Source organism: Macrosteles quadrilineatus, unplaced genomic scaffold, assembly GCF_028750875.1.
Source record: "Macrosteles quadrilineatus isolate MER2022 unplaced genomic scaffold, UCM_ALF_1.0 Scaffold_9__3_contigs__length_116548681, whole genome shotgun sequence".
Lineage (NCBI taxonomy): Eukaryota > Metazoa > Arthropoda > Insecta > Hemiptera > Cicadellidae > Macrosteles > Macrosteles quadrilineatus.
Genome location: NW_026542602.1, coordinates 42,468,349 through 43,000,869, shown reverse-complemented (window position 1 = coordinate 43,000,869; position 532,521 = coordinate 42,468,349). Strand labels below are relative to the sequence as shown.

The window sequence follows — 532,521 nt, the reverse complement described above, 5'->3', positions numbered from 1 at the left end:
GGAATATTAGCTACTTTCCTCGCTACTTATATATTTCTTGAGCTATAGTGATTTTTATCACAACCTTACTCTTAACAACGTCTTTTGAACTAAAGTTTAAAAATAAATTAGACTTAACTAGGCCTACTTGTATGAAGCCAAAATCTAGACGCAGCTGTTTTATAATTTTTCTTTGCAGTTTTGCATAGATACTGAGGCCAAAGAGTATTGATTATGTTGATGTTAAAGACATTTTTCACTCTCATTCCTTTAATTCGCTACTCTATGGTCACTCTATCAGACCTAACCGCTCGACGCAGACGACGTTTAAAAACTATTAGAACAGAACAACAGAACTCTAGTTACAGGCTATTAAACGTTTGTGAGTTTGACAAGTCTAGTTACATAGGCTAGGTCTAAACTTAATTCTACAATTGGCTGTGACTGTGAGTTAAGTTAAGTAGCCTATGATCCTATAATTTTGTTTTGCAACACTAAACTTAGCCACTTACAACCCTACTGTCACATCTTCAACGGTCTTCTGTAAGTTAACTTAGTTTGCTCTTACATAAAGAACAATTTTAACTAATTCAATTACCTCCTTCGTGACCGAGACCAGCGATGTGTTAGTTAGGTTAACCTAACCTAACTGGCCAAATGAAATAATCGGTACGGTATATCAAATAGGCTAATCTAGGCCTTAAGGCTTAAGTTATATAGATATTTATCATTTGAATGAGTGTAGGACAGAGACTAAAGTGCAGCTATAAGTTAATATTTAAGTTAAAATAAAGGGTTTAGGCTTACACACTTAAAGTTGACAGGACATTATCCAGTAGATGACACGTCAACTAAGCTAACCCTGTTGAATAACCAAAATATCGCATAATATTCCTAAAGTTAATAGCCTAGGCCTAAGATAGTGTTAGGCCTATCACAAACAACTTTAAACCCATCAACTATACCAATATCAAAGCTTGTGTTAGCTTAGCTGTACCAGTAGATGCCAATGACAGGCCTGTGGGCCTAAACTATTTGGCCTACCTAAGTTAGGCATATTACTCTAAAGTTTCAAAAGTGATTTATAATTACCATATCCCCTAACATAGGCTAGCTCTAACTTAAATCAGCTTGGGAGACTGAGATGAAATTTTTATTTGATCATCCTTGTAACTTACCTAGTCCAACCAAAGCCAAAGCCATAAGAAAAAGAAATAGGCCTAATGAGTTTTTAGATTAGAGGTTTTTCTTTCAACGGTTAGGGTGAAACTGTAGCTTCACAAGATTTTTTAAACACATTGCTCTACTGCCACTGTTACTGGTAGACTGGTATAACCTTATCAGAATTTTTGTTTACTAGGCTACTAAGTTAGTGAGCTTTCTGGACGGCCCTGCTTTCTGTCAAGTAAATCTTGCATTTTCCTTTAACTACTAAGTAGCCTACTAACCAACAGAACAGTCAGAGTTGCGAGAAGATAAATTATTTTGAACTACAAGGCTAAAACCGGGCTAACTTACCTAGTTTTGAAATGCGAATTTTTTTAGAATAGGATAGGCTAGGAGTAAAACATTGGACGGATTGGTCACGGGGCTAGTAGGTTAGGGCTATAAAAAACGACTCCGGTTTGATTGTAGGAATAGATTTTCAATTAAAATCGTTTTGGTTTAGAACACTATATGTTTTATATTAAATATTTTAATGGATTTATAATCATACATTTAAATTTAAATAAATAATCCGTAAATTACTGAGCTGGTGTCACTTGCTTTCCATGTTATCTTATGGGACTTCCGGGGTTGGACAGCACCACTTGCAACCAGTGTTCCCAGATTGGCCGTAGTCAAATATCGTACACGCGGTCCTAAATTATCGTATTTCACGAAAAATTATCGTACAATTTTAAATAACAATCGTAACTGGCTTGAGTATTGAAATACCTAATAGACTTATATATTTTTTTATTATAAATCTCAAAATCGCCATAAAACCATATTATTTTTAGTTTTGCACGTTGTAATCATAGTAGGTAACTGATATTATGTGAATATTTCTCAACCTCAACACAAACACTACACCAGTATTTTCCTTCCACCATGCACTCACGGCCACCTTTAACTACAGGCCGCGGCCTGGTAGAATTGGCATCTCCACAAGTGGTATGTTGTTCAGTGACAGACGTCCCATAAGATAACATGGCAGACAGGTGATATCAGCTCATTAATTCACACTTTATTGATTTCAATTTAAATTTATAAACATAAATTTATTAAAATATTGAAAAAAGACATACAGAATTGAAAACCGAAACAATATGAATTAAAAATCTATTATGTACATTTTAAGCGGAGTCAATATTGTCATAGTCCAGTAACCAATATTTCGTTAATACACAAATACCATTAGCTGCTTCACTTCCAAACAAAACAGCTGTTACAACACCTCTTGTGATGTTGCCACTTTGAAGGCCGAGGCCTGGAGTTAAAGGCGGCCGTGCGTGCACCCGTGCACCATCGATCTCTAAAATAGAGATCGATGGCGTGCACTACTACACCAATAATTCGCCAAATGGGCGAGATTATGTACGGATGGTCTGTTCTTATGGTAACAGACTTTCTCGTGGTGTAGGAGAAGCAGAAGAAGCGAAGCAGAAGCATTCAAGCAGTTTAGAAGCACATTTCATGGAAATGGTTTCGTTTTAATTTTATTCATACTAACAGTTAACTTATAGTTTTCATAAGATTGATTTTTTATGTATTGATTTTTATATCCCATCTCTAATAAATACTGAGTTTTGATTTAAAACAGCAAAAATGTTTCCAAATTTTTGGGTATAACCTCCCAAACCAATTTTGTAAAAGAGTACTATTCAATTGCCCAAATTATCGTACAAATAGCATTATCGTACGGTGACGTATCGTACATCGTACGGGAGGCTAAATTATCGTACAAAACGATAATTATCGTACGTCTGAGAACACTGCTTGCAACGTTGCCAATTCTACAAGGCCGCGGCCTGTAGTTAAAGGCGGCCGTGTACGTACCTGTAAAGGTCGATTCACACACATCAGTTACCGGTACAACACGTTGCAGTCCAGTCACTTCAGGCACGTCACAGTTAACAAAAATATTCTTTTATGGATTTTCTATTGCGCTATCTACACTCATCCGTTGCAGTTCCGTCCGTCACTCTGCCAGCGTCCGTCAGTCAATTTCAGATTTCTTTTCGCCGATATTTTTGGATTATTCGGACACCTGACGGACGTGTTTTAGGTTAGAAAATAGTGTTTAGTTATTTAAATGATTGTGTTGATATTTTGAGTACTGTTTGTAACAATCAATAAGATGGACGATGAAAATGTAATGGAATATAGGTCTACAATTTAAATTTTTTTTCTGTAAATTACTGTAAATATTAGAGACGGAAGACTGACTGTAAACTGTAACCAACTGACGGACAGTTCACTGAGAAATTGCGGATGCAACTGAGACTGAACTGTAACTGGACTGTAACGGAACTGTTACTGAACTGATATGTGTGAATCGACCTTAAACAGAATGCAAAATACAGTAGGCCTCCTAGGCGGCGGCACGGTAGTGAGGCAGGGCGGCATGGCGCCTTGACTGGGTGGGATGGCGATCAGCTGAAATTGTAAACAAACTTTGCTGTGCTGCTAACTATGCTATTAGGGCTCTCAGTGTTTTATACTCCGTTGCAATTTATATTGATTGCTATTGTAAAATTATTGTTTGTTTATTACGTTATGCAGTTTTAAAATTACTTAATTGACGTTCCTTATGACGTTTGGCTCATTAAAAACTTTTACAAACTGTATTAAACAAATTTTCTGCAACCAGAAACTTGCCGCCCCTCAACCCTGCCGCCCGGGGCAACCGCCCCCTCTGCCCCCCCCTTGTTCCGGCCCTGTCAAACCGTATCGTTGCGGCTTGGGTGATCCCTCAGTCAATCAGAAGCCTCCAAATAACACTGTTGGCAAAACTAATCCTGAAATAAAAATTCAGCCCCCCACCTAATGTTAGATATTTTTCTCATCTCTTGGCACAAAATCATTGCGGGTGAAGACTGTAATGCAAAACACACCCACTGGGGATCAGAACTAATAACGGGGACAGCTCACTTACTCTACAGATCATAGACTATACGAGCTTTGTAAATAATATTGAAGGTTCACTTGCACTACAGGCTCGTATACTATACGAGCCTATCGAAAATAAAAAATAAATGAAGAGGGTTCACTTACTCTACAAATCATTGTGCCTATGAGCCTCGTGTATTATATTTAAAAATACAGTAGGAAGGTTCGCTTACTCTACAGATCATAGTGACTATGAGCCAAGCGTACGAATTATTTGATAATTCAGGAATCGGCTCGTATAGTATACGAGCCAAAATCATGAATCAATATAAATTATAGGAATAGGCTCGTATACTATACGAGCCTGCAGAAAAATATTAGATGGCTCACTTACACTACAGATCATTGGCACAATGAGCTGTAGAGTAAGTGAACCCTCTTCAAAATATTAGATGGTTCACTTACTCTACGGCTCATTTAGCTACTCGTTGCGCGGTTTGCGTTCGTGAAACTCTAGGCGCTATGCCCGGCTTTGACTGCTGCGACTGCCTACATAAGTGTATTGCATTACCTCAATTATTTATTAACACGAAATAAATAAGTATGCGCAAGTAAATTTATTACATTTTTGGACTGAATACTTCAAAAATGGAGGGAGCGTGACTTAAATGTTTAATTTAATTAAACGTTATAGAATAAAACATATTTTGAGTAATATCAGGTAATATAATACACACTTGTATGATCCAGATACAGATCTACAGACAAAACCTGTGGTCCGATTTAGATTAAATTTGGTATCTGGCTTTATCCACGAGTCACTAATTTTTCAAACACGGGTTGAGAAATAATGGCAAAAATTTATAAAAATAGTTCACCGGTTTAACATATTTCTCAGTTATTGTGAGTTGCAAAATAAATGGTATACAAAAGCATTTGTGTACACAGAAAATATAGAGGACTAGATGTATACAGAAGATATATAAAAAATACAATACGCATACAACTATCAACGTTTACTTATGTAAAATTAATGAATTTGTTGTATTGAGTATTTTTTACATTATGACGAAGCCTTAACAAAAAATATTTTTTTAATGTTACTCTAAGGAGTTATAGGGTGTTAAACTATATTGTAATTATCTTTTGTGGAAGATTCTGTCCACGATTAATGATTGCTAACAATTTAATACAAACATTTAAGTCTCTGTACGTGAAGACTAAATACCCCCGCCGCAGCAAACCAGCAACTATGCGAATTTCCATTTGCCTGATTAGATTTACACTAAAATGTCTACTTAAAAATATAACATTTATTTCCTATTTAAATAGAATTAGTTTAACAAGTACTTAGGATTGCTGCATCATGGAGGGTTAAACATGGTTAAACTGTTTTTTATGTTAATAGTTGGTAAGAAATAAAAACATATTCCAAATTTTATCAAAATACTAGCTGTTTGCCCGTTCTACGTACGGGAATCTTGTAGTAGGTTGAAACCTTATATTCAGAACAGGAGTTGGTTTGCATATTTAGTGTGCATTTTCCAGATATGCTGGTTAAACTATTACTGTAGAGGAATACATAGTAAACCTTCGCAAACCCAATATCTGACAGTTTCAAAGCCAAAACGAATGCTTCGCAATTAAGTGTCAACCGATCGTGTTAGTCCACATTTTATATCTAATGATAAAAGGAACTGCTTTATAGATCTATGAGGCATAGCCCTTACGGAGGCCTGTAATTGGAAGTTACTTTTCACACTGGTTAAAAGTAGTAAAAATACTACCTCAACCTCACTACTGCACACTTTATTCGGGTTGAAATTTGCATTAACAAAGGTGCTCTTTTTTCACGAAACACTGAGAAATAAGGACATTAATGCGTTACCAACAGGCTTACACACACAAATACAGAAATGAATTAGGGGATTTACTACGCTTTAACCAAAGCAAATTACAATTATTTGAAAGTTTTGATAGTGTCATCAAATTTTATAATAACCGTTTTTAGGCCTAATCAAACTGTAAAATTGGTGTAAATCCGTTGGCAAATATATAAATAATTAAATAAATACACAGCCCACAAAACATTTATACGTTAACAACGCCAAGCTTTAAAAATTCATGATGGTTTGCTAAATAAATCGTTCACTAATGTATTATCATTTTCATAGCATAAAGTAACATTTTGGAGTCCAGACAGAAAACGCAATAAAATTATATACAGTAAGACATCAATTAAATTTAATAAGAAATAAGGTACAGCACTAACGATAACTATAGTTGTAAATAGTGATGTGTTTGTACGTAAATATTATTCTTGCTGCTACCACCAGTTCTAAGGAAAAGTAGCAGTACCAAAAACCAACGTTTACATTTAAGAAAAGAACTATAGTACTTACGATTACGACCAATTCAAACTGTCCTTCTAATCAAACTGTATTATAGGTGGTAATTCGTTGGAAAATATATAAATAAATAAATACACAGGCCACAAAACATGTAACGTTAACAACGTAAAGCTTTAAAAACTCACTATATTATATTATTATATATAGTTTGCTAAAATAAACATTCACTTGATGTGGTGCAGTACCGAAGCTATTAATCTCCCTTGGTTTTAAATTTTTTAAGTTTTCGAAAATTATAGTTATTTCCCATTTATTTGTAAGCAACTTTTAATGTTAACATATTAATGACAGTTTGAAGAAACCACCTTTATCCAAACAAAGGTTTCTTTTTTAAAAGATTACGTAATCTCTAAACTATTATCGGTACACATATCTAGCAAACATTCGGAGGAAATGTGACAAAAAACGCACAAATCTGGGGTTTTGGACGTTTGTAGTTTTACTTCCTAAGTAGAAAAAGTACCGATGTCGTTGTCGAAATGTAAGTAAGTAGAAACCGAAAGTGACACATCGGAAAAAGCGAGTTGCGATTTTAGCTACATCTGTAAGTTAAACATATGTTACGATCACAGTGAAATTAGAAAGATCTTCCAAGATCACAGCAACATCCACGATCACCCACTGCAGTTGATTTTTTACTTTGCACTTTACACAACTGTCTTTGTTACGCCGTCATTGAATGGAAACCTTTTTTTAAACTATTGGTGACGATGATTAAAAAAATGTAAGTTTCCCAGCACTGATTCACAACACTGATTCTCAGTATTTTCCCCGGTTATAAAAACTTAAGAACAATCGTTGCATTTGCGATTAATTAAACCGGTTAAGTAAGGCACAACGGTTTTAATCTAACTTGGTTTGGATGTGCTAACAAAACTTTATCGGAAATGGTTGCGGTATTTGTAAACAGTATTTAATGTAAACATATCAGTGACAGCTAGAAATGAGAACTAATCCAAACAGCTGATCGTTATTTCATAAAATGTAATAGTAAACATTGGGGGAAAATTTTACAAAAATCGAACAACATTGGGTTTTTGATTGTTTGTTATATTTTTTCAAAAGCAGTTAGGCCATATCTTAATAGCCAAAGACACTCTCGCCAATCCAGTGAATACAGAAAAATAATTGGAATCTTGATCTGTACTCTAGTTTTCAAGGAGTAGGCCGCGTAAAATGACATTTTGGCGTTACAGACGAAGTCACAGAATTGACAAACAGACAGACAGACATACAGACAGAAATTGAGATAAGACTCGTTTTGGCTTTCTTAGGCTATGAAACGTAAAAATGACCAAAAACTGCATGATTCTAAGCAATGTATAGACAAAACTGTAATTTTATTTATATAGATGTTCATAAACAAGCAAACTACAACAGTTTACTTGTTCTCCATAAGAATAACATGGGAATTTTAAATTTACATTTTTTTCTCCGTAACCATTAGGCGCTTAATAACGCTTCAATATACTAAATTATTTGTTTTTTAAGCTCTACAAAATGGTTTGAAAAGAAATTGCTTAATTTTATGTTTTTTTTTGTCAAAAATGGGAAAACCCTATTTTTACCCCATTAAACCCCCCGTAAACCCCTGTTCCCATAGTCCGATTATGCGGGTTCGCGAACTCGTTCAAGTGTATCCCGCCTTACACCTTCATACCAAATTTGATCAAAATCTGACAAAAATTACTCAATTTATCGTGCGGATGGACACACACACACACATATATATATATATGGCCCCAGCCTACGCTAATCTTTTCATGGGTCTATTAGAGCAAAATTTTCTTTCAAACAATCCTTGAACTCCTCTTCTTTGGTTAAGATATATAGATGATATCTTTATTGTTTGGCAACACGGAATAAATTCACTAAAAGAATTTCTACAAGATTTAAACCAATTTTCTTGCTTGAAATTCACTTGGAATTATTCAGACAAAATTATTTCTTTCTTAGATAATTGACAATCAAAAACCTATTCATTTAAAAGAAACTAACAAAATGCAGTACTTACATTATCAAAGTTGTCACTCTATGTATATGAAAAAATCAATTCCAAAAAGCTTATCAATTCGAGCTAAAACACTCTGCAGTGAAAAATCTGATTTTGAAAAATATATCACTAAATTGAATTCTGCTTTCATTGAAAGAGGCTATCCTCAAAAACTAATATCCAATCAGATCAAAAACCCCAAAAAACTCAACCAAGTGATCCTAAATTTATAACTCAATACTAACTATCCTGGGCTACAAAAGATAAACAGTGTAATGAAATTACCATTCAATATTTTGAAATCTTCTCCCAGTACTCAAAAATTATTTTCCAGACCACCACGTGTTGTTTTTAAAAGGCCATACAATTTAAAAAATATGTTGGTAAGAGCCAAAATTCAAAATTCTCGGCCTTCAAACAATTTTACAGTTCCGAGGATACATATAGAACTATTCCCGCTTCGATATTGTCCTAGGGCTCTGCCCAGTGGGCTTTCAAAGATTTGAGGTGAGAGATTTTAAACAGTTTGTTGTTTGCCTTTGTTTGCTTTGTTGATGATATTTTTAATAAATAATTTGAATCACTCCATAGGTATAGGGTATCTGCTAAATGTTTTCTGTGGCTAAGGGCAGCAAGCATAATTGTTTTGAATAAATACTGGTTTACTAAAGTAGCTTTGGTCTTGTGGTTAATTGTGGTGAGAAATGGCTTCCCTGATTGGAATTTTGGAAATTGCCTCCGTGAAATGTGAAAATTAAAATAAATGTGTGTTGAGGTAAGCTTAGTTCTTGGTCAAAACCGCTAAATTAGCAAACATGCCTACCCATTTATTATTTCTAAGTTTATGCTTTGTTTATATTTTGTAAAGGTTTGTCAAAATTAGTGTTAAGTAAAGGTATCTCATTGACAGAACTTAGCATACCTACCCAAGGAATTGTTTCCAAGCTACTTTTGTAAAAGGTTGAACAAAATTTAGTGTAAAGAAAAGGTATCCCTTATGACCAAACTTAACCAACCCTAGATTTTTCTCTGATCAACATAAAAACTACAATCAATGTTAAGTTTATGTGGTCGCATTCCTCTTAAAGGCGCGATTGACATTACATGTATATTCTATAAAAATAGGCCTAATCATCGGCTGATTCCTAACTTTGCTGACTGAACTGATTAAGGTTCCACTACCCAGTTATCGAAACTAATCACGAAATTTCTTTTCATCAGCATTGACATGCATATTTTTGGTTTGTTTAAGAAACATAAAGAAACGGAAACTACCTCTAGGATTTACTGTTATATACGGATGCTCCATTTACTATTATATACCATACATGCTAGTAACCTATTTTGCTCAAAGCGTAAACAGCGCCTATTTAAAATCTCCTTTGAACAATATTGTTTTCCGCCCATTGGAACATTTCATAGTACTTACTTAATGAACAAATACTAGTTAACCGCCCGTGCTCCGCCACGGGAATATCGTCAGCAATAAAAGAAATAATAATTAACAAATACTGTTTATCTTTGTATTTTATTTAGGGGTTGTTTAATTTTTTACATGAAATAGAGCTGATAGTTTGCCTGCATAAACTATTTTATGTTAATCAAACCGATATATTATATTAACCAAATGAATGTTTTATATTAATTCGAGTTTCATTTGAAAAATAAATAGTATACGAACTGGGCAATGCTGATAACCTAATAAGCAGCTATTTATGCTATTTAGATAATTTGCTCAAGTATATTCCTATATTCGTCGTTTTTTCCATTACATTTGTTGTATGGAATAAAGATAGTCACTTAGCCTACATGTAAATCACGCATCAGCAGTTGGTCGCATTTCACGAATCTTTGACCCATACTGTAAGTAAAAGCTGTGTTTACGTCGTATATACAGGGTGAATCTCGTAAGGTGTCCAGTATTGATTTCAGACAAACCGTTGGTCCTACGACGATGAAGTAAAATTATTTTCCACTAAACCAACCCCAAGGAATAACGTAAAAATATTTTTATTGATTTTTAAATACAGGGTGTACCAGAAACTGAGGGTCACTAGTCCGAATCTACGAAATATCAAATACAAACGTATATCATGTTATACATCAAATTAAAGCTCTTTTCAATCCAAACCATTTGGCGGAATCGGATTTTGATTATATTGATTCATTTCAAAATGGCAGCTGTTTTTGTGAAAAAATTAGTATTTTTTTGAATACCCTGTATTTTTCTTGAAAATGCAGATATCTTGATTCTGGTTCAAATATCGCATTCCTTATGAGCTAAGCTTTATTTTGATATGCAACACTTCAATATTATCTCCAAAACAAAAAGTTTCAAAAATATCAGTTTTTGAAAATATGTACATAGCCAAAACTCAAAATTTTCAAATAGCACCATATGTCAAATAGCATATCATTTTAAAGGTATTGCAATTCTAAGAAACTTTCAAATTTAAACCTTATTCGTATCTATTTTGGTTTTTGAGTTATCAACAAAAAACATGTTTTCCCACATTAACACAATATGTTATTTGTTAAACATGGAAGTAAGGGCTGGACCACAGTTCTAGGCGTCTGGCTGACGCATGCGCATTAATTTGCTGTCTTAATTCCCCATTTTGTCAAAACTTGGGCTAACATATGATTAAATGCAAATTCGTTACTACGCATGCGTCATCTAGACACCTAGAACTATGGTCCAGCCTTTACCACCATGTTTAACAAATAACATGCGTTTTAATGTGGGAAAAGAAGTTTTTGTTGATAACTCAAAAACCAAAATAGATACGCATAAGGTTTAAATTTGAAAGTTTCTTAGAATTGCAATACCTTTAAAATGATATGCTATTTGACATATGGTGCTATTTGAAAATTTTGAGTTTTGGCTATGTACATATTTTCAAAAACTGATATTTTTGAAACTTTTTGTTTTGGAGATAATATTGAAGTGTTGCATATCAAAATAAAGCTTAGCTCATAAGGAATGCGATATTTGAACCAGAATCAAGATATCTGCATTTTCAAGAAAAATACAGGGTATTCAAAAAAATACTAATTTTTTCACAAAAACAGCCGCCATTTTGAAATGAATCAATATAATCAAAATCCGATTCCGCCAAATGGTTTGGATTGAAAAGAGCTTTAATTTGATGTATAAGATGATATACCTTTGTATTTGATATTTCGTAGATTCGGACTAGTGACCCTCAGTTTCTGGTACACCCTGTATTTAAAAATCAATAAAAATATTTTTACGTTATTCCTTGGGGTTGGTTTAGTGGAAAATAATTTTACTTCATTGTCGTAGGACCAACGGTTTGTCTGAAATCAATACTGGACACCTTACGAGATTCACCCTGTATAAAGTTGGGCATACTTTGTTCAATGTTAGAGGGTATTAACGGTCCAATTTGATGGAAAGGGAGTCGTGGATTTTAAAACTATGTAGACTTCCACTACCAGAAAGATGTTGGTTCAAGTGAGAATTGGAACTGGCCATTTCAAATGCAGATTTGTATTATATTTTACTAAAATAGTTTTTTGTCTCTTTTGATCCTTAATATTTTTTTATATCCGCTGTTGATAAGATTTTCCATAAACTCAAAATGTTGACATGGAGTTCATTTTACCTTCCCCTTGTGACAACACGAGGACAAAATATTTGTGTCCCAGTTAGTCTGTTCTGACTCAAAATTCATAGATTTGCAGTACTGACAAATCCAATCTAACGACCCCAATTCAAAAAAATTGGTATTTTTTAGAAGGAACTTCCAGAGCACATTTAACACCATCACTGCTCTTTACCTTTTTAGTTCGATGGTTCTCTACATGTTTTTTTCGTTCTGTATGTCTCTTTACGCCCGGTTAATTTTCTTTTTCTTATTGTACTTTTCACATCCTGGGGTTAATGATAAAGTTTTATAACGCTATAATGACCCGAGTCAACATTGCCATTAAACATCGAGTCAGATACTTCTTCGCCAGAACCGAAATCGTAAGTCACAGTTTCTCAAGCAACTTCCCTGTGTAGGCTTACTCGAAAAAAATATAGTTAGGGTATAGTTCACTGATAAATTGTAGTTCCAAATATCCCAGCGTACTCGCCATCTCGAGAAGGTAAAATTTGGACGTCGAACACTGATCTTGAGTAAGATTAATCACTTACGATAAAATGTTTGTATGTTTACCAATCATTAGCAAGTATGATTTATCATCTGTACAACTTGCAAGCGGATTTCCCTATGATTGTTCTGGTGGCTATAAAGAATAAATTATATTGATCAAAACAATAAGTTTCCGTCCCCTACTATGGGTATTATTTCACATTCCATACTCAAACCACTTTCCTTCAGACCACTTTGCAGGAAAACTAAAATATTTTTGTGTCCCAGTTAGTCTGTTCTGACTCGAAATTCATAGATTTGAAGTAGTGACGAATCCAATATAACGACCCCAATTCAAACGAGTTGGTATATTTTGTAGGGACTTCCAGAGCACATTTAACACCAACACTGCTCTTTACCTTTTTAGTTCGATGGTTCTCTACATTTTTTTCGTTCGGTATGTCTCTTTACGCCCGGTTAATGATTACCTTTCCTTTTTCTTTTTGTACTTTTCACACCCTGGGGTTAATGATAAAGTTTTATATCGCTATAATGACCCGAGTCAACATTGCCATTAAACATCAAGTCACATACTTCTTCGCCAGAACCAAATGGTAATCACATTTTCTTAAGCAACTTCCCTTTGTACTTGAAAAAAAAATTCACTGATATATTGTAGTTCCACGTATCCCAGCGTACTCGCCATCTCGAGAAGGTAAAGTTTGGTACCACTGAACGTCTAACACTGATCTTGAGTAAGATTCGTCACCTGCTATAAAATGTTTGTATGTTTCCCACTCATTAGCAATTATATGTACAACTTGCAAGCGGATTTCCCCATGATTATTCTGGTGGCCGTAGAGAATAAATTATATTGTTCAAAACAATAAGTTTCCGTTCCCTACTATGGGTATTATTTCACATTCCATACTCAAACTTAAACTCAATTACCACTTTCCTTCAGATCACTCTGCAGGAAAACTAAAACATTTCAAAAATAAGTTAACAAATACACTTTCCTCGATCAAAATTGTGTGTTTATAAATAGAAACTTAAAGTTTAATAATTGCATACTGAAAGTGAGGTTATAAAAATAATAACAAATGTCTGAAAAACATTAAACAGCTGACAAATAATTTATAAACTGTGTATTATATTCTTCAATAAGAATTGTATTGACTCGACCTTTAAAGGGCTGTAGGTCGTAGCCCTTAGAAAAAACGTAAATTCTAAGGAAGTTCGGCAAATCTACACACTATCCCCTTTAATTTGAGACATAAATCTTGTAGATCGGTCCAGTAATTACTGAGAAAACAGTGTTACAACTGTGTATTAAATATATAGATATTTCCGTACGAATCTATTTAATCTTTATTCCCAGGTTGTTTTGTAAGAGTCGAGGTTATTTAAACAGCTAGTGTAGGTTATTCCACTTCAAAAAAAAAACTATTGATTAAACACTACAATAAATCTCAAAATTAAAACTGATAGTAAACTTACAAAGAAAGTATGTATAACTAGCTGTTTGCCCGTTCTACGTACGGGAATTTTGTAGTAAGTTGAAACCAGAACAGGAGTTGGTTTGCATATTTAGTGTGCATTTTCCCAGATATGCTGGCAAAACTATAACTGTATAGGAATACATATAAACCTCCGCAAATACAATATCTGACAGTTTCAAAGCCAAAACGAATGCTTTGCAATTAAATGTCACCCGATCGTGTTAGTCCATATGAAATGAAAATGAAATGAAATAATATTTTATTTCCCAACTGCATAATACAATTCATGGTATTTACATTAGTTGTACAATCCTTAACTTAAAAAAATTACAAAAGTATATTATATATAAATGGCACAAAGAGGAAAAAAAGAATACCTTATTAAATTATGAGGAAAAAGGTCTACATAGCCAGGGGCCTGTGCGTAGACATGTCTAAATGATAAAAGGAATTGCTTTATAGATCTATGAGGCATAGCCCTATAAGGTAGGCCTGTAATAGACCTGTAATTGTTTGCGTATTACTAAATGCATAAAAGTTGACGTATGAGCTTCGCTCAGTGATATAAATAGTGAGTAGACACAGCAAAAAACCGCCAACCGGGCGCTCGAATGCTTGTACAATAGGAAACAATGCTATTGTTTGCGCTTCCGTTGGTAACGCAGAGCTCCTTATACTAGGAGCAGCACACTACTACTAGGCTAAAATATGCCCACGCTAAACTCCATATGGTTGCCTATCTCATTACATAACTTCATCTATGATTAGATTATACAGTACTATGCGAATGTGCGAAACCCGACAAAATCGACTGTTACTTTCAAGGCTCAGGCTCAAGCTAATTAATCTAATTGCGATAAATTGAGTGAAATTAATTATACATATTTTGACCATTTAGCATTGTTTAAAGAGTGTAAAACAATAATTATATTAATTGCGTTAGTTACCAAATATGGTTGATCATTCAATCAATAAAATATTTCCCGTGCTACGGCACGGAGTTATTAGACTATTACATAGTTTGTAACTGGTATCTCTTCTTTTGGATGAACCTTTAAAAAGTATTGAAATCGTATTGGTGGATCTATTGTAGTTAAACACTTTACCTGCTCTTGTAAAAAAAAAGTTTAAACGAGTTTGATAAAAATTTAGTATGTTATAGCATTGATAAAAGCAGTCTTTTATCTATGGTTATAGTCCTTTAAATTCTGAACAGAATTGTACAAATCCCATTTCCGTATATTTACTCTCACCACTTGCACATGATAAAGGTTGTTGTCAAACTTATGGGAGAAAGTATGTGTCAGAATGCTGATACCGTTTATTTTAGTAGTGATTTCTATATGTCCGATATTTTACCAATGTAAAGCAGATTAATCTATGATTTTATTTGAGAAAAAATATCTGTTTGAGAAGGCACGTTCTAACTTCAAAGGGATGTATATCCGTTACAGTGTAAGTTTGATTTTTCCTTCGTCTTGTCCCGTCAGTTTTTTTTCAAAGCCATTTGCTGTATGGAATATTGCTGTGGGGAAATTCAACCCATATTAATAGTGTATTAAAGATTCAGAAGAAGGCAATTAGGCTTTTAACTAACTCTAGGCGGCACGCACATTGTAAACCTCTTTTTAGGTCAAAACAAATCCTTACAGTTGTAAATCTGTACATACTTGAATGTGTAATGTTTGTAACGAGCAACCCAAATCTGTTTGCACAAAGAGGTGTTTTTCATACTCATCAGACAAGAGGCAGGATGGCACTTGATAGGCCCTATACTAGATTAGCAACTGTTCAGAGGAGTTTCTGCAGTGTATCTATTAAAATTGTAAACGCCCTTCCTAACACCTGGCTAGGCCTATCAAGCAAACAAATCAAACACAAGTTGTTAGAATGGCTCATGGACCATCCCTGTTATGACTTGAATGAGTTTTTTGTAGAAAGTGCCAACATGATATTCTAGTCATTATATTTATTCTGTCTGTCATTATATTTATTTAGTATTAATCTTATAACTCTATGCATGTTTTTTTCTATCTATTTAACTGTACAGCCATTATTTATTTATTGTAGCGTCTGTGATATGAGCCTTTCTATTTTGTATGCTAAAATGTGACTGTGATAATGTATCGCTATTGTTTTATATGTGTGTCTCTGACGAGGTCTATTGTAATCAATGATTATTTAATGACCAATAAATTACTTGATTACTTGATTACTTGATTACTCAGTTCATATCGTACTTCTGTGCCAATGAATAACCCTATATCATAGTTTTGAGAAATTGGTTGTGGTGTTACTGTTAAAGCTAAAATTCATCAATAAATTGGTTTACCTTGACATGGGGGATGTCAGTTAGTTGTCTCAGGCTTATACATACATAAAGTTGTCAATTAATCTCTCCACGTAATGTTAGGGGCTTACTCGCTTTCGTTTATATGGTCACTAGCTGTACCCGCGGGCTTCGCCCCGTTTAACTTCATAAGCATTCGTATGGCTCATTCACGTCCTGGTTGAAGTTCGTTCGCTACGCTCACTCACCTTTAGGTTGGAGCTCGTTCGCTGCGCTCACTTGCCTTCAGGTTATTATTAGACACGATAACTTCTTCACAGATGAATAATCTGTTGGAGAAATATAAGCCGAATTATATATGTCACAATGCCAGTTCGAGCATTTTATGATTTTGAGTATTTTCTTCATTCACAATCTCAGGCAAGGCGAAATTAATAGTTGAAGACGTCAGGGCAGGGTTTAACAGCTTTTCAAAATGTCTTACCCATTCATTTGTCAGTTTATCTCCTATAGTCTGCCTTTTATTTCATTTAAATGGATTGATTGCTTTCCACATTGTCTTACTATCTGAGGTTTGTTCTAAGTCGTTTATTATTTTCTGGGAATACAACATTTTTTTCTTACTGCATAGCTTTTTGTAGCTCTTATTCAATTATAGATATCTATTCTTAATTTCCTTGGAACTAGTTGTCCTAAATAAATTTAATACCCTGAATAACCGTTTTCGCGACGTAAGACATTCATAATCAAACCAAGGTTGTTTTATTATTAATTTTGGTGCTACCATCGCTATTTATTATAGCCGGCTTTTGAAGTGGCCAACTTCAATAAATGATAATTAGTGAGGCAATAGAGTATATCAATTGTTACAGAATTTGTTATATAATCATGTAAGCTATCAATAAAAATTTGCAAAGACGAAGCAGGGCTGCGATATATGGCAGTTAAGTTACAATTCACGCCTGCCCACGTAAAAGTCAAGGAAAGACTCGTAGCGACACCGCCAATTAATAGCTGGTTACAGGAAGTTGATCATGAGTAATCTATGTATATTACTATTCCATATTATATACCTAAATTCGCATTAAATAATTTGTGATTCGGATTAACAATTTCTTTACAAATAACAAAGGGAGATTCATCGTAATCTATGTTCATTATTGGACAGAACTATCGCTCTGCCAGCCAGTGGCGCAGCGTGCCGTCAACGGTATTCGTCAAGTTCAATGGGGAATGTATAGAATGTTTGCGTCCCGAACAAAGATGGAAGTCAACAAGGACGAAATTAATTGTTGCTATCCAACTATTACATCGCTACACTATGGAATAAATTCCAAACTATTTAGCTATTTTGAATATAAAATCGTAGACTAGATTTCAGAAAATTGTTTAGCTAGGCCTATTCGAGATAAAATCATGAACTGAATTCCAGAGAATAATGAAATAATTTGAAATGTAAAATGAAAAATATTTGATTAAATATACTGATTACATACGTTAAGGAAAGTATTTTCAAGAAATAATGCAAATACTCTGATAAATAGTGGAATGGGAATTTGATAGTATTCGAATGTAATTATTTCGATAGTTGAATAATTATCTGAGTCGGCTAAGTCTAACTATCTGAGAAAAAAGAAATTTTTAGGTAAGGAAATGCCGATATATATTAATTAATCATGGAAAACAATTCTCAACAACAATACTTCGTAACAATGAGCTCAGTTACTCTAAAAAATAGGAAAGTCAATAATACATTTTAACTAATGCACGTGATAAAGTAATATAACGATTTGTTTAAATACATGATATACAAAAAAGTGAAATAATGTAATAATGTAAATGAAGTACACTTTTTCACGTAGGTTAGGCCAATAATACAGTAAAATAACAATTAAAGTGATAACATAAATTAATACAAATCAAGATGAAAATGATTACGGGATGGAAATGCAATTTGCAAATGATTGCTGTACTGCAGATTAGAAGATATCCGATTTAAATATCAAGGCAATAAGGATTGATAGTATTAATGAAGTAAAAAAGTTAGTTTACACTAGATTGGTCGAAAACTTAGATATGTGAGACATGTCAAATACCTGAAACTTCAAAGGGAGTTTTCCTTCGTCACAACGCGTCAGTTCTTATCGTACTTCTGTTCAACAAATAACCCTCCAGCATAGTTTTGAAAAATTGGTTGTGGGGTTACTGTTAAAGCTGGAATTGCGTGACATGGGGGATGGCAGTTAGATGTCTCAGCCTTATCATTTTCATAAAGTTGTCAATATAATCTCTCTACGGAATGTTAGGTGTAGTGGAATGTACTTGAAGTGGAGTTGGCTTTTATTCTTGAACTTTTAGGGACCTCCTTGTTTAAATGGTCGCGCAGCTTCATTGGCAACAAATAATGCAAATAACATAGCAATTTAACATTTCCAAAAATAAAAATAAGTACTGTAAATTGGCTGTTACGTTAATATCGACGTTTACATGCATTGTTAATCAACGTATCTTATATTAGATGATGTAATCTAAATTAAAAGGAATATGACCTTTACGTCACGACAGTAGCTGCTTAAATAGTACTTACTCTTTATGCTATTGTTTACAGCCAAAATGTCGTGTTATTTTCAATTTTGTTACCAACCCAGTGGGCCACGGTCCGTAATATAGGCCACTGCAAATAATTCAAGATAGGTATACCATTTTAGGCAAGGTTTCTGTGTTGAATGAATACATCAAAGTAACCTCTCTGAAAAGTCTGCAGTAAATTGAAGTTTTCCAGCTTAATGACTTTCTAAATCATACACATATTTCTACATAAATATTGTAAAATGTTTTATCCAGTTGCTCTAAACTATTATTCATTTAACAAAATATGGACACGGCTCATATGGGCAACGTGTCCTTTTGCACTTGTATTATTGTGTATTGTATTACACAATCGAAGATTTTTCCAACGTTTGAAAACATGTATGACAATAATTTCATGAACCTATGATGATCTGTCTAGAATAATATCATTGATAGTCAAAGATAATATGATAAAATATAGACAAAAGTGGTGAAAAAGGCAGACAGAAACCCGTAGGCTACAATAGATATAAGATAGTTCAATAAGAAATAATTGAAAGAGTTACTGTGATAAAAGGATTTTTAACTGATTTCGTAATGAAACGTTATATTGAAAAACATGACATGATACATAAGAAAATTTATTTTACCTAACCCGCCATGTTAAACTTCCCTATCCCAAGCGTGATGTATACAACTTCCTTACTTCTCGAGTGATGTAAAGTATCAAAAACTCACACAGTTATGTAATGAAACCCATTTAAATAACATTGAGTGATTAACTTAAAAAATATACCTCTATGGAGCCAACGACGTTCAACGCTAGAAATCAGCTGTGCTCTTGAATTTTATTGTTATGTTTTGAAGAATTTTCCTAACCTAGCTTTTGTTTGTAAATGAACGTTACTGTTAGAAGATGAGTGAAATGGATAATGATTAATATTGTTCGTAACCTCCTGTATATTGTCGGGTCAGGTAAAATCTTGCACGTTAGCGTGTTTATACATCACTTAGGTAAATTATGCAACTCGCTTCCGCTCGTTGCACAACCTTCACCTGCGTGATGTAAAAACGCTCTTACTACACTTGTAAAGTAAATAGCTATTACAAACAGAAAATAACATTGCAAATACTTCTTTTGGACAGTTCAGTAACTCCTAATAAATGTGTGTTGTTTAAAATACAGTTTAAAAATTAACAGCTGTTTCATTAAAAAGTATTATCCACATATGACCAAAATGTAAACAAATCTGTGGAGAGATCTTTAAAGGCTTCTGGGAGAGAGCCCTAAGGGAATTTACTTAGTTTTTCTTCTGATAACTCATCTACAGACCAAGACCTTTATTTGGACACCTCTACCAAGTTTCTACGCCCAGCCGTTCTCTCGAATTAGTGGACACAAAGTTTCCAATTAAATATTTAGATTCCTCCATGTTAATCTTATGTTAAACTTTGATGAATAATCCTGCCCAAACTAATAAAGATTTCAAAAATTTAAAAACACTTTGCAAAACTACAGATCAGGCCAATTTTTTTTTACACTTTAATCATTAAAATCGAAATTCAATCTATGCCTGGCTTGTTCTCAGCCAGGTCTTTGCCCATGAGAACGTGACTTGAACTTGATTTCTTGCGATCATCTTTACTTTTCATTCCTATGAGGGGTCAGCAAGCGTTTTGTATTGTTCATGAGTTTGTAAAGAAAATGATCTAATAATTTAAATTTTTAATTTCCATATGTTTATAAGGGCATTTAACAACTGCGCAATTAATAAGTACTGTAAACCATATTACTGTAAAAGGCCGGTCTTTATAAATTATATAGTTCTAAAAGAAATTTCTATTTGACCTCTTTGTCACAAAAACATACTTCTTTGTATAGTGATTGTTATGTAAATGCAGTTGTCATCGTAATCTACAATTATTGATCTGTCTAAGTGTTATTTTTTCAATAAATGTAAATATCTTGTTTGGTAAACAAAGGATGTAATTGAATCTGTAAGTTAAGACAAGTATGCGAAAACTACAGTTTTTCATTAGCTCAAGCCTAAATTATATTGTATGTAATGTAGCTTGTTATATTTCTTTATTTTGTCACGTAAAAACATTTAAATTATGTATGATGTATAAATATAAAAAAATTTAACAACAAATCCATTTGAAAGTAAAGTTTATACATTGTTACGGTCGACATTGGTACTTGGCGAAAATGCACATGCACATTAACATTAATGCGGCTATGTGTTTAAGTTGAGACACGTTTGTAGAAAACACTAAAAAGGCAATCTTCTAAACAATTTTAAAATATTTACAACTTTAATTATATAGAAATGTTCATAACACAGTAAGTAATTCCATTAGTTGCATAAGCTTTTACGTGAGTCTTTTTAATTAATTGAAAATTAAGTCTGTAATAACTCTTAAAATAGCTCCTGTAATACCGGTACTTGATAATTGCTTGATTTCTAGCAACAAATACACAAGTTAAAAATTCAACAATGCATTAACATAACAAGCTCTCTTTCACGCTGCAAGACTAGTAAACGGCAGAAGTAAGGCAGAACGGCAGAACTGCGGTATTGGTTTACCATACACGCCTGCAATGATGTGCTGCAAACCGCGCGACGAGTAGCTAAATGAACCGTAGAGTAAGTGAGCCTTCTAATATTTGTAGAGGGTTCACTTACTCTACAGATCATTGTGCCAATGAACTGTAGAGTAAGTGAGCCGTCTTCTATTTGTGTAATAGTTATCATGAAATAGGCTCGTATAGTATACGAGCCTACTCCTGTAATTTATTTAAATTCAGTATTTTGGCTCGTATACTATACGAGCTTATTCCTGAATTATTCAAGAATTCATACGCTTGGCTCATAGGCACAATGATCTGTAGAGTAAGTGAACCCTCTTCATTTATTTGATATTTTTGATCGGCTCGTATAGTATACGAGCCTGTAGTGCAAGTGAACCTTCAATATTATTTACGAAGCTCGTATAGACTATGATTTGTAGAGTAAGTGAGCCATGTGTTTTAAGAATTACATATTTGGAGGCTCATTGTGTCAATGATTCGTAGAGTAAGTGAACCCTAACAGGGGGACAGCTCACTTACTCTACAGATCATAGACTATACGAGCTTTGTAAATAATATTGAAGGTTCACTTGCACTACAGGCTCGTATACTATACGAGCCTATCGAAAATAAAAAATAAATGAAGAGGGTTCACTTACTCTACAAATCATTGTGCCTATGAGCCTCGTGTATTATATTTAAAAATACAGTAGGAAGGTTCGCTTACTCTACAGATCATAGTGACTATGAGCCAAGCGTACGAATTATTTGATAATTCAGGAATCGGCTCGTATAGTATACGAGCCAAAATCATGAATCAATATAAATTATAGGAATAGGCTCGTATACTATACGAGCCTGCAGAAAAATATTAGATGGCTCACTTACACTACAGATCATTGGCACAATGAGCTGTAGAGTAAGTGAACCCTCTTCAAAATATTAGATGGTTCACTTACTCTACGGCTCATTTAGCTACTCGTTGCGCGGTTTGCGTTCGTGAAACTCTAGGCGCTATGCCCGGCTTTGACTGCTGCGACTGCCTACATAAGTGTATTGCATTACCTCAATTATTTATTAACACGAAATAAATAAGTATGCGCAAGTAAATTTATTACATTTTTGGACTGAATACTTCAAAAATGGAGGGAGCGTGACTTAAATGTTTAATTTAATTAAACGTTATAGAATAAAACATATTTTGAGTAATATCAGGTAATATAATACACACTTGTATGATCCAGATACAGATCTACAGACAAAACCTGTGGTCCGATTTAGATTAAATTTGGTATCTGGCTTTATCCACGAGTCACTAATTTTTCAAACACGGGTTGAGAAATAATGGCAAAAATTTATAAAAATAGTTCACCGGTTTAACATATTTCTCAGTTATTGTGAGTTGCAAAATAAATGGTATACAAAAGCATTTGTGTACACAGAAAATATAGAGGACTAGATGTATACAGAAGATATATAAAAAATACAATACGCATACAACTATCAACGTTTACTTATGTAAAATTAATGAATTTGTTGTATTGAGTATTTTTTACATTATGACGAAGCCTTAACAAAAAATATTTTTTTAATGTTACTCTAAGGAGTTATAGGGTGTTAAACTATATTGTAATTATCTTTTGTGGAAGATTCTGTCCACGATTAATGATTGCTAACAATTTAATACAAACATTTAAGTCTCTGTACGTGAAGACTAAATACCCCCGCCGCAGCAAACCAGCAACTATGCGAATTTCCATTTGCCTGATTAGATTTACACTAAAATGTCTACTTAAAAATATAACATTTATTTCCTATTTAAATAGAATTAGTTTAACAAGTACTTAGGATTGCTGCATCATGGAGGGTTAAACATGGTTAAACTGTTTTTTATGTTAATAGTTGGTAAGAAATAAAAACATATTCCAAATTTTATCAAAATACTAGCTGTTTGCCCGTTCTACGTACGGGAATCTTGTAGTAGGTTGAAACCTTATATTCAGAACAGGAGTTGGTTTGCATATTTAGTGTGCATTTTCCAGATATGCTGGTTAAACTATTACTGTAGAGGAATACATAGTAAACCTTCGCAAACCCAATATCTGACAGTTTCAAAGCCAAAACGAATGCTTCGCAATTAAGTGTCAACCGATCGTGTTAGTCCACATTTTATATCTAATGATAAAAGGAACTGCTTTATAGATCTATGAGGCATAGCCCTTACGGAGGCCTGTAATTGGAAGTTACTTTTCACACTGGTTAAAAGTAGTAAAAATACTACCTCAACCTCACTACTGCACACTTTATTCGGGTTGAAATTTGCATTAACAAAGGTGCTCTTTTTTCACGAAACACTGAGAAATAAGGACATTAATGCGTTACCAACAGGCTTACACACACAAATACAGAAATGAATTAGGGGATTTACTACGCTTTAACCAAAGCAAATTACAATTATTTGAAAGTTTTGATAGTGTCATCAAATTTTATAATAACCGTTTTTAGGCCTAATCAAACTGTAAAATTGGTGTAAATCCGTTGGCAAATATATAAATAATTAAATAAATACACAGCCCACAAAACATTTATACGTTAACAACGCCAAGCTTTAAAAATTCATGATGGTTTGCTAAATAAATCGTTCACTAATGTATTATCATTTTCATAGCATAAAGTAACATTTTGGAGTCCAGACAGAAAACGCAATAAAATTATATACAGTAAGACATCAATTAAATTTAATAAGAAATAAGGTACAGCACTAACGATAACTATAGTTGTAAATAGTGATGTGTTTGTACGTAAATATTATTCTTGCTGCTACCACCAGTTCTAAGGAAAAGTAGCAGTACCAAAAACCAACGTTTACATTTAAGAAAAGAACTATAGTACTTACGATTACGACCAATTCAAACTGTCCTTCTAATCAAACTGTATTATAGGTGGTAATTCGTTGGAAAATATATAAATAAATAAATACACAGGCCACAAAACATGTAACGTTAACAACGTAAAGCTTTAAAAACTCACTATATTATATTATTATATATAGTTTGCTAAAATAAACATTCACTTGATGTGGTGCAGTACCGAAGCTATTAATCTCCCTTGGTTTTAAATTTTTTAAGTTTTCGAAAATTATAGTTATTTCCCATTTATTTGTAAGCAACTTTTAATGTTAACATATTAATGACAGTTTGAAGAAACCACCTTTATCCAAACAAAGGTTTCTTTTTTAAAAGATTACGTAATCTCTAAACTATTATCGGTACACATATCTAGCAAACATTCGGAGGAAATGTGACAAAAAACGCACAAATCTGGGGTTTTGGACGTTTGTAGTTTTACTTCCTAAGTAGAAAAAGTACCGATGTCGTTGTCGAAATGTAAGTAAGTAGAAACCGAAAGTGACACATCGGAAAAAGCGAGTTGCGATTTTAGCTACATCTGTAAGTTAAACATATGTTACGATCACAGTGAAATTAGAAAGATCTTCCAAGATCACAGCAACATCCACGATCACCCACTGCAGTTGATTTTTTACTTTGCACTTTACACAACTGTCTTTGTTACGCCGTCATTGAATGGAAACCTTTTTTTAAACTATTGGTGACGATGATTAAAAAAATGTAAGTTTCCCAGCACTGATTCACAACACTGATTCTCAGTATTTTCCCCGGTTATAAAAACTTAAGAACAATCGTTGCATTTGCGATTAATTAAACCGGTTAAGTAAGGCACAACGGTTTTAATCTAACTTGGTTTGGATGTGCTAACAAAACTTTATCGGAAATGGTTGCGGTATTTGTAAACAGTATTTAATGTAAACATATCAGTGACAGCTAGAAATGAGAACTAATCCAAACAGCTGATCGTTATTTCATAAAATGTAATAGTAAACATTGGGGGAAAATTTTACAAAAATCGAACAACATTGGGTTTTTGATTGTTTGTTATATTTTTTCAAAAGCAGTTAGGCCATATCTTAATAGCCAAAGACACTCTCGCCAATCCAGTGAATACAGAAAAATAATTGGAATCTTGATCTGTACTCTAGTTTTCAAGGAGTAGGCCGCGTAAAATGACATTTTGGCGTTACAGACGAAGTCACAGAATTGACAAACAGACAGACAGACATACAGACAGAAATTGAGATAAGACTCGTTTTGGCTTTCTTAGGCTATGAAACGTAAAAATGACCAAAAACTGCATGATTCTAAGCAATGTATAGACAAAACTGTAATTTTATTTATATAGATGTTCATAAACAAGCAAACTACAACAGTTTACTTGTTCTCCATAAGAATAACATGGGAATTTTAAATTTACATTTTTTTCTCCGTAACCATTAGGCGCTTAATAACGCTTCAATATACTAAATTATTTGTTTTTTAAGCTCTACAAAATGGTTTGAAAAGAAATTGCTTCATTTTATGTTTTTTTTGTCAAAAATGGGAAAACCCTATTTTTACCCCATTAAACCCCCCGTAAACCCCTGTTCCCATAGTCCGATTATGCGGGTTCGCGAACTCGTTCAAGTGTATCCCGCCTTACACCTTCATACCAAATTTTATCAAAATCTGACAAAAATTACTCAATTTATCGTGCGGATGGACACACACACACACATATATATATATATGGCCCCAGCCTACGCTAATCTTTTCATGGGTCTATTAGAGCAAAATTTTCTTTCAAACAATCCTTGAACTCCTCTTCTTTGGTTAAGATATATAGATGATATCTTTATTGTTTGGCAACACGGAATAAATTCACTAAAAGAATTTCTACAAGATTTAAACCAATTTTCTTGCTTGAAATTCACTTGGAATTATTCAGACAAAATTATTTCTTTCTTAGATAATTGACAATCAAAAACCTATTCATTTAAAAGAAACTAACAAAATGCAGTACTTACATTATCAAAGTTGTCACTCTATGTATATGAAAAAATCAATTCCAAAAAGCTTATCAATTCGAGCTAAAACACTCTGCAGTGAAAAATCTGATTTTGAAAAATATATCACTAAATTGAATTCTGCTTTCATTGAAAGAGGCTATCCTCAAAAACTAATATCCAATCAGATCAAAAACCCCAAAAAACTCAACCAAGTGATCCTAAATTTATAACTCAATACTAACTATCCTGGGCTACAAAAGATAAACAGTGTAATGAAATTACCATTCAATATTTTGAAATCTTCTCCCAGTACTCAAAAATTATTTTCCAGACCACCACGTGTTGTTTTTAAAAGGCCATACAATTTAAAAAATATGTTGGTAAGAGCCAAAATTCAAAATTCTCGGCCTTCAAACAATTTTACAGTTCCGAGGATAATTTGTATATAATATCCTCCTGCTTATTTGTATATAATAATAATAATAATAAATACAAGAGTACGTTGGAGTACATTGGACTATTTGACTGAGGTATGTAAAAAACCTATCATTGTCTTAATAATAAATAGTCTTTAATCAGAAAGCGTTTTTCAGATTTGTACAACTCTGCCATTGACTATTGGATGCTTTACAAACAAACTCTTGTCATTAACCTACTTTAACTATAAATAATACCCTTGCTGCAGCAACCCTGCCGACGAAGCGAATTTCTATTTTCCTGGATTGATTTTCAATTAATCTATTAAACAAATAACATTTATTTTTAATTAGTACCTAGGTTAGCTGCTACAGGGAAACTAATTAAATGTGTTTTTTATTCAAATATCAATAGCTTAGTATGAAATAAATAAATCCGCCAAGTTTGATCAAAATATATCCATAAACAAGCAAACTACAGTACAACATTTTACAATATTCTCCATAAAAATAAGGGTGGGTTCCATAATATCGACAACCGTAGAAATTGATCGAAACTGAATTATTCCCAGTTTGTCGACACTGGAATATTCCCACTTAACCGACATCCCAAATAACCGACGTCGCAAATGATCGACACCACAAATTGTCGACATCCCATATTGTCGACAATGAAATAGTTTCATTTTGTCGACACTGAAATAGTCCCAGTATATCGACAAGCACCCGTTCTTCGGAGCTACTCTTGAAAAGGAGTTGTTCTAATTCATCGTTCAGTTCAGTTCCTCAACTCACGAGTCGCAATATTTGATTCCGAATTCCGACGGACATCTTCAAGCTGGCCATTTATTGACTAAAAACTTTTTTATTGTAAATATTTATCTTTTTTATTTCTTTCCTTGTTTATAAGAAAATAGATGACTCGAGTGTTACAAACAATAGTTTTTAAGGAATAATGTGAAATAAGTTAATTTGTATAGGATAAAAAACGTAACCAACATGATTACTTAATAACATTAAGTAGTCCTACCAGACACTAACTTAGGTAAGTCACCAACAAGAACCTAAGATACAGCTTATTCGTAGGCTAATTCTGGACCATCAAGCAATATTGTAGCAAATGTTTGAATAGGCATTATCCCTAGGCTATTAGGATTGTCTCTTTTTCACACTGACCCAGTGTCATCTTTAAGAATTTGTTTAGGCTATGTAAAAATATTTGGCTGCACTTAAGTTTATGTCCTACATTCATTCAAATGAAAGATATTAATACAAGACTATTTAATATTTTGAATATTTCATTCCATTAGTTAGGTTAAGTTTTACCCTAACATTACCCAAAATTGATATAGGCCTAAGTTTATTGAATGAAATAATCAATATGACTGGGACGGGTGGCGTCGTCCTGTAATCCAGCTAGTAGGAGGTCACGAATTGTGGATATTTATAGGCATGCACTGTGGATGCGATACTCCCTGGTGTGGATTAACGTCCGCACGAGTGAGTACTACGACTATCCGCAGTACTATCCTGATAATTAGACCAATTCGTATATACCAAGGCAATAATGTGGTTCGGATTCCACAATAAACCGTAGGTCCCTTAGTTGCCATTAGCTGTATGGGCTATTAATTAACAGCTGTGTCTAAGGAATGTCGGCCTTATTCACTAACAAGACTACAAGATCGCGCCACTCATCCTGATCCTACACTCATTTCCATTCATACTTGGCTTAAAATACGGTACCTACTTTGTATGGTCGCCAAGTAATAAGTAAGAAAGTATTAAAGAAATATATTCATTGGAATGAGTGTAGGACGTAAAATTATGTGCTGTCAAATATTCTAGAGCTGTTTGTATTTGGTGTAAGACTAGACTTGGATTATATAATTCATTGCTGATGACATCAATGTTAATTTTATAGATGGTCCTGGAGCAAAGGCTGTAATTTGACCTGAACCCAAATTGGTCTCTATTTTAAATATTGTCTTGAACCAATAAGTTAAGAGGACTAACCTTTCTGGACGACATTGCCATCGACATCACTGCAGATGAGAGAGAAAGAGAGACCAGAGTTGTGGACCCTGGAGGCAATTACCATTTTGCCGTGATAATGTTACTTGGTCTAACCATAACTTAAGTGAGGTGAGTCAACATTCTTTCCCCTTTGTGATACATTCTAAGCTATGTTTGTTAACTAAGTTATTCAATGTTCAAATCGGTACTTTGGTAAGTATTATCCGGAGGCTACAGATAGGCTATACAGCGCTTTGCGGCGGTTATGTTAGGTTGGGTTATCATAAATGGAAAGAAAATTTTTATGTCCTAGGCCTACTGTCCATATTTGGGTGGGTTCCATATTATCGACAACCATAGAAACTGATCCAAACTGAATCATTTGCATTTAGTGTTGAACAGAGTTTGAACAACTAATTATTTATATGTTTTATGGTAACTTTAGGGAAAATATAATGTATAACACAAGTGCAAACTGCCTTTGCTGCACTCGAGAAACTTTCCACACTCGCCTACGGCTCGTGCGTAAACATTTCTCTTATGTGTAGCAAAGTGCCACTTCGCCCACTAGTTACCTACACAAATAAACTATTATTAATAGTTTTTGGTGGAACATAAGGATAATTAATTATAATCTTTATGCAAATTTATAGTTTTTTTATAAAAATTTAAAACTAGGCCCCTACTTAAAATGTATTTGGATACATCTCGAAACATGTTGTTTGGAAATGTCTTAATTAGGCTAGAGCTTGCATTTTTGCAAATTGGGAAATAACAAATAATTAATGTTTATTTATTTATTTATTTATTATTTAACACGTTCGCTACCGAGCGACGCACATATGCGTTGGTCCGGTCACTCCTACAGACCAAAAGGAATGATCATGACGTTGCTTACAGACCAAGTGATATAGGAATAACATTGCCAACAGACCAAAAGAGAAATATCGTTTAAATGGACGAATTGACTTCATATTAACCTTAAGTGAATTAGTAAGCAATAAATATTGTTTTTAATTATCGTTTGGAGCAACTTTTAAAACGCTGCATATATGCGTCGGTCAGTTTATTTAATGAAATCTAGATAAAAAGATTACCTACATTTTTGTTTCAATAGACCAGGCGACACACGTTTAAGCGTCGTTGTAAATTTGGTTGTTTCAAGCTTTTACACAAACAAATAAAGAAACTCCACCACTCGCCAAAACTGCAAAGGTTATAACGTTTACATCTGTTCTGAGATGTCGCGGAATGCACGATGTAAACAACAATGTTGCCAACTGTTGTGTGACGTAACCAATCGTCATATCCACAGACCAAGCGACGCACATTTGCGGCAGATATCCCTCTAGACCGATACGATAAAATCAGGGCTTTAAATTAGACCGTTGCTAAGAAATACGCTGATTAATAACATCGAACACAGACGCAAGTGTGCGTCGTTAGTCTATTTCAATGTGATCAGCTGACGCAAATATGCGTCGGTGGTCTATGCGAACGTAAATTCCATATAATTGTGGTAGCGAACAAGTTAAACCAATTTATTTTGTCTAAACCAAATTATTGTTACAAATTCTAATATTTGTACTAACTTGACCCAGATTTGCTCAAACATTTTCCTATTAGCTGTACCTATTTGAATATCGCAAATATAGAAAGGAGTGTACACACTTGTATTATTTGTTGGACTAAAATTATTTGTATAACACTATTTTTTGCAATATTTCTGTACAGAACTGAAGCCTACCAGTAAGTAAAATGGGGGCGTTGTAATTAATATCCTCCGACATTGGAGAATACAGGGGAGAGGTGTCAGAGGAAGAGGAGATCGAGGATGGGGCGAAGTAAAGACTAAGATTGAAGAGAACTAACTAATGGTAAGTTTTGCCATTTACTTAAATTTAATACTTATAAATCCAGGGCCGTGTCCATTGCCCCCAAGCCTATGTCGCATAACCCTCCTGAATTACTAGTATTTAACCAGCATTTTAACTCGAGAGGTGCCCAAAAATTTGCTTTTGTTTTTTAGGAAATGTAGGCTATATTTTTTGACACCATAATTATAATTTTTCTGAATATGTCATAGTTTTTACATTTGGTAAGTACTGAAACAACAATCATTTTAAGACAAATGGAAAAGCCCCTGTCAACAGAAGCAGTTGAAACAAAAAATTCTCATACATCAATAAGGTATTTAGTACAAGCGTGGTTCAATAAGACCTTAGAAAAATATATAATAACACAATTTTTTGTGATAAATTCGATTTATTTTGTTATAATCTCCTTTTATTTAGCTCTATACACTTATCTTAAAGTTTCGCAAAACCTCCTTCAAATGCTGTCCAAATAAATAGCACCCTACAAACATGAAAAGCCTTCAAAAATACTCTTCTGTTTCAGTGATGACCTCATCATTTGACATAAAACGTTGCCCACCAGGCCAATTTGTTATCTTAAGAAATAAAAAAGGTCATTCAGGGCGTTTGACAAACAAAATTATTTGACGGGTTTCTTTGCCACCCTGTCAAGCGAGTGAGTGTTGGAGGGTGGTGGGAATGGTGTCGTCCCATTTGCGAACAGTCCCGTTTGCAAACAAATTTTTGGCTGTGGGGTGAGGTACCTGGGAAGGAGTCCCGTTTGCGAACAAGTTTCGTTCTACCCTCAGTCAGGTAGTCTCCCGCACGTTAATTGTTGTCTTTCTGCTTGTAGAATACAAAGCTAATATTCAAAGACATTATCAGAATATCTGCTTTTTAGGCCTACTTTTGAATATTGATTGTATAAATATTGGTTATTTCATCGGCAGTTAACAAGTACAATGAATCAATACGACTATTCTTTTGATTAGATTCATTAACTGTCTGTAAGGAATATAAATAAAATGTGACATGTTTATTTATTCTTATATTTGATGGTTCATTGATTATTGATTTTATGAAATAAGTGAGATTGTATATCTGTTGTTGTATCTAACCCTAATTAATTATTAAAAATTTCGCTAATGTGAATAATTGTATTGAAAGATTTTGGTGTAAAAAATAGTGAAATTGTAAAGTTCACATTTACTTGAATCATTTTAAAATTTTTGAACAATTAACATGTGTTTAGAGTAGGGTACACACCTTAAAAATTGAAACTTTTTCTCAAGGAGATAATTAATTGTATATTTTTGCAATTTTGAGAGAAATATTGTTTACACCATTTGCCTTTTCACAAATTTTTAAATCCTAATTTCATATTACTACCCATAGATTAGTTATGATGTTTTCTAATCCAGAGGTAGCTACTACCTATCTATATTATAACTTTTGACACTTTCTGTAGATTTCACATTCTATTCAATGAATAACTTTTTATGAGCGTTTCATGGTCATGATATGTATATTTTCAACCAAGTTCCTCTTAACTTAACCTACCCTCAACATAAACATTGTTTGATGACGTTAAATTTCCTAATTCTAAGCTGATATACAAATATTTCAATTTAAAAACAACAATAAAATACCCCCACCGCAGCAAACCTGCAGACTAAGCGAATTTCCATTTGACTGATTTGATTTACACTGAAATGTCTACTTACAAATATAACATTTATTCCCGATTTAAATAGAATTAGTTTAACAAGTACTTAGGTTTGCTGCATCAGGGAGGGTAAAACTGTTTTTTTGTAAAACGTTAATAGTTAGTAAAAAATAAAAACATTTTCCAAATTTGATAAAAATATGTTCATAAACAAGCAAACTACAACAGTTTACTTATTCTCCATAAGAATAACATGGGAATTTTAAATTTACAATTTTTTGGAATTTTCTCCGTAACCATTAGGCGCATAATAACGCTTCAATATACTAACATTGTAAGCATTGTAATTATTTGTTTTTTTTAAGCTCTACAAAATGGTTTGGAAAGAAATTGCTAAATTTTATGTTTTTTGGGTAAAAAATGGGAAAAACCTATTTTTACCCCATAAAAACCCCCGTTCCCATGGTCCGATCATGCTGGATCGCGAACTCGTTCAAATAAACGTAGGTTTACACGTTTGTACCAAATTTCATCAAAATCGTTGTCGTTGTTATGGTTTGTTCGTTATGTAGAGGTAAAATATACATTGTGTCTTATGGAGAGTTCTATAGGGGATTTAAAAAAAATCGTTATATCAAGGAATTCGTTATATCGAGGTTCGTTATATCAAGGTTAGATTGTATTAATTTTTGTTCTGTTATATTCCAGGCCTGATGACAGGGTGGATGGCGATGGAGGCATGGAGGTTGGGGGAGAGAAGGCTGAAGAAGTGAAGACAAATCAGTTTAGATTCATTATAATGATTAGTTTAATATTTATTTTGAATACCAGTATACTTTTATTTACATTTTTTTTCTCATTTAGATTATTTAATTAAGAAAATGTTATAAAGGTGTTTTCTTAAATTTTTAATATCTGTTTGTACTTCTGTCTGGTAAAAAACAAAACTGTTTATTATGTTTGTTAAAATGATTACTTCCACTAATGGACCTTGTCTTGGGTGAAAAGAGATATCTTGATATTTAACTAGCAGGGTGCCTGTTCTATCTATGGGCGGGGATCGTATAAGTCAGTTGAAACCTTCTTATATTTCGATATTTGGTAAATTAATCATTTCCAACTTTATATAGTATAGATCGCTATTTCTGTATTGATGTACTGAAATGAATAAAATTATATGAAATTAAATGTTGTTTTTTTATATATTCTGATGAAACACTATTGATAAAGCATAACAATATTCTAAAGTTTATAACAGCTGATGTTTGTGTTTTTATTAATGATTTATTGTATTGTGACTTTTGAGTGGTTGAAGGATTTGTGGTGATTTGGTTTTAAGGAGATTGATGTTCCTAATTTTTTAAAGTCTATCTATATCTATCTATATATATCTATCTATCTATATATTAATAGGCAAGCATGTTTCTTTAAAACCTTTTTTCTCAGCTCGTGTGCATCGCAGGAAAAATCTATGCATACTGTTGGAAAGATATTTACCTGTGGATGTGCAGAATCCCTTTATAAATTAAAATAGGCTCAAAAATAAGCACAAAAAATGAATTTAAATTTTGAAAAAATTAACATGGATCAAATGGGTTGCCATGCTGGTTACGAAATAACAACGAAATATAAACAGAAAATCAAAACAAATGGAAGAAACTCCAATCACATGTTTTATTCACAGTGTGGGATGAAAATAAAGAAGACTGTACATTAAATATTTTTGGTCGAGTTTCGACCACTGGACGACCTCTAGTACTTATTTAATACGCAAGCAGGTCTTTTGTGACAATTACTCCTCCGAAACTACTGAACCGATTGTCATGATTTTGGTGTCATTGGAAAGAGCGTAGCGTGAAGTTGTGCAGGAAACTTTCTTTTTAGGGAAATAATGAGAGAGTGAGGCCCTGGAGCCCTTTAAAGTTTCTTATTTCTCCATAAGATTAACATGGGAAACAAAAATTGTTATGAAACTCCAGCTGTTGTCAGAAATCAAAAGTGAGAAGAAGAGCATAGGTTAATTGTAAACAGTCAATAAGTTTGCTAATAAAACAGTTTGCTACAAATATTTGCTGACTTGGTTGAAATGAAATATTTACAATTTGAATTTAATAATACAACATACTCTTATTTTATCTTAGCATAGCTTTCAGCTCATATTTACTTTATTTGATACATTTATTATTAGTGTTTTGCAACAACACTGATTAAATTAAACCAAGGAAAATATCGGTATCATAAAACTGCAGTACACAGTATTCTTTTTTTTCTAAAAATCTATGAAATATCTGTTACTATGTTTACTTAATGGTAAGTGTGAAAATGTAAAGGCAATGGATGATAGAACTGGTTTGTATATTAAGTTGGTTTTTGATATTTTTAGAGTAGAATCAGAGATGCAATGAAACATATACTGTATTTGCTATTACATTTTTTAGTCCTTGATGCTTTGATAATCATATTAATTTGTCTGCTGTCTTTAACACTAAATTATTTGTTTAACATTTTTTATAGTACCTATATATATAGTTTCTTTAATATTTCAAAAGACTGTATTGATAAGGCACAGCAATATTTCTAAAGTTTATAACAGCTTACTTAGTTTTGCTAATGATTTATTGTGAGAGAAGAAACTGAAGATGGAAGGATTTGTAATTTAATATAAAGAAGAGTTAAATTTAAAAAAATTGTCATTTAAATCTAATAATTAGTTTTTTTGCAACTTCAAAGTTGAAATTGAAAATGTCAATAATAAATTAAAAGATATATGTAACTATAGGGAGATGAAGGTAAATAATGTATGTCAAAGTTTTATTTGAGGATTTGGTCAGTTTTCCGCATATCAGCCAACACAAGATTTAAAATTAATCAAAACCAAAATGGTGGTATCCACTACTTACCAGATTTAAAAGTCATAACTTAAATGTTTCTAAACGTTGAATTTTGTTTCTCCTCTTCCCGTTGCAAAGCACGGGTACAACGTACAACAGCTAGTAGTCTATAGAATAATATGGAATAGTAATATATAAATTTTATAAATATTACTCATGAGCTACTTTACAAAAGAAGATTCTCCACACTTCCAGTTTGTTTAGAAGAATCCTTATAAATAAATCAGCTGATTGAATTACTTAAAATGTGAAGAATATTTGTTGGAGACCGCTCGGGGAAAATTATTAGTTTACTCTAAAAGCAGTCTTAGTATTGCAGATATGAATCCATTCCCAGACACTCTGCACTGCTAGCCTTTACTAATTCTTTCACCATTTCCTGTGTCGTGGACATGTTTCCATCCCTTCTCATAGCATTTCAGTATTGCAAATACATTATTCTAACTGCTACAAACTGTTTCCAGTTCCCACACTCCACGCTGCTCACCTTTTCTACATAGCATTTTAGGATTGCAGATACCTTAATATAATCGTCATAAACGGTTCCCACACTCCGGACTGCTCACCTAGACTACTTCCTTCACCACTTCCTACGTCGCGGACCTGTTTCCCTCCCTTACCATAGCATTTGAGGATTGAAGATACCTTAATCTAATCGTCATAAACAGTTCCCACACTCCGGACTGCTCGCCTTTACTATTTCCTTCACCACTTCCTAGTCGCTGACCTGTTTCCCTCCCTTTCCATAGCATTTAATGATTGCAGATACCGCAATCTAATCGTCATAAACAGATCTCACACTCCACACTGCTACCCTTGACTACAATGTATCGTATAATCTTTGCTTAATAGTAACAACTGATGTTTTTCCTTTTTTACTGTATTTTGTAATTGCTAGTACTGTGGATAGACTACTTACAAGTCTTTTGTTTACTTTTTCCTTGTTATTTAATTCAGCCAAGATGGTTACTAAGCAACCCATAAGACTAATGTTAAAAAAATGTGACTTTCAGTTTCATTTTTCTACGTAGTTAGATTTTTGTTGGCAGTTCTAACTGCAGTAAACTCGTTTTTAGGCCAGTAATAAACTATTTACAACATTTGAAGAAAATCGTCGGAGCCGTTTTTGAGATCTTGGTGCAAGCATACATGCATACATACATACAAGCAAACATTGTTCATTAGGATAGGATATTGGTAAGAAACCTTTTACCATTCTCTTATTTTAGTTTTATTTTAGCTGTAGTTGTACTGACGTTTTCCAGTAATATAACTGCATTTTCAAAATGCCATTTTGTGGAAATAAAAGTTCTTGATTCTTGATTGCGGTTATAGACGAATCTAAACAGTCAATCAGTTTTGCTGGAAGAACAGAAAATTTTTGGAGTTTAAAGGAGAAATATTGAAAACAGGAGGAGGAGACAATTAATAGGAAATATTATACGTATTAGATGAGTAGAGGAGATGCCTGGTCTCACAGTAAATCCAGGTACACAATCTACTTCGGGAGATGAATCATTTTTGCCAGATATATTAAGCAACTTAAAAAAAACCATGAAGAATATACACATCATGTTGTCACAGTGGTAACAATCTGTCACCAAGGTAATCTTTAGTAAACCTACCTAAAGTCAGATCAAATAAATACGCGCAAGAAATGTTTACTGGTAACAGCTTTAATAATTCGGGAAACATTTGTGGAAAACACAAAAAAATAAGGCCGGGTCCAAAAAATGCTAAAATATTTTTACAAGAAGCGCTTATTCAGGAAACTTATAGATCTGTGAATTTACGAAATCGTTATGACATAGCAATCCCCAGACCAAATTTAACTCATTTTAAAAAGTTTTACTTGTACCGTACTTAGCCCCGAAATTTTTTAATAGTTTGCCTACAAGACTTAAAAAATGTGAAAACAAAAACAAGCTTATTGGTGATTTATGGAATTATCTTTTAGAAATAGAAAATATTGATTATTTCTTTTACTCTGTTGTGTAGGACCTAATAGAATAAATAGTTTTAGTAATATGTAGATAGAAATATTTATAAATCTTGGAAATGTTTACAATAGTGTTTATGTTTAAAAAATCAGATAATGTGCAGAAGTTTTCATGTTTTTTTTGTGTGTTTATAAATAAATAGAATAATATTTGACCGTGTGCCGCCCACCATTACTCTTTGAGTTTATTGTATCAAAGTAGATTGTGCAAATCCACCAAATCAGGTTGATTAACCTTGGTGGTTATTGTTTCGTGTACTGTAATATTTCTGAATTGTACAGTTCTATGTAATATTGAAACAATAAAGATTTTTCTAATAATTATTATTTCAAAGCACTGTTAAATATCGTGAGTCAAAGGTAATAGAGTAGGCCTAAACAAACAAACAATAAATCTTCATAAATAAAATTAGAGTTTAGTCTGTACATTGCTCAGAATTATATATTTTTGATTATTTTTACATTTTATACATTAGAGAAGCCGAAACAACTCAAACAAGTCTTATCTCAATTGCTGTCTATCTCTCCAGCACTATACAATGCCCGAACGGAAATACCTTTGATATCATAAAAGCTCACCCAAAGATTTGAGCGTGAGCCTCCCAACGGCGTACTGTACTTTTCTGTACTATTCAGTATATTATGTATATTCAGTACTGTACTATTCAAATTGTCTAGGTCTAGTAAGGACCGTTTCCCGACTGTACGCAGGATATGAGCATGTATTGTCATTGACTAGTCAATTAATTGTATTGTATATATATAGTTGTTCCCTTATCTTTTCCTTAAAATACTCACATATGGTGGCGTCGAAATAATAACTCTACTTCAGTAAAGAACAAATTTAATATTACACCCTACAATATGAAATATTTTGTCCAACGAAAAGAAGAGTGATATAATTTCGAAACCCCTTAATAATTGTACATTTAAAATACAGCAATACAATTATTATTATCAATTATCAATTACAACATATAATTAAAGCTCCATATAAAGAATTGTGTCAGTAAAAATGTCAGGATGGGTTTATTCGCCAAATCAATAAAACACGCAGTTAACGTAATCTGTATTGCTTTCATTTAACAATATAGTAAGTGTACTATTCCTCCTGTAGTTGTCCGATTGCACCTATGGTCAGGGATTAGTACCTACGATTGCACCGACAGCCCTTTTTTGGGGTACCCGTTAATACTAATGTTTGCATACTTTTAATCTTTAAGTACGGTATTTAAATTATCCAACGCGGTAAAACTTTGTTTATTTGTTAAATAACAAACATTGTCAAGGTTGATTATACATTGCATGAAAAATACATAGAACCTAAATTGCTTCTCGCCAAATACACACCAAGCTTATACACATGTCTGGAAATTCTGCGTCAGCGAACTATAGCCATAGATGAACTAATATTAAAATTAGTACCTATCCTTATTAAAATTGAAGGCCTTTTGGTTGAATAAGGCCTTCATCAGGGAATTTTGGGTAAGTCACAGACTCCACATACAGGCGTACGTAAACAGAGAGCTTCTTTCTAATTTTTCTTCTGGTCCAAGAACTATAAGTTGAATGGCCTTTGTGAAAAATGCGTAATATATGAATATAATTTGAGTAAAACTTAAGTGTTAAATAGTCGATGGTGTTACGTTAATTCAACTTTACAACTATCCTACCATATAATGTATACCATATACGAGAGAGGTCGTTCAGTGGCCAAAAACTCGACCAAAATAATCTATAAGGTACAGAGTTCTATATTTCCACCCGCACTGTAAATAAAACATTCGATTGGAATTTCTTCCATTTGTTTTGATTTTCTGTTTATATTTCGTTGTTATTTCGTCACCAGCACGGCAAACCATATTATGGCCCATATGCAGTTTTTTACTTTATTTAATTTACAATCTGTTCAAGTTGAACAATAAGCAAATGATATAAATAATCTTACTAAATATTATAAACTAGCTGTTTGCCCGTTCTACGTACGGGAATCTTTGAAACCTTATATTCAGAACAGGAGTTGGTTTGCATATTTAGTGTGCATTTTTTCAGATATGCTGGCAAAACTATTACTGTATAGGAATACCTTTAAACCTTATTCGCAAATACAATATCTGACAGTTTCAAAGCCAAAACGAATGCTTCGCAATTAAATGTCACCCGATCGTGTTAGTCCATATATCTAATGACAAAAGGAATTGCTTTATAGATCTATGAGGCATAGCCCTAAGGTAGGCCTGTAATTGAAAGTTACTTTTGACACTGGTTAAAAGTAGTTAAAATACTACCTCAACCTCACTACTGCACACTTTACTTTACTTTTTAAAAAGAGGTTGGCGGCCTCTTTTAACCTTGCATTTGCTCGTCCACATAGACTAACCGCCCGTGCTTGGAGTTTACAGCAAAGCAAGGTAGTACAGTACAAAGGTGGACTGTACTGATAAATTTTAGTGGCAGTGACCAGGATCTGAACCCGAACCTACGACATCGCTGCCTTGGGCCCGAAGTCAGCGACGCTATAGTCCTCGCCACCCTAAGTTGAGGCAGCCCAAGGCCGCACTAGATACACGCCGTGCGGCCTTGGGCTGCCTCAACTTAGGGTGGCGAGGACTATACCGACTGAGCCACCGACTCACTTTATTCGGGTTGAAATTTTCTTGTCTTTTCCACGAAACACTGAGAAATAAGGACATTAATGCGTTACCAATAGACACACACAAATACAAAATTGAATTAGGGGATTTGCTACGCTTTAACCAAAGCAAATTACAAACAAAATAATTATTTGAAATGTTTGATAGTGTCATCAAATTTTATGATAATCGTCTTTAGGCCTAATCAAACTGTAAAATTGGTGTGTAAATCCGTTGGCAAATATATAAATAAGTAAATAAATACACAGTCCACAAAACATTGATACGTTAAATTCATGATGGTTTGCTAAAACAAATCTTTCACTAATGTTTTATCATTTTCATAGCATAAACTAACATTTTGGGGTCCAGACAGAAAATGCAAAAATTATACAGTAAGACATCAATTAAATTTAATAAGAAATAAGGTGCAGCACAAACGATAACTATAGTTGAAAATAGTGATGTGTTTGTACGTAAAAATGATTCTTAATGCTACCACCGGTTCTAAGGAAAAGTAGCAGTACAAAAACCAACGTTTACATTTAAGAAAAGAACTATAGGCTAGTACTTACAACCAATTCAAACTGTCCTTCTAATCAAACTGTATTATAGGTGGTAATCCGTTGGCAAATAAATAAATACACAGGCCACAAAACATGTAACATGTAACGTTAACAATGTAAAGCTTTAACTCACTATGGTTTGCTCACTCTGTTCACTTAATATGGTGCAGTACCAAAGTTATTAATATGAATTTTTTTTTAGTTTTCGAAAATCAAAGTTATTTTCCATTAATAGCATTATTTGTAAGCAACTTTTAATGTTAACATATTAATGACAGTTTGAAGAAACCACCTTTATCCAAACAAAGGTTTCTTATTTAAAAGATTATGTAATCTCCAAACGATAATCGGTACATATATCTAGCAAATATTCGAAGGAAATGTGACAAAAAACGCACAAATCTGGGGGTTTGGACGTTTGTAGTTTTACTTCTTCAGTAGGAAAAGTACCGATATCGTTGTCGAAATGTAAGTACCGTAAGTAGAAACCAAAGTGACACATTGGAAAAGCGAGTTTAGCTACGACCACAGCGAAATCAGAAAGATCTTCCAAGATCGCAGCAACATCTACGATCACCCACTGCAGTTGTGATTTTTTTACTTTGCACTTTACACAACTGTCCTTGAAGCACCGTCAATGAGTGGAAACCTTTTTTGTAAGCTTTGGTACGATGATTATAATGACGGTAGGACGATGACGGTAATGGATTGGCTAAGGCTAAATAATGATTTTAAATTCAATTCAGCGAGACTACGCCCCTGATTTCAACTTTCCTCCCGCAGCATTGCTTCACTGCTAGGTAAATGCAGTGATGTAGTCAGTATGTTGGAACGAAATTTCCCGTTCGAGCCCGGCTTCCAATGCGATGACAAAACGCTGACTGTTTTGATTATAATTGGAAGTCCGGCTCAAATTATGGAGAAGATTAACTAACTATACTTGTAAAGATAGAAGTTTAAAAAAACTATACACATTTAGTGGTCAGTGAAGCTGAAGCACATTCTAACTTTAATTATCAATTATCGATGATCAATTATTTAAGACGAGGAAGTCGCTGTGCGTATTTTAATTTAACCGAAATATGAGTGTAGGAAGTGGCGCGATCTCGTAGTCTTGTCAATGACTAAAATGCCGACTTGTTCATGTACCTCCATATTTTACTAAGAATTAAGTGGATGCACCGTTTTATGTCATAACTTAAACTCTTTTTTTTAACTTTATTTTATTTTACAATCTGTTCAGTACAACTGTGAACAATTAGTAAAAGGCATAATATAAGTAAATTACTTGACCAAGAATCTCCCCAGTGAAAGATCTTGGGAAAATAAATAGTCATATCATGTAACTAACTTTATTTACCTTTTTTCAAAACATAGAATAACGAAAAAACATATGATTATAATTAACAGAATTTAACAGGTGTTATGGAATAAACTGTTCTCACAACAGTTCCTAAAGAGACAGCTGTTGATTAATAGCCCATACAGCCAATGGCAACTATGGGACCCACCGTTTATAGTGGAATCCACATTTTTCAGTAACTATCCGTCGTTTTAACAACTATATAATTATCAAATGTGGTGACCCCATGTTGCACGAAATAAAATATGCATGTATTTTATTATTTTGTTGTTTATTTGGGCAATATAAAAGGTAATTATACCACAATATTATAGTCAATATAGGCTTAACATACGTATTTATAAATTTAAATAATTTTATCGTTGACATGTATATAAATGACTGGCGGGTCATTTTCTGTCAAACATGGTAAAACTATGCAGTAGTCTAGGTGGTAGAAAGAAAAAAAATTGTTGTTACACAAAATGTAATACTGTACTATGCAGCAAAATGCGCTTAACCGGTATTACAACTTTTGCAACACTTGCTGCAATGAACATATATGGATCCATATCAAATGGGGCCTAACATCAGGGATGGATTTGTACAACTACTGTATGTACTTTCATGTCCAAGAATTGGTAAACGTTTCTGGTTAACGTTCTAATCTAACGTAATCTCTTATATTTCTAAAACACTTTTGAATTAAACTTAATGTTTCATGCATATTTGTTAGGCTTATTATGGGTTAAACCAATCAAATCTATAATTTATTCGAGTATTTATAATAGAGCGTTAATGGAGTTGTGAAACTTGTAGCATTAATAAAATCGTACTATTTTAGCTTGTAGCATATGTTCCCTATTTCCGATTTTGCCAGCTCTATACTTCCTTGCACTTTCTTAATTTTATTTTTATTTTTATTTAAATTTGCTAGTTATTTTTCATAGTGTTAACGTTATCCGCTGTAGCTTCCTGGTAAAATTATTTTTCTCCTCCTTTTGTAAATGCAACTTGTCTATGTAACAATGTTTCGACTATAGAATATGGATGGACTGATGTACTCGTTCCTAACGCACAGGCTTTGCCTATGTGGGGATCTTCCATTATTTTTAAGAATTATTGTAATTTCTGTAACCATTTAATTTTTATGGATTAAATTATATTTGATTTGATTTTATTTTGATTTGTAATACAAGGAGGTAAGCTTTGATAAATTGAAGACTGTTCTGAGCAAACGGATTCACTAATTATTATTAAATAAACTACTTAGCCATGAGAAATACCACTAAATATCAATGGATATATTTTGATAAACACATTAGCTATGTAAATGAATTTAATAGAGTTTTCCATTTTACCATACCATACCCTTTGCCAAAAATGGCTGCTCTGAGTTCTCAATGTGGTTTCTTTAAAAGATATTGTAAAAAACATTTTGGTGACTGTTCCATATAGGTAATACGCTATTACCATATGCGAAAAATCTCTCATGGTCTCATGGCAAAAATAATCCGATCTTGATGAAATTTGTACAAACGTGTCGTGAAAACCTACAACGAATGAGTCCGCGAACCAACACATTTGGAATACGTGAATGTGAACGGGAGTTTATGGAGGTAATAAGAATAAGAGATAAAGATTTTTACATGAGCATAATGAGTGAATTTCCAAACAAAATGTAAAATTTTAACCAAATGTAAATAGCTTATGGCATGCAGGATAAGGAATTTTGTATATATTAGCGAATTTCCCTATAGGGAAGTAGCTATTACCTTAGGTCTCATGGTAAGACCTAGGCCCGGGACCGATCTACTTTTTCATTTTGATTACCCCAGAGGCCAAAAACACCATTATTATACTGTATTATAGTGTACTTATTACTGTATTACTATATACCTATAGACTGGGACGGGTGGCAACTACGCACTATCCGCAGTACTATCCTGATAATTAGACCAATTCGTATATACCAAGGAAAAAAGTGGTTCGGATTCCACTATAAATCTGTAGGTCCCTTAGTCGCCATTAGCTGTTTAGGCTATTAATTAACAGCTGTGTCTAAGGAATATGTCGACCTTAGTCACTAACAAGACTACAAGATCGCGCCACTCATCATACACTCATCTCCGATCTCCATTCATACTTGGCTTAAAATACCTTCGTTGTATGGTCGCCATTTCAAAGAAAAGTATAAAGAAAGTATATGTAAAAGTGGTTTATTCAAAGTTTCAATATTATATTTAATAAGCTTCGATGGAATGTCATCCCATCCGGCAGCTTAATTGCCTCTTTATAGTTCTCACAACATCGCAGAGTTCTCGCTGACATGTCTCAGGGAGAAAACCTTATCTGTGGCGTAAATGGCGTCACGACCTCGGCTGGCCCGTCCGTCTTAATTGTACTCGCAAGTTGCGCGCCAACTGAGGCAAAGTAGTTATTGAAATTTTTGCTGACAATTTTTATTGTGTCAGGTCACAGAAAACAGCTGTAGCAGAGTCACCGTGCGCGCAGAAACCCTCAACTGGGACATTTTCCTTTCTACTTGGGCGGCCCGCGACCTCATTCACAATGTTCCAGAACTTTCTTGAGTCACCGTTAGCTTAATCAATTTTAGTGTTATATAACCTGTATTTAGCTTTCTTTATATTATATTAATATGTTCCGGTATCTAGTAAACCTTGTCCGCAATGCGTGCTGAAAGGATGATGTCGGAGCTGCTTACTTAACTTATCTCGATAGCGTACCGGTATTGACTTTAGGAGCCCATTTTTAGTTATCCATGGTTTTAGTTTAGAGGCTTTGGCTGATTTATTTTCAATAATTGTATATTTATCTAAAATTTGCCCTAAAATCTTATTAAACATTTCTGAAACTTCGTCCACGTCTACCGAATTTAATTCCTATTGTTCCAATTGGATGAATTTAGTTCCACGCCAATGCTTTGCCAATTGATTGTCTTTGAAGTACAATTTTTTATTTCTATATTTTTCGACCTGGTGCTTTGCAATTCCAGATAGGTTTTAAAATGAATCTGTTATTTCTGTCTCCAACACAGCCGAGGAAGCTGTGAAAGATGGTGGCAAAGTTATGAAAAAATGGTCAATGCATGTTTTACTAGCAGGACGTGTTACTTTATCAATGCAAGCAATGAATCCTAAGTCGGACAGGATATCGAGGTACCGCTCTTCTTGTGAGTTAAAATTAGTTTGAATGATATCGCAATTCAAATCCCCTGCGTAGACATTTATCTGAGAACTTATTGTGTTAAGTTCTAAAAATTATTTCAAGTTGTCGTTAAAAAATCTGTAAAGATGTATTCGGACTACGGTATACACAAAGCAGGTTACATGTAGCTCCGGCCCAGTCGAAGGTCAAGGACAAGCTCGTAGCCACGCCAGCGAGCAGCAGCTGATTGCAGGACACTGATAACGAACGAGTCATCGATGTAGACAACGATACCGTCACTTTGATTCAGATTGTTATAGCTTCTGAAAGTATTATAACCATGCATAAGATAACCCTGATGATTCAACCATGCTTCCGTTAGAATAATACAATTAAATCTACATTTAATACCTTGTAATAAAACTAGAAATTCGTCAATGTTTTTACCATAACTTCTTATGTTTTGGTGTAATATTTTAAAATCATATATAGCATTACAGTTGTTTGGTTTAAATTATAAGAGTTGAAACAATCAACGTTAGTAATTACATTGCAATGTATGAAGGGGTTGGTTGCTTCGTCCATCAAAGCTAATTTATTTACTAAATTTAATGGGTTATTGCCGTCCGACTAGCTTAAATTGTGTATTTAGTGTCAAAACATCAGCGTTAAGAGGAATTTAAACAATCTGTGTTTAGAGCGACATATAAGAGAGTGTGCCATGAGACATTAATCATCAGTTATAACATAGTAAAAAATGAGAATCGAAAAAGTATTCTATGAGCTAGATTATTAGCTAAAATTTAAAAATTCATTGTTGTTTATTGTCTAACTTAGCTTAGGCACTAAACAAACTTTGGTAAACGCAATCACGTGATTATTACAATAAGTGTAAAAGTTAATAGGTAAACGGTTCAAATAAGACATTACGGCAATAACAGCCTGTTTATGAATATGTACAAATGTTTCATACAACAGTTGATCTTTAGATTTTTAAATAAAATAATCGAAATAGATTAACACTTTTAATTAATTTACATTTCCTAACAGGAACTCATATAGCCTATTCTAAGTCATTTGACAACCACTTTTTATTTTTCTTTAAACCGTATATCATTCAATTAGTCACTTAAACGAGATTATTGAAGTCATAATAGCTGTAAATGATTAAATTAGGAAGTTTTCCAGTTACTCTCAGTTACCAATGACAAAGGGACAGGATGAATGGTCTAAGATGAACTGACACAAAATTAAAAATAGTAGATCAATTTGTAATTAATCCTACTACATCGTTGAGCAAATGCAATATGTTTTATTAGACAACTAGTTATAATTTTACCATAGAAGATTATGTTTTTCTACTGCAATTTTTACGGTAAGAGATAGAAACGGTAAGAGATAGAAAGAAAACTTAAATACGTAAAATGTTTGTTTAAAAAGGACATTTCACATTATATTTAACTACCTGGCCCGACAGACGTCGTCCTGTCCTAATGTGGTTTTATGTCAAATGCTCGTTCATTTTCAAGATGAGCTCGTTCGCTGCGCTCACTTGCCTTCAGTTACATTTTTTATCAGAATTTAAATGCCACTTTCGGTCCTAGTAATGAAATATACTATTACAATCTGGTCAAACAAATATGAGAACAATAAGTAAAACATTTATCAAAACAATGTCAGGAAGCAAGCACCTGTTCATCAACAAGTCTTGCCAAAAATTGGATCAATCATAAATATTTACAGAAATCTGTAGCTTAGGTCCAGCACATGCATAACACTTTTTAATCTGGTAATGCACTGACTATTGTCCAGCAGATTAACAGCAAGACTGTTCGGATGATATTCTAATTTTTCTTGATACTTTTTGCTAAGGTCTGTAATTTCTTCTTTCACTGATTTAATTTTGAATTCATTCCTAATTGTAGTGTTGGATACGAACCAAGGTGCGCCAATTCTTCTCAGCGTCTTAGCCTGAAATCGTTCAAGAATTTCGATGTTGGATTTGCTCGAGGTCCCCCAAAGTTGAATTCCGTATGTCCAAATTGGTTTGATCATAATTTTATACAGTAAAATTTTCTTAGCCAATGATAATTTTGAATTCGTACCTAGTTAGTAGCCAATTGAGTTTACAAATTTTTAATTCCATTTGCTGTCTCTTGCACCAGATATGAGATTTCCAATTTAATTTTTTGTCAAGAGTTAGACCTAAATATTTTACACTGTCTGCCTCCGTTAAGGCTACATATTATTAATGGTTACTGGAGGATTGTACTCTGTTCTCAGAGTAAAAACAATATGTTTGGACTTGTTTTCGTTGACTTTTATCCTCCACTTTTTAAGCGAATATTGGAGCTCAGTCAAGGCTTATAAGAGTTATAACAATCAACGTTAGTAATTACATTGCAATGTATGAAGGGGGTGGTTGCTTCCAGAATTGCCTCCAAGGTACAACATGTAATATTGAACAACATAATGTAATATTTTATGTTACATTTGACAACAAATATTCGTAAAAAACAAATGGAATAGAAACCTATTTGATAGCTCTCATTTTTTATGCATAGATTTGTTTTTAAAAGTTAGGTTATCATTACAACAGCTGTTTCCTTAATTTAATTTAATCAAGAAATGACAAACATGGCATAGTAAACAAAATAAAACATTCTTCCATAAGATTAACATGTAAACTGCAAAGGGCCTTAGGACGCTACCCTTAAGGGTTTTTGAAACGGAAACAGGCTATTATGTTATTCTAGTACCTAAGGAATATCCCTGTAAATTTTCATGCCAATTGGTCCAGTAGTTTTCTAGTTATAAACGCTGTAACTAACACAACTTTCTTTTATATATTTCTAGTTGGCCCGACAGACGTCGTCCTGTCCTAATGTGGTTTTATGTCAAATGTTCGTTCATTTTCAAGATGAGCATGTTCGCATGGCTCAATCACGTCTTGGTTGAAGTTCGTTCGCTACGCTCACTCACCTTTTGGTTGCAAATTAGCTGTTGTCATAAATTGAAAAAAAATAATAGTGCTGCACCCTGTTGGTAAACCTATTAATTTCTTAATGCTATTGAACATCATAGAACTAAATTCTTTAGTTGAACCAGCTGTTAAGAATCTTTAATTCCATTTAAATATGAGTACTCATAAGGTTAACGTGGGAAACTCCAGAGCCACTGGGGCGGAGCCCTTTTGACGGATCTACACCAAACTTCACACAAACCATCCTTGAATAATGCTTAATAATAACTGAAAGTTTCATTACAATCTGTCGATCGGTTTCGGAGTCCACAAAGGACAAACAAACATACATACATACAAACAAACATACATTGGATATTACAGTATATATAAAGAAGATTTGTTATAGGCCTAGCTTGCTATTTAACAGTTTTGAGTTTTCAGCTTTCTTTTATTCTTCAAATTCGAGATTTTTTTTATAATTAGAAAATAACATGGAAAATGCCCTTACTACAAGTTATCTTAAAGAGTAGCTCATGAATAAGATTGGAAAGAAATTTGGCGCTGTTCCGTTCAGTAGTTAGGGTATTACGGTAGTTAACTTCATAGTCCTTTTGTAAAACGTTTTGATCCACCCTGTAAATACGGTTAAAGATAATTAAATTTGTTTGCACAAAAATGATCGGGGTGATTAGACCTTTAAATTGATGTATCACACAACCCATGTTTATATTTGAAAATTTCTCAAAAAGCACCCCTACCCCCCAAATTGGGCCCTTTTGGGGCATTTTTCAAAATTAAAAATTATTTTATTGGATTTTGCATGTCCAAATTAGGGGGAAATGAGAACAAACAAGTGTTAAACGCCTTACCTTTGCACACAAGAGATATGGAAAGTTTTCAAATGAACACCTGTATATTTCAAATAAATTTATGATTGAAAACACTTTAGATGGATACCATATTCATCCTCAAGCTAAGTTTGGCCTAGGTAGAAAGTTTTAACTAGGTACCTTCTTACACGAAAAAAAAAACAGTATAACGAATCATAATACAAGTGTAACAAATGTCAAATTATTGTAAAGCCTTCAAACGGCAGAACACATATTATATACACAAGATAGTTGATATAGCATTGACAAATTTGAAGGAGACTGCAAGCGTCGTGAATATAAGTCGTTCGGAGTTAAAAAAAAGAACGACTCTCATTATACTCAACTGATCTGTTCAGCAAGAGCTGTTCACCTTCAATTTGAATCTCCCGCTCTTTTTCGATCTGTTTTGCTTGTCGACATTTTGCGTGTCGATAAAGTGGGAAAATTTACACAACCGTCCCACATAACAGACATCCCACATAACCGACATCCCACTTTACAGACATCCCATATTACCGACACTGTCGACATTTTGAGTTGTCGACAAAGTGGGACTATTTCAGTGTCGATCTTTTGGGATGTCGATAAACTGGGACCCCACGAAAAATAACATGGGCATTTCAAATAATTAACAATTTTAGCGAATTTCCCTATAGGGAAATTACCGTAGGTGGCATGATAAGACCTAGGCCCGGGACCGATTTACTTTTTTCATTTTGATGTCCCCAGAGGCCAAAAACACCATTCGTTCAAATTTTTATATATTAATATATACGTCTGTGAACGCGATAACGTGAGTAATTTTTGTCCGATTTTGATGAAATTTGGTTGAAAGGTGTAAGGCGGGATAAACTTGAATGAGTTTGCGAACCAGCATGATCGGATCATGGGAACGGGGTTTTACGGGGGGTTTTATGGGGTAAAAAATGGGGTTTCTCATTTTTGACCCTCAAAACACAAAATATCCCAATTTATCTCTAGACCTTTTTAAAGAGCTTAAAAAAATAATTCAGTATGTCAAAGTGTTTTTGTACAATTATTGGTTACGGAGAAAATTCAAAAAATTGTTATTTTAAAATTCCCATGTTATTCTTATGGAGAATATTGTAAAACGTTGTAGTTTGCTTGTTTATGGATATATTTTGATAAAACTTGGCAAATTTATTCATTCTGTACTAAGCTATTAATATTTTACTAAAAACCCCACTTTTTAACAGTTTCCTTGTAGCAGCAAACCTAGGGACTTGTTAAACCTAATGTTATTTAAATAGATTTAATTGAAAATCAATTCCGACAAATGGAAATTCGCTTAGTCAGCAGGTTTGCTGCGGCGGGGCTATTTTAAATTTTCTCCGTAACCAATCACAATACAAAACACTTTGATATACTACAATAATTTTTAAGCTCTTTAAAAAGGTCTGGAGAAAAATTGATAAATTTTGTGCTTTAGGGGTAAAAAATGAGAAAATCTCATTTTTTCTCCTAAATTTGTTTGAATTTCCATTTAAAGTATTGTTGTCAATCAAGAAAAAGCACATTTTAAAATGCAGACTTTACAGTTTATTTGAACATAGTCCAAGCAGATTAAAGCATTGACTATTAACAGCAATATTTCTCTTTTGTTTAATAATCAACGCATATAGCCTTTAATCAATGAAACCTTTTATGTTGGTAGCAGTGGAGTTGAAAGAAATATCTACCGTGGAGTAGTGTTCTCTTCGGTGAGCACTTATTCACCTCAAATTAGTTGACGAATATCGAAACTGGAAAATCGATACTTTTACAGCTCGACTGTTTTTAGAATTTAGTACATCGCGATATCGATAGTCCACTCCCACTCCATCCATTGTACATTCCCGTTCTCCTTTGCCTTTGACTTGTGTTGTGACTTAACTTAACAGTTTGAATTTAATAATGGTAGATCATTAAAGAAAGGAGAGAACATAATTGTAGCGCCTAGGGACGTAATGTCAATTTTTTAAGAGAATACATAAATTTGTTAATAACTTACGAACAAATTCTTCTTCTGTTTCTATTCATAAGTAGATAGTTATGGGAATAAAATTCAATGTCAACAGTTGAAAAGATTATTGCTAAGGTTATGTTCATCACGGGACCAGAATTAGTTTTAATCAAAACTGAATATCATCAGAGGCCATTTCTATTACATAATTTGTATTATTATTGTTAGTATCAACCCAGCTCTTGTAAAAAATGCAAAATGCCTCCTTCCTGAGAGGGAGTGTAATTTACTCTTTTCCTTGCTTAAGACTAATAATTTTAAAGCTTATTGATGAATTAAATATTTGCCAAAATTATGACCTTGCTTACAGTTATTAGAAATTTTATTCCTGATTCCTTCATTAATCTTATTTTTTGTCTGGAGGTCGATATGATTATAGTACTCAAGAGAGTATTGAATTGAATGTAACAGTAACTTATTTAGTTATTTAGTATCATTTTATTCAGCTCAAGGGGTCTCTTTTAGTTCCATCTAAGCAATGATAAATCATGTTTATTTTCGGGCCAAAAACGTCATTTTTTGATGTTTATGATCCATACTGGTATTTTTCTAGTAATCGTGCTTTAAGTCAGTCTCAGTCAAACCAATAAAATTTACTCAGATTCCTATTCGATTACTCTACAACAATCGAGCCAATCGAGCGGTAAAAGTATCGACTTTCCAGTTTCGATATTCGTCAACTAATTTGAGGTGAAAAAGTGCTCACCGTTCTCTTCTGCTTCTGCTTCTCTCTCCTCAGGCTCTCAGTTTCAGTTAGTTGTCTGCTGTGTCTGTGTGTGATCGTGTTGCCTGTCATTATTAAGTTCAATTTTGAATATTTTTATTATTTGAAGATCAAAGCAATCAAAGTGACTGCGAAGACAGTGACAGTGTCATGGAACAATCTGTACCTGAAGCAAACGCAGACGATCGAATTGTACTCTACAAAAGTGTAGAGAACAAATAATTTAATTTTAAATTTTTACTTTAAATTCTGTTGATTTTAGTTTGCCTTCTGGAATAAGTCTTTCGACTGCATGAAGAGGTTATGTTTACGTAGCAGTCAGATAACACAATAAAATAGACTGATTAATTTTATTACTTTATTATCAAATGTAATAAATATTGTAACGATTAACAATGAGACAGATAGTGACTGCTCTGGAAAAATCATTAGAAGCTCAATCCAGACCAAACAATATCTTAAGCTTGCCTCCTTATTTAAGCTGGCTTCACAGTGTTGCTGTGGGATTCTCCCTGAAAGGGGATCAGGTGAGATATATAATTTTGGATTCAGTAACCTCTAAACTTAGTTGGGGTGGCCGACTGTCGATAGTCCCTTACAATCGATTGTCCCGATAGTATTGAGCATAACAATCGATAGTATCGATAGATAATCGCCATTTTAAGTACTGTACTACCATTGAGTATAGTATACTCACGTGTACCTATATGTCTAACTTAAACTCAATGGTACTACTTTAAAATCAAACTTAAATTAAGGAAATTGCATGAATGAAACAAATGCTTAGTAATAACATTGTTTATAAATATGTATTAACACGTTCGCTGCTGACCGCTAGATGCCGGGACCGCCCTAGGAGCTGAACTTACGCTCGGCCGCTGCGTGACATTGTCGCCAATACACTGAATTACAGTAAAAACAACAGTGGTTATACTGGATGGCAATGTTCTGCAATAAAACTGGCTTTGGACATAGTACCAAGTGATTCTGATAGATGGCAGCACTACCCAGGTTACAGTCGGTAAAGCAGTGTCGCTATCTAGCAGGAAAGAGGTGAAACAAAGCCCTGTTCCAAACGACCCTGGTGGTGATTTTGGGAAACTATATTTTTTATTGTCAGAAAAGTACGTCCCCACCAGCTGCAAAGAAATATAGGATGCTTGTGGCGAGCTGGCTTATCCATAGCAACGTTAAACAACAATGAATGGTGACATTCCTAGCTTCTGGCGCCGTGGCCCGGCTAACGTTCTGGAACGTCTGTAGCAGCGAACGTGTTAAGTTAGCCCTATGGTAAAAACATTTTCGTGTAGGTTATTAATGTTTTAAAAATCAGCATTATAGAAATAAAAATGACAAATGCTTTGTCGCTTTGTGTAAGAAAAGAACCACTTTTTTAGTCTTCTTACTCATTTTGTCTAGCTAATAAATTAGCTAACACTAATAATTCTCTCACTATTCCTAAAAATAATACTTTACATATTACCTAATTAATATCTAGCACTAAGGCACAAAGGTACTTTCCTGTTAAAGGGAACATTCATTAATATCGATGATTTATTTTCGATATATCGATAGTTTTGTTTTCCATCCGATATATTGATAGTAACAAATTGAAAGATATCAGCTGACAAGTACGATATAGGATACAGTAAATAAATATTGTTCAGTATCAACAAACAATAAAAAAAAATATTAGCCTATATTGAAATGAAACTGTTCTAAACTAACCTAACCAACCAAACTTGCTGTAACATTTCAAAAATCTGTGTGATAGCCTATTCCCCGTATGCCTTTTCTCTTCTGTTATAAAATGGAATTTTGAAACGGTAACTTAGCCTATACAGCAAGTTTGGTTAGTTATATTAGGTTAGTTTAGAATAGTTTCATGTCCTAATCCATAGGTGCCTAGACAAGGTTAGTTCTTAATTTGTAATTTAAATGCGTTTGAAGATATTAAAACAGAAGGAATACCAATCGTGAAGTAAAACAAAAATATCGATATATCGAAAATAAATCATCGATAATAATTAATGTTCCCTTTAACAGGAAAGTACCGGCACAAATAATATCACAGTGTAGGTTAGGTACTGGGGTACTGGGTGGATAGTTAACGACTACAGAAAGAACAACGCAACTATGTTAGGTTAGGGAATGAGACCTTCCCAACAGGAACACCAACACCCTCGCCCAAGAATACTAGAAAAATACCGGTATGGATCATAAACATAAACATATGACGTTTTTGGCCCGAAGGTTACAAACAAAACCCATAGCATTAATTAACATATGGTTTTGTTTACTTTCGGGCCATAAACGTAATTTGCTTATTTTTTTTAATCCATACCGAGTCTTTTCTAGTATTCGTCCCCCTGCCCAACCACGGCGTCGTGCCGCCGGCATACAATCAATTAAACAATCGATACTATCAATTGTACAATCGACAATCGGCCATCCCTAACCTCTAGTCATTTTCCTTTGATCTTTTATGAAGAAACACAAGCCATCTTAGGCCCAGCACCCCAGCCAGATAAACCATGTTGCTGATTATGTCCATGACCTAATGAATCAACTATCACTTGATTGATCTTTCATCCTTTTATACTTAAGAAGTTTATGCCCAATGTTCAAAGCTACCTATTCATATTTTTAACAGTTACCACCTGTTTATGTTCGTCACATGCCTATTTAACTTAACTTAGCCAACATATTGTATCAGTTAAGTCATTCGTTACATTAGGCCTACTGGTATATTGTACCCTAATTAATATTTAGTCCCAAAACAATTTATTATTAACCAGGCAAACTTTTATTGGTAGCTGAGTTAAACAAGGTTACACTTAAGTCAAATTTAACATTGATTTGATAAGATGACATGTGCCATTAGATCCGTATTTTTAGTAAAGACGAAGACTAAGGAGCTCCCTGTTTGTCCTGTTTGTTGATTTTTTTCACCAGAGATACCCATAATTCAAATCATTAAGTAATTTTGTCACTTATAAAATAATTTCTAACTTAGATGTGTTTGTATTATTTAAGGTTTCAGTATTATTCAAGCCGGAAGATTTCTATACAACACTGTTGGACCGATGCCGCAATGCCAAGACAAGGGTGGCCCTTACGTCCCTTTACCTTGGCACAGGACCTATGGAAGAGCAGTTGGTAAGACTGTGTTGTTTAAAATAGTATAGGCCTATATGTTTGCTAAGGAATTGTGTTGGACATGTTAATTTAACCGCTAAGATGGCAATTATAAGTTAAAAAAGGAAATTTATCCTATTCTAATTTTTAATTAGCCTATCAATAATTACATTTTGACTATTTGATGCTCTTGGTTGAAATATACGTACATATTTGAGTTAGAATCAAGAATTTTTATTTCCATGAAATGCAGGGTTACATTACTGGAAAACGTCAGTACGATATATTATGTTACACTTAAACAACATATATTGTCTAACTTATATCGATATACTAAGTTACGATATATGTTAGACTATATATTCATATAAGTTAAGCCTAACAGACAAGTCAGTTAACAAATTATGCCACAGAGCCAAAAAATTTCCAAAATATTACAGTACTTTTTGTGCCACTAAACTCTGCTCAATATTTTAAAATTATTTTTTAATCCATAAAAAATAAAATGAAATTTATAAATGATTTATTTGTTACCTGAGGATTGTGAGAAAGAAGCATTTGATCTCAAATAAGAAAAAACATCTAGTTGCTTAAACTTAAACTCATAAGTCTCTAAATCTTTAAAAACAGACAGTAGCATTGAAGCTTTAGCCTGCGTAGGTGAATACTCTTGACGTCAGACTAAAGGAGAGGGGTAAGGAACTCAACGTCAACATTCTACTGGACGCGATGAGAAGTTCCAGAGGAGCGACAAACTCTCGGACGATGTTGTTGCCGTTGCTACGCTCACACCCACACTGCCAGGTTTGTTGAGTTTAATTATTTAAAAGGAAGAGGGCCATTTTAATACCATTACATCACTTAGCTTTTGTTTGATCCAGCTGTAAATAACACAATATACCTTATACAAAGTGATCATAGACCAGAAATTTTGGGAGTTTTGGGAAAACCAGATTTTAGTCTGCTGTCGTAACAAAATCTTGAACGACCTCCGCAGGTACCAAAATGAAAACATCTACATTCACGGTAAAATATTTAACTTTTTCTGCGGTCATGGGGAGACCGTGTGCATCATCTGCAATCACAAATCAAAACATCTACAGTGGGCAAACTGTTGTCTTGACTCGACCCAAAAATATCCGAGACTTGCAGATCCATGGTAAAAAGTAGCGTACACTTGGATACTGGAAAAAACAGGGTTTGCTTTCAAATAAAGTATGTGAATTTTTTCCCAGAATGTGGCTAGCTCAATTCTGAATCTCAGTAGCTATTTGATGTTTCAAAACTGGGACCCGGCTCTCCCTGATCAGTTGGCTTTTAACAAATGGTAGCTATAGAAGCAGCTGATATTCAGTATCAAAGCAACACAGATCATCTAACTCCACTCTAGACTCATCTCACATTCACATTAATCTTAAAATACATACCCGATGTACATCCTGTGTCAAATAACTGACAAATAGAATAGTTGGGAGTAACAGCCTCAGTTAATGAATTTTAAACCAAGGTAAGGAACAACGTTGTTAGTAAAACGCTGCTATGGGCTAGGGGTTTTTGTTTTGTTTATTTACGTACTCAAAATAACCCAGAGTTTGGAAGGCATCGGATAATGACAGGTGTTCTCCACTATTGGTAAAAAAGTGGAAAATTGCCTAGTAGCTTTTCTTTTGATTTCATAGATATTTTCACCACGCTCTATTTTCAACAACGGCTGTTTTAAAACAGCACTAATAATCCAACATTTTCAGTAGGTAATCTAGAACTACAGAAATCTTGAGCATACTCATTAGCAAGTATCTATTTTTTTTTCAAACATGCATAAAAATCATCACTATAAAAATGTTTTTGTAAGTTAATTCACTTAAACCTGTATTCAACATGTTCAAAATAGGTTTCGCTGTTCCACACACCTAAGTTGCGCGGCTTATTGCGCTACATCCTCCCCCCACGATACAACGAGCTTGTTGGACTACAACACATGAAACTTTATTTGTTCGACAACGACATCATCATCAGTGGGTGAGTGTCTTTTAAACGTAGAGTAAAACCTCTTAACCACGGAGACGGTTAACTGAATAGAAGACACTAGCAGACTAGCAGAAACTACTTTTAGACTACAGTTTGAAAAGTTGCAATGCTTTTGAAAGGAATAGTACATGTGAATTACAAAATAATAATTATCATTTACTGTAAATGCTAAAATATACATTGTATATTATTGGAAAAATTGGAGGTTAAGCTCCGCAATACAAATAGTAAAATGCTCATTCTTGAGGTAACGGATCACAGAGATTTGATGGTTAAGAGTGGCAGGTAATTGAGGTTAAATCGTATTTAATTTTTATGTACCTAAACTCTAATATCTCGGATTGGTTAGTATTGGTTACTTGGTTTAAAATGATTGTTTGACATTTGAATTGTCTTGTGTGTTAGTTTTTGAGATGTTGGTGGTTTGATATTTTTGTGATTTGTGAATAGTTTACACAATGAAATTCATCATAATATAGGCTACCAATGTGAACATGTAGTGATGATTACAGTTTTCCAAAGCTCTAGGTACCAATAAAAAGTATACATTGTTCGGGCAAGAACAATTTTCCTTGTACTGGAGAAATGCCTCCACTTAAATACTTAAGACTAACTAGCTGTTACCCACGGGCTTCGCCCCGTTTGACATCATAAGTATTAACCCTCCGAGTGTCCCTTGTTTTGGCCTTAATGTCTGCCTATTTTTTGCTCATTTGCAAGGTTTTATTAAAACGGATCTGAGAAGCTTGAAAACAATGTTAATTATACTGTTCTATATACCATTTTGTTTGGAAAATCATGGGCTTCAATATTATACATAGAACATAAGGAACATTTGTTTCAACAAAAATTTTTAGGTAAAAAAGAAATATTTTGGAAAATTTTCAAAAAAAAAATAAGTTTGCGCTTAATGAAATTGTATAAATTATAGGCCTATGAATATTTGAAAATAGCCACTTTGTTCTAAATTTTATGAGGATTACAAATATATAATAATATAAGGAAGTAGATTTGCAAATAAATAAGTTATGGGCAAAAAACGGATTTCAGTACATAGCGTTTAGATAAGAATGCATAGCCTAACCATAGCTAGGAATCTGGCTGATAATTTACATCAATATCACTACCTACTTCTTCAGGATCATCAACCAGCCCTTCAAAATCACTTAAATCTTCTTATAATGCACCACGTATATCACTACTTTTGATTTTTAACACTAAAACAATGATAAACGTAATAAAACACATCAGTCATCGGTCCGAGGATAACCAAGCTGTTTACAAATACGCACGGCAGCTGTCTGCTACAATATTTTTGGAACTAAAATGAATAGCGCTTAGAGACAGACCTCCGGAGAAAGCTCTGAATCTGTAAAATAAAACGATACCTAACTCGATCCAGTTCAATCCGATTTTGTCAGTCATAGAGTCTTCGCCGTAAACAGTGTTTGTGAGTCGCTGCAGCGACAAATAACACTCGGAGGGTTAATAAAACTATTGATTGGTTAAGTTAACCTGAAACAAACAAAATACAGTAAAAGAAACAAATAATCACACGTGATTTTAATAAGGTAATAAATTGAAAGAATAACAAACAAATAAGTACAGCTGAGGTATTTTTAACATTAGGTATATGAAAAGTTCCCTTTAGAAAGGAATTACGACCTTAAAGGGCAATTTATGACATAATGGATAATTTTGCGCAAGGTTTCTCGTCATGACGAACATTTTAAGTATGGTTTATGGGGGTGTGACTTGTAGTTTTCTCAAAAGCTCATGGGTACTTTTGGCTTTATATATAGACTAGCTGTACCCGCGGGCTTTGCCCCGTTTAACTTCACAAGTGAGCCTGTTCACATGGCTCAATCACATCCTGGTTGAAGTTCGTTCGCTACGCTCACTCACCTTTATGTTGGAGCTCGTTCGCTACGCTAACTCGCTTCCAGGTTTAAGTTCGTTCGCTACGCTCACTCACCTTATGGTTGCAAATTGGCTGTAGTCATAAATTTAAAAAAATAATAGTGCTGCACCCTGTTGGTAATCCTTGTAACTTTAATGCTATTGAACATCATAGAACAGAACCAACTTGTTTAATTGAAACAGCTGATAAGATTCATTAATTCCATTTAAATATGAGTACTCATAAGGTTAACATGGGAAACTCCAGAGCCACTGGGGTGGAGCCCGAAAGCCCGATCAGAATAAAAACTACTTAGTATTCCTATTTAATGCCCAAAGAATCGGTGTACCGAATTTCAGCCTCCTAGGTAAATGGGAAGTGGGAGAATTAGTGATGAGTGAGTGAGTGAGTGAGTCAGTGAGGGCTTTGCCTTTTATATATTTAGATTTCATTTAATTGAACAAACATAATACTGTACCATTGCATCCATCCTAGAAGAAAAACTCTTCAAGAATCCAAAACTTTGTTTTTTATTTCTTTGTTTTTTGTCAATCTCTAAGGCCCAAATATTTTCAGGGGATACTAACTGTTTGGTTAGAAAAATTACAAAATAAATTTTAAAATGTCAATTGTCATTTAAAAATCAGCTTATGATCTTGCCTAAAAAACTAATAACAGCCTATGTATACATTTAAAAAATACCTATTTTCTCGAATTAACAGATTATTGCGTTAGGAAGGAACAAAAGTTTTCCAGGCAAAATGACTGAATGTAAATGTTTTTTATTGTTTCCAAATAATTTCATTTTGTACAGAATATTTTAAATGAGATTGGGAGTTGTTATCAAATTTACATTAAGCTATCTTAATTGCCTGTGATGAATTAATCATTGAAAACGTCAGTAACATGTGGTAAACTGTAAAATGTATCACCATTAGATATTAAATTTTAGCTTAGCACTGACAATTTGTTTGGTATACTTGATGTCAAATAACACATTTTTGTGACGTATGTTATCTCTTAATTTGTTTGTCATTTACTATTGAAAAAGGTGCAATAGGCTTATTAAATTAATTGAATTCAGTAAGAAATAATTTTTTTTATCTTAATATTTTTGCTTACAACTAACAAACATAAAAGAAAACTTTAAAATATATGTTTCTGTTAATTTATGCATTGTAACTGTACTAAAAAAAAATATAATTTTATTGGCTCAAGTCATACGAATTAATTTTACTATACACATTCTGGTGCAGTCAGTCAGTTACTTTTTGATGGTTTGAAACTTGACCCAGCTGTCCCTGATCATTGGGCTTTAAATATGATCCTGGCTAATGAACCAGCTGATTTTAGTCAGTAAAAAGCTACACAGATCATCTCACTCCATTGTACACCCATACTACCTCATATTTGGATTAAAATTTGCACCTAACTAGGCCTTCAATACATTTTATTGATATTTTCTAATTCAATTCAATTTACTTTTTCCCCCAAAGACACAATCATACGTATTCAGGGAAACTTGGATCATTTTAACACCAAGGAATGACCAATCAAAAAATGTACATTAGCCTAGATAAAGCTGGTAGTTTAAGGTTCGAAAATTGAAAAGTCCCACTTTGGATTGCACAAATGAACTGGGAACGTTGGGTATCTTAATTTAGTAAGTTCCTACTGGGTTCAGAAATACTTCTACTTTATTACTTGTTTTGTTTTCAACTTTGTTTTCAATAACTATTGCCAACTTACAAGTGCAATTTCCCTTGCACAGTTTGGCTTGTGTTTTGGCCAGTGTTCAAAGTAATAAGAGCCAAGTATTTGCAAGTTTGTTTGAAAGAATTTGGTTATGTTACTGCTTGACAGAACAAAAGTTTAAGTAATTACCTTTGTTTTCTACATCTCTGGAATAATTTTGATGAACCACATTTAAGATATTCCATCTGCTACAAGCCATTTGTACACAAAAATTTTGTTTCCTGGGTTAATTTTAGTTGTATTTAAACTATGTTTGTGTTTATGGATCCCTTATCTTATAAATATTCTTCTCACTAATTATATTCCATAAATTACAAATTATGCTGTTAAAATAACGTGCAATATTTATTCAGTACTGGTACTAGCCCAGCTTCTTCCGACATACTTTTGAGTTTTTTTATAAACCGGCTGAAGTTGTGACTTATCTTCGGGCTAACATGACCTTTTACGTTATTTTTGTATAGTAACTGTTATTGAAGTGAAAGGTAAAACTCACACCACAGTTAAACATAGATACTTTATCAGCCAAGATCCCAAAAGTCTTCAAGCTCAAAACAACAATACAATCAAAACAAACATCAAATATGCAACACATGATAACAATTATAAAAATACCAAACAGCACATCTTCTCTTTTCTCTTTTTTTAAAATTTATTTATAAAAATCTGAATCACTGTATCTAAGAGGTGGTTTTACACTTCTTTTAGGTCTGTCATTTTCATTGGCAGGACAACCATTGCTATTGTGATGCCCAACAAATCCACATTTGTTACATTTACCTTTCTTTGAAAAGCTTTGATCTTGACTTTTATTGCAAGAACTGTCCCTCAACCGATGTTTAGTGGATTGATTAATCCTCTTATTGACAAACTCAATTTCTGGTGATTCCCTCACTACTTTTTGTTGTTGTTTTAAACTCTCTGCTTGTCTTGCTTTCAAAATTGCTGTACTTAAGGTTAATTTTTCATCCAACTGTAAATTTTGAGAAAGTTTATCATCATTTACCCCAGTTACTATCAAATCTCTAATTAGTTCATCTTTTAATTCCCCAAGTTTACATCGCTCTGCCAGTTTGTGTAAACTATTTATAAAAGAATCAACAGGTTCCCCCTCAGACTGACGTCTTTTTAGAAATTTAGCTCTCTCATATACAATATTGATTTTGAAACCTAAGTAAGACTCAAATCTACCCTTGACAGTGTCATAACTCTGTAATTCTTCATCTTTTAATCCGAAAGATGTTAGAAGGTCTTCTCCTTCATCTCCTAGACAGTATAAAAGCATATTAACTTGATTTTCCCCACTCTTACTGTCTAATCCTGAAGCTAATCTAAACCTTTCAAATTTTATTATCCATCTAGGCCATTCAGAAGGTTCCCTGAAATTGAAAGGTTCAGGTGTGACAAGTTGGTATTGAACTGTACTAACTGTACTACTCGAACTGCTTCAGCCATTCTTAGTTCTTTCTTCTCCACAAAAGTTTATTTAACCTGACACCATGAAGTGAAAGGTAAAACTCACACCACAGTTAAACATAGATACTTTATTAGCCAAGATCCCAAAAGTAAGTCTTCAAGCTCAAAACAACAATAGAATCAAAACAAACATCAAATATGCAACATATGATAACAATTACAAAAATACCAAACAGCACAGTTAGTTATTAAGGATGAAATCATCCACTCGTATATCCTAATCACATGGGACTACTAAAGTCAAACTAAGGGAGAACTCCTTCATTTGAAAAACATAATATAACATTGAGAACATTTAGAATTATTGGACTTTTAATAGTATATTTTGTCACTAGGGCCTAAAGTGACTTTTTTCTGACTCGAGGTCAAGTTTTACGATCGAGGCAAAGCCGAGGTCGGAAAATGAGCGAGGGTTAAAAAGTCACTTTTTGCCCGTGTAGTGAACTAAATTTTTTGTCATATTGCATAATTAATTAACAAACAAAGCTACAAAACAAAATAATTTATATGTAAAGATAACTAGTCAAAACGACTTCCTATTGTTTCCAATTCTGCTAATGCAAATAAGCAGCTGTTTAGTAAGTGAACCAATAATTTCGTCTATTACGATTCTGTTACAGTACAGTCTACCATCGATATGTTGAGCAATTGACAACAATAGCCTAAGACCTTACCTGATAAATCAATCGATAAATAATTTTGATCAATACGATTGCCACAATCAAAAATTACAACTGTTTACAACAGCTGATTTTTACTCCCTAGAGACTAAAATGATTTTTACTCCATAGAGAGTAAAAATGCTACTTAAGACCCGCAACACATGCATAAAAACGGCTGTTTTTGCTGCAGTATGTCAAAAAATATATTTTGTTAAAACATAATTTTTTTTATAAATTGTGACTTACCGTTTACAGTCTTTCTGTAATGCTGTGTGTCAATAATGACTAAAAAATGATGATGAGTGAAGGGTTGATCCTCATAATATATATTCAACTGCCAACTGAACTGAACTGAACTGATTAGGTTAACACCTAATATTGTTCAAGATAGTTGTAAAAATATAATATAATTTTTTTAAACATATTTTCAGTTATTGGTAGCCTTGTGAAACCAGAAGAACCTTTTGAGTAAAAGTGTCATGGCAACGCCATTAAGCATGATAGCAATTTCAGTAGCATTGTATTAAGCGCAGTAGTAGTTTCATTGGTAGCCATTGTCAATTTTAAATTATGTTAAAGAATAATTGGCATCATCTTTACAAAAAATTTTAGAAAATGGTTTGACTATGTATTTTAATTCAACATTTGACGCGTGTTTCAACGTCAGCTACAACACTTAATCACTCAACTTAACACTTGTGTCAAGTCTAGGAAACACGTGTACACTCAAACAAATTTATAATTTGACTTATTATGTATCTCCGCAAACACTTTATGGGTCTTTAAACATGATGTTCCTACCCGTGCATGTATCCTAGGTGATACACAATGGTTTTATGTGAATTTGAAAAAAAATAATTACAAGAATACCTGGGAAAATATTATTTTTCACAAGGATAGTTTTTTCCCCTAGGATTTCAACTCAATAGACACTTTAACACATGCGGTGAAAATATCAGTGGGTGCTTCTAAAGCCTGAAATTTTTTTATATAAAATCTTACCTTTTGTTCCCAGAAGTTAGGATCCAGGTGTTTTAAGCTTTTTTCCCCCCAAAAATAGTGTCTATAATTGCCGGTCACCGTTCACTAGTTCAATGACGTCTATAGTAAAAATGTAAAAAAAACACACAATTCAATTCAAGGATACTTTACTTACAGATTAAGCTGATACACACACTAAACTGATGAAACAGATACACTAAAAATGTTAAATGGCACTATATTTAATATTTACAATTTTTTACAGCCTCTTCCTCCCTCTTATCCATTGTTTTTTTACACTTTAACTATGTCGTGGAACTGGTTATAACAATTCCCTTTGCCCAATCCTGATTTGTCCGGACATGTCTATGTTTTTGGTGTAGAAGAGTCAATTTTGATTTAAAGTCACAAAAACTAATCTATATAAAAAAATTTAGAGTTTTGTCTGTACATTGCTCAGAATTATATATTTTTAGGTTATTTTTACGTTGTATACATTAAAGAAGCAGAAACGAGTCTTATCTCTATTTATGTCTGTCTGTCTGTAACACTCAAGATGGCATTTTATGCAATCTTCTCCGTGAAAACGAGAGTACCTATCAAGATCCAAGTCATTTTAATGTATTCACTGGATTGGCGAGAGTGTCTTTAGTGATTAAAATATGGCCTCACTACTCTGTAAATAAAATACGGACGTTCAAAAATGCAGTTTTGTGCAATTTTTGTCAAATTTTCATTCAATTTTTATCACATAATCGTCTATGAAATAACGAACAGCTGTTCGGATCAAGATTATTTTTTCTAGCTGCCATTAAAATGTTTACAAATGTTGTTTACAAATACCTTAACCATTTCGAATCACGTTTTGAAAGCAAATCCCAACCAAGTGAGATTAAAAACGTTTTTCTTACCTAACGGATTTAATTAATCGCAAGTGCAATATTATAGTGTAACCGTAAATGAAATTAAATAACCAGGCATCATCCAGGTCAGGAACCAGAAATTCTTTGTGTATAAAATTGTTCTTGAGTTTTGATAACCAGAAAAAATACCTTGAATCAGTGTTGTATATGGCTGGGACACTTAATGATCGTCGCCAATAGCTTACAAACAAGGTTTCCACTCATTGACGGCGCTTCAATGGCAATTGTGTAAAGTGTAAAGTAAAAAGTAAACAAATAGTACCTGGGGACCAAGCCATGGCTCGGTGTAGTTAATTTCGATTGGAAAAGCAATATAAAAGAAACTCACGTTTTATTTACAACTAATTTTGCCTTTTATTATGTAAGTTTCAGTGTAATTTCAATGTATTATGATGGAAATTTTAACCTGGCAATCCTCAAGACATTAATTTATTTTACAGTCGATGAAGGGCCGCTCGTTTACAATAACCTATAATTGCATAAACATTGTTTTGAAATTTTGTTTAAATTAAAACAGCTGATTACTTTAGGAATTAAGTTTTGGTAGGAGAGAGTTAGATTATCAGTATTTTATCGGAACTTGGAACTATTTTCACCTATATTATCGTGTTATCTTCAGTGTAATCTTTACTCAATAGTAACAACTGATGTTTTTCCTTTTGTACTGTATTTTGTAATTTGCTAGTATACTGTGGGTGGATGGCTTATTATGAACACATGTTACAACTTTCAAGTGGTTACTTAGTAACCCATAAGGCCAATCTTAAAAAGTTTTGACTTTCAATTTCTTTTTTTACGTAATTAGATTCTTTTTGCAGTTTTAACTGCATCACGCACGTTTTTAGGCCAGAAATTAACTATTTACAACATTTGAAGGAAATCGTCGAAGCAGTTTTTGAGATCTTTGTGCAAGCAAGCATACAAGCAAACATTGCTCATATAAGAGTACACAGGATAATCTTGAAAAGATAAATGGGTATTGCACTTGATTCATTTTGCTTCGGAAACGTGTTTTAGACCCTATTAAACGGCGGAATTCGGTCATAGACCCCCCTCATTTTGAATCTTAATCTCGAGTCAGCTTTGGGTTTTCAAATTAAAAGTGTTTTTTGATTAAACATCGTCTCCAATATCTTTACTGGAGAGGCCAACCATCGACCGAACGTTCTAACTCACTAACAACTCTTGTCAACAAAAATCCCAAGCTCAGTAGTTCTAAGCATTACTCCTAGGTCGCAGCACAAGTCTATATACAGCTATATACAGCTATTTTTAAGCAAATGGAAATTTCGTTATGTTAATCTTGCATCGGATTTATCAGCCTTTGGGTTGAGATTCGCTCAACTGTTTAGACATTGCAAACTAACCAAACTGTTGTTTCCAGAGCCAATCTCAGTCATGATTACTTCACCAACCGTCAAGACAGATACATTGTTATTTCCGAGTGTCGGCCACTCGCAGACTTCTACTTCGGCTTGGTTGAGCGGCTTAGTGCAGTTTCTTTGACGTTAGACGAACAAAACACGCTGACGCCACGAAACCCTCAACTACATCCATACCAGGCAAGTAGCGGTTTGTGTTTAAATAACTTGGTGTGATCCATAGTCCCGGTTGGATGGATGCGGTATTGAACCTGATGTGTCTAGTTATCAGTGCAAGATGCTTTCACTGAGCTACTTTGTTAATCATACTTTCTATTAGCTAGTTTTATTATATTGTACTATTTTATTGATATTTGCTGTTTCAGTCGCCTCTGGAGGTTTATGAGTCGGAGGCAAGGGACACTGTGTGGGGTTATTACCTGCAAACTATAGACAAAGCAGCAGCTGGAAAACTTACAAATCAACATGGTAGGTAGCTGAGTAGTTAGTGCTTGCTTGGTAATCAGAAGAAAGTCATGTTTTGTTGCTTTGTCATGAAAGTTGCTTTGTCATGTCCAAATCATGAACACATTCCGAGGTTACAAATAACTCGTGATCATCTTCTGCAGTCACGGTGACAACATTGTCTCCCACAGAAGATTTCCCGTTAAATTTTAAATTTTCAATGGAGCCACTTGGCAAATGCTTTTTGTTGACAAAAATATAGGGTCCACTCATCTTCCTCCACCCGAGCGTGGTCCAATAATTATTTTCCCGAAAGGATTCCTTGAACCAACTGTTTGCTTGGCCCAACCTGAAAACATCCAGGATTTGCAGACCCCTAGGAAAAAGGTACACTTGGCAACCAGGAAACAACATTTTGCTGACCGAGAAAACCCGGTATGAATTATTTTCCAGTAGTTTTGTGGCCACCCTGTCAATGATAAATTCTGTTAGATTGACAAACTGTTCTTAAAAGTAGTGTATGAATGAGGTCAACATTACAGATGAGGCAGCGGACACGTGGGTGTTTCCACTGCTAGGACTGCCACCCCTGTCTGTGACTCAGGATAGCACTGTGACTAGACAGCTTCTACAGGCTGTGGAGGAAGGTGCCAAAGTCAACCTGGCTACAGGATATTTCAACCTGACTGATGACTACATCAATACAATCCTGAATAAGAGCAAAGCCTGTTACCATCTCCTGATGGCTCATCCGACAGTAAGTGATATTCTTTGTTGAACTGTTATTTACTACTATTAATCACACTATAGAATGAACTGCTCCAACATGTTCTTGATTTTGCCGGGACTGCGGAAAATGTCCACAATACCACCATGACCTTGAAGATGTTCTCAATTTCAGTCTGACCACAGCATAGGTTTGATTTTGCCGTGATTGGGGAAGATTTTCACAATTTCACCGTGACCGTGTAAGATTTCCATGGTATTGCCATGAACAGGAAAGATGATCTCGATTTCATCGTGCTCACAATGGATGTCTACAATTCTGCCATGATCGCAGAAGATGTCTTGGATATCGTTGTGACCGAAGAAGATTTTCTTGATTTGGCCATGATCGGGAGAGATGATCCTCCAGCTGTTCCCGATCATTGGGCTTTAATAAATTATCCTGCCTAAATATACGCCTGGTACATAACGTAGTAACATAGATACATGTCATCTCACACCATTCTACATTGACCTTGCATTCTTAGCCAGCTCAAAATACTTTGTGTGTTGATGTTCTAAATTAATGACAAGAACTGTCAAAAAACATGCAAATCATTCAAAATTATATTTCAACAGCTAACATTATTTTGGCATTGATTGTATAAACAAAAACTGTTTTGCCACAGAAGTTAGAGTTAAGCTAATTTCACTGTTTTATTCTATTCTAATCCAACTCATTGGGTAAACAAACATTCTTCTAGTTCCGCAAGCTTTGGACTATCAATAGTCAAATATACAATCAATTACTAACAGTCTTATGTTGTCTGTGTAGGAGTGCGAGCCTGGTATCTTAAAGTCCCAGGTTCAAATCCCGCACATCACCAATGAATTTCATCTAAGTGATATTACCGCCACCCTCTGAGCCTAGCCTGAAGTGATATGTAAAGAGATTTCGAGCTAGAATCTAGCCTGCAGAATGTGGTAAGAAAAAAATGTGTTGTTTGTCTCATAGGCAAATGGGTTCCTCTCAGCGGCTGGGCTAGCGGGAGGCATCCCCGGGGCGTACACTCAGTTTGCCAAGCTGTTCCTGCGCGGCGCACACTCCTCGGGACAGACTCATCGTGTGTCTCTGTCCGAGTACCAGCGACCGGGCTGGACCTACCACGCCAAGGGGTTGTGGATCACGCCACCCGGGGAAGACACTCCTCACTGCACCCTCATTGGGTCTTCCAACTTTGGTAAGTCCAGCTGTTTAGTTTATCTGTAAATGTTTTCTTGTTTAAATATTTTGTCCCACCTTCATTGCCCAGGACGCTACGCTCTACCCCAGAACTGTTTTACACTTTAGTTCTAACTGGACCCAACAGGTTGCTGCTATCAGTTAGATAAAATCCTGTGGTGATTGGCAGGATTTGAACTTGGGACCTCGAGCACTGAAGTCCTGTGATCCCTAAAGCTATCTCTAATAAAGGCTCGAGAGACGACAGCTAACAACTTTTTCAGAATCTTTACAGGGTTGGTACGGTCAGGGAAAACCTGGAAAACCTGGAAAAGTCAGGGAATTTTGGAAAAAATCTGGAATTTCTCTTGAAAGACTACATTTTTTACAGATATGCTACATTTTGCATCTATGTCTCAATACTTGGTCAAAAACATCAAAGTTTGACAAAAACATCGATATAAAAAACATCGAACATCGACATACATTCTATCATCACCCTCTGATTACTGGCTTTAATTGAACGCACCGAGCTAGTTAGTACCGTAATGCGCGGAAGGATAGGCCTACATTCATCGTTTCAATTTCAATACGATACTGAATACAATTCCTCATTGAATTTATACCAATACTGATTCAACCTTTAATAAACTAAAAAAAAACTGCACTTGTAGGAGTTTATAAAAAAATATTTATCCTGTTAGTTGAAACATTTAATAGTTTAGTTTGGTACTACTTTTTGTCTCCGGTACAAGCATGGTAGTTATTTTTCCAATATCACATGTTTCTTCCAATATAAACCGATGATATCGCAAGCAAAATATCGATATATGTCAGTATCAGAAACACCGTATCGTCTATCTGCCAGTGTCAAGTCAAGGCCAAGTAGAACATAAAGTGTGAGGTTAAGTTAGTTGGTACTCTTACTTTTCCAGATTCCTGATGTTTAATTCTTTTCTTATTGGTTTTATGAGTAAACTATTTAGGCCTACATTTTTTCTAATAATTCTTGATTCTGACTATTCGATATCGTCTTACGGTATACCTGGAAAAAGTATAATATCAGTCTGGAAAACCTGGAAAAGTCAGGGAATTTCATTTTCCAAAATCAGTACCAACCCTGTAAGCTGTAACCCGCGGGCTTTGCCCCGTTTAACTTCTTAATTTTCAAGATAATCTCGTTCGCATGGCTCAATCACGTCCTGGTTGAAGTTTGTTCGCTACGCTCACTCACCTTTAGGTTGTAGCTCGTTCGCTACGCTCACTCACCTTTAGGTTGGAGCTCATTCGCTGCGCTCACTTGCCTTCAGGTTAGCTCGTTCGCTATGCTCACTTGCCTTCAGGTCAGCTCGTTCACTACGCTAACTTGCCTCCAGGTTGAAGTTCGTTCGCTATGCTCACTCACCTTTTGGTTGCAAATTAGCTGTTGTCATAAATGGAAAAGAAATAATAGTGCTGCACCCTGTTGGTAATCCTTGTAACTTAAATGCTATTGAACATCATAGAACAGAACCAACTTGTTTAATTGAAACAGCTGTTAAGATTCATTAATTCCATTTCTCATAGTGTGCATGGGAAACTCCAGAGCCACTGGGGCGGAACCGATTGGACGGATCACGAAATTGATGGTGTATAAACCTATTCCATGAAATTCTACACGTATGTACCAAGTTTCGTGGCAATTGGTTCAGCGGTGTCTGAGTTTATCACTGCCAAATATATATATATATATATACAAACATCCTCTTTTATACTTATAGATTATAGTATCTTATAGTAAAAGCAAATTATTCTTTTCTGCATTCTCACCTCGTAGCGTAGCACGGGCAGAGCAACTAGTTAAGATTATTTAGTGTGATATTTAAACATAAATATTGTATGTCTCCTTTGTTTAGTTGTCTATTAATTATTTTATTCATTAACTATAATAGCCCAATAAGCTATAATTATAGTTTTACCTGTTTCATAACATTGTCGATCATTTGTAAAAATAAAAAGAATATTTAATTTCACCTACTACTAGACCACCTTACGTCCCCAATATTATGAGGGAAGTATCTCACTCTTATTTTTACCCTCTGATCAACTTATATTAAATACAAATACAAATATTAAAAGTTACAAGATTTGAATACATCTAGGCAGTTCCCAATGTGCTCGTGCTTGAGAGTACACGTGCATTAGGAAGGTTCACCAAACTACTTAAAGTTTATTTCAGTTGCAAAAAGGAAAAGTTAAGTACCTAAACATCCACTGTTCACAGAGTAATAAATAAATAGTCAATGTATCAATAACTAAATATTTATTAATCATTGCAAGCACAAAGTATAACATAATACTATGTCTTACACTACCTATAAAAAGAAATATGCCTCGTTTAAGACTAATAATTTCTAAAAGGTAACCTTAAAAATAATTTTAGTTTACCAATTATCAATTATCAATTATGTAAGATGGGGACGCCACTATGTGCGTATTTTAACCCAAATATGAGTGAAGGTTGAGTGTAGGATGAGTGGCCGATCTTGTAGTCTTGTTAGTGACTAAGGCCGACATATTCCTTAGACACAGCTGTTAATTAATAGCCCAAACAGCTAATGGCAACTAAGGGACCTACAGTTTAGAGTGGAATCCGAACCACATTCTTGCCTTGGTATTAACAAATTGGTCTAATTATCAGCATAAAATTGCAGATAGTCGTAGTACTCACTAGTGCGGACGTTAATCCACACCAGGGAGTATGGCATCCACAGTGCATGCTTATAAATATTCATAATTTATGTCAAGAAAGGTTCGCAATTAAGTTTTCAGTACCTAAAAAATCAACTAGGGGCTATAAAAAGTGTAAAGATGAATAATGGAGTTCTTTTTATTTCATTAATGTGCATTAAATGCATGGGCTGTGTTTGAAAGAAACCCATGTTGAGTCTTGTGAATGAATTTACAGCAACGCTAAACCATACAGACAACAATGTAACAACGCAAATCAGCTGATTGGTAATGAAGCAAATGATGCAGGATTGCCAGCTTATGAGCTGTTTTTGTCTCTATACAGAAACACTCTTTACTTTAAATAATTAGGGTTGTGTTTTATAAAAACACTGTGTATATTTCACCTCTTTACTATCTAAAATTTTTTAGGAGCAAGATCTGTGAAGAGAGATCTGGAAAACCAAATGGCAATATTTACCACAAACGAGACGCTACGAGAAACATTACGCAGTGAGCAAGATCAGCTGTACCAGCTTGGGACTCCCTTCTCACTGGACATCGCCATGCTTCCAGAGAGAAGGCCAGCCCTCTGGGTTCTCGCGTTCATATGGTTCTTCAAGTCTTACTTCTGAGTATTATACTTGTTACGACTGTGTAAGTGTTTGTTCCTTATATTAAATGTTATTTTAAAAAGTGTTCTTATGCCCTGGTCTTAATGTTTGCAAGTATCGCTAAGTCCAAATGGAAAAGGCAATGTCTGACTCAGTGGCGGCTTTAGGGAAAGCGGTCCATTTGTTTAGTGGATATGCCGGAAATCACACCAAAGTCTGAGACGCTAACCACTAGGCTAGCATCTCACCCTATCAGTTTTTACTTTAATGTATCAAACACTAGTTTTGCAGTCGGCCTGGATATCAAACTGAAGCTTTTACTCTAATATAGATGTTGGTTTGACAATTTTTCTCTCGAACGATTTATAGTATATAGTAAAATTTAATAAATATTACACATAACTTAAATATAGAATAGTTTTTCTTTGAAAAGGGGATATAGTTCAGCTTACCTGAGATAGGTAAGGGTTTTGGGGCTAATGAGTTGACTCAAATTTTTAAGTTTAACTAAATCTCTTCAAGCTACTCTACAAAGAAGTCCTATATTTTAGTCCGTTCACACAAAATTTAGACGGTTTCAGGGGAAGTTCCCCAACACTTATTTTGCTTAAGTTATATGTTGCAGTTGATTGAAGTTTTGACAAACCTCAGCTGTTGAGCTATTGTTTAAAGGTAAAATCAAGTGGAGGCCATCGATATATACTACTGGATCGGCAGCTCCGCTCCGCTGCCCGAGCCGCCCGCAGTGGTTGCGTTCAAGGAAATGAAGGGTGAGAGTGGGCAAAAGCGCAACGCAGCGTATTGCTTCTGCATTGTCGCGGCATATGTTAAGCTGTAATAAACCTAAAAAATAGGTTTTCAGAGACTTCTTTTTTCAAATAATTTATCTTCTTGACATGCTCAATCATAATCAATGTAATGAGTAAACATAACAGTACTACTAACAATTATTCTCAAGGGTTTCTTCCGTAATTAACAAGATGATATTGTTTATCGACTAGATTCTGCTTGTTTAAATCTGTAAATACATGGGTTGCAATCACTTATATAATTTTGTATAGTAGTAGGATGAAATAAAAAAAAATTGAATAAAAAACCAGTGTTTATTTAACATAACTGTATTTATAACGATTACTAAACGCTCACACACATCACATGTTACAAAACAAAATGGTCTTTGTCAATTTTTGCCTTTATCCTAAGTTTGACTTTTTTGTTCTTTCTACCGTTTCCCTTTCGCAAGGTGATCTTGAAAAAAAAATAATAATATGTAGGCCTAATTACATACATACTTGTACCGTACACACATACCGACATACTTGTAGTTATTCCATATGCAACAATTAATTATTTGTTGTCTCCTTTTAGGAATATCAAATCAAATTATCCTTTATTCATTTTGCACATAAGTCATAAATACACGAATAGTGTCAATACAATAATAGGGACAAAACGTATCTTAAAAATACTGTACAAGAGTCAGTGGAAATAATCATTTACCTTAAAACAGCATTTATTGCATTAAAACTTAAATAACTGCTTTTTAAACGATTTAAGGGAAGCTGCAGATTTATTCGAATCAGCAGGTTATTATAAAACTCAACACCAGAATAGCGGGGAGAAGATTTTAAAGTTGAAGATTTGTGTTTAGGGTATAATTAAAAGGCAGCTATTGTGTCGGGTATTATAATTATGACTGTCCGAATTAACAGAAAATTTTGAAATATTTTGTTTCATAAATATTAACAAACTACAGATGTACAGACTAGGAAAGGTAAGAATATTGTTTCTTTTAAATGTATTTTCACAAGAACCCCTAGCTTTGATAGAGTAGGCCTAAATTGTTCTAATGATTCTTTTTTGCAATTTAAATTTTTTTTCCTTTTTTCGGAATTCTCTCAAAATATTATTCCATAATTAAGATAAGGATACACATATCCATAATCATAAGAGTGGAAATATCACCTGTTCTAGAATGAATGAGAGTTACAAAATATGCTATATATTTTTAGCTGTTTGATGACGTCTTTTAAGTGAGTTTTCCAGGTTAATTTATGATCCACTGTTATTTCAAAAAAATTGGTGCATCTAGCAAGGTTGCAAGATAGAGTAGTGTTTTTGTGCGAAGAATTGTTGTTAACGTATTTTTTTAAGTTAATTAAAAGAGGCTTGGATTGATTTAGTAAAGGTTATCTCTATTCGTTTGACAAATTCGTAACAATAACATCAATAAATAAAAATTCATATGCTATAAGGGAAAATTTCCAAGTATTCAATTCCAAATTAATATTTAATACTTACTTGTAAAAAGAAAGGTTGCAACCTCTACTCCATCTTTGCGTTCAATTGTATGCAGCGCAACTCTTAACCATTGTATTTTATTAACATTTTGAAACTTAAAAACAAACTATGCACTAGTTATCACATGTATTTAAAAAAACTTAGTCTTTCTCGTAGCAGACGTCAATACAAACAGCCAGGGTGCCAAATCACACATTCGCGCGTCTGACTATTATTTATATTATCATGTGGCATTAAAAGGCGGGAAATTAAATGTGGGAAATAAAGGAGGATAATTATGTAAACTTGTAAAGGGATTTCAATAAAAGTAATAATTTACAACAAAGGAAACTTAAAAACAATCTAATTACACTACGCATCATAATTATTAATCAAATCATATTAAAAAAACTGCCAGTGTTTGTATGTAGTCGCATGGTTGTCGCTCAGTTCTTGCCCACCCAGCACCTGCGCGTCTATGGATACTCTCCCGCATCACACTCGTGTGTGCGACCGGATTTCAAACCACAGTGCTTATGGACAGCGCGCAATCCAGTAGTTATATATCGATGGTGGAGGCAAGTAAAGGTAAAATATAATCGAGACAAAATAGCAATGTTATGTTTTGTGTTCTTTATTGTGTATCCATTAGCCTCTGGACCCTTAAATTTCTCAGGTAAGCTAGCTGAACTCTATTCCCTTTTCAACAAAAACTAATCAGACACTTAGCTTTCCTTTAAACTACCTATTACTTAAAAATAAATTATAGGTAGTATTTTACAAAGCCTCGTGAATATGTTCAGTTTTGTCTCGATTACTCAATTGAAATTCTTGGTTACACTGATCAGAGTGTTTTTCATGAGTAAGTCTAAAAACATACGGAGAGAAAAGATCAGGGTTGAGCGAGGTTATGTCAGGACTTGAAGTCAATAAAGAAACAATAAATCCCACAACAATACCAGTAAGTGAACCTAGCACAATGTAGTACCAATACGACAGTTTATAAATAACAGGTGTAGACATATCAGCAATAACTGGACTACCATATCCTGTATAGTTGAATAATAGAGACACATTTGAACTGGAACAATACAAATTGAACAGTGTTTGTATTAAAAAATACATAAATATACAAACTAGTGATGGTTAATGAAACGAATTACAAACATAAAATTGAATCTCAAAACTCAAATTTGTAAATCCTATTCACTTGCCAGGTTATGATAATGGAAAATTAATAGTGTCAAGATTACTCACACGATTTCTGTGTCATAACTTTAGACAGAATTTTGACAAAATTAACAAGCGTCCAATAATGCAATTATCAATTATAATCAGGTAATGGGAAAGGAAATTAAAAATTGTTATCTTCAAAACGTCACTAGCAAAGATAGGAATGTGCCAGAAGACTTTTGACTATCACTGATCAAAAAGATAGACCTAAATGACTTAAATTTTGTTAACAAAAATGCTAATGATAGAAAGATATTCCCCAGATATTGGCACTTTAGAATTAAATCTTTTTTACGTAATACTCCAGTTTTTGGAGTGATTTTAATACATAAGCTTAAAAATATGACACATACTGTAATACAAACTAAAATACCTACAACATTAGGAACTTTGTAATTTACAATTCAAAACATACTCATTCTTACTTGACTGAGACATTCGTAAGTGACTAGGCAAAAACCTCTGTACGTAAGGTGAAACAACATCAGGACTGATAGATGTGGCACTACAAGGTGACAGCAGTGATACCAACACACCCACTGTGATACCTGTCATGGCTCCCAACACGATGTAGTAGTTGTATGACAGTTGGTAGATGAGTGACAGGGAGGAATCAGCCATCACAGGAGTACCAACTGTTGTGTGGTTGAAAAGGAGAGATGAGTCTACACTGCAACAATAATCATGATACATGCAGTGATACCAACACGATTTAGTTGTTGTATGACAGTTGGTAGATGAGTGACAAAGAGGAATCAGCCATCACAGGAGTACCAACTGCTGTGTAGTTGAAAAGGAGAGATAAGTCTACACTGCAACAATAACAATCATGATACATGCAGTGATACCAACACGATGTAGTAGTTGTATAACAGTTGGTAGATGAGTGACAGGGAGGAATTAGCCATCACAGGAGTACCAACTGCTGTGTAATTGAAAAGGAGAGATGAGTCTACACTGCAACAATAATCATGATACATGCAGTGATACCAACAGGATGTAGTAGTTGTATAACAGTTGGTAGATGAGTGACAGGGAGGAATCAGCCATCACAGGAGTACCAACTGCTGTGTAATTGAAAAGGAGAGATGAGTCTACACTGCAACAATAATCATGATACATGCAGTGATACCAACACAATGTAGTAGTTGTATAACAGTTGGTAGATGAGTGACAGGGAGGAATCAGCCATCACAGGAGTACCAACTGCTGTGTAGTTGAAAAGGAGAGGTGAGTCTACACTGCAACAATAATCATGATACATGCAGTGATACCAACAGGATGTAGTAGTTGTATAACAGTTGGTAGATGAGTGACAGTGAGGAATCAGCCATCACAGGAGTACCAACTGCTGTGTAGTTGAAAAGGAGAGATGAGTCTACACTTCAACAATAATCATGATACATGCAGTGATACCAACACGATGCAGTTGTTGTATGACAGTTGGTAGATGAGTGACAAAAAGGAATCAGCCATCACAGGAGTACCAACTGTTGTGTAGTTGAAAAGGAGAGATGAGTCTACACTGCAACAATAATCATGATACATGCAGTGATACCAACAGGATGTAGTAGTTGTATAACAGTTGGTAGATAAGTGACAGAGAGGAATCAGCCATCACAGGAGTACCAACTGCTGTGTAGTTGAAAAGGAGAGATGAGTCTACACTTCAACAATAATCATGATACATGCAGTGATACCAACACGATGCAGTTGTTGTATGACAGTTGGTAGATGAGTGACAAAAAGGAATCAGCCATCACAGGAGTACCAACTGTTGTGTAGTTGAAAAGGAGAGATGAGTCTACACTGCAACAATAATCATGATACATGCAGTGATACCAACAGGATGTAGTAGTTGTATGACAGTTAGTAGATGAGTGACAGAGAGGAATCAGCCATCACAGGAGTACCGACTGCTTTGTAGTTGAAACAGGAGAGATGAGTCTACACTGCAACAATAATCATGATACATGCAGTGATACCAACAGGATGTAGTAGTTGTATGACAGTTAGTAGATGAGTGACAGAGAGGAATCAGCCATCACAGGAGTACCGACTGTTGTGTAGTTGAAAAGGAGAGATGAGTCTACACTGCAACAATAATCATGATACATGCAGTGATACCAACAGGATGTAGTAGTTGTATGACAGTTAGTAGATGAGTGACAGAGAGGAATCAGCCATCACAGGAGTACCGACTGCTGTGTAGTTGAAACAGGAGAGATGAGTCTACACTGCAACAATAATCATGATACATGCAGTGATACCAACAGGATGTAGTAGTTGTATGACAGTTAGTAGATGAGTGACAGAGAGGAATCAGCCATCACAGGAGTGGCAACTGTTGTATGGTTGAACAGGAGAGATGAGTCTACACTTCAAGAATAATCATGATACATGCAGTGATACCAACAGGATGTAGTAGTTGTATGACAGTTAGTAGATGAGTGACAGAGAGGAATCAGCCATCACAGGAGTGGCAACTGTTGTATGGTTGAACAGGAGAGATGAGTCTACACTTCAAGAATAATCATGATACATGCAGTGATACCAACAGGATGTAGTAGTTGTATGACAGTTAGTAGATGAGTGACAGAGAGGAATCAGCCATCACAGGAGTACCGACTGCTGTGTAGTTGAAACAGGAGAGATGAGTCTACACTGCAACAATAATCATGATACATGCAGTGATACCAACACGATGCAGTTGTTGTATGACAGTTGGTAGATGAGTGACAGAGAGGAATCAGCCATCACAGGAGTACCGACTGCTGTGTAGTTGAAACAGGAGAGATGAGTCTACACTGCAACAATAATCATGATACATGCAGTGATACCAACACAATGTAGTAGTTGTATGACAGTTAGTAGATGAGTGACAGAGAGGAATCAGCCATCACAGGAGTGGCAACTGTTGTATGGTTGAACAGGAGAGATGAGTCTACACTGCAACAATAATCATGATACATGCAGTGATACCAACAGGATGTAGTAGTTGTATGACAGTTAGTAGATGAGTGACAGAGAGGAATCAGCCATCACAGGAGTACCAACTGTTGTGTGGTTGAACAGGAGAGATAAGTCTACACTGCAACAACAACCATGATACATGCAGTGATACCAACACGATGCAGTTGTTGTATGACAGTTGGTAGATGAGTGACAGAGAGGAATCAGCCATCACAGGAGTACCGACTGTTGTGTAGTTGAAAAGGAGAGGTGAGTCTACACTGCAACAATAACCATGATACATGCAGTGATACCAACAGGATGTAGTAGTTGTATAACAGTTGGTAGATGAGTGACAGAGAGGAATCAGCCATCACAGGAGTACCAACTGTAGTATGGTTGAACAGGAGAGATGAGTCTACACTTCAACAATAATCATTATACATGCAGTGATACCAACAGGATGTAGTTGTTGTATGACAGTTGGTAGATGAGTGACAGAGAGGAATCAGCCATCACAGGAGTACCAACTGTTGTGTGGTTGAACAGGAGAGATGAGTCTACCCTGCAAAAACAACAACCAAGATACATGCAGTTGTTTGTATGACAGTTGGTAGACGAGTGAATTATATATTTGCAATACTTACTAGTAGTGGTCAATGACACTTCGTGGGCATTCATCAATACTTGTAATTTTGCCAGGGAACCTAAGTTTTCCCTGTAAAACTGCGTATTGAGCGTTGAAAACAATCCACCCAGTTAGTACAAGACTGGCTATTGTCCCACAAATTGCTCCCTGAAAAATAATTTCAAAATTGTCAGACATATGAAAGTATTCAACAGTTATGTTTAGAGGAGTAAATTAGGGTAGATTTCTGTGCCTGAGGCACTTTCAAATAATAGTTCTTTTTATATTTTTTCTCACTAAACTTGCGCTTGGAATTTTTTTTACATTACTTCAGGTAATGTAAAAACAGCCTACATAATAATATGTTAATGTAATAAGCCTAGATATTGCGGTACTATCACATCGATAAAATCAATTGGCAATTGCTGTGATTTGAACCCGGAAACTTGGTGATCAAAGTGTCACACTCTACCACTAGACCAGCTTGCTCCAGCTTTCAATACAAAAATTATGTTATAAATGGTTGTTCCAACTTTAATAGATTATTATTTTACAATAGTTTTTTATTGTCTTACCTTAATCATCAACTTACCTTATTGTTAACTCGTGGGATGAATATTCCAACTGTAAACAATGCCAAGAAAGATCCATACATGATACCCAGCAAGCTGTTTGCTACCTAGTTACAAAGAAAACATAAAATCAGATTAGCTTTGTTCTTATAAAGCCACTAAATATACTTAATTAGCATCATTAAATCATCCAACTGGATAACTGTAAACGGAGGAAGCTCTACAGTTAAGATAAAGTTCTTGCCTCAAGGACCTATCACTTATTTTGGATGGAAAAACCTACAGCTTAAAGTTGGCTTGAATCACTAAGTCCCATGCATTATCACTTGGCTTTAAGTCGTTGTTGATTGGCGGAAACAGAAACATGGCATCCCATACAAAAGTCCCACATTTTAACAAATACCTAGATGCTGTAATTTTGACTAATACAGGTCTGATGACAACAGTTTGAGTAATAGAATTTCAGAGTTGGTCTCTCTTCAACTTGTAAAATTTAATTGTGAAATTATTTCAATAATTTATATACGGTATTAGTTTCAACTTAACAAATTTTTCCAAAAGTATTGAAAATAACTCAAGTATCCATAATTTGAATTAACGTTGGTCAAGTTAGCAATGTTTGACTAAATAAAATATTCAAAATTAGATTAGAATATATATATATATATATATATATATATATATATATATAAACTCACCTGTAGCACTGTTCCAAGGCTCTCCACAACAGCCACTAGAGCCACCACCAAGGCCCCCAGTACCAATATGATGATCTTGATGATGGTAGATTGTTTTGACTCTGAATGTTCAACATTGGGAAAGAATACTTCCTTGATGTCTTTATACAGTGTTCCTCCCACGGTGTTCAGCCATGAGGACATTGTGCTGCAAACAAAATAAGGATGAACAAAAACTTACGATTTATAGATTACTATTTCCCATGTTTGCGCAATAAACATGTAAACATATAGGCCTAAAGAAACAGGCCTTCCAACACTTGTTGATACTTCCACACTTACTCTATGAAATTTAAAAGATAGTAAATATGTTAAAACAACATACCCTTACCCCCTGCAAGATATTTAAACATCCCCCCTTGTAGGTTTATCATCCTTATAAGCTGAAAATAATTATAAAGTTCAATGTTTCAGGCTATGTAGAGGGTGCTTAAAAATATATTAGACGATATTAAGTTAATATGACGCTGAGACACCAGTGTGTATTTATGGCAAAGATGAGTGAAGAATGAGCGTGAAATTAGTTAAAGGATAGCTTTGTTACTAAGATCAGCTGTTTCCTTTGTCAGGACCATTTAAGTAAAGCCCAACCATCAAGGTCATCTGGGTCCAGTTTCAAACTGTTGAAATCTCAGAATCAAACGAGCAACCTTATGATTACTAGGTGAGCAATAAAACCTCACAGCTATCGTGTTTTAGTTTGTTTCATATTACTTAAACTACTCAAACTAAACATAAAAATCTTATTAAAAACAAAAACTATGCCTTTACCGGCATTATATTCAAATAGTAAAAAAAATTGTAAACCATTATCAAAAATGAAAGAAACATTTTTGTGGATTTTTAGTACACTAAAGCGTAACCAAAATAGAGAGTGCAAACAGGCTTCGGATTTTATTATAAGATGAGAACATGTTGGAATACCTGAGAGCAGCGCTGAGCACGCCAGACATAAACAGTCCTGCCAACCCTGGGTAGTCTTTTCCCACTTCCATCACATACAACGGCATCATCTGCGTGTGGCTCTTGATCATCTGTTGATCAAATAGTAACTTTATATCCTGTTGTTTTTACATCGGCACTGAGCTGTTTTGAGCCGTAGCACAATCCTCACTTTGATGGGTGAAAACTTCAGATTGACTGGAAGCATCTGTATACATGTCACTGTATATCTGAATGGTTAATGACAAATACGGAATTCTTATTCTTTAAATAAATCATAAGAAATGTAATACATAAAGTAGTCCACATACCCCCGCTGCTACAGGATCACAGCCGTGATATCTGGCGTACAGGACCAGTCCCAGGCACATGGCGAGATTGTTGATAGCGTAGAACCCAATGCAGCTCACAAGCAGCACCCTGTGAGAAAAGTAATACGGATTTAATTGTACTTTATTGTACTAGCAGTACGTTTTATAAAAATTTCTTGTTAAACTGGTGTGGGAGATTTAGCTTTTGGGAAGTTAAATGTAGGAACAGAATACTTGGAATTGAGTTTTTGTAAGTCAAGAAGAGTTTTTGTGCTGATCAATAAGCTATATTTTTATAAACAAAGTAAAGCAAATGCCAACATTTGGTTATTTTTGTTGCCCCAGAGAAATTAACAATGTGTTTAGAACTACCTACAATTCCATCTCAAATCTTTAAACGTCCACAGTCAGCAGCTAGCTGGAGGGAATTTTAAGGAGGTGAATATGTTTATGTGTCAGTCCATGACCTTTGTGTTTTTTTAGTCCAGTCGGTGAAGCAGTTTTTATATTTTTCTATTTTACCAGGAACAAATAAACAAAATTTTAACAAGTTCTAATACACGCTGTATAGTATTTTGAATTGTGCTTATTCAAGTTGCTGATCTTGTTGCAAATTCCTCCAATTTTGAAACATTGAAAACTGTCAAAACGTGGATTGTTTTTTTTACTCACAGTCTAGCTTTCTTCAGTGATGGAACAGACAAGAATCTCTGCACTGAACCAGGGTTGGCTGCAATATTTGTTAGGAAAATAAACATGTTTCCCAGAATAACATTCCAGAAAGTATTGCGAGTAAATGGACTTGGATCCAAACTGCAACAAAAACATATAAATGAGAATTTATCATGACTATATTTTGTATATATACGACTCTCGCTAACTTAAAATCTATTGGACTACAAGTTTTCTTTCAGTGACAGTACTTGTTATTCAGTCTTAAGCTTGGATCGAGTTATAGAGAAAGTCCACTTTCTAAAATTCAACTATGATGGCTAACTTAATAACGGTTTAAATGCGAATTGTAATTTTGTAACAGCTGTAATTTCAAGTGAATCGTAACAGCTGTTCACTCAGTAATCAATCTTTATGGTGTAGAGTTAACAAAATTTATTTGATTGTAAATTAGTAGTTGTATTCGCCTAGTAATTGTCTTAAGCAAACATCGTACTCTTTGAAAATTAAAAGGGTATTGCTGTGACGACCCACTCCCAAAACAATTATTTTATGTGTATCTCCTTTGATATAGACACCCAGGATATGTTACAATGGAACTAGTTTATTAATAAATAGAATGATCCAGATGCCAGTCAATTGAATGCTCATAATCCTGAGCCCAGAAAACCGATGGTGATTTCCTTGAATAGCTGAACGTAAAATTATTTAGCTAGAATAAGGCAGTGGCTTCACACTTGTTTGTAGACTGCTGATCATCAGCAGTCTCGCTCAGGTCGGGTTGGTGCCTCAGCGCTACATAGAAGCAACTTGCGGTCAGTCAGTCAGCCCCAGTCGTACAATGTAGAAGTACGTGTGTTTGATTGCGGGGCAGCGCCCAGGTTGCCATGTTTCCTGTCCCCTAGTATCTAATTAATTAAATATTTGACAAGTTAAATTATGATCTAAAAATTAACAGATAATAACAGATAGTGGGTAGTTCATTTGTTATTTGTGTTAGCTGTATTTTGAAGTATGTATTAATATTAGATGTTCTGGACCGTGTTGTATTATTTTTAGCTCCCATTCGGCCAATAATTAGAGTATTAAGCCCGCAGTGGTCACATTGCAAGTTTTGAACCCTATAAAAATGTGCAACATCCACACATGTCCTCTTGTTCTTGGTTAAATTTGACTTTAGAGACATCACTAGATTTAGGCGTAAATCAATTTAAAGTTTGAGCTTCAGAGAAATAGAATAATATAATTTATCTTGTGCAGTTTCTACATTACTAAGCTTTTAACTATACCGTACATGCAAAGCCCATCTTTTAACTTTGACTCGTGGAAAAATTTGTATTTGGCTTGTTTTTGCTACAATAAACAATTTTTTTTTTAAAGATATTGATAATAATCTGAGGTTCCTATTGGTGACTGATTTAGCAAGAGTTTTTAATGCTCAGACTAACTCAAAATATTCAACAATCTATAATATCTATATTATATCTATCACTGTAAACAATCCAAACCATCACTAAACACTATGATATCACTATCCCATACTTACTTAAAAAACTCCAATCTACTGCCTTCTCTGGTAATTCTTAAGATTTCTTGTATACCTCCTACTCTGTTGCACCCCAGGACTAGAATGAATATCACAGCAAGAAACATGAATGTGTTTTGTAAAGCGTCTGTCCATAATACTGCTTTCAAACCACCCTGAAAAAAGGCAAAAATAGTAATTCATTCTTATGTGATCCATGAAAGCCATCAATATCCATCTTCAAATACTGATATAAATACTGCTCAAATAATGGCTCTTAAATGGCTCTTCCATCAAAACATCCAATAGTGATTCCATCCAATTGATGAATTCCATCCTATTGATGAATTCCATCCAATTGATGGATTTCCCAATTTACTAGAGTAAATGAAGATTGACTCAAAATTGGATTTAGCTTTGTGAAAAAGAGATCTTATATTTCACTACAGTAGGTTCAAATCTGTCACTACTGATATAACTAGACATTTCATCCCCATGTTAGAGTTTTTACCTAACCCGCCATTTAAACTTCCCTATCCAAAGCGTGATGTATACGACTTATTTACTTCTCGAGTGATGTAAAGTAAAAAAAAACTCACTCGGTGAGGTAATGAAACCCATTTAAATAACATTGAGTGCTTAACTTAAAAAATATACCTCTATGGAGCCAACAACGTTCAGCGCTAGAAATCAGCTGTGCGCTTGAATGTTATTGTTATGCTTTAAAGTATTTTCCTAACCTAGCTTTTGTTTGTAAAAGAACGTTACTGTTAGAAGATAAGTGAAATGGATAATGAAATATATTGTACGTAACCCCATGTATATTGTCGGGTCAGGTAAAATCTTTTACGTCACACGTTACGCAAGAGCGTGTTTACATCACTTAGGTGAATTATGCAACTCGCTTCCGCTCGTTGCACAACATTCACTTGCGTGATGTAAAAACGCTCTTACTACACTTGTAATGTAAATAGCTATTACTAGTTTTTGACTAAAAATAAACATGGTTGAACCGATCCAAAAATAAGTGTTTTTGTCAATTACTGATTTCTGCCAAATACATTTTACTTTAAACCAATTCAATCTTTTAGGACGACTTATTGTATGCTATAGCATCTTTATATCCATCCAACAATCTCAGTAGGCGTAATAGGATTTAGGTGAGAAAATAAAATTTTAGACTTAATTGCACTCTGTGTGTGGCTTATTCAATTATCTTTTTGAATTAAAAGTTGACAACAGCTGGTCCATATAAAAGGGATGTCTACTCAAGTAGTATCTAAAATGTAATGGCTAAATTAATGCCAGAACATATTGTACTGAATTTTTTTTACAACTTTATGACTCATCTTTGGCGAATTACAGAAAGAAACTGCAATATACAGTATAATATACATCTTAGCTAGGAAAGACAAATTGAAGAATTCCATGGTAAAAAAGTAAAAAAAGTATTAAAGTTTCTTTGTCAGTATTTATTTATCCATATGGATGAACAATGTATATGAGATTAGAGATTACCCTATGTTTAATCTACAATGGTACTCACAAAAGCAGTGTAAAATAGACAGGATATGCATATGATCGGTGTTATGACATGAACAGGTACATCTGTAACTGAAAATAAAACTGTGTATTACAGAAATGTTGATTTTACCCAACCCGCCATGTTAAACATCCCTAACCCAAGCGTGATGTATACAACTTCTTTACTTCAAGAGTGAAGTAAAGTTTAAAAAAACTCACTCGGTGAAGTAATGAAACCCATTAAAGTAACATCGAGTGCTCAACTTAAAAAAATATATCTCTATGGAGCCAACGACGTTCAACGCTAGAAATCAGCTGTGCGCTTGAATTTTATTTTTATGCTTATAGAATTTTCCTAACCTAGCTTGTAAAAGAACGTTACTGTTAGAAGATGAGTGAAATGGATAATGAAAAATAGTGTACGTGACCCTCTGTATATTGTCGGGTCAGGTAAAATCTTGTACGTTACACGTTACGCAAGAGCGTGTTTACATCACTTAGCTCACATTCATCACTCGATTCCGCTCGTTGCACAACATTCACCTACTACTCTTGTAATGTAAATAGCTATTATATTATTGTTGATGTAAAGATCACTAGATGTTTAGATAATACAAGTTTTGTTATTTTGTACAACAACAAAATTACATAAAATGTAAGTAAGTGTACCGGTAGTGTTGAAACTATAAATAAAAAAAATTAAAGGTAAATACAATTTTTAAATTACAGGCGATTTTTTAGCCGTCCTAGGTTGACTAAAAGACAGCATTCCAATTTTCTAATGGAACTACTGCTACAGTGTTTCTATAAGCTGTTTTAAATATAGGCCTACCAGTGGTGTAAACATTGTGTATTTGTATGTTTATTGACTTTAGTGTACTGTTTCTTGGTTAGAAAGGTAATGCAGTGTTGAAATGTACCGTGTTAGGGGAAGACTAAATGTGTGTATTTAATTTCAATTAAATACAGGGTGTCACAAAAAAGTGTGATGGGCTATACAGGACCTAATTCTACATGCAAAAATAAGTCAAAAATGAAGAATAACATTTTTTGGATTTCGGCTTAGTTTAGCCGTAATCCGCCATTTTGTTTTTTGGGGGAAATATTTATTATTTCAAAATCCCTTTGAGATATTTTTACGAAACTTGGCAAAATTGTTTACACTATAGTAAGTAACATTTATAAAAAAAATTATTATTTTAACTTTCCAAATTTAAAAATGGCGGCCGTTTGAATTTTTTAATGCCAAATTTCATGAAAACCGGTACCTAAATCAAAATTTTGTAAGACACAAAAGTTTTAGTATTTATTATGACAAATCCAACAAAACAAAAATGAATAAAATCGGTTCATAAATAAAGAAGCTGTGTTTATTTTAGTAATTTAGACTGAAAGTATTAATATTAAGATGTATTAAATGTAATGTAATAATTTATGTAACGTATTAGGTTATTTCAGTCTAAATTACTAAAATAAACATAACTTCTTTATTTATGAACCGATTTTATTCATTTTTGTTTTGTTGGATTTGTCATAATAAATACTAAAACTTTTGTGTCTTACAAAATTTTGATTTAGGTACCGGTTTTCATGAAATTTGGCATTAAAAAATTCAAACGGCCGCCATTTTTAAATTTGGAAAGTTAAAATAATAATTTTTTTTATAAATGTTACTTACTATAGTGTAAACAATTTTGCCAAGTTTCGTAAAAATATCTCAAAGGGATTTTGAAATAATAAATATTTCCCCCAAAAAACAAAATGGCGGATTACGGCTAAACTAAGCCGAAATCCAAAAAATGTTATTCTTCATTTTTGACTTATTTTTGCATGTAGAATTAGGTCCTGTATAGCCCATCACACTTTTTTGTGACACCCTGTATATAGATTTGAATACATAACTAAAAAGCAACAATTGCTGCTATGGTCTCCTAGTATGATTTATTTCAATATGCAAATATAATATATTTGTAAGAATTATGAACAATTAATTAATATAACAAGACATGTTAGTTTCATTTCAAACCAGTTGGTAAAAACCAAGTTTACTGTTTAATCTATGGCAATACTGTAGTGTTCTCACAACTACTGTATTGATAAATGCTTCTATGCGTTTTGTTAGATATTCAGTTTCCAAGTTCCTTCCGTATAAGCTAATATAGAGGTATCTGAATAGATAAAAAATGACACAAAACACACCATCCATCTTTCATTCATTTTGAGTAAAAAGTAAAATACAGTACACCTAATTGCGTTCTCACCTTAAAAATAATAATTTAAATTTCAGTTAATTACCTTGATTAAATGCAAGAGCAGGAACATACATTACAACTGGCAAATATAAAATCTGGAAACAAAAAATTATTAATTAAATTATACTTTGAACTACATTCAACATATCTAAAACAATAAATAAATAAAACTAGTATTAATGCAGGTTACTTTTTGTACTTAATATTTCTTTTTGATAAGTATTAGTGTATCATTAACTCGATATATCCATTCAGGTTGATCAAAGATGAAAAAAATCAAGCATTAAACAATATATACTGTCAGGTAACAGAGTCAACATTTGTAACAATGCAAACATAACTAATCCTTAATTACCCTACTTTGTTAATGACTGTTTGCTGTACCTAATTTTCCAACCCTAACCTATCTTGAGCACATCATAATATGTTGAATTTGTTTCCTTTCAAAATTATAATACTGTATAAACTTATTCAATACAAGTAGGCTAAATTTACTCTTACCAATGTAGTCGAATACATCAGTGAACCCATTATTCGAACAGTCCGACTAAATCTTAGCTCCAAATACTGTATCAAAATAACAAAGATATGAGTATTATAGCATTCGTTTAGGAAATTAATGACAATAGAAGACTGTTGATTACAAAAAACATTGAATTTTACATAGAAAATCATTCATAAGTACTGTATGTTTTCTTTATCAAAACGCTTATTAACTGTTCAAATCTTATTTTGGCACAATTTATAGGAAATATATTTTTATTACCAAGTATGTATAAATTTTACATGAGTAATTCTTACCTCAAAAACTGAGTTGAGTTGGAGCTTGTAATACACTGGCAAATAAAAGATTCCAGTCACAGAAAATACAATGATATTGGCGATGTTGCTTATCATGTATTGTGTTCCATATACGTATATTTCCACAGGAACTCCCATAAGAGTAATGCCTGAAATAAAGCTGAAAAATGAGAATAACTAAATATTTAGGATAGATACTTTGTGAGGTTAAATATTTTTTCTGAGTAAATTTTTGACATGAGGATAGTTTCTAAATGTCTCTATATAATCCAAGATATGTGTCAAAGACCGACACAGACAGATAAAATTAAAGTTAAGCTAAGCAAGTAATTGAATGCAAGGGAGGTAATGGTATGCCCCTGCAGGAAATTTTCTTAGAGGATAGACTCTTTAACTAAATACAGAACAAAACAAAAATCCCACCATCGGCCCAATATAAGTTTTTTTTGTTTATAGTTTATTATTACCATTGTTACTATATATTGTGCCATTTCTATCATTTCTACATCAATATACCATTAGTCATTGGGCAATCAATTAATAAAGCTATTGAACAAAATAGACAGTAGATAGTAAAAAGACCAGGTTTGAAACATTTCCTAAAAAAAAAAAAAAAAAAAACTATAAAATGCCAAGGCGTAGATACAGAAAATTGGAATTAAATAAATATGTCTTTTTGGTTTTCTAGTCCATACCTATTTGTTGAAATTCATGTTGTTATTGCAAAAAAGCACTGTTTGAATAATAGTGAAGTAGAGAGCTGCTGACTGAAGGACTTTTTACACTTACAGTATATATTTGAATGTAAAACCTTATGAGTTGCTGAAAACCCTTGCTAAGGTTATATAGACTTATGTATCAAAATGAAAATTTGCTCCCAGAGTGTAAAAAATAAACTAAAACTAGTGTACCTGTTGATCTAATTTGAGCAATTGCGAAGTATTACAGGCGTTATTTTAAAACTAATAACAGTCATCATTTTCGATGACTTTAAAATAGTCGACTCAAAGATTATGGTAATACTCACGATGTACATAACAGTTTGATATATTCAACATTTCTTGTAATATCTAAATAGCAATCATTTTTATCATTTTTCAAAAGCTGATCTTTTTTAGTGTTTCCTACAAATGTTTCCCACTTAGCCGCATTAGCTTGTCCATAATAATGATTATAAATTCTAAAAAAAAAACATTATTTCTATTTCTTCTACTTGGTGGTGTTCTATGACTTTCCTACGTTTCCATAGTTTGCAAATCGGCTCTTTCAATGATTGCTCAAGAAATGCAGTTACAGTACAAAATTCAGTTTTATTTTTAATATATCAAAATGTCCAGGCTCTCGCTTTTTTCCATTGTAATATTTACGCCAGCCCGAATTCAAATAGGTAGTAAATATTTCATGTCCACCAAGTCAGTAAATGCTTGTAGCACACGTTTCCTAAAATTGCAACTAAAATATTAACAGCAATTAGATTATCCAGCTGATCATAATGTAAACAAATATGTTCTTAAAACAAAAAAGCTTTATTGTTCAGAAAGTTTGATGTAGCATATTATTAATATAGATAGATAGATGGATCTGATAGATAAAAAACCACTAATTATAAAGTTTAATCATACAAACCTTGCGACAAGAGACATAGAAACGGGAAACACTCCCATTTTCTTTCCTCCCAGCATATACTCTGTGTATGTGTCTTGTTTTTTGAAGAATGTATAATAAATTCCGATCATAACTGAGAAAAGCAGCATCATAGCAACAGTGGAGTACTCGACCCAGTCAAACTTAAAATCCTTCCTTGTGGAATCCATTTTGGTGGTCAGTTTTTGTCTAACTTAGTCTCCAGATGCAGAATTCATCACCTAACATAAAAATACATTTTAAATACTTCCTTAAAGATTGCTATCCTTATGGATTATCTGAAAGCAAGGTATGGTTCTGTATCATAAAGTAGAGTTTGATGTTAAATATTTCTTATTTTCTTGCTATTTAAGGCAATCACTTTAGAATTTCGAGGCGCATATTTAATCAAACTTATTCATTAGTTGATTTGTTGTTGTAGATAATTACGTTTCATTTAATAAAGCCAATTTCCTTGACACTAGTGTCCAGTGTGGTCTCCGTACATGAACTAGAGACGAAAAACGAGCTTCAAAATTTACAATGGGATGAGAAGTCTACTTGTGCTGGTTAGTCTATGCCATAACTCAACTGCTTCTAGTTTAAATCCAACTGTAGCCTGATATTATTAAGCTATAATGTTGCCATAGTCTTAAATAAACTACATGACTGTTGGGTTACCATTGCATTAATCTCATCATTTGTAAAAGTTAATATCAGTCAGACAGAAGGCAGTTTTCAAGATTTATAGCTGTGATAGTGTACAGTTAAACACTTATTATTTGGGTCAAAGTTTGTAATTGAATTGTTTGATTTGTTTTGGACATAAGGAAACTAAAATGACAACACACATTAGTTTATTGATTATTTTAACAGTTTGGATTGTTTTGATTTGTCTGCAACGATAAATCCTTACAAGCAAATGGGAATGTGTAAACCAAAAGACACTGTCATGTCGGAATTGGTGTTGGATTAACATTGGTGTGAATCGCCATCAATTTCTTGAGGTTGCACTGACAGGTCGGTGCTTGTATACAGTGGCTCAGAAAAATCGTTGCATCCTATAGGCCTCAGTTTTGTTGTATTCGCTTCGTACAGTGTAGTTTGAATGTTATTTTAATTTTGTGTAGTGCGCTGTTTTTAGTGTTGTTTATCAGTGAGCAATTGGTTTTCACACTAAATTAAAATATTAGAACTCCTTCAAGCCTCTTGCGAGTTTCCGACTCTCCTGCAGACAGGTCTATACTCTTGTACAGAAATTAAACTCATTAAGAACATTGTACAAGAAGGATCTTGGCAATGTTCCCCAAATCCGGTGCTGGTGCTGATTAAGTTTAAATGCCTGTATTGTGGTGGAACTTCAAACTTCTCCACTTTGAATGATGTTGATCCAGCAATGAATTCTAGAAGCCCAACTGATGTATCTGACAGTAATACACTAAATTACATAAATTACTAAATTACATGTAAGAGGTTGTTGTAAAAAGAAGAACAAGTAAACAGCACAGTGCGATATCTGGAAAAACTAAGCGTTTTGTCCTTGAGAATAGTTGTATGTTTCATCATAGTGTGTAAACACGCATTTAATATTGTTTGTGTTCAATACAATCAATTTTACAAAACAATCATAAGCGTAAAGAAATATGTATTTGCTGAGGTTACAAAGTAGTGATTTAAAAAATGATACATGACAAACATTAATAAGTAATTAAAATTTTGAAAATAAATCCAACAAACAACACACTTTAATGGTAACAAGCAAATAAATCTCTTGATAGTAAAAACTAATAACAATAATAACTAACAGATACAAGTTGTAAGATCTGGTGACTAGTGAGGGAATTTAATAAACTTGTCTTTAGCCCTTTTGTTATGTAATCAACCAAAAGAGTAAAAAGATTTTTAACTAAATTAATATTAAATACACATAATTAATAAAGGATTGTATTGCATAGATTTAGCAATGTATGTAAATAAAATCATCTAAATAAGAAACATAATGTACTTGTTAGTGTTTTTGTTTCTATTACTCTATTCATATATGTATCTACAGCTTGAATAAAGATTATTTTATTTGAATTGATTATTTGATACAACCCCACCAGTTTAAAATCTTTTTAAATTTCAATTTCTAGACTTTAAACAAAACCTGTTATACAACAATATAATATGTTGGCAAAATCTCATGGGGTGAACAAGCACATATTAAAACATTATCAAATAATCAAAATAAGAAGGTTACAATACCTGCAGACTACCTATAGTGGTACTTGATCACCCAACAGGATAACACGTTTCGGTATTATACCATCTTCATATTCTTATATACAAAACTTGAATTTTTTGATATATTATGTCACGACACGGTTTTTAAACACAGTCACAAAACATTAAACCACGAATGAGAATGAACTTTACATCAGACCTACGAATTGAAAGCTAGAGACAAAAAAGGAGCAATCACGACTGGAGGTTATCTTGTCCTATTAGCTGCACTTTGATCCCTCGGCTTCCTTTATCATTCCTTTCTGTCTCTGTCTAATCCTATTAATGTTTCAAATAATATGTTGGACCGTAACAAGCTTTTATCATTTATCGTTTACATTATCACTTAAAATAGTGTGGTTTAATGGTCAGTGACTTTGTTTAAAAATCGTGAAGTGACATTGTGTCAAAAAATTCAAGTTTTGGATATAAGGATCTGAAGATGGTAATGTAGAGTACCGAAACGTGTAATCCTGTTGGATAATCGAGGACCACTATAGACAGTCTGCGGGTATTGCCACCTTTTCATTTTGATTTGCATAAAGTGGCATAGAAAACAACTACAACATGAAATTATCAAATAGTTTTAAAACTAAAATTAATATTATAAGTATAAACAATAACTAACTGTTCAGTTCCTTTATATACAAAAATAAAGCAGATCAAATAAATATTTTAATTTGACATATTTATACACGATTATGTTTTTGGAATAAAGGTTTCAAACCATTAACAGAGACAAAAACTTAACATTTTTCTCTTTCAATTGTTGAAAGCAATTAAACAATCTAAAAATTGTTTTCAAGATCCAACAACTTGTTTACAGTTTTAATGGTTGCCAAACACCTAAAATGTGACCCAACTCAAATAATAACTTTTTGTGATTCCCTCACTATTCTGCACAGAACTCACTTAAAACCATTAGCTAAAAAGTACAAGAAAGCTAACTAAAATACAAACATGTCAACATTGATTAATGGATCAAACACCATCCTACGCAAAAAAAGAAGACTAAAACAGTTCTACAATTTTTAATTTTGATCAACGACATTTTTCTTTGAGGGAGAGGAAGTAAAAATGCTTTACTGAACACAGGTGGTCAGCCTGTAGTGTGAGACTCCTGAATTTATCAGACTACTCAAAAAAAAAACCCCTCTATTCTGTGTACACAGACCTGGGATGTTTGTCACATTACTTTAGTGATCTACGACACTGAAACTAACAAAACTGGGAACACAGCAACAAACTGGCAATACTACAGAGATCCAGCATCTCCAACCCAACAACAAAAACAACAACACAACTCAATGAACATGGGAAGGTCCTATCCACAACCATCCAATATCCGAAATGCCAACCACCCCCAGTAAATGAAACTAAACGACCCTCCTATTTTTTTGGGAGCGCATCAATGCCGAGACCAACTTTATTGCCCTAGAGGACAAATTTGCTCAGTAAACTAGACTACTTACCCGCCAAATATTTCCGCTATATTATAGAATGGTCAAGAAGGAAGCACAATGTTGCATTTTAATTTAACTCTGTGACAGCAAAAAGTAGATACTGCATACCGTGTGATTCTATTCTAGGCTTTGCTTCCCCAAGCATTGCCAATGCCAATCACCTGTCCTGTACATCGCTAGCCACACTTCATTTTGTTTTCTTTGATTTAGTTGTGAATATTGTTTTAGCAAATTGTATCAAATGTTTATTTTAATTGTCATTTTCAATTACTTTACTGTGAGATGTCTTCAACTAAATAAACATATAAACAAACAGTGGGTTATTTTGTTTGTTTGATAATAATTAACCGTATTTAAATAGATGTAATATTTTAAAGTTTGATAATAAGTTAAGAGTCCTTGGAACTTAGACGTTTTAACTCATAAAACAATTTAAAAACTACAAAGAACAATTTGTAATCCCACAGTGCATTATACAGGGTGTCACAAAAAAGTGTGATGGGCTATACAGGACCTAATTCTACATGCAAAAATAAGTAAAAAATGAAGAATAAATTTTTTTGGATTTCGGCTTAGTTTAGCCGTAATCCGCCATTTTGTTTTTTGGGGAAAATATTTATTATTTCAAAATCCCTTTGAGATATCCTTGTAGTAAGTAACATTTATAAAAAAAAATTATTATTTTAACTTTCCAAATTTCAAAATGGCGGCCGTTTGAATTTTTTAATGCCAAATTTCATGAAAACCGGTACCTAAATCAAAACTTTGTAAGACACAAAAGTTTTAGTATTTATTATGACAAATCCAACAAAACAAAAATGAATAAAATCGGTTCATAAATAAAGAAGCTGTGTTTATTTTAGTAATTTAGACTGAAATTACTTAATACGTTACATAAACTATTACATTACATTTAATACATTTTAATATTAATAATCTCACAGGGTCGTAGATATTTAAATTGTTATTACTTTGGTGTTTGAAAAAATATTTTTAGATGATAAATATCCAAGATGGCCACAAAGCCTAACATACTACCCTTTCAATTTTTTTCCTCAAGATCAGCTGAAGTTATTTAAGAAATGTTTCCACCCAGGATATGTAAAGTATCAATTTATGTTTACCATTTTATTTATTGTTTCACAAACTTCAAACATGTTTTAACAAAATAAAATGCAATTTAGAAACTATTGCTTGTGATCAGGCTGTACTACAAAATAAAAATCGCACATAGTAAAATTTATCTTAAAATAAGAGTTTGTTATTAATTAATTTACATAAACCCACTCAAGTAGTCCGCCATGAAATGCCAAACACATCAAAACGAAACTTACATTTGGATAGGTCTTCACTCTGTACATCAGCAAGTACATGGTTAGAATGTGGTGTTAAGATCTATTTATACCGAATAGCAAACTATGATTTCAGTAGTTTATTCTAGGGAAAGGTTTATGAACCGTACTTGAGTGTTTAACGTCATATACTGAAACATGATTTCTTTGTAAATATGTAGATTACAGCAACACCATCGTAAGGCATGTACCAGTAGTAAAAACTGTCGTTTTGGTTTTACAAACAGGTAAATAACGATGGCAGTAACAATAACAATCAGCATTCCTATATTCTTTTCCCTTTTTGTTTTGAATTTTACAGGGTGAGATTTTATCATCAGTTAAACACAAATACAATATGGAGGACAATGCAATAACACATTTGATGAGGAGCTGGGATTCCAAGTGGTTTTTAAGTGTAAAAATTATTGTCAAATTCTAACTTTACTTTATGTACTTTTTCGCTAAATATAATCTAAACATCTCGAGATGTCAATCAATCAAAACGTTTTTATTGTAACATCTCGCAATGGCACATCACTATCAGATATGTAATTAATTGGAACGTAGTGTATTTACTGTTTATAGTGAGGGTAACTAACAGTCTGTGCCATTTATTTGTAAAGAAAAAATTAAAAAACTCTACTCTCATATATTTAAATATTGTATTTAAATATATTTACTCCTTGCAATGCTCTCAAAGTGAATTCTTTACAAATCTTGGTTGCCCCTAGGTTGGAAGAACTTGGAAAATAAAAATACAAAACAGAGCTTGGCAGTGGAAGCTTGATGTTAAATAAATAATTGTGTGGTCCCTGTAAAATAAGAACACTTCCCAAAGGTCCTTAGGGGACGTTCTTGGTACTGTTTGAAGTTCTTCCAGACTGCGTTACCTTTTGTAATAATATTTACCAATCTTAATTCTACACTGAATTTACTTGCTCACTACCACACTGATATTTAGTGTTGCACTTAAAAGGTGAATCTTTTGTAGTGGCCTATTGTTTTACTGGATTACCTTTATTTCAATGTTTGAATAATATTAATAACGATGAATTACCAAGGCTATAGAGAACTAGAAAATGAGTAACAATTTGATTTATTGGACAGAATTAATGACAATGAATATAAATGATTTCAATTTACAGAGTTGCTGGTTGTGGTTTATTTACTTAAAATGACCTTGAGTGACACAATCAGTTGTGAATCGTTTGATTGAAAATGTTGAACAGATTTATCAAAAGGGAAGATACGGTGCGGTTTCACACTGATATCGAAACCGTCAACGGAAGAGTGATATTTAATTTATTGTTTGAGATGACCAGTACCAAGCAAATCCTTTTCGTTGGCCAACGATCAAAACGAAGGTCGTCTCGCAGTACCACTGATTAAACAGTACTGTGTTCAATCGTAGCAGTTTTATCAGAATGTTGCATAATTATTTTATAGCTAATTTGGTACTTTGGCGGTTCATCTATGTTCAAACTGACACAACTTCCGACAACACTTCCGCATCTAGCCGAACCAGCTACCTGCTCCCTCCTTTGATATTAATTTATCTCCCCCAAATTAAATACTGACCGTGACACTCTTTAAATGAATTGTACCTCAATATTCAACAATGAAATTTGATAATGACTGTGTAAAAATTCCAACAATATAAAAATCTTTCAAAGTAACTCTGAATTACCCTACAAAAACATTTTCATTTATTTATTCTTAATACTATTGGATCATCACAGCTTATAATATACTACAGATTATTACACTATAAATGGATATAAAAATCAGTGAATTGGATTCGAACCTGGAAACATGTGATTATTTGACATGAACTAACAGAATATAACAGGAAAATTTACAATGTGCGACTCACTGAATTCTAAGATATAATAATAAATAACACAATTACTTACAAATTCGGACGTCCACAACAATCACAAACACAATTTGAAGGATAGGGATGAGGAATTGTAACTAGCCGGTAGATATTTTCAATCAATATTTCAATATTTTATTATTTGCAAATTTTACAGTTTTACAGAGTGTCAATTCACGTCACAATCTTTCATCAGAGTGATAGCACTAATATTTGAGAGGTCTGGTAACAAGGAAGCAGATTGGCATTACTACCATGGCAGGTTGGCATTGATAAGGGTATCAGTTGTTATCTCTAAGGCAATTATCCTATTGATTTGCATTGATATTTCTGTGTTTGTTTACTTGTTTATTTATTTGTGTTATATTGATGATTCAGAAACAATGAATCATCATGAGTCATATTATGTAACCACTGTGAGCGACATGAAGGATGACGAACAGAGCTCACGTTCCAGCTGTGGTGGGGCGAGAGTAGAACCTACCCGTACAGACAGGCAGACAGCGGGCCGTTCACAACAATGTCCCCCGCCCCCGCCCACTCCATCGGCAACAGCTGACACTCGACTGCACCACGGTCAATGAACTGACTGTTGACATCTACTCGACGCTGAATGCTGGGATTCCCAAAGTGTGAATTACGTGCGCGTATTCACCATTCAAATTGTTGATGGGTTGATGCAGTCTGGTTTATGATGCAAGGTGTCAGTTGACAACAATTTTTATTTCTCAAATACCGACCTCAAAGCAAAATGTTTATTATTGTTAAAGTTTCAGATTTTCTATTTTTTGTTATTCAAATTTCAAATGTTTATGTGTAAAATTGTTTCGTGTTAAATGTATTAAATGTAAATCAATGGAAAAATGAACAAAAAAATGTGTCGTATGAATGAAGCGTCTGTTGCCACGTCAAGCGTCGTCGCGCCGGGTCGAAATTGTCCCGGAATGGAAAAGGCATTCGTGCGGACCTGAAGGTCGCTCGGGCCAATTTTTTGGCAGGGGAGATTTCTGTGCCGATTTTGAAATCAAAAGATTTAAAATCCGCGACAGGCAATGGACAAGTCAGTCCAACATGACGTAACGCGGAAGGATACGAACTGGAAGACCGTTGGGAGCCGTGCCGTGTGCAAACGTCTCGTCGTCACTCGTGGCTCAGTAATCGCGTAGTCAACATGTGAAGTCGCGTTTTGTCGCTGGTGTAGGACGAATTTATTAATATCTTCATTCGTAGCTCGGAAATTCGCGTTCGGGCGAAAATTGTACGTGCATCAAATGATCGCAATTGTCAAAATTTCGCCGAATTGCATTTGGGGGTGTGTTTTATTAGTATTAAGTCGAGACAGTTGAGATGCCGGATTGATTGTTCGCGTTCGTGATGAAAATTCGTACATGCATCATATCGATAGCAAATGTCAGTTTCTAGCGAATCGCGGGTCGTCGTGACGGTATTTTCAATTGAATCATTAAACGCCAGCTCGAAAAAACAAGAATTAATAAGTCCTACACCAGAAAAAACCGTGTCGTGAAATTTCGCTCGGTCAGACAAAATCACAAATCACCACGAGTCAGTTTTTAAATGTTCCGTCCGTGTGAGAATGTATGTGAATGTGTCGACATGTGTACGTAAGTAAATGTTTTGTGTTATTTGTGTTTTAGTATTAAAATAGTCTTGCCAATCTGCCATTTTTCCACATGTACAAGTCATTTTTACCATTCAGAAATCATCTCATAGTTGGTCTGAAAATATCATGTTTCACTTGGTCTGCTTAGAGCACATGGTCGGAAAATTCAGAAAAGTGTTTTTATTAAATTTGTCATGTTACACAAAGAGCTAAGGTTGCATTAGATATTCTATTCAATGAAAATTATTTATTAAATCAAATCAAATTGAAATAGCCTATTAATTTTAAGAGCAATAATGATTATCTGTGATATATTATTATTTTGGTGTTTTTATGTAAAGGGTCAAATTCTATCGTCAGTATTACTATTCTTAACATTTTGTATTTTCTTGTATTGTAATATTTTTGATCAGAGTATCGCATTTTTATTAGTGGGAGTTTGATTGTGTAAAGTAAATGGGGGAAACAAAGTGCTCGGTCGAAGGCTAGGGTTGATAAAGGGTCATGAGGATAGACTCCCATTAAATTCATAAAGTGTAAATATTAAATAAAAGTCGTCAATTAATCGACTCAGTAGTCGATTGGCCCCGTTGCATTAATCAACAATGGAGTGATGTAGATCACAAGACTACGTAATGTTCCCTGTTGCATTGAATTGTAAACTGGCCAGTTGATATACATATGAACATCTTTGGGGAGTCTGGTGGCCTAAAATAAATAAATAAAGTTGTCAAGGCTAGGTCATCCCGAGACTTTGTAGTTTTAAAATGTGGCAAACCACCAAACTTAACAAACAATCAACTCTCTCACTCTCTCTTTCTCAAAATATAAACGTTGTGTACAATAGGCAATAATAGTATTAGTTATGTTCAATTCATGTCACAGCTCAATTTCAACTCATTATACAGCATTTTTACAAAAATCCATCTTTTCATTCACCTGTGTTTCAGCTAGTACTTTTAGTATCAATCTGGTATAAATTAAAGAGGTAAATGGCTTAACTGAAAGAAGTATACAAAGTATACACAATGAGTGTTGATGATCACATTTTGTAAATATATTTTGACAGTGCAATTTTTATAAATTCAGTCCATAATACTTGATATCAAGTTGTGAATTCATGAGTAATCGGCTTAACCGAATCCATATATATATAAACATCTTGAAGTCATGCCTTTGGTAAATATTTCCTGAACAAACAGTTTCATAGATATTTTCAATCAATATTTCAATATTTTATTATTTGCAATTTTACAGTTTTACAGAGAATACCCGAATTGAATTGATTCAATTTGATCAATTCATATCAAATCTTTCATCAACAGATATTTCAATTCGTAGAGTGTTTAAACAAACACATCTATTAGTTGTAAGAAGTGTTTAGAATTAAGCTGAAGAAGGTGTGAAGGAGGACATATCAGACCTCTCACGGTCCATAAATCGGACTTCTGGGGTATTTAATTGCAGGGCCCACTTAACATCTTTAATTCCACTGCGCACTGCTCTGTAATTGTATGTCCTCAGTAGTTCAATTAGAAATTAAATTAAATTCATTAAAACCCCACCAGGGGGCAACTTTTTGTTATACTCACACCTGTATGGAATACCTAAATTGTATTACATAAAGGTGTGAGGTGATTTTATTTGATGGAATGATCAGTTAAGAGAGGAAATAAAGTAGTTGTATTTCCTTACAAAAGAAATAAGTAAATAACTTTTTTTTTTTCTTTACAAGTCACAATGTCATTAGTAAAACTATGTTTGAATGAAAACTATTGTATTTCAAATATATTACCTATCAGTGTCAAGTGATAAGACATAAAGACATGCAACACTAGCTAAGATGGATAAAAAATTATCCTAACAAATATAGACTCTTTTTTTAAGTAGAAAAAATGTAGGCATTTATACTTACCACACAAGTCTAAAAAAGGTTGCTTTCCCTTGTGTTAATCTCAGTGCAATGTGAAAGCCACTATGACCTCATTGTTAGCATAACAATCATTATCACTTTACTTGTATTATCAGTAAAGGTGTAGAAAGTAATGCAAAAAGTGTATTGACTAGTTGAGTAAACCAATAAATTAAACTCAGGTACAGAGAGTTAGTTTATGTGATGTGGTAACATTATGAAAGGTGGTTTCTAAAACTATTGATACTTTTAAATACCTGCCATATTCATTAAGTATAATAGAAATTAAGTAATAACATACTCCATTAATGTTAAACAATGAACCTGAATTTGATACAGATAAAACATTGATAGCTAAAAGAAATTCATACAAGTTTTAAATCTCAAAGTTGCTTTGATTTGAAATATATAAAGTGATATATGACACGATTGTATTTTACAATGGTATTTTAAATTTATAAGTTTTGGGTACCTATGTTATTATTTTTTTTCTTTGTGACAACATTGTTTTTTACTGTGCATTGAAATATAGCTTAAGGTTCATGAGGTATGTGATTTTAATTAGTGTAAAAATAACTAAATTTATAATTAATAATTCAAAATTTTCCACAAAAAAGAGCTTATTTTGAAATGAATAATCAAATTATGATTACATTAAAATGTTTGTATTAAATAAATCTTTAAAATTAGGTATAATATGATATATTTGACATTTTTGAGAATTATGAAATTTTTGAGAATTCTGAAATTCAAACTAGTGACACAATTTTTGGAACATCTTGCCCATACTCAAAAAATTTAAAATATGTTAACGTTGTTGCTTGGGAACTTGTTGTTGGGGGGGGGGGGGAACTTTACTTATAAAAAAGTTGTATTTCATCATTGCAGAACCGAGGGTTTGCCGGAAATCAATACTGGATCCCTTACAAAATTCACCCTGTATTTTTACGGGCCTGCAAAAATATTTGAATAGGTTTTAAAGTATTACTAGTGTTCCTGTTATTCGAATTCGAGCAATTGCTAAGTATTACAGGCGTTATTTTAAAACGAATAGCAGTCATAATTTCTGATGACTTTCAAAGATTCAACTCAAAGATTATGGAAATACTCAAGATGTACATAACAGATCGATATAATCACCATTTCGCTTAAATAACTTATCATTTTTCAAAAGCTGATCTTGTTTTTTAGTGTTTTCTACAAATAGCCTTAATCATAGCCACATTAGGTTGCTCATACTAACGATTATAAATATAAAAAAAACATTATTTCTATTTCTTCTCCTTGGTGGTGTTCTATGACTTTTCTACATAGTTGTTTACATAGTCTGCAAATCGCCTCTTTCAATGATTACTAAGACATGCGGCACAGTGTAAATTCAGTTTTCTTTTTAGTATATCAAATTTTCCAGGCTCCTCGCTTTTTTCCATTGTAATATTTACGCCAACCCAAATTCAATATTTCAATATTTCATTTCAACCAAGTCAGTAAATGTTTGTAGCAAACTGTTAAATTAGCAAACATATTGACTGTTTACAATTAACATATGTTCTTCTCACTTTTAATTTCTGACAACAGCTGGAGTTTCATAACAATTTTTGTTTCCCATGTTAATCTTATGGAGAAATACGAAACTTTAAAGGGCCACAGGGCCTCACTCTCTAATTATTTCCCTAAAATGAAAGTTTCCTGCACAACTTCACGTTACGCTCTTTCCAATGACACCATAAACATGTCAATTGGTTCAGTAGTTTCGGAGGAGTAATTGTCACAAAAAACCTGCTTGCGTATTAAATAAGTACTAGAGTACCCGTGCGGCTCAATGAGCCGCATAGTATGAAACATAACTCCGAGGAAAACGTTATGCTTAAATTAGAGTAATTCTACTTACATCTTAGAGTAGTTTAAACACTTGTTAGAAACTAATTTTAAAAACCTCTATTTGCGTTGTAAAAGGTTCACCTACCTACATTATTTCTGTGCTCAGTTTTAACTGATAACTCCTAATGAATGCTAAACGATCTGCTTCAATTCGAGTTAACATGTTACAACAAAGTGTTTCCAGAATTGAGAATTAAAGAAAACTGTTGCCTTGCTGATAGCCTGTGTTAAGTAATTTAAGTTTGGGTCATTTTATTTCTTTGATTTGAGACTTCACTCTAAACAAACAAATTTTCTCCGTAGAGAATCCTGAAAAGGTGGGTGATATCAACCATTTTATGTGGTCCATTTTTTACCCACAAACTCTGGGTTACCAACTGGACAGCCTTAATCTGCGTTGAATAATAGGCTAAAGCAGCAACACCATTGAAAGATGGTTAACGTATTTTAACGTGTTGTCTGTCAGTCACAGTATATACCCCGCATCATAACGTTCTCACGTTGTTCAATGGAGTACCAAATTTTTGAAAGTATGGATTCTTTTGTCGAAATAGGTTGGATAACTCTTGTAGCTATAAAATTTGGATATCAATTTTCATTTTCTCTTTTTGAAAAGCGTATATTATTTGCCTCTCCTGAATCATAAAAATAAACTTGACCGTAACTATTCGATCGTTAAATACATAAACACTAATTCCTTCACTTATGTTTGATCTAATATTGCCACTAACTTTTTGAAACTTCTGATTTTTGATCTGAAATGTCTGGATTGTGTTGGTGAATTCAGTCCAAAAATTTGGTATATAAGTTTGTCAGAGATACGGGCAACACAACCTAGAAGTAAACAATCCATTTGCGTTTTTCTCAATTGAAGTAGACTGAGTAATACAGAAAGTTTACAATAAAAACATAAGGTCCGCAAAGATGTGGTATAATCTTACTACTTGAACTTATCATAGTCAATGCATTATTATAGTTTCTACTAAATGTTTTGAAATTTCTCGATCTGTAAGTGTCAGAAGTAAACAATTCTTGCATGCATTCATTTGATCTGTGATTAGCCAAGTTTACTTTACCAACGTGAAAACACTATGTGCTTCGTATATTTTCCACGACCAAAGTAAGTTGCATAGCATAACTGTCAAATATTATTCATCTCACCAAGTGAATTTGTATCTGGATGGGTATCTGTTAGACGGGGATCTGTTTTTCTACTCTCCTCATACACATAAGATATCTTATTATTAATTGTCTCCTCCTCCCGTTTTCAATGTTTCTTCTTTGAACTTGAGGCATTTTCTGTTCTTCCAACAAAACTGATAAACTGTTTAACTTGGCCTTATTACAAACAATAATATTTACTCCCAAAAAGCTAATGAGTTCCTTTTCATTAACAGCTGTTTTTTGTTTTTAAATTTGTTCTGTGTATTTCTTATGGGGGAAACCCGACCTTTGAGAGGGTCTCACGCTCTTAAGAGTAGGAATTTTAAAATTGTAAAACCTTATTGCAAAACTACATATTGAGACGAATCTTTCGACACCTTAAACGTTGAAATTGGTCCACAAATAAGGGAGGAGTTGCCTTAACAAAAAACGGCTTCACGTATTATATATATAGATAGATAGATAGATAGATATTAGATTTACAATTAATTAATACATTGCTTTTATATAAGACTTATTTTGTGTTGAGCATATATAAATGGAAATCAGTACAAACTAAAAAAAAATAATGGGTAGTTTTTAGGGTTCACAATGACTATACAATCAATGGATGGGGACGAGTACAGAAAGTTTGAGAAGCCATGTCTTAGACAGTATTTATTATGTATTGATAGTTTTCCCTGTAGAGTTTCTGCAGGTAAATTTCCATTTCGAATCTGATCTGATCGTGGTACATGCTGCCGCTTATTTCAAACACTGTTGGATTCCGCATCCTCCTATAAGCCTCCACAAGTCTATAACAGAATTGTTAAACTCGTGTAGAAATCTTTTAAAAGTTTATCCCTTCTTCAATGTGTTTGGTGATTATGTGTTATCTTAGTATAGTTTGTAATACTGGCTGGGTAGCTAAATGGTGATGGCGTTTGCCTAGCAATCAAGTTTTGAAGTTTAGAAGTTTGCCAGTTCAATCCTGAAAAGTCAGTTGCTTTTTGTTCAAAATCATATGAGTTTGGACCGCTTTCCCCACAAATGTTTTACTAATACTCTCTCTCACATTTCCTGTGAACAATGCAAGGACAAATAAAGGGTATCACCAATCTGACACATACTATCTCCAATTAGTGTGTCAACAACCTTTATCGTGGGTAAGAGGTGGGAGTAACTTGATAACTAGTGTCCCTGTTGCTCGAATTCGAGCAATTGCTAAGTATTACAGGCGTTATTTTAAAACGAATAACAGTCATAATTTCTGATCTTTTAAACCGTAATATTTACAGAAATGGGAGGTTACGGTTTTGTTTAGAATCATAAGGACCACAACTTACCATAGAACCAATGAAGAAAATATAACTCACAGTAGCTCCCCCTGTGAATGGATCATTAAACTATTTTCTTTTGTAATAAAAAAGGCTATTGCTATAGGCTGTTTGATGAAGCCTGTCTCCTGAATCTTTATCTACCAGAGACTGGCTCCAGCCCTAAACCATAGGCAAGTCACCAAGTGGACAGAGGAACCGGAGTCAGGTTCCAGCATACAGACAGACAACGTAGATGTTATGTCTTTGGTACCCAAAAGTAAAAGTTCTACCTTGGATGGAACATGCTGATAGGAGCGTCAGGATCATTCTTGGTCTGCGGAGTGTTGATGAAGAACTCAACATCCGGAGGTATCAAGTCCTCTGGCCACTCGTAGATGGGCGAGTTTTGTGGTGGCATGTTCCGCAAGGAATATTTCTTGGCTATGGAGAACGTCGCTTGATCGTGCCAGTATCTGAGAACAAAGCGAATGAATTTGAATCTCGTAAAATCACAAACCTTGGTCAGTATAATCTCTTGAATTAATTTCTTTCAAAGGTTGGTGGCTTTCTCTATCCAAATGGACTTGTGTGGATAACATCAAGCAAAACAAGGGGTGATGTAAACAGTACAAGAATGAACAGTCATCATTAAATGTTTCGTTGGCACAGGATTGTTAGCGCTGCAGGATTGATAGGTTCCTGGGGTTGAGTCTGCTACGAACCCCACGCCGCACCGGACTAAATCAGTATTATTATGATAGCGCTAACTAAATGTTTGTGTATTAGTACAGTTTTAATGTTTTTATCTTCGTGTCATCCTTGTTTCAATTGTGTTTAGACAAGCTGCAAGCTTTAAAAATGTTATCTTCGCAACAAAACATGTAAGCTGATGAGCAGTATTAGTCGTTGGACTATTTTACATAGGTATGTAAAACCTATTATTGTATTTCAGAATAAGATTGTGGATTTTTCCTGTGGCTCTCTTTGTAAGGCATCAAAGGCAATAAACATTCTTAAAAGGGAAATTTTTAAAAGGTAGCTAATTAAAGTCTTTTTGTTTTCAGTTTAAATTTTAAAATCAATACAAAACATTATTTTTACATAATTTATAACTATGTACGTGACTAATCTAGTAACCTATTAATGTATTGTATTGATTTGATCTTATGTTAGAGAATAAATGAATGAATACAATTTTGAAGAACTTGATTGCTTATTTGAATTTAAAGATAAAACAGCTGGAGTTTTCATATTGCTAAGTGTTTTCAACTACACAACGTATAAAGAAGGTAAGGGAAACTCCTAAATTTGTAAGTGGATATAAATCCTAACCCCACATTTAGCTAACTAACTAACCTACATAACCTTACTTATTTCCTACACTTTAATCTCACAAAAAAATGCAATACAATACAACAATGGTCCCAGAAAACAATTTTGACTTAAACTAAACTTATGACTATACTAATCAGCTGATTGCTTCTACTATACTTACGCAGACAATATGATGGTGTGGTTGTACCAGTGCCGGGTGACGTTGATGGCGCCAGCGTACATGCACAGAGAGAAGTATGCCCGGCGCAACACCAGGTTGTCATGAAAGTAGTCTCTCATCGGGTTCAGACAGGTTGGCGGGTTTCTCATCAACAGAGCTTTCATGTTGTAAGATAGCTTCTTGGCAACAATCCGTCTGGCTAGCAAATAAATATGTCTCATGAAAAATACTATTTTGAGTGCTCAGTTAAAATTGTAGATAAAATATACATGATGTTTAAAAAGAATGACACAATTTTATAAAGATGTATGTAATCAAAGAGTCATAACTGAAACTTTTGTATTACATGATAACAAATTTAAAGATTAAAGTCATACTTTAAAAGTTGTTAAGCTGCAGTGTCTGGCATTAATTAAAACTTGTTTGTCAATTATTTTAATTTATCATAATGTTAAACCTTTGACAAGGAATAAAGCTAGACAATCAAATACTGGTCCATATAAATCGGATGTCTACTTTAATATTCAAAGTCGACACTGAACATAATTAACAAATACTGTAAATTAAGTAAGAAAGATATACTGACTGTCTCTATCTGAACCCTCCACCACTATAAGAGGTTTCCGACGAATACTACTTTGATTGTCGAGGGCTTCCAGCCTTTGTTCTTCTTCTTCTGACAGTTGGCAGTGGTTGTGAAAAGCATACAACACTTCTTGCACCTTAGAGTCATTGGCAAACTGAAATCATTGATTCCAGGAATGAAGTCTTTAGATGTAAAGTTGTAATGTACTCGCTAATGTAGTCTTCACAAAAAATAAAGAATTTTTATTGGTTGTTTGGAAATAAGAAGCACAAATATTAACTGATTAATAATTGTGTACCATTCTATTTAGGTGTTGTAAAATATTTATTTTAATTTTTAGAAAGCTAGTGCGGCTTGTGGTTTTTCAATGAATGGACGGATATGTTTCTGCAAAGTACTATTTTTTGGTAATATACTTTGATGGGTTTTTTCCATATGGAAATTTTAGTCTGTTCTGATAAAAATAGTTCAGACCTGATTTACGACACGGAATTCCTATTTTAGTTCCTGATCAGGTCTGAACTAGGGAGTTCAGGATTTGTTCTCATTCCTGATTCAGGCCTGAGTTCAGATCCTGAATAAAGGTCGTTCATATTCTGAATCAGCTCTAAGCAGATTATGAATTGGAATACAGATCATTTTGATATAGATATTTAAATTTAAATATGGTTGGGCAACTGAACCGTAGGATAAATTTATATATTGTTTTAATTTAAATAAAATTACTATTACATACCTTGACTTGACGAAACTGTGGTGAATTTTTGTAACAAACTGCGTCTCACACCTGTAATATTTTGTTTGATTGAAGTGAAAATGTCAAACATAAACAAACTTCCTACACTGTTAATATTTTAAAAGATAAGTTTTGAAATATTAGTTGGATTTCTCTTATAAGACATCCTTTTTTTTCATGTTTGAGTTTCAAGTTTTTCATGATTGAGTACATACTTCTGACATCTCTGAAGGGGGAAAAAACACAAGTTTATTTCAAGAATTCACCACTCCTTGCTTAGGTTTTATTACAATTATGAAATTTAGTTAAATGAAAGGGTTGAAATTTATATATCTTAGAAGTAATTTACAGTGGTAGCAAAACGGGAGTGCCGATGGAGACCTGTGGGGGTGCGTGCGTTTGAAGGGACTTGACCTGGTCTCCATCGGCACTCCCGTTTTGCTACCACTGTAAGCTACATCAGAATATTGCTGATATTACATTTTTGTATACAAGTATACTAATTTAATAATTGGTACCAACAAACACATTTTGAATTGTTTAGCATTCACATTTTAAGGCAAGCAAATTGAACATTTACTATGTAGATTTTGTTTTAGATAAATTACTGTAATTTAAGATGGTTATAAAGATTGAACGATAACTTCCTTATTTCATCTGTAATTTCTTTACAACAATTTAATGCTATAACTAAATCACCTTTGGCATCTCGAATGTCTTGAGAGTTTCTCTTAAGCTGTAGAAAACTATAAGGGTTCTTTGTTGATTCCATGGGTTCGACGGGAAAGCAACTAGAAAAAAAACCAATATTTCAGTAGATATAACCATTTTTTTATTAGACATTTTATTGAAATGCTTTGGTAATAAAAACAAAAAAAAACCCTTTAAGATTGTTGTATTTGCTGTTATCTCATACGAGTATATTTAAAAAATTTGGTTTTTCTTTTCCGAGTTCATTTGGCTCTTCTACCCAACCGATTTTCATGATTGAGGTCTCAAAATGAAGGTATGCACGCACAGATTTCACATCAAGCATCAGCATATATTTATCTAATGTTTTACTCGACCGAAAAACATAAATTTGATTTATTTTCTAATTCTTACTTCAATTTAAGATGTATTTCACCAGTTATAATTATATAATCCTATATATTTTGGAATATATATCTAGAACCTTCAGTGAAATATCGGCTTTCGTTTAAGCTATTAGTTATTCAAATTGGACAAGTTTCAAGCAAACGCAAGGTGAACAACCAACATAAAAATTATTTTTGATGAGGTTTTTCTATGATTAAAATTCAATAGCTCCAGTATTGTTTATGTTTTTTGTATGTTTTAAACTCAAAATAATCAGTAAATTATAGGCTTTAATTTTAGCTATTGAACGTTTGAATCAGTTAAGTTCAAGATATTGTATTACTCAATAAAATATCATAAATTTAATTATTTCTTCGATAACAATCTTAAAATGCTATGGGAAGGGAGGGAAATAGGTCCGCGGCGTAGGAAGTGGCGAAGGAAGTAGTAAAGGCGAGTAGTCCGGAGTGTGGGAACTGTTAACGACGATTAGATTAAGGTATCTACAATCTTAAAATGCTATGGGAAGGTAGGAAAAAAGGTCCGAAACGTAGGAAGTGGTAAAGGAAGTAGTCAAGGTGAGCAGTCCTGAGTGTGGGAACTGTTTATAAGGATTAGATTAAGGTATCTGCAATCTTAAAATGCAATGGGCAGGGAGGGAAACAGGTCTGCGACGTAGGAAGAGGTGAATGAAGTAGTAAAGGCAAGCACTGTGGAGTCTGTGAACTGGAAACCAATTGTAACAGTTCGATTTCTGTATCTGAAAGTGAAATACTGAAATGCTATGAGATGGGATGGAAAGATGTCCAAGACATAGGAATTAGTAAATGCTAGCAGTGCGGAGTGTGGGAAATGCTGTTGGCAATTAGATTAATGTATTTAAAATACTAAAATGCAGTGGAAAGAGATGACAACATGTCCACGACGTAGGAAGTAGTAAAGTGTAGCATCGCAGAGTGTAGGAACCGTTTGTGTCAGTTAGATTAATGCATCTCTAATACTTAAATGCTATGAGAAGGGAGGGAAACAATGACGTAGGAAATGGTGAAGGAAGTAGTAAAGGCTGGCATCGCAGAGTGGGGGAATGATTTTCCCCGAGCAAAGCTCGGTCTCCAGGTACTGTTAAACTTAATCTAACAACAATTTACTTCCACAAAGGAGAAATTTGCGTCTAGGGGAGTCATAAAAATGTGAGTTTTTATTTACTTTTGAACTTTAGAAGAGACACAGGAAAACCAAATTTTACTATTCATTACTATTACAAACACTTCGTTTTCTCAAAGTTGACCTTTTCTAAATAAAATACATAATAGAACTAAAAACACATTTAGCAATAAGCATATCCAATTCTTGCAAAACCATCCAACAATCTATACAAAAACATATACTTTCTATTGTAAACTAATTCCTTTCACTCACCTTTAGCTGAATAACCAGTATCAAAAATAAATAAAAATAGGCAATAAACAAAGTTCATTACAATGTTGAAAAGTTCAACCATCCTGTAATATTTAATTAATTGGTCTTGAATGAAAAATTCTAAAAGTTAAACTATTTAACTAAGTAGGCTTGTAATGTAAGACTTTTAAAACGCATAACATGCGTTCCAACAATCTAATAATCTCTTAATTGCTAATAATTTGATACCCCTGGTTCTTCAACAGTGTGTTGGAATGCAGTAGTTCATCTATGACAGTACTCCCCAACAAGCTTCGATAAGGTGTCTTTTTCATTAAAAATTGAAAAGTGTGATGGGTTTTAGTTCTTCATAATTTACTACAAGATATTTAAAGTCAGTACTAAAAGTTTGGTAAATAAATATACAGTCTTAGCTTTGAAAATGATATTTCTTTAAATAACATTTAAACAATTTTTCCAGATTATACCTTTCACAATTTCTACTTTGAATGCTTTTACTATGCTACATAAATCTCCATTTCCAATCTTGAAGAATGTAAGAATTATTTCAGTCATCCAGTTTTTTACTAAAGTGGATGACTGGGATCCATCCTAGTAAACTTCAATGTCAAAGATTGATCTATTGGACATATCACACAATTGAACTGGTTTAAAATCCAATGTTTTCTAAGTGTTTTGGTAATCCATCCTCAAGACAAGGTACAATCTTTGACTAATGATACAACTAGACATTCCATCCCTATGTCAAATTTGCTGCCGGCTTTTTAATCTAAATCGTCGTAGTTGATGTGAGCCACGGCAGATTTTGCTGACCTAAATCACTGATTTCTGTCAAAAACTTGAGCTTTTTTACCAATTCAAACTGATGGAAGGACTTATCATGAGTTATAGCAAAGTTGTTTATCACCCATAAACTAAGGCCTGCAACAAAAAATAAGGTGGAAAATCATATTTTAGACACTAGCGCATTCTGTGACTGGCTCACACAACTACATTCTTTTTTGATGAAAAATTAGCGACAACTGATCCATATAGATGGGATATCTACTTCAGTATCCAATAGTCAATGGTACAATTCAACTAAATATGTTGAATACAATTCAGTTGAATTGTAGCTTTTCTCAAATATTGAGTATCCTAACTCATCCAAAATATTGACAAGTGAATTTAAAACGGTTTAACGATGTGGTCACCTTCCAAAATATAAGATTTAACCATAAATAAAACATACTCCCTTTAGTAGATTTCTCATCCTTACGGAACAGCTGAAGACAATGTTAATGTTATTTCTGTACGGTGAACTTACAGAGGTAGATTTTTGTTTACAATTTGTTTCTTGTTATTTCAGTAATTTAAAACATCGTTTAACCAAATCTTACTAATATTATAAATCTGAAAGTTTGTGAGTTTGTGTGTATGTTTGTGTGTATGTTTGTGTGTATGTTTGTGTGTGTGTTTGTTGCTCAATCACGCATAAACTACTGGACGGATTGGGCTGAAATTTGGCATGATGATAGCTCTCATTCCCGATTAACATTAAAGCATATTCTTATCTCAAAAACCCTTTCGGGCTCCGCCCCAGTGGCTCTGTAATTCCCCATGTTAATCTTATGATTTTTCATATTTAAAAGGAATTAATGAATCTTAACAGCTGTTTCAATTAAACAAGTTGGTTCTGTTCTATGATGTTCAATAGCATAAAAGTTACAAGGATTACCAACAGGGTGCAGCACTATAATTTTTTTTCTAATTTATGACAACAGCTAATTTCCAATCAAAAGGTGAGTGAGCGTAGCGAACGAACTTCAACCTGGAGGCGAGTTAGCGTAGCGAACGAGCTAATCTGAAGGCAAGTGAGCGCAGCGAACGAGCTCCAACCTAAAGGAGAGTGAGCTTAGCGAACGAACTTCAACCAGGACGTGAATGAGCCATGCGAATACTTATGAAGTTAAACGGGGCGAAGCCCGCGGGTACAGCTAGTAATACAATATAATCAAAAATATTAACTTGTCCCCTAGTTATATAACCAAACAGTAAAGCTCAAACCAATAAATTAACCCTGAAATAATAGAAACAAAATTTTGTCAACACTAGTGCCCAGTGTCACCATACATTAACTAGACACGAAAAACGAGCTTCAAAATATACAATGTGATGAGAAGTCTACTTGTTTTTGTTAGTCTATGATAATGTCCATTCAGCTACCCAGCTGTTTTAAATTACAGTAGAACCCTCGATAACAAGACCCTCAATAACAAGTCACCCTTGATAACAAGGGTAATTTTCAAATCCCCTTGAAATTATTTTACCCCTAAACACAGGTTAGGGTATTGTAAACCTCGATAAGAAGTCAACCTTGATGACAAGTCTTATTTTATTATCCCTATGAGAGTCTTCAAGGTTCTACTGTACTAATTACTATAAGATACTTGAATCGTTTTACAAAGCCAAAAACACAACATTTGTAGACTAGCATCTTTTGATAAAATATCATAGAAGGTAAATAAAAAAATCAATAACATTCAAAAGTGCTACGCCTTTAAAACTCATGAATGGATTTATGGGTAATGGGAGAATAAAATTCACAGGAGAATGAAAATGTCTACTTCTATTGGTAATGAAAGCTACCACAGAGTCAACAATACAATGTTACAGATGGGATTTTACAATGCTTGATGCTGAAAGACACGATGATGGTCAGACTTGTGATGGTTACAGAAGAGGTTCGCGTGGTCGGTCTGACAGTAACGGATATTCCTTCTCCAGCTTGGTGTTGATGTGGTGGATAATGTTGTTGGCCATTATGTGTACAGAGTGTCCGGCATCCACTTCTATCACCGCAGGGTCGTGCATGGTGCGAAACAACTGCACCATCCTGTACAAAATAACATAGCTGTAGACAGTGCAATGAGCTGGATGAGTTTGGAGATTAAAAATAATCGGTTGAAACCAGCTGTTTCTTGGTAAGGACCAATAAAAAGCACAATCATCACGGACAATAAGGTCCAGATTGCAGATTCAAACCATAAAAAAAAACAATTTCTTTAGGATGGAACTGGTGACCTTTTGATGAAATGCAGATTTTGAATTTTTATGTTTCGTAGATTACTCGATCTCTGTACATGGATGACGATGCACCAGTTTAATGTTACCTGCTGTAACTCATAAATGTTATGTGCAAATAAATACTTTGACTTTGACTTTGACTATGGACAAAAAGAGTGTAATTTAGTTCTGAGGCGATCTCTTGTACCAATAGGACATGATTGTTTGTGAATCTTTGTAGGTGACAATGAAGGAATAAAAAAGTAAAACATAATTTTTGGGTTGAGCTTTTCCAATGAACACAAATAAGGTTTGTATTCATTGGCTTTACTAAGTGAGTTGGTATCCAGCATAAAGAAAAGAAAATTCACATTGATAAAAACAAAGACTAAATTGGTTAAATGAAAGAGCGTTTTATATCAAAATTCTTTTGTGATGGAAGGTCTTTTCCCTCGCTCTTGAAACAAGATACCGGTTTGGCCAACCAAATAAAACTTCCTACGAGCAACAACTTCCATCTTTTTACTCAGGCTAAGTACAAACCAGCAGCTAAGCTATTAACTAAAGATTGATAGGTGGTGTATGTCTAGGTAAGATTTTACGATTACTTACTTAAAGGTTCTAGTTTCTAATCAAAACTTACTTCTGAGTGAAAAGATTGGTCGTAGGATCGTCAGGAAAGTTGAGGAAGAAGATGAGGTCTGGCTTGGTGAGGTCGCTTGGCCATTTGTATACCTCATCCCCGGCTTCAGGCAAGGGTGTGTCTACGTACGTCTTGGCAATAACAAAAATGGCCTGGTCATAGTAGTACCTGCACAAGTTTTTTCCATCAAGTACATGCCTTTTTGTATTGTAATGTAGTGTAAAGTTTCAAAATTATAATATAACCTAGAAATTTTGTGGCCGCGGTCTTCTCATAGTGCTCATTGTCATTGTGCTCATTGGTCTGTTTGAAGTCTTGGCTGAAATTGTCAAGCTTTAAGCTGTACAAATTTCATGCTTAGTGTATAATGTGCTGTAAACTACACACTTTTCTTACGTAGCATGTTGTTTAGCAAGTGATATCTTCATTTGTTTATTTATTTCAGAAAACACTTTTCACTGCTTTTTCTGTAAACGTTGTTTCTGTGTTCAGGCACCACCAAATGGTTCTGCTGGACAGTGCTGCCTTGATATAAAATAAAAATTATGTTTTATGGAGTACGGATTTCTATCATGGTCATTAATTAGGGATGTAAGATTAACCTTGCACTCAGATTCCCTTTCAGATGTTTTAATGTGCAAAAAAACTCTACTCTATGTCATTTTTTTCAAACATGCGTTCTAATTATCACAATAACACGGATCCCTAGTAAAAGAGGGTTACAATTGGTTTTATTACCGAATAGTATTACAATATGCCAAAAAATTTTATAGCAAAATGGGTTGTTTTACATCACTGTACTGTATCGTACATTGCGACAATCACCACAAACATCCTTTGGTATTACAGTATTATGAAAGAGCACACGCTATAAATTTCTCTTAAAAAAGCAGAATACATAGAATAGTCGAGTGCACTTAAGTGTAACCAGCAATAAAATTCATCAATGCCGGTTTCAGATTTTACAATAAGGTCTACTAGTAGTTTCTAAGTCCAATGATTAGCCTAAAAATATTAACTCCTTACAATCTTTGAGTTGTATACCTACTTCTCCATGACGACAGGTTGAAATTTACGAGCGTGTTTCACCAAGTTACTCGAAGCGTATTTAGCCAAAGCGTAATATTTGCGACGGAGGAACATTCCATCAAACGCTGTCGAGAATCCTTGCATTATCTTGGGAGGGTTGGTGGAATAAACGGCTCCGAGTGCATGAGCTACCAGCTCCGTAACTGTTCTTCTTCCTGGAAAAAAACCGATTGACGATAACTTTTTTTTATAATTAGTGGCCTATATCGTGCATTGCATGACTATAACTATAGTAAATAAAGAGTTAGTAATTTGAAGAATCTTGGGGAAAGAGCAAAAGACACACAAGTATTTTAAGGCAAAGATGATTGAAGGAAGAGTTTTGAACAAATTATATGAAAGCTTTGTTACTTACCAAAATCAGCTGTTTTTTTTTTTTATCTATGTCTTTAGCTTTAAAGCCCAATGATCAAGAACGGATGGGTACAGAGTTTTAAATTGAGCTACTGACTTCTCTTAGGAATGAACCGGCAACCTTATGATTTGTAGGCAAGCATTATATCTACTCTCCTAACCAACAACGTAGACCAATTACCAAAGAATTTCTGGAAGACGTTACAGGTATGTATACATCAAAATCGAATCCAGATTTTACGATAGAAAGGCAGGTAGTATTCTAAATGAACAGTTGTTGTGTAACGTTGGAACACGTAGTACCGGAGTTCCCATTCTGTTTTTCCCAAAAATCTTATATTTTGATAGGTGATCTTTTTCCCCCAAGACCATGGAGAATGTTCCCGCACAGGAAAATTTTTGTCTACTGAAAATACATGTTTAAACTTAGCAAACTATTAAATCAGTCAACTTCAAGTGAGAACATACCGTTAGTTACCTGCATTATAGACTGACTCGATGACGATGAACGGGTGATCCGGCAGACTGTCAGACATGTTGAAGGCTTTACTGACTGTTTCGTTGTATCTGGCAATCATCTCTGCAACTCCAGGAACCCTGCTTATCTAAAACCAACAGAACAGCTTCAAATTGGCAACCAGAGGAGGAACATTAGTTGAGTATGTGAAACTCCATGAACAATGTTTTGTACAAGTTTTGATGGGAAAGGTTCGCAATGATCCCAAAAATAACAAAATTTACATTAATCTTACCATTATAGTTCTTTGTTTAACGTTTATCATTGGTGATAGAGGTTCATTTATTGAAACATGTGAGAACACCCCAATTTTATTTTGCTATCACATATAACTAATGCAACAATGAATTTACTAAAACATCACATGAGTGTTTTTTACCCTTTATTTTGTTGTTGATAACTTTGAAAACACCTTTGTTTGTTACTTTTCAAAGACATTTGTAATTGAATAATTCCATTTGACTTCAAATATGAATTTAATACTTACCCTTGGACTGTTAAATTCATTTAAAAGATTTTTTAAGCTGAACAAGTCTTTAACATTCCTCAGATTAAGAAACGGTGGTCTCGTGTAAGGGCTATCCTTGTACCCTGAAATAAAGTTTTTTGAATTAAATGTTGTCCATAAAATATCAAGCAATATCTAAAAGTTGATTGGAAGTAAGTGTAAAATATTTTACTATATAATAATGTGTTAGTTTGTTCTTAGAAAATAGCTATTGGTAATTTTAAGATCATAACTGTAGTCAGCATTGTGATCCATCTATTGTTAATCTAAGTCTGAAGGAATTTTGTAGTTTCTATCGGTAAATTTTGATTTGTATTAGTCCCAGACATATCTTTTACTAAATCTTATAGCCAACCAAACATAATAGCTATTAACCTTACAAGTGTAGCAAGAGCGTTTTTACATCACGCAGGTGAAGGTTGTGCAACGAGCGGAAGCGAGTTGCATAATTTACCTAAGTGATGTAAACACGCTCTTGCGTAACGTGTAACGTACAAGATTTTACCTGACCCGACACTATACAGGAGGTTACGAACAATATTAATCAATATCCATTTCACTCATCTTCTAACAGTAACGTTCATTTACAAACAAAAGCTAGGTTAGGAAAATTCTTCAAAACATAACAATAAAATTCAAGAGCACAGCTGATTTCTAGCGTTAAACGTTGTTGGCTCCATAGAGGTATATTTTTTAAGTTAATCACTCAATGTTATTTAAATGGGTTTCATTACCTCACCGAGTGAGTTTTCTTCAACTTTACATCACTCGAGAAGTAAGGAAGTTGTATACATCACGCTTGGGATAGGGAAGTTTAACATGGCGGGCTAGGTAAAAATAAAATACTAGACCGTTTCCTTTTAAACTAAACATTACCTTACGGCTTAGAAAATTAATTTCCAGGCAAAGATTTAGAATTATATTTATATTTGGTGTATTTTTTTACAACAAATAATACTGAGTAATTTAGTGTATAGCTCACCTACTATTCCTCCAGAAACGAATAACAACCACAATAAAAACACAGTCTTTTCAAATGTGTGATAAACTGCAGATTGTAGAAACATGTTGCTCTTCTGTTACAATCCTCCAAACTAATATAAAAATAACACAAGAATAAATCACATTTTAAACTCATCAAATGCAAAAGAAAATATGAATTGCATTATTTTCATGGTCAAAGATACTTTTTCCAGACATTGAAACTATTAACCAAAATAATACATTTTAATTTTATTCTAGTTCCTAATGTGTTATTAGCAATTGTAATAAAAGTTACATTATTCATTTACCGACGTACGTTTTACAACAATGAGATTTTAATCAGTATTAAATGACATGAAACAAATTACTTACGTAAGAACCCCAACTCTATAATCATTGGATGATAGTGGTCAGTAAATGTGAACAAACTATTAACATAGACTAACCAATACAAGTAGACTAGCTCGTTTTTCGGGTCTAGTTCATGTACACTAATCGCTAGTGTCAACAAAATTTTGTTTTATTATTTCATAGTTAATTTAATGATTTGTTCTTCATTGTATGGGTTGTTAACCAGAGGACGAGTTATTGTTTATGGTTAGATCGTTTTATTTGGTTAAAAGAGGCTTAAATTACAGAAATAACAAGAAACAAATTATAAACAAAACACAACCTCCACAGTACACCGGACATAACTAAATAACAATAAAATTTTCTTCAGCTGATCAATATGGATGAGAACTATACTAAGGGTGTATGTTTTATTATACTTCGTTCACAATATTTAGGCAGTTTGAGGGGAAGTTCCCCCCTCCCCACTTCTTTGTATTTGATGTACCTTGTAAGATCAGCTGTTGAGCTATTATTTAAAAGGTAAGGGTCAAGTGGAGGGGATAGATTTTTTCTCCTAAAACCACCTTAATATTGTGAACAAAGTATAATTAGTCTTAGATAAAATCTCTTCTGCTTTGTTTTTGGGGGAAACAATGAAACAACATAAATTTTACTCATGAATTAATTGTGGCATTGACCCCAAGGCATTGACTCTAACGTATCTGAAAGACAACATAGTTGAAAAGCCTCTCACATTGTGTCACTTTTAAAAGTTTTGTTTTCTCTTTAAGTTTTTCATACAACATACACCAGATGATAAAAGATAATAACTACGGTTTACTGTAAGTTGCCCTGTTATTAGTTTGGCAATATTCAACAATTAATTATTGGTGTGTAAGAAAGAAAACATATTTTATCAGCACACTATATTGGTGCTAAGTTCCTGCTTATTCTAAAACTGTAAATCTTATTCAAACAAATCTATAAAATAAATAAATATAGATTTGGGGCTTGTATAGAATGGTAGCACTCCCTACCTGTGTTTCATCCATTTCCAACTCTGTAACCGTTTGCTTTAGCAAGACACATTCTTGTTTAAAATTTATTGTAGAATATTTTCATAGGTATAGCTGCAAAATGCCTACAATCTACAATAAATTTCAAACAAGAATTGGTATTGTTAAAGTAAACGGTTACCGAGTTAAACTAATTTCAGCTTATATATTTCATACAAAATGTCTTTTTTTAAATATAACATCATTACCATATAAACAATTTTTTTTAAAAAAAGATAATATTTTTATTTTGTAAATTATGATTTTAGTAGCCCCTGAAGACTAGGGAAAACCTCACACACTCTTCGGGCACTACTTCTTAATGGAAGAATCTTGCAAAGACCTACACTGAGTATTTTCTCATGAGTACCGAAGGATTAAGAAAATGTGCAAGTGCCTAGGACTGACTCTGACCTCAAGCTAGGGCACTGACTCTTGGTATTGGAGATCAGACTGATTGGTTTATCAAACTAGCTATAGGTGCCGGTAAATCCAAATTCCTGGCAAAGTAGTTCTAACCTCAACTTCAAGGCTAAAGTACAATTCAATTTAGATGGTTGTGAGTGACATTTCAGCCCTACTAGAGCTTAAAAAACTACATAAAAACTGCTGTTTTATTAATTTTGAATATCCAATATAAATCAAAAGGCTGCCGGTTCGATCCAGAGAAAAGTCAGTAGCTTTTTGGTGGTTCGAAACTTAACCCGGCTGTCCCTGATCATTGGGCTTTCAATAAATGATCCTGACTGATGAAACAGCTGATCTTAGTAACAAAGCTACAAAGATCATCTCACAATAATACTGTACATTCATCCTTCACTCATATTTGGGTTAAAATACACACCTAGGTGTCGTCGTCTCCATCTATATATAATAATATTTTTATTGTTGGATTATATTCAAGCTAAGTGGTGAATGTTGTTTTGGAAAAGTTTGGGTAGAAGCTTTATAGAAGCATGTAAATTAAATAAAAACACAACACATTTGTTACTCCACAAAAAACATCGGTAGGTTAGGTACATTAAACAAACAAGAATTATTTCAGTCAACGACTCAACCACACTGAAAATTTGTGTCGAAGCGTTTGTTGATGTGGCTAACAATTGATCTGATTGCTTCATTGTTGTCCACAGAGGTGTTGATTTCAATCAACGAGGGATTCCTGAATCGTAACATACAGTCGAGGAGCCTGAAAAAACAACACAGGTTTAAACAAACTCATACTCAACTTTTCACAGTAAAAAGTGAAAAATATTCATACAAACCTTTATAAAACACTAACATAATGGCACTATTAACTACAACATTAAACTAACTGTGTTCTTTTTAAATGAGGATTTGGCTATAGCTGGTTCATAAAATAATATGATCGGATTGTTTAAACAAATGTAAACAAAGTGTAGTTTGTCGTTTTGTTTTGTATTGAACACAAGCTCATTTTTCTTCTGTTATAACATTTTGTCATTTCTGAATTTAATTGACTACCGAAATTGTCCGTGATATCACAATTAATTGTGAATCGCGTACAGTGACAACTACAAGTATCCAACAGTCAATTCTAAAAGCCAATGACATGAAACATGGATCTAAAAACTTATTTTGTCAACTATACCTTCCTGCATGGATGATGAAAATCATTGAAACATGTTCATAAGTTGGGAAAACTAACGATTCATATAAGTCAAACTATTGCAAATTACCAACTTACTTGTCCTTAAACGAGTACGTCTTCAGCGGTTTGTAAGGATGGAGAGGGATTGGAGGAAAGCTGCTCGAAGGGTTTATGACAAACACCATGTCCGGTTTAACCAAGTCGTCTGGCCACTCGTATATCGCAGAGCCTGCCGAGGGTAGCGTGTTGTACATCTTGGATATCCCAAAGGATGTCTGATCCACCCAGTATCTGCAACACGGGAACTGTTAAACACAGATAATAGTTTTAATGCAAGTACCAGTTCACAAATAATTGAAATTAAAATATTTTAAGAACCGAGCACGACAGTAATTGTAATTGTAATTGTAATGGCAGTTATTGTAATTGTATAGGTGTGACGGGTTAGAAATATATTTGTTTGGTAATTTTATAAGATCTTTAATTTTATAGTGTTTAATTATTTCACCTTTCAAAGTGAACTGTTTAATTTATTTTTTTAGAGGTTAAGGACTTGCCATTCCTAACTTTGCTTCTTTAAAAAATCTTTATAAATTTAATTAGAGTTTGACTTTTTTATACTGTTCATAAATCAGTAATAAATCATTTGTTATGTTGACAAGGATGTAAATATGGCTTCTTAACTTCTTAAATTTCACTCTGCAACTTTATTTTGGTGCTGAATCGGTATCATCTTCAGACTAGACATTAACTGGACGTCTTATTATTTTATTGACCTTCTGCTGAAGATTATCGCTTTTATAAAATATAATGTAACAATATTGCACACACAATTTGCGACCAAATCAAATGGAATTTAAGGGGTTGCCAAGCAGATATTTACACCATTGACAGTATTTGTTGGTAATCTGTAAACTGAGCTATCGTTGTTCAGTTTTTAACATCCAAAACACAACTCTATCAACGATTTTCAAACTAAAGCATTCTTTTTACCCAGCCACGATGACAGCCGAGCTGTACAGATACTCTCTCGTCTTGCAGGCTGCTCCGTAGACTCCAAGCGAGTAGAACGCTCGTCTCAACTCCTCCGTGTCGTTGAAGAAGTAGTTGGACATTGTCATGAACTGCGGAGGATTACCTACAAGCCGGGCCTTGATAACATTGGCGACTCTCTGAGCAACAACATTCCTCGCTAAAAAAAGAAAAAAAGGTGATTGGTTAAGTTTAATTGTAAGAAATTCCATCAGGGCTCTGCCCCAGTGGCTTTTAATGTTCCCATGTCATTCTTTAGATGGAGAAAATATTTGTTTACATTTGAACACATGAATACTTTTGAATCTGCACTATTAATTAAGGGAACAGCTGGCTATATTTTATTACGTGAAATGAAAATATTTGCATTATTTTTGTGGCAAGTGTTTTACTGCATAACACATTTTTAATATTTAAATTAATTAAAAAAAAGAAGTATAGGCCTACTCAGGTTGAACATTTAACTTTTTAGATTAATTTAAATTTTTGTGAGCGAAGCCACGACGCAGTTTTGGTCCAAACTGTCCAAAACCATTCTGGAATATTATAAAACTACGCTAGCAATTTATACACATTATAATCATATGGTATTAGTTACTAAACAGAAGTAGTTTTTGATATCTGTGATTTGACTAAATTCTTTTAAAATTTAATAAAAACTAATATATAATCCAAATTACTTGCAGAAACATTAGTCTTATTGTTAGCAAGCCAGATATAGCTATCTAAATCAAGTTAACACATTTTTGTAGCGCTTGTCAATTCCAGTGTAGTAAGAAGATCAAAGACAACACTGATATACTTGTGAGTTGGGTTCTCAAAAAAACCAACATGCACTATATTGGCATTTATAGAAAATATTTGGACACTAAATGGATCATGGAGTTTGCTCCCAGTTTGTTTTCTTTCGGTACCGTAGCTCAAAAGTGATGATGTGCTTAGTGTACTTAAGCTATCTTAACTTGTAAATAGTTTTAACAATAATATGAGAAAAATATTCAAAAAACAGTACCAACTCACTTCGTCTGTATGCTGCCTCCACGGTGATGAAAGGGTAGTGTTTTTTGAAAAAGGTTTTAACACTTCCACATCTGAAGTCGTACTCGTCAACGAGCATTTTGATTTCTTCACTTCTATTGTACTGAAAACAATTGTTAATTTATAAAATGGTCTAAAAATGAAAAATAATCAGATTAATTTTTTACTTAAAATTAGAGAGGAGTTTATACCATTGCTGGTGAAAATAAATATAAATTGGCTAATTTACGATTGTAATGGACATTTATTAATCAATTCATTAATAAATAATAAATAATCTTACTAATATTATAAATGTGAAAGTTTGTGTGTTTGTTTGTTTGTTTGTTTGAATTTCAATCACGCATTAACTACTGGACGGATTTGGCTGAAATTTGGTATAATGATAGCTCACATTCCCGAGTAACATATACCGTAGGCATATTCTTATCTCAAAAATCCGTCCAGGCTCCGCCCCAGTGGCTCTTTAGTTCCCTATGTTAACCTTATGAGTATTCATATTTAAAGGGAATTAAAGAATTTAGTCAGCTGTTTCAACTAAAAAGTTGGTTCTATGATATGAAAAAGCATTAAAAGTTATAAGATTTACCAACAGGGTGCAGCACTATTATTTTTTCATTTATGAAAACAGCTAATTTGGACTAATACCAAAAATCTGTGATACACAATGAGAACTGTCAAAGTAGGATTGTTTACAGTTATGTTTATGGTTTTAATTTCGTGAATAATTTGTGATATTTTGCAAAACTTTAATAATTAATTTATTTTTCTGTATTGTTTACGTGAAGTGGTAGAACATTATGGCTATGGTAGATGTATAGTACTATAGTATATCGTAAATTTAAAGAAGCAACTTTTTTTTTCAAACTATGTCCTCCCCCATTGCAAACGCAAATCTTGAGTATAATGCTAATCCCGTACGAAGGACGGGTTCTCTGCTAGTTTATTAATAAATTAAAGTTATCTCTTGAGAGACAACATTGCCAAAACCCAACATCTTAAGGTTCATCATAGCCAAAACCGCTGAGCTTTCAAATTATCCGGTTGAGTTTGTTGAATAGAGCTTGGCTTGGTTGTGGTTCCTTATACCCAAAGTCTAAATGGGAACAGTATATTATATTTTTCACTAATGCAGGCAAATAAGGTAGAATTAACTCATAGTTGCTGTGCCTAAAATATACTTCTTGAGGCAAACATAGTTTTTTTAATTTAACATTTGATCCACAAGGAATATAAGGATTATTTCCATAAGGAAATGTGTATTATCATTGATGTAGTAAATCAAATTAATGGTGTCCATTAAGAGAACACAATGCTGCAACCTGATACAAAAAGGTTTATCCTGGATAAAAAGGTGGCAGTTTATAATCATGCTAGGAATAGCGTCTTAGAACCGTCTCCTCTATAAATAGATTATTTATAGAAACACCATTTTTAACTTTGATACTCACATATTTCATTAATATTTCTTTGGTTTGTTTGTATGAGTAATAAACTGCATAGTCCTTCAGTTCTTCAATCTCTAAAACCAAACATAATATTGTTTATTTATACTTGTAGTTTACACAATAAGCGTGTAGTTTACACAATAATACGCTAGAATAAAAAAATGTATTGATTGCTCACAATTATCTAGGTAATTAATATATTTTATTTTGATAAAAAAAATATTGAGTTCAGATTCTGGAATCTATTAATTATTATTCAGAATATAAAATGGTAAAACATAAAGTTTAAAGGTATCTGTCCAAGTGTATTCTTGAATTTAAATTTCAGATTCTAAGATATTTCAATAATTTGTTGAATTATACTTAAACATAGGAGATCAAAAAAATTTAGGATCTATTATTAGGATCTATTAGGCTAAACCAAAACCACATATAAATAGCCTCAAATATAATCCTCCAATATTCTGCTTGGACATTTTACTGTGTGCTGTGTGTATGTCCCAAAAATATTGTGTCTTAAGTAAGTATTCCATAGTTAAATTTAACATTGATCAAATCTAAACATTAGTTATTGCTAATTTAAAGCATTTTTAGTTGTAGTTACTGTATAATGATACTTATCTTTGAATACCTTACTAAAAGTCTGTAAATAGGGTATTTATCAACATTTTTAATACTTACCATTCTGAGATAATTTACTATAAATTGCTACATTGTGCTTACAGTAAAAAATCACCATGCACAAAGTAAAAAGTGTATTTTTCATCTGCAGATATGACTCCATAGTTCAATAGGCCTTAAGGTGTTCATGTCTTTAATTAACCCCGAATTCGTTAATCTACAATTAAATATAAACTATTTCACTTCACATGGAACAAAAAAACAATAGTGTAACATTTTTCAACAGCTCTGGCACATAATACAATGTAAATCTAATTAGTATGATAAGAAGTACTATCTTTAAAATCTAAAATGATTATTTCCGTTGATACACAAAAACTTTAGTTATTTGTTTGGTTTTTACCGATACTGCTGGCTGAAGAATCAACCATTGTTCTTTAAAACTATACTAGGGGCTCATAGCAGCAATTGCTACCCTTCACCTCCATTGTAAGCTGTGCACCTTTCCTAAATACTCTCCTTCGTATTTGCCGTCTTCCCCTAACACTATAAATTTTAACTCTGCATTACCATTCTAACCTAAAAACAGAAGACTAAATTCAATAAAGAAACAAATATGCAATGTTTACATCAGCTGGTATATTTAAAACAGCTTATAGCACAAATACTAGAAAAATACCGGTATGGATCATAAACATAAACAAATGACGTTGTTGGCCCGAATCCTATACTAATAGCATTGAACATATGTTTTGGCAGTTCCATTTAAACAATGTTAAATAATGTTTATTTTCGGGCCAAAAACGTCATTTTGTTTATGTTTATGATCCATACCGGTATTTTTATAGTATTCATGGCTTATAGAAACACTGTAGCAGTACTTCCATTAGAAAATTACTGGATCTTTAACGGCCTGTGGGGCAGAGCAGGGGTAATTTTTGACACTTCTGATATTTTTCACACCGTCCTTCCTTGGAGCTTAAGCTTTAAAATGAATCATCAACAGCCTTGCTACATTTTTCCTAGCTCGAGATATTTCGTGGGGACCGATTCGCTTACGGAATTAAAAATATAAGTTTTGTAACTTTTACAATACCTTCCTGCAGATTAACCAATTGAGTTTTAAGAACAACAATAATAAAAACAGTTGTTTTTTAAAATTCAAATTAAATTAAACATACCCTTCTCATAGATTTGCCATTCTCATTAACAGATGAAAAACAATTTTAAGGCATTTTTCTGTCCAGTAAAGGCAGAAGGAGTTGATCTTAATTAACCACGTTTAGGACAAAACGATTGTGAATTTTGATAATATCAGCTGTTTTTAATAAAATGTATAAACTTTAAACTCCTGTGTAAAGGGTGGTCAGTCATGCTTTTAGACTCTTACAACAGTTTATAGCCTTACAAGGTTTATAACTTATAACCTTGATGCCTTGGACCTTATAACTATAGAGCAAGGTATTAAAAATACAAAGGTTGAAATTAACATTTTATTATAATTCGTACCGTTAATTCTTGGATGAAAGTTAAATATTGTAATTTTAGTAGTTCCCTTGAAACTGTTGGTTGATTATCTCAATCATCTTGTTAGCCATTGCTTCATATTGGTAGGTATTGCTTATTTCAAAGACTGGGGGTTTTCTCCAGTTACGATATACTTGTACAAATCTGAAAATATGTATTTACATGATCAATTTTGATTTGCTTGCATCATACACTCATGCAGTTTAAAATTTCTTTGAATATAAAATGTCACTATTTTTTTAACAGATCTCCACAGTCCACCTACTTACTATTGAACCAATTTTAACAAATTTTCACATGCAAAAAATTTCCAAGTCAAATTTTCTACCAATTTCATTTTTCTATGTGCAAAAGATCCTTAGAGGTAGACACATATTTCCATCAAAGTCCATTAAATATAACTTGGTTTGGCTGTGTTTCAAGCACAAAAGTTCCGTCCCGGACTCAGAAAGTTTATGAACGTAACAACAAAAGTTTTGATTTTGTGACTCAGAACGATCTTCCATTTGACAACTTGTCTACAAATTTCTCTTGAGGTAAACCTTAAAGGATTAAGACTGAGTTTTCCTGAAAGAATATCTGACATTAACATAATTTTGGCCCTTATGAATAATAATATGAGTAATTTTACAATATAATTGACTTTCCTTTAATCCATATTTATAATAGTATTTTTAAAATATTTTTATGGGTTTATTTAACAGTTTTTAAAGTAATAATTAACTGTATATGTATAACCAGTGAGACAAAGTAATAAAAGCTTGGAGTGAAGAATATAAAATATTGGGTGCTGCAAAGATACTTTGCACACAAATAACATTATAATTAGTACTAATAAATTATATTTAGTAAATTTTCTGGAAGGTACTGTACTTTAATTTTCTTTCTGATGGACCAAGAAGAAACCAATTTATACTTGCGTTAAAAATTCTGTATTGGATTTTCCTAGTAAAAAACATTCTTTGCTATTTCGGTCAAAATCTTCTTTTCTATTTGTACTACTTTGTCGGGTTGAAAATATAGAGTAGAGTATAACAAAATATTTCTGTAAAGTAAACACTAGATCAGCTTAAAATAAAAGGATAAATACAATGTAACCTCTATTACAAGTCACCCTTGATAACAAGTGTCATCTTCAAATACCCTTGATTTAATATCACTCCTAATCACATGTTGTTGCAAACCTCTATAATACGCCAACCTTGATCTTATTTGATATTCCCCATGGGAGACTTAATATTAAGATTATACCAAAGTTTCTTAAGGTAACTGGAAAATATAGTTGTTGCTTACTTTTCTAGAAATTCAGGATTAGCTACGTCTCTTCTCCTCTCCTTCTTCCTCTTAGAGTTCATGAAGAAGACTATGTCCGGAGGGTAGAGATCCTGCGGCCAGGAGTAGACTAATGACTCAGATGGAGGCACTTGGTCGTACACCTTCGCAATGGCAAAAGCAGCCTGAGACATCCAGTGTCTGCAAAAAGCTACAAATAATTCAGGTGAAGTTCAGTGAAGAGGGTTTGTGCCCTACTAAAGTCCCATTGACTCTCTACCTGGGTTATCTTCAATAAGTACAGTTTGCCTTGATTAAAAAATGTGTGCTTTGACAGAAAAATACATCAACACACTCTGTCGCTAGTTAAACTCAGCTGCGTTCATTTTTATTTAACAACTGGCTAAATAGTCAAAAGTACTATTTAGTTAAGTTAGTGTAATTAAGGGAGGAATATTGTGTATATGTATTTTGCAAACCCAACTAACTTAGTTTCGAATCATAAATACCTTTCCCTAAAAATAACTCAAGTCATGTTACTTGAGTTATTTTTATTGTGATAATATTATAATCTGTATTTCACAATTGATGAATAGTACTTTAGTGAATCACTTGGAGTATTGAGCGCAGCAGTTAGGTACTAAATAATTTCACCGTCTTACCTTTTCATGACTGTACAGAATGAGCAAACACACCAAAATAAACAATCCTGTATTTATAATAAATAAATAAATACTTTTAATTAAAATTCCACCATGTACCACCATGGTGGCCTCTAAGTGGTACACATACCACAGTTTGGGAAACACCGTTTTAGACCAATACTTTACGGAAAGTAAATTTAATAACACGTACAATGCTGATCAAGAAGTTATTTACTTTGACTATGGAATTCTACCTTCCAGTTTATACCTATCCTGCGTCTACACAAGGCAACACTAAATAAACAGGCCGTAATGCTCCTCTAGCATGACGTCATAGGCGACGGTAATGACGTAATGTTTTTTTTTTAGTTTTATTTTTATTTTCCAAGAAAATATTAAAACAAGCAGCTGATCACAAACGACAAACACTTCATTGCCGTCGCCTATGATGACGTCATACCAAATGAGCATACGGCCTGTTTATTTAGTGTTGCCTTGATCTACAGTACCTAGTTTGGGAAGCGAGCTGGTCTAGTGATAGAGTGCGGGACTTTGATGCATGAGGTCCTGGGTTCAAATCCCGGCAATCATTAATTGATTCTTTTGTGTAATAGGTGTAATGCCGTGACCCTCTAGACCTAGCATGAAGTAAATGTGTAAATGGTTCACATTTGATCAAGCTCAGTGTCCTCAAATATGAATGTGGGAAATAAGAAAAAATTGTCCTTAGTTTTTTACCCACCCAGTGACAACAGCTGGTAATGTCCTGGTAAGATGGCGGGCTGTGCATGCTGCGACGTATCCTGTCAGTCCGAAGAAAGCTTTCCGCAAGTTGGCGTCAGTTATGTTTGCCCCCAGCTGGACCATAAACTCTGGAGGATTATAAACCACATCTGCTCCCAGTCTCCGCGCAAGCAGCACTCCCACTATGTTCCTGGCTGTAGATGATAAGTTAGGTTTATCGAAATGAATGGACTTTTAACTATACATTTATCTATTTTTTAAGTATGTTTCATTTATAATGTATCAAAAGTAAAACTCAGGTATCTAAATCAATACAAACTTAAAAAAGATTTGATTTCAATATTTGATTGATGACTTTTTAAAATTAAACTTGAAAGAAGCAATATTTGTTCTTTCATTGTGGTTGTTTTTAACATAAATCAAGCCTTTACATCTATTTTAAATGCAAAGGTAACAACTCTTTATTTTTTCTTAAAGAAGTATGTAGTTTCCGTGAATCAAGACTTTATAAAGAAAAAAATTTATCAAGCTTGCATCATATTTTATAGTTTAAAAACCATACAGATATAATCTGACATTTTTATATTGAATCCTGAGTTAAATTTCAAGCAGTGTAAAATGTTGTTAACATTCAGTGAAAAGTTAAAACGAAGAAACCATGTAAGCTATCTTGAAACTCTATTTTGAATTTTAACAACAGGCATGCAAATGGTTTTTACAATTCGAGTTTCAAGATTAAAAATTGTTCAAACTTGTTGGTGTAGCATTGAGATCCAAAATGTCTGGGTTTTACCATAACTAATTCTTTATCATATTTTATGCAAAAGAGGGAGAATATTTCTCTTGGATATTTATGATTATTCTGGGATTATTACATTTGCTTTTGAAAGTATATTTTTTAGAGATTAGCATAACCCACGTCCTCACAAATGCAGCATATTTTTATAGCTTAACTGAGTGGATACAGTGCTTGCCTGGGGATTGGAAGGTCACCAGTTCGATCCTGAGATAGGTCAGGAACTTTTTTCAAAACTGGACATAGCACTCAGCTATTGTACTTGATCAATGGGTTTTATTATTAACACATGGCCATGACTGAACGACCAGCTGATCTTAGTTAGAGACTAAATTGCAAAGCCTCCACTAATGCAAGACCGCGGCGTTGGTGTGTAGCAATGTCACACCGGATAGCCTGTTGCCATGGTAATCAAATATAAACATTGCCCAGATGGTCCATTATAAAGTAATGCATCAGCTGTTACAGTAGACTGGGATTGCAGCATTGCCACTTTTGTCTCGCCACAGCCTTGTATAAGGAGGTTATGCAAACTGTCACATTTTTAACTTTAATTTTCCCAAAATCTTTTGGTTTTAAAATACATCCTTGTGAAGCAATGAGTAGAAATGAGATCTGCTCATATATTTAGCTATGCCTTATATAGGTACATGTGCCTTTAATGAAGTGATTGGGAGATTTTTCAAAAGTAATATTTTAATGAATTACGTAGTATTCTTACTTTTCCTGTGCACCCCCTCGACGGCAATAAAAGGGTGATTTTTCCCAGTGCTGTCAACTTGGCCAATGTCTCGATATCTTTCCTCGACTTCTCGTAGCAGTTCTTTGACAAACGGAAGATGGTACTGGAGCAAAACACTTGAATGATTTGATGGAATTTATACTCGCACAATTTCCTATACATACTAGACGCTTACCTTTTGCTTTGAGTTTGAAATTATAATAAAAAATCGTTACGAAAAAATGTCAAATTCTGGTACAGTATTGCCAATGATTATAACTTCATATATTTTCTATCAATGGAACTGTGTTACTAAAAAAATTTATACCACCCCATGGCTTAACAGATGTTTACCAACCACCTGAGCGACATATATATGTAGCGATATAGCTGTTAAAAAGCATTATGAAACAAACGTAAATATTGTAACCTTTTTTTCTGTTTCAATGGAAATCAATCAATAAAATCGATTTTAAACCCCTAACGCTTCACACTATACAGTATTTGCCCGGTTAAAAAACAATACTGTTTTATGCCATTTATTTATTTTTTTTTATCAGAATTTATTTTACAATCTGTTCAAACTTCAAATATGAGAACAATAAGTAAAACATATATCAAAACAATGTCAGGAAGCAAGCACCTGTTCATCAACAAGTCTTGCCAAAAATTGGATCAGTCATTTAAACATTTACAGAAATCTGTAGCTTAGGTCCAGCACATGCACAACACTTTTTAACCTCGTAATGCACTGACTATTGTCCAGCAGATTAACAGCAAGACTGTTCGGATGATATTCTAATTTTTCTTGATAATTTTTGCTAAGGTCTGTAATTTCTTCTTTCACTGATTTAATTTTGAAGTCATTCCTAATTGTAGTGTTGGATACGAACCAGGGTGTGTCAATAATTCTTCTCAGTGCCTTAGCCTGAAATCGTTCAAGAATTTCGATGTTGGATTTGCTCGAGGTCCCCCAAAGTTGAATTCCGTATGTCCAAATTGGTTTGATCATAACTTTATACAATAAAATTTTGTTAGCCAATGATAATTTTGAATTCGTACCTAGTAGCCAATTGAGTTTACGAAGTTTTAATTCCATTTGCTGTCTCTTGCACCAGATATGAGATTTCCAATTTAATTTTTTGTCAAGAGTTAGACCTAAATATTTTACACTGTCTGCCTCCGTTAAGGCTACATTATTAATGGTTACTGGAGGATTGTACCCTGTTCTCAGAGTAAAAACAATATGTTTGGACTTGTTTTCGTTGACTTTTATCCTCCACTTTTTAAGCCAATACTGGAGTTCAGTCAAGGCAGCTTGTAGATTTATGTAAGCGACTTGAGGGTCCACATGACTCGACAACAGTGCGGTGTCATCAGCAAACGTAGCAACTGTGACGTTGGGGACTCATGCCATTTATGAGATGAATGTGATTATAAACACAAACAATGTCCACTTGACAAGTTTGTAAACAATAAACCGTGTAACAGCTGATCTATTTGCACTGACTGGTGAGCTCCGTTTGATTGCAGTGTGAAAGTTTGCATTTAACTGCATATGCCACTGACGCTTGATCACGGCGACATCCGTCCGGTTCAGTGGCAGAGGACGGTTGCAAAACAAAAAATAACCTGTACTATATCCCCCTTTACAGTATCACAAAATTAAAATCATTTAAAGCTTAAGTATATTTACGATTTACTTACATAATCTTTGAAGCCAAGTAATGTTGAATTCAAGGTATAATAAACTCCATAGTTTTGTATTGCCTTTAAACGATCTGAAAGTATAAAGGCTTTAGACTAAATCACACAAAGCATCTTATTTTTTAAATAAAATATTCCATTGAGTCATTGCATTCAAATTTGTGGTGGCATGGTTATACAATTTTCCTACAGTTACCGGTACCTAACAATGTACATGTTCTCTCACTGATTTGAGAAAGCAAAGTGGCCAATTCGCTGATCAGTGAGACAATTTTAACATCGTCTCACTCTAATTACTTTGTCTCACTCCAGATTTGCAACGTGAAGGATCGTTTCTTTACCAATTATTTATTTGTTTTGTGGTGCTGTATGAAAAATATATTTTGCAACTCGAGTGCAAAGTGCAATCGCCTCACACGAGAGAAATCCTTACTCATGGGCCGTAGGCGAGTGAGGAATGGTTTCTTGAGTGAGGCAATTGCTCACTTTGCTCACTAGTTGTACAAATAACTATTGTTTGAATGTCAGCTGTTTTGACAATATTACTAGTAATAAAAGAATACATACATTAGTGCTCCAGTTGGTTATTGATAAATTGGAACTTTGTTTGGTTGGTACAAGCAATATTGTTTGGGACAGAAAAGGAACATTTTATGGACAGGTCTTTTGGTAGATCATTGGGTAAAATCATTGATCATCAGCTGTACAACAGCTATTTTCCTATAAAACATATTTCATCATACTGCTTTAAAAACAACTGTTTTTGACACATGCATTGAGATGTGTTGAGATTCAAAAGTTCTTCTTTTTAGTCTTTGGATAACAACATATTTTTTGATGATCATTATCGTACTAGTATGATGATACTTTTGATTTGAGGTCGTCATAAATCGATTAAAATGAATTTGAATATATAAATAATCGAAACATTAATTGTTGTATTGTTAATATTTTTACAATTATTGTTTCGATTCAACAACCGATAGTTATAAATGAACCCAAGTCATGCATGTGCAACAGCTGATTGTTTCAAGAGACAAGCTGAAAGAAAGATATGAGGTTATGAAGACACGGTACGTAGATTTCACCATTGTTTTCATTTTCTTCACTTGGATCAAAAGTGTTTTTTTTCTCACTCATTTCTCAGCCTCCGCTTCGCCTTGGCAGTTAAACTAGAGCTTGTATTAAAAAGATCCACTTTTGATCCTAGTAACAAAATATAGTTATATTTGATCCTACTAAATATAACTATCTTCAAACAGAAACATTTAGCGGATTGATAAATGTAAAAATAAAACAATTATATTACACCCTCACCTTCAAGATCTGTATCATTGAATGCACTTGTGAACAATACACTTTCAAAAAAACATGTTATCAATAAAATAAAGTGCATTCTACACAATCATAAACAAACATGATTCAGACTAACACAACATTACTATGTATAGTTGAGAATATTAATTTTTGACACAAACTAACTTGACTTGTTTCACTCACAGTACTGTATCAGATTGAACTATCAAGATGCTAGAATTAAGGTCAACATTGTATGAATCCATTAAAACTTACACACATTTTTATAAATTTACATACCGTAAAAAAAGTTAAAATCTTGTACACTTTAGATGATACAGTGCACAGCAGATTGCATGAATAAAATTCATTAAACTAAAAGTTTTTGTGTGTTGTTCCATAATAGGAAAGCAAAATGAAATGAAAATGTAAAATAAGAGTTTTTTTTTTATATGAGATTAAATTTACGAATAGAAGACAAACCTTTTTTCTTAGAGGAAACCACAGAAGAATTATGGGAATAACCAAACGATATACTCTCTTGTGTCAAATTAAGAATATTTTGGGAGTTAAACTGTGGTGTTGCTTAAATTACGTTTTGTCAACATAGGTAAGTTTTGAATTTTTATTCAAAGTGTAATGTTTTACATGGAAAACAATTGAATTAAACTTTATCCATAAGGCAGTCTATCATTTATAAAATCTGCTATCAACTCAGTAACTTTTAATGATGAAAAACTGTTGTAGCTTAAGTTTTGTTTGTTAATTGGATTTAAGTGCACCATGACAGTAAAAATAAAGTGTTAGTTGTTAGTTAAAAATGAACTGTGTCTTCGTAAATGTCTTTTTGTTGATGATTTTTTCTAAGTGCTTACATAAAGCATTGCACATCCATGCGGAACTTTCAAATGAAGAAGATGAACGTAAATATTATATTTAAGTATTTATGTTTCTAAATAAAATGAATTGGTTATACCAATAATAATACAAGGCATGTCAAAACTAAATTAAATCTTAAACTAAAAAAATTACACATATTTATTTTAATCACGGATAAATGTAGTAAATAAACCATATAAAGTAATTTTATGTACAGTGTACATTATTGATTTTTAATAGTTTTCTAGGATATTTTTTATGTTCTCTCCATCACCTCTTCCAGTATTTCAATTATCAAAATAATTTATTTTACATGTCGGCCTTAGTCACTAACAAGACTACAAGATCATACTCGTCCTACACTTATATCCATTCATACTTTGGCTTAAAATACCTACATTCTTATGGTTTCCATTTCATAAGAAAGAATTAAAGTATTTAATAATGTGTCAGTTTAAACATTAAAAAAAACATATTATGTTTACTTTGAATAAACAATATATAAGTTACAATAATTATCTTTTCCTACAATAACTTAACAATGTACATGTTCTCTCACTGATTTGAGAAAGCAAAGTGGCCAATTCGCTCATCAGTGAGACAATGTTAACATTGTCTCACTCACTCCAGATTTGCAACGTGAAGGCACGAAATAGTGAGCGCGTAACATGCAGACAAGGTCGTATGCGCGCGAAATACGTTAGCAGCACTGGCTGTAAATCAGCTGGTCAGCTGTTGTACTGTTGTAACATTAAATGTCATATGAAAAGTTCACTTCTGTGTTAAAATATGTTACGTTTCTTTCCCAATTTATTTGTTTTATGGTAACTGTAGGAAAAATATAATGTGCAGCTCGAGTGCAAAGAGCAATTGCCTCACTCGAGAAACCATTCCTAAAGTAAGTATTTCTCTCAAGTGAGTCAATTGCTCACTTTGCTCACTAGTTGCACAAATAACTATTTTATCAATCATTTTAGCCTCAGGATTGCTTATACAGTTGAACCTCGTTTGTACGAACCTCGTTAAAACGAATTCCTCGATAAGACGAATTTTTTTTAATCCCCTTGACACTTTCATATAGGTCAATGCTAAAAACACCTCTATACAACGTAGTAATTAAGTTAAAAACCTCCATAAGACGGATTTGTTTGTGACATGGGCTAGGACTGATTAACCTCTATACAACGAATATTCTTAGCACAAAACCTCTACAAGACGAACGTGACCTCTATAAGACGAATTTATCATAATCTTAACCTCCATAGTACGTAGTTTTCAAAACAAACAGAAGCTTGTCTCAACATGAAACCCCCACCCATCCCTCCTCCTTCCTCAATCATTGTTTGGAAAAACCTTGGAGCAAGGAGAAACCTCTATAAGAAGAATAACAGCAGCATTAAACCTCGATAAAACGACCCTCTTTATTAAGAATACCTCTATTGTACGAATATTTCCCGTACCCCTTGAAATTCGTCTTATAGAGGTTCAACTGTATACAGGGTTAGTAAAAAGTGTGGAGACCCCCTGTTATTTTTTAACGGTCCATACTAGAAACACTAAAGTCGGCACACCTTTAGGACATGTTATGAAGTACGTTTTGGGCATAACCGTCACTTGGTGTACATCCCCAAAATGGGGGATTTTGGGGGAAACTCAAAAAGTTCAAATACAAAGACCCATCGAGTGACCCCTCATTTTGAAGGTCCTGGTAAAAGAAAACCAACAACGCAAACTAGAGGTATTTATCCCAATCCAGTAAAAAATGGCAGCCAATTGAAATTCTCAGAAGTTAAATTTAACTTACAGCTTTCCAAGTCTGGAGACCCCCTGTAAATTTTGTAGCGGCTTACACTAGGAAAACTAAACTCTACACACCTTTTTGGCATGTTATGAAGTACTTTTTAAGCCTAATAGCCACTTGCTTACCAAACCCAAAATGGGGGATTTTGGGGGAAACTCAAAAGTTTTAAAAGATAAGCCCCATCGAGTGACCCTGCATTTTGAAGGTCCTGATAAAAGAAAACTAACAATGCAAACTAGAGGTTTCTATCTCAATCCAGTAAAAAATGGAAGCTGACTGAAATCTTTAGAAATCGGAAATAACTTGCAATTTTATATTCAAGTGACTGCCATATTTTACTGTGTTAAGATAGAGACCTATAGTTTGCGTTGTTAGTTTTCTTTTATTATGACCTTCAAAATGAGGGGTCACTCGATAGGGCTTATCATTTAACATTTTTGAGTTTCCCCCAAAATCCCCCATTTTGGGTTAGAGAACTTATGAGAATTTCAATTGGCTGCCATTTTTTACTGAACTGAGATAGAAAACTCTAATTTGCGTTGATGGTTTTCTTTTACTAGGACCTTCAAAATGAGGGGTCACTCGATGGGTGTTTGTGTTTGAAATTTTTGAGTTTCCCCCAAAATCCCCCATTTTGGGGATGAACACCAAGTGGCGGTTATGCCCAAAAAGTACTTCTTAACATGCCATAATGGTGTGCCGAGTTTAGTTTTTCTAGTATGGGCCGTTAAAAAATTACAGGGGGTCTCCACACTTTTTACTAACCCTGTATATAGTCAATTGATAATGTAAAATTTTACCTTAGCAATCCTTATTGTGGCTATCCGATATTAATTTCGGGCCCGAAGGACCATCTTCAGCCGGAGTCTAGGGAGACCAAATACTTATAATTTTAGGATCCACCTGATGGGTTTCGTAGAAAGTATGTTGAGATTTAACTCAATAAAAATTACAGTCGACATGACCGTATAAATAACATGACCATCGGGTGGATCCTAAAATTATAAGTATTTGGTCTTCCTGGACTCCCACTGAAGATGGACCTTCGGGTTCGAAATTAATATCAGATAACCACAATAAGCATTGCTAAGGTAAGATTTTACATTATCAATTGATTATCTTTTATATGTTTTAAATATGCACCTGTTGCTCGAATTCGAGCAATTGCAAAGTATTGCAGGTGTTATTTCAAAACGAATAACAGTCATAATTTCTGATTACTTAAAAGACTCAACTCAAAGATAGTGAAATCAATCACTCAACTCCAGTTATCGAAACTGAAAACGAACTCACTCTGAAAACGAACTCTCGTGAGTGTATCATCTGTTTACTATGAACAGCTGTAATTAATACAAATTATTCGTCTGTATAAGTAAAAAAAAATATTTCTTCATAAGAAATACATTGGGGTATCGATGGCCTGTGGGGCAAAGCCCAAGGACTTTTATTACTGGAATTGGTGAAAGGGGGCGTCTAAACAAAAAATACTTAATTTTGACACATCATTTGTAAAAATCCGTCCATTATTAACAGAGGAGAGGAGTAGTGTTTCATAGATATCGCCTTCATGTATTATATAAGGATAATGTCGTCACAGTTTTTGGCTGTTAAGACTAAGAGAGCTACATTTTAAAAATTGATTATTATTATACAGTTCATGTAAAACTTGATCCATAAAATAACTAACGATAACTTAAGGCCAGTTTAATTTACATACTTTATATAACATCCTAGTAAAGATGTTAATTTTCAACGATGCAAGCAAATTAAATTTTTGATTGAAGGGCAGGAGTACAAACATTTTAAAATTAAATCAACCTGTTTGATAGTGGTAGTTTATCCATCTGCAATCAGTCCAAAAGATTCTTTTCTCTCCTCAGGAAAACTCAATTCATAACATTTAAATAGTTTCATCAAATTAACGGGAGCCATTTTTCAGGTAATTTAATTAGAGTAAGAAGACAAGGAGGTTACATGTCACTCCCTGAAGCCTTGTCAGAATTTATGGATCCAAAGGTTAGTATAAATCAACTGTAGGCCTATCTAACACCTTTATAGATTATTTGAAGACCATTAAGGTATGTTCCAGTAATGTCTACATTTCGGGGAGCGGTCTTGTGGTGGGGTGTCGACTAATGGATTTGATCAAAGTGATAAAAAGCAACCTCAGGACCTGTCCTGATCCTGAAGTAATCTAAAAACAATCCTGTGCCAGAGCTTAGTAACCGTACGTAAAAAAGGAAGGTTTTCATATAGAGGGTGTCTTGTTGTATGTCTAAATTTAAAACTTTGGTAACTAAATATAACAGTATACTTGAAAACTCTTGTTTGTCCTCTCATATAGTAGTCTACCTATCAAAAAGGAAAATTACAAAGTTTACTCTAAAATAAGAAAGAAACATTTAAACATCATCAATGCATTCAAGATAAAAATATAAAAATCTATATTTTTTTCCAAATTTGCTTATGCAGTGACTTTAAGTCCCTTTCCACACTAAAACTGTGTTTGAGACATTACTCCATGTTATTATTTAAAACAATCAAAAATCTTATATTTTGTCAATTCAAAGTTTTTGAATGCACAACAAACATATTTTGAGTTTAAGCTTCAGTATCCAATAGTCAATGGTTTAAGTTAAAAATATTTTAAAACAAACACTATTTCCAGGTGGAGAATGATGAAAATGTACAGGGTTTTTTGGCTGTATACAGGACGAATTGTCCTATTTATTTTGGGAAGTTTAGTGAGCGTAAAGTCACCTCAAGACATATATTTGTGGTGGTTGAGGGTACACACAGGGCAAGTAAGTACATATTACGTTGTTTTAGAACTACATTAATTATAGTTACCTTATATTATTTTTATTTATAAACATAGCTTTTCAAAACAGATTTAAACACAATATTTCAAAAGTTATTAATAAGTGTTCCATCAAATATGTAAAATTTTCGTTCTTATAATGAAACCGTTTTGAAAATGTTTAGGAGGAGTTGCAGCTCAACAAATTGCAATCTACTTATGAACGCAGTGTGACTGTGGAATGAAGTGTTTGAAAGGGCGATGATAAAACACTGATCCAGTAAGGTTGATTAATAAAACATCCTTACTCTTACTCAAACTTTTGACCCAGCAGCCCTTAATGGTATTTTCCAAATAGCTGATTCAGCTTACCTCTACTTTATTCAACATAAACTGTTTCTAGCAAGAAACCTAGTGACGAGCAAACTGGCCGAGAGGTTGAAGGCTGCGAACCTCCATTCTCCTCCGGGGTTTCTCACCCGAAACAAGATCATGCTCAACGAGACCAACCAGTCGCTCAAGCGAGCATTCTTCATGCTCGGAATCTACGGGGTGGCGCACACAGTGCGAGATATGATACCCGACCTTTCCATCGTCACATCGGGGTATGTTCAGCTCAAACATCTCAATGGAGATTTTATGAAAAAAACTCTTTAATCTGAATTTAAAAACTCAACAGCCAATCTGTCTTCATAGATTCAGTGATTATATCATTTCATAACCAAAGAGTACACCCTAAGGACCAAAAACATCAGACTTATAGGCAACTCTTTGAGTATATAATAGTTTCCAATCACTAAGTCTACTTAGCGTGGTTTGACTTTAGCGCATGTGAAATACACTAACCATTAGCCAAAGATTGAACCATGTTTGAAAAGTCTGTGCTATGATAGAAATGCATGAGTATGCTAAAATGATTTAAGGTATGAAATATCTGCACAGACAATGAACAGTAAAGGGTGTATGAGACACACTATATTAACTCAACCGTCTTTCACCCTTTTCAGGTATTACATAGACCAGTTGGCCTTCAGCATAGCAGGAGCATTCCAGCAGCATCTGCCGAGTAGATCGTCTGCTATATTCAAGTGGCCGAAGGATCTTGTCAAACCTGATATCGTGTTCTTTATCAACACACCGTCACTTATAAAGAAGCGATACATAGAATTGGACACATTTAGGGGAAGGTAAGTAATAATAAGGTAATGTTGTTCCAGACAAGCATAATTGATTGACTGTAATCTTTGATTATTGATCAAACTTGACATCCCATCCTCGATCACCATGTTATGTTTTCTGCAGTTTTAAGTCAAAATAGGAGATAGTTGAAGTGCTACTGACAGATTGGGCCGATCTAAAAGTACTGATTTCAGTCAAATATTCAGACTTTAAGCCAAGTCAGACTGACAGGACGACTAATTGATAGGATTACAGCTTGATCGGAGGTGAGAACCCCAGGTCATCATCCACAGCAAAGACGAATCAGAGCTGAGACAGAACATTTTGTATGTACATAACGTCAAACAGCTCTGGTGGCCAATCACAATGAAATGCTCTTAGTAATTTACTCTTCTTGCCGCAGGATTGTCCAGATTTACCGCAACTGGGAGACTCCACCTCCCATCGTAGAGATTAACTCTACCAATGTCTACACCAACATGGTAGATCAGATGATGGACCACATACACTACCATCTGGGCTACCACGGCGAGCCAGCACCGGTCGATCCCGACAACGACATCAACACTTGTTTTCAATACCTACTAGACCAGACGCAGAATGGAGTGAAAAGCTAGCTGTAGAAACATGTGTTCAGCCTATCAGATGTTTGCATTGACTTTTATAATGAAATGGACTTTCCTGATTAGCTGTAGCCATTTTTATTCAATTTGAGTTTAATGGACCACTTACAGAATGTGCTATAGTCTAAAAATATTTTCTCTCATTTTCTTCCTTCGATAGTTTATGTTATATCAAATAGGAAAATTTAAGAGTTGTCCTTTTTCAGTTGAGTACAGTAAAAAATTAATTGTTTAAGACTAAACTTTTTCTCTTGAAGAACAAGTCTTTTAACAGTAGGCTACCTACAATCAAAAGTAAATGCTAACTGTTACTGAGGAAATAAAATAATATTCTTAAGTGATCAGTCAATAAAAAAATGAAGACTTTGACAAATACATTTAAGGCATGGGAGTCAAAGAGGGAGTATGCCATAAAAATAGCTTTTAATCAGCAAGAAAAAATATTTTTATAATTTTTGTACCATGTCCAGTTTTGTGGTTTTATATAAAAAATCATAAATGTGTTGTGAATTTATTATTTATCTTTTTTATTCCTACTTTTACCGTACTCCCACTTAAATTTAAATTTAGTATGTCTCCATGTAATAACTTAAGTGCAACTATAAAAATGTGGCTCAGGTACAAAAATAACCTAAAGTTCCAAAACTGCAACAACTCAAAATTTCTATTAAGTTATGGTCAGTAATCATAGTTTTTTTTCATAAGCCAATTTATTTATTTTGGAAAACTTGGAACTGTTGCCTTACAACAATTGTAATAGTGATGGGGGTGTTAATAATAAACACAAAGTATATTTTGAAAATGCACTGAAAAATGTAAATATGGTAACAATTGTGCAATATCATTGACTACTGTATACACAGAATATTATCTTAGGATATTCTAAGCCATACAACAATAATTAATTATATTAATCAAAATTGTTTTTGCTACAGTCTTTAGTATTTAAACCCATTTTTTCCATGACACACGTAATTTGCAAGGCTAAAATTTAAACTGCAATTGAATCGCACAATGTTGCAGGTAACAAAAGTGAACGTTTACAGAATTCACAAAAACATTTTGGCCGGGCAAATGCCAACACCGCCAGTTCCCGTGCATCCAATCCCTTGTAAGTGCTGCCAACCTATGTATAAAAAAATCCCACGCTTTAGAGAATGTAAGTTGCACCCTCGTTCTTTAAAAAATTCAATTTCACAAAAATATGTTGTTTGCAACATTGTTTGACGGAGATTTTCAATTGATGATTTTAATACTTGCTACTTATAAATAGCAAATGGTTATTTATTTTCATAAAAGAAAGCATTTACTACAATGTAAAGATACTTGATAAGATTAGTGTGGTGTTGTTGTTTCTGAGTGGAGTACTTGAATTATTTATTCGTTTTCCCAATAAAATTAAAATGTTTAGTAGGGACATTACGGCTTCATGAAATTCACACCATGTAGGTGTTGATAACAGAATGATAAGTGTCGAATTGTTTCTTAAAAGTTTTGTGGTTTCAATTATTTATTTTGTAAACTACTCATATTCATCGTCAGGTAAGCTTCGTTTAATAGAGATTATTATTCTTATAAATCAGCTGATGACAAAGCTATGGTTTGTTTTTGTACACAATACCTATTTTTGTCCACTTTAGACTATCTTTAAAACCGTCCTAACAAAAATAATGCATTTATAAACCAACTGTTGCTATTCTCTGGTAGTGAAAACTAAAATTAGTCGAGTCAATCCGTACGAGAACCCTAAAAAAAATTGCTTTAAATTGTTTTATTGGTTATTTTGACTTAGAATTATGTGTATTTTCCAGGAAAAAAAGTCTAATGAAATCGGAGTCTCGGAAGTCCAAAATTCAAGATGGCGTCCAATATTTTGGTCAAATGTGTCCGTTAGCACAATAACTCAAGCAAAAATGATCCGAATTCGATGAAATTTGGTACAAACATGTAAACATACATTTATTTGAACGAGTTCGCGAACCAGCATGATCGGACCATGGGAACAGGGGTTTATGGGGGGTTTTATGGGGTAAAAATTGGTTTTCCCCATTTTTGACCCTAAAATCGTAAAATTTAGCAATTTATTTTGAAACCATTTTAGGGCTAAGAAAAAAAAAACAATTTAATACAATGAAGCGTTGTCATGGGCCTAATACCTAGTTACGGAGAAAATTCAAAAAAAATTTAAATTTAAAATTCCTAGATTGTTGTTGATGTTCTAATCAATAAGTAGTTTGGTAGCCTCGAGCACCACCTCTATGTTTGTTGATGGTTATATGCGTATGTTATTTTTACGGAGAATAAGAAAAGTTGTTGTAGTTAGCCTGCATATGAATATATTTTTATCAACTTTGGAAAATGCATTTGTTTTATACTAAACTATTTAACATTTTACTAAAAACTCTTTTTTACCCTTCCCTGTCACAGCAAACCGAAGTACTAGTTAAAGTAGTGATATTTAAATAGGGAATAAATGTGATATTTTTAATGTGATATTTTAGTGTAAATTCAATCAGGCAAATTGAAATTCGCTTAGGGTGCAGGTTTGCTGCGGCGGGGGTATTTTAATTTATGACTATTTTTTGCTTGAAAAATGCAATAATAGGTCTTAAAATAAAGATCACAAGCTTGCTAAAATTCAACATACATATTTTATTTACTTAAATAAATATCTATAAATTTTTAGCCCGAAAGGATTTTTTGAGATAAGAATAGGCTTGTATTAATAGGGAATCTGAGCTATCATAAAGCCACATTTCAGCCCAATCGGACCAGTAGTTAATGCGTGATTGAACTTCAAACAAACAAACTGTCACATTTATAATATTAGTAAGAGTATAATATAGTAACACTTTCTTGTGGTTAGTAGTAGAGCATCATACAAATAATAATTCATAATTTTCATCATGTTATACACTCAATGTTTTGATCACTTTACGAACTGTCACATTGTTCTCCAAGCTGGTAAAGTCCACAAGCTGTAGTACAAGGTAACCCATACTTTGTTGCAGGAGCATTGCAAATTCTTGCAGCTAGTAGAGTAGTTGCAGTGAACAAATCTTAAAAGAATCTCTGGTGCGGCACTTTGGGTCATCGAATCGTTTTTATTGTTTATTTTTTCCAGCAGAGCATCTCAACGTGATTTTTTTACATTAATTGAAAAAACTCTTCAAATGAATAATAGTTCTTTTCTTTTTTTAGCAGTTGATTCACTAGATTTATGAAATAATTTTGGTTTATTTTACTTTTTAATTTGGTAGGAAAATGATTCAAAAATTTTGATCTCATGAAGGTTTCCTTTTTTTAGTTTTTCATAGAAGCTGAGATTGATAAATTTATATAAATTTTATTTCTAATTTCATATGAATGGACAAACCGTGTGCACGTTTCCATTTGTTATGTTGTGTTATTGATTAAATCTTTATTTTACAATTGTATTTCATTGACACATCAGGAGCAACTAATATACGACTCCAACGGAAGGAAAACCAAGATATAAAAAAGAAACACTGTTAATTTTAAGTAACATAAAATTGATAATTTTAAAAACATATTTTGAATATTTGTCTTTTTATATATGGTTTTTTATTGTAGTCTAAATTAGGGACTATGGCCCCTACAGGCCACTAGTTATAGTACATATTGATAAGACAGTCAAAATGTGTAGTTTTGAAAATTTATTTTTTACAGTTATCGTTTGTCTAAGTAAGTATAGCATGATTCTTATAGCATTTTTAGAGTTTCAGAACTGAATCTAAATTTTTTGGGCGTTCCTCCATAGATTGCCAGAACATAAGACAAAATATTTTTATTTTAGAATATCCAGGTTACATTAGTGACACTGGCCTAATAACATATAACCCTGAAGAAAGTTGTTGTATTATGATTTGTGTATATTTAAGATTTGTGTCTAGGTTAAGCCCAAAAATTGAGTATGCTTAAGATCTATTTTTACGGGGTAAAAATGGGATTTTCCCATTTTTCACTGTAAAAAGTTGCAATTCATTTCCAAACCATTTTGAAGAGATCATAAAAACAAATAATTTCGTATTCAGAAGCGTTGTTGTATGCCTAACGGTCACGGAGAAAATAAAAAAGTGTACATTTAAAATGACCATGTTATTCTTATGGAGAATAAATAAAGTGTTAAAACTTGCTTGTCTATGGAAATATTTTAGTGAAATTTGGAAATTTTGGCCATATTGAAAAACCCGATTTCCGATACTCCGATTTTATTAGACTTTTAGTATATTGTTTCACATACTTATTGGAAATGTAAACCATCAAAAAATCTTTTAAATCAATTTTTTTAAGGTTAAGGGGTTTTATTTCATATCTTGACTAGACTAAATTTGATCTAAATAACTGTAAACATGAACAACAATACGATTGGAATCATATGAAGTCAAAAAAACATCTGAATAACAGCAGGATTGCCAAAATAAACCTGTACACATGATACATATAATTTTTTTTATAAACTACTTGTGAACTATTACAAAATAAAAGAATTGAATGAGCGTAAAAATAAGTACTGAAACAAATTCTATTACTTGACCCAACACAGAATTCGCTTATGACAAATATGTGTGTGTTTGTATCTCTGGAGACGATACAGGCCACGATGAATTGTTATCCAAGCGTACCAATTAACAATCAAGATATGGTAATTTTCAGAATTTCCATAAGAATTACATAGTTTTTTTATAACTATCCCACCACCACGTAAAATAATTTAATGATTAAAAATGCTAAATTGCATATATTTTTTAGGATTTACAACATGGGTATAGCACAGACTAGAGATAAAAAGTTTTGTTCCCTATAGTGACCAATATTGAAATAAGTTATTTACTACTAACAACTTGAGACAGATTTTTACCTATTTTCAACCTCATACAACATACGTTTACTGTATATTATTTATCTTAAATCATGAATAGTTTATAGATAATACAGTTTCAAAGGTTTGTACCAAATTCGGTCTAAATTGGAGGTTCAGAAGAAAATTTACAGGGAAAATAGTAAGGTTTATTATTTTTTCAAATTTTTGGACGCCATATTGGAAAAATCCAATTTCTGAGACTCCGATTTTATTAGACTTTTAGTATGTAATTTAACATACTTTTTGGAAATGAAAACCATCAAAAAACCTTTTAGAGCAATTTTTTTAAGGTTAAGGGGTGTTTTTTCATATCTTGACTAAATATCAATGCACACTGTAATGTTAATTCTAAAATAAGAAAGAAAACATTAACAAACTTAACAATAGATTAGATTTACCTACAAAGGTCCAGATTCCAACCAAAACCAAACTGTTTTATTGTTAACTCACATTATTGTGAGTGTTTAAATTGCTTATAATATAAAACTCTTTAGATCTTCAATGATTAACCATTGCAATAACGCATCATATTTTTTCATATTCCTGTTTAGAAGAAAACACAGACTTTATCGGAGCGTTTTACTCTCTGCAAGATGTTCTAAAAGTTTTCCACAAAGAACAGGTAAGTGACCCTGTCAGTTGTGATTACTATGGTATACTAACTAGGATAAAATAAAAATGTACATATTCGACGGTATGTGCATAAAATTAGATAGGCAAGATATCAATTAATAATTTAAATTTCAGTAAAGTTCAACCAGCCAAATACAGTTTGGAAAGGATGGTGCCTTGAGCAAATTATATATCAACAATGCAAATTATATAATGATACCTCGTACAGTCACAGAGAAGTAAGGTACAGAGGAAAGCTTATGGGATGACTCTGAGCTTTCAGCTCTAGTATGTTGTGCTGGAAATATACTTGTTACGAGCGAGGAAGAGCCTTGTGGCAGGCACTGTGAGGAAATTTCTATCACACAGTCACAGGGCACGCAGAGGGTCTTCCTCTATCGTGAGCATTGTAGTACACATGTGACATGAGAGCAAGGGGTGGTGTTGGTCTTTGCCATAGACACCAGCGACTAGTGCTAGTCACCACTTAAGTGTACCATTGAGTATTTTCTCTGTACCTAACTTCTCTGTGGTACAGTATAGGTTTACACCTTAACCATCAAAGTGTATGTATTTAACATAATCAGGTATTGGTCCAGGAATAATCTTTTGGGTAGGCCTGACAAGAATCAAGAAGGAGGGGCAAAAAGTGGGGAATGTTAAAATTTAAATGCAAAATAATGAGTTTGAATGCTTTCCCTTTATTTATATATAATTAAATTTCTTCATTTTTTATTTTAAAATATCTACCAAAATTTTGGGTAGGCTTGGGCCTACCTGTTCTATCCTCTGGAGCCACCCCTGAACAAAATGGCTAGTTTGTGACTAGTTTCTTTAGTAAAATTTATTTTTATTATTTAAAGATAAAGATAATTTCTTCTATGTAAGAAGATAAGTCTTCTAATAGTCTTAACAATTCTGGGGTCCTCATTTTGCCCCCACCCAGTTTGATAATGAGTACAACATAGAAGATTATAAATTTTTTAGTTTCGTTAGTTGAATGTATAATAAATTCATACATCATGGGCAGAGTTATACTGACCAGGATCTGTTGGTTCTTAAGTCAGGATCATTGATTAAAATTCTGATTATCAAGGACAACTGGATCCCAGTTTTGAATCATCCAAAAGCTACTGACTTTTTGTTGGATTAGATCCTCATTATCTAATGATGAAATTCTTGTGTTGTTACAGTATAAGTATGATCCCACGGTGATCAAGGCCCTAAGGATGTTCCACGCTTTAGAGGAAGATGTTGGAAATTTTGCACAGTATGATTACAATAATCCCTTCATTGCGATTGAGGGAAACCACCGATCTAGTAAGTGATTTTGAGATTCCAACAGTAAAACAGTCAATTTTTTTTTTAATAGGTAGTAATATTTTGTGATATATTATTTTTTATTCTGGGACTAAAATTTACACAGTTCTGTGGTGGGTTTTCTTGCCCGTGTAAACCTAGCTTAAGATAGTTTTGTTAATCTGGTTCAATTTTTAATTACTGTACAACTGTTGACTTGATGGGATCTGTTACTTCATCATTTTTTCTTTCTTCCAAAAAGTTCTTGGTTACCTAATTTTGTTACATACATTTTCAACTTAAAGAAAAGGAATACCACTGGGAGTGACAATATGGGACATTTCATGAAATCTATAGATTGGGACTGAAACTCAAATACAATCAAATAAAAATCAAATACATTTCTGAGTGATTGCAATTATCAGGAAAATAGCTTTACTTCATAACTCAGACAAAACTTCTTTTGAATTAGAATAAAGCTAAATTTTGTTCTAAAAAGACATGTGTACCGGTACTGTTTAATTATCTACAATATTTGTTGTCCTTTATAAACTTAACCAAAGGTATATGCAAATTGAAAACTTCTAAATTAGTCTATGAGTAGTCCATAAGATATAAAATATAAATTAACCTAAACTGAAATAATTCAGTTATCAAATATTTTCAGTTACTAAAACCATACCTCATTAATGAATGATGAATTGTTAACCAACACCTGTCTGACAGGAAGATTCATTGTTGCGCGTCAGCTGGCTCGAGCGTTGCGCGCCACCAACATGCGCAACCCACCAGAGTTCATGAACTTCCTTAAGTTCCATCTGCACGAGGTGGAGCCGCGTCGCGCATTCTACTCCCTCGGACTCTACGCAAGCGCTCTCGAGGCTCGCAGAATACTACCCGAGCGCCCAGTTGTCACTGCAGGGTAAGTTGACTAGGGTTAGTCAACTACATACACACAGTTACATACACACAGTTTACACACACAGTTACAGTTACAGTTACACACAGTTTGGCGAGGGTTCACCAAAAGGGTAAGAACTTCAAATCTTAATGCAACAGCCAGAGTTTTACAGAGAACTCCTGCAAAGCTTATATACCCTCCACTACGACAGAAAAGTCAACGCCATGATTGAAAGTATATGGTTTCAGAAAAACCACTGAGAGATTCAGAATGAACGATCGCCAAAAGTTTATTAACTTCAACAACTGTTTGTTATGTTTATCAAAAGTATAGTATTTTAAAATAGATTTAGACAGTATATAACATTGTGTAGTTCTTCTAGTACAACTACACAATTTTTTTTAATAATTCTTTTGTAGATCCCTCACTAATTTTCCTAAGTGAAACTTGAGCACGGGTAAAAAATATTCTCTTTACGCCCTAGTGATGAAATATACTTTTATTGGTGTTAATGCAATATTTTTTATGTGTTTTTGTGTGTCGAAGAAGTTTTTTTTTTCTAATTTTTGTTAGAGAACAGTTTTATTCTACTAGGCTCAGTAGAGATCAACGATCTTTTGTTAGATAAAATCATAAATTGATATCTCGATGGCAAATAGCATTTGGGTCAGAATTGTCTCCGCTTGTGATCTAACCAGCAGCCTTCAGAAACAAAGGCGAATTCTGTAAACACTCGGCTATCCATATCTATTCTTTAGGGAAGAAGGAGATAATGTAAAACACTGAAAATAAATGGCAAATGTTTGTTATATTCCAATAGATTTTTTTTACAAATAGAAAGAATTGCAAGAACATTTTAAACAACATTGCAAGAAAAGCAAAAGATTAAACGAGTTGTACATTTTTCATCAGAAAATGAGATTAAGCACAGACAAAAATGAAAATAATATGAGTAGGCCTAGTCATTAATCTGTGGAAGTTGTAAGCAAAGTGGTACGTTTTAAAAAAGGGATGAAATACGATTTGCAATTTTACTGAGCGAAAACAGTTAATTATTCAGCTAAATGTCTTTTTTGTTGAAGGTACTGGTTAGACATAGCTGCTTTCTCTTTATCGAAGAAGTATCCAGACGGATTTCCAGAGAATTCTTCTGAGTTTACCTGGCCCAAAGATCTCCTTGCTCCTGATGTTATATTTTATATAAATTCACCTCCTCCAATAGCTGTAGAAGGGCAAACAACCAAAGCTCCGAATCCGATAAGAGAAAAGTAAGTTTTTCATGTCATCAATGTCGTAATTCATTTATATAGATCAAATTTAAGATTTTTAGTGGAGTATTTATCTCAACTGAATTGAGTTTTGTCAAGGAAATAACTCACCAGGAATAAACATTTCTAAAATTGTAAAACACCTAGAGTACCTATGCAGTAGGCCTAGTACACTTAGCATTGTGTCTCAATTAAATTATTTTTAATTCTAGAACACGTGACTTCTTTAACATGGAAATAAAGCGTCTCATTTATTGTATGGGGTGCCCCAAAAAAACAGGGACAATTTTAAAATGTTATTACTCAGCTGTTATAACAGATGGAGAGTTCGTTGATGTGGCAAATGAATTTTTATTTGATGTCATTTGGTGTATAGTTACCATGGATCATCAATGGTTACCTCAACATCTTCCTTTTGCCATAGAGAATTTTTTCAAGAGTAATGTGTCCTTCATTTCTACTCAGTTTTGTGTTCACTTCAATGTTGGGCGTAATGGTGACACTCCAAACAAAAAAAAATACGACTCAAAGATGGGTAAGCACTTTCCTGAGCACGGCTTCTGTACTCAAAATTAAACCTAAACAAATTTAAATTTAAAAGCAATGTTCTGCAAACGGATGACTTAGGACGCTCGATGCAATTTAGGACACGCAGCACACTCGCGCGAACTATTTCCAATGTTTTCCGGCGTTCGATCAGTTCGAAGTTCCCACTAGGTTTGATTTTGAATGCATCTTTGAGTAGTTTTTCAGTGTGGGGTTGCACCATTACAGCCAAAGTTGAAATGAACACGAAATTGACGTTGAGTAGAAGTGATAGACAAATTATTCTTCAAAAAAGTATCTAGGACAAAGGCACGATGTTGCGGTAACCGTTGATGATCCATAGTAATTATACACTAAATGGCATCAAATAAAGATTCATTTAACGCATCAATGAACTCTCCAGCCTTTATAACAGCTGATTAATAACATTTTAAAATTGTCCCTGTTCTTTTGGGACACCCTTTAGTATATTGTATCAATAGTCAAAGCTATGCCAACTGATATTGATTGTATTTCAAATTTTAAGAAAAATCTCAAGGCTGATTTACATGAGACCAATATTTTTTTCAGGCTTGTTGAAGTGTACAGAAGATGGACCTATCCCAGAGTTGTGGAACTAAATGAAAGACTTTTCTCCTACAGTGAAATGTTTACTGAAATATTTAGACATGTCAATTTTTTAAAACAATCTAAATATAAGAAGTATTTGAATGTAAATAGACACAATCTACAATAATAATTGCAATGCTTGCTGTACTTTGTTTATACAAAAATAATTATACAATTTTTTTACAAAAATAGCGGATTTGTTAACCTTAGTTGTTTTTAAAGCTTTTAGTATTTATTTATTAACTTGGTACAGCACATATACCTAATTTGAATGTTGGTAATAATGTAGTGTCTGAAAATCGGTGATATTTTTCAATGAAGACGGCTGAATTTCTAGTCCTACAGAGGGTGTTCATACTCTGTGGGAGGATTTTATGTGTTTGTTCCTGAGGTTGAGGTTGAGGTATAAGCTATCCAACAATGCTTAGATTTATAAAAACTGTTGACAAATAATTACTTATTTAAAATTTTGTGGGGACCATGTATATAAATTATTATTTGTTCCCATTGTTTCGCTGACAGCTCTTGTAAGGTAATAGATATAGGCTTTGCATGGTTCCTAGTTTTATTTTCTAACTCAGTCAAAAAGTTGTCCGTAAGAATCTTATTTTGCAACTATTATTACCACACTACAGGAGAATGAATATTAACAGCTAGTGATTAACAAACACTGTTTCCATATTGCTCTAAAAGCGATTGGCCACCACAATGCACAACTATAATTTTCCAATGTATCAACACTAACTCTTGACTTTATTGACCACCATCCACTTCAGATACAGTAGCCATCCTCTTGTCAAAAAAGAAAAGTATTTAGCTGAATTTTTCAAATTCCCCCATCAACATTCACTGGGAGTTGGCCCCCTAAGGCAATAGCATTAGATACAAATTTGTAATAGAAATGAATTTATTTGTTGTGAAAAAATATGTAATCATTTCAATAGCGACCGTACCCAAAAGATGTCTTTTTTATTCTAAAAAAAGCACTCCTCAAATACACGATGTCATTAGATGTATTTAAAATTATTGTTGTATTCACAAGTATATTAATGTGAAATTTAGATTGATCTGATAAGGAACAGAAAATATTTCTATTTCCATCTTATCTGATATATTGTTTTAAACAATGTCTTTTAAATTGATTGCTTAGACATTTACTCCATGATATATTTGATCAAAATCAAAGCACAACATTATAATCAAAGAATGAATAATTGTTGAAGCTAACTAAAAACAATTGCAGTACTACAAGTTACATGACAAATACCACAGTGTAGGTTTTAATTGTTTGTTTCACACCTGATTGTACAATGGAGAAAACTTTTTGTATCGTTTATGTTTGCTTAACGCTTTGTGCAAAAATGAGCCAACAAATCATTCATGATGATGAAATGGTTCCAGACTATACAAATGATCATGTTTTAGGATTAGATCCAAACTTTAATGAAACAGATGAGGGAATTATTGGTAAGTTAGTGTAATTTTTCAATTAAATATTAATTTATGTTTATTTTTAACTAAAATAATGAGAAAGTGTCGTTACTTTTTATTTTAGTAACACTGGTACCGGTAGTAGTTTAATTTTTCAATATAACAATAAGAAAGTGTCCTTACTTATTAGTTTAAATATTTTAGATTGAGGCTGAATCAACTTGTTTACAAATCATATTACCACAGCTAGTACTAATTTGCCGATACTAATTGTGTTAAAAATGTTCTATAGACGATTCATCATTAGAGGCAAACTTTACATATTACAACAGCTTGCTGAATGAAACATGGCTCAACCTAGCTAGTGTAATGGATCTCTTCACTCAAAGAGAGGTATGCTGTGCACAGAACTCTATGTGGAGAGGGTAGTCAATAGATCAACGGGGATTTGACAGATTGTTGAGGAGCTAACTGAATGTTGGGGAAGTTGACAGATTGTTGAGGAGTTAACTGAATGTTGACACATTGTAAGAATGTAACTGAATGTTGTGGGAGTTAATATATTGTAAGAGAGTAACTGAATGTTGGGGGAGTTGAAAGATTGTTGAGGAGTTATCTAAATGTTGGGGCAGTTGACAGATTGTTGAGGAGTTAACTGGATGTTGGGGAAGTTGACAGATTGTTGAGGAGTGTTAACTGAATGTTGGGGCAGTTGACAGATTGTTGAGGAGTTAACTAAATGTTGGGGTAGTTGACAGATTGTTGAGGAGCTAACTGAATGTTGGGGAAGTTGACAGATTGTTGAGGAGTTAACTAAATGTTGGGGTAGTTGACAGATTGTTGAGGAGTTAACTGAATGTTGTGGGAGTTAATATTGTAAGAGAGTAACTGAATTTTGGGGGAGTTGAAAGATTGTTGAGGAGTTATCTAAATGTTGGGGCAGTTGACAGATTGTTGAGGAGTTAACTGAATGTTGGGGGACTTGATACATTGTAAGGTTGAGGGAGTTGACAGATTGTTGAGGAGTTAACTGAATGTTGACACATTGTAAGAATGTAACTGAATGTTGTGGGAGTTAATATATTGTAAGAGAGTAACTGAATTTTGGGGGAGTTGAAAGATTGTTGAGGAGTTATCTAAATGTTGGGGCAGTTGACAGATTGTTGAGGAGTTAACTGAATGTTGGGGGACTTGATACATTGTGAGGTTGGGGCAGTTGACAGATTGTTGGGGAGTTAACTGAATGTTGGGGGACTTGGTACATTGTAAGAGAGTAACTGAATGTTGAGGGAGTTGACAGATTGTTGAGGAGTTAACTGAATGTTGGGGAAGTTGACACATTGTCACATTGTAAGGGAGTAATTGAATGTTGGCGGAGTTTACAGATTGTTGAGGAGTTAACTGAATGTTGGGGAGTTGACACATTGTCGAGGGGTTAACTGAGTGTAGGGGGATAACTATTGAGGGGAATGTACAGACTGTTGGGGGAGCAGACAGATTGTACAGAAGTTAACTGAGTGCAGGGGAGTTAACTAATGAGGGGAATGAACCGATTGGTGGGAGGGTTTCCAAAGCTGGTCTTGTTTTTCAACATTTTTTCATTCTCACTTTGAATACGAGATAACAAGGACCTATCACAATTTGTATAGAACAACAAAAATCAATCAGTAGAATTTTCAAAATCAACATTGTTTTGTTAATTAATTAGTAAATACAAAATTGGCATATTTTGGTTTCAGTGTAGGTTAACTAATATGCCGTCGTGTGTCACAGTATGACAACTCGTCCGCTGTTCAAGCGTTGACTGCAGCTTTCCGCTACACTCTCAAGCAGCAGAAGAAACTAAAGAACCCACCAGCCTACCTCAAGAAACCTTTTATAACGATTGAGGGGATGGATGTTGATAGTAGGTATTAGCATACATGCTTTATGATATCACTTCATAAGCACATCACTTTATCAATATCATGAGATTGTTACAAAAAACAGGACTTAAGTATGGAAGATAAGCGAGATGTCTTTTGTAGTATTGTTACTAACTAAAGTCAGCTGTTTCGTTAGGAAAACCATTTCCAATTATCAATGTTAACTCCCAAAAAGTAACAAATATTTGTTGAATAATAAATTGCTGACATTAGAATATAAGTTTTATAATAACAAATGTTTATTTAACATCAAAATGGCATTCAAATGAAGTATGTAATTTTAGGTAAGAAAAAAATATTCAAATTAATATGGAATGTACGAAAACTATAAAAAAAATTCTTCATCAATAAATTTTAAAGGTGTATATAACTGATTATATAATATCAGTTATTCCTAAATGTAATAATATTCCATATCAGAAAATATTTCTTTCAGAAAGAAACATGCTAGCAGGTCGACTAGCGCAACATATCAATGGCCATGTTGTCCCTAATCCTCCTGATACCTTTGAGGTTGTCCTGAAACATCTACCGGACAACTCGACCACTTTGATCAACGGCTATTACGTCCTGAATACTTATATTGCCGCCCTACACGCCAGATATGCCATACAGACTGCCCCTGCTGTAATACCTGGGTATGTGTAGTAGATAGCTGAAACTGAATAAAATGCTGCTTTTGAAATCCATAAAAAATATTTTGTTATAAATTGGCATAATGCATGTAAAGTCCATAACCTAGTTACGCGGTATTTTTGAGCCCCACACTGAAGAAGCAGTACCGGTAAATATAATTCTACGGGTAAGTATTGCTAATCCTTTGGTGATTAAGAACCTCGGACATTCTTAGAACTGTTATGGATGGATAATTGGGGGATGAACAGAATATTGTTATAACTATGGGTTATCATACATTTACTACAACTCCTTGTAGCCAACGCGTTTTGTAAAGGAGAACAAACTTATTTCAATGCTTGCAGCATTTTGCGATCAATTAGTTTCCATAAAGCAAACAATCTAGAGAAAATCATCACCAGAAGAAAAATAACACATTTATATAATTCTCAAAACCTGCTTCAAGAAAATGAGTACTAAATAGTAAGCAAGAGACATTTAAAGTGTTTTTAAAGTAAATAAGCGAACAGGAGATTTTCGGCCATAGGGCCGTAAAAACCTGCCGGTTTAAGTTTTAAAATTTAAATTGTTGCCATTTTATTAAATTAAATGAAAATTACATAATAACTTTTTTTTCTAATTGCCCATTGACACAATAAATGTATGTACGTTTGGTTTCCGTAGCTTGAATAATTCTTGAGATTGTTTTGTAAAAAATACAAAATGGCAGCTAGCAGCTAAACAAATTTTTTCGACCTTTGTTTGTACTAAGATTTATGTTTAGATCAATTAGTACTATCAGCCCCTGAAGTTTGTGACCCCCTTTATGAACATCCTGTAGTTTTAGAAGATAATGTAATACAATAAATTATATTAAATTAACTATGAATATTGTTGTAGCTATTGGTTGGGAAGGTCTGCCTTAACAGTAGCTACACATTTTGTTGACAAACCTCCCCCATTCAAATCCAAGTTCTGGGAATGGCCAAGAGACCTCGTGAAGCCAGATGTCATTTTCTATATAACAGATCGGCAGTTCATGAAGCAGTATGAAGATAGAAAGCTGGTGCGAAGGTTAGTGTGCAACGTGTTATCAATATTTTCTTAAGATAAAGGTACTGAAGCATACAGTCTAGTCAATGGTATAAGACACAGTAGACCATACAGTCTAGTCAATGGTAGAGTAGTATAAGACACAGTAGACCATACAGTCTAGCCAATGGTAGAGTAGTATAAGACTCAGTAGGAGTAGACCATACATTCTAGTACAATACAATATTCTTTACTGTTCATTCGTCAAGAATTACATTAGTGTCAATACAATAGTGAATTGTACGTGTTAATTTACGTAATTTTAATAAAATTCCTTTATTGAGGGAAGGTTTTTTTCTCCCAAAGAGTTGCTCAGTGAACTGGTAGGGCAAATTTGGACCCATGACGGGTGTTGTAGTGGTGCAGGTCTTGGTTTCTTGGGGGGTTTATTTCATTCACATACTTTATGGTTTCAAGTATTTAGAGAGACACCACTGTGAGGATTCCTAGGTTTGCGAATGCTAGTCTGCAAGTCTGTGGTGGGACAAGGTTGGCAAGGGCTCTTATGGCTTTCTTTTGAAGAACAAGGATTCAATTCATATTTTTTTATGAAGTTCCTCCCCACACTATCAAGCCATATCTAAGATGCGACTCTATCAGTGCGAAGTAAGCTGTTTTGGCCACAGATAAAATTAAGAGTTTTTTAATTAGTCAATGGTAGAGTAGTATAAGACACAGTAGACCATGCGGTGTAAATGGCTAAAGTAGTCTAAGACACAGTAGACCATAATATGGTCTAGTCAATGGTTGAGTAGTCTAAGACGTAGTAGACCATACAGTCTAGTCAATGGTTGAGTAGTCTAAGACGTAGTAGACCATACAGTCTAGTCAATGGTTGAGTAGTCTAAGACTAGTAGACCATGCGGTCTAGTCAATGGTTGAGTAGTCTAAGACGTAGTAGACCATACAGTCTAGTCAATGGTTGAGTAGTCTAAGACACAGTAGACCATACAGTCTAGTCAATGGTTGAGTAGTCTAAGACGTAGTAGACCATACAGTCTAGTCAATGGTTGAGTAGTCTAAGACGTAGTAGACCATGCGGTCTAGTCAATGGTTGAGTAGTCTAAGACACAGTAGACCATACAGTCTAGTCAATGGTTGAGTAGTCTAAGACGTAGTAGACCATACAGTCTAGTCAATGGTTGAGTAGTCTAAGACGTAGTAGACCATGCGGTCTAGTCAATGGTTGAGTAGTCTAAGACACAGTAGACCATACAGTCTAGTCAATGGTTGAGTAGTCTAAGACGTAGTAGACCATACAGTCTAGTCAATGGTTGAGTAGTCTAAGACGTAGTAGACCATACAGTCTAGTCAATGGTTGAGTAGTCTAAGACACAGTAGACCATGCGGTCTAGTCAATGGTTGAGTAGTCTAAGACGTAGTAGACCATACAGTCTAGTCAATGGTTGAGTAGTCTAAGACGTAGTAGACCATGCGGTCTAGTCAATGCTGGTTGAGTAGTCTAAGACTAGTAGACCATGCGGTCTAGTCAATGCTGGTTGAGTAGTCTAAGACTAGTAGACCATGCGGTCTAGTCAATGCTGGTTGAGTAGTCCAAGACGTAGTAGACCATGCGGTCTAGTCAATGGTTGAGTAGTCTAAGACACAGTAGACCATACGGTCAAGTGAATGGTTGAGTAGTCTAAGACGTAGTAGACCATGCGGTCTAGTCAATGGTTGAGTAGTCTAAGACACAGTAGACCATGCGGTCTAGTCAATGGTTGAGTAGTCTAAGACACAGTAGACCATGCGGTCTAGTCAATGGTTGAGCAGTATAAGACACAGTAGACCATACGGTCAAGTGAATGGTTGAGTATTCACCTTCCCCCCCAAACACATGTGAAAAGTGTAATATTTGGGATTTGAAGCTATGAGTTGACTCATTGTTAGGTTCTCATGTTAATCTAATTTTAAGTTCTTTTAGTTAATCAACTGCCAAATTTTAGCCTTTGTTTTACAGAAGATCTTAATTAGTCCTCATAGTAAATGTTTATTAAATGATAGTTCAAATACATTAGCAATAACAATTTAATTTGCTAGCCTACCTGCTAAACATGTGCAACAGTTTAGTTTTATATGTTTTAAAAACTGTGACAGTTTTTTTTTTTTTGTATTTTGTTGACTATTTCAAGAGGCTTTAATCGTTACGTACAATGCTCAATAAAATTACTGGAAAGATAATTAGGAAATGCCTTAATAAACTAATACAACCTCCATAATACACATGTGCTTATTACTTCTGACACCAAAGTTTCTAGAAATCAAGTGCAATGCTAGTAAATAACATAAATATTTGAATATTCTTAAAATCCTATTCTCATTAATATTGTTGATTCATCAAGTTAATGGTTTTGGTTTGCTTTCAGATACCTTCATATTTTCGACAACTGGGCTGATCCTAAGTGCATTCCTTTGGTGAATTGTGAGTCGATTGATTCCATGATAGAAGAGATAGAGCCTTATCTTCAGGAACTACTTGTTAATAGACTAACAATGTAATCAGCTGTTCTAAGCTCCAGTGATAACAGAAAATAACAGATGAAAATGTGTATTGAAATTGTAAATAAAATGTATATCTGTAATTTGTAAATAGACCTATTTTTAATTAAAATATTAAGTGCTAAGGTTACTTTTATTACTCGCTGTCTCACATACTTCCTTTATTTTAGCAATTTCCCATATAGGGAATAAGCTATTACCGTAGTACTCATCGTAAGACCTGGACCTGGGACTGATTTACTTTTTTGTTTTGAGGTCCCTAGAGGCCAAAATCACCATCCGTTCAAATTCATATATATATATGTCCGTTAGGACGATAACTTAGGCAAAAATGATATGATTTTGATTAAATTCGGTATAAACGGGTAAACCCACATTGATTCAAACGAGTTCGTGAACCACCATGATCGGACTATGGGAAAGGGGATTTAGGGGGGGGTTTTATGGGATAAAAATTGGTTTTTCCCATTTTTGACCAAAAAATATTAAATTTACTTACTATTTGTAGAGCTTAAAAAAACAAATAATTTATTATATTATGCGCCTAATGGTTACGGAGAATATTAAAAAAATATTGTAAATTTAAATTCCCATGTTATTCTTATGGAAAGTGTTGTAGTTTGCTTGTTTATGAACATATTTTGATCAAATTGGGAAAATGCATTTATTTCTTACTTAACTATTAACATAAAAAAAACACTTTCTTACCCTCCCTGTTGCAGCATTTATAAGTGAGTGAAAATTTAAAAACGTACGTTTTCATGTCCCTGGCCTTTTACTTCGTAGATACTGGATTTGTAGTTTATTATTATGTGTTATAATATTTTTTGGGATGGGGGCAACATGTTACACACATTTATTCGGTTTTAAATACGGTCTAGGTATTTTTTTCGTATTTTTAAAGTCTCGAAATTCACGACCATGACGTGTCCCTAGGGTACATTTTCCAACTTTCACGCTGTTTTTAGACTAATTATTCATGCTGAAATATATAAAGCCATATTTTTATGTCATCAATGGTTATTAAACTGACAAAAAAGGAGCATATTATAATTTTATTGTCATTACAAACTGACTACAATGACATAATAAGTCTGTCCCTCGATTTGGCGTCACGACCATTTGGGAAAATTTGTCAACTTTGGAGCACGACAGTGGCAAGCCTGGCGTCGATGGAGTCAGTTGGTTTTAGAGACTAGTTCGGGGTGTACGTCAGGATTGTAGTGCCGGTCGTTTCGAGTTGAAAGGAGGAATTACAAGATTAATAAAGGAAAGATTGTGTTTTTTGTAATTTTGGTGTGTCCATGACTGTACGTAGTCATTCAATGAAGTAGACATGGTGTTAATTTTTGTTTATAAGATATTTCAATTGCTAGATTAACCTAGAAGTCCACTTTGTATCCTCAAACATGAGGTGCAGGGCTACCGCCAGAACAGAGCCAAATAACACGTAATTTCACGACCAAAGTTTCACGACCATTGCGGGTTTTTTCACGACCAATCCAGCCTTATGGATTATAGTGTGTTTGGTCGTGACAATAACTTTAATATAATTGTAAATTGAACGGTTTAGTTCAATTGAAACACACATTTTTATTATAACTAACAGGATAATTGAAGGATTGTTTAGAAAGATTTACATTATTCCAGACAATTCACGACCGTACCGCTTGTCCCTGACCATCACGTTTATGATTTCTATCATAAAAATTTCAAAAATTAAAATATCGTCATATTTCAATGTTTTATACACAAAAGAAGCACACCTCTATACAAACATAACGACTTTTCGGGTCTCAGGTAAGTTTTTTCGGAGTTATACAAACTTAAAAAGATTTTATTGGCTTTTTTCAATTTTTTGAGTTTTTTTATTTTTTTCTAGAAAGACCAAATATACCAAAAGCTCAGTGACCTTTTTATTGTATAATAGTCATAAAAGTAAATTAGTTTATAGCAAAACATAGTTATAAAAATAATATTAACTATTTTAAATATCTATCTATATATTAATAGGCAAGCATGTTTCTTTAAAACCTTTTTTCTCAGCTCGTGTGCATCGTAGGGGAAATCTACACATACTGTTAGAAAGATATTTGCCTGTAGATGGGCAGAATCCCTTTATAAATTAAAATAGGCTACAAAATAAGCACAAAAAACGAATTTGAAAACTTCAAAACATTAACATGGACCAACTGGGTTGCCATGCTGGTGACGAAATAACAACAAAATGTAAACAGAAAATCAAAACAAATGGAAGAAATCCCAATCACATGTTTTATTTACAGTGTGGGGAGAAAATAGAGAAGTCTGTACATTAATTATTTTTGGTCGAGTTTCGACCACAGGACGACCACTAGTTCAATTAAATGTCCGTTATGGTCGTGACAGGATTTTGTGTTTTTCCACTAAATATGCTCTTTTAAAAAGAAACTACCAAGGATATTGCGTTACCATGGACATTTTATGAAACTTCAAATGTTAATGAAATAAAAATAATAATAAAAGTTTTGAAAAAAGGTGACAAAAATTTGCAAAGTGTGTTTCCTGAAAACGTACGTTTTTAAATTTTCACTCAAGTACTCTTTAAAATAACTCTATTTATAGTCGGGACCACGAGAGTCTGCAGTTGGCGGCAGCCAATCACAAGACAAGGCTAGTGTGTTGCCATATCGCCCGTTTACGACACTAATTAAAATACTAAACAATATTCTCAAATCAGCTCTTATTATTAAATTTGGCAACACCGCACTGTCCTCATTGGCTCTTTCGAAGTCACGTGGTAAATAGGATCCTCCCTCAACTGCAGACTCTCGTATAGTCCCGACTGTAGATATGGAATAAATGTAATATTTTTAAGGATACATTTTAGTGTTAATCCAATCAGGTAAAATGGAAATTCGCTTAGTCTGCAGGTTTGCTGCAGCGGGAGAATTTATCCTTCAATTGTAAGAGTTAAGTAAATTTTAGGGAATTCTCGAAATAGGGCATAAGCAATTAAATACATTAGGTCTCATGGTATGAAAAAAAAAAAAAAAAAAATTCTTAAATATCTATATATAAAGTCAAAAGTACCCATAAACTTTTGAGAAAACTACAAGTCACATACTTATAAACCATATATTTAAAATGTTCGTCATGACGAGAAACCTTGTGCAAACTATCCATTATTTCATAAATTGCCCTTTAAGGTCATAATTGCTTTCCAAAGGGAACTTTCCATGTAGCTAATGTTAAACATACCTCAGCTGTACTTATTTATATGTTATTTTTCAATTTATTACTTTATCAAAATTAGGTATGATTATTTGTTTATATTACTGAATTCTGTTTTGTTTATTTCAGCTTAACTTAACCAATCAATAGTTTTATTAATACTTATGAAGTCAAACAGGGGCGAAGCCCGTGGGTTTTAGCATAGATAAATAGAATAAATATTTGCCGTGTAGTTACGGCGCACACAGCTGCAGGCGAGGAGCCAAGGCCACACTAAAAGTTTTTTTAGTGTGGCCTTGGAGGAGCGCAGGAGCCGTATGTGACCAGCAGACGCTGCAGCGTTGTGCGCCGTAACTACATGGCAAACATAGTGAGGACGCCAGAACTTATGATAACCGCAGCACAGCTGACGGTCTATATTTATTCTATTTGTCTATGGTTTTAGCTAGTTTGGTTAATGACTTGAGGTGCTCTTGATGCATGAAGTTTCTCAATAAGTTAAAAAAAATCTAATAAGATTTTACCAAAATTTTAAAAACAAATTTTGTTTTGTGCAAGTAAAATATAACAACATTTAGATATTTCTAAAAATCTATTCTCATAAATGTTTTATTCAATTCAAATCAAATAATCACACTCCAGTTATCCAAGCAGAATTGCAAAAAGACAGTTTGTTGACAATCGTATCCATTAATGCTCAATCAATTCGGAATAAACTTGGAACTTATAGAAACAATGCTTATTGATAAACCTGCTGACATTGTCTGCATCTGTGAACACTGGCTATTTGATGAAGAGCTCCCATTCTACACTCCCGAGAACTTCGCGTACTTGGCGGCAAATACTGCAGGTTTCCTCCGCTGACTCACGGCGGCTCCGCAGTGTTTGTTAAAATTAACATAAATTTAAAGTCTATCGATATCACTGATTTATGCTGTAATAGTATCTTTGAGGCCTCTGCAGTTAATCTTTGTGATTTAAATTGTATAATTGTGAATGTTTACCGTACACCAGATTCTAATTTTTGTGACTTTGTAATAGCCTCTAGAATGTTTATTATTAACTAGGTGAAACCAATCGAAATTACCATTGACTATATATACACACACACTATAGCTAATCTGTAAACTTATATAAATCGATTCAAAACAATGTCACAAGGTTGGTAATTTAAGTTTCTAGCATTCTAGCCGTAACATGGCTGGTCGAGCGACGGTTCCTTGTCAGTTGTGATTGGGATGTTAGTTAGGTCAATTGTGCCTGTGCTCATTTACCAGTAAGGAATAATTTATAAAATACTTAAATAAACATGAGTTTTATTTCTTTATACTGTAGCATCGGTTAAGAAAATTAAAGCCGCAATGATTAACGGTCAAATGTTGATATTGTTTCAAAATAATATGTTGGTAGACAGGTTTGCTAGACACCAATATGGCGATCCTGGCATTTTAGGTTATCTCGTGAATACAAATGTTTTGTCTTTGTGTAGCGCTAGTCAAATAAACAATTGACCAGCACTGGTAATTGTGATCGGCACTACTGCAATTGTGACCGGCGCTCATGGCCGGTGAGAGCCGTCACAGGCCCCTGGGCTGAGCAATCCCGGGCCCCTTATTTTCCTGATTTAGTGTCCAGCAGCCTCCGTGCGGTTTTGTTACACATATAACATTACATATAAAAAATGCATTGTAGTTTGATTAATTCTCATGCCCACAGTTGCAACTTAATTCCATTCAAAAATTACAAAGTGAACTGGAAAACCGTGCTAAAATTTTTGATTATTTGCAGATTACATGCCTAGAAAAGATTTTACATTTGTTCGGGCCGGACCCCTTTCAGAGCCCAGAGCCCCGGGGATCTGCCCCCCCCCCCCCCCCCAATCCTCTAGCCAGCCCTGCCGGCGCTACTTTTGTAACTGATGTGACGGTCAAATACAATCATATACGGTAATAAATTTAATACATCTATAAATCTTATACAATAATGTACAACCACATGTATTCTTTCTACGTCAATACCAATTTTATACAAGCAAAAAAAAATAATAAGGAAAAAAAGATTAATACTGTAAATTATTTTTGGAACAGTCCCGAATACTTTTTTCACCCTAAGAATAATGTTATTTAAATGTGAAATAAACATGCCTTGTTTATGGAAATATTGTTGTATGAATCCAACTAAACAAATTGAAATTGACATAGTCTGCAAGTAAAATGGCAAGGGTATAGTGGGAAAATAAAGTACCCTAAGTACATTCTATTATGTACTATCCAGACAAAAAAAATAATATGAAAATATTATATAATTTAGATTTGGTCATGCAACTGACAAGCTTAAATAAAGTTTTGGGAGTCTTTTTGTATACTTTAGAAGAAAAAAAGATTTTCCACACTTGTAACAAAGTTTATTGCTATGAATTAAAACAATGTCTGTTATAATTTCTTTATGATGTTTAAGATTTCTCACACATAGTTTGCTCTTGCAAGGTTTCATTCATGTATGAACCCGTGTATGTTTCGTCAAAATGCTTTTTGATGCATATGATTTTCCACATGTATTGCATTTATAAGGTTTCTCTTTTATGTGGACCCATGTATGGGACTTCAAATTGGCTTTGGATGTAAAGGATTTTCCACATTTACTGCATGTGAAAGATCTTTCTCCTGTATGGACGTCTTGTGTATGTCGTATCAAATTGCTTTGGAGTGAAAAGGACATTCCACAATTAGAACACTTATGAGGTTTCTCTCCTGTATGAGTCAGTATATGTGAGTTCAAACCTATTTTGTGATGAAATGACTTTCCACATGTAGTGCAAATATGACATTTCTCTTTTTCATGAACCCGAGTATGTGTCTTCAAATTGTGTTTGTGTACAAAGAATTTTTCACATTTAGTGCACTCATAAGGTCCCTCTCCTGTATGGACTCGAGTATGACAATTCAAATTTCTTCTGGTTGTAAAGGATTTTTCACATTTAGTGCACTTATAAGGTTTCACTCCTGTATGGACTTGTGTGTGTTTCTTCAAATGGCTTTTGGATGGAAAGGACTTTCCACATGTAGTGCATATATAAGGTCTCTCTTCTGAATGGACCCGTGTATGTGACGTCAAACCGCCAGGGAATGAAAAGGATTTTCCACATGTAGTGCACTTATAAGGTCTCTCTTTGGTATGAATCCTTGAATGTAACTTCAAATGGTTTTGGAATGAAAAGGATTTTCCACAAGTAGTGCACTTATAAGGTCTCTCTCCTGTATGAACCTTTGTATGTGACTCCAAATGGCTTTTGCATAAAAATGATTTTCCACATGTAGTGCACTCATAAGGTCTAGGTCTTTTTCCTGTATGGACCCGTGTATGTGAATTCAAATATCTTTTGTATACAAAGGTTATTCCACATATAGTGCACTTATAAGGTCTTTCTTCTGTATGAACCCGTGTATGTGACTTCAAATTGCATTTGAATACAAATGACTTTCCACATGTTGTGCACTTATATCGGTTCCTTTCTGTATGAATAAACAATGTATGTGACCTTAAATTTCTTTTGGATGTAAAGCCTTTTCCACATAAACTGCACTTATAAGGACACTTTTCTGAGTGTGTCAACACATGACTCTTTACTTGATATTGGTAGAAGAATGTTTTGTCACATGTCAAACATTTAAAGGGCCGCTCGCCCGTGTGACAAAATATATGATACTTCATATTTCTTGGACCTGAAATAACTTTTCCACATATTGGACACTTAGCCTTTTCAGTCTGTTTTAACATTTGTAACCTTTCACTTTATGTTCTTGTGAAACTTTTTAGATAATCTTATGCCATGATAATCAGAAGGGTCAACTAATCAATAAGCCTAGTACCTCTATTTTTGAATTTCCTTTTTTTGTAGGACTTGTTAAATGTCTTGCAGTTACATGAATACTGGGCTCATCTATCGATACTTCTGAAAAAGATCATACTATATTAACACATAATTTAGGTGAAATAATGATTACACAGTATTTTAACAAGCCCTACTAGTTGATGAAAATTCTAAAACTATACAGGATGCGTAAAAAAAACCGATCTTTTTTATGTAGCACACTTGTAACGGTCAAAAATTGACACCTCAAAATTTTGACCTTATACAAAATAAATGCGTATTAAACAAGGAGAGAAGATCGTTTTATTTGTTTTGGATAATGAAAGTAGTAATGAACGGAGTGGAAAAGTACTGGGCTGAGCAAACGTTGATCCCTCCTCATCCCGGAAGATTCTCGGAACGGCCGCTGCCGCGCCAGGCGCTAGTGTCGGGCCACGAGCGGGGTGGGGGAAGGCAAGAGCGAGCGGCAACGGAGAGCTCAGTTGCTCAGTCTCGTCCCAGCTACCAGCCGAGTTAGTCACATCCTCCCCGGTGAGTGCAGTATACCTTTTAGTTAGACGTTAGTAACACTGTAGCTACGCTTTACCGCTCATACCTTCGTTTGGACGGCGACATTCGATCGTTGCTTTAAGGATTATTTCGTTTTCGTTAATTAATAGGAGAGTATACTTTTGTTTGCATTTTAGTTTTGCATAGAGGTTATTTGCAGTTTTAAGTTATTCTGGGAACCAGGGTCGCTCCTCTGACACCCAGGGTCACTTCATCGATTTTATTTGTAGCTAGTCATAGAGCCACTATCACTAGAGGTTAGCCCTTTAAGCTTTAATCGTATTGGGAACCAGGGTCGCTCCCCTGACACCCAGCGTCGCTTAGTCAGCTTTAATCGTATTGGGAACCAGGGTCGCTACCCTGACACCCCGAGTTACTTGATCGACTTTCATAGTTTTGGGAACCAGGGTCGCTACCCTGACACCCCGAGTTACTTGATCGACTTTCATAGTTTTGGGAACCAGGGTCGCTACCCTGACACCCCGAGTTACTTGATCGACTTTCATAGTTTTGGGAACCAGGGCCGTTACCCTGCCACCCCCGGGTCGCTTGACCGACCGTATACGTTATTCGTCGCTTCATCGTTTTGGGAACCAGGGCCGATACTCTGACACCCCGAGTTACTTGATCGACTTTCATAGTTTTGGGAACCAGGGCCGTTACCCTGCCACCCCGGGTCACTTGACCGACCGTATACGTTTTTCGTCGCTTCATCGTTTTGGGAACCAGGGCCGATACTCTGACACCCCGAGTTACTTGGTCGACTTTCATAGTTTTGGGAACCAGGGCCGTTACCCTGACACCCCGGGTCACTTGACCGACCGTATTTGCCGTTCTTCGTTACTAGCGATCTAGGTACGATCCCTCGACGCTAGCTCGCTGTTTCATCGTTTTGGGAACCAGGGCCACTACCCTGACACCCCGGGTCACTTGACCGACCGTATTCGCCGTTCCTCGTTTCTTCGTTTTGGGAACCAGGGCCGCTACCCTGACACCCCGGGTCACTTGACCGACCGTATTCGCCGTTCTTCGATTCTTCGTTTTGGGAACCAGGGCCGTTACCCTGACACCCCGGGTCACTTGACCGACCGTATTCGCCGTTCTTCGATTCTTCGTTTTGGGAACCAGGGCCGTTACCCTGACACCCCGGGTCACTTGACCGACCGTATTCGCCGTTCTTCGATTCTTCGTTTTGGGAACCAGGGCCGCTACCCTGACACCCCGGGTCACTTGACCGACCGTATTCGCCGTTCTTCGATTCTTCGTTTTGGGAACCAGGGCCGTTACCCTGACACCCCGGGTCACTTGACCGACCGTATTCGGCGTTCCTCGTTTCTTCGTTTTGGGAACCAGGGCCGTTACCCTGCCACCCCGGGTCACTTGACCGACCGTATTCGCCGTTATTCGTTACTAGCGGTCGAGGCACGACCCCTCGACACTAGCTCATCATTTCATCGTTTTGGGAACCAGGGCCGCTACCCTGACACCCCGGGTCACTTGACCGACCGTATTCGCCGTTATTCGTTACTAGCGATCGAGGCACGACCCCATGACACTAGCTCGTCGCTTCATCATTTTGGAAACCATTGCGACCGTGTTTAGGTAAAGACCTCGCTTGACCCCTGGAAGTTCGGAAACCCGTGCAGGCTGACTTATTTTGGGCACCGATTGAGATATTCCGTACACTCCACCGAAAACACGGTCACATTTTGGCGCCCGAACAGGGACCCTTCATCGTAAATTGTTTAGAACATTTGACAACTTTGCCTTTTGGCTGGCGCCCGAAAACATCGAATTCTACTTTCCAACATGTTTGACAACGTGTTGCCTTTTTTCCTTTGCCCCACGCTGAAGAACTGGAGATGGATTACGACAGCAACGGGAAACCGATACATCATCGATCCCCCGAAATTAAGTAATGATAGCAGACCACCGGCTCAAACGAGAACGACAGCGGTTACGAAGACACCGTCCACGACTACTAACCTTAGTAAAGACACGACCCCACCATCGACTGATGCTACAATGATAACGACAACCGTTCCGACATCAGTAGAAGCTGTAATGACGACCACACACTTGTCACTCCCCTTGCCACCCACTCAAATACCAGGAGGAGAAATAACGGACCAAAGTAATACAAGAGTAGGATGGGTGTACAGACTGGTAAAGACGGAGCTACAAGCCGAACTCGCTACGTATGGCATTTCGACAGATGGAACCGTCGATGAACTTAGAAGCCGACTTGTATCTGTCGTGTGGGCAAACTTGCCAAAAACCCAACTAGACCCGAGCGAAGGCGCAGAATCTAGTCAAATCCTTGCCGATAGACAACAAAAGTCGGAAGACAGGGAAGTTGAGGCCAGCATAATAAGTGAGTTGCTGGGGCTCGAATACGAAGCTGACACGAGGACATTGATATCGCAGCTCAGAAAGGCAATGACGAGTGGGCCAGAGGCAGTTAAGATCCAACCACATAGCCCCGAACCACGAGTTGGGGAACGAATTGGACAGCATTATCAGATGGGCTCAAACCCCAGGCTAGCCGGAACTCGAGATACTTTTCCGGTGTGGGCAAACCTAGAGCCACGACCCATCGCGCGAGTCGAACAACCTGCTCAGATGCCGCAGAACCCACCACAGGGAAGGAACGGCCGAGATACGGACATATGCGGCTTGGTTCGCAAATGGAACCTACGTTTTGATGGCGAAAGGGACGCCATATCCTTTGTAGAAAGGATGACGGAACTTATGGAGGCCTACCAGTTGTACCCGGATGATATGCTCAGAGCACTGCCAGAGTTATTCAAGGACCAAGCCCTACTGTGGTACAGGATGAATAAAGATTCGTGGAGATCACTAGAAGACTTTAAGCAAGATTTTATCAGTCAGTTCTGGCCGGCAGGGTACGATATCAAGCTCGATGACGAGATCAGGATGCGTACACAAGGACCGAATGAAAGTTTCAAAAATTATTTCCTAGCGATTGGTACGCTCATGAGAAGGCGAGGAGGCTACTTGCAGCGGGAGATGGTTGAACGTATATACCGAAACATGCGCCCTGAGTACAAGGCATACGCTCGAAGAAGCGGCTTCGTTCATCTGCCGGGACTTCAGCGGCTGGCGAACGAGTACGAAACGCTCGTCCAAGACTCCAAAAGTTACCAGCCACCACCGGATGCTTCCCGTTCACTAGTACCCGAGACGGCGTACAAGTATAAGCGGAACAAGGATTATCGACACGAGGCCGCGGTCCTAAATGCCATTGATGGCAAAAGTGTATCGTCCAAGGAAGCAGCCGTACAAGCCGGCGGTACCCTAAACGACAAGTGGGGCCATCAGACCTACGAACGCTCCGAAGGACGCCCAAAGTTCGCTTGGATGAACGGAGAAGGCACCTTAAAGCCCGGAAGCTCACAACAGGGCAACGGGTCCCATCGAGCTTATGAACGCAATGTAGAACGAGCGAGAGTGTCCTGGATGAAAGACAACCCCGAACGTAACACAAACGATAGACCCCGGACCACAGAGGATACGAATCACAGAATAAGAGCACCGATAGTTTGTTGGAACTGTGACGCCACAGGACATTTCGCCAGGGACTGTACGAGACCGAGACTGTTGAAGTGTTACTACTGTAAACGACCGGGGATTAGGACTACCGATTGCTGCAGGAACCAGGGAAACGCACAACGGACTCTGTCAAGACAGGGGGCTCAGGGTCCGGAAGTCCAGAATACGAGTTACCCCCAGGGAAAGTGAAGAACGTCAAAGCCAGTGGGATTGGGTATTTCAAATTTGAAGATCACAATACCTCGGATCCAAGACCACACGTTTTAATAACAATTGAAGGTAAATGTTTCGTTGGTCTGCTCGACACAGGGGCAATGATAACGATCATTAATTCGGAAGTGGCCAACCACTTGAAACAAGTAGGTATTGAGGGCCAAAGCTCGGCCATTGAAATCAGGATGGCAAATGGAGTAGTCGCTAACGTAGACACAGTATTCGATGTGGAGTGTAGTATAAACGGAAACCAAATAAGGATCCGAGCCCGACACTTGCCCACTCTTACTGCCCCTTTAGTGATCGGAATGGATGTTATCGGGCCTTTGAACCTAATAACGTATCGAACGCCGCTATATTATGGACCAAAAGACATGTATGCAAATCGGAACCGGCAATTGGCCATAGTTGAATTGACCGCAGATCAGAACGCACGGCTCAAGGACTTTCTGGAGGTCCAGCTGAGAAAGTTTGATAGTTTAAGTGGCAAGACCCAGCTAATTGAGCACAAGATCAAGCTCAAGCATAAGGAACCCATAAAACAAAGAAGTTATCCGAGGAATCCAGCGATGCAACAACTCGTAAACGACGAAGTCAATCGCATGCTTGAAGATGGGATTATTGAACATTCCTCGTCTCCGTATAGTTCCCCTATAGTGCTCGTAAAGAAAGCCTCTGGCGGGCTAAGATTTTGTATAGATTTTAGAAAAATCAACGAAGCGTCCGAAGCCGACGCATACCCCTTGCCGAGGATAGATTCCATATTGGACAAACTGCGAGAGGCTAAATACATAACGACATTGGACCTGCAAGCAGGCTATTGGCAGGTACCTCTCTCCTACGATAGTCGACCTATTACGGCCTTTACGGTTCCTGGAAAGGGACTCTTTCAATTCAAGGTGATGCCCTTTGGCCTCCACTCCGCAGGAGCCACTTTCCAAAGACTAGTAGATCGAGTCATTGGGCCCGAGCTCGAACCTAAGGTCTTTGCATACTTGGACGACCTCATTGTAGTCAGCAAGACTTTTGAAGAACATTTGGAGCTCCTGGAGGAAGTATTCGGTAGATTGCGGAGAGCTAATCTGAAGCTAAACAAAGATAAGTGTCATTTCTGCAAACGGGAATTAAAGTACCTAGGACATGTAGTTAACGGGGAGGGAATCAGGACAGACCCTGATAAAGTACGTGCGGTAAAGGAGTTTCCGAGGCCAACAAATGTTCGTAGCTTGAGAAGTTTCTTGGGCTTAGCCTCCTGGTACCGGAGATTTGTGAAAGACTTTGCTAGAACCACAGCCCCTTTAACACAGTTATTGCGGAAGAATACAAGGTGGAGCTGGGGAGAAGCACAAGAAACAGCGTTCACGGCTTTAAAGGATAAACTCACCGAGACTCCAGCATTGGCGTGTCCGGAGTTCGACAAGTCATTCACTGTCCAGGTTGACGCATCAAACGAGGGTTTGGGTGCCGCCCTCACGCAATCTATTGACGGCAAGGAAACAGTAATTTCATATGCAAGCAGGCTACTGTCGGACGGAGAGAAGCGCTTTACCGTTACCGAAAAGGAATGCTTAGCGTTAGTTTGGGCGGTCCACAAATTCAGACCGTATCTTGAAGGATACCGATTCGTCGTGATCACAGATCACCAGGCTCTGAGATGGTTGATGTCTCTGGAGAACCCCTCGGGAAGGCTGGCGAGATGGGTATTGGAACTCCAGCAGCACAAATTCGACATTAAGTACCGCAAGGGGATTTTGAATAAAGTGGCAGACGCACTCTCAAGACACCCGGTGCCTCAGAGGGAGTCCATGGAAACGGACAGTGGTGACGTAGCCGTGCCCATAGAAAGTGTTGGTGAAGTCAGTGAACCGATAACCGAAGATGAGCCCGGAGTTACGAAATCGAATTGGCACGAACGAGTGTGTAGGAGGGTAGAGCGAAACCCGGACAAGTTTCCCGAATATCAGATTGACGGAGGAAAACTCTTCAAGAGAATTGTCGGCAAAGGAAAATGCACCGATCCCGCCACCCATTGGAAAATGTGCGTCCCTCCACGGCTGAGACGAGACGTACTCCAAGAAATTCATGACGCCACTACCGCTGGACACTTGGGAATCCGGAAAACTATCGCTCGCCTGAAAGAGAGGTATTACTTTCCTGGACTCGGGACGTTTGTCAAAAAGTATGTCCAGAGCTGTCCGACATGCCAGGCTCACAAAGTAGAGCAGCGCCAGGCAGTAGGAAAGATGTATTTCCGGGAGCCGAAAGGACCATGGTATATGGTTACGGCCGATTTGATCGGACCACTTCCCCGATCCAAGGCAGGAAACCGTTTCCTTCTCGTAGCTCAAGACACCTATACCAAGTGGGTGGAACTGGCTCCTTTAAAGTCTGCCACAGCCAAACAAGTGACCGAACGATTTCGGGAATTGATCCTACTGCGTTACGGCTCCCCTGAATCAGTAATAACAGACAACGGAACGCAGTTTTCCGGCAAGATGTGGCAAAGACTGTTGTCAGACTGGGACATAAGGCAGGTTTTCACTCCCCCATACAGTCCTCAGGCTAACCCAGTAGAGCGTACGAACCGAGTTTTGAAGACGATGATACGCCAGTACGTTGGGACTGATCAGCGGAACTGGGACCAATACTTGTCGGATTTCAGATATAGCATAAATACCGCAGAGCACGATTCGACTGGTTTTACCCCAGCGATCTTAAATTTTGGACGGGAACTGCGACTTCCGAAGGCTCTCCACGGACCGGTACGAGTTTCAACCGAACGAGACGAGGGGTCCAGCACACAGGCCTTCCAAGATGCGAGGATGACGAGACAACGACAAATCATGGATCAGTGTCGTAGGAATTTGAAGAAGGCATATGATAAACAATCAAAATACTACAACCTACGCAGGAGGGAGTCAACCTTTAAGGTCGGGGACTGGATCTTGAAGCGTCAACATCACCTCTCTTCGGCCAAAGATCATTTTGCGGCGAAGCTAGCCCCTAAATTCGATGGCCCGTTCCGGATTATCGGCATGTCAGGAGCAAATATTTACTCTCTGGTGGATGTCAAAGGGAGGCCGGCGGGGACAGTACATGCAAAGGACCTCAAGCCCTTTGTTCGCAGGGACTAATAACTGATAAAAGCCGTTTGGCTGATCACCAAGACGGACTAGAGACACTCGGACGAAGAAGAAAGTTTTGTTTTATTTTATACCCCAGGGGGTTGTTATTTATTTTAACTGTTATCGAAGAGAATTTATTTTGAGAACCAAAGAAGACGGGTTCAATGCTTGGGAAAGATATCCCTGAAAGGCTTTGAGAGCCAACCTATATCCCAAAAAAAAGGGACAAAAAAAATAAAATAGAAAATACAAAAAAAATGGAAAATATAAAAGGTTACGTTTGCCCATGGAGAGGGAACTTTCGTAAGAAGATAAGATTTCTGTTGAGTTACAGCAAGTATACGTCTTTTTTTTACTGGTTTTTTTTTTTACGAAAACAGAGGAGTGTGTAACGGTCAAAAATTGACACCTCAAAATTTTGACCTTATACAAAATAAATGCGTATTAAACAAGGAGAGAAGATCGTTTTATTTGTTTTGGATAATGAAAGTAGTAATGAACGGAGTGGAAAAGTACTGGGCTGAGCAAACGTTGACCCCTCCTCATCCCGGAAGATTCTCGGAACGGCCGCTGCCGCGCCAGGCGCTAGTGTCGGGCCACGAGCGGGGTGGGGGAAGGCAAGAGCGAGCGGCAACGGAGAGCTCAGTTGCTCAGTCTCGTCCCAGCTACCAGCCGAGTTAGTCACATCCTCCCCGGTGAGTGCAGTATACCTTTTAGTTAGACGTTAGTAACACTGTAGCTACGCTTTACCGCTCATACCTTCGTTTGGACGGCGACATTCGATCGTTGCTTTAAGGATTATTTCGTTTTCGTTAATTAATAGGAGAGTATACTTTTGTTTGCATTTTAGTTTTGCATAGAGGTTATTTGCAGTTTTAAGTTATTCTGGGAACCAGGGTCGCTCCTCTGACACCCAGGGTCACTTCATCGATTTTATTTGTAGCTAGTCATAGAGCCACTATCACTAGAGGTTAGCCCTTTAAGCTTTAATCGTATTGGGAACCAGGGTCGCTCCCCTGACACCCAGCGGCGCTTAGTCAGCTTTAATCGTATTGGGAACCAGGGTCGCTACCCTGACACCCCGAGTTACTTGATCGACTTTCATAGTTTTGGGAACCAGGGTCGCTACCCTGACACCCCGAGTTACTTGATCGACTTTCATAGTTTTGGGAACCAGGGTCGCTACCCTGACACCCCGAGTTACTTGATCGACTTTCATAGTTTTGGGAACCAGGGCCGTTACCCTGCCACCCCCGGGTCGCTTGACCGACCGTATACGTTATTCGTCGCTTCATCGTTTTGGGAACCAGGGCCGATACTCTGACACCCCGAGTTACTTGATCGACTTTCATAGTTTTGGGAACCAGGGCCGTTACCCTGCCACCCCGGGTCACTTGACCGACCGTATACGTTTTTCGTCGCTTCATCGTTTTGGGAACCAGGGCCGATACTCTGACACCCCGAGTTACTTGGTCGACTTTCATAGTTTTGGGAACCAGGGCCGTTACCCTGACACCCCGGGTCACTTGACCGACCGTATTTGCCGTTCTTCGTTACTAGCGATCTAGGTACGATCCCTCGACGCTAGCTCGCTGTTTCATCGTTTTGGGAACCAGGGCCACTACCCTGACACCCCGGGTCACTTGACCGACCGTATTCGCCGTTCCTCGTTTCTTCGTTTTGGGAACCAGGGCCGCTACCCTGACACCCCGGGTCACTTGACCGACCGTATTCGCCGTTCTTCGATTCTTCGTTTTGGGAACCAGGGCCGTTACCCTGACACCCCGGGTCACTTGACCGACCGTATTCGCCGTTCTTCGATTCTTCGTTTTGGGAACCAGGGCCGTTACCCTGACACCCCGGGTCACTTGACCGACCGTATTCGCCGTTCTTCGATTCTTCGTTTTGGGAACCAGGGCCGCTACCCTGACACCCCGGGTCACTTGACCGACCGTATTCGCCGTTCTTCGATTCTTCGTTTTGGGAACCAGGGCCGTTACCCTGACACCCCGGGTCACTTGACCGACCGTATTCGGCGTTCCTCGTTTCTTCGTTTTGGGAACCAGGGCCGTTACCCTGCCACCCCGGGTCACTTGACCGACCGTATTCGGCGTTCCTCGTTTCTTCGTTTTGGGAACCAGGGCCGTTACCCTGCCACCCCGGGTCACTTGACCGACCGTATTCGCCGTTATTCGTTACTAGCGGTCGAGGCACGACCCCTCGACACTAGCTCGTCATTTCATCGTTTTGGGAACCAGGGCCGCTACCCTGACACCCCGGGTCACTTGACCGACCGTATTCGCCGTTATTCGTTACTAGCGATCGAGGCACGACCCCTCGACACTAGCTCGTCGCTTCATCGTTTTGGAAACCATTGCGACCGTGTTTAGGTAAAGACCTCGCTTGACCCCTGGAAGTTCGGAAACCCGTGCAGGCTGACTTATTTTGGGCACCGATTGAGATATTCCGTACACTCCACCGAAAACACGGTCACATTAACGGATCATTAACAGGTCGTCTTAGAGTGGTGGTTTTAGGCTCATTGGAATGCCTACACGATGACTTTATCTGTGGTCATAGAGCGGTGGTCACCTGAGCATCGTGCATTTGTTAGCGGGCCAAATGTAATAAGTTATGATTCCGTCATTGCAAGCGGCAGTTAGGCATATTATTTTTAAATTAGGGCAACGTTAATTACGTTAATAAGTGGTACAATCATGTGGTGGGTTACCAACTTTAGAACAATGGCTTCTGCATTCAAAAAGAAACTGACAAGCCATCTAAAGTCAGATGGGGTGTCAGACAACTAACATTTGATAGAGTCCGTGCTGCTGTGGAAAACAGTCCTCTTGGGCCCGCTTGAAAACAAACATCTGCTTTGAATATGTCAGACTGCTCGGTTACACTAATTTTGAGGTTTGATCTTAATTCTAGTCCCTACAGATTAATGTTTATTATTCTGTTCAATTTTTTTGATTATTCATACAGATAATCACACCATAACCTCTCCATGTCAACCTAATTTAAAGAATGGATGGAAATGCTGCTGAGTTGCAATGACTGAATCATTACTTTTTTTAAAGACTCGATAACAAACGCATGTTACTCAGATGACCACTGCTCTATGACTACAGATAATGGCATCGTACAGGCTTTCCAACGAGCCACCACCCTCTGACGACCTGTCGATGAACAGTGGGCTGCAAAAAATAGATCGGTTTTTTGTCGCACCCTATATTAGTGCACAAATTTGAATTAAGTGACCTGAACAAGTAAAATTTTCCTGATTTTCAGCACAAGTCTTCTTCAGTACTTCAGTACAAGTCAATACAAGTCTTTCAATATTTCACCACTTTATTTGTAATGAGACTTACATGGTTAAAATAAAATCACTAATTTTGCTATACACCTTAAAGTAATTATTTGCCCTCATCACAATCAATTTATGAAAAGAAAACTGGCTTTTACAAAGTGTGTTGTATCCATATATAAATCCTCAAGTACCCATGAACTTTTGAGAAAACCTAAAGTCACACCCCCATGAACCATATACTTAAAATGTTTGCCATGACAAAAATCCTTGCGCAAAACCATCCATTATTTCATAAATTGCCCTTTAAGGTCGTAATTCCTTTCTAAAGGGAATGTTCCTTATACCTAATGTTAAAAATACCTCACCTATCATTTTAATGGTTTAAAATATAAATTGTTTGCATTTTAGGGTCATTTCCGAACCTTTAAGACAAGTAAAAATTTAAGATAATGATTTATATTCCCCACTGCAAGCACCCTTGTATCGCTAAAGTTGTACACCATTCCTTGAAGTTCATTGTTGGTGATGGTGAGTTAATGTTGTTCAAAGGTTTATTGCGGACATTTTCCATCACGATGGTAAAAAACAATACACATGTTTCGGGATCTGGAATATGATCTGCCATCCTCAGGTGAAAAACTTAACTAACACATTACACCTAACAATACACAAACGCCAGACCTAAGTTGGAATACACTACAGTCAAAACACTGCAGTCAAAAAATATCCACTGTATAGCAGTCAAGTCATGATACAATAACATGTAAATAATAACCAATCACAAAACGTTATAGTCTATAAAATGTGTAGGGTAAACAGCTCGCACAATGGAATACTAATCGCACAGTGGATAGTGTCAGTAAGTAGAAGCTCGGGGTTGTTAGGCATACTAATCAACCCCATGTTAGTATAGTTTGTTCTACCCAAGAGTTATAACTTGGGCAGAACATTCGATGGGTTGGTTTAGAAGGTAGGTACCATGAGGGAATCCTCACGGTGAAGCTCGGCTGCTTGGAGGGGACATACCCTCCCACAGCAACGAGAAGGTAGTTACCGTGAGAGAATACCTGGTGGCGGAGTTATGCTGATTTTAGGGGCTATACCCTGGCACAGCAAATTGTGTTCAACGGGATTTGGACTATGGAACGAGGTAAGTGCCATCTCGTGACCAAGCAAAAATTTAATAATAAAGACCAAATGTTCATAGTCCAAATTCGATATCTCGAGGTGGACGATGATGAGTTCATTGTAGGCGTACTTGGTTGCTGCGGACTGAGCTTAAACCTTGAGATATATAGGGAAATCGAGATTTAGGCTAACTATACCATAAATTTTTTAAAAAATTATTCACAGAAGATTTTTAAGTTTTTTTGAAAAGAAAAATATTATCAACAAAAGTTAGCACGGTTTTTGTGAAGGTAAATCAACAATAAACGGCAATTTCCGATTTACTTGAGATTATTATTGAGGAATTAGAAAAGAATAACTACACCTTTGGGGTATTTTTGGATCTCCAGAAAGCTTTTGACTGTGTGAACCCAAACATCCTCTTTGATAAGCTGGAAAATTATGGAATTAGAGGCTCCGCGCTTGAGTTAGTAAAGTCCTACATGCTAAATAGAAAACAGTTTGTTTCAATCAAACATAACGATAAAGATTTCTTTTCTAACCACATAGAGGTGAAACTTGGGGTTCCTCAGGGTTCAGTCCTGGGGCCTCAATTATTTTTAATTTACGTTAATGACATAAATAGTGACGCCACTGGCAAAATTATATCATACGCAGATGACACTTCTTTAATTTTAAATCATTCAAACTTAAATACTTTGGAAATCTCTACAAATGTATTTACAACTGGCATAATCCAATATTTTAATGAAAATCGTTTATCAGTAAATATAGACAAGACAGCTGTCACAGCAGCCTCTCTTGTCTTCGTAGCGGTTGGGAGCAGGAAGAACGAATATTAAAACAAGCGAATAGGGATCAGCTAACACTTTATTAATGAACTAATAAACTTTACATGATTACATCGTTTGAAATAACACGTTACAAATCGAATCAAATCTCTACCAAATACTACGAATTACACAATATTGAATTTAAAACGTACACGGACTTAAAAGAAAAGAGTAAGATGAAATGAAAAGGGAGACCGCCCGCGCGGACCTTACCGTCGTCCCCTACATTCCGGCGCGATCTAATTGCTTCAGCATCGTCCGAGCGAGAGCCTCAGCGTGGTCACATGACCATCGCCAGCCAATCAGCGCACGCTGAGCGCTCAGCCCATAATTCAACGCGTGGACATTTGCTTGACAGGTGCTGCAGCCAAACGATTACAATGGTCGTTAATGAAACTAATTGAAGCGAGGAACCGAGTCTAGAAGTGTAACATTGTTTATCGCGGCACACGTGCATGCAGATTCAGCACATTCCAAGGCATATCCGGCCAAGCCACGACGTCTGGTTAGGATTATTGTAGGGTTACAAAGTAATGAAATGAATTGGAGTATGAGTTTCAAGGTTCACTTGGAGACTTATATGAAGTTAAATAGAATTCAATATTGCTAAATACGGTTGACACATCAACCTAGCAAATATTCGGTGATAGCCAGAGGGCCAGGTTTAGGGAGTAAGGCCAATCAGCTTAAGCTCAAAGTTAACAAATTACAACAAAATGAGGCAAATATACCAGGCCGTCACACAGCTTTTTTGAATTCTTCAACCACAATGTTAAGTTTTGACCCTAAAATTTTTGTGGAAGAAGATCAGGTCATAGGTATTGTTCCACAAACTAAATTCTTGGGTCTCATGGTAAACAGTTCACTGAACTGGAATGATCATGTAAATTTCCTTAGTACAAAATTATCAAGGTCAGTTTTTATATTAAGAAGATTTGGTAAGGTATGTTCTATTAAAACTTTGAAAACGACTTTGGAACCATCTACCAAATCAATTTCAGAATTTCCCTCTTAATATATTTAAAAAGAAGTTGAAGAAAGTTTTAATTAAGCTCTGTTTGGTCACAATAGATGAATTTTGGCTAGTGACTGAAGATGAATTTAATATACTAATTATAGAATGTTAGAATATGTTAAGGTGAAGAAGTTAAATTGTGTTCAATTATGTTTATGTTTAGGATTAATTGACGAGTTAGGAGATACTAATGTACCACATTATGTATTTTACTAACAATAAAGTTCTTGTATCTTGTATACGTGAAATTTGTATAAATCAAAATTTATTGTAAAAATCCCTCACAATATACTGATGATAGGTGTAAAGAAAATTTAAATTCATATTATAAAAGTAATAAAGCTCATTAACTAGGAATATCCCCAAAAACCTGTGTTTTACCTCAAAAAAGCAACACAAATAATGGGATCTAAGTTTCTAAGTAAATTTCCATTAAACCTTAAAGCGAGGCCTGACAACGACAGGATTTAAAATATTGATCTCCTAGCCAGAGATCTTACACTCCTTAGAACTTAGCCCTTTGATGAGACCTTACTGTCTACCACACAAAAAATATTATAGTCAGGTTGGGTAGCAGGAAAATATTTCAGTTCTGGCGGAGAGGCTGTAATTTTAGGTGGTTATGGTATACAAGTTTCTGAACCTAAAACCGCCCAGACCCCAATTTTCAAGGACCTCGATCGTCCGTAATGACGTCATCAAAATGGCAGCCACAAGGGGATGCTGGGTCCCCATGAATTGGCTATAGCGACCGAATGCCTGAACCGATTTTCATGAAATTTGGCACACAAGTGCTTGAATACATTATCTCGGCCTGGGTTGAAAATGGTCAAGTTTCATCAAGTCATTTCAAAATGGCGGATCCAAGATGGCGGCTGAAAAAAATACATCCGTCATAACCAAGTGAAAATAAGTCAACAATGAATGGTGGTGTCCACTTATCTTTATCTAGCACTATTTTGAGATTATGGCCTTAGTTTGTAAATGCACAATGTTATAATGGACTAAAAATAAAGTTATAAAATGTTCTTATAACTTTAGAATGGATCAACATTTTATAAAACGGATTGCAGCATCGTATTCAGCGTAAACGTTTTGTTTGAAACGGTGGGTCACAACCCTATCTTTATATTTGAAAAATAACTTTGTATCCAATTGGCGGATCCAAGATGGCGGCCAAAAATTTAAACCCAGTCAAAATGAAGTACTTGCTACTCTACAATGATCTGACGTGGTTCGGAGTTGATATCTTAAGAAATGTATAAAAAAGTAGGGTGGGAACTCATTTAAAACTCACCCTGATGTATAAAACAATTCACAATTATTTTCCACATATTTTTTTAGTTTTGAATAGCCGCCATTTTGAAATGACTTCATGTAACTTGACCATTTTCAACCCAGGCCAAGATAATGTATTCAAGCACTTGTGTGCCAAATTTCATGAAAATCGGTTCAGGCATTTGGTCGCTATAGCCAATTCATGCGGACCCAGCATCCTCTTACGGCCGCCATTTTGATGACGTCATTACGGACGATCAGTGTAGGTTGTCAGGCCCGGTCTGGTTTGATTGGAGGCCCTCGGCTGGATGGTAATTTGAGGCCCACTCCACCAGAAATAAAACAACAATTGTTAGCCAAAGTGAGACGAATTATTTGACACCTCAAACGGTAAAATCGGTCCAGAAATAACTGAGGAGTTTTGTTCACAAAAATAGCCCTCACGTATTAATATAAGAGATATGAATAGAATTAGGATTTGGTCACGCAACTGAAAAGTATAATCTTAAATAAAGTTTTGGGAGTCATTTTGTATTTCATGATGGGTAGCCTCTGGACCATACAGCAACAATAATAATGGTTTAATTTACCTCTGTCAATATGGTCCTAGCGTAGTTTGTCACTACTGCAGTTTCGTGCTCGTGGAGCACATCATCAGGTGAAGGTCACAAAAAGTTAAAACATTTTCCTTACGTGAAGGTCTTCAATTTAACACACCGAAAAAACACATAACACACAAACGGTACGAAAAAACATTTAAACTTGGCCAATACTTTAAAGACATTACACACGGGGTCCGGCGCCGGTAGAAGGCAAGTCATGACTGACGTGTGTTGTAGTCGGTAGCCCCCCCGTCCTCACTTCTCTTATCAGAACCTTTTCTTTGGTCTTGTTCCAGGATGTGAATGGCGGTATTATAAATAATGTTTGACTGGAATGAGAGTTGTTCGTTTAAAATATGGTTTGGATGTACTTTAGCTGCTCGGTAAATCTCAAATTCTTCGATGGTGTCCATGTATTTACTTTTATGACTACTTTTATTGTCATATGTCGCAATAGCGACAAATTAAACAACACTGGAGTGTATAAAATAACATGTAATGATTGCCCCAGTTTTTATATTGGGCAAACATCACGCTCTTTTGCAACTAGATTTAATGAACATTTACCAAGAAAGAACTCCAAATCAGCTTTTGCCAACCATATCATTGATTCAAACCATAGTTATACCGATATACAAACAAATTTAGAAGTAATGCATACTTGTCATAAAAGTAAATACATGGACACCATCGAAGAATTTGAGATTTACCGAGCAGCTAAAGTACATCCAAACCATATTTTAAACGAACAACTCTCATTCCAGTCAAACATTATTTATAATACCGCCATTCACATCCTGGAACAAGACCAAAGAAAAGGTTCTGATAAGAGAAGTGAGGACGGGGGGCTACCGACTACAACACACGTCAGTCATGACTTGCCTTCTACCGGCGCCGGACCCCGTGTGTAACGTCTTTAATGTATTGGCCAAGTTTAAATGTTTTTTTGTACCGTTCGTGTGTTATGTGTTTTTTCAGTGTGTTAAATTGACGACCTTCACGTAAGGAAAATGTTTTAACTTTTTGTGACCTTCACCTGATGATGTGCTCCACGAGCACGAAACTGCAGTAGTGACAAACTACGCTAGGACCATATTGACAGAGGTAAATTAAACCATTATTATCATTTTGTATATTTTGAAAGGAAAAGATTTTCCACACTTGTAACAAAGTTTATTGCTATGAATTCAAACAATGTCTGTTATAATTTCTTTATGACGTTTAAGATTTCTCACACATAGTTTGCTATTGCAAGGTTTCATTCATGTATGAACCTGTGTATGTTTCGTCAAAATGCTTTTTGATGCAAATGATTTTCCACATGTAGTGCATTTATAAGGTTTCTCTTTTATGTGGACCCATGTATGGGACTTCAAATTGGCTTTGGATGTAAAGGATTTTCCACATTTACCGCATATAAAAGATCTCTCTCCTGTATGGACGTCTTGTGTGTGTCGTATCAAATTGCTTTGGAGTGAAAAGGACATTCCACAATTAGAACACTTATGAGGTTTATCTCCTGTATGGGTCAGTATATGTGAGTTCAAACCTATTTTGTGATGAAATGACTTTCCACATGTAGTACAAATATGACATTTCTCTTTTTCATGAACCCGAGTATGTGTCTTCAAATTGTGTTTGTGTACAAAGAATTTTTCACATTTAGTGCACTCATAAGGTCCCTCTCCTGTATGGACTCGAGTATGACAATTCAAATTTCTTCTGGTTGTAAAGGATTTTTCACATTTAGTGCACTTATAAGGTCTCACTCCTGTATGGACTTGTGTGTGTTTCTTCAAATGGCTTTTGGATGGAAAGGACTTTCCACATGTAGTGCATATACAGGGTGTTTTTTTAAAAACTTGCATCTTTATTTATGTAAAAACCGCAATAGATAGAAATATGCAGTTTGCGGGAATCATCTATTGACGTAGGGGGACCAATTGTTTTGAATTCAACGTTACATTCACATTCCCCCCCTTTCCCCCCCTGCCCCCAACTTATTTTTTTTAAATAGCAAGGTACCCCTTGTGACATATCAAATAAAAGAGCATAAAAAAAGAAAATTTTTGATGAAAAAAAATTGAAAATCGGTTCATAAATTTGTGAGATATTCCCCCCCTCACCCCCCCGGAACTTATTTTTTTTTAATAGCAAAGTACCCCTTGTGACATATCAAATGAAAGAGCATGAAAAAAGAAAATTTTTGGTGAAAAAAAAATTAAAATCGGCTTATGAATTTGTGAGATAATCACCCCCCTTTTCCCCTACCCATAACTTGTTTTTTTTAATAGCAAGGTACCCGCCCTTGTGACATATCAAATGAAAAATAAATTTCACCAAAATTTTTCTTTTTTTATGCTCTTTCATTTGATATGTCACAAGGGGTACTTTGCTATTAAAAAAAAATTAAGTTCCGGGGGGTAAGGGGGGGAATATCTCACAAATTTATGAACCGATTTTCAATTTTTTTTCATCAAACATTTTCTTTTTTCATGCTCTTTTATTTTATATGTCACAAGGGGTACCTTGCTTTTTAAAAAAATTAAGTTGGGGGCAGGGGGGGAAAGGGGGGGAATGTGAATGTAACGTTGAATTCAAAACAATAGGTCCCCCTACGTCAATAGATGATTCCTGCAAACTGCATATTTCTATCTATTGCGGTTTTTACATAAATAAAGATGCAAGTTTTTAAAAAAACACCCTGTATAAGGTCTCTCTTCTGAATGGACCCGTGTATGTGACGTCAAACCGCCTGGGAATGAAAAGGATTTTCCACATGTAGTGCACTTATAAGGTCTCTCTTTGGTATGAATCCTTGAATGTAACTTCAAATGGCCTTGGAATGAAAAGGCTTTTCCACAAGTAGTGCACTTATAAGGTCTCTCTCCTGTATGAACCTTTGTATGTGACTCCAAATGGCTTTTGCATAAAAATGATTTTCCACATGTAGTGCACTCATAAGGTCTTTTTCCTGTATGGACCCGTGTATGTGAATTCAAATATCTTTTGTATACAAAGGTTATTCCACATATAGTGCACTTATAAGGTCTTTCTTCTGTATGAACCCGTGTATGTGACTTCAAATTGCATTTGAATACAAATGACTTTCCACATGTTGTGCACTTATATCGGTTCCTTTCTGTATGAATAAACAATGTATGTGACCTTAAATTTCTTTTGGATGTAAAGCCTTTTCCACATAAACTGCACTTATAAGGACACTTTTCTGAGTGTGTCAACACATGACTCTTTACTTGATATTGGTAGAAGAATGTTTTGTCACATGTCAAACATTTAAAGGGCCGCTCGCCCGTGTGACAAAATATATGATACTTCATATTTCTTGGACCTGAAATAACTTTTCCACATATTGGACACTTAGCCTTTTCAGTCTGTTTTAACATTTGTAACCTTTCACTTTATGTTCTTGTGAAACTTTTTAGATAATCTTATGCCATGATAATCAGAAGGGTCAACTAATCAATAAGCCTAGTACCTCTATTTTTGAATTTCCTTTTTTTGTAGGACTTGTTAAATGTCTTGCAGTTACATGAATACTGGGCTCATCTATCGATACTTCTGAAAAAGATCATACTATATTAACACATAATTTAGGTGAAATAATGATTACACAGTATTTTAACAAGCCCTACTAGTTGATGAAAATTCTAAAACTATACAGGATGCGTAAAAAAAACCGATCTTCTTTATGTAGCACACTTGTAACGGTCAAAAATTGACACCTCAAAATTTTGACCTTATACAAAATAAATGCGTATTAAACAAGGAGAGAAGATCGTTTTATTTGTTTTGGATAATGAAAGTAGTAATGAACGGAGTGGAAAAGTACTGGGCTGAGCAAACGTTGACCCCTCCTCATCCCGGAAGATTCTCGGAACGGCCGCTGCCGCGCCAGGCGCTAGTGTCGGGCCACGAGCGGGGTGGGGGAAGGCAAGAGCGAGCGGCAACGGAGAGCTCAGTTGCTCAGTCTCGTCCCAGCTACCAGCCGAGTTAGTCACATCCTCCCCGGTGAGTGCAGTATACCTTTTAGTTAGACGTTAGTAACACTGTAGCTACGCTTTACCGCTCATACCTTCGTTTGGACGGCGACATTCGATCGTTGCTTTAAGGATTATTTCGTTTTCGTTAATTAATAGGAGAGTATACTTTTGTTTGCATTTTAGTTTTGCATAGAGGTTATTTGCAGTTTTAAGTTATTCTGGGAACCAGGGTCGCTCCTCTGACACCCAGGGTCACTTCATCGATTTTATTTGTAGCTAGTCATAGAGCCACTATCACTAGAGGTTAGCCCTTTAAGCTTTAATCGTATTGGGAACCAGGGTCGCTCCCCTGACACCCAGCGTCGCTTAGTCAGCTTTAATCGTATTGGGAACCAGGGTCGCTACCCTGACACCCCGAGTTACTTGATCGACTTTCATAGTTTTGGGAACCAGGGTCGCTACCCTGACACCCCGAGTTACTTGATCGACTTTCATAGTTTTGGGAACCAGGGTCGCTACCCTGACACCCCGAGTTACTTGATCGACTTTCATAGTTTTGGGAACCAGGGCCGTTACCCTGCCACCCCCGGGTCGCTTGACCGACCGTATACGTTATTCGTCGCTTCATCGTTTTGGGAACCAGGGCCGATACTCTGACACCCCGAGTTACTTGATCGACTTTCATAGTTTTGGGAACCAGGGCCGTTACCCTGCCACCCCGGGTCACTTGACCGACCGTATACGTTTTTCGTCGCTTCATCGTTTTGGGAACCAGGGCCGATACTCTGACACCCCGAGTTACTTGGTCGACTTTCATAGTTTTGGGAACCAGGGCCGTTACCCTGACACCCCGGGTCACTTGACCGACCGTATTTGCCGTTCTTCGTTACTAGCGATCTAGGTACGATCCCTCGACGCTAGCTCGCTGTTTCATCGTTTTGGGAACCAGGGCCACTACCCTGACACCCCGGGTCACTTGACCGACCGTATTCGCCGTTCCTCGTTTCTTCGTTTTGGGAACCAGGGCCGCTACCCTGACACCCCGGGTCACTTGACCGACCGTATTCGCCGTTCTTCGATTCTTCGTTTTGGGAACCAGGGCCGTTACCCTGACACCCCGGGTCACTTGACCGACCGTATTCGCCGTTCTTCGATTCTTCGTTTTGGGAACCAGGGCCGTTACCCTGACACCCCGGGTCACTTGACCGACCGTATTCGCCGTTCTTCGATTCTTCGTTTTGGGAACCAGGGCCGCTACCCTGACACCCCGGGTCACTTGACCGACCGTATTCGCCGTTCTTCGATTCTTCGTTTTGGGAACCAGGGCCGTTACCTTGACACCCCGGGTCACTTGACCGACCGTATTCGGCGTTCCTCGTTTCTTCGTTTTGGGAACCAGGGCCGTTACCCTGCCACCCTGGGTCACTTGACCGACCGTATTCGCCGTTATTCGTTACTAGCGGTCGAGGCACGACCCCTCGACACTAGCTCGTCATTTCATCGTTTTGGGAACCAGGGCCGCTACCCTGACACCCCGGGTCACTTGACCGACCGTATTCGCCGTTATTCGTTACTAGCGATCGAGGCACGACCCCTCGACACTAGCTCGTCGCTTCATCGTTTTGGAAACCATTGCGACCGTGTTTAGGTAAAGACCTCGCTTGACCCCTGGAAGTTCGGAAACCCGTGCAGGCTGACTTATTTTGGGCACCGATTGAGATATTCCGTACACTCCACCGAAAACACGGTCACATTTTGGCGCCCGAACAGGGACCCTTCATTGTAAATTGTTTAGAACATTTGACAACTTTGCCTTTTGGCTGGCGCCCGAAAACATCGAATTCTACTTTCCAACATGTTTGACAACGTGTTGCCTTTTTTCCTTTGCCCCACGCTGAAGAACTGGAGATGGATTACGACAGCAACGGGAAACCGATACATCATCGATCCCCCGAAATTAAGTAAGGATAGCAGACCACCGGCTCAAACGAGAACGACAGCGGTTACGAAGACACCGTCCACGACTACTAACCTTAGTAAAGACACGACCCCACCATCGACTGATGCTACAATGATAACGACAACCGTTCCGACATCAGTAGAAGCTGTAATGACGACCACACACTTGTCACTCCCCTTGCCACCCACTCAAATACCAGGAGGAGAAATAACGGACCAAAGAATTCTCCAAAAATGGGTCAAAAATTCTCCATAAAGGTCATTTTCTAATTCTAAACTTATCAAAAATCCTGGAGATAAACATTTTGAAAATGGTTTACTATGCATATATCTATTCAAACTTAACATATGGAGTGATATTTTGGGGCAACTCACAGTCTTCTCCAGCAATATTTAAGATTCAGAAAAGCATTGTCCGTGCTATGACAAATTCCCCCTATACTGCATCATCCAAACCAATTTTCAGGAAACTAGATATTCTGCCTTTACCTTGCATTTTCATTCTACATACCCTTCTATTTGTTAAAGAAAATTTTCACAAATTCACTCTTTTAAAATCTACACATAACTATCCTACACGTAATTGTAATCTTTCTTTGCCGATACATCGAACAGCAGCTTTTGAAAAGACACCATTCTATACAGGCAGCCGATTATTTAATAAACTACCTTCTCATATTCGCAATGAATCTTCTGCCAAAGCATTTAAAAGAAAACTTGTTAACTATCTAAAGAGCCATATGTTTTATTCAGTAGAGGATTTCATTTTATATAGTAATAGTGGTTTGTAAAATGGTTCATGTGGAGAGTTTGTTTTCTCATTATGTTTAAGTTACATTAATTTAGTTTTTAACATTTTTGTATCATATTTTTGACATGTCATCTACCATTGAGGAAACTCCTCTGTATATGGTGTAATTTGTGACAATTTACATGAATAAATGAATAAAGTAATACAAGAGTAGGATGGGTGTACAGACTGGTAAAGTCGGAGCTACAAGCCGAACTCGCTACGTATGGAATTTCGACAGATGGAACCGTCGATGAACTTAGAAGCCGACTTGTATCTGTCGTGTGGGCAAACTTGCCAAAAACCCAACTAGACCCGAGCGAAGGCGCAGAATCTAGTCAAATCCTTGCCGATAGACAACAAAAGTCGGAAGACAGGGAAGTTGAGGCCAGCATAATACGTGAGTTGCTGGGGCTCGAATACGAAGCTGACACGAGGACATTGATATCGCAGCTCAGAAAGGCAATGACGAGTGGGCCAGAGGCAGTTAAGATCCAACCACATAGCCCCGAACCACGAGTTGGGGAACGAATTGGACAGCATTATCAGATGGGCTCAAACCCCAGGCTAGCCGGAACTCGAGATACTTTTCCGGTGTGGGCAAACCTAGAGCCACGACCTATCGCGCGAGTCGAACAACCTGCTCAGATGCCGCAGAACCCACCACAGGGAAGGAACGGCCGAGATACGGACATATGCGGCTTGGTTCGCAAATGGAACCTACGTTTTGATGGCGAAAGGGACGCCATATCCTTTGTAGAAAGGATGACGGAACTTATGGAGGCCTACCAGTTGTACCCGGATGATATGCTCAGAGCACTGCCAGAGTTATTCAAGGACCAAGCCCTACTGTGGTACAGGATGAATAAAGATTCGTGGAGATCACTAGAAGACTTTAAGCAAGATTTTATCAGTCAGTTCTGGCCGGCAGGGTACGATATCAAGCTCGATGACGAGATCAGGATGCGTACACAAGGACCGAATGAAAGTTTCAAAAATTATTTCCTAGCGATTGGTACGCTCATGAGAAGGCGAGGAGGCTACTTGCAGCGGGAGATGGTTGAACGTATATACCGAAACATGCGCCCTGAGTACAAGGCATACGCTCGAAGAAGCGACTTCGTTGATCTGCCGGGACTTCAGCGGCTGGCGAACGAGTACGAAACGCTCGTCCAAGACTCCAAAAGTTACCAGCCACCACCGGATGCTTCCCGTTCACTAGTACCCGAGACGGCGTACAAGTATAAGCGGAACAAGGATTATCGACACGAGGCCGCGGTCCTAAGTGCCATTGATGGCAAAAGTGTATCGTCCAAGGAAGCAGCCGTACAAGCCGGCGGTACCCTAAACGACAAGTGGGGCCATCAGACCTACGAACGCTCCGAAGGACGCCCAAAGTTCGCTTGGATGAACGGAGAAGGCACCTTAAAGCCCGGAAGCTCACAACAGGGCAACGGGTCCCATCGAACTTATGAACGCAATGTAGAACGAGCGAGAGTGTCCTGGATGAAAGACAACCCCGAACGTAACACAAACGATAGACCCCGGACCACAGAGGATACGAATCACAGAATAAGAGCACCGATAGTTTGTTGGAACTGTGACGCCACAGGACATTTCGCCAGGGACTGTACGAGACCGAGACTGTTGAAGTGTTACTACTGTAAACGACCGGGGATTAGGACTACCGATTGCTGCAGGAACCAGGGAAACGCACAACGGACTCTGTCAAGACAGGGGGCTCAGGGTCCGGAAGTCCAGAATACAAGTTACCCCCAGGGAAAGTGAAGAACGTCAAAGCCAGTGGGATTGGGTATTTCAAATTTGAAGATCACAATACCTCGGATCCAAGACCACACGTTTTAATAACAATTGAAGGTAAATGTTTCGTTGGTCTGCTCGACACAGGGGCAATGATAACGATCATTAATTCGGAAGTGGCCAACCACTTGAAACAAGTAGGTATTGAGGGCCAAAGCTCGGCCATTGAAATCAGGATGGCAAATGGAGTAGTCGCTAACGTAGACACAGTATTCGATGTGGAGTGTAGTATAAACGGAAACCAAATAAGGATCCGAGCCCGACACTTGCCCACTCTTACTGCCCCTTTAGTGATCGGAATGGATGTTATCGGGCCTTTGAACCTAATAACGTATCGAACGCCGCTATATTATGGACCAAAAGACATGTATGCAAATCGGAACCGGCAATTGGCCATAGTTGAATTGACCGCAGACCAGAACGCGCGGCTCAAGGACTTTCTGGAGGTCCAGCTGAGAAAGTTTGATAGTGTAAGTGGCAAGACCCAGCTAATTGAGCACGAGATCAAGCTCAAGCATAAGGAACCCATAAAACAAAGAAGTTATCCGAGGAATCCAGCGATGCAACAACTCGTAAACGACGAAGTCAATCGCATGCTTGAAGATGGGATTATTGAACGTTCCTCGTCTCCGTATAGTTCCTTTTAGAAAAATCAACGAAGCGTCCGAAGCCGACGCATACCCCTTGCCGAGGATAGATTCCATATTGGACAAACTGCGAGAGGCTAAATACATAACGACATTGGACCTGCAAGCAGGCTATTGGCAGGTACCTCTCTCCTACGATAGTCGACCTATTACGGCCTTTACGGTTCCTGGAAAGGGACTCTTATCTTATCTTATCTGACAGGGGCAGGTCGAGACCTAAAAGCACTTCATCCGAAATCGAATTATTGCGCACCCCAGATACTTAATTGCTTTCTTGTTGACCTACAAGTTGAGGCGCCCAATGAATGCCTGTAGCTTCCCAATTAATTCATCCTCAGGAAGAAATCTACCTCTAGCCATATTTCCAAGAGTTATCGATCTAGCGTCAGAGAGCTCAATACAATCAAGGAGTAAGTGATCAGCTGTCTCTTCTGACCTATCACAGTACCTACAGATCGGTTCACCATCATATAAGCCCATCCGTTGTAGATGTTTCCTGAATCTTCCATGACCAGTTATCAGTTCAACAATTAATTTAATTCTTCGTCTGTCTAGTCTCAAGAGGTCACAGGCAACCTTTTTGGAAGGCCTAAACAGAGTAAGCTTGCTGACCCTAAGAAGGGGAACATCGACCCAGCGTTTGCGATGCTTTTCCTTGGCCCATGACGCAATCGCAGAACATACACTGTTTCGTGAGATGCCACAGAAGGGTTGCGGGCCTAACAATGATGTCGCAGAGGCAGTATTTGCCAATCTGTCTGCAGCTTCATTTCCTTCAATGCCTGAGTGTCCTGGTACCCAGCAAAGCGTAAGGTCATTTCTCCTACCCAACTCAGACACAGAAGCAAGACAATCCCACACGAGCCTGGAGTTGAATTCGTAAGAGTTTAATGCTTTTAAGGTCGCTTGACTATCAGTAAAGATATTGATTGTTTTGTCTCTGATATCTTTGTTAAGATGTTCTTGAGCACAAACTAGAATGGCAGTGACCTCCGCTTGAAAGACAGTTGGGTACACCCCCATTGGAAGACAAATACCAGTGCCTCCATTCATCCAATGCACACCTGCTCCAGTGCCCCCATTTTTGATCTTAGAACCATCAGTATAGCATTCTAAGTCACCTGTGGGTATGGGTCCTTTTCCGCCAGACCAATCCTTCCTATCTGGTATTAGTACTTTGAAAGGCTTTCCAAAGGAGTATTTTTTGGACATGTGATCTGAAGGTAAGTCCAATTCATCATTATGTACCACCTGAACAATTTTAGAGTGCCCTTTATTGTTCCCTGAGGCTATCCATAAGTTTTCGCATCTAAGGCGTTGGGCTGTTTTACTTGCTACCACCTTAATATAAATGTCAATAGGTAGCATGTCAAGCAGACAGTCAAGTGCCGCTCCAGGACAGCTACTTACTGCCCCAGTTATCATAATAAGAGCAAGCCTCTGAACTCCTGCTAAAGCTTTGACAGCTATAGTTGATTCCATCTTTGGCCACCACACAAGCGAACCATATGTAAGGGCGGGTCGAACAACAGATACATACAGCCAGTGCATAAGTTTAGGCTGTAACCCCCATGTGCCACTTACCATCCGCCTGCATGCCATAAGGGACCATTTGCCACGCTCAATGACTTTTTGAAGGTGTGGTCCCCAGTGAAGTGATCTGTCCAAAATTACACCAAGATACTTCACCTGATTCTGCAGCTCTATTACAGTACCCTGCAGTCTTAGTGGGCCGATCCCGTCCAGTTTCCTCCTTCTTGTGAAGGGTACCATTACAACTTTCCTGGGATTTATAGAGAGCCCAACATCCTGGCACCAACGGTCCACTACCCTTAAAGCTCTATTCATAAGGTCAGTTATGGTTCCGTGGAACTTTCCAACCACAAGGATTGCAACATCATCAGCATAACCTAAGGCGAAAACCCCACTTTCGTTGAGGGTCCTTATAAGGTCGTCTGCTACCAAATTCCAAAGTAGAGGAGAAAGAACCCCCCCCTGAGGACATCCTCGAGTAGTTCTTGCCTCGATCGTATCATTGTGGAGTGAGAGCCTAACCTTCCTACTGAGAAGCAAGGATTCAATCCATCTACATATTATACCGTGAAAACCTCTTGCTCTCACCGCATTAAGAATCGCTGGAGTACCAGTATTGTCAAAAGCACCTTGAATATCGAGAAAGGCACCCAGGGCCACTTCACTGCTCTCTAGAGCTTTCTCAATCTTGCTTACAAGTTGGTGCAACGCAGTCTCGCATGATCTTCCTGAGACATACGCATGCTGATTAATATGTAAAGGATGTGTCCTAAGAGCTGTATCCATCATATATCTTGAGACCAACTTCTCTAGGATCTTAAGAAAGAAAGAAGATAGAGAAATGGGTCTGAATGACTTAGGGTCAGTGTAACTATCCCTTCCTGGTTTAGGAATAAATGCGATACGCGAATTACACCACCCTAAGGGAATGTGTCCTAACGCTAAGCTGGCTCTGAAAAGTTTACAGAGTGGGTGTATAATTGTATCAAGACCCTCCTGCAAACAAACAGGTCTTACCTCATCAGGACCCGGCGATTTGAAGGGTCGTAATAAGCCAACAGCCCATCTTACCTTGCTGAAGGTGACTATGCGGCAAGCAGTGCTCCACATAGAATGAGTGGCACGACGGCCCAGGTTAGGCCGCTCTGGACTCACCTCCTCCTGCTGCACTTCAGAAACAATACAACCAGGGAAATGAGTTTTTACCATAACCTTTAGTATTTCGGTAGGTTCAAAAGCCATTACACCATCCGGTCCCTCAACGGCACCCAAAGTAACATGCCTGTCTCTAACAAGTACCTTATGTATTCTAGAAGTATCCTTGATACTCTCTAAATTTCCACAAAAATTTTTCCATGAGAGCCTTTTGGCCTTACGTACTGCATGGTTATATTCTGTGAGAGTTGTATGGTATGTATCCCAATTATTGGTTATCTTTGCTCGCCTAAATTGGGCCCTTACTCTCTTCCTAAGAGAGGCAAGTTCAGGACCCCACCAACTAGCCCTGTTGCTCTTTCCCTTGCTCAAAGGACAATTATCCTCAAAGGATGTAACTATGCACCTAGTTAGACGATCTGCCGCCTCGTCAAGCGCATCAACTGTGTTAATAGGAGATGTGTTCAGGTTCGAGACAATTCTGCCACCAAGATCAGCTCTGAAGGATGCCCAGTCGGTTTTAACTGGGCTCCTGAATAAGCGAACCTCGCCGCAGAAATTCCCCAACCCGAAGACAATGTGCCTGTGATCAGACAGGGATGGCTCAAGGGACACTGACCAGTCAATAATCCTGTCAGCCATACCCGCCGAACACAGGGTAAGATCAATTACTGATTGGCCTATCCTGCTTAAAAAAGTTGGTTCTGAGCCTACATTTGCAACAAGTAGGCCGCAAGAAGCTGAAAGCTCTTTCAATTCAAGGTGATGCCCTTTGGCCTCCACTCCGCAGGAGCCACTTTCCAAAGACTAGTAGATCGAGTCATTGGGCCCGAGCTCGAACCTAAGGTCTTTGCATACTTGGACGACCTCATTGTAGTCAGCAAGACTTTTGAAGAACATTTGGAGCTCCTGGAGGAAGTATTCGGTAGATTGCGGAGAGCTAATCTGAAGCTAAACAAAGATAAGTGTCATTTCTGCAAACGGGAATTAAAGTACCTAGGACATGTAGTTAACGGGGAGGGAATCAGGACAGACCCTGATAAAGTACGTGCGGTAAAGGAGTTTCCGAGGCCAACAAATGTTCGTAGCTTGAGAAGTTTCTTGGGCTTAGCCTCCTGGTACCGGAGATTTGTGAAAGACTTTGCTAGAACCACAGCCCCTTTAACACAGTTATTGCGGATGAATACAAGGTGGAGCTGGGGAGAAGCACAAGAAACAGCGTTCACGGCTTTAAAGGATAAACTCACCGAGACTCCAGCATTGGCGTGTCCGGAGTTCGACAAGTCATTCACTGTCCAGGTTGACGCATCAAACGAGGGTTTGGGTGCCGCCCTCACGCAATCTATTGACGGCAAGGAAACAGTAATTTCATATGCAAGCAGGCTACTGTCGGACGGAGAGAAGCGCTTTACCGTTACCGAAAAGGAATGCTTAGCGTTAGTTTGGGCGGTCCGCAAATTCAGACCGTATCTTGAAGGATACCGATTCGTCGTGATCACAGATCACCAGGCTCTGAGATGGTTGATGTCTCTGGAGAACCCCTCGGGAAGGCTGGCGAGATGGGTATTGGAACTCCAGCAGCACAAATTCGACATTAAGTACCGCAAGGGGATTTTGAATAAAGTGGCAGACGCACTCTCAAGACACCCGGTGCCTCAGAGCGAGTCCATGGAAACGGACAGTGGTGACGTAGCCGTGCCCATAGAAAGTGTTGGTGAAGTCAGTGAACCGATAACCGAAGATGAGCCCGGAGTTACGAAATCGAATTGGCACGAACGAGTGTGTAGGAGGGTAGAGCGAAACCCGGACAAGTTTCCCGAATATCAGATTGACGGAGGAAAACTCTTCAAGAGAATTGTCGGCAAAGGAAAATGCACCGATCCCGCCACCCATTGGAAAATGTGCGTCCCTCCACGGCTGAGACGAGACGTACTCCAAGAAATTCATGACGCCACTACCGCTGGACACTTGGGAATCCGGAAAACTATCGCTCGCCTGAAAGAGAGGTATTACTTTCCTGGACTCGGGACGTTTGTCAAAAAGTATGTCCAGAGCTGTCCGACATGCCAGGCTCACAAAGTAGAGCAGCGCCAGGCAGTAGGAAAGATGTATTTCCGGGAGCCGAAAGGACCATGGTATATGGTTACGGCCGATTTGATCGGACCACTTCCCCGATCCAAGGCAGGAAACCGTTTCCTTCTCGTAGCTCAAGACACCTATACCAAGTGGGTGGAACTGGCTCCTTTAAAGTCTGCCACAGCCAAACAAGTGACCGAACGATTTCGGGAATTGATCCTACTGCGTTACGGCTCCCCTGAATCAGTAATAACAGACAACGGAACGCAGTTTTCCGGCAAGATGTGGCAAAGACTGTTGTCAGACTGGGACATAAGGCAGGTTTTCACTCCCCCATACAGTCCTCAGGCTAACCCAGTAGAGCGTACGAACCGAGTTTTGAAGACGATGATACGCCAGTACGTTGGGACTGATCAGCGGAACTGGGACCAATACTTGTCGGATTTCAGATATAGCATAAATACCGCAGAGCACGATTCGACTGGTTTTACCCCAGCGATCTTAAATTTTGGACGGGAACTGCGACTTCCGAAGGCTCTCCACGGACCGGTACGAGTTTCAACCGAACGAGACGAGGGGTCCAGCACACAGGCCTTCCAAGATGCGAGGATGACGAGACAACGACAAATCATGGATCAGTGTCGTAGGAATTTGAAGAAGGCATATGATAAACAATCAAAATACTACAACCTACGCAGGAGGGAGTCAACCTTTAAGGTCGGGGACTGGATCTTGAAGCGTCAACATCACCTCTCTTCGGCCAAAGATCATTTTGCGGCGAAGCTAGCCCCTAAATTCGATGGCCCGTTCCGGATTATCGGCATGTCAGGAGCAAATATTTACTCTCTGGTGGATGTCAAAGGGAGGCCGGCGGGGACAGTACATGCAAAGGACCTCAAGCCCTTTGTTCGCAGGGACTAATAACTGATAAAAGCCGTTTGGCTGATCACCAAGACGGACTAGAGACACTCGGACGAAGAAGAAAGTTTTGTTTTATTTTATACCCCAGGGGGTTGTTATTTATTTTAACTGTTATCGAAGAGAATTTATTTTGAGAACCAAAGAAGACGGGTTCAATGCTTGGGAAAGATATCCCTGAAAGGCTTTGAGAGCCAACCTATATCCCAAAAAAAAGGGACAAAAAAAAATAAAATAGAAAATACAAAAAAAATGGAAAATATAAAAGGTTACGTTTGCCCATGGAGAGGGAACTTTCGTAAGAAGATAAGATTTCTGTTGAGTTACAGCAAGTATACGTCTTTTTTTTTACTGGTTTTTTTTTTACGAAAACAGAGGAGTGTGTAACGGTCAAAAATTGACACCTCAAAATTTTGACCTTATACAAAATAAATGCGTATTAAACAAGGAGAGAAGATCGTTTTATTTGTTTTGAATAATGAAAGTAGTAATGAACGGAGTGGAAAAGTACTGGGCTGAGCAAACGTTGACCCCTCCTCATCCCGGAAGATTCTCGGAACGGCCGCTGCCGCGCCAGGCGCTAGTGTCGGGCCACGAGCGGGGTGGGGGAAGGCAAGAGCGAGCGGCAACGGAGAGCTCAGTTGCTCAGTCTCGTCCCAGCTACCAGCCGAGTTAGTCACATCCTCCCCGGTGAGTGCAGTATACCTTTTAGTTAGACGTTAGTAACACTGTAGCTACGCTTTACTGCTCATACCTTCGTTTGGACGGCGACATTCGATCGTTGCTTTAAGGATTATTTCGTTTTCGTTAATTAATAGGAGAGTATACTTTTATTTGCATTTTAGTTTTGCATAGAGGTTATTTGCAGTTTTAAGTTATTCTGGGAACCAGGGTCGCTCCTCTGACACCCAGGGTGACTTCATCGATTTTATTTGTAGCTAGTCATAGAGCCACTATCACTAGAGGTTAGCCCTTTAAGCTTTAATCGTATTGGGAACCAGGGTCGCTCCCCTGACACCCAGCGTCGCTTAGTCAGCTTTAATCGTATTGGGAACCAGGGTCGCTACCCTGACACCCCGAGTTACTTGATCGACTTTCATAGTTTTGGGAACCAGGGTCGCTACCCTGACACCCCGAGTTACTTGATCGACTTTCATAGTTTTGGGAACCAGGGTCGCTACCCTGACACCCCGAGTTACTTGATCGACTTTCATAGTTTTGGGAACCAGGGCCGTTACCCTGCCACCCCCGGGTCGCTTGACCGACCGTATACGTTATTCGTCGCTTCATCGTTTTGGGAACCAGGGCCGATACTCTGACACCCCGAGTTACTTGATCGACTTTCATAGTTTTGGGAACCAGGGCCGTTACCCTGCCACCCCGGGTCACTTGACCGACCATATACGTTTTTCGTCGCTTCATCGCTTTGGGAACCAGGGCCGATACTCTGACACCCCGAGTTACTTGGTCGACTTTCATAGTTTTGGGAACCAGGGCCGTTACCCTGACACCCCGGGTCACTTGACCGACCGTATTTGCCGTCCTTCGTTACTAGCGATCTAGGTACGATCCCTCGACGCTAGCTCGCTGTTTCATCGTTTTGGGAACCAGGGCCACTACCCTGACACCCCGGGTCACTTGACCGACCGTATTCGCCGTTCCTCGTTTCTTCGTTTTGGGAACCAGGGCCGCTACCCTGACACCCCGGGTCACTTGACCGACCGTATTCGCCGTTCTTCGATTCTTCGTTTTGGGAACCAGAACCGTTACCTTGACACCCCGGGTCACTTGACCGACCGTATTCGCCGTTCTTCGATTCTTCGTTTTGGGAACCAGGGCCGTTACCCTGACACCCCGGGTCACTTGACCGACCGTATTCGCCGTTCTCCGATTCTTCGTTTTGGGAACCAGGGCCGCTACCCTGACACCCCGGGTCACTTGACCGACCGTATTCGCCGTACTTCGATTCTTCGTTTTGGGAACCAGGGCCGTTACCCTGACACCCCGGGTCACTTGACCGACCGTATTCGGCGTTCCTCGTTTCTTCGTTTTGGGAACCAGGGCCGTTACCCTGCCACCCCGGGTCACTTGACCGACCGTATTCGCCGTTATTCGTTACTAGCGGTCGAGGCACGACCCCTCGACACTAGCTCGTCATTTCATCGTTTTGGGAACCAGGGCCGCTACCCTGACACCCCGGGTCACTTGACCGACCGTATTCGCCGTTATTCGTTACTAGCGATCGAGGCACGACCCCTCGACACTAGCTCGTCGCTTCATCGTTTTGGAAACCATTGCGACCGTGTTTAGGTAAAGACCTCGCTTGACCCCTGGAAGTTCGGAAACCCGTGCAGGCTGACTTATTTTGGGCACCGATTGAGATATTCCGTACACTCCACCGAAAACACGGTCACATTAACGGATCATTAACAGGTCGTCTTAGAGTGGTGGTTTTAGGCTCATTGGAATGCCTACACGATGACTTTATCTGTGGTCATAGAGCGGTGGTCACCTGAGCATCGTGCATTTGTTAGCTGGCCAAATGTAATAAGTTATGATTCCGTCATTGCAAGCGGCAGTTAGGCATATTATTTTTAAATTAGGGCAACGTTAATTCCAATAAGTTGTACAATCATGTGGTGGGTTACCAACTTTAGAACAATGGCTTCTGCATTCAAAAAGAAACTGACAAGCTATCCAAAGTCAGATCGGGTGTCAGACAACTAACATTTGATAGAGTCCGTGCTGCTGTGGAAAACAGTCCTCTTGGGCCCGCTTGAAAACAAACATCTGCTTTGAACATTCTGACTGCTCGGTCAAACTAATTTTGAGGTTTGATTTTAACTCTTGTCCCTATAGATTAATGTTTAATATTCAATTTTGTTTATTATTCATACAGATAATATCACCCTAACCTCTCTATGTAACCCTAATTTAAAGAATGCAAGGAAATGCTGCTGAGTTGCAATGACTGAATCATTACTTTTTAAAAAGACTCGATAACAGACACATGTTGCTCAGATGACCATTGCTCTATGACTACAGATAATGGAATCGTATAGGTTTTTCAACGAATCTCAAATGTGACTGCTATACGGTGCATATTTTTTGCAGTGTTTTGACTGTAGAGTATTTCAACTTAGGTCTGGTGTTTGTGTAGTGTTAGTTAAGTTTTTCTTATAGTTAAGGGTAAAAATCCCTCACAATATCTGGGACTAATGATACCGGTAGCTGTTAAGAAAATCTAAATTCATATTATACATAAATAACTAGGAATACCCACAAACACCTGTGTTTTACCTCAAAAAAACAACAGAAACAATGGGATCTAAGTTTCTTTCCATTAAACCTTAAAGCGAGGCCTAACAATGACAGGATTTAAACTATTGATCTCCTAGCCAGAGATCTTACACTCCTTAGAACTTAGCCCTTTAATGAGACCTAACTTTCTGACACGCAAAAAATATTAATAAAAACCCGATGTCCTACATGGTAATAAGTAAAAATACAACAATAGTATTTACCTGTCATAAGCTTTGTAAGGCATCAGACGTAGTATTAATAGCTCTTAGTCATATCATGCCTTGCACCTTGTGACCTGTAATAATTTAAGTTTGTAGATAAATCTTCATTGTATGTAAGCTAGCAAAATGTTGTATAAAAAGTGTTTTAGGGGGAAAATTTTGTTAAAATCAAACAAATACACCAATATAATATTTACTAGTGTACCTGTTGCTCGAATTCGAGCAATTGCAAAGCATTACAGGCGTTATTTTAAAACGAATAACAGTCATAATTTCCGATGACTTTATAAAAGTCGATTCAAAGATTATGGAAATACTCACGATGTACACAACAGTTAGATATAATCAAAACTGTTTGTAAATATATTTTTTTAAAGCTGATCTTGGTTTTTAGAGTTTTCTACAAATGATTCCCACTCATAGGTTCTCTATAATAACGATTATAAATGAAGAAAAAAAAAACATTATTTCTATTTCTTCTACTTGGTTGTGTTCTTTTCTTATGTTTCCATTGTTTGCAAATTGGCTCTTTCAATGATTGCTCAAGAAATGTAGCACAGTGTTAACTCAGTTTTATTTTTAGTAGGCCTATATCAAATTGTCCAGGATTTCTCACTTTTTTTCATTGTAATAATTACACCAACCCAAGTATCGTCTACAGATGCAATACGCCAAAGAATATTATCTACGTGCAACACGCCTACGTACCATCTCCAAGAAGTGGTAAAAAAAGGCAGAAACCAACCCATACAATAGACATAAAGTTAACTCCATAAGAAATAATTTTAAGAGTTACTGTGAATTAGGATTTTCCACTGATTTGGCAATAGAACATTATATTGCAAAACATGACACGATGCAGAAGAAAATTGATTTTAAAATCAGAAAAAAACCATTGCAAATACTTCATTTTGACAAATATGTTTTGGGCTTAAAATCATCATTGCGAGCTTGTAGAATGTGAAGTCTGAGAGTCTTTTTTCAACAGCTGGAGGCGTAATCAGGGCTGGATTTCCCAATAGGCTCGGTAGACCTATTTCTCCCAGGGGGCGCCGGGCCAAGAGAAATTTGTTTTGAAATCTCTATGAATATAAATAAATAGCTATATCTTAACATACAGGGTTTTGCAAATTGATTTTGAAAATTTGGCTATTATAGCATTTTGATTTTGAAGTTCGTTGAACCAATTAATTGATTGTAACGTTAAACTATTTTTCAACATTAGGCCTACGAATCAACTTTGTTACAACATTGGTCTTAAAAAACACGAGAGAATGTTGTAGAGATGTTGTTGAGTGGTACGCCTCATATTGCCATCACCACAGCCACTATGTCTGGCTTGGTGCAGGGTGCTTCTGTTCCTGCTTGGAGTGATTAGGGGTGCATGGGCATGCCAATGTTATTGTCGAGACATAGTTACTACCCTCACCTCGCTAACTAAAGTTACTACTAACCAATCTTTTGATTAGCTTTCCACCTTGAGGATCAAGTTAAAACATACATTACATTGGGTTGAATGTTAAAAAAAAAACAATGAGTTTGTCTTTAAAATTAAAGACAAAAATATTAATCTAAATTTGCAATAGGTTCTAGAAAAATGCAATACCCTCCAAAGCGCCGTTTTAATTCTCATTCCATCCTCAAGCCTGAGGATTGGTATGGTTTGCTGAAATATATTATTTTGTTTTGCTTTGCAAATACAATCTAAATGCAGCATCACCTTAGACGAACCAACACGAGTAGACTTCACATCACAAAAATCTAAAGATTATTTTTAATGTCTAGTTCATGTTGGTGAAACTGGGCAATCTGGTATCAACATAATTTTGTTTCTGTTATTTTTGGGTTAATTTGATTAGCCTATGTTTTTTAATTTCTTTTAAGGGGACGAGCCAATGTTTATTAGATCGTTTTATCTGGTTGGTTAAATGAGGTTTTAAATAACTAGGTGTACAATGCAGTTGTCTGCTTGCAATATTGAGCGGAGCCAGCATATTCAATATCAATGATTTTTTTGCATTTTAAATAGAATGCCTATTTGCAGAGGTATCCAAAGTCAATCATAAGTCAGGATTAAGTGAATGAATCGTCTACTTGCAGGAACCGTATTCTATGTTTCATCTGGTTCTCATAAATTAAATGTCTACTTGCAGTATCCAATGCCAATGATATATTTGGTTCGCATAAATGGAATGCCTATTTACAGATTCTAAAGTCAATAGTACGTATGGTTCACGTAGACGGATTGTTTACTTGTAGTATCCAAACCCAATGGTACATGTAAATGAATAGTCTACTTGCAGTATCCTCAATAAATCAATGGTCCATTTATTTTGTTCACATAAATAAAATGCCTAATTGCAGTATCCGAAGTCAATGGTAGGCTTAGGCCTACTTCTGCTTCACTTATATGGGATGTCTATGTGCAGTATTCAAAGTCAATGATACGTCGGGTTCAAGTCAACGAATTGTGTTATATTTGGTTCACATTAGTGGAATTCCTATTTGTAGACTGCAAATAGGAATTGAACATGTTCCAATCAGATAGATATTCAAAGTCTACATTAATTGCACGTCTTGCTCACATACAATGCTGTAAGTTATTTACAGATTCCAAACGCAATATGGTGCATCAGCCTAATTCCGGCAACCCTTATTATTGGTTTAAGTCCTGTGGTCCGAATATTACCATTTCAGATTTATACCTTCCCATATGGTTGGTTACATGACTGTGCCAAATTTCCTGCAGATCGCTTAAGCCTGTCAGGTGGAGCCTGACCTGTATTTGTAAAACAAAGGCAGTGAGTGTAGTATAAGAGCTTCGCTTCACTCCGCTCAATAATTTCGATACTGCAAATGAATCATGGTAGGCCTAAGCAATACCTGTATTATTAAAAGGCAATAACGATTATTATTATATTATTATTACCCATTGTATGTAGAATTTGCTTTTTTTATTTTTTTTCAATGTCTTCTTTCTTTATTATAAAAAAAAGAATCATTTATTTGTACAGAAGACTTATTTGCATTGAACATTCATAAAACTCACCAATTCAATTACCTCAATAACTGTTTACCAGTATTATTGTTGTGAGGGATTGGGGTTAGCCTCACTTAGTATAGGCCTATAACTTAGGTCTAGTTTTATTTTAGCAGTTAAAAGTAAGAAATTGTCGTCAACCACTTTCAAAATTTCCCTATTGTGCAATAAAATTTATCAATACAACTATTTTATTGTCTAAGTTACACCATTTAGTCTTAAACCTTACCTGTAAACCACGTGGTTGTGATTTCATTTCGTAAAACGATTTTGTATTTTTAGCTACAAGAACATTTTTTACAAAGTTTCTTGCAAATCAAGGGCGGTGTGATTTTTGTTGGTATAATTATGTTGTAGTGTTTTTTTAATGACCTCGTTTTATCTTCTCCTTCTCCAAGCAACATAAACTTAGGCCTAATTAGTTAACTATTCATTGTTGTTAAAAAGAACAGAACCATTTTACAATTAAATATAAACGGCATGGAGTTTAATCACTCAATATAGAACTGATTGTTAATCATTTCGTATTACATACAATATACTATAATATGCTCTTTAGTATTATCCAATTTTTTCTTTTGTAGGCCTACTGTATTTATCATGTGGTAGATTTGTTGACTAATGTTGAGGCTCTTGTTTACTTTTTAGTGTTTACTCGCAAATAATGACATGGCGACCAATTAACCCATAAGGCCCATGTTAAATTTCCAAAAGTTTGCATTCATGTAGGGAAAAGTCCTATGGTCCGATTTGTACCGTTTCAGATTTATACCTTCCCATGGTTGGTTACTATGACTGTGTTAAATTTCATGCAGATCGCTTCAGCCGTTCAGGAGGAGTATTTGTAATAAAAAAGCAGGAGTGTAGTATAAGAGCTTCGCTCGCTTCGCTCGCTCCGCTCAACAAGAATTGTCTTTAGCTGATCATTTACCAAGGGAGTAGATATGTTAATCTACAATATCACGTACTGTACAGAGTTAATATTTTTGGCCAGAATTTTGAAGCCACTGTGGCCTCGCTTTGTTGCAGGAATGCTCTGCGAGTTAGTTTGTTTTGTTTCAGTCCCACAAAACGTGAGCTATAAAATTGCTAAAAGTGTTTAAGAAGGCTTAAAAGACAGAACCAAGTAAAGTGTTAAAAAAAACATTTCATTGATTAAATTGCATAGCAAAATGGTGTTTAAGCAATTGACATAAAATAAGCCTGATGTAGTTTTTTAATAAAGGTTTGTAGGAAGGTAACTTTAACCACCTAGGGGGTGTAAAAAATTGTTTTGCCTAGGGGCGCCAAAATACTAAATCCAGCCCTGGACGTAATCGAGCAAAAATATTTTTCAAAAATAAATTTTCATGTTAACAGTAGGATAATTAATTGCAGTGTACGTTGTCAGGCCCGGTCTGGCTCGATTGGAGGCCCTCGGCTGGATGGTGATTTGAGGCCCACTCCACCAGAAATAAAACAACAATAGTTAGCCAAAGTGAGACGAATTATTTGACACCTCAAACGGTAAAATCGGTTAGAAATAACTGAGGAGTTTTGTTCACAAAACCAGCCCTCACGTATTAATATAAGAAATATGAATAGAATTTGGATTTGGTCACGCAACTGAAAAGTATAATCTTAAATAAAGTTTTGGGAGTCATTTTGTATATTTTGAAAGGAAAAGATTGTTCACACTTGTAACAAAGTTTATTGCTATAAATTAAAACATGTCTGTTATAATTTCTTTAGGGTGTATAAGAGTTTCCACACATAGTTTGCTATTGAAAGGTTTCATTCATGTATGAACCCGTGTATGTTTCGTCAAAATGCTTTTTGATGCAAAGGATTTTCCACATGTAGTGCATTTATAAGGTTTCTCTTTTATGTGGACCCATGTATGTGACTTCAAATAGCTTTTGCATGTAAAGGATTTTCCACAAATACTGCATATAAAAGATCTTTCTTCTGTATGGACCTTTGTATGCGACTTCAAACTGCTTTGGGTTGAAAAGGACTTTCCACAAGTAGAACACTTGTGAGGTTTATCTCCTGTATGAGTCAGTATATGTGAGTTCAAACCTATTTTGTGATGAAATGACTTTCCACATGTAGTACAAATATAATGTTTCTCTTCTTCATGAACCCGAGTATGTGTCTTCAAATTGTGTTTGTGTACAAAGAATTTTTCACATTTAGAGCACTCATAAGGTCCTTCTCCTGTATGGACCCGTGTATGACAATTCAAATTTCTTCTGGTTGTAAAGGATTTTTCACATTTAGTGCATTTATAAGGTCTCACTCCTGTATGGACTTGTGTGTGTTTCTTCAAAAGGTCTTTGGATGGAAAGGACTTTTCACAATTAGTGCACTTATAAGGTCTCTCTTCTGAATGGACCCGTGTATGTGACCTCAAACCGCCTGGGGATGTAAAGGATTTTCCACAAGTAGTGCACTTATAAGGTCTCTCTTTGGTATGAATCCGTGAATGTAAGATCAAATAGTTTTGGAATGAAAAGGATTTTCCACAAGTAGTGCAGTTATAAGGTCTCTCTCCTGTATGAACCATTGTATGTGACTCCAAATGGCTTTTGCATAAAAAGGATTTTCCACATGTAGAGCACTTATAAGGTCTAGGTTTTTTTGCTGTATGGAACCGTGTATGTGAATTCAAATATCTTTTGTATTTAAAGGTTATTCCACATATAGTGCACTTATAAGGTCTTTCTTCTGTATGAACCCGTAAATGTGACTTCAAATTGCATTTAAATACAAAGGATTTTCCGCATGTAGTGCACTTATATCGCTTCTTTTCTGTATGAATCGACATTATATGTAACTTCAAATTTTTTTTTAATACAAAGCCTTTTCCACATAAACTGCACTTATAAGGACGTTTTCCTGAGTGTGTCAACACATGACTCTTTACTTGATATTGGTGGATGAAGGTTTTGTCACATGTCAAACATTTGTAGGGGCGCTCGCCCGTGTGATAGAATATATGATACTTCATATTTCTTTGAACTGAAATAACTTTTCCACATATTGGACACTTATCCTTTTCAGTTTGTTTTAACATTTGTAACCTTTCCCTTTCTGTTCTTGTAAAACTTATTAGATAATCTTATACCATGATAATCAGAAGGGTCAACTAATCAATAAGCCTAGTACCTCTATTTGTGAATTTCCTTTTTTTGTAGGACTTGTTAAATGTCTTGCAGTTACATGAATACTGGGCTCATCTATCGATACTTCTGAAAAAGATCATACTATATTAACAAATAATTTAGGTGTAATAATGATTACACAGTATTTTAACAAGCCCTACTAGTTGATGAAAATTATATTGATCTAAAACTATACAGGGTGCGTCAAAAAAATCGATCTATTTTATGTAGCACACTAATCATTAACAGGTCGTCTGAGAGTGGTGGTTTTAGGCTCGTTGGAATGCCTACACCATTACATTATCTGTGGCCATAGAGTGGTGGTCACCTGAGCATCAGCATTTGTTAGCGAGCCTAATTTAAAAATTTTTGATTCAGTCATTGCAAGCGGCAGTTATGTGCATTATTTTTAAATTAGGGCAACGAACGTCGGTTCCATTAAGTTGTACAATCATATGGTGGGTTACCAACTTTAGAACAATGGCTTCTGCATTCAAAAAGAAACTGACAAGCCATCTAAAGTAAGATCGGGTGTCAGACAACTAATATTTGATAGAGTCCGTGCTGCTGTGGAAAACAGTCCTCTTGGGCCCGCTTGAAAACAAACATCTGCTTTGAACATGTCTGACTGCTCGGTCACACTAATTTTGAGGTTTGATTTTAATTCTTGTCCCTATAGATTAATGTTTATTATTCTGTAAAATTTTGTTTATTATTCATACAGATAATATCACCATAACCTCTCCATGTCAACCTAATTTAAAGAATGGATGGAAATGCTGCTGAGTTGCAATGACTGAATCATTACTTTTTTTAAAGACTCGATAACAAACGTGTGTTGCTCAGATGACCACTGCTCTATGACTACAGATAATGGCATCGTACAGGCTTTCCAACGAGCCACCACCCTCTGACGACCTGTCGATGAACAGTGGGCTGCAAAAAATAGATCGGTTTTTTGTCGTACCCTATATTAGTGCACAAAATTGAATTAAGTGATCTGAACAAGTAAAATTTTCCTGATTTTCAGCACAAGTCTTCTTCAGTACTTCAGTACAAGTCAATACAAGTCTTTCAATATTTCACCACATTATTTGTAATGAGACTTACATGGTTAAAATGAAATCACTAATTTTGCTTTACACCTTAAAGTAATTATTTGCCCTCATCACAATCAATTTATGAAAAGAAAACTGGCTTTTACAAAGTGTGTTGTATCCATATATAAATCCTAAAGTACCCATGAACTTTTGAGAAAACTTAAAGTCACACCCCCATGAACCATATACTTAAAATGTTTGCCATGACAAAAATCCTTTCGCAAAACCATCCATTATTTCATAAATTGCCCTTTAAGGTCGTAATTCCTTTCTAAAGGGAATGTTCCTTATACCTAATGTTAAAAATACCTCACCTATCATTTTAATGGTTTAAAATATAAATTTTTTGCATTTTAGGGTCATTTCCGAACCTTTAAGACAAGTAAAAATTTAAGATAATGATTTATATTCCCCACTGCAAGCACCCTTGTATCGCTAAAGTTGTACACCATTCCTTAAAGATCATTGTTGGTGATGGTGAGTTAATGTTGTTCAAAGGTTTATTGCGGACATTTTCCATCACGATGGTAAAAAACAATACACATGTTTCGGGATCTGGAATATGATCTGCCGTCCTCAGGTGAAAAACTTAACTAACACATTACACCTAACAATACACAAACGCCAGACCTAAGTTGGAATACACTACAGTCAAAACACTGCAGTCAAAAAATATCCACTGTATAGCAGTCAAGTCATGATACAATAACATGTAAATAATAACCAATCACAAAACGTTATAGCTTATAAAATGTGTAGGGTAAACAGCTCGCACAATGGAATACTAATCGCACAGTTCGCAATGACTCCACCAATGAGACTGAAGCATCATGGTCGACCAATCCGAAACACGGAGACAACGGTTGAGTTCAGACCACTGTGGCTAATGTGTTAGTACAGTTTTTTCACCTGAGGACGGGATCAGATTCCAGATCTCAAAAAGTTGTGTATTGTTTCTTACCATCATGATGAAAAATGTCCACAATAAACCTTTGAACAACAATGTACACCATATTTTAAGGGTTATTTTTCCCTTTCAGTTTATTTTGTTTATAAGAGGAGATATTTATTTTTGTAAAGAAGTTAGTTTTTTTTTTTGTTTTTTTTTTAGAATAAACGTTTTATTTAGTTTCTTGTTTTTAATTATTCCTAAGGCCATAAACCCAATTGTTTAGTTAGAGTTAGGATTATTATTTATTCAAATTATTCTGGTATTATTGGTACATATCAATGGAAGTTTAGTTGAATTGTTTGAGTGGCAATGCCATCAGTCTTAGAAAGAGAGACAGAAATACAGAGTAAGAAGTAAACATTGAGGTAGCGGCTGAGCTTATCAGCTGTTAGGGCAAAGGTCGTGAGGCAACACAACTGGGCTGCCGAGCCTACCTCGCCCCTACACGCCCTTCCACTGGAAGGTCCTATATAAGCAGGTTCATTTGGACACTACCAGTGGATGTTGGACATCGGACAGCTCATAAGGTAGGTACCGTCGTGGCTATACCGTGGTGTTAAGCATAAGCGTGACTCAATAAGTTGTGCTTATAGTAAGTCAGTCTTAGGCCCGAGATGGATAGTGTCAGTAAGTAGAAGCTCGGGGTTGTTAGGCATACTAATCAACCCCATGTTAGTATAGTTTGTTCTGCCCAAGTTATAACTCTTGATAACTCTCTTGATAACTCTTGATAAGTTATAACTCTTCGATGGGTTGGTTTAGAAGGTAGGTACCTTGAGGGAATCCTCACGGTGAAGCTCGGCTGCTTGGAGGGGACATACCCTCCCACAGCAACGAGAAGGTAGGTACCGTGAGAGAATACCTGGTGGCGGAGTTATGCTGATTGGAGGGGCTATACCCTGGCACAGCAAATTGTGTTCAACCGGATTTGGACTATGGAACGAGGTAAGTGCCATCTCGTGACCAAGCAAAAATTTAATAATAAAGACCAAATGTTCATAGTCCAAATTCGATATCTCGAGGTGGACGATGATGAGTCCATTGTAGGCGTACTTGGTTGCTGCGGACTGAGCTTAAACCTTGAGATATATAGGGAAATCGAGATTTAGGCTAACTATACCATAAATTTTTGAAAAAATTATTCACAGAAGATTTTTAAGTTTTTTTGAAAAGAAAAATATTATCAACAAAAGTTAGCACGGTTTTTGTGAAGGTAAATCAACAATAAACGGCAATTTCCGATTTCCTTGAGATTATTATTGAGGCATTAGAAAAGAACAACTACAACTTTGGGGTATTTTTGGATCTCCAGAAAGCTTTTGACTGTGTGAACCCAAACATCCTCTTTGATAAGCTGGAAAATTATGGAATTAGAGGCTCCGCGCTTGAGTTAGTAAAGTCCTACATGCTAAATAGAACAGTTTGTTTCAATCAAACATAACGATAAAGATTTCTTTTCTAACCACATAGAGGTGAAACTTGGGGTTCCTCAGGGTTCAGTCCTGGGGCCTCAATTATTTATAATTTACGTTAATGACATAAATAGTGACGCCACTGGCAAAATTATAACATACGCAGATGACACTTCTTTAATTTTAAATCATTCAAACTTAAATACTTTGGAAATCTCTACAAATGTATTTACAACTGGCATAATCCAATATTTTAATGAAAATCGTTTATCAGTAAATATAGATAAGACAGCTTTTTTGAATTCTTCAACCACAATGTTCAGTTTTGACCCTAAAATTTTTGTGGAAGAAGATCAGGTCATAGATATTGTTCCACAAACTAAATTCTTGGGTCTCATGGTAAACAGTTCACTGAACTGGAATGATCATGTAAATTTCCTTAGTACAAAATTATCAAGGTCAGTTTTTATATTAAGAAGATTTGGTAAGGTATGTTCTATTAAAACTTTGAAAACGACTTTGGAACCATCTACCAAATCAATTTCAGAATTTCCCTCTTAATATATTTAAAAAGAAGTTGAAGAAAGTTTTAATTAAGCTCTGTTTGTTCACAATAGATGAGTTTTGGCTAGTGACTGAAGATGAATTTAATATACTAATTATAGAATGTTAGAATATGTTAAGGTGAAGAAGTTAAATTGTGTTAAATTATGTTTATGTTTAGGATTAATTGACGAGTTAGGAGATACTAATGTACCACATTATGTATTTTACTAACAATAAAGTTCTTGTATCTTGTATACGTGAAATTTGTATAAATAAAAATTTATTGTAAAAATCCCTCACAATATACTGATGATAGGTGTAAAGAAAATTTAAATTCATATTATAAAAGTAATAAAAATCATTAACTAGGAATATCCCCAAAAACCTGTGTTTTACCTCAAAAAAGCAACACAAATAATGGGATCTAAGTTTCTAAGTAAATTTCCATTAAACCTTAAAGCGAGGCCTGACAACGACAGGATTTAAACTATTGATCTCCTAGCCGGAGATCTTACACTCCTTAGAACTTAGCCCTTTGATGAGACCTAACTGTCTGCCACACAAAAAATATTATAGTCAGGTTGGGTAGCAGGGAAATATTTCAGTTCTGGCGGAGAGGGTGTAATTTTAGGTGGTTATGGTACACAAGTTTCTGAACCTAAAACCGCCCAGACCCCAATTTTTAAGGACCTGGGTCGTCCGTAATGACGTCATAAAAATGGCGGCCACAAGAGGATGCTGGGTCCCCATGAATTGGCTATAGCGACCGAATGCCTGAACCGATTTTCATGAAATTTGGCACACAAGTGCTTGAATACAATATCTCGGCCTGGGTTGAAAATGGTCAAGTTTCATCCAGTCATTTCAAAATGGCGGATCCAAGATGGCGGCTGAAAAAAATACATCCGTCATAACCAAGTGAAAATAAGTCAACAATGAATGGTGGTGTCCACATATCTTTATCTAGCACTATTTTGAGATTATGGCCTTAGTTTGTAAATGCACAATGTTATAATGGACTAAAAATAAAGTTATAAAATGTTCTTATAACTTTAGAATGGATCAACATTTTATAAAACGGATTGCAGCATCGTATTCAGCGTAAAAGTTTTGTTTGAAACGGTGGGTCACAACCCTATCTTTATATTTGAAAAATAACTTTGTATCCAATTGGCGGATCCAAGATGGCGGCCAAAAATTTAAACCCAGTCAAAATGAAGTACTTGCTACTCTACAATGATCTGACGTGGTTCGGAGTTGATATCTTAAGAAATGTATAAAAAAGTAGGTGGGAACTCATTAAAAACTCACCCTGTATAAAACAATTCACAATTATTTTCCACATATTTTTTTAGTTTTGAATAGCCGCCATTTTGAAATGACTTGATGAAACTTGACCATTTTCAACCCAGGCCAAGATAATGTATTCAAGCACTTGTGTGCCAAATTTCATGAAAATCGGTTCAGGCATTCGGTCGCTATAGCCAATTCATGCGGACCCATCATCCTCTTACGGCCGCCATTTTGATGACGTCATTACGGACGATCAGTGTAGGTTGTCAGGCCCGGTCTGGCTCGATTGGAGGCCCTCGGCTGGATGATAATTTGAGGCCCACTCCACCAGAAATAAAACGACAATTGTTAGCCAAAGTGAGACGAATTATTTGACACCTCAAACGGTAAAATCGGTCCAGAAATAACTGAGGAGTTTTGTTCACAAAAACAGCCCTCACGTATTAATATAAGAGATATGAATAGAATTTGGATTTGGTCACGCAACTGAAAAGTATAATCTTAAATAAAGTTTTGGGATTCATTTTGTATATTTTGAAAGGAAAAGATTTTCCACAATTGTAACAAAGTTTATTGCTATGAATTAAAACAATGTCTGTTATAATTTCTTTATGATGTTTAAGATTTCTCACACATAGTTTGCTCTTGCAAGGTTTCATTCATGTATGAACCCGTGTATGTTTCGTCAAAATGCTTTTTGATGCAAAGGATTTTCCACATGTATTGCATTTATAAGGTTTCTCTTTTATGTGGACCCATGTATGGGACTTCAAATTGGCTTTGGATGTAAAGGATTTTCCACATTTACCGCATATAAAAGATCTTTCTCCTGTATGGACGTCTTGTGTATGTCGTATCAAATTGCTTTGGAGTGAAAAGGACATTCCACAATTAGAACACTTATGAGGTTTATCTCCTGTATGAGTCAGTATATGTGAGTTCAAACCTATTTTGTGATGAAATGACTTTCCACATGTAGTGCAAATATGACATTTCTCTTTTTCATGAACCCGAGTATGTGTCTTCAAATTGTGTTTGTGTACAAAGAATTTTTCACATTTAGTGCACTCATAAGGTCCCTCTCCTGTATGGACTCGAGTATGACAATTCAAATTTCTTCTGGTTGTAAAGGATTTTTCACATTTAGTGCACTTATAAGGTCTCACTCCTGTATGGACTTGTGTGTGTCTCTTCAAATGGCTTTTGGATGGAAAGGACTTTCCACACGTAGTGCATATATAAGGTCTCTCTTCTGAATGGACCCGTGTATGTGACCTCAAATTGCCTGGGTATGAAAAGGATTTTCCACATGTAGTGCACTTATAAGGTCTCTCTTCTGAATGGACCCGTGTATGTGCTCTCAAATTGCCTGGGAATGAAAAGGCTTTTCCACAAGTAGTGCACTTATAAGGTCTCTCTCCTGTATGAACCTTTGTATGCGACTCCAAATGGCTTTTGCATAAAAAGGATTTTCCACATGTAGTGCACTCATAAGGTCTAGGTCTTTTTCCTGTATGGACCCGTGTATGTGAATTCAAATATCTTTTGTATACAAAGGTTATTCCACATATAGTGCACTTATAAGGTCTTTCTTCTGTATGAACCCGTGTATGTGACTTCAAATTGCATTTGAATACAAATGACTTTCCACATGTTGTGCACTTATATCGGTTCCTTTCTGTATGAATAAACAATGTATGTGACCTTAAATTTATTTTGGATGTAAAGCCTTTTCCACATAAACTGCACTTATAAGGACACTTTTCTGAGTGTGTCAACACATGACTCTTTACTTGATATTGGTAGAAGAATGTTTTGTCACATGTCAAACATTTAAAGGGCCGCTCGCCCGTGTGACAAAATATATGATACTTCATATTTCTTGGACCTGAAATAACTTTTCCACATATTGGACACTTAGCCTTTTCAGTCTGTTTTAACATTTGTAACCTTTCACTTTATGTTCTTGTGAAACTTTTTAGATAATCTTATGCCATGATAATCAGAAGGGTCAACTAATCAATAAGCCTAGTACCTCTATTTTTGAATTTCCTTTTTTTGTAGGACTTGTTAAATGTCTTGCAGTTACATGAATACTGGGCTCATCTATCGATACTTCTGAAAAAGATCATACTATATTAACACATAATTTAGGTGAAATAATGATTACACAGTATTTTAACAAGCCCTACTAGTTGATGAAAATTCTAAAACTATACAGGATGCGTAAAAAAAACCGATCTTTTTTATGTAGCACACTTGTAACGGTCAAAAATTGACACCTCAAAATTTTGACCTTATACAAAATAAATGCGTATTAAACAAGGAGAGAAGATCGTTTTATTTGTTTTGGATAATGAAAGTAGTAATGAACGGAGTGGAAAAGTACTGGGCTGAGCAAACGTTGACCCCTCCTCATCCCGGAAGATTCTCGGAACGGCCGCTGCCGCGCCAGGCGCTAGTGTCGGGCCACGAGCGGGGTGGGGGAAGGCAAGAGCGAGCGGCAACGGAGAGCTCAGTTGCTCAGTCTCGTCCCAGCTACCAGCCGAGTTAGTCACATCCTCCCCGGTGAGTGCAGTATACCTTTTAGTTAGACGTTAGTAACACTGTAGCTACGCTTTACCGCTCATACCTTGGTTTGGACGGCGACATTCGATCGTTGCTTTAAGGATTATTTCGTTTTCGTTAATTAATAGGAGAGTATACTTTTGTTTGCATTTTAGTTTTGCATAGAGGTTATTTGCAGTTTTAAGTTATTCTGAGAACCAGGGTCGCTCCTCTGACACCCAGGGTCACTTCATCGATTTTATTTGTAGCTAGTCATAGAGCCACTATCACTAGAGGTTAGCCCTTTAAGCTTTAATCGTATTGGGAACCAGGGTCGCTCCCCTGACACCCAGCGTCGCTTAGTCAGCTTTAATCGTATTGGGAACCAGGGTCGCTACCCTGACACCCCGAGTTACTTGATCAACTTTCATAGTTTTGGGAACCAGGGTCGCTACCCTGACACCCCGAGTTACTTGATCGACTTTCATAGTTTTGGGAACCAGGGTCGCTACCCTGACACCCCGAGTTACTTGATCGACTTTCATAGTTTTGGGAACCAGGGCCGTTACCCTGCCACCCCCGGGTCGCTTGACCGACCGTATACGTTATTCGTCGCTTCATCGTTTTGGGAACCAGGGCCGATACTCTGACACCCCGAGTTACTTGATCGACTTTCATAGTTTTGGGAACCAGGGCCGTTACCCTGCCACCCCGGGTCACTTGACCGACCGTATACGTTTTTCGTCGCTTCATCGTTTTGGGAACCAGGGCCGATACTCTGACACCCCGAGTTACTTGGTCGACTTTCATAGTTTTGGGAACCAGGGCCGTTACCCTGACACCCCGGGTCACTTGACCGACCGTATTTGCCGTTCTTCGTTACTAGCGATCTAGGTACGATCCCTCGACGCTAGCTCGCTGTTTCATCGTTTTGGGAACCAGGGCCACTACCCTGACACCCCGGGTCACTTGACCGACCGTATTCGCCGTTCCTCGTTTCTTCGTTTTGGGAACCAGGGCCGCTACCCTGACACCCCGGGTCACTTGACCGACCGTATTCGCCGTTCTTCGATTCTTCGTTTTGGGAACCAGGGCCGTTACCCTGACACCCCGGGTCACTTGACCGACCGTATTCGCCGTTCTTCGATTCTTCGTTTTGGGAACCAGGGCCGTTACCCTGACACCCCGGGTCACTTGACCGACCGTATTCGCCGTTCCTCGTTTCTTCGTTTTGGGAACCAGGGCCGTTACCCTGCCACCCCGGGTCACTTGACCGACCGTATTCGCCGTTATTCGTTACTAGCGGTCGAGGCACGACCCCTCGACACTAGCTCGTCATTTCATCGTTTTGGGAACCAGGGCCGCTACCCTGACACCCCGGGTCACTTGACCGACCGTATTCGCCGTTATTCGTTACTAGCGATTGAGGCACGACCCCTCGACTCTAGCTCGTCGCTTCATCGTTTTGGAAACCATTGCGACCGTGTTTAGGTAAAGACCTCGCTTGACCCCTGGAAGTTCGGAAACCCGTGCAGGCTGACTTATTTTGGGCACCGATTGAGATATTCCGTACACTCCACCGAAAACACGGTCACATTAACGGATCATTAACAGGTCGTCTTAGAGTGGTGGTTTTAGGCTCATTGGAATGCCTACACGATGACTTTATCTGTGGTCATAGAGCGGTGGTCACCTGAGCATCGTGCATTTGTTAGCGGGCCAAATGTAATAAGTTATGATTCCGTCATTGCAAGCGGCAGTTAGGCATATTATTTTTAAATTAGGGCAACGTTAATTCCAATAAGTGGTACAATCATGTGGTGGTTTACCAACTTTAGAACAATGGCTTCTGCATTCAAAAAGAAACTGACAAGCCATCTAAAGTCAGATGGGGTGTCAGACAACTAACATTTGATAGAGTCCGTGCTGCTGTGGAAAACAGTCCTCGTGGGCCTGCTTGAAAACAAACATCTGCTTTGAATATGTCTGACTGCTCAGTTACACTAATTTTGAGGTTTGATCTTAATTCTTGTCCCTACAGATTAATGTTTATTATTCTGTTCAATTTTTTTGATTATTCATACAGATAATCACACCATAACCTCTCCATGTCAACCTAATTTAAAGAATGGATGGAAATGCTGCTGAGTTTCAATGACTGAATCATTACTTTTTTTAAAGACTCGATAACAAACGTGTGTTGCTCAGATGACCACTGCTCTATGACTACAGATAATGGCATCGTACAGGCTTTCCAACGAGCCACCACCCTCTGACGACCTGTCGATGAATAATGGGCTGCAAAAAATAGATCGGTTTTTTGTCGCACCCTATATTAGTGCACAAAATTGAATTAAGTGACCTGAACACGTAAAATTTTCCTGATTTTCAGCACAAGTCTTCTTCAGTACTTCAGTACAAGTCAATACAAGTCTTTCAATATTTCACCACATTATTTGTAATGCGACTTACATGGTTAAAATAAAATCACTAATTTTGCTTTACACCTTAAAGTAATTATTTGCCCTCATCACAATCAATTTATGAAAAGAAAACTGGCTTTTACAAAGTGTGTTGTATCCATATATAGATCCTAAAGTACCCATGAACTTTTGAGAAAACTTAAAGTCACACCCCCATGAACCATATACTTAAAATGTTTGCCATGACAAAAATCCTTGCGCAAAACCATCCATTATTTCATAAATTGCCCTTTAAGGTCGTAATTCCTTTCTAAAGGGAATGTTCCTTATACCTAATGTTAAAAATATCTCACCTATCATTTTAATGGTTTAAAATAAAATTTTTTTGCATTTTAGGGTCATTTCCGAACCTTTAAGACAAGTAAAAATTTAAGATAATGTGATTTATATTCCCCACTGCAAGCACCCTTGTATCGCTAAAGTTGTACACCATTCCTTGAAGTTCATTGTTGGTGATGGTGAGTTAATGTTGTTCAAAGGTTTATTGCGGACATTTTCCATCACGATGGTAAAAAACAATACACATGTTTCGGGATCTGGAATATGATCTGCCGTCCTCAGGTGAAAAACTTAACTAACACATTACACCTAACAATACACAAACGCCAGACCTAAGTTGGAATACACTACAGTCAAAACACTGCAGTCAAAAAATATCCACTGTATAGCAGTCAAGTCATGATACAATAACATGTAAATAATAACCAATCACAAAACGTTATAGTCTATAAAATGTGTAGAGTAAACAGCTCGCACAATGGAATACTAATCGCACAGTTCGCAATGACTCCACCAATGAGACTGAAGCATCATGGTCGACCAATCCGAAACACGGAGACAACGGTTGAGTTCAGACCACTGTGGCTAATGTGTTAGTACAGTTTTTTTCACCTGAGGACGGGATCAGATTCCAGATCTCAAAAAGTTGTACATTGTTCCTTACCATCATGATGGAAAATGTCCACAATAAACCTTTGAACAACATTGTACACCATATTTTAAGGGGTATTTTTCCCTTTCAGTTTATTTTGTTTATAAGAGGAGATATTTATTTTTGTAAAGAAGTTAGTTTTTATTTTTTTTTTTTTAGAATAAACGTTTTATTTTGTTTCTTGTCTTTAATTATTCCTAAGGCCATAAACCCAATTGTTTAGTTAGAATTAGGATTATTATTTATTCAAATTATTCTGGTATTATTGGTACATATCAATGGAAGTTTAGTTGAATTGTTTGAGTGGCAATCCCATCAGTCTTAGAAAGAGAGACAGAAATACAGAGTAAGAAGTAAACATTGAGGTAGCGGCTGAGCTTATCAGCTGTTAGGGCAAAGGTCGTGAGGCAACACAACTGGGCTGCCGAGCCTAAATCGCCCCTACACGCTCTTCCACTGGAAGGTCCTATATAAGCAGGTTCATTTGGACACTACCAGTGGATGTTGGACATCGGACAGCTCATAAGGTAGGTACCGTCGTGGCTATACCGTGACGTTAAGCATAAGCGTGACTCAATAAGTTGTGCTTATAGTAAGTCAGTCTTAGGCCCGAGGTGGATAGTGTCAGAAAGTAGAAGCTCGGGGTTGTTAGGCATACTAATCAACCCCATGTTAGTATAGTTTGTTCTGCCCAAGTTATAACTCTTGATAACTCTCTTGATAACTCTTGATAACTCTCTTGATAACTCTTGATAAGTAACTCTTCGATGGGTTGGTTTAGAAGGTAGGTACCATGAGGGAATCCTCACGGTGAAGCTCGGCTGCTTGGAGGGGACATACCCTCCCACAGCAACGAGAAGGTAGTTACCGTGAGAGAATACCTGGTGGCGGAGTTATGCTGATTGGAGGGGCTATACCCTGGCACAGCAAATTGTGTTCAACCGGATTTGGACTATGGAACGAGGTAAGTGCCATCTCGTGACCAAGCAAAAATTTAATAATAAAGACCAAATGTTCATAGTTCAAATTCGATATCTCGAGGTGGACGATGATGAGTCCATTGTAGGCGTACTTGGTTGCTGCGGACTGAGCTTAAACCTTGAGATATATAGGGAAATCGAGATTTAGGCTAACTATACCATAAATTTTTGAAAAAATTATTCACAGAAGATTTTTAAGTTTTTTTGAAAAGAAAAATATTATCAACAAAAGTTAGCACGGTTTTCGTGAAGGTAAATCAACAATAAACGGCAATTCCCAATTTCCTCGAGATTATTATTGAGGCATTAGAAAAAAACAACTACACCTTTGGGGTATTTTTGGATCTCCAGAAAGCTTTTGACTGTGTGAACCCAAACATCCTCTTTGATAAGCTGGAAAATTATGGAATTAGAGGCTCCGCGCTTGAGTTAGTAAAGTCCTACATGCTAAATAGAAAACAGTTTGTTTCAATCAAACATAACGATAAAGATTTCTTTTCTAACCACATAGAGGTGAAACTTGGGGTTCCTCAGGGTTCAGTCCTGGGGCCTCAATTATTTTTAATTTACGTTAATGACATAAATAGTGACCCCACTGGCAAAATTATAACATACGCAGATGACACTTCTTTAATTTTAAATCATTCAAACTTAAATACTTTGGAAATCTCTACAAATGTATTTACAACTGGCATAATCCAATATTTTAATGAAAATCGTTTATCAGTAAATATAGATAAGACAGCTTTTTTTTAATTCTTCAACCACAATGTTAAGTTTTGACCCTAAAATTTTTGTGGAAGAAGATCAGGTCATAGATATTGTTCCACAAACTAAATTCTTGGGTCTCATGGTAAACAGTTCACTGAACTGGAATGATCATGTAAATTTCCTTAGTACAAAATTATCAAGGTCAGTTTTTATATTAAGAAGATTTGGTAAGGTATGTTCTATTAAAACTTTCAAAACGACTTTGGAACCATCTACCAAATCAATTTCAGAATTTCCCTCTTAATATATTTAAAAAGAGGTTGAAGAAAGTTTTAATTAAGCTCTGTTTGTTCACAATAGATGAATTTTGGCTAGTGACTGAAGATGAATTTAATATACTAATTATAGAATGTTAGAATATGTTAAGGTGAAGAAGTTAAATTGTCTTAAATTATGTTTATGTTTAGGATTAATTGACGAGTTAGGAGATACTAATGTACCACGTCCACATTATGTATTTTACTAACAATAAAGTTCTTGTATCTTGTATACGTGAAATTTGTATAAATCAAAATTTATTGTAAAAATCCCTCACAATATAATGATGATAGGTGTAAAGAAAATTTAAATTCATATTATAAAAGTAATAAAGCTCATTAACTAGGAATATCCCCAAAAACCTGTGTTTTACCTCAAAAAAGCAACACAAATAATGGGATCTAAGTTTCTAAGTTAATTTCCATTAAACCTTAAAGCGAGGCCTGACAACGACAGGATTTAAACTATTGATCTCCTAGCCAGAGATCTTACACTCCTTAGAACTTAGCCCTTTGATGAGACCTAACTGTCTGCCACACAAAAAATATTATAGTCAGGTTGGGTAGCAGGAAAATATTTCAGTTCTGGCGGAGAGGCTGTAATTTTAGGTGGTTATGGTACACAAGTTTCTTAACCTTAAAACTGCCCAGACCCCAATTTTTAAGGACCTGGGTCGTCCGTAATGACGTCATCAAAATGGCGGCCACAAGAGGATGCTGGGTCCCCATGAATTGGCTATAGCGACCGAATGCCTGAACCGATTTTCATGAAATTTGGCACACAAGTGCTTGAATACATTATCTCGGCCTGGGTTGAAAATGGTCAAGTTACATAAAGTCATTTCAAAATGGCGGATCCAAGATGGCGGCTGAAAAAAAATACATCCGTCATAACCAAGTGAAAATAAGTCAACAATGAATGGTGGTGTCCACATATCTTTATCTAGCACTATTTTGAGATTATGGCCTTAGTTTGTAAATGCACAATGTTATAATGGACTAAAAATAAAGTTATAAAATGTTCTTATAACTTTAGAATGGATCAACATTTTATAAAACGGATTGCAGCATCGTATTCAGCGTAAAAGTTTTGTTTGAAACGGTGGGTCACAACCCTATCTTTATATTTAAAAAATAACTTTGTATCCAATTGGCGGATCCAAGATGGCGGCCAAAAATTTAAACCCAGTCAAAATGAAGTACTTGCTACTCTACAATGATCTGACGTGGTTCGGAGTTGATATCTTAAGAAATGTATAAAAAAGTAGGTGGGAACTCATTAAAAACTCACCCTGTATAAAACAATTCACAATTATTTTCCACATATTTTTTTAGTTTTGAATAGCCGCCATTTTGAAATGACTTGATGAAACTTGACCATTTTCAACCCAGGCCAAGATAATGTATTCAAGCACTTGTGTGCCAAATTTCATGAAAATCGGTTCAGGCATTCGGTCGCTATAGCCAATTCATGCGGACCCATCATCCTCTTACGGCCGCCATTTTGATGACGTCATTACGGACGATCAGTGTAGGTTGTCAGGCCCGGTCTGGCTCGATTGGAGGCCCTCGGCTGGATGATAATTTGAGGCCCACTCCACCAGAAATAAAACGACAATTGTTAGCCAAAGTGAGACGAATTATTTGACACCTCAAACGGTAAAATCGGTCCAGAAATAACTGAGGAGTTTTGTTCACAAAAATAGCCCTCACGTATTAATATAAGAGATATGAATAGAATTTGGATTTGGTCACGCAACTGAAAAGTATAATCTTAAATAAAGTTTTGGGAGTCATTTTGTATTTCATGATGGGTAGCCTCTGGACCATACAGCAACAATAATAATGGTTTAATTTACCTCTATCAATATGGTCCTAGCGTAGTTTGTCACTACTGCAGTTTCGTGCTCGTGGAGCACATCATCAGGTAAAGGTCACAAAAAGTTAAAACATTTTCCTTACGTGAAGGTCGTCAATTTAACACACCGAAAAAACACATAACACACGAACGGTACGAAAAAACATTTAAACTTGGCCAATACATTAAAGACGTTGCACACGGGGTCTGGCGCCGGTAGAAGGCAAGTCATGACTGACGTGTGTTGTAGTCGGTAGCCCCCCCGTCCTCACTTCTCTTATCAGAACCTTTTCTTTGGTCTTGTTCCAGGATGTGAATGGCGGTATTATAAATAATGTTTGACTGGAATGAGAGTTGTTTGTTTAAAATATGGTTTGGATGTACTTTAGCTGCTCGGTAAATCTCAAATTCTTCGATGGTGTCCATGTATTTACTTTTATGACAAGTATGCATTACTTCTAAATTTGTTTGTATATCGGTATAACTATGGTTTGAATCAATGATATGGTTGGCAAAAGCTGATTTGGAGTTCTTTCTTGGTAAATGTTCCTTAAATCTAGTTGCAAAAGAGCGTGATGTTTGCCCAATATAAAAACTGGAGCAATCATTACATGTTATTTTATACACTCCAGTGTTGTTTAATTTGTCGCTATTGCGACATATGACAATAGCGACAAATTAAACAACACTGGAGTGTATAAAATAACATGTAATGATTGCTCCAGTTTTTATATTGGGCAAACATCACGCTCTTTTGCAACTAGATTTAAGGAACATTTACCAATAAAGAACTCCAAATCAGCTTTTGCCAACCATATCATTGATTCAAACCATAGTTATACCGATATACAAACAAATTTAGAAGTAATGCATACTTGTCATAAAAGTAAATACATGGACACCATCGAAGAATTTGAGATTTACCGAGCAGCTAAAGTACATCCAAACCATATTTTAAACGAACAACTATCACCATATTTTAAAACTCATTCCAGTCAAACATTATTTATAATACCGCCATTCACATCCTGGAACAAGACCAAAGAAAAGGTTCTGATAAGAGAAGTGAGGAAGGGGGGGCTACCGACTACAACACACGTCAGTCATGACTTGCCTTCTACCGGCGCCGGACCCCGTGTGTAGCGTCTTTAATGTATTGGCCAAGTTTAAATGTTTTTTCGTACCGTTCGTGTGTTATGTGTTTTTTCGGTGTGTTAAATTGACGACCTTCACGTAAGGAAAATGTTTTAACTTTTTGTGACCTTCACCTGATGATGTGCTCCACGAGCACAAAACTGCAGTAGTGACAAACTACGCTAGGAACATATTGACAGAGGTAAATTAAACCATTATTATCATTTTGTATATTTTGAAAGGAAAAGATTTTCCACACTTGTAACAAAGTTTATTGCTATGAATTAAAACAATGTCTGTTATAATTTCTTTATGATGTTTAAGATTTCTCACACATAGTTTGCTATTGCAAGGTTTCATTCATGTATGAACCCGTGTATGTTTCGTCAAAATGCTTTTTGATGCATATGATTTTCCACATGTATTGCATTTATAAGGTTTCTCTTTTATATGTACCCATGTATGTGACTTCAAATTGGCTTTGGATGTAAAGGATTTTCCACATTTACTGCATGTGAAAGATCTTTCTCCTGTATGGACGTCTTGTGTATGTCGTATCAAATTGCTTTGGAGTGAAAAGGACATTCCACAATTAGAACACTTATGAGGTTTCTCTCCTGTATGAGTCAGTATATGTGAGTTCAAACCTATTTTGTGATGAAATGACTTTCCACATGTAGTGCAAATATGACATTTCTCTTTTTCATGAACCCGAGTATGTGTCTTCAAATTGTGTTTGTGTACAAAGAATTTTTCACATTTAGTGCACTCATAAGGTCCCTCTCCTGTATGGACTCGAGTATGACAATTCAAATTTCTTCTGGTTGTAAAGGATTTTTCACATTTAGTGCACTTATAAGGTTTTACTCCTGTATGGACTTGTGTGTGTTTCTTCAAATGGTCTTTGGATGGAAAGGACTTTCCACATGTAGTGCATATATAAGGTCTCTCTTCTGAATGGACCCGTTTATGTGACTTTAAATTGCCTGGGAATGAAAAGGATTTTCCACATGTAGTGCACTTATAAGGTCTCTCTTTGGTATGAATCCTTGAATGTAACTTCAAATGGCCTTGGAATGAAAAGGCTTTTCCACAAGTAGTGCACTTATAAGGTCTCTCTCCTGTATGAACCTTTGTATGTGACTCCAAATGGCTTTTGCATAAAAAGGATTTTCCACATGTAGTGCACTTATGAGGTCTAGGTTTCGTTCCCGTATGGATCCGTGAATGTACCGTCAAATAGTCCTTGCGTAAAAAGGATGTTCCACATACAGTGCACTTATAAGGTCTTTCTTCTGTATGAACCCGTGTATGTGACTTCAAATTGCATTTGAATACAAATGACTTTCCACATGTTGTGCACTTATATCTTTTCCTTTCTGTATGAATAAACAATGTATGTGACCTTAAATTTATTTTGGATGTAAAGCCTTTTCCACATAAACTGCACTTATAAGGACGCTTTCCTGAGTGTGTCAACACATGACTCTTTACTTGATATTGGTGGATGAAGGTTTTGTCACATGTCAAACATTTATAGGGGCGCTCGCCTGTGTGACAAAATATATGATACTTCATATTTCTTAGAACTGAAATAACTTTTCCACATATTGGACACTTAGCCTTTTCAGTCTGTTTTAACATTTGTAACCTTTCACTTTATGTTCTTGTGAAACTTTTTAGATAATCTTATGCCATGATAATCAGAAGGGTCAATTAATCAATAAGCCTAGTACCTCTATTTTTGAATTTCCTTTTTTTGTAGGACTTGTTAAATGTCTTGCAGTTACATGAATACTGGGCTCATCTATCGATACTTCTGAAAAAGATCATACTATATTAACACATAATTTAGGTGAAATAATGATTACACAGTATTTTAACAAGCCCTACTAGTTGATGAAAATTCTAAAACTATACAGGGTGCGTCAAAAAAACCGATCTTTTTTATGTAGCACACTGATCATTAACAGGTTGTCTTAGAGTGGTGGTTTTAGGCTCATTGGAATGCCTACACGATGACTTTATCTGTGGTCATAGAGCGGTGGTCACCTGAGCATCGTGCATTTGTTAGCGGGTTAAATTTAATAAGTTATGATTCAGTCATTGCAAGCGGCAGTTAGGTGCATTATTTTTAAATTAGGGCCACGTCGATTCCATTAAGTGGTACAATCATGTGGTGGGTTACAACTTTAGAACAATGGCTTCTGCATTCAAAAAGAAACTGACAAGCCATCTAAAGTCAGATGGGGTGTCAGACAACTAACATTTGATAGAGTCCGTGCTGCTGTGGAAAACAGTCCTCGTGGGCCTGCTTGAAAACAAACATCTGCTTTGAATATGTCTGACTGCTCAGTTACACTAATTTTGAGGTTTGATCTTAATTCTTGTCCCTACAGATTAATGTTTATTATTCTGTTCAATTTTTTTGATTATTCATACAGATAATCACACCATAACCTCTCCATGTCAACCTAATTTAAAGAATGGATGGAAATGCTGCTGAGTTGCAATGACTGAATCATTACTTTTTTTAAAGACTCGATAACAAACGTGTGTTGCTCAGATGACCACTGCTCTATGACTACAGATAATGGCATCGTACAGGCTTTCCAACAAGCCACCACCCTCTGACGACCTGTCGATGAACAGTGGGCTGCAAAAAATAGATCGGTTTTTTGTCGCACCCTATATTAGTGCACAAAATTGAATTAAGTGACCTGAAGAAGTAAAATTTTCCTGATTTTCAGCACAAGTCTTCTTCAGTACTTCAGTACAAGTCAATACAAGTCTTTCAATATTTCACCACATTATTTGTAATGAGACTTACATGGTTAAAATAAAATCACTAGTTTTGCTTTACACCTCAAAGTAATTATTTGCCCTCATCACAATCAATTTATGAAAAGAAAACTGGCTTTTACAAAGTGTGTTGTATCCATATATAGATCCTAAAGTACCCATGAACTTTTGAGAAAACTTAAAGTCACACCCCCATGAACCATATACTTAAAATGTTTGCCATGACAAAAATCCTTGCGCAAAACCATCCATTATTTCATAAATTGCCCTTTAAGGTCGTAATTCCTTTCTAAAGGGAATGTTCCTTATACCTAATGTTAAAAATACCTCACCTATCATTTTAATGGTTTAAAATATAAATTTTTTGCATTTTAGGGTCATTTCCGAACCTTTAAGACAAGTAAAAATTTAAGATAATGATTTATATTCCCCACTGCAAGCACCCTTGAATCGCTAAAGTTGTACACCATTCCTTGAAGTTCATTGTTGGTGATGGTGAGTTAATGTTGTTCAAAGGTTTATTGCGGACATTTTCCATCACGATGGTAAAAAACAATACACATGTTTCGGGATCTGGAATATGATCTGCCGTCCTCAGGTGAAAAACTTAACTAACACATTACACCTAACAATACACAAACGCCAGACCTAAGTTGGAATACACTACAGTCAAAACACTGCAGTCAAAAAATATCCACTGTATAGCAGTCAAGTCATGATACAATAACATGTAAATAATAACCAATCACAAAACGTTATAGTCTATAAAATGTGTAGAGTAAACAGCTCGCACAATGGAATACTAATCGCAGGGCCGTCCGAAAGGGGGGGCAACCGGGGCAAGCTGCCCCGGGCGCCGCGGCTGGGGGGGCGCCGCGACTAAGGGGGCGCCGCGCAGCGGCTACTGGTATCAAACGCACGGGTCCCGAAATTTCGGGAAAAAATATTCTCAATTTTTGGGACGGGATTTAATTTGATTCTGGAACTTTTCGGGACGGGATTTGATCCGATCATCGGCAATTTTGACGCTTCGCGAGTGAAAATGACGCTGCTATCGCGAGAGATGTTCGCGGTAATTCCACGAACGCAGGAGCCGAAGTCATTTCGACGATCGCACCGTGACCGCAAGTCATTTGGACGATCGCGCCGTGACCGCGAGTAATACCGACGATTTCACCGTGACCGCGAGTCATATATACCGACGATTCCGCCATGACCGCGAGTCATACCGACGATTCCGCCGTGACCGCGAGTCATACCGACGATTTCACCGTGACCGCGAGTCATATATACCGACGATTCCGCCATGACCGCGAGTCATACCGACGATTCTGCCGTGACCGCGAGTCATACCGATGATAACGCCGTGACCGCGAGTCATATCGATGATAACGCCGTGACCGCGAGTCATACCGACGATCACCCTGTGATCGCGAGATATTTCGACCGCGAGTCACAAGTTTCCATGCCTGTAAATTTTTGCCATAAATGGTAAAATTGATTTTGTTTGTCTTTTTTGTAACTGCAATACTCAAGACTTTCTTTTTATGCACAGGAAAAATCCCGTCTCGTCCCGTCCCGAATTAAAAATTCAATCCCGTCTATCCCTCATTAACATAGTATTAAAATATGTGAATGCGACTATTACTGGGGGGGGGGGGGGGGGCGCCACGACCACATTTGCCCCGGGCGCCGCTAACCCTAGGGACGGCCCTGAATCGCACAGTTCGCAATGACTCCACCAATGAGACTGAAGCATCATGGTCGACCAATCCGAAACACGGAGACAACGGTTGAGTTCAGACCACTGTGGCTAATGTGTTAGTACAGTTTTTTTCACCTGAGGACGGGATCAGATTCCAGATCTCAAAAAGTTGTACATTGTTCCTTACCATCATGATGGAAAATGTCCACAATAAACCTTTGAACAACATTGTACACCATATTTTAAGGGGTATTTTTCCCTTTCAGTTTATTTTGTTTATAAGAGGAGATATTTATTTTTGTAAAGAAGTTAGTTTTTATTTTTTTTTTTTTAGAATAAACGTTTTATTTTGTTTCTTGTCTTTAATTATTCCTAAGGCCATAAACCCAATTGTTTAGTTAGAATTAGGATTATTATTTATTCAAATTATTCTGGTATTATTGGTACATATCAATGGAAGTTTAGTTGAATTGTTTGAGTGGCAATCCCATCAGTCTTAGAAAGAGAGACAGAAATACAGAGTAAGAAGTAAACATTGAGGTAGCGGCTGAGCTTATCAGCTGTTAGGGCAAAGGTCGTGAGGCAACACAACTGGGCTGCCGAGCCTAAATCGCCCCTACACGCTCTTCCACTGGAAGGTCCTATATAAGCAGGTTCATTTGGACACTACCAGTGGATGTTGGACATTGGACAGCTCATAAGGTAGGTACCGTCGTGGCTATACCGTGACGTTAAGCATAAGCGTGACTCAATAAGTTGTGCTTATAGTAAGTCAGTCTTAGGCCCGAGGTGGATAGTGTCAGAAAGTAGAAGCTCGGGGTTGTTAGGCATACTAATCAACCCCATGTTAGTATAGTTTGTTCTGCCCAAGTTATAACTCTTGATAACTCTCTTGATAACTCTTGATAAGTTATAACTCTTCGATGGGTTGGTTTAGAAGGTAGGTACCTTGAGGGAATCCTCACGGTGAAGCTCGGCTGCTTGGAGGGGACATACCCTCCCACAGCAACGAGAAGGTAGTTACCGTGAGAGAATACCTGGTGGCGGAGTTATGCTGATTGGAGGGGCTATACCCTGGCACAGCAAATTGTGTTCAACCGGATTTGGACTATGGAACGAGGTAAGTGCCATCTCGTGACCAAGCAAAAATTTAATAATAAAGACCAAATGTTCATAGTTCAAATTCGATATCTTGAGGTGGACGATGATGAGTCCATTGTAGGCGTACTTGGTTGCTACGGACTGAGCTTAAACCTTGAGATATATAGGGAAATCGAGATTTAGGCTAACTATACCATAAATTTTTGAAAAAATTATTCACAGAAGATTTTTAAGTTTTTTTGAAAAGAAAAATATTATCAACAAAAGTTAGCACGGTTTTCGTGAAGGTAAATCAACAATAAACGGCAATTCCCAATTTCCTCGAGATTATTATTGAGGCATTAGAAAAAAACAACTACACCTTTGGGGTATTTTTGGATCTCCAGAAAATTTTGACTGTGTGAACCCAAACATCCTCTTTGATAAGCTGGAAAATTATGGAATTAGAGGCTCCGCGTTGAGTTAGTAAAGTCCTACATGCTAAATAGAAAACAGTTTGTTTCAATCAAACATAACGATAAAGATTTCTTTTCTAACCACATAGAGGTGAAACTTGGGGTTCCTCAGGGTTCAGTCCTGGGGCCTCAATTATTTTTAATTTACGTTAATGACATAAATAGTGACGCCACTGGCAAAATTATAACATACGCAGATGACACTTCTTTAATTTTAAATCATTCAAACTTAAATACTTTGGAAATCTCTACAAATGTATTTACAACTGGCATAATCCAATATTTTAATGAAAATCGTTTATCAGTAAATATGGATAAGACAGCTTTTTTTAATTCTTCAACCACAATGTTAAGTTTTGACCCTAACATTTTTGTGGAAGAAGATCAGGTCATAGATATTGTTCCACAAACTAAATTCTTGGGTCTCATGGTAAACAGTTCACTGAACTGGAATGATCATGTAAATTTCCTTAGTACAAAATTATCAAGGTCAGTTTTTATATTAAGAAGATTTGGTAAGGTATGTTCTATTAAAACTTTCAAAACGACTTTGGAACCATCTACCAAATCAATTTCAGAATTTCCCTCTTAATATATTTAAAAAGAGGTTGAAGAAAGTTTTAATTAAGCTCTGTTTGTTCACAATAGATGAATTTTGGCTAGTGACTGAAGATGAATTTAATATACTAATTATAGAATGTTAGAATATGTTAAGGTGAAGAAGTTAAATTGTGTTAAATTATGTTTATGTTTAGGATTAATTGACGAGTTAGGAGATACTAATGTACCACATTATGTATTTTACTAACAATAAAGTTCTTGTATCTTGTATACGTGAAATTTGTATAAATCAAAATTTATTGTAAAAATCCCTCACAATATAATGATGATAGGTGTAAAGAAAATTTAAATTCATATTATAAAAGTAATAAAGCTCATTAACTAGGAATATCCCCAAAAACCTGTGTTTTACCTCAAAAAAGCAACACAAATAATGGGATCTAAGTTTCTAAGTAAATTTCCATTAAACCTTAAAGCGAGGCCTGACAACGACAGGATTTAAACTATTGATCTCCTAGCCAGAGATCTTACACTCCTTAGAACTCCTTTGATGAGACCTAACTGTCTGCCACACAAAAAATATTATAGTCAGGTTGGGTAGCAGGAAAATATTTCAGTTCTGGCGGAGAGGCTGTAATTTTAGGTGGTTATGGTACACAAGTTTCTGAACCTAAAACCGCCCAGACCCCAATTTTTAAGGACCTCGGTCGTCCGTAATGACGTCATCAAAATGGCGGCCACAAGAGGATGCTGGGTCCCCATGAATTGGCTATAGCGACCGAATGCCTGAACCGATTTTCATGAAATTTGGCACACAAGTGCTTGAATACATTATCTCGGCCTGGGTTGAAAATGGTCAAGTTACATAAAGTCATTTCAAAATGGCGGATCCAAGATGGCGGCTGAAAAAAAATACATCCGTCATAACCAAGTGAAAATAAGTCAACAATGAATGGTGGTGTCCACATATCTTTATCTAGCACTATTTTGAGATTATGGCCTTAGTTTGTAAATGCACAATGTTATAATGGACTAAAAATAAAATTATAAAATGTTCTTATAACTTTAGAATGGATCAACATTTTATAAAACGGATTGCAGCATCGTATTCAGCGTAAAAGTTTTGTTTGAAACGGTGGGTCACAACCCTATCTTTATATTTGAAAAATAACTTTGTATCCAATTGGCGGATCCAAGATGGCGGCCAAAAATTTAAACCCAGTCAAAATGAAGTACTTGCTACTCTACAATGATCTGACGTGGTTCGGAGTTGATATCTTAAGAAATGTATAAAAAAGTAGGTGGGAACTCATTAAAAACTCACCCTGTATAAAACAATTCACAATTATTTTCCACATATTTTTTTAGTTTTGAATAGCCGCCATTTTGAAATGACTTGATGAAACTTGACCATTTTCAACCCAGGCCAAGATAATGTATTCAAGCACTTGTGTGCCAAATTTCATGAAAATCGGTTCAGGCATTTGGTCGCTATAGCCAATTCATGCGGACCCAGCATCCTCTTACGGCCGCCATTTTGATGACGTCATTACGGACGATCAGTGTAGGTTGTCAGGCCCGGTCTGGCTCGATTGGAGGCCCTCGGCTGGATGGTAATTTGAGGCCCACTCCACCAGAAATAAAACAACAATTGTTAGCCAAAGTGAGACAAATTATTTGACACCTCAAACGGTAAAATCGGTCCAGAAATAACTGAGGAGTTTTGTTCACAAAAATAGCCCTCACGTATTAATATAAGAGATATGAATAGAATTTGGATTTGGTCACGCAACTGAAAAGTATAATCTTAAATAAAGTTTTGGGAGTCATTTTGTATTTCATGATGGGTAGCCTCTGGACCATACAGCAACAATAATAATGGTTTAATTTACCTCTATCAATATGGTCCTAGCGTAGTTTGTCACTACTGCAGTTTCGTGCTCGTGGAGCACATCATCAGGTAAAGGTCACAAAAAGTTAAAACATTTTCCTTACGTGAAGGTCGTCAATTTAACACACCGAAAAAACACATAACACACGAACGGTACGAAAAAACATTTAAACTTGGCCAATGGACCTATGGCCTATGGACCCGTGTATGACAATTCAAATTTCTTCTGGTTGTAAAGGATTTTTCACATTTAGTGCACCTATAAGGTTTCACTCCTGTATGGACTTGTGTGTGTTTCTTCAAATGGTTTTTGGATGGAAAGGACTTTCCACAAGTAGTGCACTTATAAGGTCTATCTTCTGAATGGACCCGTGTATGTGACCTCAAACCGTCTGGGGATGTAAAGGATTTTCCACAAGTAGTGCACTTATAAGGTCTCTCTTCTGAATGGACCCGTGTATGTGATCTCAAATTGCCTGGGAATGAAAAGGATTTTCCACAAGTAGTGCAGTTATAAGGTCTCTCTCCTGTATGAACCTTTGTATGTGACTCCAAATGGCTTTTGCATAAAAAGGATTTTCCACATGTAGAGCACTTATAAGGTCTAGGTTTTTTTGCTGTATGGAACCGTGTATGTGAATTCAAATATCTTTTGTATTTAAAGGTTATTCCACATATAGTGCACTTATAAGGTCTTTCTTCTGTATGAACCTGTATATGTGACTTCAAATTGCATTTAAATACAAAGGATTTTCCGCATATAGTGCACTTTCCTTTCTGTATGAATAAACAATGTATGTGACTTTAAAAGTATTTTGGATGTAAAGCCTTTTCCACATAAACTGCACTTATAAGGACACTTTCCTGAGTGTGTCAACACATGACTCTTTACTTGATATTGGTAGATGAATGTTTTGTCACATGACAAACATTTATAGGGCCGCTCGCCTGTGTGACAAAATATATGATACTTCATATTTCTTGGACCTGAAATAACTTTTCCACATATTGGACACTTAGTAGGAACCTTTATGGTTTGTTTTAACATTGGTAATCTTCCAATTTCTGTTTTTGTAAAACTTTTTAGATAAGCTTATACCATGATAATAAGAAGGGTTAACTAATCAAAAAGCCTTCTACCTCTATTTATGAATCTCCTTTTTTTGTAGGACTTGCAGTTACATGAATACTGGACTCATCTGTTGATAATTCTGAAAAAGATCATACTATGTCAACACATTAATTTAGGTCAAATAATGATTACAATAGTTATTTGTGTAACTAGTGAGCAAAGTGGCACTTTGCTGCACATGAGAGCAACGTTTAAGCACGAGCCGCAGGCGAGTGCGGAATAATCTCGAGTGCAGCAAAGGCCTTTTGCACTCGTGTTACACATATTTTTCCTACAGTCACTATAAAGCATATAAATAATTATTCTTTCAAACACTATACAACACGTTTTTAGATTCAGCTGGTAACACAAATAGGTGCCCTAAAGAAAGTAGTCCCCGGTCCGTATCACTCTGCTATTTTTTCCTACGCAAGTGATGTGCTCCGCGACTTGAGGAAATAGTTTCGTATATTTTTGTAATTTGCAGTGGTTTCTGCGCCTAAAAAAATGCTTTAAAGGAATTTTCTTGTTTATTAAGATCGTAGGAATGTTTTAAAAACGTTTAAAATAAAAGTCCAGAAAGTTCAGAAATACCGAAAAGAGAACATAAACTATAAACACGAAATTACAGGTTAAATCGTTGTTATGATAGTCAATAAGCTGCTCGTAGTATTATTATCTTTAAGTGTTGCCAACCTATTTCCAAGCGTACACGGATTCCGTGCATAATAGAACCACACTGTTTTGTGTTGTTTCGTTGGAATCCTGATGTGCGCCAAAGTATAAACCATACGACAAAGTATAAATATGCAGCAAATTAGCAGCTTTCTGTACTATAAACAGTACAAGGAAGCCAACTTTGTTGAGTGACTGTGGGAAAAATATTTTAACAAACCCTACTTGTTTATTAACATCATATTGATTTAAAATTATATTAGTGCACAAAATTGAATTAAGTGACCTGAAAAAGTACAATATTCCTAATTTTTTTAGTCTTTCAATATTCATCACATTATTTGTAACAGGACTTCCATGGTTAAGATAAAATCACTAGTTTTGTTAAACCCCTTAAAGCAATTCATCGCAATCAATGGTCATGTCGCTATTATATGTATACTAACAGTTACCCGGCATGCGTTGCTGCGCTTAACAACTGTTATTTTAAATGGTGATTTGTTCTTTACGATGAATAATAAAAGTGTATATGTACCAAAAATAATAAGAGAACATTTTACTTAATTGCTAGTGGATAAAAAATGTTTTTTGTTTTTACTTTAGGTCATTAGGTGTATAAATATAAAAGTTTTCAGGTGTATCTACCCACCACGTGAGCACGCAACATACAGCTATCTGTGTGAAAAGCATGCATTTTCTAAATTTAAACCGATGATAGTCAGGGATTGGGATTGCCCTAGTGCAATGATGATGGATGAATGGATAATGGTGATTGCAAAATCAAGACGCAAAGGAAATTGTAGTTGCTTAAATTCAGAGGGTAATTTGGATGGAATCATCAGTATTCTTGGGATTAAGACTATTTCTCCTTTAAACTTGCCACTGATAATTTTTGCTTCAATCAATTTTGGTGTCATTTCTTTAATCGTCAGTCTGGTAACGTTGCACAGCTTCAGTAGATTTAAGTTTCACATTAGTATTATTGGAGTTCCTTTTTTAATAGCAGTAATGTGGTGGGTTAATGACCAATTGAGAGGCATTTGAATACCCAAGATAGCATGCACAATTATTATTCGCTTAATAATTTAAGTTAGATTGTGTGGGTATAGCCTAGATAACAAAAGACAAAAATACTAAGGCATTGCCATCCCTTTTAGCGAATTTCCCATATAGGGGAATAAGCTATTACCGTAGTAGTCATGGTAAGACCTGGACCTGGGACCAATTTAATTTTTCATTTTGAGGTCCCTAGAGGCCAAAAACACCATCCGTTCAAATTCATATATATACATATGTGTCCGTTTTTGAAAAAATGATCCGATTTTGATGAATTTGGTACAAACGTGTAAACCTATGTTTATTCGGACGAGTTCGCGATCCAGCATAATCGCCATGGGAACGGGGATTTATGGGGGGTTTTTACCCTAAAAACAAAAATTTTTGCAAGTTCTTTTAAAACCATTTTGTAGAGCTTAAAAAAAGAAATAATTTAGTATATTGAAGCGCTTTTGTATGCCTAAAGGTCACGGAGAAAATTAAAAAATTGTGTAATTTAAAATTCCCATGTTATTCTTATGGAGAAAATAAAAATTTTTGTATTTTATGGATATATATTGATAAAATTTGGCAAATTTATTTATTTCATCCTATACTATTGACATATGGTCAAAAAACACTTTTTACCTTCCCCGTAGCAGCAAACCTAAGCACTTGTTAAATGTAATGTTATTTAAATCTTACTAATATTATAAACTAGCTGTACCCGCGGGCTTTGCCCCGTTTAACTTCTTAATTTTCAAGATGAGCTCGTTCGCATGGCTCTTACGTCCTGGTTGAAGTTCGTTCGCTACGCTCACTCACCTTTAGGTTGGAGCTAGTTCGCTGCGCTCACTTGCCTTCAGGTTAGCTCGTTCGCTACGCTAACTCGCCTCCAGGTTGAAGTTCGTTCGCTACGCTCACTCACCTTTTGGTTGCAAATTAGCTGTTGTCATAAATTTAAAAAAAAAATAGTGCTGCACCCTGTTGGTAACCCTTGTAACTTTAATGCTATTGAACATCATAGAACAGAACCAACTTGTTTAATTGAAACAGCTGATAAGATTCATTAATTCCTTTTAAATATGAAAAATCATAAGGTTAACATGGGAAACTCCAGAGCCACTGGGGCGGAGCCCGAGGGTCCGATCGAACTAAAAACAACTTAGTTTTCCTATTTAATGCCTAAAGAATCGGTGTGCCAAATTTCAGCCTCCTAGGTAAATGGGAAGTGGGAGAATTAGTGATGAGTGAGTGAGTGAGTGTGTCAGTGAGGGCTTTGCCTTTTATAAGTATAGATGAGAAAGTTTGGATGTATGTATGTATGTTTGTGACAAGTAAACGCGAAAAACACAGGTCGGATCGGGCTGAAATTTGGTGTGATGATAGCTCACATTCCCGATTAACATATAGACACATTCTTATCTCAAAAGTCCTTTCGGGCTCCACCCCAGTGGCTCTGCAGTTTCCCATGTTAACCTTATGAGTAATCATATTTAAAAGGAATAAACCAATTTTGTCAGCTGTTTCAACAACACAAGTTGGTTCTATGATAATAAATAGCGTAAAGAAGTTTTAAGGTTTACCACTAAGGGTGCAGCACTATTAAACTTTTTGAATTTTGAACTAACTACCAACAAAAATCAGAGATATACAATAAGAACTTTACTTTAACTATTCTTTAGTTGCAGTGGTAGAACATTATGGCTATAGTAGATGTGCTATGCTATACTATAGCATACCGTAAATTAAAAGAATCAAATTTTCTTAAACCATGTCCTCTCCCATTGCAAATGCAAAGCTAAGTATAACTGCAATAAGCATTTTATACTAATACAGTACGCCATTGCCGTACGAAGAACAGGTACTCTGCTAGTAGGGAATAAATATGTCTTATTTTATTTATGGAAATATTTTAGTAAAAATGTAATCAGACAAGTTGAAATTTTCTCTTAGTCTGCAGGTTTGCTGCGGCGGGGGTATTAGGCCTAGTGTTTATAATGCTTTGATAAAGGTTTTTAGGTTTACATATTTAACATTGGAGAATTTAAACGTTAATGAGTGCACAGGTGCGCTACGATTGGGGTTTAATATATTTAGACTTATTCAAAAGTAAAGTAGTTTTCTGTGCTGCACTCTGTAGAAGCATTGTGGCACTTTTTGAAATCATGACTAGTAGAGAATGTTATGATTATTCAAACCTACAAAACAGTTGGTTAAAGTAAAATCTGCTTTTTAAAATATATTTATTTTTTGCAGACTAAAAACCCTCTGGGGCGGAGCCCTTTTGTCGGATCTGCACCAAACTTCACACAAACCATCCTTGAAAGATGCTTAATAATGCCTGAAAGTTTCATTACAATCTGTCAGCGGTTTCGGAGTCCATAACGTATATACATATATACATACATACATAGTTCCTCTTTTATGGATATAGTTTGTTTAAATAAAGAGTCCAGTAACCTTATAATATTCACGTTTTTAAATTAACTAGCTGTGTGCCCGTTCTACGTACGAGGATCTTATAGTCAGTTGAAAACTTCTTATATTCAGACAGCAATTGGTTTGCATACCTATTTAGTGTGAATCTTTCCAGCTTAGCAGGCAAATCTATGAAATAGGAATACACATAAACCTTCACAAATAATATCTAACAGTTTCAAGCCAAAACAAATGCTGGATATAAATCATATTAGACTATATTTTATATCCAATGATTGAATAAAAAAACTGCTTTATAGATCTTTGAGGCACTAAGGTAAGCCTATAATTGAAAGCTACTTTCCTGGTTAAAAGTAGTTAAAATACTACCTCAACCTCATCATTTCACACTTAACTCTGGTTGACATTTTCTCATTAACAAAGGTGCTCTTTGTCTTTTCCGCGAAACACCCAGAAATAAGGACATTAATGCGTTACCAACAGACCAGACATACATACAAAAATACTTAATTTGTTTAGGAAATTTAATACAATTTATTTAAAGCAAAGTAAATTAGTATTTGAAATCTTTGTTAGTGTCATCAAATTGTATCATATCGTAATTACTTATCGTGCAGTAATAATGCCGCCTGTAATAATAATTTGCTTAGTCCGAAGATGACCCAAAATGGTGTCAAAGTGACCACATACTATATGAAATGAAGTACTTAAGACGATTTAGATCGATAATTTACAATACACAGGCCACAAACTATTGATACGTAAACGATGTAAAGCGTGAACGCTATGGTTTGCTAAAAAATTGTGTTACTCAAATGTGTCAACAACAATATCATAGTATAAATTAACATTTTTGAATCCAGACAGAAAACTCAAAGCTTATACAGTAAGACATCAATTAAATTTATTATAACTTTAAGAAATAAGGTGCAATACCACCAGCGGTAACTAAGTTGTAAATATGTGATGTGTTGGTACTTAAATACGTTAATCAAGTCACAAGGTATCCCTCTCTCCCTTGGTTTTGGAATTTCACTCAAAACGTTATTGGAAATCAAAGTTATTTCCCATTATTGCATTATTTGTAAAACAACTTTTAATGTAAACATGGGACAGTTGGAAGAAACAACCTTTATCCAAACAACGGTTTGTTATTTAATAGATGACATATTTTCTAAACAATGATTGGTATAACACATTAGGAGGAAATGTGACAAAAACTCAAATAATTGGAGTTTTAGAGGTTTGTAATTTTATTTCCTTATTAGGTAGGCCATGTAGTCTAGGTCTAGGGAAAAGTACCAGTATCAAGAATCGTCGTCGAAATGTGTGTTATGGATAATTGGGTAGGCCTACGCACCCAAGAGATTAGCTATGGGCCTATTGGCAGTATGGTATAGCGATTGCATCACAATAGTGGTGAGTAGAAACCGAAAGTGATAAATTGAAAAAGCGAGTTTAGCAGCATCCGTAAGCCTTTGTTACGATCACAAAGAAATGGAAACGATCTTCAAGGATCGTAGCAACATCCAAGCCACGATCTCCCACTGCAGTTGTGATTTTTTACTTTACACTTAACACAAAAACCGTCATTGAAGTGCCGTCAATAAGTGGAAACCCTGTTTGTAAGCTATTGAGAAAATGATTTTAAAAGGGTATGTTTCCCAGCCCCCAGCCACAGTTATGCAACACGGAGGGTATACAAATGTAAGTACAATTTGGTAAACACTGAATCTCCGGTTCCCGTTCTGGATGATGCCTAGTTATTTAATTTAATTTACAGTAACACATAATTGTACTTACGATTAATGAAATCTGTTATGTAAGGCACAACCTTTTTAACCTCATTTGGTTTGGATTTGTTTATAAAATGTGATCGGAAATGGTTGCTGTATTTTTGTAAACAACATTATTTCCAAAGGAGATACATACATTTATGAATTGTTGGGAGGGCGGCGTCTGAGAGTCCTTATGAGCTAGCCGCCACTGAATTGAACTTAAAATGGCTGAAAAAAATAAGACATCTTTTCTTCTTATTTGAAGGTTGTTGTTGTGTTAAAGGAATGTTTAACGAGAAATAACGTCATTGATTAAATAATAAATGATTCAAGATTAAATGGGAAACTTTTGCTGTGTTTTGATATCAAAACATATGTTAAAGATTTATTCTAAATTTTTTTCATATCTACTAACATTTACAATTTGAGATTTTTTGTAGTACTGTATCAATATTTAGTATGAAGTGGAATAACCTCAACGGCCACTTTTGAAAAATAAAACTAGGAGTAAAGATAAAATAGGTTTGTATATATTTGTTCATTAAGTAAGTAATATAACAGGTGCCAATGGGCGGAAAAACAATATAATTTGGAGTAGATTTTAACCAGATACTTCTGTTGCTCCAAGCAAAAGAGGTTAAAATAAAATAGCCTAGCATGCACACACAGTGGTAAAGGTAGCATCTTAGTTTTCTTTCTTAAAACTAACCTAAAATATGAAGGTCAAAGATGCTGATGAAAAGTTATTTTATGATTGGTTTTGATAACTGGTTAATGGAACCCAAACCGGTCGCAAAATAGTTAGAAATCAGCCTTTGATTAGGCCCTTAGAATATGTAAATTCAATCGCTCTTTTGGGAGGAATACCACCACATTATCTTTCACTAGGATAATAGTAGTTTTTTTATGCTGATCAGAAACAAATATAGCGTTAAGAAATGGGATGCCTTTACTTTACACTAATTTTGTTAAACCTTTACACAAGGAGCATAGCCTTAAAAATAATAAATGGGTCGGGATGCTAATTTAGCGGTTATGACCAAGAACTAGTTAAACCTCTGGAGTAATTTAAATTATTTTTTGAAAATAACATCAACAAAACCAAACTGTTTTTAACACAAAAGATATGTTGCACTGGGATATCTATCCTGATACATAGATAATTTGATTCTGAGTTTGTTTTAATATTAAATCAATTTGTTTTACATTTGAGCTTTGTCCCTACAAGCCAATAGTAATATGAAAATATGAATAGAGTTTAGATTTAGTCATGCAACTGACAAGTATAATCTGTTATTTTATAAAAGAGGAAGTTTGTATACATATTTTAACGTTATGGACTCCGAAACCACTCGACAGATTGTAATGAAACTTTCAGGCATTATTAAGCTTAGTTTGGTAGAGAGCCGTCAAAAGGGCTCCACCCCAGTGGCTCTAGAGCTTTCCATGTTAGTTAACTTTATGATGCTCATATTTAAATGGAATTAAAGAATCTTAAGAGCTGTTTCAAATAAACAATTTGATTCTGTGATGATCAATAGCATTAAAAGGTTACAAAATTTACTAACAGCACTATTAATCGTCTAAATTTATGACAACAGTTGCTAATTTCAACCAAGCAGGTGTGATACAAAATTAGAACTGTCATAGTAGGATTGTTTACAGTTATGTTTATGTTTTTAATTTTATAAATAATTTCTGATAGTGTGTGAATAAGGAGTTTTATTAAACGCCGTTCAGCTTCAAAGGACTTCAATTTCCAGTGTGTTTGGCTTATGCCATGACGGTAAATAAAGCCCAAGGGCAATCACTGTGTGTTGCAGGGTTAAACTTATCAAATCCATGTTTTTCGCATGGCCAACTTTGAGTCAGTTTTTTTTAGAGTGGGGTCACCAGCATACTTACATATATACACACACCAAACAAGAAGACGAAAAATGTTGTTTATCCACTAGCATTGCGCTGATTAAAAAAAGTAGATATCCTATGTTTAACACTAATTTGGTTAAACATTTATTGCTTCTAAATAAGTAAAAAAATCAGTAGTATAATGCTGAGAAAATTATTGATTAATTAAAGGCTTGACAACGTCTGCCGGGTTCAGCTAGTCTTACATAACGTTTTGGGAGTCATTTTGTATACAGTAGACTCCCTCTAATATGGACACCTTTTAACCGGACTACACTCGGCGGAAATGACATCTCTTTAACCGGACAATTTTTATCAGCACATTGGTTTAACCGGACTAGATCAGCAGGAAGTGGGCAGTACTGAAACGACCAGTGATCTGATGTCCAAATACAATGCTCTCCTTAATTTAAGATGAATATCACCGTAAACGGTCTGTTTTAACGAGTTTATGGGGAGGTTGGCTTAATCGGAAAAACCGTTATCTGGACTGGCCTTGGTCCCGAGGAGTCCGGATAACAAGGAGTCTACTGTATTATGGAAGGAAAAGATTGTAATAAAGTAATAAAGTTTATTGCTATGAATTCAAACAATGTCTGTTATAATTTCTTTATGATATTTAAGATTTCTCACACATAGTTTGCTATTGCAAGGTTTCATTCATGTATGAACCCGTGTATGTTTCGTCAAAATGCTTTTTGATGCAAAGGATTTTCCACATGTATTGCATTTATAAGGTTTCTCTTTTATGTGGACCCATGTATGTGACTTCAAATAGCTTTTGGATGTAAAGGATTTTCCACAAATACTGCATATAAAAGATCTTTCTTCTGTATGGACGTCTTGTGTATGTTGTATTAAATTGCATTGGAGTGAAAAGGACATTCCACAAGTAGAACACTTATGAGGTTTATCTCCTGTATGAGTCAGTATATGTGAGTTCAAACTTGTTTTGTGATGAAATGACTTTCCACATGTAGTACAAATATAATGTTTCTCTTCTTCATGAACCCGAGTATGTGTCTTCAAATTGTGTTTGTGTACAAAGAATTTTTCACATTTAGTGCACTCATAAGGTCCCTCTCCTGTATGGACCTGTGTATGACAATTCAAATTACTTCTGGTTGTAAAGGATTTTTCACATTTAGTGCACTTATAAGGTCTCACTCCTGTATGGACTTGTGTGTGTTTCTTCAAATTACTTTTGGATAGAAAGGACTTTCCACATGTAGTGCATATATAAGGTCTCTCTTCTGAATGTACCCGTTTATGTGACTTTAAAATGCCTGGGAATGAAAAGGATTTTCCACATGTAGTGCACTTATAAGGTCTCTCTTTGGTATGAATCCGTGAATGTGACTTCAAATTGCCTTGGAATGAAAAGGCTTTTCCACAAGTAGTGCACTTATAAGGTCTCTCTCCTGTATGAACCTTTGTATGTGACTCCAAATGGCTTTTGCATAAAAAGGATTTTCCACATGTAGTGCACTTATGAGGTCTAGGTTTCGTTCCCGTATGGATCCGTGAATGTACCGTCAAATAGTCTTTGCGTAAAAAGGATGTTCCACATACAGTGCACTTATAAGGTCTTTCTTCTGTATGAACCCGTGCATGTGACTTCAAATTGCATTTAAATACAAAGGATTTTCCACATGTAGTGCACTTATATCGCTTCTTTTCTGTATGAATCGACATTGTATGTAACTTCAAATTTTTTTGAAATACAAAGGATTTTCCACAAAATATGCACTTATAAGGACGCTTTCCTGAGTGTGTCAACACATGACTCTTTACTTGATATTGGTAGATGAATGTTTTGTCACATGTCAAACATTTATAGGGCCGCTCGCCTGTGTGACAAAATATATGATACTTCATTTTTCTTAGAACTGAAATAACTTTTCCACATATTGGACACTTAGTAGGAACCTTTATGGTTTGTTTTAACATTGGTAATCTCCCAATTTCTGTTTTTGTAAAACTTTTTAGATAAGCTTATACCATGATAATAAGAAGGGTTAACTAATCAAAAAGCCTTCTACCTCTATTTATGAGTCTCCTTTTTTTGTAGGACTTGCAGTTACATGAATACTGAACTCATCTGTTGATAATTCTGAAAAAGATCATACTATGTCAACACATTAATTTAGGTCAAATAATGATTACAATAGTTATTTGTGTAACTAGTGAGCAAAATGGCACTTTGCTGCACATGAGAGCAACGTTTAAGCACGAGCCGCAGGCGAGTGCGGAATAATCTCGAGTGCAGCAAAGGCCTTTTGCACTCGTGTTACACATATTTTTCCCACAGTCACTATAAAGCATATAAATAATAAGTCTTTCAAACACTATACAACACGTTTTTAGATTCAGCTGGTAACACAAATAGATGCCCTAAAGAAAGTAGGCTAGTCCCCGGTCCGTATCACTCTGCTATTTTTTCCTAGGCAAGTGATGTGCTCCGCGACTTGAGGAAATAGTTCCGTATATTTTTAGCGAATTTCCCATATAGGGAATAAGCTATTACCATAGTACTCATGGTAAGACCTGGACGCGGGACCGATTTTTTTTTGCGTTTCGAGGTCCCTAGAGACCAAAAACACCATCCGTTCAAATTCATATATATATATATATTTATATATATATATATATATATATATATATATATATGTGTGTCCGTTAGCACTATAACTCGAGCAAAAATGATCCGATTTTGATGAAATTCGGTACAAACGTGTAAATCTACGTTTATTCGAACGAGTTCGCGATCCAGCATGATCGGACCATGGGAACGGGGGTTTACGGGGGGTTTTATGGGGTAAAAATAGGTTTTTCGCATTTTTGACCCAAAAAACATAAAATTTAGCAATTTCTTTCCAAACCATTTTGTAGAGCTTAAAAAAACAAATAATTTAGTATATTGAAGCGTTATTATGCGCCTAATGGTTACGGAGAAAATTCCAAAAAATTGTAAATTTAAAATTCCCATGTTATTCTTATGGAGAATAAGTAAACTGTTGTAGTTTGCTTGTTTATGAACATATTTTGATCAAATTTTAAAAATGTTTTTATTTCTTACTAACTATTAACATAAAAAAAACAGTTTTACCTCCCTGATGCAGCAAACCTAAGTACTTGTTAAACTAATTCTATTTAAATCGGGAATAAATGTTATATTTTTAAGTAGACATTTCAGTGTAAATCAAATGGAAATTCGCTTAGTCTGCAGGTTTGCTGTGGCGGGGGTATTGTAATTTGCAGTGGTTTCTGCGCCTAAAAAAATGATTTAAAGGAATTTTCTTGTTTATTAAGATCGTAGGAATGTTTTAAAAACGTTTAAAATAAAAGTCCAGAAAGTTCAGAAATACCGAAAAGAGAACATAAACTATAAACACGAAATTACAGGTTAAATCGTTGTTATGATAGTCAATAAGCTGCTCATAGTATTATTATCTTTAAGTGTTGCCAACCTATTTCCAAGCGTACACGGATTCCGTGCATAATAGAACCACACTGTTTTGTGTTGTTTCGTTGGAATCCTGATGTGCGCCAAAGTATAAACCATACGACAAAGTATAAATATGCAGCAAATTAGCAGCTTTCTGTACTGTAAACAGTACAAGGAAGCCAACTTTGTTGAGTGACTGTAGGAAAAATATTTTAACAAACCCTACTTGTTTATTAACATCATATTGATTTAAAATTATATTAGTGCACAAAATTGAATTAAGTGACCTGAAAAAGTGCATTATTCCTAAATTTTAAGTCTTTCAGTATTTCATCACATTATTTGTAACGGGACTTCCATGGTTAAGATAAAATCACTAGTTTTGTTAAACCCCTTAAAGCAATTCATCGCAATCAATGGTCATGTTGTTTTACATTAGGTGTATAAATATAAAAGTTTTCAGGTGTATCTACCCACCACGTGAGCACGCAACAACATATAGCTATCTGTGTGAAAAGCATGCATTTTCTAAATTTAAACCGATGATAGTCAGGGATTGGGATTGCCCTAGTGCAATGATGATGGATGAATGGATGATGGTGCTTTGCAAAATCAAGACGCAAAGGAAATTGTAGTTGCTTAAATTCAGAGGGTAATTTGGATGGAATCATCAGTATTCTTGGGATTAAGACTATTTCTCCTTTAAACTTGCCACTGATAATTTTTGCTTCAATCAATTTTGGTGTCATTTTTTTAATCGTCAGTCTGGTAACGTTGCACATTTTCGGTGGATTTAAGTTTCACATTAGTATTATTGGAGTTCCTTTTTTAATAGCAGTAATGTCAATGACCAATTGACCAATTGAGAGGCATTTGAATACCCAAGATAGCACGCACGATTATTATTCGCTTAATAATTTAAGTTAGATTGTGTGGGTATAGCCTAGATAACAAAAGACAAAAATACTAAGGCATTGCCATCCCTTTTAGCGAATTTCCCATATAGGGGAATAAGCTATTACCGTAGTAGTCATGGTAAGACCTGGACCTGGGACCAATTTAATTTTTCATTTTGAGGTCCCTAGAGGCCAAAAACACCATCCGTTCAAATTCATATATATACATATGTGTCCGTTTTTTAAAAAATGATCCGATTTTGATGAATTTGGTACAGTTGTGTAAACCTATGTTTATTCGGACGAGTTCGCGATCCAGCATAATCGCCATGGGAACGGGGATTTATGGGGGGTTTTTAACCTAAACAAAAATTTTTGCAAGTTCTTTTAAAACCATTTTGTAGAGCTTAAAAAAAGAAATAATTTAGTATATTGAAGCGCTTTTGTATGCTTAAAGGTCACGGAGAAAATTAAAAAATTGTGTAATTTAAAATTCCCATGTTATTCTTATGGAGAAAATAAAAATTTTTGTATTTTATGGATATATATTGATAAAATTTGGCAAATTTATTTATTTCATCCTATACTATTGACATACGGTCAAAAAACACTTTTTACCTTCCCCGTAGCAGCAAACCTAAGCTATTGTTAAATGTAATGTTATTTAAATCTTACTAATATTATAAATGAGAAAGTTTGGATGTATGTATGTATGTTTGTGACAAGTAAATGCGAAAAACACAGGTCGGATCGGGCTGAAATTTGGTGTGATGATAGCTCACATTCCCGATTAACATATAGACACATTCTTATCTCAAAAGTCCTTTCGGTAACCCCAGTGGCTCTGCAGTTTCCCATGTTAACCTTATGAGTAATCATATTTAAAAGGAATAAACCAATTTTGTCAGCTGTATCAACAACACAAGTTGGTTCTATGATAATAAATAGCGTAAAGAAGTTTTAAGGTTTACCACTAAGGGTGCAGCACTATAAAACTTTTTGAATTTTGAACTAACTACCAACAAAAATCAGTGATATACAATAAGAACTCTACTTTATCTATTCTTTAGTTGCAGTGGTAGAACATTATGGCTATAGTAGATGTGCTATGCTATACTATAGCATACCGTAAATTAAAATAATCAAATTTTCTTAAAAAATGTCTTCTCCCATTGCAAATGCAAAGCTAAGTATAACTGAAATAAGCATTTTATACTAATACAGTACGAAGAACAGGTACTCTGCTAGTAGGGAATAAATATGTCTTATTTTATTTATGGAAATATTTTAGTAAAAATGTAATCAGACAAGTTGAAATACAATGCTCTCCTAAATTTAAGACAAATATCACCGTAAACGGTCTGTTTTAACGAGTTTATGGGGACGTTGGCTTAATCGGAAAAACCGTTATCTGGACTGGCCTTGGTCCCGAGGAGTCCGGATAACAAGGAGTCTACTGTATTATGGAAGGAAAAGATTTTTCACACTTGTAATAAAGTTTATTGCTATGAATTAAAACAATGTCTGTTATAATTTCTTTACGATGTTTAAGATTTCTCACACATAGTTTGCTATTGAAAGGTTTCATTCATGTATGAACCCGTGTATGTTTCATCAAAATGCTTTTTGATGCAAAGGATTTTCCACATGTATTGCATTTATAAGGTTTCTCTTTTATGTGGACCCATGTATGTGACTTCAAATAGCTTTTGCATGTAAAGGATTTTCCACAAATACTGCATATAAAAGATCTTTCTTCTGTATGGACGTCTTGTGTATGTCGTATTAAATTGCATTGGAGTGAAAAGGACATTCCACAAGTAGAACACTTATGAGGTTTATCTCCTGTATGAGTCAGTATATGTGAGTTCAAACTTGTTTTGTAATTAAAGGATTTTCCACATGTAGTGCATTTATAAGGTTTCTCTTTTATGTGGACCCATGTATGTGACTTCAAATAGCTTTTGCATGTAAAGGATTTTCCACAAATACTGCATATAAAAGATCTTTCTTCTGTATGGACCTTTGTATGCGACTTCAAACTGCTTTGGGTTGAAAAGGACTTTCCACAAGTAGAACACTTATGAGGTTTATCTCCTGTATGAGTCAGTATATGTGAGTTCAAACCTATTTTGTGATGAAATGACTTTCCACATGTAGTACAAATATAATGTTTCTCTTCTTCATGAACCCGAGTATGTGTCTTCAAATTGTGTTTGTGTACAAAGAATTTTTCACATTTAGTGCACTCATAAGGTCCTTCTCCTGTATGGACTCGAGTATGACAATTCAAATTTCTTCTGGTTGTAAAGGATTTTTCACATTTAGTGCACTTATAAGGTCTCACTCCTGTATGAACTTGTGTGTGTTCCTTCAAATTGCTTTTGGATAGAAAGGACTTTCCACATGTAGTGCATGTATAAGGTCTCTCTTCTGAATGGACCCGTTTATGTGACTTTAAACTGCCTGGGAATGAAAAGGATTTTCCACATATAGTGCACTTATAAGGTCTCTCTTCTGAATGTACCCGTGTATGGGATCTCAAATTGCCTGGGAATGAAAAGGATTTTCCACAAGTAGTGCAGGTATAAGGTCTCTCTCCTGTATGAACCTTTGTATGTGACTCCAAATGGCTTTTGCATAAAAAGGATTTTCCACATGTAGTGCACTTATGAGGTCTAGGTTTCGTTCCCGTATGGATCCGTGAATGTGCCGTCAAATATTCTTTGCGTAAAAAGGATGTTCCACATACAGTGCACTTATAAGGTCTTTCTTCTGTATGAACCCGTGTATGTGACTTCAAATTGCATTTAAATACAAAGGATTTTCCACATGTAGTGCACTTATATCGCTTCTTTTCTGTATGAATCGACATTCTATGTAACTTCAAATTTTTTTGGAATACAAAGGATTTTCCACAAAAACTGCACTTATAAGGACGCTTTCCTGAGTGTGTCAACACATGACTCTTTACTTGATATTGGTAAATGTAGGTTTTGTCACATGTCAAACATTTAAAGGGGCGCTCACCCGTGTGATAGAATATATGATACTTCAATTGTCTTTGAACTGAAATAATTTTTCCACATATTGGACACTTAGTAGGAACCTTTTTTGTGTGTTCTAACATTGGTAATCTTCCAATTTTTGGTTTTGTGATACTTTTTAGATAAGCTTATACCATGATAATCAGAAGGGTCAACTAATCAATAAGCCTAGTACCTCTATTTATGAATTTCTGTTTTCGTGTAGGACTTGTTAAATGTCTTGCAGTTACATGAATAGTGGGCTCATCTATCGATACTTCTGAAAAAGATCATACTATATTAACAAACAATTTAGGTGTAATAATGATTACACAGTATAATCATTATTATAGCCCTACTAGTTGATAAAAATTATGTTGAACTAAAACTATACAGGGTGCATCAAAAAACGATCTATTTTATGTAGCAAACTGATCATTAACAGGTCGTCTGAGTGGTGGTTTTAGGCTCATTGGAATGCCTACACGATGACTTTATCTGTGGTCATAGAGCGGTGGTCACCTGAGCATCGTGCATTTGTTAGCGGGTTAAATTTAATAAGTTATGATTCAGTCATTGCAAGCGGCAGTTAGGCATATTATTTTTAAATTAGGGCAACGTTAATTCCAATAAGTGGTACAATCATGTGGTGGGTTACCAACTTTAGAACAATGGCTTCTGCATTCAAAAAGAAACTGACAAGCCATCTAAAGTCAGATGGGGTGTCAGACAACTAACATTTGATAGAGTCCGTGCTGCTGTGGAAAACAGTCCTCGTGGGCCTGCTTGAAAACAATCATCTGCTTTGAATATGTCAGACTGCTCAGTTACACTAATTTTGAGGTTTGATCTTAATTCTTGTCCCTACAGATTAATGTTTATTATTCTGTTCAATTTTGTTGATTATTCATACAGATAATTGCACCGTAACCTCTCTATGTCAACCTAATTTAAAGAAATGCTGCTGAGTTGCAATTCATATTCATATTCAAACATCTTTATTCGTAAATCATGTACATTGGTGGTACAGTGAATAGTGTCAGAATACTTAAAATAAAAATAGGCTACTATTTCTATTTATGGGAGGTGGAAAATTCATCAAAAGAATATAAATGCTAGATTTATTAAATGCTCCTTTAGAATTTTCTTGAATTTAGATAGGTTCGTTTCTTTTTTTATGAATTCAGGGACAAATTTTAGAAAATCATTACCAGCATATGAGGGGTTTTTTTTTATTTTAATTTGTGAGGCTGGACAAACACCCTTCTCCTCCTAAAATTATAAGAATGCACTGAATGCAGTTTATTACTTGCTCAGATTAATTTTTTTTGCGATAAGAATTGTTTCATAAATATATTGCCCATAAACTGTAAAAACTTGTAATTTCTTAAAATGTTCTTTTGCCGAATCATCTTGTTTAAGCTTAAGCATAATTCTGATGGCTTCTTTTTGTCACTTCAGAATACTATCCATATTTAATATTTTTGTTGACCCATATAATGCTAAACCGAATGAAATATGGAAGTGAATGTGTGCAAAATATATACTTTTTAGGGTTTTCAAATTACAATAAAAAGACATTTTTGATAATGCGAACATTCCAGAGTTAGTTTTGGTTAAAAATTTCTGTGTATGTTTATCCCAATTCAAATTGTCATCTATTGTTAATCCCAGAAAATTGATTTTATTTACCTTTGAATGTTATTTGAGTTGTAAGTTAATGTTGGCTCTTTTGTAATTCTGTTCTGTCCTGTTCTGAAATTTAAAAATTTAGTTTTTTGTGAATTTAATAATAAGTTATCTTCTCTAATCTAATCTTCATAAACAGTTCCCACACTCCGGACAGCTTGCCTTGACTACTTCCTTCGCCACTTCCTATGTCGCGGACCTGTTTTCCTCCCATCCCATAGCATTTTAGGATTGCATATACCTTAATCTAATCATCATAAACAGTTTCCGCACTCCGGACTGCTCACCTACGGACCTGTTTCCCTCCCTTCCCATAACATTTTAGGATTGCAGATATCTTAATCTAATCATCATAAACAGTTCCCACACTCCAGACTGCTTGCCTTTACTACTTCTTTCATGACTTCCTACGTCACCGACCTGTTTCCCTCCCTTCCCATAGCATTTTAGGATTGCAGATATCTTAATCTAATCTTCATAAACAGTTCCCACACTCCAGACTGCTCACCTTTACTACCGGTACTTCCTTCACCACTTCTTATGTCGCGGGCCTGTTTCCCTCTCTTCCCATAGCATTTTAGGATTGCAGATATCTTAATCTAATCTTCATAAACAGTTCCCACACTCCGGACAGCTTGCCTTGACTACTTCCTTCGCCACTTCCTATGTCCCGGACCTGTTTTCCTCCCATCCCATAGCATTTTAGGATTGCAGATACCTTAATCTAATCATCATAAACAGTTTCCGCACTCCGGACTGCTCACCTTTACTACTTCCTTCATGACTTCCTATGTCACGGACCTGTTTCCCTCCCTTCCCATAACATTTTAGGATTGCAGATATCTTAATCTAATCTTCATAAACAGTTCCCACACTCCAGACTGCTCACCTTTACTACTTCCTTCACCACTTCTTATGTCGCGGGCCTGTTTCCCTCTCTTCCCATAGCATTTTAGGATTGCAGATATCTTAATCTAATCTTCATAAACAGTTCCCACACTCCGGACAGCTTGCCTTGACTACTTCCTTCGCCACTTCCTATGTCGCGGACCTGTTTTCCTCCCATCCCATAGCATTTTAGGATTGCAGATACCTTAATCTAATCATCATAAACAGTTTCCGCACTCCGGACTGCTCACCTTTACTACTTCCTTCATGACTTCCTATGTCACGGACCTGTTTCCCTCCCTTCCCATAACATTTTAGGATTGCAGATATCTTAATCTAATCTTCATAAACAGTTCCCACACTCCAGACTGCTCACCTTTACTACTTCCTTCACCACTTCTTATGTCGCGGGCCTGTTTCCCTCTCTTCCCATAGCATTTTAGGATTGCAGATATCTTAATCTAATCTTCATAAAAACAGTTCCCACACTCCGGACAGCTTGCCTTGACTACTTCCTTCGCCACTTCCTATGTCGCGGACCTGTTTTCCTCCCATCCCATAGCATTTTAGGATTGCAGATACCTTAATCTAATCATCATAAACAGTTTCCGCACTCCGGACTGCTCACCTTTACTACTTCCTTCATGACTTCCTATGTCACGGACCTGTTTTCCTCCCTTCCCATAGCATTTTAGGATTGCAGATATCTTAATCTAATCTTCATAAACAGTTCCCACACTCCAGACTGCTCACCTTTACTACATCCTTCACCACTTTCTATGTCGCGGACCTGTTTTCCTCCCTTCCCATAGCATTTTAGGATTGCAGATACCTTAATCTAATCATCACAAACAGTTCCCACACTCCGGACTGCTCGCCTATACTACTTCCTTCACCACTTCCTACATCACGGACCTGTTTCCCTCCCTTCCCATGTAGCATTTTAGGATTGCAGAAATCTAATCTTCATAAACAGTTCCCACACTCTGGAAAGCTTGCCTAGACTACTTCCTTCGCCACTTCCTATGTCGCGGACCTGTTTTCCTCCCATCCCATAGCATTTTAGGATTGCAGATACCTCTAATCATCATTAACAGTTTCCGCACTCCGGACTGCTCATCTTTAAAATTTTCCCGTTTTTTACCCTAAAAACATAAAATTTTGGAATATCTTTCCCAACTATTTCGTAGTGCTTGAAAAAGAAATAAATTATAGGCTAGTATATTGAAGCATTATTGTACCGGTATGCCTAATGGTTACAGAGAAAATTCAAGAAAGTGTAAATTTAAAATTCCCATTTTTTCTTATGGAGAAAATTAAAACTGTTGTAGTTATTTGTTTATAGATGTATGTTGATAAAATTTGGCAAATTTATTTATTTCATACGATTGAGATTTGGGCAAAAAACACTTTTTACCTTCCCCGTAGCAGCAAACCTAAGCACTCGTTAAATCTAATGCTATTTAAATTGGGAATAAATATGTCTTATTTATGGAAATATATAAGATATTAGTAAAAATGTAATCAGAGTAAATTTGTTTAGTCCGCCGGTTTGCTGCGGCGTTTTATTCTAAAACTATCTCATTGATTATGGAAATAAAAAAATATATTCTACAACCGTTGCTGTATCAACCCTGGCTCTGCTTTTGATTTATTAAAGTGTCTTAAGATATGAAAATAATGTTATTGATATATTTTCATGTCAACAGTAACATGTGCTCTCTGATTACAATGTAGGTGATGCTTTTAAGTATAAATTTGGTGGCTTTTTGTATATAAATTTAAACTAATTAACAAGTGTAGTTTATCTTCCCATTGCGAAGCACAGGTAGGCCTAATCAGCTAGTCTCAACTAAAAATCTAATAGGCTAGAATATTACCTGTTATAAGCTTAGTCAGACAAGTCGTAGTGATAAGAACTCTCCGACTCAACAGTCCATGCACCTTGTAACCTGTAAAGATAAGTTTGTACATATATGTTAAAGGTAAGCAAAGGATTTTTTATAGTCATTGAATAGATGTTTAACGAATACTTTATTTACTGAGATGTTTTGTAGGCCTACAGTTTTGTCTGTAAACTGAAAAATACACTAGGTAATTTAAAGTCTAAGTTTTAACACCACTGACTGATTAAAGACCTGACTTTTTTGGACAAAGCATGACAACATTGATGTGGCAATAATGACATAGAGACAGGCTAAGGCGATGTGACAAAGACTATTGTATTTTTTCGTACTGAATGATAAATAAATCTTTTGAATTTTTAAAATCTCGAGTGGTAGCTAGACTGACCACACTGTTGACAGGCAGGACTTTGATATCTGAGTGATTTTACTGGCAGAATGATTGTTATAATAACCTAACTTATTTCTGTATTTTTCCATATCAATCTATATTTAGCAGTACGGTATTTGTCAGTAGGACTATTTTTGATTATGTTTAAGTTCACAATGAATGATAAAACACATGTTAAATAAGTACATTTATTTTTTGCTGTTTAATCATTTGGTTGAGTTAGCTTAGGTTAGTTTTTACTTTCTCCGCCTATACCAGTATATGGATATTTTCGAGTAAGGGCATGATAGGTTTTTGTAGAAATGTAGTATGTTATAGTAATTTGAATTCTGGACAAAATGGTACAACACCCATTCCAGTAAAAATAACTGTTTATAAATTAATTGTAACTTAAATGTTATTAACCATAAAATAAGGAAAAATCATATTTTTGAAAAAGCCGGTTTAATTGAAATTTGTATGTTATGGTTCTTATAATTCTAAACAAAATAGTGCAACCATTGCTATCCATAAGTATTTTAAGAACTGGTAGGCTAGCCTCTAATAAAAATCAAAGTGGATGGAAATAAAATGTTGACTCAGGCCTGTTTCCCACGACGTTGCATAAGAAAATAAATTGTTTACTTTGGCTTATTTCCCTATGTGAATAAATCCAGCAAGAAAGTACCTTTAACTTGCTAATGCCACAGAGAAGTGAGTAAAGAGGAAGCTTGCTTATGGGAGTGGGACAACCGTGAGCTATCAGCTTTAGTATGTTGTGCCGGAAACTTGTAACGAGCGAGGAATAGTCCAAGCAATGAGCACTTTGAGGATCTTCTATTTAGGGTCTTCCTTCGCCATGAGCTTTGAAGTGAGGTGGGCGGTGTTGGACTTTGCCCAAGAGACACCGTTTGGGTGTAGGCTAACATTGAATGTTTTCTCTATAGGCCTAACTTACTTCTCTGTATTTATATTGACAGGTGCTATGTCCCCTGTCATTTAACTAACTTATGGCCTTCAAAGCAAATTAAATTACCTTTGTGAATATGCGGCTAGACAAGGTTCGAAAAATTATAGGAGGCCTATTTATTTTTCAAAAAATGTTTGATAACGTTATAACGTAAGTTATAGCCTAACAAATTTGTCATTCTTATTGTTCAGCTGAAGACAATTTTTATCCATAATGTACTAGAATTAGACGTTTTCCAGTGACTTTATGTAGGCCTAATCTAAGTTCTAAAGGAAATAAATTAATCTTATGTCTTATAAAACCCAACAAAAAACTAATATTGCTAAAGGCTTGTAACTTACTAACTGTCTTTTAAGTTGGGTACAGTTTCTTAACTGGGCTAACTTAGGCCTATACTAAGTTAATATCGATGATTGAAACTATCGATTTGATTATTTTTCATTATCAGTAAGTTTGATTAGTTTAGCCCAGTTAAGAAACTGTACCCTGTAAGTTATATCGTAAACTGGTTTATGCCGTTAATAATCATATTGAATTAAAGATAAAAATACATAGTTAACTTATATGGATTGTGTTTGTTTGTTTTAATTTAATCATTAAAATTGTTTGTGTATTGTTACCTATAGTTAATAATTACCATTTTTATTTGCTGCAAGTTAAGAATTGTATGAAACAGTTGGAGTTGAGGTTTTAATTAGGTGAAATTACTTACTAGAGTTTGACTTTGTTAAAAATAAAACATAACCACAACCACACTTTCTAATAATTCTAATTCTAACCTTCGTGAGGTTCCTGGTTGGATAGGTAGGGTAGCGGTAGGGTCTCTTCTCTTCTCTTTCTCTTTCTTTCTCTTTTCGTTTTCATCGGCGCTTTTTCGGATTGTAATAGATACTGGTTGGTACGCCTGCGGACGCTACAAACGTGTTTTGCGGGGATATTGGAAACCCAATTCAATGCAAATACGATGTATAATAATGTTTTTACATGTATATAATGTCAATAATACTTTGATAAAACGTCAATACACGAGCTGAACTAGTTAATTAATGTATTATGATAGGTATATTTAAGGCAGTATTGAAAATTATACATTGCTATGGCTAAATATACACGCTCAATTAAAACTCCCAACATAAAAAGTGCACTATCTTTTTCCTATGCCTATCACAGCAACCATTGAGCTATTCTTATGATAACATACAGTTAAAAAAATAAAATTTATGAATATGATTGGAGTTGTTCTGCAAATTAAAAAGATATTGCTAAATATAACTGGTTGATAGGTACTTGCGTCAGGAAAAAGTACACAACATTTTTCCTAAGCCCATCACATCAACTTTGAGCTATTATAATGGTAATATACAATGTATAGAATAATCAGTATGAGAATGATTGAGGCAGTCTCGTAAATTACGAAACTATAAGGCCAAATCTATATGGTTGATAGGAACTAACATCAGGAAAATGTGCACAACCTTTTTCCTAAGCCAATCACATCAACTTTGAGCTATATTACAATGGTAATATACAATGTGTAGAATAATCAGTATAAGTATGATTGAGGCAGGGGGGCCACCAGTTGACCGACAAGATACTTGGTCGTTTTGCCACTAGACCGTCTTTTTTAATTAAATAGATAAATACTGAAAACCAGTACGTCGACAAGTTATTTCATCGTCAGTCCAGTTGACCGGCCTGTAAAACTAAATTATTATACACGAGAAACCAACTTGTCGTCAATCGACCCGGCCGACTTACCACTTGCTCGTCTTTTAGGTGGGGATGTGTTGAGCAGCAGTGCCAGCGGCGCGCGCAGCTGTGGAGGGCGCTGTAGGCGTACCAACTTCTGTATCTTGTAGCGGCGGTTTTTATTCCGACGATTTCCAGCTATCACAATGCAGCGGACTAGTGAGGTTTTTTATTACGTGTAATTGTTTGTTTCTCAATCGATATTTGTTTATATACAGTACAGTGAATATAAATATGCCTATATTAATTTACTTCAATTAAATACACGTTTTTTAGCTACTACATTTAAATTATTGAAGAATTACATGAAATCTAGAAAACTAGAGTACCGTTCAAATCATTTTCTGTATTTACTGGATTAGTGAGAGTGTCTTTGGCTATAAAAACATGGCTTCGCTTCTTTGAAAACAAAATAACGAACTATCAAGAACACAATTTTGTTAGATTTTTGTCAAATGTTCTCCTAATGTTTACTATTACATTTTATGAAATAACGATCAGCTGTTTGGATTAGTTCCCACTTCTAGCTGTCACTGATATGTTTACATTAAATACTGTTTACAAATACAGTACCGCAACCATTTCCGATCAAGTTTTGTAAGCACATCCAAACTAAGTGAGATTAAAAACGCTGTGCCTTACTTAATCGGTTTAATTAATCGCAAGTGCAACGATTGTACTTGAGTTTTGATAACTAAGAAAAAGACCGTGAATCAGTGTTGTATAGTCCTGGGAAACTTATATTTTTTTTTAAATCGTCACCAATAGCTTACAAAAAGGTGTCCACTAATTGAATCATACTGCATCATACTGTATCATACTGCGTTTCAAGGACAGTTGTGTAAAATGCAAAGTATAAAAACACAACTGCAAGGGTGATCGTGGATGTTGCTGTGATCTTTCTGATTTCGCTGTGATCGTAACAGAGGTTTAACTTACAGATGTAGTTAAACTCGCTTTTCCAATGTGTCACTTTTAAATTCTTCTTACCTCTTTGTGCTGCAATCGCTGGACCATACCGCAAATCTTGGCCCATAGCCCATCTCTTGGGCAGGCCCTACGTAGGCCGAATTATTCACAACCAAATTTCGACAACGATATCGGTACTTTTAGAATACATAGCCTTCCTACTTAGGAAGTAAAACTACAAACGTCCAAAACCCCAGATTTGTGCGTTTTTTGTCACATCTCCTCCGAATGTTTCCTTGATATACCGATCTACGTTAGGTTTAAAGATTACGTTATCTTTTAAATAAGAAACCTTTGGTTGGATAAAGGTGGTTTCTTCAAACTGTCATTATTTTTGTTAACATTAAAAGTTGCTTACAAATAATGCTATTAATGGGAAATAACTTAGATTTTCGAAAACTTAAAAAAAACCAAGGGAGGTTAATAACTTCGGTACTGATACCACATCAAGTGAAAGATTTTTTGAGCAAACCATCATGAAATTAAAGCTTTACGATGTTAACGTATCAATGTTTTGTCCCCTGTGTATTTATTTATTACTAGTTGCTCTACCCGTGCTTTGCTACGGGGTGAGAATACAGAAAAGAATAATTCGGTTTTACTTTAAGATACTATAATATACTATAAGAAACAGTTACAACACACTTACCAGAAACATATAGGCAAAGGCTCAATCGTGCTTATTGATTATTCAAATGAAGATCTCTCAATGTATTACAATACTATCATTTTATATAGTGTATAGCATTTAAAATATATATGCTAAAGTATAATTCACTAACCACATGGCACCAAGAAACAATTCACCTTGTAAACAAATTAAATTAAATAGCAGAACAGCATTTCTGACAACAGCTGGAGTTTCATAACAATGTTTGTTTCCCATGTTAATCTTATGGAGAAATATGAAACTTAAAAGGGCCCCAGGGCCTCAATCTTTAATTATTTAGCTAAAAAGAAAGTTTCCTGCACAACTTCACGTTACGCTCTTTCCAATGACACCAAAATCATGTCAATCGGTTCAGTAGTTTCGGAGGAGTAATTGTCACAAAAAACTTGCTTGCGTATTAAATAAGTATACTAGAGGTCGTCCAGTGGTCGAAACTCGACCAAAAATATTTAATGTACAGACTTCTTTATTTTCATTCCACACTTTGAATAGAACATGTGATTGGAGTTTCTTCCATTTGTTTTGATTTTCTGTTTATATTTCGTTGTTATTTCGTCACCAGCATGGCAACTCATAATATCCATGTTAAATTTTTCAAAATTTTAAATTCATTTTTTGTGCTTATTTTTGAGCCTATTTTAATTTATAAAGGGATTCTGCACACCTACAGGAAAATAGCTTTCTAACAGTATGCGTAGATTTTCCCTACGATGCACACGAGCTGAGAAAAAAGGTTTTAAAGAAACATGCTTGCCTATTAATATACAGTGTGTAAATTAAGTATGGAAACAAATCTGTATTTTTAAAACCGAAATAGATAGAAATATTCTATTTGTGGCAATAATAGTTAACAAAGATTCCGCAATTTTTCACATGAAAAATATTTTTTTACCCCCCTAACAGGGTAGGTGGTAGGGGGTGACTTATTTTTTTCAAATAGCAACCCCTATTGAGTGACCCCTCATTTTGAAGATTTTGTCAAAAGAAACACAATGACGCAAATCCGAGGTGAATATCTCACTCCTAGCCCAAATGGCGGATATTCCAAAATTTGATTTATTGTACGTGAAAAGCACCAATTTCACAAATAATGGAAAGAAATCTGTATTTTTAAAACCGAAATAGATAGAAATATTCTGTTTGTGGAATTGATTGTTGACATAGGTTCCGCAATTTTTTTAATCAACAATATTTTTTCAACCCCTTTAACAGGGTAGGGGGTGGGAGTGACTTATTTTTTTCAATAACAACCCCTATTGAGTGACCCCTCATTTTGAAGGGTTTGTTAAAAGAAAAAGAATGACGCAAACCCGAGGTAGATATTTCACCCCTAGCCTAAATGGTGGGTAATGAAAAATTTAATTTTTGTAAAAAAAAGCCCATTTTGGAATATCCGCCATGTGTAGCTAGGAGTGAGATATTCACCTCGGATTTGCGTCATTGTGTTTCTTATTTGAAAAAAATAAGTCACCCCCTACCACCTACCCTGTTAGGGGGGTAAAAAAATATTTTTCATGTGAAAAATTGCGGAATCTTTGTTAACTATTATTGCCACAAATAGAATATTTCTATCTATTTCGGTTTTAAAAATACAGATTTGTTTCCATACTTAATTTACACACTGTATAGATTGATAGATTTGCTATAACGGATTAACACCAATAATACAGTTTGATTAGAAGGGCAGTTTGAATTGGTCGTAAGTACTAATAGTTCTTTTCTTAACTGTAAACGTTGGTTTTTGGTACTGGTACTTTTTCTTAGAACCTGTGGTAGCAGTAAGAATCATTTTTACGTACAAACACTTCCCTATTTACAACTTTGTTATCTTTATTGCTGCACCGTATTGCTTTTTAAGTTTAATTGATGTCTAACTGTATATTTTTTGGGATTTCTGTCTGGACTCAAAAATGTTAGTTCAGCTATGAAAGTAATAACACATTAGTAAAAGATTTTTTCAGCAAACCATCATGAATTTTTAAAGCTTTACGTTGTTAACGTATCAATGTTTTGTGGACTGTGTATTTATTTACTTGTTTATATATTTGCCAACGGATTTACACAAATTTTACAGTTTGATTAGGCCTAAATACGATTATCATAAAATTTGATGACACTATCAAAACTTTCAAATAATTATTTTGTTTGTAATTTGCTTTGGCTAAAGCGTAGCAAATCACCTAATTCAATTCTGCATTTGTGTGTGTATGTCTGTTGGTAACGCATTAATGTCCTTATTTTTTTGTGTTTCGTGGAAAAGACAAGAGTGCCTTTGTTAATGAAAATTTCACCCCGAATAAAGTGTACAGTAGTGAGGTTGAGGTAGTATTTTAACTATTTTTAACCAGTGTGAAAAGTAACTTCCAATTACACGCCTACCTTAGGGCTATGCCTCATAGATCTATAAAGCAATTATTTTTATCATTAGATATAAAATAAGGACTAACACGATGGGGTGACTTTTTTTTGCGAAGCATTCATTTTGGCTTGAAACTGTCAGATATTGTATTTGCGAAGGTTTATATGTATTCCTATACAAAAAAAGTTTTTCCAGCATATCTGGAAAAATGCACTCTAAATATGCAAACAAACTCCTGTTCTGAATATAAGAAGGTTTCGGCTGCATACAGACTGATCCGCGGTCAGAGGGTAGTTTTGGATTATTCAAACTGACCCGGGGGTCTGGCAGGTAGATAATAGGGTCACTTGAAACATGTGATCTGACCCGCGAGTCATTGAGGGAGGACGGGAAATTCTCCAGGCCTCTACGGGATAAATAATTTGAACAACAGACTAAGTATTTCCTTATACAACCACTAATATGATTTAGCCTAATAGCTTATCTTAGCAATTTAGTTGATTTGGCTTAAATATTGCTATCGTATATTAAAATCTGTCACTTGGTAAAAACTAATGGTTATTTAGTACAAACCAACAGAAATACATCAATGATCATTTATTTTGCTATATGGTTCTATTGAGTGATTATAACTCACCCTATGTTTTAAACGAATTTTGAAGGTTTTTTGTCATTTTAATCTTTATATGTTATTTAAGCTGAGCTCAGTGTGTGGTGAGTGCTTCGCCCCAGGGTCAGGGCTCTCAAAACGTTTATGTTAATCCTATAGAATGCTAAAATTTACGTGAGATTTCACGTGTATTACTCTATTTGTTACAGTGTTCTTTATACTATCCTTAAAAATAATGCATCGTTTGTTGTAAATTATTGTTGGTGCCATTTGTTTTTTCTCTTGTTGCTTTTTAAAATTTAAAATATGTAGTTTTTTTTTATTTAAGTAGGATATGGTTATGTATTTCTTAGTTCTTGTAAGCTTTTTATGATAACAATATATTTGTTATTAAATTGGTATGTTTGATACTTCCAGAAAATAATTTGATAATAATGATGGGGACGATTAGTAATATGATTTATAATATTGTAATTTTTAATTATTAATACACAAGCTATCGAATTACTTTGTAATCATACAAAAATAAAAAAAAACAAGTTCTATTACATCCCTTGCGCACAATGAAAGTTATGTATTTACGTACAAGTATTCAGTACAAATTCATGTTTCTTGATTCATAATTCAACAAATAGGTTCACTACAAAGTATAGAATTGGCTTATATCTTTGACTATTAATAAAACAAAAAGTAAAGTAGAAAATATAATTTTATATAGTCACTAGCGCATTCTGTGGCTGGCTCACACAACTACGTTCTTTTTTTTAACAAAAAATTTGTTACAGCTGGTCCATATGGATCAACTTCAGTATCCAATAGTCAATGCTTATATTTAATTTGAGTCATATTACGTAAAAGATATAATATCTATCAATTTAATTCCGTAAGTGAATCGGTCCCCATTCAATATCTCGAGCTACGTAAAATGCTGTTGAGGATTCATTTTAAAGCTTAAGGTCCAAGGACGGTGGGAAAAAATTATATCAGAATATCAGAAGTGTCAAAACCCTGCTCCACACCACAGGCCGTCAGAGATCCGGTCATTTTCTAATGGTAGTACTGCTACAGTTTTTCTATAAGCTATTTTAAACATACCAGCTGATGAAAACATTGCGTATTTGTATGTTCATTGTTTTTAGTGTTCTGTTTTAGGTAAAAACGAGAGGTCACCCCGTGGTCAAAAGCTTGACCAAAAGAATGTATTGTGCAAACTTCTCTATTTTAACCCCACGCTGTAAATAAAACATGTGATTGGAATTTCTTCCATTTGTTTTGGTTTTCTGTTTATATTTTGTTGTTATTTCGTCATCACCATGGCAACCCGTAAGACCCATGTTAATTTTTTAAAATTTAAAATTCACTTTTCGTGCTTATTTGTGTGCTTAATTCAATTTATAAAGGGATTCTGCACATCTACAGGTAAATATCTTTCATTTGGTACCAGCCTCGTGCAATTCGGTCCAGTAGTATGGTCAGGCTAGCTGTCATAAGTTTGGCAAAAGTTTTTTTATACAGGGTGATTTGTACTCAGTGTGACAAAATTTTTTTGATGTAAGTTCAAAGTAAATGAAGTGTGATGATGCATATCAAATGTTCCAAGTCTCAAAATTAGCCTCCCAAAAAATTATTTTATGTTTTTCAAAAATAACCATGCTTTTAAACTTAATACAGCGATTTCTCAATTACCTGTATATGGATTTGAGTAGGTAATGTCATTTTCGTGTTCTACATTAAATTTTGAACAAGAATAATGGAAAATGACGGAGGATCAGTTATAAATACTCCATTGTAAATAGATTCAAAGATAAAAATTAAAGTATTTGATAAAATTTTTTAAAACAATGGTCTATTGTATTTTTCACACCCTGTATACAAGAAAGTGTCAGAATATGTTAAAAACTGCGCCATTTTATAAGCTTTCCAACCATATGCTATACTATTGAGGTTTAGATATTTTTTTGTTTGTTTTAGTGGTTTGAATACCAGAAAACAGGGAACTATTGTACTGTTTTTACTGTTCAAGCTGAATCAAAAATACAACTTTTGCTTAATACATGCCGACTTTCTATGTTTTAAATGTTAAAGACACCATGATTTGTAGTCTTCAAACCATTATAGCGTACATAAGCAGAAATAAACCTCAATAGTGTAGCATATCGTTGGAAAGCTTATAAAATGGCGCAGTTTTTAACATATTCCGACACTTTCTTGTATACAGGGTGTGAAAAATGCAATAGACCATTGTTTTTACAATTTTTATCAAATATTTTAATTTTTATCTTTGAATCTATTTACAATGGAGTTTTTATAACTGATCCTCCGTCATTTTCCATTATTCTTGTTCAAAATTTAATGTAGAACACGAAAATGACATTATCTACTCAAATCCATATACAGGTAATTGAGAAATCGCTGTATTAAGTTTAAAACCATGGTTATTTTTGAAAAACATAAAATAATTTTTTGGGAAGCTAATTTTTAGACTTGGAACATTTGATATGCATCATCACACTTCATTTACTTTGTACTTACACCAAAAAATTTTTGTCACACTGAGTACAAATCACCCTGTATAAGATGTTAATGCGGTGTTTAAATGTATCCTGTTGGGCGAAGACCGCAACTAAATGTGTAAAAAAGTGTGCATTTATTTTAAATTTGTACACATAACTATAAAGCAGTAATTGCTGCTATGGACCCCTAGTTGTCTATATTTTATTGACAATGTGTTAAAAAGACTAGCGGCAAACTACGCGATACCCATACCAAAATACAATGGCGCTTATAAAATTATTAGTGGGGGGAATATTTTATACTGTTCAAGACCTACATACCTACCTTGTTTGGTGTGTATATTAATAAAAAACATTCCTGAATGATGTAAAATGCTCTAAGACCATCGATAATTTTAGTACAATCTAGACAAATCTGGAATATTCTTTCTAGAGCATTCCAGATTAACTACTATCACGTACTTCCATAGTTAATTCATTAAGCTGTAAGACCTCCTAGAATATTCCAGATCGTTTTAGATAACCATTCAAATATTGAATAAAATATAATATTTTCATGTACACGCATATTGCGGGCCTACGCTACCTTGTCCAAAACCTTTTATTTTCAGTAACCAAACCATGCGATATTGGATGTTTATATAGGAAGAGGTAATTCACAGGGAGTTGGTTGGTATACACAGGTACACTCACCCTATAAGGAATTTGACTAACGTCTTCCCTGTAAAAATGTCTTGCGTAACGATGTCTATTTGGGCGAAGAATTCCGAAAACTCGACCCGGTCGAGACTAAGTATGCAGTTTGAAAAATCTTGATATTGCTGTAATATGTTCACTTGAGTGAGATTATTAGGATATAATAGTATTAATTTTATATTTTAATCATTGATATAGTTACTTGTACTCTGAACCGTATTGGACGCTCATAGTCTTAGCACTAAGACTTGAAGAATTTCATAGCAACTCTCAGTGAATATTGGCAGTAAAATTGAATATTTTAAAAGTAAACATTTGTAGCTAGAGATAAACTACTCTCTACAGGTGCGTTACAATTGCAAGGATGGTTTAGTAATCTGTATACGAAATGCTGACAGACAAACTAATATACACACGATTTATTTTATATTTTATTTTACGATTTATTTCTATTTATTTTATTTTATGGTGATAAGATTATAAGTGGTACAAAACTGTTTACTTTTTGAATGCAAACCAAATAGCAATTATATAAATAAATTCCGAAATGCTATCCTCATTGAATACAAAACAATTAATTGACAACCTTAATAAAAAATTATTATGTTAACTTTTTGCCAATTTTAGAAACCGTTTGATATCGAAACTTATAGAATATTTTGACGGAAATGAATATAAATAGAAGACCAAACTTGGCTAGCTATATCAAGCCAAATCAATTAAATTGCTAAAATTAGCTAATAGGTTAAATCATATTAGTGGGTATATAAGAAAATACTAAGTCTATTACTCAACTTATTTTTCCCGTAGAGGACGGGGAGAATTCCCATGCCTCCCTCAACGACTCGCGGGTCAGATCACATGTTTCAAGCGACCCTATTATCTACATACCAGACCCCCGGGTCAGTTTGAATGATCCAAAACTACGCTCTAACCGCGGATCAATTCGAGCACACGCAAGGTTTCAACTTACTACAAGATTCCTGTACGTAGAACGGTACTCTGCTAGTATAAAATAAAATCATAAATAAATGACGTATACAACTGTAATAGATCGTTAATCAGAAATGTGTAAACCAGTTTAGAAGTATATTAAATAAATAGCAGAGCATATATACAATTCTAATAAATCACTTATCATTCATTAATTACAAACCAAAAACATACTATAGATTAAAGCAAATTAATTTGTCTCTATAATAATTAAATAGATATCCTTATGTATAATACGTGAAGGCGATTTATACGAAACACTACTCCTCCGTTAATAATCGACGGATTTTTACAAATGATGTGTCAAAATTAAGTATTTTTTATGTAGACGCCCCCTTTCACCAATTCCAGCAATAAAAGTCCTCGGGCTTTGCCCCACAGACCATCTAAATCCCAATTTATTTCTTATGAAGCAAGAATTTTGTTTACTTAAACATATTAATAACTAGCAGAGCACCCGTCCTTCGTACGGGGTTCGTATATAAGTATAAAATGCTTATTGCAGCTATTCTTAAGCTTTGAGTTTGCAATGGGGGGAGGACACAGTTTGATTAAATTTACGGTATGATATAACACATCTACCATTGCCATAATGTTCTACCACTGCACCTAAACAATAGAAAAGATAAATTATCAAACATTCGCACAATATCTCAAATTATTCGTTAAATAAAAAAATCAAACCTAACTGTAAACAATCCTATTTTGACTTGACAGTTCTCATTGTGTATCACAGCTTTTTGTTGCTGCTTAGTTCAAATTAGCTGTTGTCATATATGCAAAAACGAAATAATAATAGTGCTGCACCCAGTTGGGAAACCTGATAACTTTTTAATGCTCTTGCATATTAGAGAACCAACTTGTAAAGTTGAAACAGCTGACTAAATTCTTTAATTCCCTTTAAATATGAATACTCATAAGGTTAACATGGGGAACTACAGAGCCACTGGGGTGGAGCCCGAAATGATTTTTGAGATAAGAATATGCCTTAATGTTAATAGGAAATGTTAGCTATCATCATGCCAAATTTCAGACCAATCCGTCTAGTAGTTTATGCGTGATTGAGCAACACACAAACATACACACAAACTCACAAACTTTCAAATTTATAATATTAGTAAGATTTGTATAAATTGCATACTAACACAGCTGTTCAAAGTAAACACATGATACACACAAGAGCGTTCGTTTTCAGAGTGAGTTCGTTTTGAGTTTCGATAACCGGAGTGGAGTGATTGATTACATTATCTTTGAGCTGACTCTTTTAAGTCATCGGGAAGTATGGATGTTATTAGTTTTGAAATATCGCCTGTAATACTTTACGATAATTGCTCAAATTCGAGCAACAGGTGCATTAGTATATAGTCATAGCAGTAAAAATTTTACTAAAAGCGTTATTAAGAGCCATAATTGTTAAAGAAAAATGAAAAAAATGTAATTTTCAAATTCCCATGTTATTCTTATGGAGAATAAGTAAACTGATGTAATTTCCTGTAAAAGGAAAATATTTTTGATAATATTTGGAAATGCATTTACTTTACACCTAACTACGGAGGGGCATTTCACAAAAACACTTTTTACCCTGCCTCTTGTAGCAAACCTATGTGCACTCGTTAAACTAATGCTATTTAAATAGGGAATAAATGTGATATTTTTATAGAGATATTTTATTTATTTTATCTTATTATTATTTAATTTATAATTTTATTTTATTTATAGAGATGGTTGTATTTATTTGGTTTGAATGGAAATATTTGCATTGTTTTGCTGGTTGAAAATCCGTGTTTTATAGCATAACACTTTTTTAAATCGTTAAATGAATTTACAAATCAACATTTGTGCACTATTTGTTGTGGTTCTTAATATCAGCGTTTACACACAACTAAATAACAGTAGGCCTATATTTTTCAATGTGTCCAGAATACATGAAAGGTACGATTATTTTTACTAGAGTTTATCTAGTATTTTTAGGGAAGGTCATCTGCCTTCTTCACTTATGATGTTAATCACCTTATGATTATTTTATAATGCTTGCTCAAGAGAGAAGATCAGATGTAAGTTCGATCATCCCTACATCCTTACATAAAGGCTAAAAAGTCACAATCATGCAATTGCAGATGAGTTTGTTGCTTTATGTTTTTGGATTATATATGTCAAGTATCAGCGGTTGTAGCGAATTACAAATTGCTTTTAGTGAATTTTAGGAATAAGTTATTTATGCTTTTTCGTAGTGAAATGTATGCATAATATCGAGGATTAATCATTCTTTTTTACTCGGTATTTCAAAAAAGCCACTTTTATTTATGTGTGTAAATTCCGCTTGGTGAAAATATTGTAGACAATGTTGACCCACCTGTTTATGGCCAAAAAGAGAACCAAAAATAAAACATTTTGCTACACCCATTTGACAATAATTGTGATATTTTGAACGGGATAACCTCTGGGTTTGGTACATTCTGTATAAAAAACATTTAAAATATTTTGAAGTTATAGTTGAGTTTGTTTAGTGGGAAAATTTTTATTTCATGACTGTGGAACAAACGGTTGGTCTGAAATCAATAGTGGGCACCTGACGTGATTCACCCTGTGTAGTAGGCCTACTTCATCCATATCCTTCTAGGAACATCGGAGCAGTTCGCGCTTTCTCACCGAGACTACTTTCACTTCCATTCGGATCCATCGACTGATTGGCACCCCTAATGTGCCGGGGAGGGCCATAAATCAGGGAATTAGCTTTAACAATGCCCGGGTGATATTATAACAAAACTTCTGTCTACCTTCGACTGGTACGTTCTGAGTTGCATATTCACGTTAGAGGCTTTTATTGCCACCATTGAAATTTTAGTTATATCGATCTGCAGGGTGAAGTTATTAATTTCATCCAAGATGGCTACTTTTAGCGAATTTCCCATATAGGGAATAAGCTATTACCGTAGTACTCATGGTAAGACCTGGACCCGGGACCGATTTTTTTTTTCGTTTTGAGGTCCCTAGAGGCCAAAAACACCATCCGTTCAAATTCATATATATATATTTATATATATATATATATATATATATGTGTGTGTGTGTGTCCGTTAGCGCGATAACTCGAGCAAAAATGATCCGATTTTGATGAAATTTGGTACAAACGTGTAAACCTACGTTTATTCGAACGAGTTCGCGAACCAGCATGATCGGACCATGGGAACAGGGGTTTATGGGGGCTTTTATGGGGTAAAAATGGGGTTTTCCTATTTTTGACCCAAAAAACATAAAATTTTGAAATTTCTTTCCAAACTATTTTGTATAGCTTAAAAAAACAAATAATTTAGTATATTGAAGCGTTATAATGCGCCTAATGGTTACGGAGAAAATTCCAAAAAAATTGTTAATTTAAATTCCCATGTTTTTCTTATGGAGAATAAGTAAACCGTTGTAGTGTGCTTGTTTATTAACATATTTTGCCCAAATTTGGAAAATGTTTTTATTTCTTACTAACTATTAACATTTTACATAAAAAACACTTTTACCCTCCCTGTTGCAGCAAACCTAAGTATGTGTTAAACTGATTCTATTTAAATAGGGAATAAATGTGATATTTTTAAGGAGACATTTTAGTCTAAATCCAATCAGGCAAATGGAAATTCGCTTAGTCTGCAGGTTTGCTGCGGCGGGGGTATTTTAATTGCATCAATGTTTTTTAAAACACCAAAGAGCGGGTTTTCTGAATAAACCTAGATAATACAAAAAATGCTATTGTTGTATGGCAATAGGCCCTTTTGTTGTATTGTCCTTTTAAAACATTTTTAGTCTGATTAAACCAAAATACAAATTTTAACTTAATTGTGACGCTGCACTATAGCCAGTTTTTTTGAAATTGACATGTTTACTTTAGGCAACTCACCTTTCAAGGTGTAGGATTATTGGTTTTCTTATTTGACTTTTGCAAATATTCAATGCGTTTTGTTGTAAATTAATTTTTCCGAAATACAATTTTTATGTAATGAAACATAAACACATTCAATACATTTCAAGAAAAAAATACATGATATAGTCGTCTAAAAAACATTTAAATAAATACACAAACACAACGCACGCAAAACATTTAAAATTTAAAGTAGGCCAACTATTAACCGGTCACGGCACGGAGGCAGACTCACTCATTAGTGGAAGTTTGCAGATAAAGCGAAGTCTAAAACACAAAATATAGCGAAACAATTTCAGCAGCATCCGTGAACATCCATGAAGATCACGATAACATCGTAAAATCTCCCGTGACCTTAGCTACATTTGTGAAACCCTCCGCAATCATTATTTTTACTTGACGCGAAGACGTTAAAAAGAGAGCCGAAAGAAACACCGTTATGAGTGGACGCATGATTGTAGGTTATTACAGCTGATTGTTCAAAATGTACAACTTTTTCAGTTATATTAATTAAACGAACGAATATTTATTTATTTAACCTTTAATCTTCATTTTTACATACCTACCAACTATTCTATATATATTTAACAAACCCATCTTCAAATAATATCACCTCTTATCTCTTCTTTACAACAGGTTTCAATGAATGGTTATGTTGGGTTGATTTCATTACCGACAGGAAACGGCATTTATCAGTTTTGATTCGGTTATTTACCAAGGGACGTAGAACGCTCTGTTGTATGCATTCGAGTTTTTAAGCCCCTTAGGTTAGTTACCTCATTACACGCTAAAAAGAACTCTATTATCATGTTGATGAGAAACCTAAGCACTATATAAGATTGGTTGTAGCTCACTTACACTATCAAAGCGAAGTTGACCAACTTCGGTCAAATTCTCATACTACGCAATAGTCCGTATTATTAGAGTATGTCCAAACATATCAGGTATGCTGAGTTTAGTTTTCCTGCTATAACCTGTTAAAAAGTTAATAAGGGATATTTCAAAATGACTGCCATTTTGATTAGGGATGCGATATTGACCTCTAGTTTGCACCATTTAATTTGTTTTGAGAAACCCTTTGAAATGAGGGGTCACATGATAGGTGTTTACATTTGAAAATTTGGTGCTGCCCCCAAAATACCCCATTTTGTGGGCCGGGTACAAGTTCTAACTTGAATGAAAAATCCCATTTTTATGTTTTAAACATGTGCCGAGTTTGATTTTCCCACTACCACGCGTTATAAAGTTAAGGGGGTGTCCAGGCTTTATCTTGGGCTGCCATTTTGATTACGGGTGCGATATTGACCTCTGGTTTGCCCCATTCGATTTGTCTTGATAAACCCTTTAAAATTAGGGTTCACACGATAGGTGTTTACTTTTGAAAATTCGGGGCTGCATTGTAAAAACTGGGGCAAAGTTGTAACTTAGATGAAAAAGTGCCATTTCTTATGTTGTAAATATATGCCGAGTTTGGTTTTTCTACTGCAACGCGTTAAAAGATTAACTGGGGGGTTCCAGACTTTTGCCTAATTCTGTATTCGGCTATAGTTCTGTACGGTACTGCAGGGGCCGTGTTTTGTTTACAATTGGTTTCTTGTTATTTCAGTTATTTAAAACATCATTTAACCAAATAATACGATCTAATCATAAACAATAACTCGTCTCCTATTTATATAACTAAACAGGAAAGCACAAATCAAGATATAATAGAAACACAATTTTGTTGACACTAGCGCCCAGTGTCACCGTACATGAACTAGACACGAAAACGAGCTTCAAGATTTACAATGGGGTACAATGGGGTAATGGGGTAAGAAGTCTACTTTTTTTACTCCTAATGAAGAAATTTGGAAAGTATCAAATTCACTCAACCGGGGAGCGACCTAACATAACATAGCATATAACGTATATAACACAATGTGTACCCTATATCGATTCTTTATCAGCACATATGTTTAATACCCCCGCCGCAGCAAACCTGCACACTAAGCGAATTTCAACTTGTCTGATTACATTTTTACTAAAATATTTCTATAAATAAGACATATTTATTCCAAATTTAAATATCATTAGATTTAACGAGTGCTGCTATGGGGAAGGTAAAAAGTGTGTTTGGACCATATATGTCAATAGTATAGGATGAAATGATTAATTTGCCAAATTTTATCAATATATACCCATAGACAAGTAAACTACAACAGTTTTCATTTTCTCCATAAAAATTATACTATTTTTAAATTTTCTCCGTAACCGTTAGGCATACAACAGCGCTTCAATATACTAAATTATTAATTTTTTAAGCTCTTCAAAACGGTTTAAAAAGAAATTGCAAAATTTTTTGTTTTTAGGGTCAAAAAATGGAAAACCCCATTTTTACCCCATAAAGACCCCCATAAACCCCCGTTCCCATGGTCAGATTATGCTGGATCGCGAACTCATACGAATAAACGTAGGTTTACACGATTGTACAAAATTTCATCAAAATCGGATCATTTTTGCTCGAGTTATCGCGCTAACGGACACACACATATATATACATATGCATTTGAACGGATGGTGTTTTTGGCCTCTACGGACCTCAAAACAAAAAATTAAATCTGTCCCGGGTCTAGGTCTTACCATGAGTACTACGGTAATAGCATATTCCCTATATGGTAAATTCACTAAAAACAAACTAACTTCGTTATAGTTTTAGCTGTTCTGACAAATACAGATCGTAGAAGTAGAACACACTTGCATGGCATGTCCCACGTATATACTCAATTCATTATAAAAATATAAACTAAACAGCACCATTGCAAAAAACACCAGTTCAAACCACACACCCGTGCTGACGACGTACAGATATACGTCGACAGCCCCAGTGGTTGACCGGACTATGGTGTCTGGGCGTCCGCGTTTTGGCTCACGTAGCGCGATCCATTGTGTTACATATCGATGGGAGCGACATGCTGTCCCTTTACCAGCCTCTCACACTCACACACTGCCGTAGCGGCCGACACGACGTTGACTTACTACGGAAAGAAACTATTTCAGCGCTCCAAGCGCCCGGTGTCTGGAACTATCCGAGGCAAGATACACCAACGAGGAAAGAGAGAGGCTAAGATACAACAATGAGGAAAGAGGAGGTAAACTGAGGCAAGATACACCATCGAGGAAAGAGAGAGGCATCTGAGGCAAGATCCACCAATGGATCTTGGTGGATATCCACCAATGTGATATCCACATATCACATTGGATATCTACATATCACACATATCAGTGACAGCTAGAAAAAAATAATCCATCCAAACAGATGTTCGTTATTTCATAGATGTCGTATTCGGGAGACGGAGGTCGTCCCATAATCCTACCCGGGTATTGTTGAAGCTAATCGCCTGATTTATGGCCTTTCCTGGCAGTTGAGGGGTAGCAAGCGCTAGAGTGGGGGTAGAGCGAGATAGAAGATGGAGTTTGTTGCCCCCAGCGACACCGGACGTCTGACGTTCCCAGAAGGATAGGGTTGACATTACAAGAATTCGACGCAAGAATTTGAATGGACTTCCGTTAACAAATAATGCAATGAAGGGAATCAGTGTTTAGTACTAGGAAAGGTAAAGGAAATATAAGTGATTAGCGTACAAGGATTTAATTTGCTATTTCTTAGATATTCCTTACGTAGGGTCACTCGGGTCACTTTGCAGGGAAGTAACTGCGAGAGTGTGATTGACCTCAATTGCAACCTAACAATTGTTTTGATTTTACGTGGTTCGTGGTAGCCTCATAAGCGAACATCTTTAACACAAAAACTAAGACAACGCTGGTGATACAACTATTGGTCATAGTTTATTTCGTTGAGTCGTAAATTAAGACTTATTGAAAGATTTGTTTATACAAAATAATAAAATCACAGTTTTGTACGATATTGAACAAGTTTTATTAAAATCTTTACTGCAAACGTCACATTCCAAATACCAATTGTGTGACGAGAAAATGCGTCATCTAACCAGTACTCCTAATGATGTTGATGAAAATATATTTCTGGTCATTTATGATCTAGTAGTGAGTTTGTTATAACAATTCTGTCGAACTATAGGGTGTTAAGTAACTCTGTACCAACCTTTTAGAATATAATTTCTGTGTTAATAACGAATGTATAAATACAGTATCACATTTAAAGCACCTGTAAATCAATGGTTACACACAGAGCCACCATTTTGTTTTTTTTATATCCATGTTACTTAAAATTTTAAATTGTAAATAAATGTTAATGCTAGTTTAATTAGTTTTGCAAGAATATATTACAATTTATAAATTTAAAATTTAATATGGCAGCCATTTAAACATTTTTTACAGTAGTAACGTTATACCAGTAAATCTTAAAATAAACACAAGAATGCTTTTTACTGTAAATTCTGACACAAACGTAATGACACATCGACGTAGAAAATCCAATTAAAAATGACCGAGATATGGTATTTTTGTGGTCTGTGTCTAAAAAAACTATGATAGTGCGTGTGGTAAGTACTTGTCTGCAACTATGTGACCAACAAACCAATATGATAGAATCATAAGAACTAAATATATACTACGCGACACAAAAACAGTCATACCAGTGTTATTTTTTATCAGGTTTTCTATCTTTATATGTTATTGCGTTTGTCTTGAAGGTAATAAGGTACTAGTGGAACCCCGTCGAAATCGACGGTTAATCTTGAGGTTTTATGTAAATTCAGCTAACTGCGTTGGATAGAGTGAAGTCATTAAAATCTTAGTTATATGAAGGGACGATAAGCAATAATAAGTATGACGATTGTGTTCCCTAAAAAACGTGATTGATGAATTCGTTTAACACAATATTTCCTACCTTTCTTTTTATCGGCTTTAGGTTGCCTAAAAGGTTTTTTAGGAGTCTTATAATTGTTTCTTCATGAGTTTGTTTCATACCAAAGCCACTTTCACTATATGGGAGAATGAGTTCATATAATTAGTCTATCATGTTACGGAAAGAGTCAATATTTATTACTGACCATTAATTCAATCTGCTTTAGGAAAATCATTCAGATTGTATCCGGATTTATAAGTAAATCTTCATCACTTTTTTTTTTAATATCTGATTCTCCAGAAAGCAGTAACATTCTTACTTCGATCTCAGCAATTTTAAATCCTTCTCTTGCCACATCGACCTATGTATTTAATTATCCTGTTCTTACTTGATAGTTCATTAGCTTATGGGGTAGTTTTGCCTTGGCCATATAGATCACGTAAAGCTGTGCATGTATTTCGTGGATACGAATGAACCATAATTGTAAGAAATTTTATCACAAATCTTGAACATTTTCGGAACCAAATCCATAACCTAGTCCAGCATTGGTAACACATTATGCAAATGCGATGAGATGTGATGACACTGTTGTGTTTCCGTATGTTTTGTATGTAGTGAGGTTTAGATGCGTTGTTCAACCTAGCTACATGTACGTACATCAAAGTAAAAACTGTGTACACATTTTTTATAATACCTAAATTGACATAGTTCATCTACTTTATCAAAACCATAGCCTCCGTAGTTAGTCTATTCCAAAACTTGATCACAGCTCTCATCCTCATCGTACTCATCTATGATATAATTTTCAACCCGATTATCTATACCAATAAATTAATCTCAGGCGTTCTTTCTTGAATTTAAAAATAAATGGTGATTGAAAGTAGGAAAAAAAAGGCAAGTGCCAACCTTACAATATGTATAAGCTAACCCGATAAGGAATAGTTATATGTTCCTTTGAAATTTATAAGTCACACTTATTTCATAATTTAAAATTTTCTAAGAGCAATAAAGCATTGATTTTTGAACAAAACATTTCAAACGTATCATAAATTCATCATTTTGTTGAAGCTATAAAAAACTTGCCATGCAGTGGAGAATCCATTTAAAATCATAAATAGTAATGTAAACATTTAATTTTGACAGTTTCAGTAGACCTTTGAATACAATTTTAATATTAACAGCTGGTTCATTAAAAGTAGTGTAAAATTATCCATATGGTTGAAATGTAAACAAAATTGCAGAGTGAACTTTAAAGGCCTCTGGGGCAGAGCCCCAAGGAAATTTACATCGTTTCTCTTTTGAGGGCTCACCTACAGACTAATACCTTTCTTTAGACACCCATACCAAGTTTCTACGCCCAGCCGTGTTCTCAAATTAGCTGTGACAAAAACCTCGTTTTCCTCTATAAGAATAACATGGGATGGGAATTTAAAGGCCACTGGGGCAGAGCCCCGAGGGAATTCTCCATGTTTCTCTTTTGATGGCTCATCTACAGACCAGGACCTTTCTTTAGACACCTCTACCGGGTTTCTACGCCCAGCGGTTCTCTCAAAATAGCTGTCACAAAGAAAAACAGTTTAAAATTAATATATAGATTTTTTGTGAAATATTAATTGTTTAGTATAAATGTAACAAATTTGCCAATATTAATTAAACTATCAATTAACAACCATCATCAAGGCAAGCCAACTATGAGTCTACTGTATTATTCTCCATACAAATAAAATAGCAATTTTAAATTTACAAATCGTCACTAATAACCCTACAAAAACACTTCAATATATATATTATATTAGTTGTTTTATAAGATTTACAAACGTAACCATTTAAACAAAAGTTCGTATTAAATAATAAAATATTTGGTTTTTTTATGAATAAAATACTTCTTTTTCAAATTTGACCATAATTTAACCATTATATTAGTAATAATTTGTTCATAAAGAATCAACAGTTTACTTAAAGCACAGAATGTATGTACTGAGAGGTCTAAAACACTATTGATACATTTAGGCTATTTACACAATATACTGTTAACTCACAATACGGTAAATAAATATTACTGCAAAGGTCCTCCGCAACAGTTCTTTTTTTCCTTTTACAGTGGATATTAGGTACTATTTGCCTACATAAATGGAGGCAAGTGGTTATTGATTTAGATTGAACACTCCAATCATCAGGCCGCCTAATAGGCGAATGACGCCACTGAACACATAAAAAATTATAAACACCATTGGATCACAATGTAATGGGGTGAGTTGTTGATCAGTTCGATCCTTATGGCTGAATTTTTACCTCTTTCCTTCTCTTCACCCTACATCACTTTCACTCTCTCCAACTTGCACTAACTTCCCCTACATTGGCGTCTCACCCCCTCCACTGTCCTACGCTTATTCATCTTCAACCCCAACGCAGGGACGGGTAGCGCTGACAGGTCAGCCGAGCGTCACTAATAGGATTATCGTATGGGCAGAAAGCCTACACCCGTCGTATTCTCCAAACAGATGATTAGTATTTGATAAAGACGTATGTTGTAGACATGGGGAGAAAACTTGACAAAAATCCACAAAATTAGGTTTTGAACGTCATCAGTCAGGTTATTTCAAAAGTAGCGATGCATGTATTAATGGCATACACTCTTGCCAATTCAGTGAACACAAAAAAAAACTATTTAAATCCCTATCGTATTTCGTATTCGTATTTCAGGAGAAGAACTCTTGTTCATTTTTACATGCAGACTACGTAAAATGCCTTCTGGGCCATGACAAACAGACAGACAGAAAGTGAGATAACACATTAAAAGCTTTTTAAAGTATAAACTCAAACATAACCGAAAAATACATAATCCTGAACAATGCACAGAGAAAACTCTAATTTTATTTATAGATATTTTATATACACTTTCACTTCTATAAAAGATTTTCTTTATCATGACGCTTGATGAACGGCTTATACACGTAATAATAACTTTCTTAAATAGACAATCCTAACGAACTACTGTTGCAGTAAACTTGCGAATATTTCTTACTTTACTCTTACACATGTTTGAAATTTACATCTTGCATAATACACTACTTTGTGCCTGTTGGATACTATGAATCGTTCGGATTTATTTAAGATATTAAACTTTGTTGATATACACGAGGTAAATTGACCTCCATGATACCCATAAAAATACACAGGTACCATATTACCACACTACAAATTTGATTCAACAATATACGGTACGTAGTTTTATCCAAACAAACTATCAAAAACCCCGAATGAAATTGTTATTTGACTCAATAGTCAATGCATATAAGCGAATCTTATCTTTCGATGCAGATTAAATAATACAAAGGCAGAGGAATGCGCGAGACCAAGGACAAGGTCACGGCACGGTTGCTATAGAAACGACGAAACTATTAGAATTGCGCGCCAACGTCGTCAACTAGACGCCAGACTGTACAATAAACACGCCGCGTGTGTAGTGTTCGACGGAGCTATAGTACTTTCAGTTGGCAATACTGGCTTCTAGCCTCGAGCGAGGTGGTTCAACCATGAGAAGCGCCTCAAACTCCTGGGTAATCCCCGGTTAGCTCCTCCCACTCTGCCCCCTATCCCCACCTAAAAGACGAGCAAGTGGTAAGTCGGTCGGGTCGATTGACGACAAGTTGGTTTCTCGTATATACTAATTTAGTTTTACAGGCCGGTCAACTGGAATGACGATGAAATAACTTGTCGACGTACTGGTTTTCAGTATTTATCTATTTAATTAAAAAAGACGGTCTAGTGGCCAGACGACCAAGTATCTTGTCGGTCTACTGGTAGGCTCCCATTGAGGCAGTCCCGTAATAAATTACTTAATAAATAAGCTAATAAGATTAATGTTTAATAGGAACTCGCGTCAGGAAATAAAGGTGCACAGTCTTTTTTCCTAAGCCTATCACATCAACTTTGAGCTTTTATAATGGTAAAATACAACGTGTAGAATAATCAGTATGAGTACGATGGAGGCAGTCCCGTAAGCTACGAAACTATATGGCCAAATCTATATGGTTGATATATAGGCTCGTGTCAGGAAAAAAGGCACAATCTTTTTCCTAAGCCAATCACATCAACTTTGAGCTATTACAATGGTAGGTAATATACAATAATATACAATGTGTAGAATAATCAGAATATGAGTATGATTGAGGCAGTCCCGTAAATTACGAAGCTATATAGTCAACAACCATATAGATGGTTGTTAGGAACTCGCGACAGGAAAAAATGCACAATCTTTCCTAAGCCAACGACATGAATTTTGAGCTTTGTGGTCCGATCTTGTAGTCTTGAAAGTGACTAAGGCCGACATTCCTTAGACACAGCTGTTAATTAATATCCCATACAGCTAATGGCAACCAAGGGACCTAGTTTAGTGGAATCCGAACCACATTTTTGCCTTGGTATATACGAATTGGTCTAATTATCAGGATAGTCGTAGTACTCACCCGTGCGGACGTTAATCCACCCTAGGGAGTATCACACATCCACAGTGCATGCCTATAAACATCCACAATTCGTGACCTCCTCCCTTAGTGGCTGGATTACAGGACGACGCCACCCGTCCCAGTCTTCGTAATTTACGGGACTGCCTCAATCATACTCATACTGATTATTCTACACGCTGTATATTACCATTATAATAGCTCAAAGCTGATGAGATGGGCTTAGGAAAAAGGATTGTGCACTTTTTCCTTACACGAGTTCCTATAAACCATATTGATTTGGTCACATAGCTTCGTATATAACAGCACTGTCTCAAACATACTCATACCGATTTTTCTACACATTGTATTTTACCAGTATAATAGCTCAAAGTTGATGCGATCGTTTTAGGAAAAAGATCGCGCATTTTTCATGTTGAGAGTTTTAATTGAGCGTGTATATTTAGCCATATGAATAATTCCTAAGACTGCCTTAAATATACCTATCATAATAATACTCGAATAAACTATGTTTTGCTCCTGTATTAACGTTTTATTAAAGTAGGCTATTATTGACATTTTATACATGTAAAAACATTATTATTCACCGCATTTCCATTGAATTGACTTTCCAATATCCCCGCAAAACACGCTTTCGGCGTCCGCAGGCGTACCAACCGGTATCTATGACAAATCGAAAAAGCGCCGATGAAAAGAACCGCTAACTTCTCGACGGTCTTTCACCGGCACAGCTATATTCTAATCTAATTCAATTGGCAGAGGCTATTCGCACGTCCAATCCAAACGTGCGTCGCCACCGCGCGCCTGATCGAAATGGATATTAGGGTCCTAATCTAGTTACTTTTATAATTGTTTAGTAGCAGGTTGCACACAAAGAAAACCTACTATTAGGAACGGCAGCAGTAGAACCTTGATAACAAGAGTCCAACAGGGATTATTAAATAAAACTTTTTATCAAGGTTGACTTCTTATCGAGGTTTACAATAACATGTGATAGGGGAAAATAAATTCAAGGGGGTCTGAAAATGACACTTAGCCTACTTGTTATCAAGGTTGACTTGTTATCAAGGGTCTTCTTATCGAGGCTCCACTGTACCTCTAAACCTTATTAGCCGAAATGGATGGAATGAACTTCACGTTTTCTGCCCGCAACTTAAATACTGATTATGAAATGAGACTGTTCTAAACGTCATATTGATGGTCCGTGAATCCATAACGTCATAATAATAAAATTATGAAAAATTATAAAATTCTGTCATAACCTAACCAAACTAACCAGACTTGCTGATAGTGAAAAAATCGAATGAAGGTTCTAATCTAAAAATAGCTCTGTTCATAAAATAAAATTATAAATGCCTCAAATTCTAACAAAAGATGTTATTGAACTCTAATCTAAGTCTTAGACCAAAAGTTAATGGTTCTGATGGGATTTGATCCGGCTACCTTCGCTTCAGTTCATCAGCCTGGTACGCTATACATTACACCATCAAGGCCGTCCGCTTATCACTGTATACCCAGACAGCACACTTTCTCCTCAGGACATCCCACGGATATTGCGACAGGATATGCAAGATATCCCATAGTAGTCCTATGGTCAACCTGGGATATCCCAGGATATCCGCAGGCATGTAATGTCCCCGCCCGGGGATGTCCTACGGATAAGCTCACAGCATATCCGTGGGACATCCGAGGTCATCCCAGCGTAGTCCTCAGGACACACTTGGCGGTCGGAGTAATAAGAACAAGGCACAGCCTTGTTGAGGGTCGTGGGAAGTAACAAACCGAAACACTAAACTAACCTACTATACAAAAACACTTGGACCGTAGAATATGAGTCGTGACATTCGCCGGTGGAATTAGTCACGGCTCAGTTGGTCTCATACCTTATAATCTGGAATTTGTGACATTCTTTGTAAAGTGTTGCATAGCTTAACATCAGTTAAAAGGTGCTTCACTTTCACAATATTACATTTTACTAGCTTACAATCAATATTTATTAACAATGAAAATTCAACTAAAAACTTCAAAAATTAGTGTAAAAAAAAGATTAAATAGGTACCGTACGTATTATGATAGAACTGTCATAAAAATTGATTTCTACGATGAATTTTCCGTACTACCGGTAATCGAATTTAGCCATAGTTGTGTGGTTTTAGTAAAATATTAATAACTTAGTGTATAAAATATTAAACAAATTTACCAAGTTTGATCAAAATACAGGGTGTTTATAAAAAAACTGATCGATTTTAAACAGTCATAGCTCTTTTATTTTTCATCACAATTTGTTTAAATTAATGTTAAATTAAAGACAATTTTCTTAAGTTTACGATGACACATTCACACTATCTTATTTCTACACGTTTTCCATTATTAGCTCTTAAATAATCAAGTCTGTGTTCGAGATCTGCCCAAACTCGCCGTAACATCGGAACATCAATTTCATCAATTGCTTCTCTGATCTTTTGCTTCATTTCTTCCAGGATGTTGACTTTGTTGGAGTAGACACGATCTTTTACAAACCCCCAAACAAAAAAATCACATGGGGTAATGTCTGGCGACCTTGGTGGCCAAGGTATGGGTCCGTCACGGCCAATCCAACGATTTGGGAAATGTTCGTCGAGACAGTCACGAACAAACCGTCTCCAACGAGATGGAGCGCCATCTAGTTGTAACATCATGTTTAGTTGCTCATTTTCAAACTGTGGAATGGCAAAGTTTTCCAACATATCCGGTTTAAGAAGTTATTGTTAGTTTCTAAAAGGTCGAGCATTGTATTGCAAATTCTCTGCGTCAGGCCCAGTCTTGTCGCGTAATCTTTTGAACTATCTGTAACTTATAAGACCGAAAATGCAAAACTCTTTTTAACACTTTGTGTAGAGTGGAATGCTTAATATTCAACTCTCGAGCTGTAGATCTTGTTGATTGTCTCGGATTATTAAGAAATGATTGATGAATTCTTTGAACATTTTCTTCACTTACCCTTGGACGACCATTGCCTTTTCTGTGATGTATGCTCGCGTGGGTCATGAACTTCTCATACCATGCTTTTATCGTGTTCTTTGAAGGAGGATTTCTGTTAAATCTCCTTCTAAATCTACGCTGAACAGCAAGAGGAGACTTAGTTTCTATTAATCACTCGACACACTGCGTCTTCACTCGAGGATCCATCGTAAAATGTTACTTATTTGTTTTTGTTTATCACACAACAATGTAAGAAGAAAGAGGGTACTGCTAATAAAAACAGCTGATTATAAAACTTTTTGAGTTTCCCTAACAAATAATGAAAACTAGAGGTTTCTACCTCTAACACGGAATGAGTGAGGCAAAGTTAAAATCGATCAGGTTTTTTATAAACACCCTGTATATCCATAAACAAGCTAACTACAACATTTTACAATATTCTCCATAAGAATAACAAGGGAATTTTAAAATACCAATTTTTGAATTTTCTCCGTAACCAATAATTGCACAAAAACACTTTGATATACTAAATTATTAGTTTTTTAAGCTCTTTAAAAAGGTCTGGAGAGAAATTGGGAAATTTTGTGTTTAGAGGGTCAAAAATTAAAAAAGCCAATTTTTAGCCCGTAAAACCCCTTTCCCATGGTCCGATCATGCTAGTTCTCATTAAAGTTTATGCTGCCTTACACCTTCAAACCAAATTTCATCAAAATCTGAAAAAAATCACTCAAGTTGTCGTGTTCATGGACATGTATATATGTATATATATACATATACAGGGTGACTGAAAAGTAACTTACACCCCCCCCCTTACTTTTCAACAATTTTAGATATTTGAAATCTGTTTGCGGCAACCTTCTTTGATATGAGGGGCAACAATAATTATGGTCAATTTTGAAAATTTTGCCCTTAGCAGCTAAAAAATTATAAGACAATGGTTATTAAAACTAATTTTGAACTGCCATTTTGTTATTAATGGTCCGATTTATATTTTCTTTGTGTTAATTGTTATGTTTCGTCAAGACCTGCAAAATAATATCAAACTCAACTATACTTGCTATTTGAAAATTTTGAGCTACCCCCTACCGCCGCTACCCCTAAGGGTAAATTTTTCAAAACTGACCATAATTATTATTGTAGCCCTTCATATCCAAACAAGTTGCTGCAAAATGGCAAAATGTTTTGCCCCATGGCAAAATGTTCAAAATTTACCATAATTATTGTAGCCCCTCATACCTAAGAAGGTTTTCACAAACAGATTTCAAATATCTCAAATGGTTGAAGAGTTAAATGGGGAGGGGGGGTGTAAGTTACTTTTCAGCCACCCTGTATACAAATTTGAACTAATGGTGTTTTTGGCCTCTGGGGACATCAAAATGAAAAAGTAAATTGGTCTTGGGCCTAAAGCCAACTACGGTAATACCTACCTAGGGAAATTCACTAAAAAGGTTCAACCTAAGTATCCAATATGTGAAAAATTTATTTCCAAACCACATAAGTTTATTTATTATCCATATGCGTGACATATATGAATTTTAAATTCACAATTATTTTTAAAATTTTCTGTAACTAATTACTGTACAAACACACTTCACCTTACTAAATTGCTTGTTACTCTTGCTCTATTGTCTCTTTTTGAATCAATTGACTTAATTAGTGTCTTGAAAGTAGTTGGTCAACACTTTTAAATAAATTTATCTTCTTCTCAGAGCTGTAGATTTATTTATGTTAAATTTTAAGTCCAATCTGTGCAGTAGTTTTAGATTTACTTTGTACAGACACTTAAACACACACACAACATTTGTCATTGACTATCAACTAATGATGATATATAATAAAAGGTCAGCGATAGATATTAATAAGACCAGAGTTAGACCACTGTTTGTGAAAACAAAACAAAATTACTGGCATGGAAACACAATTAAAAAAGCTACAGATAGATAATTTAGTTGTCATCATTGCACTCCAACATACAAAAAACACACATAAAACTTTCTTCAGATAAGAAAGAACAGATTTACAATAGAATGACAAGTCTACTTGTAGTCTTTAACGTACATTTACTGAATATTTAATTCATGACACAGATTATTATCAAGATACTAGAAAATGTTGCATAATGTCACCGCTAAAGCAAGATGAATCTCACTGCAAGTTTTGCTTCCAAAACTCATACATTTTTTGTATGACTTGCCACTGTATGAAGTATGTTTTTAATAGGTAATTTAAGACATGTTATTGTGGAATACTTGACGTTATCAGTGTTACTTTACAATGCTTTAGGAAACTACACCGCCTACGATCCAGGTTCGTTCATTAAGAGTTGATTTTTATTAACTTCTTGTAAACTAAATGTTAACTTTTCATTGTTTCTGTAGATGTTGACAGTGTTCTATATTATGGGAGAGGTCTTTATTAAATAGAATGCTTGACTTGAATCATAACAAGATTTATTATTAATTTAGAATGTACATTAGAAGTTATACAAGAAGAGCCATGTTTCTAGAGAGAGCGGATAATTTCAAGAAGGCCAAAATCTGTACACTCGCAAGTGTACCAACACATTTAAAACATTTATTCACAGCAGATAGTATTTTTATTTTTTACTATGACTTATGACATTCTTAAGTTTAACGCTTTACAACAAGGCAAAATAATGGCGGAAGATATTACCTTGATATACAGGGTGTCCCGTACACAGCCAAACTCTGGTAAATGGGTTTATGGGTCGAAATAAAAGGAAAATTAAAGAATGAAACTTTTCTAAAAATGGCTTTGTTTGGTTTATATGTTATGGTAAAAGAGTTCAATTTTAAATTTTGAAATGAGGAGTGAGGACTTTAAATTTAAATTTCTAAGAATGGCTGATATTATGAAAATATCATAAACACTTTTTTATTTATTAGTTATAGGCCTATTTATTTAGCGTTAAAATTTCCTATCACGTACACCAAGTTCAAAAATATAAATTTAAAAAGAGCTTAAATATCTTGATTTTTAGTTGTAAAATAAGCCAAAGTGAGGAGCAACCTGACTAGCTTAGCCTTATTCTACCTAATTTTACAACTAAATATTGTGATATTTCAGCTATAGTTTAATTCAATCTTTTTGAACTTGGTATTGTTTGATAGGAAATTTCAAACGCTATTATAAAAGTGTACTTGACACTACCATAAAATCAGCAATTTTTTGTAATTTATATCATGAAAATTAAAATGGCCACCACTTGTAATTTTGAATTGGATCTAGTTAATTATTATGTCAAACATTGGTATCTTTTACACATACATACAACATTTTCATAAAGATTGGTTGGAAGTATTCAAAGATAAACATGTGTTTATGGAAAACATACAAGGCGGGGCAGTTCTAGTTAACAAAGCGGTTTAAAAAGTAATTTTTTATATATTTTTTTTAATTTGACCCATAGAATCGGCCATTTATTTGAGTTCAGCTGTTTACTTATGGGACACCATATATACATGATAAACATCTGAAATATTTTGTTCAATCCACTCACAGCCATTTTGAGTAAGGTACACACATTAAGCTGTCTTTACCTTGCCTAAAATCTAAAGCAAAATACTGTAATTCATAAAAAGTTGACATATCTTTATTTTTCTTAAAAAGAAAATCTAGAAAAAAAGTGGATCTCACCTTTACAATGAAAAATCCAAGGCTCTAAGAGATGACATGGAAGTACAGCTTTGCTCAAATCCACAAGAATGAGCTTTCAAAGGGAAATAATTTACTGTTATTTAAACATAAACTTTAGACCCAAAAGCTACCATAATTCACTTATCTATGTGTTATGTTATCTAATCTAAATGTTTAAAATTAATTATTTGAAGCTCCTCTATAGTTGTTTCATACTAGTTCTTTGACCAGAAACCTAAATACCCCCGCCGCAGCAAACCTGCCGACTAAGCAAATTTCCATTTGCCTGAATTGATTTTTAATTAAATATATTTAATTAACATGAGGTTTTATGAGTACCTAGGCTTGCTGCTACAAGGAGGGTAAAAAGTGTGTTTTTTTAGTTAAATATTAATAACTTAGTATAAAATAAATAAATTTACTAAGTGTGATCAAAATATAGCCATAAACAAGCAAACATTTTACAATATTCTCAATAAAAATAACATGGGAATTTTAAAATAACAATATTTGAATTTTATCTGTAGCCAATAATTGTACAGAAACACTTTGATATACTAAATTATTTGTTTTTAAGCTCTTTAAAAAGGTTTGGAGAGAAATTGGGAAATTCTGTGTTTAGAGGGTCAAAAATTAGAAAAACCAATTTTTACCCCATAAACCCTCTGTAAAACCCCGTTCCCATAATCCGATCACGCTGGTTCGCGAACTCATTCAAGTTTATACCCGCCTTACACCTTCAAACCAAATTTCATCAAAATCGGACAAAAATTACTCAAGTTATCGTTTTTACGGACACATATATTTATACATATATAAAATTTGAATGAATGGTGTTTTTGGCCTCTGTGGACATCAAAATGAAAAAGTAAATCGGTCCCGGGCCTATGTCTTACCATGCCACCTACGTAATAGCTACTTCCCTACAGGGAAATTCGCTAAAAACAAATACTACAAAGAAAAAGGACCTGTTAGTTCCAAAAATTATCATTTTATGTGATTATTAGTGCATTTTCATATATTTTAGTCAGTAAGGTAAATCCTGCTATGCTAACATTCACTGCAAAATCCTTAAAATGTTGCTAGAGAGCCACATTACATAAAAATGATGCATAGTAGTTGAGACTTAAAATTCAAACTTTTTCAGTCGAAATGCTAGGCCACAACATCACCGAACCATCTGACGACATTCCATGGTATAATGATGGAGGCCCTTGCTACTCTTTGAAAACTGCCCTGGATATATTCACCAAAGATCTTGTAAGTTATAGAATAGTTATTTGTGTAACTGTGCGAAAGTGGCGCATTGCTGCACATGAGAGAAATGTTAACACACGAGCTGCAGGCGAGTGTGGAAAGTTTCTCAAGTGCAGAAAAGGCACTTTTGTGTTACATATTACATTTTTCCTACAGTTACTATAAAGCATATACATAATTCTTTAAAACACTATACAACATGTTTTTAGGTTAGGTTAAATTCATAAGAATTGGAAACACTGTACCAGCTGATCTTCTGGTAGTATTCTTCTGGCAGTTGAAATTAAGTGTTGCCAACTTATTTTCAAGCGTATACACACATAACGGGCATAATAAAAGCACAGTGTTTAGTGTTGTTTGGTTGGAATACTGGAGTGTGGCAAAAAACTTAATGCACAAAAGTAAAATGAGTGGGCAAAAAAAGTAAATGAATTGGCGTGAGTTAGTACAAGGAAGGCCACTTTGTCAGGTAACCGTAGGAAAATATACTTTTTGTCATGTAAATATACTCTTTATTTAATATAAAAGCTCTGACTATTGACATAACCAGACATTCCATCCCTATGTTAAAGTTGATGGCAGTTTTTAAATCATAATGGACATATTTGATTTGAGCCACCAACAGAGGGCATTTATGTTGACTGATTTATGTTGATTTAATTACCAACTTTACCATGTAAAACGGATAGGAGACTTTTATTGTACAGTAAGCTTATCTGTTATGTCACATCAACTACCGAACTACCTTATACTTTCCCAAAATTGAGGCAGTTTTAGAGAAAGAAATCTATCCCCTCCATTGATCCTACCTTTAAAATTTATAGCTTAACAGCTGAGATGTCAATCAGCTGCAGAAGCAAAAAAGTAGTGAGGGAACTTCCCCCAAACCACCTAAACTTTGTGGACAAACTAAATGCAGAAATTATAATTAAAGTTGTGTGCTTTCTGTAAGTAGGCTCATTCAACTTTGGAATACAAAATAATTTGTTATTTTTGAATACAAAATTGGCTGCTGCTGGTCTTTATAGATGGGATAGATAGGAAGTAGGATTTTATGTTTATGTTTGTTTATGCCTTTAGATTTAGCGTGTGATTTAGATTGTAGATTTAGTTGACAGAATGTGCTCCTGTAAAATATATTTTTTTCCAGAACACCAACTTTCTTGGTGTCAAACTGTAAAGGTAGCATAAATTAAAATCAAGTGTTATAAGTACTTACCTTAGTAAATAACCATAATGTAAATTTTATAACATATCATAGTTTTTGTAACTGCCCAGGCAAATCAAATTTCAAATAGCTTAGCATTTTTGACAACTGTTTGTGAAAAGACATTCAATAAAATATATTTTTAGTACCAGACTGATCAAGGTGTTAGAATTCTATTGGACAACTTCTACGCCAACGTCGCACAGTTGAAGCGATCTCCACCACTTATAGCAAGCCGAAAGCCTTTCATAGTCATTGAGGGTATGCAGAGAAGGTGTAAGTTTGGTTTATAGACTCTTATATCAAATATCTAACTGGATAATATTTTAGAAAAGTCAGTGTTTGATGAATTTTTCTTTTTTAACCTCCTTGTATCTTAGTCAGTGTGTTATGTTTGAATGTAGCAGTTGGTAGTTTAGGGTTCCGTATTTTTATCAGCATTAAAGGTACCAATTAAGGTATTTTAGTAATTTTTTGGAACATGAAATAATTTAGCCTACTGACCTAATTTTAATATTTTGAGACACCAAGACCATTGCCCATCAAACTTTTCAAGGGGGTTGTGGTTTTTTTGGGGTATGGAAAAACCCCCAGTAAAGAGGGGTTCAGGGGTTATCTTCTATAAACTGTTAAAAATTTAGGTGCAAAATTGGGTATACAGATTTTGTACTAACTGCTGTGGCCACTGGTACATCTGGAAGCAATATTGGCCTCGCTTCCATTCATCTAAATCTCATTCCTCTTCTTTCCATTAGGTCCTTTTCACATGGTTTCAATATCCCAGCTTTGGTTTTCAGAGGGGTCTTCTGCCCTCTAGTATATTCATATTTTCCAGAATAAACTTTTGGCAAGGATCCTTCTTTTCTCATGACATGACTTTCTCATCCGTCTACTCCGTACCTTGGCTACAATATCTGGACAACTATCATTGGGTTATCATAGGGGGCTCGAGCGCAAAAGCTGGCCTACTATACTGTGTCGAATGTATACTGTAGATTGAATGTATACTTCAGTAACCAAAAGTCAATAGTCAAAAGTGATCTGGTAAAAATGTTTTTAAATTTAATCTATTTCTTTGGTTAGGTATTCAATAAGAAATTAAATTTACGGTTGTTGAATGATTCTGAAAAACAATGTGGGGCTTGAAGGATTGAAAAAAGGTTATTTTGTCTAATGTTTTGTCTAACCTAGAGACTGAACCACTGGCCCATAAAAGTAAACATTTGCAATTATTATGAATTATTTCTTATAAATTATTCTTAAGCAAATTATTGATATATAATTTTAAGGTTTGTATACGCAAAAAAATAAAATAAAAATACCTATACACAATTTTGGCTCATTGAAATATGTCTTTTTCTGAGGGTAACAACATACTTGTTGCAATTTTTTTCCAAGTTAGTCCTGTATCTTGCTTCTTTTGCCCAGAAGCGGTTGTAACTTTATTTTTGGAAACCACCTTCTGCGGCTGATTAGACCGGTCAGCACCACTCCTAATCACTGTGCTAAAAGTGACAGTACTGTAGCAGCATACTATCCAGCCACTGAGCTCATGACCGCAGAGTTCCTCATGCCCAAACAGCCTTGTAAGGTATAAACACCTGTGTTGCAGTGAGGTATATTGTCACTCGCAAGGTGGCTCGCTACCTTAAAGGGATGGAAGTTTACAACCCCCCGCCTGGGTATCTGGAGCTGCGTTCGTGGTTCAATCACAGCTCATCTCTAAGACGAGCGTATTTCGCACTCTGCGTCTACATCGCTGCCAACAACGTGAAGATGACGCTGCCTTACCGGGCCGCTGTTATGTCAGGGTAAGTAATGTAATTTTTAGATTTTCTATTGTTTCACTTAACATTAAAATGTAAGAAACCAAAGATGAAACAAAAACACTTATAAAATTTGACATCCTTTATCAGGTGACAACTTCAAAGTTGGCTCTGTTCGATTTCCAGGGTAGTTTGTTTACAATTTGTTTCTCACTATTTAAGTTAAATTTAAAAAAATTAAATTATTTAAAAATAAAACAGTCTAATGAATAGATTGACCTTATCAAGCAAACGGCAAAGCACACATTGTAAATACCCTGATAAGATCAAGATTTAGTCATAACATCATATCCTTTGTTAATGTGTCATTCAGTGTAAGATACTAATACCTAATGTAGGTGTAACTTTTGATTTCACATCACTCTGTTGTCGCTAACAGGTATTGGCTGGACCAAGCCACGTTTGCTCTTGCCAAGAAGTATCGGCCAGGCCTGCCTCCAGACGATTCTACAGACTGGAAATGGCCGGAGGACCTCCTCAAACCGGATTTAATATTCTATTTGACAAACAAAGAAGAAATTGACCCAACAATGACTCAATATTTCCCTACAAGAAAACCAGATCCTTTGAAAGAAATGTGAGTGGTATTTTCTCTGCAAGATTACCCAAAAGAGTTTCTCAATTTCTTTCTCTAGAGTAAAATAATTAAAGAACTTAGCTCTCTTGATCCACCCACTATTCCTTGAAGAAAACAATGCCATTATGAGCAAAAACTACAAGGCTTATGACCATTGAACAATGTAGAGACAGATCTTGATCTTAATAAATAGTTCATACTAGGCCCAGCTGTCCCTGATATTGTGTACGTTTGTTAGTATCTTGCTAAAGAAACAGCTGATCTTGGTCAACTAAAAACCATAGACAAATAGAATAAATATAGACTGTCAAAGGAAGGTTCCGGCGTTAACCGCTAGATTTGCCGTGTCGTTACAGCACACCGCTGCAGGCGATGAGCGCAGGAGCCGTATGTGAGCAGCAGACGCTGCAGCGGTGTGCGCCATAACTACACGGCAAACCTAGTGGTGGACGCCCGAACTTATGGTAACCGCAGCACAGCTGACGGTCTATATTTATTCTATTTGTCTATTCTAAAACATAGACAAAAAGTATTAAATATAAACCGTCAGCTGTGCTGCGGTTACTAAAGTACACCACTGGGAGCGCCATATATTTACGGTGTTAGCGCTACGTAACTACACGGCGCTCCCAGCGGTGTGCGTCAGAACCTATGGTAACCGCAGCACAGCTGATAGTCTATGTATTTAATTCTTTTTGTCGATGATAACAAACACAGCAAATCACCCACTACCCACTCCATTTTAAATTCACCTTGCATTCATAGAAGTACTGAAATGATATATTGTTTTAAAATGAAAACTTTCCCTTTTCCAGCCGTCTTATTTTGAAGGTATAAGTTGAAATCATCTTTTACTTATTGTATTCATTAAATAAATCAGTACCTCTACAACCTGTTTACAATATTTAGGCGGTTTGAGGGGAAATTCCCCCACATTTTTTTGCTTATAATGTATGTTGCAGCTGATTAACAATTTGACAAATCTTAGCTGTTGAGTTATGTTTTATTGGTAGAATAAGACGAGGAGGGTGGAGGTGATACAGATTTCTTCCTGTAAAACCGCCTAAATTTTGTGAAAAAAGTATAGTAAAAGAATAAACTCCCTTTCTATCATGAAATATTTAATAACGTATTTGCAAAACATTTAATCTTGACATGAATTTTTTTTTGTTTGAAAAGTTTAGTATTTACAAAAAAAATCATACAGTACCTTATGATGCTTATTTAAAAAAATAAATTATTTTGTTAATCCCCACATGAGCAATTTTAATGGAATAGTTAAATAAGGGATACAGAAGATATAAAATAGGTGATATACAACAATACTTTGGTTGCATACAAAAGTTAAAGAAAATTGAAGCTATTTTCAGAGCTAACTTAAAAAATTAACAAAATGTTTGTTTTGTTTTTACAATACAAAGAATGAAGAAAGAATACTTAAAGAATGAAGCAGTATGATAAGAAAATTAGTTCATCACCCCAACCAAAAAAGAATCTTTTTTGTCCTCGCTCATTTTCCTAAACTTTAACTCCAGTTGGGAAGAGCTACTGTTGGCCCTAGTGGTGATATGACAAAATCCAGGTATGATCAAATTTAAAACTAATTTTTTTCAACATTTTTTCAGAATTGGACAAATATTCAGGAAATGGGAAGATCCGAAACTAATCTTTATCCAAAACAGTACAAGATATCGAGAGATTGTGGCAGAAATGATTCCACACATAAACAACATGCTGTACAACTGGAGAATACAGACAGAGTCTTGAAATATACCTCGTTTTTATAATGTGCTCTTGATCATTACCCATGTATAGGGGTCTCAATTCCGGGCCTTCAATCCAATCCCGGGATTTCGGGATTCGTCTCAGCCAATCCCGGGATCCCGGGATCAACTTTTTAGCCATTTTTAATTAGCGAGAAGTCCCATCGTTGAGTACTTTAATGTTTTAAACTGGCCTTACCAGTGTACACACACAATTAAACTGCAAAATGTTTCCGTTTTCTAAGTAAATAAATATTACCACGCGGAACTTTCATCGCCCGTATTTCTCATTTACATTGTATAAATGTTGATGTGTCATTCTAGAATGTAATGAATACATTTTAAAAAAAATCACGAACAACTGCACTCGCACGTAGCCTATACGTCACGCTAATAGATAGATTAAAGATAGCTAAGAGAAAAAGATAAAACGGGAAGAATCACGAGTATCGGTGTAAAAATGTTATTTCGACTGACAGCAATAAAACAATATAAGATACTGTAAAACAATTAACCATCTGCTTATGTAGTAGCGAGTGTATGAAAAACGTAATTTTAGATTGTAAGAAATTTAATCACCACACTAATAACCAAATACGAAGATAAAGTTATAGACCTTAAATATAAGCAATCTTAATAATGAGATTATAATCATGTGTTTATAGTTATATTTTATGGCTTCAATGAAAATAATACTAAAATTTCCGATTGCAATGTTATGTTTGCTCTTGGTTTGCTACACGAATTGTGTTGTTTGCGTTTAATCAGGGCCGGTTTAACCCATACGCGAACTACGCGGTCGCATATGGCGCCACAAAAAAGTGGCGCTAACGGGACACAAATTTTTTTCAGAAGACAAAATTGGAAACTATTTTACTGACAAGTTAACAACTTATATTTGTTGTTTTTTTTTTTTTGGTCAGAGTCCAAGTATCCAAAGCATCACACCAAAGGAATTTATTCTGTTTGTACCAACAGCACTTGAAAATGCGTATACTTGTACAGCACTTCAACTCAAGGACTCAAGACATTGATTTGCAGTTTCGATTTGTATTGTAGTGAGCTGACGCTAGGCAGCGTACAGCGCGGCCGCGGCGCCTGAGTTTATAGTTCTATGGTTTTATTTCATGACTCTTGCTCGAGATAAGCGCGCAGCGCCACTTGTTACAACAAGAAACATCCCCCTCCCTTCTGCCCCTGATCACTTTCCCCTCCTAGAGCAGAGCAGTACGTTACGTTGTATTGCACTCTTAGTTGTATACCGTATCGTATTGGTATTGTTTTGATGATTGTTGATTAGAGAATGTTTACGAGTGATTTAAGCTGATACCGACTCAGCAATTAAAGAATTTGCCAAGATCAAAGCTAGGAGAGCTAATTTTTAACTGGTAGGAACTTTTGAACTGTTCAAATTGAATATTCTTTATTATTTTTGTCAAGGTAATACTTCAATTTGGTTTTTCATGTTTTTTACATGATTAATGTATTCAATTAAAAATTCCTCTCTTGTCATCTACCTACACTTGTTTTTTATTGTAGGCTTTATAAAAACTTATATCGTATCCAATCTATCCTGTTAAAATTGATTTCACATTTGGAAATAAATTGTTAACTTTGGGTTTTGCTAAAGTGTATGATGAGTAAAAGTGTAAACATGTTAAATTTCTGTGAATAATAAACAGTACCTAGTTGAAAAAAGTCTTTTATTGCAAGTATTCTTCAAACCTAAACTTTAAGTTATGTTCATGTGGGAGGGGTGGGGGGAGAATCCTAGGTGGCGCTGATTCGGGTGTTCGCTTAACTTACAAAATCATTTAGAAAGAAGTTGTGAAATTTTATATTTTTAAAGTCACATATGGGAAAAGCCAATTTTAACTCCATAATCCTTGTTCTTTTAGTCCTATAGTAATACTGCAGTTTGCAACCTCGTTCAAACCACAGAAAACGGCATTCTGGGTTATAGTAGTACGTTTTCTGTGTTCAAACGCAGTTAAATTTAACGGGTAATGTTTTTGACCTCTGGGGATATCAAAATGAAAAAGTAAATCGGTCCGAAGTCCATGTCTTACAATTAGACCGTTAATGTTTATTTCCTATATGGGAAATTCGCTATAAAATAGTCATAATACCCCCGTCGCAGCAAACCTGCATACTAAGCGAATTTCCATTCACCCGGCTTGATTTCTACTAAAATATTCCCTATAAATTTTCAGATTTATTTCCTATTTAAATAACATTAATTTTAGTGAGTAGTTAGGTTTGCTGCTACAGGAAAGATGTTGAGGTGTGTTTTTTCAATTGAAATATTGATAGCTTAGTATGAAATAAGCCAAATTGCCAAATTTGATTGAAATATATCCATAAACAAGCAAACTAGAACAGTTTATTTATTCTCCATAAGAATAACATGGGAATTTTAAATTTACAATTTCTTTAATTTTCTCCGTAGTCAATGAACATTCAAAAAAAACTTCAATATACTAAATTATTTGTTTTTTTAAGCTCTTCAAAATGGTCTAGAGAGAAATTTAGAAATTTAAAGTTTTTAGGGTCAAAAATGAGAAAAACCCATTTTTACCCCATAAAACCCCCCATAAACCCCTGATCCCATGGTCCGATTATGCTGGTTCGCGAACTCGTTTGAATAAATGTAGGTTTACACGTTTGTACCAAATTTCATCAAAATCGGATCAATTTTGCTCGAGTTATCGCACTAACGGACACATATATAAATATATATATATATGAATTTGAACGGATGGTGTTTTGTGGCCTCTGGGGACCTCAAAACGAAAAAGTAAATCGGTCCCGGGTCTAGGTCTTACCATGAGACCTACGGTAATAGCTTATTCCCTATATGGGAAATTCGCTAAAAACGTGGGAATTTATTCTAGCCTAGATTACAATAAGGATGATTAGTAATCGTGAAAAGGTCATTAAATACAATTTTAATTAGCACAGAAAGTCGTACTTGATTTATTTCTACAGTACTACAGGACTGCAAGTTCAACTTTTAAGCTTATTATGTAGTACTGCAACGTTTAAAGTAAATTGCAACACAGCTAGAGCTAAATCCTCAATATTTTTACCATGAACTTGTAAATTATATGTTAACAAACAAGAAAACTAATATGAAGTGACAACTATACAACCTCAGATACAATATAAAATTAACAAATTGTAACAAATTGACATACAGTAACAAATTGTATGTCTTTCAACTAAACGTCTGTGTTCTTCCTTGATTTCTATCTAAGAGCCTTTAAAAGTAAATGTAACAAAGCATAGAAAATCCGATTTTTAGACAAATAGAGACAATTATTTACATTTTCCCCATAAAGCTCAGGGACAGCTAGCTCCACTTTATTGCTGATACCTATTATATACTTCACTTGTTCCGACGATTATCAAGAAAGTGACAACACACAACATTTAAACTATGATGTATTTTATGTTACCTGTACAACAATATTTTATATGTATTAAAGACAGATAAGTGTAAACAAGTTAGTGTGGATTAAGTTTACAAAATAAGCAAACACGATTTCAAGAAAAAATATATTTTATATTCTCCTTTATAAACTTTATAAACTAAAGTCCAGACTCATCTCATGTCCCTTGGTTCCTAAAAATCTTGCCTAATTTTACAATTACATATAATGTAATATACTATGAGATTTTATTCCTCCTTACTCTGCTAAGAAATGTGTTGATTGCTTCAAACTTTAAGACAGATTTCTTTAATGGTAAACCTAACCTGAATGCGCTAAAATATATCTCATACCTTCACTCATTTGCCGTTCTGAAGATAAATAGTTTGATTTCTGCATTCTTCTCTGTTTTGGATATCCAATTATCAATTTGCCAACATGGAATTTTCATACAAGATTTTTCGTTTTCATCCGACAATTGTATTTCCGTTTTTAGAATGTCATAGCGTGTAAGTTCCTTCTCACAAGATGACACTGCAGCTATCAATGTGTTAGTTACATTGAAATCCCCATTTTCTACTGTAACACGAACATAGTAATCGTGGTTGGGCTTACCAATTGGTGTTGTCAGAAAGTATGTCTTGTAATTATCTGTTGCTTCATCCCAAACTATCAGAATCCAAAACAAATTGTCAAACAACCATACTGGAGTGTACATAGGTAGATTTAAAAAGTTTAATCCCTCTACAGACCTCTCTGTAATGATGTCGACATCCTCATGATGCTCCTTGTAATGATCCAATACCTTCACCACTGGCATTTCAACAGTACAAGTAAGCATTCTACAAACAATTGGTCTGTAGCCACAGAACTCCTCATGATCATTACCTGGTTTTACCATTTCCTCACATCCATCTTGACTGTAGTTACAACTGCGTGGCAGAGCTTTCATGATATTTCTGAGACAACCTGGACTTTCCAGTATTAACGACTCTTCACATGTAGGGCATTTTCGTATCTTGGTGGTACATGACAAACATATATCATGACCACTAGAGCACAGTTGAACAGGAAATTTTACAGTTTCTAAACACACTGGACACTTGGTACATTTTTCAACTGCGGTTAAAATGGATTTAGAAATTTCACTTGTATCACTTGCACCTGCCATCTTTGCTAGAATAAAATATAAAACATCCGATACGTCGCCTAGAGGTGGTAGAGCACTTGATGGGTCGGACTCGTCTGTGGAACATGAGCTTATCTTCTGTAACTGTCAGACAGAATTGTGACTGACCCTCGGACAAACTTATCCTTATCTGTTGGAAGCAACCCCAACCTTTATCAGCTGGACCTTGACTGGTACAGTTGTCGCAGCTTGTCTGGGCGCGCGGACCCTTGTGTACTAACCGTTCCCCATGCCAAAGCCATGAAGACATCAGCAGTGAGGCGCTGAACAACCCCAGACAGCCGTGTGTGCCAGATGTTTTTGGAAATGAGCAATAAACACTCCCCTCTACACCCCTCACCCTAGCGTGGCCGCGCGCCCAGACTAGCTGCGACAACTGTACATATTTGGGATTGACGAATATTGATGTTTTCCCACTACAGGGTCAGGAGGACGATGGCCACAAAAGACTGAATTACTCGTGTCAAAATGTAGCTATTAATTTTATCGATTATATTTTTGTAAAAATATATTCTTAGGTATTCCTGTCATAAATGTAAATACGTTTTTGCACACATATTACTCACAATGCATTTTTATCAGCAAATAGTTGTAGGCATAGGGTAGGAAGTTTGTTTTTGAAATAATAGTGAAAAACTTCTTGATCAGCAAATTACCTGAAAGTTAACAAAAGATACGTCTAATAACATTTGTAATAATATATTTACACTTTATACTGTTTACTCACAAGACGGTAATGAGAGTTTAATGCCAAAAGTAAAACTCAAAATAACTTGTAGGCCTACGGTAATTAAGTTCTAACTAATGTAATAACATTTACGGAAAGTTAATCCTAATCGTCTAAAAACAGAAACATATATTTAGGCCTACATTCGATCGCCTATTGAGTTTAATGATAATTAAATTTTACAAACAAAAAGATCATTACTTATACCATTTCATAAAATCGTAATAAAAATAAAGAGTATATATGTGTTTATAGTGTTATTGGACTATTTTTATTAGTTTTCCGTAAGTAAAAGACCTCAAATTAACAAAAAAAATCAATATTAATATAGGTTTTGCAATCCCGTTAATCCCGGGATTAAAAGACGCCAATCCCGGGATTTCTAGGTATCAAAAATCGGCCGGGATCCCGGGATTGAGACCCCTACCCATGTAACCTATATTAATTGATTTTTGTGTATACACCAAAACATTTTATAGTTAGCTATCGGAGTTGACGATAACAATTTTGATTTGACTGTGCATCACGCCTACTAGGAGGAGTATTTTCCGTCTGTATGTTTGTGTATCTTTGTTTTGGGCAAATGCAAAAATTATGACCTGAATGGCCCGAAATTACACTAAAAAATATGAGCCCAGCTGACATAAAGAATTTTATTCTTCCTTAAAATTCTTATGGACTAGACTATTCCAATGTTTCCAGGTGCATGTAAATATTGATATGGTGACCACCCACCACAGAAACCAAAATAGAAAACTAAATCTTTACTTTTTCTCTTTTTGCCTATTATAATAACTTGTTAACTTTTTGATATCTTTATCAGTTTTGAGTTCTTTGCAGTCTGTATGTAGCAGTACTATTGTCTTTCCCATAAAGTTTCATAACTAACCATTTAAGTGAACATTATCACTAATTATAAATAGTTTTAATTATTAAAGAAGTTTTTATATGAAAATACAGAAGAGAAATGGTTACAGTATAAAGGTTTAATACAAGTTTGTATCTCTGTTAAATCATGTGGTGAAAATTTAAAACTACTTGATATGATATAAAAGTGGTGCTGATCCACCAATGAAAATACTGTATCAATCCCTATATGATTTTATGTTCAATAGATATGGCTTACTTTATAAGTGTGCTTCATAAATTACTTATTGAATAAAAAATTAAGTAAATTAACAGGTAACGAATTATTCAACATAACAGAACAAAATAGGATTGATTATTATAAATGTCACAAAAATGACATATGAATTACCCAAATTTAACATATTAATGTCACAAAAAAGGCATACGGATTGCCCACAATTTTTCAATTTTAGTAAGATATCTTTACCTCCAGTTTACTAAATAAATTTTGCAGTTGGCAAAAAATACAATTTTAAAGTTGATTACCTACCTAACTGTCTTTGGTGATTGTTATTATGAGGCTTCAGATTTAACATTTTGGAATTGTAGACTCCTGCTTTTTGTAGTATTTAAAATCAGTGATAGCTTTAAGGCCTAATCCAAATACATATTGAGCTGTTTGAACTGTTAAGGAAAAGAAAATAATTTGAACACTATAACAAATTTAAAAAAATTATTAAAAATAATAAAATAATAATAATTAAATAATTAAAAAAAATATTAAAAATAATAAAATAATAATAATTAAATAATTAAAAAAATTATTAAAAATAATAATATAATAATTTAATAATAAAATAATAATAATAAAAATAAAAAATTAAAATTTGTGAGGATTTTTTTAAATAGCTTGAAATTAAAACATCTAGTATGTTTTGTAAGTATATCATCAACAGTTTTCTCAGTTTTGAAGGTCGTCACTACTCACAAGGAAATTGAAATGTCAGTAGAAACTGTATAACTACATCATCTCTGACTCACCATACTAAACGATTAGTAATGGTTGAATGAATTCATATAAAACTGTATATGTTGTTGCTCTACCCCAAGAGAAGTAAAAAATGTAGTCTGTACACCTACTGTAAAATAACAGTTATCTATAAAGCCATGTAAAACCATAGATACTAGGTGGCGTTCGCAGATGCATCCACAAAATTGAGCGGAGTCATCAAGGGTTCATATTATATTGTTTTTGTCATACTGCAGTAAAAACAGTCGTCATTGATGCATGCGTTGCGGGTCTAAAGAAGCATTTTTACTCTTTAGGGAATAAATTCGTTATTAGCCTCTATGGAGTAAAACTTAGCTGTTGTCAACTCACTTGTAGATTTCTATTGTACACGATTGAATACGTATCGAAATATGTCACGATTCGTGCTTCATAATCATTTTAACCTGCAGTCTACAGTCTCTTCCCATAGCATTTTAGAATTGCAGATACATTATCCATTCCCACACTCAACACTGCCCACCTTTACTACTTCCTTCACCACCCCCTACGTCGTGGACCTGTTTCCCTCTCTTCCCATAGCATTTTAGGATTGCAGATACATTAATGTAATTGCCAAAGACAGTTCCCACACTCTGCACTGCAAGCCTTACTACTTCCTTCACCATTTCCTACGTCATAGACTTTTTTCCTTCCCTTCACATAGCATTGAAGTATTAGATACATTTATCTAACTGCCCAAACGGTTCCCTCACTCTGCACTGCCAGCCTTTACTACTTCCTTCACCACTTCCTACGTCGTGGGGCCTGTTTCCTTCCCTTCTCATAGCATTTTAGGATTGAAGATACATTAATCTAACTGCCACAGACGGTTCTCACAATATGTTCATACTTTACTACTTCCTAAGCCACTTCCTACATCGTGGACCTGTTTTCATCACTTTCCATAGCATTTTAGTATTTTAGATACGTTAATCTAATTGCCACAAACATTGCCCACACTCCGCACTGCTAGCCTTTACTACTCCTTTCACCATTTTCTATGTCGTGGGCATGCTTCCATCCCTTCTCATAGCATTTCAGCATTGCAGATACATTCCAAAACTCCACACTGATCACCTTACTACTTCCTTCACCTCTTCTTACGTCGCAGACCTGTTTCCCTCTCTTCCCATAGAATTTTAAGATTGTAGATACCAAGATACCTTAATCTAATTATCATAAACAGTTCCCACACTCATGGCCCCCACATTTAATTGTGGGCCCTGTTACCAGGATCTGGCTCGGGCCCCCCTACCAACGGGGGGGTCGGGGGGGTATGGAATACCCCCCAGCCTAGAGGGGGGGTCCGGGGGTTCTCCCCCGGGACAATTTTGAAAATGTCATGTATTTTAGTGAGTTTTTAAGGCAATCTAGGTATTAAATTTGTGAGTGGTAAATGGCACTTTTGCAGCCTTTTTAAGGAAGAAAAGAGTTCTTCAATGAGCTTTATAAGACTTAAAATTACAGTAATTCAGCAATTAAAACTATTATATCAATACACAAAAGCTCCATGCCTATTAATATTTTGTCTTTTTTATTTCCCTGTGAAAGGGTTTGGCTATCGTAACTGCTAACTTATAATTGTACTTTGTAATATAGAGTAAGAAAAAAACTTACATAAATCGAGTTTAACAGCTTACACCAATGAAATCATATTTTATTCAGTGACAATTTTCATCAAGAATTTTAACAATACTACATTTTTTGGGATTGGATGCCTGAGCTGCCGAACTTGCGCGAGTAGTCACGGAGAAAAACGAATGTGCACGAGTAATGCCGAGAATGACCGATGCTGTCGATACCGATGCTATCCAATTCATGCTTTAGTACAGTATTATACCGAGCGAATCGGGAAGAAAACTTAGGTCAAAATTATTACAATCTTTTATATTTTTAAAACTCCAAAAGTAAAGAATTTTTAGGTTTGTATCAAATAACCTAGATTGCAATTATTAATTGAAATATTCCATGCATAAAAGTGAAATCGGGACCAAATGTTGATAAAACGGGACAAATAAGCATCCCGAGAGGATTTGTCGGGACGGACCTGTCCCCATAAAACCTCAGCCATGGTCACCTTAGCTATGGTACATAGTACATGTCAATCTTTCAATTCTTTACAATTTTTTTTTTAACTTATAACTATAAGGATTCATTCTTGAAACTATCAGTTCAATTATAAAACCAAACTTTGTTTATTATGGGGGGAATGAGGTAGGAGTGGCTAGGTGCCTGGCGGGAGGAAGGGGTAGAGGGAGTTTGTGGAGCCGGCCACTGGGGCCCGAGCTGGCTGTTCTGCTGTTGTATAGTACATACGCACCTACGCACTTATAGTATTTAAATATAAACTACCTTAGAATCTAGAATTAATACATTTTAAATTATTTAACTTTGTTTTTTGTAAAATATATATATTATTTTTTATCTTCCATTTATGATCTGCTGTAAAGTGATCTTCAATGGGGAAAAAAAGAAAAAAAAGAAAAAAAGAAAAAAATGGGTAGGCCCGGGCCCCCAGAGGGCCCGGGCCCTGTGACCAGAGTTGCACCAGCCCCACCCTTGTGGGGGCCATGCGGCCACACTCCGAAAAACTCGCCTTTACTACTTCCTTCATCTCTTCCTACGTCACGGACCTGTTTACCTCCCTTCTCTTAGCATTATTGGAATGCAAATAGGCCTACCTTAATCTATTGGTCATAAACAGATCCCACACTCCGGACAGCTCGCCTTGACTACTTCCTTCACCACTTCGTACATCGCGGACCTGTTTTCCTCCCGTCCTATAGCATTTTAGGATTGTAGATACCTTAATCTAATAGTCATAAACAGTTTCCACACTCCGGACAGCTCGCCTTGACTATTTCCTTCACCACTTCCTACGTTGCGGGCCTGTTTTCCTCCCTTCCCATAGCATTTTAGGATTGCAAATACCTTAATCTAATGGTCATAAACAGATCCCATACCCCGAACAGCTCGCCTTTACTACTTCCTTCACCACTTCCTACGTCACGGACCTGTTTCCTTCCCTTCCAATAGCATTTTTGGATTGCAGATACCTTAATCTAATTGTCATAAACAGTTCCCACACTCCGGACAGCTCGCCTTGACTACTTCCTTCACCACTTCCTACGTCGCGGACCCGTTTTCCTCCCTTTCCATAAAATTTTAGAAATGCAGATACCTAAATCTAATCGTCATAAACAGTTTCCACACTCCGTCAGCTCACCTTGACTACTTCCTTCACCCCTTCCTACGTCGTGGACCCGTTTTCCTCCCTTCCCATAGAATTTTAGGAATGCAGATACCTTAATCTAATCGTCATAAACAGCTCCCACACTCCGGGCAGCTCGCCTTGACTACTTCCTTCACCACTTCCTACGTCACGGACCCGTTTTCCTCCCTTCCCATAGAATTTTAGGAATTCAGATACCTACCTAAATCTAATCGTCTTAAACAGTTTCCACACTCCAGACTATTCACCTTTATTACTTCCTTCACCACTTCCTACGTCACGGACCTCAAGCTAGTGTCGTCATTTGATTATATTTATGATCCATATCACCGTTTATGTTCTAACTAGCAGAGTACCCGTCCTTCGTACGGGGTTGGAATATAAGTATAAAATGCTTATTGCAGTTATACTCAAGCTTTGCGATTGCAATGGGTGGAGGACACAGTTTGATAAAATTTGCTTTTTTAAATTTACAGTATTCTATAGTATTACATATCTACCATAGCCATAATGTTCTACCATTTTACCTAAACAATAGAGAAAAATAAATTATCAATTCGCAAAATATCACAAATTATTCATGAAATGAAAAACATATACATAACTGTAAACAATCCTACTTTGACAGTTCTCATTGCGAATCACAGGTTTTGTTGCTGCTTAGTTCAAATTAGCTGTTTTCATAAATGCAAAAAAAATATAGTGCTGCGCCCTGTTGGTAAATCTTATAACTTTTTAATGCTTTTTCATATCATAGAACCAACTTTTTTAGTTGAAACAGCTGACTAAACTCTTTAATTCCCTTTAAATATGAATACTCATAAGGTTAACATGGGGAATTACAGAGCCACTGGGGCGGAGCCCGAAAGGATTTTTGAGATAAAAATATGCCTATATGTTAATCGGGAATGTAAGCTATCATCATGCCAAATTTCAGCCCAATCCGTCCAGTGGTTTATGATTGAACTTCAAACAAACAAACAAACAAACAAACAAACAAACAAACACACAAACTTTCACATTTATAATATTAGTAAGATATCTGTGGAATGCTATCAGCTATTTATTTATCTACTGCATTCAAAAGTCAACAGCTGATCATATGTCTTTGTTTATGTGTCAAATACTGCTTCCATAAGAATTACATTGAAACTTTGAGACCCAGTGGGGCGGATTCCTAAGAGACTTTTTTAACGCCATATAGATGTTGGCACTCACCGATATGGTCTTAATCACCATGCAAAATTTGAAAACGATTGATTCAGCCGTCTAGGAGGAGTTTGCGTATTACGAAATGCATAAGAGTCGACGTATAAGAGCTTTGCTCGCTCCGCTCAAAAACATACTCCCTTAGTGGAGCTGAAATAGTTTATTTAATCCCCAGGGCAAAAGTATAAACTATTTAGGCAAAGTACTACCTATATTTTCGAGCAAGTATTTAGGTAAATTGATATACAGGGTGTTCAAAAAGGTTTGGGGAGACAATTTACGTAGTGATTCCTTGGGTCAAAATAAATAGATAATCATGAATAACATTTTTTCCAAAATCACTTGTTAACCAGGTACGACATTTTGCATTTTTTACATTAACATTTTTATCTTTAGATTTTTTTAACCGATCTTTATGAAACTTGGTATGTATGTTAAGGTAAAAAAGATGTTAGAAAAAAAGTTAACTTTGATTCAACTTAAAATTTCAAAATGGTGGCCATTTAATACTTTTAAACTTAAATTACAAAAAAATGGCTGGTTGTATGAAAAAATGTCAAGAACACTTTAGTTAGGCTAGCATCTTTAATTCACTATCAAACGATACCAAGCTCAAAAACATTGAATAATGAATAGCTAAAATAATACGATCTTTGGTTGTAAAATGTGGTAGAATAAGGCTAAGGTAGTCCAGGTTTGCCCAATTTTCCAACTAAAAAACGTAATATTTAAGCTATATCTTAATCAATAACTTGGTATCGTTTGATATTGAATTAAAAATTCGAAATAAAAGTTTTCTTGACTTTTTTCATAAAATCAGCATTCAGAAATTCTTTTCTAATTTAAGTTTAAAATATTAAAATGGCCGCCATTTAAAAAATTTTAAGTTGAATCAATATGAATTTATTTTATGACATGGGTCTCTTTTACCATAACATACATACCAAGTTTCATAAAGATCGGTTGGAGAAATCCAAAGTTAAAAATGTGTATGTAAAAAATACAAAATGGCAGGTATCTAGTTAACAAAGCAAATTTTTGAAGAAAGAATATCCTTAATTCTATTTTTATTTTACTCAAGGAATCGCACTATGTAAATTATGTATCCACCTTTTTTTACCCTGTATATACAAGTTCTGTGATGGTGGATTAATACCAACTAGTATCCCTGTTGCTCGAATTCGAGCAATTGCTAAGTATTACAGGCGTTATTTTAAAAAGAATTTCAACCAAGTCTTTAAATGTTTGTAGCCAACTGTTAAATTAGCAAACTTATTGATTGTTTAAATTAGCATATGTTCTTCTTCTCACTTTTAATTTCTGACAACAGCTGGAGTTTCATGACAATTTTTGTTTCCCATGTTAATCTTATGGAGAAATACAAAACTTTAAAGGGCCCCAGGGCCTCACTCTCTAATTATTTACCTAAAAAGAAAGTTTCCTGCACAACTTCACGTTACGCTCTTTCCAATGACACCAAAAACATGTCAATCGGTTCAGTAGTTTTGGAGGAGTAATTGTCACACAAATCCTGCTTGCGTATTAAATAAGTAAAATATAGATAGACACCTTATTAAGCCTACTCTAAAAATCGGTAACCAGCTGTTCGTGTATTAGCAAAACTAGATGTTCCAAACATTCCATTGCCAAATTAAACAGACCAATTTACCCATTTTAGTGGTTAATTTTTAAATATGGTAAACAACAATAAAAAATTCAGTTTTGAGAGTTAATTCAATAAGCTAAAAGAATAGTGCAGTGTTGAAAAATATAGTTCATCGTGTGGGGTAAAAATGTGCCTCCTCTCAATTTCCGTTTAACTAAAACTGTGTCAAAATAGTCATTTCACAGGCCCTAGTGATGGATTTACTATTAGAGTCTGGCAAAGAAGCCAGCTGTTTGAACTGCGCGGGAGGCTGGGTATAATTAATTGAATCAAATCCCCACCTAGGGGAACACCACTCATAAAAATAAACCTGTTTGAGTCCCCAACTGAGCTACTGCTACTATCTGTGTAGAGGATATCGCCGCAGCCGCCGACCGCAGCTACTTCCGGTAGGAAACAGGAGTACCTAACATATAATTGCAGAATTTAAAATTAACAAAACTTTGTAGACCTACTGATGAACATATTATGCTATTTTTTTTATTTAACAAAACTTTTATGGATGCTATTAATTTCCAAAATGCGTGTATTAATAAAACATGGATATTATAGTGTTAAGTTTCAAACAGTTTTATAATAAGAATATTTTAAATTTGAAGCAAATTATAAAATAGTAAAACCTTTTCTAAATCATTAGATAACGATGAAAGTACTAATCATTTGAGTTATATACTTTCCATTTCAAGGGTATATTCAATGTATTATTGGACTCTTTTTCAAATAATAATTGTTGTTAAACTAACTTTGTCTTGTATTTGTTTATCAATGCGACTGATATATATTTTCTTTTTTTTATAAATTTCGACATATTTTTCGCTTTAATCAATAGAAAGGACAAGTAAATACAATGGTTTTTATAATCTTTAAGTTTGTATTTTACTGTATAATATTGGTTATTTATTAATTTGTTTACAATTAATTGATAAAACAATATGGGTTTAATATTATTGGTATTTCATCACCTGTGACTGTGCAATTTACAAATTATTTTAGGACGACTGTACACACCACAACCCCATGGTGGAGGCTAATTTACTAAATCCTTTGATATCTACGTAGAAAAATATAATATACTGTACATATATTTCAAGGTGCCTACCAAGTGCCAATGAACAAATCTGACGTTGGCCTTATTGGGAAATTTGATGTTGTCCTATTTCCTCCCTGAAAGCCCCACCACGACCACGCGTTGTTGGACTGGACTGGACTGGACTGAACCGAATGACGATATTTCATTTCCCAATCCCGAATCCCAAGACGTTTTGAGACGGCTGTCGGCGGGTATTTACTCAGGGGAGGTATAGAAGAGGCTACGATGACAGCTGTGGGCTTCTTATTAGCTGAGGGAACGCCATTACCGTAACAAAACGGTCGGTAACCATCGGCCTCGGTGGTCTATTGGTTAGCGTGCCGGACTGATATATTGTAGGTTCCGGGTTCGAATCCTGCTGGTGGCATTAACTTTTTGTCCAAGATTTTTTTATTATCAGCAAGTTTGGTTGGTTTGGTTCGGTTATTACAGTTTAATTTTATTATTAAGTCATTACAAAATTTTAATTGAGACAATTCTAGTTTTATTTAATAAACAGAATTATTTTTCCGATTACTAAGCTTTTGTTATATTATTTCTTTATCAGCAAGTTTGGTTAGTTCGGTTAGGTTATGATAGTTTAATTTTATAATAAAAAAATAATAAAATTGAATTTGAGACATTTATAATTTTATTTTATGAATAGAACTATTTTTGCGATTAGTAAACCTTCATTGCCAAAGTGCTCTCTACTACAGCGCTGTTCACGGAGGAATTTTGAACTAAATGCCTCATTCGTACCTCCCCTAAGTCAGACCCCTGTCGGCGCTGTCCTGTCACTCCTGTCGGCTGTCGTCGTCGTCAGTCTCAGTCTACTGTCAAGTGAATCAGTGGTTTAGGTCCTAAACTTTAGGAATAGGGAAATTACGTCAAAAATTCATCAACACTGACTCGTATTGTCTGTGATTTGATTTTAGGGAGTATCTACTTTCTTTTCTCTAGTATAATCATGATGTCATTATTATTTATCGTGACAAATATTAGTGCTTTATCAAAGGAAAGTTAATTTAACTTAGCCTACGTTTATAGTTTCAAGTTTTATGATCGCTCAGATCATCTGTAGCCTATGTGATAAATTGTGGCTGTGATACCAAGTCATTTTATTGTTACTTTTAAACAGGTAGGTTCTCAGAATTACTACATCAATTTGGCCTTGGTTAATTCAGTGCATGTCTTAGTTTTAGGTCAACACAAGATATTCTGACATCTCATCTAAGTTAAGCCTAGGATGTAACATAGAGCCTAGGCTACCCTACTTTTACTTTTACATTAGGCCTACCTATCTAACCTAAATTAGGTACTTCAAACATAAACCTCTTAATATCTTAATGATTATTAAGGTAAGCTTACGCCTATTTTAAGCTTCCTTAATAGATATGATTTCCTGCTTCGATCACAAAGAGGAGTTAGGAATTAAGTTAATATTGGTTTTAATTAGTTCATTCCATTATTTTTGATTAATTTGACACCCTGGCTGCACTTCACTTTACGTCCTACACTCATTCAAATGGGAAAACGATCGATATATTGAATTAAACAATCGAATAATCAATATTTTCATTCGAATGAGTGTAGGACATAAAGTTAAGTGCAGCTGACACCCTAATTGGTAAGTCATCATTTCAATGAGGTATTTGTAATAAGAATTTGTCACATAATAAGTCAATTATTTATGATGTTGGTCTCTTTTAATCACAAAATGAGTTACCGTATCACTCCATTGGATTTGTTGTTCATTGTGCTTTTGAATGAGCCATTTTCAAAAGGCTTCCGGTAATGATTTTAGATGCATACATAGGTAGTCCACTACAAAGTTAATAGCCAAAGAGCTTTTAAAGTTACTGATCAATTAAATTGATCCTGTCATAGAACTTGAAATATGATTGAAAAATAACAATCGGTAGGCCTAATTTAAGGTTGATAACCTTTCACGCCTTGTATGTTAATATAGCCTTCGGTACTGAATTTCAGAAAATAAGGACCAGACTCTTTTTTAATTTACTTGGTATTTGTTCAAAAGGCTACATATTAGATTTTTCCAACACCAAAACTAATACAGCAGCTACAGTTCTGTAAGTTATAGAGCCTACGATATATTATCAAATGAATAACGATGCTATAAGTTATAGATATTTATAAATTTTTATCCAGTTTAATAATATATATCTTAATGATTTTTTAATTGTATAGGTCTACCATAAATAAAAACAACAACAATAACATTGACACATATTTTTGTTCATTTTATCTCGTGTTTCCACTTAAATACTTTCTAAGAATGGAAGCAACTGTGAATTTTAGATATTTATGTGCTTACCATATCAACACTATTGGAAAATGTGTTAATTTTCTTAAAGAAAAATGTTTGATTCCAAAACAAGCTAAGTGCGAAATATGTGGAGACGAGATGAAGACCAGAATATAATGCGAAAGCCAGTTAGGCTTAATATTTAGATGCCAAAAATCCTCTAAATTATCAAGCAAGAAAAATAATACGGTAGTTTAGTGCTTATATTTCTTAAAGTGGTGTTATCATCGTTAATTTACCTTTTGGTAATTGTTTATTTTTATTTTTATATAATAAGTTAGATTGTTTTTTAGTTTTTATAGTTATCCCTATTTATTAATTATTAATAAAAATGTAAACAAAACAATTTTGAAATCAATGTTTACAATTTAAAAAAGTAGGCTATAGGCCTAAACGATATATATCCAAACAAGTTTCGATGCAGGTATATCGTTATTCATCCGATAATATATTGTAGGTTATATGCGGAAATGCAGCCAATACAGCTCAAAGTAAGTTTTATACCATATTTATATATAACTGTCTATGTAGCATATTCCTCTTTCAGATGGTGCTTTGGTGTTCATAGATAGGGTAGAAAAAATGGGTAAACTTCTAAGTCTGCTAGCGAGGGATGACTCTAACTGCTGCTCTCCACAGAAGTACGATGTGTTTCTCGATTTTGAAAGTGAGTTCATCAAAAGATTAAGTAGTCCAATTGAGAAAATTCATCTTATTGAGGCAAACTTCATAATAATAACACAACATTAACAAAATGGGGTGTAGGCACATGCACCAGGCTTAATCCTCTTAATCACGGTCGGTTGACCTGTCGGTTCTAGGTTGGTGTCGAACGCTTCCGCATCATACCATGCATAGCCGAACTGTTCGCTTCTCGCTTCACATTGTTAGCTCTATTACTGTCGCTGTCAAAACGTATCGTTTGTAGGTTAAATTTAAATTTAATTAAATGTCATAACCTAACCAAACTAACCAAACTTGCTGATAATTAAAAATCGAGTGAAGGTTTAATAAAAAAAAATAGTTCTGTTCATAAAATAAAACTACAAATGCCTAAAATTCATTTTTATAATTTTTAAATTATTGTAAAATTAAACTGTTATAACCTAACCAAACCAACCAAACTTGCTGATAATGAAAAAAATCGTACAAAGGTTTACTAATAGAAAAATATTTTTGATCATAAAATTATAAACGCCTTAAATTCGAACAAAAGATGTACAGTTAAGAAGTGATCGCAATCTAAGCGAAATCTTTGACAAAAAGTTAACGCCTCCTGTGGGATTCAGAATTCTCGATTCCCCACCCCTCCTCCGGTGACCACTACCCTCAGGCTATAAATCAGGAAATTAACCCAAACAAAGATCTGGGACGCTGTCCGTCTCCCAACAAAATGTCCCCTGCTGCAGAAAACCTGCTGTCTTAAAAGCGAACTTTCATTTGCCTATTTGGCTTTTCGCTAAAATATTTCCTCTAACTTTAGATTTATTTCCTATTTACTAATAGTAAAATAGGTTTATACAAGTAAACCATCCTGTTTACAAGGCTACCATCCTTAAATAGGATGTTGATAATGTAAGGCACATCATTCTCTAGTCTGGGGTTACTATACCTACTCCGTTCACAAAATTTAGACGGTTTGAAGGGAAGTTTCCCCACCACTGTTTTGCGTATTAGGCTTATAAATGTAACAGCTGATTGATGTATTATTTTAACTAGAGCTCGCCTCGTGGTCAACGACTCGACCAAAAATATGTAATGTACAGACTTTTCAATTTTCAACCCCCACTGTAAATATAACATGTGATTGGAATTCCTTCCATTTGTTTTTATATATTTCGTCACCAGCATGGCAACCCATAAGGCCCATGTTAATTTTTTGAACATTTTAAATTGACTTTTTGTGCTTATTTTGAGCTTAAATTAATTTATATGAAGAGATTCTGCACATCTAGAGGAAAATATCTTTCTGACTATGCGTAGATTTTCCCTGCGATGTACACGAGCTGAGAAAAAAGGTTTTAAAGAAACAAGCTTGCCTAATATATAGATGGTAGGATGATCAAGTGGAAGGGGATGGATTTCTTCCCCTAAAAGCGCCTAAATTTTGTGAACGAAGTATAGGTATTTACCTGAAGCTTAAGTGGATACAGTAGTATATAGTATTTTTACTTAAGTTTGCTCCTACAGGGAAGGTAGTAAGCTCTGTTAATGTTTAAAGCTTATGAAATGAATAAATTTGATCAACATATATCCTCAAACTAGCAAAATATATAATAGTTTATTTATTTTCCGTAAGAGTAACATAGCAATTTTGAATTACTGGTAACAGTTTTTTGGAATGTTCTCTGTAATCATGAAGTATACAATACTTCATTAATTATTCACTATTCTAAGCTGTACAACATGGTTTGTAAAGAAATTGTAAAATTTGGTGTTTTAATGGTCAAAATTGGGAAAAACAAATTTTTACCCTGATAAACCCCAGTTCCTGTAGTCTAATCCTGCTGGTTCGCGAACTTCTTTAATTAAACAGGGGTTTAAAAATTTGTAACACATTTCATTTTGAGCTATATGCTAACGGACACACATATACATACACATATGAATGTTTTACGTATGAAATTTAAGTTAATGGATGGTTTTTGGCCTCGGGAAACATCAAAACCAATAAAAAATATCATAACAAATAATAAAATAAACATTAATTTCTTTTGTTTCCCTAACATAGACTATACAGTCACGCCCACATTTGAACCCTCTGCTACACCCATATTGTAATAAATATAGTTACCACAAAGCAAAGCCAGCATAATAAATCTATTATCCTTTAAAGATTAAAATATTATTAAAATGGGGTTTTACATAACTTGGTATTTTTCGAAATATTGTTTGGTGTTCTAAAGTGAAAGAGAAAATTGGACATTCGCGAATAATTAAGTAGGTAGCACCTAAAAAAAGCTAGCAATTTAATAAGTAGGCCTATTACAAAAGCTGATAATTTTAGACCACGTTTTATAAAAGAGCTTAAACAGTTATTCATATTTTTATATATTATTAAAGGCCTAGAAGAGTTTCTTGAGGCTTAAATTAGTTTGCATGGGCTCAATTTAAATAATTTTGGGAAATCCATTTGATTGACAATAATCATCATATCAAGGCTAACATTTTTATTTTTTCTGACTACACTTTTGTATAGCCCGTACCTTCTTTTTACAATTATTTAAGTTGACATTAGTGATAAACAATATTGTTAGGCCAATATAGTTTTTAAAACAATAGTACTGTATGATCTACAAAAAATGGAAAAAACCCAAATTTTTGCTGCAAGACAAGGTTTAGGCCTACATTTTATATGTCCAATTGTGGGTTGTTCAATAAAACAAAGCTGTCAATAATGTGTACAAGACAGATGGCAAATCCTTATCAGTTCTTATCAGTTAGCAGTTATCAGCCTAGGTGATTACAGTTGTCCCTGTCCATTAACACTTTTGTAACCAGTCAGTGTTGCCAACTGTCTTAGCACTGATGAAATTCCCTTATCTGAGGATATATTTCAAGATAAAACCATAGGAATAGGATTAGTCATGAATTGTATGTGAGAAATAAAATAACTGGTAGATGATTAATAAAACTATGGTAACATTGGGCACAAGGAACTAGGTTTTATTGAATTTCCCATATAAGGAGTAATCTATTACCGTAGGTATCATAGTGAAACCTGGACCCAGAACCTATTTACTTTTTTGTTTTGAAGTCCCCTGAGTCCAATTTTTTTAAATTTTTTGTTAATTCGTTAAGTTTTTGTGACACAAAACCTATAAGACTACTAAATAACAACCAAATTATTTATTTTTCCTACAGTTACCTAACAATGTACATGTTCTCTCACTGATTTGAGAAAGCAAAGTGGCCAATTCGCTCATCAGTGAGACAATGTTAACATTGTCTCACTCTAATTACTTTGTCTCACTCCAGATTTGCAACGTAAATGTACGAAATAGTGAGCGCGTAACATGCAGGCAACGTCGTATGCGCGCGAAATACGTTGGCAGCACTGGCTGTAAATCAGCTGGTCAGCTGTTGTACTGTTGTATTTGTCACTTCACATTAAACGTTATATTAAAAGTTCACTTCTGTGTAAAAATAGGTTATGTTTCTTCACCAATTTATTTGTTTTATGGTAACTGTAGGAAAAGTATAATGTGCAACTCGAGTTCAAAGTACAATTGCCTCACTCGAGGAACCATTCCTCACTCGCCTACGGCTCGTGAGTAAGGATTTCTCTCGAGTGAGTCAATTGCTCACTTTTCTCACTAGTTGCACAAATAACTATTTCACAGTACAAATAAAATAACAATTAGGCTAAATAATAATAAGTGTTCACAGTAAAAATTTTATAGCAATTCAAACATACAACAAAATATCAGTAGTTTAAACAATGGCTACATATATTATAAAATATAAATATGCTAGGACATAATTGTTTCGGAATGCTGAATCACTCTGTTTGACTCTCAAAGACAAGAAATAGTATGAATAGGAAGAGCAGTGATATGAGATCAAATTGTAAATATAAAGGGTCGATAAGTTCGCTGCTGAGTGTGTGTAGGCGTGGAGTCGTGCCTATACTAGTCGTAATTGGTCAGGTGTTTACAATGTTTTCAGAATGGTGGGCATAATGACCCACCAGCATAATGCGCATAACGCATAATGATGTCACTGTGATGGTTGCGCTACCCGCCCGTAGACACAATCTTCCCCCAAAACGCATATATTTGAATACTGGGAATTCGCTTATTTCAAGTTTGCTGCGACGAGGGTATCTTTTACATTTTTATCAATCCTACTATTTATTTTCCTTCCTATATTGTAAAATGTTAAATTTTCATGGTCTTAATTTGGAAACTGTAAGAATATTTAACTAACATTTCAATACTTGTTTACCATTCAGTTTTATAATTCTATGGGTTTTACACATTTAAAAGCATTATTACAATTAGGCTTTGTCAAGGTAAAATAACTGGTTATCTATTTAATCCACAGTTAATTATTCATCAGATTATTAGCAAAGCAGTCTCTTAATTTATGCATGATTTTGTGGGACTATCCTTTCAACAACATGCAACAAATTTCTACTTTATTGGGAGGTTTTTTTTGAAGAAAACGTTTTTTTGTAAAATTAATTTAATACATTAGATGGATCAGAGTTATTTTCTGTGCCTCTGTTATTTTTAAGAATATATCATACATCCTTAGGCATTCACTGATATAAATAAAAAACTTGCTATGAATAAGCACTCATGCACGACATTACTCTAACGTACTGAACTTTTTAATCAAAATCGTTCAAGTCCTTTTTGTGAAAATCAGATTCTCCACTTTATTGGGTTTTATGGGAATTAGGTGCCCTTCAAAATAAAATTGTAAAAAAAATTAAGTGGGTTTGGTACCTTCATACAAAATTTTATCAAAATTGGATCAAAAGTGTAACTTTGTACTAATCCACACAAAAACTTGCACACAGACATCACTTTGAAACCTACTTTTGTAGGTTCAGGAGGAACCAAAACGGACATTTCCACCCAAAACCCAAAACCCAAACTCAAAAACGATGACAAAAACAATACTTTCTCCTACTATGTATATAAAAATGTACTATGTATATATAGAAATAAGCCCTGACCTTATTTTTATGTTGTAGACGCCCAACCTACGGCCGGAGAACGAGCTGTTTACGAGGAGGTCCAAAGGGTTCTACAGGACTCTGAAGACATCCTGCAGGACCTGGCGGTGTACAAGGGAGCAGGTCGGGAGATCCGGGAAGCCATCACGACTCCGAGTGAAGAGTGTCAGAGAAGGGCGTGGGCTGCAGTCATACCACTCGTCACCAAGCTTAAGCGCTTCTACGACTTTTCTCTGGAGCTAGGTACATCTCTAGCCTTGTTTTGTTTCAAGTTCAACCTTAGTGACTGTAAGTGTATGTTATGTGAATACTCACTTGAATACTTGATCCCTCTTTTACTGAACTGGTTGAATATCAGTTATTATGTACATTTATATTTACATTTCACAGAAGTAGAGGGTCATTTAGTTCCTTCAGACTACACAGTTACCCATTTAAGAGGTGATCCTTTACTAAAGGCTTGAACTTGAGCATTACCAACTCGCACACACTTGAAGGCAAGGTGTTAAAATTTAAATGGCCGAGGGTGGGTAGCTATGTTGATGTGGCTGAGACTGGTGTACTGCGCCATGAGTACTTCGCTTATCATAGCTGTGTTGCTGTCCTTTTGAGTCCGTAATTGCTCAGATTTCTTTGAAGGTGGATCAAAATATTGAGAACATTGTTCATGTACTAAACAATTAGTAAACCTTGTACTGGTTAATAGATCTTGAGAACGTTCAGTTGCTTAAAAATAGGCTGAGTAAATATTTCAAAAATTAAGGCACAAAAGGTTTTAGGATGTCAAAAAATGTTCATTTCTGCTTGTCTAAAAGTCATAGAGCGAATTTGAGGATGGTAAAATTATGAAATGGTGGACGGCATTTTAGTTTTCCGTCACTATTTCTTTTGCCATTTTGGATGGACTCGTGACCTCAGTTTCCTCTGAGCCTCCATCTTTTTACTTTATCGTATTCTCCTACCTTCTTTTGAACTAATGTTTTGACTATTACAGTTCTCTGTGTAGTTAATTGCAACTTCTAACTTTGGCTGGGTTTCTGTACTCTTGTTTAATATATTCTAGTAACGTAAGATAATTTCTCAGCTGAGCATGTGATCAGATTAGAGATCTTTGATACGCAGTGAACCTTTTAACAGTAACAAAGCTACAAACGTTATCTCACTCCATCAGACATCCTTCCTTCACGTCCTGTAGCATCTCTATCTTAATTGGTAATCACAACAATGTTTGAAAGAACATTGCAGTATCTTATCTTTGTGAAGTGATGAAGCTTAGTGACAATGTTCCACAGAGAATATCGTACCCAAGATCCTAGGAGAGTTATGTTCCGGAGCCATGACACCGACACAGCACCTGGAGACTCAACAGGCCATTGTCAAGCAGTTTGCGGAGATACTCGAGTTTGTTCTCAAGTTTGATGAGTACAAGGTAAGTCATAAAACTGTTGGTATATAAAGATACAGTAAAAGCCTGCTAATTTGGCATATGTTGGTGCGTCACTTTTAGTAGTCTGGCATCGGTTTTGGTTTCTATTGACACTGCAGCCATCAGGACTTTTCTAGAGATTTTAGTTTTCCAATAATTTTCTAGAGACCAATATTGTATACCTACCTACTATACTATAGTATCAGTTAAATTTTTCATTACTAACCAACATTTTGCTATACCAACAGACAGAAACATAAAACATGAGGAAAAATAACTATCAACACTTAAACTATTCATAGCTTAAACAACCAAGCAACAAATTGCCAAACAAATATTTCCCTAAAATTAGTTCAAATTTGTATAGCACAAATTTATATTCACACAGATTATATTTACAACAAAACTGGATTATATGCAAAAGTTAACACCACAATCGTAGAAATTGGTTTAGTTGGACGATCAAAAAACAATTGTTACAGAGAAACCCTTATTGTATTAAGTATAAAATATAATGTATTGTTTCAGATGAAAACGCCAGCAATTCAGAACGACTTCAGCTACTACCGACGGACAGTGAACCGTCAGAGGCTGGTAGGGTGGGCAGAGGGCGGAGAGGGGCTGCCAAGAGTCCCTGATGTGTCCAGCGAGCTCGCTAACCGCATGTCACTGTTCTATGCTCACGCTACACCTATGCTGAAGGTGCTGAGTGAAGCTACGTCTCACTTTGTACAGGAGGTTAGTTTTATGTTTTTAGTGAATTTCCCATATAGGGAATAAGTTATTATCACAGATCTCATGGTAAGACCTGGACCAGGGACCGGTTTTAGCGAAATTCCCACATTGAGAAAAAGCTATTACCGTAGGTCTCATAGTAACTACTATTATAAAAAATGTAATTTTAATTTATATGTAATTATATAAAGAATCTAAACCAATGCAACAACCTAGAGCTGGGACCGATTTACTTTTTTGTGTTGATGTGCCTAGAGGACAAACACCATCTGTTCAAATTCATGTACCTGTATATGTCTGATAGCACTATAACTCATGTAAAAATCATCTGATTTTCATGAAATTTGCTAAAAATTTGTAAACCCATGTTTAATCGAATCAGTTCATAAACCAGCATGACCGGACTGTAGGAACAGGGTTTTATGGGGTTAAAAGGTGTTCATTTTTATTCCTCAAAAACATAAAAGTTGGCAATTTCTTTCTTTGCCATTTTGTAGAGCTTAAAAAAAAACATATGATTTAGTATATTGAAGTGATGTTACAAGTTACAAGAACAATGGATACAGAGACAATTTTAATTTCCCACGCTATTCTTACTTAACAAACTAGCAGGTACCTATTGCTTCGCCCGAAATACTTTTGGGTTTTATTGCTACTATGAACCAGCTGAATTGGTACGTTTGCTAAGGTCTAGCATGACCTTTTGCATTCATTTTCTCCTATAGTAGCAGTTATTGAGGATTAAAATATTTTATATATATAATCACCTTAGGCCAATTAAAGATATGGGACTACTGATGTCAAACTTAGAGAGAACGTCTTCATTTGAAAAACTAAATGGCCTTCTACCAGGAACCTTTAAACTGACCTTTACAGGAACAACCTACAATGCTATTTACTGAAGTACTATTCCCACTCTATCTCCTTTCACTCATAATGTGTGCCCTTAAACCAAATTTGCCAATAGTACAGTTGGTTTTTTTTTAGTTTATTGAAAAGTATTAGATAGGCTATCTTAAAGTGGCATTAAGTAATACTAGTTGTCCTGAATTGACATATTTGATTGAAGGCTTAAGTTTTTCTCAAAAATTTAAATCCTTCCAAGCATGTCTTAAAGCGAATTTGCTTTGTAGCCTAATCTCAATACCTGTTACATTGCCATGTAGCCTAATCTCAATACCTGTAACATTGCCATGTAGCCTAATCTCAATACCTGTGACATTGCCATGTAGCCTAATCTCAATACCTGTAACATTGCCATGTAGCCTAATCTCAATACCTGTGACATTGCCATGTAGCCTAATCTCAATACCTGTGACATTGCCATGTAGCCTAATCTCAATACCTGTGACATTGCCATGTAGCCTAATCTCAATACCTGTGACATTGCCATGTAGCCTAATCTCAATACCTGTGACATTGCCATGTAGCCTAATCTCAATACCTGTGACATTGCCATGTAGCCTAATCTCAATACCTGTAACATTGCCATGTAGCCTAATCTCAATACCTGTAACATTGCCATGTAGCCTAATCTCAATACCTGTAACATTGCCATGTAGCCTAATCTCAATACCTGTAACATTGCCATGTAGCCTAATCTCAATACCTGTAACATTGCCATGTAGCCTAATCTCAATACCTGTAACATTGCCATGTAGCCTAATCTCAATACCTGTGACATTGCCATGTAGCCTAATCTCAATACCTGTAACATTGCCATGTAGCCTAATCTCAATACCTGTGACATTGCCATGTAGCCTAATCTCAATACCTGTGACATTGCCATGTAGCCTAATCTCAATACCTGTGACATTGCCATGTAGCCTAATCTCAATACCTGTAACATTGCCATGTAGCCTAATCCCAATACCTGTGCTATCATTGCCTAATCTGATTAATCTGTCCCCAGAATACTGATGTGCCAATTGAGAACACAACAGAGACACTCAGTACGATGGCCAAAGTGTGCCTTCGGATGCTGGAAAGCCCGTAAGTATCAATCAAGTTCAGCATTTTATTAGGATATGATTTACTCAAACAACTGAAGTGTTCAAGTTCAAGTGTTCTCAGTTAGGAGTGTTCAAAATAACTGTTGCTGACTAAGATTAGGTGTTTTTTGCTAATGTCTAAATGTTTAATGTCAGTGGTTAAAATGAATTCTCATTCTGCGTACGATTATCCTGTACACACTCTTGATCCGAGCTACTCTACTTAGCTACTAATATTTCACGGAAAAGTCACTTTTTCTTTCCCTGTAGTAGCTAAATCTAACTGCTCGTCAAACCAAATGTTTTTTTATTTTATATTTCATTACAAAGCTACTAGACAGGCTAGACACCCAAAATTACAAAGTAGCAATATTATATCAAACTAAACTATTTGACTCACATAGTAAATAATAAACATGGTCAAAACTCATATTGCAGAAGAAACAACTTAAAGTATTTAAACTCACAACAATACAATACATTAACGAAAATCAATGCTCAAACAGATCTCTTTAAAGTGAACATAGCAATGATTTAAATATTTTTAACAACAAGAAGGCATAACTAAGTCTGAACAAAGCAATGTACTCAAAATTATTATTGAGAACTGCATATGGGGACATCAATTGACCAAGCAGCAGACAGAAAACACTGGAGGCAACTTGTTGGCGAGGCCAAACACCAACTTCCCCCCCCCCCATCCCTTGGTTCGTTCAGGGGAATGCAAACGCTAATGTCGTTAAGGAAAAAATCCTACATGTTCAAGGAAATATTTTAGTAGAAATCCTATCAGGCAAATGAAAACAGCTAGGCAGGTTTGCTGCAGTGGGTGTTATTTACACTAAGATGTCTGTTTTTCGCAGGAGTCTGATATCACAGTTCCAGCGGGAGGAGACACAGCTGTTTGTGTTACGGGTGATGGTGGGTCTGGTGATCCTGTACGATCACGTTCACCCCCACGGAGCTTTCGTCAAGGCCAGTAATGTGGACGTAAAGGGTTGTGTGAGACTACTGAAGGACCAGCCGGCTGTCAGGTCAGAGGGGCTTCTAAATGCTCTCAGGTACTGAAACACCATTACTTTGCAATAGGGACGTCCTTGGTACAGGAGTCTTAGCTTATAAGATGTTGCCTTTTTGTGACAAACATTGTAATCAATGTATTTGTATTTGGTGCGTTATTGGATATGGTCTTAAAGTATGTTGTGTGACAAAAAAGATCTCAAAAAAATTACATCTCCAAAAATACGCAGAAGATCTATGCTTGATTTGCAGTAGGATATTCATTGTAAAAAATGTTGTCAAAGAATTATGACTTTTAACAGCCTTTTCAAAACTGTTCTTCACGTAAAATTTCAACCTTGCAGTCACAGAAACATCATCATCAGTTTCTGTTAGGACAGTAAAGTCTTGAATATCTCTGTAGTCTTGTAGCCTTCATCATCGTCTTCTGTGATCGCAACAGAACATTGAGTATTTACTGTGGTTGGGTGGACATCATCGCCATCATGATATAACTTTAAAAATATTCCCCAGGCTTATAGACATCATTATAGTCTCCCGCAGTCACAAAACATCATCATCCCCCATGGTCACAAAAACAAAATCATCGCCATCCATCATTGTGGTAAACTTACTACTCTCGAACAAATCTTGGAGCAAATTGGCCTGTAAATGTTATGAAAAAACTGATTATTTCTATTTCGGCGTGTGTTGAAATTGATTTGTTTGGCTGCTCTTTGGGTTTATTCTGCGGGCGTTTGCTGGGGGTGTTGGCTGACTGATTCTACAGTTTTGTGTTTTTTTACGGCACTGTGCGGTTTTGGTTGGTCGGCGTTATCTTGTCTTAGTTAAATATTATGTAAATTGTGATGTTGTGTGTACTAAAAAGACTGCATTCTAAATGGATTAAACTTTAATGCGACATTGTAATTTGGCACTATGCCTGTAATGTAGTATTGTTGAAATAAAACGGTAATTTGTTCTAACTGAAGACTGCAGATGCAATCCGTTCTTCGCAGTAATATTGCAAGATTTTAAAAGCTCAGCTCGGAATATTAGTGGTTGAAGTATTTTTGAAATACCCTGCATTTAAAAAAGCTTACAACTATCTCAATTTTTTATTATCCTAATATGGTACCATCTCAATTGATTTGGATGATTGTAGTGCCACTGTACAACAAATCTCAAAGATTCTCAATTAATCCCGGTTCATTTCACTAACTTAAGACACATCTTCTGTTTCGACAGGTACACAACAAAACACCTAAACGAGGAAGCGACCCCAAAGCACATAAAGAACCTGCTTGCTGCATGATGTCGAGAACGCACTGGCTTGAGACGGTGCTGTAGTTAGTGATGCTCCTGTGATAAGGAGAACACTTGTGTGTATATTTGTACATCTGCGTTCCCAACAACCTATGTTTTTAGTTCGTGTAGTATCGCTTGTATATTTTAACTATTTTACCATGACACTTCTATGACTGTGTACATATTGCTTTATGAGCGTTATCGTTTGAGTACTGAATGAGCTTTTTTATCGCAATTCATAGACTGGCAAGTTATTATTTTTATGTAACATAGTAACAATATTAATATGCTTATCTACTCTTAAAATGTATCTAAATTTAATATAGTCAGGTCATAAAATTGACTGTGTTCAAAAACATATTTATATATGTTATACATGAAAAACAGCAAAGGCTTTTTTCTCTTTAATGTATTGTGAGGTATATTATTTAGAAAATACCGTATTGTGGATCAAGTGGTAGGATACGCTAGAAATCTTATTTTAACCTTAACGTTTAATTTGCAATCATGATTATTGATGGATGAGTATAACTTTTTAATTAACACTTTAACTCAAAACTGTGGTCTAAAATATAATTTGACTAACCCAAATAACATGAGAACCTTATCTTAATAAGGTAAAAGATGCAAGACAGAGTTTATAATAGTTTTGACAACAATTAAATACTAGAATGTCAGTAAGAGTAAGACATGATATAATAGTAATTTGTTTTAAGATAAACTTAATAATTTTATCTATAGTAGTAATTTTATTCATGACAAAGTAAGACAAATCTATAGTTTATTCACAAAGTTTAGGCAGTTTGAGTCCTGGGTTCCACCACTTTTTTTAGCTTAATGTCATCAGCTGTCGGCTGTGGCAAACGGAACTAGTGCCGTTCTATTCTTTGCCGTGGGGATTATAACTGTCAGATAGCGAGTGCTGTTTGATTCCCCAGAGCGTAAGAGTGATTCAGAGGAGGGGTATTAGTGGAAGGGGGTGTATTGGGCAGGATGTTACGGAGACCAGGTACAGTTTCTTAACAGGGCTACCCTAATATTGATTGAAAATTAATATCAATTCGATTAGTAAACCTTCATTCAATTTTTTCATAATCAGCAAGTTTGGTTAGGTTATAACAGTTTCATTATATCCCTAAAACAAATTTTGGCCTCCCCCCCTGGTGGATCTCTCCACCCCCATACCCGCCGCACCGTGGAACTGGTCACTGATACCTGGCCGGCACTCGCTCCGCCAAGCCTGTAGCTGTAAAATGACCCTTGTCAGTGTTTAGGCAAACAGCACTCGGCCCTGCACTTGTCAGCTGTTGTTTCTCAGTTAGGGTGAGGTGGAAGGGTTGGAATCTCATCACCTCAAACCGCCTAAATTTTGTGAACAGAGTACAGTTGTACAGTGTTCATGTTCATATAACATCATTATCCAAGACTAGAGCTAACAATAAAACTAGGAGTGTGACAGTAAAGATTTTTTATTACATCTCTATAATACTTAATTAAAAAACTTCTGAAAAACAGTTTTATTCTCTGAGAAAGTTCTATACTAAGCTAATGATGAGGATCAATGTATGGTCAGTATTATTTTTTCAGTAGATAAGTACAACAATTTTTGGGAGATTTATCGACTATTAATCTTTTTTAATGGCTTTAGATTTTGAAAAAATAACTTTTAACTATGGATTATTTTTTTAGGTTGTAATAATACATATTAGTAAATAATTTGTAACATTAGATAAAGCTTTAAAACACCTTAAAAGCTTTAAAAGCTTTAGTAAATACCTGAAAAAGGGTTATATTTTTAAACAAAATATCAGTTTGCTGTTTTGTGACTTTTATTTCTAAATCTGTAAATCTTGGATTCTAATTTTCCCTCTTTTAGTAGAGTTCATCTTTAACCCTCTCCAAATAATTGTCTTAAAAAAATTATTCTTCTCTCACATCCAAAATGCAAAAGAGCTTTAGTTTTCAATCAGTTTACTGTCGTTACTGTCACACCTCTAGTTAACAAAGGTTGTGCTTATAAAGTATATGTCTCTTAGCTTTGTATGTCTAATAGACCTGCCTTTACCTTTTATCTTCTTTAGACAAACATTACTAAATATCAGTTATATTACCAGCAATTACGTTTATAGTCTATTATTGTCTCTCTACTTACAAATAACTAACTATTAATTCATTTTATTTATTTATGAATATCTCTTAGGAGTTTTTAGACCAGAGAAAGTTTAACTTAAATATTTTTTCTCTTTACACGTATTGTATTAGAAACGACAGTTTCAATTTCTCAAAAAATTTGATTGTTTTCTTATAAAACGTAAAAAACGTGACTGGCGTTGAAATACATGCCCTTAAGTTGTATATGTTAAAAATTTTATGATAGAAGTTGTGACTCTTTAAGTTAATTTGCCGCCGATTATTTTCAAGTTAATTTATTTACATAAAATGACAGGTCTATTAGCCATTGTGGTTTTGTCCCTAGTGATATGATATTATAGTCAAGTATCCTGTGATAAACATAATTTTGGCACCCCTTAGTTTGGGAGTTTGTAAATCATCCTTTAACTAGCCTCGAAACTTGAGGACCGTGTATTCAGCTCCTACAATTTAGAGACATCCCGCCTATAAATTGTTTTTTTTTTATCAAAGATTTGTGTGGAATTATATTTTTTCCACTGATAATTCAGTCAAATAATTTCCTCTCATTGGGATTCAAGCGTAAAATATTTTGAAACTATGTTGTACAATAAATTATGGAATTAGTAACTTTACTCAACATTCTTCCTGATTTTGTCTACTCAGGATGTAACACAGAACATACTTAACCCTAGTGATATACTTAATGTGCTCTGCTATTTGTATAAGTTGTGTCCAAACCATATCATTCTACATGGATGTTCCATCATAGCTTACAAAGCGTGTTCAAACCTGCTCAAGTTTTGATTGCCAAGCAAACTAAACTATTTACACTGGTTTTTGTAGCACTTTGTGTTAATTTATGTCTCAGTGTTTGTTTAAAAGATATTCTGTAATTTCTTTTGTTAATATAATTTATAAAATGTTTCTAGCATGAATAATACGGTTTATATGGCTGTCTAAGAGTAGAGAAAAGGATTTTCTGGTTCTTTTTGTTGTTCAATGTTTTAAAATTGGCACCTAATTAAGTAATTGTCAAAAAGTGTATTTTTTTGGTTGTGTCATGTTACAAATCAAATAAAAATACCCCAACAAAAATCTGCCGACGAAATGTACATTTTTTTTAAATTTTTTTCTGTAAGCTTTGGAAAACTTCAAAACCCTATAACACTCGTTCCGATAACTCGATATTGCTTGTTTCCAAACCCTTATGAGTTAAAGTTTTTTTTTTTAAACATAAAACAAAAACATCATTCAGAAACTAACTGTGTATGCAGCAGGATGTTTGTTTGTTGTGGCCTGGCTGATTCCTTTCTCTATTCCTTAGACAATAATTATTGACTTGAGGTGTTGTAAGAAAATGTAAAATCAAAATTTTTTAATATAATGTCCTGATTTTCTAAGTGACTTTTAAATTCCTTAAAAAGTTCAGTTGTCTTCTTTCAGTATTTTTTCTCTTTGAGATGATTTAAACAAAGACGTCTCATTTCAAAACTGATTTAAAAGTTACAATTCTTACACTTATACTGTAGTCTGTAATATGTATTCACAATATTTTAATATAATATTTACTATTAATAACACAGAAATAATTCTATAATGTAAAATGTTTTTGTAAAGAATCTTTATCTTGCAAGGCTTTATATTCTGTTGAATTATTTTCCCTTAGAGGATTCATAAATGAAAAGGTTGATTTTTTAATCTGTTCACTCTGAAACTAGTACAGTATTTTGTTTGGTTCAACTTTACTTTTTTGTAAGCCGATTGAACATGATTTTTACTTATAAAAATGTTATGAGTCTATTGATACTTGGCTTTAATGTGTATGAATATGTTTGAATAGTATTCTCAACCAGCACAAAATAGTATATTTCATCACGAGGGTTGAAAAAACACTTTTTGCCAGTGTGATGAACAATATTTTTTGTCATATTGCACCGTTATTTTAACAAACTATGTTACAAAACTAAAATAGTTTTAATTTATAGATAACTTCTCAAAACAACTTCTAACATGTTTTCAATTTAATTTGCAAAAGGAAGCAAGCAGCTGTATAGTAAGTGATTCAATTGTTTCGTCTATTACATTATCAATATGTAGAACTATTTACAATTAAGGCACAATTAATTCATAGATACTTTTAACACTTGCAATTGTTTACAATCGAAATTTACAACTGAGTTGACAACATCTGATTTTTACTCCCTAGGGGCTAAAAACGCTTTTTTAGGGAGCAAAAATGATACTTTTGTGGCAACAGGGCATTAAAAACAGCTGTTTTTGCTGCAGTATGACGAAAAAGTATTTTAATTTTATTGCTTGAAGAATATAGTACAATTTTTATCTACTTAAATTATTAATTCAACAAACTTCAGTAGCACAATTTTGTTGTAACTCCATTAAAACTAACCTTATACCCCCTAATATTACCGCACCATCTCGATAGATCAGTTTAAAAGTCTAACAATGCATCCTTTGCATTCATATTCTATGCCTTTTGATTGCAAAGATACTAAAATAGGAAAATTGCCCCATGTCATCCATGACTAGTAAATTAAGTGTGAATGTTTGTTGTTGATGTATCTTCATAAAGTTGTGTCAACATGTTGTGTTCTCAACAGCAACAGACCAAAAGTTGTTTTTTTTTGCAGCGGATAAACTAGGTTATAAATGTCTGTTATAAACAAATTGTTATGATGAAACCATAAAAAGATTAGTCTACGGTTTGCTTATGACAAGGGTACTGTGTACTTTTGAAGTACGATATTTTAATGTGCAAGATACATTTACGATAAAATGTAAAATACAACTTGTGTAATAAGAAATGTAATGTTAAATATATTTTAGGATCATCTTTTGCCTATTTCATTGAAAATAAGTTTTAATAATCTACTTTTTTATATTTTGTACCTGATATTTGTACACCTGATAGCAAGTTGAATTGACAACTCACTATGCTTGCCGGGCTGCCATTCGACCAAATATTTACCAAAGGTCTCACCGTTCATTTTGAAATGTGATTTCTTTTTAGAATTAGTTTCATATGTTGTATAATTTTTTGCAATGTCAAAATAAAAATAAATCATTTTCAAAATATATTTTTTGTGAATTTCTTACCGATTCCCTGTTTTTTCAGCTCTTAGTAGAATATAACCTAGTCGCCGTTGATGAAATTCTGCTTGGTTCTAGAAATTATTATATTGAGGTCTTCAATGTACAAACAGGTCTCTTTACCCAGTTGGACCTTCAGCAGACACCAGAACTGTAGAAAAGCAAGCGCACACAAGAACACTCTCCACCACTGCAACTTCCTTGTACAGTGGTCTCAACAATTAATTAATTGATAGTATGGATGAGCATTGACCGGTCAACCATCAATGTTCACCATTGATGTACCGATAACATTGTTGCCAAAACATCAATGTTTTTGGGACTAAAACATTGATGTTTTTTCAGTTTTCCATCTGCTTTTTGTACTCTCCAGTAATGGAAAACATCGATATCTCAATACTTGGTCAAAAACATTGAACACCGACTATAGATACTCATCTCTAATGAAGTATGAAAGTATGGTAAATTGGTAAGTGATTAATTTTATATCACTGACGTTAATTAGTGCGACTCGGTGTTGGGGAGCCTTTCCCTTTAGAATTTTATCAGATAAGTTAGATGTACTCCAAAACTTGAATATATACAAGAGTTTCTGGGGGTTAAAAAAGTTCCAAACACTGCTAGAGTCAAACGTATGTACAAAACTTATTTATTAGCTACAGGATATATACAAGGACAACAATAAGAACAATAAGAACAAATAAGAACAATAAGAATGTTAGGTCATGGCAGGACGAGGTCGCAGGATCAGTTTTCCGGTGTCATCGCAGGACATGTTGAAGTCACTGAGTACAAGGCGAGTACGAGAAGTGATGATGGACGGCGCAATTACCCTCTTATGTATCCCCATGAAGCACAGCACAACTGTAACATGTAAATACAAATTTAAATAATGACGTGACGCATGAGTCAGTTTTGGATACCTCAAAATTCCGGGATTAATGTGATAACCAAACCTATATTTTTGATTAATTTCTTGTTGGCGAGTTTTACTTGACAATAAACGTAAAGTGATTGTGGCAAAAACAAAACGTATCACCTGAGCACTTTTGAATCATCAAAAGGACACATTTAACTAACCTAGAATGAGGGCTGAAAGTGTGAAGAAGGGATGATTCAACAAACTCTGCATGAAGGAAACCTCGGAAGTATCTGGGTCGGAGAGCCAAGTGAACGCTCCAATCCCTGTGAAGACGGAGACTATGACGAGCATTACTGGAACAAAAATTGCAAATATAGAAAGGTTTGACACGGATATCATGAGGAAAATAACTAACAATGGTGAGTTGTATTATATTTTTAAAACGTTTTTATTAGCTCGCTTTCTTGTCCGGTACAAATTTTGCAATCAATTTTATTCTAACTTCCCAATGAGCTAGAGACTTGAAACATAGCTCACAAATGGATGACAATGCAATATTATATCATTTAATTTTCATATTTCCCTTGGGCTACGCCCCATGGGCTTCCAAATTTTCCATGTTTACATTTTGAAAGAATGTAAATATATCAATTAATTTAAGTCAGCTGTAAATACTTAAATTTGACAGTTCGAAGAGCAGAGGTTAAGAAATACACGTTCTTCTCTCGAGATATTCTAAAAATATAAAACAAGCATTTCAAAGTAAAGATAAAACATATGATTACAGATAATAAGGTTTTGGTTATGTATTAACGGGCTATATAAAAATAGATCATATTTACACATTAAAGACAAAAAAGTAGAAAATAATTTATAAAAAAAAATACTTTTTTTAAATGACACTTTTTAAACGCACTAAAAAGTAGGAAATAATCTATAAATATGTTGAGAGGATAAATACTTGTAAGATTAAAAACGAAAAACGTGGGGCGCATGCAATAGATCATAATAGTTCAATAGGTGAAGTTAATTGTAAATTAGCATGCGCCCCATGTTTTTTGTTTTAAATCTTACAAGTATTTATCCTCTCAACATATTTATAAATTTTTGTTGTACTGAGGTTCAATATTGGAAGATTGGACTGTAATTTACATCTGATCACTGATAATGCCAACTCAATACATATTTTCTCAATACTTGCTATTTACAAAATTTACCATATGTGGAAAAATACAGCTGGTTCTTATTTATAGTGACTGTGATGATTTTTAATCCGTGAATAATTAACTTTTTTGGACGTATTTTTGAGCTTGGACTCTCTTAAAAGTGGTTACAAGTTGATAAAAATTCCTTGTTTATTCTTTGTACTTGTTCCATAGTATCGCGGACATAGTTAAATTAAACCATAAAACTTTGTTCAAACACAAATCTAACCTACAAGTTCCTCCGGTTACAAGAATGTCAACGTCTACTGTAAACAAAGCTAATATAATGTACAACAAACAAAAAAGTTCCTTGCTAAGCCTTTTGATTTAAGTGATCCTGATGATGATTTTGTCTTTCCAAAACGTAAACTTACCTTTTCTTCCTCTGAATCTGAACCGAAACTATATGTTTTAGATTCAAGTGAACTATGTAAATAAATGCAATAAATTTCAAATTCTATCTGAACATTCTTATAGTTCTAATGGTAATGGCAATGATGTGGATCAATCACACGAGATGGATGATTCTACTTTGGAAAATCAAATAAATGACCCAAAGTTAAAAATCCCTCCTATATTTTTGCACAACGTAAACAACCACCAAGAAATAATAAAAGATGTCCGAAATATGGTAAAGGCAACTTTTTCAACTCAAGTTCGAGGGCAGTCCCTTAAAGTGAACTTTTTTTTTCTTCTTTCAACGCCAGTGGCATTTCATGAGAGAGTTACGAGAGATAAATGTTTAGTGGATGTGCCAGGGATTGAACCCGTCCCTCCCGCACCAAAGTCCAAGACGCTAACCACTAGGCTAGCAACACAACCAACTTGTCTAATATAGAAGACTTTCGAAATTTGACAACCTTTTATGATTCCTCCAAGATTAAATATCATACTTTTCAACCCCTAAAATGACAAAAAACTGGAAGTGATTGTCAGGAACGTCTTTACATCATTACCTGAGAATGAAATTAAAACTGAGCTAACAAATCAAGTCATTAGAGTCACTAGGTTACTCAACAAAAACAAACTTCCACTCCCTCTTTGTGCAGTAGACTTAGAAAACAACGACGACAGCAAAGCTATCTTCAATTTAACCACAATCTGTTTTGCAGTTATAAGTGTCGAAATGAAAAGAAAATCTAGGCAAATTCCCCAATGCACTCGATGAAACAATACTAGGTTGCTCAACAAAAACAAACTTCCACTCCCTCTTTGTGCAGTAGACTTAGAAAACAACGACGACGGCAAAGCTATCTTCAATTTAACCACAATCTGTTTTGCAGTTATAAGTGTTGAAATGAAAAGAAAATCTAGGCAAATTCCCCAATGCACTTGATGAAACAATTACTAGGTTACTCAACAAAAACAAACTTCCACTCCCTCTTTGTGCAGTAGACTTAGAAAACAACGACGACGGCAAAGCTATCTTCAATTTAACCACAATCTGTTTTGCAGTTATAAGTGTCGAAATGAAAAGAAAATCTAGGCAAATTCCCCAATGCACTCGATGTCAACGCTATGGACACACGAAGAACTTTTGTAAGCTGGACCCAAGGTGCGTCTGGGCGAACCCACGATGTTATTACTGTTAATTTCTTGTTTATTTTGTTAACACTTCTCTGAATAATGTCATCAATGAACCAGAAATAAATGCTGTAAAAAAATACCATATGAGGTTAGTTATTTTTTTAATCTAATACTTAAAATTGGTGATTAATTTGTGTAGATGAGAGAATTAATAAAAATAAGCTTTCTTGAAAGGTCAATAATGAAAACAAAATCAAATTAGGTAAGTACAGTATTTGAAAATAAGTAGACTTCCTCTCGGATCTATCAGGTTCAGACTTTAGATGGTTCAAACATCCACCTACATGTGTCTCTTACAGCTTTGTGATCAAAATAACAAAGAATTCAAGGTTATTGTTATACTTCATTGTTTATCAAGCCTACATTACTTCAAAATTCAGCAGCTTTTTGGTAGTTTGAAGCAGAACTATCTGTCCTTGATCGTTAGGCTTTAAAGAAAATCTCGCATATCACTAATTTTGCCATCTTACTCTACATTCATCTAGGGTAATAATATTCTCCTCAAATTGCACGTCTGATGTATGTTATTTTCTTAGTAGTGATAATGTAGTTTACTAAGTTAATACACATAAGGTTTTCAAATCTATTGAATTATTCATAAATACAGTCTAACCTTAATATAACGAACCTCGATACAACGAATTCCTTGATATAACAAATTTTTTTAAATCCCCCAGAACTCTCCATAAGACACAATGTATATTTTACCTCTACATAACGAACAAACCATAACAACGACCTTGATTTAACGAATTATTCATGATTTCGGCTAAAATAAGACACCTCAATATAGCGAATTTATCATTGTCAGAACCTCTACATTGCGAATTTAACCTCTGCATAACGAATTGTCTACGTCTTTCCCTCGATATAACAAATCCCCCACCCCATTATTGTTTTTGAAAAATCTGTTTCTTTATCAAATGAAATAGAAAGGTGACGTCATCGCTTGCGCTAACATTCGTCTGCTCCGTTTTACACATCTCTGTCTGCTGTCGCTGCGCGCGCTATGTTGCAACTGAGAACTGATTTCATTCACTGAGGACTGATGACGACGTAATGTTTAAGCTGTGATTGGGCGATAAGTAACTATGGTGAATTGTACAATTTTTCGATAAAGAGAAACCTAAGAAAGAATATAAAAACAAAACCAAAGAGAAAGAATAGCAACATCGTTATTTTAACATTCCTGTTTAGAGTGTTTTTATTATCTTTAAGTTGGCTATGATTATACACTTTTGTAATGACTTATCTAATAATTTATTGTTTTCAATACGATTTGTTTCAACTAGCAACACCAATGCTAAAGTTAATGATTATTATTGACATTCCTCTGTTGTGATAAATCAGTACTGTACTGTAAGTAGCCTACCGGCCTATCACGAGCAGTAGCTTACAAAACTTTCTACTACGGTTTTGTTCTGTTCTTTACATGGTTTATGACTACGCAATACAGTGTTTGGCTAGGTTTTAGGAGGGTTAGAAAAAGCTGTGATTTTAAACTTACAGTTTTTTTACCTGTACCTGCCAACCTTTTTTTTTACCTGTCAATGCCATTTTCATGATTGCGAAATATTCAAGATCCCTCCCCTTTTTTATGCTGGATAATTTAGGTTCTACTGTACAATGTAAACAATGTACTGTAAAGTATTGTAGCCTATGCTACTTTAATTGTGTTTTAATGATGTCTAATCCCGACCTATATTGACCGACGCTGGTTCTGAACCTCGACTTAGCGAAATTCCTGCAAACATAACCTCTATATAACGAACCTCGTTTTAACGAAATCCTTGATATAACGAATATTCAGTTCAGTCCCTTCAGATTCGTTATACTGAGGTTGGACTGTATTAACTTCTGATAAGTAGTTTGGAGTTGTCATTAATTTAGACAAGAGCTCTGTCCTGAGATGTCAGAATGAGAGGAAGTCTATTCTTAACTTAAAGATTTGCTAGTTCTTACATGCAGACTTACTTCTCCAGCGTAATGTTGCTGGATGTAGGCAAGCAATAACTTCTGTGAGTCGTCTCTCAAATGCTTTCAAGTCTGAAAATAAAATTAAAACTGTAAAAAACTTGAACTTAGATTTTAGAATATTCATTCATTAATAGGTGACTGAGTAGGTATACAGTGGGTTTTTAATATTTTGCACCAAAACGTCCAACCACCTTTAACTTAGACAATAATCCTTCCCCTCTAATACTAGTCCACATTTAAATCCCACAGGTTCAGTTTGAATACCTGCGTGCTCACTTTTGAACATTGAACTACTTGATCAGAATAGGCTACCTATGAATGCAACAATGTATTTATTGATTCAACACTCATCCGAAAACCTTTTGACTAGTCCTAGGTACGGATGTTGCGATACCGCCAATCTTCGGATACTTGGAATCAATACGCTACCTATTGAAACTGTTATTTATACCACTTGAATATTGCATATAAAATACTTATCAATAACGTATGTAACTTATTGGAAAAGTTTATTAAAGTTACATAACAAAAATGTATATAAGTAGCCTATAACAAACATTTGATATAAACCTTGGACTGTTAAAAAAAATCATGGGAAAATAATCACACAGCTTCTCGACTTAATAAACATTATTTCAATAATTACGCTTTTTCTACACTCCGGGCCATCCCGAGGGTAATCTGTGCCCCCCCCCCCCAAAAAAATAAATATATTTTATGTTTTTCACCAACGGACCCAACTTCCGAAATCGGACGCCTAGCAATTATTTTCGCGACACGAAAACGTCATCGCCATCTTCCACGATCGCGGCAAAATCAGGAACATCTCCCATGGCCGTGTAGACGTCATCATTGTCTCCCGCGGTCACGGAAACGTCATCGTCGTCTTGTGCGATGGCAGCAATAGCGGTAAATTTCTGATTGCATGGGTGCGATAGGTATCGGTATCGACTTTTGATGATCGATTCCTTGATACAGATACCAACGTCCAAGTAATATCCCTACTTAGCCTATAAGTTAATGTTAAATATTCTTCTCCTTCGACGGCCACGGCGTTACCTGGCTACAGCGTCCAGGGCCCTGTCTACACTTTAGATCCCTTGTTTTTTTTTGTGCTCAGTAACCACTGCCTTCTTTGGAAGAAGTAATGACAATGCCTATCAAACAACAATGCTGATGGATCTGTTGCAGAAAATTGTGGGAACTGCTGAAAACTCAAATGGTAGATTAAAGTAGGAAATGTTTGAATTCACTTGTTAAGCAAAATTAGATATCCTGGTTATACCCTGGTGTGGATTAACGTCCGCACGAGTGAGTAGCCTACTACGACTATCTGCAGTAAGTTACTACCTTGAAAATTACACCAATTTGTATATAGAGGAACCTCTCATGCCAGGTTGAAATTTCCGCCACAGCGCAAAAAAAAATAATAATAATTAAAATAATAATTTGATAGCATTAAAAATTTGATGCTATCAATCCGTAACCACGGTCAAAGATAAAGAAGACAAGTATCAAGTAAGTAAGTATATAGCCTACCTACCAAGGCAAAAATGTGGTTCGGATTCCACTAACTTATATGAGCTGTAGGTCCCTTAGTTGCCATTAGCTATATGGGCTATTAATTAACAGCCGTGTCTAAGGTATAAGTCGGCCTTAGTCACTAACAAGACCTTACAAGATTGCACCACTCATCCTACACTCATCTCCATTCATACTTAGCTTAAAATACCTAGGGTAGGGTACTTGTTTGGTCGCCATTTCATTGAAAAGTACCTATTAAAGTATCAGACTCCATTGTATTATTGGTCTATTAGCCTTTAACAAAAAGTGTGGGTATAAGTTAGTTAGTTTTAGATCTATCCGATAAGTTTAGGCCTAAGTTACTTTTATTGTCCAATAGGATAATCCAATGGAATCGGAAGTCTTAAGTTTTGCCAATGCTTCTTGCCAATGCTTTCAGATTCTAGGCAGATTCTAAATTCATTGACAGCTCTTGGATGTCTGTGGGATAAAACAGACCCAACATCATAGCCTAGGCTAGGCCTATTATAAGTTACATTTTTACTACAGGGATTAGCCAAAGACTAAATATTTAGCCTATGTACTAATCCTCTAGTTGTACAATAGGGTTTGGTTTATTAAATTTTAAATAATACTTTAGTATGTCAGAATAAATATCCTTAATACAATTAAGGAAAAAAATAAATGCGGAAAAATTTAGTTTACTTACCTTCACAAGCAGTTTGTTCTAGTGACATCTTTGTTTTTCGTTTTGAATTTACGCTCAGGTTCGCCAATTCCATAATACGTTACAAATCTTTGTAGGATTTTCTAATTCTACCTTTCCTTATGCGAAAATTATACCATATACAGGATTTTTACATTTTCAATTACCCTAACAGTAAATTTCTACACTTCGACTCGACTCTGCTCCTGCTGATTGACAATGACAATTGACAGCTGACAGCCTCCCTCCCTCACACCTCTCACTCCCTCTCCAACCGCAAACCACCCCACCCGACAGCACAATTTTTATTTCAGTATTTCAGTTTTCAGCTGTGGTTTTTCAATACGGACGAGATGAGAGTTGAAAATTTATCAAATTAATTTTATAATGGTGTAATTAAATTAATTATGAATTGATTATTAATTAAACTATTAATAATTAATTAAATTAAATTAATTTTTTAATTATAAAATTTAAATGAATTATTGAATTATGAATTATAACTCAAACAAAATGAAGTATAACATTTCATTGTCATAACCAAACTAACTATTTAACTAACCAAACTTGCTGTTTAAATTAAAATACCCCTGCCACAGCAAACGAGCAGACTAAGCGAATTTCCATTTACTTGGCTGGATTTCTACTAGGCTATAATATTTCCTAAAAATTGTCAGATTTATTTCCTAACTAAATAACATTAATTTTAGTGAGTACTTAGGTTTGCTGCAACAGGGAAGATATTGTGAACGTTGATAGCTAGCTTAGAATGAAAAAATAGTTATTTGTGCAACTAGTGAGAAAAGTGAGCAATTGACTCACTCGAGAGAAATCCTTACTCACGAGCCGTAGGCGAGTGAGAAATGGTTTCTCGAGTGAGGAAATTGTACTTTGAACTCGAGTTGCACATTATACTTTTCCTACAGTTACCATAAAACAAATAAATTTGTGAAGAAACATAACCTATTTTTACACAAAAGTGAACTTTTAATATAACATTTAATGGGTATTTACCACGATTATTAGAAAAAATCTTCTAGTAATCGTGGTATTTACTCAGGGGAGATATAGAAGAGGCTACGATGACAGCTGTGGGCTTCTTATTAGCTGAGGGAACGCCATTACCGTAACAAAACGGTAGATAGCCATCGGTCTCGGTGGTCTAATGGTTAGCGTGCCGGGCTGATATACTGTAGGTCCCGGGTTCGAATCCTGCTGGTAGCATTAACTTTTTGTCCAAGATTTTTTTTATAATCAGCAAGTTTGGTTGGTTTGGTTCGGTTATTACAGTTTAACTTTATTATTAAGTCATTACAAAATTTTAATTGAGCAAATTCTAGTTTTATTTAATAAACAGAATTATTTTTCCGATTACTAAACTTTTGTTATATTATTTCTTTATCAGCAAGTTTGGTTAGTTCGGTTAGGTTATCATGGTTTAATTTTATAATTAAAAAATAATAAAATTGAATTTGGGACATTTATAATTTTATTTTATGAACGCAAACCTTCATTGCCAAAGTTCTCTCTACTACAGCGCTGTTCACGGAGGAATTTTGAGCTAAATGCCCCATTCGTACCTCCCCTAAGTCAGACCACATTTAATGTGAAGTGACAAATACAACAGTACAACAGCTGACCAGCTGATTTACAGCCAGTGCTGCCAACGTATTTCGCGCGCATACGATGTTGCCTGGAGGTTACGCGCTCACTATTTCGTGCCTTCACGTTGCAAATCTGGAATGAGACAAAGTAATTAGAGTGAGACAATGCTAACATTGTCTCACTGATGAGCGAATTGGCCACTTTGCTTTCTCAAATCAGTGACAGAACATGTACATTGTTAGGTAACTGTAGGAAAAGTTACAAACATTTCCAAATTTGGATTCGGGACCCGGGTCAACAAATTCAATACATTTATCAAATTGAAATTAACTACTTAGAATATAGAATATTACATGAAACTTGGAACGAAGGCATACCAACATGTATTCTATCCGTTTGTTAAGTTTGGTAACAATTAACAAATATTTACCTATTTTATCAACAAAAATCACCGAAAATAGCTAATTTTATTTTGTTGACCCTGGTCAATCGCCAAAAAAGGTACTTAGGCTTACATTGGAGGCACGCTTGGGCAAGTAAAATGGTGGCGCACGCTTGGCCAAGCTTTCTCTTTTGAAACAAAATTATAGCAGATTACTGGAAACCGCTGGCGACTTGACCAGTCATGGTTACAGTCATAGTCATAGATAAAACAATAAAACATACTTCTTGAGGAGCATGTTTTATCTATTGTTTTTATTTTTTTTAACAGAGAGCAAGGCTTACAAGTGACCATGGTATTGCATCGCAACTATACCAGCTTATTGTGCACCCTCATTCACAGGTTCTCATTATACGTCAAATCCCAGGTCCTTGGGAACCGTGAGAACCTTTTGACTATGGTAACCTGTTCTTCCCTTTGATCTCCCGTCAATATAGGCCAAAGGGATCTCATACGCAGACCTTGTAGGGCTGGGCACATAAATATCACAAAACGCTGAAACCTTCACAGCTTTCATAAGATCTCTGGCTGGGGCATGCTGCAGCGATATTTCTCTGAAGGGACGCAGCTCCTGAACTTGCTTGACCAGCCAATCCTTTGTGTAACATGCCAAGGCTCCGCCTTCAAGATGGCAGCTGCTTATCCTGACGTCGTTGCCACGAATGGCCCACCTGGACAGTTCCCCCTTGATTTTATTGGCTTCAGCCTCCGTCCGTTTCCATAGTCCGGGTGTTCAGATTTGGCGATAGCCATCTTCTCCACAGGCAGTGTCTCCGAATAGGTGGGTGTCGGTGCTCCCTGTTCACCCGAGCCCTCTCCCTCTTTCATCCTCGTCTTCTTTTTTCGCCCCCTCTTTCACTCTTTCTTCCTGGAGGCTTCATTAGAGTCAGCTTTTGGGGTGCCACCCTCACCCTGCTTTTTTCCCAGCATCCTGGTTCCCGGAGGAACTGGCTTTGCAGGCAGCCCACGCCAGCCTCCTCTCATTTCTGGATAGCACCCTTTCGCCTTTGGCTAAGGCATCCGGCCGCTATCCTCCGTCTTCGCAACTCGCCCCTAGAAAGTAGTTTTTTTCGTTCCTTTCCGGTTTCCTCGAGCTTGTCGTCATCGTCAGATTTAAGCAGACATTCCTCCTCCATTGGGGTCAGATGGTCTACGTTGTTCCCACGAATACCGGGTATCTAAGGCCCACCTCCCCAGTGACCCGATTAGAGAGGTACGGGTTATATTCGACTGGGTTCTCCCTGGTTCCCAGAAGGCTCCGTTAAGACACTGTTATTATTAGGTGTTATTATTAGGACATGCATATTAGGCCCCCAGTGCCACAAGACTCTTGGCACGGATCGCATTACACCTTAGTCTAGGGCCCCCCTCACTTGGTTCTGTAGGTGGACCAACACCCAGTGGTAGAAGGTAGCTCTCCGCAGCTAACAAGTGAGAGTTGGAGTTTAGGTGTGGCCAATCTGCCGAACCAACCCCGCATGCGAGGTTTGGCCGGAACGGCGCGAAAAGGTTCTCCCACTCACTAAACCCCCATACCTTCCATGTTTTTATCCATGGTATCATTCCATTAAACTTGTTATTTGATATTAGTCATTTTGTAACGGTTTACTCTTAGTTGTAAGCAAAATTGTATGTACATATCAGAAGAATAAAATAAAATATGTATATTTTGGGAGATTTATGATAAATGATGATAACAGGTAGAATTTAGACGATTAACTTTTACTTCACCCAAAACATGTTCCTGAATCCTGAATCTTAATAAAATCAGGGGGGGGGGTGGCGTGGTTGGTATAGCTCTAAAATTATTGTAACTGTTATGAATATATGTAAACGTGAGTTTATAATGCCATAATTCTAAATTTTAGTTTTCTGGTTGCCTGCCTTGGATGTTGTTGTTGCCGACCCGTCATGATTCACCTTCTCGATTTGTCAACAACATGAACTCAGATTCGTCTAGGTTTAATATTGCTTTCGGAAATATTAGTTTTGATGGTGATTCATTACCGGAGTTTAGCGAATTTGATTCAGAGTCTGTCGTTGAGGATTACCATCGTCAAAGGTAGGAATTCGTTTCGTTTTTAAAGTACATTTTTATATGTTTGATGGTTGTTTATAACCAGCTTGTTGCTTGTCCCATTTAATTTAGCCTTGAACTACATATTGTTCTTTCATTAACATATTAAATTACCACCTTACTATCTTTAAATAGGGGCTCCATATTTTAGTTTGTGATCGCGTTAGCAGTTTTCAAATTGAGGTTCCAAAGTGCTGTAACTTACTCGTTTCAATTCCACCAAAAATATAGGTTATGACCAGAGTTATTTTTATTCGAGCCTAGCCTAGATAGACCATTCACGGTACAGAGTTTATTTGATTATTCACTTCCTTGGCATGTGTGTATTTTCTAACTAATCCCAAATGTTGTTGTATAAGCTGACAGTTTTTGTAAAACATTAAGTTAAACTTCAGTACCGGTAACTTACGTCACTAACTTTTCTACTAAGTTAAGCCCTACTTTGCTCTATTTTCTTTAACAATATTTTCAAATTATTTTGCATCAAAACAAAACATTAACTTTACTTTAACATGTTCCACCGACCATCTGTAACTGAGGGATGAGTAGGCTATAGTTGGTAGCTAATGTGTGAACACTTTCGCTACCAACGGTCACACTCCTCTGTAGGCTAAATGTGGGATGAGTATAGTTGGTAGCTAATTTGTTAACACGTTCCCTACCGACCGTCACACTCCTCTAACTGAGGGATGAGTATAGTTGGTAGCTAACGTGTTAAAACAGGTAACTTAGGTAGGGTAAGTTTATATTAAGGGCGTGTTTTACCCCTGACGTGCAACCGAATGCAAGGGCTTGCAAGATTTCTAGGGTACACTTCCATATCTGTTGGCACAAAAAACCGAATGAAAATATAAATCAATATTGATTATTCGATAGCCTAGGCTATATCTTTTGGTTAGTTAGGTAAGGTTAACCTAGCCTAACTAACCAAACGATATATCAAACTAAACAATCGAATAATCAATATTACTCATTCGGTTGTTTGTGCCAACAGATATGGAAGTGTACCCGATTTCTATTTTCACCTGCTACATTGAAGGTAGAATCAAAGTTAAGGTCTCATATTAAAGAGGAAGAAATTTTCTATAGTTCTTTGTTTCTATATTTCAATTATTTTAAATACGTACACCTTATAAACTTGAGTTGTAGTACAAGAAAAAAGGGTCTTTTCAACTAGCCTTAACTTATTAAAAAACACATTTTTAGAACATTTGAAAAACGCATAACTATAGATTGGTCTTTGTACTACTAAAAGCCCTTTAGAGTGCTATCATTATTTGTTAATTCTAAAACAGTAATCTTGGAAACGTCTGCAAGCGCTTCTCACAGCGCTGTCCAATGGTGAAACATAGCTACTGAAGCCCGAGCTGAGGTAAAGCGCACTCTTAAATGGATTTTTTTGATTTTCATGATAGGTAGGCCTAATTACTCTAAGTTAACTTACCGGTACCGGTAGCGTAAAAGTAAATCTCAAAGATGAAACTCAGTATGAAAACCTTAAGAGGGTTTGTAGGAAAAATTTCAGATTTTTAAACTTTGTCCCAACAGTGATAAGATATTGAGACTCAAAATTGGAACTTTTTTGAAAAATGTATGTTTTTGAAAAAAATGTAGCTTTTAAAGGAATTGATACCGATATTTGAAATGTAAGCAGTTCTAGCAAGTTGCTACTTACAAAAAAAAGACAGATTTTATTCTTTTTTTTTACTATAATATGCCCTCAAAAATTGAAGTTTTTCCGTTTCCTTATAACATTTTGGATGGGTTTGAAGACTGTATTTGATACATATTTCATTAAATATGTACTGAATATAATATTTCATGGCTATTTCTTCTCCAGATTAAAATGCTTTTTGTTCTTTTTGTTTCATTACTCTAAAGTTCATGTTTGCAGAGTTATGCAAGTTAATGAAACCCAAATGGTACATAAGCAAAAATTAGCGTGTTTCGCAAATTGAAAATGGCTGCCATAGAAGTGCGGTAACAAAAGAGATAAAAAAATTTAAAATCACTTTTGAATCTCAAATTGATATAGGCCTAGGTAAGATATCTAGGATAAATCTTAGGCCTATATATTAAAAACTTATGACAGCTAGCCTGACCATACTACTGGACCCGGCTGTACCAAAAGAAAAGTTATCGGTCCTATATGTGCCTCAGGTTTTATTTGTATTTTTAGGCCTATTTGTATCTTAATTAGGTCAAAAATGGAAATTCAGCTTTTCTTAATGGAGAATTAACCAACATGTTTATTGAATACCTTTTTTCTCAGCTCCTGTGCATTGCAGTGAAAATCTACGCATACTTTTAGAAATATATTTGTCTGAAGATGTGCAGAATCTAACTATAAATTAAAATAGGCTCAAAAATAAACATAAGATATTAATTTAAAATTAAAAAAAAATTAACATGGGCCTTACGGGTTACCATGTTGGTGACGAAATAACAACAAATTATAATTTAAACAGAAAATCAAAACAAATGGCAGAAATACCAATCATAGCCTATGTTTTATTTACAGCGTGGGGCGAAAATAGAAAATTTTGCACAATAGGCAACGTATACTTTTGCTTGAGTTTTTGACTATGGGGCGAGCTCTAGTATTATTTATTTTAAAAATGGTCAAGCAACCCCTGTTGAATCACTTGTAATGGATAGAGCCCTGGAGGACTGATTTAATTTTTCGTCTTGATGTCCCTAGAGGTAAAAAACACCATCTCTTCAAATTCATAAAAATATGTGTGTTTTTGTCTGCTTTAAAGGAAGACTTTTATCGCAAACAGTTTGTTACAAACATATCTATAGCCTACACATATTTGGGCTAATATATGCAACACCAATACAATTCTTAATAATTGTGTGGACACATTGTCAAAAATGTTGATTTGTAGCAGGTTTTATAGTGCTACAATATATAGTTCGGCCGCTTAGAAAACGACCTGCCCGCTATTGCTAAACCAATGCTGGAGGAGGTCGTTTTCTAAGCGGCCGACCTATAGTTATGTTACTCTGCTTATGATCAAAGTTTGATTGAGAGGAATACAATATGTGATCATTGACAAAGGAATGTTGCAAAATTGTATTGTATTTGAAGCCACTACCATTCCAAAAGATATGTGAATAATTGTTGTATACAATCGTTTATACTCTGCATCATTTTTAGTAAACTGTGTAGGGCTACTTTATTACTCTGTGCTAATGATCAAAGTTTGACTGAGATGAATATGTGAAGTGGCAAACACAGGAATGGCTGATGCAGAGTTTAGCTAAGCGGTGCTCAGAATAACTTTGTCTTAATTTCTCTGATAACATAGCCAGGGAGTTTAGGTGTGGCTTCTTATCAAAAATGTTTATGTATGACTAACACTTATTTCCATTTCCAATTGGTAATGTACAGTACGGTACATGGGACCTTGGGAAAATTTTATGTAAATACATAGTTAATATTCAAATTATTGATTTTGCTTATTTTTGTATTAGGTACTTGTTTACCCAGAGTTTTATCTTTACGCAATAATGACAACCTCTGAAAATGACGGAGGAAATAATTGATTCAAAAATCGTATATCTGTCCCTAAATAGAAAAAACGCGACTTCACAGGCTTTGCAGTACAGTAAAATACCTCCTTTATGAACCTCGGTAAAATAAATTCCTCAATAAGATTAATTTTTAAAAATCCCCTTGAAACTTTCTTAAAGGTCAATGCTAAAAACACGTCTATACAACGTAGTAATTAATTAAGTTAAAAACATCCATAAGACAAATTTGTTTGTGATATGGACTAGGACTGATTAACCTCTATACAACGAATAAAACCTCTACAAGACGAATGGGACCATAGTAGTTTTCAAAACAAACAGAATTTTTCTAAACAATAGAAAAAAGTAAAGTTCTCACAGCTTTTTGTTGCTTCTTGGTTCAAATTAGCTGTTGTCATAAATGCAAACAGAATAATAGTGCTGCAACCTGTTGGTAAACCTTATAACCTTTTAATGCTGTTGAACCAACTTGTGTAGTTGAAACAGCTGGCAAAATTCTTTAATTCATTTTAAATATGAATACTCATAAGGTTAACATGGGAAACTCTAGAGCCACTGGGGTGGAGCCCGAAAGGATTTTTGAGATAGAATATGTCTAAATGTTAATCGGGAATGAGAGCTATCATCATACCAAATTTCAACCCAATCCGACCAGTAGTTAATGTGTGATTGAACTTGAAACAAACTTTCACATTTATAATATTAGTATGCTGTCTGTTGAAGGGAGTGTGGTACCTAGATACAGTCATAAGATAAAGTCAGTGTTATTTCTGATCTAAGTTTTCTCAGGAGGTAGATGATGCGGGAAAGTTTCACACAAGCCTTTTCTATGTGGGATTTTCTGTTACATTAAGTGTCCACCCAAAAGCCGAAATTTCACTGGTTTCTCCCCCATCACTGTTTTTAGGGTACAGAGATTGAGTTTTTCCTAATTAATTTTCAGCTGATTGGCATTAAACCAGTTCTCAGCATGATACAGTAGGTGTTCTGCCTAAAGTTGCAGCTAAGTTAGGCCTTGTCCTCTAGAAATCAAGGTCGTATCATCCACAAACAAGTCACCATACAACCATTGAGCCACAAATTGTTAATCATGATGGAAAAAGTATAGGGACTAGAATAGACCCTTGGGTCTTGCCATGCTCTACATCACTAAATACCAGAAAAGACGCATACAATGAAGCAATCTGCACTCTACCCTGTGTATAGTTCATCAGTGTTTCCTGCACACTTTCTCAAATTCTGTAGAGTCAATTATGAAGTCTAATTGAAATGGGTATGCTACCTAGGTTCGTTTTTCAACCCAAATATGAGTGAAGGATGAGTGTAGAATGGCGTGAGATGATCTAATTACCAAACCTCAGCTTCACCAATAGTATGTTATGTGAAAGTCAAAAATGCTTTGCAGAGGTCGCATAGGTTCAGGTGAACAGAATTATTGGCTTCAAACTACATTACAGTTAAAACTATAACCATGGTAAAATCAGTTCTAAGTTCTAAGGTAGTGAGTATTGTCATAGTCGTAGTATGAGACTAGACAGTGTCAGTCAGTGTTCTACCAACCATGAAGCTAATGCCTGCCTCAGCTCCACCCTTCCCTTCCTGTGTCCATCACCTATAGAACTGTGTTGTAGTTTAAACCAAACCATCTCATATACTGTAAATCTACGTTATGGGCCAGATGGTATAGGTCTTTTCAAATTTGATATAGTAATGAAAATAACTGTTTACCAATCTTTAAAACATTTTAATTTAGTTCTCCAACTTTAAGTGGTGTATGCTGCTGTTGTATAAATAATATAGTTGAATTTCAACAAGATTGTCTCCAATTTATCAAAACCGAATATGTATTTGCTAACCAAACAAGCTCTCACATATCTAGAGTTTTGCAAACATTGCAACATATTGCATTCTGATTGGTATCTTCAAATATGATCTTGATATTTTGTACATACTTTGTTTGATGTTTTAGATTTTGTCCTTTGACTCTGCAGTTGAATTACCAACAAAACAACTTCAATATCATCATCGTTCGTAACTCAATTATTAGTAAATAATCTTTTAATACTACTTAATTTCGATGGCATTACTTATTTCTTTGCAATGGTAATGTGAGTCGTTGAACAGTAATAACATTTTTTAGAGTTTATTTTTCTTTAATTATGTGTCTACTCTCCTCCATATTTTTGTCTCACCTTTTACAAATATAGCCTTTTTGAAAAATTCTGAAAAAAGATAATAATGAGCAATTAAAATAAAACAGCATTGAGTAGCCTATACAAAAATGTTGTTATTGTAAGTAACCAAACGTGTGTCAGCATGATACTGTATTACTCTTGACGCTTGACTTCAGAGTTTAGTTTATCAAGTAAAGTTTGATTTTTACAGTTTAATTATGAGCCTTATTAATGTTTTGAAATAATTTATAATTTGTATCCTTTTAAATAGCTTAAGTTGAACAAAGATAAGGTAATGTGAAGGGATGACACCTTTAAAGATTTAGATGGGTAATTTTTAAAATTTGATAAAGAAATATTTCTTTGTTTATAAGCAACACTAGCATGATATTAATATTTAAAACCATATGAGAAGCTGAGAACTACAGTATCATGATAAATATAAACTATCCGATGGTTATAATATCGGTAGGTCTACTTGACCAAGTTTTCAAAGTATAATAAGGATCAGTGGTGGCAATTACAAGTTTGAATAAATTGCTGGAAGAGTTAGGCCAAGTAAAAATAAAAGTGTTTGTCTGTTAAGGGTATTTCGCTAACAAACAGTGGTTATGTTTTTATTGCTTGTTGGCATTGGTAAATACCAACCACCGTAAAAGCAAAACAACATTATAATTACTACTGTACTACAATACAAAAACTTTGTGCAGCTACTTTGGATGTTTGTTTAACTCAAGTGAACACTAATATGTGAGTCAACTGTTCTGGATTCCAGTAATATGAGTCATCCCAGTGATGAGAATTGATAATAATCCAAGAAAACCAAGTTGAGTAAAATACATTCATTACAGACTTGAGCATATAAAGAAGAGTAGTTTTTAAAATAATACCTGCTTCTTAATACATCAATGTATTTGAATATGTTGAGGCAATAATTTAAATATCAAAATGAAAAATTGATTTAGATAAATTTTGTTAATAGGTTTATTCTCTTATTGTTGAACGACACATCCTATATATTAATATGCAAGCATGTTTCATGAAAACCTTTTTTCATAGCTTGTGTGCATCACAGGGAAAATCTATGTAACCGTTAGAAAAATATTTTCCTGTAGATGTGCAGTATCGCTTTATAAATTAAAATAGGCTTAAAATAATAAGCACAAAAAATGAATTTATAATTTTAAAAAATTAACATGGGCCTTATGGGTTGCCATGCTGGTGACAAAATAACAATGAAATATAAGAATCAAAACAAAATGGAAGAAATTTCAAACACATGTTTTATTTATAGCGTGGGGTGAAAATAGAGAAGTCTCTACAATACCTATTTTTGGTCGAGTTTTCGACAACTGGACGACGTCTAGTTTATATATTATTACTCTGCATTTAGTTTAGAATCATAGAAGAAACGCTGCAAAGTGTCGCATGATAACAATCTCACAGTTGCAATTTTGCTGAATCAAACTGTTGAGTAGAGAGAAGTGAAAGTACCAATCTCTCAGTAATTGCTGCATCAATTGTTTCCGTGAGATCCATCAACAATAGTATTTCTGAAGTGGGAAAATACTCTGCACAAACTATCACAACTGAACCTTGATTATTTAATATGCTGAGGGCTTTGTCATTCAGAACTGTGCCTTGTTTTTTCCACAGTTTAGCATCAAGTCGTTCCTGTCAAATTTTGAAAACAGTTAAACCTTAAAAAAATTTCCTTAAGAAAGTACTTGAATACTCGATTGTATTGAACATTAACACAGCTGATCACATTAAAAATATTATATCAAGATGTTTAAAGTTGCAAAGTAACTTTTTTTGCTAGTCAGGATTGTAGTAAAATACTGATTAGGCCTATATAGTTTTTTAACAAGGATTATGATTGGTTTTGAGCAAAACGTATACTTGCATTTAATAAGCGCATAAAATAAAAATAAAAATTAATATAGGCTACATAAAAAAATACTCTTTTTAACCATCAAAATAAGTAAATTTGTATTTGACACTACTTATCCAAAACATTTTGTGAACAAATTAAATACATTAACATTACAGCATACCTAGTATTTTTTAAGAATTAATCAAAGATCTAGCACTCTTACGAATTTTAATCCTTAATAATATCAATTATAGTTTTTTAATACAGTATGGTCCTGGCTTAAGAAACAGCTGATCTTAGTCATTACCAAAGCTAGATAGATTATTCTCTCCATTCTGTATTCATCCTGCTTACATATTCAGCGTGAAATCTGCACACATCGAGGTCTAAGTGAAGTAATTAAGTGACATTTAGCCCATTCACATGTTAAATTCAAGCTTTGACTAATGGCCCCTAGATATATTCCCAGGTTAAGTTGTCATAAGTTTTTAAATGAAAATCGTAGATGTGAGCCACCGACAGATTTTGCTGATGTAAATTACCGATTACTGACTTCTACATGAAATTTTTTACAAAATCAAACTGATGGATCGACTCATGATCAAATGATCAGAATCGTCTTAGTTGTTGTGAGCTACCAACAGATTGCGCTGATAAAATTACTCATTTCAGTTGAATACAGAAACTTCTTAACCACGTCAAACTAATGGAATGACTTATTGTGAGCTTTAGAAACTTTTATGACCCATCAACTATACTTAATTACTGCCATGGCCACTTGTACCCAAGCTGGTACTTCGCCTCGCCAGTTCTCTCGGTCCTCCGAATCTTCCTCTACTAGTCTCATTTTTCCATATCCCATCAACTATATCAGGAAAACACCTAAGACACCGTGTTGTGTGTAGTTCTACTCCTCTTGCACAACAACAGTGCAGAACAACTGAACACAGACTCTCTCACCACACTCACCAAAGCAAAAATCTACTGCAAACAAAATGATCTGGCCCTCAACCATACAAAAACTGTTCGAATGAATTTCAGCCGTAAAACAGAGCAAATAGCTGACCTAACAGATGTGAAAACTGTACAAAATTTCAAATTATTAGGAATTACACTAGATACTGGCCTTACCTGGAACAATCACATCGATGATCTTTGTAAGAAACTCCGCACTGGTGTACACGTGGTAAGAAGAATTAGATGGATTGGTGACTTATTATCAGCAAAAACAGCGTACCATGCTTTAATGGAGTCACATATACAATATGGTCTTGTTGTCTGGGGCGGGACTACTGAAAGCAACCTTAACAGAGTATTGAAGCTGCAGAAAAAAGCGATACGTATACTTGCCAACCTTCAACCCTCAGGCAGCTGCAGGGAAGCTTTCAGATCGCTTGTCATTCTAACTGTTGTAAATCTTTACATCAAAGCAGTAGTCCTTCTGGTGAGTGAGTCTGATCTGCCAAAAAGTGCAAATTTTCACACTTACAACACCAGGCGAGGAAACGACTTCATTCTGCCAGTACATCATACCACGCAGTACGCCAGAAAACCATCCTACACTGGCCGCAAAGTTCACAATAGCCTACCACCATCACTGAAGTCACTGAAGGGAAAACCGCTGAAAACACAACTTCACAAGTGGCTGATAGACAGACCTGCCTACTCCTTGAAGGAATTCCTTGAATCCGATCCGAATCATTAACTCGAAATGAATTTTTCATGATATTGTTAAGCAAAAAAACTCTTGTAGCCACTAGTTTTAAGTTATATTATTGTATTTTTATTGACGCCATTGTATTATTCTTAATGAAAAATACAAAAACAAAGAATGAAAAAAAAAAATACGGTAGATAATAGAATTTTAGACACTGGTGCATTCTGTGACTGGCTCCACATGTTCTTTTTCATAAAGAATGGGGGACAGCTGGTGCATATAGTTAGGATGTGTACTTCAGTGTGTCCAATAGTCAATGATTAAAAAAACTTATGTAAAGATTAATGTGCTTAAAAATTCTTTCTACTTTTAGTCTTACTGGGAAAAAACACTTATTTTTATCAGTCTTTATGTATGCAACCAAAATAGTTTTTCTACATTATTTCTATGGAAATAATTGATGTAATTGCAGTATTTTTGGATTAGTTTAGTTGACTTTGGATACTTGGATGGTTTCTTTCCCGATTGTAAATTATGCAGCCTGTTTTGATGCTTGTTTCATGTCCTGCTACATTTAGTTGTGCCACCAAATAGTCTTTCTCTTATTTGAGAGAAAACTTTACAGCGAGCGCTTTTATTTTGGTTATAAATTTAAAGGACGATAAGGGTGTATATTTAATCTACGGTTTGATCAACTCTGTGTAGGCCTACCATAAGTTAGCGTTCAAGTTGTCCACAATGGCTCATTGTTCTCATTGGTCCAGTGGTTGGGAGTCCATTCGAGTAGTAAACTTTACATGTTGGTTTGCATGCCTAAACAGCCACACAACATTGAATACAAAAGTTAACTAGAAGTATTTGAGGATTTTTATCGGTTTTGAAACTCTCATCCCAGTTAGGATGCTCTATGTTCATGTAGTACGTAGCATAAAAATACCTAAAACTTAGTACTAAGTAGTAGATTTTACAGACTGTGTTAAACAAAGAGAAAGATGCAGGTAAAATTTGCAGAACGTCTGAATTTTTGATGGTTTTAATCTGGGCCAGCTGTTTTATTTATTTCGCTATTAATGAAGATTTTGTCTAAGGAACTTCATTCATGAATTAATTATCTGGTCTTACTAAATAATTGATACTAGAGGTCGTCCAGTGGTTGAAAATTTTACCAAAATTATGTAATGTACAGGCTTCTCTATTTTCACCCCATACTGCAAATAAAACTTGTGATTGTAGTTTCTTTAATTTGTTTTGATTTTCTGTTTATATTTCATCACCAGCATGGCAACCCATAAGGCCCATGTTAATTTTTCAAATTTAAAATTCCTTTTTTTATCATTTTTAAACCTATTTTAGTTTATAAAGGGATTCTGCAGGAAAACATCTTTCTAACAGTATGCATAGATTTTCCCTGTGATGCACTTGAGCTGAGAAAAAAAGGTTTTAAAGAATCATGCTTGCCTATTAATATATAGGTGGATACAACCATAACCTTTAGCTTACATGTAGTACATATACTTATTAAACTTAATTATCTATCTTCATAAATGTAGTACCAATTATTGTTTTTCATGCAGATTTAACAATAATACTTTAATGCTTTATTCTGAAATAACTAAACATGAACACACAAAATAATTTACAAACGTGTGATTGTAGGGCAATAGGCTCGGCCAACATTAAACAATTTTTGCAGACAATCACACAATGCAAATATAGATCTTGTATCTCTAACGCAGAGCTACGATCTACCTCTGTTTGTGTGTAACTTTGGAGCAGTATTTGGTTCACGTTGAAACATATGTTCAGTTACAATAGTATTTAATGTTTGGCTAGTCCTGTGGTTAACACAACATTTCTGCTTTTGGGTTTTTGGGTTCAAATCCTGCTAATAGCCTTTAGCTATGTGAAAGTGCGTGATCTGAGCGGGTTTTTACGAAAAAACCTTAGAACTCTTTATTGAAAGAACCTTACAGATTGCCACCCTAAAAAAAGCGTACAATTAAGTTTTTATGGCAAACTGTTCACAGTTAATACAACCTGGTTAATTTAACTGCTCCTAAAGTCCTTAAAAATTGAACAGCAATAAAAATCAATAGGTGTTAAAAAATATCACTGGATAAATCTATCAATGAACTTACAAAGCTTAGAAAAACTAATATTTTACAGCAATCAACAATAATAAGACAAGTAGTACAGAATTTAGTTAAGAATTCTGCTTGGCACGTTTTTATGTGAAAAAAGAGTGTGAGATGAGGAAAATTACTTGTAAGGCTTTTGGTTTAGGTTTTGACTAAGACTATCAGGCTTTTTCGCCAAGTTTTATTTTATATCCAAGCAATTCCAATCAGGCCTACACAGGACAACTGGATACATTTCTAGACCATTATAAAGCGCTTTAAGCTTTTCTAAAACTAGAAACTCCTAAATTGCAAGCTAATCTCTAAACTTCCTAGCTATACCAGTGCTGAGAAACTTGCCTGATTTGGAACTTTTAATTCAGTCAACTCTTGCTATGCATCTACTTAACTTATACCTTGTGCAAATTTAAGTAGTTCAGTTTGAGCTGTATCATTAGTAACTATATACTGTACGCTTCACCCATTTTGGCGAATTTCCCCATAGGGAAGTAGCTATTACTGTAGGTGGCACAGTAAGACCTGGACACGGGACTAATAAAATTTTTAATTTTGATGTCCCTAGAGGCTAAAAACACAATTCCTTATAATGTTTATATATGTGTATACGTCCGTGAATGCGATAACTTGAGTAATTTTTGTCCGATTTAAAAAAAGTTATGGCTTGAAGATGTAAGGCGGTATAAACTTTAATGAGTTCGCAAACCAGCATAATTGGACCATGGGAACGGGGCTTTATGGGGGTATTATGGGGTAAAAATTGGTTTTTCTTTTTTTTGCCCTCAAAATACACAATTTCCAAATTTCTTATTTAAACTGTTGTAGTTTGCTTATTTCTGGATATATGTTGATCAAACTTGGCCAATTTATTATTTATTGTATACTAAGCTATTAAATTTTACTATAAACACACTTTATTAATCCCCCCCCCCCCCCTAGAGCATCAAACCTAGGCATTTGTTTAACCTAATGCTACATCAACAGATTTATGTGAGAGTCAAATCAGGCAAATGGAAATTGGCTTAGACTGCAGGTTTGCTGTGACGAGGGTATTTTACTCAAATTTGTAATTTTCAGGATGGTAGGTAAACTTAAAAGTCTATGTATCATTAAAAACTTTGTAGGAAAATATTTGTTTGAAAAATTGTTGGTATAGCAACTAATATGGGAGGGATTCTATAAAGATGTTGGCTGCACCAAAACCTACCCACTCCCCTAGGATTGGGTGTAGCTTTGTGGTCAAGTTCCCCTCAGCCTAATTACGCAACTTCAATAATTTTATTACATGGCAGATCCAATCAAGCCTTTGATAAATCAAGAAACACCTCTGTTAGCTTTTTACTAAGAAAATTATGGGTAAAAGCTATAGCCGCAGAGGCTGTTTTATAAATCATCTCTAAGGTGACTAAATTTTTTTTTTCAATGCAGGTTTAGTAATTGAATCTAGCAAAAGTAGCTGTCACTTTATTTAAATTCACCTTAAGCTATTCAGTGTAAACAAGCTTTCATTAGATTATTTTTTCAACTACCCATCAACATAGATTTACTGAGGCGAATTAAAAACAGTAATGTCCATCTCATTTAACCATCACTAAATATTTCTACTCAGAAACCTTTTCCCAGAAAATCTTTTATTTTTCATATTTTGGCAATGTTGTTTTGTAGAGTGTTAACTAGTTGTGACTTTCACCAAGTTTGGGAACTATATAAGCATTATTTTTTAATTCATTTAGACATGGTTCCTGTTTTTGAAAAATATTGAGAAACAGAATTACGTATTTCAGGGTAAATGGGGATGGTCTTTTATATCGAAAACAGAAATATTTTGAAATAGAGTACATTAGTGTGAACAAGTGATTAGTTTTTAAATGTTAGTTGAACACATCACTCAATTCCAATTATGTTAGAGGAAGGGTGTATTGAATATTCAAATTGGTTTGATAATAATAATTTGAAATAAAACATAATTTGACAGCAATGGATAATAGGAATAGTTTATACAAATTACGATCTCTAGTCCTATGCAATTAGGATTTTAAGTGAGGCAGTAAGTTTTTGAAAATTTTTTTAACAGTAGCAAAAGTAGTTTTAAAGCCAAAACACACACATCTAAAAAAAAATCTTCTTTGGCATTTTCTTTTCCTCTTTCAAAGACAAAAGTAAAATATATTCTAAAAACAACCTGACCTATAATGTTTTGAAATTATTATTCTCAGCAATGAATCTTTAAAATATTAAATTGCGCTCTGGAATACAGTAAGAGAATACGTTTCTGAAGACTTACTCTTAAAATAAACATGGTCTCACTTCTGTTCAGTAATGTAGACTGTTACGAGTCAACGGTAAAGGTTATCAGGTTATCAGTGGATCTTGACAGCTATTCTGTCTTCTAGCCACTCTCCTCTTTACTTACACCTCGCTCTGCTTTTCTGAGTTCATTCTATCCATCGTACAGTAGGATATTTTTTGGGTCTTATGAAGAAAACTTCATTATACATTTTTATGTTTCATCAAACTCATTTAATAGCTCAATATATCTTTTTGTGTTAATTTATGTTTATCTACGACATTGTCATTTTTTACGTTTTTGCAAGGGAACGGTCCAAAGCCTGGTCTTGCACTGTTAACTGTATGCACGTCTTGATAGCTTAATTTTTTTAATTTCTGCCCACTAACGAAATTTTATCCGGTTCCACAATTGAAAAATTAGGCCTATATGTTTCCTTAGAAGTTGTAAGCAAAATAGGAGAATCTGTTTTTAACAAATTTAAATTACTCATAGTAAAGAGAATTTTTTGTATTACTCTGTTGAAAAACAAACTATGACAAACTCAACCCTAGGAGGAAAATTTCAGTTGGAACTTTACATGTTTGGTGGCAAGTGAAGTCGTTCAGATCTCAAGTCGTGTTATAACTCTGCGAGTTTGCAACATTTAACTGTGCAAGAGTGAGTTGTATTATTCCAAGTCCACGGAGAACAAAAGTGGTGTAACAAGTTTAGTAATTGAGACGAACAGCTCCATGCACTTTTATGTACTTTGTTGGGGAGAAAGGTAGCTAATTAGACGAAAATACCGTAATATTTCAGTGGAACATGCACATAATTAATTAACGTCATAGTTCTCAGCTGTTTGAGAAAAATGCTGTTTTGTCGGTAATGTATTTTCATTGAAGACGTAAAAACTATGTATTCATGTTAGTAATAAGTATTTGCTACGAAGTTTTTGTGAAAAATTTCAATTTCCTGGAAATAAGTCAGTATTGGTTTAAATATTAGTTTACCACAAAAAAATGTTGTATTTAAATTAGACAAAGATATTACAGTTACCATTCATCACGTTGGTAATGTTGACAGATAAGGGTGGGCAGGAGACAGAATGAATGTTATACAGTTAAACCAGTTATAGTAACAGTTACCATTCATCACGTTGGTAATGCTGACAGATAAGGATGGGCAGGAGACAGAATGAATGTTATACAGCTAAACCAGTTATAGTAACAGTTACCATTCATCATGTTGGTAATGTTGACAGATAAGGGTGGGCAGGAGACAGAATGAATGTTATACAGTTAAACCAGTTATAGTAACAGTTACCATTCATCATGTTGGTAATGCTGACAGATAAGGTTGGGCAGGAGACAGAATGAATGTTATACAGTTAAACCAGTTATAGTAACAGTTACCATTCATCACGTTGGTAATGTTGACAGATAAGGGTGGGCAGGAGACAGACTGAGTTTAATTTTCCAGCCAAGGTGCAGATGAGCCCTGTTGGTTCATTTCCGTTCTACTCCATCATCCAAGTTGAAAACTTGTCCTGTTACAATTTCCTGCTTTTCGACGAATTCCCCATCCCCGACTGTAAATCCACTTTCCTTTCATTTGTGAAAAATTGCTAGTTTTGCGTATCTTCAACCTTTTACACATTTTTTAAACTTTTCTATATATTTTCATAGTAGAAATGGAATTGGAAAACAAATCGCAATCTCAAACTAATTGGACATTGTTATTGAATCAGGAAACGTTAACTGTATATTTTTCCACTTTAAATTGAAAAATTTTTTTTATATCTACGTTGTTTTCACTTGTATTTGCGTTGTAAACTCGCGTAGTTTTTTTGTACATTCTTTGTGAGGGAACGGTTCAAAACCTGATCTTGTTCCAACCTCAACCTTTTGTTAGATAACGTCATGAATTTACAGCCCAATGACAAAAGGCATCTGAATCCAAAATCTACATATCTCCATTGGAATAAAAAATGCTAACACTATTTACTCGAGACAGTTCACATATTGTCTCTTATTATTTAGAGAAATTAAATGTTGACCTATTTTCTGGTGACATGAAGCTCGTTATTTTTATAATAACTACAGATTTTACGGACCTTTAGCAAAGGTGTTTCCTGTATGGATTTAGATAATACCTCAAAATAAGTTTTAACCATTCAATCCATACAGAAATTAAATACATGGGATGTTGCCACGGTAACATATTGTTTCCGTAGTAATCAAATATTTAAATGCCGCTTCAGATCAACAATGTTATTGTATGTGGTCAGCATTGGTGGGCCAGAAGGTTTGTATGTACATTGCATGGTCAGCTCAGCTTAACAAACAATGCATGACATCAGCTGTCCTTGTATGTGTGTGCGTGTGTTTACTAACTCCTGTTCTTTGTTTACAGTTGAATTTTCCTGTGTGCCTTTGTAAAACTACCATCACTAATATAAATGTGAGTATATAATTTATTATCTTAGTTTATTGAATAGTCATTGTGGACTTTAAGTACCATCAGCATTTAAGTTTGTTACTTGAACTCGTTATTTTTATTGGGTATTCTGCTCTTCAGGTAAGTATAACAAATAAATATTACCTAGATGTACTGTTACTCCAGGACCTCCATTGTGCACAGAAAATCTCAGTCTTTATATCTTATTAAAAATATCTATCGCAAATGGTTAGTAAATTATTTTAGGGTACTAGACTTAGATGTGTAAAAAAATAAAGTGCACGAACATCATATAAAAATTGTTTAGCGTCAAAAACCTTTAATTTGTACTTTGTATATTTTTTACAGTTAACACAGTCGAAATAAAGAAATACTCTACCAAAGTATAGGTTATATTTGATCCAATAACGTAAACAGATTACCGTATGCAAGAAGTAGAGCCAAAACCAATGTATCAAGCTATTTATCACTTTAACGACTAGTTCGCCCCGGATCGCATTATTAACACAACACACATTTGTTATGCTAGATAACTACATTATTGGATTACACCCTTAGTATATTTTGAAACTTACTACCAAATAAGTGATGGTATAACAACACAGTTGTTAGGAATAGTTTAGTTTTAGTTTTACGAATTTAAAAATCAGAAATCAATTCTCATTAAATAAGTACGGTATCCACTTATTTAAACTATTTAAAATTGTGGATAGTAAATATGTTTTCACCACACGCTGATGTTTTTAGCTGTTTTACATACGTTAATTGGTGGCTGAAAGTTACATTTTGCTGGCCATGCCAGCTGTCATCATCATTTGGGGACCGAGCAGGTTTTTACATCCCTAGGGCCGCAAAATCAGCACCCGCGTACTTTCTTACAAACAGGAATGCATATTAAATACACAGTTAGTATCCGTAGCATTGCAATAGAATTGTTTTATTGTCACCGTTGCCTAGCAACTATTTATTATTTTTTTTGTTGATTCCTCAGATTATTTCTTCACGTAACCTTAAAGTTGTAGTTCAGTTGACTCTCAGTGTGCATTATTGGTGAATAGTGGTAATTGGGTATAGTGTGGTGGAAAATATCGTTCGTACCACGGACTGAAATGGTTTTACCGGCTCTCGATCGTTTTAAAAACTATCTCGAGCCGGCAAAACCTAATTTTTGACCCTAGGTACGAAATATACTATACTGCTTACAATCTAAGTTTACAACTGTGTTTACAACAGCTGATTTTTACTCCCTATGGAGTTACGGAACCACTTTTCACCTGCAACCCATGTATTAAAAACTGCTTTTTGCTGCAGTATGACAAACAATATAATTGTAATTAGTACAACTATTTTGTGAGTCCAACTTTTCCTGATACCATTGATTACAGATACAACATTATGAGTAGTTCTAACTGTATTTTCAGCAGCTTCAAAGGACTTAATTTTATAGTTTTGTGACCAAAGCTTGTTACTAAGCAGAGATTAAACTTAAAATAGCAAAATAGATGAATAAACTAGTAAAATGTTACAGGATGTGACGGTTGAGAACAACCAGTCCTGTAGGGAACAAAGAATAATCTCTTGGGAAATTATCATGAGCGCTAATTAAATGTTGCGCTGATTAATGCAAACATAAGCATAATGCAGATGAGCACTGATTGTGATACACTAACAAAGCTTGCAATGAGGGCATTATTATATTCTGTAATACTAAAACACATGCTTGATTAAAGGCGTGTTTGTTGGATCCTTTTTGTTTAGAAAATAGTTCCAAACAAAGCCGTAATGATATGTACATCTTTGCTTGGTGAATTGAATGTTTAATGTTTTTTCAACATCATTTTGCAATTGCATTTGATGTCAATAATGTTATCACTATCAAAATTATCACTATCAAAATTATCACTATCATAGATATTAACTTAGTACACGTTTTTACAGAAAATATTTAATAGGCCGAAAGTGACTTAAAATAATTTTAACAAGGCCTATATAGAAATGTATAAACTTCGTAAACGTTTAAAAAATTAAGTAGTTTTTAAAACACAACGTAAAATAAAAAAATTGTCCCATGAAAATATGCTAAAACATTAATCTTAGTAACAAAGCTACATAAAGCATCTTGCCACACGGTCATGTTCTGTTAATATTTGGGTAAAAATACACCGTAGTAACGTCCCTATATCACAATAATGGTGATATAGTGGTAAAACAGATTGTTTATATATTTATACAGGGCGTTACAGCTAAAGTGTGACAATAGATAACTTTTTTATTATGATAAGGACAGATAACTTCTTATTAGGCACTCCCTTTTATTTTTTAAGATGGTTTTTAGTTTCAAAAATATGACTGCCATTTTCCAATATGGCCGACAACTTTAATATATCTTATTGAACATTATTTGTTTTATAATTGTTTTTGGGATTACTGAAGTAAAAACAAAAAAAATTAAGTTCACAATATAAATTTTAAAACCATATAGCAATGAAAGTCCAAATTTGCATTTAAAAAAATTAATTGTTTTGACACAAATTTGATTTTTACACAGGTTTTAAATTCAGATATTTGGTTCTATTTCCATGATCAGGAAATAATATCTTAAGTAGTTTAATTAGTGATAAAGTTTAATTACGAGTTAATAAATTTATACCAATGTTTGACCAATGTAAACTTCAGTTTGTTGTATGAACAAGATTTTAATTTTTGGACAGTTTTGGTTAAGTTACGATTTCTTAAATATCTCAACATTAGTTTAGTAGTCAGCCTAAAATTTACATCAGTGAAATTGTGTAAAGAAATAACTAATGAGAAATTTTCCAATGAAGAGTGTTCTATACGTGATAGTGTAGCCAGTGTTGCCAGATCAACCAGAGTAAATTATCGTACAAGCAGGTAAAAATTATCATATTTGGGTCAAAACTATTGTACATATAACATTTATTTCATATTATGATATAAAACATACAATTTATAAGATAAAATAACCAAACACTTCTAGTCCAACTAATATAGGTTAGGCCTATGTTTATTGAAGGCTGCTAGGAAAGGAACCTTAAAAATAGTAATCTTTGTGAACTTGTGTGTGAGGTTGTGTGAAGTAACTCGCACTTTGCGGTTTCATCAAAATTATCTTAAAATTTTTCAAAAATATTTTTTATGAGGAAGGGCCGAAAATATTGTGCAAATACGATTATGGTGTACAATTGGCAACACTGGGTAGTCTGTGATATACTTGTTTGAGATGTTATAAAGCAAGGTTGTTTCATCAGTGTATTGTAGTAGCTCTCAGAAGTGGGTGTACAATAACATGTCAACTTCTCAGTCAAATGTTCTGATAACGCTTTCCAGCTAATATTATCCTCTTCAACTTCAGCTCTGGGAACATCTCTTGTATCTATTCTTCTGTAAATATTAAGTCCAGTTTTTGTTTTTGACAGCTCTTTGTAAACTTTTTGTGAATCTTTTAACCTTCTTTTAACCTTCTTTTAACCTCCAGAACACACACCACCTCTGAGAAACACCTAGTGAAATAGATTTTCAATAGATTTTCTAAATCCTTAAAACTAATCAGCAATAGATATATTATTTGTAAATCTAAAATATTAAAAAGGCTTTTTACTCTGTAGCGTAAAATAGCTACGTTAGATCCGCAACGCATGTATTCAAAACGGCTGTTTTTTTCTGCAGTATGACAAAAATTAACTTAGTAAAGTACTATGTTTCACTAATACATTGTGTTATTTCTTAAAGATTGTAAATTTCCAAACTGTAGTAAAAAAAAAATAAAAAAAAATCCAAGAGAAGATACATAAAAAAACTAGATAGACAATCTAGCTCTTGGAATATTTCATAATTTGATGTGCACAGTAGGATAGCTTTACTGCAGCTGACATTTCAATTCATGATTGTTTTTTCCCTGACAAATTGACATCTCCACCTCATATGTTATTTCACAGTGTATTGAAATATATGCATCTGGGGTTGACTGGAATTACCTTTACCAGTTAAGTTTAGTTTGATAAAATATGACCAATGTTTGTGTGTTAATTTAAAAAAATATGGGGTACAGGTACCGGTACTGAAAAGGAAGATAGTTGTCCAACTCTAGAAATATTTGGGAGAGCTCCTTATCGATTCACAAATTAGGTAGAAGACAGATGTAGGCTAAACTTTTAGAAATACCTACCTTATTAACCAATTCATAATAAAATAAACTATATAATAATAATCAGTCATATTAATTCATAATAATTGGTCTAAAAGATCAGTATAGGTTTGATTATATATTTAATTACTAAATTTGGGGTGTCCTAAGGTTCAATTTTTGAACCTTTCTTATTTTTTCCACCTAATGGGCTTTGAAAATAACCATTACTCATGAAACATTATTCATAAAAATACAAAGCAAATGAACTAGATTCAATTTTATTTACAAATTCATTGAACATACGAAATAGCTTAAAAACTTAAGGAACTTCATCGATGACCATAACCTTCCCACTTTCCAATTTCCCACTTACCAAAAAATAAGTTTAGTTATTGTCGTGGCCTTGTGTGTGCACGCGTATTTTGTTGGGTTTGTTAATTGAAAAATATAGCTTAATTTGAAAAGATTTATTTTACAATATATAATTGATTGATAAAAAAATGTGTAATGTTTATGACTTATTTAACATTCTAATTATTAATAATAACATATGATAGATATTTCCTTATTGCCAACATAGGATATTGAATGATTATTTAACATGTGGTTGATATACTATAGTTATTATTGTATAGCTCGGCCGCTTAGAAAACGACCTCCTCCAGCATTGGTTTAGCATTAGCGCGCAGGTCGTTTTCTAAGCGGTCGAGCTATAGCTGATTTGCCTAACGTTTTTCTGTATTCCTAGTTTGAAACTAGTATTCCTACTATCACTGGTATTTATTCAATATATACTACCTGTGTACATAAATACAAACTTTGAATATGATTAACTATTACCACATAATAAAAATCCTGATTAAGATTAAGTACATTAAGCTTATCTATACAACAATACTGTACATTTAAGAAAAAACAAATACAAAGAAAGGAATTCAAAACAAAATTTGATGACATCTTCATTTAGCTGGCAATGTATTATGCTTGTAATGGACAAACATTCCTATCTGCTCTCATGAGGCTGAACAGATGAGTTGTGTGTCGTTACTAGAATACAGCACAATGATGCAATGATACTTGAGCTGCTTTAGATGCTCTATAAATGAGCAAACCATGTGTTGCATCCATGTAATTCAGCTGAGGATGATTCTATATATATATTCAATGTTAATTTTTATGATTAAATAGCAATTAGTCTAACATAATTTTGTATTCTGAGGAAAATATGGTAAATATACACTTTGAATGCATATCTTGTAAATGCATGAGAGCTATACACACTATAGCCCTTCATTTTCGGCCCTAGGGTTTAAAATAAATGTTAGGAAACCTCTTTAAGCTTGTATTTGCCGGTCCGCATAGGCTGTGGACCTGTCTGTGGATTGTATCCGGCAAAGTAATTGGTTAACTGGAGAGAGTGAACTTTACTGATAAAAAGAGGTGGTAGGTACGAATAGCTCTGCCTTGGGCCCAAAGTCCATGGTGCTACCAACTGTGACACCAACTCACTATCTGGTAATAATATTTGAGAGATATAATGGATTAGTACCTACGTACCAAAGTTCATCAAAATCGGACGACAGGTGTGGTCTGTAGCTCTGTAAACATCCACAGACACACAAACACACACAACCAGACATCACTTCGAAAACTACTTTTTTGGGGCTCAGGGGGACCCAAAACGGATATATCCACTCAAAACTCAAACTCGAAAATCTTGACAAAAAAATACTTTCTCCATATACTATGTAAAGGGGGAAAAGTGACCCAAAAGGGATATATCCACTCGAAACTGAAAAACTCAAAAATTTTGACGAAAACAATACTTTCTCCATATACTATGTATAGGTGGATAAAGGGAAAACCCCAAAGAATGCTAATGACGTAGGAAGATAAGCACAAACCACAAAGGTACAAAAGTATTGACTGAATGAGTTGAACATCAGCATCAGCTTGAACATTATTTAAACACTACAATATTTGTAATGGTTATTATTTATATCCCAGGTTATTAGAGTGACATGTGAGATACTTTACCTGATAACCCGGGGTATATAAAGCCATTGTTGCCGTGGTTTGAGGGTAAGTAGCTCCACGACGGCACCCATGGGCCTGATAAAAGCTGCTCGACCTGGGAAACTAGCCATCATCAATCCCTTTGCACTTTGCCCTTAGACAGCGGACGGTGATTAACCAATAGTGGTGTTTTTTAATTTATTATACTGTTTATGATGTAAATGTTTCCAAGTTGTAGATATTTTATGTTAAAGATTTTGAGGTATAAGTTTTTAAAACTTTTTAAGATTTAGAATTTTTAATAGAATATTTATACTTAGATTTGATTGTTAAATGTGTTTATAATACATTTAGCTTGATATTTAAGTTGATATGGTACTGTTTTAAAATTCATAACTGCAAAGGATGACTTAAAAAAATACTTTTCCTACACTAAATGGTTTTGACTAGACTATGTTTTGGGAGGTAAGGGAACTCTCTCAGTTTTGAAGTTACCTAAATCTACATTTACCTATTTGTTTCCCTCTTTTCCACATCAAGGAGGACACATTTTGGTAGGTTAGTTTAGATATAGAAGATAGGTAAATTTAGATTTTAGTTCAGTTGAAAATGGAAAGAGTTCTCTTACCCCCTAAAAACGTAGTGAAACACATAGTGTAAGAAAAGTCAATTTTTTAAACTAATATTGATATGGTTCGTGCCTCGTAATCAGTTGTTTGCCTGTTTGGTACTGAGTAAAGTTAGTTGAGTTTTGATAGTTGTAAACTACTCAGCAGCCATTGCTGTCATCATGATATGGTTAATAAATGGCCCTGGCTGAAGATCAGGAACAGGATGGAAACCAGTAATACATAATTTCATGATTCAAGTCTCATCCTTTACTCACGTTTGTCTAAATGTGCCGAAAAAGTAAATACCCTGGTCTGTTGGTGTTTTTATAAAATTTTTCTAAAAATACACCAAAAGCTTTTTGTTAAATTGTCATTTAAACACAATTGAGACAAATATAGCAACATTTCACTGATTTGACTTTTAAAATAAATTAATGAAAACACAAACAGCTAAAATACAAACAGATTAAAGAACAATATACTGATCATGTAAATTTTAACTCTATTAAAATATGCTGATTTCTTATATTTATGAAAATATTTGATCATAATCAATCTGTTTGCCAAAAATGAATTTTAAAACCCAAATCTCTAAAATGAACCTCAGATATAAAACCTATGTTTCTATAAAATGTGTTTTGTTTAAAGAAGTTTTTAAATTTTTCATCTCGACTTTGTCATGTTAAAGAAAGGAATTTTCTTAACTCGAGTCTGAAGAATGCTGATTCAAAACACGTCTCACAGACTGAATTAGAGTATATTGAACCTAGAAAATAATGATAAAATAAAAATATCCCACTAACATTTTTAACTTATCTCTTTAAAAAGATGAAACAGTTTCTGAAGTGTGCGTTCATTATAAAAGCAAGATTACAAAAATTATTGTAAAATCTAATTATGGAATGGAACTCGCTTGTATATAAAGACATATAACTTTTTGCTTCACTCAGACATTTTAAATTACAACTAAACTGACTCAAAGAAGGAATTTTCTTATTGGTATCCTTCGAAAATATGTACATGAATTTTATTGCTAACACTTAATTTTTGCCATGGCTTTCTTTTGCAAATGATTACTCGAGTACCAATGTGTCTTGTCTGGCTTAATATCGATATTCAAGGACAAAGTTATATGACTAGATCTTATCAAAACTAAAAAGTAGTCTGTTTTTTCCAAATCTATGCCGGTACTTATTTAATACGCAAGCAGGTTTTTTTTACAATTACTCCTTCGAAGCTACTGAACCGATTGACATGTTTTTGGTGTCATTGGAAAGAGCGTAACGTGAAGTTGTGCAGGAAACTTTCTTTTAAAGGAAATAATTAGAGAGCGAGGCCCTGGGGCCATTTAATGTTTTGTATTTCTCCATAAGATTAACATGGGAAACAAACATTGTTATGAAACTCAAATGTTGTCAGAAATTAAAAGTGAGAAGAAGAACATATGTTAATTGTAAACAGTGAATGTGTAGTGTAAATTATCTAGAAGATAAAGATGGACAACCTAATGCAGCTGTATGTGGGAAACATTTTTGGAAAACAATAAAAACGAGATCAGCTTTTGAAAAATGATAAGATACAGTAGGCTATTTACAAGAAATGTTGATTACATTAACCTGTTATGAACATCATATTTCCATTAGTTAAATAATCATTAAGTAGTTTGAGTTGACTCTTTCAAACTCATCGGAAATTATGACCGTCATTTGTTTTCAAGCTGTAATACTTTGCAATTGCTCGATTTCGAGCTACATGTACACTAGTATATCTTATTACCTATAGATGTTATAAATAATCAGACCATTTGATCAGCCATGCTAACAACTGAGTCATTGAATTAATAACCAACATTTACATAGGACGTTTTGATTTTAACCCAGTTTTATTTTTTCACAGCTCAGCTCGACCTTCCGAAGACAAGATGGCTCCCACGACTACGATTGAAACCATCACAATAACTCGCCCACTTAAGGTAAATATTTGTTGTAAAATACATGACTCATTACTTTGCTAAAATATTTTTTACTGTTTGGACATCCAAAGTAGTTATTTTCATATGTATAGTTTAGTTTATTTAACTTTTTATGGTTTTCTGTGAACCCATTAAGCCACCTATGCGTATGGGACACCAAAAATACTTTCTGCATACATATCTGTCAACCGGAAACATTAATCAACTGAGATTGACAACTTTCCTACAAAAAGCTAATTACAAAACGTGATTTATTTGTGGTGAAGAGAAACATTTTCTTTTACAGCGCCTTCAAATACTATGATAAGACTAATCAAATTTCCCTGATTTTATGATGTAATGGCATTCTGTAAATAAATAAATAAAATAAATAAATCATCTCACAAGGGGGGTTTTTATGTTCCTCTTTCACATCACATGACCGGGAATTATTTTACACATTACTTCATGCTACCTCACGCTCCGAAGTCCGAGCTCTACCACTGGTATTGTAGAACTCGGAGGGTTCTTTATAGGGTCTGTATGGGGTCTTTGCAGCCCATACAGGAGTTCGCTTCCCGATCCGGTAAGGGCAATAACAGATTAGAATAGTAGTGGATAAAGGAACACGACAGACAACCCTCGTTCATTTTTTCCAATAGAAGATTTTTATGCACAGTGAATGGTGTAATAACGGTAGTTGTTCATTACTTTGTAAAAATCTATATATTTAATTACGTAAGGCGATTCTTTTTGTCAAAATTGTGGGAGACTGGGAAGTCGCAGAAGGATTGGAAAGGGTTCAAATTAAAGTCTCTATCCTGTGACGGCGGGGAAAAATACTACAGTTTCTAAAATGTTAACTAAAAATTAGATATAGAGTAAAATGTGCCCCATAAGAATAGCATTAGAAGCCATTTATAGGTGGTTTTTGTTTACTTCAATACAGCTGATCGTGATTTATCATTAAGCCAAGTAGCCTACGCAATATTAACATTAGGGTTACTTATTTACCAGTCAATTCCGCAATGTACTGTTTACTATATAAAACGAGGGATAATGTTACCTAAGATTCAGACTTTTCGTCATGTCTTAGAATGTTGAAATCAATTACTTTACTATGCAATTTTTGAATGTGTATTTTTATGTGTGTGTATTTTTATGTCAACTATTAAGCGGATGATAAGTATTAGAATCATGGCAGATGGCTCAAATCAAATTAATTGAATTTAGAATGGCTGAAAAATAATAAAGTTACAAACATTATATATTTATTAGACTGGGACGGGTAGCGTCGTCCTGTAATCCAGCTACTAGGAGGTCACGAATTGTGGATATTTATAGGCATGCACTGTGGATACGATACTCCCTGGTGTGGATTAAGGTCCGCACGAGTGAGTACTACGACTATCCGCAGTACTATCCTGATAATTAGACCAATTCATATATACCAAGGAAAAATGTGGTTCGGATTCCACTATGAGGCCCCGTTTATGCACCAAGAGCGGGAGCGGTAGCGATTTCTAACACCATTGAGTTAAATGGGGCTGTTTATGTACCAAGAGCGATAGCGATAGCGGTTGACCTCCCGCTGCGGTTTCTAATTCGCCCGCTGTGTAGTTAGAAATCGCAGCGGTTGCTTGGGATAGAGCGGTTTTCAACTACATTGAGTCAAATGGGACTATTTATGCACGGCGGGAGCGGGAGCGGCTGAAGCCAGGGTTGCCAACTTGACCCACGCGCACGTGCACTTAGGACAAATAGTTGTGGTAATTATTTGGCAGAGTTTGAGTTGGCAAGACTGTGTCCCCCTTCCATTCTCCTTTAACCAACCGCTACCGCTATCGCTCTCCGTGCATAAACAGCCCCATTCATAGCGGGAGCGGGCCCGCTATCGCCCCGCTCCCGCTCTTGGTGCATAAACGAGGCCTAAACTGTAGGTCCCTTAGTTGCCATAGCTGTATGGGCTATTAATTAACAGCTGTGTCTAAAGAATGTCGGCCTTAGTCACTAATAAGACTACAAGATCGCGCCACTCATCCTACACTCATCTCCTTTCATACTTGGCTTAAAATACCTACTATGTATGGTTGCCATTTCATTGAACAGTATTAACAGTATTAAATCATAAAATTTGATAAAAAGTAATATATTTGTATAACTGTGTATAACTGTTAAAATATTTGATAAAGAGAAAATTTGATTATGAGTTTCTTTAAATACTATTCATTTAAAAAATTTCTTTCACATTTGAGCTTTTTAGGGACTTATGTACCTACCAGCCAGTAGTATTTCTTACTTTTATATTTCATACTTGATAATGACAAAATGCAACTGAGTAGCAGTCCCCTTTGAACCTGGTACTTTTTAAAATAGATTTTTGGATTTTGTCTTGTTTTGCCTGTATTAGTACATCAAATTTGTACACAAAACTATGGTTTGTACAAAAAATCTATAAATATCTGTCACAATTTCATTATGAATATTGGTCCATAAAATTGTACAAATTTGCTTGAGATTTATAAATTGAATAACTGACTCGAGAATGGTTCATTCAGAATTGAAAATGTGTAATCAATGCGGTTTGAGGCAGGCTTATTCTTCGACCTAGTTTTGAGATTGGATGGATGTTTTGTGAAGCAAATATAGAAACAGCCAGACGGGTATTGCTGATAGGTTATTGGGAAAGCCAGCAAAACCAATGACTATTTGCTACCTCTGTTGTGTCGGCTACTATTTCTATTCATTCAATAAACCACCACGGATTTGTTGTTTGTCAAATTCAAACAAAACTTGGAACCAAAACAGTTCCATTTGTGTACACAATTCATGAAATTAGAGTAATGATTTAGACTAATTGTATGTTGGTTATTTTTTCCTAATGCGTTTAGTCAATTAAAACCACAATTAATGTTTGTTACAAGTTAAAAAAGCATAACTACAATTTTGTAGTTGATTGTTTTAGTATTTCCTCAATGTTTATTCAAAACTGGGGTGGATATCTTTCCTTTTCTGATTACGAATTTTATAGTTTTATATAGAAAGCGGAGGTTTTAACTAACTACTTCCTTGGTTTCTGATAATGAAGTGAATTAACTGTAAACACTCTACACTTGGTTATCTGAAATATAAATTTCAGAACATATACTATAAACATCATCAAACCTAGTCTATTAAAGAAAAGATTAAATTTTTTCAATTTATTTGAGGAGTAAAGGTTAGGTGTAGAGCAGAATAAATGCTTTGTAACGCAAATAGTTTTTGTTACAATAACAACAGTATCATATAACTAGGTGTACAAAGCAGTTGTCTGCTTGCAATATTGAGCGGAGCTAGCATTAATCCAATCATTTTCCAAAGTCTGGTAAATGGTATGTATACTTGCAGCATCATAAGTCAATGGTAAATCTAGTTCACGTCAATGAGATGTCTATTCACAGTTCAATGTCAATGGTATATTTGGTTCGCATAAATGAAATGCCTATTTGCAATATGCAATATCAATGGTTAATCTGATTCTCATACATTATTTGTCTACAGCACTTGCGGTATCCAAAACCAATGGTACTTGGTTTACATAAATTAAGTGCCTATTTGCAGTACCGTCTCCAAAGTCAATGGTGCATTTGGTTCATATAAATGGAATGCCTATTTGTAGTATCATAGATAAAACATACTCCCTTAGGTAGCATCTTAAGTTAATGGCACGTCTAGTTTAGATAATTCGTTTACTAACATATGTTGTGACTCTCTTGTTTACTTTTTTATTGTTATCTTGCAAACGCTGCAATGGCAACCAATAAACCCATAAAGCCTTTGTTAAAGAAATTTTAATTCAAGTAGATAAAAGTTCTTTAGTCAGATTTTTACCATTAGAGATTTACACCTCCCATTGTTGGTTACTATGACTGTGTTAAATTTCATGCAGATCGCTTCAGCCGTTCAGGAGGGGTATGTGAAAAACAAAAGCAGGAGTGTAGTATAAGAGCTTTGCTCAATTATTCTCAAATGATTCCAATAAACACATATCCCTTTGAAAATATAAGTGCCAATTCATTTTAAAGACATAATCAATGGACAAGATACCCTTACGTTTTACATTGTTTGGGTTCACTGAATCAAAGCAACCGCATCCCCCGACTGGCCTGTTTGTACATCTGTTACCTTTGTGTTGGTTTGTGTGCAAATATAAACGCAATGTTCCGGAATCACATTAAAATTATTTATCTTAATTACGTCTTCATCTATATCAGTAATATCTAAGCCATTACTAGCAAATTATTAAATACCCCAGCCGCAGCATGCATACATATATAACATTTTGAACGGATGGGGTTTTAGGCCTCTGGGGACATTAAAATGAGAAAGTAAATCGGTCCCGGGCCTAGGTCTTACCGTTCCTCCTACGGTAATACCTACTCGCCTATAGGAAATTCGCTAAAATCCTCTTTTAGGTGTCAATTATAGTGATTTCTCGTGTAAATGAAAACCTGTGACTTAAAATGTTCAAAGGCTCAAATACAATTTTAAATCTGTTCATATGACGAAACACATAATTTCCCCGGAGAATGCCTGGACAATCATGTCGCAGAAAGTTAATGGAGTCCAAGAGATAAAATTTAATCTGAGAGTTATTCAGCTTGCCTGCCACTGTTACATATTGCTACAGAAGCGACTGCCCCACTTTACGTCTCAACCCTCCTCGTTCATCCCTCCTGTTGCTGTCGGATGTTAATAATTTCAAATCTGAAGATTTTTTTGTTATTTCCGAGTAAATTGAAAATATTTTCTGTTATTATTCTTTTTTACTTTTGAACATACGAAGGCAAACATCCAACAGTGTGTTAATTAATTTACAAAACAGAATTTTGGGTGGATTTTTTGTAAATTGTGTTTTAATACTTTGGAATATTTTTTTACATTTTGTGAGTGAATTGTCCAACCCTACTAATTTCAACTGAGAGCACAATGATAAATGACATCTGGAACCAGATTTGTCCCAGTTAGGTTTAATATCAAACTTTAGTTAAATTGATAATTTGTTCATAATCGCTAGGATATTGTTTTATTTTTAGTGAAAATTCACACTTAGTGAAGCCGATTTAAATCCAATTCAATCGTGTCTACCACAGATCTGCAAAGGCCGAGATAACTTTTAATTGAGACTAGGAGTGATGAAATGCAAGCAATATCAACTAGTGCAACTCTGACCTCTAGGACTCAAGAGGATGCAACTATAATAGACACTACAACTAGTTGGAGTTGGACAGTAGTTAGCCACTGATGTTAACTGTTGTTGATAACTACTATTTCATCAAACCACCAGCACACTCACAAGACCACATCTTTGAGTTGAACACACTGTTAGTAACTTATCTTTATCATGATTCATCAAATAACCACGTTATAGACAACAATGTATTTTCTATAAGTACATAAGCTGAAATTAGTGTTTCATAGTAAATAGGCTAGGTGCATTACAAAATTCCAAAGGAGTTTTCCTTTATTATTTTTTATGACTCCATGCCTGGAAATATATAAGGAAAATTAATAGCTGAATAAACAAAGTCACACAAATATTTTTATATAGTAACAAACTGTTAAAATAATTAAACAAATATCCATGAGCTATTCATTCAGGATTGAATTCCCAAATTATTAACTACTAACTGTACCCGCGGGCTTCGCCCCGTTTAACTTCATAAGGTAGCTTGTTCGCATGGCTCAATCACGTCCTGGTTGAAGTTCGTTCGCTACGCTCACTCACCTTTATGTTGGAGCTCGTTCGCTGCGCTCACTTGCCTTCAGGTTAGCTCGTTCGCTACGCTAACTCGCCTCCAGGTTGAAGTTCATTCGCTACGCTCACTCACCTTTTGGTTGCAAATTAGTAAAAGAAATAATAGTGCTGCACCCTGTTGGTAATCCTTGTAACTTTAATGCTATTGAACATCATAGAACAGAACCAACTTGTTTAATTGAAACAGCTGTTAAAATTCATTAATTCCATTTAAATATAAGTACTCATATGGTTAACATGGGAAACTCAAGAGCCACTGGGACGGAGCCCGAGAGTCCGATCAAAATAAAAACAACTTAGTTTTCCTATTTAATGCCTAAAGAATCAGTGTACCAAATTTCAGCCTCCTAGGTAAATGGGAAGTGGGAGAATTAGTGATGAGTGAGTGAGTGAGTCAGTGAGGGCTTTGCCTTTTATATATATAGACTAGTGTACCTGTTGCTCAAATTCGAACAATTGTGAAGTTACAGCCGTTATTTTAAAATGAACAACAGTCACAATTTCTGATGGCTTAAAAGAGTCGGCTCAACGATTTTATGGAAATACTCACGATGTACATAACAGTTTGATATAATCAACAATTCTTGTAAATATCTCATAATTTTTCAAAAACTGATCTTGTTTTTAGCATTTTATACAAATGTTTCCCACTCATAGCCGCATTAAGTTGTCCATAATAACAATTATAAATTAAAAAAAAAAACATTGTTTCTATTTCTTCTACTTGGTGGTGTTCTATGACTTTCCTATGTTTCCATAATTTGCAAATCGGCTCTTTCAATGATTATTCAAGAAATGCAGCACAGTGTTAATTCAGTTTTCTTATTAGTATATGAAATTGTCCAGGCTTTCTCGCTTTTCTTTATTGTAATATTTACACCAACCCAAATTATATATTAAATATTTCATTTAAACCAAGTCAGTAAATGTTTGTAGCTCACGTTTCCTCAAATTCAAATTGCAACTAAAATATTAACAGCAATTAAATTATCCAGCTGATCATAATGTAAACAAATATGTTCTTTATAAGGAAAACTGGGGTAACTTTAAAAGCCACTGAGGCAGAGCCCAAGGGACCTTTTAAAAAATGTGAGGTCAGTTTGAAAATCTACACACCTAGGCAAACATTTTGGTATATAATATGTGGGGTAAAAACAAAAAAGCCATATTGTCCACAAAGTTTCATGTAGGTGGTAGCATTTCTATAAAAATATAAATTGTTACAAATTTCTTATCAATGATGAATAAATATTTAGGATCATAATGAGGTAGAATATATAATGGTATAATTAACCATGACATACAGAATATGATTATCGAATACATGGATTGTCTCTATATGTGTTAATCAGATTAGCAACAAGATGTCAATCAGATACTATACAGATTACCATCTAAGAGATGTGCTGATGTATGCATCATTGATATGACTACAAGGAACAATTAATACATCATCATTCATCAAAGTTCAGTTTGCTTGCTCAAAGTATCGGGTTTCTCTAAAAAAACAATTAACCATTTGTTACGATTGCTATACAAACAATCAACTTTTACATTTAAACTCACTTTCTACACCCATTTCCAACAACAATACTGCTACATTATGAATGAATGTCTGGTAAACAAAGGCATTAGACAACTTCATAATCACCATTGGATGTGTTTGTCCGGCAGCTATGGCTTTGTTTACATTTAGACCCAAACAAGTTCATCTACACCTTTATTACTTTTCCTAACACCAGACAACTATTAAAGGCTTGAGGGAAAATTGATTATGTAATATGAAATAAATAATGATTATTGATTTTCCTTGTAAATGATTGTTAAAATATCTATTGTTAATATTTTCAACTAATTTTTCTCAGTCATACCCAACATGTGTGCACTTAATAATAATGAAATCTCTTTGGAATTTAATATTCTATCTAGCTATGCTAGTTTAATTAAAATATGTTGTAGATTGTTTAATCTAGAGGTTAAAATTTTTAACTGATACTTCACTGAAAACCTAAAAAACCACATTTTTCCGTATAAATAGAAAACAAGTGAGTTTAGGACATATGCTTATAGAACATTTTTTTCAATTTTGACCCCAGGAACCATTTTCTGAAGTTTGTTGTCTACAGACCAACAATTTTCTTTAGATACCTCTACCGAGATTCTACGCCCAGCCTTTCACTCAAATTAGTGGAGAAAAAGAAAAACAGTTTCAAATTAATATATAGATATCTCACCAACCTGTTAACTAAAACATTCAATCAACAGCTAAAAGCTATCTATATATTTAAATAATTGACCATGTGATTTGGTGGTCTAGCAGGAAAAACAATAAAGGTACAGATTAACTGGTCTGGATCTGAATGTAAACAAAGCCATAGCTGCCAGACACACTCAATAGTTATGAAGTTGTCTAATGCCTTTGTTTACCAGATGTTCATTCATACTGTAGCAGTATTGTTTCACTTAATTGAACTAGGTTTAGAAAGTCAGTGTAAAAGTTTGTTGTATGCGTATTAAAAATAAAATAGGGTACCTGTTGCTCGAATTCGGGCAATTGCAAAGTGTATTTTAAAACTAATACCAGTCATAATTTCCGATGACTTTTGTTGACTTTAAAAGAGTCTGCTCAAACATTATGGAAATACTCAAGATCTACATAACAGTTTGATATAATCAACAATTCTTGGAAATATCTTATCATAATTTTTCAAAAACTGATCATATTTTTAGCGTTTTCTACAAATGTTTCCCACTCATAGCTGCATTAGGTTGTCCATCCATAGTAACGATTATCAATTAAAAAAAAAAAATATATTATTTTTTTTTCTTGTACTTGGTGGTGTTTTATGAATTTACTATATTTACATAGTTTGCGAATCGGCTCTTTCAATGATTGCTCAAGAAATGCAGCACAGTGTTAATTCAGTTTTCTTTTTACTATGCCAAATTGTCCAGACTTTCTCGCTTTTTTCAATTTTAATATTTACACCAATCCAAATTCAAATAGTAAATATTTCATTTCAAACAAGTCAGTAATGTTTGTAGCACACATTTCCTTAAATTGCAACTAAAATATTAACAGCACTAAATTACCCAGCTGATCATAATGTAAACAAAAATAGTCTTAATAAGGATAACATGGGAACTTTAAAAGCCACTGGGGAGCCCAAGGGACTTAAAAAAAATCACGATTACTAGAAAAAACCCGGTATGGATCATAAACATCAACAAATGACGTTTTTGGCCCGAAAATAAACATGATTTAACATTGGTTAAATGGAACTCCTAAAACATATGTTCAATGCTATTAGTATAGGATTCGGGCCAACAACGTCATTTTGTTTATGTTTATGATCCATACCGGGTTTTTTCTAGTAATCGTGAAAAAAATGTAAGGCCAGTTTGCAAATCTTCACACCTAGACGAACATGTTGGTATATAATATGTGGGGTCAAATCTTAAAACAAAAAAAAAACATTGTTCACAAAATTCCACGTAGCGTTTTAATAATATAGATGATTAGTCATTACAAAAATGTATTAGCAAGGTTCTTTGATAAAGGATAATGCATAATTAATTGTTCCTTGTAGTCATATCAATGATGCATACATCAGCACATCGCTTAGATAGTAATCTGTTTGATATCTGATTGACATCTTGTTGCTAATCTGATTAACACATGTAGAGACAATCCATGTATTCGATAATCATATTCTGTATGTCATGGTTAATTACACCATCTACCTCATTACGCTGTGATCATTATATTTTATTTCATAGCAGTTTTAGATGGTAACACACAGTGTAAGCGGGACGTCCAACTATAAAATGTTTTTTTTAATCGCTGTACCTTAGTACAATTTAGATGGTAAGGCTTGTGCCTTATATAAAAATACTAACACAAAATAAGTTAATTAAAAGAAAAGATTATAACATTGAAACACTTTTGTATTAAGAAAGAACTACAATCAAAATCAAATATAACATTTACAAACAGTCCAAAACAGTCAGCTGATCATATGATAATTTTTACATTTAAAGTACAGTTGAGACAGTAAGTAGCAGATTCATATTAATGGCAAAACTATGTAGCCACATACTCCCCTCCCAGTGTCAACGAGGAACGTAACGATGCGGGGGACGAACATTACGACCTGATCTTGTAAAAATCAGTGTTTTTTGTAGGTCAACATCTTCATTTCTGTCCTTGGTCTTGTGTACTTGAGTTTCTCTAGATTGCATGTCATTTTTTCTTGCGTTAATGGTCGTATCATTCATAGAATCTTGAAGGAGGAATGCCGGTTTGAGTCGGTCAATAGAAATCGACGTAGGTCCTCGTGGAGTAAGAATATTAAACCACTTGTCAGACCGCGAAACCACTTGGTAAGGGCCATCATAGACAGCTTGCAACGGTCTTCGGGATGAATCATGACGAACAAAAACATGGTTGGATGTTCTTAATTCTGGATGAACAAAGACTTTCTTAGAAGAATGGTATTTGGCTTCTATTGGTTTGAGATCATTCATTTTTCTTTTCAGATTGTACACTAAATCAGGAACATTTGTTGAGGTATCTTCTGTGGTTTGAAAAAGATCGCATGGTAGTCTGATGGACTGACCTAGTGTCATTTCTGCAGCAGTAACATTGTGTTCTGGAATAATATAAGATCTTAGTCCCAGTAGAACCATTGGTAACGTCTGTGTCCAGTTAGATGTAAGTTGAGCCGTTAATGCAGATTTCAGATGTCGGTGCCATCTCTCTATCTTTCCATTAGCTTCAGGGTGATACGCTGTAGTTTTAATGTGATGGATACCCAGATGTTTTGTTAATTCCTGAAATAAATTGCAGTCGAATTGTCTTCCTCTATCTGTAGTAATGTTTTGAGGAACTCCAAATCTAGCAATCCAGGTAGAAAGAAGTGCTTCTGCAACTGTTCCAGCAGTAATATCCTTGATAGGAGTTGCCTCGACCCATCGTGTAAAGCGGTCTATGATAGTTAGCAAGTACGTAAATCCTTGAGAAGGTGGCAAGGGTCCAACTATGTCCACATTAATGTGAGAAAACCGTCCATTAATGTTGTTGTAAGCTCCAATCTCAGTAGTAGTATGTTTCCAAACCTTTGATTTTTGGCAAGCTACACATGCTTTGGCCCAAAGTCTGACATCTTTATTCATGGAAGGCCAAACAAAACGTTGTTTAATAAGGTCCAGAGATCCTTTGATTCCAGGATGTGCCAGGTTGTGAAGGGAGTCAAATAACTGCTTTCTGAACTGCTGAGGAATAAATGGTCGTAGTCTTCCAGTACTGATGTCACAACACAACTCTGAGCCATTAGGAAGTAAAATATTTTTGAATATCAATGAAGTTGTGTTTGAGGATTTCAGGTTTTTAAGTTCAGCATCTTGAGATTGAGTTTGAGAAATTTGTTCAAATGATACAGATGAAGGTAGGTCAATAGCACTTATTCTTGACATGAAATCAGCAGGAATGTTTTGTTTTCCTGGTAGATACCTTATGTCGGTAGTGAACTGTCCAATGAAGTCTAGATGACGTAATTGCCTTGGACTAGATGTATCAGAGGGTTTATTGAAGGCAAAAGATAGAGGTTTGTGATCTGTATATATAACAAAACTTCGCCCTTCAAGGAGATAACGGAAGTGCTTCACAGATATGTATGCAGCCAGGAGTTCCCTGTCATAGGTACTGTATTTTTTTTGAGTTGTTGTAAGGGATTTAGAGAAAAACCCAAGAGGTTCAAAGTTTCCATTACAAATCTGGTGGAGAGACGAACCTATAGCGAAGTTTGATGCATCGACCATGAGAGCCAAAGGAGCATCAGGAGATGGGTGTGCTAGAAGTGTGGCATTGACTAGCTGACCCTTTGCATCCTCAAAAGCTTTCTTAGATTCTGAGGTCCAACTTATTTTTCGTTTATCAGATTTATGTGTACACTTACACAAATCAAATAGTTGTTGCTGAACAGCAGCTGCGTTAGGAAGTGAACTTCTGTAAAAGTTTATAAGACCAAGGAATCTACGAAGCTCAAGAATGGTTTCAGGAAGTTTGCAACTAACAATAGCTTCAACTTTATCAGGAAGAGGAGAAATTCCTTGTTTAGAAACTTTGTAACCAAGAAAAGAGATCTCAGTCACGCCAAATACGCTCTTTGACGTATTAATATTAATGTGATGCTTATTAAGTCTATCAAAAACTGTTTGCAAGTGATTAATATGTTCATCTTCTGAGGAGGATGCTACCAGGATATCATCTAAGTAACAAAAGGTAAACTCTAGATCATTCAAAAGAGAATTAATATATCTCTGGAAAGTTTGTGCAGCATTCCTTAATCCAAATGGCATTTTTAGAAATTCAAATAATCCAAAAGGTGTTATGACAGCAGTTTTTGGAATGTCATTAGGAGCTACTGGAATGTGATGAAAAGCCCGAACAAGATCAATTTTGGAAAATATAGTTTTTCCATTTAACTGGCTGTTAAAATCATGCAAATAAGGTAGAGGATATCTATCAGGAACTGTTTTTGCATTTAGGGCGCGGTAATCCCCGCAAGGTCTCCATGTACCATCAGTTTTAGGAACTAAATGAAGTGGACTGGACCAACAGCTTTTTGAAGGCCTGCAAATGCCTAACTCAACCATCTTGTGAAACTCCTTTTTAGCTACCGCAAGTTTTTCTGGAGGTAAACGTCTAGCTCTAAAGTTCACTGGCTGACCTGTTGTCTGAATTGAGTGAAAAACTGTGTCCTGTGAAACTTGAAAATTTGGATTTTCTTTCAGTAAATTAGGATATTGGTTGATAAGTTTTGAGTATTTACCTTTTGGGTCAAGAACCAATACAGATTGTTGATTTGAAAGTTTTTGAATTCCAATTACAGATAATTGAGTCCTGTTATCGATTAGTCTTTTATTCTTTATATCAACAAGTAAACCATAATGTGATAAAAAGTCTGCGCCAATTATGGGTTGGGTTACGTCTGCAACTATGAAAGACCAGGCAAACTTTCTTTTCAAGCCTAGATCAAGTTTTATGTCTTGTTTACCGTACGTTTTGATAACAGAACCATTGGCAGCATATAATTGTCTATTACTTACAGCACATTTGTCTTTGTTTGTGAGAGGCAAAACAGATATGTCTGCTCCAGAATCCACGAGAAACTTACGACCACAGGGTAAGTTAGTTACAAATAAGCGGCGAGATTGAAAGCCCCTGTCATCCTGAGCCGCATTTAGTGACGGGGCAGGAAGTTTTCCTGTTGTGCATTCTTTTTTGGTGTGAACAAACAAGGTTGAACACATTTTTTAGCATTTTCACCAAATTTGTTATGATACCAGCAAATTTCACCTTGACCATTTCTCTCTTTAGGATAGTACTTGTTCTTATGTTTGGCTGGAAAGTTGCGTTTACTTAACTTAAGAAGTCCATCAATAGACTGAGTTAGTTCACTGACTTGTTTTTCTAAGTTGACAATCCGATCACTAGATTGCGCTACATCTCCATGAGCACAAACGTAGTTGTCGATAGCTGATAGTTCAGCTATTTGGTCACCTAATTTAGCTAAGTCATCAAGAGAATTGGTTTGAGAAGCAGCTAGAGCAGTACGAATGTGATTAGGTAGACGTTGTAGAAATATAACTTTCAAAAAACTGTCAGTTACCTGTGTGCCTGCTAAGGTTCTCATTTCACGAAGAAGAGTTGTCGGCTTCTTATCTCCGAGAAAAACTTCTGTTGTCAGTTGTTTTAGTTTGGCATTTTCTGAAATTTCATATTCTGAGCAGAGCCTTTCCTTTAAGTCAGAGTAGGGAGTTTGAGACAAAGGTTTGGTAATAAAATCTGAAAGGTGACTTGCAACTTCATTGTCCAGTGAGCTCATTACATAATTGTATTTAGTTCTTTCCTTTGAAATTCCATGCAGAGAAAACTGACATTCAATTTGATGAAACCAAAGTGAAACATTTTTTGTCCAAAATGGTGGAATTTTCACTTGAATTGGTGAGATTTGTGAAGCCTCTGGTGTACCAGGAGTTGGAGAAGATTCTTGATTATTCATTGTGGTGTAATTGAATTAATGGCAGTAAAAAGTACAATAAGGGGTCACCAAATAAGGCTTGTGCCTTATATAAAAATACTAACACAAAATAAGTTAATTAAAAGAAAAGATTATAACATTGAAACACTTTTGTATTAAGAAAGAACTACAATCAAAATCAAATATAACATTTACAAACAGTCCAAAACAGTCAGCTGATCATATGATAATTTTTACATTTAAAGTACAGTTGAGACAGTAAGTAGCAGATTCATATTAATGGCAAAACTATGTAGCCACAATGGGATGTCTTCTTCAGTATTCAAAAGTCAATACGGTTTTACATGGAAAAAAGTTCTCCTTGTTATAACATGTTTGATTGCTGATTCCAGAAAAATTGCCGCGTAAACTATTTTGAATAATTTTAACAACATAACTAATGTACTATGGTGTGAAAATGTACGTGTATTATTCTGTCTTATTATGCTTCCTGTAATACTTTGAGTGACATATTCGATGTGACATATTTGAATCCTCTGTCCTGTGCTCAGACAGTGTACATTGATCATTGGCAACAAAACACTAGTCAGTAGAGCATACATTCTCACATACCTCTGTACCATGTGTAGAATGCCTCGGTAGCAATGGACAGAACATTTCATGCACATTTAGAATTTGATCGACGTTTGTGACATGATAGCTTGTATGGTATTTAGATTTCATAGAGAAATATCTTTTTGCTTGAAAAACAAAGTCTTTTCTTTTAATGGTGTGCCTACAATTTAAGGTGGGTTCAAAACTAGTGGGTTATGACATATTGATAAATACCGGTGGTTAGGGTGGTTTGAACCAGGGACGTTAGGCCTGAGTTCCCGAGTTGTAATCTTAGTACTAGCTGTACCTTTGTGGCAATGCAGTTGTATGGTTTTTGAGGAGAGAGTTCTTCAATATTTGTACTTACTTGAAAGACTCTTTTTAACCGCTAGAATAGCTTATCAGGGGTTCGAGTTACTGAATTGTAACAGAAAATATCTATGGGAGATGTACTGGTTATCTGGGCTTTCAAGACCAAAGTTCCGCACTTTACCACCAGTCGTGTCCCTTATTTTTGGCAATAAGGTTCCACCAAAGTTATGAAACTAAATTGTATTTTGTAGGTTTGGTTCGATATAACTTGTATCATACAATATGTTAGATCTTGTCTTAAATTTGATTTGTTTAGCTAATCTTAGCTTGCACTTTCTCTTGGGTTTTTTAGACCTACTGTATTGCAATTTGAACGGTTTGAACAATTATTTTGATTACTTGAAGGTAAGATTTTGCCGAGATTGGTCTCTTGAACGTTCAGACGCTTGTATTCAAATCAAATCAAATCAAATCAAATCAAATATGCTTTATTCATAAAGTACAGTGTTGTACATTGAATGGTGTCAACTAAATCTATCTTAAATTAATAATTTACAGATTTGCATATCTTGGATCATTATCTAAATCAAAAACCAAGAACCAGGAAATGAAAATAATCAAAACTGAATCAATTATGTACTAACACTAAGAGGGGAGGTGGAAAAATACTCTTCCAGGGAATAGAATGCTTTCTCTACTAAATATAGTTTTAGTTTTCTCATTAAATTCTTCCTGCTTTGTTCATTTCTGATTTCATTAGGAAGATGCTTAAAAAATGTTAATCCTATATAGGCTGGTTTTTTTTCATAGAATTTTAATTTATGTTTACTTGAAATAAGGAATTTTTTATGCCGAGTGTTGTATGGGTGATAATTTGTCTCACAGGTGCTCAAGCAGTTTTTTACTAGAATAATTGTGTCGTAAATATATTGGCCATATACCGTTAAAATTTTCAGTTCTTTGAATTTGTTTTTGGTTGTTTCATTGTGTTCTAATTTCAAAATTATTCTTATTTCTATTTTTTGAAGTTTAAGTATCCTATCCAAATTTGCTATTGTAGTTGAACCATAAAGGCACAAACCATAGGATAAATGCGAATGGACATTAGCATAATATATGTTTTTTAATGTTTTATGGTTACAAAAATAAGACATTCTAGAGAGTGAATATAGTCCTGAACATAATTTTGAAAGGAGTTTATCAACATGTTCATCCCAGTTTTGAAGTTGTGGTAGTATTGAAGTTGACTAGTGAGGGTGTATGTTGTATAATCATATAGGATGCCTGTTACTTGTAGAAAATGGTTATTTAACAAGATTTTTGGATGTTGAAAACTTTTAATTACAGCTATGATTGATCAATTTGCAATGCCTGCATGGAACCAAAAGTTTAAAGTTAAATATCAAATTACAATTTTTATTGCCAATCAGTTTTGTATAACATCACTGAATAGTATGTACATACAGTACTTTGTTGTTTTAGTTGTTCCGTTATACAATAACTATTGTTTAGTTACTGAATAAATTACCTATGGAATTAAATTAACTAAATCAAGAGAACAAAATTATTTGTGGAACTAAATAATTAATCGTCAATTTCAAATGTAGCTAGACTATCAAATCATCCTTACTTATTTTGTGGCATGGCTTTAAAAGAGAATTACATTGACAGCAACAATAGACTCATAGAATCATAGACTCATAGATGTGATGCTATTGTTTTTCTCACTCAGAAACTTCAAATCCCACTTGAATCAAGTTTGTTTGTTTCAACATTGGCAACAGAATTTTCTCATGGAATGTGTCAGACAGCTCTGGAGAACTGTGGCGATAAAACAAGATTTAGGGAAACAAACCATGATATGTGAGAATACAGTTAATTTAAAAATGTGGTTTTAAATCTTTAAGTTGATTGACAGTACTTTTAACTTTTTAACATTGAAAAATTCCACGAACACTGTAAAAGCTAGTTTTAGTCATTTAAACAGCTGAAGACTGTCACTTGATGGTGATGTCACAGTCCTGTAGTAGGGAATTAAGGTTATCAGCATTGGTAGGGTGGTTGGTCCTAAGTTTTAGCGAATTTCCCATATAGGGAATAAGCTATTACCGTAGTACTCGTGGTAAGACCTGGACGCGGGACCGATTTTTTTTTTCATTTTGAGGTCCCTAGAGGCCAAAAACACCATCCGTTCAAATTCATATATATATATATATATATATTTATATATTTATATATATATATGTGTGTCCGTTAGCACGATAACTCGAGCAAAAATGATCCGATTTTGATGAAATTTGGTAAAAACGTGTAAACCTACGTTTATTCGAATGAGTTCGCGATCCAGCATGATCGGACCATGGGAACGGGGGTTTACGGGGGGTTTTATGGGGTAAAAATAGGTTTTTCCCATTTTTGACCCAAAAAACATAAAATTTAGCAATTTCTTTCCAAACCATTTTGTAGAGCTTAAAAAAACAAATAATTTAGTATATTGAAGCGTTATTATGCGCCTAATGGTTACGGAGAAAATTCCAAAAAATCGTAAATTTAAAATTCCCATGTTATTCTTATGGAGAATAAGTAAATTGTTGTAGTTTGCTTGTTTATGAACATATTTTGATCAAATTTGGAAAATGTTTTTATTTCTTACTATTAACGTTTTACAAAAAAAAACAGTTTTACCCTCCCTGATGCAGCAAACCTAAGTACTAGTTAAACTAATTCTATTTAAATAGAGAATAAATGTTATATTTTTAAGTAGACATTTCAGTGTAAATCCAATCAGTCAAATGGAAATTCGCTTAGTCTGCAGGTTTGCTGCGGCGGGGGTATTTAATTTAGTACAATAGTCTGAAAGTTTTCCGAAATTTCCCCTGCTAAAGGCTAATACCACCGCGGATGCACCTAGACTGCTAGCCCCAGTGGTGATGAAGCAACGGTATTGGCAAGGGTGACTCTGTTACTTCCCCGTAGTGCAGGGGGGGAAACGCCTTTTCGGTGGGCTTAGCACTGATAAGGTAGGCGAAATCAGAGAACCCGAACCCGGTCCTCCAAGGGCATGTGGGGGTTGAGCGTCGGGCCAACAACTCACCTCGGAAAACCACCAAGTTACGAAAAACCAACACCATGCCTCGGACACAGGACGGATTACACGGAATGAACTTCGGCTACCCTTTAGGACTTTGAGACTTGGTACGTGGAATGTCAGAACACTAGCAGCGCCTGGAGCCATAGACATTCTATCAGAAGAATTAAATAAATATGAGATGGATCTAGTGGCCCTGCAAGAAACAAGATGGCCATTGGCAGGAAAGCTAAATACCAAAGATTACATTGTTTACTATAGTGGCAATGAAGATGGAAGTTACCAAAGAGGAGTAGGTTTTGCTGTAAGCAGGGAGATTGAGAGTGCTGTGATATATTTTGAAGCCAAAGATGAAAGATTATGTATTATTAGGATTAAAGGTAAATTTAAGAATATATCTGTAATGTGTGTTTACGCGCCTACGGAAGATGCGGAAGATGATATTAAGGATGATTTTTATGAAATGGTGGAGGAAGAATATAGGAAACTTCCAAGTTATGATACTAAGATAATGATGGGTGATTTTAACGCAAAAATTGGCAAAGAGCAAATATGGAAAAATGTTGCAGGATCACATAGCCTTCATTCAAACAGCAATGATAATGGAGTGAGACTTTTGAGTCTCTCGGTAGCCATAAGCATGAAGGTAATGAGTACATCTTTTCCAAGAAAAGACATACACAAAGTCACATGGACATCACCAAATGGAAAAACTAACAACCAAATAGATCATGTTCTAATAGATCTCAGACATTCTAGTCATATTACCAATGTACGTAGCATAAGGAACGCAGAATGTGGGTCAGACCACTACCTTATTCTAGTCAATCTACGACAGAGAATTAAGATAGAGAAACTAACAAAACAGAAAACTGCAACAAATATTAATTTTGAAAAGTTAAGAGAAGAAAGAGTAAGGAAAGAGTTTCAGCTTAAACTGTCTAACCGTTTCCAAGCATTAAATAACCTTGATCAGGAAGACTCAGAGGTAAATAGAATTGAGAAGGTTTGGAAGAACATCAAAGAGACCCTGCAAGACTGTGCAAAAGAAGTTTGTGGGAAAAGGGAAAGGAAAAACAAAAAACCATGGTTCGACGAAGAATGTAAAGCTAATGTCTTACAAAGGAAAAAAGCAAAAGAAGTCTGGCTCAATAAGAAACAAGAAAGAGATAGAGAAAACTACACAAAAATCTCAAGAGAGACAGTAAAGGTACTTCGGAGGAAAAAAAAGAGAATGGGTAAACCAAATCTTAGAGAAAGCTGAACAAGACAGGACAGCAAACAACAGTAGAGACTTCTACCGATCAATAAGATTTTTTAGGAAGGGATACAGTCCAATGCCATATGGGATTAAAAACAAATCAGGACAACTGGTGGTGCAGAACAAAGAAGGACTACAAGTATGGCAGGAACATTTTAAAGATCTTTTGAATGTAAGACAGTCTGAACAAGAAGAAGAAGAGGAGGAAGTGTACCAGAATGTAGATCCAATTGTACCATACCCAACAATTCAAGAAGTAAAAACGTCCATCAAGGAATTAAAAAATAATAAAGCCCCAGGGGAGGACTCTATCCCATCGGAAGTAATCAAAGCAGGAGGCACAGAACTGGCAAGGGAGATCCACAAACTGATCATTGATATTTGGGACAACGAATTGATTCCGAATGAATGGAAGGAAGCAGTTATCATTCCCATTCACAAGAAAGGAGACAAAAAAGAATGCACCAATTACAGAGGAATTTCCCTCCTTAACTGCACCTATAAAGTATTATCAAAGATTTTACAAAAAAGACTAGAGAAGTATACATCAAATATCATAGGAGACCATCAAGCCGGCTTCACAAGAGGAAGATCAACCACGGATCAAATTTTTATATTGAAAGAGGCAATTGCAAAATATTATGAATTCAACAAATCCTTTCTCTGCCTTTTCATTGACTTCTCCAAAGCATACGACTCGATCACTAGGGGAAAACTCTGGAAAGTAATGGAAAAGTATGGAATACCTAAAAAGTTAATAAATCTATCAAAGTCAACTGTTTCAGGATCTAAATGCAAGGTTAAAGTCAATGGAGAATTCTCAGAGGATTTTGATATAAATACTGGTGTGAGACAAGGAGATGGTTTGTCCCCATTGTTATTCAACCTAGCTCTGGAAGACTCTCTACAAGAATTACAAAAGCTAGAAGCTGGAATTACTATGGGAACCAACATTAATATCCTGGCATTTGCAGATGATGTGGCACTTGTGGCCAAAAACGAAGAAGAACTAAAAGTTATGGTCTCAAAACTCATAAACCACACTAAAAAAGTTGGCTTAAATATCAATGTAGACAAAACCAAGATAATGGAATGTGGAAGAGCTATCCAATTAAATAATAAGAATCATGTAGAAATAGAAGGACACAAATTTTATAAAGTAAACAATTTCTCTTACCTAGGAGTAATGCTGACAGATAATAATGAGGAAGACTCTGAAATTCAGCAAAGATTAAATGCAGCTCATAAAAGTATATCGGCATGCCACAAATTGTTGAGTTCTCGCCTACTCTCACAGAAAACTAAAATCCGTATATACAAAACTATAATAAGACCAGTATTACTATATGGCTCAGAGAATTGGGTGATAAGCAAGAGAACTGAGAAACGACTTATAGTGTTCGAAAACAAGACTCTAAGGAAAATCTTTGGACCAACCTTTGAAAACGGAGAATGGAGAGTTAAGCACAACAGGGAGTTGAGAGAGTTGTACAGGGACCCAGATATTGTGGCTGAGGTGAGAAGTAGGAGATTGAGATGGGCAGGCCATGTGTTAAGAAAGGAAGAGGGATCCTTAGTGAGAAACGCCCTAAACAACAATCCCGAGGGTAGAAGACCTCCTGGAAGGCCCAAGTTGAGGTGGAGAGATCAAGTGAGAAGAGATCTGAGAAGAATGGGAAGAAGAGAGGATGAAGCAATGGATCGTGCAGTCTGGAGGCAGTGTGTTGGCGAGGCAAAGTACCTCCTTGGGTACCAAGAGCCACGGCAGTAAGTAAGTAAGTAAGTAAGTAAGTAAGTCTGAAAGTTAGCACCTCAGGATTCAATTTCGCCTTGGTTCTGGTAAACAACTCTTGAGTTTTTCTCTTCAAGACACATTGTGTTGAAGAGTCCATCCTCAGATCAATATCAAATTTTAAGATGCCCAGGTAGTTTTTGCGAAGATGTTTAGGTTCTTTGTTATTTGTGCAGCTTTGATCAGGCATTTCACTATTTTTTTATCACATCCTTACTGAGCTGACCATCAGAAACTTGTTTCAAAATAAGAATTTCGTGTTCATAAGGTGTGGAAAAAATTAGTCAATTCAGTTTATACTCCACGTGGGTTCAAAATAATAATTCAATAGATGACACTGTTAAAACATATTATTTGAACTTTATCTAAAAATATCACTCACATTGAAGGGGCTAAACAAATGTTAATACATTTTATAACTTTAACTGAATAAACACACTTAAACTAGAATTTGACAACTTGTTAAAAATTTAGTGATTGTTTAAAAAATCTAGTCCAATTGCTGGAGTTTGGCGATGTTTAACCCTCTTTGTGATATTTTCATTATTGTTTGAGATTACAGCATAAAAAACTGTTCCGCAATTGCATTCTGTGTCGCTGAAATAACACTAAATGTTCAAATAAAAACCACTGTTTACTCCATCGTAAAAGGGAAAATTGTATCCCACTTAAAGTTGATGGCGTGTGAAATGTCAGTGGATTACTGAAGTTCTTTCCATAGTCCATACGATTGTACAGTTGTACTGAGTGGAGTTCTAACTCAATAGGCTGTTAAGTGTTTTTTTTTTATTTCTAAAGCACCAATTTAATGTCTGTTTATTTTCTTCTTTTAAAGGTGGCGTATTTTTACGTTAATGAAATACATACACAAAAAATAACCGTAACATAGTACAGTAGTTGACACAAATACTCTAAGATGCCCAGTAGGTGTCTGATCATTTTTACCCCTTGCTTTTATTATCAAACCAATCAACCCCTTAATGATATGATGATAAGTTTAATTTTAGGCGAATCATCTAAATGTTTTTGGATAGTATTCCAAATATTCAAATGCAATCTCCTGGACATTCTCTCTAAATTAGCCAAATCATACGCATTATATAATATGATTTGTTCAGTGAGTAAAAACCCCCTTTTATTGGATGGTGAAATAGTTTATTTCCCTAGCTAAACTTACCAGATACTGTCCATTATTTGGCTATCACAAATCGTATGTGTTATTAACACGTAAGCCGGCAATCCATGCAGATTGCTTCATGTGTTTGGTCTGATTGCAATGTTTACTGTTGATCCTAATGTGTCAACCCTTTAGATCAATTTCATTACAATATACTCAATGTTGTTGGAGATTAAAAAAAGTTTGTTTGCGAGAGTGTTTATTTAATCATATTTCTGTATGCAGCAAACAATTTTTATATCGACTGTTTGATATAATGTTGTCTATTGTCTATTGTCTATTGCAAAAATTGTGTCTGTTATTCCACCTATGCTTGCTCCATATTATGTTTAAATTAAAGAATTGTTGGTTACACAGTTTTTAAAAGTTACATAGAAGTCATGTAAAAAATTATAAGACTTTACAAAAATAAAACTGCAAAACAATACCATGCAAAATACAACAAAATTGCATAAAGATAATGCTGCAATGCGGATTTTCTATGAAATTGATAAACCTATCTAACAGTTGTTTTGGTTTTCAGGTAAGACTCAATCATCTATAAATTTGATCAGCTTTGGTAAGTCCAAGCTATTTCATAACGAATTTGGTAAAAATTTGAGTATTTCAGTGTTTTATATAGTATAGTGATTTTAAGTCATGTATAGGTTTCCCTCATAAAAATCACTTTACAAAGCTGCAAATTTTTTTACATTAAAATGATCTCTTCTCTTTCACTTATGGAAATCAAATTCATTCTAGAGGTGTCTAGGATGTAAGGGGTTACTTTTTTACTTTATTTAGTCCTTAACATTTTTTCTATGAATTAAAATGGCTCGCAAATGTTCTAGGATACTACATATTATCTATTAAAAAGCATTATATTTCCACGTTTGCGTATATCAATGATATTATACTCACCAGTCACTCAAGAAATTGTTAATAATTGTTTTTCTTGTTATCGGAAAGTAATATTTCAACTTTATATAAATTACACTCCTCCAAATATTACAATAACTCTGTTGTAATTCCCTCTCTCTTGTATTGAAATTTCTCAACAAAAGATTTAGTGGGCTGGACGCAAACCTCAACAATAGAATGGTTCAAGACAGCTAAGCGTAAATCTTTTGTTTGGAAAGAAAAGAAAACTTTAGATTCAGATGTAACAAATCCAGTTTATTATATTCTTTTTAGCATCTCCATATTAAATTTTTACTCATATTTTATGGTTGATTTAGTGTGTAGCCCTTATAAAAAGTAGGAATTAAATGTGTTTGGACCATAGGGTTTGGAGACTAGATGCACTAGCTGTAGTCAATATTGTTCAACAAAAACATAGTTGAGTTTGCTTCTATTTGTTTTCAAACAACTGTATAGGTTCTTTGATTGCTTATGAGGACAATTAATTATGTGGCTTACAATATGTTTAACATGGTTGAATAGTTTATGCACAAGAGTGAAAGATGTTTTTACATCAGTTCCCTCTTTTTGGCAGCTCAATTGAACAAACTTTTTAACTAACTGCTAAACCATTAACATGGGACTGGAATGTATGCTTCACTGTGCAATATTTACAGTCAAAGTTAGAAACTAGCATAACAAAATGATAGATAAATAATAAATAGTTATTCCTTCATTTGGAAGTATTTGATTAAATAAAACACTAAGCTCCGAAATTAAACCTCTACATTAATTTAATGTATATCGATATATTTTGCATATAAGTTCATCTAGATAAAACCTATTTACCTTGGATTGGAGTTATTGATCAAATATTAAATTTTATTTCTAAAAGTCGGTGTGGACTTTAAACCTTTCTAAGCATGCTACCAGTTCACTCATTCATAGATTTTTTGCTATTTTACAAAGTTATCAGTATAGATACAATTTATAGATTCATGCATTGCATGATGCATAAGAGCTCACTGTAGAAAATTCAAAATACAGTACTTAACATTATTAATAACCAATCCGACCAATATGAATTTGGTAGATCAAAGGTTAAATCCATTCTCATTATGTGCATTTCATAGTTTAAACATCAGCTCATTAGTTGAAACCTTTGAAATATTTGATTAAATATTCACTTTATAGGAATTCAGCTTATTGATATTGCATAAAGGCTCTTTGGTCCAGTTTAACAGTCAAGCAGTGTATGCACTTTATTTAAATATATACATTTTCAATTTAATAACAAGTACAGTATAATTGAATGTCATTTAAGTAGTTTATATCCTTGATAGACCCAGGGCCAGGGCCGATTAACCTCGTTGTTTTGATGTCTCCAGAGGCCAAAAAACAGCGTCCGTTCAAATTTGTATTATATGTGTCCATTTGCATGATAATTTGAGCAAAAATCATCCGATTTTGATAAAATTAGGTGCAAACTTGTAAGCCTATATTGAAAGAGGTTCGCCAAGCAGTATGATCGGACTACAGGAATTGTGAAATATAGGGAACTTTATCGGGTAAAAATTGAGTTTCCCCATTTTGACTCTAAAAACATAAAATTTTGCAATATATTGCCATACTATGTTGTAGAACTTAACAAAAGAAAAAGTATTTATTAATTACTAATTTAGTTGGCTTTTTATGGATATATTTTAAACAAATTTGGCAAATTTAATTATTCTATACTAAGCTTTTAACATTTCACTAAGAAACACACTTTACTTCCTTCTCTATAGCAGCAAACCTAAGCATTCCTTAAACTCAATGTTTTTAAATAGCAAATAAATCTGACAAGTGTAAACAAATATATTTGCGAATAGCCATCAGGCAAATGGAAATGCTTAGTCAACAGGTTTGCTGCAGAGGGAAAAAAATTTTATAGTACTCGTACTTGTATGAGTCAAAGCAATTGTAGTTCCTCGATTTATATTTTCCTTTTACACTCAGTTCTCGTACAGGAGAAGCAAGAGAGCGTTTCACACAACTTACGGTTTTATCTCTAATGAGAACTAACTTTGCTGCAACCGACTTCATATTGGCGGTGTTTGGTTTTGTTTTTCTTGGAACTGAGCAAATCAAGTCGCTTTATCTTAATGAAGTTTAGCAGTAGACTGTGTGACTATAATGTACTAACAAGAAAGTTATTTTTAATTTACTAACTAATAGTTGTAGTTGTATTGTATTGTGTTTATGTGTTCTATTGTTAACTTGTGTGTATTAAACATGCGCATGTTGCAATTACAAATGGTTTTAAAGTGAAGACCATTTGTTTTCATCATGTTCACGCTACTTTGAATGAATAGAAACTCCAACCCCCAAGATCGATATATCAGACATCATAGCATAAAACATTCACTTAAACTATGCATGTAAGCATAATTAAACACAAATGGCTACTTTGAGGGTGCCTGAAATATGTCGGAATCTCTACTATGTTACTTATTGGACGTCTTGTCATACTCGGTTTGACAGGCAGATCCATGAATGTCAGAGTGGTCTGAGACGTTTCCTCTCGGACCAGATTACAGCATTACAGGTCAAGGGTTCAAATCCGGTGTTGGTCGGGTGTTCAACTTCATGAGGAGTTTACTTGTCCCGTAAAGCCAGGTGGTAGAGGCCAACCTAAACTGTTGTTGTTAATGTAATGGATGGATTCCTTGAGAGTTTAATCCCTGATTTAGCTTCTTTTACCTGAAAAAAGGTCCCTCTTTAACTGTCATTAGTTCTCATGATTATTAAAAGATAAGACAACGAATCCTCTCAAACCAATCCTAATGGCAGAATGAAACAATAATTAATTACTGACCAATTATTTTCATGCTGTACATAGAAACAATTCTTTAAAGTAAACATTGGAATAGCTGTATTTTAAGCTGTCAAAATATGGATGAATGGGTGGTTGCTTTGCCAACAAGTTTAAAGTTGGTCGGAAGAACGATTCACACAAGATTAGGTTTTATCTGGTGGCAAGAACCAAGTTGGAGTCACTTCATTTCAACATTTATCTGCGTTATTTTCTCAAAACTTCACACATTCATCTTGTTAGCTTAAACATACTTCGGATCACTTTATCATAAGTTTAAATTTGGTTTTTTTCTACAAGCAATTAGATATGCCTTTAAAAGGAGGAAACAACTGGGTGTGTTTGAAAATAAGTTGTAGCATTACCTTTTGAATCTAAAGTCATAAAAAAATTGGCCTTATTAAGTCATGGAGCACAATATTAACTATTTAATTTAATTATCTAAAACTAAGCTAAATAATTGGAAATTAAAAAGTGAGAGAAAAGTAACTAGAAAACTTTTTAGATTGTCTTTTAATTAGAATAATTTAATATTCCGAGCAAAAGTTTTTGAAGTTGGAGATTTTATTCTAAATAATATTTAAAGGTAAACATTTTAATCAGGTGTATGGCCGCACTCAGCTTAGACTGTTTGTGCTCGTAATACACACAAGATTTTTCCTACCGCCATAACGCACCGATTAACTTTTTAGTAGAATATAAAATGTAATGTAGGTTTTGTTTGCTCTTTAGGTTATGTTTTGGACTTTTATTCTCTAATTTTATTTCCCTGAAAATAGCCCAAAATACATCAAATATTTGGAAGCAGAGTTAAAAAAGATAAAGAAAAACCCACTAAATAAAACAGATTATAAGAGATGTTGTATAAAATACTAGGTTGAAATTTAAATTAGTTATCTGAATGCACATAGTATCCGAACATTTAACAACTAAATCCCCGATTCCACTGTCCCCGATTACTTTGGTAGACCTTGAAAGCTAGATGCTATTAGAAACGTTATTGGGTCAGCGCAATCAATGTTAGTGTTCCCAAGTATTATTTGATAGTGACCACCGTTTGGGGATAAGCTTTTACCATTGCAAACATTTGAATTCGCTCATTCTTTCGGATTACTGTTAATACCACTTTGTGGTTGGTTTTGTCATTATTGGGTAAGGTTAGGTAAGGTTAATTGTGTCTATTGGTTAAAGTATCAACATTTTGTTGTAGATGTAGTTTTTTGTAAATGCAAAATAAAATATGTATTTGTAAAATAACTCATCATGTTAGATATAGTTAAGAGGAAAACATCTAATTGGCTTACAAATAATAAAACAATGTGTACTAGTAAATCATTTTAACACTTTTTTAGTCACTTATAGCTTTTTAGAGGGAATGAATGTGGAATAATGAGCTTTTGACGGTATAAATGTTTGTCAAACAAATTGTTTACTCATGAAAGGTTTAATGTGGTTCCCAAAGTACTGTTTGATAGGTTAAGTTAAAAAAAATTTTGTACATTGAGAAGCTGAACCTAAAGCTGGAATTAAGTATGTATAATTAAAAAATCTGACAGCAAATTAAAATCAGACATTTTGTTTTATGTAAGGCAAAAAGATGTTAGACATTGTGTATTTAAAACATTGAAATGTGTGGAACGCTGGAAGGTGTATTGGAACGTGAACAATCCAATCCCATCTTCAGTAACAGTATAGACTGGTCATAACAATCACTGTAGAGGTTTGTAAGCCATTGAGTGTGATGCTACTTGAGAGTGTTGGAACATTGGAACATGGACAATTCAATCCCATCTTCAGTAACAGTATAGACTGGTCATTACAATCACTGTAGAGGTTTGTAAGCCATTGAGTGTGATGCTACTTGAGAGTGTTGGAACATTGGAACATGGACAATTCAATCCCATCTTCAGTAACAGTATAGACTGGTCATAACAATCACTGTAGAGGTTTGTAAGCCATTGAGTGTGATGCTACTTGAGAGTGTTGGAACATTGGAACATGGACAATTCAATCCCATCTTCAGTAACAGTATAGACTGGTCATAACAATCACTGTAGAGGTTTGTAAGCTATTGAGTGTGATGCTACTTGAGAGTGTTGGAACATTGGAACATGGACAATTCAATCCCATCTTCAGTAACAGTATAGACTGGTCATAACAATCACTGTAGAGGTTTGTAAGCCATTGAGTGTGATGCTACTTGAGAGTGTTGGAACATTGGAACATGGACAATTCAATCACATCTTCAGTAACAGTATAGACTGGTCATAACAATCACTGTAGAGGTTTGTAAGCCATTGAGTGTGATGCTACTTGAGAGTGTTGGAACATTGGAACATGGACAATTCAATCACATCTTCAGTAACAGTATAGACTGGTCATTACAATCACTGTAGATGCTTTGGTAGATTCAACAATTATTGGTTTGTAAACCATTGAGTGTGTTGCTACGTGTAGAGTGTTGGAACATTCGAACATGGACAATTCAATCACATCTTCAGTAACAGTATAGACTGGTCATAACAATCACTGTAGAGGTTTGTAAGCCATTGAGTGTGATGCTACTTGAGAGTGTTGGAACATTGGAACATGGACAATTCAATCACATCTTCAGTAACAGTATAGACTGGTCATTACAATCACTGTAGATGCTTTGGTAGATTCAACAATTATTGGTTTGTAAACCATTGAGTGTGTTGCTACATGTAGAGTGTTGGAACATTCGAACATGGACAATTCAATCACATCTTCAGTAACAGTATAGACTGGTCATTACAATCACTGTAGATGCTTTGGTAGATTCAACAATTATTGGTTTGTAAACCATTGAGTGTGTTGCTACATGTAGAGTGTTGGAACATTCGAACATGGACAATTCAATCACATCTTCAGTAACAGTATAGACTGGTCATTACAATCACTGTAGATGCTTTGGTAGATTCAACAATTATTGGTTTGTAAACCATTGAGTGTGTTGCTACATGTAGAGTTTTGGAACATTCGAACATGGACAATTCAATCACATCTTCAGTAACAGTATAGACTGGTCATTACAATCACTGTAGATGCTTTGGTAGATTCAACAATTATTGGTTTGTAAACCATTGAGTGTGTTGCTACATGTAGAGTGTTGGAACATTCGAACATGGACAATTCAATCACATCTTCAGTAACAGTATAGACTGGTCATTACAATCACTGTAGATGCTTTGGTAGATTCAACAATTATTGGTTTGTAAACCATTGAGTGTGTTGCTACATGTAGAGTGTTGGAACATTCGAACATGGACAATTCAATCACATCTTCAGTAACAGTATAGACTGGTCATAACAATCACTGTAGATGCTTTGGTAGATTCAACAATTGGTTTGTAAACCATTGAGTGTGTTGCTACGTGTAGAGTGTTGGAACATTGGAACATGGACAATTCAATCACATCTTCATTAACAGTATAGATTGGTCATAACAATGACTGTAGATGCTTTGGTAGATTCAACAATTGGTTTGTAAACCATTGAGTGTGTTGCTACGTGTAGAGTGTTGGAACATTGGAACATGGACAATCCAATCACATCTTCAATAACAGTATAGACTGGTCATAACAATCACTGTAGATGCTTTGGTAGATTCAACAATTGGTTTGTAAACCATTGAGTGTGTTGCTTCATGTAGAGTGTTGGAACATTGTAACATGGACAATACAATCACATCTTCAGTAACAGTATAGACTGGTCATAACAATCACTGTAGATGCTTTGGTAGATTCAACAATTGGTTTGTAAACCATTAAGTGTGTTGCTACATGTAGAGTGTTGGAACATTCGAACATGGACAATTCAATCACATCTTCAGTAACAGTATAGACTGGTCATAACAATCACTGTAGATGCTTTGGTAGATTCAACAATTGATTTGTAAACCATTGAGTGTGTTGCTACATGTAGAGTGTTGGAACATTGTAACATGGACAATACAATCACATCTTCAGTAACAGTATAGACTGGTCATAACAATCACTGTAGATGCTTTGGTAGATTCAACAATTATTGGTTTGTAAACCATTGAGTGTGTTGCTACATGTAGAGTGTTGGAACATTCGAACATGGACAATTCAATCACATCTTCAGTAACAGTATAGACTGGTCATAACAATCACTGTAGATGCTTTGGTAGATTCAACAATTGGTTTGTAAACCATTGAGTGTGTTGCTACGTGTAGAGTGTTGGAACATTGGAACATGGACAATTCAATCACATCTTCAGTAACAGTATAGACTGGTCATAACAATCACTGTAGATGCTTTGGTAGATTCAACAATTGGTTTGTAAACCATTGAGTGTGTTGCTACGTGTAGAGTGTTGGAACATTGGAACATGGACAATCCAATCACATCTTCAGTAACAGTATAGACTGGTCATAACAATCACTGTAGATGCTTTGGTAGATTCAACAATTGGTTTGTAAACCATTGAGTGTGTTGCTACGTGTAGAGTTTTGGAACATTGGAACATGGACAATCCAATCACATCTTCAGTAACAGTATAGACTGGTCATAACAATCACTGTAGATGCTTTGGTAGATTCAACAATTGGTTTGTAAACCATTGAGTGTGTTGCTACGTGTAGAGTGTTGGAACATTGGAACATGGACAATCCAATCACATCTTCAGTAACAGTATAGACTGGTCATAACAATCACTGTAGATGCTTTGGTAGATTCAACAATTGGTTTGTAAACCATTGAGTGTGTTGCTACATGTAGAGTGTTGGAACATTGTAACATGGACAATACAATCACATCTTCAGTAACAGTATAGACTGGTCATAACAATCACTGTAGATGCTTTGGTAGATTCAACAATTGGTTTGTAAACCATTGAGTGTGTTGCTACGTGTAGAATGTTGGAACATTGGAACATGGACAATTCAATCACATCTTCAGTAACAGTATAGACTGGTCATAACAATCACTGTAGATGCTTTGGTAGATTCAACAATTGGTTTGTAAACCATTGAGTGTGTTGCTACGTGTAGAGTGTTGGAATATTGGAACATGGACAATCCAATCACATCTTCAGTAACAGTATAGACTGGTCATAACAATCACTGTAGATGCTTTGGTAGATTCAACAATTGGTTTGTAAGCCATTGAGTGTGATGCTACGTGTAGAGTGTTGGAACATGGACAATCCAATCCCATCTTCAGTAACAGTATAGACTGGTCATAACAATCACTGTAGATGCTTTGGTAGAGTCAACAATTGGTTTGTAAGCCATTGAGTGTGTTGCTACGTGTAGAGTGTTGGAATATTGGAACATGGACAATCCAATCCCATCTTCAGTAACAGTATAGACTGGTCATAACAATCACTGTAGATGCTTTGGTAGAGTCAACAATTGGTTTGTAATCCATTGAGTGTGTTGCTACGTGTAGAGTGTTGGAATATTGGAACATGGACAATCCAATCACATCTTCAGTAACAGTATAGACTGGTCTTAACAATCACTGTAGATGCTTTGGTAGATTCAACAATTGGTTTGTAAACCATTGAGTGTGTTGCTACGTGTAGAATGTTGGAACATTGGAACATGGACAATCCAATCCCATCTTCAGTAACAGTATAGACTGGTCTTAACAATCACTGTAGATGCTTTGGTAGATTCACCTATTGGTTTGTAAACCATTGAGTGTGTTGCTACGTGTAGAGTGTTGGAACATTGGAACATGGACAATTCAATCCCATCTTCAGTAACAGTATAGACTGGTCATAACAATCACTGTAGGTAGATGCTTTGGTAGATTCACCTATTGTTTTGTAAACCATTGAGTGTGTTGCTACGTGTAGAGTGTTGGAACATTGGAACATGGACAATCCAATCCCATCTTCAGTAACAGTATAGACTGGTCATAACAATCACTGTAGGTAGATGCTTTGGTAGATTCACCTATTGTTTTGTAAACCATTGAGTGTGTTGCTACTTGAGAATGTTGGAATATTGGATCATGAACAATCCAATCACATCTTCAGTAAAAGTATAGACTGGTCATAATAATCATTGTAGATTCCTTGTTGATAAAATATACATTCTAAGGTATACAGTAATTTTATCAGCGATAAAACTGTATATACTACTACGTTCATAAATTGTAATCCTATTTTTAACTTCTTGTTATATATTATTGTATTTTTTCTGTGGATATTCAAACATAATGAATTGACATTTCCCCTTGTGTAATTTTCATTTTTAAGTGTCTATATGCACAGGCTTGGAAACAAGCTTCATACAAACAACGGATTATATTGAAAACTGCAATAAAGGAGCAAATATTTCCCCCGTACTGACTGTAATATGTTTTCTAAATTAATGTTCAGAGTGTTAACGAAAGCACTATTGTGTGTGTTATATTTACGACAACGAGTGTAAATAGTTACTGTAGTAAATTATTACCAAATAGGTACACTATTTAATTAATTAAAACAAACTATTAACCACCAGCTGTGAAAACATGTCTTGATAAAACAAAAAACAGATTTTTGTTAAATTTGTTTAAGATTTACGAACGCCTGAAAATAATCTATTGTGTTATGATTGTTATATTGGTAGTGGAGATAATTGAGGCAGTGGTTTAGTGGGCCAACAATAACACAATGCAACCTTAGGCATTGCTTGTCCCCTCGAGTGGTCATTCATATATCAACAAACTGCTGAATCGCAGTATTTTACTACACAATCCAACTTAATCACACAACATAAACATAGAGATGCCGCCAGCATTATCATGTCAAAGCACTGCACGCCATCTCTGTAGGCTTTCTGTTTTCAACCCGTTAAATATCCACCTGGTTAAAATTTACTACATGCTGCACCATGTTTGTTTGTATTAGCACATGTTATCATATCATGGCACTAGCATTGCAATAGCTATTTGTTTATTGAGAGCGCAAAGTACGTCATTGCCGCTCTCGAAATGTATGGCCTCACTCAGCAGCTATGACTGTTAGTGCTTGAAATACACACGAGATTTATCTTACCAATATGATTAACTTATCATAACGCACAGATGAACTTTTTAGTTGAATATGAAAGGTTTTGTTTGATCTTTAGTTTATGTGATTTGCATACCGGTTGTTAACGTACCTGATCCGCGGCTGTGCTTGGTGTAGAAACGCCAACTGTGAAATAAGCTGATTTAGCAAGCGGAAATGATCCATTCCCGCACTAGAGAGGAAATAATCCATTCCAGATCTAGAGCGAAAATAATCCATTCCAGCTCTAGAGCGGAAATAACCTATTTTGCGTACTGTTTACAGATGTGGCAATGTGATGACTTTCATGTATTGGTAGGAACAATAATTTAACAAAGATCACTCTGTGTTTAAAAATAACTCACAATGCCACTGAAACCATCACAAGGCCACTGAAACCAGTAAATCCTCAAAATCCTTTTGTGATGTGTCAAATACAACGCAAAATCACAAGTAAATGCCATAACGACTCTAAATACTGAGAATATTTTAACAACGCTTGACTAGTGTCGCGCGAATATCTACTTTATCAGTTCCTATAAATTGGAAGCATAAATCCCTAACTGGACGCACTTATCATGTAACGATCATTGCGGAGCTTCATTCAAATGCAGACAACGCCTCATTAAATCACTGCGCTGGCTTAGCTCGATATTCGATATTTATTAGGTTTTTTGCAATTCCGGAATATTCAGTGCCGTGGACTTGATAGGGAATATTCTCGATTTATTTGTACCATTAAAACAGCAATTGTGTATTACCATAGTCAAAGGTATTAGTTTCAAGAATCACGTCTCTTTCGCTAGTGCTTACTGTTACTGAAATACAAGGTTATTTTATCGTGCACATAAAATAAACATGACATAATGCCTTATATCCTTTTACTTTTGATCAACTTGACCTTTTAAAATAATGAACCAAAAGTGTCCCCAGAAACCAAACAGATTAAATACTAAGTAAGAATTTGTTTAGTTATCACTGCAGTTAAACGAATTAAAGTTTTATCTAAAAAAAAGTCTAAAGGGTCATATATTTCCATATTGTTATGTTTAAATGCTTCACAAACAAACGGCCTTTACAAAATGTGATCTAGTATTTTGCCTGTTTTGTTCGTTTTCGAAAAGCTAAATGAATCATATAACGCATAACGAAATCAAATGTTAAGCTGCCGAAACATATTTTAACATGTTCACTTACCCAGTTAACGATAAAGGGGTATTAAAACTCCCTATCGTAGTAAAATACGCTATGTAACACCAACACTACGACGAACGAAATAAATTGGAATTACGATATGGTACTGTAGTATATTTTTTGTAAAAGAGAATATGTGCGACCCGCACATATGACCCATATCATCGACTCCATAAGATTTTTTTCATAAGGATGAAAATAATTACTGTGATTCGCATGGCTTGAGTATTGATTATAGTGACATAGGTAATTTAGCCTTTCATTGGTCAGTTTTTATTCAATTTTCCGTATTTGTTTGTTTGTAGTAAATTGTATGACACAAGTAATTGTGTAAAATTACTGAGAAGAATTTTATTTTCATTAAAAACAGCAGCTATTGACTGAAGAAGGACAAACATCCTAAATCCTTAACCATTCTACCAATCTACAACGTAATTTTTTACACTAACGTAACGTCTTAACAAATTAACTCTTATTAAGATTGTTTAAAATTAACAAGCAATTTTCTAACGTCAGTTGGACGGCGCTAGTAGGCAATATAGACACCGCGTTGTTTTTGCAGTCTCACTTTATACGGCGCCTCTGCAATAACAAGTATAGTAACATGGCAATTCATTGTTCTTAATTTGAAAGAACCACAGCGCTGCATTCTTAAACAAGCAGACAATAAAATTTTAATCCACGCATAGCGATTGGGCACGTTGCATTAATAATAATTGCAGAAGTTTTAATTCTAGGTTAACGTGATAAAGGGCGTCGATTATGATTTTGATGTACTATCATGATTGTGGTGTTGTTTTCATGCGGCTATTTTTGAACTGTCTACTAAATGTGTATAAAGAACAAATAGTTCACAAAGATAAGAAACTATTACCTCTTTAGTATGACATTATTTTAATATATTACAAAGATAGTCCGAATTTCTCCTGCAGGTATTACTTTTCTCATTACTCTATCAGTATTCAGTAAATATGTGTGGTCGAGAGGTACAACTGTTAGCTTAAACGTCGACTTTGGAAATGTTCAAACCAAACCTTAGCTAGTATTTCCAGGTAGATAAATTAAACCATTGACTAGGCCTTTACACAGAATAGACTTCCAATGTAATGTAAAAATTTGAAGTCAAAAAATGTGGTGCAATCTGTTGAGATGGAATACCAACTAATGACAATATTCTGTGTTAAGTGTTACATTAATCAGCTGAAATGACATGAAATAAGAAATAGGAACAATAAATCTTGTAATTAATTCCTTACTGTAGCTATATCATTGTATTTTTGTGGTAACCTTACCATTGACTATGAAATCCGAATGATAATCAATTAATCACAATTAAATGTTCAAACAGTGAAGGCGAGTTGAAGCAACCAAGTAATCTAAACTAATCTGTTTGAAACACAAACAGTCTGTGTTATGCTTGCACAGCAAGGTAAATGGAGTTCAAGTCTGAAACTAATGAATACAAATATATTCAGATACGTATCTTGCCAAGCGCGCTCGGTTTGTAGGTTGTAACTTGGAGCACTTAGCGCTCGTAAACTACAAACCCTCTATTGCCCTTTGACGTCGGAGTGAGACTGCATCATAGTTGGGCGGTATAATATGTAAATGATGTATCAATGGTCTCAATGATGCTACTAAGTTCTGTATAATAACCTGCAAAACTTGTTTTGAGGAAAAATAATTTTCCCATAATGTGAAATTAATTTATTTTTTTCTGACGCTGCCATAGCAAAAATTTACGGTTCATACACAAAGAAATTTCCCAAATTACAACAAAACGCATCATCAGTAACAAGAATATAGAAGCTGCTCAAAAAAGGTAGGGACATAATTTACGTTTTGATTCATAGGGCCACCATTTTGATATTTCGAATCGGACTAAGATAGTGTTTTTTTATCACGTTGGTATCTTATACCGTAACATACATACCAAGTTTCATACAGATCAGCTGGAACAATCCAAAGATAAAATTTTTGTGTAAAAAATACAAAATGGTGGATATCTGGTTAACAAAGCAATTTTGGAAAGTTTTATTCTTAATTTTCTTCTTATTTTGACCCAAGGAATCACTATGTAAATTGTGTTCCTACCTACTTTGAACACCCTGTATGTACGGTGTACTTCACTTTTAGTTAGTATTAGTTGTGTTGTATTAGAATAAGATGCAAATTTTGTTGACAAACCCTCAGCGTAAGATAAGTGACTGCCTGATATAGATAGCAAATCTACAAATATGTGCTGTTTTCTAATACATGTCATTTATACATTTTAAAAAACCAATTTAACCTTCCTATTTGGCAGTGTAAACATGGCGAGGCTATTCTGCAGTTACACTTGGTAAAAATATTTGGATTTCAAACAAAAGTGTTTAAAAAATTATTTTTGAGAATGAAATCAAAAACAAACTTTGAATGTTTAACCAAACGCATGTGGTTGTACCGAAATTAATTAGACAACAGAACAATGTTTAGTTAGAGCTAGAAGATACAATGTTAGAAACACTGCGAGTACGTTGCAGTATAAACATAGAGAACTAACTACTCTGGATTGCAATGTCTGTACCGTTTTGTACATTTGTATGTGTAATGAACGAATAATACAATCCCGATTAACAGTTTTAACACTAGTCCTAATAGTTAATAAATTTAGAATACTAATCCCTCATACAATTCAATCAATTATTATTTTGCTTTTATAAAAAGTATCATTATTTTTAATGTTTTTCAACTAAGTACTGCTATATACTCTTACCTAGCTTTTAATTAAAAATAACGACTCTAAGCCCAAGAAAATGGCTTTCTCGGTTGTCCTCGTGGAGCAAGAAATATTTAAGTATTTTCCTTGATTCTTTGTCATTAATGAGCAAAAAACAAGGGATAGGTTTTGTATAAATAATTCCCCGTAATTTTCGAAAAATAATTGGTATTAATTAGTGATTCCGTTAATAAAATAATAGGAAATTATTGATCTTACCATTAATTGAGTCAGATTTCTCTCACTTTGTGCATTAATTAAGGTAACGTTTATTTAAGTTTTTTATTTTATTTAAAATAATTTTATATCCGGGATGTAACGAACATTTTAAAAGTGTAAACACAGGGTGGGAATTTCCTGAGGGATTTTTCTGCCGTAGGGTTGGCAGTGGCAACTTCAAAGTGATCGATCACTGATGCACCAGAGCCGAAGTTGCCCGAGCGTTGCCGATCTCGTCCGAAGTTTAGATGTTAATTTAACCATTACCCGGATTTTAACTGCTCCGCTTTCTGGAAAGAGGATCAATTGCTAAGGATTCGTTGGGAATCACAATTCATGTTACATTTAGGATGTTGTATAGATGTTGTATGGATCTATTTCCCCATAAGAGCCCATGTTAGGCCCAAGGTACCTCCCCTAATTACTCAAGACAACTCAAATCATTACATCTTACACACACAGTACATTTTACACAATAATTACAAACAGTACAAACAGTAGGTGAAACTAAACTAGCTTGAATTTGGCCTTAAATGAATTACATGACAGACTTTTCATATTTCTTGGGTGGGTATTTTATGCCTGGGGTCCAAAGTATAAGAACCCCTTTTTACCTATCTCATGTATGCCTGGGGGTCCAAAGTATGAGAACCCCTTTCACCTGTCTCACGCCGCACTCTAGGCATTTCAAGCAAGCCGTCCTGCCTACATAGTACAGTGTTTCCTAACTGACGTTCGAGGCATAAGTTTCCTTTTAAAATAGGAGGCAAATTTGAATCTTGAATCTTGTGAACAATCAAAACAGTTTGTAGAAAACGTTGTGTTTCCAAAGAGAGCACCTTAGCCTGTTTGCGATAGGCAGATATACGATCAAACTTCCTCAGATTGTACCGACTGCTGATGGGTAAAGTTCCTGTCATCGAATGAAACTCTGTTACAATTTACCATCCACTAGGATTTGTTTACCGATGTGATTCAGAATGTAACATGCATTCATTAATTAAATAAATAAATAAAAATACCTTTATTTACAAGCGAGTTTCATATACATGATTTTCAAACTTACTCAAGTCAAACTAAAACTAAACTAACCTAATATATACAGAAATTTAATATACAAAAAACTACAAAGAAAAAACATTTACAATTTACATTTTTTTTTATGCATTGCGGCCCTGAATGAGCCATACGATTTGGAGCTCTTTATGTCCTGAGGGAGGCCATTATACAACTGCGGGCCAAAATAAGAAAATGACTTTCTTCCAACCTCAAGCCTCACTTTAGGAAAGGTATCAGGTAACAATTACCTGAAGATATTTAGCATTGGTTTATACTTTTTAAACTACCGAACACAAATAGTCCATTTTAGTAGACTTATTTTTTGCCAAAACTACTAAAATAAATAATGGTACGTAAAAATTTATAAATAATTAAAAATTTAACTTTAACTTACTGTAAATTGTAAAGGTATTTGTGGAAAATTGAAAGCAATAAAAATCATTTGTTTTGCAAACATTTGCTAATAATTTTATTTTAATGTGGGTTTTATAGCATTACTTACCCTAGACAGTATCCTGTTAAAGGAAAGATGCCTGAACAACTGTTTAAACCACAATATTTTACAAGCACCAACTTTATGTTTTTTGCACAATTTTGTATTAAACGTTCTTAAAAATAAAATGAAGAAAGCAGAGTGAATAAAAATGGTCGTCTTTTATTGGCCAACCAATTTGTTTTTCTGATATTCTTACGGAACGTTCGTGATCTACAATTTGTAAGTAATACAACTGTTCCGACTAAATACAATGCTTAGCGATAGTCTCTTCAGTTTAACCTTTTTTCCCTTTAAATTCAACGAGTCGTTTCTTGACATTAAAATATATACAAATCTCCATTGTGGAATATACGTTTATTGCTGACAATAAAACATTATTATGATTTGTCGGTAAGGATAACAAAAGCCGGATGCCAAGGGATTCGTGTGCTGCAGTCATATATCATTGGTCACTGCCGTGGGTGGTGGAGGGGGGGGGGGTGAGCATATTGTACAATGTACAGGATATGTGAACACAGTCCGACACTGTTGTATTTATTGCGTGAACATGCGTGGCTCAAACGACGACGTCGTTAGCGACTCACATAAGGAATTTTTACGTCTCGTTTCAGTGCAAACATGTTTTGTACCAGTATAGTCCAAGTATTTGGTATTTATGGTTGTCAAAGTTTAGTTTCTGAGTATAAGTGCTCTTGTAATTAGAAGGTTTGATCTTGAGAAAACTCAATTAGGATAGATCTCAAGGCCTGCTAGGTTAGAACTGTATTGACTCAAGTTCTCGGTTTCCTCCATGTGCTGAACCTGCAATAATGAATATTGACCACATGCAATAAAATCACTGTGTATTTTTACACTGTGTAAAAATTACAATGTATTTTTGTATTTTTCCTCTTTCTTTCGAGTTATACATGTTGTCATCTTTTACACATTTTCAACTCTATCTTGTAGTCATTTTAATTTCATGTTTTCTGGCTTGTTAACGTGTACGCAAAAAATCCATTGGTTGATAAAATAAGTGTCTAAACGTTCGGTGGTTCGACTGTCCTGTATCATAAACAGACCGGGCTAAAGATTCATCTGATCTGTATCGATCTGTATCAGTAGAACACCTAGTTTTTAAACAATGGAAGTAATATTTTGGATGTACTTTATGATCTTTTAATGCAGATACAATTTTAAGACTTATATTCTTTGCAAAAATATCAAAGTTGTCGGTCATATTGGAAAGGTAAAAGTATTCAATATGGAAATCCGATACCATTCAAAAAAATCCTTAGACATAAAATGGAGCGCCTCATAAGCAGTTAACTGTCCTTCTCATAATAAAAGGTTATTGGTTCACTTTAGTTGATACCTCCAGTATAGGTTGGCTCTTTGAAAATCAGCTAACTTGATCAGTAGTACTGTTGATGATGCACGATGGAATGACATTTAAAGTTTCATGAATCGTAGGGTTAAACACCGTAAGAAATGAGGAAATTCATTTCTCATTGTTTTTAAAACCTATGTAATGCGTGTAGAAGTCAAACGTCGTGTTTATAGGTGCTATAATTCGGTCTGTACGTCGATTCCACCGTGTTACAACATCTGACCTCTATCTAATCTATATTATTGGCATTACCGTGTTTAACGTGTCTGCCCTCTCGTGCCAGAATGCGCAATGAACAAATAAAAGCGGTAACAACAGAGTAAGAATGTAATCAGTGGATGGCGTGCAGTCCGCCGGAATTGGCGGCAAACATTTCATGAAGCGCGCGAACGTCGTACGACGAACTGATAACCAACACGAGACAACTGCTGACAGTGGTCTAAAGTAGGGGGGTGGAATATTGTATTGTGAAAGTTGAGTTAGTTTTTGTCAGCTTGGTGTTTCGAGTAAAACTCCAAAGATAACTGTTCCAAACTGATAACCGTCCAAGTAAACTGTTAAAGATTTGACGAGTTTCACACACATTTGAGTGTCATGGTAGTACATCGTGTAGACCATATTTTCGTGAGTAGAGGTGGTGGTTGAGTTAAGAGATTTGGCTTTTGATCGAACCAGACCTTTGACACCTCAACCATCTTAGTAACAAACAATAAGGTAGTAAATAGAGTCTTAGACACTATGTTTCTCTGTGACCTAATTCAACATTTTTCATTTTGGTGACAGAAAGTCTATATAGATGATGCCTTCTTCAGTGTCCCAAATTAAATGGCAAGAGGTAGATGTTGGAGGTGGTGGAGGTATATGGGAAAGTGAAAGTGAATGAAAAAGTTGTCTAGTAAACCTAAGATTGTTGTTCGATCCGAGGGAAATTTGAAACACCTTGCAAATTATTCAACCACAAACTTGGCCGGGATGTTCTCGGTTACACATTTTAGTGAACGTGGTTAAAGAATTACCTTTTATTATTCAGTAACAAGTTTTCGCACAATTCACTATACACTCGTACATTTATCTTCACTTTGAATCGTACCCATAGTGTGTTGGCGTCGTAGTTTAGTAATTCAGTATTGCTTTTACTGTTAAATATTAGAGGATTCGAATGCTTGCATCATGAAGTCTGAAAAAATCTAACATATTATATTGCATCGAGATATTTTACTTTTTTGTTTTACCTGGAGAGAAGTGTGTCAGTATTCGAATTTGGACTCGGTAGTTTTTATCTTTCGTTCTAAAAAGCTAATTAGACTTTTATTTATAATTGTAAAATCAACGTTAGAGTTCATCTAAATAATTTCACTCTTAGATCTCTATAAATTACGTAAAACCAATTTTGTACATATTTTGTTTCTGCTTTTAATAATTCTACGAGATGCTAGTATAATTTATTTGTCTTTGTCTGATTGAGACTATTGCATAAACTTGACTCCAAGCGTATTTAATCGATCGAAAGAAAATACTAAAATTCTTGTTATGGTTTTCATAACAGACGTGTAAAATCAGCGAATGTGGAACTGCTGATGCAGATCAGCACTACAACTCCCACTTTGAGGTTTGTTTAGCAGCGCTGGGTGCTGACGAAATCATGTAACAACGCATACAACAACTTGGTTGGAAAACATGGAACTTTATCTTCTGTGACGAAGTCCATTGTGGTAGGATTGTTGATTTAGAAATGGAACATTAAAAGTGGGTTGTCTTGTTGTTGAATCATACTAGAGTCAATTTGAAAACATAAACGAAATGTTTCTATGAAGCCTGAAATAGGTTACTAACCGAAAGGGAATTTTTTTCTATCCTGTTAAACAATAAGCGTTCGCTCGACACTTACGTAACGATACTTTGTGTAACGATTGGAAAATTGAACAAAATTGGCGTTATTTAACGATGGATATTGTTTTATTGTTGTTTGTCTGGACTATCATATACCATCTTTTATATTACACTGTATTTTAATTAAGTATATGTATTTGCTTGTGATATGACCGAAACCAAACGAGTAACGACAGAGGGTACAATTGTTTTCCTGGCACTGCATGGAAATAATCACATAGCCACATTTGTTACGCAAAGTAGCTCATTTACGCTCTAGAGCGAGAATGGATCATTCCCGCTCGCTAATCAGCTGATTTCACTTTTGGCGTTTCTAAACCAACCACATCCGCCGAATAACTGGTAAGCAAATAACTTAACCTAATATGGTGGTAGGGAAAACCCTGTGTGTATTACGAGCACAGTCATTGCGCCCTTAATACACAAATAGCTAATAACAGAATTCATATTCAGTTGCAATAATTGTGTGTCTCGGACAATGCATTATGATAGTAATGCAACAAAATAAATAGAATCATACAAAGACAATGAGTGTGAGAACAATGTTGTACAGGAAATTTCATTGCAATACAATGCTTATGACAATTAATAATTATGAAAGGTGAGCTCAGAACAGAGAATAATTGAGTATATTTTGGTAGTTTGCATCATCACACGCGCCTTTGTTTAAACGCTCCTCAACAATAGAAAAACAACCCGAGGTTAATAAAATATTCTTCAGTTTTATCGCCTTGTTTACCTTATTTGTTTTGTATTTTTATTGCTCGTGGGTTTCAATTGTATTTTATTTTAGTATAATCCACATTATTTTTCTAGTTTAGTAAACAATTTGTGTTCGTTTCTGTAGCTAACAACAGGCCTAGGAAGTAACCGAATCTCAGGTCTTCGGATATTGATATTTTATTTTCAAAATCTGCACGAATGACAAAATTTAAGTTTTATTAAATTAAAAAATAATTACATATTTCAAGTATATATGGTTTAATGCAGTTTCAATTCTGACAAAGAGTTTTAATTGTATAATTTTTCCCAGTATTTGTTCATGTTTGACCCAATTTTGTAAATTCAGTTTTTATTATGAGCCACAGTACTTAAAGAAATCGTTAAACAGTATAGTCAATTTCATTTCATAATTCTTGTCGATTTCTTGTTGAGCGACAAATAATTAATCCAGGTTAAATTAACCATCTGTTGGTTTAAATTTTACAAAAGCTACAAAAGTCATCCTACTCTATTTTAAACGCAGATTTACTTTCGATGAAATATTAAATGTTGGCCCCTGTTTTAATGTAATAAAATTATAATAATGATGTTTGTCTAAAAGATTGCTCGGCCAATTTCGAAAAGTCCATAACTGTCCATTACTTGTGCAACATATTTCCTGGTTAGCGTTTTTCCAAATAAATTGGACGAATTTGATTAGATATTTTTGCCCCTTAAAAGCAATCAATGCCATTGGCATGTATTCTTTGTTACCAATGTCTGTGGGATAGGTCAAGTCTGGTATAATCTCATTGCGATCCATAAGTATTTCTTCTCGACTAAGACATTTGCTCACATTACATTTTATGGTAGTTTATGTCACAATAATGTTTTTCCTCAGCAAAATTATTTTTAAAGAGGTTGTTGCTTTGTTTCAGATATAACTTCATTCTGACCCATAAGCTTTTATTCTTAGCTATGAGTGTCTAAGGATTTGAGTATTTTCACTACGCTATTACCGTTGGTTTCATGGTAAGACCTAGACCCGGGATCACTTTACTTTTTCGTTTTGATGACCAAAAGGCAAACACACTATCCACCTATTTTCATAACTCTGCTTGGAAGTATGTATTTACTAAACGGAAATTCGCACTGGTTCATGTTTTATTTATCATTCTTCTGAAGAAATATGTTATATAGAACCTGGAGAATAAGTAAAACTGGTGTAGTTCGCTCGTGTATTAAAATATTTGGATCAAATTGGGTAAATTTATATTTTGTGCATATTACATTATTATTTCTGAACATCTCCTTTGGTACACCATTGAGATATGTATTATCAGTACAGCTGGTCGGCGGGTGGCGGCGATGGGTGGCAATGGGCGGCTGTGCTGGGTGAGGGTGGCAGTCACTGGGCGGCGAGGGGTTGGCTAGACTGTCATCGTCCCAGTGTATAACGACAGTGGTTTGTGTGATGTGCGTGTGTGTGGCTATGTAGTGGATCAGTGTGTGTGAGAAAATGGCAGAGAATCACAACCCCATTGCTCAGGTAGTGTACAGTGAGGTAGAATACAAGGGTAGTGAGTAGTGTGTTGAACCACCCCTAGATCTGCTTTGACATAGATACTGGTAGGGCTCGAGCATTGTGCGGTGCCAGACTTGATGTTGAGTCGAATGCTTAGAGAGAATTAATTGTTCTTCGTTAACACAGGGGTTTAGGATGTTTAGGAGACTGACTAAAATAGGTTGTTGAACACATGTAATATTTTCAGTGCATTAAATTATAAAACGTAATGGACTCTCCCGTTTTGATTAATTTACGGAAATACATTTTCCTTAAACATTTGGTTCTAAGCAAACCCCGACAATAATTTTGGGGGTTGGAGTAAGCGAAAAAGTGTGTTGGTTTCACCCTGTTGAAAGCTGGTGAAATTTATTGTAATATTTTTAACCTTAAATTATAAACCATAATGTAGTATTTAGACTAAATAATCTTTCTAACAACAGAAATACGTTCATAAAATCTTTTGTTCTAAAAAAAACCCCTAAAGATGTGGAGAATATGGTGTATATACTGTTAGTCACTGTATGGCAACGATTCGGTACCTTTAATTATAATAGAATAATGGAATTTTGAATCGGGTTAAAGGATATTAAGGCATAATAATTTTTTATATGACAAAGCACTATTGTAAGTGTCTCATTGTATCGAAAAACGTCAAATTAGAACGTGGACTATTTGTAAAATAAACCAATGTTTAGTTTTGAACCTAATATTTCCTCTTTTCTGTTACATAAGGACTAGGCCTACATGCTATTTTAATTATTATTTCTACGATGTAGACCGGAATTTTTAAAACGGCTAATACGTTTAACCAAACGTTGTCATCTTGGTTTGAAGTTCCAAATAAAGTATGGATATTTTCTATTCAGTTGGCATGGTATTTCTATTGGTAACGGTTAAAAATATTAGTCCAAAAAAGCCTTAGGCTATAAATTGTTCTATAGTATATGTTTTAAATCTAACCGTTGAAATATTGACCATGGATTGTATTTCCTTTTTTACATTTTTAGAACTAAAATTCCCTTCTTGGTTCGTGTGGAAAATAGAACAATAGTAATTTACAAAACAAATTACCTACTTTTTACTGTTACATAATAAGCACCTAATTGTTTTTAACAGTGTTACATTCAACTTAGTAAATATCAGCAAATATCGGTAAAATTGTCTTATTTTGCCATAACCATAGGTAACATTAGATTTTATTTGTTTTGGTAGGGAAACAGATTAACTTGAAAAACGTCGATTCGTCTTCAGAATCAGAATGTTTTTATTGTTCTTCAGCATTACAACTATGCAATAGACAAAGTCAACGTTTAAATTCTAACAGTTTTGAAATCATAAAATGCACTAAAGCAGGGATTAATACTCGCCTTTAAGATGGTGTAACAAGGAAGAAGTAAACAATGTATATTCCATAACGAATACACAATATATTCGAAATGTAATATTACTCTTTTATTTACTAAAGCTATGGGATGGATATTTAAAGATTAGTGTAGAAAGGGTATTTGAGGAGTAGCATCTGGCCTCAATGGCGTCGGAAGTCTCATTAGGAAGATTTCAATATAAATTGGTTATTTCCTCAACACAGATTGTAATGCTCAAATAAATAATTGTTCAATATTCTCATTCATATAATACATTTCATTTCTGTTAGTATGCGATTATTTTCTAAACACAACAGTAAAATAATTCGCTATTGGTGATCACAGATTTCCATAACTCGAAGTAAAACTGAACATTTTACGTTTCGAGTTTTAATTGATCTATACATCGAGATATTGTAGTCAGACAATAAGTTTTGGATTACGAAGTGGCGATACTAATAAATTTTCAATAATTCTTCTAATTAATTTTTGAAGTTTTCTCAATTCAACTCAGCACAAATAGGGGTTTATGAGCGATGGTGGTAATATTTTTGTTTGAGTTTGTAAATTTTTACATTTTTACTGTAGTTTTTTTACCTTAAATAAAAAAAAACGATTAAATTTTACTATTGTTACTATTCAACCACAAACGCCAATTAATTAATTATTATCAGTATTTTTGTGTAGAAGATAGTTTGTGGTTCTATTTTATCCTGTCTTCTCTCAACTTAATACTACTTGTTTGTACGCTACATTCTATCGTACTTTGATAACACTTGTGTTTTCTTGGCCAATGGGTTTTTTTTCGTGGTTTTGATTTTTATGGTTTCGTACAGATCCTGATATTTTTAGATCTGACGTCGATCTCTTTTTAAGTATCATCAATGTGTAGCCAAGAAACAAGTGCAATTTGGGCAATTTTTTCTTCGTAATCTTGAGATTTAAACGCTAGCAATTTATCCACTCAGCTTCAAAGTTAGTTAATACAAATTAGTAGAAACTAAATTATACGTAAAAGATTGTGACTGTACTAGATTGTTTTGATTCTGAACTCTTGAAAGTCCAAAAACAAGTTTTGTTTATTATTATACAGAACTTGGTCGCATCATTGAGAACATGTACATACATCATTTACATATTATACCGCCCAACTATGATGCAGTCTCACTCTGACGCCAAAGGGCAATAGAGGGTTTGTAGTTTACGAGCGCCAAGTGCTCCAAGTTACAACCTACAAACCGAGCGCGCGCTTGGCAAGATACGTATCTGAATATATTTGTATTCATTAGTTTCAGACTTGAACTCCATTTACCTTGCTGTGCAAGCATAACACAGACCGTTGTGTTTCAAACAGATTAGTTTAGATTACTTGGTTGCTTCAACTCGCCTTCACTGTTTGAACATTTAATTGTGATTGGTCGTGTGTAATATGTAGCATTTACAAGTCAATGGTAAGGTAACAACAAAAATACACTGACAGAGCTACAGTAAGGAATTAATCACAAGTTTTGTTGTTAAAATTTCTTATTTCATGACATTTTAATTTCAATATCTGGAAAACTTGTTGAGTTTTTTTTTTGTAAATTTAGTAGGTAGTGATTGTGTAAAATTTTTCAGAATCCAAAAGATATCTGTTGTACTTTTCGACCAAACAAATTAAATTGGCATTTAATTGTGATTAATTGTTTAAGATAATCCAGAATCTTTAGTCCATGGTTAGACAGCTCATGTTCAATTCAATCACCCCCATGTATTTACTGAGTGTTAAACATCTTTCAAAATAGAATTTGTGTTCATTTTTTTATTTTGCCAGAATTCGTGTGTTAAGGTGAAGATTAATTAAGGACGAGAGTTGCATGAAGAAAACAATAGCTTTGCTACGGAACTTTAGCCCTAGAAAGCTGCATTCAGTTTTATACACATACAGAGCTTCATTCCGGTATGTTTTTTCGTGATGGCATTATCAATGTTATTCTTGGTTTGTTGGCTACTCATCAATAAAATATTTAAATACATAGTCACTAAATATTTTAGTGATGAGTAGCGAACAAACCAAGAATAACATATAGAGCTTTTAACTTTTTTTAGTCAAAACACTGGTGAATTAATGATAGCATCCGAGCAGTATATCCACTTAGCGACCCAGAAATGCTTTGTACATTATTTCTTAAAGCATGTCTTCCTATTTAGTGCTATAACGTGTTATTTTTGATAGCAATGCCTTGTGATGCTAACCGTTACTACTTGTTATTGCAGGGACGCCGTATAAAGAGACGCTGCAAAAACAACGCGGCACCTAAATTGCCTAGCAACGCCGTCCACCGGTCCGCCAAAATAACTGACGTTGGCAATATTGTCTTGCGTGTTTATTTCAAACATTCCTACGTCAATTAATATTTTTTAAGTTAACGCTATGATCGGAATTTACAAAACTTTGGAAACTCGAGGTTTAATAAAGTTTTTTTGTGATAAAAAAAACGTCAGGGTTTTTACAAATGTGTGGCGGGCGAAAGTAGTAATTCATTTCCCAAAGGTAAGTTGATTTGGGGGCTTGATTTATTTTTTAATACATTTATATAATAATTTAATTATAGTAAAAAAAAAATTATTCAAGCGGCTATACAAGTTAGCTGATAAATGCTTGAACATTGTTTTAGCGAATTTCCCATAAAGGGAACAATCTATTGCCGAGATCTCATTAAGACTTGGACCCGGGACCAAATTACTTTGATGTTCCTGGTAGACAAAAGTATCATCATATTTATTTATTCATATGTTTACCTTAACCCAATAACTCGAGTAAAAATCATTCGATTTTGATTAAATTTGGTATAAAAGTGTAAAACTACAATTTTTTGAACAGATCTCTGAACCAGTATGATTGGACCGTAATATTTGGGGTTTAGCGGGGGTTTCGTGTGGTATAATTAAATATTTCCCATTTTTAACCCTCAACAAAATTTTGAAATATCTCTATACTATTTTTTTTTTTTTTAGAAATAACAAATGATGTAGTATATTATGGTTACGGAGACAATTCCATAAAACTGAAACTAATCAAAAAGTCATGTATATGGAGAACAAGTAAACTGTTGTATTTTGCTCGTTTATGGGTATTTTTAATAATATTTAGCAAATCTACTTACGTCATTCTAAGCTATTAACCTTTCACAGAAAAATTCACCTTATTGCCTTCCCTGCAGCAAACCTAAGTATCTGTGTAACCTTTTTTTATGAATCCGAAATTTTTTAGGAAATATTTAAAGGGAAAAAACAATCAGGCAAATGTAGTTCGTCTGGAGGTTTGCTGCGGTGGTTTCATATTCAGGATTATGAGTGTTTGATAACATGAGCCCAGTCCGATGACCTCTGGTTGGTCTAATAATCCGTGATGAGAGTTCAACGCGCAGGAGGGTGTCAATAGATCGACTAATAAAACCCTCGTCTCGGTCCGCTTCCGGTCCTGTGATTAGGGTTGGTCAGCTCAGACAGCTTACGGCGTGTACCAAATATACGTCACACTCCTGCAGAAACACCACAGTACGGATCTCTTTGCAGAAATATTCTGCAGTAATGTTTCGGTCATCATACTCAGTGCTACGTAAAGTTCATTTGGCTATGATTTACAAAACGTGTTTTTGTCGATAAGTATTCTAGAGGTGTTTCATCTCCCCAGATATACTTTGGACTACTACCACAAACGTTATCTTATTTCAAAATAAAAATAATGCCAAGTCACTATCTTTACTCCTAATACAAGTTATAAATTATTGTGGGTAACTTAATTATACCAAACTAAATTTAATGTTTTATTAGAGAACGGCAGTTAAATTCCTTTTGTCTTTGAAAGCGCGATTGGACACACGTATCAATCTAATAAACGTCCTTATGTTCTTATCAAAGCAAGATCGAGCGTATTGATAAATGCGATAAACATCCCGAAGTCTTATCACAACTAGGCCATCTGTATGAACCAACTCAACTCACATTGATAAATTAATGCCATAAACATCCTGACGTCTTATCAAAGCGAGGCTGTCTGTATAAACCAACTCAACTAACATCGATAAATGCGATAAACATCCTGACGTCTTATCAAAGCGAGGCTATCTGTATTAAACTAACATTGATAAATTAATGCCATAAACATCCTGACGTCTTATCAAAATGAGGCTGTCTGTATGAACCAACTCAACTAACATCGATAAATGCGATAAACATCCTGACGTCTTATCAAAGCGAGGCTATCTGTATTAAACTAACATTGATAAATTAATGCCATAAACATCCTGACGTCTTATCAAAATGAGGCTGTCTGTATGAACCAACTCAACTAACATTGATAAATGCGATAAACATCCTGACGTCTTATCAAAGCGAGGCTATCTGTATTAAACTAACATTGATAAATTAATGCCATAAACATCCTGACGTCTTATCAAAATGAGGCTGTCTGTATGAACCAACTCAACTAACATCGATAAATGCGATAAACATCCTGACGTCTTATCAAAGCGAGGTTATCTGCATTAAACTAACATTGATAAATTAATGCCATAAACATCCTGACGTCTTATCAAAATGAGGCTGTCTGTATGAACCAACTCAACTAACATCGATAAATGCGATAAACATCCTGACGTCTTATCAAAGCGAGGCTATCTGTATTAAACTAACATTGATAAATTAATGCCATAAACATCCTGACGTCTTATCAAAATGAGGCTGTCTGTATGAACCAACTCAACTAACATCGATAAATGCGATAAACATCCTGACGTCTTATCAAAGCGAGGCTATCTGTATTAAACTAACATTGATAAATTAATGCCATAAACATCCTGACTTCTTATCAAAATGAGGCTGTCTGTATGAACCAACTCAACTAACATCGATAAATGCGATAAACATCCTGACGTCTTATCAAAGCGAGGCTATCTGTATTAAACTAACATTGATAAATTAATGCCATAAACATCCTGACGTCTTATCAAAATGAGGCTGTCTGTATGAACCAACTCAACTAACATTGATAAATGCGATAAACATCCTGACGTCTTATCAAAGCGAGGCTATCTGTATTAAACTAACATTGATAAATTAATGCCATAAACATCCTGACGTCTTATAAAAATGAGGCTGTCTGTATAAACCAACTCAACTAACATCGATAAATGCGATAAACATCCTGACGTCTTATCAAAGCGAGGCTATCTGTATTAAACTAACATTGATAAATTAATGCCATAAACATCCTGACGTCTTATCAAAATGAGGCTGTCTGTATGAACCAACTCAACTAACATCGATAAATGCGATAAACATCCTGACGTCTTATCAAAGCGAGGCTATCTGTATTAAACTAACATTGATAAATTAATGCCATAAACATCCTGACGTCTTATCAAAATGAGGCTGTCTGTATGAACCAACTCAACTAACATTGATAAATGCGATAAACATCCTGACGTCTTATCAAAGCGAGGCTATCTGTATTAAACTAACATTGATAAATTAATGCCATAAACATCCTGACGTCTTATCAAAATGAGGCTGTCTGTATGAACCAACTCAACTAACATCGATAAATGCGATAAACATCCTGACGTCTTATCAAAGCGAGGTTATCTGCATTAAACTAACATTGATAAATTAATGCCATAAACATCCTGACGTCTTATCAAAATGAGGCTGTCTGTATGAACCAACTCAACTAACATCGATAAATGCGATAAACATCCTGACGTCTTATCAAAGCGAGGCTATCTGTATTAAACTAACATTGATAAATTAATGCCATAAACATCCTGACGTCTTATCAAAATGAGGCTGTCTGTATGAACCAACTCAACTAACATCGATAAATGCGATAAACATCCTGACGTCTTATCAAAGCGAGGCTATCTGTATTAAACTAACATTGATAAATTAATGCCATAAACATCCTGACGTCTTATCAAAATGAGGCTGTCTGTATGAACCAACTCAACTAACATCGATAAATGCGATAAACATCCTGACGTCTTATCAAAGCGAGGCTATCTGTATTAAACTAACATTGATAAATTAATGCCATAAACATCCTGACGTCTTATCAAAATGAGGCTGTCTGTATGAACCAACTCAACTAACATTGATAAATGCGATAAACATCCTGACGTCTTATCAAAGCGAGGCTATCTGTATTAAACTAACATTGATAAATTAATGCCATAAACATCCTGACGTCTTAACAAAATGAGGCTGTCTGTATAAACCAACTCAACTAACATCGATAAATGCGATAAACATCCTGACGTCTTATCAAAGCGAGGCTATCTGTATTAAACTAACATTGATAAATTAATGCCATAAACATCCTGACGTCTTATCAAAATGAGGCTGTCTGTATGAACCAACTCAACTAACATCGATAAATGCGATAAACATCCTGACGTCTTATCAAAGCGAGGCTATCTGTATTAAACTAACATTGATAAATTAATGCCATAAACATCCTGACGTCTTATCAAAATGAGGCTGTCTGTATGAACCAACTCAACTAACATCGATAAATGCGATAAACATCCTGACGTCTTATCAAAGCGAGGCTATCTGTATTAAACTAACATTGATAAATTAATGCCATAAACATCCTGACGTCTTATCAAAGCGAGGCTATCTGTATTAAACTAACATTGATAAATTAATGCCATAAACATCCTGACGTCTTATCAAAACTAGGCTGTCTGTATGAACCAACTCAACTAACATTGATAAATGCGATAAACATCCTGACGTCTTATCAAAACTAGGCCATCTGTATGAACCAACTCAACCAACATACCGAGGTCTATTCAAAGCAATACCAACTCTATTATCAATGCATTATTATTTTCACTCCTTCACATGATCAGATGTATCATTAAACGCAATCAACATCTCAACGTCTAATATCAAAGGAGGATCACGTGTATCATTGAATACACACCACAATTAATTATGGCTTATGTAGTCAATGGTTGTATCATTGAGTATGGTTGTATTAACCAAAGGTATCAAATTCCTAGCGTCCCATCAAACGTTTAGCTACATCTTATCAAAACAAGTTGATATGTTTGTAAAACCAACATTTAACATCTCGACCTCTTGTTAAAGCAGGATAACTTTTATCATTGTCAAAACACAATTAATTATGGTTTATATTCAATGGTTGTATTAACCAAAGATATCAAATTCCTAGCGTCCCATCAAACGTTCAGCTACATCTTATCAAAACAAGTTTATATGTCTGTGTTTTAATCAACACTTAACATCTCGACCTCTTGTAAAAGCAGAATAACTTTATCATTGACAAAACACAATTAATTATGGTTTATATTCAATGGTTGTATTAACCAAAGATATCAAATTCCTAGCGTCCTATCAAACGTTTAGCTACATCTTTTCAAAATAAGTTGGCATGTCTGTGTTTTAATCAACTCTAAACATGTATTAACCAAAGATAATTCATAGCGTCCTATTAAACGTCAAGATCTGCGTATTAATCTATAAGAACAACGTCCTAAATTACTTATCGTAAGATCAGCTATATCGATTTAATCAGTCGAATGATCAGTAAACAATCGTTTTTTGCGGTTAAACCCACAGCAGAGAGAATTAAATTAAAAATTGCTTTTATCGCAAAACCAACGCCGTAATCCCGTTAACGTAACGCGACACGCCTGTTGAAACCGCCCTTCTGATAGGATTAGCCTTTTTAGCCTTTTACTGCTCGTTTCTGGTCTGGTGTAATGCATAATACGATAATTAATGTGATTCCATTTTAACTGTAAATACTCCCTGAAGGAGTTGAGGATTTTATTCTGTGGGGAAAATGTTTACGTTTTGGTTATCGTCATTCACTTGTGTACATTGAATGCACATTTATGTACAAGTGGTTGTCCAGTGGTCGAAAACTCGACCAAAAATATCTAACGTACAGACTTCTCTATTTTCACCCCAAGCTGTAAATCAAAAACATGTGATTGGAATTACGTTTGTTTTGATTTTCTGTTTGTATTTCATTGTTATTTCGTCACCCCATATGGCCCATTCTAATTTATTTTCAAATTCCAAATTTTTTGTGTTTATTTAAGTCTATTTTAGTTTATGAAGGGATTCAGCAAATCTACAGGAAAATATCTTTCTAACAGTATGTGTAGATTCTACCTGTGAGGCTCACGAGCAGAGAAAAAATGTTTTAAAGAAACATGCTTGCCTATAAATACATAGATTGTGGTGCATCAGGATATGACTTTATATACAGTTGTGAAATACGGGTTTCTTAACTATCCAATGCTGAGGGATATAAAACTTTATGCGTAATTTTAAACGCGTTATTGGAAGGTAATAGGCAACAAAATATTTTGCAATAAAACATATTTCACGTTTGTTCTTATTCAAATTTCAAACATTATATTTTTAACATTTAGTCTACATTCAGTTAGTTAATTAAAATACTAAAATATGTATAAAAATACCTAGATTTTGATATAAAATGAAGTCAATTAAAATCAGTGGTTTTAAGCTATGTTGGCTTGTTATTTTGTACCCCTTTTAATAACTAATATTAGTATTTTTTGTCAAAATCTTAAACTATAGTATGTACTGCATAATTTTAAATCAAATCATTACTGACCCTTTATAGAGTAGCAATCACCATGTTGAGTTGAATACTTCATGGGTGCATCGGTCGTGGTGTCTGCAGCATTTACTGCCAATGGCGGCTCATATAACAATAAAGCTGTGTGGGTTTGGGGTCATATACTGTTCTGTGGTTTTCTCCAAAGTGGTTTCATATTCAAAGTCAATGATGAACTACCCTTAGAGAGCTGATTTAGTGGTAAAGCTCGGGACTTAGGAACCCGAGTTCCCTAGTTCAAATCTTGCCAATCACCAATGGATGTATCTAAATAATACCGCGACCTCTCTAGACCTAGCTTGGAGTAATGTGGAAAACAATCCCAGGCAAGAACCTTCAATTTCTTCGAAAATTTGATATTGATCTGTTTTTCAACCTTTGTCTAAACCTACTACTACCATAGACTATACCACAACCCCGCCTGTAAACCCAGATTAAATAATTTGGTTTAATGGTATTGACCTCGAAATTGTTATGGTGTGTTTAATTTGATGTTTATCTGTGAGTTTCAAACTCTGTCTAGCAGTTTTAGAAATGTTTGTATCAAAAGTTCTTCCCCCTAGACTATGCCACAACCCCGCCTGTAAACCCAGATTCGTGATGTTTTTACCAAGCAAGCCCCCGGGAACGGTGAGGCATTGCCACACCCCCCCCCACCCCTCCCCCACCACGCCGGAGAACTGTTTGCAGTCCTTATTTACGCTGTCGTGTAAACACTTGCAAGAATTACGACCCGAACTCTTCCTGCTGTAGGCCGTAACTCAGCCCCAACGTAAAGCGGTTTACCTCACTAAATGCTGTTTTATTTATTTGTTATCGCAGTAACATTGTGTTGGTGAGCGTTTGTGGGTTAAATTTCAGTGTACTGTATGTTAGTTCTTATGTAAAAAGTGGTTTTAATGTGGGAAGTTTTGTGGGTGTGTGTAATTATATATTTATATCTCGACCGAAATTATTAAGAAGTTTGGTAGATTTAAGTTTGCCTTTAATACTTCGGGAGGTAACTATTGCCATGAGCCCAAGCTCTTAATTTACGTTTAAAAACCCCCAAATTTAATGTTAATGAACAACAATGTTTTGATGTAAAGCAAAACAAAAAACACACCGTTTAGCGTTTATTTTTGAAAACTGGTAAACTCAACGATTTGCAGATCTACTAAAATGTAATATTAGTCAAGGTTTGCTTTGTTTGAATCTTAAGGTTAAGCTTTCTGTATGATTGATGTTTTACTTATTCGCATCACTAGCTATTTAAAAAAAAAAAAAAAAAAATATATTAACGACGTTACTTTGTTTTACAGGTATGACGGAGTTATTCTTTCAACAATCGAATAGTCTATGTGGTGAGTTGTTTTCAAATATACGATGCACTTGCATACTGTTAAAACATGTCACAAAAGTTGACTTTACGTTTTGTGTAATCTAAGTCATGTGATATATTTATTAAAAATGTATTTGATAGTAATCGTATGGTAATGATAGTGGGTATGTTCCGCAAAGACTGTCAGGTTCGGGCCGTATATACGAGTGACGCGCGTTGACGAGAATGTCATGAAAACAGATTGGACTGTCATCATCTGTCTTCACCAACTACGAGCCGCTAGGCTACCAGCAAACGTGTCCTCGATTACCAGCCACTAGACTTCCAGCACACATACTTTATCAATTACCAGCCACTAGGCTACCAGCACACATACTCTCTCAATTACCAGCCACTAGGCTACCAGCACACATACTCTCTCAATTACCAGACACTAGGCTACCAGCACACATACTCTCTCAATTACCAGCCACTAGACTTCCAGCACACATACTTTATCAATTACCAGCCACTAGGCTACCAGCACACATACTCTCTCAATTACCAGACACTAGGCTACCAGCACACATACTCTCTCAATTACCAGCCACTAGACTTCCAGCACACATACTTTATCAATTACCAGCCACTAGGCTACCAGCACACATATTCTCTCAATTACCAGCCACTAGGCTACCAGCACACATACTCTCTCAATTACCAGACACTAGGTTACCAGCACACATACTCTCTCAATTACCAGCCACTAGGCTACCAGCACACATACTCTCTCAATTACCAGACACTAGGTTATCAGCACACATACTCTCTCAATTACCAGCCACTAGGCTACCAGCACACATACTCTCACAATTACCAGCCACTAGGCTACCAGCACACATACTCTCTCAATTATCAGACACTAGGTTATCAGCACACATACTCTCTCAATTACCAGCCACTAGGCTACCAGCACACATACTCTCTCAATTACCAGACACTAGGTTACCAGCACACATATTCTCTCAATTACCAGCCACTAGGCTACCAGCACACATACTATCTCAATTACCAGACACTAGGTTACCAGCACACATACTCTCTCAATTACCAGCCACTAGGCTACCAGCACACATACTCTCTCAATTACCAGACACTAGGTTATCAGCACACATACTCTCTCAATTACTAGCCACTATGCTACCAACACACATACTCTCTCAATTACCAGCCACTAGGCTACCAGCACACATACTCTCTCAATTACCAGCCACTAGGTTACCAGCACACATACTCTCTCAATTACCAGACACTAGGTTACCAGCACACATACTCTCTCAATTACTAGCCACTATGCTACCAACACACATACAATCTCAATTACCAGCCACTAGGCTACCAGCACACATACTCTCTCAATTACTAGCCACTAAGCTACCAGCAAACGTGCCCTCGATTACCAGCCACTAGGTTACCAGCACACATACTTTCTCAATTACCAGCCACTAGGCTCCCAGCACACATACTCTCTCAATTACCAGACACTAGGTTACCAGCACACATACTCTCTCAATTACTAGCCACTATGCTACCAACACACATACTCTCTCAATTACCAGCCACTAGGCTACCAGCACACATACTCTCTCAATTACCAGCCACTAAGCTACCAGCAAACGTGCCCTCGATTACCAGCCACTAGGTTACCAGCACACATACTCTCTCAATTACCAGCCACTAGGCTACCAGCACACATACCCTCTCAATTACCAGCCACTAGGCTACCAACACACATACTCTCCCAATTACCAGCCACTAGGCTACCAACACACATACAATCTCAATTACCAAACACTAGGTTATCAGCACAAATACTCTCTCAATTACCAGCCACTAGGCTACCAGCACACCCACTCTCTCAATTACCAGCCACTAAATCTACCAGCACACATACTCTCTCAATTACTAGCCACTATGCTACCAACACACATACTCTCTCAATTACCAGCCACTAGGCTACCAGCACACATACTCTCTCAATTACCAGCCACTAGGCTACCAGCACACACACTCTCAATTACCAGTCACTAGGCTACCAGCACACTCTCAATTACCAACTACTAGGCTACCAGCACACACACTTTCTCAATTACCAGCCACTTGGCTACCAGCACACATGACATACCCTCCAGCCAACCAGCATACTAACACCCGCAACAAACACTCTCCCTACCAGCTAATCAATCGAGTCTTCACGAAGCTTAACCACCCGCTATATACGAATCAACATTTACTACAGCTTTTTTCCTTACCACCATCCAACATGTTACGTATCACCGATCATCAACCACCAACACTGCTATCAAATATCTACGAATTTTCTTTGGCAGCTTCTTACAACCTTGAATTTACCCCTCCACATTAACCTTAAAGTCCTGCGAATGGAATGCATAAGGGGCGAGCCCAGTATTAAAATGAACCACCAATTTTAGAACAGAAACTGTATGGATCATAAACATAATCAAGTTACGTCACTGGCCCGAATAGCCGCTACAGCGGAAGGGGACTCGATGGGGAAAAAATATCAAAAAAAAAGCCTCCAGTCAGTGACATAATATGTTTATGTTTATTATTCATACTGTTACTGTTCTACTATTCATGAAATAAACGGTACAGATAAATGTTAAGCAACCCCTTTGTCATCGCACCCTTGGTTGCACAGTTCGTCGGGCTACCAACTCACACAACCACAACCATCGTTACCACCGTCCCAACCACTAACCAATAATACCAACCGCCAGTTACCAATTGTCACTAGCCAACAACCAACTTTGAAAACTACTAGTGAACCAATCAAGAAATACGTCTAGACTAAGTTGTCAGCTTAACTCGATTTCAGTCAAGTTCTCCGCTATTTCACAACTTCTGTAATCGATATGGATATCTATTAGATTCAACATCAAGCTTCATTAACCAAGGACAAAATGTCATTACTACAATATCCACCATTGATACCAATTAATTGTGCAAGCTACGAAAATGTTTTCAAACTCCTACAGTAATTTCTTATTTAGTTTCAATTCGCATTGTTGACATGGCTTCCTAGTTAGTAACTTCACATAATGCATTCCGTAGCACATGCCATAACCGTGTATTTGTAGACTTCCCCTGTATTTATCCCTGAATATTGTGCGATATTTATTTCAAGTACATCATCTAACAAGGTCCCACTAACCCTGTAGTTGACGGGGCTTCAGTCAAGTGTCTCTTTCTACTTCAATCTGCTTCTTCATGACTAGGGGCTGCCCTCTCGACCTATCGGGCTCTCGTGCTAACATCGAACAAGTGCATACTGTAGTGCCATGACATCAGAACAATTACAAAGTTCCAGTGTTTTTTACTAAAATGTGATCCAATTTCTTCTATTTTAATTTTTATGGTATTTTCTTTTAAACTACACAGTCCTTGGACAATTTTCATTATAGCGAAAAAGTATACAAGGTAAATTTGTAGTGGCCTATTGTGAAGGTAAGGTACATTTTGACCTCCACTAGTTGGTTTTTTAGAGGTAGTTTGTTGGTATTTGACAAGTTTTAGGAGTTAGGCTGTAACTTGTTGAATGTTTGCTTTTAGTTCAAAAAATGTCTCGCGTGTTCGATGTGGGTATTTTAATCACCCCATTTTCAGAAATTCTGTTAATTAACATTTCCAGAGATATTAAAAAATTGTTCTTCAAAACCCAACCTCAACAGTCCTGATGTTCTCATACTCACTTTGAATGAATATTTAGCTGTCCATGATCTTTCCCTTCAGTTCCCTGGATAACTGACTTTTACCAAGATTGTAAGTACAAATCCTTATGCAAATTGCACTAAAGGAAAACGTACGGAATGCCTATAGACTGCGAGTGACGAAAAATTGTTAATTGTGTACATGTGTTCTCACAAACTTACCTCAATTACAAACAATGCTCTATGTGTATACGTTTATTAGCTCTTGAAATTTTTGAACTTTGTTTGAAAACGTGCACTAGTCGAGTTATAATTAAATTAACTTTGACGTTTACCGCAATGATCTATAATCTGTGAGATATTTTTCTAGCATTAGTTTGGCAAAATATGAACTACAAAATAAACAATTTAATAGGATTCAAGCTTTACTTTATTTTACTTTTTGTTCATAATTACTAAAAATTGAGGTTATCTAATAGTTCATCGTGTGCTATCCAATTACAGTACAAAATACAAATGTGCTTTTACAATTATCAACTAGTTTAGTATTTATCTTAGTGTCAGGCTATAATCATAGTTAAACATGAACTATGTTGCCAAGTAAAACTACAGAGTAGCGTGTAGCGTGGTGAAAGGGTGCATGCAGAACATGTATAATACTACGGTGCAGTAAATGTCCGAAGGTTATGTAAATGTGTGGGGTTACAGCTAATCTTGCTTTGTGAACAGTTTGTTTCAATTGCATGAAATAAGGGTAGCAAAATTGTACCAAAATCTATACTTATTTAATACGCAAGCAGGTTTTTTGTGACAATTACTCCTCCGAAACTACTGAACCGATTGACATGTTTTTGGTGTCATTGTAAAGAGCGTAACGTGAAGTTGTGCAGGAAACTTTCTTTTTAGGGAAATAATTAGAGAGTGAGGCCCTGGGGCCCTTTAAAGTTTTTGTATTCCTCCTTAAGATTAACATGGGAAACAAAAAATTGTAATGCAACTCCAGCTGTTGTCAGAAATTAAAAGTGAGAAGAACCTATGTCAATTGTACAATTATGACATAGAGGTTATGCAGAAAATCAGGTAGTTTATGGTTATTTGGTGCTATTGAAATAAAGACTAAAATTTGCAAACCTACTGGTGACAATGAGTGATACCATGCAGACTACATTATAATTGACAAAGACCAACATGGACAACCTATTGCGGCTAAGTGGGAAACATTTCTACAATACACTAAAAGCCAGATCAGCTTTTGAAAATGATAAAATATTTACAAGAAATGTTGATTATATTGAACTGTTAAGTATGTTGTGAGTATTATCATTTAGTTACGTAATCTTTCAGTTGACTCTTTTAAACTCATCGGAATTTATGACTTATTTGTTTTTAAATAACTTATTTGCAATTGCTCGATTTCGAGCAATATGTACACTAGTATAAACTTAAATGAATAATGAGTTGTTAGTAGTGGTACTGTACTGTCTCCAACGTATTGAATCAATCGTTTAAAATATTATGTGTTCAGAGTACGATATTTACCAGTTATAAAATCACTTCTGTTGTAACTTTCACCCACAGTTGTTAATAATTTTGTTTCAGCTAATCTCACGTATGATGTATTGTTAAATGCACAGCAATTTTTAAATTTTTGCTTCAAAAGCAACCTTTATTTTATATTTAGGCCTTTGGGTTGTCCTTTATATCGTGGTTACTACGGTTCATATTGCAAAGAAAACCTCCCATTATATAAAACAATAGATAAACGTGGTTTAACTGTTGGGAAGACAGTTAGGAAATCTGTAATTATCGAAAATACTTAGAGCAGGGCAGACTGGTGATCGGTCTTTTGGGTTAAGTATTGGGTTTAGTTACAGGGTCATGGATAGTATTAATTTAATGGTGCCTTGTTGTTTTTCCTGGATAATTTAGGTGGTCTCCATAAACATTTTACTCAATGACCAATAATTGGTCATTGAGTAAAATGTTTATGGAGACTTCTGAAAAGTAAGAAGAATTATTCTTCTTACTTTTCAGAAGTTTTATAACGCAATATAATCTCCCACTGTATTTCATATCAATTGTTTCATTCTCAGTCGATTAATATTTTCAAGGAATACATTAGACCACCAAATCAAAGCAGTTTAGAGGTGGATTCAAACCTACTTATCTACTAACTACACTAACTGTTAGTTACCACTTAACTAATTATGCCATGCAACCCGTATTGTTTCACTCCCCAAAATTGCCTATATTGATTTATTAAGCTTCAGAACTATTATACCCAAATTACCACTATATTTTTGAAGCTTTACATTGAAAACTATTTATTCGTAGTATTTCGAACACATACAATAAGCAAGTCATTGGTAGCGACTGAGTCTTCGAAAAGGCTTTCAGCTTATTTCCTAAATGTTGTATTGAACATTACTTTCCGTGAAACCTAGTATTGCACACTTTGTCATTTATTTATAGGTTATGTATGAATATTTAATATTTTACACTATAGTTAAGGCAAGACTTTTCGTTTCTCAGGAGGTGTACAAGTGTATGGTTATTTTTTCCTTTGTACACTTTTTGGAATTATAGCTTATTTTGATTTTTCTACAGGTGATTTGAATTATCATGAAATGATATATTTTTACATCTTTTAATATTTTTTAACATGTATTTTTTATTCCGTAAACCATACCTTCAGTATTCCATTAATCACATTTCCTATATTTTCTGAACATCAAATCCATACGATACAAATACACTGTGTACAGAATGAGAGTTGAATCCGCGTTACAAAAGCCCACGGAAAACCCGGGTAAAATCCGACATGGCGGGAATGGAGTTTACGATGCTTGCGCGGAATACGCGAACAGCTGCGGTGAACTAGAGCGAGCATCTGTCGCCAACTCTGTAATGTAATGTAATACCTTACAGCTTACACAACTCTCGGCTGTAGCTTACAACTTTCCAGCCCAGAGGATCCCGATATTGTGGTGTATTCTAGGTTTTTTTGCACAAATGTGTTTTTCGTTTGAAATTGCTTCAGTGGAAATTTGTATGTATAAATTTGCTTAAAATGTTCAATGTTTACATTGCATACGTAAAATCCAATGTTGCATTTATGCATTACTAGGTTTAACGTTTAGAAATCTCCATTCTATTACCCAATAAATGAGAAGCAGTTAGGCGCATTTTATCCCAAATACTGTAGGCCTATTTGTGAATAATGGATTGAGAATGGGGTAAAAGCCTTGCATTGCTTCGTATCCGACTAAGATTTACTTTTATAATTGTTACGTTATAATTGTACCGTTTTATAGAAAGCAATGATTTGCCTAATAATGTTCTATGTGATACCTATTTATATGCTGATGACTCGACCTTTCTTGTGCATGGTTCTGATATAGATTTATTAAGTTTGCATGTTAAAGATGTAGTTGGTAACATTTCAGACTGGTTTGCAGCAAACTCTTTTCTCTTAAACAACGAAAAAACAAAATCTGTCATATTTAGCTTAAGAAAAGTACCTGATGTTTTTGATTCACAAGATTATGTTAAGTTTTTGGGTGTTTTGATTGATAAACAGTTAACCTGGTCACAGCAGATTGATCAACTAACAAATAGGCTTTCAAGAATTGTTTTCTTGTTCTCTAGATTAGTGCACTATGTTCCTTTTGATTATGTAAAATCTGCTTATTTTGCGTTATTTCAGTCAATTGCTTCTTATGGTTTAATTTATTATGGTAGCTCTCCTAAAACCCACGAGGTACTTCTATCTCAGAAAAAAATCATCAGAATAATGTGTAAAGAGGATAGTGAAGCACACTGTAAACCCCTTTTTATTGAATTAAAAATATTGACCATCATTAACTTATACATTTATCAATTATTATTGTTTACTTTTAAGAATAGCTTTAAATACAAAATGAGAAATGAAGTGCACAGTATTAGTACCAGAAACTGCAAAAAGATTGATCTGCCTCAGGTACGGTTGGAAAAAACAAGATCTGGACATGTTGTGATGGGTATTAGGCTATTAAATAAATTACCTCTGGCTGTGACAGATTTAGACTTTAAGAATTTTAAGAAAAGGCTGTTTTTATTTTTAGTAAACAACCCGCTCTACCGTATCGAAGATTTTTTTAGCATGTCTGATAAGTTAATAAAAAATATTTGAAATAGGATGTAACTAAGGACTAAGGACTATGTAACTAGGATGTAACTGTGATTTAGATATAAGTTGCACGATTTTTTTATTTATTACTGTCAAATTTTTAATCTCTTGCCATGGTCTGTAACTTTTGTATTTATTTGCTCGTCGCTCAATTTTAATTTTAACTCTTGTATTATATTGACTGTATTAACTGAATTCCTTGTTATTTATATATTTATACATTTATTTACTCAAGACTGAATACAAGATGTATTTACCAACATTTTGACTTATCTATGCATTTCATATGTAAAAAATGATGAATAAATGTCTTATGTCTTATGTCTTAAAGCGTCTTGTTATTATTTATTCTCTTGACCTTTAGAAGAAAATGTGTAAGTGATTTACAATTTCACTGTAGGTTATGCGGGTTTTAACTTTCATATATGGTAGATTATTACATACCAAAACAAAACCAAAGAAGTGTAACAGTCCACAGATAGTTGACTTTTTACAGAGCTGTTACAGATTACCACCTTAAACAAAAAATTTAAATCGTCAAATCAATAAGAATTCATTCATCTATATATATTTTTTTCAGATTTATTATTTGTGCGAGTAGTTTTACATATTTACCATCACGATAAGTAAAAAGCTAATTTCCAATACGCCATTTTTTAGTCTCTAAGTTGATAGATTTTGGTGACTTAATTTTTACATACCTTCCGATTTTTATCACAGTCAATGTTTGTACGCAAATTGTAAGGCCTTGTGCGATAGATCTTGGTGAATTGATTTGTTAATGACTTTCAATCCTATCACAGTTGAGATTTCGTAAAGAAATGTCCAACAAATTTAAAACCAAAGATATTGTTGAATTAAATCCGTAGCTCACGACTTGGGTAAAGTTGCAGTATAACAATGCTGCAGGTCCAGTTGTTTAGGCCCTCAAGTCGAGACCCTCCTAAGTCTCTTAACCCCCCCCCCCCCTCCAAACTGGAAACAATGCCCCCTTGACAACAGGTCAGATACGTTTTGGGCGTCACTTGCACTTTTTATACCGGTACTTTAGCAGGTATTAAAAAAACATTGAGAAATTATAGGCCTATAGTGATACTGGATAAAGCACAGCGTAAAATGTTATAAAATGACCAAAATAATTAAACCTAACTAAAGAGAACTAATTTCAATAGTTTAACCAAAAACCAGTCCACCATATTTTTACATTATAATTCCCCGCCGTTTAAAAGAACTTGTTCATTTAGGAAATCCCTAAATGTCTATTAGTTAGCTATTGATAAACCCTTTACATGTTTTAGTAAATTATTATGTTTTGAAGTTAATACTTGCTGATTTTAAATTTACGAGGGGACCCTTGCACAATTTGCGTTTCTTACAATTTAACCCTTGTTTCTGGGGCTAAACAAAAACAATGCAATAGCCTACCTTTTAAACACACAAAGAACGCAAAAAAACGCAAGCCTTAAGAGAATTACCTGTTTGTTACCATTCGTCCATAAGGTGTATAAAAAATGCTTTAAAATCACTGCACAATCGTAAAAATCTGTCAATTTTGGTTGCTAATAAGGGATGTTACAGGGAATCTTCTTATTGTATTAAGTACATAGCAGATTCATAAACGGTTTCTTATTTAGGTATTATTCCAATGGTACTGTTTAACGCAACAGTAGTACGACAGTTACAAAAGGTAAATATTAAACGAGATGTGTTGAAATAAGTGTCTTTGTGGCCATTTTCTGTAATGGTGGATATACGCTAAGGCCTACATAAAATAAGTCAGAAATAAACCAACCATTCCCTACATTGCTCTGAATGATATGTTATAATAGTTTGACTGCAGTAAAGTTGATTTTCAAGAAGACTAATATTTAGAGGCCGTTCCCTTTAATAGTACCCAAGCAATTTCCTTTATCTTAAACCATTTTATGAGATGAGACTTGCCATTTTAAATTAATCTAAGTTCAAAGAATATTTCTATTCATGCATTTTATTTTAAACTTTTTATTTTGAAGTGTATTATTATCAACTATTTTGTAGCTGACTTCTTCATTGCTAGTACTAGGCTACTATCCGTTTTTCTTGTATATTCAAACTACTTACAAACCGTTTTTTAATGATCAATTACGCCCAAGTATAGAACATAGCCGTCCTAGGCCGCAACATGGCCGCTCTGGACCTGCGGCCGACCGCTAACCGACGGCAGTAATGACTATCCACTGTACTTTCTGGCTAACTTTTTATGTTTCGATTAAATTCTGTGGTTTCAATCTGCAATAAATGAATAGCTAAAATTTTTTGGCATACCAAGCCAAGTTATCCAAGTCCAAGGATTAACAAAACAAATTCAGACTCAACCAACTTGTGACAACTTAAGTTTTAAATTACTTGAGAATCATGTGGTCATCTTATAAACATGAAGATCGTATACCACTGTTAAAGTCAGATTTTTCACAGGTAATTCACAAAATTAGCATACTTACACGGCCAAATGAACTTTACAAAGTCGGCTATTTTGGCGCGAAGGAGTGGAGAGTGGCGGGAACCTGTGAAAAGCGCTGTTGACATTTAACTCTAATTAGCCCGATTTGTCAAAGGGCCTTCAATAACATTCATCCTTTTGCTTTATCTCCCGTGCCTTGTTTGTTCGTCCTTTTGCTCATGAAGCTATTTCGTTGTTTAAAAACCCCGGGATGATTAATTAATTCATTTCAATATTTTACAAGGAAAAGCTTATTTTCAAAATTGTACATCACTCGATTATTGGTCGTGAATCTCAATGGGATGGACAAATTGAGATTAATATGTGTAGTAGCCCAAAATGTTTTGGATGGTATAGTTTTACAAACATAAATGAAGGTTGGAATCAGCAATATGGACAGTTGACGTATCCTATTTTTCCCTTTAGACTTTCAATGATATAAAAACAAATTCTTGTGAGTAAGTTCATTACACTGAACACGTTTTTGGTAAAATTGTATATGACAACAGAGTAACTATTTCAGAAGCTAGTTCAATTGTGACAATGTTTTGAGGGCATTAAAAAAAAATATATGACAAATCGGTGGTTACTTATGTAGGTTCTCTACACCTTCGATCAGTGTGGTGAACTACTCGATTATTCTTCGTCATACCACAGATTGAATAGAGTAGTAGACATAACTCTCTTTAATCTGTCTACTCTCTGTGATCTGTGGCCATACTGTGCCATTAATAAAGTTAAATAATTCAAAAAACGTAAATTTCGTACCTTGATTACCTTTAAAAATTAGCTTTACAAATATGTCCTTCTCGTTTTACTATAGTATACCATACAGCTATTACTTTTATTTTAGGCGCATCAAGTATTACCACAGAAAGCATACTACTATGGTTGTAGTAGTATGTTTTCTGTGGTATTACTCCGCTGTCACGGTAATAAATTCGTAGTTTAATTCTGGTTAGATTGTATTTCAAATTATCTAAATTCCGATATCTTTTTCACATATACAATGAAACAACGATAAACACAAAACGAGAAGTATTTTGTCGTTCTGGACTATTTTCTTTGGCAAAATCAGCGCACTGATTTTTAAGTTATTACAATTAAAAGATTTCTTTGAAGAGAAAAATAATAATTACTTCAGTCCGTTCCACATATTGAAAACTGCCGCTGTTGCTGCAATATGACGGAATTTCCGTTTACTAAAGGCAACAAACGGAAGGTCAATTACAGAAAGCCATTTGCAGAGTCGGCGGCGGTTGTTTTGGAGGGTAGCGAGTCCAAGTTGGCGGGAGTCGTCAACAATGGAGGTTCAGCCAAGTTCATAACGCAGAGCGTGGTCTAAGGGTAGTAATTAACAAGTCAGTTGGATTGTTTGCCCAGCACCATTACCTGGGTGTCGCGCCGTCGATGTTTGCACTTTGTTAATCACACAAAGTGGTTTTGTACTCAAGGTTAATATCATAATATTTCACGTGTGACTGTATTATCTGTTAAAGTATAACTAGACCATTTAACATTTTGATGTAGCTGTAGAGTTTTCGACAGCAAAGCAACAAATGAAAAATATTAAAAGCTGCGAATTTTAAGCTGAGGACGAATGCAGGATGAGTGTAGATTTGTTATTAAGATTACCAATTTTTATTTAGCCAGGACCATTAAATGAATTCCCAATGATCAGGTATAGTGTGGTCCAGTTAACCATATATGTTGCATCTCTCCAGTCTAAATAGCATTTTATCATAGAATAAATAAACACAAATTTCACGTTGGGTTCTCGTAAAGCAATTTTTACTGAAAACAATACAGAAGTCGCTAAATTCGGTTGATTTTTTAGTCAATGAGGAGAACACGTTTTTCATTTTTTTTCTTCTATCTTTTTCTTCTGTCAAAGAATGTGGACATATTTTGTTGAAATAGAATTACGACAACTGTCATAAAAGGAAAGCAACAATAAAATAAAATAATTAACAATGGTAAGCATAATAAGCCTAGTCAATAAATAGTTTTTTTAGCTAAATTGTATGTGGTTTGTATTTTCGCCTAGATATAACAGTAATACCAGTATAAAATGTCCACTTTTCCTAGTTTGGAAATTAGTGTACGGGGGTGGCAACCTAAATGACACTGATAACATATATTACTACAAAAACTTGCAAAGAAGTATAAATAACCTTAGCATTTAAAATTAGGATTTTTTTTTCGTAGATTAGAATGATTGTGAGCCACCGACATGTTTCATAAGTTGTTCGACCTTTAGGTAGTAATGCATGAAGTAAAACAAAAAAATTATCTCGATTGCATATTTTTTAGATCCGTCAAAATGTGTATCGCTATTACAAAAAACTATATCAGTCTTGAAAACCATACGATTTGTTTACGTTACTTCATTACATAATACACAAGTAACATTTTTACCAGTAGGGTAGGATAACGTAGTAACTTATGACCGGAAGTAGAGCAAACAGGAAGTCTGTGGACTGGCTGTACAACTCCTCAAGCTGATATACCCGGAGGGGGGGGGGGGAGTAGGGAGGTTTCCCATCCCAGCCACTTAATATATTATTTAATAGATAGGGAGACGGTAAATTTGAAACTATTCCAGTTTGTTGGCGCAGCAAACTGTATTGATCCTGTTGTCTTTGTTACATAAGGGATGTTTTTAAAACTCTCTTTACTCAGGATATTGTTCCGGATGTTGTAGTTCTTTTAACTATCGTCTAAAAGCATACTTTCTCTATTGTCGTTCAATAAAAATAAATACTTTTGTATTTAGTAAAATTTACCTAAAATTTGCTGATGAAAATAGAAAGAAAATAGAACATAATCCTGGGAGTATGCTATGGGTGGAGTACTTAAGCATATGTCTCAGATACATGGGTTCAAGTACCGGAGATTTCTAAAAACATTTTGTTTTGTTTACGTGATTCATTAACACCAACGAAACCTTGCATAATACCCAGCTATGAATCCATTTTTAAATATTTAAAACCCATGTAAAAGTTAGCTACACAAATTGGTTTAAATTTGACGGTATGCTTCCTTAGCCAAATTGGACTGTGAATTTAAATTCAATTCAATTCCACTGAATTAGTTGAATTTCAAATTAAACGAAAAATAAATTGCTGCAATACTACAGAAGCGCCCGTCAGTATCTTCTGGGTGTAGTTTTTTTTTTATTTTTTTTTTATTTTATTTTATTTTTTTTAGAGATGCCCGCAATCGTCTGGTATCAGCAAATTTATCTATCACAATAAATCGTTGTGGTTTTGTGTAAATTAGTTTACAATCATCAATTCATTTTAACGTCTTTTAATTTCCAATGTGTCCTGAATTCTAGATAGTCCCACAAATGATGTTTGTGATGTTTGTGGTGAGGAAGGCTTTGGTGTTTCGAATTATCAGATGGAGCCGCAAGAGATGGGTAGAGAGTTGGCTTGTATCGTCCAACTTTCCCACTTTTCACATCAAACTCCCATATCCACCCTCCAGCTCGTTATCTGGCTAATGTCTGGTTGGAAATTCACATTCATCTTCACAGAGTATAGGTTAAATCGTATGTTAAACAATACATCCTTATTAATCCACAAATCTTATGGATCAGCTAAATATAGTTTTGACAAATTTGTCCATTTTCTCAAACTTTTGAGATGGGTTTCCTGTATATGTAGAGAGCATTTAAAATGTTCCTATTATCACTGAATCCGTATAGCGAATAAACTGTTACCGTAGGTATCATGGTAAGACCTGGATCTGGGACTGATTTACTTTTTCATTTTGAGGTCCTCAGAGGCAAAAACACCATACGTTCAAATTCATCTACAGGGTTGGGCAAAAGTATGCAAAACTCATATTTACTATTAACTATTATTATTTCACTAAAAAAAAGATAATCTATGTATTACCTTCTCCGCAGCCGCAAACCTATGTACTCGTTTGACTAATGTCATTTAAATAGAGGCTGAATCTTACATTTTAAGGAGATATATTAGTAAAATTATGATCAGGCAAATGGCAATCCGCTTGGTCTGCAGATTTGCTGCAGCTGGGGTATCCTTTTGTTTTACTAATTTTGACCTATTTTCACCAAATAAATTTAGTCAAAAACTTCTCACTCGAGCTTTACTGAAGATAAATTTAATTAACAATAGAGCGAGAAGTGTTCTTGCAGTATCTATAAAGTTGGTTTAACCGTGTGTGTTTTTAGTGAATAAGTGAATACTCTCCTTGCATAAATAGTCATCTTCCACCGGACTGAATTTCTATTGCAGTTCATTCCCAATGAAAATACATTTGTGTTTTAATTGGTTTTCTACAATGTTTAATTTAAATTTATACCATTCTAATGTTTGATTCCATTGAGAAAAACACCAAATTTTTAGGTTTATACCTTTTTGTCAGAAAATCCATAACATTTCAGACAAATAGTTATTCACACGACTTTGTCTTGTTTTATCCTAGTTAAAAAAACGTTGTTTCTGTATTATTATTCACACACAACAAGTCGACCTAACGTTTTGATCAGAACACATTATTTTGTTTATAAAACATTCTACTCAGGTCGACATAATTATGAGAGCAGATCCCTTTTGGAAACTAGGTGAGCGAAGTTAAGCCTTGGTTATAAAAGGAACTCCTTTTACATATTCCCCTTGCCCCAGTTGCGACGAAGTAGGTTATGCTAAATACTTTGCAAGTCTTCAAACGTTTCAAAGTAGAGATGAATTTTCTTGGAAAATAATGTTAAATTATGAATAACAGAATAAAACCGATTTTCTGGACTGGTGGTCTCAAAGCGATTATACTTAAGATGGGAATTGTTTGGAACCCATTGTATAGGTAAAATTGTTCAGTTTGAAGTTTTAAAATGTTGTGACTTTTAAACTTTGTTTGAAAATTGTCTGTTTTTAACTCTGTAATGTAAATACATTTTCGAGTACGTTTTTTAATATTTTTATGATTTAGAAATTTAGTAATATTAGGGCTCTTATGTAGTAATTACATCCGTTTTTTGTACAAATTAAGCATCATATCTCATTTTAGGGCGTGTAAAAACAATAAATATAAAAATTAATAATCTTAAAAGAAGTAGAAAGGTTAAACAAATTTTTGCCCCGTGGAAGAAAATCATTGATGAATTTAATTCTCTCAACTATGTTTCGTGTTTTAGTGACTTTCTCCTACAGGGAATAAGTTATTACCATAGTTGGACATACACCCAAGGCCAATATTATTACACGTTATATGTTTTCAGAGGAAAAATTAATCAACAATTCTTTAAAATTCATATACATACTTTATGTATATATCTACATCAATGTATTTCATACTAAGCGATTAACATTTCACTAAAAATTCACTTTATTAGTTACTTGAAGCAGCAATACTCGTAAAACCTAAAATAAGGAACGAAGCTGACAAAAATAAGTTTTTTTAGGATATAAATTTAGTAAAACAGGAAATTTGAAAACTTACAGAATGCAGTTTTTAGCAAGAACGTTTTTACTCTCTAGCATTTTACCAGATTTTATATTCTAGAAAGTAAGACGTTTACCACGTAGTGATAAGATCCGTTTGTAGCCAACTCATTTTGAGTTTGGCCTCTCTCAGCTCTTATCTGGAATTTAATCTAGAAAAATCCCAAGACACAATGTTTCCAACGCCAGTTTAATTTCGTCTTGGGAAAAGGGAAATATATTTTACGATAATATGTTGCGTGCTTTTGACATTTAAGGGGACGGAAGCGTTTTGGTTGGAAAACATGTAGAACTGTTGTAGAAATTTTAGTTTATACGGAAAGTAAATATGTCTAATCACACTTGCTTGAAACATATATTTACAATTAAATTGTTTTAAGAAGGTGGTAAATACATAATACATGGTAAGTGGTGATCGATTTCGATTGGACACTCCGATAATCATCAGATCCAATAACCGAATGACCTGTATTTATATTTCTGTACGATTAATGATACGCACTATCGTACTATGCTGATTAAAAGGTTATTTTTTAAGAAAAAATTTCATATTAATAATCGTATTATCTTGAACGTACAATAAAATGTATCCTTATCAACATGTTTGTGTAGTTAATGTATCTAACTACAAAAAAGCACTTTAAAAATCAAAAATATTAAAATTACGTTTTCGTGTTCAGTTTTTATTCAGCCAAATTCAATGACTTTGGATACTTGTTTTGAACTAATTTTCAAACTAGAAACATGTACTAATTGGAGATTGAGAATTGCCTATTTTGAAACTTGGTATGAACAAAGAAAGTTGAAATCTAGTTTGGTTCTGTATTTTCCGAACAGATCTGCACAGAGCACATGCTACAGTATGGTTACCAGTAAGGCCGGGAATGGTGTTTGTTATGGCAAATTTCCCTCCAACCATCCCAACCATCCCTCCTCACACACACAACCATCCTCCCCCCCCCCATCCCACAGTCCCTCCCCAACCATTCTTTATTGATTCGCACAGGTGTGTAGCGTTGCCACGACTACAAAATGTCTTCCATGATTATGTTGCCTTATGTTCATTTTATTACAGTCATATTTTGAGTTATCATCTTGAAAGGAATAAATGTTGGAATTATAAAGGTTGAGTACAGACTTGGGGTTTATTTACTTGGGTTATTTTTAAAGCAGGAGTCTTTAAATGAATGGTTTGCTAGACAATAAAATGTATTATTTATGCTTTTTTTTGATTTATTTAAATATACGGAGCACCCTTTACGGTTTAAAAGGTTTACAAAATGTACCCTTGTATCAAGGATTATTTTCAATGCTAATCGTCAACTGTTATGTAATTTATACCTAAACCCAATTATGAAGTTTTATTGTTATTGGAGATTGCTTAGGTAACAGTTCATACATTTAGGTTGATAGTTAAAATTATAATGATTTATTAACGTCACTTACAGTCAAAAGCAATCATCAGTTGCCCGCTCTAACGCTAAGTACGTGATTCCTAAAAACTACCTACTAATTATTACATATCTACTCATTATTTCATTAATTATAATCTCTTAAGTATAATTTGTTCTGCCTGTGACAATTATTTTGTAATTCTTTTAAATCCTTAATGTTCTACTTTTGACTATTCATAGGTCAATGGTTCTAATCTACTTACAATCTAATGTTGACCTTTTCTGTAAGTGAAATTTTGTACATTCCAGTATGTCAATTTTAGGGAGCGAGATGGTGTAGTGGCTAGAGCACGGTACTTTGGTCCCCGATTTCCCGGATTCAAATCCTGCCTAATCACCAATGGATTTTATCTAAAAGACAATGCCGCAACCCTTGGTCTAGCCTGAAGTAATGTGAAAAACAATCCCGGGGTCGTGCCTTAGTGCCCTAGAAAAAAAGAATTCCAATTTCAACAGAAATATGTCCTTTCTTCATAATTTCAAAATCAGTACGCTCTAATACAAGCCAACCTTTAATCCTGCAGGCGGATCTTCCAAAATTTACCTGCAAGCTGGTCCCAAGTCTAACGGACCCAGCATATACAAAAAGAAACGTATAACCATGTATGTTTGTTGTTATTAACAACAAAGTTTCATAAAATCTCCAAAATTAAAATTTACTCTCACATACAGTAGATGACTACAAAAATCAAAGAAACACGATCATGAAAAGTCATAAAGCTAATCAAACTCGATGAAAATCACCAGCTTCAAAGGCGCGTCTGGCAATATTGAAATAAAAAGATGAAAAGGAAAGATTTCCTCTTGGATATGACGGAAGCGTTCAGAGGAGCTAATCAAAGATCTTACGGTCAGTTCAATCGAGATGATCGGTGACTTTTATTGCCAGTTATTGTGTCGTCTGCTTTGTTGACGTATTTGATAGCAGTATTGCTTTGCGATTTAAAGACTAAAACATAAAAAAATGATTTTGTTATATAGTGTTTGTTATAGTTGGCAGTTATAGTTTTCAAACACATGGTGCATTTTGAAACCGAAACTGTCCTTAGATATTCGTAATTAAGTTTTAACTTCAGTTGTCTCAATAATTGCTTGTATTAACATTGTGATTAGATTTATGGGTATTTAGATTTTAATGTTAAATTTCACGTTCGACTTTTTCTTTTAAGGATAATGCATAGGAAGAATATTAGGAAGAGTTTTTTTTAAACCAACCAACTTTATCAAAACTATTTAGATGCTTTAGTTTCTACGTTTAACCACAAATAAGTGAATAAGTATCCAAAAACAGGTCCTGATTGGGTTTTGAAGACAATATTTGATTTAAGGTGTACTAACCATAATAGTGAAACGACTGCTAACATTTTTCAAAGGTCGAAGAAAAATATTGTAGACAAAAAAGTAATTAAACACTAAAGTACATATTTTACAATCAGAATTAATTAGTCATCCAAGTTTATCTAAAGACAAAATATAACAATGCAATAGTTAACTGTTTAATTGATTTATGGCATGAAAACCTAGTAATAATTGGGGACCTAAATGGAAGAGTGGGGGATGAACAAAAAATAACAGAGTTATTCCTAGGCGAGATAAATCCTATATTCAATGATACACGTAAGTCTAAGGATAAAATATTGAATTGCAGGGGTAGAAAAATTTTAAACTTATTTGATAATTTAGGTTTAATAATTTTAAATGGTAGATCTGTTGAGGATTCTTGTGGGGAGTATACTTTTATCGGGGCCATGGGTTCTTCTGTCATTGACCTAGCCGCTGTGTCTATTAATTGTTTACATTTAGTAGAAGGTTTTAGAGTGTTGAGCCATACGGGATCGGATCATATGCCCATTGAGGTTTGTTTAAAGGTGAAAGGTATGCAACTGAGGGACAACGAGTGTGGTCAGATATTACCTTTGATGCCAAAACTCAAATGGTCAAATAATTGTAAACAATTTTACAGGGCGAGAGTGGATCGGAAGGTCAGTTGCTTGCAATTGTATGAGGACAATCAAAAGAATGTAGATAACATTATTAAAATCATTATTGACTCGGCCCAGAATAAACAATCGACTATACCTGATTCGAATTTTAATAGGAAGCGAAAGTGGTTTGATTACGAATGTTTGGCTGTGAGGAGGCGTAAATTCAAATTATTAAATAAATTCCGTAAAACTAATTGTGAAATTGTGAAGTCCGAATATTTAGTAGTTTGTAAGCAGTTCAAAAAGTTATGTAAGAATAAAGAAAGATTATTTTTAGAGAAAACTATTTTTGATTTAAATGATAGAGGGGATGCAAAATTATTTTGGTCTGCATTGAACAGTTTTAAGCGTGGGAAAGTTAAACTTGTTGGTAATATTGCCCCAGAAAACTGGGTATTGCATTTTAAAAATTTACTCAACCCACCTTTGTTATCAGCAAGTATCAGTTATGCGCAACCTTTGATAACAGACGAGATATTAGATGCGGACTTCAGTATGTTAGAGTTGAAAACCATTCTTTTACGACTAAAAGATAACAAGGCTCCTGGTCATGACAGGGTGCCATATGAATTTTTTTAAAATGCTCCCGACTCTCTTCTTTACAAATTGTTAAAGGTATATAATGATATGTACAACAACGGAAAGGTAGCTGAAAGTTTTAAAAAATCTATTGTATTTCCTCTACACAAAAAGGGCGATGTGAATTTAGTAGAAAATTACAGGGGTCTTTCCTTTATCGACTGTGTTTGTAAAATTTTCTCAAGTTTATTGAATTTTAGATTAAACGAGTGGATAATGGAAAATAAAGTAATTTCTGAATTTCAAGCTGGATTCAGGAAAGGTTATTCTACTATCGATAATATATTCAACCTATCATGTATAGTAAATTTGAGTTTATCTTTAAATAAACAAAAATTATTTTGCTTTTTCGTCGACTTTACAGCAGCTTTTGATACAATAGACAGGGATTCGTTAATTTTTTAATTACTTTCTTTAGGGGTCTCATCAAAATTTTCTAGAATTTTAAAAAATCTTTATGAGGGTACCAATGTTTCAGTGTGGTGTAAAAGTGGCATAACAAACAGTTTTGAATCAACAATAGGTTTAAAACAAGGATGCGTTGCCAGTCCTAATTTATTCTCATTATTTATTAACGACTTGCCAGAATTTTTAGGAGGTGGCTGTTTAGTCGGAGGTAAGAGAATAAACATTTTAATGTATGCCGATGATGTTGTACTGATAGCACCAACAGCCACAGTGTTACAGCAAATGATAACTAATTTAGAGGCCTACTGTGATATTTGGAACCTACAAGTGAATCTTAATAAATCAAAAATCATGGTATTTCGTAAAGGTGGTAGGTTGGCACGAAACAATAAATGGTGGTACAAAGGTCAGCCTATTGAAATAGTGAATTCCTACAAATATCTAGGAGTTGTTTTAACACCAACTCTTAACTGGGATAAGCATTTAAATGATAAGTCAGCTGCTGCAAAATTAGCTATTAATGCCGTGTGGAGTAGTTTTATAAATAACAATAAAGTTCCGTTGAATTCTAAATTTGTATGTTTCAATTCAATAATAAAATCTATTTTGTGTTATGCAGGTCAAGTGTGGGGATATTTAGATTGTGATCCAGTGGAATCAGTTCAGAGATTGTTTATAAAAAAACTATTTCGGTTGCCAAATAATACGCCTAATTATTTTCTGTATTTGGAGTCAGGATTAGACAAATTACAATTCCATACTATTTTGATGAATCTAAAATATATATTAAATGTGTTGTGTTTGGATGCAGATCGTTTGCCAAATATTTTAGCAAGGGAAGTGATAAGGAGAAAAGTGTATTGGTACCGTGACTGGAAATTATTAGGTGACAAGTTTGGTTTGCCGGTAGACTTTGCGCAAGGTCAGGTCGAGGTCCAGCTGATGAGCGTTGTGAGTGCGTTGAGAGATAACTGGAGGGCGGAATGTATTGGCAGAGCGCGTACATCGGCATTTCACTCTCAATTTATAGATTTGGACTTCAATCTTGGCGATAGAACTTTTCTCTCCGATAATAGGGATATCGTTACAATTTCATGGATTATGAAATGTAGAGGGGAGATGTTAGATTTAAATTATAAACCCTGGGTAGTTGATAAAAATTATTTTTGTTCCTTGTGTAACCTGCATGAAAATGAAACTGTTTTTCACTTTGTGGCAAGGTGTCCCGTGTTTAAAGACCTTAGAAAATGTCATTTACAAAAATTAACTATTGATTATCATGAGTTTTTATCTTATCTAAATGGGAGGGATTGGCGAGGTTTGGGTAACTTTATTAAAATAGCCTGGGTCCGTAGGAGGGAGCTAATAAATGAATTTAATTTTTAAAAATCCTAACTTGATGGGAATATTCTGTTCTAAAGGTATTCGAGTCGAGGGTAATCTTTTGAACGACAGGTGACAATAAGCATACATGAATTAAGCAGTTTAAAACATTATATACTAGGCTATTTGATGATGAATCTCAACAATCATATACTCTGTTTTTTTCCTTTCATTTTATTAGAGCAGTATTTTATGTTTCAGCATTCATGATACTTTTTATCTCAAAGATTTATTATTTAACTGTTTACTGTAAAAGGAAATTCTTGGTTTAACTCTAAAAACTGTATGTTAGAATATATCTGTATGTTTGTATGTGTGTATGTATGTATTTACAGTATAGCCTAGTATGATGTGTAGGTATGTGTATTAGTATGTGTAGGCAATAGATTAGAATCCTTGGTGCAGTTCAAAAAATTGGAATGAATGTAAATTAGTTTAAATTTTATTTTAGCTTTTAAGTGAGTGCTTTTATGTTTATTATTTTTTATATCAGTGCAGTGTTGATTTTATTTAGATAGTGGAAGTGGACTTTGCCAACCAGACAGACGGTCAAATGACTATTGTCTTTTGTGCATAAAAATAATACAATCTGTAAATTTGTAAACGATTCAGAAAAATAAAGCACTGTTATCTTATCTATCTAGTTAAGGAAACACAGAATTAAATATTAGTTCATTCTCAAATTTTTCTCCCTATTAACCATAACTTAAGAGATGTAGTCAGTTTGAACGGTGTACGTTAATTGAAACTCTAGGTAATTTTAACATTCATATTTGTAATGTTAGAAGATCAATGTGATATCAACTTTTAATTTGTACATGAAACATTTGTGTAGTATGTAAATCTACTTTCAATTTACTGTCCGGAAAGCGGCCGTTTTTAGTTCTGAAAGTCTCTAAATCGTCCGCAAAATCACCTTTTTGGGGTTACTTCAAATAGGGAACAGAAAAACTAGATGGTAAATTTTTCGGCTCGATAACCTCATAATTTTATCACTGCATTATGAAAAGGCTGTTAATCAAAAGATATTGACGACTTTGTATTACCCCAAATTATGTGGTGTTATTTTGTAACGATTGGAAGGTTAGTATGATGGAAATAGTTGTTCATAACACGATGTGAAAATGTCTTTTTTGTACTTTTTTGCGTGCCAAAAAGAACTACTTTCGCTCCTACTAATTCCCTACTACTAAAAAACTACTAATTCCCTAAGGGATCACGATGTTACGATTTTAAAAATTACTATAATTTTAAGTTTTCCAGAGATAACAATATTTTTTTCAAATGTACTCTAAACATAGAAACTACCAAAATGCGTACACACGAAAACGACGACGCATTAAAAGTAAGAAAAACATAAGAAGTACTTTCATATAAACGTAAATTGTGGAGCGATTCGTGTGAAAATTCATTTCCAAGGGCCAGGAGGCAACAGACTGGTAACATTATTTGCATTTTATGTAAATGAGAAACATGAGTCAGGCGTTGCAGTAAAACCTGAGGTTAAAAGCTTTTATGGCTAAATGTTTCAAGTTTTTATGTCACAAAACTGGCTGTCACTTTATTTAAGAGAAATTGAGTTTTTTACGTCTGGCAAAGTCGTTAAAACTTTACATTGTTGGGAGTTTTTATTGATTGACGTTATTGTGTTTACTTTGGGTTAAGGGGATGGGTGGCGTCAGCAAAAGTTGTGTGTAAATGAACTTTATACCTAAAAGATAAAAGTTGGGAATATTGATGCTTCAACATTATTGTTTACTGTACTTTGTCAAGGCTTTTACCATGGGGTAGATTTACTAGAGTTTAAGGACTAGAGTTTGCCGTAATGGATTAATGTACAGAGTTAAAATTTGGTATGAAGCTTAACAGGATAAATGTCTAAATCCACAAAAAAAATATTTTTTTCTGACGTTTATTTTCAAAATGGTGACCACTTTAATTTTTAAACTTAAATTACAAAGAAATGGTTTATTTTATGAAATAATGTCAAGAATACTTTTATTTGGCATTTTTAATTCCCTATCAAACGATACCAAGTTCAAGAAGATTGAATAAGAAATAGCTGAAATATTATGATTTTTACTTGTAAAATGGGAGAGAAAAAGGTTAAGCTAGTCAGTTTAGCCCCATTTGACAACTAAAAATCGTAATATTTTGGCTATTTCTTACTATATCTTCTTGAACTTGGTATCGTTTGATAGGGAATGAAAAATGTTAAATAAAAGTATTCTTGGCATTATTTCATAAAATCAGCCATTTTTTTTAAATTTAAGTTTAAAAATATAAGTGACCGCCATTTTGAAAATAAACGTCGAAAAAATAATTTTACTGTAGATTTAGACATTTATCCTGTAAAGCTCCATACCAAATTTTAACTTGATACATTAATACATTACGAAAATAGAAACGGTTAAGTGAAAAAAAAAACTAAACGGTGGAGAGCGGCTAAACGAAGTTTAAATTGAAAGAAAATTACTGGACATTTTCAATTTATTTTTCTATGTAGAATACTCCTGTGGTTATGTATAACCAGTTCCGGATTTTTGTGACACCCTATATACAAATGATACAATTAAATAAGCCACTCATACACTGTGTTACAGTCTAGAAACATGTTTTCTTATTAAGTTTATTTTACTGCCATGCAACACGATACTTAAAACAACAAGAAAAACATGCAGGTCGACTATTAATTATAAGAAATAATAAATCAACAATCGGCATCAAATCACACTCTAGATATACCGGATGAATACATACCTGAGAGTAGTCGTCAAATATCCACATGGATGACAAAATAAATATACAGGGTGTTCAAAAAAGGTGGGGACATATTTTACAAAGCGATTCCTTGGGTCAAAATAAAGAGAAAATCAAGAATATTTTTTTTCCAAAATCATAACCAGATATCCGCAATTTTGTATTTTTTAAATAAACCATCTTGGAATTTTGTCAACCGACCTTTATGAAACTTGGTATGTATGTTAAGGTAGAAGAGACTCATGTTAGGAAAAAAATTATCTAGATTTGACCTAAAATCTCAAAATTGAGGCCATTTTAATTTTTAAACTTAAACAACAACAAAAAATGCAGATTTTATAAAAAAAAAATGTCAAGGACACTTTTAGTTAGCATTTTTAATTACCTATCAACTATATAAATTCAAGAAGATATAATATGAAATAGCTGAAATTTTACAATTTTTAGTTGTAAAATGGGGCAAAACTGACTAGCTTAGCCTTTTTCTACCCACCTTTTTTGAACATCCTGAATAAGGAAGTACAGTATGTTTAATCCATAGTCACCCAGTATTAAAACAATAAATGGTAATATAAATGGTTCTTTTAGCTGTACCGGCAGATGGACTAGAAGGTTTAATACACCATTAAATAACAAGAGCGTTGTCTCAAATAAACACCTCAATAAACATCCCAAATAAACACGTTATCCGATACGGTTTTAATTTGAATTATTAGAAGATTTAGGTATTGTAACATTATATTGAACATAAACAAAATGCACTCATGGTCGGTTCTTGTGTGTTGTTCTCTCAAATGTGTGACTGAACCATATGGTGCAACTTTTTAAATTGCATCAAAAAGTCTAACGCTGACGTATTTTCACGAGAAAATGTCAACACTAAGTCTAATTGGTCTAAAGGCACCGCAGCCAATAAAACTTACAACATAAATAGTTTCTCTTGCCAAGTCATCAGAGTTAGTTTCCCGAAGTAAATCCCGGTACACGTAGCGAACTTCTTATTCAACTTTGAAAGAAAAGCACTTCAGAAGGAAACTGGTTTGAAGTTTAATCTCAGCCTGGAGTCTTTATGTTGACTGTTTATACTCATCAAAGCGTCTTGGCAATCGGAACTCGAGCACATGTTTAATTTCTCTGCCGCTTCGAAGATCAACATATTTCATCGCAAGATTCTTACAAGCTTGTCTTTCAACGTTTCGTCTTAATGAAAAAGTGAGTTTGAAGGAATACGTGCTTGATTTTACTCGAGTTGTAAGTGGTTCAATGTTTTATTGATATAAAAAAGATTCAAGATTCAAAAAACCTTTATTCACACACAGTACAAATTTTTATGCATGAATAGTGTCGCAGGTCTGTTACTTACTACCTAAATTAGCAATAAGAAACAGTTAAAATATTACAAAATACTATAGACTACATTATTGAAAATTGAAATTACTATAATCCTCTATTCTGTAAGGTGCAAGAAAGTAATTGTGTTAAGTAAGTGAGTAAAGAGTTTGTGGTTAGTAGTCTATAATTTTGTGCACATAGTTGTTTTTAGGTTTTCGTTAACAAACCAAAGTCAAAGTCATTTATTTTTGTGTCAATGTCCAAGATTTTTAATTTAACAGAACACTTTACGATGTAACAAGTAATAGTTAACTAAATTAGTTTAACCAAAGAAACACTATTGTAATCTTAATTCATTAGGCCCAACTAAAATTATACCCCACACAACACTAGGAATTTGGAGTGTCTGTGAGATGGCAGACAAGATCTATCGAGTGTCTAGTGTCGAGTGTAGAGTCTTCCTGTCGATTACACACAGAGTTGATATACGTCCCAAGTTGTGGGGCCTTTGTTAAAAGTCTCAGCGAGACACTGCACTAGGAATGTGGAGTGTGAGATGGCAGACAAGATCTATCCAGTGTCTAGTGTCGAGTGTGGAGTCTTCCTGTCGATTACACACAGAGTTGATATACGTCCCAAGTTGTGGGGCCTTTGTTAAAAGTCTCAGCGAGACACTACACTAGGAATGTGGAATGTGAGATGGCAGACAAGATCCATCCAGTGTCTAGTGTCGAGTGTGGAGTCTTCCTGTCGATTACACACAGAGTTGATATACGTCCCAAGTTGTGGGGCCTTTGTTAAAAGTCTCAACGAGACACTACACTAGGAATGTGGAATGTGAGATGGCAGACAAGATCTATCCAGTGTCTAGTGTCGAGTGTGGAGTCTTCCTGTCGATTACACACAGAGTTGATATACGTCCCAAGTTGTGGGGCCTTTGTTAAAAGTCTCAACGAGACACTACACTAGGAATGTGGAGTGTGAGATGGCAGACAAGATCTATCCAGTGTCTAGTGTCGAGTGTGGAGTCTTCCTGTCGATTACACACAGAGTTGATATACGTCCCAAGTTGTGGGGCCTTTGTCAAAAGTCTCAACGAGACACTACACTAGGAATGTGGAGTGTGAGATGGCAGACAAGATCTATCCAGTGTCTAGTGTCGAGTGTGGAGTCTTCCTGTCGATTACACACAGAGTTGATATACGTCCCAAGTTGTGGGGCCTTTGTTAAAAGTCTCAACGAGACACTACACTAGGAATGTGGAGTGTGAGATGGCAGACAAGATCTATCCAGTGTCTAGTGTCGAGTGTGGAGTCTTCCTGTCGATTACACACAGAGTTGATATACGTCCCAAGTTGTGGGGCCTTTGTTAAAAGTCTCAACGAGACACTACACTAGGAATGTGGAGTGTGAGATGGCAGACAAGATCTATCCAGTGTCTAGTGTCGAGTGTGGAGTCTTCCTGTCGATTACACACAGAGTTGATATACGTCCCAAGTTGTGGGGCCTTTGTTAAAAGTCTCAACGAGACACTACACTAGGAATGTGGAGTGTGAGATGGCAGACAAGATCTATCCAGTGTCTAGTGTCGACTGTAGAGTCTTCCTGTCGATTACACACAGAGTTGATATACGTCCCAACTTGTGGGGCCTTTGTCAAAAGTCTCAGCGAGACAAAGCATTTTGGAACCTCTTATCCCCAAGATTAACTCTGAAAAGCTACTTTCCAGCTCTTACCCGCTCTTATTGGACTCGGCGTTAATGTTTCATAATGTCGAGCACTGTAAAGTTTCAAATTTACTCTTTTGTTAGGAAAGATGTAAATGAAAAGTCGAAGTACTATCTTGTGAAAAATAAAGGTGATGATTTATTGGTGGAATACTCGTATTATTCTTATAGGTGGGAACATATTGTGTTTGTACTACGAAAAATGCATGTAATGTTTGCCGAACGACTTGCAATTATGATCTACCACTGCTTTTTACAGGTTTATATTTATTAACGCCAAATAAATTCAATTTTTATCAATAACACAATCATTTTAAATACTCCGTCTTGACAGATTTTTGTATTAACATTAACTTGACTTGTGTATACTGTAATTGATTTTTATTTTGTAAAATGTTTGAATTCCGAATAAATGTTACTTTTGTAGTGACCCAGATATTTAAGATCAAACATATAACTTTAGTTCTCTAATTTAGAATGGCATTAATTTATAATTTACATACTGTACTTTAAAGTTGGCTACCATTAAAATTCACTATAAAGAATTGTTTTGACATTTATTTATGCTGACACTGACAAATATATTTGCACTGAGTAACTCAAGAAAGACTGATTGAAGTCTGTCAATGTAATATATGACGTAAGCTTTCTACGTTTTATTTACATACACAAAAAGCTTTCAACCAAACCCTACGCCTCTCAAACTCTTTCGCCGTTGTTTTGATTCAGCTACTATAATGTCGAGAGTGCTTTTCGACTGTTTATGCAGAACATGTCGATATTGTTCCTTCAAACAGCGATAAATTAGACGGCTACTTTGTATTTCAAAAAGAAAACATTCTGGAATCAATTTTATAAAGACTATTTTTACCATAATAGTGTAAACAATTTGAAAAACTTTGCTATACGAAAGAGTTGAACGATTTAAAAACAGGGTAATATATTTTTTTATTATTATTTTACCTTAAAAAAAACTGCGCTATTATGAAAGCAGGAAAAATCATGGAGTATAGAATTAAATTAACGTTAAATATTATGAATAGCTACCAATACTTACCAATTAGTTGATCCGTTTCTTGTCAGATAATATTAGTAATTGCACTTAATTTGTTATTATCTTTGTTGTTTCTAAGATATAACTGAACAATTCCTTAATATTTGGTGGATTTATTTTAAGTTATTGAATTCTTTAATTTAATCAAACAAACAAATTATTCAAATAAGATACATAAAAATACTTTACATCTTCAAACACAATTACCAAAAGATCTTTGTAACAAACTTAGTATATAAAAAGTACACAACACACATGTAAAACTTTTTAGTCCGTTGAAATTTGCGCTTTGCTGGCCCCGAGTAACTTATTCAATGTCGAAACTCAAAATATTCCCTGTCCCATGCAAATGTCCCATTGATAAAACAATCCCAATAGATTACAGTGTTTGAGAAGCTTTGAAAAAAGGAGAAAGAATCAAATTGATAGAAGCTATTACAGTATTTAGTATGATCACTGCATTGCTAAAACTTGAGAAAAATGTCAATTTTAAAATTGTATCCTTGCCTAGCAATTTAATATAACTTTTTCCCACTAATTGAATATATTTTGTTTGTACTTTAAGAGTGTTGTAATTCTTTAATATTTGGTTTATATTTTTTAATTGTATTGTAAGCTTTCAGTCTTCAATTGGCATTTCATGCACCACCTCAATAGTGCCACAGGACACAGTTTAGTAATCGTTACTCTAATTAGCTTATTCCTAAATCTGTTTGATACCCTGTAATACGATCATGCTATTTCACACCATCCACTAACAGTCTAATTACATTATCTAGTTTGACTAGTTACAATTACAGGATAGATTTATTCCATCCAAGGTGGAACCCTTTATCGCTGGCGCAGCTCAAATTAATGATGTGTTGAAAATCCAATCATTTCACCCGATGATAACCTATTGTAACAGATGTCACTGCTAATGCTTTTGTTCGTAAATCGCTGATGGAAATATTCCAGTGAGGACTTGATTGGTTCTATTTAGCCACTAACATAATTTACAGGTTTGTGTGGTAATTTTAAATATGTATGTTAATTTCCCTGATGTAAGATGAAGTACAAAACTTTTAAACAATAGGAGAGTGATTGGAGAGTAATTATTTTTTTTTATATACTAAGGATATGAATTGACTATTGTCTTTAGTTATGTCATTAAATACTATATTTGATACCTGGAATTTTATCGAACAATATTGGTTTCATTACCTGATTCTGGCAATCCAATTGTTGTGTCCACAACTAGTTTTAACCTTCTGAGGTCATCATGAAATGAGTCTAAACTTAACTACCGCATTATTAACACTGCTGGCTTGATTTTATTTTATCGGCCACATGTGCGTGCTATGCATTTGTGTTTGTCTATGTGTGTTTGTCAAAAACTGTTAATCCTGACGACCTTCATGTGAAATGACCATCCTTATACTTGCCTGATGATGACCTCTTAGGTTGGATTGCCAGAATCAGGTAATTACTTATTCTTCGCAATCCGGAGGCTATTAATACTACAAGGAATTTGATCTGTTGTTAATTTAAACCTGAAAATAAACCAATTTACTTTCCCGTCAATCTAGGTTGTAAGTTACAAAAATATTTTTATACTATTAACACACTTTAGAATAATTTTTAAACAATCAAACTAAAGATGTGCTTCTAAACACCTTTATAAAAATTATAATGGTATTATAACTTTTTATAACTGTTAAAATACCGTTAATATTTATAATACCTTTATAAAATACCTTGATTCAACATATTTACTTTGAAAGATAAATCAAATGTTATATGAATTGTATTCTCAGATTGGGCCTGATGTGTACGGTTAATTGGTCAAAATTGACTACCTTTGTAACATATTCTATAAAACTGTACAAAGACAAGTTCCATTTGATTATCCTCATATTTTAGATATTGAGACCATAAAACAAATGCCAATACAGGTCATTTAACAAATTTGTATACAACACGATCATTTCACAAATGCTAAAGCAACGATATCGTTCTACAAAAAATGTTGATACAACAAAAACCAACTGCATTTACATATTTATAACTTAGATACATTTTTGTGCCAAAGTAAAAAAATTAAATTATAACTAAGGAGAACAATGAATATGAGCTGATGTTTACATAAAACAATTAGAATTACTAACAAATGAATGAAAAAAATAATCTGTTCAAGTTTATTTTTTGAAATTGGTTTTAAACTCGTCAAAGAGAAATCTTTTTGTCCGAAATAAGCGAGTGAAAGAAAGATTTAACAGGGAAAACATCAAAGATCCACCCGGTCCCAGCACGAACCTTTGATACAACTGGTATGGTCTGATGAGCATCACTTTACCATGTTTACAATATTCATCCGGCTGTTAGAGATGCGATTTTGATTTACAAAAGGAATAATTTAAATAGTTGAAAAATTGTATTTCCATTACAGTATTATATCTTGCTTTGAAAAGCATGATATACAAACAGTTAATATTTATAAAATACTGTTAAAAAGTTAAAATAAGTTATAAAAAGTTAAAACTTATTTAAAATAACTTATTAAATATTAATATTAAATTTTAACTACAAAAAATTCAGTTGTTTAAATACTGGTATAAGTATAAGGTAATCAATAAGTTTACACAGCTCTTTCGTATGGTGTTAAGTAACTGATCAGTCCTGTGAAGTAGACGATTTATTTCATCTCAGGATGTTTTTGTGATTGCTATGTAAGAGAAAACCTTTCACGTACAAATGCTCTTTCACAGGAGAAAAAGTGTTACTCCTACACATGTTTGCTCTTATATTTCCTGGACGCGAGAGAAACCCACTAGTGAAAATGTTCTTAGGAGAAAATGTGTTACCTTTGTACAGTGTGGCAAGGTTATTTGTTGTTTGGTTTCAAGATCTGTCTAACCCTTTTTAGCTCAAAATCTTTGAAGAGCTCTTTTACACATTGTGTTAGCATATTTGTCGTAAATGGTAAAACCAAGTAACTATTTTTACAGACCAGAGAAGACACTGAGCACAAATAATGTCCTTTCAGTTCTAAATGTGATACAATTTCATTATATGAAACTTGGATATGTATTTAAGTTGAATATAAATGAAGGGTGAGTTAAGAATTGGAAGGGCGATCTGCATAGCTTTGTTGCTATGATTAGCGGTTTCTTTACCTAAGAATATTTTATTAGTTGACCAATGATAGCTAGATCCTATTTCGAACCATCAAAAAGCAAATTATTTTTTACAGTATTATCCAACTCGTGATAATCTTATTCTTAGGCGAGCACTATAGCTACTCATCTGTCCAACTGTATTTCATTTATAGAGATAAGCAGATAGACATATGTTGGCAAATCTATCATACGTTGAAATTTATTTTTCAATGTGTTTCAACAATTCAAAATTAGAACTTGTGAAGTAAACTTTACAGTTGGCGTGTCTCTTGGAATTCAAACTTAATTCACACAATCACCCCAATAAATCTACAATCCTGTGTTTGTTTTGGGCTCAAAAACAAAGGATGTGGAACACCACAAATCACCCGGTCGCAAACTTATGACTTTCTAACTCCAGCCTTAAAAGCAATGTGAAGGACGGAATTAATGGTGTTGCCAACACTGAATCATTCACTTTGGTAACTGCTTTGAGAATTCACTTTGAGTTGGTGTTTGTCGACAGTAACTTAAGTTTTCTTTTATTTCTATCTGATCAAAGAGTTAGCAGAGTGTTGTTTTCAGTTGTCTCAAATCAAATCTGATCATTTTAAGGTCTATTCCCATACATCAGTTTCGGCACGTCACAGTTCAGTCACATTTGTCACCTCACAATCCAATAATGTATTCTCTAATGGATTTTTTTTGTGATATCTACCTACTCTCATTCGACATAGTTCCGACGCAGGTCCATCAGTCGCTCTGCCGGCATTCGGTCAGTTTCAGATTTCTTCCCACTGATATTTTAGGATTGTTTGGACACCTAACAGACGTGTAGTGTATGTGTTTGGCATAAAAAACAGTTTTTTTGTTATTTAAATAAGTGTATTTATATTTAACTACTGTTCGTTACAGTCATTAAGATTGACTATTAGATATTGATAAAATATTGTGTTTTCATAAAAAATAATCTCTTGACTGTAACGTTACTGGCAATAAAGGGACGGAAGACTGACTGACATGTGACTGAGGAACTGCAGATGCAATTGAGACTGAAGTGTGTGAATCGTTGACAATAAATTGTATTAGCTGAGTCGTGCAGAAAATGAAATGAGTATTTCTTGTTCATAAGCTGGATAACAACAGAGTTAGGTATTTACAACAATTACTACTACTAAAGCTTATGAGGAGCGAGCTGGGGGGAGCGAGCTGGCGTAGTGGTTAGAGCGCGGGACTTCAGTCCTTGAGGTCCTGGGTTCGATCCCCGCCAAGTCACCAATGAATTTTATCCATGTGATAATGCCGCAACTCCTAGGTCTAGCCTGAAGTAATGTGAAAAACAATCCCAGGCTCGTGCCTAGCGTCCTAGGACAAAAAAAGCTTACACCCGTCTTGCTACTACTATTTACACGCCAGTGTTTACAACAGTCCAGTTAGTGTGGTCCAAAAACTTTGGATGCTATAACTTTTTATGTGTCACATTTAAGCACTCTAGTCAATTGTTTTTGGGTGTCATTCCATTTTCTGGCTAGACAAATTTTTTTATCAAATCTTGTTTGGTATTTTTATCACATAACCTATTGTTTATCAAAATTAAAAAGTAAATTAAGAGTGTAGATTTCGACAGTAGCACTGTAAGTGGATCCTTCAACTGTTTTTTCTTATAGAAAATTGGCAAGAAATGGTCCACATAAATGGAGTTTTTACTACTGTATCGGAAAGTAAATGACCATACCCAAACAAATCCAATCTTTGCTGTATAAACTTAACGACAACAACAGTGTTTTCATTAACAATGTTATGAAAAGTTTACATTTATGGGCTTGATTGAAAGCCGCTAGAATCATAAACATGTACGTTTGTTTAGAAAACACTGGATGCCAATAAAATATTTTATTTTCATACAGTGAAAGCTTTCAGACCAATAATTTCATTCGGTGCTGTCGATATTGCTTCGGTCAACTCAGTTATTGGGGGCTTGTTTTTGTTTCATATCCAACTGAAGCTTTTCTCGCAAGGATTTATGTCAGGCAGTGTTTTGTTTTTCCCTCAGGTATGACTAGCTAAAATAACTGGCAAGGGGATAAAATTGACTTATTACTGGGTTGTTTAATGACTTAACATAACATCACTCATACATTTTGCCCTTTTTGTGACATGTTATAAATCCTTAATTCCTTTGTTACCGCTTTTCAAGTATACCTTACAATTGCCAGTTTGGCAAATACATGGTGTTTTTGTATTATGCCAACACCTATGCAGAAAAAATCCTGATGGTTATTCTGTTTAGTTTTCTTCAAGCAAAATATTTCACCTGTATCAGACTTTCTTACAAATGTTATTTAGTGGTTAGGGTGGAATTTGTGTTGTTCAGTGTAAATTGTGTCTGTAATTGATGAACTGAAACTTTTTAAAACATTATTAGATACTTTTGCCACAACTACTGATTGGGTTTTACACAATCACTTGCCTTTCTTTCGATGGAAAAAGTTGTTTTGGTAAATAAAGTTGATTTAGTAAATCTCATTAAAAAGAGTAATGTAACCAAAATAAATTAGATAAAATCGTAAACATTTGAGTTGGCCAAAATGACTCATTCATTTCATCCGAGGTGGCAGGGACAAACAATATGTTGTCCGATGTTGCTTTTGTTTTCCGATTTAACTTGTATTGTAAAAACTTGTAACAACTGTTTGACATTTGACTATTGAACTATTTGTAGATTGCAGTTTCTTTTGTGGTTTCAATAGATAGGTTGCAGTTTTTAAAGACTTATTATTTTGTACAGTTATTAAATGTTGTTTTTTTTAGATTAGTTGTACAACTTCAGAAGCTTTAAAGAATACTTTTGAATCTTTAACCTCTTTATTGTACAGGATAAAGACATTAGTTTAATTTTATAAAATAACCCCTATGTAATTATAAATATTAGAATCACACAATATAAAAATGCTAAACAATGTAAAAATTGTAAAGAGCAATAAATAAATATATAAATAAAAGTTTTTCTTCAGTTACCTGACAAAGCTGGTCTTCTTCACTGATTAACACACAAAGTAGTTGATTCCTGCCTTTTTATTTACTTTCCCGCACTCATTTTACTTTCCAAGACTCCGGTAATTCAACAAAACAACACAAAATAGTGTGCATGTATTAGACACGTGATACGTGTACCCTTAAAAAACTTGGCAATACTTGATCAGCTGTGTAACTAAATCTATCAGCTTGGTGCAGTGTTTATTTGTCCTTAACACTTTGGACTTAACCTATAATGTTGAGTGTTACAATAATTCACATAGACATTACAAACCAAAAATGACATTAAGATGTTGATTCGTTATGTTTGTGAAGTTTCATCCAGATTTGTATTTGTCAATTTGTGAAACAATTTAATTTAGGCTTTGATTTGTTTGTGAAACGATTTCATTTGGGATTTATTAATTTCTAAAACTGCATGGTAAAAGTTCAAATGAACTTGTGCCTGTATTTACAATCACCAATTTATATGGTTCATAGTAACTGTAGGAAAATAGATGTAACATTCGAGAAACTTTCCATTCCTCTCAAGTGCAGCAAAGTGTCACGTTGCGCACTAGTTACACAAATAACTATAGAATCTGTTTGACCGCATCACCTTTATTTTACATTAGAAGAGAGTTGTATTTTTTTATACATTAAGTAAATTATTCTTGGCTACATTGATATAATAAGAACCAATCATGAAACATATTACATATCTTGAATAATGTAGTCTAGTGAACTCACCTACTTCTAAGAAAAGAACAGTAGTAAAAAGAAATTGTACAGAATGCGTTGATGTGTTATTTGTAAACTTTCCACATTCACAGAACTTTTCCTTTTGCACAGTTACCATGAAGGGCTTTTGGCTGGGTTATGTTCCCTCTCTAAATGGCTGTAGTTCGCTGTTCAAAACTAAAGTGCTCAAAAGCAGTTGTCCATTTTTGTCATCAACATTTTTTTTCAATTTTAGTTTTGGCTCCTAAACTAAAATGAAATACTATGGTTGAAGTTGAAACGTTAAACCAGATATTATTTACGTATAAAGGCAAAATATATTTTAGAAGAATACTGTGTACTTATCGAAAACTGTCTCAGTGTACAGATATTTTTATTTTAGTCTTTTCTGAAAAATATCAACACTTGTTTAGAAATGTAGAGTTAGAAGTGGGAGTGAAATTAAAAATGTAACTTTTAACAGTACCAAAGTTGAAGCTCTATGAGACGTGACGTATGTAAATAGAGCACATTATTGTTTGTAGAAGACTATAGAATAAATGTTCATGACATATATTGTTCTATGTATAACATTATAAGTGTTAGTGTTTTAAGAAGCTAAATTGCTTAATTTTTCATTATTATTTACTTTCTTACGTGTACAAAATCATTCAGCCCACAGTTGAACGTTGTTTACTACAAGATAGGAAATCGGTTCGAGTTGTTCTATTATTAAGTGCCATTGGAGTGAGCTTTTCCAGGATAAGAGCTGAATTACAGCAGCTAAATTAGTTATTTCTCTAATAAACTAAAAATTTATTTAAGAACACCTAACATAATTAATTACCTAGTGGCATTTAGCATAGTGAGGAGTTATGCTTTCAGAATGAGGTCACTCTTCAGCAGATGATAATCTTGTTTGGAAAGTTTAGCATAGATATTCACTTGATCATAAGGAGAATGCAAAAATTCAATGTTGTGGTTTTTTTCATTTTTTTAGATTTACTTGGCTTCTATTAACTATTCTATTAATTCTTCTAACTGTTAACGGGGAACATATGTCTTGTCCTATCCATAACTTTTTCTCTGCACCTGAACTGGTTAGTAGTGTCATTTTGGTTCCAACTTTACTCTCTGATCCAACATTTTGGTTTATGATACTTTGTAAATATTACAAATGTTTTTAATTTGTTTAATCTTACCATAACTTACCTTGATTTACTTGGTGTTGCTCTTGTATGATAACTATAAACAAAGTCCTGATTTTATGGTCTCTTGTCTCAGTTTTTCTGTTTGTTTTTAGTATAGATGTTCCACCAAAATTATCTATAAGCTTGATCAGAATTAAGCCTTTACCTTGTGAATCAAGAAAATCAAATGTTTAAGCACTATAGGAGTGTTATGAAGGTTCAGAAAGCTTCGACAGCACCAAGACACCCTTCTACCATACAACTTAGTCGATAATACCATGCTTGTCTACTTTAAGTGGGTTCCTTACTTGACTTCATTGTATTGACTCAGGTCTAACTGTGTGTTCCTAATGTTTCTGTCTGGTGTTACAGGTGATAGCGTTCATATGTGGACTGATAGTGATAATACTGCTGATCATGGCGTTGGCGTCTACAGATTGGCTGATGGCAGCAGGCTACAGACAGGGACTGTTCAACCACTGCATTGGCGAGCACGCTCCCACACCGCTGCCCTTCCACATCCAGGACAAACGCGGCGAATGCCACAAGAGTCGTGACATGAGTGAGTTGATCACTACAAATTGTTTAGGTTACCTGTGAATCTGATTGATTCATTGAAGTTTAATTTGAACTAGACTTATCTTTCAAAGAGTCTTGTGTCCAATTAGTGCCGGTTTAACTAGTATTAAAAGTTACGTTTTGTTTTTCCAAGTTGTTTTCTTGTTTTTAAAAATATCTGTAGCTTAATGAGAAGAGATTTGCTGTACATTCAGTACTTCAAAACAGTTTTTCACATAGTACATCCATAATCACATTAGTAACATATGTAACTGAAATTTATGTGTAAACTCTGACAAGAGGCCATCAATAATGAAATTGTAATCTTTCATGACCAAGTATCATCATGGCAATACAATTTTTGTAATTATTATCATAAAAAGTTTGTAGTATAATCATCATCACCACCATTATCATTCTTCAGTTTTACTAACAGTTAAATTAGTTGCTTGGCTATTTTTACTTTTTTCATGACATCAAATGTTTAAATCTGTATTTATTGATTTGTCCAGCATTCAACTACAAAACACAAATTAACTTACTGTGAAACAATATTTTTGTGGTCATCATAAAAACCTATCCAACTTTTTCCCTCCTTAAGCTGCTTGTTTTGGAATTGTTACCCATCCAATTCTTGGTTTCAAGTAGACAAAAATATAAGTTTCTTTGATCTAAATATTTTAAGTGATTTAGCTTACAGAAGAACACCACCTCTGGTTTTTATATTAGAGACAAGTAAAAAAGGGTTTTTAGTAGATGAAAAACAATGTCAGTGTTTTGTAATCAGGAATGCACAAAATTATTACTTTCAATCCTATAAAATCTAAATCCAATTTTACCTAATGTATCAATATACAATGTGAAGTTTGAGTTTCAAACACTGAAGAACACTCAGGTCACAGCAAACTCTCAGTTTTCATCGAAGGTCATAAACAAGATGACATTTTTATGAACCCAATAACCCAACCATGAACTGTAAAGAAACTTGGGCAACCGAGACAACTTTGTGCTTCGGTTCTCAATATTTAACGAGGGTAAAAGCCAAGTTCTAAAACAATTCTTTAATGGCCCAAAGTCTTATTTCTTCGGAAATATTACCAACACTAATCGTTTTGAGGGTCCATTTCACTTTTTATTTTCCTACTCTGGTTCAGTGTACAGGAAACATAACACTACTTTAGTGTTGTCATGGGCAATGTGAGGATAGATTTTTGCTCTTCTAAAGACATTTATGTCACTTGTCTCTAAAATATGGCCCATTTGCGAAACACTTTTCTTCTATAACTACCCTTTAGTAGATGAAAAGTTAATCAGTTTCCCATTATTGTGTTGCTCATACTTTGTGACATTGTTTTTTTAGTGTAATGTAAGAATAAGATACAAAAGGTCAATATATTTTTTTTTTATTTCCCAAGTGCTTTCGAAAACTATATTTTCATCTACAAGCTGTGTTGAAACCAATATAAAAAGTAAATATTTACTCAATAGTAAAATAATTTTGAATAAAATTTAAACAGATTATATTTAAAGGATATTTAAAAAATATATTAAAAATAATATTAGAAAAAATATCTTTTTTTTATTTAGATCAATCAATCAATGTTGTTTTCGATGTAATTAGTTTTAGTAATTCAGAATTAATAATTGGGCCGTCTTCATTATTTAGTAAATAATTATGGTTTGTTTTTCTATAAAATAAGATTCCCACAAATTAAGATGTTAAGGTATCATAATTTATTTTAAAAGTTTTAAGTTTTCCCAAACAAAACAAAAAAACCAAACTAGATTTAAAGAGCACCAAGCCCATGCGAAACACAGAAGTCCTGAAAAACCAGCCCTTGCTAGCCACAGTATACATAAATATATTTTACAGTATATACTGAGACTAATAAGAAATGAGTAATTGGATTTTAAGCAGTATTTTTCAATTTAAAATTTAATTTTGTTGTGAATACTTGGTGGTAGTTAAAATCAAAGGTAAACTGATGTTAAATCAGTTTGTTTTCTGGGTACACAAAGAAAAGAGAAACTTCACTTAAGCTGTCATCCAGGTTGGAATGGACTTGAGGCAAAAAGAACATTTTAATCAGACAATGTTGAATTGCACGGCTTCTGTCAGTTACAGATTCTCATTGTAATTTTGATTTCCATTTTAATAAGTTTTATTCCAAGCACGTTTTTAAGTTCTGTGTGACTTTTCTTGAGATTATCAGGAACAAAATCAGATTTAGGTATTGAATTATGACTGTGATTTAAAGGGGAAATTGTGTAATATAAAATAGGTACCTCTAGACTTAACAAGATTGATGGAAAAATGAGTTTTATAGTAAAGGCAGTCTTCTAAAATCAAACATACTTATCCATAGAACAAACAATCCTCCTTAAACATGTTATTACATTGGATTTTTTTTTTTCCTCTATAATTTTAATGATCATTAATTCTCTTTAAACTCCTCGTGTCCCATAAGTAAATTGTCAAACTTCAAAAAATTGTTCTTTAAGTCAAAATTAAGAGTAATTCATGAATATTTTTGTCGAAAAACATCTTACTACTAATATGTCTTTTATTTTTTAAATTTTCCTAAAGAAATGTATCTAAAAAACTTTTAAAGATATTGTTACGTCAATTTGCATACTACTTAAAGTAATAAAATAAGTAATAAATAATAAACTTTTCAGAAGTTTTATTTTTTCCAACAAAAATTACAATAAATGGCTGATTTTAATTTTTTTAATCTAGAAAACCTGTATTTAACAACTTTGGTTTGCTATCAAACAAAGCCAAGATCAGAAATGTTGTATAGCAAAACGCATCAAATTCACTATTTTCAGTTGCATAGGTCAGGCACATCATGAATCCTGACAGGCTGTCCTTATTGAATGCAACAATCAACTTACACATAACACGAGAAATTGAATATAAACCAATCAGTTATTATAAAAAATAAACAAAAATATTTAAATAATTAATAAAATGCCGGTACTCCAGCCCCATCTTCAAATTCTCTTAAGGGTCCTCCACTTCTTTCTTGTTCTCCTGAGACACATACTTTATTTATTCAACTTACACAGATGCATTGTTGTTGTAAAACTATGTTTTGCTGTTTTGGCGACACTTTCAATTATTTTTAAAACAACAACTCCATAAATTATGTTGTTAGCAGTTTTTTCAGACATGTAAACAACAAAATATTTTCTAATGTATGCTGTCATTTTACACTAGATATTCTTGGCTGTGTGTTAATAATTGCAATCAATTTATGATTTTGTTTTTAAAATAATCTAAAATATTGTTTGTCATAGCTGAAGCATAACATTAAGTTATTCAAATAGACTTTTCTTACAACATACCGTAACAATACCAATAGCCTTAAAACAATCACAAAGTAAAAACCTCAAGTACATAATGTTGTTAATTAATATCTCTTTGAAGTACTAGGTCAAAACTTATACTGAACTAAATTGTCAATATTTAGTCTTCTAAACAACTTTTGCTCGCTATATAATTACCGTATATAAAATTCCACCACTATCGTTCTATAACGTATAAGCATAAAAAAAATGGGAATGAATAGGTTTTAATTAAAGTAGCTGTTAGCATATGAATAGGCACACATGGTTTAAGATCTCTATGTAAAGAACACCCACACCCTGGACAACTTAGATATTGCTATATTGGAACATTGGTTCCAAGTAAGCCTGGAATCCAAAGATAATTCATTTTTTCTTAATCAATACGCTATTAGAAAATTATAATGTTACTAGGTTAATTACCGCAGAAATAAATTTTTCAGTAAATTTTAGTCAGAACTGGGATGTGTAAGTAGTGACATCCACATACATGTACTTTGCTGGGGTTTGTAGTATTCAAACAGTTCTTATACTTAGCATGGAATTAAAAATGTAATGCTTTTGCGGGATTTTAAAATAATTACTTATAATGGAAACATTATATTTTCCAAAGAGATGTTGAATAGGTGCATGGGGCATGACACCACTAGAGGTATTAAGATCCAGAGATAACAATTATCTTTTGAGCTTTGTAAGCTTTGCCCTGGGTCTTTCATCCAGTAAAACATTCTAATTAATTACTTATGCATATTAAACATTGCTTGCTTTTACAAGCCTTTCTTTAATGTAATTACCGTACATTAAAGTATATTATAAAAAATGTAAAATTGGTACTATTTTTATTTTGTATCTTTTATGGTAAATAAAAATACAAAAACTTATAACTTACAAATTTACAACACAGTCAACCAGCAAATTTGTCTAGGGAATAAACGGGCTTGGATAACATACAAGTTTTTAAAATTTATTTTTGTCTGTTATTTGTAAAATATTATCAGGTAGAAAGAAGGTTATAAAACTGAATCCTAGCATATGAAGGTTTTTTTTCAAAGAGCTTTAAGTTGTGATTTGAAAAACTGATTTTATGTCTGTGCCCATAGGCATGAACCATTGAGAGGTTGCTCCATATAAAATTATGCCAAAGGAGATGTGGGAGTGAATAAAAGCAAAGTAAATTATTTTTAATGTTTCCAAAGGACATAATTTAGACATTTGTCTCAGAGCAAAAACACCGATGAAATTTTACGGCCAAGATGTTCAATATGAAGGTCCCAATTAAAATTTTTGTCCAATACAAGTCCTAGGAATTTAAAATTTTGCAGTTGTTCTAGGCATTTCCCATCCATCAAAATTCTGTGTTGAGCTTGTTTATTACTCTGATATGTTGAGAAATATATACACTTTGTCTTATTTATATTAACTAAAAGGTTTGGTTGTTAAAAAATGTATTTACAAATGGAAATTGGTTATTTGCTATTGACTCTACTTTTTTAAGGTATTACCATATACAAGTAAACTAATGTCACCAGCATATAGACAGACTTCAGCATCATCTAATACATCTAGTAAACCCTTTGTATAACATGAACAACAGCGGTCCCAGGATTGATCCTTGTGGCACTCCATATTTTAAAATTTCCAATGATGAAGTAAAATTTACCTTATTGTTATTTGTGACATTAGTTATTTCTACATATTGTCTTATGTTATTTAAATATGATTTAAACCAATATACCCCCCCCCCCCTCCCCTTGATACCCAGAAAAAACAAGATATTTACCAGCTTGGAGTGTGGCACACTATCAAAAGCCTTGCTGAGGTCAATAAAGACCCCAGTAACATTTTTCTCTAATCCACAGAATCTATTACTGATTCAATGTACTGAACACTAGCCACAGACTTGCCGGATTGAAACCCATATTGTTCTATGTCTTTCAAGTTGTAGGTTTCCAAAAATTCTGTTAATTTTATACACATAGCTTTTCATAGATCTTAGAAAAAGATGGTAGTAAAGATATAGGTCTAGAGTTTGAAGGTATAGCGGGGTCTCCCTTTTTTAAAACTGGTTTAATCTTAGATTTTTTTTTTAATTTGTCAGGAAAAATACCTGTAATAAAGAAGAGTTTATAAGATGACATAACGGATATTTTAGATAGTCAATTGCTGTTTTAATAATAGGCATAGTTGTCATCATAGCCACAAAAAAAATATTTTTAAAAGACAAAACTATTGATTTGATTTCTTTTAATGATAGTGGTTGAGGAAGAAAACTTTTATGGTAAATTGATTACGATGAACGCTTTTTATAGCGAATTTTAAGTAAATATTCTCTTAAATATTACTTAGAAATCAATTACCACCCATAATTTGTTTGGAATTTCAACTGTACATCAAGAATGCATGAAAATAAAAATACAAGACAAACTGGACAGTTTTTTATACTTTGCAGCCGTCTAGCGGTGAAAATTTCACTTGGGTGTTGCGTTTTGAAATTGATTTTGGGAATACAGAAAACACATTTTTTTTTAATAGAAGAGGAACAACATCTTTCTCTTATGTAAAGATGTCTCTTCACACAGATTTGCACTACTTTGCCATATCCATCATTGTATTCTCCACTTCTCAAAGAAGTTTAGCAATGTACACATTACAAACATCAATGTTCACTGGTGAAGATCGACAATTTAAGTTCGTCATCCCAATCTAAAGTTGGTAAACAGAATTTGAAAAGGTTTGTCTTAACCGCCACAGTTTGAGGTGAAGCGTGTGTAAACGCTGCAAGTTGAGGCGTTTAATGAAGCTTCCCCACTAATTAACCCCTTCCCCCCCACCTAAGCCTCGTCCCTCATTACCGTCTTAATACGTAATTCAAAATCGTTTTCATAATCTGTCTGGTGGTTTGGGTCGTTGTTTTAATCATAAATGCTTTCTGGCGAATATGTGATGATTACGTTCTGTTTTAACAATGTTTCAGATTTAGATAGTTACAAAATTTGAATATGCTCTTTTATTGGTATGTTTTAAGATTTATTTATCAAATGCATTGCTTTTTGAAACTGTTTGTTCTTAATTACACAAAAGGAAATCTATTTTTAGAAATTCTGCTTTGTATCTTATGAATGTTTAAAAAAAAATATGTTAACTGGAAACACGTATAGTGAAGATAAGACTTCATGATGATAGTAATTATAAAAAAGGTTTTACAACTAGGAATAACAAGCGTATTTAAATATTCATTCAATTACATTTAAAGAGTTAAAAGTGTAACATAAAATTAACATAAAACAACTTCATTAAACAGGTAATAAAAATTACTCAACCATTTTAGAAAATGGTAAGCTGTAAACTGTTTACCCAAATGAAGATCAAAGTTAATGTAATACTGTGAAATAATTAAGTTAGCTTATATAGACAGAGGTCATACATTTCTTATTTCCAAATAATAATGAAGTAAGAGAATCGTTAAGTACCAAAATAAATCCAAAAGTACGTAGATTTTTAACAATTAAAAAATTAACAGCTGAATTCTTATTTACTGAATCAGGATTATGAATATATTTTACCTTCAGATACCGTATGTTCATTATTACTTGTTATTATTCACCGTGATAAATTAAGCTAGATTACCTTTTTACCAAAATTTGGGCCTGGTCCGTGTATTTTGTAATAATTTACTTTACCAAGCTGAATGTTTCCGATGGAAAGGTTTGAGAGATGAGGCTGGACGTTAATTCCGCCCCATGAACCGTAATCCTGGCTAACCCTGCCCCGTTCATTTACATAATACCCCATGTCATATTCCATCATCTTTTACACTCTCAGCATAGGCCAATTCTTATTAAAGCTGATTCAAATTTTATTCTTGGAATTTTTCGCAATACCAACAATGGAATTTTAATAAAGCAAACTAGTAGGAATTTATTTAACGACTTGAAATAAGATCAGAGTTATTCCTCTGACTACTCCAGGGGGTTTGGTCAGTAAAAAAAAAAATTATCCTGTCAACAACTAAGGAAACATTCTATTTGAATGTCTAAAAAGTATGTTCTTGGGTAGTATTACTATGGAATGGAGACATAACTAATAAATCTTATTGTAAACTGTGTATCTTATATGTCACTTTTATATCAAAGTATCAAATATCATTGGAAAACACAATTTTAAAAGTAGGGCGCTCTATAAGTTATTAATTAAACTATATTCTATTTGAATACAAAAATTGCTATATCATGTCCTTTTAGATGGTATTGCATACTCTTTTGTCAATGGTTTCAGTCTGTTTAACAACATTTATTTTTTTATTAGTTTATGATTCAATAGATAGCACCACTGATTCCAGAACAATTATAGCTAAATTTTAATGAAAGGACTACCACTCTACTCTTGCTTTAAAAAATTTACCCTAATGTGATAAAATATTAGGAGTTTTTCTATAAATATTTTACGATTTCCATTTTAGATTAAACACTTTTTCAACAGCTCCTCTGGATTGTTAGTTGATGCATTAATGAGTCTGACTTTCGTGACAATGAATTTCTAATGAAGCCACGGTGATTTGATTTTAATCGTCTCTAATCAAGAAAGTCCAATTTGAAGGAACTCAATACTGAACTTCTTTATATTAATTTTATGGATAATTTGCTTTTTAAATTCAATGAATTTAGATAGTTAATGAAATAACAAAAATAAACATTTAGCTACCGCTATTATTTCAAGCGTAACGGTTCCTCAAATATTTGATATATTGACCAATGTATCGTCATGTATCTATTGACGGAGAGTTTGGGGTATCGAGTAATTTACTATTTAACATCACTGTGGCTATGCTGTGGTTTGCTTTGTAGGCTGGAAGTTTGCTCAAATATTAGCTTAATTCAGTCTTGGTAAAACTTTGTTATATAATTTTCCCGAGGATGATAAAAGCCTAGTTATTATCAATAGCAGATTGTAAGTTAGAATGTTGAGGTGTTTATCAGATTTTACATACAGGGTGTCCGGTCATAAGTGTTAAATAAAATTTTGCATTAAACTACATGGTAATGGTGACAGAATGTCGCAAATTTGAGGTTCCCAACTTCAATAGTTAGAGGATAAAAAATAAATTAAGATTTTTCAAAAATTATTGTAGTTGTTATGAAAAAGGTTATTTTACTCTGTTAAAAATGCACTTACTGTCAATTTCAATGTCATTTTCAGAATCCTCACAAAATTTTAAATAGATATAACACATAATCGTTGGGGTACGGAAAAATATTCTATTTAAAATTCTTTGTTAAACAAATTATTTTTATATCGACGAAAATGTAAATAACATTCAGCAATTTATTTCTCGGTTGTTGAGTTCCGGCGAGGTTATCAAATATGACTAAAAACTTCCTTATTTAAAGGGCTTTACAATGATGTATAACAACATTTACCTACTGTCAAATCCATGGTGAATTTTACGCACTATTGTGAAAAATCACGGTCAAGCCAAAACAGATATTGTAAAAAATAATAAACTTTTACTTACTATTTTATGAGCTGACCACTGATGATGAGGGTGTGTATAATTTATGATTGACCAGACTACACTTGCATCAAACTAAAGAGTTTTTTAAGACTTTGGAAAATTTGTAATTAAAAAACACAACACATTAGTAAAAAACACAATACACACTTTAATTTAAATATGAAAGGATAGATAACACATTAAACAAATCAATGACATACTTTGTCCGAAGCACAAATCACAGTTTGGGTGTAAAGTGCCCACCGTTTTCCCGCAAGCAGGCCCTAGCTCTTTTGCGGATTGCGCCAACTGTGACCTCATACGTCAATTTTTCCCTTACTTTCCCAGCAGCCTCAAAGATTCTCTCCCGTAACTCAACTTCAGAGTTTACAACAGTTGAGTAAACTAGACTTTTCATGTAACCCCAAACAAAAAAATCTAACGGGCTCAAGTCTGGAGATCGAGGAGGCCATGTCACACTTCCTCCACGTCCAATCCATGTCGGGTAGTTTTGGGATAGCCACAACCGAACGCTTTCAGTAAAATGTGGTGGAGCACCATCCTGCTGAAATATGATTTCAGCTCTTTGTTGAGGATCAATTTCATCCAACAACTGAGGTAGAGAGTGCTGAAGAAAATCTAGATATAAATCACCGTTCAGATTTCCTTCGAAGATATGAGGACCAATTAACCGATCTCCAATCACACCTGCCCACATGTTGATCCCAAACCTTTTTTGAAAAGAAGCTTCTCTGGAGGCTTTTGGATTTTCATTATTCCAAAGATGCATGTTGTGAATATTTATCACACCTTCTCTGGTAAAACGGGATTCGTCAGTCCATAGTATTTTTTTAAGGAAGTGATATTCAACAATATCACGTTGAAGAAGCCAGCGGCAGAACTCCTTTCTGGATTCGAAGTCACGAGGCTCCAATCCTTGGACCTTTGTAAAATGATACGGATGGAAGTTATTGTCCTTTAACACTTTGTGTACTTTCCACCGGGACATACTAGTTTCAAGGGCAAGCTGCCTAACACTAGTAGTAGGATTATCCATAACTCTCTAAATTACACCCTCTTCAGCTGCAACATCATGCACAGGTCCTACTTCTTTCTTCTTCTTCTCAACCGATCCTGTTTCCAGCAAACGTTGATGCACTCTAGTAAACACCTGAGTACTGGGGGTGGTGCGATCAGGATACCGATTCTGGTACTCTCTCTAAGCAGCCGACGCATTACCGTTACACAAACCATAAATAAAATGCATTTCAACATACTCCCGAATCGAAAAAGACATAGTTGACCGATTACTGTCCACATATGACTGATAGATCTTTTTAAAATATGACTACTGGTTCACTTGGTTTTCTTATCGCTTGGATAATGTTATCAGTAAAATACCTGAATCTATTGACTAAATCCATTCAACAAGATAGAAATTCCGGGAGATAATTTAAACCTTATATGAAAAATATACGATAACCGTAACTTTATCACAAAAACATTTTACTACTATGTTTCTTGTCTTAGCTTGGTAGTTATAAACAAAGCGTTGCATGCGAGAAAAAATCAAATTATTTGTTGCCTGCACTTAAATGTATTATTCTTCACAATAGATTTTCTTTGCCCTACCATGTTTTTTCACAATAATGATCGAATTACATTAGGAAATTTGAAATACGGTAAAAACTATTATACACCATTGTAAAGCCCTTTAAATAAGGAAGTTTTTAGTCATATTTGATAACCTCGCCGGAACTCAACAACCGAGAAATAAATTGATGAATGTTATTTACATATTCGTCGATATAAAAATAATTTGTTTAACGAAGAATTTTAAATAGAATACTAGCTGTGTACCCGTTCTACGCACGGGGATCTTATAATATTCAGTTGAAACCTTCTTATATAACGAACAGCAGTTGGTTTGCATATTTTAAGATATGCTGGCCAAACTATTATACATAGCTTCATTTTATGTTGTTTTTTGTTGTTCCGGATCGGTATGACAATCAATAAAAGGTTAAATTACCTCTGTGTCTGCCGGTCGATCCTATAACGGTAGGCTTACTTTTATTTTTACTATCTGATCTCGTTTGCATGGCTCAATCACGTCCTGGTTGAAGTTCGTTCGCTACGCTCACTCACCTGTATGTTGGAGCTCGTTCGCTGCGCTCACTTTCCTTCAGGTTAGCTCGTTCGCTACGCTCACTTGCCTTCAGGTTAGCTCGTTCGCTACGCTCACTCGCCTCCAGGTTGCAAATTAGCTGTTGTCATAAATGTAAAAGAAATAATAGTGCTAGTGCTGCACCCTGTTGGTAATCCTTGTAACTTTAATGCTATTGAACATCACAGAACAGAACCAACTTGTTTAATTGAAACAGCTGTTAAGATTCAATAATTTCATTTCTCATAAGGTTAACATGGGCTTCCAGAAATTCCACGTCAAAAATCGACAAAAACTTGATTTTCAAGGGTTTACTGTTAAATATCTAACTGTCTCATATTCGATGAAATACGTCTAAAACCATCTCATATATGTATAGTATTTGGAAAATAAGTTTCAGGCGGGACAGTGCTATAGTTATTGAGGAGTAGTTGTAATAAAGTGCGTATTTTAGCGTTACCAAGAGAATGACAGATAGACAGACAGACAGACAGACAGACAGACAGACAGAAATTGAGATAAGGTTTGATTCGGTTTCTCTGACCTATGAAATGTAAAAATAACCAAAAAGTTCATTATTCTAAGCAATGTACAGACAAAACTCTAATTTTATTTATATAGATTTTTCCGTACCCCAACGATTATGTGTTATATCTATTTAAAATTTTGTGAGGATTCTGAAAATGACATTGAAATTGACAGTAAGTGCATTTTTAACAGAGTAAAATAACCTTTTTCATAACAACTACAATAATTTTTGAAAAATCTTAATTTATTTTTTATTCTCTAACTGTTGAAGTTGGGAACCTCAAATTTGCGACATTCTGTCACCATTACCATGTAGTTTAATGCAAAATTTTATTTAACACTTATGACCGGACACCCTGTATACATGTTTTACAAAAAATTAACAAATTTGCAGCAAAAACCCAACATACATTTTTAAGTTTTTAGTTACGATCGAGAAGGAAATCGTATGGTAAAAATAATCCATGAAGTTTTATAGCTGTAAGAGAAAAGATTTAGCATTATTCAGCAACAGAAGATTTAACAATATTTTTTTATTTTCTCCTTTTGCATTAAGTTCTTTTACTGTATGCAAACTGGGGTTTGCTGTCCTTTAATTTAATTTATCATCAATCCTGGTGAATGTGTGGTTTTTTATTTTTATTTGATGAAAAGCAATGATTTTACTTAATATTTTTCGTAATTTTAGTTTTATTTTTGAAAGTTTGTTTCCCTACACCTTGTGTACTTTTAATTTTTTTTAATTTTCTTATCTACTTCTTCTCACAGGACCACTTCACATTTTTCAAAAGATCTAAGTTAATTAATTATTTACTGATATTTACAATTTTGGTATTGTTGGATTTTGGTATTGTTTGATTACAAATTAAAACCACCCAGAAACGCTTATTTTAAGTATTGTTAAAAATGTTTAACTTTATAAAATTTATTATTTTACGGTCAACTTTACAACATTTACCAAGCTTAAACACATTAAAAAGTTGTGTTACAACCTCCACGACTTGGAAGAAAAATCTTGGTAAAAGTATTTTGTTAAAGAACTATATGGTTAACATTTAGGTTAGTAGCTCATCAATCAAGGCAAATACCCCTTATATCCACTGGAACTTTTTTTATTATAAAACTAATCATATAGAAACCGAAAACATTAACTTAAGCTCTATAAATTCAATATCCTGAGAGTATTGGTTGAAGTTCATCCCACTCTGTGAATTTACGCTAAGATATTTACGCCACACTACACTATTTTGACGATCTTCCCATGCAAGGATTTAGTCCAGAAAACAACTGTTTGCCTATTGGTTGAAGTTCATCCCATTCTGTGAATTTACGCTAAGATATTTACGCCACACTACACTATTTTGACGATCTTCCCATGCAAGGATTTAGTCCAGAAAACAACTGTTTGCCGCCAGCTTAACCAAATGGGGTTTCATTGCGTACTACTGTACTGTAATGAGTTTTACTGGACACCAATCAGCTGATTATACTGTATTTGGGTGGCAATGAGTGGTTATAACAAAAACATAACCACCACCATTAGAGGTTATGACTAGTGATTTTTAGTCCTTTAATTGGTGGTAATATATAAGGATTTGAACGGATTAAGTAGTATGGCGTAAACTATCGTACGTCACTCGTCCAAAATGTGTTTACCGGACTTGTATAGTAATCCCGTACTCGACTTCGTCTCGCACGGGAACGACCACACTCGTCCGGTAAACACTTATTTTCAGGACTAGTAACGTAATATACTATTATGTCTAAGTGGACACAAACATTATCTGATGAAATATGTTGTGTTGCAGCATATATAAAGGTGGCGGCAGCTTTGTGTATCGTAGCGCTCATCACAGACGCCATCGCTACACTGCTAACCGGTCTTGGTCTTAGAAGCAAGGACCACCGCACCAAGTACAAGTACTACAGAGTAGCAGTCTACGTCATGATTGCCTCTTGTAAGTAAACAGATGTTCTGTTCTTCTGATTTTCTCTTGTTTAAAATAAATGCGTGCTGACTCTGGGTTTCACATACAGAAGCTCTCTTGTCCGTCATCTTTGGGACTGGGAGTAAGGTTGAAATGCAAAAAGATGGGATTATCTTGAAAAAGCGATGTTATGTATAAAAAGATTGTATAAGAGTTAAATTTGTATTATGAGGACAACAATAGGTTTTACATACCGTCAAAGTCTTAACGATTAAGATCGCTCAGTAGCTTATTCTTTGCAAAGACAACGTCTTCAAAGCTTGCATCTCGTAAAAAACAGGATCCAAAACAAACTTGAACATAAAGTGTTAATAAGTGATTTTTTTATATTTGAAATAAATGTACTGCACCCTTCTTTGTTGAAAACCTTACAGAAAATCACACAAAATCTGTAGTTATGTTTAAATAGCGTATTGCAAACTTAAAAAAAGTGTAAAAAGAAGAATACTGTCACAAACCCACCAAACAATATTAGTACCATCACCGAAAAATAAATAACTTAACTAGTTAAAACCGCAATGACTGATCAGATAGAAGAGAAAACGGAGCCTGGAAATAGATGAAGAACTCATAAATAGGTATGGAAAACAGAAACAAGCATAACAAAATTAAATTAAAAGTAAATGAAGTGGGGCAGAAAATGAGGCGCCGATGAGTCAGAACAGATATGCGATCTTTAGTCTGACCAGATTTAGCAAAGTGGTGGATGAACTGGGGTTGTATGAGAAAGGTTGTTCTGTACCTTAACTGACTCTAACTCGCGAGGACATTGAACTTGTTCTGGACACACAAAGAAAGTTACAAAGATGAGATTTTTAAGAATTATCCTAGTAATAGAAAAGAAGCTATACATATACAACGGTATACCTCTCTTTAAAGGGGATGAAATTACTTAAAAGTATCTTTAAGTATGATAATACAAGTGTATTCAACACTGGAAATTGCTCGAAGCAAGAATTTCAGTTGAAAAAAAATTTAAGTACCTATCAATTAAAACTATGCAGTTATAAAACTTTGAATGTCATTCGATATTATTTGTTTCAGTGGTGGCGACACTGCTCGCCCTGGTCGTCTATCCAGTCTGTTTCGCTGCCGAACTCACTGAAGGTTGGTATAATTGTAATTTTTTATAGTTAACATTAAATTCTAATTTTAAAAATTTTGTTTTACGCCATACTAAGTGTTGAAATTTCATCTCTAATAATGCATTTCCTGCCAACCAGTTTCAAAAATGTGTCCATATGATTTAAAAGTAAATACGCTATAACATTTTGTTAGTGAAATAATTGATGAATGGAGATTACTATAAATTATTTTATGTATGAAAACCAATATTAACTGGAAGTTGGTTTATGAAAATGCCATAATATTAATCTGTTTTGTTGGAGTAAGCCCTTAAGGAGTTAGGTTATCAAAGTTATCAAAAGAGACCTATTTCTATGTAAATAAATTGGAGACCCCAGAAATGTCGTTTGTCTATCAGAATATATACATCTACCTTTTGAATAACATTTATAAATTTCTTTTTTCATAGTTATAAGAACCTCTGGTGAAACATTTTTGCACGTTTTCCTCCAATTGTAATACTATTACACTTTTATAAAATTTATTTTTTATATGAAGTTTGATTTGTAATTTGTATTTCTATTTAACAATATTTTGTGTTATTAGATAAAGTTCACTATGGAGTAACTCATTATAGTGAGTACAAAGGCAAACCTCTGGTTTTGGAACAAACTAACAAATTTCATTAAAAATAGGCCTATATTAAATGTTTTGTGTTCTGCCCTATAATGAATTGCCACTATTTTGGGACTTTAGATGTATTTGCCTTGTATGCTTTCCTAGTAGCAAACCTATTGCGATTTTCTATGACAAATTTTATTTAATGTTTTTTTTTTTTGTGATCAAGATCTCCAATACTAAAACATTTTGCCAAAAAGGTGTATACTTTTTTACTCCGGTGGGCGTACAGCGTAAGTTCGGCTCCCAACCATAAAGTCACAAGATTATGTTATATCATCTTATTATGAACGTTCTGTAATTGTCGCATACCTTTAAAAAGAAATGATTTACTAAAATGCAGTTTTACATTAGTTCATAAAGTACGGTACTTTTATTCAATGAGAAGGGTAAGAGAGATTAAAGTGTCTTGGTAATTTTTTATCCAAATTATTAAAATCTTTTATGTTTTGAGTCCCCCACACTGTTGTTAAATGATTACTTAAACTTGACGTTGTTTCCCAAATCTGAAAATTAAAATTAGCATTTTTTAACTTACTCAACTGTTTAATAGCATAAAAAATTGTATATTCAAAGCCAATAGCCGAGTATTCTACTGACATCCTAAATTTCCTATAATTACGTTAAAATATTTATGAATTAAATAAAATATTATACAGTGAGCCTACCATCATGAGCAGAAATTGTAAAATGAAAGCTTTGCTTACTTTATTTTATTACTGGCTCACATCCATTAAGTAAATTAAGACATGTCTTTTAATTTCAACCAAACCAACGAGAGAGGTTGAAATAGCACTGCAGGGAAGCAGAATTTTCTGTTAACAAACCTAATTGCAACCTGAATGATGTAACAATCGAGTTTGATGAACAAATGCTGCTTGGATGCTTGTAAGCCACAAAACCTATCCGCTAATTTGATCATTTTGTGTGGGTTTTGCGTACTCTTTTAGAGTGTGTTTTATACTTACGACTTATTAAGGGTTCATTGTAAAATTTGTTAACTTAAAAAAAATTACTTGAAGTGTTCAATCTAAGTGTCAAAATAAATTATAAATAGCCAGTTGGTAATGTTTACAATCATGTTTTGAGCTGTTCCAGTTAATATTGAATAGTTGAATGCTAAAATAGTCGAGGCTGCGAAAAACCACTTAAATTTTTTTATTTTACCTATAGCACAAGGAAAAGTAAAATTACCTCATATACAAAAATATTGTTAATTATATAATAAATAATGGCGTATGCCATTTTACTAATTAATGAAAACTGAAACCCTCTGAATTCAACAAGATGTTCTTTAAGCGAGCCCTTCTCTAATCAAAGTGCTCTTTTTAATTAACTGAAGTGATTCTTTGTTATCACAGAGAATCAAAAGAAAATAATGAATAAGACAATGGTGATTCTTTGTTGAACAGTTTCATTAACTAATTATACTGCTTTTCGGCTTTGGAATGATGTTTGCGTTTAAAAGATTCAATAGAAGATAAATTACTATATTGAAAATATCTGTTGATTTTACATATTTTCTCCCATTAGTTATGTTGCCTTATCACCAGGTTTTTACGTGATAGGTTAATTTAAAACATTTATTTATTACCAGATTACAATAACAGTAACGTAACCGTAAGTGAACCCAATTGGCCGTCAAGTTCAGAGGTTTTCAAGAACACCACTATTCATTCTGTTCTTCCTCTACTTCGTATTCTTTCCACATATTCAGATTTTTCTCCCTACTTTTTTGACTCCATCCAGTAGCTCTGGCTTGGAGTCAAGCATGATTGGTCTTACTTGCAACTTCTTCCAATAGGCCACTCATATTGCAGCTCAGTTTGAAAAGTTTATAGTGAAGAGGAAGTCAACCATTCTCACTCTGATGTCTTACTCTTGTAATATTTTAGTATCAGAGTGCTTATGGTGCTTACTAGCCACTGATCAGAAGCTTTGATCCTGATGTAAATAGCATTTTTTATAGTTTAAAACTGGACCATATCTTTGATCATGGGAAAACAAATGGTTCTGGCAATAAAACCAACTGATGCTATTCATTCAAGCTAAACCATCATTCATTGAACTCTTATCCTCCCCCTTAACACTCAATGGGGCGCTTTCCGAGTTTAAGTCTGCACATTAAGATTTTGTCCAAAAAAAAACAAAAAAAAAAACTATTTAATTGATGTTGCCAATTGTGTCTGACTTTCTACTTGACACGCCACATTTCTGGATTTCCCCAAAACAATGTTTACACTCACTCTTCCCCTAGGTTCAATCTGAGATGCAAGTAAATGAGTGCAGTTGCGAAGGTTTTCTCTGTGTTCCCTATCTAGATTTTGTTTGATTTCATACAAATTAATTTACATATTTGTTATTACAAATGAAAGAGTGTAAAAATCTCCTAAAATATGACTCTCCTGTTACATGATTAGTCTGCTATCAAAAATTTTTTTTCAGATGTAAAACTGCTTCATTGCAGAAAAAATCTCTGCATCGCCCCTCTCCCCGTATTGCCGACCTTAAAAATCACTAAACTATTTTAAAAACTCGTTATTGTTTTTGAGATATTACTCATAAATAGTTGTTGTATAATTTATGTTTTGATATAAATTGGTTCCTCATAAATTTTAGTTAGAAGTTTAGAACTTAACTGAAAAATTATGTGATAAAATCAAATGAAATTGAACTAATTTGCATGATTTTGTGATGCAGGAAAAACTTCTGCAAACACCCTCTCACGATTTAAAGATCAAGGGGCCCGCTTAACACCCCTACTTATATTTATGTCGTAAAAATGCAACAAAATCTAACAGACTGTTTGGTGTTCTCAGGTAACAGACAAGTGTGGGAGTTCGGCTGGGCGTACGGCGTAGGCTGGGGCGCCGCCATCTTTCTGTTTGGCGCGGTGGTCCTCCTGCTGTGTGACAAGGAGTCCGAAGAGATCTACTACAAGGAACGCAAGGTCCAAGCCTAGTGCATTCAAGCCCTGCCTGATGTGGTGCTATAACATTAGGCAGGGGGTCGCGTGCTGCCACGGCCTCGTCAACACTGAGTCACTGGGTTCGAATCTAAATCATGTCTTTGTAACTATCACAATAGGGCTGAACTGACAGTTTGTAAGCTTTGAAGGATTTTATCAAGTGGGATGGCTTAGGACGGTAACAGTTGTTACAATTGAGGTGAAAGTTATGAGTACAGTCGGTTGTGTTCGTCTGAAATATGAATCATGAACATCAAGGTTAACATAAGGAAGGTGTTGATTAAGCTGTCACACGTTGATTCTTGTGACTCTAAAAATAACTTTTCTGGAGGGAGAAATAATCCCCTCCAGACTGGTTAGACTGGGGGACTGGTTAAGGTGTTTGTTTTCAAATTTTATTTTTTTTTATAAAAAAATAGTTATTTTTGTACGATTAAAACGAGTTAAAGCACAGATATTGAGATGAGTTAAGAGGTTACTGATTGTTCTACCAAATTCTAATAAAGGGAATAAGTAATGTAATTTATTAAATTCATTCATGGATACTGGCAATGCAGCATGTTAAATTAAACTCAGTCAAAGAAATAATCTTCCATAACATGTGTATCTTCTTTTACTAGTACTACTTTTACTACTTTTCTTGTATAGAAAAAAACATGCACCAGAATTCAAAGCTTTAAAACTTTCAGAACAGATAAACAGTACGGTAATACAACTGTAAATTTACTAAAAGCATTTTTTACAAAAAATTATCATAAGCATGACAGCTTTATAAGGTACTATTAGCTGGTTTATGAAACTTTACAAAACATCCGAGCATTATCAGAGTTTATCGTCTAAAATAATTACGGCTTGAAAAATAATCGAAAACATGTTCTAAGCTACCTAGTTACCCATTTTAAGAATCCAAAGATACATGTTTGAATTCATGAACAGTATTCAAAAAAATGTTCAATCATTACATTGTACTTATACAAAACAATTGATACTGAACAAGACCCGTCGACTTCCCAGTGACTTGATATGGTAAGGCCGTGACAGCAGTGCTCACTCTAGAACGACATATCGACCATGTAGTGTTCAAAGGTTGCTCAAAACTATGAGCATGTGACAGATGCTCATATGTGAAAACAATTTTTCAAATTTTTTTACCCAAGGAAAGTTTTTAGTTTTCACCAGTGATATTTAGTTTCTTTTCTGGTAATTTTTCTCCTGTCGATCTGAAATTCTGACACAAAAGTTTTGCGTGCGTACTTAACAAAGCACATAATCGTAAGTCCAAAACCAAACCACTGTTCGAAAGTTTAACTTTGTCAAAGTGGAACTATTTTTTCAAATCGGAAACCTTTGAGCACTGCGGGTTTTTTCCTGATAGAGTCCAGATGTAAGTAGACACTGTGTGATAGTCCCTCCTAAGTTGTACATAACCCTCAGCACAAATCTAGAATCTTGGGTTCGTTTCGGCTGATAACTTTTTTTAACGAGTGATTTACGAAAGTGTTTCAAATTCTGATTGTACAGAAACGGACTGTATTTTATATGCCTGATCAATTACCAGTGTTTATTACTGGCAGATTTACTACGGTTTTAGCCGATTTTTCTGTCACCGAAAATTGTGTTCAAATTCAGTGAATTTTAGCCTCGTGGCTATTTAGTTTTTGTGTGAACAAATAATTTAGTTTTCATTCAATGTAGTTATGTTCAAAGTACAAAATGTTCAGTTGTGAATGTAATAGATTACAATAGTGTAATGTGCCACTATGTAAACTACAAACTTTTATCGAACAAATTTCTCTTGGAAATTACTTTCTTTGCTGAATTCATAATGCAAGGGAGTTTGACTCTTAAGCTATTAGAGTATTACATTTCAATTTTCAGTATCATAATTGTGTGAGTATTCTTGTTTTAGCCGTACATGATTTTAAACGAGATATAGCCAATGAAAAGTGAATAAAAGCTGTTAGTTATTTATGGAGATTTTAAAATATTTGTTATTGTTATGCAAAAATTAGTCAAACAGTTTCAGTTAGTTAGGAATGTATAACATGTTAAACAATATTTACAAGCCTGAAATTTTACATTGTTAGGAGTGAGAGTGTTTTGTTTTTGGAAATGGTTGTGTACACCTACTCAAGTACCTCGTTCGAAGTTATTTTTTTTATGTAATGAAACAAAAATAAAGTTATGTTAAGTAATAATACGACTCCCTCTAATCAGCAAATTATTTGTACAATGTGTATGTTTAAAAATATCTTTTCAACTTCATGAAAATAGAGTAAATATTTAGCTCACTCCAAATCATCAGGTTGTGTAAATAAGTGGATTATTTATTACTCAAAGAACAAATCTATAAGATATTACTTTTGCAATAATGTGATATTTTGTGTTCCTGTGTATATATATAGGTACAATTATTTTTGTGACATGAGTTGAATTTTAGAAAAGTCATGACTACTTTATAGTTTACTAGCTGTACCCGCGGGCTTCGCCCCGTTTAACTTCATAAGTATTCGCATGGCTCATTCACGTCCTGGTTGAAGTTCGTTCGCTACGCTCACTCACCTTTAGGTTGGAGCTCGTTCGCTGCGCTCACTTGCATTCCGGTTAGCTCGTTCGCTACGCTAACTCGCCTCCTGGTTGAAGTTCGTTCGCTACGCTCACTCACCTTTTGGTTGGAAATTAGCTGTTGTCATATATTTAAAAAAAAATTAATAGTGCTGCACCCTGTTGGTAATCCTTTTAACTTTTATGCTATTGAACATCATAGAACAGAACCAACTTGTTTAATTGAAACAGCTGTTAACATTCATTAATTCCTTTTAAATATGAAAAATCATAAGATTAACATGGGGAACTACAGAGCCACTGGGGCGGAGCCCGAAAGGGTTTTTGAGATAAGAATATGCTTTAATGTTAATCGGGAATGTGAGCTATTATCATGCAAAATTTCAGCCCAATCCGTCCAGTAGTTTATGCGTGATTGAGCAACACACACACAAACACACACACAAACATACACACAAACATACACACAAACTCACAAACTTTCAGATTTATAATATTAGTAAGATGTACACTAGAAAGGAATGCACAATTTTCTCAAGGTTGTCAATATTTTGGCTGCTACTCATGTATTATTTTTAACACTGTACATTCAAAAAATTGTAAAACACTTTCCTGAACTACTCGTATGTGTTTCGAGTTGTATGAGTTCCAAAATACTAATTATTGAGAAATTTTAAATCAATAAGTAATTTATTATTTGAAGATGGTATTTTATCCAAGAAAGGTGATATTTTTTATAGGGAGACAGTGTGAAGAAATATGACAGACAAATAGTAATGCTGGTTAACCATATTACTGCCCAGTTTAACGGACACTTGTTTAAAGGTGAAAGAATACTGGATTGTAGTAGATTGTTAGTCTCTGTCGCTGATTGGTCTTTATTGAGATCAGCTCTGCCGCTATTTCTAGACGTTGATTACAGGTATTTGTTATTGTAAACATTATTTTATTTGCATTTACATAAACTTGCATCCATAATCAATTTTGTTTCAAAATGTTTAAAATGAGTTAAAGCTCAGTTTATCCAACACCTGTTTTAAGGGTAAAGACTTTATGAATTGCTAAACTATCAATATTTAACTGTTGTGTATGTAGTAGAGACAAAGCTTTAATTTACGTTTCTTAAGCTTTTCAACGGTGGAGCTGCAAGGTTTTGTGGCTGTGAGTTTGGAGATGGTTTTGCGATCACGTAGAATAAGATTGTACATAAATCCTTCATCAGTTCACCAATGCTTTTATACGAGAGCAAATCAACAAAGTATGATGTTTTATACTACATTAATTGTAAATAAGTTTAAAATATCGTTTCGATCAAAAAGCGAAAAATATCTAGGGAAAGTTACCTAATGCCAATTTTTCCACCTATCACCAGTTACTGTACCAAATGTTTATCCATTGTTGTTTGTAGCTTTTACTACAAACGTTTATTTATAGATGTTATTATTTAGTTTATACTTCTACTGTCAATCTCTATGCAGATCGTTTTATTTATTTCATTCCTAATATTTATTTACTGTAAACAACTTACAGTGCTTCCTGTCACAGCTCTTATTTGATATTACTCTTATTTGATGTCCTATCTTCGTTAGTTTATTATTTGGTGTTGTTAAATTTTGACGCACAATTGTATATCTGTATGATAATATATGAATAAGTGTATTTTAGTTGACCCAATGTTGTAATAATGTAGCATATTATTTTAACCTCAGATTTTTTAAATTTATTTATTTGTGTACACTTTTGCCTTCCAATAAGCTGGACCTTCAAAGAATAAAAATTAACAAATGCTAATAATTTTGTTGTTGTTTTACCAACCTTCTACTGTGGTAGTGTATTTACTTATGAATAATGAATTATTTTATTTCCATTAAAAAATTACAAATTAAAAACAATTTTACTTTTTGAAATATAACTGACCACTTTATCATGGTTGTGATTCAGTAGGTCAGCACAACAAGTAATTGTTTAACAACACTACCAGCCTATTCACACAACATTGCCAAACACTTCCTCTTTACAATATTTGACCCTCCTATTACAGTTGTGTGGTCAGTAGAGAAAATTATTAACAATCTAAAAATAAACATTAAACCAGCCTAGCTCAACGTAAAAAATGACACCTGCTCTTTGTGATGTTTGACAATCCGTTTCTTGATAAAGCTAAATACTTAAACTAAACAACTATTTTAAAACTATTTTAGTATATTGTTACATTTTTAACTTTTTGCACTTTTTGTCATCTTTGTCGTTGATGTAATTGAGAACTATTTCAACATCAGCTTTCTCTGTACCAGCTCGGAATCACTATATTTTAATTCCAAAGCTGCAAGGTACCTCTATACACCACAACAAACTACAATTCAAGAAAACAAAAAGGCTAATTTTGGCCAGTGTTGCATTCCCAAGGTTCGATTGTTGTTCTGTTGGGTAGTACATACCACTTGACCATCAGAGTGACATGGACTAACAGTGTGAACTTGAAATTGTTGTGGCTAGTATAACGGGCCACCCAACCAGTTAAGACAACCTAAAAATAGTCTTTTGTATTGTAAAATGTTAAAGACAAATGATTCACCTTCTAACTTAAAATTTAAAATTTTTAGAACATATTTTTTTAGGTTTAGATTGATTTGTGGACATTCAAAAATAAAATTGATTATATCAAAGTACCTAGTTACCAAATTAATCTCTACCATTCTAGAGAAAGCTTTTTAGCTAATTTAAATTAAATAGCATTGAAATTATTAGTCTTCTTTGTGACATTTCCTTGCAGAACATCAAAGGTAATTCCTAATATTATCCCTCAAAACTATGAAAATTTTACAGAATAACAAGGATAAACTTGCTACATCTGATCAAGGACAAAAAAAAAAACACAAAATTGTTGTTCCATTTTATATAATGGATCAATTTGTCAAGAATAAAACAATTATTGGGTGTGGTGTGGTATAATTAGTTTTTAACTCAAAAAATCTTTGTGATGTGACCAAATGTTAAAACTTCGAATCTGCAGTTTCAAGCTTCATAGCTGTAGAGTGTATGCTGGAAACCCAGCTTTTGAAGGCTCCTGAATGTCGTTTAAGAAGTAGGCAACTCCAGCTAGACCTGAAACAGAATTGTGTACTGTAAAACATAATTCTTACATGCATTTAACAGGTGAAACAAATCTACGTTGAATACTGTTTTTTATATATATAACTAGCTGTAACCCGCGGGCTTTGCCCCGTGTAACTTCTTAATTTTCAAGATTATCTCGTTCGCATGGCTCAATCACGTCCTGGTTGAAGTTTGTTCGCTACGCTCCCTCACCTTTAGGTTGGAGCTCGTTCGCTACGCTCACTCACCTTTAAGTTGGAGCTCGTTCGCTACGCTCACTCACCTTTAGGTTGGAGCTCGTTCGCTGCGCTCACTTGCCTTCAGGTTAGCTTGTTCGCTACGCTAACTCGCCTCCAGGTTGAAGTTCGTTCGCTACGCTCACTCACCTTTTGGTTGCAAATTAGCTGTTGTCATAAATGTAAAAGAAATAATAGTGCTGCACCCTGTTGGTAATCCTTGTAACTTTAATGCTATTGAACATCATAGAACAGAACCAACTTGTTTAATTGAAACAGCTGTTAAGATTCAATAATTCCATTTCTCATAAGGTTAACATGGGAAACTCCAGAGCCACTGGGGCGGAGCCCGAAAGGATTTTTGAAATAAGAATATGCCTATATGTTAATCGGGAATGTGAGCTATCATCATGCCAAATTTCAGCCCAATCCGACCAGTATTTTTCGAGTTTACTTTTCCATACACACATACACACATACAGCAACCACCTCTTTTTTATAATAGTATAGATTTGGGTATTTTGCAATGTTAACCCTTTGCGGTCGAATGGCGAGTATAGGTTGCCGCCCGCCATTTTACTAACTGCTCAAAAATGGCAACCTACAAGGACCCAAAAAAAAAAAAAAAATATATATATATATATTCAAAAATCAAAAAAGTTAATTTTTTGGTCAAATGGCGAGTATAGGTCGATGGGTGCCATTTACCTGACTGCTTGAATGGCAAGCTAAATTTACCGGAAAATGTGGAAAAAATTCGAGCTCAAAGGGTTGACTGTAGTTGACGTTTTTTTTTCAAAATTTTTAAACAAACTTACCTTCGAAGAGCGAAAACGGTCGGTCAGGCTTCATTTGTTCATGTTTGGGAAGGGAAAGACACCAATCAGCAAAACATCCTGCTCGATAGAGATGCTTTACATCCTGCAACCAATAATATTCTGGTTTGAACTATACGCTACATCATTTTCCAAATACATATTTTTAACCAAGTAATTTAAAGCAATTCACTGAAATATTTTTTTATTGGGTCATGTTTGGCAACATCAGAGTGTACTATGTTTTCTTTCTCTTTCACTAACTTTTAAATTGCTTTGTTAGATTATCAGCAAAAAGAAATGAGAAATTGGTAAACCAAAAATTAATCATCAAAATAAAGACACTATGTGTACCACAAATTTCACATGGATACAGATACAATAAAGCAATGGTTAGCATTACAATTGTCAGGATAGTACATTGATACAATGTGGTCCTCGGCTAATTTCAGAGAGCCATTTGTTTTGTACAAATCAGCAAATAGCCCTAAAAGGTTAGGAGACCAGCTAATAAATAACTCAATATTATTTTATTATATGTTATATATTATGCTATCTCTACTGACCCCAGTGAGTTGGTAGAGTTGCAGGAAGGTGTAAGCATTGCCAGAGACTCCATGACAGATACTGTAGCCTTTGGTACACAACCCTCGCTTCCACACAACCTCGCCAGCCTCCAGGGCTAGGTTGCGGTAACGGTCATCACCAAACTCCTGCAACACCATCATAGTCAACAGGTACATATTCTTTTATAAATACAAAAAATGGGTTTCCATCCTGTTATATTATGTTATATGATGCTACTAGGCTCTAGCAAAACGATCATGATTAACTACATCTGTTTCGTGCTGTGAAAATGGAGCATATCTTCAGGTTCCTTGCTAAGGCTTCTTTTATGCACGACGTTTTCGGTCGGGCGGAATCATTGTCCATTTTATGCAGTTTCTCCGCCGAGCGGAATCTGCTAGTTTTTTATGATGCCCGCGGTGGGGGTAGTCATTGCTGCCAACTTTGTTCATTTTTCCATCGTCAGTGACCCAAGATGGATCCTTGTTTATTGGTTTATACCTATTTGTGCGTAAAGAAAAATATACGACGGCGATGGAGGTGGGCTGAACAGTGTACACCCGGTGAATGAAAGTCTTAGGGTTGGCAGCAATGACCGTGTTGGCAGTACTGCAGGGTTGCCAATGAGATGGTGTGATTGCCTTTTGTACAACAATTCCCATATTAATCCCGGGTAAGCCTATACCTTTGATACAAAAATGCCCATGTCAGTCCCGGGAATAAAGTTGTATTATTTCTACGAAACAGCAAGTTTGTATTATTCCGCGGATTTAAACAAAAATGTAATTCTCACGCAGTAATTTTCCCCTACATCTCTTTATTTGTACTCATCAATCAGTTACAACGAATAAGGATAATCTATTTACAATGATTAGGCGATTTCAATACTGTGGATGACAGAGCGTGGGTAGGTTGGCAGCACTACATTCCGCCCGACGGAAAACGCAGTTACATAAAAGGGTTCCATTTGAACCTATGTAAAAACACGCTCCGACAAAACGCCGAAACTCGGCGGAGTCTAGGTCCTCCGTCTGCCTCTGACGGAACGCTGAAACGCGACGGAGATTCCGTCGTGCATAAAAGGGTCGCATTTGAACCCTTAAAACACTCACCGACGGAAAGCCTGATAGATTCTGATAGATTCCGCCCGACGGAAAATGCCATGCATAAAAGAGGCCTAGTGTTCCTTAATGGTGGAGTTTGTATGGAGATAAAAAAAAACAAAAAATTTCACATACCAGACTAAACATTTTAATAAACTGTTAAGTCAGACACTGATAGGGAATGAGATGTAGCGCCGGTGGATGTTAAGTCGCGACTGTCGGCCTAGAGGGTTGTAGCATTATCACATAGCTATTGCTGTTTGGCGGGACTTGAACCTTGGCCTCACTCTTGGTAAAAATAGAGTACTATTAAAATTTTCCAAACAAGCAATAACTCCAAAGAGGACGAATTTAGTAGAAAACGTTTTGACATCCTTTGCAACACATAATCCTGACAATAACGTTCATATTTTGTCAACATGGATGTCTTAATATTTAAGTTGACATTCAGCTTAAAGGCCTAACCGATTACTCCAAAGAATGACGAGTTAGGAAAAAAACGTTTTAACATCACCTTGCTGATGATTTTCTTACATATTATTTTGTCAAAATGGATGTCCCAATTTAAGTTGACATTTAGCTTAAGCCCTAACAAGGTCAAGGTTTGCGGGCTAACATATCTCCTATACAGTAGACTCCCTCTTATCCGGACACCTTTTAACCGGACTACACTCGGCGGAAATGACATCTCTTTAACCGGAAAATTTTTATCAGCTATTAATTTAACCGGACTAGATTGGCAGGAAGTGGGCGGTACTGAAACAACTGTTCTCAAGGGAAAGATTTGAGACCAGTGATCACGTGTCTAAATACAATTCTCTCCTAAATTTAAGTCGAATATCACAGTAAACGGTCCGTTTGAACAAGTTTTTAGTGACGAAGGTTTAACCAGAAAAACCATTATCCGGACTGACCTCGGTCCCGAGGAGTTTGAATAAGAGGGAGTCTACTGTATTCTTAAATTCCAAATTATGTTAAAACCATCTTTAGAAAAACCTATACAAATTTAATGAGAGGGTTTGGACTGTCCATTTAACGATATTACATTATTTATTCTGATTGGCCGCCAGAACTATTTTATACATAGTGTATTGTTTTACATACAAATTTTCTATAGCTATGACTCATCCTTGTATTATGGCTTGGAAAAAATCTGAAACTCAAATCACAATGAAGAGTCAGGTGTTAAAAAATTGTGCATACTCGTAACTAAATTATCAATCAATATCCAATAAATGATCCTGCTTTTTTAGGTTAATCAATTAAGTTAGCAATGTTACTTGCCTTGTAGGCTGTGGCAAGTAAATCAGCAAACCCAGGAGCCCCGTGGCACCACTGGACGAGTCTGTCGCTCCTGCTGCCTTGCGATGAAGGAAAGTTCCCAGAGGGTAATCGTTCACCAATCAGACTGTCTAGTGTCGGACGAATAAGTTCAGCTTTGTCTTGTGACGATAAAACGCCAGACTGAAACATTGGGTTGTATTATGATTTGAAAATGTATAAGTTAAAACTGAATAAACCTAGATTGGGATGATTTTATTGTTAAATTGAAATCCCAAAACCATATTTAATATTTATGAAGGTGATTAATGTTTTAAAAATATGTTTAGAATCAAGATACAGGAACTGTACCAATAAACTACGGCTATTGCATTAATGCATTAATTTGGTGAGTCGGTGGCTCAGTTGGTAGCGTCACGGACTTCGGGCCCAAGGCAGTGATGTCGTGGGTTCGGATCCTGGTCACTGCCACTAAAATTTATCAGTACAGTTCACCTTCATACCCTTTGCTTTGCTGAATACGTTCCACGCACAGATCTGTAGTCTATGTGGACGGGCAATGCAAGGTTATAAGAGGCAGCCAACCTCTTTAAAAAAAATTAATATATTATTAACATAACAATAATAGTTAGAGTTAAACTCCGTTCATGACATTTAGGTGACTTGAGGGGAAGTTTCTCCACTACCTTTTTTTGCCAAATGTATATATAGGTAACAGCTGATTGACGTTTTGGCAAACCTCAGCTGTAGAGCTATTGTTCTAAAGGTAGGATCAAAAGTAGAGGGAATAGATTTCTTCTCCTAAATTCGGAACGGCATATAACAATAAAGTTGTGAAGAATTTAACTTTTTTGTATTACATTTAGAAATTCAGGTAAATCAAAACCAAACTACTTAATATACATTACCGGTAAATGAGGTATACAAATTTAAAAGAGGATGAATATTATTGAACAATAAAAATTACAATAAGCCTAAATCAAATAGTAGCAAACTTACAGTACACAAAATACAAGTTAGTGACTCATCCAACTACATTCTATTTTAATAAATAATTAGCTGAAAATGGGATTTGCAGTTCAGTATCAACAAGTAAAGTGTTACACAACACTCTCAAACCACTTCCCCAGCTCACCATAAACATCAAGTACAGTATACCGGCGACCCCGTGAGCGGCACCGAGGTAGTTCTCATCATACCACTCGAACTCCAGTGGTACTCTGCTGCGGTACTCCGCACTGCGCGCAGCCCCTGACCGCAGCACCGCAGCCACCACCTGTAAACACACAGCGACATCGCACTACAGTACCTGCAGCAGTAGGTAGAGTATGCCAGCGGTGCCGTGCGCCGCCCCGTAGTAGTTCTTGCCGTGCCACTGATAAGCTAATGGCGCTTTGCTGCGTATCAACGATGCTCGAGCCTTTCCAGAGGACAGGACCACGCCAACTACCTGTGCATACCAGTCTTAGTATGTTGATAGCCATTGTCTCAATGTAGAAAACCATCTTCTCAACATCGTTGCAAACTATTGCTCAATATCACTGGAAAATCAGTATTGTTATAAATTAAATTAACCATACCATTGTTTTAATAACTAAAAGGATTAGTTTAATTGTTTGTGTATAAGTTTAAATGGTTAATGAGAGATTTTGAGAAGAAGTTTTAGAAGAATTATCGAGCTTCGATACTTTCCTATATGGCTGAGATTATGTAGGTTAATATCTTTTTAATTACCGTACATTATGGAGTAATTAGGGGAATGGAGAGTTTTATGTCTTTTTTTAAGGAAATTGTGAAACTAAAAAAAATCTATTTAATTAACAAGTGTAACTATTTTTAACACATTGATTAGTAAACAGTTGTTTGCTCTCGTAGAGATAAATCTGTGTTTTTTTATACTAATTGAATACACAGTTCTATTTAATTAAATAATTTGATAGCTGTTAAATATTAGCATACACTAATTCAAAACACAAAAGCCTATACATTTTTGTTTATTCCTCAGCTATTCTGCTAAAGCTAATAAAATAGAAAAAAGATTTGTTAAAATGCATGATAATACACTAACGGTAGGCTACTGTCATGTTAAAAAGAACTGTTCTTCCTTTTACAATAAATTTTAGATTTTATATTTTTATCTGAAACTATAGTTTTTTTTATTTTTTTTTATGTAGCGTACCTTATTAGTAGAGAGTGCCAGATCCCACTTGTCTTTGTTATTAACGTTTAATGGCTTACTAGATATTTTATTGTGGTCATCTAATACAGTTAGCTGCTAAACAAAGCAATATCAATAATTATTGAATAAATAATGTTTAATCATGCATTAATTTATTACAGTAAATTACTATATAGTAAGAAGCACTATCTAGGTGCTAAACCTAGGCTAACTAACCAGAGGTGCCCACCACCCCCGAAGGTCAGGTGCGCAATCCCCCTCCCCCCATTTCATACCAATCCTACACAACCCCATAGCTTATCACCTACCCCCTTTCAACACCAAAACCAAAATCTCGAGAATTCAATGAATATAAAACCAATTAATAATTGTCAAAACTAAATGTAATTGCGGTGATATTAAGAGCATCAGAGCATCCCTCAAGATCTCAAAGACATTGTGCTGTTGCGACGATCATTTGTTATTATCAAACACAAAAATTGTGTTGCATAGTTAAGGGAGGGTACAAATTTAACATAAAACTGAATAAATTATCAATGGCAATGTGTCAAATAAAAAACCCCCAAAATCTCAGTCCCGCACTTGCGCCATAGTCCCTTCTTCTGGGCACCTCTAAGAGTAACAATGTAATACAGTAGACCTGAAAAACTAAATACTTTAAAATGGCGATTAAAATAGTTGTGCACATTAAAATAACAGATACTTTATCATTTTTTCTTAAATTTTGCATCAAACAATTATTTTACATTATTTGGGAAATTTATATTAAGTTTTCCTTTCAGTTGAATATAAGCTTTCTATGGTCATTATTCATACAATTTGACCAAACTAGACAAAACTGATTTTGTTTGAAATTATAACAAACTAAACAAATTTTATGTATAAGGCCCAAATCCTTTTTTCTCTAAAGTAATTTGGTCAACCAAACACTGCATGAACATGGAGAAAATCTTTTTATTCATTATTTATATACTATGTGGGTGCCAAAAGCAGTTGTATAGTAACCTCCAGAAAAAAATAATAGGAATAAGATAAAAAGAAATTCTATTATTTTAAAAAATTGAAGTTAAATTACCTTTTTGATTGCGTTTATATCTACGGACTGAGGCCCAAGATGTTTTCTGACAAACATGAGAGAGTAAAGATACCCGACTCTTCCGTACAAACACTCATCAGGCATCTCTGGGTTACTGGCGATCACATCATCCAGTGCAGACGTTAATCTAGATAAAAACATTGTAAACTGTAGGCTAATAACAATAGTTTAACTGCACACTTACAGATATAAAAAGGCTAAATTTAATATTTGTTAACAATCCAGACTACTGTGAATAAAACAATACTACTGTACTTTCCTCTTTCCTTCCAATCCTGATTTTAGTATTTGTGTGAAATGGTCTTAGCGTAGCTAAACATAATCCCTCTTGGATACAATAGGCTATAATACCTCTGTCATTGGTTATGATTTGATAAAAACGCATACTAATAAACATGATTGGTAAAATGGGGTTTGAACCTTGAAGGCAACTCGAACCAAGTGTACAGTGATTACGAATACAGTACTGTAGTCTCTAATACCTCAATAGTCAATGCTAATACTTAACCCCATCATGCATCATGCAAGCCAACAGCAGCAAGTACATTGCGGACCAATGTGATAGGAAGGATATTGCAAGCATCACTGATTTGTTTCCCAAATGAAAATAAGCTAAAGTAAATATAACAGATTTGTTCCGGTTAGTCAGCGAAAAAAAGCTTTATAGTTGAAACTTGTATCAAGGGCAAAACCCTTAAGTCATATTTTATTTAAAGACATGTTACAGTAGGAAATAATACACTTATAAAAACTATATATACTGTAGAACAGAAAGTAAAGTGTTTATAAAACCCTAAGACAACACACTGATAACCTTTTTCAGACAACCAAAACAAGTGGCAAAACGTTATTATTGGTTGGCTAAGCAACTGGCTGGACACACACACAATGACACTCTGACGATTGTATTTGGCGAAGTTAAAGAAATGCTGAGACTGATAGGGATAGTTATAAATCCGGATAGAGTAGAAGTTTCCTAATACGGCACATTCAGGACTTTGGTGGTGCCGGATTAATGGAAATACTGGATGACTGAATGTCTTCTAAAAACAGCTGATATTGAGAGACAGGCAAAAATTCTGCTGATTTTAGAGCATTTTGCTGATTGCTCCCCACGCCTGCCAATCGCTCCTGACATCTGGCATTCGCTCCCTACTCTGCCGATTGCTACCAACTCTTTCTGATCACTACAGAGACTATCCAATCACTACCGACGTCTCCCGTTTGCTTTCAACTCTGCAAAAGGTGTTAAATATAGCTTAAAACAGCATTTAAAAAATTGGTTAGACTTTTAGACCGATGTGGATTGTTGAAGTGCCGGACCATCGGTTGCCAGATTGGCGGTCTTTTACTGTAGTGACCGTTTTGATATTCAGCGCTCGACTGTATTCTTAAATATCAAACATACTAAACTGCAACTTAAAGACCTACTTTGAAGTAAGTTTCTTAGCCTCCGAAGATTTGCCGAGATGATGAGCTATGACAGCGCTGATGGCAACTGGTCCAGAGTCTTGCAAGAAAGTTGCTCGATTTTTGTGAATCTTTTGAGGAGCTCTTCGCAGTTGGTCCTCTGCTTTCTAAAAAAAAACATAGCTTTTTATAACTTACACAAATTCTTTTGTAAAGATGTTGATTATCAAAAATGTCTTATCTAAAAATACATATAGTTAATAGAAAAACAATTGATTTTATGTACAAACATATTTAACCCTAGTTTCATTGTTATTATCATGTGCGTTGAAACGCTTTAATGGGAACAGTAATAATTTGTTGACTTTACACAATTCATCTATAAAAATGTAGCTTCTATTTAAAATAAAGGATTTTTTATTCGATCTTATTTGAGTATGCTGATGCAGGTTTACAAGATAGAATCAGTTTAAGTTCCTTACTTTTGAGAAACTGTTGTAGCAGTCATGTTAATGTATCTGGGTCTTATGTGAAAACAGCAAGTAGATGGGAAGTAAATTTGTTTTAAGCTTTATGCTTACCGCCAATGCTCGGGAGTCATCAAAGCACTGAGATATCAATAGATTTAGCAGAGCAATGCCTCCCAATCCAGTGTACACTGAGAAATCACTGGTACGATCGCCCTCCTTGTTTACAGTCTCCGTGAATTGATTGGCAGCCTTCTCTATTTTTGACAGGAGTGTTTTATCCAGCTAAAACAATCAAGGCCATGTCGGAATAATATAGAAAGTCAGTATTAGCTGAATTTTAAAAATACAGCTTAATTGTAATTGCTTAGCTTAATCTGTGGACTGTTAGGGTACTATGAAGCTGATTATCAGCAGATCATCATTGTTCATTATGGCTTGTGAAATACTGCAACTGAATCCTGAACTGGACTCCTAAATGGCAGATCAGAAGACAAGCAATCTAAGCCCCCTGCTGGTTAATAAAAGTGAAATAGGCCTAGCCTGGGCTTACTTAAATTTATTTATATTTTACCTGCTCAGTGGATAAATCAATAATTCCATGTCCGTTTTCTCCATCAAAATCTGGGTATGGATTAGTATATTCGTCTTGATTGTTTTGATCCATTGATTTGGGAATTTTGTAGTGTCTTGAAAGCCTTTCTGAAAGAAAATATTGATCAATAACACCGCCAACGCCGGTTTTGTTGATATTTACTAACCTAAAAAAATTAGCAGAAAGTGAAATCATAAGGACTGTCAGATTTGGAGGTGCGCCAACCTAACCAAAACTAAAGATTCTTTTATTAGAATAAAGATTATACAGAAATTATACTGAAGAATGACTAATTATACTGTATGAGATATTAGAACTATTATTGTAAACTGTCTTTTGATCGTTTGAAAGTAAATGATTGTTTGGTAAACATAGGTAAACACACTACTTTAAATTCTTTAGCGATTGTTGTAGTTGAGCTGCACAGCTGTGGGCTGAGATTGAATTCAAAAAAATATTACAAATAAAATCAAAACATTATACAATTTAGTTAACATTTAGTTAAATAGTTCGTAAACTGTATGCCATAGTTATGTCAGTTTCGTTTCGATACTAAATTTATAATTTATATAAATTTATATAATGTGGTCACCAAAGTTGATAAGAAAGTAGCTTATTATAATCAACGCTAAGACCCTCTGACTCATCTAGATGACAGATTCGATTTGTACTGTCCTGAGTTACTCTGTCTGTCATCTTTTCAAAATGTCAAATCTTGCAGCAGACGCTGCTGCAGCTGCTGAAAGAAAACTTGTGTTGCTATGCTATGCCATGTTGTCTAGGTTAAGGTTAGTGATTCATTGCGCAATTATTTTTTAAAATTATTTCCCAAATTAGTGATACAGATTGATTTTATTGGACACAAAATTATATCGGTATGAAATGTCATTTTTATGCTCAATATTTTCTACTTCATTAGCATCTGTCTACAACAGGTCAAGCCTTTGTAGACTGAACAACTCTGTAAGAATTTTTAAAACTTTCCAACTTAGGAAAATTAAAACTTCTCCACTTATTTTACATGGAGACTATGAATATGAACCTCCCAAAAGCAAAGAAGATATTGTAAATGTTACTTATGTGGACAAGGATGGTAATAAGAAACAAGTTCAGGGAAAAGTTGGTGATAACCTCATGTATTTGGCGCACAGACATGAAATTGAAATGGAGGGAGCTTGTGAAGCTTCACTAGCCTGTACAACTTGTCACTGTTATGTTCAAGGAGAATATTTATCTAAACTTCCCCCACCAGAAGAAAAGGAAGATGACTTGTTAGATCTAGCACCATTCTTGAAAGACAACTCAAGACTAGGATGTCAAATCATTCTAAATAAAGAGTTAGATGGTATTGAAGTTCACCTGCCTAAAGCTACCCGTAACTTTTATGTTGATGGACACAAACCTAAACCTCATTAAGGTTGTTAAAGTGCAAGGAATCTGGACATGAGTGACCTATATTTATATTTTAAGTGAGTGGCTTTTAATTTGGAATTTTTGGAAAATAAATCACTTTGATAGGCCTATGATGCCTTTATCACACTAAATATTAATTTACAAAGTGTATTATTTTAAACTGTCATTTGGAAATACCTACAAATGAAATTCTACCCTATACTGGTTGTTGGTAAAGCCCCCCATACACGATACGTCATGTCGGTAGACATGCCTGGGCTGCGGTCCGTCTGTTAAGTCTGGCTGTTACCACACACAATCCGACCAGTGTTCCGACTGCGGAATCTTTGTGTAGCTTCGGGTTTATTTGGTCAGCTTCACACTGGATGGAATGGCTGCAAGTGACACTTTCATATCTTAAAGATGACCGTATCGTTGGCTCATGCACGTACCATTTCATTGAAAAGTAGGCCTACTGTATTAAAAAAGTGAGAACCAGCTCCACTGCTCTTCGACTCCTAAACTTTTTTTAATTCACATTGGTATCATGAGCTAAGTTTATCAATCTTCTTCTTTACAACTTTGATCTTAGCTTCCGGTTTAATTTCATGGAGTTTTTCCTGCATACTCTCTTGCCTTAAGTGTCTGTTGCTGTACCGGTACTGTTTGCTTTGTATGTCCCATGAGCATGGCATAGGCCTTCTCATGTACCGGTATTCTATAAACTCCCTTCCAAAACCTTTTGTTGTCTCAGCAAATTTTAAATTGTGTTTATTCTATAACCTCCACAACCGACTGCGTACTTGTCTGCGGATCCGGTCTGTTTTTACTTATGCACATTACCAAGGCCCCACTAGAAAAACAAGCCACACTGCAGAATCCATGACGTCATATGTATATTTCACCCAATTTATCGCAGTTAGATGAATTAACGTAAGTCTTGAAAGTAACCGTCGATTTCGACGGGTTTCACCTATTTTGATATATTCATTGATAGATTCACTGCCATATCCCATATGTTTTAGGTAAATTAGCTGGCTGTTTGTCAGATTTTAATGGTAAGGTTTTATTACAACCACCCACCACTGTGATGTAGTGTTGCGCTGCAGCATGGCCTGATTTTCTAGTGGGGCCTTGATCTGATGCGGTTGGAGTTGATGAGTTGGCAGACATGTTGGACCATGTATGGTGGGCATAAGAGCTTTGACTATTAATATAACTAGATACCTATTCAATAGTCAATGATAAGAGTCATATCTTAAAGTAACATTAGATCACAAGTGAAATTAGAATATAAAATACCTACTGCCTGGCTAAACCGATTTCCCTCTGTATTCTTGGGATCATGGCTGATCTTATTTATTGGTTAAAATGTAAGATTGATGTCCTTGAGGCTGTTTATTGCCCTAGGTGGCATGATTTATAATCCCTGTGATTCACTTACGGTAGTTAACTTTCAGAACCAAGGATTTTCATTTAATTAAATCTCACAAAACCAGCATAGCTTGAGAAACAGGTGGCATTTTCAGTATTGATTGATATCAAAAATAGATGGTAAATAAAAACATAGACTTTACTTAAATACTTTTCAATGAAATGGCAACCTAGACATAAGTTAAATTGGTTCATAAAAAACATGGCTCAGTAAAGTTATAAAATTTAATTTCCTTGTGACCGGTAATCTTGAATGAGTATAAACACTTTGTTAATAGACCCAATAATATATTTTAATTTATCCATAAAAAATTTCTAGTTTTTCTTCTTTTATCTTAGAAAAGAGATTTTCACGTAATTTCCCCCTAAATTGATTATGTAATATTTCAATTAAACACATCTTATAAATAACAGCAGAATACCTCTTTCCTGAATATTTTATAAAAGATTATTTACTTGTACAATTTAAAGTAAATGTAGGCCTATTAAGCTCCAACTAGGTAAAAAGGAAAGAATACTCTTTAGAAAGATAATTACTTCTATATCAGGTATTGCTCCTCATAAAAAGCCATATTTTAAAATAATTTTGATATAGGCCTGATGACATTACTGAGAACTCAACTGAACGATTTTTACCTAATTAAAACTAGCTTATCTTATTTTTGTTTTTTACAGGTTAGAATGTTAAAAGGACTATATTTGTATACCAGTAGTTAGTGCCGTACCATGGGATACGTAGAAGATGCAGTAGTTTCCTCCACTCGAGCTGTAGAGTTTGACCAAGCGGGACAGCTGGAAGTGGCTAGTTATTACTACAAGAAGGCGGCAAGGTTATTGGAGCTTGCGTATAAACTTGCTCCAGACACAGACGAGAAGTCTGCCTGGTGGAGGAAGGCGCAGGAATACCGTGGCCGTGCTGACTCGTTGGACAAAAAACGTATGTAAAAAACAGTACTTTGTGTACTGTAGTGCTCTAATATGTGTTAAAATTTCATGTACTGTATTTAGTATAAGTTTTTACTTTCAGTTCACCGTGTTGGAAAAAGGTATTGGTATGCCTATTATTTTCCCCCAAAAGGAATACCTATCAAAATATCAGTCATTGTGAATTTCGTTAAATTATTTAAACTCCTCCTCAATTGTATGTTACCTAAACTGTATATAATTCTACTACATATATATACCTTGGTTAATACAAATACCAAATTATCCATCCTGCATCTATTGGATTCTAAAATATTTAATTGGGAAATGCCCCACAAGCTATGTAAACATTCACTTAGCCTAACAAACACTTTACTTTAAAATGTTCACTTTATTTTTTGAATAAGATTTTCCAAGCTTAAGTTAGCTCACGGATTTGGAGTTAGAAATTGTCGTAGCCTACATAAAACAGTTTTTTTTTCCTATGCAGTTAAACTGTACTCAGTTCTTCATAAAAATAAATCTACAACTACCATCACTAAGCAAAGACTGTTTAAGTTAGGTACTGTAAAGACTGTAAGTTAATGTGAGCCTATTTGAGAAACTTACATGATTCATGAAAGACGAAACAAAATGAAAGCTCATATTCATAAAATAGGATCCCTGGGTTTTTTTGTGTGTTATCTACGCCAATGAAATTTGTTAATAGAACTTCTTTAATCCAACCAATGGGTATACACAGTTTTGTGTCACATTATGATCTACGACTCTTTTGTTGATTTGATTTGATGCTCCTCAGGGCTGGAGGAGGGTAGTCAGCAGACCCAGAGTGTGGAGCAGCAGAAGCTGCAGCGATGCAGATTTTTGCTGAGTCACGCTCTAGATGCTGATGAAGCCGGGGACAAGGCCTCCGCCATTAAGCTGTACACACAAGCCGTCGAGTTCAGCTTGACAGCAGTGAGTACATAGTAATGCATTACTCCTCGCATTTAACATTTTTCCCTACTGACGGAACCTATCGCCTCTGTTTGAAACACATTTTTTGGTGATGGGATTTATCTTATTTAAGGGATTGTCGTTTTTTTTTGTGTTGAATTGTGTCTACTTTTCATAACGTCTCGCGACGTTCTAAAAGTGAGAAAATAGGTACCTAACATGTAAAAATTTACTTAAAGGAAGTGAAAGACGTTTTTTGGAAATTAGGGAAATTAAAATCCCATGCTAATAACATGTAGCAAGGCAAATTAAAGACATCAGTAAGGTAAGCTTACTTAAAGTTTTACTCACAGTCAAATATTCCTTCCGGATTTTGTTCAGCACTTATCTATTTGAAAAACCATCTAACAGATTTAATTACTTTTGTGTTTATTTTCAGCGTAATGAAACATCAGACAATGAAGTACATCAGAAGTTGACGGCTCTTGCGAGACAAGCGCTCGAGCGAGCAGAGGACCTAAAGGGTATTCGGCAGACTCAGACGTTGTCCTCTGTTCACGAGTCTGACACTAGCAGTCAGGAACCTCCCCCCACTCCTGCCTCTAGCTCTGCCAAGGATGGGAGTAGAAACACACTCCCTCGTAACACCAACACTGGTAATGTCTATCTTTTTTCTAGTTATAGGCTTCAGGACTAAGTAGCGCTCTAAGTACTTAATGTTGTTCAGGCAATTACCTTTTGTGGGCTACTTCAGGCTTAAACTAAATTAAATTGTGTATCGTGTTCTTGTATTGAAGAGAGCTGATGTATAATGAATAATCAAGACTGGCGAAACAGCTGACCTTGGTCAAGATACACAAATCATCCACTCCATTCATCTAAAAGTACTTATTTTATTTATTTATAAAAAAAAATACAAATTCTCAAACTTGTGGAATACATAAAAAATAAAAGCAATTAATGTTAGTGAGCAGCAATTATTAAAATAATGTTATTTCACAGTGTTTTTTCCTTCAGCCTGTCTTATTTTTTTATGTCCCTCATTTTCATCCTAATATGCTAGGTTTTAGCCTGGAACTGTTTTATACATTACATCAGGCTAGTCCTAGAGGGTATTATCACATAGATAAAATCCTTTGGTGATTGGTAGTATTTTAACCCGGGACCTCAGGCTCCGAAGCCTTGAGCTCTACCACAAGACCAGCTTGCTCCCCAAATTATAACAATAAATGTATACAGAAAACAATAATACATGAAAACAAATACACAAAGTACATTTCCATCTTAGTATAGGTAGTGTTTAAGTTAAAAAAAAACAACAATATTTATCTGTAGGCCTATTATAATGCAAAAAACTAATAAATTTAGCTCCTAATAATAAAAGACTACATTTAAAGGAATCACAAATTTATTTTTTAAGCTCACAGGTTGACAGGTATTGTGTGCAGTAATCTGTGTTTTTGGTAACGCCATTTTAGTCCTGTTAGTGTCAGAATATCAAGTTCCATCTGTAGGTATACACTGTTTGCAACAGATTGCACCAGTATCTCAACCACTCGCTATTCAATGTTATGTGTTGTAGTACGCCCGGCTCTCCACCGAGGCAGCAGTGCTCATCTCAAGGTCAGTGGCAAGGACACTTACTCGGAGGAAGAGAAGAGAGTTCTCCTGGCTACCTCTAACATCAACAACTTGGAGTACGTTCCCTTCATGAGCGTTGACCTGTCCGAGAGGTAAGATGTGTTCCTCTGTGCTTTGGTAGTTTTGGTACCGCAGTGAAAAGACCGGCTTTCAATTCAAGTGTTGCAGGGCTAAAGTAGTTATTTTTACCTCTATGTTGAAAAGAATGAGCTGGAATTAAAATTTGTTTCTTCACTGTTTATTATGACAATCATAACAGAACAAATAATCAAATAACTCTGTAACAAAGGTTTGTTTGTAATAGCAAATCAAGATTTAAGTAATCTAGGGAACTAACTTGAATTTATATCCATGTAACAAAAATCAATTATGTGAATTAGTTTATTTAAATTGAGGTGCAGTATGATGAAAAATAGTAGATACAGTTCATTACTGGGACCTAAAGCGTCTTTTTGCTCATTTCCACATCTTGGCTTCACCGTATAGCTTAATTAACTGTAGTATGGTTGTTTTTTGTGCAGGTTCCAGTATGCGATTCCTTTCACTGACAAAGATGGTCCTTTGGCATTATCGGCCAAGCAGAGACGAGACTTTGCTCGCTGGGCTCGTCCTGATGAGTTCAGTTCAGACCCTCGTATGGTACAGGGCGACCACGTTGACTGCTTCAGCATCAAACAAACAGTAGGTTGAGTGTTTATTGGGAAATATGGTTTTAAACTCAATTAAGGTTATGAAAGCAACTGTACTGCAGGAAACTTTGGTCGGTTTATTCACCCTCAATAAAAAGAACTGGTTCCGTTTAATTGACCTTTTCATTAAATCAAGGAACTTCCATTTCAATTCTTATCGCAGGTAATAAAATAGAATATCGTTTGTGTAAGTCTAGTTTTGTTTTTAACGAATTTTAGAGCGTACATGTTAATTAATTCTGTGAATAGTTTAATTTAAATAAACTATAACTGTATCAAATAAAACACATGGGTGAAATTAAACTTAGTGTTTTTTTGCTGGAGTACAAATTATACTTTAAAACATTGCAGCTAAGTATTGTCTTGAAGGGAAAAGTTTTTCATGTAATTGCCTTCTTGTTTATTTAATTTTGTGGATGTCTAGGTGGTGTCTGACTGCTCGTTTGTGGCGTCGCTGGCCGTCAGTGCTCTGTATGAGAAGAGGTTTGGCCGCAGACTTGTAACATCCATTATCTACCCTCGTAACCGCAGCAAGGAACCAATTTACAACCCTTTTGGTGAGTGTTAAAAGCATTAAATGTCTAATCTTTTACTACATGGTACTCCACTCGACCAAAAAAGCTTAAATCGGTGAATGATGTTTGAGATTTGTCAACTGTGGAGAAAGTGGATTGGGCTATAAACTTTGGCACTAAACCTTATAAATCTGAATGGGCTGATTCTGATTCTAAATTTCTCAAAATGGTAGGCCTACTGATGATATCAAGGAATCCATTGATTTTCAATTCTTCATGACCTTGGATTCAATACTTTAGATAAAGCAATACACTTTCACCCAACCAAGTTTGTACTAAGATTTGGGAATTTGAGGATTTAATGAACTTTTTGTCATTTTGAATCTATGGCGGTATCATGCAAAAACAAAGGGAAAGTATGGTCAAGTGCAGTGCTTAAAACTCTAAGTGTTTCTTGTTTCTTACAACTTCCAAGTACAGTCAGGAGGAGTTAGGTTGTCTATACTTAACACACAGACGGTGTTAAGTCTTGTCATTCAGAAATAGCTTATGATTTCACATTACTTGAGAGATAATAGGAGAGTTTGGATATAATTGAAGATTGGATAGTCAAAGCAAAGTTTGGGTAGTCAAACTCGGCTGTAGGCCTACTTTTACCAAAACTGGATAGTGTACACTATAAGACCTATTGGGACTGTCCCTTAAAAAAGTGTAAAAAAATTTCAGTGGCATTGAAAACACTCAAGGAAGGGTGTGTTCACAAAAAAGCTGGTTACATGCGCTTGTTGGCAAGCGCTTGCAAGTTCCAATCGGTGTGTGAAAAGTCTACATTGTATCAAGCGTGTACGTTCACAGACAAAGCTTGCTCCGATAGCAAGCGCTTGCTACAAGTTCTGACAAGAAGGCAAGAACGTTTTGTACTAGTTTTTCGGCTCTTGTTGAGCGAACCAGTCCAGTGACAAACAACTGTGCAGTATGGATGTCGATGAACTGATTGCTCAAAGCTTTAGAATAGGGGCTATTTGGGACAAATGTCCCGAACTGAATGCTGAAAAAACCCCCCTTTTTTCCTAGTGCAGGCAGGCGGTTGTTGTGGGGCACCCGGTGTGCCCCCAAACCTCCAGTGCCCCTGGGCATATCCGTAATCTGCCCGTTTATTAAAGTGGGCCTGCCGCAAACCTACCTCTTCCGTGGTCAATTGCATGAACGCCAACTGTCCTACGAAGTTTTTATTCAACATTTTCAAGCAAAAATAACTCTTCATCACGTGATGCGGACATTGTCCAATAAACTAGCTTAAAATGGAAGCTTTTGTTGTGTAAACAAAAAAAAGTTCTCAAGTGCTTGGAATAAGCGCTGAAAATACGTTACTTGTAACCAGCTTCCTGTGTGAACACACCCTATCCTAGACATTTATTTTCATTACTAACCCTTTGTAAATATGTGTAAATGACAGCAAGTTTCTTTTTTGCCTAATCATGACTGGTTGGACAGGCAAGTACATGGTCAAGCTGCACCTGAACGGAGTGCCTCGCAAGGTGATCATTGATGACCAACTGCCGCTGGGACGCTACGGAGAGCTGCTCTGTTCATACTCCACCAACAAGAACGAGCTGTGGATCTCCCTGCTGGAGAAGGCGTACATGAAGGTGATGGGAGGCTACGACTTTCCTGGCTCCAACAGTGTAAGTCACTCGGACAATACGTTTGCAATTGTTTGAACAGTTTTAGCATCTGAATCAATTACGGATTTACGAATACGGTAGAGATGTGTTGATACTAAAATTTATGGTCGAAACTGATACCAATGTCGAAGAATTGGTGGCATCTAGAATCGACACATCCCTAAAATTCAGTGTAACCTTGGTTAACCGTCACTCTTCCAACTGTCGATCTCTGTTTTTTTTTAAGGGGGGGGGGGGTTCGACTTGAAAATAACCAATCAAGAGTCTTAAGCTGATGAATAAGTGATGTATTTATTATTCGGGTGTAAATAAAACCACTAATCATTTTAAAGCCTATAATCATTTTAGAAGTCTGTGTATAGCATACCAATCATATTTTTTAAAGATCTAATCAAATAATTTTTCACGCTCACAGAACATAGATCTACATGCTCTGACTGGTTGGATCCCGGAACGTTCAGCTATCAGACAAGGGGAAGCGGACTTTAACGCTGATGCACTGTTTAACAACCTGCTGACTCGCCTACACAAGGTACGATAAACTATTATCCAACCAAGGTTATGTGAATTACATGTTGTGTTTTGGTTAATTTTTCTATCGTCGTACCATTTGTTTACTTACTCAGACTAAAGGCAGGATTTATTACAGAAAGAAACTGTTATTAAAACTCCTCTGCCTGCTTCTAATTTAAATAAATGTATTACTTCTTTTCATCTGGTTTTTGTCCATCCTCTTACACTTTGAGTATTAATAAGAAAAGTTTCTTGCCCATAATGTTTCAGGCAGGCCCAGTTAAGCCAGAAAAAACACACTTAAAATTAATCGTCAATGTAAATGTAAAATATATGCCCACCGCAGAAAACCTAAGCAACCACAGCAATACTTAGGACTGGATTTTCACTACAAAATTTCAAAACAAAAAAATTAACTGGTTCCGGATCCAGGTCTTACCAAGATATATATGGTAATAGCTTATTCCCTGTATGGGAAATTCACTAAAAACTACAATGTTATGGCAGCCTTAAACTACCTATTTATAGTGCAAGTTGCTGGGCGGGGGGGGGGGGGTTAATAAAGATAATAAGTTCTTCTTGCATCAGAAACCTCTCCTTGTTTGATAAACATACTGATACTATGCCGAAACATGCATGTTTGTGCTAAATTCACAAATCTCACAGAGAAGTAAGGTACAGAAGAAATACACCAATGGGACAACTATGCGCTTTCAGCTTTAGTATGTTGTGCTAGAAATATACTTGTGAAAAACGAAGGAAGGGCCTGAACAGCGAGTACTGTGCGGAAATTCCTATAGCACAGGGTCTTCCTCCACCGTGAGCGTTGTAGTTCATGAGGGCGAGGGGGGCAGTGTTGGACTTTGCCCTAGTGTTAGACACCACTTAAGTGTACCATTGAATGTTTCCTTTGTACTTTACCTCGGTACTTTGGTATTATACCGACCTCACCAATAAATCAACTTTCAAATAAGATTTTAATTAGTTTAAATAGCAAAATCTTCCTAGCCTAACCTAAACCTAACCACCCTTGGATTAGGTCAGGTTAGTTATAATTATTAGGTCTGGTCGGTATAATACCAAATTACCTTTGCTTCTCTGTGCCAATCTGGAGTTTTATAAAAGTGTATGTCTCACAGGGAGATGTGCTGATCACTGTTGCCACAGGACAGATGTCAGATGCTGATGCTGATCGTACAGGACTCGTCCCTACACACGCCTACGCTGTGCTGGACATCAGACTAGTTCAGGTACAACAGTACTTTGTAACATTCAAAGTACGTACTGATAATCTGTAAAGAACTAACCATAATACTGCTTTTGTATTGAGGTTGAAAGTCATACAATAGTTGTTATGGTGGCTAAGGTGGTATTAGCAACATACCGATCCTCAAAATACCTTTAAACTAAGCTTTTTGGTGGTTTAAAAACCGGGTCCAACTGCTCTAGGTCATTGAACTTGACTAATGGTTCGGACTAAAGAAACAGCTGTTCTTACTCAGTAACAAAGATGGATTTATTACACCTAGCTGCGTCCCCATCTTAATTGATAATAATAATATTAAGCTCGTTACAAATTTAATTTAAGTATGACGATGTAACTTAGACCTCAAGGGTGTATGTTTGTAAGATTTTTTAGTGAGTATAGCAGGCTTCTGAATGGTAAGCTGGCACAAAAAACACTTTAACACGATATATTAAACATTAGAATATTTCACTGTCGATGACACCATTTTCTATCTAGGAAGATGGAGTTAATAAATTACTTACTTTTAAATAGTTTATTTCATAATTTTTTTATAAGTTCCGTAACAAAAACTTTGTGTAACGCAGGGTAAACGCTTGATGAAGTTGAAAAATCCTTGGTCGCACGTAAGATGGAGAGGGAACTACTCTGAACTCGACACAGTTCACTGGACATCAGAAATGAAGAAGGCACTGGACTACGATCCAAACAGGTGACTTAATTAATCATCTGGTTGATTTCTTCTTTAATTTAAAATTTAATTTGTATTTTGTTAACCTTTTGTAAATGCTTGACCAGTCATACCTAGTCACACTGTGGACATGAACAATACAAAAAATAACAAATATCAAAACCTGTGCTGTGTCGCTTGGGTGTCTAGTATTAGTGACCATGTTACTTAGCTGCATATCACTTGGCAGCCTTCAGGCGGCTTCTACCAGCTCAGAATTATTTAGGCTTATCATCACAATATGGTTTGGCCAGAGCTGCAGGCTATCCGATTTTTTAACTAAGCAGTACCTCTGGCTATACAAGTGACCACGAAACTGACATGAAATTTATCTGATTTGCTGTGCAAAACACCGCTGTTAATGGCAGTAGAACTGGACATCCGACTGATGTGGAAAACCTGTAATTATTCCAATACCAAAGATACTGTGTTAAAGGCGTTTCTGAAAGTTTTTTTAGTATGACAATCCCCCCATTGCATATTTTCTGGGTAGCTGAGGGGTTATAATGAAATATTTTGTTTATTGGTTATTTGTTATAATGTTTATTTTTTTACAGTGCAGCAATGTTTGACAACGGAGTGTTCTGGATTGACTATGACAGCATTCTAAAGTTCTACGATGTTTTCTACCTCAACTGGAATCCTGGTCTTTTTCAATACACTTACTGCATTCATCAGTAAGTATGAGTAAATCACATGACCCAAAAAGTTTTCTTCCAATTGTAGCTAAGATAATTTTACTAAAAGGTTTGGCTATTTAATCAGTGATATCAACAATGCATTTAATCTTACTGAAAGTCTTAAACCTTGAATTTATGTACAGTGTACAGTACTTTGAGTTGAGTATTGTAAAATGAAAGTATGATTTGAGATTCTTATCTTGGGAGCAGCTCTACTGAGGTAAGCAGGTCGCCGTCTTGTAACACAAAACAACAAAAGGGGGTCTATAACTAAAAAAACCATCAGGGTAGAATTGGACCAGAAATAAAAGAGCAACTAGTAAACTAAAAATTAATGGCATGAAGTAGGGAAGTTTCTTTAGTTAACCACTAATGTCTATGTACGAATAATTTTTTTTTTTTTTTTTTTAGTTAATCCTACTAATATTATAAATGAGAAAGTTTGGATGTATGGATGTATGGATGTATGTTTGTGACAAGTGAACGCGAAAAATACTGGTCGGATTGGGCTGAAATTTGGCATGATGATAGCTCACATTCCCGATTAACATATAGGCATATTCTTATTTCAAAAATCCTTTCGGGCTCCGTCCCAGTGGCTCTGGAGTTTCCCATGTTAACCTTATGAGAAATGGAACAGCTGTTTCAACTAAACAAGTTGGTTCTGTTCTATGATGTTCAATAGCATTAAAGTTACAAGGGTTACCAACAGGGTGCAGCACTATTATTTCTTTTACATTTATGACAACAGCTAATTTGCAACTAAAAGGTGAGTGAGCGTAGCGAACGAACTTCAACCTGGAGGCGCGTTAGCGGAGCGAACGAGCTAACCTGAAGGCAAGTGAGCGCAGCGAACGAGCTCCAACCTAAAGGTGAGTGTGCGTAGCAAACGAGCTCCAACCTAAAGGTGAGTGAGCGTAGCGAACAAACTTCAACCAGGACGTGATTGAGCCATGCGAACGAGATAATCTTGAAAATTAAGAAGTTAAACGGGGTAAAGCCCGCGGGTTACAGCTAGTAAGAAATATATCAACGATGTAGTTGCTATCTAAAATACAGACAGTTTGACAGAAGTCTAAAAGTATTAAGTTTTCATTAGTTTTAAATACTACGAAAGATACTCTTCAGTGAATCTGATAATCAATGTTATCAGTATAAACAGTCAGAACAAATATACTCCAATTATACCAGACATCTTGCTTTCACCTTGTCTTACTGTAGCGTTTTTTTACAGGTCGTGGCAGGCTGGAGTAGGGCCAGTGAAAGACGCTTACAATATTGGGGACAATCCCCAGTTTAGTCTAGAGGTAAGCTTTCTTTAATTATCTTATTATTGTTTTAATTGCTTTTTGTTTAGCTTGTTAAGAATTTATTTATTTCTGCTATGCTTCTTTTTTAATACATTGCAAAATACTACCTTACATCATATCATAGCAGTGTACAGTTTTAGGATCATTAGTATATTTTTTAGGGGTCTGTGGTTCGTTTTTATTTCAGATCGGGGCAAAAATGTAGATCTTCGGGTCAAAATCAGATTGCTTTTGGTATTTTTTTAACTGTTTTATCAGCTACTCAATTAATTCATAAAATATTGTACCCTCCTGCTATCGTGGTGAAACAGTAAAGTGGTCCTAGCAAAATTGTCAACGTCTCCTGCGGTCGTGGCAAACTATGTCCTGAGTTCAAGGAGAAGTTGTGTTTTTCCTCTGCGGATGTGGTGGAATATTTAGTCTCGGGTGATCAGGGCAAAGTCATAATGATGTGCTGTCTTGAAGACATCACCAACGTCTCCTGCAATCTCGGCAAAATTGTAAACACCTGTCATGATTGGCAAAATTTTGTCGTCCCTTCCAATCACATTGAGGGACCGGACTCCAAAACCCGAACTTCCAACTTCCAACTTCCGAACTTCCAAGTGCCGAACCGTACTAAACTTGATCAATGTCTCCTATCATAATTAAATTCTTGTTTTCTTACTGTTTGCAGGTAGGCGCCAACACAGGGGCTGTGTGGGTACTGTTGACTCGTCATATCACCAAAATTGACGACTTTAGAGAGAACACTGAATATATCACAGTCCTAGTCTACAAAAATGAAGGAAACAAAGTCTACTATCCTAGTAAGTACACTATTGATGTATATAATATGTAAGATGAGTCGGTTTCTGTCTTTTTAAATAACTTCTGCAAAAAAAAAAAAAAAGATTAAAATGTTTCTATTTTGTGTCCTCTTCCCGTTGCAAAGCACGGGTTTAACAGCTAGTAAATAAATAAATAATTCTTTATTGTCACATCAACGTTTTGAATCATAGCACAGCTAAAAAACAGATGACATTGTCAAGATTATTACTAACTTAACCTAATGTACAACAATATGTCTTATGCATTAAAAAATGTTTTAAACAAGTTGGCAAAATTGGTTAAACAATAACGGAAAAAATAAGTTTCTAGTCATACAAAATAAAAGTCATATTGATTGGTTAGTTCCACTGAGATAATCATTAACACTGTAAAATGTTTTACTTATCAGAAAATCAGCAAGGCTGCTTTTAAAAGATTTATTATTAATTAAAGTTTTTAGATTTGAGGGTAGTTTATTAAAAAGTTTTTTTCCCATGTATTTGTGTTTTTTCTACAAGCTTCAGTCTGTGTCTTGGATATTGGAAATTATTTTTAAATCTAGTGTTTAGATGTGGTCAAAGTTTTCGCTAATGTAGTCATCAAAATTTGAATGCACCGCTAACAATGTTTTGTAAATAATCAAATTTGGAATAGTCATAATATTCAATTCTTTAAAAACTGTTTTGCATGAAGATTTCCATGGTAAAAAAGTCATAATTCTTATAAACTTTTTTTGAATTTTAAAAACTTTTTCAATTTCAGAGGCGAACCCCCAAAATTCAATTCCATACTGTACTATTGAATAAAAGTAAGCATAATAGAGCATGACAGAAGTTTTCAGGTCTATAGAATTTCTTAAACATAACATTTGAAAACAGGCTGAATTTAATTTTCCGATTACCGACTGAATGCACTTACTCCAGGTCAAGTGTTTATCAATATATAGCCCTAAAAATTTTGCATTATCCTCAGTTGGTTGAGATTGATCAGTGAGTGCCATTGATTGAGGTGTACAAAATCTTACAAATTTGGTTTTCTCTTCATTCATTTTCAATCCATTGACCTCAAACCACTTCCCCAATTCGGTTAGGCTTTCATCAATTTGATGTTTTAATCTCTCATTGTTTTCTGTTTTAACTACTGCAGTAGTATCATCTGCATACAGAATTAGATTATTTGAAACATTTTTTGGAAGATCATTGATATATATAAGAAATAGAAGAGGCCCCAAAATTTAACCTTGAGGCACACTTATTCTAATTTTTTGCCATTCTGACTTTACTTTTAAATTATCTTTACAAATGACTGTTCTCTGATAGCGACTTTAGAAGCCCAAGAGACAGAGCTCTACAGTTTGAAACTTGAATAATACATGGATTTGTCCTGAAGTTTCAAGGAAATGGTTTAGATGGTATGGTAATACATAAGTGCAATACAGAAAGACATAAGTCTATTTCAATTTTGCTCAAGTGGATATATGTTACAATTTAAGAAGAATTAGGGAATTGATTATCTACTTCCCTTGAGTTTTCCTGCGGACACCAATAGTATTAAAATCCATAACAAATAAGGAGTTTCAGTCACAAAAGAGCAGTTTTGCCTCTAAGAAGTTTAGATTCATACGATCATTCAAGTAGTAGCCTACGTTTATTTGTAACCTTGTTTAAATCACTTTGTAGAACATTTTTTTAACCAATGAAGTTTTCTCTTGTCCCAGACGATCCGCCGCCGTACATTGACGGTGTCCGGATCAACAGTCCGCACTATCTGTGTAAGATCATCTTGTCTGACAGCAGTCCTCGACGCTACACTCTCGTCGTATCACAGTATGAGAAGATGCACACTATCTACTACACTCTCCGGGCCTACGCTACTTGTCCCTTCACTCTCTCAAAGATACAGAATCCATACAGGCATTCTGAAGAGGTATGTTCTACGTTTGTTAGTTTTCGACCACGTTGACACCAAATATACGAAACTTGATAGACATTGGTACAAAATTACATTTTAAAAAACTTACATGTCTGAATCTCGATCATTATATCTTTGGTTATCAGACCTTCCGTTATATCCGACTCTCTCAGTGGTTGATCAGATACCGTGAAATCGTTATTTTTACTGTGTGGTCTGACTGAACTCCAAAACTGATACTTCAAAACTACGTCTGCAGGCCTACTCTAAAGCGCCAGGTTATACGTACTTGCATTATTGGAGTAGGTAGGTTTGTTGTGATAGGTGTATAACATAATATGTTACAGATAACAGATGGACAATGGAAGGGTGTGACGGCTGGGGGATGTCGCAACCACCCGGCCACTTACCCCTTCAACCCTCGCTACCGCATCACCCTAGACACTATGGAGACCTGTAATCAGCTGGCCTTTGACCTGAAAGGTCCCAAGCAATACCAGATAGGCCTGGAGGTCACTATAGTGTCGTTAACTGACGAGACGGTCACGGCACCGTTCAAGACCAAGTCTTCTGGTCCTTACAGGTTAGCATTCATGGGGTTTTCAAGTGTTTTACTCTTATCTAAAAGTCCATGTATCTAAAGTACCCCAATAAGAGGTTTATGTTTGATTTCATATTTCTTGCTTATTTATGCTGTGACAGTTTTGAAACTTTGCACAGTTTTTAAAGAATGTTCTGAAATTATTTTTTTTATTTGAGCTTCCAAACACGTACAAAAAAAGTTTGTGGTGTATTAAAAAATTTAAAGATTTGCTTCCTATTAACATCTTTAATATTATTAAAGTGATACAATCAAATTTGTGGTCATCGCTTAAGGCCATTAACCAAATAAAATATAGGCATATGGAACATCAAAATTAAGCTCAAAGTGTGTAGATTTGCCAAAATGAATTGGTATTTGATATGAACAAATTCCTGAAGGGTTCGGCCCCACAGGCCAATTTCCAAAAGGCTACGCCTTACATGCTTTTGAAGTTTATTAAACCAAAACTGTTCTATCACTAAGACTGATAACAATTCCGTTATTTGCTTAGGTCTGGCTTTGTTATCCTGGAGCTCCGGGATGTTCCCTCAGGAATTTACGAGGTTGTCCCCTCCACCTTCTACCCGCAGCAGGAAGGCCCGTTCTTCCTGTCCGTCAAGTCGTCTTGTCGCTTCCAAGTTACCAGGGTCAACTAATGCAAGTTTTTAGAGCTTTTGGACATTACTTTAGTTTTATTTGTGGGCGAGCTGAATTTGGTAGCTTGCACACTTTTTGTTAACATTATATACACCACTATATGACTGTATGTTACATTGGACGACACTAAAACATTGTTAGCAAAAAGCTAGAGGCATTACTGTGAGTTCTTGATAAGAAAATATGTTTTTTAAAAAGCTATACATATTTGTCCAAATTATTGTATTTTGGACTGGCAATTAGGCCTAATTTTTATTACTATTCTATTCATCAATCCATATAAAATGTTACTGACTGTTATTTTGTGTAAATCAAAAGGATAAGAAATTTTCTTAAAAAATATTGTTATTGTTATCTCTTTAAAAATTAGTTTTGTAATGTTTGTAATATAGTATTTTAAACTATGTTAAGTAACTACTGCATCTAAGTTATCGTGACAAAGCTTGGGTACTATTTTTGTAAATAGGTCAAATGAAATAAATTTAAATCATGAATTATTGTACATTTTAAACTTACCCAAAAATAACCTGAATCTGAATCCCTAATCCCCTACAGTCAAAGTCAAAAGTATTTATTTGCACATAACATTTATGAGTTACAGTGGTAACATTAAACTGGTGCATCGTCATTACATTTCTAAAAAAGAAACAATACAATTAGCTATGACACAAATAAACATCTAAATAATTAACAAATTCTTCAACACTATATACACTTAATTCTAGGAGGAGTCGCTTCAAATAAGACTTATATCTAATTAAATCTAGCTGCTTTACATGGTTCGGTAATTTATTGTATATTCTTTTACCCAGCTCAAAAGTTGAATTAATTGTCCTTCGGTAGTTACATTGGTCAGTTCTTAAATAATTGTTTTGCCTAGTAAAGTAGTTATGAACAGAGCTATTAGTTTGAAACTGCTCTAAATTAGTTCTAATGTACATTAAGCAATCCAATATAAACAAAGAGGGAACAGTCATTACTTTAAGTTTCTTAAAAAGTGGTTTGCAATGGGTCCTACGATTAACACTGAACATGATTCTTAAGGCTCTCTTTTGAAGCCGCAATAATTTTATTGTATTACTGTCATAACCCCATGACACTATACCATATGACAGGTGGCTTTGTATATGTGCAAAATACACAGCAGCCAAAACATCAATATTAACAATTAACTTAAGTCTTCTAATCATAAAGATTGCTTTAGCTACCTTATTGCACAAAGATTTAATGTGTTCATCCCACTTAACATTAGTCTGTAAAGTAATACCTAAAAACTTAACACTTGACATTTCATCAGAGGAATTTCCAAAACTGAAATTTAGGCTTTGTGTCTTCTCTTTGTTTAAGCATAAAATGTTGGCTGCAGCCCAGTCTTCAATTAAATTATTAGACCTGAGTAGTAACTGATCATTTAAGAGACCACTATTACTATTACAGCTGATTTGTATGGCCAGGTCGTCTGCATACATATAAGGTATCACATATTCATTGGAAATGGCAGCAGGTAGGTCATTAACATATATTATAAAAATAGTAGGACCTAATATCGAGCCCTGAGGCACACCTGTAGACACTGGCAAATATGGTGAAAAACAGCCATTAAATAAGACAGACTGGTACCTCTGTGACAAATAAGACTTAATCAGATTCAAAGAAACTGTGTCAAACCCATAAAAACCAAGCTTTTGCATAAGTACTGTGTGATCTACAGTGTCAAATAATGCTTTTGACATATCGTAAAAACTACTACATACCTTTTTTCTAGCATCTAATGCCGATAAACAATCTCTAGTGAAATTGACAATTGCTGTACTTGTTCCCCTCTTAGACCTAAAGCCATACTGACTATCAGAAAACAGTAATTTATTTTCAAAAAATATTTTGATTTGATTATTTAACAAAACCTCAAACACTTAAGACAAAACTGGAATTATTGATATAGGACGATAGCTTTCATATTTTACTTTTGAGCCTTTTTTAAAGATAGGAATAACTTTCACTAATTTTAAACACTATGGAACAACACCCTCATTAATACAAAGATTAAACAGGTATGAAAGTAAAGTATTTCAGCAATGTATGGTGCCACTAATTTCAAGATCTGAGAATTAATAAAATATACATCCAAGCTTAAGCTATCACTTAAAGAATAAATTGCTCTGAACACTTGTTCAACGGACACATTATTGAATGTAAAAGACGTGTGTACGTTGTTGCAAGGACTCAGTTTATTTAAATAATGTATATGTTATCAATTTTTTAAGCCCTTACAATGGGTGATATGGTAATTTTAAGGAAGTGGGTTAAAAACAATGGCGGATCTAGAGGGGGGGGGCGAAGTGGGCTACCGCCCCCCCCTCGGGCATACATATACATAATATATTTTTACTGCATGTAATACAGTAGTGCATACACATTACGTAAAATAATTTGTCACACTAACTTTGGACAAAGAAATGGTATAAAACTGCCATTTTGGAGACTTAGTTTACACACATTTTTCGGGCGGGGGGGGGGGGGGTACCCCCGGACCCCCCAGACTCCCTGGTTCGCCCCCCCCCCTTGTAACTGTTCTAGATCCGCCACTGGTTAAAAAATATTGAACTAATCTCATTTCAGTAGCATCTGTTGCAAGTTATTTATAATTTTTGCAGTGTGTTTCTTAATTGATATCTAAAGTTTCAATTAATCTAATCTTAATTCCACCTTTGTTTTTGTACATTGCTGAACAGTTATTTGTTTGTTTCAATGCATGAAACTGCTTTTGTTAGCAAGTTGAATAAACCCCCTCGATTAAGACATTACTGTACTGTTTCGTCAAAATGATTAAAACTCGTAACATGAACCTGTTGTAAATCCCAGTCAATCTAATACAGTAACAAAATAAGAAATTAGAAATTAATTCTAAAAACCATGTTTTGATGATTAATTGAATTAGAACAAGTAAAAAGCATACTAACAATAGCATATAGAACTATCAACAAAATAATAATTGGGTTAAAAAATTAACAAAAAGACAAAACATACCCAATTATGGAGGAGTAATAGGGAACATAGTGTAGTCTACTGAAGGAAATTTCAGATTAGGTCCAAACGTGGAAGATATTAAAGTACCTTTACCTAACCCGCCATGTTAAACTTCCCTATCCCAAGCGTGATGTATACAACTTCCTTACTTCTCGAGTGATGTAAAGTTGAAAAAAACTCACTTGGTGATGTAATGAAACCCATTTTAAATAACATTGAGTGGATAACTTAAAATATATACCTCTATGGAGCCAACGAAGTTCAACGCTAGAAATCAGCTGTGTTTGAATTTTATTGTTATGCTTTGAAGAATTTTCCTAACCTAGCTTTTGTTTGTAAATGAACGTTACTGTTAGAAGATGAGTGAAATTGATAATGAAGCATATTGCTCGTGACCTCCTGAATATTGTCGGGTCAGGTAAAATCTTGTACGTTACACGTTATGCAAGAGCATGTTTACATCACTTCGGTGAATTATGCAACTCGCCTTCGCTCGTTGCACAACATTCACCTGCGTGATGTAAAAACGCTCTTACTACTTTACTACACTTGTAATGTAAATAGCTATAAAGTCATCTGGTTGACAAAAAAAAGTATGCCAAGAAATGTGAAATATAAGTTAAAGATATGTGTTAGTTTCCACAAGGAAAATAACATATTTGTGTCCCCTACCATATATTATTGGAGATGTTCCTAAGTTGACATATAATTGTCTGTGGGATTGCGTAAGTAATTTAGTCTTACATTATGGTCGACAGCTAGGGGCTACAAACATGGATTTAGGAGTTGCACCATGTCAATGAACGCATGTCTGAGGAAGTTGACAGTTGGCGCATGTTTCGCAACAGTCTTCTCTTGGCAATCTCATCAAACTCGTTTTTTTCTGTAATGAAAAATTAGAATTGTCTGTAGACAAAAGTACCAGTGGAACAAAAGTATGGTGAACCACTCAGAACCAGAGTGGCCTACTAGGGTCCAGTTCTACTAGAGCTCCAGCATATTGTTTAGGTGATGTTCATTTATACATCTGCAAGGAAGTAAGTTTACAAAATTAACATAGAGTAGGTGCATATAAGGGTGTATACTCACTATTGTATGGCACTATTTATCAATATTATTACATGTCTTGCTATTATGATTTGTATGCATCTTGTTTCTCTTTCAGTATTATTATTATGCCTTTTGCACGTCACCTGATATCCTCTTGCATATCTTTTTGTAATGCTAGCTTCTTTTGTTCATAGTCCACCTGTTACTAATTTTGTATGTTCTATTCAGTAGTATTACTATCCTTATGCATCTTGTATTCACCTATTGTATTATTTAGTATTTGTTATTGCTTGTGGTATTATTTAGTATTTATTATTGCTTGTTATCTCCCGTATGTAATGGCATTATTGTACAATGGCTTCTGCCGTGAATAAACGAATTGAATTGAATTGAATATATAAACTGTATATCATTTGTCCTTTACTTTGTAATTAACATACATATCTATCTATATCTATAAAAGAGGAACTATGTATGTATGTACCTTAAGGGTTCCAAAACCACTCGACATAGATTGTGATGAAACTTTCAGGCATTATTCAAGGATGGTTTGTGTGAAGTTTGGGGCAGATCCCTTAAAAGGGCTCCGTGCGTGTCCAATGTCAGACTTTTGGAACTACAATGTTTACAAATAAATATAATTTAAACGCACATGATTACCTTCACTAACTGTTTTGTAGGTTTGAATCACAACATTCTGTCTGTCATCCCCTTACCAAAATAAATGAATGTATAAATTATTACAGCACAACACATAGTATATTTATATTAAATAGGTGAACTCCTACTATGTAGCCTAATTTTATTTTTATCCAAATGCTGAATTTGTGTCACAATCACAAACGCTGAATGTTTACACCACAGACTATAGAATACTGCAATGTTTACCTACTGTAAATTTGGATTCTTGGTCAACAAGCTTTAGATTTCAGCCACATTATAATGACTCGATTCCTCCATTTCCTAACTCTTAAACCCCACAGTTTCTCCTACCTCCTTCCTTGACCTCCCATCTCCATCAGTGGTTTAAAGCCCACATTAAGATGTAGATTCTAGGTTCTATCTAGAATCTACCTTTAATACTTTTAATGAAATGGCGACCATTCAAAGTAGGTATTTTTAAGCTAAGTATGAATGGAGATGAGTGTAGGATGAGTGGCGCGATCTTTGTGCCGATTTTAAATCAAAAGATTTAAAATCCACACCAGGCAATGGACAAGTCATCCAACCATGACGTAACGCGGAAGGATATAAACATCGAGGGACTGGAAGACCGATAGGCTTCCATTAACGCCATAAAAGTCATTTTATTAACACAAATTAAATAATCGACTCAGTAGTCGATTTGGCCCAGTTTGCCACTGAGCAATAAGGTGTGTATTATACACAGAACTACGAATAGCCCCTTTTGCATATTTAAAACAGCTGGCCAGTTGTTAATAAATACACTATTTTGGGAAGCCTGATAGCCTAAAAATAGATTAAATAAATCAGACCTAGGTTCCCGAGGCTCTGCTATCAATATTTTTAAAAAGGAAAGGAAGGTCCAAAATCACAATCAATACTCTCCATTATTTGCATAGAAGTGTCAATTAAAACGAACTTGAATTATATTTGATACCTGTAACAGTTGTAAATATTTGAATGATTAATATATAAAGTTTATTTTTCAACAATTTTATTAAGTTTCCTGTGTTGATCTTTTCTCAAGGTAATCGGCTTAACCGAACAATTGCAATAAAATACAATATTAGTCATTATTTATCATTACATAAATTACATATTGGTTCAATCAATGTTTGGTATAACTATTTCGTTATTACAGAATCATTGACATATTTAATAGAATTTCAATAAAGAGTACATTTTGCATTCAGAGTATTGGTTCACATTTTATTGCATTTTAAGAGGTGTTACATTATAAGATCATTGAAAGTACTTACAGGAGGACATATCAGACCTATCACAGTCCATAAATCGGATTTCTGGGGTATTTAATTACAAGGCCCACACTTAACATCTTTAATTCCACTGCGCACTGCTCTGTAATTGTATGTCCTCAGTAGTCTGATTAAATTCATTAAAACCCCACCAGGGGGCAACTTTTTGTTATATTCACACCTGTATGGAATATCTAAATTGTATTACATAGAGGTGTGAGGTGATTTTATACTTGATGGAATGATCAATTAAGTAAGGAAATAAAGTAGTAATATTTCCTTACAAAAGAAATAAGTAAAGAATCTTTTTATTTTTCTTTGCATCTTGTAGTCTTGTTAGTGACTAAGGCTGTCATATTCCTTAGACACAGCTGTTAATTACTGGCCCATACAGCTAATGGCAAATAAGAGGTCCGTGAAGTTGGCGTACCCATATTAGCGTATCCACTTTTGATCATACCAATCGTTAGTTCATCGTTAGTTCTCGATAGTTCCCAACTTTTTTCGTTAGTTCTCAAAAAATAAAAAAGTTATAGCCGATTATAAGTGGGTACGCTAACTTCACACTTCCGGGTTCTAAAACGCGCCGTTTTCTGAGGAGAAATGTTTACATCTATATATCAATCGTTAGTTCTTCGTTAGTCCTCGATAGTTCCCAAATTTTTTCGTTAGTTCTCAAAAAATAAAAAAGTTATGAGGCATACAAAGTGGGTACGCTAACTTCACAATTGTACAATTTCCAGCGGGAACAGTTTTTTTTACTATAAATGCCTATATCTATATACCAATCGTTAGTTCTTCGTTAGTTCTCGATAGTTCTCCAATATTTACGTTAGTTCTCAAAAAATAAAAAAGTTACGAGGCATACAAAGTGGGTACGCTAACTTCACAACTATACAATTTCCAGCGGGTACCGTTTTCTGACTATAAATGCTTATATCTATACACCAATCGTTAGTTCTTCGTTAGTTCTCGATAGTTCTCCAATATTTACGTTAGTTCTCAAAAAATAAAAAGTTACGAAGCATAAAAAGTGGGTACGCCAACTTCACAATTATAGAATTTCCAGCGGGCACAGTTCTTTTACTATAAATGCCTATATCTATGTACCAACCGTTAGTTCTTCGTTAGTTCTCGATAGTTCTCCAATATTTACGTTAGTTCTCAAAAAATAAAAAAGTTACGAAGCATAAAAAGTGGGTACGCCAACTTCACAATTATAGAATTTCCAGCGGGCACAGTTTTTTTTACTATAAATGCCTATATCTATATACCAATCGTTAGTTCTTCGTTAGTTCTCGATAGTTCTCCAATATTTACGTTAGTTCTCAAAAAATAAAAAAGTTAAGAGGCATACAAAGTGGGTACACCAACTTCACAATTATAGAATTTCCAGCGGGCACAGTTTTTTTACTATAAATACCTATATCTATATACCAATCGTTAGTTCTTCGTTAGTTCTAGATAGTTCTCCAATATTTACGTTAGTTCTCAAAAAATAAAAAAGTTAGAGGCATACAAAGTGGGTACGCCAACTTCACAATTATAGAATTTCCAGCGGGCACAGTTTTTTTACTATAAATACCTATATCTATATACTAAGCGTTAGTTCTTCGTTAGTTCTCGATAGTTCTCCAATATTTACGTTAGTTCTCAAAAAATAAAAAAGTTAAGAGGCATACAAAGTGGGTACGCTAACTTCACAACTATACAATTTCCAGCGGGCACCGTTTTCTGACTATTAATGCTTATATATATACACCAATCGGTAGTTCTTCGTTAGTTCTCCAATATTTACGTTAGTTCTCAAAATATAAAAAAGTTACGAAGCATAAAAAGTGGGTACGCCAACTTCACAATTATAGAATTTCCAGCGGGCACAGTTTTTTTTACTATAAATGCCTATATATATATACCAATCGTTAGTTCTTCGTTAGTTCTCGATAGTTCTCCAATATTTACGTTAGTTCTCAAAAAATAAAAAAGTTACGAGGCATACAAAGTGGGTACGCTAACTTCACAATTATACAATTTCCAGCGGGCACAGTTTTTTTACTATAAATGCCTATATCTATATACCAATCGTTAGTTCTTCGTTAGTTCTCGATAGTTCTCCAATATTTACGTTAGTTCTCAAAAATTAAAAAGTTACAAGGCATAGAAAGTGGTTATGCCAACTTCATAATTATAGAATTGCGAATCGCGAGTAGTATGACAGCAAATGCTCGTGTTTTCCGTTCATTGCCGGTATTTTTGCACATATCAAAGTGAACGTATATTTTTGCCATTCCCGTAACGAACATCTGCTGGGCAAACAACACACGTGTGTACACGTTTTACTCGTTAATCGGCAAATAACAAGACATTTAGATCGCCGAAGGGCAAATATGTCGTGCTTTGGGAGTGGCGCATGTCTGGAGACAGCTTATTTTGTTGACGGAAGAACTTCAAATGGCGTTTGACATGGCTTAGGAAAAGTTGAAAATCTGAAAATCACTCTTATCTAGCAAAAATATCGGCAATGAACGGAAAACACGAGCACGAGCATTTGCTGTCATACCTACTACTCGCGATTTGGCGAGTTGCTGTTGTGTACTTGGCGTGGGTACAGTCTGGAGCCGGCTATAGGCATGGAACCTGAATAAAACCCCCTTTTTGCAAATCATTAAACTAAATTTTAATTAATTATTTTATTATAACTAATTTAACATGAGATAAAAATATTTATTCTCGGTATATATTAATAATTTAACACAACATTTAATTTTGAACGTATTTATAAACTGTTTGAGAACGATGCTGTGAATGTTTGAAAGAATAGTTGAGTGTAAGGTTTTGAGAACTATCGAGAACTAACGAAGAACTAACGATTGGTGTATAGATATAAGCATTTATAGTCAGAAAACGGTGCCCGCTGGAAATTGTATAGTTGTGAAGTTAGTGTACCCACTTTGTATGCCTCGTAACTTTTTAATTTTTTGAGAACTAACAAAAAAATTTGGGAACTATCGAGAACTAACGAAGAACTAACGATTGGTATATAGATATAGGTATTTATAGTAAAAAAAACTGTGCCCGCTGGAAATTCTATAATTGTGAAGTTGGCGTACCCACTTTGTATGCCTCTTAACTTTTTTATTTTTCGAGAACTAACGTAAATATTGGAGAACTATCGAGAACTAACGAAGAACTAACGATTGGTATATAGATATAGGCATTTATAGTAAAAAAACTGTGCCCGCTTGAAATTCTATAATTGTGAAGTTGGCGTACCCACTTTTTATGCTTCGTAATCTTTTTTATTTTTTGAGAACTAACGTAAATATTGGAGAACTATCGAGAACTAACGAAGAACTAACAATTGGTATATAGATATAGGCATTTATAGTAAAAAAAACTGTTCCCGCTGGTAATTGTACAATTGTGAAGTTAGCGTACCCACTTTGTATGCCTCATAACTTTTTTATTTTTTGAGAACTAACGAAAAAATTTGGGAACTATTGAGGACTAACGAAGAACTAACGATTGATATATAGATGTAAACATTTCTCCTCAGAAAACGGCGCGTGCTAGAACCCGGTAGGGTGAAGTTAGCGTACCCACTTATAATCGGCTATAACTTTTTTATTTTTTGAGAACTAACGAAAAAAATTGGGAACTATCGAGAACTAACGATGAACTAACGATTGGTATGATCAAAAGTGGATACGCTAATATGGGTACGCTAACTTCACGGACCTGCAAATAAGGGACCTACAGTTTATAGTGAAATCCAAACCACATGTTTGCCTTGTTTACTCTATAGTCTGTGGTATTACCAAAAAAATTAGAATGTTAGCGTCAGCTGCTAGGCGTTTTAAAAAGTAATTTCTAAAAACCTTAAACCATAAACTAAAAATATGTCTTCGACATTCCCTAGTTCTCAAAATTATCTTTCTTAAGAAAAACCCATGAAAATCCGCCAAGTAGTTGATTCAAGATCGTGAAATAAAAAAAACCCTTTCACGTTTTAATATATATGATGATGATGCTGATAAAAATAAAACTTAGTAAAAATTCGACTAAATTCAATTCTGCTCTTGAACTAAATTAATAAAGTTCTAAACTAAAAAATAACCAAAAGTAAAACACAAATAACTACAAAAAATTCAACTTAAAGTACTTTTGGTGCACCCGACGGCCGACAGACGACTGGTGCCGGTTGTATGTGAACAGTCACAGTATTGGGCTGCTGAACGGTCCCATAATCGGCAATGGGGTGAAGACGATTAACGACAGCCGGATATGTGAAACAAGCCTGAAGACCGTTTATGTACAGTATTGCCACTGCACTGCCCGGTGCCCGCACCGCACTGCAACGGCGTTGGCAACCCTGTCGCAGCTGAGGTGGTCGCAGCCAATAGAATGCTCTCATTTTGTCCGTATAAAAAAACCATAGCTGAAATAAAAATTGTGCGTTAGGGAAGGACTAGACAGACTAGAGTAGGCCGGCCAGGCCGACTAGACTAGGGAGGGAGTAGGTACAAACAAGAATAAGATTGGCGTTGGCAATAATGGCAATTAGGCAGGCATCCCTGTTCAGTTCAGTTTTCGTTTTCATATTTTATTTTGTATTTAGATTAGATAGGATGTGAGTGAGATGTCTGCTACTGCTTGTATTTGTATTTATTAATAAAGTTGGTATCGTTGGTGTAGTGACTGGACTGTTTTTATTTGTGGTTTTTATTATTCAGTGTTTCGGTTTAGGTTGACTTGGTTTTCTCCAAAAGTACTAGACCTAGGCCTAGCCCTCTTTTAATTGTCAGTTTTTTAATCGTCTATTTTTCCTAATGGCCCACAGAAATTGGGTTGATGGTAGTTCTCTTGCCAACAAGGGTAGAACTGAAACCATCATTACTAACCAGAAGAAACATGAGCAAATGAGTTACCAGCAACAATTAATAGAACAGAAAAAGCAAGAAATTCAAAAACGCATTGAAGAGAAAAAAAGAAAAGAAACAGAAGATGCTCTCAAAAAACTTAATGAAGATAAAATTAAAGCAGCAGAATCATCAAGATCAAAGAGAAGTTATTACAGCTATTCCAAGAGGTAAGCTTAGGCTAACTTACACTTTATTTTATTTCTTAGGCCTATTCTTATGCTTAGTAGGCTAATACGTTAGGTAGCCTATGGGCCATGGCTTACTTTAGCCTACCTAGGCCTAGGCCTATGTTATTTATTGTTATCAAAGAGGATACGCGTCCGGTAACAGGACGTGGATTAGACGTCCGCCAGTGACGTTAGGCTACCGGGTTGTGGGGGCCTGGAGCGCCATTACCACAACGATACGATGTAGGCTACAGCCATCGGTGTTTACCTAAGCACCCTAACTGACCCTAAGGACCCTAACTGAGGCCTAGTTCAAAATCAAAACCTCTACCACAAATTAGAAACAAAACTGCATAGGTAACTTAGGTAAATATGCATTTTAGGGTGTTGTTGTGGATAGAGTGCTCGGCTGATATGCAAGAGGATCTTGGTTCGAATCCCATTGGTAACTTTAACCTTTTGTCAAAGATTTTGCCTTGAATGCCATTTCTTCTTAACTGTACATCTTTTGTTAGAATTGGCATTTAAGTTTGGGTAGGCTAGGCCTAACTAATAGTTTTATTTTATGAACAGAATTTAACCTTCATTCGATTTTTTCATTTTCAGTAAGGGCTGCACTTTACTTGACGTCCTACACTCATTCGATTGTTTTTTTCGATTCGATATTTTCATTCGATTGTTTCATTCGATATATCGTTTGGTTAGTTAGGTTAGGTTAACCTTACCTAACTAACCAAACGATATATCGAATGAAGCAATCGATTAATCGATATATCGATCGATATTTTCATTCGAATGAGTGTAGGACGTCAAGTAAAGTGCAGCCTCAGTAAGTTTGGTTAGGTTAGGTTATGACAGTATTCTTAACTGCCGGACGCCTGATCCACGTCCGGTCCGGACCCGTATCCTCTGCGTATTTTAATTGACGAAATGAAGCTAGACCTATCTTAAGTTAGACCTTCCTAAGTTAGGCCTAAGTAGGCTACTGTACGTCAAATGTAAAATTAAGTTACTTAGTTTTTAGAGAAAATAAACTTAGGCCTACCATACATTTTAATTTAGGCCTTCGGACCCTAACTGAGGCCTAGTTCAAAATCAAAACCTCTACCACAAATTAGAAACAAAACTGCATAGGTAACTTAGGTAAATATGCATTTTAGGGTTTGCACGTGAATTTTTAAAAACAATTTTCATTCAAGTTACTCGAAATTCAACCCTGATTTCAAATTTAACTTAGGCTAGGCTACATTATTTTTCTGCGGAAAACGACCATATCGCGTAAAAAGGTCCAAAAATGTTTTTTTAGGCTACCAAAACAAAATTAATTTTAATTGTCTTAATCATTTTTAGCTGCCATTTTGTTATTAATGGTCCGATTTCTATTTTCTCCATGTTAATTGTTATATTTCGTCCAGACCTGTAAAATGATAGGTAGGCTAGGCCTACCGTACCAAACTCGACTATACTTGCTATTTTAAAATTTTGAGCTACGGTACCGGTGTACCCCTTACCAGTACCCTCCTTAGGCTACTGTACCTTATTTTGTGCTAAGGGCAACATTTTTAAATCTGACCATAAATAAGTTAGGCCTAATTTTTGTAGGTGCCTTGTGTTCATAATTTGCGAACTGGCATTTGTTGCCGCCATCGTTACGACGTAGGGCCTAAACAAAGATTTTCTATGGGGTAGTAGGAAAACGAACGCATTTCGCCAAGCATGTAGGTACCTTCAAATCCAAAAAGGTTGCCGCAGACCGATTTCAAATAACTTATCTCAAATAGGCCTAAAAAGTTGAAGGGTTAATTTTCAGCCACCCTCATGGTTATTTGGATTTGAAACGTTTTATGGCGCCATTTTGTTACTGGTATTAGTGGACCGATTTTTTCTTTATGTCAATTTTTATGTTTTGTCAAGACCTGTAAAATGATACCAAACTCGACTATAGCCTAACTTACTTGTCATTTGAATATTTTGAGCTAGGTACCCCCTACCCACACTACCCCTAAGGGCAAAATTTTCAAAATTGACCATAATTATTGTAGCCCCTCATAGGAAGAAGGTTGCCGCAAACAGATTTCAAATATCTCAAATGGTTGAAAAGTTAAGGGGATGGTAAGTTACTTTTCAGCCACCCTGTATTTTGAAACTAGAGTCACGAAATAGTGCAGACTAGAAGGGATTGCTTGCCACTCCCAGGCTGCCTTCTACAAAAATCGCTGGGCAAAATATCCACAATACCTTAGTTTTACCACCAGCACAAAATGTTTTTGCGACGAAGTAATCTTATAGGTAGGCTACCTAATTCATTTTGATAGCCCCAGGATTGTGTTTTTTGACTAAATAGGCCTAATAGTTAAACGCATCTTGTCAGACAATCCTTAACATGTCACATGGTAGTGTCGAATTTTACTTCATATGTTTTGGCAGTTCTTTAAATTCACCATCCTCAGGTCAGGCTTACAAAAGGGTCCACTTCTGGAGGTGTCGTCAGAATAAGTTACAAACATTTAACACAAAAACTCGTAACAATTACAGATCACAGAGATTTACAGAAGTATTATCAATTCACGTGTGTACATTGGTTCGGGCAGGACTGGGAATAGATTGATTCAGGTTTTGACGGACCAACGGGTACTCTGGATTGTTGCCTGCGTTGTCAACAGCTGTTATTGGACTATTTTAGTAACGGTGGAGAGTGTTGAAAATATAATGGGATTCAATTGAGTTTTTAATTCAAAACTATTTACAATAACCATGATGCTGGATATAAATTATAGTCTCGACATTCTACATTACTGCGGGAAAGGAAATTTATTAAATAGGCTACTTTGGAAGAGTTGAAAATATATAAATACATAAAAACTAGGGACAACACATAATTTTAAATGAAAAAAAAAACTCAATTATAATTACCATTATATTTTAAACTCTCTTCTCTGTCACTACAATAGTCCAATTTCAGCTGTTGATAATGCAGACGACAATCCAGAGTCAACGTCGGTCTGTGATAACCTCCTGATTCAGTTTGCTTCCAGTCCTGTCCGCGGCAATGTAAACGTGTGAATTGATAGGCCTATCTGTAACCGTTATAAGTTTTGTGTTAAATGTTAATAACATATTCTGACGAGACCTCCAGAATGGGAATTGGCCCTTTTGTAAGCCTGACGATAAAGAACCACCAAAACATGTAGCAAATTTGACACTACCGTACATGTCGAGGATTGTCTGACAAGGTGCGCTTTACAATTATTGTTAGAAATAATCTTCTTAATTATGAATAGCAAAATGTTATTGGTGTTAATAGTGAAAAATTCCCCCCCCCCAATAATTTGTGCCACTGTCCCCCCTCTGGGCACCCCTGTACACCAGGAACTAATTTTGGTCAATACAAAATGCATAGTGTGATACCAAAATGGTCGCGAGATTAAGGACTTTCACACACTCGCCAGTATCAAAGTCATAGGTGGACACCAGGAAATGGTGGTTATACAAAAGGGGCGTAAAATGAAAAACCACTTATGTTAAAATCTAGGCTATTGCTGGCCGTTTAGCTATAGCCTAGCCTAAAACTTTTCTTGGTTGGTTGGTTCATTTTAAAGATGACTGAAATTTTCCAGGCGAGAACGGCCTCCTGAAACTGTAGCTCCTACGCTCCCAGCAAATATATTTAAAAATGATGGAAGTTTTTTTGAACAATTCCAAAAACTGTCTGGTATCAAAGGTAAGTCCGAACTTTTAAACTCTTCAGCCCAATGGGCTTATAACTCTCATTAGATAGAAACTCTTTGACCTAGTATTGTTCCATATATTACAATTTTTTAAGTGCTTGAATAAAGATTCAGGCAAATTCATGAGTTATTGGAGTCCCTAACAATCAATTTTTCTGTAGTTTTATTTTCTAGCACATTACTGAGGGCTTACCTACCTGCTCTAATAACAATTCAGACAAAAGCTTGATCCTAATGTAAATTCAATTCCACAAAATACAACATATTTCAAAATTAAAACAGGGCTGTAGGCCTATAGTAGAACAAAGTTAATGAAAACATATTTCAAGGTAAGAAATATAGCCTAAGTCTTATGCCTACGTAAACAGTAGCTTTGCCCTATGTAAAATAAAAATTGGGTATGGCTAAAAGAAATTGTTTTAATAATCTTTAAAATATTTTTAAAATAACCTTAACTCAGTCATGAAACATGATACTAAATTCAAGTTAACACTAATGCCCATATACAATTTTACTTCCAATTAGTTGTTGGTGTTACCCTATACATTTATTTAGTAGCCAACTTAAAAGCTAATTAGTTTAAGCGCAAGTTAATTTTATTTTTTCCTAACAAGGAATAAAATAGGCTAGGTTACATCAAAATGTATGTGTGCCATTCTAAGATTATTCTTAGCCAGAATAAGATTATTCTTAGCCAGAATAAGATTATTCTTAAATCTTATTCTTATGTCATTAAATTAATAAATCATTTTTGTACAACATAATCGTTTAACTAAATAAGTTAAGTATTTATTTTTGTATGTTATATTTCAGTGGAAGTAAAAAAGAAAAGTCCAGAAACTAAAAACAGTTCCAATAGTGTAAATGATGGAAATGATGAGAAAAAAGAGGAGCCTAAAGGTAAGCCATTGATATTTGTATCGTTGTTCTATGTTATTAGCCTATTTCAAGAGAACTCATTAATAACTACTTTGTTATGGAAGTCCTTTCAGACTTAGGTATTACACATGAGCTTTCATTTATAAATTTAGCTATGATACTGGAACTTAAATTTGAGAAATGGTATTGTTTGCCGTTCCTTTAATTCTCTCCCTCCCAATGACAATTTGTTCTCTAGTACTACAACATCTCGTAGGCCAGTAGTTCAACACACAAAAGAATCAGCTAAGAAAGGTTCTTTTTAAAGCTGAAGTCAAAATATGATCTCTAAAGTGAAGGTCTCAGATCGCTGCAACTCAGTATAACTTAAGCCCTGAGTGTAAAAAAGGAAAAATATACCTAGATTTAAAGCATAATGAAAAATAAAAAAACTAGTCTGTTACAAAATTACCGTTCCAATCTCCCACATCACAGACTTATAGTTGCAAAAACTAAGGCTTTACATTTATAGTACTAAAGGAAATTTGCATATTTTCAAAGCTGGTAGCTTAACAGATTTGGTTTTTGATTGTTGCAATATCACACTGGAGTTAAGTTTATAAATATGATTACACAAGTATTTTTTTTGTTCTTCATAGATTCTGAAAATCAAATCAGCGAGGACCAAGAAAAAAAGAAAGAGAGACGTTGGTCCAGCCCAGATAGGAGTTCAAGTGTTAATGTTATGCAACCACAACCTACAATACCTCAGCAGACGACTTTGCCACAGCAGACGACATTGCCACAGGAGTCGACATTGACACAGCAGACGATACTACCTCAGCAGACGACATTACCTCTGCAGACGACAATGCCGCAGCTGACAACAATGTCTCAGCAACCTGCAATGCCACAGCTAACGACTATGCCTCAGCAGCTAATGATGTCTCATCAACCTCCAATGCCTCAGCCCACCATGCCTCAACAAGTGTCACAACATCAGCCTATGCCCATGATGTTCCAGACACCCATGTTCAACCCACCACCTCAGTTTAACCCCATGCATATGATGCTACCCCCTCCTATGGCTCCATCATCTATACCACCTCCTGCGCCCCTAAACCCTGGGTCTATACCCTCTCCGTCCCCGCTACAGCCTTACGCTATACCTCCGCCGTCCCCACTCATGCCACATTCTATCCCCCCACCGTCTCCGATGGTGCCACACTCCATTCCTCCGCCCTCCCCTCTTACCCCTCACTCGATTCCTCCCCCGATGCCTCTTCGGCCGCAGAACATCCCTCCCCCGATACAACGACCCCCGGCGTTTCTTACTGTCCCACCGCCCCCGCCACCACCACCACCTCCAGAGGAAGAGAAACCCAAGGATAAATCACCTGAGGTGGATGAAGACACTGTCGATCGTAAAGTCAACAATCTTTTTAAAAATGAAGCTTATTCTTCGGACGAGGAAGAGAGGAGTGAGAAGAAAAGTTACTGCCCCACTAGTGACAGACACTCAGATTCCGACTCGGAATATGACATAAAATCTGGCTCCTACTCTAACAAGGAATCGGATGCTGAAATGTACAACAGGGTGGACTCGATGTCTGGATTGGACTCGGAGAGACAAGAGTCGCAGCCGGCTGCTGAAGACACTTCTCGCGGGGATAGAAGCTATATCATCATTGAAGATACTCAGACCCAGTTTCCCCCCGAAAATAACAGAGAGCCAGGTCAGCCACAGTATGTAGTGGATTAAGCTATGATTAAAATTTTAAATATTACACTACTTAGTTGCAGGCCTATTCAATGCCTTGCCAGCACCAGCATTTAAAATCTTGTTACACAACAATAGCTTAAAAGTGTAAAATGCATAAGTCAGAATCTTAATGAACTGAATTACTTTAGCTTGATGCAGTTGTTTGGTGACCATATTGTTTTATACCAATAGTAAGGCTACTATTGGTGGCCTGTGAACAACTGTGAATGGTTTCGTAGATTGGATGGAAATAATATCCAAGTTTGGTTGAATATTAACTCTTTGAGCTCCAGGGACTTTTCGGTTGAATATGAACTCTTGAGCTCCAGGGACTTTTCAATTATTTAACAATGTAGCCTATATTTTTATCAATTTTCTCTCATATTATGAAGACAAAACATAGTTAAAAATGGTTTTTTGGCTGACCATACACAATAAAGTTAATCAAAAACATGTCTCTTTCAAATAATTCACTCATTCCATCTGAGTTGTCTACTGTTTATTTTAGGTAACTTAAGCTTTTCCAGCCATTCATTGTAACAGACAGGTTGACTCATGAGATGCACACTAGATGACCGTGACCTTGACTTCGGAGTTTAAATTCACTATCTCCAGTGCTGTCTTTTGACCAGAGAAATGACGTACCTTATATGGTTGGTCATTGATCAGACCATAGACAAAAGAAATAAATATAGACTGACAAAGGAAGGTTCCGCGATGTTCAGTGTTCGTAGACTCTGCTGTTGTCGATTCACCGTCTGCCACCAGCATACCACTCCTGCAAACCAAACCCTACCAACGTATCACACTTTTCAATGCGGGTTAAGTACAAAATTTTGAGATCCGCCATTTTAACGGACAGCCAATTTTTTTGGAATATCCCAGGAAATAAAAAAAAACAGAAAATTAAAGGAACAAACTCCTACTCAGATGCCGGGGAATTATCCAGAAGTTGGCAACACTGGCTCAAACTACCAACTTGTCATGGCAACATTTGTAGTGCTCACGCTGCAGTGAGCCAAAACTAAATGGCACTCCTAGGGCCAGAATATATGCTAACTGCAGCACTGCTGTCAGTCTATATTTAACTCTTTTGTCTATGATCAGATTTAAGAGTCCACCACGAGAGAGAGATCCAATACTGGTCAACCATAAACACACGTTTTGTAGTTTTAAACTTTACTCCCAGATCTCAGCACACGTCAAGTATAACTTTCATACATTTTGCCAAATAATAATGACATAGATAGTTTGTAAGTTTAAGTTTGTGGTTACTCTTGCTCCGATATGTGCAATAGGAGCTCCAAGGGTTAAGTCAGGTAGGATGTTAATTTTCTGTAATAACATTTTTAATAATAATATACTGTTACCTTCTAACGTTCCAAAATGGTGTGGTCATACGACGCGTTTCGTCAACACAGTGACATCATCAGGTGATCCGCTATCGCTTCGTCTTGAACATTAACACAAAACACATATCACGAACACGAACACATAATTTTTACATTTAAGGACCGATCGGTAGCCTATTGTCGTCGCTGTGGCCACAACTCGCGTACGCACATGATTAATTCTGGGCGACGACTGCAGGATGGAGGTTTGTCTGTGGTGTACTTTGCACCATGACGTCATTGCTCTTCTCCAGGTGTATTACGGTGTCGAACAATGCATTTCTTTGAGTGTTAATTTTGTCATTCAGTACGTTGTCTGGTTCACATTGTACTCCTCTATAAATTTCGTAACACTCAAGTGTGGACATTAAATTACTTTTCTTGCACTTATGTAATATTTGCAGATTGTCTGAGATAGAACTGTAATTATGTCCACTTTGTATAAGATGTTCAGCATAGTTCGATTTTTGGTTGACTGTTTTCTTGGGGAGGTGTTCTTTAAAACGGGTTTTGAATGATCTCCCTGTTTGGCCTATATAGTATTTTGGACAGTCATTGCAGTTTAATTTGTATATCCCACTGCTGTCGAATTTGTCACCAGTACTTCCTTTTCTGGGGTTAATGAGATTTTCTAGTTTGTTGGAATTTCTGTAAGTAACTGTATAACCATGTTTTTTAAATATATTGTTGGTTTTGTAGTTCAGCCGATTGTTGTATGTTAGTGTGACGAATTTCTTCTTCTCCTTGGGAGTGTTCAGGGCATGGGATTTTTTCTTTTTCTTAATTATCCTGTCAATTATGTTACTATCATAGCCATGAATATGAATGATTTTTTTCTTAATTATAAGCAAGAAGAAGAATGATTGATAATGATATATGAAGAAAGAAAGAATGATTTTTTCTTTTTCTTAATTATCCTGTCAATTATGTTACTATCATAGCCACAAAATCAAACTAGCAAAACCCTAGTCAATGAAATAATTAACACTGAGACGGCCATTCAGAGCATCCCAAGTGCAGATCAGAACACTATTAGAACCCTAATCAATGACAAGATCGTCCGAACGCTCCCTAACACCCAGAGTTACGTTAAAAAACCTAATCCAGATGCAAGGCGAGATAAAGAGGCGCTAAAATCAATCAGAGAAAAATTAACTGAAAATAAGGCCATCATTACCAAAGCTGATAAGGGTAATACATCAGTAATCCTGTACAATCAAGATTACGATAACAAAGTTCTAGAGTTCATTGAGTCCAATAACATTCAGGAGCAAAAGAAAGATCCTACCTTACAGTTTCTCAAAGAAGTTAATGACTGTCTAAATCAAACAAAGGAGCTATTAAATGATGGTGAAAAAAGAAATTTAAAAACAATAAAACCCTACGCACCAAACTTACGGGGCCTACCTAAAGTACACAAAGATAATATACCCATACGTCCTCTAGTTAATTATACTTCAGCTCCAGCATACAGAACTGCCAAGAAACTCGACAAAATTATCAGGAACAACATCAATCTCAATCCTAGTCACAGCATAAAAAACAGTTTAGAACTTGTAGAAAAGATAAGAGACATACCTATCGCTCCAGGTCAAACTGTCTTATCTCTAGATGTAGACAATATGTATACAAACATCCCTGTAGACGAATCCATAGACATTTTAAGAGTTAGATTAACAGAAAACAACAGCCTAAGCGTTACTAAAATTAACGAGCTGTGCAGCCTAGCGAAAATAGTAACTAAACAAAACTACTTTAAATTCAATGACAAATACTACATCCAGCAAGACGGACTAGCGATGGGGTCACCATTGTCAAGTGTGCTAGCCGAAATATATTTAAATGATTTTGAGAATAAACACATTATGAGCCAGAATAACAAATACAGGAAATGTATAGTATACTACCATCGGTACGTTGATGATGCCATATGTTTGTTTAAAGGAAATCAGAGACAAATCAACCTTTTCACCAAACATCTCAACGCCGCTCACCCAAAAATAAAGTTCAAAAACGAAATAGAATCTGACAACAAAATAAATTATTTGGACTTGACAATACATACAAACGAAAACAAGCATCAGTTCAGCATTTATCATAAGCCAACCCAGTCCAGCCAAACAATACACGCAACATCCAACCATCCAGTTTCCCATAAAATGGCAGCCTTTAACTCATTCATACATAGACTAAACCAGATACCTATGACCAACAGAAACTACAACAAGGAACTAAATTTAATAAAATATATCGCACAAGATAATGGCTATGATAGTAACATAATTGACAGGATAATTAAGAAAAAGAAAAAATCCCATGCCCTGAACACTCCCAAGGAGAAGAAGAAATTCGTCACACTAACATACAACAATCGGCTGAACTACAAAACCAACAATATATTTAAAAAACATGGTTATACAGTTACTTACAGAAATTCCAACAAACTAGAAAATCTCATTAACCCCAGAAAAGGAAGTATTGGTGACAAATTCGACAGCAGTGGGATATACAAATTAAACTGCAATGACTGTCCAAAATACTATATAGGCCAAACAGGGAGATCATTCAAAACCCGTTTTAAAGAACACCTCCCCAAGAAAACAGTCAACCAAAAATCGAACTATGCTGAACATCTTATACAAAGTGGACATAATTACAGTTCTATCTCAGACAATCTGCAAATATTACATAAGTGCAAGAAAAGTAATTTAATGTCCACACTTGAGTGTTACGAAATTTATAGAGGAGTACAATGTGAACCAGACAACGTACTGAATGACAAAATTAACACTCAAAGAAATGCATTGTTCGACACCGTAATACACCTGGAGAAGAGCAATGACGTCATGGTGCAAAGTACACCACAGACAAACCTCCATCCTGCAGTCGTCGCCCAGAATTAATCATGTGCGTACGCGAGTTGTGGCCACAGCGACGACAATAGGCTACCGATCGGTCCTTAAATGTAAAAATTATGTGTTCGTGTTCGTGATATGTGTTTTGTGTTAATGTTCAAGACGAAGCGATAGCGGATCACCTGATGATGTCACTGTGTTGACGAAACGCGTCGTATGACCACACCATTTTGGAACGTTAGAAGGTAACAGTATATTATTATTAATAACTGACGTTCCAGTAGTAGGAATGAATTCTAATAACATTTTTAGGTCGATTTCTGTTTTATGTATTGTCATCACCTACTTTATGTTGCGGCTAGTGGTCTGATATTGAGTTGTTTAGCTCCCGCAGATCTGTCCAGTGGGGATCACTTACGACCCGGCCTGGGACACCCTTCCAGTCATTGGTGAGTACCGTAATGTTATTTTGATAACGCTTACACAAAATTACATGCTCTAGGCAGGGTGTTTACAGCTCCCATATATTTCTAATTCCAGAAAAGTCCTTGATTTTTCAATTCTCAAATTTACGCAAAAGCTCAAGGAAATTAAAAAGTGTTCACAATTTTTTTAACTTATTCTAAAATGTCTTAACTTATACCAATCTATGAGATATTATCTGTAGGAATTGGGGGTTGTGATGTTTCCCTGATTCTAGGGATGGACAGGATTAAATTTTTAGTTCGGGACGGGACGGGATTTTTATTTCTTTCACAATACAATAAAATAAAATAAAACAAACTAGGCAATTCTTTCATTTGAATAATTATTCTTTAATTTATTTTCTTCCCTAAACTGGAACCAACTAGATCACATAGTCACTGACAATTTAAATTTGTGTATTTAATGATGATTGAATTTAGTTAAATCCTTTTTATTAACTACATAAGCTATAGTTTGCTATGTAAAAAAGTTACGTATTTTAATTCTTCACTACGATTAAGTTCAAGAAAAAAAAAATTGGTTCCAAATAAAAATTGCTAACTCCGAACAAACATCGTAGTGGAAGTATTTAATGTAAACCATTATCAAGGTAAATAACATTAACAGTTATTCTAGGCAACAAGTGAAGAAAGAAAATACAGATGATTTTATGACTTACGAAAAGGACTTTAAGGAAAAGTATGATATATTCAGTATGTCATCAACCAAAAAAGAAATCAAACAAGAATTTGGAGATGGATCTTCAGAAATCAAATCAGAAATAAAACAAGAGGATTCTAACTCTCAAGGTAATTTAAATACAGATTGTCTAGCTTGCATGGTGTTGATAGTTGGTGTTCATTACTTCCAATCGGTAAGGAAGTAATTATCTCAGAAGAGTGGAGCAGTTTATTCAAATGGTATTGTAATATTTACATTTTGATACATGCAGAGCAATTTCTTGTAAATGCATAGAGGTTAAAGCACTTACTTAACAATTCAAACCTTCTACCTGATGCCTTGTTTGTAGGGATGTTTAATTAACTATCCTGGTTTATCATATTTTCACTAACTTGGCACTTGCCTTTCTTATTTAAAATGCATTATTTTTGCTCCACGCTACATGTAAAGATGTATTGGTAAATGTTGACAAGAGAAACTCTTAATTTCGTTGTATGTAGTATTTTTGTATGTATTATATATGTTTTAACAAGTGTAATTAAAAAGTAGTTGAAAACGTGAAAAATGTCTGGTCAGGGCCGATTTACCGAATAGGCACGGTAGGCACGTGCCTAGGGCGCGAGGCAATTGGCTTTTTTGGGGGGCGCCAAAAATTTGGAAATTAAAAAAAAATTCGTGGTAGTATTTGCATGATATCGCGGTAAACTTCAGATAACCACTCGCGGCCGTGTAGGCATCGTAATCGTCTCCCGCGTTTGCAGCAAGATTCTTACTACTTTCTGCAGTCAGGTCGTTTGGACATAAAATTATCGTCTTCCATGATCGAGGCAATATAAGAACGTATCCCGCAGTCGTGAGGAGATTATTATCATCTACCGCAAATGAGGCAAAATTCTGATATTTTCCCGCGGTCGTGAGGACATTATCATCGTCTTCCGTGATCGCGGCAATATTCTGATCATCCCTCGTGGCCGTGTAGAAATAGTTATTATATCTCCCGCGGTCCTGTAGATATCGTACGTATCCCGCAGTCATGAATCCATGGTAATCGTCTGCAGCGATTGCGGCAAAATTTTAATAATGTCCTGCAGTTTTGTGGAGATCATCATCGTCTTCCACGATCGCGGCAAAGTTCTTGAGGTTTCCCGCGGTCGTGTAAACATCAATCGTCTTCCGTGATTGTGGTAATATTCTGATCATCCGTTGCGGCTCATCTGTAGATAGTAGATACCATCATCGTCTTCTGCGATCGCGGAAAATTCTGATCATCCCTCGCGGCCGTGTGTAGACATTTATTATTGTCTCCCGCGGTCACGGAAACGTCACTGATGTTGTCATGCGCGATCACGGAAACGTCACTGTTGTCATGAGCGATCACGGTAAATTGAAAACTCCAGGTAGGAATACAAAATTCACGGTTCAAAGATCTCCCGCATGATTCCCGGATTTCCCGGTCGATATACACCCTGTTATATACAGGGTGGCTGAAAAGTAACTTGCACCCCCACTTAACTTCAACCATTTGAGATATTTGAAATCGGTTTGCGGCAACCTTCTTAGATATGACGGGCTACAATAATTATGTCAATTTTGAAAATTTTGCCCTTAGGGGTAGCGGGGGTAGGGGATAGCTAAAAATTTTCAAATAGCAAGTATAGTCGAGTTTGGTATCATTTTGTAGGTCTTGATGAAACATAACAATTAACATAAAGAAAATAGAAATCGGACCATTAATAACAAAATGGCAGCTAAAAATGATACCAAACTTGACTATACTTGTCATTTGAAAATTTTGAGCTGCCTCTTACCCCCGCTACCCCTAAGGGCAACATTTTCAAAATTGACCATAATTATTGTAGCCCCTCATATCTAAGAAAGTTGCTGCAAACCGATTTCAAATATCTCAAATGGTTGAAAAGTTAAGTGGGGGTGCAAGTTACTTTTCAGCCACCCTGTATATATTGCAAAGGGGCGCTACTATTAGACGTGCCTAGGGCGCTGACAGGGTCAAAAACGGGCCTGTGTCTGGTAAAAGATTCTTTTTAGCAATATGCTGTTGGAAAAAATGTTAGGATTTGCGGCACAATTACCTATTTACAAGCTAACCAGGGGAATGATATATCACTCACAAGAACTCAGTATTACCTTCCATCACCTCGCCGTGCTGGTTACACGTTTTTAGAAATTAACTTACTAAAAAGCCCTCACCCCCCTGTATCTAATTCCTGTTGTGCACCTAAACTATTTTTTTTAATTATCAGGGCAAACAAAACCATTAATGATTTTCTCTAAATGTAAATGTTTCAACAAAGCATTTGTTTTTCATTTTACAAACATATGTATCTTTGCCTTTTATTAGATTCAACTGCAATCAAATCAGAAGATGCACCACCGAGGAAGAAACGCCGAAGCCGGTGGGCTTCAAGTGATGAGAAGATGGAAGTGCCACCTATGATGTCAGCCATACCACCTGGAATGCCACCTGTATTACCCAGCATGCCACCTAGGCCACCTGTAGGTCCGCCAGTGGGTATGCCACCCATGGGTATGCCACCAATGGGTATGCCACCCATGAGTATGTCCGGGCCACCCGTAGTACCCAGGCCACCTGTTGTCCCGCCCGTGGGTATGGCTATGCCCAAGGTGCTAGGCGGAGTTGTGCCTCCAATTCCTCCATCCGTCCCTACTGTCAACGTTCCTGGTGAGTTTTATGAATAAATAGATTCCAATTTACCATCAATTAATTTTTGTATGAAATTAAATATAAGTGATAATTGAGGTGAGTCAGTGGCTCAATTAGTAGTGCAGTAGACTGTAAACCGAGACAGGGATGTAAGTTTGTGTCCTCAGACCTCCTCTTACTATCTATCAGTACAATTAATTCTTGTTCTGCACCTTTCCAACCTTTGCTTTGGTTGATTTATTCCAAGTCCAGGCCTTGAGAGTACTTGGAGCCTTGGCGTTATGGCTCATAAAAAAATTAATAAAGTAGGAAGAAAATTTCTAATCTCACAGTGCACTAGATATTTAAATTACAATCACTTTGGTATCTGAACAAATATTTTGAGGTTGTAAATTGAATAACTTTTCATGGCTGTTTGAAATGAACAAAATCAGCCTTGCTCTTATGGCGGGCAAATCCAAGATGGCCGTTAGCCTCCATGGACTCCCTTGGAAAACAATACAAAGACAATTTCTGATCTCACAGAGCACTAGCTATTTTGCATTACAATCACTTTGGTACTCGATCAAATATTTTGTGGTTGTAAATAAAATAACTCTTCAGCGGCTGTTTGAAATTAACAATACCCCCGCCGCAACAAACCTGCACTCCAAGTAAATTTCCATTTGCCCGAAATGATTTTCAATTAATCTACTTAAATAATATTAAGTTTAACAAGTACCTAGGTTTGCTGCTACAAGGAAACTAATAAAGTGTATTTTTAAGTAAAATAATTGTAGCTTAGTATAAAATCAATAAATGAACAAAATTAGCATTGCTCTTATGGCGGGCAAATCCAAGATGGCTTTTAGCCTCCATGGACTCCTTTGGAAAAGAATACAAAACTACAAAGACAATTTCTGATCTCACAGTGCACTAGGTATTTAAGTTACAATCACCTTGGTAATACCTTGGTACAATAACCCTTCAACAGCTATTTGAAATAATCCAAGATGGCCACTAGCCTCCAAGGACTCTTGAAGCCCGTGTGTGGGGTTTGTTCATGGTTCAAATTGAAAAAAATATTACTTCTCATATTTTTATAATTAACTTTTTATCAAATTATTGTAATGAACACAATGTATTTTGCTGGTTTGTTTTGTGTTAGGAATGTCAGGAGCTATGATCAGCAAAGTCACTCGGACTGATCCTGCATTAGTTGCGTACGCAATGAAGGCTTTTGGGCGAACCAACCTCACTGATGCCGAGTGGAAAAAGGCGGAAGATCACTTCAAGGTATGTCTTAACCTGTAAACATCATTATTTACTGCGACATAATCATTTAAAACTCTATCATATTTCAGGTTTTTTAGTGATATCCTCTTGTAGGGCCAAGGCCAGCGTCTTGCTCCAAGATGGTTTGCGGTACATATTCAGGAAACCATTCAAGTAATAAACCTAGATTGTTGGAAAAAGCTGCCAATTGCACCAATCTATTTGAGAAAAACTGGCAATTATTTTATACCATAAATTCTGGTTGAAAATGATGTCTGTAAAAGTAAAAAATATTTCAAACTACACTAAAGCCTCGTTTTGTTCACTAACTTTATAATTGTATGTATTAGAAAGCTGGTGATGTATAAAAGCGAGAGAGGACACACTGTTACAATCTATCAGGTAGTTTATGACATTTGCAAGTTTATCAAGATTTATCTATAAGTTTTGTTGCAGATAAACCTACTGTACCAGGACATGCTTCACAAGAGGGAAGAGTTACAGAGACTTCAGGCTGCTGGCAGGAACAAGTACGAGTACGACAGTGACGAGGAGACAGAAGGTAAGTGACATTCACACTCGTAAAATCGTATCGGTTCTGTCAATGGAAACTCAGAAGAACCTGAAGAAGAAAGAGAGAAAAGTAGTTGGACACATTTTTGGACTAAAATCGAGTCAACAACAAATGCAGGTACCAAAAAAACCTTTTAGTTCAAAAATATTTCAACATAGATATAGATGTAGCTGGACCCAGCTTGCCATGACGATTGGGTTTTTATTGTTGTTGTGCTCTTCTTGTATCAAGAGATTGCCGGTTCAATCCTTAGATAAGTCAACCAGTAGCTTCTTGATGGTTCAAGACTGGACCCAGCTGTCCTTTATCATTGGGCAATAAATGTTCCTGGCTATTACAAGTCTTAGTTAGAAACAAAGCAGCAATTAAATTTAAATGTAAGTTGAGCCACAGTTAAAGTCTAAGTCGGAGAGAAAACAATTGGAGTGAAAAAGAGAAGCTGAATCCTCACTAAGGAAGAAAAACTGTTTGGCAAATAAAAAGAATAAAAAATTTCCTGAAATAAACTAACCATACTCAACGTCTCAACGTCTTCCAATTTGGAAGTTTTACATACAAAAATAATAATGTGTAGCAGTATTTGGCATATTTTAAATTTAAGAAAATGTTTAACGGTTAGCTTATTAAAATTAAATCTAATAGATTGTTTATTTAAGCTAAACTCAATTAAATGGTGCTGTTACTACTTTTTCTAAGTTGATTTAAATTTAAACATTGATTGAACCTATAAAAATCTACATTTTCTCTAACAAAAAGCTTAAAAGAACTTATCTTTTATTTTCCCACATAGTTGTGAAGAATGGGTTTTAGTAACCAACTTATGACAAAGAAAAGTTGGAATTGTAGATTTTGTCATGGACTTTGAATCGTGATGTTGTGTCTCATCCAAATATGTTCTTTGGCTAGAGCTAGATAGGTGATATCAGTTCAAAGGTTTTTTAAAGGGAATTTCCTAATAAATTACAATGACCAGGTGGGACGTGGGAGCACAAGCTGCGTAGTTTAGAGATGGAGGCCACACAGAGATGGGCCGATGAACTGACAGAAGCTGCAAAGGGCAAACATCACATCGGGGACTTCCTACCTCCTGACGAACTGGCCAGATTCATGGAGAAGGTGACTGATAGGTTTAACATGATTCATTTTAGCGTGTATAGTAAAACTCAGCTACAATACACCCACTATCCTCAGGGGACCGAGCCTTAGGTATGTTAAAATGTGCAACTATGTAAAAAAATAAAACGTCAGTGGGTTTTTATACTTTGAATAACAAAACTGTACTTCCATGGACAAATTTCCACATTATTACTGTGATAATGATGGAAACAAAAGTTTTTAGATTCCAAGAAAAGTTTATTTTTAATCAACCATTTGAAAATTTATGGCAGATAAAATCTACCTCCATTTTTGCCCTGGAAAAGCTGATTGGACCAGGTTCAATTAAGAGAGAGTCTACTATAATATGGTATCTATTTAAAAGACAGATT

General features: G+C 35.0%; 20 protein-coding genes and 1 long non-coding RNA gene across 32 annotated transcripts in view; 11 read left to right on the top strand and 10 right to left on the bottom strand.

Annotated features, from left to right (window-relative positions):
* Nucleotides 1-27,662: 27,662 nt before the first annotated feature.
* LOC129004507 (uncharacterized) lies at nt 27,663-33,558 on the top strand. The gene is made up of 4 exons (XR_008491724.1): nt 27,663-27,877; nt 28,757-28,977; nt 30,583-30,725; nt 33,079-33,558. It is a non-coding gene; the product is annotated as an uncharacterized LOC129004507 (long non-coding RNA).
* Nucleotides 33,559-51,677: 18,119 nt separating this feature from the next.
* On the top strand, nt 51,678-71,579 carry LOC129004171 (CDP-diacylglycerol--glycerol-3-phosphate 3-phosphatidyltransferase, mitochondrial). The gene is made up of 9 exons (XM_054432626.1): nt 51,678-52,080; nt 54,590-54,712; nt 55,352-55,495; nt 56,583-56,710; nt 65,801-65,978; nt 66,164-66,266; nt 66,785-66,999; nt 67,963-68,188; nt 71,311-71,579. Exons 1-9 carry the CDS (start codon nt 51,949-51,951, stop codon nt 71,511-71,513), a joined length of 1,452 nt encoding a protein of 483 aa, XP_054288601.1. The 5' UTR covers nt 51,678-51,948; the 3' UTR covers nt 71,514-71,579.
* A 2,378-nt stretch (nt 71,580-73,957) lies between these two features.
* On the bottom strand, nt 73,958-93,392 carry LOC129004185 (sodium-coupled monocarboxylate transporter 1-like). Its single transcript, XM_054432648.1, has 14 exons — nt 93,282-93,392; nt 89,548-89,786; nt 87,922-88,081; nt 87,622-87,687; nt 87,164-87,215; nt 84,891-84,958; nt 83,366-83,520; nt 81,820-81,960; nt 81,148-81,256; nt 80,819-80,928; nt 79,856-80,042; nt 79,178-79,264; nt 78,605-78,753; nt 73,958-74,853 (listed from the first exon to the last, which is right to left on the bottom strand). Exons 2-14 carry the CDS (start codon nt 89,733-89,735, stop codon nt 74,550-74,552), a joined length of 1,776 nt encoding a protein of 591 aa, XP_054288623.1. The 5' UTR covers nt 89,736-89,786; nt 93,282-93,392; the 3' UTR covers nt 73,958-74,549.
* A 10,314-nt stretch (nt 93,393-103,706) lies between these two features.
* Nucleotides 103,707-109,810, bottom strand: LOC129003358 (UMP-CMP kinase 2, mitochondrial-like). Its single transcript, XM_054431650.1, has 6 exons — nt 109,672-109,810; nt 107,875-107,966; nt 106,440-106,593; nt 105,854-106,052; nt 104,649-104,831; nt 103,707-103,854 (listed from the first exon to the last, which is right to left on the bottom strand). Exons 1-6 carry the CDS (start codon nt 109,751-109,753, stop codon nt 103,707-103,709), a joined length of 858 nt encoding a protein of 285 aa, XP_054287625.1. The 5' UTR covers nt 109,754-109,810.
* Nucleotides 109,811-112,301: 2,491 nt separating this feature from the next.
* LOC129004100 (UMP-CMP kinase 2, mitochondrial-like) lies at nt 112,302-117,100 on the bottom strand. Its single transcript, XM_054432495.1, has 6 exons — nt 116,810-117,100; nt 115,807-115,910; nt 115,281-115,407; nt 114,408-114,603; nt 113,360-113,527; nt 112,302-112,546 (listed from the first exon to the last, which is right to left on the bottom strand). The coding sequence occupies exons 1-6, from the start codon at nt 116,892-116,894 to the stop codon at nt 112,384-112,386; spliced, it is 843 nt and encodes a 280-aa protein (XP_054288470.1). The 5' UTR covers nt 116,895-117,100; the 3' UTR covers nt 112,302-112,383.
* Nucleotides 117,101-119,191: 2,091 nt separating this feature from the next.
* LOC129004180 (UMP-CMP kinase 2, mitochondrial-like) lies at nt 119,192-124,225 on the bottom strand. Its single transcript, XM_054432639.1, has 6 exons — nt 124,011-124,225; nt 123,333-123,403; nt 121,864-121,984; nt 120,805-121,003; nt 119,908-120,102; nt 119,192-119,388 (listed from the first exon to the last, which is right to left on the bottom strand). Exons 1-6 carry the CDS (start codon nt 124,111-124,113, stop codon nt 119,253-119,255), a joined length of 825 nt encoding a protein of 274 aa, XP_054288614.1. The 5' UTR covers nt 124,114-124,225; the 3' UTR covers nt 119,192-119,252.
* A 1,236-nt stretch (nt 124,226-125,461) lies between these two features.
* Nucleotides 125,462-252,689, bottom strand: LOC129002690 (UMP-CMP kinase 2, mitochondrial-like). The gene is made up of 7 exons (XM_054430681.1): nt 252,646-252,689; nt 250,503-250,574; nt 131,362-131,435; nt 129,655-129,778; nt 128,136-128,331; nt 126,771-126,950; nt 125,462-125,621 (listed from the first exon to the last, which is right to left on the bottom strand). The coding sequence occupies exons 5-7, from the start codon at nt 128,258-128,260 to the stop codon at nt 125,495-125,497; spliced, it is 432 nt and encodes a 143-aa protein (XP_054286656.1). The 5' UTR covers nt 128,261-128,331; nt 129,655-129,778; nt 131,362-131,435; nt 250,503-250,574; nt 252,646-252,689; the 3' UTR covers nt 125,462-125,494.
* On the top strand, nt 133,454-140,098 carry LOC129002685 (UMP-CMP kinase 2, mitochondrial-like). Its single transcript, XM_054430675.1, has 6 exons — nt 133,454-133,580; nt 137,277-137,353; nt 138,006-138,141; nt 138,541-138,742; nt 139,145-139,324; nt 139,720-140,098. Exons 1-6 carry the CDS (start codon nt 133,478-133,480, stop codon nt 139,931-139,933), a joined length of 912 nt encoding a protein of 303 aa, XP_054286650.1. The 5' UTR covers nt 133,454-133,477; the 3' UTR covers nt 139,934-140,098.
* LOC129002689 (UMP-CMP kinase 2, mitochondrial-like) lies at nt 141,283-150,229 on the top strand. Its single transcript, XM_054430679.1, has 6 exons — nt 141,283-141,481; nt 145,376-145,446; nt 146,630-146,756; nt 147,462-147,657; nt 148,719-148,904; nt 150,021-150,229. Exons 1-6 carry the CDS (start codon nt 141,403-141,405, stop codon nt 150,184-150,186), a joined length of 825 nt encoding a protein of 274 aa, XP_054286654.1. The 5' UTR covers nt 141,283-141,402; the 3' UTR covers nt 150,187-150,229.
* Nucleotides 151,261-157,737, top strand: LOC129002686 (uncharacterized). Its single transcript, XM_054430676.1, has 6 exons — nt 151,261-151,526; nt 151,783-151,883; nt 153,264-153,396; nt 153,852-154,053; nt 154,931-155,104; nt 157,489-157,737. The coding sequence occupies exons 1-6, from the start codon at nt 151,370-151,372 to the stop codon at nt 157,619-157,621; spliced, it is 900 nt and encodes a 299-aa protein (XP_054286651.1). The 5' UTR covers nt 151,261-151,369; the 3' UTR covers nt 157,622-157,737.
* On the bottom strand, nt 163,235-236,937 carry LOC129002684 (zinc finger protein 665-like). 2 transcript variants are annotated; one of them, XM_054430674.1, is made up of 7 exons: nt 236,922-236,937; nt 222,948-223,030; nt 212,286-212,368; nt 204,952-205,034; nt 198,762-198,835; nt 183,834-183,916; nt 163,235-164,786 (listed from the first exon to the last, which is right to left on the bottom strand). In XM_054430674.1, exon 7 carries the CDS (start codon nt 164,609-164,611, stop codon nt 163,328-163,330), a length of 1,284 nt encoding a protein of 427 aa, XP_054286649.1. In that variant the 5' UTR covers nt 164,612-164,786; nt 183,834-183,916; nt 198,762-198,835; nt 204,952-205,034; nt 212,286-212,368; nt 222,948-223,030; nt 236,922-236,937; the 3' UTR covers nt 163,235-163,327. The 2 variants fall into 2 exon arrangements, with proteins under 2 accessions (XP_054286649.1, XP_054286648.1); XM_054430673.1 differs by lacking the exon at nt 236,922-236,937 and adding an exon at nt 229,728-229,795.
* LOC129002688 (uncharacterized) lies at nt 201,534-289,138 on the top strand. Of its 2 annotated transcripts, none has more exons than XM_054430678.1 (6): nt 201,534-201,627; nt 283,368-283,480; nt 284,831-284,960; nt 286,297-286,495; nt 286,890-287,087; nt 288,713-289,138. In XM_054430678.1, exons 1-6 carry the CDS (start codon nt 201,618-201,620, stop codon nt 288,852-288,854), a joined length of 792 nt encoding a protein of 263 aa, XP_054286653.1. In that variant the 5' UTR covers nt 201,534-201,617; the 3' UTR covers nt 288,855-289,138. The 2 variants fall into 2 exon arrangements, with proteins under 2 accessions (XP_054286653.1, XP_054286652.1); XM_054430677.1 differs by lacking the exon at nt 201,534-201,627 and adding an exon at nt 280,599-280,870 and having other exon boundaries at nt 288,713-289,136.
* On the bottom strand, nt 239,258-240,707 carry LOC129002683 (zinc finger protein 431-like). Its single transcript, XM_054430672.1, has one exon. The coding sequence runs from the start codon at nt 240,623-240,625 to the stop codon at nt 239,336-239,338; it is 1,290 nt and encodes a 429-aa protein (XP_054286647.1). The 5' UTR covers nt 240,626-240,707; the 3' UTR covers nt 239,258-239,335.
* On the bottom strand, nt 244,530-246,221 carry LOC129002682 (gastrula zinc finger protein XlCGF57.1-like). Its single transcript, XM_054430671.1, has one exon. The coding sequence runs from the start codon at nt 246,147-246,149 to the stop codon at nt 244,608-244,610; it is 1,542 nt and encodes a 513-aa protein (XP_054286646.1). The 5' UTR covers nt 246,150-246,221; the 3' UTR covers nt 244,530-244,607.
* A 13,403-nt stretch (nt 289,139-302,541) lies between the features above and the next one.
* On the top strand, nt 302,542-322,975 carry LOC129002775 (CYFIP-related Rac1 interactor B). 2 transcript variants are annotated; one of them, XM_054430822.1, is made up of 8 exons: nt 302,542-302,593; nt 306,150-306,269; nt 311,307-311,531; nt 312,581-312,717; nt 313,243-313,452; nt 315,362-315,441; nt 316,304-316,501; nt 317,688-322,975. In XM_054430822.1, the coding sequence occupies exons 2-8, from the start codon at nt 306,185-306,187 to the stop codon at nt 317,752-317,754; spliced, it is 1,002 nt and encodes a 333-aa protein (XP_054286797.1). In that variant the 5' UTR covers nt 302,542-302,593; nt 306,150-306,184; the 3' UTR covers nt 317,755-322,975. The 2 variants fall into 2 exon arrangements, with proteins under 2 accessions (XP_054286797.1, XP_054286796.1); XM_054430821.1 differs by lacking the exon at nt 302,542-302,593 and adding an exon at nt 304,143-304,414.
* Nucleotides 322,976-323,609: 634 nt separating this feature from the next.
* LOC129002858 (nuclear envelope phosphatase-regulatory subunit 1) lies at nt 323,610-331,066 on the bottom strand. Of its 2 annotated transcripts, none has more exons than XM_054430954.1 (4): nt 330,853-331,066; nt 328,605-328,688; nt 324,069-324,203; nt 323,610-323,852 (listed from the first exon to the last, which is right to left on the bottom strand). In XM_054430954.1, exons 1-4 carry the CDS (start codon nt 330,923-330,925, stop codon nt 323,707-323,709), a joined length of 438 nt encoding a protein of 145 aa, XP_054286929.1. In that variant the 5' UTR covers nt 330,926-331,066; the 3' UTR covers nt 323,610-323,706. The 2 variants fall into 2 exon arrangements, with proteins under 2 accessions (XP_054286929.1, XP_054286930.1); XM_054430955.1 differs by having other exon boundaries at nt 328,617-328,688.
* A 3,741-nt stretch (nt 331,067-334,807) lies between these two features.
* Nucleotides 334,808-474,970, top strand: LOC129002105 (transmembrane protein 47). 5 transcript variants are annotated; one of them, XM_054429666.1, is made up of 8 exons: nt 334,839-334,958; nt 351,040-351,087; nt 359,755-359,830; nt 452,190-452,379; nt 465,721-465,870; nt 466,945-467,007; nt 467,572-467,601; nt 470,463-474,970. In XM_054429666.1, the coding sequence occupies exons 3-8, from the start codon at nt 359,780-359,782 to the stop codon at nt 470,603-470,605; spliced, it is 627 nt and encodes a 208-aa protein (XP_054285641.1). In that variant the 5' UTR covers nt 334,839-334,958; nt 351,040-351,087; nt 359,755-359,779; the 3' UTR covers nt 470,606-474,970. The 5 variants fall into 5 exon arrangements, with proteins under 5 accessions (XP_054285638.1, XP_054285639.1, XP_054285641.1 ...); XM_054429663.1 differs by lacking the exon at nt 351,040-351,087 and having other exon boundaries at nt 334,808-334,958; XM_054429667.1 differs by lacking the exons at nt 334,839-334,958; nt 351,040-351,087 and adding an exon at nt 335,143-335,256.
* Nucleotides 474,971-476,105: 1,135 nt separating this feature from the next.
* On the bottom strand, nt 476,106-486,268 carry LOC129002919 (glutathione S-transferase LANCL1). Of its 2 annotated transcripts, none has more exons than XM_054431041.1 (9): nt 486,001-486,268; nt 485,541-485,711; nt 484,981-485,126; nt 483,529-483,676; nt 481,584-481,724; nt 480,278-480,457; nt 477,890-478,036; nt 477,327-477,429; nt 476,106-476,281 (listed from the first exon to the last, which is right to left on the bottom strand). In XM_054431041.1, the coding sequence occupies exons 1-9, from the start codon at nt 486,214-486,216 to the stop codon at nt 476,199-476,201; spliced, it is 1,335 nt and encodes a 444-aa protein (XP_054287016.1). In that variant the 5' UTR covers nt 486,217-486,268; the 3' UTR covers nt 476,106-476,198. The 2 variants fall into 2 exon arrangements, with proteins under 2 accessions (XP_054287016.1, XP_054287015.1); XM_054431040.1 differs by lacking the exon at nt 481,584-481,724 and adding an exon at nt 481,410-481,550 and having other exon boundaries at nt 486,001-486,267.
* A 458-nt stretch (nt 486,269-486,726) lies between these two features.
* Nucleotides 486,727-487,437, top strand: LOC129003357 (adrenodoxin-like protein 1, mitochondrial). The gene is made up of 2 exons (XM_054431649.1): nt 486,727-486,809; nt 486,957-487,437. Exons 1-2 carry the CDS (start codon nt 486,727-486,729, stop codon nt 487,435-487,437), a joined length of 564 nt encoding a protein of 187 aa, XP_054287624.1.
* LOC129003015 (calpain-7-like) lies at nt 486,755-504,181 on the top strand. Of its 2 annotated transcripts, none has more exons than XM_054431207.1 (17): nt 486,755-486,809; nt 489,523-489,784; nt 490,571-490,728; nt 491,147-491,363; nt 492,290-492,440; nt 492,870-493,029; nt 493,462-493,594; nt 495,047-495,237; nt 495,653-495,769; nt 496,890-497,000; nt 497,584-497,708; nt 498,284-498,403; nt 499,641-499,713; nt 500,393-500,525; nt 502,244-502,452; nt 502,785-503,020; nt 503,532-504,181. In XM_054431207.1, the coding sequence occupies exons 2-17, from the start codon at nt 489,574-489,576 to the stop codon at nt 503,674-503,676; spliced, it is 2,490 nt and encodes an 829-aa protein (XP_054287182.1). In that variant the 5' UTR covers nt 486,755-486,809; nt 489,523-489,573; the 3' UTR covers nt 503,677-504,181. The 2 variants fall into 2 exon arrangements, with proteins under 2 accessions (XP_054287182.1, XP_054287181.1); XM_054431206.1 differs by lacking the exon at nt 486,755-486,809 and adding an exon at nt 487,377-487,490.
* Nucleotides 504,182-514,296: 10,115 nt separating this feature from the next.
* Nucleotides 514,297-532,521, top strand: part of LOC129004039 (bromodomain-containing protein 4-like) — a 20,239-nt gene continuing 2,014 nt past the window's right edge. The window contains exons 1-10 of one of the 2 annotated variants that reach the window (XM_054432412.1): nt 514,297-514,783; nt 518,401-518,504; nt 519,325-519,411; nt 520,029-521,105; nt 525,763-525,826; nt 526,470-526,651; nt 528,883-529,224; nt 530,354-530,481; nt 530,917-531,022; nt 532,008-532,150. In XM_054432412.1, the coding sequence (XP_054288387.1) occupies nt 514,524-514,783; nt 518,401-518,504; nt 519,325-519,411; nt 520,029-521,105; nt 525,763-525,826; nt 526,470-526,651; nt 528,883-529,224; nt 530,354-530,481; nt 530,917-531,022; nt 532,008-532,150 (2,493 nt within the window). In that variant the 5' untranslated portion in view covers nt 514,297-514,523. The remainder of the gene's footprint in view (nt 514,784-518,400; nt 518,505-519,324; nt 519,412-520,028; nt 521,106-525,762; nt 525,827-526,469; nt 526,652-528,882; nt 529,225-530,353; nt 530,482-530,916; nt 531,023-532,007; nt 532,151-532,521) is intronic. The other variant, XM_054432413.1, reaches the window with a different exon arrangement.

Bases quoted from the DNA above. Each gene is read 5' to 3' on its own strand.
- LOC129004100 (XM_054432495.1), bottom strand. From the start codon at position 116,894: ATGTTTCTACAATCTGCAGTTTATCACACATTTGAAAAGACTGTGTTT. The intron at 115,911-116,809 runs GTGAGCTATACA...ACTTTATTTCAG, and splicing joins CGTTTCTGGAGGAATAGTAG to GGTACAAGGATAGCCCTTAC. The intron at 112,547-113,359 runs GTAAGTTTTGAT...TATTTTGTACAG, and splicing joins ACCAATCTTTTCACTCAGAA to GATGGTGCAGTTGTTTCGCA.
- LOC129002684 (XM_054430674.1), bottom strand. From the start codon at position 164,611: ATGTTAAAACAGACTGAAAAGGCTAAGTGTCCAATATGTGGAAAAGTT.
- LOC129002682 (XM_054430671.1), bottom strand. From the start codon at position 246,149: ATGTTAGAACACACAAAAAAGGTTCCTACTAAGTGTCCAATATGTGGA.
- LOC129004180 (XM_054432639.1), bottom strand. From the start codon at position 124,113: ATGGAGTCATATCTGCAGATGAAAAATACACTTTTTACTTTGTGCATG. The intron at 123,404-124,010 runs GTAAGTATTAAA...GTTTGGTTTTAG, and splicing joins TAGTAAATTATCTCAGAATG to AGATTGAAGAACTGAAGGAC. The intron at 119,389-119,907 runs GTAAGTTGGTAA...TTGTTTTTTCAG, and splicing joins ACGTACTCGTTTAAGGACAA to GCTCCTCGACTGTATGTTAC.
- LOC129002689 (XM_054430679.1), top strand. From the start codon at position 141,403: ATGATAAGTGTCGAATTGTTTCTTAAAAGTTTTGTGGTTTCAATTATT. The intron at 141,482-145,375 runs GTAAGCTTCGTT...ATTCCTGTTTAG, and splicing joins CTACTCATATTCATCGTCAG to AAGAAAACACAGACTTTATC. The intron at 148,905-150,020 runs GTAAGTTTTTCA...TATTTTTTTCAG, and splicing joins CCGAATCCGATAAGAGAAAA to GCTTGTTGAAGTGTACAGAA.
- LOC129002688 (XM_054430677.1), top strand. From the start codon at position 280,771: ATGTTTTTAATAGGTAATTTAAGACATGTTATTGTGGAATACTTGACG. The intron at 283,481-284,830 runs GTAAGTTATAGA...ATATATTTTTAG, and splicing joins ATATATTCACCAAAGATCTT to TACCAGACTGATCAAGGTGT. The intron at 287,088-288,712 runs GTGAGTGGTATT...ACATTTTTTCAG, and splicing joins CCAGATCCTTTGAAAGAAAT to AATTGGACAAATATTCAGGA.
- LOC129002919 (XM_054431041.1), bottom strand. From the start codon at position 486,216: ATGATTTCACTTTCTGCTAATTTTTTTAGGTTAGTAAATATCAACAAA. The intron at 485,712-486,000 runs GTAAAATATAAA...TGATTGTTTTAG, and splicing joins TTGATTTATCCACTGAGCAG to CTGGATAAAACACTCCTGTC. The intron at 485,127-485,540 runs GTAAGCATAAAG...GTTTTTTTTTAG, and splicing joins ATGACTCCCGAGCATTGGCG to AAAGCAGAGGACCAACTGCG.
- LOC129003015 (XM_054431207.1), top strand. From the start codon at position 489,574: ATGGGATACGTAGAAGATGCAGTAGTTTCCTCCACTCGAGCTGTAGAG. The intron at 495,238-495,652 runs GTAAGTCACTCG...TCACGCTCACAG, and splicing joins ACTTTCCTGGCTCCAACAGT to AACATAGATCTACATGCTCT. The intron at 497,001-497,583 runs GTACAACAGTAC...TGTGTAACGCAG, and splicing joins TGGACATCAGACTAGTTCAG to GGTAAACGCTTGATGAAGTT.
- LOC129002685 (XM_054430675.1), top strand. From the start codon at position 133,478: ATGAACTGTGTCTTCGTAAATGTCTTTTTGTTGATGATTTTTTCTAAG. The intron at 137,354-138,005 runs GTTAGTATAAAT...CACTATTTCCAG, and splicing joins CAGAATTTATGGATCCAAAG to GTGGAGAATGATGAAAATGT. The intron at 138,142-138,540 runs GTAAGTACATAT...AACTGTTTCTAG, and splicing joins TGAGGGTACACACAGGGCAA to CAAGAAACCTAGTGACGAGC.
- LOC129002690 (XM_054430681.1), bottom strand. From the start codon at position 128,260: ATGGTCCAGCTGGGGGCAAACATAACTGACGCCAACTTGCGGAAAGCT. The intron at 126,951-128,135 runs GTGGGTAAAAAA...AGCTTTTTGCAG, and splicing joins TTACCAGCTGTTGTCACTGG to ACACTGGATGTCTCAGGCTG. The intron at 125,622-126,770 runs GTAAGCAACAAC...ACATATTTTCAG, and splicing joins AATCCTGAATTTCTAGAAAA to ATTTGTACAAGTATATCGTA.
- LOC129002858 (XM_054430954.1), bottom strand. From the start codon at position 330,925: ATGGAATTGGCGAACCTGAGCGTAAATTCAAAACGAAAAACAAAGATG. The intron at 328,689-330,852 runs GTAAGTAAACTA...TTTTATTTTCAG, and splicing joins AGAACAAACTGCTTGTGAAG to ACTTGAAAGCATTTGAGAGA. The intron at 323,853-324,068 runs GTTAGTTAAATG...TACATGTTACAG, and splicing joins ACTTTCAGCCCTCATTCTAG to TTGTGCTGTGCTTCATGGGG.
- LOC129002775 (XM_054430822.1), top strand. From the start codon at position 306,185: ATGGGTAAACTTCTAAGTCTGCTAGCGAGGGATGACTCTAACTGCTGC. The intron at 306,270-311,306 runs GTGAGTTCATCA...TTTATGTTGTAG, and splicing joins TGTGTTTCTCGATTTTGAAA to ACGCCCAACCTACGGCCGGA. The intron at 316,502-317,687 runs GTACTGAAACAC...CTGTTTCGACAG, and splicing joins GGGCTTCTAAATGCTCTCAG to GTACACAACAAAACACCTAA.
- LOC129003358 (XM_054431650.1), bottom strand. From the start codon at position 109,753: ATGGTTGAACTTTTCAACATTGTAATGAACTTTGTTTATTGCCTATTT. The intron at 106,594-107,874 runs GTGATTTAGTTA...CAATGATTTCAG, and splicing joins AGACATTCGAGATGCCAAAG to TTTGCCAATGACTCTAAGGT. The intron at 104,832-105,853 runs GTAAGTATAGTA...CTTTGTTCTCAG, and splicing joins CACACCATCATATTGTCTGC to ATACTGGCACGATCAAGCGA.
- LOC129003357 (XM_054431649.1), top strand. From the start codon at position 486,727: ATGTCAAATCTTGCAGCAGACGCTGCTGCAGCTGCTGAAAGAAAACTT. The intron at 486,810-486,956 runs GTTAGTGATTCA...TGTCTACAACAG, and splicing joins GCCATGTTGTCTAGGTTAAG to GTCAAGCCTTTGTAGACTGA.
- LOC129004185 (XM_054432648.1), bottom strand. From the start codon at position 89,735: ATGGATTCCACAAGGAAGGATTTTAAGTTTGACTGGGTCGAGTACTCC. The intron at 88,082-89,547 runs GTTTGTATGATT...CTCATTTTTCAG, and splicing joins TCTATGTCTCTTGTCGCAAG to CTTTATTTCAGGCATTACTC. The intron at 80,929-81,147 runs GTATGTGGACTA...TTTGATCAACAG, and splicing joins GTGATCCTGTAGCAGCGGGG to ATGATCAAGAGCCACACGCA.
- LOC129002105 (XM_054429663.1), top strand. From the start codon at position 334,837: ATGAACTCAGATTCGTCTAGGTTTAATATTGCTTTCGGAAATATTAGT. The intron at 467,008-467,571 runs GTTGGTATAATT...TTGTGTTATTAG, and splicing joins CGCTGCCGAACTCACTGAAG to ATAAAGTTCACTATGGAGTA. The intron at 467,602-470,462 runs GTGAGTACAAAG...TGGTGTTCTCAG, and splicing joins CTATGGAGTAACTCATTATA to GTAACAGACAAGTGTGGGAG.
- LOC129002686 (XM_054430676.1), top strand. From the start codon at position 151,370: ATGGAGAAAACTTTTTGTATCGTTTATGTTTGCTTAACGCTTTGTGCA. The intron at 153,397-153,851 runs GTAGGTATTAGC...TATTTCTTTCAG, and splicing joins TGAGGGGATGGATGTTGATA to AAAGAAACATGCTAGCAGGT. The intron at 155,105-157,488 runs GTTAGTGTGCAA...GTTTGCTTTCAG, and splicing joins GATAGAAAGCTGGTGCGAAG to ATACCTTCATATTTTCGACA.
- LOC129004171 (XM_054432626.1), top strand. From the start codon at position 51,949: ATGAGACAGATAGTGACTGCTCTGGAAAAATCATTAGAAGCTCAATCC. The intron at 54,713-55,351 runs GTAAGACTGTGT...TAGCCTGCGTAG, and splicing joins GACCTATGGAAGAGCAGTTG to GTGAATACTCTTGACGTCAG. The intron at 65,979-66,163 runs GCAAGTAGCGGT...TTGCTGTTTCAG, and splicing joins CTCAACTACATCCATACCAG to TCGCCTCTGGAGGTTTATGA.
- LOC129002683 (XM_054430672.1), bottom strand. From the start codon at position 240,625: ATGTTAAAACAAACCATAAAGGTTCCTACTAAGTGTCCAATATGTGGA.